Source organism: Prionailurus bengalensis, chromosome B2 (genome assembly GCF_016509475.1).
Source record: "Prionailurus bengalensis isolate Pbe53 chromosome B2, Fcat_Pben_1.1_paternal_pri, whole genome shotgun sequence".
Taxonomy (NCBI): domain Eukaryota; kingdom Metazoa; phylum Chordata; class Mammalia; order Carnivora; family Felidae; genus Prionailurus; species Prionailurus bengalensis.
Genome location: NC_057349.1, coordinates 10,962,501 through 11,470,000, shown reverse-complemented (window position 1 = coordinate 11,470,000; position 507,500 = coordinate 10,962,501). Strand labels below are relative to the sequence as shown.

At 43.1% G+C, this 507,500-nt stretch overlaps 6 protein-coding genes and 2 pseudogenes across 22 annotated transcripts in view; 3 read left to right on the top strand and 5 right to left on the bottom strand.

Annotated features, from left to right (window-relative positions):
• KIF13A (kinesin family member 13A) overlaps positions 1-43,420 on the bottom strand; it is a 216,264-nt gene extending 172,844 nt beyond the window's left edge. For 2 of the 8 annotated variants that reach the window (XM_043590738.1, XM_043590739.1), the window contains exons 1-2: positions 43,256-43,420; positions 42,876-42,966 (exon numbers count right to left, since the gene is read on the bottom strand). In XM_043590738.1, coding sequence (XP_043446673.1) covers positions 42,876-42,966; positions 43,256-43,310 — 146 coding nt within the window. In that variant the 5' untranslated portion in view covers positions 43,311-43,420. The remainder of the gene's footprint in view (positions 1-42,875; positions 42,967-43,255) is intronic. The other 6 variants (XM_043590740.1, XM_043590741.1, XM_043590743.1 and 3 more) reach the window with 3 other exon arrangements.
• Positions 43,421-141,247: 97,827 nt separating this feature from the next.
• On the bottom strand, positions 141,248-142,707 carry NHLRC1 (NHL repeat containing E3 ubiquitin protein ligase 1). The gene has a single exon (XM_043590737.1). It carries the CDS (start codon positions 142,615-142,617, stop codon positions 141,430-141,432), a length of 1,188 nt encoding a protein of 395 aa, XP_043446672.1. The 5' UTR covers positions 142,618-142,707; the 3' UTR covers positions 141,248-141,429.
• A 7,886-nt stretch (positions 142,708-150,593) lies between these two features.
• Positions 150,594-174,693, bottom strand: TPMT (thiopurine S-methyltransferase). Its single transcript, XM_043590736.1, has 9 exons — positions 174,598-174,693; positions 169,630-169,813; positions 168,300-168,392; positions 163,676-163,808; positions 162,396-162,448; positions 161,489-161,563; positions 155,479-155,564; positions 152,639-152,683; positions 150,594-152,018 (listed from the first exon to the last, which is right to left on the bottom strand). The coding sequence occupies exons 2-9, from the start codon at positions 169,767-169,769 to the stop codon at positions 151,906-151,908; spliced, it is 738 nt and encodes a 245-aa protein (XP_043446671.1). The 5' UTR covers positions 169,770-169,813; positions 174,598-174,693; the 3' UTR covers positions 150,594-151,905.
• Positions 174,694-174,837: 144 nt separating this feature from the next.
• KDM1B (lysine demethylase 1B) lies at positions 174,838-237,683 on the top strand. Of its 5 annotated transcripts, none has more exons than XM_043590732.1 (22): positions 174,838-175,000; positions 178,737-178,836; positions 180,064-180,191; positions 181,215-181,304; positions 181,858-181,969; positions 187,371-187,490; positions 203,746-203,784; positions 207,736-207,940; positions 210,179-210,363; positions 213,705-213,881; positions 214,276-214,350; positions 217,475-217,612; positions 218,574-218,745; positions 221,602-221,729; positions 222,678-222,809; positions 223,353-223,427; positions 227,755-227,871; positions 228,605-228,730; positions 230,036-230,158; positions 231,991-232,143; positions 235,828-235,953; positions 236,108-237,683. In XM_043590732.1, exons 2-21 carry the CDS (start codon positions 178,750-178,752, stop codon positions 235,909-235,911), a joined length of 2,466 nt encoding a protein of 821 aa, XP_043446667.1. In that variant the 5' UTR covers positions 174,838-175,000; positions 178,737-178,749; the 3' UTR covers positions 235,912-235,953; positions 236,108-237,683. The 5 variants fall into 5 exon arrangements, with proteins under 5 accessions (XP_043446667.1, XP_043446664.1, XP_043446662.1 ...); XM_043590729.1 differs by adding an exon at positions 175,323-175,366 and having other exon boundaries at positions 235,828-237,683; XM_043590731.1 differs by adding an exon at positions 175,323-175,665 and having other exon boundaries at positions 174,853-175,000; positions 235,828-237,683.
• Positions 237,684-238,240: 557 nt separating this feature from the next.
• Positions 238,241-269,905, bottom strand: DEK (DEK proto-oncogene). 3 transcript variants are annotated; one of them, XM_043590733.1, is made up of 11 exons: positions 269,726-269,905; positions 269,149-269,308; positions 265,846-265,947; positions 265,488-265,597; positions 264,429-264,523; positions 262,459-262,579; positions 257,602-257,790; positions 244,443-244,578; positions 244,038-244,186; positions 240,141-240,209; positions 238,241-239,692 (listed from the first exon to the last, which is right to left on the bottom strand). In XM_043590733.1, the coding sequence occupies exons 2-11, from the start codon at positions 269,297-269,299 to the stop codon at positions 239,681-239,683; spliced, it is 1,134 nt and encodes a 377-aa protein (XP_043446668.1). In that variant the 5' UTR covers positions 269,300-269,308; positions 269,726-269,905; the 3' UTR covers positions 238,241-239,680. The 3 variants fall into 3 exon arrangements, with proteins under 3 accessions (XP_043446668.1, XP_043446669.1, XP_043446670.1); XM_043590734.1 differs by lacking the exon at positions 269,726-269,905 and adding an exon at positions 269,433-269,572; XM_043590735.1 differs by lacking the exon at positions 238,241-239,692 and having other exon boundaries at positions 240,151-242,111.
• Positions 269,906-281,668: 11,763 nt separating this feature from the next.
• On the bottom strand, positions 281,669-281,772 carry LOC122490729 (annotated as a pseudogene).
• Positions 281,773-282,181: 409 nt separating this feature from the next.
• Positions 282,182-465,885, top strand: RNF144B (ring finger protein 144B). Of its 4 annotated transcripts, none has more exons than XM_043590725.1 (8): positions 282,182-282,308; positions 396,846-397,043; positions 424,045-424,149; positions 436,449-436,509; positions 455,213-455,417; positions 457,454-457,598; positions 460,968-461,057; positions 462,205-465,885. In XM_043590725.1, exons 2-8 carry the CDS (start codon positions 396,879-396,881, stop codon positions 462,343-462,345), a joined length of 912 nt encoding a protein of 303 aa, XP_043446660.1. In that variant the 5' UTR covers positions 282,182-282,308; positions 396,846-396,878; the 3' UTR covers positions 462,346-465,885. The 4 variants fall into 4 exon arrangements, with proteins under 4 accessions (XP_043446660.1, XP_043446661.1, XP_043446659.1 ...); XM_043590726.1 differs by lacking the exon at positions 282,182-282,308 and adding an exon at positions 363,126-363,238; XM_043590724.1 differs by lacking the exon at positions 282,182-282,308 and adding an exon at positions 384,355-384,466.
• On the top strand, positions 445,711-447,685 carry LOC122490214 (annotated as a pseudogene).
• Positions 465,886-507,500: the final 41,615 nt, after the last annotated feature.

Below are 507,500 nucleotides of genomic sequence, written 5' to 3'. Positions count from 1 at the left end.
GCACCTGGGTGGCTCAGTCGGTTGAGCGTCCAGCGTCAGCCCAGGTCATGATCTCACGGCTCGTGAGTTCGAGCCCCGTGTCGGGCTCTGTGCTGACAGCTCGGGGCCTGGAGCCTGCTTTGGATTCTGTGTCTCCCTCTCTCTCTGCCCCTAACCCACTCGCATTCTGTCTCTGTCTCTCTCAAAAATAAATAAATATTTAAAAAAAATTTTTTTAAATGGATGGCTGGGGTGACCTGGTCAGGCTTCTGAGAAGTGAAATTACAGAATTCTAGAGATGGACGTCAGCACCTCAAGCATCAGTATTCATCGGACTACTGGTTGTCCAGTGTAAGAATGGACAACCTGCTCTTAAACAGATTTCAATCCAGTTAGAGACTAAAGCACAGTACCTGACACATAGTAGGTGTTCAACAAAGACGTATTGGATGTAAGGAAGGAAGAGAGGGGGGTAATGAAACCAGCTTACAAAAATGGAAAAATAACATAAAGCGTGATCAATACGGTAAGAAAGGTCTGAAGTGCTCCTAAGTTCGGAGGGTAGAGGCATCGCTCCCAGAAGAAGAAATCACAAAGGTCTTTATGAAGAGGAAACATATACACTGGTCCTGAAAGATGAGGAAATTTGACCCTTTCACCTAATGAGGAAGATCACTTATTATACTATGGCAGCCTTGAAACATATGCTTGTGACTTGATCTAAAACAAACTTCGTGCAAAGAATAAAGGAACATTAACTTTCAAATATCCTTTTCCCCTGGAAATTTGGCAACGAAATCTCACTGAAATGTCAGAAACTAGTATCTCAGTTTTCTGAGCTATAATGGATTCAATGTGGTACTTTAAGAAAAAAAAAAATCCCCTTCTTCCTTCCTCTTGCCATATGTAGATTTTCCTTGAATCATTATCTTGAAACTTAGAGTCCTTAGAACTAACTCCTTTGGAGGCTACATCTTACCCAGCAAAGAGCGGGGAGTGTTTTTATACATGGGATGCACTCAGCTAATTTTTATTTACCCATCCTGTAAAACCAGCTCAATTTAGTCAATCACTCTCATGAAATTTTTATAGCCGTGCATGTCAAAAACCCCATGATGATAAAGACAAGAGCCGTTTAACCCTATTATACATGCAACTGCTAGGCAAGCAGGTTGGCACAAATTCCTTCTTCTTAAAGACCTCCATTATTTGGGCCAACAGAATAAAAATTCAAAGAGAAGCCAATTTAAATCTTGGAAAAACTCTTAAGGTGCTCCAAGATGCTTTCACCATCCTCTCCCCTGCACCCCTTCCGCGCATCTGCTACATATTAACAACATTAAAACAACAGAAGACATCTATAAACAATATTTCCTGCAAGGAAGACATAAGACATTCTGGTGCATATCTTAGTAACAGATGTTTTAGGATATCTGAAATCCAACATCCAGCAAAGCAGTGATGATATACTTCAGTGTAACCTAACAAAGAAATGTTCAGTTATATCTGATTTGTTTTTATTTAGAATAGCTCCTCAAGGCCATCCCAGCCCAAGCTTACTTTTCAACCCTCTTGCTGTCACTGAATGCAATCTTCTTTAGAGGCTGAGAGTTTAAGCATTTGAAATGGAAATGAAGTCTCACAGGGGCTATACTGGAATGCTACATGCACTCACAAGATCACAGATTACCAGCAATGATCCAGTCCAATCTCATTTCACATATATGTAACCTGTCCAGGTCCACATGGCAAGCCAATGGCAGATAGTACCAGAGCCCAGGCCTCTGGATTGCTGGCTTCAACACACACGCACCCATGCACTAACTATTCCCAGCTAGGGCTTTCCTGCTGAGGACACAATGGTTTCTGTTAAACAAAGAACTCCTGACTAAAACACGGAGGTTGAGTTTCTTCTTTAGTTTCTTCATGGTGTATAGGCACGGGAAAAAAATGGATGGCTCATGGGGACTTTTTCTCCTCTAAGTTTTTAAATATTTTGTTACAGTCCTGTGAGTGTTTCAAAGAGGGACTTAAAAGTTCAGGTCAAATAAATAAATAAAGTTCAGGTAAACTGGGGCACCTAGCTGGCTCAACCGATAAAGTGTGCAACTCTTAATCTCAGACTCACGAATTCAAGCCCCATGATGGCAGTGGAGACTACTTCAAAAAAAAAATTAGAAGTGGGGCGCCTGGGTGGCTCATTCGGTTAAGCGTTCGACTTCGGCTCAGGTCATAGTCTCATGGTTCGTGGGTTCGAGCCCCGCGTTGGGCTCTGTGCTGACAGCTCAGAGCCTGGAGCTTGCTTCAGATTCTGTGTCTCCCTCTCTCAGCCCCTCCCCAGCTCGCACTCTGTCTGTCTTTCTCAAAAATAAATAAACATTAAAAAAAATTTTTTTTTAAATTAGAAGTTCGGGTAAATAATCTGGTGGGCTGGTATGACATCTGTATTCATGGCGAGAACAGTTCATCGTAAAGTAATGGCAACATTGATTACCATCACTGCTTCTGCAGTAGGCATTCCCCTAGACTAAGTAACTGCTGTTTGGCTTGGCTGTGGTAGTGGCAGCAGTAACGGTGGTGGTAATAATTAATAAGGATAATAACAGCAAAAGTCCACATGACTGAACTTAGTGTGCCCAGCCCTGTTCTAAGAATACAACCTAGTTTACTCCTTCAATCTTTCAGCTCTAGGTCCTATATCCTCTTTGGAAATGAGGAAATTGAAGAAGTTATGCAGTTGGTAAGTGATGAGCCAGAGAGAGGTCTTCAGCATTCTGCCTAGACCAACTGGGGTGAACATCGGAGCAAAAAACAGAGAGGAAATGCACTGCTGAATATTTTTTAATAAAAAGTTCAATTAAAGTCCTGCTACCACCAACATCTGGAGCAGTCCTTCTGATGCTTGAATACGTATGCAAATTACCTGGGAATCTTGTTAAAATACAGATTTCAGGGGCACCCGGGTGGCTCCGTCGGGTAAGCGTCCGACTTCGGCTCAGGTCATGATCTCACGGTCCGAGAGTTCGAGCCCCGCGTCGGGCTCTGTGCTGACAGCTCGGAGCCTGGAGCCTGCTTCGGATTCTGTGTCTCCCTCTCTCTCTACCCCTCCCCCATTCATGCACTGTGTCTCTCTCTCTCTCTCTCAACAATAAATAAATGTAAAAAAATTTTAAAAAATAATACAGATTTCAAACCACCAAATCTCGGCTGGGGACTGGGATTCCGCATTTCTAACAAGCTTATGCTGGTGGTCCATGAGCCACAGGGAGTAACAGGGGATTAGCATGCAAATTATTCTTTACGGATAAAGAGTTACTGTTTCACTGACTTTACATATGGGGAGGAAAATACTGCTAGTGAACCTACACAGATTCACCCCCAACTAGGGGTCAAAATTCAATCCTACAAAGTGCATGCTTTGTCTTTGTAATCACTGTTTCTCTCCTCTTTCAAGATGCACAAGTAGAATTAAGCACGAATGTCCATAGCCCCTTACCAGACACAGCTAACTGATGGGTTTTCAGGAGATCTCACAGGGGAGTATGGAAAATACAGCTGAAGGCAGGAGTTGGGAGTGACGGCTGCATAATTGATGTAAAAACAGGATTATTTGCATTTCAAGTCCTACAAGTTTTTCCCCCTATCACAAGAATTCCTGAAGTTAGCAGTTTTTTATGACAAACTTTTTAATTGGCTAGGATTAACATCTGTGATTCTAAATCATCAAAGAGGCTTTAATTGGTCTGTGAAGGATGGAATCTATTCTGCTACTCAAATATATTACTCTCCTAAAACCCATTAAGAAGCTGGTTTGCTCTCACTTGGATTTCAAACAGCCTGGTTCCATGAACTCTGGTCTAATTATATTAAAGAAAGAGAAGTCAAGGACATTCAAATCTCAAATCAAAGATCTTGACCTTCTGGAGGAACTAATTACCTAAAAACATCTTAGCTGTTTATTAAAGACTTAACTGTGCCTCACCACCACCACTAAATTCATATATTGAATGAATGTTTCCCCTGTACCTCGGAACATGACTAGATTTGGAGATGGGGTCTTTAAAGAGGCTTTTTACATTTTCATTTTACATTAAAAATGAAGCCATCAGGGTGGACCCTAATCCAATATGATCAGTGTCCTTGTGACAAAAAGAGATCAAGACACGGTCACGCACAGAGGGATGACAATCTGAACACACAGAGAGAAGACAGGCATCGACAAGCTAGAGGGGCCTCAGAGACTTCTAACCTCTAGGACTGTAAGAAAATTAAGTTCTGTTATTTAAACCACACAGTCTACGTACTTTATTATGGCAGTCCTAGCAAACTAATACATTTACTTTTTGCTTTGATTCTCAATACACAGTGAAATACAGCAGAAACTCAGAATACACAGGATTCAGAAAAAGGGGGGTTGTGCATATACTATTATGTACATCATTACTGGAAATGCTGGGGCAGGGGAAAGCCCATGGTCAGAACTAGAAGGCCTCACCACAGACACCAAATCACTTGTTCTCTTTATACTAAATGATGCAAAGCATTCTCTATCAACATACATATTTCTGTTCACGACATTTACACTATGCCACCAGCACAATGACCTACAGCAAATCTAGGTTTAAATTCTGGTGCTGCCATTTACTTATCTGTACAATCTTCAAATACGAGCCCCACCCCATCTCTAAAATGGGTACCCATGTCATAAAAGTTGCTGTAAGGATTAAATGAGGTATTTCAGACCAGACACTGGCTGACCATGGGCTATCATTCCCTGGATACGTATCAGTCCCAGTTCTTAAATTAATTAGCACAAAGCCCTCCTCAGTTATGGACAGGCTTTGGCAGCTGGACAGCAAGTGGAAGAAGCAAATTAAAGTGGGGAATCGTAAATGCTAACACTTGTATTTTTAAACATTTTTAAAAAATTTTTTTTTTTAACATTTATTTATTTTTGAGACAGAGACAGAGCATGAGCGGGGGAGGGGCAGAGAGAGAGGGAGACACAGAATCGGAAACAGGCTCCAGGCTCCGAGCCATCAGCCCAGAGCCTGACGCGGGGCTCGAACTCACGGACCGCGAGATCGTGACCTGAGCCGAAGTCGGATGCTCAACCGACTGAGCCACCCAGGTGCCCCTATTTTTAAACATTTTAATGTTCATTTAGATCATATAAGCTCATTTATTCAACCAATCCATAGATCTGGAGGCAAAGGCCATTTCTTTGAGAATGGTCTGCTGTTCAGGCTCTGGGCTGATGGCTCAGAGCCTGGAGCCTGTTTCCGATTCTGTGTCTCCTCTCTCTCTGCCCCTCCCCCGTTCATGCTCTGTCTCTCTCTGTCCCAAAAATAAATAAAAACGTTAAAAAAAAAAAAAAAAGAGAATGGTCTGCTGAATGGAACTCTACATACACCTCACCATGATGCAGTGTTAATTTTTGGTTTCTGTTTCTTTAAAGAGCATCAGAAACGAAAACATCTTTGACAAACTAAGCGAAGAACCCTCCTGTACATTTATCATCCTTTCCTGTACTTCATTCAAACATAGTATTTGTTAGCATAGTGGTTCTCAAATGTTAACACTTCAGAGTCACCCGGAGGGCTTGGTAAAAACCACAGATTTGTAGAGTTTTCCCCCAGAGGTTTCTCATTCCGTAGGTGGGGCCCAGGAAGCTGCATTTTTAACAAGTTCCCAGAGGGTACTGCTGTTGCTGATCTGGAAGCCACATTTTGAGACCACACCTGCACTGATTCCTTCATAGAAAGCGCATCTTTCTGAGTTCAGATTTCATCAATTCAATTTAAATATTATTAATTGAGTTCCATAACTTAGAAACAAATACTGCTGACACCTGGTGGCTTACAACTCCACGGAGCGGGACGGACATGCTTGGGCATCTTACAGGGATGTCTCTGGACGGTCCCCCCACCATGGATACCATGTTACAGAAAGAAGGGAGCACAGTTAACGCAGGGAGTTTTGTAAAACGCACACCAGTAAAGAGATCATCAACTGCGTTGTATATCACTTCCCCGCATCCATTCTCAACAGAAAGGAAAAAGGAATCATGAGCTGGAAAGATATGCTTTTTGAATCATCACATACTTATTAAGGATGTCTCTCAATACTTGGAATCCCAGGTTATAATTACATTTGTACACAGGGTCATCGCTCCAGCTTTAATTTGTAGGTTAAAAAAAAAAAAAAATCCCCTGACTTCCCAGGTGAGACTTACTGCCTTCATCACTGTCATCTTCTGAGAAATCACCTGATATGTGATTCAAGACTTTTTGTGACTTTAACTTTCTCTTAAAATCCCACTCTGTTTTCTAGGAGGAGTTTCAACTGACACATATACACTAGAGCCCTCCAGGTGCAGACCCAAAAGAGTGGAACTGACGTTTGCCTTCCTGGGTTCAGTATGCCCCAAACCTATTTTCACTCAATTAATTTTTTTTATTTTCTTTTATGTTTATTTATTTTTGACAGAGAGAGAGAGAGAGAGAGAGAGAGAGAATGAGCAGGGGAGGGGCAGAGAGAGAGGGAGACACAGAATCCGAAGCAGGCTCTAGGCTCCGAGCTGTCAGCACAGAGCCCCATGCGGGGCTCGAACCCACCAACCGTGAGATCATGACGTGAGCCGAAGTCGGACGCTTCACAGACTAAGCCACCCAGGCACCCCTATTAAAAAACAAACATATATGCTAGAACAAATTACCACCCTCCTACATCATTTGGATATCCAAGTGCACTGATAAACTAAGAAGAGATTAACCAATTGTGACAGCTCATCAAGACCACACAAAAAATTCATACTCAAGAACTGGAGGTCAAGAACAAAGCAGGGGGCACCCTTGGTCTCAGTCCTCCCAAACCTCACAGACACTGGAAGGCAGCAGAACCCCAGAGCCATAAAAAGTACACCAGAAATTCCAACTCAATTTCACTTCCAAAATCTAAAGAAAACCTAAATAACTTATTCATAAAATATATATCCAATTATTTTTACATCGGACTTGTTTTATGCTGGTTTCTTATCTCAATCCAAAGAAATGAAAGCTGTAAGAACTAGGAAGGGCACCTGGGTGGCTCAGGTTAAGCGTCTGGCTTTGGCTCAGGTCATGATCTCACAGCTTGTGAGTTCGAGCCCGGCATCAGGGGTTGAGCTCTGTGCTGACAGCTCAGAGCCTGGAGCCTGCTTCGGATTCTGTGTCTCCCTCTCTCCCTGCCCCTTCCACCACTCATCCTCTCTCTCTCAAAAATAATTAAAAAAAAATTTTTTTTAAAGAATCAGGAAAAAATAAAACCAGAATATCAATATCAACAAACTATAGAGTCCAAAACCATCTGCAAAGAGATACTAGAATTAATGAGAATTTAGCAAAGCTAACTGCCAATAAAAGTCAGTATATACAAAAGCCAACAGAATTTCTAAGCTACCACAGAAAAAGACACAGAAAATGCAACTTGGAGGCACCTGGGTGGCTCAGTTAGTTGAGCTTCCGACTTCGGCTCAGGTCATGATCTCGCAGTTCATGAGTTCAAGCCCTGCATCAGGCATGCTACTGTCACCGCAGAGCCTGTTTTGGATCCTCTGTCCCCCCACCCCCTCAAAAATAAAGAAACATTATAAATAAAAGGGGGGGCGGGGGAAACGGGACTTAAACTGACTCCCTGTGGTGTATTCACACAACTGATTACTCCACAGCAATGAGAATAAACACTCTACAACAACAAATCAGACTTCACAAAAGCAATACTGAGCCAACGAAGCCAGACACAGAAGAAAGCATATGCTATAGTTTACTACCCCCGCTTTGGAACTTAGGACAATGCTGGACCCTGGAGAAAGGCAGTAATCCAGAGGGAACCTAAGGAAGGCTTCTCGGAAGCAGCCAGCGTTCTGGTTTTTGATTTGGGTTCTGGTGTCTAGTTTTAAAATTAAGTAAATTGTACATTTATACAAAAAAATACACATATCATATTCCCTCTCCCCCCCATATATATACTTGAATATAAAAGTTTTTTACAAGATACCGCTTACAATTAACAAAACTATTTTTAAGGACCTGAGTACAAATGTAACAAAAGTTGTACAAAAACTTTACAAAGACTTTTTAAATGTAAAATTTCTACTATTAAAGAAAATAAATGAGGGAGATATCATATTCTTGGGTTAGGAAATTCAGTACTGTGAAGTCCATTCCTTCCACATTGAGTTATATACCCAATGTAACCATAATATGGTTTCTAAATGGAAATCTAACTAAGGACCAAGCCATCCGGAGAGCAGAACACAGCGGGGAGGCTGGTCTCACAGTGATCAGTAATGTGGACAGAGTGGTACTGCCCCAGGGATAGACAAACCCAACACTGAAACAGAGTCAAGAGCTCAGAAAATGATCCTCAGTTATCTGGAAAACTGATATGACAGAGCTCCTATCACAGATCAGCGGGAAAGGCTGCGCCATCAGTAAACAGTGCGGGGGCAACAGGTTATCTATATGGAGGGAAGATGAATCCCTACTTCATGCTGTATTTTCAAAAATCCATTTCAAGGATTTAAATGCGAAGTGCAAAACTTTAAAATTTGTAGAAGAAAACACACGAGAGTACTTTTATGACCTTTGGATAGCAAAAAAACTTTTTAAAACAAGACACAAGACATTATTAACCTTAAATAAAGGTAAAGGGTTGATTTGGGTATTTTTTTTAAGTTTTTTTTTGTTTGTTTGTTTCTTTTTTTAGTAATCTCTACACCCAACCTGGGGTTCGAAGTCATGACCTCGCGAGATCATGAGTTACATACTTTTCCGAGTGAGCCAACCAGGTGCCCCTAGATTTGAGTATTTTTAATTTTTTTCAACATTTTCTTTGTTTTTGAGAGAGACAGAGAAAGAGCATGTGCGAGCATGAGCGGGGAAGGGGCAGAGAGAGAGAGGGAGACACAGAACCCAAAGCAGGCTCCTGGCTCTGAGCTGTCAGTGCAGAGCCCGATGCGGACCTCAAACTCACAAACTGTGCGATCATGACCTGAGCTGAAGTTGGATGCTCAACCAACTGAACTACCTAGGTGTCCCCAGATTTGAGTATTTTTAACGTTTATTTATTTTTGGGACAGGGAGAGACAGAGCACGAACGGGGGAGGGGCAGAGAGAGAGAGGGAGACACAGAATCGGAAACAGGCTCCAGGCTCTGAGCCATCAGCCCAGAGCCCGACGCGGGCCTCGAACTCACGGACCTGACCTGGCTGAAGTTGGACGCTTAACCGACTGCGCCACCCAGGCGCCCCAGATTTGAGTATTTTTAAAATTAGAACTTGTGATAACCAAAAGAAATGAAAATCAAGTGAAAAGAGAAACCACAGCTGGGAAAAGATATTTGCATATGACGAAAGAATAATGTACAGTATGTAAATAACTCCTATGAATCAATTAGAGAAAAGCAAAAAATGAGCAAAATGGGCAGAAAATGAGCAGGTACTTTTAAAAAGAAAGCAAATTAACAGCCAGCCAATAAATACATGGAAATATGTTCAATCTTGTTAGTTCTGAAAGAAATGCAAATTAAAATCCAATTGAGACAGTGTTTCATAGGCTCCAAATTGATAAAAATTTTAAAGTCCGATAATATGTATCATTATCATAAGTAGCTCCATTACCATATTACCTCTGGTAGGGATATAACCATCTTGGAAAACAGTTTTACATAATATGTATACATACACATATATATACGTACACATATATATACATACACACACACATATATATACGCACACACACGTACACATACACATATAAAGTTTAACACGCACCTATCCTACCCTCCAGCAACCCCAATATTCACAGTAGCATTGCTCGTAAAGGTCCAAACCTGGAAGCTGCCTAAACAATAAAAGGATAAACTGTATTGGGGTCACACAATGGAATGCCATACAACAGCAAAGTGAATGAACTACCGCGCCATGAATCAACGTGGACCAATGACTCTCAAAACCAAATTTAACTGTGGAGTTGGTTGCACAACGGCATACATTCACCAAATCCCTTCAAACTGTATGCTTAAAATCAGTGAATTTTATTGTATGTAAATTGTACCTTAATACAGCTATCTTCCCAAAAGCTGGGCAAATAAAGTGGGGGGAAAGTACAAAGAGTAACTATCGTTCCATTTGCAAAAAAAGATTAAAACCAGGCAAACATAAAATTAAAAGTAGTTAAATTACAAAGGAAGCTAAGGGAAAGAAATATATAAAATTCAGAATCGTAATTTCCTTTCGGGGCAATGAAAAGGAATGGAGTTGAGAACGCCACAGGAGAAGCTTCAAAAGTACAAACTGGGTGCTGATACAAGGTGCCTAAGTTGTTTCGTAACTGCTGAAACCAAACAGATAAATGATACACGCCTTTATTATATAAACAATGTTTCAGAAAAAATTCAAAGGAGAGTTAAACAGTTCTACTTAGGGAGATCAACTGAAAGAGAACAAATTTATTTTAGCAAAATTGTACACAAATAATAATTAAGGCTAGCTACTTTGTTTCGTTTTCAGGCTCTTCCTTTAACTTCAAAATTTCAAATTTTGTTAAGCTTTCTAAAGCTTGTTATATGCGTAGAAAATATGCCCTTAAGTATTAAGGGGGTAAAGGGCTATGATATTTGCAACCTACTCCCAAGGGGTTCAAAGATAAACTGTGTGTGTATACATATATTCTGAATAATAAGAAAGCAAATCAACAAAAAAAGATTTAAAATGTGGAACTCTGCTATTCTTACAACTTCACATTTTTTCCAAAGTAACAAAAAATTTTTTAAAACAGTTGCCCCAAAAGACATGAATAGACACTTCTCCAAGGAAGACATCCAGATGGCCAACCGACACATGAAAAATGCTCAACGTCACTCATCATCAGGGAAATACAAATCAAAACCACAATGAGATACCACCTCATACCTGTCAGAATGCCTAACATTAACAACTCAGGCAACAACACATGTTGGCAAGGATGAGGAGAAAGAGGATCTCTTTTGCAGTGTTGGTGGGAATGTAAGCTGGTGCAGCCACTCTGGAAAACAGTATGGAGGTTCCTCAAAAAATTAAAAATAGAACTACCCTACGACCCAGCAACTGCACTACTAGGCATTTATCCGAGGGATACAGGTGTGCTGTTTCTAAGGGACACGTGCACCCCAATGTTTATAGCAGCACTATCGACAATAGCCAAAGTATGGAAAGAGCCCAAATGTCCATCGATGGATGAATGGATAAAGAAGATGTGGTATATATATATATACAATGGAGTATTACTCGGCAATCAAAAAGAATGAAACCTTGCCATTTGCGACTACATGGATGGAACTGGAGTGTATCATGCTAAGTGAAATTAGTCAAAGAAAGACAAATATCATATGACTTCATTCACATGAGGACTTTAAGGGAAGGGAAACAAAAATAATATAAAAACAGGGAGGGGGACAAAACGGAAAAGACTCATAAATATGGAGAACAAACTAAGGGTTGCTGGAGGGGTTGTAGGAGGGGGGATGGGCTAAATGGGTCAGGGGAATTAAGGAATCTACTCCTGAAATCATGGTTGCACTATATGCTAACTAATTTGGATGTAAATTTTAAAAAATAAAATTAAAAAAAATAATAATAATAAAAAAACAGGTGCCAAGGAAAGACTAAAACCTCAGCACAATAAACACCATTTGATACTGAGAATACACTTTTTATGCCTTTATCCTATTCTTTAAAAAAAATTTTTTTTTAATGTTGATTTGTTTTTGAAGGAGAGACAGAGTGAGTGGGGGAGGGGCAGAGAGAGAGGGAGACACAGAATCCCAAACAGGCTCCATCCAGGCTCTGAGCTGTTAGCACAAAGCCTAGCACAAAGCCTGACACAGAGCGACACGGGGCTCGAACTTATGGACCACGAGATCATGACCTGAAGCAAAGCTGGACACCCAACCAACTGAGCCACCCAGGTGCCCCTGCCTTTATCCTAATCATTTTTTAACGTTATAAAGAATCACATAACTGAATTACCTGCTCCCTACCAGTCTCAGACCAAGAGATGCTGGAATGACCACACTAAGGCACCAGAGCAGGCTTGACTTCATTGTCTAAGCGTCATGGCTAAAACGAATTGTCAGTGAGTAGGGAAGTGGTTTCTCATGGCAGAAGGGTGGCATTTTGAGAGAGGACGCTGTAGATGCACACATCTCTGTCCAAAAAGAATATTGGTTTTGTTGGGGAAGAAATACAAAGAGCCAATGTCTCCCAGCTTCAGAAAACAATGACAGAGATCGATTCACTCCCCCAACACTGTCGATTTTCTAAAGCAAAAGTAAGTTATGCCGCAGGAACACTTAAGGGAAAGGCTTTTGTTCCCAAACTTGACACCTTTTGGATAATACCTTTTATGGTATAGAAGGGCTGCCCAAGAGAGTGCAAAGATCAGCTCTTTTAAAGCAAAATTCACACTCTAATAGATCCTTTCCCCCAGTGATACACAGCCTCTTGCTTTACAAGAGCACATTCGATATGAATACACAAGTCAAATGTAACAATGTGCAAAATGACCTAAGGAAAAACAAGAGCAGATGACACACGAGTGTGTGTCATCTCAAAGGAGATGCAGAAACTCGCCTACCACCCTACATCATGGCTCATTAGAAATTTACATTAGTCTCCTCTGGGTCAAAACGGCACTTTGTATAGAAAAATTTATCGTGCCCTGGTTTGCCATTGTATAAATCTTTTACAAAAAAGTCCCCACCGTGTACCCTAGCTCATTGATAAGTTAATTACTAGTGAGACAAAGCATGTGACCAGTGGCTTTGGGGAGGGTTCTGCTTAATATTTATTATAGTAACCACAAAAGCCTTCTTGCTATGAATTAAAGCCACCCACAACATTTTAATTCTGGCTACTGAGTGATTAGAGAAATAATGGGCAGCTGCGGCTATGTTTCAGCGCTTTAGTATGAAAAACTGTGACAGTCCAGAGACCTTGGCTGTGTGCAGGTCCCTAATGCACTTTGTTGCTAATGCAGATCTCCTAAGGACGGGAAAGCGGTGTGGATAAAGAAAAACATACTTCTAAATACAACCATAAAACATACCTTACACCAGTGTTCTTAATTTTCTAGAGTTGTGGAAACCTGTGAAATTTTCATCAAAGATATGAACTTTTGCCCTTGGAAACCGCACATGTGTCCACAAACACATCATTTTAGATTTAATTTCAGGGGGTTCAGTGACCCCAGTTTAAAATACTCTGCACTACAGGTTGTCATAATACTGCATATAAAACCTTTTCAAAAGTGCCAACTCAAGCTTTTACGCCTAAAGAATGACAAACTAAGAGTCTAAAACTAAACACAGTGAAGAGATGACAGACATACTACTGATGAACTTTTAAAAGTAAAAATTATGATGGGTTTTATATTAATAAAATTCCCTGATTACCCAACACGATACATTCCTACAAAATGCAGTCACAAACTTACATTAGTAGCTCCCTTCTTCCTAAACAAAGACTTGCACTCAGACAATTATTAATTACAACCAATTTACTGGGCAGTCACAATGCAAGAGTCTGTTGAAAACAAAAACTATTGACCCAAATAGTTTTCCTAGGATATAGTCTGTAGCATACTGCTCTAATTGTTTAACTTAATCCCATTCTTTTGAAAATCCTTGTTCAAATGTAAATTACATCTGGCAGAGTCTGAGAGTGTGGGGTATCTGATTTTTTTCTGTTGATCTCTGTAAATACGAAATTACAAATCTCTGCTTCCTAACACAGAAGGAAAAGAACTGAGAGTAATTTCATTCTATTCTACGAAACCAGAGGGGATTTGAACAAATCTGAGTGCAAATTTTATTTCTCATTAGGAAAACAGAGGATTAAAAATATAATTATCCAAATACATGTGCTGTTATAAAATGATTTATTATTAATGGATTACCCAATGAAGCACTGTAATTATGGATTTCACTGGTCAAATTTACCTTCTTACACTCTTCAGGACCAACAGATAATGGAACATGTACACAAACACACATTCCTTTCTTACACCCTATTTTCTGGATGAGTGCCCCATGGAATTTTAACAAAAGCATTATTTACTCGACAGTTGAGCATCTGAGAAAATTACAAAGCAACAACCACCTCTCAGTCTTAGAAATCTACCTTCATTTGTCTAATAATCCTCAAATACCCTTTTAATATGCCTAAACAAATTTAAATGAAACATCCGAAAAATACTTAAAAGATTAGAAATATCCCTTAACCAATTCACTAAAAAAGCCTCCAATTACTGAAGGACTTTTAAACGTTTCCTAATTTTAGGGGCGCCTGGGTGGCTCAGTCAGTTAAGCATCTGACTTCGGCTCAGGGCATGATGTCTCAAGTCTGTGGGTTCAAGCCCCGCCTCGGGCTCTGTGCTGACAGCTCAGAGCCTGGAGCCTGCTTCAGATTCTGTGTCTGATGCAAGTGATCCTGCTTCATTTTTTCTTAAAAATAGTTTTATGGAAATATAATCCATATACCAGATAATTCCTCCCATTTATAAACTGTACAATTCAGGGGTGCCTGGGTGGCTCAGTCAGGTGAGCGTCTGACTTCGGCTCAGGTCATGATTTTACAGCTCGTGAGTTTGAGCCCTGTGTTGGGCTCTGTGCTGACAGCTCAGAGCCTGGAGCCTGCTTCGGATTCTGGGTCTCTCTCTCTCTCTCTGCCCCTCCCCTGCTCATGCTGTCTCTTTCTCTCTCTCCCTCTCTCTCAAACATAGATACACATCAAAAAAAATTTTTTTTTGAAGTGTACAATTCGATGTTTTTTTAGTACAGAGTTGCTCAGTCATCACCCTGATTAACTGTAAAGCATTCTCAACACCCCAAAAAGAACCCCATTCCCATCTGCAGTCACTCTCCATTTTCCCACAACCTCCACCCCCCCACCTCGGCAAACACCTGCTTTCTTTCTCTGTGAATGTATCTAACAGTTCGTATAAACGGAATCACACAATATGCGATCCTTGATGACTGGTTTCTTTCACTGAGCATAATGTTTTAAAGGTTCCTCCATGTGGTAGCAGGCATCAGGACCTCATTCCTTTCATTGCCAAATAATATTCCATTGTACGGATATGCTACATTTTATTTATGCCATCATTAGTTGTTTAAACATTGGGGGTTTCATTTCCATCAAATCTTTTTCTCTCAAAAAAATTTTTTTAGACCTTCAAAAAATATGCTTATGTACAACTTTTTTTTTAACATTTATTTTTTTTTTTTGAGGCAGAGAGAGAGAGGGAGAGAGAGCACAAACAGGGGAGGGTCAGAGAAAGAGGGAGACACAGAATCTGAAACAGGCTCCAGGCTTTGAGCTGTCAGCACAGAGCCTGACCCGGGGCTCGAACCCACGGACCATGAGATCATGACCTGAGCCGAAGTCAGACGCTTAACCGACTGAGCCACCCAGGCGCCCCACGTACAACTTTTCTAGAAGCAATGTGGCAATTTGTATTTAAAAGTTTAGGGGCACTGTGGCACCTGGGTGGCTCAGTCAGTTAAGTGTCCAACTCTTAATCTCAGCTCAGGATTGTTTCTTTGTTTTTTAAATAATTTATATTTATTTAAATCAAGCAAATGGTCTTTTTTAATTTTTAATTTTTATTTTATGGAGAGAAAGAGCACAAGCAAGGGAGAGGAGCAGAGGGAGAGACAGAGAATCCCAAGCAGGCTCTGCACTGAGTGAGCTCAATCCCACGACCATGGGATCATGATCTGAGCCAAAATCAAGAGTCGTATGCTCAACCAACTGGGCCACCCAAACGCCCCTCAGCTAAGGTCTTAATCTCAGGGTCATGAATTCAAGCCCCACATGGGCTCCATGCTAACGTGGAGTCTACTTTCAAAAACAAAGTATGAGGCAGCCACATTCACAGGGAAAGGAAGGCATTACCCTAAATTAAAAAGCAGCCTAAAGAACAGTTCACATAGATGATTTTACTTCTGTAAAATGACATGCATATACACATGCACACAGATGCCTGAATTATACCCATATTCATTCTCTCTCTCCCTCTCTCTCTCTCTCTCAAGGTATACTCCAACTTTCAAATGTGATCCCCTTAGGAAGTAAAAGAGAAGGAAGGAGTTCCTTGTTTCTTTATCATTTATTCTCTTAATAACCAAGAGGAAAAAATAACAACGATAAAAATCTTTAAAGCCACTATGTGACAGCCATCACTTAACTCAATTTGCAAAAATTCCTGGAAAACTAAATGATTAATCATATCAGTATCTTTGAGCAGATAATAAACTCCTATGGTCCAAGGGCTATATCTCTACCCTTCTTGGGGGGACAGGGTAGGTCCTAAGGTCTTCACAGATCCCTTTGTTCCTTAGACTTCGAAAAGTTGCTCAATAAACGAAGCTTACTAAGCCTGCTACCAGTATTCCATTTTTTTTTTTATGTTTATTTGAGAGAGAGAGAGAGGGAGAATGCAAGTAGAAAGGTATAGAGAGAGTGGGAGAGAGAATCCCAAGCAGGTTCCATGCTGTCAACAAAGAACCTGACATGGGGCTCGATCTCATGAACCAAGTTCAAGAGTCAGACGTTCAACCAACTGAACCACCCAGGCAACCTGCCAGTATTCCATTTTAAGTACAACATACAGCATAATTTAAAATATAGTATTAGATGTCCTCAGGAAAATTTTTCTTAGCTTTCATCCTAATTATCTGATTTTATATTCTTTTCAATATTGTATCTTCTTTTATATTATACTTAAGACATTTTTACAACAGGTAGAATTATATTGACTCTAGTAGTCAATATATTTACCTCACTTACCAGCTGCATATGTTTTTACAAGGACTTCTATATATATATTTCTTTAAATTCAGACTCATTGAATGTGACATCCACAAGAAGCCTTAGATAAGATCTGTTCTGACATCCTCGACTTATAGATGGGGGCTGTTTCTGCAGACGTTAAGTTACTTGCCCAGGGTCCTTTCAATTAGTGGCAGAGTCAGAACTAGAACCCAGAACCTGGGCTTCCACCTGTTTTTATTTAAACATGACTATAAGGGTGCCTGGGTAGCTCAGTCGGTTAAGCGTCCAACTTCGGCTCAGGTCATGATCTCACAGTTCATGAGTTTGAGCCCTGCGTCAGGCTCTGTGCTGACAGCTCAGAGCCTGGATCCTGCTTCGGATTCTGTGTGTGTCTCTCTCTGCCCCTCCCCCGCTTGTGCTCACACTCTCTCAAAAATAAACATTAAAAAAAATAAATAAAACAAACATGACAACAAATCAATTCTACCAATTCACTGAACAGCCACTCTGCTTTCATTTCTGAAGTGCTCGGTTGAGTAACTGTTTAGGCAAAGTTTCATGTGGATTTTCTCCCCCTCACACCAATCTGGGTATCTGGCTTAACAAATCACATACACAGCAAGTAAAATCTGCCCTATAGTTTCCACAAATATACTTGAGTAAGTGCTTTTCTTGGGCACACTTATAACACAAGAAGTGGTCACTTCTGGGTTGAAATTTATCTTACCTCAGTACACCAACAGAGCTAATCTTACGGATTTGTCTATTGGGATGTAAGAAGAGCTAAAAACAAGTCATGATATATCAAAGATCCGTGTTAGGTGTCTAAGTTAGCATTTCCCTGTTTATTGTGATTCCTTGCAAAGCCCCAGGATTGAGTTACACCAATTTAATGCAGTCTGTTTCCATACAATAATAGCTAATATATGCCAACCCGGTGTTCACATATCTACATCATTGCTTAAGCACATGCAAATTTATTTATCACACGAATCATTGTCTTCTATATTTAAAGATGATGCCACTGATAGTGACTGCTACTCTTGTCTACAGGTTTTCCTGAAAAGACTGCCTTATTTTCCGTATTTTCCAGATTAACATAATTTTTAAAAAGTAGGCACTGCTTTCAATCTTACGGTCTAGCAGTTTGAGAGCGGATGGCAAACAGGGCAAACTGACTTACGTTCAGTTGTTACCTCATGCAATCCTCACATCCACCGGAAACAGGGATTGTTACCCTCATCTACAAATGAGGAAACTGAGGCTTGGAGAGGACAGGTAATTTGTCCAGGTTCACGTAGCAGGTATGGGAAAAGGCTGGGATTTGTCCTCAGAGTCTAGCTCTGGAGCCTGTGCCTTTAACCACTGCTCTATGCTGCCCTTCAAAATGGGTCCACTGTGAATAAAGTCCAGAAAACCCTGCATGTGCACACTCTTTCAAAGACTATCACCCATGCAGTCCTCCGCGGTACCCGTTTGTGGTCCTCCCTTTCCAAGTTAATTAGCAAAGTCTCACCCATCATCTACTTTGTGCCTAGGACTGTAAGAACAGCCAAGTTGGAAACATGAAATTTAAGACAGGATCTCATATTATCAAAAAAAAAAAAAAAAAAAAAGACCATCTAATTAGGGAGGCAAGTTATACCTAAATGAAATAGCAAAGGCAGTGTCAGGGTTATCACAATATCTGAAGACATGATGTGTATGAAGTTTCTAACAGCTAAATAGATTTCTTCTTCCTGTTCACACTGTCATGAAGTTCACCATCACAATGGCTTTGTACACTTGCTCAAAAAGCTTTCAAAGAACACTCTGAGGTCTTGGGCTGGTCTTCCTCCAAGAAACATTCACAGAGAACATTTTCAATAGTGAATTGTCTCTAAAACTGTCATCAACCCTATTAGTGAAGCGGCCTTGTGTCTGATAACCTGACACAGGCACAGAAAGCCCTTCATATAATAGACACCTGCCTCTACAAGCTGTTAATCTTGTTGTATGATTACCAAATCAACTTAAATTCCTCAAAAGGTACCAAAATGGTTTGCAAATACTCTTCCCTGAAAACTTTGATCTCTAGCCCTCCATTCCTCTTAGCAGAAATGTTCCCTGCAATTGGTCTTTAAAGAATATCTATATATGCATGGGGGGTTGTATATAGTACACAACTATCTATTAAAAGCTAGATACAGGGGCACCTGGGTGGCTCAGTCGGTTAAGTGTCTGACTTTGGCTCAGGTCATGATCTTGCTGTCTGTGAGTTTGAGCCCCATGTCAGGCTCTGTGCTGACAGATCAGAGTCTGGAGCCTACTTCAGATTCTGTGTCTCCCTTTCTTTCTGCCCCTCCCCTGCTCGCATTCTGTGTGTGTGTGTGTGTGTGTGTGTGTGTGTGTGTGTGTGTCTGTCTGTCTCTCTCAAAAATAAACATTAAAAGAAAAAAGAAAGAAAGAAAACTAAATACATCAGGGGCGCCTGGGTGGCTCAGTCAGTTAAGTGCCCGACGCTTGATTTCAGTTCAACTCACAATCTCACAGTTCATGGGTTCAAGCCCTGCATTGGGCTCTGTGCTGATGGTGCAGAGCCTGCCTGGGATTCTCTCTGACCTTCCCCCGCTTGTGCCCTCTCTCCATCTCAAAATAAATAAAAATACTTAAAAAAAAAAACACAAAAAAAAACTAGATACATCAGACTTCTGAGTATCTGCAATAGTGAAGTAAAATGTCTATAAATATCCAAATACATAGTTTGTTACTTATAACACCGGTTCTCAAGCTATAAATAGTAGACTATTCTCTATAAATGTAGTACAGCTGTTATTTGAATTTTAAGAGGCAAAGACTGCAACTGGGTAATTCTAACAGCAATTTACTTTTTCCCACCAACTCTCCTTATATTTCAAATTGGAAAATGTGTTCAATTTCTCATTCTTCACTTAAATGTATAATGTGATAGTCTCAGTTAGGTCCTGACATGTAATTTATTCTTGTACTTTAATTTCATTTACTGTATCTAATCCTCTGTTTTTATTCATCCAAACTCTAAATTGATTTTCATCCACCATTTTCATGAATGTATAAAAAACAAATTATAAAATCACTTGGGCAATGCTCACATTTTTGTGTCGCTTATTTCTAAATAAAGAATTACTATGCTGGTAAACCAGATACAAGTGACAGTTTAAGAAGCAAATACATCTGATCATTTTTTTCACCGTTTACAGTAAGGCTTCATGCTAGGTATACAATAACCAGCAAAACTGAAGTTTTGTGAGAACTTCTATGGCTTCCAGAGACATTCTAATTTGTGTTTACAGAGCCTGCACAGAGAACTCAGCCATACCCAAACAAAACCCAAGTATTTTACACACATTTGCAAATGGTACTTTATTAATTGAGCTACATTATGTCTGGGGCCGCGATGCAAAAAGAGTTTCTAAAATATTCAGTTGCCACCAAAAATAAAAGCCTTGGGATACCAGATGTTTCTCTGAATGAACACATATGAGCTGAAAGTTGGAAAGCAGAGAAAGAAATTCTTAAGAGAAATGAACTGGCTAGAAACAGGCAGTCACGGCAGAGAACTCTAAAATAAGATGGGCCTCAACATGTTCTGTATCTAGAGCATTCTCCCCAGCAAGTAGAGCTCTATCCTGCCTGAAACAGAACATAACATAGCAACTTCAGGCTAAATGTAATTTTCAATGACATTTATTAAACCTCCACATGAACTCGAAAATGAACAACCCTGACTACCACTGCCCTGGGTGCATTTTGCTGTAGGCAAATCATACCTCAATAAAGCTGATTTCAAAGAACAGCATCTAGAAGCAATTACTCAGTTCAGACTAAAATCAGCTGCATCAACTCTCTTCCTGCTCTTCAGTTATTCATAGTATAGCCACTGAACTCACTCTCAAAAACCATGCTTGAAGAATGGTAGACAAAAATGCAAACAATATTCACATAAGTCAACTTGTCTACCTTTTAGAAGCTATGATCATTCATTGGCCTAAAAAGGTGGTTTTGTTAAAGCACTTTATTATTTATTCATTTATTTAAAGCTTATTCATTTGTTTTGAGAGAGAGGGAGCGAGAACATGAGCAGGAGAGGGAGGGAGGGAGGGAGAGAGAGAGAGAGAGAGAGAGAGAATGAATCCCAAGCAGGCTCCATGCTGTCAGCACAGAGCCTGATGTAGGGCTCAAACTCTCAAACCTTGAGATCATGACCCAAGCCAAAACCAACAGTCAGACATTTAACCTTAACTGACTGAGCCACCCAGGGACTCCTAAAAAGATGTTTTAATAAATCTTGTCTTTGGTTTTATATATATATATATATATATATATATATATATATATATATGTATTTTTTTTTTTTTAGAGAGAGACAGAGCGTGAGCAGGGGAGGGGCAGAGAGGGAGGGAGACACAGAATTTGAAGCAGGCTCCAGGCTCTATGCTGTTATGACACGGGGCTTGAACTCACGGACCATGAGAACATGACCGAGCCAAAGTTGGACATTTAACCGACTGAGCCACCCAGGAGCCCCACCTTGTCTTTAGTTCTTAAAAGTTGACACCAGGAAATCTCACCTTATTTCCTATTACTTCAAATGTAGAAAAAGCAAAGAAAACAAAACATACTCAATGCAATCATTAGATAAAAGACAAGCAAATCAAATTCATAACAACAGTGGAAAATTTCAGAGTTCTACCAAGGAATAAAACTATAAGCAGAATGCTGTCCAATTACATGCCAATGCTGCTTTCTTGAAAAGAAACCTTGAAGTTTGGGGGTGGGGGTGGGGAAAGGGGTTGGTAATAACATGTAAAACTGGACAAAAAAGATACTAGTCTGGCAAATTTTCCATGGGCTTAGGTTGTTGCTATCTGTGAGGCTTCAAAGTTGGCTTGATTTTATTCCAGATAAATGTTTTTAGAATTCTGTAAGGTATTAAAAAAATCAAAGGTAACTCACATGTCTCAAATGATTAATTCTCTCGAATAGTTCTTAGCTTCAATCATGTTTAACCTCTAGATATGGTGTGTTTGCTAATTTAATTAGGTGATGCAGAAATGTTTCCATGAAGGCTAGCCATCCAAACCATCCAAACCTTGACTCTCTGAGAAGAGTATTCAAATATCTAAAATCCTAGATGGGGAAGAATAAGACTTTTGCTGTATTTGATGCAAATCTCCTTAAGACCCTATTTCAACCACTGAGAGACACTTGGAGTTCAAACATAGAAACTGGTTCTCTGGTCCTTAACAAAATTTCAAATTGCTTTTACTGAGTCAAAAGTTCCATTCTCTTTTTAGAAGCAGGAAGGGGGAAAAATGATTACAAGTGACTCAAAACAAAGTAATTTATCTGTGCTTCATTAGTGAGATATTTTCGGAGCACTGCAACTGAAGACATCTGTGATGTTAAATAGTGTGACTTACCTAGTGCGGTTAGTACCAGGGTTGATCTCGACCTTGATGTTTTACTTTAGATTTATCTTTGTGGGAACAGATAACACATTAGCTTTAGTCATAATTTAAGATTAAGGAATAACCACATGCTCACAAAATTTTTAAAAAGTACAATATGGGGGCTAAATATTTTCAAATCAGTAGGTAGTAGGATACAGGCCAGATTTAAAAACGGGGCGCCTGGGTGGCTCAGGTTGAGAGTCTGACTCTTGGTTGAGGCTCAGCTCATGACTCCAGGGTCGTGGGACTGAGCCCCGTGTCGGGCTCCATGCTGAGCATGGTGCCTGTTTAAGATTCTCTCTCTCCCTCTAAAATATATACATAAAGAAAGAAAAAAGAAAACGATGTCAACGCATAAGAATCGTGTATCTTTAATTCTATCTCCAAAGTGACAACATAGTAACGTGAGTACTCATCAGAAATGCCCTAAGTGCACCCATTAGCATTCAATTCGTTTCTAAAGCTCTTTTCCACTAAACGAAGTTATAGCCTGAAACAGTAAGTATTCATTATTCTGGAACATAATTTTGCCAAGGAGCAAGTACACTTGGAAAGTTCTGAAGAGTGGCGGAAAAACCACAATTAGGATGTCCACTGATCAAGAGGCAACAATTTGAGCATTTACAAAAAAAGAGTGTGAATAAAAAGTGTCTACCAGAGCTAATCCAAACAAGACACAATGCTTGATGGTTTCAACACAGATCAGGCGTGGATGCAATTTTTAGATGGCGGCACAGCCTAGAGGCAGCGTGCGATTGCTGTGTTTTCATAACCTTAAGAAACAAGTTCTTCATCTCCGTGGTACGAAATACCATGCACAGAAAAAGTCAGAAATGCAGGGCGCCTGCGTGGTTCAGTCGGTTGAGAGTCTGACTTGATTTCGGCTCAGGTCCTGATCTCGGAGTTCGTGGGATCAAGCCCCACGTCAGGGAGTGGCGCCTGCTTGAGGTTCTTTCTCTCCCTCCCTCTCTCTCTCTCTCTGCCCCTCCCTCACTTGTGCGCACTCACACACTCTTGCTCTTTCTCCAAAAGATAAAAGTAAATTTTAAAAAAGGAGGGAAATGCATCATGATGTTCATAGAGTGATGAGCACAATGGTTACTTGATCTCTAATATCCTGTATTTTCTACATTGTTTAACAGTGAATGAGCACCACTTTTCCCGTTAGGAAAAAAAACCCATATTAAAAGGTTACCTGAGACTTCCAAAGAAAAAGAAGGATATATGCCTCTAATTAATTGGCCCTGAAGGAAGAAACCCTAAGCCACGCAAAAGTCCGCTGTGGGTTCCTAAATAGCCACACAGACTCTTGGATTATAAATATAGAAGTAGGACTGTTTTGTTGGTTACTTTGTTACTTCACAAGTGCTATGAAGAAAGAAAGCTAGCAGGAGCCCATCTCACACTCAAAGACTGGAAAACCAAACTTGTCTAAGGCCGAGAAAACTATCGAAGGCCTTTCTGGAGGACTGCACGTTGCAGGAGCTGAGACGCCTGGTGATCTCCGGTCAGGAACGACCCCACCAGACCGCTGTTGCTATTGGTAACAACTTCCAGAGAGCCCCTTCTCCATCACTCCCTGCAGGTAAGACCCCCCAGTGCATTTTCTCCTGCTCTCATCCGGCTGGAGACAGCTGCTCTGCCTTCCTGAACTGATTTCTGAACCAACAAGGCCCAGCCATGGGACTGTGACTCAGTGTTTCATAATTGTTGGGAGATGGATGGAAGAGAACTTGCTAATGAGGTGCTTATTTAACAAAGTCTGCATACTCTTAATAAAGAGTTAATAAAGTCTGCAATGGCTTACTTCAACCTATAAATAAAAACAGATTCAACGCTATCCCTGCAAAATGCCGTTCTCATGTGACTTCCATTCCAATGTGCATTTTGGGACACTGTGTGTGCCACAGAGTGCCCACAACCCTCGGAACCCAGGGGCTTCTGACTTACCTAGGAGCATCCGTTTAACATGAGTGCTTCAAAATTGAAAAAAACAAACAAAAAAGACAACCGCCATACACGCAAGCAGAAGACGCAGCCTCAACCTACGTGCCCCTCAGAACCGGAGAATGAGAGGCGCCCTTGCCCACCAGGAGGAGAAAAGCAAGCGAGTCAGCAGCCCTGCCCCTCACAGACCTGTCCCCAGTTAACTGGCCCCAGACCCCAGGGGAGGCTGGAGGAAGGTGCACGGGCAACCTTCCGGTACCGGCCCCTTCTGTCTCCATGACAACCGCAGGAAAAACGTCTCATCATCTGACTCACCCCCATACCAACTGAGTCAGGCTGCTGTGGGTGTCTCCCCGAGTCTGGGACCACACGGCACACAACAGCTCGGGCGCTACACGAGATGAAACAGCAATCACTTCGCCTCGGGACAGGATCCCCTCCCACTAGTTACCCTCAGAGAACTCGCTGCTGCGGCTGCCCGCAGGTGGTGTGCAGAAAACAGCAACAATGTGAACTCTGTCAAAGTCTGCATGGCTTCTTGGCTGGATCAATCTCCCTGTGAGCCGTGCTAGCAGCCAGGGCCTGTGCTTGTCAGCCCAAGGCAGTGGCAGCCAGAGCTGTATGGGTCTGGAACCACATGTGTACCGCCATTCTCCAAAAAAGCCACACAACAGTGCAGACCCTATCATTATGTAATAATCTAACGCGGAAATTAAAGGTCTCATGGGGCCCAGACGAGAAGCAGGAGAACCACAAGTGATGGGACAGACACAGCCTGAGGAGGAAATAAAAACATTCCGCCCACAGATTCATGTACGAAGGCACAGCTCTTCCTGTAAAATGCATATCCCCACATCTCTCACGGTATCCAGTCATTAAACATCCAGAGGACACCTCGTCTGTACAAGGCATGTGCTCGCCGCTGGGGGGAAAGGAACAGGGAAGGAACACACAAGAGACATGACGAGGGGCTCTGCCGTCGAGTTCGCCGTCTAGAGGAGGCAATAAGCTATTTGCACCAATTCTTCAGGAACATGGAGCTGGTGACTATCTCCAACTCGAGCGTGTGGGAACATTTACTCAGCACTCCACGGATGAACTCACAGAGCTATCGTGAACTTCCGGTAAATGAACACAGGGCACTTCACGGCTATCATTCTGCTTTACGGAAGTAAATAAACAAGCAAGGACGTGTGTAACACGCTAACAGAACGTTCACCGTAAGCTGTAACTTCAACCTGTAAAACACTCTAGAAACAAGCGGAGAAGGAAGGACCAGAAGCCTTGGAACAGCTCTTCAAAGACCCATGGTTTCCGAGCTGTGTGACCAGAATTCCCTGGGCCCCCTCATGCCTGTCCAGCTGTGCCCACCCTCCTGAGAAGACCAGTTGACCTCTGGGGTGGAGGTGACTAGTGGGAGGTGTCCTTGGACCGAGGTCCCCATATGGTTCCTATATGAGCCCTGTCTCCTCTCCACCATCCACAGAGCTCCTCTATGGCCAATGGAGAAAAAGACTGGATCGTCCATTAAAAAATAAAATGCCAAGCTCCCTCCCAAAACTCCAGACCAGTGCTACGGCTAAAGCCCGGCCAAAATGAATAACAAGTCCTCTAAGTTCTGAAGATGACACACCCCAGTGATCATCTGCTGAGACAGTGCAAAGCAGCATGGAGCCCTGTTTGCATCTGTCTGCGAACCCAGCCAGAGCGTATGAGATGCTAGGCCCGTGAGGACTGGCCTCCACACAACAGCACCCAGAACGGCACCCAGGGCTCCTGCCCCTGCCAGGGACACTCATGAGTCCATGTGATGGACTCTAGTCCATGTGTCTGTGTGCACAGATGTAATTACCCTGCTGCAAAGTCAGAAGTCTGTATTAAGGGCCACGTTCCGCAGGCAAGAAGCCACAGCACCTGAAGAGCTTTCGTGAAAAACAGCTTTTCAGAAAACTAGAAATGTATTATTATTTCCCCCAATTTACAGGCCCTGAAATGCACATCCATTCCTAAAACGGCAGCCTCTCTCAACTACACTTCCCTCTCACAAGGGCTGCCTGAGCCATCCTAATGACACAGGAGCACCGGTAGGACGAGCGAAGGCTCCAGCCAGCAGGCACCTTGCACTACACACACTGTGCGAAACGGAAGTATTCTCAAACAGGCTCACTCCACCTGGGGGCCTTGGTGTCATAAAGGAGATGCCAGGAGGAGGCAACTTTGGTTTGATAAAGTTCCCATGTGTTCAGACTCTAAGGAGAGCTTTCAGTACCTGCTGCCCCTCCCCACCCAACACCACACTGCTCCTCCCCCTCCAACTCTCAAGCAGATCAAGAACCAGTTGGCTTGCTTGTCCACAGCAGCGCGTCTTCAGCAGACACAGGTGAACAAGCTGGCCTCTGCAACATTTATCGTTCCCTTTATTCAGGGCAACAGGTTTGGGCCACGTGAATGGAGGAGCCTGAGAATGATCAGGACAATGGATTCACTGCTTTTAAATGAGTGTAACTCATCTCTGCTCAGCAATCCCACCAGGGTCACCAACATCCCCAGAAAGAATTCACCACATGGGAGGCTTAGGGAGGAGATCCCTGTCACTAACCCCCACAGCCAGGACTATCCAGGATGCAGACATTTAAGCCAAACACTGCATTCAAGTTAATTCAAACAAACAAACACACGTGGCAACAGAAGCAGGCAAAGGTCTGCAAGCATGTAACTGATCTGAAATCTATTTACTCTCACACTGGCATAAGCTCTCCTCTGTCAGAATCCCCATATAAAAACATTCCTCTGCACTTAGTGTCACGCCAAGAATGATACTTCCTAACAGGATCTGATACACGCGCTTAATGGCTGTTTAATCACCAAGGCTGACTAATCAAGTAAAAGGCTTTGTCTTTTCAATTGAAAATTGAAGCTTAGCTCATACATACTTCAGATATTTTAAAACATTCCAACTGCAGGGGCACCTGGGTGGCTCTGTCAATTAAGCATCTGACTTTGACACAGGTAATGATCTCACAGTTCATGGGTTCGAGCCCTGCATCGGGCTCGGTGCTGACAGCTCAGCGCTTGGAACCTGCTTCTGATTCTGTGTCTCCCTCTCTCTCTGCCCCTCCCCTGCTCATGCTCTGTCTCTCTCTCTCTCTTTCTCTCTCTCTCTGTCTCTCTCTCTCTCAAAAATAAATTAACATTAAAAAATAAATAAATAGGGGTACCTGGGTGGCTCAGTCGGTTAAGCGTCCGACTTCGGCACAGGTCATGATCTCACGGTCTGTGAGTTCAAGCCCTGCGTCAGACTCTGTGCTGACGGCTCAGAGCCTGGAGCCTGCTTCGGATTCTGTGTCTCCCTCTCTCTCTGCCCCTCCTCCACTCATGCTCTGTCTCTCTGTGTCTCAAAAATAAATAAATAAATAAATAAATAAATAAATAAATAAATAAATAAATAAAACATTAAAAAAATTAAAAAATAAATAAAATTTTTAAAAGTAAAATAAAATAGAAAATAAATAAATAAAATAAAAATAAAACACTTCAGCTACAGAATGAAACACACGTAGCCTGGCCTTGCACTCCCCAAGTCAGCCTGTTGTCTCTAGATCACAGAGATGGCCTTGGAAAGGCTGAAAAGTCAAGGCCATCAATAAACTGGCACCCAAGGCCCATACCTGGCCCCTTCCTTGTTCCTCCAGCTTCCCCTGCCCCATCCTATTCTTTGCTTCCAGGGGTGGAACAAAGGGGTGGCAGGGGTGAACTCTGAGGGCACCATGAGGACAAGGAGAGGCTGAGGGCAGAAACACTCCCCTGCACTCCTCCCCACTTCTCAAGCCATGAATGATGGCTCAGATGTTTTACGTGCACAAGGAACAGAGAAAAGCAGCACACGCTTCGTGTTCGTTCATGTAAATGTACAAAGTATTTAGCACATCAAAACTTTTCTGTTACGTTCCTCTTTAGTTCTTCTGTATTTCTGCACACAACAACTGGATACCCTGATCGAGATGTCTGATGGGATGCATCGTTCCCTTATTAAAAGAAACTGACCACAAATGCATGTGCATATATGTTTGCAGGATACATATTTTTTTTGAAAAAGTATTTTAAGAAAACGACCAGGAAATTCAAAGGAAAATTACTGTAGTGTGTTTCTAGGAAATAGTCAAGAGATATTTTCCAAAAAGATTATGGTAAATAAATAGTGAATAGGTCCAAGGATAAAATACATTCATTTAATGGGTGCCAGACAACCAGATAAGTAAAATAGCTTCTTTATTTTGAATTTTTTTTTTTACGTTTATTTATTTTTGAGATAGCGAAAGACAGAGCATGAACAGGGGAGGGTCAGAGAGAGAGGGAGACACAGAATCAGAAGCAGGCTCCAGGCTCTGAGCTGTCAGCACAGAGCCCGATGTGGGGCTCGAACTCATGGACTGCGAGATCATGACCTGAGCCAAAGTCGGTCGCCCAACCGACTGAGCCACCCAGGTGCCCCTATTTTGAATGTTTAATAGAGACGCTTTGAGTCTACGTCTCCTGTATAAACCATTGGAACAAGAGTCACCAGGCTGAGCACTGGGATAATAAAATCAGTCGCCTCAGGAAGAAAAAGAGAGGCACAGAAACCCAATATTACTGAACACAATGTATCAGTACCTTCAGACAGCCATTGCCCCTGAAGTCAATTTCTGTCTAGGTAGAAGTAACCATCCAAGAATCCCCTACACTAAATAAAGCCTGCTAACCACTAATTATATCCTATTAATAGAAATATAATCAAATACTAACCCACACTTTCTGAGAATGTACTATGTCTAAGGTAACAAACACCAGCACCCAGTAACTAGAACTCAGGGCTGAAGGTCCACGGTCATTGCAAAGACAAAAGAGTCTTTCTGACGTATACACTTCAATCAAAAGTAATCAGAAATTTCATAATACTTCAAAAGAATTGTGAGGTTTCCTACTTTAATTGCTCTTTTTAGATGTAAAAAAAAAAAACAAAACTTCGTATATTAAACTCGGAATGACTAAGAAACGGTATTAGGAAGAAAACCCGGGTCAATGAGCTTTAGGTGTTCCACAGTAATAAAAGTAATAAATTATCAGCACTTAGTAGGTGCTATGTGGCAGGTACCATGCCAATCCCCACAATCACCACCATGTCTGGCACTTTCATTATTTCCATTTTATAAACGAGGAAACCAAGGCACTGAGGTTTGAGGGACTTGCCCAACATTTCACAGCCAATAAGTGACTCAAACATAAGCAGGTGGCCCCCAAAGTTCACACCACTACACCATTCTGTCACAATGCTTTGTTCTTCATACCCAACTCACGGCCACGGAAACATTGCAGAAGGCAAATAAAACATTTCCCTTCATGGAGACTAAAAGCTCCATGTTGGATACAAGGTAACTTACCATACTTAAGAAATTTTAAACTCCGTTTAGGTTAACTTTTTTGTAGACAGGTCGACTGATTTCAATATATCAAACTACAAAAGCAAAGGTGAACCCTGTACCATTAGAAATATTCAATTATACACATAAGAGGATGCTTTGTTCAGTTTTTAAAAGAAAAAAAAACTTTTAACATTGATAGTATGTGCTTTTTTAAATGGTTTTATTTATTTTTGAGGGGGGGGGGGAGTGGGAGGGAGGGGCAGAGAGACAGGGAGACACAGAATCCGAAGCAGGCTCCAGGCTCTGAGCCATCAGCACAGAGCCCGATGCAGGGCTCAAACTGGTGAAGCAAGAGATCATGACCTGAGCTGAAGCTGGATGCTTAACTGACTGAACCACCCAGGCACCCCATAATAGAATGTGCTTTTTAGCCTGAAGGATCAAAGGAGTCAAGATGCCGACAACTGTAATGATTGATGTACTACCAAATATCACAGACACCAGGGACATCCAACTGCACGTCACAGTCTATGGGTGACCTGTGGTGATGCTCCCATCAATTCCCAGGAAAGGAGAGAATTAACCATGTGGTTATTTTACAAAGCTAAACTTAGCTTTACAAAGCTAAACTGTATTTTACAAAGCTAAACTTATCCAATGTTTAAATTCTCATTATATCCTTCCTTCTGTTGTTAAGCAGTTTATTTTATTAAATGAAGTATCAAGACGCAGTTGGTGTTTTTGTTTTTGTGTGCTTGCCTGGCACATTTAAAAGAAGTTGGAAACTGTTTATCCAAAGTTTTATTTCTATTGGTTTTTTTTTTTTTATTTTTATTTTTTTTAAGTAAGCTCTATGCCCAACATGGGGCTTGAACTCATGACTCTGAGATCAAGAGTCCCATGCTTTACTGACTGAGCCAACCAGGAGCCTCTATTTCTATTGGGGTTTTTTTTGGTTTTTTTTTTTTTTTTTTTAATTGCTTCTCAAGTCTGGGAACCAATGAGCAAGGAAAGAGTTTTAAATCTTGGAAAAAACTAGTTAAATAATAACCTGGCTAGAGAACTTAAAAAGAAAAAAAAAAAAGTCCCTTAGGAGTACAGTAGGCCAGCAATTTTGGAAAATTATTTCCACTGCATAATTCATCATAAAAGCTCAGACTAAGCTGTCATCCTCAAGAGATGAATATTATTCTATCAAACCCAGCAATAGTTCAAGGCTTCAAAAACACTTAGTTATGTTGCCATGCTAATGTTACCTATTTGTTCTGTAACTCCAGGTCAAAAAAGCAGATGTTTAAAACTGGATACAGTTGCTCAGATTTAACACCATTATCTTGATAAGCTTCCCAAACACACTCCTCCCTACTTACTCAAAACATTACCCTTGAAACAAGTAGTCTTAAGGATCCTTCTCAATGTAATAATGTAACCAACCGTTACAATTTGTATAGAGAAGTCTAAACTTTAATTAAGTATATAAATAGAAGTAAAGATAGAGAACAAAATGACAAAACAAAACAAAAAACCCTAACACTTTGTTACCCATTTTTGAAAAGGGCAATTAGAACTGTAGGTTCAGCCATAAATCTTTAAACATTCTCTGTTTAGCTGAGATAATAGATAAGTGGGCATATAAAGCATCAATTCTGAAGACTTGATTATTAATCCATTGAAGGTAAGTCTATCAAAAGGTTTGTTAGGGGTGCCTGGGTGGCTCAGTCAGTTAAACATCTAACTCTTGATCTCACAGTTCATGAGTTTGAGCCCCGCATTGGGCTCTGTGCTGACAGCACGGAGCCTGCTTGGGATTCTCCCTCTCTCTCTCTCTCAAAATGAATAAACTTAAATAAATAAATAGCTGTTAATCTGTTCAACAAACTACATGTGGATTTCCTGTTTGTGGCCTTCCAAAATGTGGGATAAATCTACTTGGTATTCGTAATACAACGTCTGTACATTTCCCCACCGTTTGCCCCTTCTGGTTTTCCTCTGAGGCCCCCAGCTTGAGACAAAGGAATATTTGTGGTCCTAGGTGGTGGATGTACAATCCAGGGAGTGTCTCCTCAAGACGACACAAAGAGCTGACAGCAGAGAGTAAAGCTTCCCTTTCCTCCAAGGCTTCCTTCCTGTTCCAAGACTCCAAACTTCTTCCCCCAAGGGAATGGCAGATGCTTTCCGCACACTGCTCCTAACAGCAGCAAAGCTCATCACACCTACAGAGCAGACACCGAAGAGCCGCCCGGAATCAGTAACTCCATTCTGCGTTCAAAAGAAAGAGTAAGAGAGCACAAACCAAAAGGGACATATGTGTACACACACTCTCTCTCTCTCTCTCACTCTCTCTCTCCCCAACCAGAGCTGGTCCCACAATGGAGGATAGGAAATACAGAGCATCAACCAACGTTTGGAAGGGTTGTAACAGAACCCTCAGAAATAAAACTACCCAAGGACACTTTAGGCAAATAGCTCTGGAAATGTCATCTCTCCACCCCCATGCATACATGCTTATTACATAAAACAGCTGCATGCCTGGGAGAACGGCTTAAAAATCACTGGTTCCCAAAAAAGCACAACTGTACTAGATGGAAACGAATCCAAAGGTCCAAATTGGATGACTTACAACCCCCTGTGGGTGCATCCAGGAGCTGGTGCCCTAGCCGAGGTAGGAGGCACGCAGAATGTCTGTGAGGGACCCAGGCTCCTCGGCTGGCTGATAACGACTTCGGAGAGCGAGAGCTAGTGGCTGTCTCGTTTCACTTGACGCCTTCACTTCTTGCATCAGCTACTGCAGGCAAACAGCCTGTTGAGAACAGTGACCCTGTCCTCCCTAGTTTTCCTGACACTCTGAGAAGCAAGTTACAATGCAACCCACTTCAGTTCCTATAAGCGTTACCTACCGACACTGTTGGACGCAACTGTACATGTAAGCACAGGTCAGGGCAATCTGAATTTCAGGGCTGAAAACACTTTACAGCTTATCTGGTCTAGCCCTCAACTTTACAGATGCAGAAGGTCATACGGAAAAGGATCGATGGCCAGCTCAAGGATCCGTATCACGTCAGTGGCAGAACCAAGCGGCACCCCAGCTTCTAGCTTGTCCCGCTGTGCAGACCCCTCCACATACAAGGGGTCCCCAGGCTCTGGGACAGAACAGGAGCAGAGGCTGGGATGACCCCATCGTCACAGGGGTCCATGGCAGGGAACTGTGGCCCACAGGCCGCTGGCAAAGCTGAAGAACCAATGCTTGCCAGTAAGTCAGTATCCAGGGATGGGCCAGGCAAGAGGCAAGGGCTCTCTCTACATCTAGATAATTGAGGTACTTCCTTTCCTACTGCTGCAATTCAAGTAAAACAAATAAGCGGAGAAATTTTTATGACACACACCTGGCTAGAGAGCAGGAGGCTTTTTTTCTTTCCTTAGTGGTAGAGAATTTATTTAGCTTTGTGGGGCTTTACTTCCACAACCCTATGAAAGTTCCAAAAATTATGGGAATAAGGTAAATATTTAGCCTGAGTTATGAGGCTTTCCTACATTAATTTTCAGAAAGTTAATGGTTATGAGTACATAATCACAATCAAAATGGTAAAATAAACCCAAGGACAAGGTGTGACACTGGCCTTTAAAACCTGGTTTATTAAGCTGGACCAGTGATTTTCAACCTTGGCCACACATGAGAACCAACTGGCGACCATGTGAGTTAACCGCCTCGGACATTCAAGCTGGTCAAGCCTTCTAATGTCTACACCTCAGACTTCTAGTTTTCAAGGATGAGGCCACAGACTTTGTGGAACAGACAAGTCATACCTACTTTGCTCTATCTGAATTGCTGACCCACAGAATCCATGGGCATAAGAAAATGGTTGTTTCAGACCACTAACTTTTGGGGCAACTTATTAAACAACAATCGGAACTGAGACATGTGAAAAGCATTTAAAAATCCCAATGCCTAAGGTGCACCCCGGCTTAGCCAGAAAGAAAGGGATGCAAGTCATTGTGGGACCCCCAGACATCTATTTTTAAATCACCTCGGGGACACCTGGGTGGCGCAGTTGATTAAGTGTCCGACTCTTGGTTTCAACTCAGGTCATGATCTCTCAGTTCTTGAGTTCAAGCCCTGCATTAGGCTCTCTGCTGACAGCTCAGAGCCTGGAGCCTGCTTTAGATTCTGTGTCTCCCTGTCTCTCTGCCCCTCCCCCACTCATTCTCTGTATCTCTGTGTCTCTCAAAAGTAAATAAACATTAAAAAAATTGGTGGGGGGGGGGGACGCCTGGGTGGCTCAGTTGGTTGAGCATCCGACTTCAGATCAGGTCGTGATCTCACGGTTTGTGGGTGCAAGCCCCACGTCGGGCTCTGTGCTGACGGCTCAGAGCCTGGAGCCTGCTTGGTATTCTGTGTCTCCTTCTCTCTCTGCCCCTCCCCCACTTATACTCGGTCTCTCTCTCTCTCTCTCTCTCTCTCTCAAAAATAAATAAATGTAAAAAAATTTGTTTTAATTTTTTTTCAATAAAGCACCTCAGGTGATTCTAACATGCAATCATGTCTAGACCTGGGCTGTCCAATACGGTAGCCATCAACCACATGTAGCTGTTTAAATTTAAATTAAAATTAAATTAAGTAAAATGTAAAATACAGTTCTTTGGTTGCACTAGACACATGTCAAGAGCTCAGTAACCATATATGGCTAATATTACCATATTGGATGCAGATATATAGAACATTTCCATCATCACAGAAAATTTTATTGAACAGTGCTAATCTAGACCAGTTCTCAAAGCTTGGTCCTGAGCTAACAGATCAACATCACCTAGAAATTTGTTAGAAATGCAAATTCTTAAGCCACATCCCAGACTGACTCAATCAGAACTTTTTTGGGGTGGGGGCTCTCCAAATGACTCACACACACTCAAGGGCAAGAGCGACTGGTCTTGTTACTGACCCTACAAAATCATTTCCCCATGACCTATCTCATATTTAAATCTATAAATCATCAGCTTTTAATTCCATTATAATGTAATAGTTCATGTAGTCATATAATTCTAAAGGTGTATTTTTAAGTTAGCAAATTTGCATGAGAAGAAATGCCTTTCAGTTAGCAAAAATTCTAAGAAATCTCATAAAGATGCCCTCGGTTATTTATAATCATTAAGAGAAACAATCTTTAGGCCCAAAAACATTTAAATGGTTAAAAATTACATGAAACTCAACAAACCATTCAATTATTAAAATTATAATTGTGAAACTTACGTTGCATGCATGACAAAAATATAAATGAGAGAAAAGCAAAACAGAAAACTGAAATTGCAAATCTGTGTATTACACGGACAAGGACAAAATGAAGGTAGAGGAAAAATAAGAATAACTGGTTAGTCTTGGCCAGACAATGACTCCCATCCCTTTTTCTTTCTGCCATACCTCTTATAAAGTTAACTATGGAAAAACATTTTAGAGTATCTAAGGAAGCAACTTTCTAAAAAGATGTAATTGTGCTTTGATGTGAAAAGTCCATTGCAAGAACAATTTTGTAAAATAGTTCTACTACTTTATCAGTGACTCACTGAATTGTTCATCTCATAGAAACACGCAATCAAGACAGGACTGAAGCAAATGATTAGGCTTAGACAAGTTGTCCTTTCCTGAGAGTCACAAGGATTTCTTCTTTCTACTCTTCCTTTTAACCTTAGATTCTACATTCAAATAGAAGGATTGTGTATTTTTACAAACAAAACTTTAGAAAGATGTGACATTTTTTCTTTTAGTTTCCACATATTTGTTGGGTGATAAAATGCCAAATAAACTAATTACCCAGGAGGAATTTCTCACATTTTCTTCTTACATTTGCAAACATAAAGTCCCAGAAATGTTTTGTAGAGTAGCCTTCTTTGAAAGCAGAGCTCCTGAATCCCACATAAATCAACTCTTGATTGTTTTAATACATGTTTTCATATAAATTTTAGCATTACTTCCTTTATTGACAGCTCCGTTGTTATTAAACTGAATTTCTTACGTTGTCAAGGTACGGTGTAATCTTTCTGAGTGTTTCTGTGTTGGTTTCTCTGCTATTTTGTTTCCTATGCTGGTAATATTCTCCAAACTCCTTTAAATTCTAAATGCATAAACACGTTCTCTACTCTAGCTCCAGGGAAAATTTGAGAAAAGGTAACTGTAGTTGAATAACTCTGAGAAACCTTGATGTCTTCAGGAAACCTGTTCCTGTAAATTTCTTAAAAATATGAGTGAGAAGCATATTTAATTTTGTTAAAAATTGGAAACAATCCAAGTTATCCACTTATGTCCAACTAGATTTTACCAGAAGAAGCCAAGTTAACTGGGCTGATAAACTGGCCAGTTTGGTACCATTTAGAAAAATTTTCCCAGCCCCATAAGCATACATATTTTTAAATGAAAACTGACTCCAAAAAAAATCTCTCAACTAAAATTTTTGCAGTAGTGATGCAAAAATAAGATTTTTCTACTTTTTACAGCTTTTTGTACCGGCTACAACTAATTATCTTCATGATTGCTGGTAATTAAGCATCGTCTAAGGCAACTACTTCCTTCAATTACAGGGTTTACATATGCTCTTAAGAAAAAGGAAATCATTATTTTTATTTCCATTATTGGAAGTTAAACAGAAAAAGGGTTGGATAGAAGGTTTTAATAATTTTTTTTTTTGAAGCAGTGAAGAGAACTTACAAAATCCTTTGTGTTGGTGTGTTGGGCATTCTTGAATCTAGGCACTGAGAATACAAAGATGAATCATATATAGTCCTCGCCCCAGAGAAACCAGAGTCTAGCTGCATTCAGCTCCAACTGAGCAAAGGTCCTTAACACAGAAGATGGAGATCAACACAAACAAAACAACACACTTAAAAGAAAAAAGTAGACTATATACAGAAAACTATCATTAATGTCCTCAGAAAGGGAGTGAAAATACCAAGAAACAAAAATAGGCTACTACAAAAAAAAAAAAAAAAAAAAAAAAAAGGCAGAGGCCAAATAATGAGTTCTTGGAAATTAAAAGTATGATAGCATAAAAGAAAAATTAAACATAAGGGTTGAAAGATAAAGTGGAGAAATCTCTTAGAAGGTAGAACAAGGACACAAGTACTCAGGTCAAAAAGGTCTATTGTGATTTCTCAAAAACAGAGAAGAATATTCTACAAGATTCTAGAAAGTGAAAATCTATGTAACATCTAAAGGATTAGAAACCTAACTTTGGACTTTTCAACAGAAACATGGGAAGATAAAAGACAACAGAGCAACCAATGCCTTCAAAATGGAATATTTTAAAAAAAAAATTTTAATGTTTATTTTTGAGAGAGAGACAGAATGGGAGCAGTGGAGGGACAGAAAGAGAGGGAGACATTGAATCTGAAGCAGGCTCCAGATGCCCCTAAAATGAATTTGATACCCACGTAAACTATCAATGAGATGAGTGGGTAGATTAGACATTTTCATGGTTTCAAAAAACTTTGCCCTTTCTATGGAAGCCACTAAAGAACATGCCAGGGCTCCTGAATGGCTCAGTCACTTAAGCGCTGACTTTGGCTCAGGTCATGATCTCCTGGTTCTTGAATTCGAGCCCCACATCAGGCTCTGTGCTGACAGCTCAGAGCCTGGAGCCTGCTTTGAATTCTGTGTCTCCCTCTTTCACTGTCCCTCCCCTGTTCCTGCTCTGACTCTCTCTCTCAAAAATAAACATTAAAAACAAAAAAGAATATGTTCTACAAAATTAAGGCAGTAAACCAAGAAAGGAAAAGGAAACAGAAAAACAAGAGATTCCACACAGAAAAGAGATAAAAGGAATCCTCAGAATAATGTGACAGGCAACCCCAGGTGATAGCTAAGTCAGGCACAGAAGACTACCATTCATAAAGGAGCATATTGGAAGGCTTGATATAAATGTCTCTAAAAAGATGAGATCAAGAGAGAACTTAATGTATTTGAATGTCCTTGAATTTCCTGAAAGGAGATTTAGGTAAGGAGCAGATAAAATTTAATGATTTAAATGTTGAATTAAGGATAAGTACATAGAAAAAGAAGCAAATTAAAGAAAAAAGAAAAGCAACTGTTAACTCCAGGGAAAAAAAAATTTGTATGACAGAAAAAGAAACCACAGAAGAGCACATGGCTCAATTGTAAACAGCTAATTATATTATATAGTCATATAAATAATGTAAATACTAAATATTCATATTATCAAAATTACCATATAACTATACTGGGGAAATGGAGGATGGGAAGAATTTGGGGGTGAGGTGGGGATAGAGCATTGAAAGAGAACACAACACACATAAGAAACTAGCACTACCAGTATGTTATTCAGAAATATGGAGGGAAATTCCAAAAGAATAAGCTAAAATTGCTATTATGTAGTTGCCTCTGGGGAAAGAAATGAAGAAGAGGATTCCTTCTTTTTTTATCACAGCCCTTATAAATTATAGAACTACTTTACACTTTAAATTATGTACACTAGGGGCACCTAGCTGGCTCAGCCAGAAAAGCATGTAAATTTTGATCTCAGGGTTGAGTTTGAGCCCCATGTTGCGTGTGGAGATTAAATAAATACATAAAGTGCACAGATTTTATACACATATTACATATATACATATATGTATTCAGAACCCAGCCTCTTACCCACTAAACCTGTTTTTCAAATTACAAATTTGTAACCCATTAGTGGGTTATGAAATCTATTAAGCAAGTCAACCATCATTTCTAAAATGAATTAGAACAGAGAGGGATAGAAAATAACAGATACACTGCATATAGTAAAATTTTTGTGAACCTTCAGACACGTGCATACACACAAACACAGTCCATGATGTTAAATGTAGTTTTCACTGTGGACTATCAATAAAATAATTTTAAAAACATTAATCTACATTGCATTATAATTACATTTAGTCTTATTTCTTAGAAGTAAGAAATTCCAATCTACCTTTATTTTAAAACAAAGACACGGAAAGCACTGACAGATAATGAAAACATTCCATAATAATGCTCTTTAAAATACCACGAATGTCATGCATGAAGAATGATCACTCTTAAGTTAATGAAATCTAAATGCTCTGCTTTCTTACAATCGACTATAATATTTGAGCTAGAGAGAAATATAACAACACAGAAAACAGAAGAGAATTCAAAGTCACCCAAATAATTTTATAATGTGGAATTTTACTGATCTTTAGGTGATCTATTTTTTAAAATTTCATATGACTTTCACTAATTTCTAAATTTCTGATCTACAAAGATACTTGAGCAGAAGGTGCCATCCTAGAAGCCTTTGGTATAGCAGGGAAAGCCAGCTTGGAGGAAAAAAAAAAAACAACAAAAAAAACTACAACATACAATACATAAACTAGAAAATATACACACAGTTGACGAAGACATAGCTTTCTCCCACGGACCAAGCATACCCTTTACAAGCTACACCACACATCCCACAGTATGGAAAAATCGGTCAAGAAGCTAAAACTTTGATGCTCTTTTACTAAGAGCCTAAATTTAGCCCATTTTTCTTTCAACCTAGCTGGGGTATACATGCACATTGCTGTGAATGCTTACCCAACAATTCACTTACATAAAATAAGATCAAAACATCTACAGACACAAGTTCCATTATACTCTTCATAATAAAGCTTCACTTCCTAAAAGTTATAAAATCAGGTTCATAAGCTACCCATCTGTATTTTTAAAACCACCACTCCCATCCAAACTGGACACAAAAAAAGAATGAGTATTAACATATGGGTATTTAAAGATATTTGTTGAAATATACATAAACAATAGATTCGTGTGTGTGTGTGTGTATGTGTATCTAAAAATATACATCGTTTCGGAGAGATGAGGGGATGTGAGAACCCGGGAGACAGCAGGGTGAAAGAGTTTGCACGATGTGTCTCTTGATACTTTGATTTTTAAACTATTACCTGTTTTGGCAATTAGGGCTTCTTATTCTCTTCCTCTTCCTGAACTGCCTTCCTTCTGCATCCTAGTCCATGTGCTGCGTGCATAGACACACAATCAGCCAGAAATAATCTGTGGCAGGTGTGTTTTCAAGCTTTCTTTGACAAAGGACTTTCTCCTGATCTTGAAGATGTGAACCTACACTCTTAGCAACCACAAGGCCAACACAAACGCTATCATCTGTCCCTGCAGGATGCCAGGACCCTTGGTCATTTCCTCAGCCCTTCCTCAGTACCCCATCACACTGGGGGACCTAACTCAGTGCAGACATTTGCTGAGTGCCGGCTATGTGCCAGGTGCTATTTGGAGGCATGGGACACAAAGGGAAGTAAGATAAGGTACCTGCCTTCAGGGAGCCTGCAAACTCAAAAGGAGACAGAAGAGGAAACTGGTAATTTCCAAACGATATGGTACATATCAAAAATATTGTGGGCCCATAGTGATCTTTGGATGCCCTGTGCCGAGAAAGGTACCTAAATGATCTGAACATCGTAAATATCTCCTGAATGGTAAATGCAATAGAATTTTAAGAAACATGTTCATATATGTCTTAATATTTCAAAAAGGTGATGAGTATATGTGTCAACTATTAACCTGATATTGTATTATATATTATATATATTATATATATTATATATATGTCAACTATTAACTCTGTAGTGTATTTTCTTACAATTTCAACACAAATATCTTTAACCTCAGAAGCCCCATGATCTTTTGGTCCTTAACATGTAGTCTTGGCTTTGATTCCATAAAGGAGGAAAGTTGTGAAAGCTAAGCCTGTTTCTTTCCCTGGAAATCAAAGCACCCTTGCTTGGTTTTACTTGTTAAGACTGAAAACTTTCACCCACTAATTTAAATTTTCTACTCATGGTTAATACATTGCAACTTCTTGCAATTTTCAGGAAAATAATAATTCTCACTTTGACATAGGTCTGCCAATATTATTTAAACACCTGAACTTCTAGGTAAGAAAAACAATATTCCCACCTTGCCCTGAGCTCTGTCCCAAAACAGATGATAGAAATGAACTGCAAACATAATATGAAGCATGGTTGTAATTAATCAACCCAGAGCCCAAGGGAGGAATCATTTCTATTTTTAAATGCACTGTTGCTTTAAGTGAAAACCTGGTGGAGAAATATGACACCAAGCCGCATAATGAAAATCAAAATGCATTTGATGTCTCCATCCTTGCAAAGACAATAGTCCTAACCTACAAGTGGCTCTGTGGAGTTGACTCCACTCAAGTATTCTGCAAACTGCATGACCGGTACCCAGGCAGAATTCCACAGAAGGGTCCATCCACCAAAGAATCCTATCTGTCAGGAGGACAAAACAAGAGAACTCCCATGTTTCAATGCTATTCTTACAGCTTCAGAGAAGGGGCTATTCCAATAAGCAAGCAGATGGATAAATTCCCAAATCATCCTACAAACCTTTACTTAAAAGACCCTGATTAGTAACTGCAGTGGTGGCCCTAAAAATGATCAACTAGTTATTGAGCATTTCTAAACAACGGTCTACAGTTATCATTTTTATCCAAGTTCCACAGAATTAAATGTTTCTCTCCACGAATCACAAAGCTCATTTCATTAAACAGTAGCTAACAGTAGCACTCCCTACGGTTAAGAGTGACAAGGAGCAGGTGCCAAACCAGCAAAGGAAACAGAAGCTACAACTACATAATAGAAGCTAATATTAATGTTCTACCTGTTTCCCCGGCTGCTTTGAAGAATCTGACCCGGCAGAATTTGGGGGGGAGAGGGGGGGACAACATAAAAATACCTAGTTTTAGAAAAAATGTTGATGCTGTGTGCACCTAATTTAATCTGTAAATATTTAAATTTACTCAGTTGGCTCATTAGCACCATGAAATATACAACTATAGTACTACGAATGTATCTAAAATAATATAAATATTTACAATGTATCCAAAAATATTATCCAAGGATAGATCCATTACTGAAAGCATTTAACAAACATTTGAAGTATAACTTAGCAATTTACTATCACTATAACAATCTGCTATAGGTAGTCTGAAAACTGAATAAAAATTTCTAGCCTCAGCACAAAATGCAAAGAACTCCCAATCTCACCTCCTGACACCTTCTTCCCCCAAATTTAGCAAAACTGTGCCTGAACACCACATGATTATATATTTCATTAAACAGTAGCTAACAGTAGAGCACTCCTTATGGTTAAGAGTTGCTTCCTTTAGCAATAAAATAACAAATCCTACTTCAGTGTCTGTTCAGTGCCAAACCTCCCAAGAGCACAAATGACTAAATTGTAGCGCGTCGATCAACAGGTGACTTTTAGAAACACACTTATACTCATGTCCCAGAGGAATTAATTCTGTCAAACTTACAGTTTTCATCTTTCCTATTTTTACAAGCTACTGCACTGCGATGCTGAATGAATTCCAACCGTTTTCTTCTCAGGGGCTTACCAGAAAAATGCCAAATATTCAAATTATTTTAAGGCATTTTCCCATACTGCTGCGTGGAATAGAGCAGAATTAATAAGGATCCAAGAGTTACCACTTTTCAAATGCAAATATGTTGCCATCTAGTAAATGCAGCCCCTTTTTAAACATCCCCCCAGTGTCTACGCAGCTCAGGGCACTACTTTTGTTTCCCCGAAAATCAAAATTCGCGCATTACATTCAGGCATTATCTAGACCCAGCACCAACAAAATAATAGACTTTAAATGGTCCACGCCTCAGCCTGCATCATACAATACTGTTCGGCTTTATTACGCCCCCCTCCCCCCCCTTCATTTTACATACAAAGTCCCTAAGCAATTCTGCCAAATAAAGCACACTGTGAAGTGGTAGGGAGAGAACGAGGGGCACTGGGTTTCACGAAAACAAGGCCTTGGGATGGTCGCTTGCCCCCTCAGGCCTCAGTCTTCTTATCTGTGAAATGTGGGGCTGGTCGTCTGTAGGGTTCCCTCCGGCCCCCTCTGACCGGGTGCCGCGAAGCCGGCCGGGGACGCAGCGGACTGGTGCCGGCGGTGGCCCGGGGTGCCCTGCCTGAAGCCACTCTAGACGGGAGGGGACAAGGGGGGGGGGTGGTGCCGCGGGAGGAGAGGAACTTGGACTTGTAACAGCTTCAGACAGGAGCGTGCGACAAACTTGAAGCCGTCCCCGTAACCATACGGAAGAGCCATCCCATTTTCCGGGCTCCCACTTGTAGGAGACTGCGGGTGGGACCCCCTGCCCGCCCTCTCGGCTCCCCTTTACCTTTCTCCCTGTTTGGTGTTAGAAGGAGGAGGGTGCAGGACCGTTTGATTCCCTTCCATCTCCACCACGCACTTGGTGTTCAGTTCCAGTTCTGAAAGCAAGAGGGGAAGGGGGCCGCTGCCGCAAGCCGAGCATCCGCGCCTGCAGCCCCCAGGGCGCGGGGCTCTCCCGGGGGGCGGCCGAGCCGGGAGCCCGGAGCCGGGAGCCGCGCGCCCGGGGGGGGGGGGGGGTGCTCCGCGGCCAGTGCGGCGCCGCCTCCGCCCCGGCCCCGCCGCGCTCTCGCCGCGCCCCCCCCCCCACCGGCCCCGCGGCCCGCACTTTCCAAAGTTGCCCCCGCCCTCGGCCCGACCACAGAGAAAAACGAGCGGAAAGCTGCTCACCTCGCCGGTTCATGGGCCGGACCCGGACGGCAACTTTTACCTTCGTATCCGACATGTTGGCGGCGCCCGCTCGGCCCCAGGCGGCCCCTCACGCGCCGCGCCGCCGCCGCCGCAGCCGCGCGCCCCCCGAGCGCGGCCGCCGCCGCTCCGCCGTGTGCTCCGCGAGGCAGCGCCGAGGCGCGCGGGCCATCCCGGGGGAGCGCGACGCGGGGCACGGCCGGGCCCGGGGAGGGGCGGGCGGGCGGGCGGGAGCGCGGGGCGGGGCGCGCGGCGGCGGCGCGGGCGGGAGGAGGCCGCGCGGCCGGGCCCAGGCGCCGCTCTAGCCGCGCCGGCCCAGCCGAGCGCGCCGCGCCGCCGCCCCTCGCGCCCGCCCCGGGCCCGGCCGCGCCGCCATCTTCCGCGCCCCGCCCCGCCCCACCGGGGCCCGGGGCCCTGGGGAGGCCAGGCCTGGGGCGGGTGGTGGGGGGGGGGGGGGCGCTCGGCGGGGTCCGGGGCGCTGGGGAGGCCTGGCCGGGGGTGGGGCGCGCGGCGGGGCCTGCGGCGCTGGGGAGGCCGGGGCGCTGGGGAGACTGGGGCGCTAGGGAGGCTGGGCCGGGGGAGGGGGCGCGCGGCGGGGCCTGGGGCGCTGGGGAGGCCGGACAGGGGTGGGGGGGCCGGGGGCCTGGGGAGTCCCGGGCCAAGCCTGTGCCGGCACCCGCGGCCGCGGGGACCCCCAGGAGCACCGCCTGGAACTTGAGTCCCCCAGGGGGGCCGCTGTCACCCGCCGACCGGGAGCCCCAGGGCGCACCGGGTGGGCAGGCCTTACCCACGGAATGAAATACGCTGCGACCGCACTGCCAGCACACCGCCCCCTCCGCCCGCCCCACACCCCGTGCAGCGGTCTTTTCGGGTCCAAGTGGGGGCCCGAGGCTAGAAATGAATCTGTGCATCTGTCGCCGACAGAGTGTGTGCTTCTCAACAGCGCTCTCGCTTCGCTTCCCTTCCCTTCCCCTCCACTTCTCCTGGGCGAGAGACGTCAAGTAGGCTGGGAGGGTCATTCGCTCTTACATAAGAATTTAATAGCAATGGGTTCTGTCGTCCTGCCAAATGCAGACCTCGCTGCCAGGGCGGAACTGGGTGAATCTGATTGATTCTGTTTGGTTCAACAAGTGCTTATCGGGAGCTTACTGTGTGCCAGGCAATTCTGAAGCGCACCGAAGTTTAAAATTCAGACTTTAGGGGCGCCTGGGTGGCTCGGTCGGTTAAGCGTCCGACTTCAGCCAGGTCACGATCTCGCGGTCCGTGAGTTCGAGCCCCGCGTCGGGCTCTGGGCTGATGGCTCAGATCCTGGAGCCTGTTTCCGATTCTGTGTCTCCCTCTCTCTCTGACCCTCCCCCGTTCATGCTCTGTCTCTCTCTGTCCCAAAAATAAATAATTTTTTGAAATTTTTTGAATAATTTTGAAAAAAAAAATTTTAATTCGGACTTTAAATCTGGGAGAAATATTTCGATTTTGCTTAAATGTAGAAATTCTGTCATTCACAAGTTCATTGAAATTTGTGGGACTTGGGGACCTACTGTGCGCACGGTGCCGTAGAGGATGCACACAGCATGAATAAAACAATGTATGTGTCCTGTTCTGTAGACAGACACTCTGATGGAAAAACAGCACTGGGTTCAGGTATAATGCCAGACCGTGTGAACAAGCGGGGGAGAGAGGTTCCGCACTGTCTCCCAACAGGTGCCACGTTGTGGGCTTGACTCTACGTAATGCTCATTTCTTTTTTTTTTTTTTAATTTCTTTTGTTTATTTATTTTTGAGAGCGTGTGAGTCAGGGAGGAGCAAAAAGAGAGGGAGACACAGAATCCGAAGCAGGCTCCAGGCTCTGAGCTGTCAGCACTGAGCCCGCGCAGGGCTTGAACTCATGGACCGCGAGATCATAACCTGACCCGAAGTCTGCTGTTCAACGGACTGAGCCACCCAGGGGCTCCCCTCCTTATTTCTGTCCTGTTGCAGGGTCTGCTAACTCAGTCCACCTCTGAATGTTCCCGGGGCCGCTAATTCAGTCCACCCATTCATCTACCCAACAAATGAGTACTGAGGACCTACTATGTGACAGACACTGTTCTAGGCTCTTGGAATATAATGCTGAGCAAAAGAGGCAAGCTAGGGATGGATGCCCAGGTAGCCCAATTGGTTAAGCATCCAACTCTTGATTTTCGGCTCAGGTCATGATCTCATATTTCATGAGTTCAAGGGCACTGAGGGTGGAGCCTGCTTGGGGTTCTCTCTACCTCTTTCTCTGCCCCTCTCCCACGAATTCTTCCTCTCTCTCTCAGTCTCTCCAAAATACATAAATAAAACTTAAAAAAAAAAAGAAGAGAGGCAAGATTAACAACTTCCTGGGGCCAACCATCTAGTTCTATGCCTTTCTCCTCACTTTCTGGCTACTCAGACATCCTCTTAGACTGAGCTTCCTAGGGGCGCCTGGATAGTTGTCCATTAAACCTCTGACTTCAGCTCAGGTCATGATCTCCCAGTTTGTCGGTTCAAGCCCCGCATCAGGCTCTATGCTGACAGCTCAGAGCCTAGAACCTGCTTCTTCTTCTCTGTCTCCCTCTTTCTCTGCCCCTCCCCTGTTTCTGTTCTCTCTCAAAAATAAATAAATATTTAAAAAAAAAACCCTGGGGCGCCTGGGTGGCTCAGTCGGTTAAGCGTCCGACTTCAGCTCAGGTCAGGATCTCGCGGTCTGTGAGTTCGAGCCCCGTGTCGGGCTCTGGCCTGATGGCTCAGAGCCTGGAGCCTGCTTCCGATTCTGTGTCTCCCTCTCTCTCTGCCCCTGCCCCGTTCATGCTCTGTCTCTCTCTGTCTCAAAAATAAATAAAACATTAAAAAAAATTTTTTTTTAAATAAATAAATAAATAAATAAAAATTAAAAAAAAAACCCTGAACTTCCTGGTTTTACCTTCTACAATCTCTCCTATACCCAGCTTCCAAGCTGATTTTTTTTTTCCTGATTAAAATTTTATCCTTTGATCATGCATGCTATTCTATCACTCAAAAAAACTGCCTGCTGGTAATCTAGTACCCTATTTAATATTACCTCCCCTGTTCCTGAAATCCTTCACTTCACCCAGAACCTTTTCACAAGTAAGATTCCATCCCCATGCTACGCCAATGTTCTCTAGTGTCCATCAGAGTGAATTAGAGAGGGTTGAATAGTGCCTCCCAATGATATGTTCAAGTTCTAATCCCCTAGTACCTGCAAATGTGACCTTATTTGGAAAAACAGGGTCTTTGTAGGCATTCATCAAGTTAAAATGAGGTCATCCTGGGATAAACCTTAAATCTAATGGCTGGCATCTTTAGAAAGAACCGGGAGGTTTGGGCCTCCACACATGGAGAAGATACCCATGTGAAAACGAGGGCAGAGATAGGAGGGATGGAAGCCACAAGCCAAGGAATGCCAAGAATTTCCAGAAGCTCTGAGAAGCTAGAAAGAGGCAAGGAAAGATTCTTTCCTAGAACCTTCACAGGGAGTATAGCTTTTTCAACACCTTGATTTTGGACTTGTAGCCTCCAAAACTGTGAGAGAATAAATTTCTGTTGGGTTAAGCCACACAGTTGGTGGTAATTTGTAACAGCAGCTGTAGGAAAGTAATACAGGGATTAGCGTCTCTTTCCCTCTTCCCCAAACCCTTCTTGTTTCGTGTCCCTCCACCCTTCATTTTAATTCATTGTCATGTCATGAAAGTCTTGAATGCCTGACTAAGAAGTTTCAGCTCCAGAGGTCCTTGGGTGGCTCAGCTGGTTAAGATTCTGATTTCTCGGTTTTGGATCTTAAAGTTTGTGAGTTCAAGTCCCACATCAGGCTCTGTGCTGACAGCTCGGAGCCTAGAGCCTACTTCGGATTCTGTGTCTCCCTCTCACTGCTCCTGCTCCACTCACACTCTGTCTCTGTCTCTCTCTCTCAAAAATGAATAAACATTACAAAAATTTTAGTAATAAAAATAATAAATTTTAATTAAAAAATTAAAAGATAAATTTCAGCTCTATTCTAAAGGCAATGGGAACTGAACCAAGATTTTGGCTTGGAAGCCAGGGACTGACACGTTCAGAGCATCCTGAGGAACGATTCAGAGCACTGTTGTAGTCCTCTTGATGACAGGTGGTGACGGCTAGAACAAAGCCAATGACAATGCAGGGGGAACAGGTGCAGGGTGTATTGTAGAGAGTGGAATGAATGACTTAGCATCCAACGGGATATGAGGACTGGGAGAGGCAAAAGGGTTGCTGGTGACTGGGGAAAGGTCTAGAAAAATGATGCCCATAACCCACCACAAATGGATGAGAAGTCTTAAGACGTGAGGGGAATGATTAACAGGGTGCTGCTAGTTAAATAGCCCCCAGGGGCTCTTTGCTGAGTCGTCTTTCCTTCCATTTCCTTTCCCACTGCTCTCCAACTTGAAAGGTCCAGATTAGTCCTCACCTCTTCTAAGAGGGCTTACTAAACATTTATTCTTCAGAACAGTCTAGCCTGAACTCACTCGGAATCATATCTACTCAGAGTGAGAAAGTGCCTTTTTGGGGTCTTCTAGACCCTTCTACAACATCCCCCAAAGTGGTCACCCCTCTGCTTGAATATGTGTGGTGGCAGCATGCTCACTGCTGGGTGACTCGGTTCTAATGTTGTATAGTTAAAGGAGATCTCAGAAGAATCCAATCTGCCTCTCTGTAAATCCCAACTGCTGACACTCCGAGTGGGACTCTTCATGCACGTGACAACCCTTTACAGTGAGAGCCCCCTCCAAGCGGCTCTCACTCCATGTGAAGACTTCTGTTCCTCAGAATATGCTGTTCTGGTTATTGCTGTTGTACCTCACATCAGCAGCTCCCCAAAACCCAGCAGCTTAAAACAATCTCAGAAGAGCTCACCTGGGCAGTTGGGGCTCTGGTTTTATCACAAGGTTGCAGTCAGATGGTATCTGGAGCTGGAACCGTGAGGGGGTCAGAACAGCTGGAGCAGGCCGGGTTTTTCTCTGTGTCTAAGTAGTCTCAAGGTTCTGCCTCCATGTGGTCTTTCTGCATGGGTAGCCCTTGAGCTTGCTTCCAGCATGGTGGTTAGGCTGCAGGAGCGAGCATTTCAAGAGCACATGTTGTATCAGCCTTTATGACCTTACTTTACAAGTCCTGTGGCATCACTTCTGCCGCAGCCACACAGCCCTCCCAAACCCAACGTGAGGACTATCGTTCCCTGATTGCAATGAGGGAAATAGCAAAGTTGGTATTTTCAGAAGATCATGCAAGGTGGGTGATATTTGCAGCCCTTTTTGGAAAATACAGTCTGCCATATAACCCCTTCTCTCTCGACTCCCCTGGCCGTCCTCTTCCGAATGTGTGTCGTAATAAAGTCAGGCTGAGGAATAAGATGGGCTGTGTTCGAATCTCGTCTCACATGCAGCCTGGAACATGCTGTTTAACCCCCATCAATCTTCAATAGGTTCATGCGGAAATGGGGAATCTGAGCTCCTACCACACAGGACGTAGTAGACGCCTTTTTTTTTTTTTTATTTTTTTTTTTTAACATTTATTCATTTTTGGGACAGAGAGAGACAGAGCATGAACGGGGGAAGGTCAGAGAGAGAGGGAGACACAGAATCCGAAACAGGCTCCAGGCTCTGAGCTGTCAGCACAGAGCCCGACGCGGGGCTCGAACTCACAGACCGCGAGATCATGACCTGAGCCGAAGTCAGACGTCCAACCGACTGAGCCACCCAGGCGCCCCAGTAGACGCCTTTTGAGTAAGTGCCTGACATGCAATATTCCCTGTTTCTCCTTCCCTCTTCCCCTACTCCTCACTCCTTGGCTCCAGGCTTCAGCTGCCACGATTGTACTATAGAACCACACCTGCCTGGAACAGCTCATCGGAGCCTGAATATTCTGGGCTATTCTGCCACAAGCTGAGTCCATCAGGTTCCTCTCCCCTTGAATTCCAAGGGTTGTGACTGCAGATGTGACCCTTGGAATCAGGCTCTCTGGTTTGAATTCTGAACCTTCCCTTTCTGAGCAAGAACATCTGTACTAACTCTTTGGGGCCTCGGTTTCCTTGTTTGTAAAAAAGGATTATGGTGATAGGTGAGGAAAAGTACCTACTCTATAGGGTTGTTATTAGGATAAAATGAGTTAATACCTGTGACATTCTCGGGGCACCTGGGGGGCTCAGCAGGTTAAGGGTCCGACTCTTGGTTTTGGCTCAGGTCATGATCTCACAGTTTGTGGGTTCGAGCCCCCAATTGGGCTCCAGACCGATGGTATGGAGCCTGCCTGGGATCTTCTCTCTCTGCCCCTCCCCCTGCTCTCTCTCTCTCGAAAATAAATAAACTTTAAAAAAAGTATTTAAAAATAGCTGTGAGGTTGTCATCACAGCATTGTGAATGGGGGCTGGCACCCTCTGTAATCAACCTGAGGGCTATGGAATGGCTGTATTTTTCATGGTTACAGGAGGCCCAGAACGCTGCTCTGAAGAAGGATAGCCATGAGGCTGTTGAGCAGGACATTTAGAGAACAGAGGACTGTCAGGGTTTCTAAAACCTTCCAGGTTCCACTTCTAGGCTGTGTCAAGGCTGAGCTACTTTCCTGCTCCTAGATTCTTACAGCAAGGATAGAATTGACCTGGGAAAAGTGCCCATGTGAGTGAGAAGACGCAAAGATCGTCAGTGAACAGCAGCTAATATACTCTGTCAGCATGGAGAATGTCAATAACTTACACGAAATGTTGCTGACATTGAGCTCCATCCATTAAGTCCCTTCAGAAGGGGGGGAACATTCACAGCTGGATCCACAGATGATAAACATGAGGAAGAAAGAAAGGGAAAGCTTGCACTCTGGGGTCGTGCAGCCCAGGTTCAAGCCCCATCTCTGCTGCTTGCAGGCTGTGTGACCTTGTTCCAGTCATGTATCCTCTCCCTGCTTCCATTTCCTGATCTCTAAATGGTGATGATGATGGTACTTACCTTGCTGGGCCAGGATCTGACCAGGGTAAGGGTGAAACAAACATCAGGTGTTGTTACCATTATCATCACTATCACTATGATTAATTGATCAGGACTCCCTTCCGTGAGCTTAAGATTTTTAACTGGATGGACTTCTTAAGGAGAATCTGGAACTTTCTAACGCATCTCTGCTTGGTTTTTCTTATTCCTGCCTACTTAAGTGAAGAAAGCAGCAAAAAAAAAAAGAAAGAAAGAAAGAAAAGAATAAAATAAAAAATAAATAACAAAAGTATGCACATGCTCTTCTCCAGCAACATCAGGGAAAGTTCTGAGAGCCAGATAGACAATGTCCCATGTGGAAGTCAGAAAAAGAAGCTTAGGGCTCGGAAGGTAGCTCATGGAGACATGAGCCTGCTGCATAGAAGTAAAGGCTCATGTGAGAGCTGGCTTAGCCCGAGAAGAACCCTGACTGGAGCTGAGCTATGGAAAGGCTGGTGGAACTTCCCTGACAGCACAGCCTGGTCCAGATGTTCCTTTCAACCGTCTCTACAACCCCCAAAGACTGGCTTCATTAACTAATACAGCTGCTGTCTGCCCCATATATGCACTTTATGCACATGCTCTTTGTTAGGAGGAGCTCGTTAATAGGGCTTTCTTTACCTTAGAAACTGGAAATGCCATGGGTTCTGAAGAACTGGCAGATACCTGATAGCAAATATCCCAGGGATTCTGGAAACATCTGTCGTGGTTCCAAAGCTAGCCCAGCTGGAAGTGGCTACCACTTGATGCAAACACTGCTAATGCCTTTGGTCTACAAAGAGCCAAAGAGGAATGATGGAGCAGACAAATATTTAAGTAAGAGGCTTTCTATAAATCTTGTTTAACAACTGTATTTGTCAGCCTAGGCTAAGTGACATCATGGTGACCAGCAATCTTAGTGGTTTATAAAGACAGGGCTTTATGTCTCACTCACGTGATATCCATCACAGCCTGGTGGTGACTCTGGGGCCATCATTTGCATTCAGCCTCCTATGCTGATGAAACAGCCCCTCTCCAGGACAATGCTAAATTTGTGGCAGAAGGAAAGGAAAAAGTGTCAGACCACACAATGGCTCTTCAAGCTTTGGCTCAGAAATGGCACATATCACTTCTCAGTTTTCACTGGACAAAGGAAGCCTCACACCAGTGCAGCAGGAAAGAATAAGCCTCCCCTAGAAAGGGTGTTGCATTGTCATATAATAAATATATATTTTGGTGTCCATCCATTGTTCCTGACTCACAGCTCCTGAAAGTTGTAATTACCTAAGTGATCAGAACCCAGGAGCATCTTTCCTTACAATGTTGGAGGTTTCGTCATTCATTCCTGAAGTAGCTCCAGAGCATTAACATCAACTCCAGTGAGTTGAGGTGATATTTGAACAGCCACAGGATGGGACTGGTTACCAAGGTTACCAAGGGAGCCAACCATGTGACTGGATTGGAACTTTCAGCTCTATTTCCCATCACCCCTAACTCAGGGGAGGGGAGAGGGGCCGGAGGGTTGAATCAATCACCAATGGTCAATGATTTAATCAATCGCGCCTACACAATGAAGCCTCTGTTAAAAAAAGGCGGGGGGGGCGGGTGCCTGGGTAGCTCAGTTGGTTAAGTGTCTGACTCTTGATTTTGGCTCAGGTTATGATCTCACAGTTTGTGGGATTGAGCCCCGTGTCAGGCTCTGTGCTGACAGTGCAGAGCCTGCTTGAAATTCTCTATCTCTCTCTCTCTGCTCCTCTCCCCCTTGTGTGCACATGCTTTCTCTTTCTCTCAAATTAATAAATAAACGTAAAAAAAAAATGAAGTTTGGGAAGCTTCCCACACTGGTGAGCTCGCAGAGGTGCTAGGAGGGTGGTGTCCCCTGAGACAGCATGGGAGATCCACAACGCTGCCCACACACCTTGCCCCATGCATCTCCTCCATCTGCCTGTTCCTGAGTTGTATCCTTTTAAAATGAATCAGTAATCTAATAAGTACGGTTGATCCTTGAACAAGGTGGGTGTTGGGGGTGCTGAACCCCTGCACAGCCAAAAATTCACATATAACTTTTGACTCCCCAAAAAACATAACTACTAATAGCCAGGAACTGATCAGAAGCCTTACTGATAACACATATAATTGACTAACACATATTTTGTACATTATATGTATTATATACTGTATTCTTCTCATAAAGTCAGCTAGAGAAAAGAAAATGTTATTAAAATCATAAGGAAGAGAAAATACATTTATAGTACTGTACTGTATGTATTGAAAAAAATCCACATACAAGTGGATCCTTGCATTTCAAACCTGTGTTGTCCAAGGGTCAACCGTAAACTGTTTTCCTGAGTTCTGTGAGCTGCTCGAGCAAATTATCAAATGGAGGAGGGGGTCATGAGAACAATGGTTGTAATTGCTGTCTGAGGTGGTAGAAGGCAGTCTTGTAGGATTCAGTCCTTCACCTGCGGGATCTGACACTAAATCCAGATGGATAGTGTCAATATTGAGTTCAGTTGTAAGACATCCAATTTGTATCCCTTGAAAACTAAAGAATTGCTTGGGGAGGGGAAAACCTTCCCTACATTTGTGGTACAAAAGTATTCAGTGGATAGTTAGTAGACAGAAAACACAGTGAGTTGTTTCCTCAGCAGAAGGGCTCCAAGCCATCTGCTACAATAACATTTATATTTTGCAATAGTTAACAGTAGCAAACATCTAGGAAACATTGGCTACTTACCAAACATAGTTCTATTATTTAATGCTCACAATAACCCTATTATATTGTTAAAAATAATAATTTTTACATTATTACCATTATCTGTCATTATACTGATCAGTAAAAACTAAGGAGAAAATTTAGGTAACTTGTTCAAGGTCACATGTCTGGCGTGTGGTGGCCCTGGGATCTGAATGCACATACCCATTGAAACATGTATGTGAATGGCTTTCCTAAGATTTGTCCTGACTCATCTGTATTTTTCTGGCACAAAAGATAAGCATTATAAATAAGTCTGTTAGGATTATGTTTTACAGTTTAATGCATAAGGTATCTTCCACAAGAGTCACAGAATACTGTAGGAGATAACAGAGAAAACAGTTTTCTTCATGGCAGTGACCTAGGATGTAGGGGGTAGAATTTGCAGAGAACATTGGGCTCACTGTGGCATCGTAGGAAAAGCAGACTTTGGTGTCCGACTGAGTGCTGTCTGTTTTCCACTTCTGTAACTTTCTTGCAGTATTTCCTGTGGATATTCAAGCCAGGAGCCCTTGCATGTAAAGTGGCTACGATAATATCTGTTTCACAGAGCTGTTGTGAGGAGGAAGTGAGATAATGTGTGCAGAATGCCTGGCTTGGCGATTGGCACATACACAAGAAATACTCAGCCAATGGTAACTGTTATTGTTACTACTGCTGCTGCTGTCGTGGAGGGAAGGACAGAGGTTTGATACGCATCTCTGTGGAAGTGCAATCTATGTGGAGCTCCGGGACTGCAGGAACACGGAGGCGGGAGAACGAGGGAAGCTCCTGGGGCAATGCTGGAGGGTCGGTCCGGTCCGGAGAGAAATCAGATGGTGAAAACGATCTGGGAGTGGACTGTGGCAGCTGCTGAGGAGAACCTGAAGTAGAAGACAATACTGGATGGAAGCCTTCATCTCTACTTCAGGTTGGATCAGGGTGTCCTCTTGCCCTGCCCTCTTCTGAGCAGGGCCAGTGGCTGAGCGGAACACAATCTGAGATCTCTCTCGATGCACAGGCCCATAACTCACCTTCATAAGCACAGTGACCTAGCCAAGGGTCCCAGACCTCGCTGACTGTTCTTTTTTTTTTTTTTTTAATTTTTTTTTTAATGTTTATTTATTTTTGAGACAGAGAGAGACAGAGCATGAACAGGGGAGGGTCAGAGGGAGAGGGAGACACAGAATCTGAAACAGGCTCCGGGCACTGAGCTGTCAGCACAGAGCCCGACGCGGGGCTCGAACCCACGGACCGCGAGATCATGACCTGGGCTGAAGTCGGACGCTCAACCGACTGAGCCACCCAGGGGCCCCAATGGCTGACTGTTCTTTGGAGCCTGTTGAAACAGCGATTCCTGGTCTTCTCTCACATAGAGATTCAGGAGGTCAGCGCTGGGCTGATTCTGGAACGGCACATGCCCAGACTGGCATCCGGGAATGGGTTGACAGTAGCTTGGTAAGTCACATTGGCCACAGCCCGCAATGTGAGGGCAGAGGGATCATTCCTGGCTGCTGTATAGCCTTCGTTCCCGAACATGAGCTCAGGAATGGTTTGGAACTAGACAAAACCAAAACAAAACAAGGTGAGGAGAAGCCCAAAACAAAACATAGGCCTTTCCCAAGGAATGTAACCCTCTGCAAAGACTTCAAGTTGGAAGTTGTGTGGGTAAGTATAGGGGAATCAGAGCACTTTGGTTTTGATTCTAGAGAGATCATTGATAGAAAATGGAAAGCCCCTCCCCCCCCCCCACCCATTTATTAATGAAGCCACTCATTTATCTGAGCAGCTGGCACATGAAGTATTTGTGGGAATTGCTGGAGATTCAGAAACAGACATTGTCTCTGCTAGGGACTCAGAAACAAGCACTGACTTCACTGGGGACTCAGAAATGGACATTGTTGGAGCATCTGCGTGGCTCAGTTGGTTAAGTGTCCAATTCTTGGTTTCAGCTCAGGTCATGATCCCAGGGTTGCGAGATCAAGCCCCGCATCAGGCAATGTGCTGAGTATGGAGCTTGCTTGAGATTCTCTCCTTCCCTCTCCCTCTTCCCCTCCTCTGCTTGTGCTCTCTCTAAATAAATAAATAATAATAAAAATTTAATTAAAAAAAAAGAAACAAACATTGTCTCTGCTGGGGACTCAGAAACCGACATGATCGCTGATAAGGACTCAGAAACAAGGGGTTCCAGGGTAAGGGAGGAATAGCCAGACGCCATCCAAGGTGGGCCACGCTTTCCTGGTTGTGTGAACCAGTTTGGTGGGGAAACAGTAATTTCCATCCTGAGGGAGGCCTCACACTAGAAAAGACATTTGAGCTGGAGCCTAATGGCTCAGGGGTAGTTTGCCAAGCAAGGAAAGAGAATATCTTAATCAGGAGTCACTGGGCTGCAAGAAACTCAAACTGGCTGAAGCAAAAAGAGGAGTGTGTTAGAAGAACACATCTCCTTGGGGAGATAAATACCACAGGCCTCATGAAGGGCTGTGGCCAGAGTCTGGAAAGTCAAGAATTCAAATTACTGCCTTGTTTCCTTTCAGCCCTGTGTACTTTCATCTGTCTCTGTGTGCTTAATTTAGTCTTCTCTCTCTCTAGATGAGCTTTGTATGCGTCATGAAAAATGGCCACCTTGACACCTTTGTGCATGGCCCTCTTGTTCTGCCTCCCAGGACTGGCTAAGCACACAGAGCAGCAAGCAATCGCTTGTCTTGTAAGCAAACTCGGGTCCAGTTAAAGTCGGAGTGTGTGTGTGTGTGTGTTGGAGGGGAGGGACCACTGATAGAGACAAGGAACCACAAGTGTTCACAGACTGAAGAAATGGCTGAGTCAACTGGGCAGAAGACATGGGTATGCAGTGGGGAATGGGTGGCCAGCAGAGTGGAGGAGGGAGAGGAAGACTGGGATCATGAAGTAGGGGGTCAGGGAGTCAATGGCACTGAGGAGGGAGGGAGGCTGTGGATGGAACCTAAAATTTTCTGGTCTTGGGTGTGGTGGGATTGGTAGTGAACTTCCCCATCTCATCATGCTTATTCTGCTGTTGCAATTTCCCCCAGAAGAGGGGTTTTTTTTCATTTGGCAGAAAAATATTTGCTGATTTTTTCCCCTATGTCACTTTTCTAAAGTTTAGGTATTTAAGTAATCGCCACACCCAGTGTGGGGCTCGAACTCACGACCCTGAGATCAAGAGCCACACGCTCTTCCGAGTGAGCCAGCCAGGTGCCCCCTCTGTATCACTTTTAAGTGTGAGATCATTCAGTCAGATTCCTGTCCCTATGATCCTGCCTGCCATTTCTCTTCTAGATGTGACCCACGTCTAAGCAACCACAGGAAGCAGCCTAAGTAGGAACGAGGAGCTCCTAGAACAAGCATGGAGGGGACCAAGTCGGGGCTGTTCCATACCTTCTGCACATTGTGCAAGTGTTGGTTTTCAGGGGAGGGGGCGTGCCGGGGAGGGGGTGTGTGAAGGAAGCACAGTCTATGAAACATAAAGAAATAGTCTGGAAAACATGGAGTGATGAGTGGAGATCCTTTTGAACCATCTTGTCACCTATGGGTCATATACAAAGTGTCCTGTCCCAGAAGCAGAAGGTCCCAGAACGTTCACTCAGTGACACAGAAGGAGAGGATGAGTATCTCAAGGAGAAAGAAGTTTGGGGCTGGAATGCTTGTCTTTGGTGCTCTGCTCATTACTACTTTCCCCAGGCCACTTGGGTTACCCCATTGCCCTAGCCTGCTTCCTTCTGCAGGGACATTTGTCTGTTTCTTGGCTTGTGACCTGCATATGCTACACTCTCACACTGTTCAAATATTAGATAGTGTAGAGGATTTATAAAGTCATCAGCCCTTGTCCAACTTTTTCTCCCTCCTACCTTATCCCCCGGCCTTATTGGGATGTTCAGTCGGAACAGTGCTCTGGTCAACAAACACGTAGTGATGTATATTTTAAGTTTTCTTTCAGTCAGGTTAACACCAAGACTGACAACTAGTGAAAATTCCATTGGGGAAGTGCAAATTAACTTTGTTTGGAGTCCGTTAGAGGCAGCTGTAACTTAAAGAATATTTCCCTCTTCCTGGAAGTGAAAAGACCTTTTTTTGCTTCACTAGAAGATTCGGGATACCTATCCACTCCCTTGAAACTATGACTCCTAACCTCCTGGGGGCCTTGTTAAACACTTAACGTAGATCCTTGCCTGAGTCGCACACTCCTGGAAAGTGTGTAAGATGGAAGGAAACAATACTGTGCAAAGTCTTTCTCCAGGAAAAAGTGCGTTGGTGGGAGCTACGGGGAGTTCGGGTTCCAGATGAAGCCCGCTTGCTGGCTTGCTTTCCAGGTATCACTGTAGGTACAGCTTGGTAACTTTAGAAACTATGTCCTGAAGATTTTGTCAAAATCCTGGGACAAATGGAAGAAATACAGCTCTGAAAATGAGTGTCCCTTTTTAACATCAGGTTTTTTGTTTTTTTTTTTAATTTTTTTCAACGTTTTTTATTTATTTTGGGACAGAGAGAGACAGAGCATGAACAGAGGAGGGGCAGAGAGAGAGGGAGACACAGAATCGGAAACAGGCTCCAGGCTCCGAGCCATCAGCCCAGAGCATGACGCGGGGCTCGAACTCACGGACCGCAAGATCGTGACCTGGCTGAAGTTGGACGCTTAACCGACTGCGCCACCCAGGCGCCCTGAGTGTCCCTTTTTAAACAAGAAAATCCCATGTTTTTGTGGAGGAAATCCTGTCCACAGTGTCAGCGGACAAATGTGTTTCCAAAAATAGGATTGTAAGGCAGCATTTGTAAGACCATCGAGAACCCCTCTGGGCCTGTGAATGCTTTCTCCAAACAAGATAAACCAAGTTCAAGCATCCAATGGCCTTAAAAAGGCTTTAGCTGCATCTGTATGAACTGCCTCCACAGCCTATGAAATCATTATTATAAAAGGTCAAAGATCCTCGCATACTTGACAGGAGGAACAATACATTTTCCTGTAAGAGCTTCCAGTTCAAAGCTTAACCAAACGCAGCATGTAGAGTACCAGACCCCCATTCACATAAACTGACCGGAGACAGGTATTTGGGGGCGCATCAGAAAAATTTCAATATGGATTGGGTATTTGATGATAATTACAGAATTATTATTACTTTTGTGAAGCAATAATAGGATTCTGGTTATGTAATTAAATGTCATTTTTTCTTTTAATGTTTTATTTATTTTTGAGAGAGTGCAAGCGGGGTAGGGGCAGAGAGAGAGACACACACAGAATCCGAAGCAGGCTCCAGGCTCCGAGCTGTCAGCACAGAGCCCGACGCGGGGCTTGAACTCATAAACCATGATATCATGACCTGAACCAAAGTCAGACGCTCAACCGAGCCACCCAGGTGCCCCTTACATGTCATTTTTTAAAAATGTTTATTTATTTATTTATTTTGAGAGGAAGAGAGAAAGGGAGGGCAGAGGAAGAGAGAGAATCCCAAACTGGCTCTGTGCTGACAGTGCAGGGCTCGATCTCATGACCCTGGGATCACGACCTGAGCTGAAGTTAAGAGTCAGAGGCTTAACCAACTGAGCCGCCCAGGCACCCTGAAATGTCACTTTTGAGACGATGTACACTGAAGGGGCACCTGGGTGGCTCAGTTGGTTGTGTCCAACTTCAGCTCAGGTCATAATCTCACAGTTGGTGGGTTTGAGCCCCACATCAGGCTCACTACTGTCAGCACTGAGCCGACTTCAGATCCTCTGTCTTCCTCTCTCTCTGCCCCTCCCCCACTCACTCTCTCTCTCTCTCTTTCTCTCTCAAATAAAATAAATAAACATCAAAAAAAGTAGATGTAGGGGCGCCTGGGTGGTGCAGTCGGTTGGGCGTCCGACTTCAGCCAGGTCACGATCTCGTGGTCCGTGAGTTTGAGCCCCACATCAGGCTCTGGGCTGATGGCTCGGAGCCTGGAGCCTGTATTCGATTCTGTGTCTCCCTCTCTGTCTGCCCCTCCCCCGTTCATGCTCTGTCTCTCTCTGTCCCAAAAATAAAATAAAAAACGTTGAAAAAAAAATTAAAAAAAAAAAAAGTAGATGTAGGGGCGCCTGGGTGGCTCAGCCAGTTAAACGTCCGACTTCGGCTCAGGTCATGATCGTGCGGTTCGTGAGTTTGAGCCCCGCGTCAGCCTCTCACGGTTCTGTGCTGACAGCTCAGAGCCTGGAGCCTGCTTCAGATTCTGTGTCTCCCTCTCTCTCTGCCCCTCCCCTGCTCACGCTCTGTCTCTCTCTGTCTCAAAAATAAATAAAACATTTAAAAAATTAAAAAAAAAAGTAGAAGTATCATGATGTCTGGGACTTGTTTTAAATACTTTATCAAATATGCATAACAGATGGTACAAATGTGGCTAAACGTCAATTATTAAACAGGTGACATTACGTTGGGGGTTATTATAATATTCTCTTGATTTAGAATGTTTGAAAATAAAATAGATACAAATAAAAACTTTAAAGAGAGGCTCTAATACTATAAATAGTTGATTTCTCACAAAAGAAGTGGAAGGAAGCGTTTTGTAAATGGAAGTGATAATGAACCTGAAATAGGTCATTTGTCATCGTGCCAAGCAAATTTAGTTTTTTAATGAACTTTGTCAATAATTCATGATCAGACACAATGATGGTATTGAACACAGGAGCCTGACCAGAATAAAGAGATCAGAAGGTTAAAATAATATAAAATATGCTTTATTTACATTAATCCCAAAATGCACTTTTAGATTGAAAAAAAGAAAAGTCAGAGGTGTTTTCTTTAGTATAGCTTTGATAATTTCTAACAAAAATTGTTCTTGTCCATGTAAATTAACTATATAGTGTTAATATTTTTAGTGTTGATTGATTTTTTTTTTAAACATGTGAGTTAAATTTACAGGTTTGTTTACATTAGTGGAAAAGTAAAACCAAATTTCCCGAGCCCCACCAATGAGAAACAAGGTTATGCCATTTGTGTCTGACGTGGTAACAGGAGGATCTCATATGACACTGTGTATTACCGCGTGGACCACATTGATTCGTTTGCATCTGACATGGTAACACTAGGATGTCATACAGCACTGTGTATTACCACGTGGATTCCCATTGCCCCTGAGGTTGCTACTGGTGGAGAATGCTTCCCCATGACCAGACTTACCTCAGCAGGACTTCACATACTTAACAGTAGTGGGATTTCAGCTTACATCACAGCCTTATTCTGCCCACTGCTGGGGTGCAGGCACATCTAGACTGTTTTCTGAAGCCTATGAGGACCAACCTGGAGGCCGTGGATTTGAAGAGCATCCTAGGACAGAGCTCACTCTAAGGAGAGAAGAAATGAGGCATAGAGCCTTAGTCATTGAATGATGGGGAGCGTTCTGAATAAAATAGAGGGGACTGTGCTGTAATTCTGTATCAGTCAGAATACAAAGATAAAACAGTGGGTCCCCTTAAATTAGGATAAGTTGAGGAGAGTTTGGGAACCTTGAACAGGGTGAGGAGGACCTAGGGACAGTATAGTAACCTGGGTTAGAACGAGTGGAACCAATCAGAATGGCTAAAATGAACAACTCAGACAACAACAGATGTTGGCGAGGATTCGGAGAAATAGGAACTCTTTTGTACTCCTGGTGGGAATGCAAGCTGGTGCAGCCACTCTGGAAAACAGTATGGAGGTTCCTCAGAAAATTAAAAGTAGAACTACCCTACGACCCAGCAATTGCACTACTAGGCATTTCTCCACGGGATACAGGTGTGCTGTTTCGAAGGGACACATGCACCCCCATGTTTATAGCAGCACTATCGACAATAGCCAAAGTATGGAAAGAGCCCAAATGTCCATCGATGGATGAATGGATAAAGAAGATGTGGTATATATCTGCAATGGAGTATTACTCGGCAATCAAGAATGAAATCTTGCCATTTGCAACAACGTGGATGGAACTAGAGCGTATTATGTCTTTCAGAGAAAGACAAATGTATGACTTCACGCATATGTGGAATTTAGGATACAAAACAGATGAACATAAGGGAAGAGACGCAAAAATAATATAAAAACAGGGAGGGGGACAAAACATAAGAGACTCTTAAATATAGAGAACAGAGGGTTGCTGGAGAGGCTGTGGGTGGGAATGGGCTAGATGGACAAGGGGCAGTAAGGAGGACACTTGTTGGGATGAACGCTGGGTGTTATTTGTGGGGAGTGAATGACTGGATTCTACCCCTGAAATCATTGTCGCACTATACGCTAACTAACTTGGGTGTAAATTAAAAAAAAAAACAGAACCAGTGGAGATCTCGCTACACAGAAGCATGCAGCCAACGGTGACTCCCCTTCCCCCAGGGAAAGTGACAGGAGAAATACTGCCTCCCTGAGGGACATACACCTCCCACGGGTTGACCCAGCTAGAATGAGAAGGGAAGAGAGCCCAGCTGAGGCAGGGCAGGAGGGGGGCTCCTGGAGGGTGGGTGTGGGGTGCACATACAAGAGGCCTGGTATATGCTTTACTCTTCTGTCCAATATCCGCAGAGCAGTTAGAGCAGTGTTTCTAAAACCTTTCTTCGATTGTGTCATTCCTATATTCAAAACCTCCCAGTAGTGGGGGCACCTAGGTGGCTCAGTCGGTTAAGTGCCTGACTTCGGCTCAGGTCATGATCTCGCGGTCTGTGAGTTCGAGCCCCGCGTTGGCCTGTGTGCTGACAGATCAGAGCCTGGAGCCTGTTTCAGATTCTGTGTCTTCCTCTCTCTCTGACCCTTCCCCGTTCATGCTCTGTCTCTGTCTCAAAAATCAATAAACGTTAAAAAAAATTTTTTTTTTAATTAAAAAAAAAAAACAACCTCCCAGTAGCTTCCGCTCACACCTGGAATTAGTCTAACCTCCTTGGCAGAGCCCATGGCACCATCATGTCTGGATGCTGCCTGCCTCCACCCTTACCTCCGAGCACCTCAGCTCAGCCACACTGGCCTTCCAGCTGTCCCAGGACACACCAGGCTTTCTGGATGCAGAGTTTTATCCTAGCCTCCTTCTGGAAGATTCTTTGAACCGTCATGTGACAGCTCAAAGGCCTCCCCTGACCACCCTACCTTCTTCCAGGTACCTTCTCTCCTCTTGCCCTGGGTTCAGCAGTCCCCTTACTCCTGGGCACCTGAGACCCCAACCTGAGTGCCAGATGTTAAAGGATTGCCCTGCTCCAGCCATGCCCGTCCCATAGGGCAAGGGGTCCACAAGGCCAAGGCGATGTACTTACCAAGAGCACACACCTTTGAATTAGGTTTCAATCTGGGAAGCAGAATCACTAGGGGACGTATGTGCCTACACACACACACACACACACACACACACAGACATGCACACACACATCCCATAGGGCAAGGGGTCCACATGGCCAAGGCGATGTACTTACCAAGAGCCCACACCTTTGAATTAGGTTTCAATCTGGGAAGCAGAATCACTAGGGGACGTACATGCCTACACACACGCACACACACACACATGCACACACACAGACATGCACACACACATACATATATAGAGGCGGGGAGCAGTGGAGGGAGGGAGATTCTTCATGGGGATTTGCCTCTGCACAGTTGTGGGAGTGACTAAGCACCTCTGTCTGGTGTCACAGCTTGGAGTCCACAGGACACTCAGTCAATAAGGGAGGATGGATGTAAAGGGGGACGATCAAGAGGCAGCCAGAATCCACAGCATGAGCTGGAACCCGTGAGGACACACGGAAACCTGTGTTGGCTCTGACCTATGGGTACGGGTGTCCTGCAGGAGCCAGGATCCCTTGTCACAGAACTAAAACACACTCACCTGAACTAAAGTTCAGAGAGTCTGAAGGAGGAGCAGCGGGGGCAGGGGTCGGGGGAGCTCTCAGGATGCTGCCTCATGGGCGTGAGGTGAACTAGAAGATTAGCAACCGTGGGGGGTACTTAACAACGCGGCTGCTGTTTCCTTCCCTGCACTAAATCTCCCTCAAAAACCACAGGAAAGGGATTCTGGGAAATTGAATTCAGCCTGGTCACCTTGATACATTAAAAAACTTTTCATCCCTTGGGGCGCCTGGCTGGTGTTGGACTCTTGGTTTCGGCTCAGGTCATGATCTCACGACTTGTGAGTTCTAGCCCCGCAGCAGGCTCTGAGCTGACAGCTCGGGATTCTCTGTCTCCCTCTCCTTTTGCCTCTCCCCTGCTCTCTCTTCTTTCTTTCTCTGTCTGTCTCAAAAATAAATAAGCATTAAAAAAAATCCATCATCCCTGTTTTTGACTACTCTAGGGCATCTTACACCCCGAAATTCCCAAATGGCCTCAGTGCTACCCCATGATCTACAGGGACCCCTTTCCTCGTTCCATCTTTCTTTGGGCCACCCGTGCTGCCCTGAGACGTGACCAAGAGCATTCCTGGAGGTGTGAATTGAGTTTGAACAGGCAGGCTGGTCCACACATGTGTGTGGAGGCCACTCAGGATTCAGGACAGGGTGGGAGGTGGCAAGAGAAAAGGGAAGGCCACAGGCCAACCTTCCCCCATTATTACATTCCTGACTGAAATCCTAAAGAAACCAAGAATCCCAATTTTGAACATGGCAGACCTTTGTGAAGGCGTGTTTGTCAAGGTTGATGGATCAAACATGCTTTTGTTAGTTTTTTTATACTGATTTATACATTTTAAATATTTAAACTTTTTGTGAGGGGAGCATATTCGTGTCAGTAGCTGGGAGGCTTAACCCAAGGTAATTAACATTGAGTAAATATCCCTTACAAGCACAGTATCTATCCACTTTTCACTTATTTAGGAGAGCGATAGCACATATCAAGTCAGAAAGACTCGAATTCTTTTGAAATTTTATTTATTTTTTGAGGGGTTCCTGGGTGGCTCAGTCAGTTGAGTGTCCAACTTCTGCTCAGGTCATGATCTCAAGGTTCATGAGTTCGAGCCCCTCATCAGGCTTGCTGCTGTCAGCACAGAGCCTGCTTCAGATCCTTTCCCCCATCTCTCTGCCCTTCCCCTGCTCTCTCTCTTTCTCTCTCTCTCTCTCTCAAAAGTAAAAAAAAATAAAACATTAACAAAATTTTAATTGAAATTTGCATTTATTTTTTGAATTCACATGACTCAAAATTTCTGTCTCCTGAGATCCAAGTTCCTGTCTTCAGGACAAGAAATGTTGCCTGTTTCTTATGCTCTCTTCCAGAGACACGCTCTGCATATACAAATAAATTTGTACATGTGTAATCCCCCCTTTAAAAGTTTTAACCTCGGGGAGCCTGGGTGGCTCAGTTGGTTAAGCGTCTGACTCTTGATTTCGGCTCAGGCCTTAATCTCAGGGTCCTGAGTTCAAGCCCAACATTGGGCAGGGTGTGGATGGAGCCTACTAGAATAAAAATGTTGACCTCAATTGTAGTGCATTGCTTGCTCTGCTCTTCACCTTGCCTTTGTCACTTCATAAGGCATCTTAAAGATCACTCTATGTCAGCGCACGAAGACCTTCCTTCTTTGTTTACTGCTGTACAATATCTTAGAATTTATTTAACTAGTGCCTTAGATGGTCACCAATCTTTTGCTATGACAAATAATGCTGCAGTGACTGCCCTTGAATAGACATACGTCTCTAGGAAAAATTTTGTAGGAGTGGGGCTGCTGGCTCAAATGGCTTGTACATTTAACATTTTGAGAGGTGCTACCTTCCATGGAGGTTATTCCAAGTTCACTGCCATCCGCAGTGTAGGAGGATGCCTGCTTCCCTCTACCTTTGCTAACAGAGCATGCACGGTGGCCTGGAAAATGCACCACCCAGACTTCTTGCTGCAGAAACTGTCATTAGTGCTGTGCTCAGCATCCACCACTGCGAAAGCACTAGGGCCAGACTTCCGGCAGGCTGCTCCCAGCCAGGGGCTGAGTGCCAAGGAAGACCCATTCCTGCAGGATGTGGGATTCCTCAGCTCAGGGGCTCTCCCTCGCCCCGGCCAACCCCCCTTACAACCGTGCCGCAGCCTGAGACTCACCCTCTCCAGCCCTCCCTCCTTCCTTCCCTCTCCCCTTCATGGGGGTCAGGTCGGCAGCCTGGTCCCAGCCTGGTACTAAGATTCTTTCCACCTCCTCCGGCTTCCTTCCCCTTTTTTCTTCCCAGGACTGTCCCCCAATTCATCTGTTGCATGTTTGGTGCCTGCTTCTCTTGGTGCCTGCTTCTCAGAGACCCCGAGATAACATAGCATGTGGTTCTATCTTTAATAGTACAATAGGTGAAATAAACCCAAACAAACCAGCAACTCAGAAGACTCCATTTTTTCACTTTTTAGTATCATTTTGACTTAAATTTTTCTGATTATGTGTGAAGGTGGTCATGTTTATATATTTAAGAACCATTTATACACTTTTTCATGAGATATCCCTTCATCTCCTTTGCCCATTTTTCTTTTTTTTAATTAAAAAAAATTTTTTTAATGTTCATTTATATTTGAGAGAGAGAGAGACAGAACCAGAGCAGGTGAGAGGCACAGAGACACAGACAGAATCTGAAGCAGGTTCCAGTCTCCGAGCTGTGAGCTGTCAGCACAGAGCCTGACATGGGGCTGAAACTCATGAACCGTGAGGTCATGACCTGAGCTGATGTTGGGCACTTAACTGACTGAGCCACCCAGGTGCCCCTTTTTTAATTTTTTAATTTATTTTTTGAGAGAGGAGACACAAACCACAAGTGGGGGAGGGGCAGAGAGACAGGGAGACAAAGGCTCCAGGCTCTGAGCTGTCAGCATAGAGCCCGAGGCGGGACTTGAACTCAAGAACCGGGAGATCGTGACCTGAGCCGAAGTCAGCGCTCAACCAACTGAGCCACCCAGGTGCCCCAACATATTCTTTAGTAGCTTCCTTAGAAAGGGTGTTTGGAAGGTAAAGTTTTCTTTTTTTGTTTTAATTTTTTTTTAATGTTTATTTATTCTTGAGACAGAGAGAGACAGAGCATGAACGGGGGAGGGTCAGAGAGAGAGGGAGACACAGAATCTGAAGCAGGCTCCAGGCTCCAAGCTGTCAGCACAGAACGCGACGCGGGGCTCAAACCCACACACCGTGAGATCATGACCTGAGCCGAAGTCGGATGCTTAACCAACTGAGCCACCCAGGCGCCCCTGGAAGGTAAAGTTTTTTGAAACCATGATAGTATCTCATCTACTCACTCATCTCATTCATAGTTTTCACTCATGAAATCTGGGTTTTTTGTTTTGTTTTTTTTTCTTTCACATTTTGAAAGTTCTTTGTCATTGAGAGAGGATTTAAAAATTCTCTTACCAGGACTTTTATTTTATTAAGATGTCATTTTTAAGTAATCTCTATGCCCAGTGTGGGGCTCGAACTCACAACCCAAGAGTTGCATGCTCCATCACTGAGCCAAGCAGGAGCACCTACATTTATTTTATTTTTAACATTTAAAACATTAATCCTTCCTAAAAAAAAAAAAAATCCTTCCTGAATTTGTTGGATAACATATGAAGTAAGAATTCGGGGGCGCCTGGGTGGCGCAGTCGGTTAAGCGTCCGACTTCAGCCAGGTCACGATCTCGCGGTCCGTGGGTTCGAGCCCCGCGTCGGGCTCTGGGCTGATGGCTCAGAGCCTGGAGCCTGTTTCCGATTCTGTGTCTCCCTCTCTCTCTGCCCCTCCCCCGTTCATGCTCTGTCTCTCTCTGTCCCAAAAATAAATAAACGTTGAAAAAAAAAATTAAAAAAAAAAAAAGAAAAAAAAAAAGAATTCGAATTTATTTTTTTCCAGATGGCTTCCAGTCGTTCCAACCCAGTTTATCAAACAATCTTTTTCTGCTAATTAGAAATGCCACCTTTATCAAATAGTAAGCCTCTATTTGCACTTGGCTCTTTGCTGTGTTTCATTTGATTCTACTAATCTGTCTTAGAGAGAAGCTTTGGCCCATATTATATTAGTCTGGTATTATAAAAAATAAACAGGCAGATATCCAAGACTCTAACATAAATTTATTCAAACTGCATCCAGAGCAATATATTCAACAGATGAATTGTTCTTTGGGGAATATATTCTAAAACTACGTTGGCTAAAGTCCAAACCATAACTATTGTCAGTATTAGTTAATGAATCTTGACTTTTCTGTAGCAAAAGAGTGTCAGTTTTGTTTGTTTTTGTGGGTCCAGTCAGCATGTTAGTGGACTCTGCTCATAGTTAGGGAAGAAATTGGTCCTCCCATTTCTCTGCTCATCATCTTTCTCCCAAAGCATGGGTCTGGTTTTATTCTGTTGTGTTTCCTCAGTGGCCTATATACACTTAATCTATATCCCTACCACAAATCATGCTTTTTTTCTCAGTGCTAGTGGAGTTTTGGTTTGTAGGCAGCTTTGAGACAGCTCTGATTCTGTGCGTTATAGACCTCCAGCTTTGGGGAGTGTCACTGACCAAGGACCCCTACTACAGTGCTCTGAACTCTATTGAAGCATGTATGCTGAGATGATGCCCCCAAGGACTGCTCCCAGCTGGTGCCTGAGGGAAGGCAGGCTGTTCTGGCATGTAGGGAAGACTCTAGAGCTGGACTTCAGCTTCCAGACTATCCAATGGCCTTGTTGAGTCTTCCTTTGCACGGCAGTGAAGGACACGTCTACTCACCTTCCACGTGCTTGGTGGTCTGACGGTTCTCCCAGCCTTACCCGGACTTCTCCCGGTTTCCTCTCACGCAGGCATTGTCCCTACTAAAACCCTTGCACGTTGAATCCAAATTTGACATCGTATTGTTGGAAGAAGCTGCATGGATATAAGCTTCTTATTCTCACATATCCATGAAATGTATTTATTGGTGCTTTCCCTACATACACAATGTAACTGCACTTGGATGTTGGGCCTTTGGCTCTTGGCCACCTGCTTCATTCTCCATGCATTAGGAACAGCCCTTTCTCTCAGCTGAGCACAGCATCCTGCCTCTTAACCACAGAGATGCAATTCAAGATCATTAATCCATACAACAGTACATTGGGACTTTCAGCCTTTAGAGCTCACATGGCAAAGATGAGTGGAATATTCATCTTAAGAATAATTCGTGCCTAATATAACAAAGACACATTTTCCACCTGAGCTTCATGAGGGGTGTACACAAGGTACAGAGGGGCTCCTGGGGGCTGAGATCACCCTTTTGCTCATAGGGAAAGTAGCAGTAATGCATCATCTTGATCCTCCCAATGACCAATAGACACACCCTTCAAGTTAGTCAAATATCCATCCCTCCTGCCTTTTCTAAAACCCAGGATTCCTAATGCTACGCTGTAACTGCAAACCTTCTTCCTCTTTCCATCTTTAGAGATTCTGATATTCTGGAGAAACCAAGTGTGATCTGAAGGTTAAAGCTCAACAATCAATCCTTTCCAGAGTTCCAGGGTAACGTTATTCATTTCCAAGCGTGAAATGCTTCGCAAAAGAGCTGTGGACTTGCAGCCTGACCAACTCTTTTCACGTCGTGGCGTGCAGGATGCATAATCCTTGTGGAATGTCTCTGAGATGACTTCTGCAGGTGAGTCCTCCCTTTCAGTGTCCTTGGGGCTAGATCGGTCATGTCCACTTCCTTGCTGACGAGGTGTTTGTGTGAAAAAGAATTTTCAAACAGTCTACTTAACAGCTCTGATTAACATTTATTATCTGGATCCCAATGTGTCAGTTATAGACATTAAATCTCTCATCATTAAAAGTTCTTACCTCGTTCACTGTGCAGAGGAGGCTGCATATGAGCAACACATGGGTGGAGTTGGTCTTAGAAAGAATGTAGGCAGGAGAAAATGATACAATCGCCAATTTGTTTAGGGAGAGACTGAATTTTTACCAGGCTGCCTCACTTATTTTTACCAGGCTTGCCTCAAAGGTTCCTGTCCATTTCAAGAGACCATCCCAGCTTGGTATTCCAGCTGAAATGACATGCGACTCAACCCCATTTCCTTTTTCCCTTGGCCCTTCATGCTCCTCATCAATGGGATGTACTTATCCCAAACTAAGTTGTCTAGTAGGTTACTCTCGATACAAGGTTTGTTGAGCAAGCCAGCACTCAGGGCTTGATGCCCAAGGCTGGCACTCCTCACTGGAGTAGATGGTGAAGAGTCATTGCCACGTATAGATGAACTCGGGTATTAATGAAAAGACCAGTACCCTTAGAACTGCCCCAGAACTTCAGCAATTTACCAGTTCGTCATTGTTTAAATGTTGCAAAGAAATTGTAGTTAAAAAAAAAACAGGAAATCTCCACCCATCCTCACATCGCAAAATCCATTCCAATCTGTATTGATATGTGAATGTAGCTTTCGCATAGTTGGATATAGAATTGGGTTCTACTTTTTTCACCTGTTTCAGTGTTATGACATGTTTATTCATATTTATTACTTTTTAAAATGTTTATTTATTTGAGAGAGATGTGGGGCCCAATCTCACAAACCATAAGATCATGACCTGAGCCAAAATCAAGAGTCAAACACTTAACTGACTGAGTCACCCAGGCACCCCTCATATTTATTATTTTTAATAGCTACCTAATATCCCATCACTCAGATATCATTTACATGACCATCCCCAACTGCTAAACACCTAGGTTTCTTTGGGTCTTTGACTTTTAAATGTGCTGTTAATGCCAATATAAATGTCACGACATGTGGCTTTTCCCCTTGTGATCAATTCCCAGGAATGGTACAAGTAAAGAAAGAAATATAAATACTTTCATGACTTCTGCTAGGGTAGCCAAATAATCCACCCCCAAGACACAATACAGGTTTGCAAAAGTACTAGTGTAAACAGCATAGAAGACATACATTTAGAAAGTAATTCCTTATGTGCTGCTATCACTTATAGAGAAGATTATAATAAAGTGCTGATGAGCAAATGAGCAAGACTTCAGCTCATGCTAGCAAGACTGAAGAAGGAACAGCACACAGGACCGGCGAAGAGCTTAAAGAGGGCTGTTCTGTCTTAACTCAGGAGGCTCTGAGGGTAAGAATGTCACATGGGAGGCATTAGTCTTGTTGGCAGATTCTCTTTGAGAAAGATTGGCTTCACGTTGGGCCTGGGAGAAAGCTATGGTTTTAATAGCAAAAGAACCCTTACAGGAGAATCAGGACAACAAGGATGGATTTTGGATACAGACAGACTTCGGTTGAAATCCCAGATCCACTGTCTTAACCACATGGCCTTTGGCAAGTTACATGTGCTTTCTCAGCCTCAGGGAGGGATTAGAGATGGTACATGCAAGGAGGAAACGGGTGATGCCTCTCATCATCATCAAGACTTGACCTTATTAGTGGCAGAGGATGACACAATCTAGGGGGTGTTACAACTTTGGCAACAAGAGCATAAAGTATACAAAGGGCCGTGCAGGGTGAGGAGGTGAAGAGGGAGAAGGGAGGGAAAGAGGGAGACAGAAGGAGTAGAGGAAGCACAAGTAGAATAGGAGGCACGGGAGAAGGAAGAAGGAAGGGTGGCCATATGGGACGGAGGGAAGACAAGGCAGCCAAGTAGTTTCTAAGGTTTGTTCCTTGGGAAAACGAAGCGTACCTAGTGGCCCTGCAGGGGGTATTCTCAAAGGTCTGGGTGTTTCAGTGCAGTGCAGTGGGATGTCTAAATCTGGTGATGGGAGAATACATTTGAGCCAGTGTGACCACTGTGACGGGGGGTTTTGATAAGGGACAGGTCTGCTTGCCTGGTGGCCCAGGTGCTTTGGTGGAGGATCCCAGACAGTGACTGAAAGGTTTCAAGTTGGGCACCTCTCCAGAGTAGATGGTGGTGGCTGGATAAATTTGTGAAGGTTTCAGGAATCAGAAGAGGGGACTGGAATTCAGGCAGGCTTCAGTCTCAAAAGGAAACTGAAGAATTAATTAGGAGGCTATGGCCAACCAACCAACCAACCAAACAAACAAACAAAACCTTGGGTTTTCAGACTGGATAACAAAGGCAGGGATCAGGGAGAGGTATCAGGTCCCAAGGAAGAGGGTACCCAGGCATCTCCCCATACAAGACAATGGTCAAACGTTGGAAAACTAATTTCAGGCATCGTGATCTGCCAGTTCATGCATTTCTTTCTTTTCTTTTTTAAGGTAATACCATAAAGGAGAAGATTTTAATTTATTTTTTTAAGTATACTCAACCCCCAACGTGAGGCTCGAACTCACCCTAAGATCAAGAGTTGCATGCTCTACCAATTGAGTCAGCCGGGCAGCCCATTCGTTTATTCCTTGTATATCTTTTGACTGAGGGTCAGACTCCAGGCTCAGTCCCGGGAACATAAAGGTGAGGAAGTCATTGTCTTAACTTAAGGAGATCTCTGTTGTGGGAGAAAGAAATATAAATCAGAGTGCTCAAGGAATCAAAAACTTTACAATGAAGATGAAGTTGCAGCTAAATGTTAAAAAATGAATACAGAGAAACTGGAGCCCTCATATGCTGCTGGTGGAAATGCAAAATGGTGTAGCCACTGTGGAAAAGAGTTTGGCAAGTCCTCAGAAAGTTAAACAAAATCACCATAGTTCCATCAGTTCTACCACTAGGTATACACCCAACAGAATTAAAAATGTGTATCGACACAAAAACCTATACATGAATGCGGGGCACCTGGGTGGCTCAGTTAGTTAAGCGTCCAACTTTGGCTCAGGTCATGATCTCGTGGTTCATGAGTTCGAACCCCACATCGGGCTCTACGCCAACAGCTCATAGCCTGGAGCCTGCTTCGGATTCTGTGTCTCCCTCTCTCTCTGCCCCTCTCCCGCTCACCCTCTGTCTCTCCCTCTCTCTCAAAAATAAATAAACATTACGAAAAAAACCTGTATGTGAATGCACATAGCAGCATTATTCGTAACAGTCAAAAGGTGTAAACAATCCAAATGTCTATAAACTAACAAATGGTTAAACAAAATGTGGCCCATCATTACAATGAATGGTATTCAGCCACAAAAAGGAATAAACTACTAACACATGCTACAGAGTGGATGTGCTAAGTGATAGGAGCCAGTCACAAAGGCCACATGTTATATGATTCCATTTATATGAAATATCCAGCATAGAGACAGAAAACAGGTGGTTACAGGGATGGAGGGAGAGGGAAAAGGAGAGTGACTGGTAATGTTTGCACAACATTGTGAATGTATTAAATGCCACAGAATTGTATAATTTTAAAGTTAATCCTATGTTATGTGAAGTTTTAAATGCTTATCTATTTTGAGAGTGAGAAAGAGACAGAGAGAGAGAGAGAGAGAGAGAGAGAGAGAGAGAGAGAGAGGGCAAGCAGGGGAGAGGCAGAGAGAAGGAGAGAATCCTAAGCAGGCTCCACACTGTCAGCACAGAGCTCAATGCAGGGCTCAATCCCACGAACCATGAGATCATGACCTGAGCCGAAATGAAGAGTTGGACACCCAACCGACTGAGCCACCCAGGTGCCCCTTATATTACGTGAATTTTACTTCCAAAGAAAACGAACAGAGAGTCGCAGTGCACAAGGTGAAGGAGGACGTTCTACAGAGTTCGCATCATATGCCGAGGCCCAGGGGCACAAGCATGGGTCATTTGGAAACGTGGTACTTTAGTGTGGCTGGAACACACAGGGAGCAGCACGAGATGAGACTGGGAATATGGGTGGAGGTCAAAATCTAATGGGATATGGGGACTTTATTTTGTAAAAATAGGCGCCTTGTACCATGAAGGCTCAAGAACTGGGCAGGGCTGAGACTGTAGGTGAAGACACTGTCCAAGGTTAGGATGGCTAAAATGGCTGCTTGTTGTTCACAGAATGTCAGAAATGGAAGGAACTTGAAAATATTCAGCAGGGTCTTTCCCATGGCAGAGTCATGAAACACTGGGCTGGGATGGTATTCTGGGGGAAGAAGCCTCTGTGGGCAAGTTGTTCACTCACGGCTGTGTTCCCAAGCATCTAGAACAGTGCCTGGTACATAGTAGACATTCAAAGAATAATTGTTAAATACATGAACTAAGCTTGGGAAAAGCTGCATCATATATTTCCTTCTTGGAGGACAATTACGCAATTTTTTGCAATGTCTATATTCATTTAAAATAAATATTTGGAAGCCCCTGGGTGGCCCAGTTGGTTTCAGCTCAGGTCCTGATCTCATGGCTTGGGAGTTCGAGCCCTGTATCTGCACTGTCAGTACAGAGCCTGCTTGGGATTCTCTCTCTCTGCCCTTCTTGCTTTCTCTCTCTCTCTCTCTCTCTCTCTCTCTCTCTCTCTCTCAAAATAAATAAACTTAAAAAAAAATAAAAAATTAAATTAAAATTTAGCATAGTAAATATATATTATTTTTCTTAAACAGCCCTACCCCACTAATCGTATGCCTTCACACCCCATGCAACTCAGATCCCACATTCATGAAGCCCATTATGTGACCAGATGGAAAGCTCCTTGAAGGCAAGGATCTCTTTTACCCGGCACTCAGAGTCTATTTGATGGTTAGTAGGGCTCAAAGATTTGTTAAGGATTGACTGTGTAGAGATCATGTATATATATATATTTTTAAATTTTTCAATGTTTATTTATTTTTGAGAGAGAGAGAGAGAGAGAGAGAGCTCAAGTACAGAGGGACAAAGAGAGGGAGGGAGAATCTGAAGCCGGCTCCAGGCTCCACACTGTCAGCTGAGACCGATGTGGGACCACAAGCCGTGGGACCATGACCTGACCCGACGTTAGATGCTTAACCGACTGAGCCACCCCAGGAGCCTCAGATCATGTATATTAAGCTGTTGGCAACTAGTTCTCATTACAAGGAGTTTTTAATGAATGAGCCGTCAGAAACGGAAAGGGAAAATGCACCCAAAGGTGTTTCAATGCAGAATATGCAAATGTCATTCATTTTTGCACCAACCCATAATGCCCTTGAAGAATATTCAATGTCACAGGAACAAATTGCAGATTTAGGAATGTAAACTTGTCCCTTTGCTCCAAAATGAATGTGCTCTTTCCAAACATTTGCTGTCGTATAATCTACCCCTCCTTCTTTGGAAGGCAGCTGGGGCAGTCTGCCCTTATCTGCAGAAGCATGACAAAACAAAGGGGACTTTGATACAAAGTTAATCATATTCTAAGCTCCATACAGTGCAGATGAAGTCATTAGAACAGCAAACACTGTGTCTGATGTTCCTTAAGAGACGGGTGATTTTCTCATTCAGTGATGATTGACAATCTTTATAGTAATGATGGGGAGGGAGAGGGCTTCCCAGAAAGCCAATCACAAGGCAGCTGGAGGAGTAGGACTAGTGGCGTGTGTGTGCGTGTGTGTGTGTGTGCACTTCTGTTATAGCTGCCTCTGTAAATGGAAACCCAGCTGAATCCTCTGGGAATAGTAATTAACCAGAGCAGTCAGTGCCTGAGCTATTAATATTGAGAGCACTAGGCAGGTCGGGGCTTTGCTCTCCCTTTCTCCTCCAGCCCTCCCACCTTCTCCAGAATCTTTCCTAGAAGGTGTTCACCCTTCTCATCCTTATCATGAAGAATGGCTGGAACGTGAGGGTGGCTGGAACGAACCCCGGGCGTTTCGTTGCCCGAGTCTTAAACACTGCTACAGTCTAGTCAAAGGAGATGAAAGCCGAGGGACAGCCCAGCTTATAAACGCTGGGGACAAGATGTCAGCGCCGTTCTCTGCTGGACTGAAACACTGGGCTATTTATCACACACAGCCCCATCTGTTCAAGGCAGAGAGGCATGCTCTTTGCTTGGGGAGGAAAGGAAGAATTGATAGCAATATTCCCTCGCCTTTTCATTAGAGGGTTTGAAAAAATAGCCTTTCAAAAGAAAGACACCTTCATATTCTAAGTGAGTTCTGTGTTTAAAAGCATCACTAGGCTGAGGTTCATTTCTGCCTTAGTCGACCCTAAAATACAGCAGGGCTCCAAAGCTTTGCTTTGAGAACTCTGCTCTGTGAATGAATCCTCTGAATCTTTGGCAATTTCTTGCCACCAAAAAAAAAAAAAAAAAATTGGCTTACTATTTTATGGGGAGGAGAATTCAAAGGTCAAAAGGAAAGAAAATAACAGTTTTAGATAAGAGAAGGGAACATTTGCATAAAACATGCACACCAACATCTCAATCCTTAGCAAGGACCGTCTTTGAAGATGATTGTCTAAAATTAACTCAACCCTCCCTTAACTGACAGTTTTTGGAATATTTATGATGATGTGCCTTAGTCCTTCATCATTACCATCACATCTTAATCATCTTCATTATTCTGTTGGGATTTTGCAGTGCCTTTAAGTCTGGAAATCTCTATCTTGCAGTTCAGAAACATTTCTGTATTATTTCATTGATAATTTTCTCCATTCTCTCTTTCTGAGTTTAGCCAGGTTTTGAGTCTCTTGGAATGATTTCCAAATATTCTTCTTTTTTTTTTTCTTCATTCTATTTTCCACCTTGTTCTATGTCCTGAGAGATTGCTGTCAACATCACTATCCAACATTTCTATAGATTTTTTTCCCTTTGTTAACCTATTTATTTTTTTATTTACAAGAGCTCTTTCTTGAATTTTTTTTCTTAGAATCTCATTATTGTTGCTGTTATCATTCTCTAATGTTTTAGCATTCTGGTTTTTTTTTCTTTATTGTTCTCAAAGATATTAATTCTAGCGTTGTTTTTGAAGGTTTTCTTCTGGGGCGCCTGGTTGCTCAGTCAGTTGAGCGTGCCACTCTTGATATCGGCTCAGGTCATGATCCCAGGGTCATGGGATCAGGCCCCTGAGTTGGGCTCTGTGCTGAGGGTGGAGCCTGGCTGAGATTCTCTCTCTCCCCCCCCCCTTCCCCTCTCCCCTGCTCGTGCTTTCTAAATACATAAATACATACACAAATAAAATTTTTCTTCTGTCCTTTGCATTGTGTTTGTTTCTTTTGGATTATTTCGCCGGTGTGTTTGTTTTGGACTTCTTCACAGCCATGACACTAGCTATTACCCATGGCAAGATACAGAATTCTCCCTCTGGAAATTTCTCTTTCAGACAAAAAGAACGACTGGAGATCCTGAGATGCCCTTTTCCTTCCCCCCACTCTCCTCCACAGTCGCTCCTGTTCAGCTGGTGTCAGCATGCAGCGTGAAACAATCTATACACCGTTCTTGAATTTTAATGGGAACTCTGGTGAGGCCATAGGTATGGAAGAAGGAAAGGGAGCAACACAGCAGGAGTAGGCGCGATGGACGCGCGTCATGCTTTATGAGCTGCTCAAGGCCAGTCTTGTGTATCCCATTCCCATTTGATAGTAGACGAAGCAGTAAAAGGCTGGTTGGAAGTGGTGTGAGTGTGTGTGTATGAGACGATTGTCAACTAGCGGGTCTCAGAACAGAGTGGTCATGTGCTAGGCTAGCTTTTTCACTGGGACATTGAACTATTGGAACATTGAGCATTGGGACTGCCAGTTTCTGGAAGTCTTTTTCTGAGACTGTTTTTTTTCTTCTCTTCTCTTCTCTTCACAACGCCAAGGTAAATAGTCAGTTGCATGTTCTACCGACTGAGCCAGTCAGGCACCCATAGGACTGTTTTTTATAGAGAAGATTCCTCCTCCTCTCTTCTTCCTAAGGAGTATGAGCCTGAGTGCAAGCTTTCTAGAAACAACAGAGCCCCACTATGCAACAGTAAGATATTCACTTACTGTTCCTCTGACCCCTCCCTCGTGCCTGATAGTCTTGTCTAGAGACATTCTGGTTCAATTTGTCCAGAGAATAAGTTTCTAGGGTCGGTGGAGAAATTATAACTCGCCCATCTGCCACGAGTTGGGGGGGGGGGGTCCTCACTGCTTCTTATATAGACTTTCAACAAGTACACAGATTCTTAGCCCATGTATCAATCTTGCTTTCTACAATATCTTGCACTTCTAAAACCTGATGTTTTCTTTTGTAATTTCCCCCCAAGTTTACTGAGATATAAGTGACATACAACATTGTGCAAGTTTAAGGTGTACAATGTGATGATTTGATACACATATATATTGCAGAATGATGACCCCAGTAAAGGTCATTAACGTATCCATCGGCTCACATAATTACCTTTTGTGTGTCATGAGAACATTTAAAATCCACTCTTTTAGCAACTTTCAGGTGTATGACACAGTACTGTTAGAGCCATCATGCTGAATATTAGATCTCCAGAATTTATCTTTAACTGGAACTTTGTACCCTTTGACCATCTTCCCATGACCCCAACATCCCAGTCCCTGGCAGCTATGGTTCTGGACTTGTTTCTATGACTTTGGCTTTTTTTAGATTCCATATGTAAGTGAGGTGATATAATATTTGTCCTTCTTTTTCTGACAGAACCAGAGTCAAATGGAGCTGTTGCTGGGTTCCTCAGGGTCTGTAGCCAGGACTGCAGCTGGTGAGTCAGTCACTTGCTGTGAGCCCGCTCTCTCGAAATAGCTGTCCCTGCTCTTGGACTGCAATGGAGTTTCAGAGTCTTCCACCTGGACCCCAAAGCTCCCAGAAAAGCACTTTTGTCCATGGATGGATGGCCAGGTTATTGTTGTTGAGGGAGGAAAACTAGTGAGGAATATTTTATTTGGCCATCTTGCTGATGTCACATCCAAACTCTGAGATTTTCTGGGCTCTATAGAGCATGTGACCTGAACGCTCACCCTTTGCAGGCAGGCACATTTGCTGGAATAACTCACCCACAGTTGTCTCTATTGCCCTTCTGTTTGAAGATTTGTCTTTTTTTTTTTTTTTTTTTTTTGTAGTTTTCAGTGAGTGGTTGTAGATAACAGCATTCTAAGATGACACTCAAGATTCCCACCCTCTTATGTACACACTTTGTATAATTTCCTTCCCCTGAGTGTGGGTGGGGTCAGTGAAAATGCTGGGATACCACGGCCATGATTAGGCTACTAATTAGTTGACTTTTAGTTAAACAAAAGGGAGAGTATCCTGGGTGTGCCTGACCTAATCAGGCGAGCCTTGTAACAAAAGGTAAATCATCAGACACTCCTGTTGGTCTGGAAGAAAAAGCAAACTGGCATGTTGTGAACTGCGTATGGAAAGGTCCACACAGTTAGGGTCTGTAGGGACTCTAATGCTGAGAGTGGTTCCCAGCCAGTGACCAATAAGAAAGCAGGGACCTCAACCTTACAACTGCAAGGAACTGAATTCTGCCAACAACTCGTGTGAGTTTAGAAGGGAACACTAAGCCTCAGGTAATATCACAGTCCCCACTAACACCTGGATTTTAGCCTGACGACACTCTGGGCAGAGAACATGGCCTGTGCCCAGACACACAGAAATTGTGAAGTAATAAATTTGTCTTTGTTTAGCCCATGAAGTTTGTGGCAATTTGTTATGTCGAAGTACAAGTAGGAGTAGACAATATGTTATTTAGAAGTAGACAATTAATACAGTGGGGTTTCAGAGATACAGGAAATAGTTTATACTTACACAGTAAACATGTTTCTATTTACCATTATCTCTCCTTGAAGAAAACCACCCTTCCATGTAGTGCCAATGGGGATGTCAGCAGTGCCAATGGGGTGTCCCCCCCATCCCTATCAGGGTATATGGACTCCAACCAGCCACAGTGATCATCTTAGGGATGGGTAGGTGATCCCGGCTTCATTACTCAGAGACTCTCCCAGAGACTGAAGCTTGTTTCCCTCTGGGGTTGTTAGACTAGAAAATCATGAGCCTAGGGTGGCTGCGTAAGTTATTTTCGGTTGTGTTTCTGACATCATAACCAAAAAATCTGAAAAATACATTCCATCTGATAGATTCAGAAACAATATTCAGGGATACTGAAGGATCTGACCAAAATTCTATCATGAGATGAGTAGATAGGTTCCTACTGTCTAACCAAGAGCCAGAAATGTTTGGCACATGAAAACCATGAGACAGCTTGCCTATCCTGCCCACGATCTTTGCATCTGTCACTTGGCCATAATTGTGGCACCATCTCCCATCCCATTTTCCCTTCTCATCTTCTGCTCTGTTATGGGGTTTTTTTTGTTGTTGTTGCTCTGCATCTGATTAGGTCACAGAGACAAGGCCAACTGTGCTATACTATAACAATGTCAGTGCCATCAATAGCAAATCTGTCTGTACTCAGAATGATTCCTGTGCACAGAATCCACATACTGGTGCAAGAGTGAGTCTTAGAAATATTTTTTTTAATTTGCCCTTTATTTTAAATGTTTATGAGAGAGAGAGAGAGAGAGAGAGAGAGCGAGCAAGGGAGGTGCAGAGAGAGTCGGGGACAGAGAATCCCAAGCAGACTCCATGCTGACAGCAGAGAGCCCAATGCAGGGCTCACACACACTGTGAGATCATGACCTGAGCCGAAGTCGGATGCTTAACCCACTGAGCCACCCAAGCGCCCCTGAGTCTTAGAAATCTTATGAGTACATTTCCTTCATTTTAGAAATGAGCAAGCTAGTGCATGATGGCTTATTCAAAAGATAGGCAGCTTTTCATGGAAGTGTGAATAGACTACAGATCGCCAGATTTTTCTGTCCACATTGACCTCAAGGGAAAGTTGGAGGATCCTTATATGAATGGTTACGTCCAAGGATAGTTTGTGACTTTGGTGTGAGGGAGTGGAAGTTTGGTGTGACGATCAGATAGTACAGCTGTTGAGAATAAGTGGTGGTCTTCTTCTTGGACTGACCCCTTTGGATTGGTTTCCCCTACATAGCTGACCATGCAGGGCTGTCTCCTACCCAAGGGACCCCTGGGAGAGCTGGGGAAACATTTTAGATTGGTTTTGCTCAAAGCTTTAGATTCTGGAAGCTCTCTTCTTTCCTTGGTGCACAACCCTCAGGCATGTCTCTTCTTGTCTCTTCTTTATACCAGAACACTGTGATCTAGGGGACTGATAACAAAATGAGGGCTTGAAGCAGGGATGATAAATGGATTTCAGCTTGTTTTTCATTCCAGTTGATTTCTTGCAGATACTTAGAGGGCTGTTTTGAGAAGGACCTTAAGATTTACCCAGGCTCAGCAAGAAAAAGCAAGTGATACAATTAATTAGTCATGTATTCTGATATTGCCACTGTTTTCGATTCCACAGAAACAGACTCTGAGACTCAGAGAATGGCTTGCAGGGGGTTTATTAGGGAGTATACTCAAGAACCACACTTGTAAGGAAAAGAGGGAAGCAATATGAGACATTGCCGTTGCAGTGACGGCCTTAGCCAATCTCATGGGCCATCTCTGGAGCCAGGGTGTCCCAAATAAGACAAAGTGTGAGACCTTAGCATTAATCCTCTTCCCCAGTCTCCCCAACATTGACCCCAGAGGCCTGTGACCTTGGGGAAGGCAGCTCCCTTTGACCAAAGCTGTTCTCAGAGAAGATGCAATTATGAGCCACCAGTGGCCAACACTCAAGGCAGCTGAGGGGATGCATACATGGGTCCAGAAAGGGGGCATTTCAGTGGCATACCAAGACATCCACTACAGCCACAGAATGGGAGTGGCAGTGCATATGCGAGAGAGTTGTCTTTCCGGCCTAGGGAAGAAGGCCAAAGAAGTCACTCTGGTGCTCAAAGTGTATGTTCCAGACCAGGGAAGCAAGATAAGATCACGAAACATATAAGGTCCAGTCTTTGAGGTTTGGGACCCAGAGTCATCAGTCATAAAGTGCTCCTGCACCTGCTCTTGTCTGCTGTGCCTATACTTCCCTTGGGAAACTCACATGGGGTGGGAGCTGTTTTATTAGCAACAGGAGAGGATTTAGGAATTTGAGGCCCCGAATTCTGGTTGTCTTTCTCAATATCTTTCCACATTGGAGCATGACTCACATCTATTTCATGCCAGCTCATCATAACTAATGATATGATTCTCTTTTGCTTACCCCACCCTGACTCTCCTCCGTGCCTCCCGGCTCTGGAGGTGTCCAGGTCAGAGGATGCCAGGGACCCAGCTGGGCTTTCCCCAGAACCTACACTGACTTCAGAAGAAGCCCCGAGATGAGATGGGTCTGAGCCTTGGAGTGGGAGTCATTTCAAGCCCATTTACTTAAAATTCTATTTATTCCAAATCTCCCCCCTAAATTCCATAAATCTTCTCCCAAACCTTAAGTATAAGAAACTCCAGGTACAGCTTGTTTATGGAGCCAAAGTTAGAATGAGAATGTTCTATAAACTCATGGTGCTTTTTCTTCCACTCAGGTAGAGTCAGACTGTGTTACTGCCAGAATCTCAACATTCCCCAATGTAAATAATAGATAAAGTCACTAATAGCCCACCATTTATACTTCTTTGATAAAGCTTAAGTTCTTTTCTCCCTTATGTTAAAAAAAAGTAAACAAATAACCATAGACTTAAACATGAAAGTTAAAACTCTAAAGCTTCCAGGAGAAACCATCAAGAAATGTCTTCATACTTTTGGGTGGGAAAAGATTTCTTAGACAAGGCACAAACAGCAGAGAACACAAAACTGATAAGTAGACTTTATCAATGTTAAACACCTCTATCAGAGGAAATGAAGAAAGGGAAAAGATGTAGGTTTGGAGAAAAGATCTGTAGTGTATGTATCTAACAGAGGAATTGCATTCAGAATATAATAATTTTTTAAATGTTTATTTGTTTTCAGAGAGAGAGAGAGAGCAGGGAAGGGGCAGAGAGAGGGGGAGAAGGAGAGAACCCCAAGCAGGCTCCACACTGTTAGCGCAGAGCCCAATGTAGGGTTCGATCTCATGAACCTTGAGACCATTACCTGAGCCAAAATCAAGAGTCAGATGCTCAACCGATTGAGCCACCCAAGAGAATATTTTATATTAATATAAATATTTCATATTATTATAATAATTTTTTTAAAAACCTCCTATACGCCATTAATAAAAGGGCAATTCCATTACAAAATAGGCAGTACACTTGAACTGGTTCTTCACAAAAGAAAATAACCAAAAGACTTTGAAGCCACAATGACATACCACGACAGACCTGAGCAAATGAATAAAAGTAGAAAGTCTGACAATAATATGGATGGCAAGAATGTACTGTCATACATTACTGGGGTGAATAGAAAATGGTGCAGCCACCATGGAAAGCTGTTGCTCAGTTTCCAATGACATTCCACATATATCTACCTTACAACTCCACAATTCCACTTCTAGATACATACCCGTAAATGGGTGTAAAAAGATTTGCATGTGAATGTTCATAGCAGTCTTATTTGTGATAGCCCCAAACTGGAAATAATGAAAATGTCCATTGGTAGGAGAATGGATAAACAAATCGTGGTATAAGAATACAGTGGAGGGGTGCCCAAGTGACTCAGTCAGTTGAGCATCCAAATCTTGATTTCAGCTCAGGTCATGATCTTGTGGTTCGTGGGTTCAAGCCCCACGTTAGACTTCTCTCTCCCTTTCTCTCTGCCCCTCTCCCACTCGTGCTCTGTCTCTCTCCCTCAAAATAAATAAATTAATTAAAAAATAAAGAATACAATGGAATACTACTCAGCAATGAAAAATTACAAGCCTCTGATTTAGGCAACAAAATGAATGACTTTCAAGAACTAACCTATGGTGATAAAAGTCAGAAGGTAGATAGGTGAATGTTAACTGGAGACAGGAGGGAACTTTCTGGGGTGATGGAAATATGCTAGATCTTGATTGAAGGTATTCACACAGGAGCACAGATATATAAATATTTATATATGTTTTTGAAAAATACATCTTGGGGGCACCTGGCTGGCTTGGTTAGTAGAGCATAAGACTCTTGATCTCAGGGTTGTGAGTTTGAGCCCTATATTGGATGTAGAGATTACTTAAAAAATAAAATCTTAAAAAAAAAAGAAAAGAAAAATTCATCTTAAAACTTAAACATTTTACTGTATGTAAGTTCCCTCTCAGTAAAGTCCTAGTAAAAGAACCCATGATCTTAACATAAAAACTGAAAGTATAAAAAAAGCAGAAAACAATTGCCCACAATCCAATCACTCAAAGGCAATCACTGCTAACACTTTCCCCCAATATTGCTTCAATGTGTGTTTTCTGTGGATGAAATATTATGGCATGTAGGAGGATCCAAGATGGCGGAACAGCATGGACATTTTTTGTGTGTCTCCGTCCATGAAACACAGCCAGACCAACACTAAACCATCCTGCACACCTAGAAATATTATGGCATGTACATTTTTTATTTTGCTTTCTCTCCTTATCATCACATTTTAAGTGTTTCCTTATGGTATTAAAAACTTCTTGTGAATATGATTTTAAATGGCTGTATCGTACTCCAGCATAGACGGTGAATTTCTCCACCATCCCTTAATTGGTTGGATTTTCTGGTTTTGCTTTTCACTGCTATAAATAATGCTTAGATTTTTTAAAAACTGTGTACCTCAAGTTTTATTTCCTGAATTTCAGGCTATTTTCTTAGGTAACATTCCCAGACATGTATCAGCTGTAATTTTATTTAAAAAAAATTTTTTTTAATGTTTATTCATTTTTGAAAGAGAGAGAGCACAAGCAGGGGTGGGGCGGAGAGAGAGGGGGACACAGAATCTGAGGCAGCCTCCAGGCTCTGAGCCGTCAGCACAGAGCCTGACGTGGGGCTTGAACTCAAGAACCGCAAGATTATGACCTGAGCGAGGTTGGACGCTCAACCGACTGAGCCACCCAGGCGCCCCTCAGCTGTAATTTTATAAAAGAGTAGAAGGGGTGGGGCGCCTGGGTGGTTCAGTCAGTTAAACGTCCAATTCTTGATTTTGGCTCAGGTCACGACCTCACAGTTTGTGACTCCGAGCCACATATCAGGCTCTGCGCTGTCAGTACAGAGCCTGCTTAGGATTCCATTTCTGCCCCTCCCCTGCTCATGTGTTCTTTCTCTCAAAATAAATAAATAAACTTAAAAAATAATAATAATAAAATAAAATAAAGTAAAATAAAATAAAATAAAATAAAATAAGATAAAGAGAAGAGGAAATAGCAAAAGCCCGTCTTGAACATCTACCCAGCAGTGTAGTACCCTGGTGTCCTGCTGCAGAGTTGAATGTAGCTCCAGGCTGACTCAGAGTAATTAGTGCATCACTAAATGTTATTGATATTCACAGGAGATTCTTCTCTGTGCCAAACACTGGGGAACATGGAAGACAGACTGGAAGAAGATGGCATGGTCTCTGCTCTTACAAACTGATGGTTCAGGGAATAGGGAAGACTTCAGGAAAGCTTCCCAGAAGAAGTCACATTTTAACTGGCCAGCAGAATAAGTAGAACTTTGCTGGACAAGAAGTGAGCTACAGTGAACGAGCAAAGACATAAAGGTACAATATCCTTAGGTGCTGGGATCATGGAGGTGTTGAAGCATCCAAGTGAAGCCATCATATATGTGTTTTAGAATTCTTCTCTGGCAATGTTCTAGGGCTAGGAGGCTGGATTTGACATGGAAACGGAGACAAATTAGGGGACTCTTGACAAATAGGCAGGATTAGTAGAGTTGGGGTGGAAGAAATGTTTTGGGGAGGTATCTGAGGACAAAGCTCTAGTACAACTGGGTGTTGGGGATGAAGGGGAGAACTTTATTTAAGAACAGCTTCCTACTGGATTTACTATGCTCCTAGTAACCCCACCTATGCCACTGACTCATGCTGTAGACTTACAGCAAGTCTCTTAATCTCTCAGGGCTGCCATTTCTAACCTGTAAAATGAAGAGATTGGACCAGATCAGGACCTGACTCAACTCACAGCATGCCTTTTCCCTCCTGTATACAAAGGGACTGGACAGAGTCCTTTTCCCTCTTGAGCAGGGCAGAACTCCAAGTAGTCACCACAAACAAGAGGATTCTGAAGAATTGAAATCTGCATGGTTTCCCTGGACACAATAATCTCCACAATTATCCCTGGCTCTAAAGTATGATTATAAATTTCCATGAAATGCAAAGTGGAATTTGAAAAACAACTATTAAATAAGTACTTCTAAATAGTACCCCAGTTGAAATAATGTGAGCTTGTTCCCACATTTGGGGGATTTGATTTTAAGAAGAGAAATTTCTCACAGTCAGACTGCCAATAACAATCAACACCGAACCATGAAAATGACACTTGACTTCCTATCATAGAAGATACTTAGTTTCTCAGTTCCTATCATTTTTCACCACTATGTTATCAGATGACTTTATTATCTAAAAATATTTGTAAAAAAAACAAACAACTTACAACCTTTCTCTTAAACTGATTTTTTGAAAATCAGGTACATTTTGCTATCTTTAATCCTGAATACAAGTAAAACCAAGTAAATAACACCGTACTTACAATTTAATATTTTTATTTTTATTTTTAAATGTTTATTTTTAAGAGGGAGAGAATGAGTGGGGGAGGGACAAAGAGACAGGGACAGAGGATCTGAAGAGACCTTCACACTGATGGCAGCAAGCCCAATGTGGGGCTCAAACTCATGAACTGTGAGATCATGAGCTGAGCCAAAGTTGGATGCTCAACTGTCTGAGCCACCCAGGCACCCCATAATTTAATATTTTTAAAGGAGAAAGTGAGAAATTTCTGAAACTAACACGAAAATATTTTTCTTCAAATAGAAGTACATCTTTAGGCTTTTTCTTTTTTGTTTTTAACATTTAAGTGATTGTTTTCAGTGTTGGCTACTAATAGCCTAATAAAAGAAAAGGAATGGCAGTCAATCCATTCTTATATGTATCTAGGCCTTAGGGATGCTACCAAGAGTAAGAGTAACTGTGATACATCAAAATTACACAGACTCCCGAGAGTGAGCCTTGACACATCTCTCACTTGTTCCAAAGTGGGTTGGGAGAAAGCCCCGATCTGTAGTGTTTGCCAATTTCTGTGGTGTAAATACCCCCACCACCAAGGCTGATTTCAAGCCACCAGCTTTATGTAACATAATACGGAGTTTTAGATGTAATTAAGTTAAGGATCTTGAGATAAGATCATCCTGGGTTATCTAGTGGGCCCTAAATCAAATGACAAGTGTTCTTGTAAGAGACAGAAGAGAAGACACAGACACAGAGAAGAAGGCCAGGTGACCATGGAGGCAGAGACTGGAATGGGGCAGCCACAGGCCAAAGACTGAAGTCATCAGAAGTTGAAAGAGGTAAGGAAGGATGACCCCCTAGAGCCTCCAGAGGGAGCATGGCCCTGCTGATACCTTGATTTCAGACTTCTGCTCTCCAGAACTGTGAGAGAGTAAATTTCTCTCAGGTTAAACCTCTAAACTTGGAGTACAGTAAAACCTTGGTTTGCGAGCATAAGTCGTTCCGGAAACATGCCTGTAATCCAAAGCATTCGTATATCAAAGCGAACTTCCAAGAACCATTGGCTCAGTTGTGATCATGTGACACTCAGCATCACATACTACTCATATTACAAGACGTCGCTCATTTATCAAGTTAAAATTTATTAGACACGTTTGCTCGTCTTGCGGAACACCTACAGAACAAGTTACTCACGATCCAAGGTTTCACTGTATTTCATTATGATAGCTCCAGGAATTGAATATTCCCCATAATACCCATCTCACATTTTCAAAATCACAATTTTGTCTTATTCACTCCATCTGTTTCTCTCTCTCTTCCAAAGTCTTATAAAGCAAATTCCAAATATCCTATCATTTCAACCCCTTTATACTTCAGTATCCATCTCAGAATTTGTGGACTTTTAAAAATTTAACCACAATACCATTGTAACTAAATACATCTGAACAATGCAACTAAACAAATAAAAATAAGTCCTTGATATCCAAAATGTCTTTTAATATTTACCTTAAGCTCTATCTCTAAAACCTTATTAGGTTGATCATTCCTCTTTGAATTACCCTTTGTTTTCTAGCTATCTTTCTAGGAAAAAAAAAAAAAAAATGCCGGGGATTAAATACAGCATTATAGGTTTTGGCTCCTAGGTGTAAGGGTGACAGGCATCTCAATGTCTTCCCCACTCAACGATGAAGAATTCTTGGAATTTGTTCTCTAGTGAAAAATAAAGATTTCTTTTTCTCCTTTACAATATGAGCTTTTGTCTAGGATTGACATTCAGAAGTTCCACTTCAAAGTCATGTTGGAAGTGAATAAGAATAAAGTCATGATAGACAAAAGTAAGCCAGATTCTAATTTTTCCCCCAAATGTAGAAGAGCATTGCTTTGAAAAATGAAATAGGAAGGAAAAAAAAAGGTGAAACCCACAAAGTTAGTCTGCGTTAGCTTTTAAATAGTTCTCTTACAAGTTTCCCTTTTCTCTGAGAAATTTCCCTACCAGGCTAAAAATGAAAAATGTTATGTTCTGCATGATTATATCTGGCAGTCTTTTCAAGGAGAAGTATGGTAGCCATGGGCTGTATTCCATGAGTGGCACTTTACCTGTGTTCTCAAAATTACTACTCTCTTCTAAGGAGATTAATATTGATCATTCTCCCTGCCCTCTAAGAAAAGGGGTTAAAGGTAAATCATTCTTGTGAAAAAGAGAATGGGCAACCATTTAGGGAAATAGGTACCCCTAAGGTAGGATGATTCACCTGAAAAAATACACTCTCCAGTATACTAGGTTAGTCTCTAGAAAGCTTCTCCATTCTAAAGCAAACACCCCTTGTCAAAAGTTAAATACTCCTTGAAAAGGTCATAGTTTCATGTTTTGAGACTTCTTGGGAATGGAAATCAGGAAAGTCAAGATTGTTGTGGCTGATCGCCAGCTGAGAGCCAGACTTGCTGAAATTGGGTACTGAATATTTTGGAGGGACAGAAGACAGGATCATGCCATTAAGGAGTCCAGGAAGGCAGCCTGAATAACAGAAGAGTGTGAGGTGCCACAGATGAACCCCTCCAGCTTCTTCTCCCATTTTGCCTCCTTCAAACCCTGTGCCCCAGGGCTCTGGGCTGACTTGGCCACAGGGACAATAGAGTCAAGTGCAACCTTTTCTGTCTGAAAACACAGGAACCCCGTCATCTGAAGTGTGCTTAGTCAGACCTTGAGATCTAGCCAAGTGACCACTCCTTCCTTGTCTTCACTCATGTATACTCCATGAATGGCTCTCTTTCAACAAGGTAACTACACCTCCCTCCCATAGACTCTGAAGCCCTTGATTTATGCGACATGTTTGTTCATGCTTAAACGAAACCTTTGGCAGAGCAGAAAAGCTCGCTCAAATCTCTTTTCCTGGTAATATTTTCTTCTATCTTAACCCAAGCATGGGGAGGGAGGAATGTTTCTGACATGCACACAGTTTACAGCGTAAAGGGTTAGGAACTAAGAACAATGCAGCTTGGATTCCTTCCCTTGCCTATCCTCCTCAGTAGCTTTCTTTCTAGGTGTTCTCAGCACTGTACCAGGAGGAAGGGAGAACAGCTCAGTCGACGTCTTTCAAAATATAGAGTTTGGTTTTAGCTCTGACATGTAAAATGTCTGGAAGTCATCACTCCTGTCCTTACAAAAAAGCTGAATATATTGAAAATCAATGACTCTATCAGAGAAACAAGGTCACAGAGCAAACCACATCCTGAAACTGAGAGAAGCAGGTGCATACAGAGAATTACGGATCAGCTCACCTGGTGCGGCATTTTTTAGAAACATTTAGACATTTTTTTTAATAGATTATTTATTTCCTTGGGGGGGGGCGTAGTGAGGCAGAGAGGGGGAGAGAGAAAGAATTCCAAGCAGGCTCCATACTGTTAGTGTGGAGCCTGATGTGGGGCTTGAACCCACAAACCATGAGATCATGACCTGAGCCAAAATCTAGAGTTGGATGCTTAACTGATCGAGCCACCCAGGTGCCCTTAAACTGGCAGGAATATTTAAATGGTAGTTGCAATGAGTTGCTAATGCTGCGTGTGGATTCATTTAAGAGTAAGAAACTCAAGGGGACCCTGTCTAGGGGGACCCCTCACTCTTTCATGGGTTTTTCCTCCAGGAACCCTAACAAGTTCTCAAGATGAAGATAGGAGAAAAATGCCCTCATATTTCTGGCAGGGGAAGGAAAAGTAGACATTCTGAAATTCACCTAAAGTGCTATGGGCAACAACTTTATCAACTTTATTAGAAGCTTATCTACCTGAGGGAAGGGCAATTAGCCAACTTCAGCCCCTGTAGCCCTCTGTTTTCCCTAAGGGGAAGGAAAAAAGGATAAGAAACACTTCTGAAGGTCACAGCTCAGGGACCCAAGTCTAGTAAAAGACTGAGATTTAATTATAAGATTATAGAGCACTTCCCCTCTCCCACCGCTTACCATCAAGCCAGCAGGGCTCCAGCAAAATGCCAATAGGTTAGAACTAAAGGAAAGGCAAGACAGACTCTGTTTAGGTTCTTAGGGAAGCCCAAAGAATATAGAAAGAAAGAAACCACAAGAACACCAGAGGAAACAGAAACCTTTGGCACCTACAGAAAATAGTCTAGTTCCTAGCCAGATTAACATAAAACCTCATCACAAGGCTTGTTTACTGCAGTTCCTATTGTCCAAAACATCATGTCCCACTTTCAGTCAAAAAGAAAAAGAAAAAGAAAAAGAAAAGAAAAGAGAAGAGAAGAAAAGAAAAGGAGAAGCCATGCAAAAAGGCAAAGAAAAACACAGTCTAAGGAAACAAACTACGCATCAGAATCAGACTCAGATGTGACACAGATGTTGGAATTCTCATAGAGGAAACAACTCTGATTAATGTCTTAATGGCTTTAATGAAAAGATCAGACAGCATGCAAGAATAGATGGGTAATGGAGGCACAGAGATGGAAACCTCTAGAAAGAATAGGAAGGAAATGCTAGAAATCAAAAGCACTAATGAAATAAAGTCTTTGATGGGCTCATCAGCAAACTGGACATGGCCAGACAAGGATAGAATCAGTGGACTTGAAAATATGTCAATAAAAACTTCCCAAACTGAAATGTAAAGAAAAAAAGAACAACAACAACAACAGAACAGAGTATGCAAGAATTGCGGGAAAATTGCAAAAAAGGTAAAACATGGGTGTAATTGGAATACCAGAAGGAGAAGAGGGAGAGGAAGGGGCAGAAGTATTTGAAGAAACGGTGGCCGAGAATTTTCCCAAATTAATAACAGACATGAAACCACAGACTCAGGAAGCTTAGGTTGAATAGCAAAAAATCTATACCTACATATTTGATATTCAGACTGTGGGAAACCAAAGACAAAATCTTGAGAAAAATCCAGAGAAGGGAAAACACCTTACCTGTAGCAGAGAAAAAATAGGAATCATGTCTAACTTTTCCTCAGAAACCATGCAAGCAAGAAGAGAGCGGAGTGATATAAACAAAAGGTTGAAAGAAAACCCCCACCAGCCTATAATTCCATATCTGGTGAAATTATCCTTCAAAAGTGAAGGAGACTTACGCAGACAAACAAAAAATGAAGGAATTCCTCACTAGGAGACCTGCCTGCCAGAGATGTGAAAGGTAGTTCTTCAGAGAGAAGGAAGATGATATAGATCAGAAAAAAGAATGTTGAAGAGGAATAAATGAAGTTAAAACAAAATCTTTTATTTTTCTGATTCTTAATTTATCCAACGGATAACTGTTTGTTCAAAGTAATAATAGTACTAATGTACTGGATGAGTATAGCATATAGATGAGTGAAATCAATGACAGCACTGTTATAAAGGATGGGAGGAAGGAATCAGGAATATTCTGTGAAAAGCTGTATAGTATTATTTGAAAGTGGATTGAGTTAGGTGCAAATATGTATTGAAAATACTAGGGTATCCACTAAAGAATGTTTTTTGGTAAGAAGTAAAAATAAAAGCATTACATAATGATAAAGGGGTCACTTAAAAAATTTTTTTTTAACATTTATTCATTTTTGAGAGATAGAGTGTGAGGGGGGAGGGGCAGAGAGAGGGAGACACAGAATCCGAAGCACGCTCCAGGCTCTGACCTGTCAGCACAGAGCCCAACACGGAGCTCAAACCCACCAACCGCGAGATCATGACCTGAGCCGAAGTCAGATGCTCAACCGACTAAACCACTCAGGCACCCCAAGGGGTCACTTTTTAATGAAGGCATAAGAATCCTTAATGTGTGTGTGCTCAACAACAGAGAGTCAAAATTCATAAGGCAAAACCAGAGAACTGCATGAGAAATAGATGAACCCATTATTATAGTTGGAGACTTCAACAGCCCTCTATCAGTAGCAAACAGACCCAGTAGGCAGAAAATCAGAAACGACACAGTTGAACCGACGGCTACTAATAACACTGGAAATATGAAAAATACATACTTGGGAAACCAACAAGCTTGGGTGTGATTATTCAATATACAAAAGAATTCTTTAAGTTACTAAAATATATCTATTCTTTATTCTACCCAGTAATTTTTACAGATTTCCTTTAAGCATTTAAATTATGAAATCACTTGGAAGTTTCCAGTTTACCTCATAAGAAACCGAATTGTGAACTATATCATCATAAACCCCTATACATATTTGGAAAAGTGAACTCTAGAAGCACCAGTGGGTGTCACCAGGGATGTGACAAGCATACAACGCTCATATATAAGAAGCTCTCGCCAAAAGGCTTATCTTGTAATTTGTGGGGTTTTTCCTTCCTAAGTCTGAAAAAGAGAGTGACCGAGAAGTACTGCTTCTTCAAGCCAAAGGTCCCACTTTTTAGTGGCACTTAGGGGAGAGAGCATGTAGGAGGCAGGCTGGCCCCTTCTCCAGGCCTTCCCTGTTTGCCAGACTGCTTTTGTCTGCTCCCTGTTGGCTGCAGACATTCATCCATTCTTTCGCTAGCATTTACTGAACACCTGCTGTGGGCCAGGCACTGCCCCCAATAACTATTGACAGATAATTCAGATCAATTGGTGGGTCATTAACACCACTATATACATCAAAACAATGATGACAGATTAGGGAAAAAAAAAAAAGAAAATTCATGGGGTGCCTGGGTGGCTTAGTTGGTTAATAGGTTAATCAGTCAACTCTTGATTTTGGCTCAGGCAATGATGTCATGGTTCGTGAATTCGAGCCCTGCATCAGGCTCCACGTTGACAGTGTGGAGGCTTCTTGGGATTCTCTCCTTTTCTCTCTGTCCCTCCCCTGATCTTGCTCTCTTTTTCTCTCAAAATAAATAAACTTTTTTTAAAAATAGAGGAAAAAATGAACATTCTTAGCACAAGTTTTCTGCCCAAATTTATATCTATTATCAACCATATATGATTCTCAGGCAGATGGAATGAGAGTCATAGCAAATCAAGGCTAGGTAGGTCTCTCTCTCTTCCTCCCTTCCTGTTCTCTGGCTGCACAGCAACAGAGGCCCTGGTTAGCCAGTTCAGACTTTTTTCCTGGGAGAACTTCATGAGAGTTTCATTAAACTTTGAATTAAACTCTTTCTTTTTCATTTAATGTTCATTAAGTTCTCCCAGCCACATCAAACCCTTGGCGAGCTTCCTCTACGACTTTGGGAAATTGTATTCACTCATTCCTTCATCCATTTCGTGTTTGCTGTGTGAGAGAGGCTGTGTTGAGGATTATCCAAAAGGCGAAAATAAATAAACCTGAGACGGTACCCTCTAGTACTTTAACAATCTATCATCTTCCCTCAAATATTTCCTGCAAGGTTCTTACCTCTGTCCTGCACTTCCCAAATTTGGTTACTTTCACTTAATTATGGTCTCACCTTTCACATCTTTTGGAAACACCACACATGGTATGTAATAACATAATAATCTATCTTTGTATGTATAATTCTATAATCATCAACAAAGCAAAATAAAACCCTCCTTTGCACAGATTTGAGAACAGGAAAATCTGGGGGGGTGCCTGGGTGGCTCAGTTGGGTAAGCTTCTGACTCTTGATTTTGGCTCAGGTCATGATCTCCCAGTTCATGGGATCCAGAGTTCTGAGTCAGGATCTATTAGCACGGGGCCTGCTTAGGATTCCCTTTCTCCCTCTCTCTCCACCCCTTCCCTGCTTGTGCTCTCTCTCTCTCCCCCCTCTGCTCATGCTCTCTCTCTCTCTCTCTCTCAAAATTGAATAAACTTAAAAAAAAAAAAAAAAGAATGAGAAACTCTGAATTTGAGTCCCATCCATGCCTGTATGGCTTTGGACCAGCCATCCAACCTCTCTGAGTCTCAGTTATTTTGCTTGTAAAAATAGGACTAAATATTTCTGCCTTATCTATTGTACAGTTTGCGTGTGTGTTTGTGTATCAAATAAGCAAATGAATGCGCAATAATTTTTTACAATATAAAATGATATACAGATGTAAATTGTTATTAGAAGTTTGTAATGGAATCAACCCCTGGGTTTGCTTATGTGTACAATACAAATGCCATAGAAATAGTAACTAAGGGCAGAATTTGGCCCAGGGCACTTAAGCACAGCAATTTTTTTTTTTAAAGGACAGAAGGAAAAAAAATCAAAGACTTTTTATTCAAAGCAGAGAACTTTCAAAACAAGAGTCAATACTTGCCGTGGACAAGGTTACTAAGTGGATCTCCTTGAGGGAAGTTCTGAGGATGAAGGCAGGAGCTTCAGAAGCAGGAACTGAAAGAGAAAAATCTTTAATACTGTCATCTTCCTCCTCCACCCTGGCTTAGAATTCCTTATCTAATCAACTGGAGACGCACATCTTAACAGTCAAACAATAAAAATGGGATGCAGTTTAAGTGTGGATCATTACAGAGGCCCAAAAAAAACATCCTGACCAGGCTGCTGCTGACAGCATGCCCAGAGGGCACTAGGCTCTGTTTTCACGTTTAAGTGCTACAAATAAAATGCCTTTTTCTCCTGAATTTCTGAAGTATTTTGTGGTTAAACCTGGTAAAAAATACAGTGCTGAAAATTTCGTGACCGTTCACAGAACTAGCAAAGAGGCGAAGTTTATGCTCTGTTCCCCTGATATGAATTGGCAAGTAAAAGGGACTTAGTGAAGTGGGGGTGGAGGGGGGGGGGATGCGCCGGGGGTAGGTGGGGAGGAAAGGACCTCTGCCACTCCTAACTTTTCCAGTTTGGACTCCTGTGAGCTCTAGAAAAGTGGAAACAGGAGGGGTTAGCGGAAGTCAGCTGGTGTGAGAGACTGGGACGTCTGATATGAGAAGGAGTGAAAAGAATTGGAGACTAATCACTACTTCAATTAGACACGATGAAGACGGGGCACATGGGTGGCTCAATCGGTCAGGCGTCAAGACTTTGGCTCAGGTCATGATCTCAAGGTTCCTGGGTTCGAGCCCCATGTCGGGCTCTGTGCTAACAGCTCAGAGCCTGGAGCTGGCTTCAGATTCTGTGTCTCCCTCTTTCTCTGCCCCTCTCTATGCTCATGTTCTGTGTGTGTGTCTCTCTCTCAAAAATAAATATTTAAAAAGAAAAAGAAAATCTCCCACTGGTTAGAACGGCTACTATCAAAAAGCCAGAAAGTGGAAATTCCAAACTGAAAACTTTGTGCATTTTTGGTGAGAATGTATAACGGTGCTGCTGTTGGGAGAACAGTGCAGTGGTTCCTAAAACACAGAATTTCCATAGGATCCAGCACTGTCGCTTCTGGGCATAGACCCAAAAGAACTGAAAACAGGATCTCAAAAAGATATTTGCACAGCCATGTTCATAACAGCATGATTCACAATAGCCAAGAGACAGAAGCAACACAAGTGTCCACCCGTGGGTGAATGGATATAAACAAAATATATGATATATGCATGCACTGGAAGAGTATTCAGCCTTAAAAAAGGAGGGGAATTCTGACATGTGCAACCTCATGGGTGAACCTTGATGGCATGCTAAGTGAACTAAGTCACGGAAAAGAAATACTGTATGATTCCTTTTTGTAAGAAATACCTACAGTATTCAAACTCATAGAGTCTGAAAATAGAAAGGTAGTTGTCAATGGGGAGTTGTTGCATAGAGGGGACCAAGTTCTGATTTTGCAAGAGGAAAAAAAGCGTGTAGAAATTGGTTGTATAATGGTGTGAGCACACTTAACACTAATAAACTGACCATTTAAAAAAATGGTTTAGGGTGCTGACAGCTCAGAGCCTGGAGCCTGCTTCGGATTCTGTCTCCTTCTTTCTCTGCCCCTCCCCAGCTCTGGGCTCTGTGTGTCTCTCACAAATAAATAAACATTAAAAAAAAATGGTGTAGAAGGTAAGTTTTATGTGTTTTTTAAGACACTATTTTAAAAATTAAAAAAATTAGAAGAAATGAATGAAATCTTACTGCTCAGATTATAGCTATTGCCCAAGTTCTATGCTTGTAGGTTCTGATAGTTTCCCATGCCTTTCAGGTCCAAGCTCTTTAGAACAGCCTTCAAGGGCACTCTGGAGGCGGCCCCAGTAAGTGACCCATCCCAGGGGTCTACCCTCCAGCTACCTTCCACCCATCTCTGGGGTTCTGTGCTACCCTCCCCGCACACGCACCTCCTGGCACCTCGTCCCTTCTCCGTCGTCCCTCCCTTCATCTTTCCAAAGTCCCGACCACACCCTAGGTCCACTTAAATGTCCTGCGGAGCCCTGGCACATCCCCTCTAGGACCATGAGCTCCCCGTGGCTGGGTCTGCGGTTAGTAACTCAACCACGTCCTGCCCTGCGTTCCGGGACTCGGTGAAACCCCAGCAGCGATCAGCTCTCCCCGAGATGGGTCTGCGCCCTGGTCATGCGGCATCTTCACAGCACGGGGCAACCAACAACTGCAGATTGCGTCCCTCTGCTGGAGAGTCCCCTGGTGGCCGGGCGACTTCTCCAGGCCTGCACTCCAGCTCCTTGTCCTAACACCCCCCCCCCTCCCCCGCTTCGGTCCCTGCCTCCGGTCCGTCCTGCTTGCTGCTCCTGGGACCCTCTGGGTTTGTTCTCGCTCTAGGCCTCCAAATGCGCCCATTGCTCTGCCTGGGATGTTCCTCCCCGGTCCCTCCTTCAGGTCTTTGCTGAGGCGTTACCTTCCGGAAGCACCCATTCCTAACTCGCCGACCACCTTCCAGTCTCTGTTCTCCCCAACCGCACTCCCCAGCAGGTGACCTAGATCTCGCGTGGTTTGGGGCGTTGCTTCTTATCTGGAACGGAAGCTCCACGAGGGCTGGTATTATTTTACTTTTTATTTTTTTCCACTGCCTTTTTTTTTTTTTTTTAAGTCCTCAGCTCCTCCTACGGTGCCAGCCTACAGTGGATTTCCAATAAATAGTTGTCCAATTCATTAAATGATTGAATGACCTGGGCGCCTGGGTGGCTCAGTCTGTTAGGCCTTGGACTTCAGCTCAGGTCATGACATCCAGGTCAGTTAATTCGAGCCCCGCTAGGGTTCTGTGTCTCCCTCTCTCTCTGCCCCTCCCCTGCTCGCTCTCAGTCTCTCTCTCTCAAAAATAAATAAATATTTTAAAAAAACAAAAAATGATTGAATGACCACTGAAACTTATTGAATACTTTCTAATTGTTTGCAATCTGGATCTTTTTGTCCCTAAGTACTCATCCTCCGTGTGGGGAAGGGGGCAGAATTTGCAATACTATTCCTTCTTTGTCATTACTGCATGGGATTTAACCTGTGCTAAGTAGCAATTGATTGATGTTTTTCTGTTGGCAGACTCTTTAATCATTTCCTGTCAAGAATTAAAGCAAAGGTCGTGTTGGAAAAGCACTCAATTAAGTCTTTAGGTGATGGGGATAAGTAAACAGACCTGTTAGTTCATACATGTGATTAATTCTCACATTACCACATGGGTTGCTTTAACACCTTGGTCACAGGATTCTTGATAACTCTCTATCTGTATTCCATTATGAGTCCCAACCTTTTGGTAAGCCTTCCCTCCCAGTATTTTGTTGTGAAAAATTTCAAAAGTATAGGCAAACTTAAAGATTTTACAGTGAATCTCTATATACCTGTCCCCTAGATTCTACGATTAACATCTTAGCATATTTGCTTCAACATTTAACTATCCATTTATCCCTAATTACATCTTTTTTTTTTCTGGATGGGGCGGTGCTGGGTACAGCATACTGTATTGGTGGTACATGACAAGGCAGGGCTCCCTAAGCCCTTCTCCTTCTTTTCAGGGTCTGGGATGAGAACTGTGTTGAGGACAGGAGATTCTCTGTGTCGCGGGATTGAGTTGGGGCAAGGACTCCCCAGCAGCTGAGGGCCTCTCTCTTCCTCTCTTGCTGGGGCTGGTGGTCCAAGGGGCTCTGACTTCTGGGAAGCCATGTGGACCATAAGGTTTACTACTCTGTTGCTGTAGACAATTCATTGGCATGCCAGGAAATGAGTTTGACAAAGTTGTGGTTGAGAGCAATGCCAACCCCAGCTTTGCAGGTGGAAAAGCAGATGCCCTTTAGGGGGCGCTCTGTCATCTTCTTGATATCATCTATCATCATGGAAAGCCATAGCAATGAGCTTCCCGTTCAGCTCAGGGATGACCTTGCCCACAGCTTTGGCAGCACCAATAGAAGCAGGGATCATGTTCTAGGCAGCCTCTCAGCTATCACCCCTCAGCTTCCCAGAGGGACCGTCCTCAGGATTCCGGGTGCCAGTGATGACATGGACTGTGGTCATGAGTCTCTCCACGATGCCCAAGTTGTAGTGTGTCGTAGACTCTGGGTCTAAAGTTCTCTCTTGTCTAGCAAAAGAGCAGGTGCTGGATTAAAGCGAGAGATGGCTTATGTCCGGGAAAAGACAAGAGCCCCGAATAAGGGTCCTTGCCCCATTTTTATTAGGATCAGAAGGCTTACAAACATGGCGATGGACGTGCACAAAGAGACAATGAATCTGTGAACATTACCTCGTGGACGTGAGGGAAAGGGGGTCTTGAAGGTGTTTGGGGTTAAAGGTTTGGGTTAATACAAAACAAAATCTGGGCACCAGGCAGTCGGGAGGAAGGTTGTTTACAGCTGACCAGAGGCATCTCCTCTATCTTAACTAGCCTGGGGGATGAGACAGGTAGGGGAAATAACCTCAGAGTTAACAAGGCACGTTTCTTTTGTTCATCATCTCCCCTTGGGCTGCTTCACCAGCAGGCAGTGATCTATAGCCAATTTACCTGTTTACCTAACTTGGCCCTATCCTCCTGTGAAAGCAGCTTTCTGCTATAGTACTAAATTGGGAGGCACTTCTGCCCTGAATACCTAATCTTGGTTATTTCATATATCTATGTATTGGGCACCTTTGCTCCAGTTCCTATTTCGGGCCTCTGCCCCTCCCTCTCTATTCTGGGGACTCTACACCCCCTTTCTATTTTGGGGTGCACTCACACCTCCATATTCTTGGGGTGCCAATCTGGTTTACCCAAACTTGGGTATGAGCATTCTATGGCTTTGTATTTCTTTTGCCTTGTTAACCCATTGGTGTAAGCCCAGAGAATTTCTAAGCTTATTCCCCACAGTAGTGGATGACCTTGGCCAGTCTTCTTTTCAACTATCTATTTCCTAATTAAGTCCTTTTTTCCCTCAAAGCCTGGTTCTGAGTTGGAAACACAAATTATTGAATATTACCCTAGACTTAACAAATCCAAACTGGGGAAGGGGCCTGGAAGATGGGGGAGGGATCATAACCTGGTTTTTCAACAAACCTTCCGGATGATTCAGCCTCACCCAAATTTGAGGAGCACTATTTTATATAAACCAATATGATTTAATCTAACTATTTCCATAGATATCTACTCGTGTTGTTGAAATAGGAAGTCTCCTCAGGTGCTGTATCAAAGAAAGAGACGTAAAGATACAGCTGCATGCAGGAGCCTTCCCCTACCACACGCACTCCAATTTATGTCAGCATAAACTGGTGCCACGGAGTTTTAGGGGAGTGGTTAAGAAGTTCAGCCTTGGCGGGGCGCCTGGGTGGCTCAGTTGGTTAAGTGTCTTACTCTCACTTCACCTCAGGTCACGATCTCACGGTTCATGAGTTTGAGCCCCATGTCGGGCTCTGTGCTGACAGCTCAGAGCCCGGAGCCTGCTTCAGATTCTGCGTTTCCCTCTCTCTCTGCCCCTCCCCTGCTTGCACTCTGTCTCTCTCTCTCTCTCTCAAAAAAATAAACATTAAAAAATTAAAAAAAAAAAAAAGAAGTTCAGGCTTGGGAACCTCACACAGATCAGGGAGAACTCCAGTTCCACCAGATGCAAATTATATGACCTCAGCCAAGTTACTTTTCCTCCGTTAGCCTTGTTTTCTGATCTATAAAATGGATAGATCAGAATACACACCTCACACCAAATCGTCATTGAGCCTCTGCTGTGTCACCAGGCACTGTAGAACCTGTTCCAGGTGCTGGGGTCACGATGGGGAGGCAAGACACAGCCCCAGCTCTCCTGCAGCCTCCATTCCAGTGGAAGAGACTGACCACACACACACACACACACAAAACAGAATTTCAGGGAGTGATATACACTAAGGACAATATACAATAGAGTATTGAGACAGTGTGACTGGGATGGAGGGGGCCTACTTTTTTTTTAAGTTTTTGTATAAATGTAAGTGTGTTAACATACGGTGTAATATTAGTTTCAGGCGTACCATATAGTGATTCAACCCTCCATACACCTGGTGCTCATCACAAGTGCACGCCCCCCACCCCACCCCCTCAGGTAACCATCAGTGTGTTTGTTCTCTATACTTAAGAGTCCACTTCTTGGATTGGAAGGAGGCTTACTTCAAAAAGCACCATCAGGAAAGATCTCTCTGAGAAGGTAAGGAAAAACGGAGGACCAGAAGCGTGGGTGCAGGACAGTGGGAGGAAGTGGGTGTAATGTCCCCATTTCGAATCCGAGAGACCGCCAAGGAGCCGATACCGATGCAAACGCACGAGGGTTTATTTGCAAGCTCAAGTTTGGGCCCAAGTATACTCGACACAGCGGAGCAGGGACTTGGACCCCTAGGTTAAGAGGCGTAGCAGTTTTATAGGGGCCAGTGGCCAATGAGATTGTAACACACACAGAAAGTTGCATAGTCACGTCAGTCCACACGCAGGTGGCCAATTGAATTACAATTTACCCTATAGTAACTGTTTGAACTAGCCTATCACTCTGGTCAGTATTGGCGTGCAAGTTTGGCCGGCAAAAGGCGGGGTTTACATTCTTTGGCGGTTAGGGGTTCCGCGTTCCTATTTGAGCCAGTTTCCAGTAAGGGTGTGCTCAGCGGCTTGACTAGGGTGGGGGGAGTGTCTTAGGCAATAAGTAGGTCATGTGGGGGTTCTACAGGAGATGGTGGGTGTAGCACAAAATGGAGTTAGTCTTGCTCTGCTTGTCCAGGGGTAGGGCATTTTTGTTAAATTCCTTGGGTCCCACAGTGGGCAGGGGCCAATGCAGAACCAGCTTGCATCGTGGGGAGTGTGGATTTAATTCTCAGTGCAGTAGGGGCCATTCCGGCTTCCTGTCCATCCCTGCGCCACCCCCTGAAAGAACTATTTCAGGTGCATACTCCTTGATGTGGTTGCAGTCAAGTTATGCATGCCTCTTTCCTCCTCCCCTTCTCTTCTTTCTCTCTTCCTCCATTGCTCCCCACCTTTCTCACTATCAACATCAAGTAACTGAAATGTCTTTGCTAGGTTGTAGGAATACAAAGGGGATGTTTTAAGAACTAAAATCTGTTTGGACTCGTAGCACATAAAGATAATATTGCTGGGGGGCCTGGCTGGCTCAGTGAGAGGAGCATGTGACTCTTGATCTCAGGGATGTGAGTTTGACCCCACGTTGAGTGTAGACATTACACTTAAAAAAAAAAAAAAAAAGAGGGGCCACTGGGTGGTTCAGTCAGTTGAGCGTCTGGTTCTTGATTTCGGCTCAGGTCATAATCTCACATTTCCTGAATTTTAGCCTCACATGGGACTCTGCACGGACAGTGTGGAGCCTGCTTGGGATTCTCTCTCTATCCCTCTGCCTCTGCCCTCCCTACCCCCCCTCAAAATAAATAAATAAAATTAAATTAAATTAAAAATAAGTAAGTAAAAAAGAGAGAATATTGCAAGCTCTCTTTGGCAAATGGATGGTACCCTGTCAGTAAGAGAGCTCAGGCATTTGGGCTCTTGGGCTACAAGGGGCCCATGTGTCTTTGTAGTTACAATGGTGTTGAGTGAGCCTTTGTCTAGGTAAATGGGTTTTTAAATTACTGTGCCAGAGAGAACTAAAGTGAAATTAAACTTGCATACAATTCAATTCCAGCTGACTTCGTTAGCATCTTAGCTCCAGGCAATGATTCTGGAACAGATACTGCATTCTGCGAACTGGGGAATAGTGGAAGTCCATAAATGGTCAGGTGCCCACAAAGAATTTTTTCCAGTTTTAAATGAACACGTAAGCCCTACTTTACCAATCTTTTTGTTGTTGTTGTTGAAGTTTTTATTTATTTTTGAGAGACAGAGAGAGAGCGCAAGCGGGGGAGGGGCATAGAGAGAGGGAGGCACAGAATCCGAAGCAGGCTCCAGGCTCTGAGCTGTCAGCACAGAGCCCGACGCGGGGCTTGAACCCACAAACTGCGAGATCATGACCTGAGCTGAAGTTGGACACTTAACTAACTGAGCCACCCAGGTGCCCCTTTACCAATCTTGAATTGCCTAAGAATTTGCAGAGCCAAGACCCAGAACTGCTGAAAATGAGAACATTAATGGGTGAAGTACAGTAAATGAGGGGCATCTGGGTGCCTCAGTTGGTTAAGCATCTGACTTCGGCTCAGGTCATGATCTCACAGTTCGTGGGTTCGAGCCCTGCATCCGGCTCTGTCCTGACAACTCAGAGCCTGGAGCCTGTTTCGGATTCTGTGTCTCCCTCTCTCTGCCCCTCCCCTGCTCCGGCTCTGTCTTTCTCTCTCAAAAATAAGATAAAAACATTTTAAAAAATTAAAAATAAAGAAGTATAGTAGGGGCGCCTGGGTGGCGCAGTCGGTTAAGCGTCCGACTTCAGCCAGGTCACGATCTCACGGTCCGTGAGTTTGAGCCCCGCGTCGGGCTCTGGGCTGATGGCTCAGAGCCTGGAGCCTGTTTCCGATTCTGTGTCTCCCTCTCTCTCTGCCCCTCCCCCATTCATGCTCTGTCTCTCTCTGTCGCAAAAATAAATAAACGTTGAAAAAAAATTAAAAAAAAAAAAAAAAAGAAGTATAGTAGGTGAGCAAGTACAGGTAAGACGAGATGTTGTATTTGCTTGATATTAAACCACCGGTGCTAGCTGTTTTTGGTAAACGTTTTAATTGAAGTAGAATTTACATATAGAAAAGTACATAATTATAACTGTACATAAATTATAGGTGTACATCTTGGTGAAATTTCAGCATCCCAAAGCTTCCCTTGTACCACTTCCCAGAAATAATCACTCCCTGCAAACCTAAGGGCTACACTGATTTGTATGCCATTTTACCTGTTTCTGAATTTTTTATGTATTTATTTATTTTTCCTTTGCAATAATAGTATGTATAGAGGATCGAGTAGCTTTCAAGTAGCACGGTGGATATGAAAATGTTTGTAGTTTAGATCATTCTGTTGTGTTCGTGGGTCTGTGAGTCTGTAATGACATCACCACGCTGGGCTGAGGTACGCTTTCTAGTCACGAACTCACGAACCGTGAGATCCTGACATGAGTCGAAGTCAGACACGTAACCGACTGAGCCACCCAGGCACCCCGGTTTATTTATTTTTGAGAGAGAGAGAACATGAGCAGGAGAGGGGAAGAAAGAGGGAGGCAGAGAGAGAGAGAGAGAGACGGGCTCCACACTGTCAGCACAGACCCTGACATGGGCCGATACCATGAAATGTGAGGTCATGGCCTGAGCCGAAATCAAGAGTCAGATAGATGCCTAACCAACTGAGCCACCCAGGTGCCCCACTAATTTTTTTTTTTTTGTATATAAGTTCTGTATCAAGCAATGTTGCTAAGTTCACTAATTAATTCTAATGGATTATCTGAAGATTCTTTTGAAATTTTATGTATACAGTTATGTCATCTGTGATTATGACGGTTTTACTTCTTCCCTTCCAATTTTTATGCCGATTAGGTTTTGTCTCGCCGTTTTGCACTGACTAGGCCCTCCACTAAACTGTTGAATGGGAGTGGTGATCGGGGCTATCCCTGTCCTTTTCTCAACCTTATCTGGGAAGCTTTCAATATTTGACATCAAATATGATACTTGCTTGCAGCCCTTTTATAGACACTGTAAGATGAGGGAACTCTCTTTTATTTGGGGAGAAGTTTTTATCATAGATGAGTGAATTCCATCAAAAGGTCTTTGGGATCATCAAACACGTTTTCTCCTTTGTTCTGTTGTTGCAGTGAATTGCAATGATTAAGTTTTTATTGCTATACCAACCTTATATTCTCAAAATAATGTAACTTGGTCATGATTTTCCTATGTGTGTTTACATTTTTTTTTTTTTGCATCTATGCTCATGAAAGGGACTGACCTGTAATTTTCTTGTAATGTCCTTGTCAAATATTGTTATAAAAAGTTACTCTGGCTGCAGAAAATAAGTTGTAAGGTCATGCTACTTGGGTAAATCGATGGTAGGTTAGTATTATTTCTTTATTAGATATTTGAAAAAATTCCTCGTGAAGCCCTCTGGTGCTAGAGTTTACTTTATAGGGAAGTTTTCATTAAGGCTTTCAAGGGGCACCTGGGTGGCTCAGTTGGTTAAGCATCTAACCCTTGATTTTGACTCATGTCGTGATCTCATGGGTTTGTGAGTTCGAGCCCTGCATCAGGCTCTGTGCTGACAGTGTGGAGCCTGCTTAGGATTCTCTTTCTCTCCCTCTCTCTCTCTGTCCCTCCCCACTCTCTCTCTCTCTCTTTCTCAGAATAAATAAATAAAGTTTAAAAAAAGAAAAGGCTTTCGATTTCTTATTTCCCTTTTGGTAAGTTATGGTATTCAAGAAAAGTGACTATTTTATCAAGATGTTCCATTCATTACCATGAACTCATTCATAATATCTCCTTATTATCTTAATATGCTTAGAATCTGCAGCGACACTTTTTATTCCTGGTGTTGGTAAATTTGTGCTCTTTTTTTCCTGATCAGTTCTGCTAGGAGTTACCAGTTTTTCAAAGGACCATGTTTGGACTCCCCTCCCCCCTACCCTCATCTGCCAGTTTGTTTGTTTTGTATTTCCTTAACTTCTGCTCTCATCCAAATTACTTCTTTCCTTCTACTCTCTTTGGATTTAATTTGCTCTCCTTTTCTGTAGTTTTTTTGTTTGTTTATTTGCCTTCAGGTTTTCATCTTTTTCTAACACATATATTTAAGCCCATAAACTTCCCTCTAGTCATGGTCTTAGCTGTACATCAGAAGTTTTGACATATTTATCAAACAAGTCCTGGCAATTAGGACTTTACTATGTGAATGGGAGGGCATAATTCAGCCCATAACAGGCATTCAATTCTGTCTTCTCATTGGCTTCTCAGAGGCCAGGTTACTCTAACAAGAGATACAACCCGGTGAGGTGCTCAAAATGACCAGTGATTCTCCTCCAGTCTGACCCTGTAAATCCAATTACCAAAGAATAATTAATGTATAAAAACATGAAAAAACATAGGTTTTAATCATGAAATAAATCTCCAGTTTCTTGGGACATCCCCAATCCTTTAGAAATCTACAAAGGGATATTATTACATAGAAAGAAGTAAGCACCAAGAGAGAAGTCCGATTCTTCTTGTCAGCGGCCCAGCTAAGAGCAGATGACCCTCAGGTCAGTAGGACATCAAGTATGGTTGACAAGAAGAAAGCCACAGGCTTGTGCTTCTAAGTCTTGACCTGAATTCCATCACCAGCCGGGGAAGAGTCTGCTCCAGCCAACATGGCAGACGCAAAGTCTAAAAAGCTTGGGTTGGCAAGAATGTGAGTGAAAAATAAACTCTAGCAGAAATTTGGGGACTGTGTCATTTGTTGGCTGGCATCTGAAAATTATTGGCTGTGTTTTAGGGCATATTTTGCTGCAGCAAGTAGAGACAATGCTTTAATTGGTGCCCTTTATTTACAATTTTCATCATTCATGCCTGTGGAAAATTCCATCTTCCATGTTCATAACTTCTGGGGGTTTGGCAGTGTACCAGACTGGCAACTGTTTCAGTTTGAGAGAGAAATCTCTCCTCTCACTCAACAAACATATTTTATTGCTTAGAGGATTGTTCTCCATTAATACTACCTGGTAAATTGGTTTTTTTTAACCTTAAAAAAAATGTTTATTTTTAAAGAGAGGGAGACAGAGAGAGCAAGTGGGGAGGGGCAGAGAGAGAGGGAGAGAGAATCCCAAGCACAGAGCCTAATCTTTATAGTGCAGAGTCTAATGCAGGGCTTGAACTCCCAAACTGTGACATCCTGACCTGACCCAAAATCAAGAGTTGGATGCCTAACTGACTGAGCCACCCAGGCACCCCAATACTACCTGGTAAATCTTAATGTGATTCTTACAGTTCAGGGCTATCCTCCCTCATAATTTTTTTTTCTATCACCTTATTTTTTAACGCTTAGTTAACATTTAATAAATGCTCATGTATGTCAAATTTTATATGAAACAGGATTGGAGTTGCTCAAGGGTAACAGTCTTTGTAACCAGCAGGTGTTAGTTCTTTTTCTTGAAATCAGTTTATTTCTTTATTTAAAACAATTTTTTTTAACATTTATTTATTTCTGAGAGACAGACACAGAGCACAAGCAGGGGTGGGGCAGAGAGAGAGAGAGGGAGACACAGAATCAGAAGCAGGCTCCAGGCTCTGAGCCGTCAGCACAGAGCCCGACGCAGGGCTTGAACTCACAAACCATGAGATCATGACCTGAGCTGAAGTCGGTTATTTAACTGACTGAGCCACCAGGCGCTCCTTGAAATCAGAATTTCTTAACTATACCAGGGTGACTTGGTTGTTTTTACTTTTTTTACTGGGGTAAAATATATATAACCCAAAATTTACCATTTTAACCATAAAGTGTACAATTCTGTAGTATTAATTACATTCACAACGTTGTACAACCATCACCACCATCTATTCCAAAACTCATTCATTACAGAAACTCTGCACCCATTAAACAATGACTTTCCTTTTCCCCCTCCCCCTAGTTTCTGACAACTACCATTTTACTTTCGGCCTCCATGAATTTGCCTAACCTAAATCTTTCGTGTAAATAGAATCTTACAATGTTTATCTGTTTGTGTCCGCCTTATTTCACTTAGCATAGTGTTTTCAAGGTTCATCCATGTTATATCCTATAGCAGAAATTCATTTCTTTTATGGCTAAAATAATATTTCATTGTAAGTATTTACCACATTTTGTTTATCCATTCATCTGTTGGACATTGGGTTGGTTACATCTTTTGGCTATTGTGAATAATGCTGCAACAAACATTGGCACAAAAGTATGTTTGAGTCCCTGCTTTCAATTCTTTGGGGTATATACCTAGGAGTGAAATTGCTGGGTCTTGTAGCAATTTTGGGTTTCGCTTTTTGAAGAACTACCAAAGTGTCTTCCACAGCAGCTGCCCCATTTTATTCTCACCAGCAACGTATGTGAGACCGAATTTCTCTTCTTCCTTACCAGTGCTTATTATTTTCCCAACATCATCATCCTCATCCTCCCCAATGCCAGCATCCTAGTGGGTATGTAGTAGTATGTCATTGTAACTTTGATTTGCATTTTCTTAATGACTAGTAATGTTGAATTTATATTTTCATGTGCTTATTAGCCACTTTACATATCTTCTTTGGAGAAATGCCTATCCAAGTCCTTTGCCCGTTTTTTAATGGAGTGTTTTGTTGCCCATGTCCTTTCATGCAAAAACAAAAAGGTTTTTAGGGGCACCTGGGTGGCTCAGTCGGTTAAGTGTCCGACTTCGGCTCAGGTCATGATCTCATGGCTCGTGAGTTCAAGCCCCACGTCAGGCTCTGTGCTGACAGCTCAGAGCGTGGAGCCTGCTTCGGATTCTGTGTCTCCTTCTCTCTCTGCTCCTCCCCTACTCATGCTCTGTCTCTGTCTCTGTCTCTCAAAAATAAATAAACATTAAAAAAATTTTTTTTAAGTTTTTAATTTAGTGAAGTCCAATTTATCTACTTTTTCTTTTGTTGCTTAAGTTTTTGTGTCTTATCTAAGAATCTACTGCCAAATCTGAGGTCAAGGAGATTTATGCCTATATTTTACTTGATGAGTTTTCTACTTTTAGCTCTTATGTATTCAGGTCATTCATCCATTTTGAATTAATGTTTTGTAGATGGTAGCAAGCAGGAGGAATCCAGCTCTATTTTTTGTACATGGCTATCTAGTTGTTTCAGTACCATTTGTTAAAGAGACCATTCTTTCCCCAGCGAATGGTCTTGGCATCCTTGTCAAAAATCAATTGGCCGTAGATGCACGGATTTATTTCTAGACTCTGTTTTATTCCACTGGTCTATGTGCCTATCCCTATGCTACTGCCACACTGCTCTGACTACTATAGCTTTGTAGTGAGTTTTGAAATCAAGAAGTGTGAGTCCTCTAACTTTGTTCTTTTGCAATGTTTTGGTTGAGACCCCCTGCACTTCTGTATGAATGTAAGGATTAGCCTTTTAATTTCTGCAAATTGACCTCTTAACAATATTAAGTCCTCTGATCCATGAACATAGGATGTCTTCCATTTTTTAAATGTGTTCTTTCATTTCTTTGAGCAATTTTTTCCAGTGTTCAGGGTACAAGTCTTATATACCTACCTGGTTACATTTATTCCCAAGCATTTCATCCTTTGTGATGCTATCATAAATGGAATTTTAAAAAATTCACCTCTTTGCATGTACACTGTGGTGTGTTACAGTAAATTCATACTGTTGTGCAACCCTCACCACAATCCAGTCTTAGAACTCTTGCATCACCCCCAAAATTCCCCTGTGTCTATTTGCAGTCAATCCCTGCCCATACCTCCCAATCCCAGGCAGCCTTTGATCTGTTCTCTCTCTCTGTAGTTTTTCCTGTTCTAGAATTATCATATAAGTGAGCACTTACATGTATATAAAATGAATTTATAAACAAAACACTCCCTTCTGTCTTTCCTCCCCCTGCCCTTTCACTTAGGACACAAAAATAAACATCTTAGTTTGTCTAAATCCTGGCCTGCCCAAATGACCTCACCTCATAGAGCATCGAGTAGTTACCAAGTGAGAAAATTTTGGCTCGTCCTTATGTCAGAAGAAGATATCGAGAGCCAGGCTAACCAGAGGAGGCTCTGAGTGGGCTAGTTCTTGAGAAAACACCAACATCTCTGTCTAGTCCTCCAGATGTTTGAGGCTTCTGAGTGTGTACTGAGTCTTTGGACAGATCCAGTGCAGAGAGAGACTCAGTAGGACTGAGGGCTGTTATGGGCTCTTTTTACATTGTTGAAAATCCAAAATCAGAGGCATTGTTCAGCCTTTGTTTAGAATCCATTTAAATTGGCATATGTGGTTAGTTCATTAGTCATGCCGTGACTGAGGTTCAAAAACTCAGACTGTGTGAAATGTGAGGTTGCACTATGGAAAGGTGGATGAAATGAAAATAGGGGCGGGGTGGATGATGGGAACCAATCACCAGTTGTCAATATCGAATTCAAATACATCTCCACAGTGTAAACCTAAACTTTCTGGATGATGGCCCAGATACCAGAATAGCCACACAGCTTCCCACGCTGCACTTTCCACCGGTAGCCTGGGTTGACCTCCCCTTCGAGTGTCCAAGATGCCTTATTTGTGTTTTTGCTTAATAATTCTTCTAAGGAGGGCCAATCCCTGGCTAACATTGACTCAAAGTGCTTGCATTAGCTCAGATAAAAAGCTCAGTCACTGTAACTTACTTCTCCCTGTCAACCACAGAGGCAACCCAAGGCTCAGATGTTACTAGGAGTCCCTGAACACTTTACTCTTCAAAAGAATAATAAGACCGGGCTTCTTAAAAAACACCAAAACCTCTTATCCCAAGATTTAGAAATTGTTCAAAGGGTAGAAGATGGGGTAGTATTTTTGGTTGGGATGAGGGGCAGAGTGCCTAGAAGTTTGATTGGTATGAAATTAATTGGGGAACTATGGAGCCAGAATTCATTTGAGTTATTGTTGTATCCTTGTCAGCTCTCCAGAAATTTGAAAACAAAAACAAAAAACGCCAACTCTGTAAGTGATGAAGTGGCTGTGGGCAGGCACAAACAGAAACTAATTTAAGATGACTGCGTCTGATCTGTCTACTTACAACTTCACGTTAGTTGTCATCGCCTCACTTGGCACTCTGCAGGCGTGCCCATGGACTATGGGAGAGTCTACACTCCGAGCTGGACATTCACTCCAGCCCTCCTGTCATCTCTATAACCTACCATTCCAGCTCTTTCTTTTTAAAAAATATTTTAAAATATTTATTTTTGAGAGAGCACGAGCAGGGGAGGGGCAGAGAGAGACAGAGACACAGAATCTGAAGTAGCCTCCAGGCTCCGAGCTGTTAGTACAGAACCTGACACGGGGCTTGAACCCACGAACTGTGAGATCATGACCCGAGCTGAAGTCGAACGCTTAACTGACCAAGCCACCCAGATGCCCCTCCAGCGCTTTTCTTCTTGTCTTCCATACTCTCAACTCTCATTGGATGTTGCACTTAGCTATCCACTGTCCTTTGGATGGTCCCGGATGCCTTCCCCTCCATCATTTGACACCACTCTTTCAGCCCAGCAGAGAGCAAAATCATTACAGGCAAGAGAACACGTGAACATTCCAACTCTGGCACGTACCCACAGAACCCAGAGACGATGAAAATTTCACACGTTTCAGAGGACCACAATCCTAGCATATCGCCTCCTTGCCAAAAGTATTCAGTGGCTTCCTATTTCCTCTGGAATCTGATATCAGATTGTTAGACTGGTAATTACAATATTCCGAGACACAACCCCAAAATACCTTTGCAAAACCATCTCCTTTACATTGCCCTCTAGCCCATATATTTTTATGTACATCGTCCTGGCACTTGGCATTACCATCTACATTCTTTGCTCAAGCTGGTTCTTTTCCTGGAATGTCCTTGTCCTCTTTAGCCATTTATCAAATGCCCGAGTTTAAAGAGGTTCGCCAGATTGCTCAAAGTCACAGAGTTTGGGTCAGTCTTACTTTTTCCAGAAAAACTTCTTAGGTCAAGTTCAATCTTTTTTCCCAATACTTTTTTTTTTTTTAATATTTATTAATTTTGAGAGAGAGAGTGTGAGCAAGCCGGGGAGGGGCAGAGAAAGGGAGAGAGAGAATCCCAAGCAGGCTCTGAGATGCCAGCACAGAGCCTAATGTGGGACTCAATCCCACGAACCATGAGATGATAACCTGAGCCAAAATCAAGAATCAGATGCTCAACCAACTGAGCCACCCAGGCATCCCTCCTCCCAATACTTTTGCAACACTATGACCCTGGTACTTATCAAAAGCTACCTTGTCTTTTAGTTATTTACATACATAAGAAGAGATGTGTGGGTAAGCAAATGGCTTCAGACTTACACAGCCTTCTTATGTTCCACCCATCAAAATAAAAAAATATGTTTAAAAATAAGTAATATGGGGTGTCTGGATGGCTTAGTCAGTGGAACATGCAACTCTTGATCTCAGGATTGTAAGTTTGAGCCCCGTGTTGGGTATAGAGATTACATTAAAAAAATTTTAGGGGCACTTGGGCAGCTCAGTCAGTTAAGCATCCAACTTCGGCTCTTGTCATGATCTCACAGCTCGTGAGTTCAACCGTGAGTTCTGTGCTGACAACTCAGAGCCTGGAGCCTGCTTCAGATTCTGTGTCTCCCTCCCTGTCTGCCCCTCCCCACTCATGCTCTGTCTCTCTCTCTCAAAAATAATAAAATAAGACTTTGAAAAAAAAACTTTACTTAAAAAAATTAAAAAAAAATAAAATCTTTTAAAAAACCCCAAATCATATCATCATTAATAAGGAATAGGGAGAAATTAATATTTTAAATTAGGAAATAGAAGTTCTCTAAAGGTCAAACTTTAGGAGTTTCCATTAAAGCTAGGGGTGCTGTTATATGTATAGCATCCTGCATATTGTCAATGCCTCATGTTATTGCAAACTTTCAAACTTTAGACCAAAACTTCCAGAGGCAGAAAATTGTAAACAACAGGATGTTAAACTGAGACCCCCACTGGCTTGATTTCAGCTGAGCTCCCCAAAGCAGAGGGCCATACAATCAAGCCCCAACAAGTGCCAAGTGTTCCCCAGATGACAAAGTTGGGGGGGGGGGGGGTCTTCCCTTGCAGAGCATGACCCTCTCATGCATGGCCTGTGAAGAGAATCAGAAACCAGTTTTGCCAGCATTAGCCAATGACCTGCACACACTTTTCCAAGACTGAATTTGAATGATCTCTACTAGAAGGAGAAGTTTTGCTGTGAGAATTTTCAGTATGCTGGGCATCCTAATCCCACAGACAGGGGGGGAAAGGAGGGCTTTGAGTCAAAGAAGGAGAGTTTGAAGAGATCCACATGCAAGGCTTGGGGTTTGTCTAGTGTCTGACTCTTGCCAAGGGACGCCTAGAGGTGAGAGAACTCGGCTGGAATGGCTCCCGCCTTGCAGCGGAGTGAAGGCAGGGTGCCTGGTGGGTCAGCTGTATTTCCGCTGCCTTCTTGCAGAAACTGGATTTGAAGGTGGCTGGCCTGGGGTTTGCTTAAACACCATTCTTCCCAAGAGGCCTGCCTAGAAGGGCAACGTGACCCAGGCAGAGGGAGTGAACGCTGGGGGCCCAGAGGACGTGAGCAACCAGGGGAAGTCACATTGTCTCCATCAAGGAGTCGTTAGGCTGATCTCTAGTCTGCACAAGCTCACTGTGAGAGAAAGCATCTGCCTTCCAGAGGGACCAGCCGCGGGGTCACCGCAGGCCAACCAAGCACTGCTGTGTCCTTATCCCGAAACCCTCTCCCCAGGCTGCAGCCGGGTGGGGTTACAGAAGGCAGCTCGTAAGCGGGGAAGCAGGAGACGGGGAAAGAGAGTGAAGATTTGATTCTACCCTCTCTCCTGCCTCCTGGCTTGGGTTGGGCCCAGACTAGAGAAAGAAAAGTCTTAATTGGGTAAGATACGGAGTTCCTGGACTCGATGAGAATTATGTGCTTATGAAACAGATTTGCTTTTTATGCCAAAAACAAGGGGCTTTTCATTGATCTGACTGGGAAAGCCATGGGGGATGCTCATGATTCCGTCCTCCGGCAAGGAAGAATTAGACCATGGAGTGGTTTGAAAGGACGGTGGAAGAAAGAATAGTTATGTTATGCTTTTCCTCTGCCAAGTCCAGCTCTTTCAACAAAATGATCACAAGTGTTTATGGAAAGAAGGAAGGGAGGTCCTGCTGTCAGGAACCTGCCTCTGGCCGCAGAGGATATACCGATCACCAAAGATAAGAGTTTCCCAGTGAAGGTCCTAAGTACCTTCCTCTTGAGGAGAAATGACTCCTACCCGTACCGTTCAGGTCCTGCAGAGAGGATGCACGGAACACCACTGCCAACAGCTGCTCAGGGAATTTATCTCGTCGTGCAATGAGAAGAATCCCGATCTCCAGGAGAGCTAGGCCTCTCTTCCTCTAGTACAAAGCCTACATCTGTGTTTTTTCACAAAGCATGATATCCACAGGATATGAAAAGGCATTCTGAAGGAAAAGAGGGTTCCAGGGTCCAAAAGCTTGAAAAATGCTAAGTTAACGCTAAACAGGACTTCTCAGAGCCTTTAGCATGCTAACGTATGCTGGTCATGTTTCTCTAAAAAGAGACCCCATTGTGCAACGTTGCCTGCAGCTTCTTGTACTGCAGAACACTTTTCTTCATTCCAAGGACTACACCATAGGAAACACTGATCTAGAGAGTTGTACCCAGGAACAGCAGTAACGAGAAAACGCACCCACAGCTGCTGGAGAGTGTAGATTACAGTCCTGATGGATTGTTCTCTGATAAAAGAAAGCCCTGTATCCTTGTGTCCTGGATGCCTACTCCAGCTTGCTGGGGCTTGCAAAGCTTTGAATTAAAGAGAAATTTCATCTCCCCAAACATCGTATGTTTACACAAGATCTATTGCTGGAAATTTAAGCTCTAGGGGATAATCTAAGATTTTATGTTAAATCCCTGCTTGAACATTTCCACGCCCCCCCCCCCCCCCCCCCCCCGTTCTTCCCCCTCATACCCTACCACATGTCTGGCCCTGATGGCCTCGTTAGCCTCATTTTTTGTCCCCTCCGACACTGTTCCCTGAGCTCTCGCCACATTTCTCTATTTCAGCCCTTTGCAAGTACTTGGTCATCCTCTTTCTTTCCGTCCTGTTTCTCCCTCTCTGTGTCACTCACACACCCCGGGGCACTGGTGCACCTCCCGGTTTAGGAACAGGCTCCTCCCTCCTCCTCTTTATTTGGAGACCTCCTACCTATTCTCCTGGCTTGCCTGTCCCACCCTAACCAAATTAGAGACCTCTCCTTTGTGTTACACCCACTCTGTGGTTGCTCCAGGAACTCTTATCCCTGTGAACCAAGATCACCTGCTTCCTGGTCTCTATTTTTCTCTAGACTATAAACTGCTTGAAGGTAGGAAGTGTGTCTTAATCACTGCCGCACTGGGTCTGGCACATGGTAGGTGAATAGTAAATAAGTAAATGGGTAGTCACTTTAATGGATGGATGTAAGCAGAAAGCAACTTTATTCTTTATTTTTATTTCACTTATTTTTTTAAGAGAGAGAGAGCGTTGGGGCGCCTGGGTGGCTCAGTCGGTTGAGCATCCGACTTCGGCTCAGGTCATGATCTCACAATCCGTGAGTTCGAGCCCCGTGTTGGGCTCTGTGCTGACGGCTCGGAGCCTGGAGCCTGCTTCAGATTCTGTGTCTCCCTCTCTCTCTGCCCTTCCCACACTCATGCTCTGTTCCTCTGTCTCTCAAAAATGAATAAACATTGAAAATTTTAAGAGAGAGAGAGAGAGAGTGGGGGAGAGGGGCAGAGGGAGAGAGAGAATCTCAAGCCAGCCCCATGCTTAGTACAGAGCCCCATGTGGCCCTTGATCCCATGACCCTGGGACCATGACCTGAGCTGAAATCAAGAGTCAGGTGCTCAACCGACTGAGCCACCCAGGCTCCCCCTTTACTGTTGTTTTTAAATTCCACTCCGTTAAAAGTTGCCTGAAGAACCATCCTTCCCCATCCCTAAATGAAATATTTAGCAAACGATAGAACTTTTTTGCTTGTTAGAATAAAAAAAAAAAAAAGTCCTCAGGTCACAGGCCTAGAATTCAACACAGTCTGATCACACAAGTCTGGTGTAGTATCATATCAAAATTAAATTATCTCCTGTTTAAACCTCTCCCGTCCCCCACTGAGCTTCCTTAACCTTGGCAGTGCAGGGTGGGAAATGTAGGTCCTCCTCATGCACTTTCTCCCTTAATGAAGAGACAACGCTTCTACACCAGCTTTCATCTTTGTCTCTGCCTTTCTCCTGCCCCCCAAGAGCAGACCAAGAGCCAGGAGAGGGGAGATTAATGGAAAAGGTCCTGGTCCTCAGTGGCTGGGTCAGTTGTGCCTGGCGTTGGTGCCCTTCCGGACACGTACATGCCGATGGCTGCAGTTGTGGGCTGCACTTCCCCAGGCTCTTTTGAGATTTCCGCACTGGTGGCCTCTACTGTTGTGTATTAGCGATCCATTGCTACATAACAAATTACTCCAAACCTTAGTGGCTTAATATCATAAATGTATAGGGGTGCCTGCGTGGCTCGGTCATTTGAGTGTCTGACTCTTTTTTTTTTTAAGTTTATTTCTTTATGTTGAGAGAAACAGAGACAGTGTGAGTGGGGGAGGAGCAGAGAGAGACGTAGAGAGAGAGTTCTGAAGCAGACTCCACACTGTCAACGCAGAGCCTGATGCGGGGCTTGAATTCACAAGCTGTGAGATCATGACCTGAGCCAAAATCAAGAGTCAGATGCTTAACCGACTTAGCCACCCAGGCGTCCCAAGCGTCTCGGACTCTTGATTTTGGCTCAGGTCATGATCCCAGGGTCATGGGATTGAGCCCCGCGTTGGGCTCTGCACTGAACGGGGAGCCTGCTTGAGATTCTCTCTCTCTTTCTCTCTCTCTCTTTCCCTCTGCTCTTCTCCCCTGCTCTTTCTCTCTCAAAAAATAAAAATAAAAGAGATAAGCCATAAATGTTTATTATCTCACAGTCTCTGTGGGTCAGGAATTCAGTTGCTGCCTAACAGGGTGGTTCTGACTCAGAGTCTCTCACGAAGCTACTGTCAAATGTTGGTCAGGGCCGCCGTTATCTCAGGGCTATGTTGGGGCTGGAAGACCCACTTCTCCGGTGGTTCTTCAACACATGGACCTCTCTGCACACTTACCCCAGAGTGCGCGATTCAAGAGAGTGAGCAAGGAGGAAGTCACACAGCCCTGGTCTCTGAAGTCACACCGTCACTTCTGGTGGTCCCCATCTTTGTCAGCTCGGGCTGCTATAACAAAATCCCTAGAATGGATGGTTAGAATGACAAATTTATTTCTCACTGTCTGAAGGCTGGGAAGGCCAAGAGCAGAGTGACAACATGGCCAGTTTCTGGTGAGAGCCCTCTTTCTGGCTCACAGATGGCTGCCTTCTCCCTGTGTCCTCACATGGTGGACAGAGAGAGATGGCAAGCTGTCTTGTATCTCTTCTCACAAAGGGCTCTAATCCCATCATGAGGACCCCATCCTCAAGTCCTCGTCTAATCCTGATTACTTCTCGGGGCACCTGGGTGGCTCAGACTCTTGATTTCAGCTCAGATCATGAGCTCAACGGGAGCCTGCTTAGGATTCTCTCTCTCCCTCTCTCTTGCCCCCCACCCCTCCTTTCTCTCAAAATAAATAAAAAATACTAACAAAAAAAAAATCTTTAAACCTAATTACGTCTCATAGACCCCATCTTCAAATACTATCACATTAGGGTTAAGGCTTCAAAATATGAATTTTGGGGAGACACCGTTCAGTCCGTAGCAATCGCACAGACCAACCCCAATATGATATGTGAGGGGACTGCACGAGAGTGTGAATACCAGGAGGCAGGGGTCATTGGGGCTGTCTTGTAGGCTGGCTCCTGTACACAGGCAAACCCCGTCCTCTAGATGGCCCCCTCTGTCTCCTGGCTCAGCCCCTGGGCTTCTGGAAGTCCCCTTACCAACACTCTGTTGGAGGCTCTCTGCCCTTCCGAGTGACCGCTTGGTGAGATTCATCACTGCAAGCTCAGGCTGGCTCCCTTCTATAGGTCCCCATGTCGTCCCTGGGAAATAGGCATGTCTACGGTGTGCTGCCTGGAAGCACAACTCATTCCCAGTGCACCTGCTCCAGGCTCTGTCCGCATCAGCCACACTCTTGCCTTTAGTCTTCTCAGGTGTGTTTTAGACACCAGGTCCTGAATCTCCAGCTTCAGGTAAAGATATCAAGTTCTTTGAGTGCTCTTCTTGAGCTTCTATTCTCACTCAGCTTAAGGGAAAGAAGAGAACCGATTGATCTTCTCCTTTGGAGGGGGTACCGGACATTTATTGTACACTGAAAATTTCTCCCAAATATCCCACTTTCTTCCACTGTCTTCTACCGTGACTCTCTTATAAGCTGGGGTGAACTAATTCCAGATTCGGAATCACTCCGCCCAACCCTTAGACGTGGTTGTAGCAGACGCTTTTGGTGCCCTGCCCTTGGCCCTCATGGTTGCCCACCCATGGTCCTACTATCAGTGCCTGTGACTCTGCCTAGGGAACATGATCGGCCTGGGAATGGACAAAGCCAGCATGCCTGGAAGTTCGTACCCTCTAGAGCAGCCCTCAGCTCATGACAAATACGAGTTGGTGATTATATTATCCCTTCCTTGCATAGGGCATCACTGAGTCATAGTCTACACCGCCTCTCAGAGGTCTCCAGTAGCCGAGCACAGTGGTAACCTGCTTATTAATACACCCTAAAGTGACTTCCCATCTTTCTCTGTGTCACTTCCTCAGTCCTGTTGACACTTCCTGGAATCAATTCCCAAATAAACGATAGCCACAGATCTACAACGGGAAGAACCAACTAGGGCCAGCTGTGAAGGACCTTGTATATGCTGTTGCCATCTTGAAATTATTAATAAATTAACAAACGGCTCCCATTTTCATTTTTGACCGGGTCCCACAAATTTTGTAGTCATTCCTGAACCCAGCCTAAGACAGTGGTCCAGTGCTTCCATTTAGGATTGGAGTACGTAACACTTTCTGTATTATGGAGAGTCTTTGGGATTACAGTTCATCATTCTCTTACAAATGCACAGCTGAGAATTCGGAGAGCAACTGAGTTTTACTGTTTGGCAAAATGTTACACTTGATTTTGTGTTAGGTGATTTCCATTTCTTATCACATAGCTTGGATTGTGATTATTCCTTAAAGTTCAAAAGAAAGCTTATAATATCCTAATGTGTTATCATTAATGTTTCACTAGGTCCGTGTTCATTATTGTAACTTCACCCTTTTATTTTCCTGCAGAAAATTTTCCATGGCTTCTTCTCCCTTTTCTCAGCTTTTTCAATCAATTCCTAAACGTGTTGGAGGCCTTTCATGAGGGAATCGTCAGTTGGCTCAGATTCTTCTGTTTCCCATCATATTTGTATTAATATAGACTCTCGATCCATAAAAATCTGTTCTCATGAGGAAGTGATCAAAAGAAATGTGGGACAGCGTGTCTGTGGAGCTGGGCCCACTCAGAAAGACAAAAGGTGTAGCTGAAAATTCAGACTTAAGCAAAAAGAATCCTTCTCATTTGTTGGTGGTTGTCCAAGCCAAAGACAATTTCACCCCTGCAGGGGTGTTGGGGGGCGGTGTGCAGGGTTGAGAGCACTTGGTTCCTGGGGTCCCAAACAGACTGCGTTCAGCCACTCACCACTGACAAAACCCAAGAGCAGAGAGAGGAGTGGTGGTGGAACAAAAAAAGAATTTACATCTCAAAGACTGTCTCTAAAGTGCAGAAAATACTCTGGGTTTAAATGGGGCAAAAGTAGGTGGGTACCTGCAGCTGGGCAGGAAAGGTCAGGTCAGTCATTGTCATGGGCAAGGTCTTGCTGACCTGGGAGCAGTCCTTATTGCCTGAGGGGGTGGTATCAGTTCCCATCTGGGATGCTTTGCTGCAGGGTCCTTTGCCAGAGTCAAGGGATAAGCTGGAAAGAACTTAATGGATGAGAAAGTACCGGCTGTGTTTTGAACTGACAGGGAATCCCTGCCCTCAGAGTCAAAACACCTATTCAAGAAACCTTTCCAGTCTCCAAGCAGAACATCAATGTATAGATTTACTCCTTTCCTCTCACCCTGCATTAATTAATCAAATAAGATAGTTTCAGCCTCTAAAGCAGGCTCCAGGCTGTCAGCACAGAGCCTGCAGCAGGGCTTGAACCCACGAACTGTGAGACCGTGATCTGAGTCGAAGCCGGCTGCTTAACCCACTGAGCCACCCAGGCGCCCCAGAATGTCTGAGTATTAGGACATTATCAAATGCAGAGGGAAAGTGGACTTTGAATTCTTTAAACTTGAAATGGAAAAAAAAAAAAAGGCAATTTCTGCGTGGGAGGGAAAGGTGGACTTTTCAGCTAAATTTAGAGTTAATACCAGGGACAGGAAAAGCACCAAGAGCAGTAGCCAAAAGACCTTTGGGGAAGTAATGTCTTTGGAAAAATCCGCTGCAAAATGGCGTGCTGATACAGCCATACGGAAGTGCTTGGTGGAGTCTTGGTGGCAGGTGCAGCTTTTTTCTGTTGGTCTGAGCGCATTTTGTTTCTGCTCATGCTGTCTGCTCCACCAGCCTCCTGCATCTGGTCACTCCTACTCAGTCCCTTCTAAGCCTCTGTGGCTTCCTCCGGGAAAGCCTTCCCCACCCCCCGCCGCTCTGATTCATCATCGCTCCACAGTGTTCCCCAAACTCCCTGTCCGTGTATCTATGACAACTAAAACGGACCGTCTACTGGCTAGTGATCTGCTTCCCCCACTGGACTGTAAACTCCCTGCAGGCATGTGTGATGCCTTCTGCGTCTTTAACTTCTGCACATAGTTGCGGCTGCTTTGTAAACCCTTGTGGAATGACTATCTGACTGGCTCACTGCCTGATGGAACACAGGATCTCCTTCCCAGGAACCATGACCACCTGAGCCTGTCCGAGGTGGAGGATGTGAGGGAGGAGGCGTGGGCTGCATCGAGCTCAGAAAGTAGAACTCTTCCTGGTGAATGAAAACAACAGCTGGTCAAAGCCCAAGTGTGATCTGAAAGAGAACATTTGCTATCAGACCACACCCTTGGACTTGGCTCCATTCTTTCTTATTTGAGGGTGTGTCGCTCCCTTTTGTCACGTCACACCTCATAAGAAGGAGTCATTTGCTTTTTTTTTTAATTTTTTTTTCTTTTAAGAAGGCTTCATGTCCAACACAGAGCCCAAAATGGGGCTTGAACTCACAACCCTGAGATCAAGACCTGAGCTGAGATTAAGGGTTGGATGTTTAACTGACTGAGCCATCCAGGCACCTCAATTTGCTTCTATTTTAAGCGCGGGAAGCTACAGGTGTCCCTGAAGGTCTTTGAGCCTCATATTGACTGAAGGACTTTGAAAACAGATATACTGGTATCTTGGTATAATGGGCTCAAATGAATACAAGGCCTAGAGGTAAATATGAGCCACCCGGCTTCCATCATTTTATCATCCGCTAGGCTCCACGGATACGAAAAAGTGGGCAGATTCTGGGACTGGACACATCGATGGGTTGAACTGGATTCAAGTTTAGTTTCTTGGAGTTCCTGGACAAGTCTTAGCCTCCCTCAGTCTCCCACTGATCAACTTCAAAGTCGAGATTATAATATACTTACTTTATAATTATGTTGTGAAGTCGAAATGACATACAAGTTACTGAAAAGGAGATCATTAATGAATATGTTTCCTCCTTTGTGTCCGAAAGATCTTGGTTAGCTTAAGACCATTCACTCTGAAGCTTCTCTCTGGCAACCTTCCTCTGAAGATTATTTTTCAGTCCTCGATGGTTGAAGAATCGCGCAAGACCCTTGTTCAAAGGCAACGTCCCAGCCCATCCCCAGAGATTCTGGTGCAGTGCGTCTGGGTTCCAAGAAGTTTCATTTCTCTCCAGGTAATCTTGAGTCAACTGGACGGCTGTCCATACCTCTAGAAACATGATTGAAAACGGCAGTCTTTTTTTTTTTTAATCTTAGCACTAAGACTATTACTACTTTCCTTCCATCAGTAACAGTCTGAAGAAAAGCCCCTTTAAGCCAAATATTTCTTTAAGTACTTATTTAATTTTTTAAGTTTATTTTTTTTGAGAGAGAGAGAGAACCAGCAGGGGAGAGGTGGGGGGGGGGCGGGGTACAGAGGATGTGAAGCAGGCTCACTGACAGAGAACCTCATGCGGGGCTCGAACTCCTGAACCGCAAGATCATGACCTGAGCCACCCAGGTGCCCCGAGCCAAATATTTAACTATACACTCTGTCCTCAGAAGTTGTGAGAAAGACAGTAAGCTGGGGAGGCGGTGGAGGTGAGGGTGGACGATGGGGAAAGTTGCATCGGCCTACAGAGCATGCAGTCCTGTCTCTGGGGGAGGAGAGAACCAGAGAAGGCAGCCTATACTGGAAGTGGGGATGCAGAGAGGGGAACCCACGGGGTTGGCGACTTGGAGCTTATACCACGTCAGCGCTTGGAGCAGTGTTATCTTCTGTTAAGGGCTATAAATTCCTTCTGCATCAGACACATTCACCTGTAAGCATCAGTATTCATGCATATTCCCAAACCAAATAGAGACTTTGCTATCACCGGTGGCTTGGGGTTGCCCCGTCCCTGCGGCTTCAATAAAATGGAAATTGGAGACAGAAGTACACCTCTGCTCAGCCTGCCTCTTGCAAAATCCCCCCTGAGGCCTGCAGTAGCGGATTAAGGGCTGCCTCTGCTTCCCAGGTGCTCAGCAGGGAATTTTGCCAAAAAACACCTGCTGGGGGCTCCCCAAAAGGCTGATCCTCACCGGGTGTGGGCTGTTCCTGGAATTTCTCTCCCAGTTCTTATTTTCAGCCCTTCCCCCTCTTCTTGAACACCATTGGAATTTGGAATTCTCTAAGCTTGAAAGAAATGCAATCCGTTACCTTCAGGTTCCCCCACCCCATGTAGCTTCCCTGCCTCTGTCCTGCCACTGCTCCCCTGAGTCACTGGTCTAGAAAGCAAGTGGCTTTCTCAGGTCTGCATCCATTCAACAAGCATTTTTTTTTAAACTGTAGTAAAATATACATAATATTAAATTTACCATCTCAACCATTTTTAAGCGTCCAGTTTGGGAGTGTCAAGTGTATTCATTGTGCCCAAACTTTTTATCCTGGAAAGCTAAAACTGTGCTCATTAGAAAACTCTCTAATCCCCCTTCCCCCAGCCCCTGGCACCCCCCACTCTGCTTTCTGTGTCTGTGGATTTGACTGCTGCAGGTACTTGATGTTCAAGTGGTATCATTAACAGTATTTGCTTTTTGTGACTGGCCTGTTTTCCCTGGCATGATGTCCTCAAGTTTCCCCCACGTTGTAGCAGGTGTCAGAATTTCCTTCCATGTTAAGGCCGAGTCCTATGTCATGGTCTGTGTAGCCACATTTGGTTTAGCCACTTATCTGTCAGCGGACCTTTGAGTTGCTTCCACCTTTTGGCTATTGTGAATAATAATGGTGGGCAAATACCTCTTCAAGACCTTGTTTTCAATTCTTTAGGGTATCTACCCAGGAGTGGCACTCCTGGGTCATATGGTAATTCTATTTTAAATGCTTTGAGGAACTACCCTACTGTGTGTTTTCCATAGCAGCTGCACCATTTTGCATTCCCACCAGCAGGGCACCTGGGTTCCAATTTCTCCCTACTCCAATGACAGTTGGGGTTTTCTGATTTTTTGATAGTAGCCGTCCTAATGGGTGTGAGGTGGTATCCCATTGTGGTTTTCATTTGCATTTTCCTAAAGATCAGTGATGTTCAATGTCTTTTCATGTGCTTTTTGGCTATTTGTATGCCTTTTTTGGAGAAATTCAATGAACATTTTTGGTCCTCTGTAAGTTGGCCTATCCAATAGCCATTTCCTCTCATCCTCCTAGTTGACCTTTGATTTCATTTCCCCCGATGTGGTTCATGGATAAGTCCTAATTAAACTAAGCTAGTGGTTCTCAATCCTGGCTGCACATTAGAGTTAGTGGGGATAGCTTTAAAAAATACCCATGCTGGCACTTGTACCCCAATGTTTATAGCAGCACTTTCAACAATAGCCAAATTATGGAAAGAGCCTGAATGTCTGTCAACTGATGAATGGATAAAGAAATTGTGGTTTATATACACAATGGAATACTACTTGGCAATGAGAAAGAATGAAATATGGCTTTTGTAGCAACGTGGATGGAACTGGAGAGTGTTACGCTAAGTGAAATAAGTCACACAGAGAAAGACAGATACCATAGGTTTTCACTCTTATGTGGACACTGAGAAACTTAACAGAAGACCATGGGGGAGGGGAAGGAAAAAAAAAACGTTAGAGAGGGAGAGAACCAAACCATAAGAGACTCTTAAAAACTGAGAATAAACTGAGGGTTGATGGGGGAGTGGGAGGGAGGGGAGGGTGGGTGATGGGCATTGAGGAGGGCATCTGTTGGGAATGAGCTCTGGGTGTTGTATGGAAACCAATTTGACAATAAATTAAAAAAAAATACCCATGCCTAGGGGTGCCTTGGGTGGCTCAGTCCGTTAAGCGTTCAGCTTCGGCTCAGGTCATGATCTCGCAGTTCATGAGTTCGAGCCCCGTGTCAGGCTCTGTGTTGACAGCTCAGAGTCTGGAGGCTGCTTCAAATTCTGTGTCTCCCTCTCTCTCTGCCCCTCCCCTGCTTATGCTCTGTCTCTCCTCTCTCAGAAATAAATAAAACATTAAAAAAAAAATTGAAAAACCCATGCCTGGACCCCCTCCCCAGAGAAATTAAATCAGAATATCTGGAGGTGGCCCTGGATATTGATATTTTTAGAAGTTTCCTGTTCAGCCCCAGATATTAAAATATGCTGCCAGGAGTATGGTGCGCAGTTCTAAACCAGCCATGGTGTTCCCATTCCTTTGTTGGTGATTGGGTTAGTATGGGTCATATGTCTTGGTTATAGTCAATGTGGTATGATGGCTTCTAGGAAAGAGTTAACTTTTCCTGAAATGAGACACGAGACATAGTGGGAGGTGGGATGGAATGGTTTCTGTTCCTCCCTGTTAGAATTAGGGTGGTCCGCCCACAATTGTGACAGACACTGGCCTGAGGGTGGATGAGCAGGACAACACATAGGTAGCTGATGATGTTGAGCTGCTGACTTGACTCAACTTGGAGCCAGCCTACTTCTGGAATTCTGATGTAAGACAATGTCCTTCTTACTTAAGCTGTATTGAGTAGGGTTTTCTATTGCTTGCAGTAGAAAGTATCCCAACGGTAAACTTACTGTGGGCTGGGAATTTCCAGAAGACAGAGGGCTATCTTTATGGAGTAGCCCTTATCATAGAAAAAGGGAACAGAGACGTTGTCTTGAATAGACTTCAACCCTGGACTCTCATGCTGAAAGTCTGAAGCTCTACTGCCCAAAGCTTTAGGTTTCATTCAGATCCCCGGTGAGTTGGGCAAGCTGTATAATCAATACCCAGACCGGAACTGGAGGCACTCAGCTTAAATCCTGTCTCTGCCTCAGCTTGCCTTGTGGTCCGGGCTAAGTCCTTATATCTGGGTCAGTTAACATGAGAAAGGAAAGAAGTTGTATTTATGAGAACATTCTGAGTCCAAACCACATACGTCTTTAGAGATTAAATTTAACACCTTGGTGTGATACCTGAGTCCAAACAAGTCACTTACTTAAATTAATGGCCAGCTAGGTAGTACTTATCAGGTTACAAGGTTCTCAGGTTCAGAACAGGAGTAACCTTTTTTAGACTCTTCTTTCCTGGATCTAGGTGTTATCAGGTCAGGCATCATTTCCACTGCACTTTCCAGCAATTATGTCTGTGGAAGTGGCTGATGAGTATGCAATGGATGTCACCATTCAGTGAGTCCAAGAGGCCAGGCTGAGTAAGGGGGTCCCCTGGGAGTTGTGTTGGCTGGCCACTGTTCTCTGCCTATGTGCCAACTGGAGCTTATTCATGGCTGACAAACCCCAAGACACATTAAAATGTTTGAAAATGACAAATGGTCAGCTGCTACCTGACAGCACTGTGTGACAAGAGCCAGTCACAGGAAGGTCTGGTTCAGTATCAAGTAGGGAAAAGGGTAGGCACGTCTCTAGGAAAGTCATCGAAGGGAGAAATGCTAAAAGCGTACTTATCCTCAACTTTGTAGAATCCACTTTCTGCTTTATTCTTGTAGATAGCATCGAAATTTGAAACGAACACTGGTGAGTCTAAAGTGTGTCCAGCTTGCCAACAGTCAATAATTCACACCTGGCCTTTGAAATTGCTTCTGTGTCTTCACTGGGCTTTCCAGTGAATACTGCATTAGTATTCCTGAAAACTCCTCAAAAGAGAGATTTGCATAAAATGCATCTCAGTTTCAGAAAGAATGTGAAAAATGTTGGGGGAAAATGTGAGGAGAAAAGTCATGGGGAGTTCATTTAATTGGATCAGCATTAATGTTGGTTCAACCACCGCTTTGCCTAGATGCTCCCGACTCTTTTTAGGGCCGTGAAGAATCTTAAAAATAAGGGAGTTTTGAATGTGAAAACTATAAACGACGATAAATCCTACTCATTTGCCAAATGTATTCTGAATTATTGATACAATCTTGAGCACACAAAAGGGTAAATATAGAAAACACGGAACACTCTGGAAAGATGAAAGAATCCTACTCTGTGACTGTCGCTACACATCTTAATAAAGAAGGTGGATTCTTTTCTGTCCAAATATAAATGCCATCTTGGACAGAATGTCAGCTGTCAGGAGAGAAAGGCTAAACACTGAGCTGGAAAGGACTTGACTGTGAGGTTCTAGAAGTCAGGAGAGAAGCTTCTGATGACTGGGGAATGTGCAGAGATGTTTCACTGCCATCCTTGTGCCTGGGAAGAAGAGTGGGCTCAACAAGGGGGCAGAAGGTTTTGTGGCACTTCTGGGCAAGCCTTTGAAGGCATCTGTATGGGCGACTCTTTCCCACAAGCCCACCTTGGAGTGCAGGAATACTGAGCTAAAACTAAGTCAGGGGAGTGAGTCCACGCTGGTCAGTCTTCCTTAAATCCACCAGAGACATGGCCCCATGATATACCTCTTTATCCCCCAATAAAGCCACACACAAAGAGACTGAGAAAGAGAACTAGCCACAGAGAAGCAACCAAACATAGAAATTTGCACGAAAGGCAAGGGTGGGGGGGTGCGTCTAGCTGGCTCAGTGGGGGGAGCGTGTGACTCTTGATCTCGGGGTCATGAGTTCGAACTCCACGTTGAGTGGTAGAGGTTACTTAATTTTTTTTTAATAAAAATTTGCAGAAATGGAAGGATGGGAGGAAGGATGAGAATTGAAGGAAAGAATTAAAAACTGGACACTAGAAAGAAGAACACCAAAGAAAAGGGCAGAACTGAACCACGCAGAAGGGTGGCTATTCAGCCTCGGGGGGAGCAATGTGAAAATTCATGTCTCTAATACAGCATTTCCCAAAATAGACCTGTGAGCAGATGAGTTTGGAAAATTCATCCTATCTAACTGTATCCTATCTAACCACCCCCCCGGATTTTGCAATTTATAATGCAAAATAGCTTATTAATGGTTCTGAGAAGGGCTCCAATGAAGACACCCATTTAACTTATACATTTTTCTTTAAACACAGATCCTCTTTTTCCATATACCCCACGCTGGTAACATCCTCTAGGGCTAGAATCCTACTACGCCTTTGTTATATGCTGCTACGGTAGCTTCAGTAAATGTAGCAGCCGCACGTAAAGCATTTACTTTCCAGAAGGAAGGAGTGTGCTATGTTGGGAAAACCAAACTAGGTTAGGAGTCAGGAGAGCTGACATCAGCTGATGGCTGTCTCCAGTTTCTGCATATCTACGGAGGAAAAAAATATGCCGTGTGCAGCTTATATTGCTGAAAATCCAGACTCAGAGAGAATTCAAATGGCAGCAAAATTCAGAATTCTGGCTTTTCTCCTAAGAACATCAATCACTTGTCCACATTACTTGACATCTTCAGGTGTCCATTTACTCATTTAGAAAGTAGAAGAGCTGAGGGACACCTGGGTAACTCAGTCGGTTAAGCATCCAGTTTCAGCTTAGGTCATGATCTCACGGTTCGTGGGTTCGAGCCCCACGTCGGGCTCTGTGCTGACAGCTCGGAGCCTGGAGCCTGCCTCGGATTCTGTGTCTCCCTCTCTCTCTGCTCCTCCCCTGCTCTCACTCTGTCTCTCTCTCTCTCTCTCTCTCTCTCAAAAATAAATAAATATTTTTAAAAAATTTTTAAAAAAAGAAAGTGAAACAGCTGGACATCAAGGTCTCTGTGATGCCACCAGACTTTAGAACCTTATGCATCAAAGGAGCTCTGATAATCCAAAAAACCCTTTCAACTGGTCCCAGATGACTGTCCTCCCAGTTGTCAAAAAAGTCAAATGACTTATTAGTAGTTGGGTGTCCCATTCAAAACTCAAGGGGAACAAATTATTTTCTTCTGTTATGGAACTGAGTACAGACTGAAAACCAGCTTCATGCTGCCTTGACAGAAGTGTGAGGTTTTCTAGATACATCTGCCTTAGATTCTCTTAAGGCTCCTTTAGGTGAAAGTCACAGACACCTAGCTCAAACTTATTTAAAGAGGAAGAGGAATTTATCAGCTTAGATAGCTAGGACATCCAGGGTCACATCTAGCGGTGGGGACGAAAAATTGTGGGACCTGTCAATGCTACACAGATGCTGTATTCTTCCATCCCTCAACTCTGCTTTCTTTTCTGTGGGTTTTGTTGTCAGGCAGTCTCTCTCCCCCTGGGAACAAAGATGGCTTCCTGCAGGTCTAAGCTTCCTGATCATTAACTTCTTTGCTTAAAACAAACAAACAAACAAAAAAAGAAGTATTGCCTTACCACAAATAGTTAAAACAAAACAATAAGTGCTGTGGAAAACAGTATGGATGGTCCTCAAAAAATTAGAAATAGAAATGCCATGTGATCCAGTAATTTCACTACTGGGTATTTACCCAAGAACATGGAAACGCTAATTTGAAAAGATGTATGCACACCTATATTTATTGCAGCATTATTTACAATAGCCAAGATATGAAAGCAATCTAAGTGTTCATCAGTGGACTAATGGATAAGGAAGATTGTGTGTGTGTGTGTGTGTGTGTGCGTGTGTGTGTGTGTGTGTGCACGCGCGTGTGCGCAGGTATGTGTATGAACAGTATGTGGCCATAGAAAGGGATTTTGGATCTTGCCGTTTGCAACAACGTGGATGGACCTAGAGGGTATTGTGCTAAGTGAAGTAAGTCAGAGAAAGACAAATACCGTACGATTTCACTCATACATGGGATCTAGAAAACAAAAAAAAATGTATAAACAAAAAGCAGAATCAGACCTATAAATACAGAGAACAAAACTGACGGTTGCCAGAAGAAAGGGGGTTGGGGGGGATGGGCAAAATGGGTGAAGGAGGGTGAGAGATACAGGCTTCCAGTTATGAAGTGAATACGTCACAGGAATAACAGTCACAGCACAGGGAATATAGTCAATGACGCTGTACTAGCTTTGTATGGTGACAGATGGTAGCCGCACTTGCCGTAAGCATAACATAATGTATAGAGAAGTCCAATCACTATGCTGTACACCTGAAACTAATGTTACATTGTGTGTCAACTATGCTCAAATTTAAAAATAGGACTATCTCAACAAAAGGGGGCACCTGCGTGGCTCAGTCGGTTAAGCGTCTGACTTTGGCTGAGGTCACGATCTCACGGTTCATGAGTTCAAGCCCCAAATCGAGCTCTGCACTGTCAGTGTAGAGCCTGCTTGGGATTCTCAATCTCTCTCTCCCTCCCTCTCCCTCCCTCTCCCTCCCTCCCTCTCCCTCCCTCCCTCACTTATGAGTGTGTGCTTTCTCCCTCTCTCTCAAAAGAAAAGAAGAAAAAAGGGGAGCCTGGCTGGCTCTGTCTGTACAGCATGCAACTCTTGATTTTGGGGTTGCACATTCGAGCCCCACATTGGCCACAGAGATTACTTCGAAATAAAAGCTTAAAAGAAAAAGAACATAATCTATAATGGTGATTTTTAAAATACCACCACTGCATGTTGCTTAAAACCATTTAAGAGGAAACATATTAAAACTTAAACTTTCAGAATATTTTAACAAATAATAACGATTGCTAAGAATTATTGAGCACTTACCCTGTGTCAGGGACTATTCTAATGGACATGTATAAACTTATTTAGACCTCACAACAACTCTAGAAAGTGACTACTATGAAATCTCCATTCCACAGACAAGGACACTAAGTCTCAAGGCTCAGAGAGATTAGTTTGCCTACTTTCTGTACGTGTGGTCTTGGGCAAATTATTTGACCTCTCTGTGCCTCAGTTTCCTCATCTGTAAAAATGTCAACAGCAACTATTTCCGAGGCTGTAGTGAGGGTGAGATAAAGGCACACACTAGAACTGAAGGATAGTACCCAACATGGAGTCACTACAGTCAACAAGAAGCCAATCACTCTTGGCATAGTTTCCACTTGCCCGTCTCTTACTCCATGAGTCTTTCCCTGAAATGTCCAAAAAAATTCAACTTCATGCATTCCAAGATCACCAACAGCATTAGATAAGGTAGAAAGTGCCGTGATGGATCACACCCATGGATATAAGGAAGGACACCCAAAGCCACAGAGCTAGACAAAGCTGAACACCAGGATGTAGTATCCATGTTGGGATGATGGAGCTGGGGGAAAGAACAAAGTCAAGGCTGCCAATCTAGCCTAGGAGGGAGCCATTAACAAGGCCTATGCCCTGGACGCCAGACCCCAGGGCACCAGACAGAAAAACCTTTAACTGGAAGCTTCTTATACCGCCCCTGCTGGGGCAGAAGCCAGCTTCAGAGTGTGCCAGCGGGAGAGCTGCAGGTGGGAGCCCCTTCTCCCCACGTGTGAGATGGTAATGAGTTAGCTTGGCTCGAAGAGAGAGTATGGAACCCAAGGGAAGGTCATATCCTGACAGGAAGCCTTTCATTGATGGTGATTACATGAAGAGATGGGGCTAAATATTATTCATAAATTATTTGGCAAGTTTCACAAAGAAGATAGGATCTTATAGACACTTTCACATACATCCTGGCAAAGGATATGACTTAGCTCAGTTGTGAAATAGCCCCTCAACACATTAGGGAAGGTGGTTTCCATTGGAGTGGAAGAAGCTGGATTTCCTCGCCATGTGATGGGTGCCTGGAGTCAAAACTATTGTAAGGCTCCATATTTCTCTGATGTTGTTCTTCAAAACGAATGTTTCTGACCTTGTTTTTTTTTCTTAAGTTTATTTATTTATTTTTGAGGGGGAGGAGGGGCAGACAGAGAGAGAGAGAGAGAGAGAGAATTCCAAACAGCCTCTGTGCTATCAGTGCAGAGCTCAATGTGGGGCTCAATCTCAGGAACCGTGAGATCATGACCTGAGCCAAGGTCAAGAGTCAGACGCTCAACCACCTGAGCCCCCCAGGTGCCCCCTGACCTCTTCCAACCTACAGTTTGCAATCTGTTAAGCAGAGCCACCAGGTGAAACCTTGACATCTCTTTGTCATGAATATTTTGCCTCTACTTGGTCCCTCGGTCAGTGTGCAGGAGATATGCCATCTGAGTTGCTGAAGCTCGGTTAGGAGAGGACTCAAGTGATACCCTCGGTGCCGAGCTGTCTAGCAAAGTCCCGGTTCCTCGGTGCCCATTGGCAGGTGCCAGGCATCAAGAGATGTGCAGAGCACAGGAGGGGATAGGAGGACACCTCCAACACATGTCTCTGAATTGGGGAAATATGTATGTCATTTTGACTCCTCCTCCCACAAAATCTGTGGTTGCCATGGTGATGGGAAAGGACTAACCGTGGGAGAGGGTTATAAAATATTTCACTGTGGGAAGTACTTTATAGGAATGTAAATCAGCTTTGTTCAAAAGGGCACTTTTTCTTTTTTTACCCCTTCCCCCACCCTGTGGTAACCATCTGTTTGTTACATAGTTAAGAGTTAAGGGAACTTTTGACCTAGATGGATATTAATAAATTAGCTAGTATGATGTTTAGCTAAATGGGAAAATATCAGTAAATACCTTCAGAGGCTCTGACACACCTATCATCTTGTCTTTTTTTTTGTAGTCCCAGAGACCAGACTGGCTACAGATCGAAGATGCCAATGTTGGTAACACAGAGAATCAGTGCAGGCTTAAACACCACTGTTCACTTTTATATTTTTTACAGCTTATTTATTTTGGTGGGGAGAAGGGGCAGAGAGAGAGAGGGAGAGAGAGAATTCCAGGCAGGTTCTCCACTATCAGTGCAGAGCCCCATGTGGGGCTTGAACTCACTAACCGTGAGATCATGACCTGAACTGAATTTGGAGGCTTAACCACGTGAGCCACCCAGAGGCCCCTACTTTTAATTTGTTTGGGATGAAGCAACCAGTATTTAGGACATTGGTCAGTCTGGAATTCTTTTTTTTTTTTTTTAACAGCTTTTTTTAAAATCTATTTTTGAGAGAGAGCGAGAGACAGAGCATGAGTTGGGGGGAGGGGCAGAGAGAGGGAGACAGAATCTGAAGCAGGCACCGGGCTCTGAGCTGTCAACACAGAGTCCAACGTGGGGCTCAAACTGACAAACCGTGAGATCATGGCTTGAACTGAAGTTAGATGCTCACTCGACTGAGCCACCCAGGTGCCCCGATCAATCTGGAATTCTAGGGTGACATCATGTCTTCCAACATGCTTTATCTGTGGTAACCATTTGGGGTTATTTCTCCTGCTTCACAGTGCCGGAGCATATCCTCACATCGCACTAACCATTCTGTCCAGAATGCTGATTATCTTGCCCATCTCCGCACCAGATGATTAGTGCCTGAGGGCATAATCTTTATATCCCCACTGCTTAGTACATTGCTTAACAGAGAGTGAGCACATAGGAAATATTTATTGGGTAAATTCTTGCCAAAAAGAAAAATGAAAGAAATTTAAAAGGTTTTTTTGTTTGTTTTTTTGTTTTTTTCCCTCTAATTGATAGACTTCCTTTTCCAGTATGGTTGAGTAAGCTCTAACCGGCCAATCTTTCTAGAGAAAACAACTCTAATCTGGACACATATACACCAACACCAAGAAACCTTGCTGGCCACAAGATTTCATTGGTAAATTCTACCAAACGTTTAAGAAGAAATAACATCAATATTATACCAAGTCTTTCAGAAAATAAAAGCAGAAGGAACATTTCCCAACTTGTTTTATGAGGCTAGCCCAACCCCGGGGCCAGAAAATGCCAAAGACATGACAAAAAAAAAAAAAAAAAAAGATAAACTCATAAACTTTGTACCTAATCAAAATGCATTTAAAGATTTATTTATTTTTGAGAATGACAGCGCGAGTGGGGAAGGGGAGACGGTGGGGGTGGGTGGGGAACAGAGGGTCTGAAGCAGGCTCTGCACTGACAGGATTGACAGCAGGGAGCCCGATGTGGGACTCGAACTCACGAGCCGTGACATTGTGACCTGAGCTGATGTTGGACCCTCAACTGACTGAGCCACCCAGGTGCACCCAAAATGCATTTAAATAGCCTCATGTGTACTTGTATAGACAGTGCTTTAGCAAATTTAGTAAATTCATAGAAAGTATTTCTTGAATGTTTATTTATTTATTTTGAGAGAGAGAGCAGGGGAGGGGCAGAGAGAGAGAGGGTGAGAGAGAATCCAAAACAGGCTCTGCACTGTCAGCACAGAGCCCGACTCAAGGCTCCAACTCATGAGCAGTAAAACCATGACCTGAGCCAAACTCAAGAGTCAGAGGCTTAACTGACCGAGCTACCTAGGTGCCCCCATATAAAATATTTCTTACTGATGTACCAGAAAATAAAAGGCGCCGACTTTAAGATTTATACTTTAGTGTCCTCCAGGGGTGATAGAACCTTGTGGAAATTAACTCCAAAATGTAATGGAGTTGGCCCCTTGTATCATCAGTTTCACGGTTAGTCCAGATACATCCATCAGTGGTTTGAAAATGGAAATGAATTGCGGGGAGTCGTACATCTGGGGAGAAAGGTCATTTGGCTGAAGCCAATTTTGGAACACTTTGCTCATCAGAGTGCAAAAATGGCTAAAGAAATTGGAGCCAGAAGTCCCTCTGATTCTACCACGTGTCACCACACAGCTCACAGCCCTGCTAATGTTGATTTCACATATTAATAGCAGCTCTTCTCGCCTGTTAAGCAGTGGGGCCAAACTGCCCTCATGATTGGCAGAAAAATGTACCCTGAAAACGTATGCTAACCTGAACTTTCCTGGTGCTAATGCAAACTTTGATATGACTGAAAACACTAGGTGCTGAATCAGAACCCACCTAAATTTTACTCCATCAAATCTAAGTGCAGTCTTTTAACTCTGTAAATGACAATACTTTCGTTACGAAACCTGAGACCTCTGCTGTACCTCAATGTACCTGTATCCTTGTTTTTCCTTTGTTCTCAGCTCACAGAGAGTGAACTGCTTGCTCCTGGGTTCTGCTCACAGCTAGAGCCAGTCAGTCACGTGGTCATACTGAACCGCACAGGCTGGGAAACATGGAGGGTCCATGGACTATTTGGTGAGTACCCTTCTTTCTCCCTCTACCATGTAGTTTTGCTTCTCATGTTTTGGGATCTCCAAAATGGAACTTCAGTTGAATGCCACTACAATTTACTTTGCAGAAGGGCTTGCAATTTACGTGATACATTCCCTGTTTTGCAAAATCAGGGTCTCTGAAGTGATTTCCAGGAATACTGATTCCATAGTGATGAGTCAGCTCAATTCAAACATGCTAATAGTAGTTTCTCTAATTAAAAGTGATTAAACATCTTTTTAAAAAATGTTTTTTATCATTTTTGAAAAAGACGGCACAAGCAGGGGAGGGGCAGAGAGAGGGAGACAGAGGATCCCAAGCCAGCTCTGTGCTAATAGCACAGAACCCGATGCAGGACTCAAACTCATGAACCACGAGCTCATGACCTGAGCTGAAGTCGGACGCTTAACCGACTGAGCCACCCAGGTGTCCCAAAAGTGATGAAATATCTGCATGCTTGTTTGTATTTTTGAATTCTACTATGAATGTCATGTTACTTGTACAATTGGTGGGCCTAGTGGGGAGTGACAACAGCCACGAAAGAGGCACATGGCAGGAGGGAGAAATGAAAGAGAACACTGGGCCTCAGTGTTTGGAAGGTGTGGTCTTTGATAGGCCACGCCTCTGCCACCCACACTTGGCTTTGGAAGTTCCTCCCCCACTTAACAGTGAAGGTCTACATGGCACTCCACGTCGGAGCAGAGAGCTCCTGGCACGGTGGGCAGGCGGCTAAAGAATTATATCCTCTAACTTCTAAAACTAATGAGCACATTCACTTTTCTCTAACAAGTAAGTCTAAGGGAAACACTGAACTTGACTTCCTTCACTCAGAGTCCTCCTAGGACCCAGTCAGAACTCCTGCTCTTGTCGTGTAAACAGGCCTCTCTCCACAGCACTTCAGAGAGGTCACCACCATGTGGATCGTGGGGCCCTCGGGAATTGACAGGACCCATTCGAATTAGAGGCTGGAGGTCTGAAACTCAGGAGGGTGGCAATGTTTCCCCCCAAAGAACAGTGCTGATACAAGTTGATGTGAACGGTAGATGTGAGCCCACCAAGGGACGGCTGGGCTTTGTTAGTTCTCTAGAGCAGTGGGACCCAACCCTGGCTGCACAGAGAGTCACCTGAGGGAGATTTAGAGGAAACATTGTTCTTGCCCAACCCCAAACACAACAGGCTTTGGTGCTGTAATCATGGTGTGACTTCATCTCTGTTAGTCTCTGCTTCTTTACTAGTAAAGTCTCCCTAACAATACCTGCCCTGTCTACCTCAGAGACACGGGGCGGGTCATGTAAATGAACAGCTTTGTGAAGCAATTTTCAAGTATTATGAAAATGTTAGTTATGTTTAGTTTTTTAATCATGCTCCCGTACAACCAAAGACTCCTTTTTATAACAAAGACCATGAAATATTTGGTGACCATGAAATACAGTGAAGCTATTTGGCCCCTTTGGGGCAGAGTCTCATGACTGTGGACTTATTAGGGCCTACTTAGGCAATGATAAAGAGACTGGCCTCATAGTTATGGTCTCATAGGTAATTTGGAATTACCGTGCTGTTTTCTTAGGCCAGCATGCGCACAAACCTGGGCGCTATTTGAGAAAGAAACAGTTCGAAATCCCAGTAGATACAGTGAAACAATAAGATACAAGCTGAGTTTAAAAAATGCAATCTGAGGGGCGCCTGGGTGGCGCAGTCGGTTAAGCGTCTGACTTCAGCCAGGTCACGATCTCGCGGTCCGTGAGTTCGAGCCCCGCGTCGGGCTCTGGGCTGATGGCTCAGAGCCTGGAGCCTGTTTCCGATTCTGTGTCTCCCTCTCTCTCTGCCCCTCCCCTGTTCATGCTCTGTCTCTCTCTGTCCCAAAAATAAATAAACGTTGAAAAAGAAAATGCAATCTGACTAAAAGAAAGTTGGGGTAAAAAGGCCTATTTGTAAAGAACATAAGAACTCTGCCAGGAAAAGATGTAGCACGGCACATAGATGCATGTGTGTATGCATGTGTGTGTAGCCCCAACCCTTGACCTTCCCGTCTTTTCCTACAAGAAGGGTGGAGATGGAATATGGAAGGTCCCGTTTCTGTCCCGGATCTACCATTAATCACCCGTGTGACCTAAAGCAGCCCATTTTCAACTCCGTAGGCCTCTGGTGTTATTTGAGTCACTTTGAACTTTTTTCCCAGTCCTAAAACTCTATGGCTCGAAGCAGATTTCCTACAGTCATCCTGTAAGTGATTTTAGATTTTTGTTGTGGCTACCTTTAAGACATGGGTAGGCAAACCATTGACCGATTTGACCAGAGTCCTTTCTTAGGGAATCAGCCCCCTCTCGTATCATTATTTCTGCCGGAAAATACAAGCTGTTCTCCAGCTACCGTAATGGATATACCATATGTTACAATCTTCAGCCAGTCAGTCAACAAAAGTCAGTGGTTGGGCCGCCCGTGCTGTGTGAATGGTTCTTGGAAGTTAGATTCATTATTAGCCGCATTCACCCCGAGGTGACTTCAACAGTGTCTCAAGCCCACCACCAGGTGAGGCGAAGAGGGGCACTTTTAGTTCCTTCACTCTGGGAGTTGATAGCATTGTTGGATATCGGAGAACCAGCACACGGGGGTTGTCTCTGCTCTTCATGACCTGACGAGATGTGAATCAGGCAACTCCATACCTCAAGGTCCCGTGTGCTTGATGAAATTGGAAATGTGACTGAGAACACCAAGTTCTTCACCCAATCGTAACGAAGGCTACAGCAATGGCACCATAAGGCTTTGTGACTCTCTACAAGTTACTTGGCAAACTCACCCCAAGTTGTAATTCTAGACCAACTTCCCCAAACTAACCCAGCTACTAACAGCACTTCCCTTTTATGGTGAAAGGAATACAGGGTCTAGAAAAATCCCTTTGGAGAAACATATATTAATTTGACAAATATTTTTGAGTGTTTACAATGTGTCAGGCAGTGTTCTGGGCACGAGGGATACCGCTAGGAACACAAACAACTTTGCTTCCTGGAGTTTATATTCTAGCTGTTAGAGGCTGACAAAAAAACATGCTGTTTAGACTCTTCTTCAGAACTTTAATTTTTGTTTTAAGTTTATTTATCTTTTGTAATCGCTACACCCAATATGAGGCTTGAACTCATGACCCTGTGATCAAGAATCACATGCTCAGGGCACCTGGGTGGCTCAGTCAGGTAAGTGTCCGACTTTGGCTCAGGTCATGATATCGAGATTTGCGCATTAAAGCCCTGCATCTGGCTCCGAGCTGTCAGCACAGAGCCCACTTCAGATCATCTTTCTCCCTCTCTCTCTCTGCCCCTCCCCTCTTGTGTTATCTCTCTTTCTCTCAAAAATAAGCATGAAAAGAGGCACCTAGGTGGCTCAGTCGATTAAGCGTCCAACTTCAACTCAGGTCATGATGTGACATCCGTGAGTCCGAGCCCTGCACCAGGCTCTGTGCTGACAGCTCAGAGCCTGGAGCCTGCTTCCGATTTGGGTCTCCCTCACTCTCAGCTCCTCCTCCACTCACAGTCTATCTCTCAAAAATGAGTAAGTGTTAAAAAAATTTTTTTAAAGAAACATTAAAAAAAAGAGGGAGTCACATGTTCTTCCAATGGAGCCACCCAGGCGCCCCTTCAGATCTTTTAAATATACTCTTATCATGATCTTTCTTTAAAATGTGGCACCCCAAAATTGAGCATAAACTTCAAGTATTCTAAAATGGAAGCTGGCTTTCCAGAGTGTAATGAAAGTGCATTTAAAAATGTTTTTCTTAATGTTTATTCATTTTTAAGAGAGAGAGAGAAAGAGATAGAACATGAGCGGAGGAGGGGCAGAGAGAGAGGGAAACACAGAATCTGAAGCAGGCTCCAGGCTCTGAGCTGTCAGCACAGAGCCCAACGCGGGGCTCAAACCCACGAACCACGAGATCATCTGAGCCAAAGTTGGACGCTTAACTGACTGAGCCACCCAGGTGCCCCTGAAAGTTTATTTTAAACATTTATCTTTACCTTTGTCAAAGGAGGAGGATCGGATCTACTTTATTTAACAGTTTTGGGCTTGATTTGTAACTCAAATACTTAGGCCTGTGGCCCATGGGGCTCCACTTGAACTATGGTCTCAGGACCCACCAGTGTCAGAGGTGGGGGTGCTGATGAGAGTGTGGCCCCCTCACAAATCATTCCCTACTCTTGGCATCAATATTAGTAGGTTCAAGTTGTTTTTTCCAAACAAATCAACCACACGGTATAATTTTTGTTAGGTGTTTTCTGTTGGAGAAAACGAACCCGCACACGTTAGCTTCTCTGGGTGCCTTTTCCCCCTCAACTGCTACCTGGATTCCTCACCCTTGTGTCTTTTCTCCCCCCCCCCCCCCCCCCCGCCCCCGCTGCCCCCAGCTGCTTCTCACTTGGGATTGTGGCTTGCTCACTGCTGCTCTGTGTTTGTCTCCCAAGGAGTATGTGCTTAGCATCCCCCAAGGCTTCCACCTGCCTGATTTGGTCCATACTACTCCATTTACAACTTCAAGGACAAACTTCTAATCAGATCTTCTTGCCCCATTTTGGGAAAACTTGTTCATCCCAGGCCAGTTCACAGGCCACTTTCCTGGTCCAGTCAATACATTTGGTGGGACATTGATAGATAGGCTGTGCTTTGTTGAGATGTGCAGCCTATCCAACCAGCTATTGTGGGAGAGGGTCATGCAGTGAACGCACAGTGGCCAAGGGCTGGCTCATCAGCAGGGCAGTGGGAGGGGGCACAGCAGACGCCAGGACAGTTCAGTGTGGTAGTTGTGGTGAGTCTCGGCAGCCTCCGTATCATATTTTCTTTTTTTCATTAGTAAACATTATTTTTTTAAATGTTTTATTTTTGAGAGAGAGAGAGACAGAGCATGAGTGGGGGAGGGGCAGAGAGAGAGGGAGACACAAAATCCAAAGCAGGCTCTAGGCTCTGAGCTGTCAGCACAGAGCCCGACGTGGGGCTCGAACTCACAGATCGCGAGATCAGGACCTGAGCCGAAGTTAGACTCTTAACCAACTGAGCCACCCAGGTGCCCCCTGAGTATCATATTTCCTACATATTTTTTTTAAAGTTTCTTTATTTTGAGAGAGACAGACACAGCACAAGATGGGGAAGGGCAGAGAGAGAGGGAGAAAGAGAATCCCAAGCAGGTTCTGCACTGTCAGTACAGAGCCCGACGTGGGGCTAGAACCCATGAACCATGAGATCATGACCTGAGCCAAAACCAAGAGTCAGATGCTTAACTGACTGAGCCCAGGTGCCCCCCCCCCTTTTTTCCCCTACATATTCTTCGAGAAAAGAGTTCATGTCCCTTGTAACCATGGTTCACCACCATAGTGGCTCAGTATTAGTGGAACACTGACCACCAGTATGCATTTCTTCTTCTCCCTGTGGCTGGTGGTGTAAGGATGATTAAATCTTCATTCACCAGGGGTTTTCCTCACTTTTCTGAGATATACGGAGTACTGCTTCTTCCATAAAAGAGGCATCATTCACTAAGCAGGGTGCAGACCCCAGTGAGGAGCTGGGAAAGGGCTACGTAAGGCACTAGCAAATGGGTGATGGCTTGGGTTCTGGGGTCCAGAGTGAGACCCGCTAGGGAGGAGGTTTATACATCTGAACTCAAGTTCTTAGAAAATGCCAAGGAAAAAGACTGAGAAAACAAGTCTAGGTGGTAAGTCAGAGCAAGGTCAAAAACAGGAGACAATTCAAGGATCAGGAACTGGGCAAAACTAGAACAGATGGAAGATGATGTCACAACCGCTGAGACCAGAGCCAAAGTGTCTGTGCTTGCTTTTAGGGACTCACCAGGTGGCACAGAGGGCGTGGGGCTGGCCTAAAGGCACACGGCGGAGGGGGACATTCAGGAAGAGACTGTTAGCTCCTACATTTACTCCTGGTCACATTCTTTTGTCTCCGGTCTCTGGAGGGTCATTCCAGTTCTCCTCCATCACCTCTGAACCTTTTACTTCTTGCTGCAATCATTTCTTCCTGCCGGTCTCAGAGGCTCCAATCTCTTTAATAGCCTGGAGTTGGGTGGGGCAATATGGCAAGCCTTTTAACCAGCTTGCTTTAAGGAATGCAGTCCTGAAGATGAATACAGCTGCTGTGTTGCAGGTCACTGAGGCTGTTCCCTTAGCAGGTGCAGCCTGGAGACCCAAGAACAGCAAGCTTTGTGTCTTCCCCAGGGAAACCCTGCTCCCCCATGATGCCACTCCTGGGAAGAGCGCCTTTGTCTTTAAGATTTCTTGGTAATCTACCAAGTAGAGGTATTACCAAGGTCATTCACTATCACCTTGTGGTGTGATTCGCTCCCACACCATCTCAAGCACTCACACCCCATACTTCCGGTAGCGTAATGACAAGGTAACAAGTAATACCTTGACCACATGCCTCCACACCTGGTGCACATCCTACACCTGTCCTACCAGTGCTGTCTAAACCAGACATAAGCACAGCTCTCTAGTCAAAGATGATGCCACCAATAATTCCAAATAGGAGAAAATCCCTTGAATTGTCTCCACTGACCCTGAGGTCATTAAAATGTCATTGTTCCTGGGGTGCCTGGATGGCTCAGTCGGTTGAGGGTCCAACTCTTGATTTCAGCTCAGGGCGTGATCTCACAGTTTGTGGGTTCGAGCCTCACATTGGACTCTGTGCTGACAGGGCAGAGCTTGCTCAGAATTCTCAGTCTCCCTCTCTCTCTGCCCCTCTCCTTCTTCCTCTTTCTCTTTCAAAAATGGATAACTACACCTTAACAAAAATCATCGTTCCTGAGGAAATCTTTTTAAAGGTCAATCCACAGTTGTCCCACTTGCAAGTGATCAAGACCGAACATTTATCTCTGCCTGAGACAGCTTTTCCTGCTACACAACTGAGGGTATCAGTGAGGTCACTGACCTAAAGATGACTTCCAGGGGTTGTTATGAGAATCCCTGCTTGGAATGCACTTCCGAACGGTGGTCCAGTGTGCCTGAAATCTTAGCGTGGTGCATCGGAAGCAGTGAAAACACAATGGGCTTTTGTGGACTGGCACGGACCAGGCTCTCTCTTTTAGCTCCAACGGACAAATTGAACCTCCTGGAACAATTTAGGAGCTATCTCCGGTATCTACGTTGTATCTATTAAAACTATAATAAGGGCACCTGGGTGGCTCAGTCGTTTAAGCGTCCGACTCTTGATTTGGGGTCAGGTCATGACCTCAGAGTCCTGAGATCCAGCCCTGCACTGGGCTCCGTGCTGAATGTGGAGCCTGCTTAGGATATTCTCTCTCTCTCTCTCTCTTTCTCTCTCTCTCTCTCTTTTTCTCTCTCTCTTCCCCTCTGTTCCTCCCCTACTCTCTCTCTCTCAAAAACAAAACAAAACCAACACTGTTTGTATAATAGAAACCTACTGTTGATAACATCAGCTATAACCTGAAGCAAATCCTCACCTTTCAGAACCAATACTTCCTCTCCGTGAAAAAATGTATTTTGCTGCTGCTTCTAAGATGCCACTGATTTGGTACTATTCCAGCAGCCCTAAACCCTGAAATGTTTACACTAGCTTAAAACACATGGTTTATAATGAACCGGCTGCCTCACCTGAAATTTCCTCCTGTGTGCTCAATCGATTGTGCCACGAAAGCAGGTGTTATCTTGGTCAAAGCTAATTCAAGAAGTATTTAAGCGTTGACCAGTGGCCTGAAGGCTGTTGGAGCCTCAAGGGAGCTGGTTCCTGAGTATACAGTGTGTGCAATGGGACAAATTTAAATGGCACAGATAAAATCTCTATCACAAAAGTGACCAGGTTACCACTGATTAGGAAAAGGAAGGCAAATTCATTTCTGCCACCAACCGCTGTGGTGACTTATCTCTTCATTAACACAAACAGGTAGCAAGACTGCCCTTTAGCCTTCCAACCACTGATATGAATGTAGAGTGTTCTGTGGTCCTTTAGAACTTATGCCCAGGGGTGCCTGCGTGGCTATCGGTTAAGCATCTGACTTCAACTCAGGTCATGGATTTAAGAGTTCGAGCCCTGCATCGAGTTCTCTGCTGTCAGCACAGAGCCTGCTTCAGATCCCTCTGTCTCCCTCTCTCTCTGCCCTTCCCCCACTTACACTCTCTCTTTCAAAAAAACAAAAAACAAAAACAAAAAAAAAACCCCACAAAACTTAGGCCCACACAGGCTTTTCTCCACCAGCCAACTGGTATTTCCTGAGTGCCTGTGGTGGGGGAGACACAGATATTAACAGACACGCTTGCCTTTTAAACGGGCCGTTCAACTGTTCTTCTTGCTCAAGTAACTCAGGATCTATAGTTATCCCATCTAACGTGCCATCAAAGAAGCTGCATGTTGAACGACACCGATGCACATCACACAGTCCTTTTTCTCTTGAACTCTCTAAAAAAAGTCTCCTTTCTCTGCACATCCAACCAAAAGAAATAGCTACCTGTAAATAGAGTACACATAGTGACAGTATACATTCACATATTCCACCCCCCCCCCCCATCTGTTATCTTATTTAGGAGCAAGGGATTTGGGAGTCAGAACTCAGTTCCCATTGTGACTATCACAGTAAGTAAATGTGACCTTGGGAAAGTCTTTAAACTCTCTGGGTCTCAGTTTTCTCACCTCTAAAATGGGATTAATAATAGACATTACCTCCCCAGGTAGAGCTGTAAGGATAAAATGAGCTAATATTTACAAATTTCTTAGCACAGGGAGTACAAACTCGATAAATGGTAGATTTAACTTTTATTCTTTAATAATTACCTCAACCTTTATAAGTTTGCCAGGCAGTTATAATTATCCCTGCTGGATAGATGAGATTAACTTATCCAGGGTTCAGCAATTCATTAGCGGAAGTTCCAGGCCTTCAGATTCCAGGTCCCAGAGCGCCCCCCCTCCCCCCATACCCTATTACCCCCAGTCAGCCTTGTAGACTTTTATAGAATGGGTTGCACTGTCCAGCACAAGAAGAGAGTTCTCCTTGGTGAAGGTCAGTGCCACAGGATGGGAAAGACCATGGGTGATCATGGGCTTCAGGACTGGAAACTCCTCAGGTTTTCCTAAGCATAGGACAGCCTGACTAGAAGTATCTGCAACAATCACATTCCCCTGGTGATCAAAGGTCACCGCGGAGGCAGTTATTCTCGAGGGGAAAAAGAGGCTCAGCCCAAAGGTATCCACCTGGCCCACGAGCTGCATGCTTGGGCTGAACACCTTCACCGTGGTGCCGCAGGCTCCGGTCCCCAGGCCCGGAGGGTGCTCTAGGACTGCAATGGCCCCGGTGAGCCACGACACGGCCACCCCTCTGGGATTGCTCAGATGAACTTGCAACTTCTCGGTCCTCCTGAGGACCCCTTCTGGAAAGTCGACTTCCAGCAGGTGCAGGGACCCTGCCTCCGCATCAGTTACCACGACCCCATTCTGAGGGGTGGTCTCCACACCCCAAGGTAAGGAGAACTGGCCTCCAATGACAAGCTTGACCTGGCCAAAAAAATCAAACACTTTGATGGAGCGGTCGCCGGCGTCGGTGACAACCACATGACAGTCGTTGGTGACGGTGACATCAAGTGGGTACCTAATGTCCTGAGCGCCCTCCCCCTTCTCTCCAAACTGATGAGCACATCCTCCCCCGGAATCAAAGATCTTGACCCGCCTCCTGCCGTCGTGCGCCACCACGACCCGCCCGGTCTTGGGACACAGCGCCAGCCCCGTGGGGTTCACCAGGGTCCCCCAACCTCCGAAAACGTGGTGGCAGGTGAAGGCCCCGGGGGCGCTGGGGGCGGCGCGGTGGGCGGCGGGGGCTGGGCGGAGCGCCGAGCCCAGGAGCTCCAGGAGGTGAAGCACCGGCAGGCAGTCGCTGGTGTCGCAGCCCCGGCAGGCTCGGCGGCAGAAGGGGCACTCGAGGGCCAGCGTCCGCGGGTGCGCCAGCGCAGCCACGCAGGCCAGGCACACCACGTGGCCGCAGGGCAGGTTGCGCGGGCGCCGCTGCTGGCGGTGGCCGAACCTCTCAAAGCACACCTTGCACTCGAGCAGGCTGATCTCGGCCTCGCGCACGAGCTCCTGCAGCGCCGGCCCGCTCCCCGACGCCTCGGTCCCCATCGCGTTCCGGCTGCGCGGCCAGCCGGCGGGGACCGACGCTGCCGCGGCGCCGCGCTCGGTCACGGTCACGGGGCGGGGCGCTGGTCCTGACGTCGCCGGTCCAGCGCGCAGCCGCTGGGCCGCCGCCTGCTGTTCCCCCTGGTGGGCGCGCGCGGCACTGACTCGGGAGGGCCCTATCGTGGACGCTTAACAAGCTGTAACCACCGCGCGTGGGCCGACCTGTCGCCTTCACGACAGTCGTGGGTGGGTCATCCCCACTTTACGCACGAGGAAGCACACCTATTGAAGAGGCACGAGCGGGTTGCTCCCGATCACCCAGGCTGTAGGTGGCAGAGCAAGTGGAACATAGCCTTCCATCCCTGGCACCCTGCACTTTCCAATCCGCAGCGCGGGGCGCTGGATCCCGGGGCTGGCCAGGCATGACGCGTGGTCCCACAGCTCAGGGCGCTTGAGATCTGACTGGGACACACGCATGAGGGCATTTAAACTTCAAGGGGGTGAGGCCGGTGTGCCTGTTTCTTCCATCACACCTGTAGTGAAGTAGAAGCTTAGTGAACACTTGTAAAAGTGAATTCCTGTATGAACAAAGGAATGTTATAGGAAAATACAAGAAACCCGATCGGCGAGTTTCAGATGGGGGAACGATGGCTGGGAATGTCTTCCAGAAGAATATGAAATAAGAAAGCTGCTAATGAGGGGCGCCTGGGTGGTTCAGTTGGTAAGCATGGGACTTTTATTTTGGTTCAGATGGTGATCTGCCGGGTGGGTGAGTTCGAGCCCTGGGTAGGGTCTGCACTGACAGCGCAGCCTGCTTGGGATTCACTCTCTGCCCCCACCTTTGCTTGCCTGTGCGCGTGCGCTCTCGCTTTAAAAATAAGTCAGGGGCGCCTGGGTGGCTCAGTGGGTTAAGCGTCGGACTGAGACGCAAGTCATGATCTCACACTCCGTGAGTTTGAGCCCCGCGTCGGGCTCTGGGCTGACAGCTCAGAGCCTGGGGCCTGTTTCAGATTCTGTGTCTCCCTCTCTCTCTGTCCCTCCCTTGTTCACGCTCTGTCTCTGTCTCAAGAATAAATAAACATTAAAAAAAATTTTTTTTAAAAAATAAGTAGGCAAACTGAAAAAAAAGAAAGAAAAAGAAAATAGCTGTTAGTCATAATCACTAGAGAACCTGATCAACGCCTACCTTCTTTTAAGTGGTTTACATAGATTACCTTATTTAAACCACATGACAATCCCATAAGGGCATGTTTTCCAGCCCCCCTCCCCCCTTCTCTGCAATAGAGTTCATAAAGGCTAAGTATCTTGCCCAGGGACACATGGCTAGCTAATGTCTGTGCTGGGATTTGAAGCCAGTTTGCACAGCCCACGCTCTTAACTATCCCAGAAATTCTCAAACTTGATAAATTTGGCACATGGTAAACACCTGAGTCTCATCTGGAGGTTTCTTTCATTCAGAGTGTGGTCTGGGCAGCTGGATTTTTTTTTTTTTTTTTAATGCTCCAGGTGATTATAATGTACAGTCAAGTTTGAAAACCACTGCATTACAATCCCTTCACATCATCACCAGGTTCAATTCTTCCAACTTCAGTCAAAACTGAAAACAAAGACCATGTACCATATGTTTGAAATTTTTCAAACAGGAGATAACACCACCTCTCTCAGGAATCCATTGTGCTACTACAATTTCTCATTTTTAGGAGTCCTCCTCCCCCCATCCCCCCCCCCCCATGTCTTACATGGACATTGTTTTCGTAAGACCATATATCAGATCACTTCCCTTCACTTAAATCATCATTTTTTTTTCATTTAGATCATTATTATGGTCATTCATCCTCTTATTTGCTAGACTTTTGCAAAAATGGGATTTTTATCCCCTGTTAAAACCCCTGAAGGGAGCTTTAATGTAACTGAAGTCATATCAAATAGAAATTATTTCCTGAAGTAATCTTTGAGTTAAGAAATACATTCAGGGGGTTCCTGGCTGGCTCACTCCGTAGAGCATGTGACTCTACATTTCAGGGTGGTGAGTTGTAGGCCCCATGTTGGGCATGGAGCCCACTAAAAAAGGGAAAAAGAAACAAAAAAGGAAGAAATACACTCCGGACACCAAAAATGGAATATTTTTAGAACTAATATTGTCTAATAGAAATACAAGAGCCACATATATAATAGAATTATTAATTAAAATTTCTAGGAACCACATTTTTAAAAAGTAAAAAGAAATGACTGAAAATTATTTAATACATCTTTTGTTTAACCCCAAATACCATTTTGACATGAAATCACTATAAAAATTACTGAAATATTTTACAGCCATTATCTTCAGTACTACATAAAATCTAGTGTATATTTTACACTCACAGCACATCCTAATTCAGACTAACCCCAAGATGGGGGGCACCTGGGTGGCTCAGTCAGTTAAGCCTCTGACCTTGACTCAGGTCATGATCATACATTCGTGAATTTGAGCCCCACATCGGGCTCTCTGTTGTCAGCACAGAGCCCGCTTCGGATCCTCTGTCTCCCTCTCTCTTACAAAACAGAACAAAACATAAAACAAAGACAAAAACAGACAATGTCAAATGCTCAGGATTCACATGTGACTGGCGGCTACTTCATGGAACAGTACAGATGTAGAGGAAGTCTATGCTGCAATAGATTGCCTTCCCAAGATGCTTTCCGGACTGATTTCATTGATCTGTGACTTTCTTCTAACTTGTCTCTACTCCAACGTTGTTTTAAGATGGACCCAAAGACCCCAACTCATTTCAAAGCTTCGACGGACCCTTCAGTGATATTCTGCCAGACTGTGTGGGACTCTCAGGCTGCCTTATAATCCTACTTTCTTATCTTTTTATCCTTTGCTGCCCCTGCGGGGCAACCAGTCAAACTGCACCAAGAGGCCGAGGTGTTCGGTGAGGTAAACCAGAGAAAGCTTCAACACCATGTGACATATTTGAGAATGTGAACAGTAGTCGCTCTTCACTTGGTGGTTAGGCAGCGTGGCGGTTCTAGAAAACACCGGGGTGCACACACAGACCATCCATCCCAGCGACTCATACCGTCAAGTCTTTAATGGTAAATTTAAAGTATGGAAACCTAAGTTTGTGGCGTTTGATTGAGAGGGTTTTCTCAATGATACAAGGCTTCTGAACTAAGAATTGAGGCTCTCCCCATTCTAGCTGGGCATCCCTAGACATCGTTTTCTTCATTGTTCTCTGGCTCTCCATGGAAAGAATCACAAACTATTCCAGCATCCCTACCGACCTAACCCAGGCATCCCTCCCTCCCCACCTGTCCCTTTTCTGCTTCACCAAGTACATGGAGTCCAATTTTGCTTTTTGTACGGTCTCAGAGTTACTCTTTATCTTCATCCCCTCTTTCTTCTGCTCTTATCTCTGGAAAAGAAAAACTATAAGCTCCAGGGGGGCGGGAAGCACATCTTTTTTTTTTTTTTTTTTTGGCTAGACACTATTATCCCCCCGTGTGCAGCATACACCTGACACACAGGAGGAGCCCAACAAATGGTTTTTTTGGATGAATGATTGGATGAATACTTAAAAGGATACAACTTACAGGGATTCAACCCAGATGTTCTATTCGTTCATAATTCTCTAGTATTACAGGAAGCGTTGTTTAAAAGGTAGCATTTATCCAGGACCCAGGCTGAGCATTTTGCTTATCTCTAGAGGCAATGCTGATAGGTTTCTCAAATACCTTATCGGGTATAATCTTCGTACATACATACACAGGTTGATTAATAAAAGAAATGCCCTGAGTCCGGCTCTGACATTTTGAGCTTGCTCTGATGGATGTGGCCTCCCCCGTGGCTGAGTCTCCGTGGATTTCCTCTGTGCTTCTCTCTGACACTCCTCACTTACAAGGTCCTGGAATAGCCTGCCGGCACCTTCCTGCTTCCACCTAGAACAAGCCTTGAGGGTTGTGGGGGCAAACGATTTGAAGAGAAGAACTTGCGGTCAGTAGGTGACCTACGTGCAAAGTACCACATGGCAGAGGAGGGGAAACAGAGACCCAGCTCCATCTGGGTGGTTACCGCCGAGGCGGGGCTGAGGAACCTGAGGAGGGGGAGTTAGTGCCCAGGCATGTGGACTCCTGGACACTTCCACGCGGTTTGGAAGGAATCCCAGAATGATTCCAATGACACTGCTACATCCCAGAATGTACTGACAGTGATTCGAGAGACAGGAAGAGAGGAAAGCCCATTGAAAAGAAGCATCTCTGGGCACCTGAATGGCTCAGTCGGTTGAGTGTCTGACTTCAGCTCAGGTCATGATCTCGCGGTTCGTGGGTTCAAGCCCCACATCGGGCTCTGTGCTGACAGCTCGGAGCCTGGAGCCTCCTTCAGATTCCGTGTCTCCCTCTCTCTCTGCCTCTCCCCTCTTCATGCTCTGTCTCTCTGTCTCTCTCTCTCTCTCAAAAATAAATAAATTTAAAAAAATTAAAAAATAAAAGGGGAGCAAAGACAGTGGGACCTTTTAGCAAGGGCTCGTGAGCCCACAAGAGGGAAAACATGCTCCCTTTGCCAACCTGAATCTCTTCTGCGCTGGTCAGGTTTGAGTTTCAGGCCAGCCTGTGATTCCTTGGACTCTATCCTGGGTTGTGGTGAAGGGCTCTGGCTTTGCCCTTCCCCAGGGCATCTTGTCTTCAAGCACCCACTCTGAGCACCTGTCTAATTTTGCAACTCATGTCCCGTGTGCGTGGCTTCCCAGGGGTGAGGGATTTGGCGAAGAGGGGAAAGGGTTGGGTATCTTGAGCGGCTGCAGAGAAATGAGCTGGGGGATGTATGCTTGGAAATGAAAATCTGGAGATTTTAATTGTCAATTTGAAAATGTGTTTCTCTTCTCCTCCCACCTGCTTTCCCTGAGCAGTGTCATCCTTGCTCTTGGTGTGAGTGGCCATTTCACAGCCCTAATGCAGCCTTACCACACTCTGTAGTAACATTCAATGTGCTGTCTCTTCACCTGGAGTTTATGATTCCTCAGACCAGGACTGCCTTCAATCATCAGTGGATTTCATCTCCTAGCACTTTCAAGAGTTTTCAAGGGTACTTACATTTGCTGACTAAATCTAATAATGGAAAAGATTACATAACCATGGTACCACCATATGGGAGAACACTTATGTAGCTATGAAAACATCTTGGTTTTAAAGAATACTTAGTGACATGAGAAACGGCTGATGAAATACCAGAGAAGATAGTAAAGATACAAGAATGTCTCCTTAATCTATCTCAATTTGCAGGAACATACACATATATGTTTCGTACGTGACTAGTAGACAGAGAAAACACATTACTGTTGTAGCACTCTCTCTAGAGATAGGATTTGGTTGTTCTGGTTTTTCTCTTTAGACTCTCTTATGCTTTCTGAGTTTGCAGTGTGAAAGTATTATTTTATTATTATTTCAATATAAATAAGTGTTAATATTTTATGGGTTTTAAGATACGTATTTTCAATTCACACATTAAAGCTACACCCAATAAACAAATCTGGGATGTGATTATTTGCTGCAAACCAGCAGGATAACTGCCTTAAGGCACATACATATGGCATTCTGTCCTGTCCCCATCAACTTAGCCACTCTGGTGAATTTGTAATGTAATGTTTGATAAGAAATAAATCACATTGGCTAAGAAGTGAGGGAAAGTCCAGAGGTGTAAGGATGAAAGACAATTAAAAAAATTTTTTTAAGCGGTTGTTTTTTTAAAATGACCTTTAAAAGGTGTGTGCCATATACATAATACATGTTTGCATAAACATACTTTTAAATTCTCCTTCTTATTAAAATAAGTGACCGGTATACACTACAATGGAGTAGGAGGAAAATTATTTGGATTACTTTTTCTATGGGTCGTTTTTTTTTTTATTTGTCCCTTCATTCTTTTGTCCAGAAATCCCCCTTATGTGATAGTATCTCTCACAACGTACATCTTTCAGGCAACCTTCTGTGGTCCCTGTACCATTAACCCTTTAGAGAACCAGATCTCCAGCTGGCCACAGGAGTGTAAAAGCTTTGGTTATATCCCTTTGTGTTTTTTTTTTTTTCCACATCCACCCAAATGGACTATTACACACTTTTCTTGTGTCGGCCTGCCTGCCACTGAGAACACGGAGCATGTATACTCCTGCATTCATGCCTGCTACTTAGGCAGGGCAGGGCATTTCATAAATCACTGTTTTATAGAGGTTCAGGAAATCTATTATTTAAAACACAAAATTATGGGGCACCTGGGTGGCTCAGTCAGTTAAGTGTCCGACTTTGGCTCAGGTCATGATCTTGCGGTTGGTGAGTTTGAGCCCTGCATCCGGTTCTGTGCTGACAGCTCGGAGCCAGGAGCCTGCTTCCGATTCTGTGTCCCCCTCTCTCTCTGCCCTTCCCCCGCTCGCAATCTTTCTCTCATAAAAAAAATTTTTTTAAATACAAAATTAAAGGCATTTTTAGAAAACTCTGAGAACAATTCAATAGCTCTAAAATAATTTATATGTAATTTATCTCCCATCTCGAGACTTTTTATTTATTTAAAAAAATATTTTATTTAAAAAAAAAATTTTTTTTTTCAACGTTTATTTATTTTTGGGACAGAGAGAGACAGAGCGTGAACGGGGGAGGGGCAGAGAGAGAGGGAGACACAGAATCGGAAACAGGCTCCAGGCTCTGAGCCATCAGCCCAGAGCCTGACGCGGGGCTCGAACCCACGGACCGCGAGATCATGACCTGGCTGAAGTCGGACGCTTAACCGACTGCGCCACCCAGGCGCCCCTTTATTTTTGAAAGAGAGAGAGAGCGTGAGTAGGGGAGGGGCAGAGAGAGGAGAGACACAGAATCCGAAGCAGGCTCCAGGCTTCGAGCTGTCAGGTCAGAGCCCCACTCAGGGCTTGAACCCACGAACCATGAGATCACGATCTGAGCCAAAGTCAGACACTTAACCGACTGAGCCACCCAGGTGTCCCTTGAGACTTTTTAAAAAGTCAGTACAGAATATGTAAGAAAATCAACTACCTGAGGATATCTCAATTTTACTGTTTAGATTCTTTGTGTGTGAGTTATAGAAATCAACCCTAGCCAGAGAAAAGAGGTATCACAGGGACACAGGCGTTCTCCGCCCGTGTGCAGCTGGGTTTCAGGACACCCAGAACACCTGGGGCCTCTCTCCAGCTCCCATCTCTGCTTCGCTTTTGCAGATCAGCAGTCTCTGGTTCTCATACCTGCATGATGGAATGTGGCCACTCCACAGTTCTTGGGGTCACAGTTCACTTAGATACTCTAAGTATCTAACTTGCTTTTCTTGCCACAGTCCTAAAAATCCCTGAAGAGAACCAGATTGGCCCCATTCAGGTCAGTTGTCCATCCCTGGTTCATTCCGCCAGCTACAGGGGTGGAGTCAGGTAGGCATGGCCTCTGGAAGCCCACACTCGGGACTGGGGCAGGTCTCAGAGAAGCAAGGACCACTGTGAGCCAGCAGACTCCAAATCAATAGCCTGATAAGTACTAGAATAAGACTGCCCGAGAGCATCTAGGGTAGCAGTTGCTACATGGAGCAAAACATGTGGGGAGGTCAATTCTGAAGTCCAAGTAAGTTTTCAGTGTTCTGCCTATGACATATTTCAGGGGAGAGTATCTATAGATTTCATCAATACTGAAGGGGTTTATAAACTTCTGCATTAACACCCTTTAATCCTGCATATACACACGTACTGTCACACACGGAATCACACAATTTACTTTTTATAATATACACTATCCTATTAGCATGAGCTGACCACTCCAAATCATTTAGGTATTAGGTTGTATGGTCAGGGAGGAAAGTCTGACTTAACAAAGTGCGGTTGCATATGAAAAACTGAGAGGCTTTGAATCATAATGAACAGCCAGGAATCCAACCCTAAAATACACTGTGTTCGTAAGAGTTATCATTTAAATAAGATTAAATTAAAAGAAACAAAAAACTGCCAAACTCAGAGAAAAATCTTCTTTTATTTTCACAGTTTGAGAAAAATGTCCTTTTCCATGTAAGTTGGCTTATTTAATAAATTTTAAAATATGCTTAATTTTTTTATTAAAAAAGTTTTTTTTTTTAACGTTTATTTATTTTTGAGACAGAGAGAGACAGAGCATGAACAGGGGAGGGTCAGAGAGAGGGAGACACAGGATCCGAAACAGGCTCCAGGCTCTGAGCGGTCAGCACAGAGCCCGATGCGGGGCTCGAACTCACAGACCGCGAGATCATGACCTGAGCCGAAGTCGGATGCTTAACCAACTGAGCCACCCAGACGCCCCAAAATATGCTTAATTTTTTTTAATGTTTACTTATTTTTGACAGAGAGAGAGAGAGCACGAGTTGGGGAGGGGCAGAGAGAGAGCAAGACACAGAATCTGAAGGAGGCTCCAGGCTCCTAGCTGGCAACACAGAGCCCGACGTGGGGCTCGAACCCACAGACTACGAGATCATGACCTGAGCCAAGTCGGACATTCAACCGACAGCCACCCAGGCGCCCCATAAACTATGCTTCTTGATTCTGTTATATATATAAAATTGTAGAAGGAGAAAAAAAATGTGAAAAGGGCTGCTAGGATTGAGGATAATATGAGGGCTTTCAGTAAAGCTACATTTCATAGAATTTCTTGGGCCACTATTTTTTACCTTGAACCCTATTAAAGTGTTACATGGCCTCAATGGTTCTAAATTTTCATAAAGAGGGTCAATTTTTAGAAAACTCTGGAAACAATTCAATTGCTCTAAAATAATCTATATATCCTTATTCTATTTAAGCTAACATGCATTGCATTTATTTTATTTAAAAATTACTTGTTATTTTTAATTTTACGTTTATAGAATTATTTTTTAATTTTAATTAATTTATATTTTTAAAGATTTTATTTTTAAGTAATCTCCACGCCCAATGTGGGGCTCAAATTTACAACCCCAAGATCAAGAGTTGTGTGCTCCACTGACTGAGCAGCAGGTACTCCTTTAAAACTTTTAATTTTTAAAATTATATAAGACATGCCGATTGTAAAAAGTTCTTGTAATTTCTAAGCAAAACGGGTATATTCTTTCACCATCCCATCACACTCTCCTGTATAGCTACTTTACCAGCTTATTTATATGACTTTTTTCTATAAAGTTATACATATTTCTGAGCAAAGCTCTGTTATGTGATTTGTGAACAATTTTTTCTCAAGAGTCATCCAGTATATTTTCGTGCCTTAGCATAACTATCAATTGCCCAAAAACATGTTGATATTACTTGTTTTTACTGGTCTCATTTACTTTTCCGTAAGTAGATACAACTTTTCAACAATGTAGTCAATTCCCCAACTTTTATGTCGTTCTTCAAAAACATCAACCTTCTCAAGGCAATGAATGTTGCATGTTGAACCTGAAACAAGAAAGGGGAATGAGTTTCTAAGTTGATGAAGAATGCGACAGGGAATCTTCTAAAAACACATCAAATGATTTAAAAGAAGTACTGAAGATGTTTCTTTGCCTTTGAATGACAATGGGGAAGTGCTAAGAGCAAACTCTGGACTCTGAATCACCATCACTACTTACAACTCCTAAGACCTAAATTAAACATACCATCTCTCTGAAAGAATTCAATGCCTTTCACATAACACGCCGCTTAGCTAAAAAGGCATATCACAGAGATCTGTCCCTTTTCTAGGATAAAATAGTCTTCAATAAAGTGGTTTGACTTTGATTTTATACACTTCTAGACACTAATTTGGGGCGCCTGGGTGGCTCAGTGGGTGAAGCGTCTGACTCTTAATTTTGGCTCAGGTCATGATCACACAGTTGTGAGATGGAGCCCCACATCGGGCTCTGTGCTGACGACCCAGAGCCTGCTTGGGATTCTCTCTTTGCCTGTCGCTCTCTGCCCCTCCCTCTGCTCGCATGCTCTCACAAAATAAATAAATAAATATTTAAAAAATTGCTAGACACTAATAGTTACCAGGTCAAAACAGAGAATTGATTTTATTTAAAATATAAGTAACTTACCAAACAAGTTTTTAATTTCAGCATCTGGAACATAAAACGGTGGGCCTAGGTGAAAGAGAAACATGGTGAAGAATAATTTCCATAGATCTAATTCTAAAGAGAAATTCTCAAGGCCCGCTTCTCAGTCTGCTTCCAGTGACCTAGGTACACTCATTCTATACACAACATAATTTCCCTTACATATTAACACCCAGTGCTCATCACTACGAGTGTACTCCTTACTCCCTACCACCAATTAAACCCCTTCCCCCACCCCCCCCCCATCCAACAACCCTCAGTTTGTTCTCTATAGTTAAGAGTCTGTTTCCTGGCTTGCCTCTCTCTTTTTTTTGCCCCATATGTTCATCTGTTTTGTTTCTTAAATTCACATATAAGTGAAATCATATGGTATTTATCTTTCTCTTACTGACTTATTTCACTTAGCATAATACTCTCTGGCTCCATCCATGTTGATGCAAATGGCAAGATTTCATTCTTTTTTACGGCTGATTAATATTCCATGTGTGTATGTGTATGCCACATCTTCTTTATCCATTCATTAGTCAATGAACACTTGGGCTATTTCTGTAATTTGGCTGTTGTTGATAATGCTGCTATAAACAACACCGTGCACGTATCCCTTCGAATCTGTATTTTTGTATCCTTTGGGTAAATACCTAGTTGTGCAATTGCTGGATGACAGGGCTATTTTTAGTTTTTTAAGGAACCTCCATACTCTTTTCCAGAGTGGCTGCACCACTCTCATCAACAGTGCAAGAGGGTTCCCCTTCCTCTGCATCCTCGCTGACACCAGTTGTTTCTTTTTATCAATTTTAGCCATTTCTGACAGGTGTGAGGTGATATCGCATTGTGGTTTTGACTTGTATTTCTCTGATGAAGAGTGATGTTGAGCACCTTTTCATGTGTCTGTTGGCCATCTGGGTGTCTTTGGCAAAGTGTCTATTCATGTCTTCTGCCCATTTCTTTATTGGATTATACGTATTTTGGGTGTTAAGTTGTATCAGTTCTTTATATATTTTGTATACTAACGTTTTATCCAGTAGGTCATTTGCAAATATTTTCTCCCATTCCATAAGCAGCCTTTTGGTTTTGTTGATTGTTTCCTTCTCTGTGGTCCAGTTTCATTCTTTTTTTTTTTTTTTAATTTTTTTTTTCAACGTTTATTTATTTTTGGGACAGAGAGAGACAGAGCATGAACGGGGGAGGGACAGAGAGAGAGGGAGACACAGAATCGGAAACAGGCTCCAGGCTCCGAGCCATCAGCCCAGAGCCTGACGTGGGGCTCGAACTCACGGACCGCGAGATCGTGACCTGGCTGAAGTCAGACGCTTAACCGACTGCGCCACCCAGGCGCCCCCAGTTTCATTCTTTTGCATCCTGTCGTCCGGTTTTCGGGACTTGGGAACTTTTAAATCAGAATGAAGCTGAGGAACAAATTCCTTAGTGTTTACTTCATCTTCTGAGTATTGATTTTCCTTGACTCCAACACTCACTCACACTGTACACATCCCTTCCACTTTGCTGCAGGCCATTTACTTTTAAGGAAATTGAGCTGCTGCCCCTTTCTGAGGTGTTGTGAGTCCCACCCTCAGATAGAGCCTGTGGTGTTCTGTGCCCAGAGGCCTGGCCTTAAGCCTCCTATTCAGGAATGGAATTTATTTATTTAAAAAAAAATTTTTTTTTTTCAACGTTTTTTATTTATTTTTGGGACAGAGAGAAACAGAGCATGAACGGGGGAGGGGCAGAGAGAGAGGGAGACACAGCATCAGAAACAGGCTCCAGGCTCCGAGCCATCAGCCCAGAGCCTGACGCGGGGCTCGAACTCACGGACCGTGAGATCGTGACCTGGCTGAAGTCGGATGCTTAACTGACTGCGCCACCCAGGCACCCCAGGAATGGAATTTAAATCAGATTAGTAGCAATGAGGTCTGTCTCCAATAATTTCTATTTCTATCTGATTGTTCCAGACTTAATTATGGACCCTAGGTCTCATTTTTTACGTTATTATTATTTTTTTACGTTTATTTATTTTTGAGAGACAGAGCACAATTGGGGGAGGGGCAGAGAGAGAGAATGAGACACAGAATCTGAAGCAGGTTCCAGGCTCTGATCTGTCAGCACAGAGGCCGATGCGGGGCTCGAGCTCACAAATCATGAGATCATGACCTGAGCCAAAGTCGGATGCTTAACTGACTGAGCCACCCAGGCGCCCCCCAGGTCTCATTTTTTAAATGAGGTTTTAAGATCTGATTTACTCAAATAGAAAAAAATACTAGCATATGTAAATATTTATAAAACGTCACACTTAAAACATTACTTTTCTGAGTTTAAAACAAAGATTGTTATTCAAGAGTGCAATAAATTATAAAATTTTAGAAATTAAAAAATATAGTTTAGAGATTTTTCTGCACACCTCCGACCCCCACCCCGTATCCTCATCCTGCCCATCTTCCTGTGAGGATGTGTCTGGGCCCCTAACCCATCCCTACCACCAGGGATGACCCACATATGCTCTACCCAAAGCAGGGCAACCAATCTCTCTTCCTTCTACTCCAGAGCTCATGAGATTTCTTTTACATTAGGGCCATCCATTCCTCCTCTCCTCTACAGTCTGAGCTGTGAATGGCAAACAAAATGGAATATGAGCGAGAAAACTTGTGGGAAGTGGAAAAAAACATTTACTGTTTCCATTAGCCCAAAGCAGACTTTTCTTCATGTATAAAAGACAGTATTCTTCCTGTGATCTAAATCAGGAGCATATAATGCTATCCATGTCATAGAATTAAATCAGGAAAAGAGGCAACATCTTTGAAAAAAAGAAAAACAACAAAAAACTTTACCTGGATGTTTAGTGGGATCATAAGAAAGAACAGCCAAGAGGTAGCGAAACCCTTTCCTCGTTAGGGACAGCATTATATCTGTATAGCTAAAAAGAACACAGCAAAGTAAGGTGTTACATTTCTCTTGTTTTTTTTTCAAGTTTATTTATTTATTTTGAGAGAGAGAGAGAGAGAGAGAGAGAATGAATCAGCAGGCGAGAGGCAGAGAGAGAGAGGGAGAGAGAATCCCAAGCAGGCTCTGAACTGTCAGCACAGAGCCCAATGCGGGGCTCGATCCCATGAACCATGAGATCATGACCTGAGCCAAAATCCAGAGTCAGACACTCAACTGACTGAGCCACATTTCTCTACAAAGGCAAAGCCTGCAGGCGGGTGAGAGGCAGGGAGGGAAATCAGGTTCACTTTCACCTACATTACTGAGTTAAATTCTTGTAAGGACTATCTGCAGTCGATTCACATTCTAAATGTCAGAAACCGGGTCTGCAAATTACGTCACCCACCTAAGCTGGGAAACAGTGAAGCTAGGAATCAAAAGGAGGCCGGCTTCCAGGGCTCACCGGATCAGAAGATGTCACATAGAAGTGAGCAGAGGCTCTTTCTGGCCTGATGGGGTACTCGGAGGCCTGTTGACTTGGAACACATACTACGGAAGCACGGTCAGCTCTGGGGCAGGGCCTCCCAGACCAGCTGGGTGTCAGTCACCTGAGCACTTGCTGAAAAAAAGGATGCTTGCACTCCATCCTTGGAGCCTGATCCGGTAGGGGTGGGGCTAGTGGGGGCCGGGAAGGCTGTAGTTTAACAATATTCCAGGTGACTGGGTCCTCTCCAGGGGCATATATGTAAGACTGTGTACAAGACAAGACAATCCCTTTCCTCTACTGAGTTGGAGAGGGACAAGACTCACAAAGAGGCAAAAATTTAAGGGAGGGTGAAATCAGAGCCCTGCAGGTACAGCATGAATGATGGGTGCTATGGGCACAGTCCTTGCCATACGTGTCCCACCCGGGGAGCAGGGGATGCCACTACCCAGCCGCATCTGGTCGGTTCAGAAAGGGGGCCTGACTCGGACGGGCCCTATCGGCAGAGTGACCCCAGTACAGCATGCTGAGTTGGGCCATCACGTGACTGCACTGGGGACCGGAATCGAGACACCCAAAAAGGAGGTGCTGGTTAGCTGTCGTCATTGTACAGAAAGCTGGAGCTTTGGGGGGCTGTGCTGGGGTGCTGGTGGTTGTGGGAAGTCAGACATGTGGGAGCAGAAATGGAGGAAGCAGAGGAAGCTGAGGTCAGGTTAGGCGCACAGAGGAGACGGGCACAGGGAGGTAGAGACACTGTGAGGGACAGGCACACAGAGACAGACTGTGCAGCTCTGAGAGAGGCCCCCTGACTCTTGGTACAGCGGTTTCTACTGGGCTTGGATATACTGTAATCCCTGTGCACAGTTCTGGGAGTATCTGGGGAGGGAATCAGCATGGGGATTAGGAGCATGCACTTTGCCAGGTGTGTGAGTATGAAGCCCAGTTCCTGCACTTAGTGGCTAGGAAAGCTTGACAAGCTCTCAATCTCCCTATGCCTCAGTTTTGTCCTCAGTAAAATGGGGATAAGACTAGTAACTGACTCGGGGTTTTCCGAGTAGTCAGTGAGTTTATACACATGAAATGCTTGGAACATTGCCTGGGGTGTGGTAAGCACCCAGGTTAGCTTCCGTTATTCTCTTTAGTAGACTCCCCCAGTTAGGGCTGGCTTGAGTGGGTTGTTATGTCCTTGTAAGAGAAAGCATGGGACCAAAGCAAACTTTCTTCTTTTAAAATTTTTTAAGGTTTTTATTTATTTTTGAGACAGAGAGAGAGAGAGAGAGAGAGAGAGAGAAAGAGAGACAAAGAGAGAGAGAGAAAGCGAGCAGGGCAGAGAGAGGGAGACACAGAATCCGAAGCAGGCTCCAGGCTCCTAGCTGTCAGCACAGAGCCCGACGTGGGGCTCAAACTCACAAACTGAGATCATGACCTGAGCCCAAGTCGGACACTTAACTGAGCTACCCATGTGCCCCACTAACAGATCTTTACTTAACTTTCTGATTCTTGGTCTTAAGAAGGAAGAATTAACTTGTCATCCCCAAGAAGGGGATCAGTCAGACTGGTTTGGCAGGGTTTCTTAGGACTGACACACTTCATTCCTTTTGGAATGTGGACTTTCTCAGCTACTTTCAAGAAATTCAGAAAAATGAGAGAGAGGTACACCCCGCTGATTCATGTTAGGCAGGAGACCTGGGAGCAGCCAACATCTCAGGACTTGCCTGTATACGGTCAAAGCAGAAAGATGACCAGTTTAATGACAAGAATGAGATAAGGTATTAACATGTTAAGTACCAGGACCAAGATAAAGAAAAAGATCTTTCTATTGGCTTAAAGTAAGTTGTTATTCTGGTAAGAGAGGCCAACATGTTCTCAGGTGTACTTGGAGCTGTGATCTCTCTCTCTCTCTCTCTCTCTCTCTCACACACACACACACACACACACACACACACACACACACAAACACACACACGGCTGGGCTCGGAGGAAAGACAGCAGGGGAATCAGGGAACCCAAGCTAGGACTGGATTCCCTACTCAAGATTTCTAGATGGGGATCTCACTATTCTTTATTAACCATGAAATAACAGTCCAGAGGCCACTTAGACGGTCTTTATATCTAGCACAGAGGAGGTGATAGTGGCTGGAAACAGTGTATTTTCTTTGCTCTGCATCTAGTTTGCTTTCATCTTACAAGTATTTATTAAGCTCCCACTATGTGCTAAATATATACTCTGCCAGCCAGCGGGAAAATAACACAATGTGCCTCATCTGTGCCCTCATAGTGAGCTCTGTGACTCCCAGTTCGCTCCCCACTGCCTTATGGATTTTAACCACACAAACCAAAGCCCCGAGAAGGACTAACCTCAAAGAGGATGAACATCCTCAGGGCATAGGAAACACCTACAAAGGCAGATGCTTAGCAGAATCGGGGTCAGTATACATATGTGGTGTATTATAAACAAAGAGGCTTCATGTGGTACTTTAAGTTGATAAAGCACACTGATGTCCCACAAGAAATGCAATGCAAACACTGGAATGAGATGCAGATGTTTGAGAGAAAGAACAGAGCTAGGAATATAAAAACGGTGAGGGCAAATACCATGTATGATTTTTTCTGTGATTTCCCTATATATATTTAGAACACAGTAGGAACTCTGTTTATTTGTTGAATAACTGAATGACAGTAAAAGAATTGATGTGCTTAGTAAAGACCAAGGGTAAGAGATAGGTAGCCACAAGCAAATGCTAACGATGGTCCCTTAGGGAATGACAACTTTTAGGTATATGAGGAAGGGGAAGGTTCCAGAAAAGAGGTGAAGGAGAAGGAGTGGCAAAGAAAGAGAGAGAACAGAAGCGAGAATTATCACCTAATGGGGCACCTGGGTGGCTCAATTGGTTCATGCCATGATTTCACAGTGCGTGAGTTCAAGCCCTGCATCGGGCTCTGTGCTGACAGCTCAGAACCTCAAGCCTGCTTCAGATTCTGTGTTTCCCTCTCTCTCTGCCCCTCCCTCAGTCATGCTCTGTCTCTGTAAATAAACATTATCACTGAAGGAAAATATATGTTAAGAAAATGTGGCATGGTGGGGGGGCTGGCTGGCTCAGTCAGTGGAGCATGTGACTCTTGATCTCGAGATTGTGAGTTTGAACCCCATGATGGGTATAGAGATTACTTGAAAATAAAATCTTTGCAGTTACGTGGATGGAACTGGAGGGTATTATCCTAAGTGAAATTAGTCAGAGAAAGACAAATATCATATGACCTCACTCATATGAGGACTTTAAGAGACAAAACAGAGGCACATAAGGGAAGGGAAGCAAAAATAATATAAAAACAGGGAGGGGGACAAAACCTCACAGGCTTTTAACTATGGAGAACAAACAGAGGACTACTGGAGGAGGTGTGGGAGGGGGGGTGGGCTAAATGGGTAAGGGGCACTAAGGAATCTACTCCTGAAATCATTGTTGCACTAGATGCTAACTAATTTGGATGTAAATTAAAAAAAAATTAATAAAAAAATAAATAATTTAAAAAAAAAGAAAACATGGCATGGTCTACTTAAAGAAGATTAGGTTTGGGGCGCCTGGGTGGCTCAGTCAGTTAAACGTCCGACTTCGGCTCAGGTCATGATCTCACGGTCCGTGAGTTCGAGCCCCGCGTCGGGCTCTGTGCTGACCACTCAGAGCCTGGAGCCTGTTTCGGATTCTGTGTCTCCCTCTCTCTCTGACTCTCCGCTGTTCATGCTCTGTCTCTCTCTGTCTCAAAAATAAATAAACGTTAAAAAAAATTAAAAAAAAAAAGTAGATTAGGTTTGGCAATAAGCCTTACTCCTGAAACAATTTCTTTAAAATAAATTATTTTGGGGTGCCTGGGTGGCTCAGTCGGTTAAGCAGCTGACTTCGGCTCAGGTCATGATCTCGCGGTCTGTGAGTTCGAGCCCCGCGTCGGGCTCTGTGCTGAAAGCTCAGAGCCTGGAGCCTGTTTCAGATTCTGTGTCTCCCTCTTTCTGACCCTCCCCTGTTCATGCTCTGTCTCTCTCTGTCTCAAAAATAAATAAACGTTAAAAAAAATTTTTTTTAATAAATTATTTTATTTCTCTGATGTGCATGCAATCCTAGTCTGCCTCTAGGGGCACCTGGGGGGGCTCGGTCAGTTGGGTGTTCGACTCTTGATTTCAGCTAGGGTTGTGATCTCGTGGCTCCTGGAACCCAGCCCTGGCACGGGGCTTCCTGTTGACAGAGCCTGCTTGGGATTCTCTCTCTCCTTCTCTCTCTGCCCCTCCTCTCTTTACGCTCTGTCTCTCTCAAAATAAATAAACTTAAAAAAAAAAAAGAGTCTGCCTTTATAGGACTAAATAATTCAACATTTATATGCTATCTCCAAGTAAGCATGTGAATGATATTTGAATTGGAAAGTATATAGGAGAGGCCATTACATAGTGTACTTTCTCATATTTTATTTTCTAATAAGACGAGGTGTGATAAGAATGGTCAATAACAAAATCTCTGACATAATAGCAGCTAATATTTAGCAGTTATGGAGAGCAGACAGGCACTTCCCACATATGTCTTTCCTTTTAATCCCACAAGCACCCTTGCAGATAGAATAACGTAGGGATCATGAGCGTGGGCTTTGACCAAACTCCCTTGGTCAGAATTTCAATTCTGTTGTGTTTTAGCTGCCTAACTTTGCCCAAGCAACTTAATCTCTTTGTTTGTTTTTTTAATTTTTTGTAATGTTTATTTTTTTCCATTTTTGAGAGAGAGAGAGAGAGCGAGAGCGAGCAAGCGAGCATGAGTGGGGGAGGGGCAGAGAGAGGGAGACACAGAATCCGAAGCAGGCTCCGGGCCCCAAGCTGTCAGCACAGAGCCTGATGCGGGGTTTGAACCCACAAACTGTGAGATCATGACCTGAGCTGAAGTCGGTTGCTTAACCGACAGAGCCACCCAGGCGCCCCAAGCAAGTTAATCTCTTTGGCCATAATCTCATCTGTAAAATGGGAATAATGGTAGCATATACCCCACAGGGTTGTTTGGTAGATTCCAAGTGTTGATAGAACGTTTCCAGCAATGGCTGGCGCAGCAAGTGCCAGACAGCGGCCACCTGGTGATGTCAGTGGAGGTGGACAGGGTGGTGTCAGCAGGTGAGCTGCTGTTGTGCAGAGTAAACTGAAACCTGGTGAAGGTGAATCCTTTGATCAAGGCAACACAGCTCAGAAGGGACAGTGTCACAAGCCTTGTCCCAGGTCTGCATGGCCAAATCCTACCCTTTCACACAAAGGGGGTTTTGGACGTAGGTCTTCTGATGCCGGACACAGTAAGCTATTTCAAAATAGTAAAAGTCTAATTTTCTGGAGCTCAGAAAAAGTACAGCGTATTAAATTAAGAAGGCCAAAAAGGAAACGCCAACATAATTAAAGAAACCAAATTACTAACCATTTACGATCGCCTGGGTTAACAGCAACTAATGCTCCTCTATCCCAGATCCTGTCGAATTTGCCAATGTTCACTCTGTCAGGAAGGAAAAGAAAGAATACAACAGCTTAAATAAGAAAAATCAAATCTTGAACAAGATGAACAGCGCCCCCCGTGGTGCATGCTGGTATCTCGCCGGCTGTTAAGGATCTCCTGTCTGCTTTTTCAGAGCCTCCAGGGACTGTTGATGCGGGTACGGGGAGCTCCTTCCAGTCGTAGGGGCGGGTGGCAGGAGCCTCCCCCTTCCACTCTGACCTGGGAGCACGAAGGAGGCCCCGAGAACTATGTGTGACAACAAATATCCGGGACTTTCCGGAGATGGGATGTCACCACCTTTTGCACTTCGAAATTCCTTTCTGTTACAGACCAGGTGTGAAGCAGAGACATTGTCTTGCTCTCCCTTCCTTTTCCCCTACCTGCCTAGAGTTGTAAGACTGTTTTCCATGTTCTGGAAGCTATCCAGGGACAAAGATGATCAAGTGTGCAGACACATAGGCTGTAGCAAAAAGAACGGCAGAGCACAGATTTAAATCAATGCTACTGCAAGTAAACGGGAGGAATACAAAGACCTTCCCCCACCCAGTGCTGCCTGGCAAGCACTCAAGTTACTAAAGGTGCAGAGGTGCTGGGGCGCCTGGGTGGCTCAGTGGGTTGAGCGTCTGACTTTGGCTCAGGTCATGATCTCACGGTTCACGAGTTCAAGCCCCGCATCGGGCTCTGTGCTGACAGCTCGGAGCCTGGAGTGTGTGCTTCAGATTCTGTGTCTCCCTCTCTCTCTGACCCTCCCCTGTTCATGCTCTCCCAAAAGTAAATAAACATTAAAAAAGAAATTTAGAAAAAAAAGTGCAGAGGTGGTATTCGGTCCTACCTGGGAAGATCAAAAAGGTTGCAACAGTACAGTGAAATGTTCCCTGAAGAACTCTGAAATGAAAGTCAAGGAAAAAAAAAAATTGGTTTAGTTAGGAGATAACTGAATGGTGAAGGAAGACAAGAGGGGCAAAGTAAAAGTGGTAGGGAGAGAATATGTAGTGAAACAAGAATGTGGGGAGCCTGGGTGGCTCAGTCAGTTGGATGTCTGTCTGCCTTTGGCTTGGGTCATGATCTCACAGTTCCTGAGTATAAGCCCTATATCAGGCTCACTGCTGTCAGTATAGAGCCTGCTTCAGATCCGCTGTCCCCTTCTCTCTCTCTGCCCCTCCCCCATTCTCCCTCTCCCCCTTTCCCTCTGCTCCCCCCCCCCAAAGTAAATAAACATTAAAAAAAACCATGAAGAATGTGGGGCTCCTGGGTGGCTCCGTGAGTTAAGCATCCAACTCTTGATTTCGGCTCAGGTCATGATCTCAGGGTTTGTGGGACTGAACCCCTCATTGGGCTCTGCACTTATAGTGTAAAGCCTGCTTGGGACTCTCTCCCCACCACCCTTCCCCTGCTTGTGCTCAAGCTCTCTCTCTCTCTCAATAAATAAATAAACATTAAAAAAATAAACATGAGGGGCACCTGGGTGGCTCAGTTGGTTAAGTGACTGACTTCAGCTCAGGTCATGATCTCATAGCTCGTGAGTTCGAGCCCTGTGTTGGGCTCTGTGCCAACAGCTCAGAGCCTGGAACCTGCTTTGGACTCTGTGTCTCCCTCTCTCTCTGTCCCTCCCCCACTCACACTCTGTGTCTCTCTCTCTCTCTCTCTCTCTCAGAAATAAACATTAAAAAATAATAAACATGAAGAATGGAATTGTACTGCAAATAATTTTTTTAATGGTGCTTTTGTTTGTTTTTTTTAATTTTTCTTTCAACGTTTATTTATTTTTTGGGACAGAGAGAGACAGAGCATGAACGGGGGAGGGGCAGAGAGAGAGGGAGACACAGAATCGGAAACAGGCTCCAGGCTCCGAGCCATCAGCCCAGAGCCTGACGTGGGGCTCGAACTCACGGACCGGACCGCGAGATCGTGACCTGGCTGAAGTCGGACGCTTAACCGACTGCGCCACCCAGGCGCCCCAAGCCCTAGTTCTTTAAACACTATAGTGTCCTGGTGAATCTGATAAAATGGGGTCACGTGACATGTGTACAGTAACTTAACTTTCTCTAAGAGAAAACTTTTCCTGGGGGTGGGGCGGTACGGAAATACTTATTTACCAAAAACAAAATATACCTTGAATACTTTGGCTCCAGGAATTTCCATGATGGGCTCTTCTGAGTAAGAAAGATTCTGCTCTGTAAAAAATTCCCGAATCCCAAGCTCACTGATTTCCACACCCACTACACAGTGTCCTCGGTCCGCAAACCTGCATGAAATCATGTTATTCACACTTAAAATTTTTATTTCGGATACATTACTAAATAAAAGAGCATATGCCAATAAACATTCAGTTCCCTTAATTTTAAGGGATTAGCACAAACTCAGGTTCACAGGGTTTCACAGAACTTGTAGGGAAGTGCATCCATGTATTCTCAAGCTTAGCGGTACCTGGAATTCTGAAAAATTGATTTACATGACCTTAGGAAAAAATTAAAAATTTGAAAACCTATACCTTAAAACATTGGTCTGTTACAAATGGATCTGATTAGAAGAGTTTCTTATTTAAAAGCATTCTGTGGATTAGAAATGCTTTTTAATTTCTCTAAATTAGCCCTGTCCATTAAAACTTTCTGTGATGACAGAGGGGTCTGTACCTGTATTGTCCAAACCACTGGCCACTAAGCACATTGGCTACTGGGCATTGGAGATGTGGCTAGTGTGATTTAAATTCAAATCGTCACACGTGGCTAAGAGCCATGGTACTGGGCACAGGGCTCTATGACATTAGCGTCCATTTCTATAATCTTACAACTTCCATTTACTTACCATCAACACTATCCAGAAACGTACCGAATTGCCATATACAAATAACTAGTGTTTTCCTTCTAAGTTGTGTAATTACAGAATTTACAGCTGTGGGATCTTGACTCCGGGGGAAACAGCCCTAGTAGCACAAATATCTAGGCACAGTACTGATTCATGTCAAATTAAACAAACACATACAGTCAGTTCTGCTATAATGCAACATAGGCATCCCTAAAAATCACTGTGCAATGCAAAATTATGCAATAAAAATTGAAAGGCTTATGGGGAAAGTGGGGGTTGGGGCACAAATAAAAAAACTTTGTCACAGTGGAACATTATTCAGCCATTTGGCACGGAGCCTGCTTGGGATTCTCTCTCTGCCCTTCCCCTGCTCATGCTGTCTCTGCCTCTCTTAAAAATAAATAAATAAACTTAAAAAAAAAAATGACATCTTGCCATTTGTGACTACATGAATGGACCTTAAGGGCATTGTGTTAAATGAATTAAGTTTAACAGAGAAAAACAAATACAGTATGGCCTCACTTATATGTAGAATCTAAAAAAAAGAAAGAAAAAAAGGCTCATAGATTCAGGGAACAGATAGGTGGTTGCCAGAGGCAGGGGCAGAGTGTAGTCGAAATGAGTGAAAGGGTCAAAATTCCCAGTTAGAAAATAAGTAAGCCATGGGGATGTAATGCACAGCATGTTATACAGTATTATAGTTAATGCCATACTGAATATTTGAAAGTTGCTGAAAGAGTGGATCTTAAAAGTCCTCATCACAAGAAAAAAAAATTCTCCCACTATGTATGGTGAGGGATGTTAACTACACTTATTGTGGAGATCATTTTGCAATATATACGAATATCAAATCATTATACACCTAAAACTAATGCCATGTTATATGTCAATCAGACCTTAATTTTTTTTTTTTGGAAAGCTGTTACACATTTGCCATAACTTAACTCTGTGACTCCGGATTTTCTCAAAAATATACAGTGAAAATTTAGAAACAAACTGCATAAATAATACATAAGAAAAAAAACAACAATTCTCGTTGGTGCCACATTATTAAAAAGAAGACAAACAGAGGGTGCCTGGCCGTCTCAGTCAGTAGAGCATGTGACTCTTGACCGTGGGGTTGTGAGTTTGAGCCCCACGTTGGGTGTAGAGATTTCCTAAAAAATAAATAACATCTTACCAAAAAAGAGAAAAAAAGAAGAAAGACGGGAACCTGATAGAAACGGTGGCACAGTTTTACGTCTGTTATATGGTTACAAAATATATAAATACTAGCGTGTGGCAAGGTGACATTGAGAAAGACCTGAAGCTTACTCTTAGAAGTGAATGTTGGAAGGGAGGCAACTTGTAAGTTATTGTGCACTGATTGAATGGGGGTGACTGGAAAGTTCTAACAACAGCTGTGGATAGGAGTGGCTCACAGCACACAGGTGAACTGAGGTGTCGGGGAACTGTGTGGGGTGTGTGCATGGGTGTGTTTTGTCCCTTCACACACAGCTGCCTGTAGTTTTCTGCTCTTCCTTCACGTTTCTTGTAGATGAAATTGCACGTAAGTGAAGGTGAAATTTACGTCACGCTCAAATCGTCCCCTGATTTATCAGTGGAGTTAGAGTGAAAACAGCATTTTTGAAACGAGGTATAGCAGAACGGATTGTACCTATCGTCCACACAAGACTACCACTTTCAATGAGGTCAGAGTGTGAACTGTTTTACAGCCCTAAAATAAACATATGAATAACTGGTCTTTCATATTTCCTCCTAAATTCATAAGTTAATATACAGGGAATATTTTATTTTATTATTTATTTATATATTAAACAATTGAAAAAAAAAAGTTTTTTTACTTTTATTAAGTAGGTTCCATGACCAATGTGGGCTTGGACTCACCACCCTGAGATCAAGAGGTGCATGCTCTACTAACTGAGCCAGAGAATTCCCAGGTGTCTCCAGGGAATTTTTTTTTTTTTTTTTAATTCTTCCTACAAAGTTATCCAAACTGGCTGTGAAGATTTTTATTTATATTTGACATATGGAAAACAAAATATAGCCTATTATAGACTGGCATAGGCTGGATTATATTGGAATATACCATCCTTAAAAAAACCTAAGAAAATGTCTTAAACATTTTAATACTTTTGGGCCTCGCCTCATAGTTATCTATTCACATCTGGTATCTGTACAGACCCTAATACATAAATTAGATACATAAATGAAAAATCTTCTAATATAATAACTTACAATTCTAACAGCTTAGTTGTGGTATTTTTTTAAAATGTTTATTTATTTATTTTGGGGGGGGTGTGTGCTAACATGAGTGGGGGGAGGGGCAGAGAGAGAAGAGGACGGAATCCCAAGCAGGCTCCGCGAGGTCAGTGCAGAACCCCACATGGGGCTTGAACTCACGGACCGTGAGATCATGACCTGAGCCAAGATCAAGAGTCAGATGCTTAACCGACTGAGCCACCCAGGCGCCCCAGTTCTGGTATTTTTGTTACACATGACTTTGGATCCAAATATCTGACAATCACATTTAATTGTCTATTTACTCATTCCATTTCCTAATCTTGTCTCAAAACCTCTGCTAGTGCTAGATGGTTAGTACTTAACCACAGGGCAATAAGACCGTCTGTTTCTAGAGTTAATGCTTTCTTGTAAGGAGTTTCCAAAGCAACTCTTCTGGTTTAGTGAGTTGGTTGGGGATATGTCTAGTAATACAGTTTAAATATTCTCAATGTCATGGCCACACTAGAATCGTAAGCCATGTCAGCCATGTCACAGGTGCTCAGCTACTACAAGTTGAGCCTGTGGGTGTGCTGGCTGCAAGAACGCCACATCTGTACTTGAAAATCAGCTCCAAACGCATTCATGTTTTGTGGGTCAGCCACCTACATTTTTATAGGAAATGGAGCGTCTTCAAGCACTAAATTTTTCATTTACTAATCTTTTTAATACTTTAAAATTTTCTTTCCTGCCTAATGATCAAAATTCTCAACATTCAAGGTTATAAATTAAAAAAAAATTTTTTTTAATGTTTATTTTTGAGAGGGAGAGAGCAGAGTGTAAGCAGGGGAGGGGCAGAGAAAGAGGGAGACATAGAATCCGAAGTAGGCTCCAGGCTCTGAGCTGTCAGCGCAGAACCCGACCTGGGGCTCGAACCCACAAACCATGAGACCGTGACCTGAGCTGAAGTCAGACACTCAACCGACTGAGCCACCCAGGCACCCCTCAAGGTAATAAATTAATGGTACTTTTTAGCAGGTCTGTGCATGATTACCCCAACTGAGTCATATATAGAAGACGATTGCCAGGTTTGTGATTTTAGGATAATCTACAGTAATAGTGGCTTGCTAATTAAAGTGAGTTCTCTCCACAGAGAATTACTTACAAGAAATACTTTCCTCATCAACAGTTTTGTAACAATGATTCTTGACAACAATTGCCTATGTGCTTGTAGTGGGAGGGGAGAGCTGAGTTGAACCGTGGGCTACATGTTTTATTGCCCAAGAGTTGTAATTTGTTTTGAATTTTTCTGACCACCTCCAATCAAACTACCTAAAATTAACTCAGCCAAATTCCTAAACCACCTACAAAAATGAAACTGCACAAAGATGTCACAGACCTAAGAGAAAAGGCTAGCCGCCTGCACGCCTTGAGACCCCACCACTGGTTCCAAATTATAATTATATTTATAGGATTATAAATAAATGATAATTTTTCTTAGAAACCCAATAAAGAAAGGCCACACCTCTGTTTCTGCTGTGTCTTACTGAGAATATTATCTCTACGAACCCAGCAGTAATAATCTACCAAAAATAAAGGATCCCTGTATATTTCCTGAGAGTGGAGCTCTTAAATCTGTATCTTTTAAAATATTCACCTAAAGTATTTGTCATCAAGTCAAGAAAGTGTGTTAATGCTCATCTGCTCTTACCATTTCATCTCAACTGCTTTTCCACAAAGAGGAAAAAATACTCTCAGAACATTCTCGCCTTTAAGGAAAGTATCCAAATGTTTCTTTAATAATCTGGGGAGAAAAAAAAAAAGATTTGTTTTCTTTAGCCTAATACACAGAGGAAAGGATTACAATCACATGATGCTAAGTACTTTTCATGCACTATCTCATTTAATATCCCCTACAACTTTACAAAATAGGTAACATTCATTATTACACTCTCCAGTTTACATAAGAAGAAAAAGAAGGTTAAATAACTTGCTTAGTCAATAGCTAGTAAGTCATCTGACATCTGACTTAACCCTGGAACTTTCCTCATTTGTAATTAAAAGTTATTTTTCATGGTTGATAGGTTTTAAAAATTCTTTATTAATTCCCCAATGTATGCGTGTGTGTGTGTGTGTGTGTGTGTGTGTGTGAGTGAGAGAGTGAGAGTGAGAGAGAGAGAGAGAGAGAGATGGGGAGCCGCTGGACCCACTGAATTTTTCAACATTCATTTTATGAGAAGCTATCTAAATGTGTACTCACATCTTAGACTCTGGAAAGTTTAATTCTGTAGTTAATTCCCTCTGTAGAGATGTGGCTCTTCTAAGGCCACCCACATGACAAAGATAACCCATATAATGGCTCTGGGAAGATGCCCCAACTACCACTCAGTGTGAAAATACAGTGATAGTGATGATGATGATGATGATGATGATGATGATGATGATGTCGTCATCCCCTGGGAAGTCAGAGTAGCTGCCTAGAACAAGTCTGACCACTTTACTTAGCACTGGCCCATGATACATTGCTACTGCTTCAAAGCTTACCACTACTAACACATTGCTCAGCATCCTATTTCATGTATTAACTTTTCTCAGCTACTTTTCCTACATACAGGAAGAAAAAGTATTATATAGATAACACTTTACATTTGAACACACGCTATTGGAAAGCAAAGTCAGAACATCACCACCTTTCAGTATAAAGAGATACACGCGTTAATGTGGGTATCTGCCATATATATATAAATATGTATGACCAACATACAGATGCTACAGGGGCTTAAAAAAAGACATATTTCATAAATCTCAGATGCCTTCAATTGTAAGACACCATTATCTATACCCCCTGGGAAGAGCTAACATTGCTGATAAACCTAAGACATGCCAGAGATGTGCTGTATTTCAGAGATGATAAAAGGTGAAAAACTAAAAACGTACACTTTATAATCAGTCATATATTGTGTACTTATATTATTATTTCTATTTCCAAAGTCAGTTTCTGATGGAGCATTTCTCTGTTATATATACCAAACATTTCTTACTGATGTCCTTGTTCTTGATGAAATCCAATTTTGCCGTCCACCCACTTTTCTCGCCATTCTTCCAGAGTTAGTACTCGGTTTTTCTGTACCTCGGTATCGGGGTACTCTTTAACATCAATTAAAGTGCTTGTATCATCCATAGTTTCATGCACACCTTTGCCTTACAAATAGATGCCTTAAATGCCTGCAAGGAAAATATTCACAGTGTTGTAATTTAAGGGCATCGCAATTCTATCGATAAATGAAATAAAAACCCATTATCCTTATTCTCTGTCTCTCTCTCTCTCTCTCTCTGCCCCTCCCCTACTCACAAGCACATGGCAGTGTTCTCTCTCTCAAAATAAACTTAAAAAAAGAAAACCTATTATCGTTAGCAATATGGCTTTTAAAAATATTTCAACATCCAAGGAAAAGCCATCCAAAAGATTAGTTCTCAGTGAGCCTAATTGTAGAAGCATACCTCATATTGCTTATTAGGAAGGATCTTTAAATAAACTGAATTACATCTTTAAAAAAATGCTTATTTATTTTTGAGAGAGAGAGAGAGAGAGAGAGAGAGAGAGAGAGAGAGAGAATGCATGCAACCACATGCATGCAGGGGAGGGACAGAGGTAGAGAGAGAGAGAATCCCAAGTAGGCTCTGCACTGTCAGCACAGAGCCAGATGCAGGGCTCAAACCCATGAAACATGAGATCATGACCTAAGCCCAAACTGGGAGCTGGATGCTTAATCAACTAAGCTATCCAGATGCCCCAATAGACATGGCCTATTTTTGATCAAACATTTGGAGTACACATTATTATGAGTAGTTAAATACTATTCACAGCTGAACCACATAGTATTCTATGATTACTTTTCTGTACAACTTTTTATTTTCTAGTTAATAGCTGTCTTACTTTTTCATTTATATAAAATCCCTATGTACCTGTTACTAGTTCAACTCTAAGCTCTACCAATTGTCCCAATCTCCTATCAGTACACTCTCAATCTCTTATCAGATATTCTACCAATAGCATCATCTTGGAGGGGACTCTCTGGGAGCCTTCTGGCCTGGATGTTCCCTGTTCCCACTGCATAGCTAGCAATCTGGGATCACTCTTGTTCATCACCCTGAAGATCTCCTTCTCTTTTAATGATTCCCTTTCTTTTACTCTTTTTTTGGTTATTCACCCAAAAGGGTGAAGCACAACTTTCAACAGCTTTCTAAGAAAGGGTGCACAGGAGAAAAGGTTTTTGTGATTCTGCATGTACGACATGTCTTCATACTATTCCAGATCCTTGATGTATAGTTTTGCTGGGTATAGAATTCTTGGTTAGAAATCTTTTCCTCTCACAATTTTGAAAAAAGTAGTTCCATTGTCTTCTAGCTTCCAGGGGTATTGCTTAAGTTCAAAGACATTCTGATCCTGATATTTTCCAGAAGGTCAATGTTTTACTCTCTCTCAAGGCTCTTCTTTGACCCTAGTTTTTCTGATTTCATAATTCTGTGCCTTCTTTTGAATCTGCTTTCAACAATTTGGCTGAGTTTTTTAATCTGGAAATGTCATATCCCTCAATGCTGGAAACATTCTTGAATTATTCAGATAATAATTTATGTCCCTCTTTTGTTTCTCTTTCTCTTTCTCAGACCTCTTTTATTTGGCCGTAGAGCCTCCTGACCTAGTATTGTAAATTTCTAGTATTTTTGTTCCCATTTTCCAGCTGTTCATCTTTTTGCTCTATTTTCTGAGAGACTGCCTTAATTTTTATCCTTCTACCTTTCTATTTAGTTTTTAAACGAAATTTTTTATTTGGTTTTTCTTTCCTGCTATCAAGTCTTTAATTTTCAAGAGCTCATTTTTTGTTTCTGATGTTCTTTTTATATTACTTTGTTATTTTATATATAGAATAGATGTAATATTTTCTCTTATTTATCTGCATAGTCTGCTGCTTATGAGTCACTTTTTCTGTTTTTTTTGTCTTCTGTCTTTCCAACTAGTGACTTTCCTTAAATGCCTAGCAATTCTTTTTATCTGCTCATATTTAAGAGCAGTACCAAAAAGCTGATTAGATGTTTAAGTATGTGGGTGGGTTCACTGACTGTAAGCTGCACCTTAAGGATGATGTGAGTGGATTTCATTTGGAAACCTAGATGTCACTACCTTTGTCTTCTTTTGACTGGGCAGACTTTCCATAGATGGATCTCTCAGTCCCTGTGATAAGGATCAAGTTCTTGGAAGCCATGGTTCTATACTCACATAAGAAAAGGACAGAAGTGAGAGGGCCCCAGCATTCAGTTTGCTTGTGTTCAATTAATCTCCATTCTCAATATGGCACTCAAATCCCCAACTGTGTATTTGTATCTCCCTAGTCCAGAGACTCCTTACCTTCTGCAGGGAATAAACTCCCCAAGTCTGCTGGTGTGGCAAGAGACAGACACCTTGTTGCAGGGAGTTGGTAAAGGGATCTGGAGATTTAGCCCTTTCTGAACCAGAATTTCAAGTAATGCTCCTAGTTTCAACCACACCCTTCCACGTCCCAGAGGAACCTGGTGCTGCTAATTCCTGAGCATCTGGGGGATTCTATAATGCGAATGGGGTTGCTTATTGGCTTTCCCCAACACTGGTTTATAGCTTAGCTTTCTTGAGGGGTGTGTGCTGGCTCAGCTGGTAGAACATGTGACTCTTGATCTTAGGGTCATGAGATCAAGGGTCATGAGTTCAAGCCCCATGTTGGGCATGGAGCTTACTTTAAAAAAAAAAAAAAAAAGAATTTAGCTTTCCTCAGCCTGCAAAATCCTTTACCACTTGTCCATCTGCAGTTTTATAGTTTTTGTCTCACCTGTCCTCCCTACCCTATTGCTGTTTTGGTGGGGTTTTAGGAAGGCGCAAAGTTAGATATGTGGGTTTGATATCCCATCTCTATTCCATAAGTTGGTGTTTTCAAATAATTTTTCTTGCAGTTTCTTTTTTGCATGGGAAAAGGCACACAATGGAACTGGGGGGGAAAAAAGACACTTAAATATAACTGCAAGGCCCTCTGAACATATGAGGAAAATGCCTGTCCTTTCAATGTGAACGTTGTTATACTAAGGACAATGTAACACCAATAATTCTAACATTCTAACATAATTATTTGAATCATTAGTGAAACTATTTTAGTTTGGAGTATACTCACATGCTACTGTTAGTGGGTTTAATTTAATGATTTATCAATGAGAATAGTAAACACCACATAAGAGCAGGTGTTTCTGGAAAAGTTCCCTTTACTGCAAAGTTTGGTTCTAGTGTGCTTAGGATTTAAGGAGAAGGCACCTCCCTTGCAACTGGGAACATAAATTCACTTCTCAGCCAACATTTGTTAACAAATGCTTTTGCAAGGTCCTGCTGATGTCAGGAGGTGACTTTCAGTTTTCTGAGAGGTTGGGGGAAGTATCTGATTACATTGGGTACAGAAAAGCAAAAAGAGGAGCAGTGTTGCCATCTACATTTTCAGCAAGAAACTCTGGAACCTCAGCTTGAGCTCTCATAAAGCAGTTGTCTATTTAAAACAAAAAGGAAACAGAATTTTATCATAAAACCAGGGCAATCTGGATTGTACACTTCTATTCCTTTCACACAAACTTGAAACAAAAGTTAACATCATGTATATAACTTAACCACCTCTTAGCTGTTCTAAGAGCATCTCAGTGGATACTTGCCCACGTGCTTTTTTAGAGAAATAAAACGTTTCTTTTTATAACAAGATAAAAGTGTGAATTATAGGGTTGCCTGGGTGACTCAGTCAGTTAAGCATCCAGAGTCTTGATTTTGGGTTAGGTCTTGATCTCTCTGTCGTGAGAGTCCCTGGGGGGGGGGGGGGGGCGGTCTGTGTGCTGGGTGTGGAGCCTGCTTAAGATTCTCTCCCTCTACCCCTCCCCCACGTGCCCAGGTATGCTCTCTCAAAAAATTTAAAAAAAAAAAAATTTTTTTTTAACGTTTATTTATTTTTGAGACAGAGACAGAGCATGAACCGGGAGGGTCAGAGAGAGAGGGAGACCCAGAATCTGAAACAGGCTCCAGGCTCCGAGCAGTCAGCACAGAGCCCGACGCGGGGCTGGAACTCATGGACCGCAAGATCATGACCTGAGCCGAAGTCGGCTGCTCAACCAACTGAGCCACCCAGGCACCCCTCAAAAATTTTTTTAAGAAAAGTGCAAATTATTACAGTCAGGAAAGGCAAAATTCACAATTACTCCTACCCATACACAGAAACAGATGTGCTAGTTTGGCCCCCAAGTCCTCCGTGGGTGGACTCTCAAGTCTGGTTTCCTCTCTAACCTCTTCAAAAAAAAATGTTTCTACTTTCGATTTATTTTTATTTATTATTTTTACAGAGAGAGCTCGCATATGAGCAGGGGAGAGGGGGCAGAGGCGGAGAGAATCTTAAGCAGGCTCCAGGCTCCTGAGCCGGATGCCAGGTTTCATCTCACAACCCTGGGATCATGACTTGAGCGCTAATCAAAAGTGGGCCACTCAACCCACTGAACCACACGGGCGCCCCCTAGATTTATTTTTAAATGTTGCTAAGTTGAAGAATAACTTCTCTAAGGTGCAAAATTTGAAGAGTATGGCTCTTAAAACATGCATACAACTGTATAACAGCCTTGGAGCAAGACAAAATCTTTACGGCACCCCAGTTCCCACCCCTCACCCCTGCCCTCGCCCCCAGAGCATCACTGACCATTAAACGAGTATTTCTCTTTTCTTAAAAACTACTAATAGCGGACGATGCTTTAGGGGCACTTTAAATCCTGGGCTCAGAAAGGTCATTCACGGCGCGACCTCGTTATTCCCAGATCCCACTCTGCTTCCTGATCCCGTTTCAGGGCGTACATTGCTGGGCTGCCCACGGTCGTCAGGATGCCCCATTCCGGAATCCGACCACAGGCTCGCACCCAGCAAGGCTAGCCATTTCTCCCGCACCCTCTCCGCGCGCAACAGAGCCTACCTCGCGCGCAGCTCGCAACAGGGACCCCGCGGCTGGCTCCCGCGCCGCCTCGCGCCCGAAGGGCCGGGACTCCGCGCCCCGCCCCCGGGCCCGCCCCCTCCCCGGAGTCCAGACCCCGCCCCCCGCCCCAGGCGCCCCGGCTTGCGCAGCGGCGGAAATGGCCAGGGCGGGGCCAGCGCCGCGGCAAAGGCGAAGGCGGGGACCCTACTCCTCCCTGGTCCCGCCGGCTCCTCCCACTCCGGGTCACGCCGTGACAGGGGCGGAAGCGGCGGCGGCGGCGGCGGCGGCCGAGCGGGGGCTGCGGCTCGCGGCGCGGATCGTGCTGTCCTGTGCGCGCAGCGCGCGGCTCCGGAGAGGCGCCGGCAGCCCGGGCCGGCGTGCGGCGTCTCGCCTGCGCTCCCAGGTGTGGGGCACGCGGCTCCGGGGGCGGGCGCGGGGGCGGCGAAGGATTTCGGGTGACAGCTCCGCACAAAGCGTTTTGGCTGGGGTGCAAGCTGCCTTTCTCCCCTCGTGCAGCGCCCCTCGCCCCGGTGGGAGGTGGACGGGTGCGCCGGGGGCTGCCCGCGCCCTCCCCGGATTGGAAAGGGCGTGCGGGGTCCGAGGACGGGGTGGGGGGTGGGGGGTGGATTCCCGGGCTGGAGTGTTGCAGCGACCGGGTTCCCGGATCCGTCGCGGGGTTGAGGGTCTCACCTAATCCCCCCCTACAACGCTTCCTTTCTGTGCAGCGGTGCCTTCTCCCCCCGACTCCTTGCACCTTTCCGGCGCAAAGGTGAGCCCTGGAGGCTGTTGCTTCTCCGACTTTGGAGAAGAGACGAGAAAGCTTTTCGGAAAGCGAGGCGGCTGCAGCTGGCGCCGGGAACGTTGGGGGTCTCTCCTGGGGACTGTCAGAGCCCTGTCACCTGGGGAGCGTCTGCCGCCGGCGGCGAGCCCACACTCCGGGGGTAGGAACTCCCTGGCTCGTCCTTCCCAGCCGAGGTGTGGCGGCGGGGCGCCCTCACAGCCCTGCAGGTGTTGTAGGAATCTTCCCGGCGCAGCCACCACGCGTTCAGACACGAGCGGCATTGCCAGGTTGCTGGGGTAACTGCTCCGGGCCCGGGGACCCGGTGGGGGCGGCCGGGGTTGGGGTAGCTGTTAGTCAACAGCCTGGCAGCTGGCAGGTGAAAGAGGAAGGAAGAGAGGCAGGCCCAGCTGTAGAAAGTTAGGGTTCCGTACTATGGAATCTAGCCAGCTGGAGGCCCAGCCCTCCCCGGGGTGGGGTGCGGGAGTCCCCAGACCACTCCATTTGGGGAGCTCCGTCACTCCACAGGTATGCACACGACCCAGGGCTTCTGCGTTTTGTTTGGTTGCTTTAAAAAAAAACAAAAACCAAAACTCTATTGTAGTGGAAGAAAGGGGGCGGGAAGAAGGTATCTTGAGGAGGTACACGAGAAAATGACTACCAGTAATTAAATGGTCTTTCAGGCGGTGAAAGTAGTCCCTAAAGCATTCAGGGAACTGGACTGGATCCATATTTCGGAAAATTTGATTGGCGTGGGTGCAGTAAGGTGCTAGGCCTACCTTGTTTTAAATGACCCTGAGGGGGAGTTCTTGTTTCTGTTGCCTCTGAAGAAGTTTCTGGTAGTTTATATCTTATTTTTAGAAATTGTGCTGATGCCGCTGTAAATTTTTATTTCAATCAGAAGTCTTTTGGATTCAGATTTTTGTGAATTCTGTGGTTTTTTTTTTTTTTTAATATTCAATAGACTACTTCAGAAAAAAACCTTGGGAATTATTAAAATAGAAATCTAGACACTGATAGATATATCCATTTATTTATCCCCGCAAAAGCCCCTCACTTTTTTCATCCTTTTGTCATGTTAAAAGAAAACCAAAGCAATAAATTTAAATTTAGAAATATATGCTTATGTAATTATATTGAACATGAAACGAATTGATAAAGTTAGATGTGTTTATCAGTTTGAAAAACCAGGTGAGAGCACTTTCAGCATACTAATTTGTTAGCACTTGCAATCAGTATTTCTAACATTATATTTAAAGCACAAAAACTGTAGCCTTTCCAACTTAAAAAAATTTCCCTTCATCTTAAGCCTCAAGAATCCAGTAACAGTGAAGACACAGAGCTGACAATGTCAGAAAAGGACGACGGTGTATCACTGTTAATTCTGTAGTTAAAGTTGAAAATGTAGTAACACTAAAAAATCATCACTTATGTTTTTTTCTTGACAACAGACTTAACAATGGCTTTTATAGCCAGTGTTTTCATTTCCTCTTAACCATTTCTTGAATTGTATAATTTTTCATTGCAACTAAATACATATTTTCCAGTACACAGTTGGATTAAAATGTTTGTTGAAGTTTCCAGAAACTATACTTACTTTGGAGAATGCTGGTATTTCTAGGTGATAGAGCCAAATGTTGCATGGAACTAGGCTGATGATACTGAAACCCGACATTAGACTCCCAATATTTTTGCTGTAATCCTTACATGTACCATACATTTATATATTCTATATACACATTTACAAGTGCTTAACTGTGTCTTTTTTTTTTTTAATTTTTTTTCAACGTTTATTTATTTTTGGGACAGAGAGAGACAGAGCATGAACGGGGGAGGGGCAGAGAGAGAGGGAGACACAGAATCGGAAACAGGCTCCAGGCTCTGAGCCATCAGCCCAGAGCCTGATGCGGGGCTCGAACTCTCGGACTGCGAGATCGTGACCTGGCTGAAGTCGGACGCTTAACCGACTGCACCACCCAGGCGCCCCTATCTGTGTCTTTTTTTATGAATAACATAGGATGTACGTATTACATAAGGAGATTTATTAGAGTGGACAGCCTTTTAAAAACATAAACGTGATCCAGAAAGCTTTTGGGTATAAGAATTACAGGTAGACAGTAGTTCTAACATTATTAGGGCATCATCCAGTGGTATAACGAGTGGTGTAGAACCAAAAGGCAACTTATTTGATGCTTAACTGTAATACATTTCAGAATATGTATAGAGATTATGTGTTCATAACTAACATAATGGTTTTGAGAAAGTGAAGACTGAGTCAGAGGAAAGTCATCTGTAACACTGATGTCAAGATTCCTGAGAGTTGGTGTAGATCGCAGATGAAGTTGTCACACATGATGTTAGTAATCTGTGAAAAATGCTCTTATGAATGTTAGTATAATTCACAGATACAAAACAGTAGGATTACAAGGCCCTCAAAGCTTTTATCCAAGATGAAGATTATGTTTGAGGAATTTGTATCTTATGATAACACTTTTCCACTTTCAAATTTCTTACCCATAGATATGTCCTATTTTTCATACTATTATTGTGTGTGTGTGTGTGTGTGTGTGTGTAGTAATATGATGGATCAGGGAAGGAATTGTGTGTTAATTGTGAATATGTTATTGAGTACTTTAAGCATTTTTCATTTAATTTAATTAAAAAATACTAATTTGATAATTGTTAATCTTTCATGATGACTATGCATTGTTTTTCTTAGAGACTTTTGTTCTTAGTGCTTGTTAAACCATGCTGTTATTAGACTAGTTTGAGAGCTCATAAATTTTTCTAGTAGAAGATACCAGTGACTGTCTAACCCGGATTCCTAAATGCAGTAATGACTGGACAGCGTGCCTGAGATTTTACTGAGAGGGAACCAATGAGTTTTCTTTGTGAAGTATAAGATCAAAATTCAGGAACTACTAAGAAGATATAGTAAGGGAGAGAGGAATGGAACAGACAAAATGCAGGTGGTTTTACTCACTGAATTTTACAAACAGTAGTGTAACTGGTTTATTGGTCATTGGTGTGTTTCTTATTTTTATACTTTGAAATGTATATGTTAGTGACGGACAACATTTATTGAGTACAGTACTTACAATATGCCAGGTCAGGTGCTTTAATAGATTATCTTAACTGCTCGCACCACTTCTGTGCGGTACACTCTTGCTGTGCCCATTTTATATATGGGAACACTGAAGCTAGGTCTTAGATTAAGTAGTTTGAAAGCAGTGGCTTCACACCAGGGCAGCCTAACTGCGGAGCGTATGCTCTTACCTAGTAAACTGGATAATAAATTTGCTCCGGAGGGTCAAAAGCGTTACTATTTACTCATTTAATTTTTTTTTTTTTTTTTTTGAAGATTTTCTGAAACAATGGCGACCCCTCGGAGGAGGACAAAGAAAAAGGCATCTTTTGATCATTCTCCAGATAGCCTGCCTTTGAGGAGCTCCGGTAGGCAGGTACCGCTCATTTGTTCACTCAGTGCACCTGTTTTGTTGTAAGTACTCTCCACACCCGGCGTGAGGCTTAAAGTCACAGCTGCACGCTCCGCCAACTGAGCCATCCTGGCACCCCACGATGCACCTGTTTTGAGCACACGAGATTGTGACGATTTGGGCTGAAGTATTAGAGATGAAAAGATATCTTTTCAGTCCTCAAGGAACTTGAAGCCTAGTGGAGAAATTCCCCTCGGAACGATCACAGGACAGTGTGATAAAGGGCTAGCGTGTAGAAAAACGGTACATCTGGTGGAGGAACTGCAAAGACAAAGGGGTAGAGTGTGAATCAGCATGGGCTGTTCAGAGAATCACAGCTGTGTGGTTGCTCCCAGGACATGAGCTGCGGCCAGATCATGCTTGGCGTGGTGTCGTTCACAGGAACTTGGACTTCAGCTTGGAGCTGGTTGGGTGCCGTTGGCGGTTCCTCGCAGCCATCTCTTTTCTACGGTTTTGTTTTGTCTTTAAAGAAAAATATTGAATGATGCGATTCTTTTTCTAAAATTACTCAATTTTGGGGGGCTGGCTCAGTTGGAAGAGCATGTGACTCTTGATCTCGGGGGTTGTGAGTTCGAGCCCTATGTTAGGTGTAGAGATTACTTAAATACAAAAAAAAGATAATACAGTTATTCAATTTTTTTTTTTATTGGCAGTGCTGAGAGTATATAACTGTTCTAATTAAAGAAAGCCTGAGAGTGACTTTTATTTTGACCAGTACAGCTTTTCCTGAGAAAGGCTCATGTGTTTTATTTATTGTCTTATTTTCTTAAAATATTTATTTTATGAAAGAAAAAGAGCAGGGGAGGGGCAGATAGAGGGAGAGTGAGAATCCCAAGCAGGCTCTGCCTAACACGGGGCTCGATCTCATGAATCTCAAGATCACGACCTGAGCCCAAATCAAGAGTCGGCCGCTTAACCCACTGAGCCACCCAGGTGCTCCGGCTCGCGTGTGTTTTAGTTTTCTCCTCAGAGACCTGTCGTTCAAGTGCTCCTTGTGTATTTCTAGCCTGTCCGTGAATTACTTGCACTCTGCTGTCTCAGGGAAGTTGTTGTCTTATCAGCCCTTCCCCTGCTGCCAGGACGTTGTTGATTTTCATAAGGTGGAAGTTATTTCAGTAATAAAAACCTTCTACCTCCTTCACTCCTCGCCCTTCTGGGGAAATTGTAACCTCACAGCTGGTTCTTCTTCAGGCCAAGAAGAAAGCAACAGAGACAACAGATGAGGATGAAGACGGAAGTTCAGAGAAGAAATACAGGAGATGTGAAAAGTCAGGCTGCACAGTAGCGTGTCCCGTGTGCTTTGCAAGTGCTTCTGAAAGGTCGGTGTGGATGGGGTGTGTCAGCCTCCCATTCCTGCTCAGGAGGGCCTTCTTGGTGGGAACATCATCTTCTAAGATTGTTTTCCTAAAGATAGAGATAGGTAGCATAAGTCCTTTAAGAATAGAGACAGTCCCCCTGTACGCTTCCTCTGCTCGCCCTAGATGTAGAAGCTCTACGCAGTGGCCAGTGTCCTCGGGTCCCATGCACCATGGCCATATTGCTCCTGGGGGTTGAGGGTGGGGTGGGGACACTGGAGGGCAGACCATGGGCTCCCCTGGGAGCCCAGCACATGGTTACTTTCCCTGTGCTTCCTCTCCTCCTCAGATAACCTGTCTCCTCTTCCAGCGGACATATACGGGTCTCACTGAAACCATGAAGCCACCAGCACTCTTGCCATTTTTATTGGGATGACCCAAGCATGACCTTTTACTTCCAGAGAAGAGTCTTCAGATAAGGCTTCAGATTCCATAAAACCTGACAAACAAATCCCCATTTTTATTTTCTAGTCACACAGAGGTGCTGGTGTTAGCGTTCACTGCAGCATTGTATTTCATTCTTTGGCGACATTATTGGCTGTTTGACAGGTTACGTTTGCCAGATACGTTTGCTTGATGGTCAGATTCCAGCTGGCCGGATTTGTTCACTACTCAGTATTGGGGCCATATGTTATTGCCAGAGACTGCACTTGTCTCCTTCATACACGTGAAGCTTGCAGGAAGCACAGTGACACCCCTTGTATCATGTCATAAAACTCTGTCATTGCTCCGGGGAGTCTTGGTAGAACTTCGAAGCCCCTTTTGGGGTCTGGGTTAGGTACTGTGAATCTGAGCCCCTATGCCCTCACCGTGTATCATTATGGATCAAACATCCTTTCAGTTTCCCCTGTCATCAACTCTTGGTTGTTAGGATTTTAAGTGGAGATCGCATAAAATGGGCTTGTAGAATGTGCTTAATACATGTGTTTAAAAAGGGAGAAGAAATGCTTACTCATCACCAGAGCTGCCCGTCTTTGCTATTTTCAGATGTGCCAAAAATGGCTACACGTCCCGATGGTATCACCTCTCCTGTGGGGAGCATTTCTGTAACGAATGCTTTGACCATTACTACAGAAGGTTTGTTCACTAATTGTTGGAGGTTTCCATGGTGGAGGGCACGGTGGTGGGAGTGGTGGGGGAGGCGGAAGGGGTCAGGCAGTTAAGACGGAGCCCACAGGCTTACTGAGTTACTCCCCCGTTCCAACCATGCCAACTACAGCCGTGCCAGAATTTCGATGCAGTAGTTTGCTGTGTGCGTGCTTATGTGCGTGCACACTCAGGGCTCAGAAAGTATCTGCTGTGAGATAGTCATTGTTTTTGCTCTGCAAGTTGTGAAAAATGTGGGCACTGCTTTGCTATTCTGTGACCGGGCATGGGTGCAGAGATTTTGGGGAGGATGCTGACGACTACAGGGTGCTGGACAGTCATCCCTTCTTAATAGTTTTCGATACTAAACTGGAAGGACCTCACCCTTCCCGACAGCCTGTTGGACGGGCACTGAGGTAACTTTCCCCCTTCTTAATGACAGGGCTAGTTAAATCCTTTACGTAAGACTTCCTAACCTGCTTCCTGTTTTTGAAAACCTGGTGAACTTCTAGCTTGATATATTTATTTTTATTTATTTTTTCAGCCATAAGGATGGATATGACAAGTATACTACCTGGAAAAAAATATGGACTAGCAACGGGAAAACCGAACCTAGCCCCAAAGCTTTCATGGCAGACCAGCAGCTCCCATACTGGGTAAAAAAAATATAATGCTTTATTGTGCTGGAAAACGTTTGTGGAGCCAAAGGCCAGAATGGATGAAAATACTGATTTTTTAGGAAATCTTTCTATTATTACACTTACTCTTCTTTCTGTGTCTTAAGCATATCACATTTTTTGTTTTTGTAGAAAACTTAGATAATTCACTTACTGTAAAGAAGAAACTAAACTAAAACTGCCACCAGTTGATACACATCTCTCAAATCTTTTTTTCTGTTCATATTTTTATGTGTATGTTGAAGCACAGTTGCATGCTTTTATACACAAATCCTAATTAGGTTGAAAATCATACTTTGTGTATAATTTTTTGTAGTATTTAATTAACTTTATATTACTTTTCCCTGTAGCCATGCTTGAAGATATATTTTAATGATTGTGTATATTATTAGGTAAATACACCATCATTTAATAAATGGCTAATTTTTAAAACATAGGTAATTCTGAGTTTCTCTTGTACACTTAAAATTTATTAATTACTTTTTTACGTTTATTTCTTTGAGAGAGAGGGAGAGAGAGAGAATCCCAAGCAGGCTCTGTCAGCACAGAGCCTGATGTGGGGCTCCAACCCACGAGCCATGAGATGATGACCTGAACCAAGATCAAGAGCTGGACGCTCAACTGACTCAGCCACCCCTAAAAGTTTTTTTATTGATGCAAAGCTCACATAACAAACTTAACTATTCTTTCATTAAGTTTTATTTAAGTAATCTCTATACCCAACATGCGGCTCGAACTCACAACCCTGGAACCGGGAGTCGCATGCTGTTCCACTGAGCCAAGCAGGCGTTGCAAAACTATTTTGAAGTGCACAGTGTAGAGGCATCTGTTACACTGACAGTGCTGTGCAACCAAATACTAATTGCAAAGCCTCTTCATCGTTCACAGAAGAAACCTGTGCCCATCAAGCAGTCCCCTTCCATTTCCGCTCCCCCAGCTCCTGACAGCCCCTGATCTTTATGGATTACCTCTTTAGGATGTTTTACGTAAAGGAATCATGCAGCATGTGACCTTTCGTGACTGGCTTCTTTCTCAGAGCATAACTCTGTTGTACTTCATTCCTTTCAATGGGTAATGTTCCATAGTGTGGGGTGGTCAGATTCTATTTATCCGTTTATCTGATGACATTTGGGTTGTTGTCACCTTTTTGTTATTGCAAGTAGCTGCTGCTGTGGACATTTGTGTGTGAATATTTGAATTATCTGCTTTCAGTTCTGTTTGGTACATATATACCTTGGAATAAAATTGCTGGGTCATATGGTAATTCTATGTTTTACTCTTAGAGGGACTTGTAGACTGTTCTCCGTAGCAGATTGCTGTACTGTCTTCATTCCCAGCGGTAGTGCATGAGGCTTCAGATTTCACCATATCCTCACTAACTCTCGTTTTCCATTAATTTGATTCTACGTATCGTAGTGGGTGTGAGTGACAGATACCACTCGCGGGATGTCTTGCTGTGGTTTTGATTTCTGTAACAACTAATGCATTTTTTTGTGTGTGTGCTTGTTGGTCATTTGTTTATCATCTTTGGAGAAATAACTGTAAGTCTTCTGTCCATTTTGAAATATTCCCTATGCTGTACATTTCGTTTCTGTGACTTAACTAATAATTGGAAGTTTGTAGGTCTTAGTTGCCTTCACCTATTTCGCCCATCCCTCTATCCACCTCCCTCTGGCGACCAGCAGTTCTCTGTATTTGAATCTCTTTTTGTTGTTGTTGTGATTCATTTATTTTTTAGGTTCCACATATAAGCAAGATCATACGGTATTTGTCTTTCTCTGACTTATTTCACTTACCACAACACTGAGTTCATCCATGTTGTTACAAACAGCAGAGACTCATTGTTTTCTATGGCTGTGTTCTACTGTATATATATATCCCACATCATCATCTTTTTTATTTTGAGAGTGTGCAAGCATGTGAGAGTGGGGTAGGGGCAGAGAGAGAGAGAGAGAGAGAGAGAGAGAGAGAGAGAGAATCCCAAGCAGGCTCCATGCTGCCACTGCAAAGCCTGATGTGGGGCTTGATCTCACAAACTGTGAGATCCTGACCTAAGCTGAAATCAAGAGTCAGACGCTTAACCAACTGAGCCACCCAAGCACCCCCTACACCACATCTTCTTTCTCCATTCATCTATTGATTGACGCTTGGGTTGCTGTCATAATTTGGTTATTGTAAACAAGGCTGCAGTAAACATAGGGGTGCATGTATCTTTTCAAATTAATGTTTTCATTTTCTTTGGGTAAATACCTAGTAGTGGAATTATTGGATCATATGGTATTTTGATTTTTTATTTTTTGAGGAAACTTCATATATTTTCCACAGTGGTTGCCCCAATTTACATTCCTACCAACAGTGCATAAGTGTTCCCTTTTCTCCACATCCTCACCAACACTATTTACATTATTTTTGATGGTTTTTTTTTTTTTTTAATTTCTTTTGAGGGAGTGGGAGTGGAAGGGGCAGAGAGAGAATCCCAGGCAGGCTCCACACTGTCAGCATAGAGCCTGATGTGGGGCTCGAACTCACAAACCACGAGATCATGACCTGAGCCCAGATCAAGAGCCGGATGCTTAATTGACTGAGCCACCCAGGTGCCCCTATTTCTTGACTTTTTAATACAAGTCCTCCTTATAGGTTTAAGGTGATATCATTGTGGTTTGGATTTGTATTTCCCTGATGATGAGTGATGTTGAGCATCATTTCATGGGTCTGTTGGTCATCTGTATGTCATCTGTGGAAAAATGTCTGTTCAGGTTCTCTGCCCATTTTTTTTTTTTAATTTTTTGTTTTTAACGTTTATTTATTTTTGAGACAGAGAGAGACAGAGCATGAACAGGGGAGGGGCAGAGAGAGAGGGAGACACAGAATCTGAAACAGGCTCCAGGCTCTGAGCTGTCAGCACAGAGCCCGACGCGGGGCTCGAACTCACAGACTGTGAGATCATGACCTGAGCCGAAGTTGGACGCTTAACTGACCGAGCCACCCAGGTGCCCCTATCTCTGCCCATTTTTAATCAGGTTATTTGTTTTCTTGGTGTTGAGTCGTAAAAGTTCTTTATATATAGTTTGGATATTAACTCTTTATTGGCGTATCACTTGCACATGTCTTCTCCTATTCACTGGATTGCCTTTGGGTTTTGTTGATGGTTTCTTCACTGTGCAAACTTTTTATTTTGATGTGTTCCCAGTAGTTTATTTTTGCTTTTGTTTCCCTTGCCTTAGGAGACCTATCCATAAATAATGTTACTAAGGCCAATGTTCATGAAATTACTGCCTATGTTTTCTTTTAGTAGTTTTATGGTTTCAGGTCTCACATTTAGATCTCTAACCCATTTTGAGTTTATTTTTGTGTATGGTGAGAGAAAGTGGTCTGGTTTTATTTTTTTGTAGGTAGCTGTCCAGTTTTCTCAGCACATTTATTGAAGAGACTGTGTTTCCCCCATTGTATATTCTTCTCTATTGTAGATTAATTGATCATATAAACATGGGTTTATTTCTGGGCTCTCTATCTTGTTCCATTGACCTGTGTGTCTGTTTTTGTGCCAGTACCATAGTGTTTTGATTACTACAGCTTTGTGATACATCTTGAAATCTGGGATTGTGATACCTCCAGTTCTTTTCTTTCTCAAGATTGCTTTGGATTCAAGGTCTTTTGTGGCTTCATACAAATTTTAGGATTATTCTAGTTCTGTGAAAAATGCTGTTGGTATTTTGGTAGAGATTCCACTAAATCTGTAGATTGCTTTGGGTAGTATGGACATTTTGACAATATTCTTTCAATCCGTGAGCATGATGTATATTTCCATTTGTGTCATCTTCAGTTTTTTCCATTAATATCTTAGTTTTCAGAGTACAGATCTTTCACTTCCTTGGTTAACTTTATTCCTAGGTATTTTTATTTTTGGTGTAATTATAAATTGGGATTGTTTTTTTTTAATTTCTCTTTCTGCTACTTCGTTAATTAGCATATAGAAAGGCAACAGATTTCTGTATGTTAATCTTATATTTTGTAACTTTACTGAATTTATTCTAATAGTTTTTTGGTGGAGTCTTTAGAGTTTTCTATATATGGTATCATGTCATCTGCCAGTAGTAACAGTTTTACTTCTCCCTTACCAATTTGGATGCCTTTTATTTCTTCTTTTAAATGCTTATTTACTTTTTTGAGAGAGAGAGCAAGAGTGAGAGAGAGCGAGAGCGAGCACAAGCGGGGAAGGGGCAGAGAGAGATGGAGACATAGTATCCAAAGCAGGCTCCACGCTCTGTGCTGCCAGCACAGAACCCAACACGGGACTTGACCTCTCAAATTGCAAGATCATGACCTGAGCTGAAGGTAGACGCTTAACCGACTGAGCCACTTAGTCTCCCCCATGCTTTTTATTTCTTTATGCAGCAATCAGACAAAAAAAAAAAAAAAATGAAAGGCATCTTTTTCCCATTTTTAATTGGGTTGTTTATCTTTTGTTGTTGAATTGTAAGAGTTCTTTATATATTTTGGATCCTAAGCCCTCATGATATACGACTTGCAAATATTTTCTCCTATAGGTTGCCTTTTCACTTCTTGATAGTGTCTTTTGATGCATAAAGATTTTTAATTTTGAAGTTCAGTTTATCCATTTTTTCTTTTGTTGCTTGTGTTTCTGGTGTCATATCCAAGAATCCATTGCCAAATCTGAGGTCATTAAGATTAACTTCTGTGTTTTCTTCTAAGAGTTTTATCACTTTAGCTCTTCATTTAGGTATTTGATCCATTTTGAATTAATTTTTGTATGTATGTGAAGGAGGTGTTCGACTTTATGGATAGCTGCACACTCAAAAAATAAACCTTTTACTTTGGAATAATTTTAAATTTATGGAAAAGTTGCAAGGATAGTAACAGAATTCCAATGTGTCCTTTATCCAGTTTCTCCTGATGTTATCACCCAACAGCCATGATATTGAGCTCAGAAAATAACATTGGTATAGTACTAATAACTATATTACAGAATTTATTTGGATTTCATTGTTTTTTTTTCACTAGTGTCTTTTTTTTTTTCTTTAAAGCTGTTCCAGGATCCAGTTCTGTTTAATGTCCATACTTTTTGACTAAATTTAGCTCTGATTATTTCTTTGGGTTAAAGCTGTAAAGCCTTTATTACAACAGTACTTAGATCTCCTTTGTGCTTTCTTCGTGCCTGAGCTGGTATTGAATCAGTATTTACTTTATGCGGTAAAATCGGATTATATGGGTGCTGGTCATGCAAGGAGGAGAAAAAGTACTTAGTGCAAAAAGGTTGGTCAGATCGGGTGGAAAAGATGGCAGACTGAGTGGTAGAGGATGGAAATGCTAGCATAAGATTAGCCAACTCATTGACTTTGACACGTTACTTTCCATGTAGGTTCAATGTACAAAACCTGAGTGTAGAAAATGGAGACAACTTACCAAGGAAATCCATCTTACTCCACAGATAGCAAGGACCTACCGATGTGGTATGAAATTGAATTCTACTACTGTTAAGGTATGATCTCTGTTGGTTTTCCTTTTGAATTAATGGATGGGTTAATTTAGTTGTAAGTAGTGACGGTGTGTATTTTTCATTTACTGTATTTTTTTCTTCATCTTTTTTGAAAGTTTATTTTGAGAGAGAAAGAGTGAGTGGGGGCAGGGCAGAGAGAGAGAATCCCAAACAGGGCTCGATCCCATGACCTGATCATGACCTGAGCCAAAGTCAGACGCTTAACTGAGCGAGCCACCCCGGCGCCCCAGTTTTTCATTTATTGTATTGATGATCGTACTGGTCCATGAATAACAGAACCCTAGCTACAATGGCTTAACTGAGGACTTTATTTTTTTCTCATTATAATTAGTTCGGAAACAGTGTGTCCAGGCTTGGTGTGGCTGTCCAGGTTCGGTCTCCCTTCTAGTTTCTAGTCCCATCAGGAGATGGTTGTGGTACCATCAGCCATTGTATCCAAATTCTAAGCAGAGAAGATGAGGAAGGCAAAGAGCAAGAGGGGTGTGCCAGCTGAACTTCACCCTTTTTTACTGGTGTAATAGTGGCTTTCCAGAAAGTTCCAACAGTAGATTTCTCTTTACATTTCATTGGCTGGAACAGGATCATGCAGCTACTCTGAACAACAGTAGAGATAAAAGAAGAAAGTATTTTAAAACTGAGCATGTTGAAATAGCAAACAAAAGCAGGATCCTTTTAGCAAGGTAGAAGGGATGGATGGATAGGTTTGGGCAATTAGGAATCTGATATAGTTGGTACAGGGTCTTTTTGTTTTTGTTTTTTGACAAGTGGCAATTAGTGTTTAAAAGTGTTATTTTTGTTAGTGTTTTATTTATTTTCTATGTTAGTTTCAGGTATATAATATAGTGATTCAGTAATTCTATATAGTACTCAGTGTTCATCATGATAAATGTACTCTTAATCCCCATCCCCCCACTTACCTCCCCTTTGGTGATCATCTATTCTTTACATTTAAGAGTCTGTTTCTTGGTTTGTGTCTTTTTTTCCTTTCCTTGATTGTTTCTTAAATTTCACATATGTGTGGCATCATATGGTATCTTTCTCTGACTTATTTTGCTTAGCGTTATATGCTAAAGCTCCATCTGTGTTGTGCACATGGCAAGAGTTCATTTTTTAATGGCTGAGTACTAATCCATTGTGTGTGTGTGTGTGTGTGTGTGTGTGTATACATATACATACCACTGCTTCTTTATCCATTCATCTGTTGGTGGACACTGGGCTGCTTCCATTCTTTGGCTGTTGTAAATAATACTGCAATAAACATATGGGTGCATGTATCCCTCTGCATTAGTGTTATGGTATTTTTTGGGTGAATACGCAGTAGTGCAATTACTGGATGATAGGGCACTTCTATTTTTAGCTTTTTGAGGAACCTCCATACTGTTTTCCACAGTGGTTGCACCAGTTTGCATTCCCACCAACAGTACAAGAGGGTCCTTTTTCTCCACATCATTGCCAACACTTGTTTCTTGTGTTGTTGATTTTAGCCATTCTGGCAGGAGTACCTCATTGTAGTTTTGAATTGCATTTCCCTGAGGATGAGTGATGTTGGGCATCTTGTCATGTGCCTGTTGGCCATGTGTATGTCGTCTTTAGAAAAACGTCTATTCGCGTCTTCCCCATTTTTGATTGGATTATTCATTTTTTGGGTGTTGAGTTGTATCAGTTATTTATATATTTTGGGATCTAGTTGTTTATCAGATATGCCATTTGCAAATATGATCTCCCATTCATTAGGTGGCTTTGTAGTTTTGTTGATTGTTTCCTTCATCGTGCAGAAGCTTTTTATTTTGATGTAGTCCCAATAGTTTATTTTTGCTTTTGTTTCTCTTGCCTCTGGAGACCTATCTAGAAAAATTTGCTTTTGCCAGTGTCAAAGAAGTTACTGCCTGTGTTATCTTCAAGGATTTTTATGGCTTGTGGTGTTACATTTAGGTTTGAAAGTGTGTGTGTTTTACTTTGAAGTGTGTGTGTGTGTGTGTGTGTGTGTGTGTGTGTGTGTGTGTGGATGATGTAAGAAAGTGGTCTAGTTTCTTTCTTTTGCATGTAGCTGTCCACTTTTTTTTTAAGCACCATTTGTTGAAGAGATTGTCTTTTTCCCATTGGATATTCTTAACTGCTTTGTCAAAGATTAATTGACCATATAATTGTGGGTTCATTTCTGGCTTTTATATTCTGTTCTGTTGATCCATGTGTCTGTTTTTGTGCCAGTACCATACTGCCTGGATCACTACAGCTTTGTAGTGTAATTTGAAGTCTGGAATTATGATGCCTCCAGCTCTGCTTTACTTTTTCAAGATCGCTTTGGCTGTTTGGGGTCTTTTGTGGTTCCATGCAAATTTAGGGTTGTTTGTTCTAGCTCAGTAAAAAATGCTGGTGGTATTTTGGTAGAGATTGCACTAAATCTGTAGATTGCTTTTGGTGGTATGGACATTTTAACAATTTTGTTTTTCTTTTTAATATTTTTTTTTTTTATTTTTGAGAGACAGAATGTGAGTGGGGGAGGGGCAGAGAGAAAGGGAGTCACAGAATCCGAAGCAGGTTCCAGGCTTTGAGCTGTCAGCACAGAGCCTGACGCAGGGCTGGAACTCCTGAGCCATGAGATCATGACCTGAGCTGAAGTCGGACATTCAACCAACTGAGCCTCCCAGGGTGCCCCCAATATTTGGTTTTCTAATCCATGGGCATGGGATGTCTTTCCATTTCTTTATGTCATCTTCAATTTCTTTCATCAGTAGTTTATATTTTCAGAGTACAGGTCTTTTTCTTCTTAGGTTTATTCCTAGGCATCTTATTGTTTTTTGGTGCAGTTGTAAATGGGATTGTTTTCTTAATTTTTCTTTCTGCTGCTTCATTGTTGATACATAGAAATGTAACAAGTTTCTGTAGATTGATTTTGTATCCTATGATTCTAATGAATTTATCAGTTATAGCAGTTTTTTGGTATTTTGAGTTTCCTGTGTATAGTATCATGTCGTCTGCCAGTAGTGCAAGTTTTACTTCTTCCTTACTGATTTGGATGCCATTTCTTTTTGTTGTCTGATTGCTGAGGTTAGGACTTTGAGTACTATGTTGAACAAAAGTGGTGAGAGTGGACATCCTTGTCTTGTTTCTGACGTTAGGGGAAAACGCTCTGTTTTTTCCCATTGAGGATGATGTTAGCTGTGGGTTTTTCATACATGGCCTTTGTTATGTTGTGATGTGTTCCCTCTAAACCAGCTTTGTTATGGGTTTTTATCATGAGTTGATGTTGTACTTTGTCAAATGATTTTTCTGCATCTGTTGAAATGATAATATAGTTCTTACCCTTTTTCTTACTGGTGTGATTTATTGTGTTGATTAGTTTACACATACTGAACCACCCTTGCAACCCAGGAATAGATCCCACTTAATCATGGTGAATGGTTTGTTTTTTTTTTTAATGTTTTATTTTTGAGAGAGAGAAAGACCGAGCATGAGCGGGGGAGGGGCAGAGAGAGAGGGAGACACAGAATCTGAAGTAGGCTCCAGGCTCTGAGCTGTCAGCACAGAGCCCGATGCAGGGCTTGAACCCACAAGCTGTGAGATCATGACCTGAGCCAAATTTGGATGCTTAACTGACTGAGCCACCCAGGTGCACTGAATGATTTTTTAAATGTATTGTATTTGGTTTGCTAGCATTTTGTTGAGGATTTTTGCATCTTTGTTCATCACAGGTACTGGTCTGTAGTTGTCTTTTTTTGTAGTGTCTTTATCTGGTTTTGGAATCCAGGTAAAGCTGGCCTCATAGAATGAATTTGGAAGCTTTCCTTCCTCTTCTATTTTTTGGAATAATTTGAGAAGAATAGGTGTTAACTTTTCTTTAAATGTTGATAGAATTCCTCTGTGAAGCCATCTAGTCCTAGACTTTTATTTATTGGGAGTTTTTTGATTACTGATTAAATTTCTTTGCTTGATTACTGATTCAACCAGTCTGTTCAAATTTTGTATTTCTTCCTGGTTTCTGTTTTGGTAGGTTATATGTTTCTAGGAATTTATCCATTTCTTTGAGGTTGTCCAATTTGTTGGCATGTAGTTTTCCATAATATATTTTGCAATTGTTTATATTTCTAAGATGTTGGTTGTTTCCCCTCTCTCATTAATGATTTATTTCTTCGAGTCCTTTCTCTTTTTTTCTTGATGAGTTTGACTGGAGGTTTATCAATGGTATTGTTTTTTGTTTTTTTCAAAGAACCAGCTCCTGGTTTCATTGATCTGTTATAGTGTTTTTTAGTTTCTGTAGCATTTATTTCTGCTCTGATTTTTTTTTTTTCCCTTCCTTTTGCTGTCTTTGGGCTTCATTTGTTGTTCCTTTTCTAGCTCTCTTAGGTGCAAGGTTAGGTTGTTTAGTTGAGATTTTTCTTGCTTTTTGAAGTAAGTCTGCATTGCTATAAACTTCCCTTTTAGAACTGCTTTTGTTGTGTCCCAAAGGTTTTGAACCATTGTATGTTCATTTTCATTTGTTTCCATGTACTTTTTCATTGTGTAATAGCATGTTATTTAACCTTCATGTATTTGTGCTCTTTCCAGATTTTTTCTTGTGGTTGACTTCAAGGTTCATAGTGTTCTGGTCCGAAAAGATGCATGGTATAGGACTTTGATCATTTTAAATTTGTTGAGGCTTGTTTTGTGGCCCAATATGTGATCTCTTCTGGGGAGAGCTCAATGTGTACTTGAACACGTATTCGGCTTTTGTTTAAAAAGTTTTTTTTTTTTTTTTAATGTTTATTTCTTTTAGAGAGAGAAAGCGCGCAAGTGTGTGTGTGAGTGGGAGAGGGGCAGAGAGAGGAAGACAGAGAATCTGAAGCTGTCAGCACAGAGCCCAACGTGGGGCTTCTACCCACCAATGATGAGATCATGACCTGAGCCAAAGTCAGACACTTAACTGACTGAGCCACCCCAGCACCCTGAATGTGTATTCTGTTTTAGGATGGAATGTTCTGAATATATCTCTCAAACCCATCTGTTCAGTGTGTCATTCAAAGCCATTGTTTCCTTGTTGATTTTCTGTTTAGATAATCTGTCCTTTGGTGTAAGTCAGGTGTTAAAGTCCCCTATTATTTTTGTATTATCGATCAGTTCCTTTCTATTTGTTAAGTATTTTATGTATTTGGGTGCTTCTATGTTGAGTGCATAAATATTTATAATTGTTAGATTTTCTTGTTGGATTATTTGCTTTGCTATAGTGTCCTTCTTTGTCTCTTTTCTGTTAAAGTCTATTTCGTCTAAGTATTGCTACTCTGGCTTTCTTTTGACATCCATTTGCGTGATGTTTCTTCATCCCCTCACTTTAAATCTGCAGGTGTTTTTAAGGTCTAAAATGAGTATCTTGTGGGCAGCATATACATGGGTCTCGTTTTTTAATCCATTTTGTAAACTCGTGTCTTTTTTTTTTTAAATTTATTTATTTTGAGAGAGCGTGCATGCGTATGTGAGAGGGGCAGAGAGAGAGAGGGAGAGAGAATCCCAAGCAGGCTCCATGCTTTCAGCATAGAGCCGGATGCGGGGCTTGATCTCTCGAACTAGGAGATCATGATCTGAGCCCCAGTCAACTGCTTGGCTGACGTAGCCACCCAGGCGCCCCAACCTATGTCTTTTGCTTAGAGAGTTTAATTCATCTACATTCAATGTTGTTATTGATGGCCATATATTTATTGTCATTTTATTACTTGTTTTGTGACTGTTGCTGAAGATTTTCTCTGATCCTTTCTTGTCTTTCTCTCTTTCATGGTTTGCTGGTTTTCTTTAGCTCTCTATTTGGATTTCTTTTTATCCTTTGCATATTTGTTAGTGATTTTTGAATTGTGGTTACTATCAGGTTTGTGTATAACCTCTTCTGCATATAGCAGTCTGTATTAAGCTGATGGTCATTTAGGTTTGAACCATTCTTTTTTCCTATCTTCCCCATGTTTTAGGTATAGTGTGTTATATTTTATATCCTTATGTGTGTTTCTTGGCTGTTTGTTTTTTTTTTTTTAATAGAAATACTCATTTTAACTGCATTTCTGTTTTCTACCCTCATACAGTCATTTTTGGTCTCTCCTTTCCACCTAAAGAGTCCCCTTTAATATTATTTGCAGGACTGGATTAGTGGTCATGTACTATTTTGGTTTTTGTCTGGGAAACTTTCTATCTTTCCTTCCATTCTTGATGATAGTCTTTCTGGATAGAGGATTCTTGGCTACAGGTGTTTCCCATTCAGCACTTTGAATATAACGTGCCACTTCTTTCTGCCTTGGAAAGTTTCAGCTGAAAGTCTTATGGAGTTTCTTTTTTTCTTTCTTTCTTTTTTTTTTAATTAAAAAAATTTCTAGATAGTGCAAGTTAGGGAGGGGGCAGAGGAAGGAAGAGAGAGAATCCCAAGCAGACTCTATGCCTAGTGCAGAGCTGGACGCCTGGCTATATCCCATGACCCTGGGATCATGAACCTGAGCTGAAATCAAGAGTCAGATGCTCAACGGAGTAAGCCACCAAGGCACCTCTGGGATTTCTTTTGTATGTAACAGTCTTCTTTTGTATTGCTACTTTTAATATTTTTTCCCTATCACTATATTTTGCTATGTTAATTACAGTGTGTTTTAGTGTGGATCTGCTTTTGTTGATTTTATTGGAGGTTCTCTGTGTCTCCTGGATCTGAATATCTGCTTCCTTGCCTAGATAAGGGAAGTTTTCAGCTATCATTTCTTCAAGTAAATGTTCTTCCCCCTTTTCTCTCACTCCTTCTTCTGGGACTCCTATAATAAAATTTTACTATGTTTGATGGAATCACTGAGTTCCTTAAATCTATTCTCGCTTTGCATAATTCCTTTTTGTCTCTTTTGTTCAGCTTGATTACTTTCCATTACTCTGTTAATTCGTTCCTCTGCCTCTTCCACAGTGCTGTTCATTCCATCACGTGTGTTTCTCATTTTATTTATTGAGCCCTTTATCTCTGCTATGTTATTCCTTTTCTTAGTGTTAAGGATCTCACTGTTGTTCTCTACTCTTTCTCAAGTCCGTTGAGTATCCTTATGATCATTGCTTTAAATTCTCCATCAGAGGGGTGCCTGGGTGGCTCAGTCAGTTAAGCGTCCGACTTCATCTCAGGTCACGATCTCACAGTCCGTGAGTTTGAGCCCCGTGTCGGGCTCTGGGCTGATGGCTCAGAGCCTGGAGCCTGCTTCCAATTCTGTGTCTCCCTCTCTCTCTGCCCCTCCCCCGTTCATGCTCTGTCTCTCTCTGTCTCAAAAATAAATAAACGTTAAAAAAAATTTTTTTTTTTTTAAATAAAAAATAAATTAAAAAAAATAAATTCTCCATCAGACATGTTGCTTGTATCTGTTTTGCTTAGATCTCTGACTGTGGCATTGTCCTGTTCTTTCATTTGGGGCAAATTCCTCTGTCTTCTCATCTTATGTAAGTCTGTATTCCTGTTTCTGTGTATTAGGAAGGCAGCTACATCTGTTCTTGAGGGTAATGGTCTTATGAAGACGAGGTTCCCTAGTGCCCTGCCATGTAGCTCCTCCTGTACCCCAGGGCCTGGAACTTCTGGGAATATCTCCAATGTGTGTTGTGAGTGCTCTGCTGTTGTGTCCTGGCCATTTTATCCTTTAGGCTAGTCATCTGCAGAGGCTCTCTTTGCCTTTTGTGGGCTGTGTTTGGTTCATGGCCTGTGTGTGCTCTAGTTTGCTTGTGAAATGGGACCTGTCACCACTGCCACTGAAACTGAGGCTTTGCAAAACTCCCAGGTGGGGAGATGTGATATGGATAAAGGTTTGCACCCGTCTTCTGGGAGACAGGGCCTGCCATGCTGGGATCGAGGCAAGCGTGACTGCGGAGGGCAAGCATGAACATGGGTGGGGGAGGCTTGGCGTAAGCAAGTTAGGTAGCAGGTGTTGGCACTGGGTTGGTTCCTGCAGGTGGCTCTGTGTTTATGCTGAGGGGTAGGAGAGAAGTGATGCCTGACAGTTCCTTTGTTCCCAGAGGGGTCTGTCTGTGATGGCTGTCTCTCTGGGACGTGCTCTGAGATGAGCAACTAACCTCCCCACTTTGTGCCCTGGGTGCTCTTCAGATTGCAGTTTTCATGTTGTATGTCTGAGGGCTGTTTGCCCTGCCTTCTCTCCAAGAGTAGCCCCGATGCCCTCTGGGCTCTATCCCTGCCAAGCCCACTGACCTTTCGAACTCTAGGCTTTAACTCTTGTTGGTTGCAAGAACTCACAGAATTTGTCCCTTCTTACTTTCCAAGCCATTTACTGTGGGGATATGTTTTCCCCGTGCACTCCCGTGTGCCAGTCTGTCTTTTTCCTTCCCCACTATAGTTTCTCCCTCCCTACCACAGCGGCCACGATCCATTTCTTTCCCAAGCTTCATCTCAGCACTCATACCTTCTTTAATGTGGCCTTTTCTCCATCTTTAGTTGTGGAGTTTCTTCTGCCAGTCTTCAGATCAATTTCTCAGGTAGTTAGGGTGATTTGATAGTTCACCTAGTTTTATTCGTGGGACAAGGCAAGCCTAGGGTCCTTCTTTTTTTTTTTTTTTAAATTTTTTTTTTTTAACGTTTTATTTCTTTTTGAGACAGAGCATGAATGGGGGAGGGGCAGAGAGAGAGGGAGACACAGGATCGAAAGCAGGCTCCAGGCTCTGAGTCATCAGCCTAGAGCCCGACGCGGGGCTCAAACCCACGGACCGCGAGATCGTGACCTGAGCCGAAGTCGGACGCTTAACCGACTGAGCCACCCAGGTGCCCCAGCCTAGGGTCCTTCTACTCCACCTCCATCTTCCCCTCTGAAAATAAAGTTTTATTGGACACAGCCATGCTCATTCATTATTGGCTATGGTTGCTTTCATGCTACAATGGCAGAGGGGTTGTGATGTAGAAAATATGATACACAGAATTTAAAATATTTACTATCTGGTCCTCTACAGAAAATGTTTCCTGATCTCTGTTCTGACCCATGAGCATGGTATATTTCTCCGTCTCTTCAGGGTCTTTAATTTCTCTCAAGAAATCGTTGAGAAATTTGTTGAGAAACAAAATTGAGAAAAAAAAAGTGTTTTTCTCATTTCCACGGAGGGTGTCTTTTGTTAAATTTATTTCTAGATATTCTGCTTTTTCTAATTATATGTAGGATTTATTTTTAATTTCATTGTCAAGTTGTTTGTTAAAATTATATAGAAATGCTATTTACTTCATATGTTGATTTTATACCTAGAGACTTTCTTGAATTCACTTATTAAATTTCAAAGATCGTTTATAGGTTCCTTTGGGTTTTCTACAATCACATCAACTGTGAATAAAGACTGTTTTACTCTTTTTTTTTTTAATGTTTATTATTGAGAGAACGAGACAGAGCATGAGTGTGGGAGGGGCAGAGAGAGGAGGAGACACAGAATTTGAAGCAGGCTTCAGGCTCTGAGCTGTCTCAGCACAGAGCCCGACATGGGGCTCGAACCCACCAACTGTGAGATCATGACCTGAGCGGAAGTCGGATGCCCAACCGACTGAGCCACCCAAGAGCCCCTTTTACTGTTTTTTAAAAACTCAATGTTTGGGGCGCCTGGGTGGCTCAGTCGGCTAAGCGTCCGACTTCCGCTCAGGTCACGATCTCGCAGTTCATGCGTTCGAGCCCCGCGTCGGGCTCTGTGCTGACAGCTTGGAGCCTGGAGCCTGTTTCAGATTCTGTGTCTCCCTCTCTCTCTGACCCATCCCGTTCACGCTCTATCTCTCTCTGTCTCAAAAATAAATAAACGTTAAAAAAAAAAATTAAAAACTCAGTGTTTGGGGCACCTGGGTGGCTCAGTCAATTAAGCGTCCAACTCTTGGTTTTGGCTCAGGTCATGATCTCACACATGGGCTGGAGCCACTCATTGGGCTCTGCATTGCTGGCGGTGTGGAGCCTGCTTGGGATCCTGTCTCTCCCTCTCTCTCTGCTCCTCCCTCACTTGCTCTGTCTCTCTCTCAAAATAAATTAAAAAAAAATTAAAAATACAATGTTTTGGGACACCTGGGGGGCTCAGTCAATTACATGTCCGACTCTTGATTTTGGCTCAGGTCATGATCTCACTATCATGAGATCGAGCCCCTCCTCACACTCCACGCAGGGTGTGGAGCCTGCTTGAGATCCTCCCTCCCTCCACCCCTTCCCTGCTTATGCACGCATGCTCTCTCTCTCTCAAAAAAAAACAAACATATATATATAAAATCTCGGTTGTTTGCTCTTTCTTCTTGTCTTATTACATTGGTCAGGACCACCAGTACAGGGTTGAGTAGAAGTTGGAAAACAGACATCTTTGTCTTGTTACTGACCTGAGAAGGAATGTGTTCAGTATTTTTTTCATTATGTATAGCGTTGGGTGTAGTTTTTCTTGGACGTCTTTTATCAGACTGAGAAGGTTCCTTTCTATTCCTAGGTTTCTGAGAACTTTTTATTATGAACAGATGTTGGATTTGTTTTTAATTTTTTTTAATGCTTATTAATTTTTGAGAGATAGAGAAGCATGAGCGCGGAAGGGGCAGAGAGAGAGAGAGACACAGAATCCAAAACGGGCTCCAGACTCTGAGCTGTCAGCACGGAGCCCGATGTGGGGCTTGAACCCAAGAACTGGGAGATCATGACCGGAGCTAAAGTCAGACACTTAGCCGACTGAGCCACCCAGGAGCCCCACAGATGTTGGATTTTGTGAAAAACTTTCTCTGCATTTTTTATGATGATCATATTGGTTTTTCACCTTTAATCTGTTAATGTAGTGAATCACACAGATTCTGGCATGTTGAAACAGCCTTGCGTTCCTGGGGGAAAAAATCCCACTTGTGCTTAATATGTTATCCTTTTAATGTATTGTTGGATTCGGTTTGCTGATGCCTTGTTTTGGAATTCTGCACCTGTGTTCATGATGAATACTATCTGTCATTTTCTTATAATATCCTTGTCAAGTTAGTTCTGGTATCCAAGTTATGCTGGCTCCATAAGACAATTGAGAAGTATATCCTCCTCCTCTAAAGAGTTTGTGTAAGATTGATATGATTTCTTTCTTACTGTTTGGTGTGATTGGTTGTGAGGACATTAGGCCAGTTTTCTTTGTGAGAAGTTTTGAAATTACAAATACAATGTTTTTAACAGATGCATGGTTTATTCTACATGTTTTACACAGTTGTATTTATTTATTTTTATGTTTAAGTAATCTCTACACCTAATGTAGGGCTCAGTCTCACAACCCTGAGATCAAGAGTCGCACGCTCCACTGCCTGAGCCTGCCAGATGCCCCTAGGTGGTTGTGGTTTTGAAGAAATTTGTTTATTTCATCTACATTGTCCAATTTGTTAGAGTTGTTTGTACTGTGCCCTCGTTCCCCTTTTAATGTCAGCGGGATCTGTGGTGGTATCCCTGTTTTATTGATGTTGGTATGTGGGAGTGAAGGGTGGAAAGTACACATGTAAGCCTGGGATCAGGGTCCTGGAAGTAACCAGTCTTGTTCTGAAACCTTTCGATTTAGCCCTAAATTGGTGCGCAAGCTGAACCTTCAGACTAGAAAGTCTCTTGGTGGGATAGGAGAGAAAAATATGGGAGGGGGCTGATGTTCATTTTTTAGGCTGAGTGGGGACATAGATGGGAATTGGGGTTTGAGTAGTGAAGGCATGAGGAGCTTGTATGGCAAAGGGGAGCCTGTCCAGCCAGCAAAACAGTAACATGGCTGCACTGAACTTAACTAGCACCTGTGCCCCAGATGACTTCTCAAGTGAAAAGTCGCCTCAGTCACGTTTCATTATAATATTTAAAGTAGAGCTCAAGCCAGAGATCAGTCAAAAATAGACTATTTTTTTAGGCTTCGTGCCCAGTGCAGAGCCTAATGTGGGGCTCGAACTCTCAACCCTGAGAACAAGACCTGAGCTGAGATCAGAGTCAGATGCTTAACTGATTGAGCCACCCAGGCACGCCCCAGCTATTTTAATAGACCATTTTCACCCAGCCTATTTTTGTGAAGTTTCTAAACAGTTGTTCTAAACGATTAAAAAAAATATTTTGTTGTATGGAAACCAATTTGACAATAAATTTCATATTTAAATAAATAAAAATCTTTAAAAAATATATATTTTGGATAACTTGCATAATAATGTTACTTACTAAATGCTAGGTGTGTTTTACACGCAAAATTTATGTGAAAATCACTTCGTCCTGTCCTTCAACTGGCTGTTGTTTGGCTGTGGTTTAACTGTGGTTTGGAGTTACCCATGACCCCTCTTATCTTTTACACGTGACGATGGAAAATACAATTTTGACTTCATTTCTACTGATGGTTCAGGTCATTTGTGTCCCTTTTCTCATTGAACTTGATTTTTCTTCGGGTGGTCCATGTCATTTTCACTTTCTTAAATTTAAGCCACTTTGAAAAGTCTAAGGTTTTCTTTAGAATGAGCTTGTTTTTAGAAAAATAGTATATTTGTCATTGAAAAATTGAAGCAGTATAGAAGAGAACAAAGATGATAGCAAAAAACAAATTCATTGAGTCACCATCATGAAATAACCATTGTTAGATGAGGTTTATTCAAGAGTGTTCCCACATCTGTGCGAGGAGAAGGCCTGGTTGACAGATACCTTCATACTGAGGAAAAGTACTCTTGCTGGTTTTACGTTAAATGATTGCATTTATTTATTCTTTAGTCTTTATTTTTTTAGCTTTTGAAAAAAATTTTATTTTTAGATAGTCTCTACACCCAGTGTGGGGCTCAGACTCAACACCCCAAGATCAAGAGTTAGACGTTTCACTGACTGAGCCAGCCAGGCACCCCTAAGTGATTGCGTTTAATACAACAAAACTTAAAAAAAGAACAAGCCAAAGTGAAGGAAATTGCTGAACATGGGATGATTATTTCTTCATCACAAGGGATAGTAGTTTCTAGAAACCCCCTAAAAGGTTGAGATAACATACAATGAGAATGTTAGGAGGTTGGAATCGCTGTTTGTTTGTTTATTTTTGAGAAAGAGAGAGCACCCATGAGCATGAGTGGGGGAGGGACAGAGAGAGAGAGAGAGAGAGAGAGAGAGAGAGAGAGAGAGAGAGAGAGAGAGACAGAATCCCAAGCAGGCTCCAGGCTCTGAGCTGTCAGCACATAACCCAGTGTGGGGCTTGAACTCACAAACTGTGAGCTCATGGCCTGAGCCGAAGTCAGACACTTAACCAACTGAGCCACCCAGGCACCCCTCTTCTTAACCACCTGAGCCACCCAGGCTCGCCATTTTAATCATAAATGTCATAAAATGGCATATTTTAATCTTAGATGTTACAAGTTGACACCTGGCCATGAAAGGGGAGAAAAGCAAGTTACATCACACTTCAGTCCACCTCACCTTTTCCTTGCTCCTAATTCTTGTTAGTGTTTTCTTGTTTGGTTTTATTTTCTAGTTTGCCTTGCTGGAGTAGCTGTTGTGTTATTTTCTGTAACCGTGACTCCTCTGCTGTTTACTCTTGGTCCTGTGTTTCTGTGGCTTTACTGCTCTCCATGATTTCTTTTAGCATGGTTCCTTCTCTCCCCACATCTTTATTTTGATTCATCACATGGTTGGAAATATTTTAACACCAAGTCCTTTTTCTCAGTGGAGCTCAGAGGTGTCAGATTCCTTACGTTTTTGAAAATGTAATTGTCTTTCTCTCCTCCTGCTTCCCACCGTCTTAAAGTTCAAGGTTTTATGGTCTTCTTAAATTCCAGCTTCTAACTATGGTATCGCATTTTCCCAATCTCCTTTTTCTCTCCAGAGATCTTCCTTTGAGACCCATTGCTGTAGTCTCAATTGATTGCCATCCATAACCTGATCTTTTGAAATATTTATTTAAATGGTGTTTATTGACCCAGAGTCACTTTGGTCTTCAGCTCAGTATTCTGTCAAGGACAAAGTCTGGAAGGGTTTATTTGTAAAACAACATTAAACAGAATGGTAGCGAGCGCCACATGCTGTTTTGGAGCTTGCTTTTGTCAGTTTATATCTCTTAAAGAAGCTTCTGTATCAGTGGATAAAGATCTCTTTTTTCTTAAAGACGGCATAATACAGTCCACTGAATGGATGGATCCTGATGAATTTAGTCTGATTAAAGGGTATGTGGGTGACTTTTAAATGTTTACTGTTACTGACATGCTACAGTGAATAGCTTTGTATCTATGCTGTTTTCAGTATATTTGTAGAATCATTTCCCAGAAATGAAGTTTTTTTTTTTCTTTTTTTAATGTTTATTTGAGAGAGCGAGAGAGTGTGTGAGGAAGGGTCAGAGAAAGAGAGGGAGACACAGAATCCTCAGCAGGCTCCAGGCTCCGAGCTGTCAGCAGCACAGAGTCCGACGCGGGGCTGGAACCCACAAACTGCGAGATCATGACTGGAGCTGAAGCTGGATGCTCAACCGACTGAGCCACCCAAGCGTCCCAAGTTGTGTGTGTGTGTGTGTGTGTGTGTGTGTGTGTGTGTGTGTGTGTGTGTGTGTTTAATGTTTATTTTTGAAAGAGACAGAGCATGAGGGTCTGGAGCTGAAGCTGGATGCTCAACCGACTGAGCCACCCAAGCGTCCCAAGTTTTGTGTGTGTGTGTGTGTGTGTGTGTGTGTGTGTGTGTGTGTGTGTGTGTGTGTGTTTAATGTTTTTGAAAGAGACAGAGCATGAGGGTCTGGGTGGGGGGGGCGGCCAGAGAGAGAGAGACACACAGAATCTGAAGCAGGTTCCAGACTCTGAGCTGTCAGCACAGAGCCCAACTTGGGTCTTGAACTCGAGAACTGTGAGATCATGACCTGAGCCGAAGTCGGAAGCTTAACCGACTGAGCCAAGTGTCTCTAGAAGTGAAATTTCTGTGTCAAAGTATATACGGTCATTTTATTGTGAGCTAATGCATAGATATGAAAGAGGATTTATAATGTTATGTAAGGAACAAAGAAGCAAAGCAAGCACTCAGGTACCCAGCATCCAGTTTTAGAAACAGAGCCCTACCAAGGCCTCTGTAACTCCCTGGGTGCCCCTCGGTAGTTACCTTTCTCTTCTTCCCCTGCAAGTATCCTGCAGTATTCTGAATTCTGCATTTATTATTCCTCTGCTTTTTGTTGCAGAGTTAATTCGTATTTATGAAACTAAAACAACATGTAAAGTGTTCTGTGTTTCTGTATTGGTTATAAATTATGTCGTATGGTTTGTATTCCTCTGCAACTTGCTTTTTCACATGCATCCATGTTGATGCTTAAGCTCTGGTTCATTAATTTTCCCTGCTGTGCGGTCTTGCCTTGCATAAATCTACCTACCACAGTGGATCTGTTCTCCTGTTTGTGGATGTGAGGATTGTTTCTCGTTTTGGGTCTGTTAGATACAGTGAGCATTCTTGCACATGTGCAAGAGTTTCTCTGGACTATATTCCAGGGGCCAGATTTGCCGGGCCATATGGGATGCCAATCTTCAGTTTATTTGGGTAACTTTTTTATTGAAGTATACCATGCAAACAGGCAATGCCCAAATCCAAATGCATAGCTCACTGAACTTTCTCAGAGTCCCCCTTTAGCCAGCTCCCAGTGAAGAAATCCAACACTTCTCAACCCCTCAGAAGCCCCCCTGCACCCCCTTTCGCTCATACCCTCCATCCCAACTCACAGTCCTGGCTTAGAACACTGGACCTGTTTTGCTGGCTTCTGAGCCTTATGTAGATGGACTCCTACGGTATGTGCTCTTCTGGGCCTGGCTTCTTGGTCCCTGTTACGTTTGGGAGTGCGTCCATGTTGTAGCGTGTGCTTTGTGGCTCGTTCCTTCTGATCGCCGTGTAGTGGTCTGCTCTTTGAACGTAACACACTTTATTCTACTCTTGATGGACTTCTGTGTTGTGTTTAGCTTTTTTCTATTACGGACAGTGCTCCTTTGAACATTTCTGCTACGTCTGTTGGTGCACATGTGTGAAGGTGCCTCTCGAAAATCTGGCGGAGTTTGAATCACTGGGCATACAGCATGTATGTCTTAAGCTGTGAGAGAGGGTGCCCAGTTATCACACATTTAAGTGTTGCCTATTTTGTCAAATCGCTCTCTAGATCATTCTCTTCCTTTACCTTTCCACCTGGGGCATCTTTACGGGAGTGGCTGGGTCTCCCGCACTCTCACTCCTGCGGTGTTTTATCACACTTTTTGCTTTTGCTAATGGAGTAGGTGAAAAGGGGTGTCTTACGGAGGGCACATTGACATACCTGTATTTTGTAAGCAAATGTAGTTAACACTTGGTTTTCTCTTTTGCAGCCTGAGACCTCAGATCATTGTTGCCTTCCAGAGGATCTAGTGAGTATCTGTGCACGTCCTAGACTACAGTTCAGTGTGCCTTCGATGATAAGTACTGAATAAGTCAGTGACAATAACGGTTTTATGAGTTTCTCTTTGGGTGCCGATCAAAGGCTTTTGATCTGACATGACACCTGTATGATGGACATGTCAGCAGTGGTGGTATCATGGGTGACCCCCCCCCCCCCACCACCTTAAAGAGAAGTAATTCTCTTGCTCCGAGTTAAAAGGGAAGGAGCTGATGGCTTGCCTTAATACAAGCATCAGCCTTGTTATACTGGTTTCTTGTGGGTGACTTTGTGACCTTATCTCCATGTGAATCCTTCCAGGGGAAGAACAAGAGGCCCGTAATTTGATGGTCTTGGCCCACATTCAGCCACGAGAGTATTCTTGTGTGTTCTGACCTCTGTGTAACTGCTCTGTCCTGTCCCTTCCCTGCCCACATAGGGGAGGGAAGCAGCATTTCCTGCAGGCGAAGCCTCCTCATGTTTCAATTATGGATCCTTGCTACCCGAGCTGGCAGTCTCCGTGGCCCATACAGCCCGGTCCTATGGCTGTTTCAGAAAATGCCTTTTTACATTTCTGAGTTCCTGAAATTCTGAGATTCTGAGTTATTCTGCATTTCAGTAATACAGGGGTGTTACTTGGCAGTTTTTCTACATGTCTGAAACTCAGGAACTGTGACTGATTTTTACACCAAGGGAGGATTGACACCTCTTAAATCTACTTGAAATCCATTCTGTTATATAAAGGGGTGTGTGAAACACACGCCTATTTTTAATAATTAATTTTACCCTCAAGCATTTCCATAGGAAAGCAGTGGCCCAAATATTTTCTGGATTCAAGGTAGACAGGATGAGATTATAGATAGAAAGGAAAAAATGACTGTAAATATAGTTGCAGTACCTTATGGATCTGTCTCCTGACATCAGACCCTTTTGCATGCAGAACAATCTGAAACTTTAGGACAGAGGCCATATTCTTGGGATGTAAGAACTTTAAAAAGTTTGGAAGAGATCGGGCCACCTGGGTGGCTCAGTTAAACATCTGCCTCTTCAGCTCAGGTCGTGATCTCAGGGTTTGTGAGTTTGAGCCCCACGTTAGGCTCTGTGCTGAGTGTGGAGCCTGCTTGGGATTCTCCCTCCCTGCCTCTCTCCCTCTCTCCCTCCCCCTCCCCTTCTTGCTCTCTGTCTCTTTCTCAAAATAAATAAAAATAAATTTAAAAATAAAAGTTGGGAAGAGTTCCCAGATTTGACCTGCCAGTTACTTGTGTTTGGCTAAGAGAGAGTCAGGAGCAGCTGCTTGACCGTGGTTCTATTCCTGTGGCTTTTAGGGTCACTTTGAAAGCAGGCTGTGAACTTTGAGTGCTGTATAAGCTTCTGAGAGCTTCTGTAACAAATGATCATAACCTGAGTGGCTGATGGCCACAGAAGCCTCTTGTCTCCTAGTTTCAGAGGCTATAAGTCTGAGATGAAGGCTGCTGTCCCCCTGAAGGCTCCAGGGGAGCGTTCAACCTGCGTCTTCCAGCTTCCAATGTTACGAGCCACCCTGGGCATTCCTTGGCTTGTCCAAGTATCACTGCAGTCTCTGCCTTGTGACCCTCTTCCTGTGTGTCTCCCCATCCCTGTGTCTCTTTTCCTCCCCCCCTTTTTTTTTAAACTTTTTTTTTTTAAGTTTATCTATTTTGAGAGAGAGAGAGAGAACAGGACAGGCAGAGAGAGGAGGTGAGAGAGAGAATCCCAAGCAGGCTCTGCACCGTCAGCACAGAGCCCAGTGCGGGGCTCTAACTCATGAACCGTGAGATCAAGACCTGAGCCAAAATTAAGAGTCGGAAGCTTAACTGAGCAACCCACGCATCCCTCTTCTCCTCCTCTTATGTGGCCGTTAGTTGCAGTGAGTTTAGGGCTCACTCTTCCTCTAGTGTGACTGATTACGCTTGTCAAGACCCTGTTTCCAAATAAGGTCACATCCTGAGGTTCTGGGTGGACACAGACTTTGGGGGAGCACCATTTAACCCAGTGTAGTGGCTACTTCATTAACTGTGCTAATCGATTGACTATATCAAGTATGATTTCTTCTATGGCATGTGTAGCGAAGGTGAGAGCTGGGTACTTGATGGTGCATCAGCCAAATTCTTGCCGCATGTCCGGGAGTGGCCACTGTGCTGAGTGGATGCTCTCGGAATGGCAGGATGGAGTGCTGGTGCATCAGTTGCTGTTGGAGCTGCTCACATCCCAGGGCAGAGGCTGGTTGGAGCACCTTCAAGTCAGCTTCAGGGGGAAGAAGGATTGGGAGCAGGTATCAGGGTGGCAGGGCCTCTCTTGGGTCCTCAGTTCACCAACAGCTGCAAGACCCAGGAAGCAGAAGAGATTGGGAAGAGCTTGGGTTCATGTTTGCTGGGGCACTTCCGTTCTGACCTCTGCGCGGTCCATGTGGATGGAATGTCAGGGTCTGAACGCTCCGTGTCCTTTCTCCTTGGGGTTACGCTGGGAAGGAGTCCCCAGAGGCAGCCCTGGTGTGTCGGGGAGGGAACTGAAGTTTCTGTGCTTTTTCAGTGCAGCACAGGCAGGCCGCAAGGGTAGCCTTGAGAACAGATTGCAAATTGAAATGCCTGCAGGGGCTGAGCTGGTACAGCGAATGTGTGAAGCAGCTGGGAATAATTTATAGGGGGTGTTGGGGCCCTTAGTAAACTGAAAAATGCTTGTCCCACGCTTGGACCCTGTGAAAGGTGAGGGGCAAGCAAAAGGCATCCACGGACCGCGTTCGCCCTCTGGACCTCGAGTTCACAAACCCCCACTTGATGGCAGGTTGCATCTGCTCAGAGCCTGGAGAGTTGACAGCAGAGGGTCCCTGAGCTCAAGGTTCTCCTGTGTCAGATTCTTGGAATTCTTGGAACATACATTCAAGATCATGTTTAGAAAAGGCCGTCTGACACAGGATTGGAGGCAGTGTCGCTTTAGAAGCCAAGTAAATGTGATTTTTAGTGCAATAGTCATCCTGCAGATGCTTCGATCCGATGACTCCATATGTTAAATCAGCTCTGGAATGCGATCACATATTTTAAGGCCCAAAATAGCTGCTTTTTTCATGTCTACATTTAGCATCTTATTTTGATAGTTGTAGTGTACTCCTCCCTCTGAAAGTTTTTAGTACCTTCTAGCAAAAAGGAGTAATGCTTGGCTGCTTCTCAGGAGAGCTGTTTTTTTCTGCCTAGTTTCGTAATTTCCATTATCTTTCGATCCTAAGTAAAAGGCGGGGGGGGGGGGGGGGGGGGGGGGGGGGGGGGGGGGGGGGGGGGGGGGGGGGGGGGGGGGGGGGGGGGGGGGGATAGATCACGAATGATTAGTGACCAGAGAGAAGTTTCTTGTGTCAGACTGAAACCTGAGCTTGCAGCGTAGTGGATTGTACTGACTCTTACGTTACGTGTAATTATGCTGCACAGATAATAACGTACTGGATGCAGCTTTATTTGGTGTTGGCGGTTGGGGGTGTTGGTGTTTGAGGGGCACAGGAGGAGGCTGTTGCTGTGCTTCTGAAAGAATTCTGTTAGGAAACGCTCTCTCCGCGGACCCTTGACTATTTTTTCTTTTCTCTTTAATGTTTGTTTTTGAGAGAGAGTGTGAGCTGGGGAGGGGCAGAGAGAGAGAGGGGACTGAGGATCCAAAGCAGGCTCTGTGCTGACAGCAGCCAGCTAATGTGGGGCTCGAACTCACAAGCTGTGAGGTCATGACCTGAGCCGAAGTCGGATGCCCAAGTGACTAAGCCACCCAGGCGCCCCGACCCTCGGCTCTTTTTGTTTCTAAATCGGAGTGTGCGGAACTCTGGTGTAGGGTGGTTGAGTGTGAGAGGGCCGTGGGTGAGTGACGCGCAGCGTCCTCTGTCCTTGGCTGGGTCTGCACGTACGGTTCTTGTCTGCCATTGCGCCTCTCTGTCTTGTCTGCCCCGTTTCAGAGGGTGTCGGAAGTTTCCAACCACTGGTGGTACTCCATGCTCATCCTCCCTCCTCTGCTGAAAGACAGCGTGGCGGCACCCCTGCTCTCTGCCTACTACCCCGACTGCGTGGGCATGAGCCCCTCCTGCGCCAGCACGCACCGCGCGGCCGGCAGCACCAGCCCCGGGAAGCTGGAGCCCTCCAAGGCGGCCCCCTCTGCGCCGGGTGAGAGCCGGTCGTGGCCCTCCCTGCTTCCCCTCCCCCTCTTTCCCCGGGCACGTGTAGGCGAGCAGAATGCAAAAGACGTTTTCTTGATGTGTGTGGCCTGATAGAAGGCCCCTCGTTATTTCATGCATTTAGTTATGCCGTGGCTCAGTTGTATCATTTGTGTAGATCGTGCAGTTAACTTCCCCTCCATAGTGTGAAGTCCGTAACACCCGTCCAGGAATTGTGTCTACGGAGTTGAAGGAGTAATTTTTATTTTTATTTTTTTAACAACATTTTCTTTTACTTTTTTTTTTTCCTTTTTTACATTTATTTGTTTTTGAGAAACAGAGTGAGACAAAGTGTGAGCGGGGGAGGGGCAGAGAGAGAAGGAGGCACAGAATCTGAAGCAGGCTCCAGGCTCTGAGCTGTCAGCACAGAGCCTGATGAGGGGCTCGAACCCACAAACTGTGAGATCATGACCTGAGCCTTAGTCGGACGCTTAACTGACTGAGCCACCCAGGCGCCCCATCTTTTTTTTTTTTTAACGTTTATTTATTTTTGACAGAGAACGAGTGGGGGAGAGACAGAGAATCCCAAGCAGTCTCTGTGCTGTCAGCACAGAGCCCGATGTGGGGCCCAACCTCATGAACTGTGAGATCATGATCTGTGCCAAAGTCAGCTGCTTAACTGACTGAGCCACCCAGTCACTCCAAGGAGTTTTTTATTTGAAATTTAGGTGGCTACATAATTTGAAGATAATGTAAACTCGGACATACTGGAAGATAGTTTTGACTATATGAGTCGCCCTTCTTTTTTTTTTTTTTTTTTTCTGTCTCCCCAGTCTCTCTGCTTCTAATGAAGCCGTTGAAAATCTCAGCTAAGTGATCCACTCTTGAAAATAATCCAAAACATCAGGTCAGGCCAGACCTGCTGTTGACCGTTTACTTTAAATGGATCTTTAAAATTCTCTACTGGAATTCTTAGTGTACAAGGAACAATTTTAGACCTTCCTCTGTCTGGACACTAACAAACTTCATGTTTGGTGGTGCAAATAGATTTTGACCTGGAAGCATTTTTTTAAGGTTTTTAACCAAATAACACTGGGCCCTCTAAAAATGTGGTGGTGGTCAGAATCAAAGCTGAAGTGATAAATCCCAGGGTTAATGAAGGTACAATGAAACAGGCTTGCAAATGCTATATGTGGGTATGGGCATTTGTGAGGAACAGTTTGTGAATTGAAAACCTTAAAGTAGATAGACACCCTTTATCCTAGGAATTTATCCTAAATTAATTATCAAAGTAAATTATCAAATGTGAGTCCAAAGATTTATATTGCATTGTTGATAATAGTGAAATAATTAGATGAAAATTCAATGTGCAGCAATGGGAGAGTGGTTAAATCATGGGAAAATACTCTCCATTGAAGTCATGTTTAATGACATAGGGACAATGTTCTTGAAAGGCAGGTTAGGAAAAAGCATTTTTTTCTGGCTTTAGAAAAAACTAAGTACCTGTTATATTAATAGTCTCTGTTCATAGAAACAGCACTGAGGATAGATTATCCCCTTAAATGTTACCCCACTGTTCAAGGATTCTCAGAGGAGTCAGGGATTGATACGTACCTCTATGAACCTATTCATTGTTTTAAAATTTTTTAATGTTTTATTTATTTTTCAGAGAGAGAGAGAGAGTGGGGGAGGGTCAGAGAGAGAGAGGGGGAGACAGAAGCCAAAGCAGTTTCAGGCTCTGAGCCATCAGCACAATACCTGACGTGGGGCTCGAACTTACAAGCCGTGAGATCATGACCTGAGCCGTTCAACCACCTGAGGCACCCAGGCGCCCCATTTTTTAATCAGAAAAATTCCAATGAGTTAACATCTATTTCCATGGGGAGTTCACGTTCACAGAGTTTCAGTCTTACAAGATACAGAATTTCGGGGGATTTGTTGCACAGCAATGTGGACGTGCTCAACCTGGCTGCACGCAACACCTGAACTCGGTGAAGGTGGTCGATTTTATGGCAGGTGTCGTTACCCCAGTTAAAACTTAAAAAAAATTTTCCATGCCATGGAAATTTGTGAGGAAAGAATGGGGAAAATAGGTAGTTCGTGTGTATTTCATCGGCTGGACAGAGGAAGCAGGAAATTTATTGTAGGACAGACCATGGCGCTTGTGGTTTGGTCTTGCCCTGGCATTTCCCTGGTTTGGGTTTGGAAGTTACGGCCGTGGGATTTGCCCGTCTGTGTCTTCTGTCAGCTCCAGGCATGAACCGGTACTTCCAGCCTTTCTATCAGCCCAACGAGTGCGGTAAAGCCCTGTGCGTGAGGCCAGACGTGATGGAGCTGGACGAGCTCTATGAGTTCCCGGAGTATTCCCGAGACCCCACCATGTACCTGGCTCTGAGGAACCTCATCCTCGCGCTGTGGTACACTAACTGCAAAGTAAGTGAAGGGACGTGAGCTGACGCGTGCGGGCGGAGGCCGCCCTCGGAAGAGAGGGGCTGCGATAGCCGTGGGGCGGGGCGGGGGGGGCCCTCTAGATCGGGGATTCTCCACCTGCGCACTGCGGACATTTGGGTGGATAGTCTTTGTGTGGGGGGCTGTCCCGGGCACCGTAGGATGTTGCGCGGCATCCCTGGCCTCTGCCTTCTAGATGCCACTAGCTCAGCGCTGGTCGTGACCATCAGAGGTGTCTCCAAGTATTACCCAAGGGGTGCGAAGTCTCTGTATCCTGAGAACCACCACTTCAGATCATATCAGAATTCTTGACTCTAGTGAGTGCGTGTATGGCACAGAGTTGGTTCCGAGCGCGTTCTGCTGTGAATGCCAAGAGGAAGAGAAGTAAAACATTAAAGATTGTATCATAAACCCCCGGAGGCAGAGAGTCTTAACATCGTATTATCCTCCAACGTGGAGACTAGTGAGTTCTTTGCTGTTTGCTGGGACTGAAGAGATGTCAGGGGCCTCACGCAGCACCTACCTGGAAAGGGGCGAGGCTAAATGAGAAGGGAATATGAGCTTCAAAACAGCAACAACAACAACAACAAAGGATTTCCTAACCCTAACATTTTTCTGATTAATTTCTTCAATTGTTTGAGGAACTGCTGAATCCAGAACCTTTGGCAAGACTGCCAAATTAATCTTGATTAAAGAAAGATATTCCAGGGGCGCCTGTGTGGCTCAGTCGGTTAAGTGTCCAACTTCGGCTCAGGTCATGATCTCACTGTTGGTGAATTCGAGTCCCACGTCCAACTCTGTGCTGACAGCTCAGAGCTTGCTTTGGATCCTCCGTCTCCCTCTCTCTCTGCCCCTCCCCCACTCATTCACCCTCCCTCCCTGTCTGTCTGTCTCTCTCTCTGTCTCGCAAATAAATAATTAAAAGAATAGATACTCCAATTCCACCCTGGTATCTCACTGGGTTAGAATCCAGTATGAGGTGGCCTGATTAGGTTATGGCTGTTACTACAACTTATATGAATTATGTAAGTGGGTTAGACAAGGCAGACTTGTTCATTTCCTCCCCAGCAGGCCTGAGGTAGATGCTCAATAAACATTTGCTGAACTGAACAAAATTGTGGTCAGAATTTCCTGTAAATAAGTTGCAAAGATACACTTTTCAGAAAAAACAGTCTTGGATTCATTTTTCTTCACGTTTCTTTTCATTTGACTTTGAAAATCGATTGATACAGATGAAGAAGCTTACAGAAAAAAATCCTGAACTTATCAGCCTGGATCTATTTTAATATTTAATAAAATAGTATATATTACCTATGTTTAATATTTTAGTGGGAAAACACATATATAGAGGCTATGAGTCAAAGATTTTGAAATTATTTTTATTTTCATGAAAACAAATTTCTTTACCTTCTGCAGCATTGCAAGCCAATGTTATTTCTTGAATACTTTGAGCATGTACTTGACCCTTGAACAATCTGAGGATTAGAGGCATTGACTCCATCCCCCACCCAGTCAAAAATCCACATACAACTTTTGGGTCCCCTAAAACTTCTAATAGCCTACTGTTGACTGGAAGCCTTACCAGTAATGTAAGCAGTTGATTCACACACGTTTTGTATGTTGTGTGTATTGCATAGAATATTCTTAAAGTCAGCTATAGAAAATATTATTAAGAAAATCGTAAGGGGACGCCTGGGTGGCTCAGTCCGTTAAGTGTCTGACTCTTGATTTCAGCTCAAGTCATGATCTCGTGGTTTGTGAGGTTGAGCCCCGAATCTGGCTCTGTGCTGACAGTGTGGCGCCTGCTTGGGATTCTCGCTCTCTCCGCCCCTTCCCCCACTCGCTCTCTCTGTGTGTCATGACACTGGGTCAAGGCTACGTTAATCTTGAATCTTTGAAATGTTCTGAGACCTTGCCAAAGTTGGGATGAGTAGGGAAAGGCAGTGTCTTTTGTTCTTGTTTATTTATTTTGAGGGAGAGAAAGGGGGCATGTGTGCGGGGGAGGGGCAGAGGGGGAGAGAGAAAGAATCTGAAGCAGGCTCCAGGCTGTCAGCACAGAGCCTGACATAAGGCTCGATCTTACGAACCTTGAGATCATGATCTGAGCCAAGATCATGAGTCAGATGCTCAACCTACTGAGTCATCCAAGTGCCACTCTCTCCTTTTTAAACAAGTTCCTAAATCTGTCTCCTCATATCAGTGATGAGAATCCAGCTTTTCTGCCAGTACCAGTGGCAGTGTGGGCTTCAGCAGTGGCCCTTGCTGTGTGGTTTGTTGAGCCAAGAATGTATTTACGATGTGGTTAGCCCACGCTCCCTCTAGCTGTCCTTCTCTGGGACGGGAGAGGATTAGGAGAGAAAATGCAAATTGCTGTATCTTCCTTTTGTCTCTTTCTTCTTTTTGTCCTTTACAAGGCAAACCTCCCTCTGATCTTACTATATATCTTAGTGATACCTGATGGACTCATATACCCTGAAAGGTGTGTTTTTTTGTTTTTGTTTTTTTTTACTGTAAAATGCAGTGTAAAATTTACCATTTTTACCTTTGTAAAATGTACAGTTCAGTGTCATTCAGTAAATAGTGTTATATGATTGTCTCCATATCTAGTTCTAGAACTTTTTTGTTACCCCAAGAGGAAACCCCACACCCATTAAGCAGTGACTCTCCATTCCTCCCTTCCCCCAGTACTAGTCTGGCAACCACTAGTCTACTTCCTGTCTCTGTAGACTTGCCCAGTGCTGTAGTTTATATAAATGGAATCATGCAACATGTGGCCTTCTGTAAGTTGCTTCTTTTAACATCACGTTTTCAGGGTTCATCCACGTGGTAGCAGTCATCAGAACTTCATATCATTTTTTTAATGTTTTATTGATTTTTGAGAGAGGGTGCATGAGAGGGGGAGGGGCAGAAAGCGAGGAAGACAGAGGATCCGAAGCAGGCTCGTTGCTGACATCGGTGAGCCCAACATGAGACTTGAACTCACAAACTGTAAGATTATGACCTGAGCCGAGATCAGAGGTTTAACCGACTGAGCCACTCAGGCACCCCAGAACTTTCATTTCTTTTTATGGCCAGATAATTTTCCATGTGTGGGTATACCCCTTTGGCTTATCCATTCATCCGTTGATGGACACTTGGATAGCTTCCACCGCTTTGGCAGTTTGAATAGTGCTGCTGTGAGTTTTGTTGGAACCTACGTTGTCAGTTCTTTTCAGTGTATATGAGTGGAATTGCTGGGTCATATAGTCATTCTGTTTAACTTTTGGAGGAACCAAGAGTTACGTGTTGTATTTGTTTTAACAGTTTGGTTTTGTTTTCAAACACAGGAAGCTCTTACACCTCAGAAATGTATTCCTCACATCATCGTTCGGGGTCTCGTGCGCATCCGATGCGTTCAGGAAGTGGAGAGGATACTTTATTTTATGACGAGAAAAGGTCTCATCAACACAGGGGTTCTTAACGTCGGCACCGACCAGCATCTTCTTCCTAAAGATTACCACAACGTAGGTGACTGTTGCTTTAATGGGGACACCATCACCACCATGATCAGTGCTAGCATGCAGATACTAGTGAATACTAGTTAATAATACTAGCAACAGCCACATTATCACCACAGAAGTTATAAAGCAAGACGTTTGTAGAACGTGTGTTGCTCTGGGGAAGAGTGTCAGGAACTGTAAGGAGGAGGGGACTCCTTAAGACCAGTACTTCCGTGTTCTTTAGGAAAATAGCTTTCTATGAACATCAAAGAAATGTAGATGAGCTAACATGGCTTGGTGGTTAGTACCTCCTAAAACAACTAACACGGTATATTGTTCTATTGTTTTCATTTCTCTAATTGGATCCTTCCCCCTCCCTCCATTTTTAAAATTTTTTTTATTTTTTTTATTTTTAAAGAAATCAGTCATCATTATCGGGGCTGGTCCAGCAGGATTAGCAGCTGCTAGGCAACTGCATAACTTTGGAATTAAGGTAAGATTTTGGGACATGAAGTTGATAACAGATGGTTAACCATTCCTTTGGTCCAGATTTTCTAAGATTTAGAAACCAGTTTCTGATTTTAGTGGGCAGTTCTAAATGCACTGTGTCTTTGTATCTTTAAAATCTTTGCAATTGGTTCTAGAAAAGATAAAAAAAAGTTTTTTAGAATTGGTTTAATAAAAAGAGTTTAGACAGCTTTACACAGGGTTTTAGACTCCTAATGAGCAAGTCAGAAGAGATTCTGTGCAGGTATGAAAGCAGAAATTTTTCCCAGGTGTTATTGACACTATAGAGGGGACATTGGGAAAAAGTCTTTGTTTTTGCAATAGCTTGAGACAGCTAATAGCAGCTTAGAAGTTCACCATTTCTTGTATAAAAGTTTCTGAAACACAGTGAAATTTTCTTTTCTTTTCTTTTTTTTTTTTGAGTAACCTCTGTCCTCTGTGCCCAACATGGGGCTTGAACCCACAATCCTGAGAATGGAGAGTTGCATGCTCTACCAACAGCCAGCCAGGTGCCCCTCAAAGGCACACTTTGACTCTCACTCTGAGAAACAAAAATCTCTGCTTTTGGAAGCAAGATTGAATTAATCTGTTGTTGAGACAGAATTGCATGACTTTAAAGTGTGCTCCACCTTTTTGAGGCAGCTTGCTTCTCCAAGGTAGGGTAGTTTTTACCTAGTATGTGGCCATATTCCAGTTCAAAATTAGCCAAAATAGAGACTGTTAGAAAAAAAATTGTGCAATTTAGAATCTAATTTCTATTAGGTTCATTCAGATTAGCCATCCCCTTGATTTCTGTGACTTTTTAGGTCTGACACATTTCCCCTTTTTAAACACTTATTTTTCAAGGACTTTGGTTTTCAGTAAACCAGATGTGAAAATCATCTTGGTAGAATTGAATTAATCTTCACTTTTCTCTGGCTGAAAGAAATGACAGCTTTTTTTTTTTTAATTTTTTTTTAATGTTTATTTATTTTTGAGAGACAGAGACAGAGTGTCAGAGGGGGAGGAGCAGAGAGAGAGGGAGACACAGAATCCAAAGCAGGCTCCAGGCTCCGAGCCGTCAGCACAGAGCCCAACACGGGGCTCGAACTCACGAACCGTGAGGTCATAACCTGAGCTGAAGTCAGATGCTCAACCAACTGAGCTACCCAGGCACCCCAAGAAATGACAGCTTCTTTTCCATGGTGTCTCTTCTGCTGGAAGAGTTTCTGAGATGAGAAAAGGCTTCAGTAGCCATGTCTAAGAGCCGTTTCCCTCAGTTGAATGGAAGACGTTAAGTCTTGGATTACATTATGTTGCTAACGAAACAGAAGAACCTGAGTTCGATTTATAGGAAGTGTGTTTGCATTTCAAAATCTTTTTTTTTTTTAATGTTTTATTTAGTTTTGAGAGAGACGGAACATGAACTGGGGAGGTGCAGAGAGTAGGGGCGACAGAGGATCCAAAGCAAGCTCTGAGCTGAGAGCAGACAGCCGGATGCAGGGCTTGAACTCACAAACTGTGAGATCATTACCTGAGCCGAAGTTGGACGGTCAACAGACTGAGCCACCCAGGCGCCCCTCAAAATATTTTCTTAATGGCGTTAAGCTAGGAAGTGTTTTAATTGATCATTTATTCCAGCATCAGATATTAGGGCCAAGATTTCTTGTTTTTACTTAGAAAACTTACAGATCATGTTACAGGGGAGATTATTAACATCGAAAGTCTAGGGTGCCGTCTTTAATGTCCTGCCTTCCTCTTATACTGAAAAAGAATCTAGAAATGGGTGGGTCTGTGTTAATCTGAATAAAATCCAAGAAAGAGGGTGGGGAGAGTAGAAATTTGGCTATAGCCTTGCTTGTTGAAGAAAATGAGGAATAAAATATTCAGAGGACTCCACCTGTTCTCTCCTTTCTTTTGCCGGGTGATAAGACAGACTCTACAGAGACCACCCATCCTTCTCATGGTCAGGAAAGAGAGTCTCCTGAGTAACCTAGGAGATGGCTAACTTGGGGAACCTCCTTGAGCAATTTGAAAGAGTGCTTTCCGGGATCCAGAAGTGGAATGGGTGGCCTTGAACTGCATAGGATTCCCATTTGCCCTGAGTCACTGCAGCCCAGAGAAGTGTAGCTCTTATAGCCACAGGGCTGTCTGTCACCCACAGCCCCTCCTGCCCTCAGAAATTTGGGGGAAGTAGAGGCACCTGGCTGGCTCAGTCAGTAGAGCACACGACTCTTAATCTCAGAGTTGTAAGTTCAAGCCCCACATTGGGTCTAAAGATTACTTAAAAATAATTTTTTAAAAAATGTTAAAAAACGCAGATTCATCTAAGCCTTTAAAAAGAAGAAAAAAAGAAAGAAATCTGGGGGGAGGTAAAATCGTCTGGGTATGGGGCCAGCCTGCTTAGATCAATCCCACGAGGTCACCGTTGGGTAGAATGACATATGATAAAAAAATAAATAATAATAATGTTTATATTTTGAGAGAGAATACAAGGAGGGAAGGGCAGAGAGAGAGAGAGAGAGGGAGACACAGAATCTGAAGCAGGCAGGCTTCAGGCTCCGATCCCGATGCGGGGCTTCCACTCACGAACCATGAGATCGTGGCCTGAGCTGAAGTCAGACGCTTCACCTACTGAGCCACCCTGGTGCCCTTGTTTTTTTGTTTTTTTTTTTGTTTGTTTTTTTTTTTTAATAGTCACATCTTAGGGACATTAAAGCCCATTTGCAATGCTAAAGGAATTTTGCTACATACATAGATGTTTCATAGGACAATATCACTGCATTAACCTAGTTTCTTTTAGTGCTTTTTAATTTGTGGTATAGTATTTCATAAAAGCTCTTAGTGCATCTCACGTGCTGGCTCATCAAATCTTCTCATTGTGGGGTTGGAGGAGGGACAGTTTAAGGCATTCCTCCAGCAGGCTACTCACTCCTTGCTAAAAGCGGGATTGTGTGTTTTAACATCTACTTTGGCTTCTGTTCACACCACCCTCTTTTTAAACTTTTGTTCGCAAGCGAGCTAATAATTAACTACGTATGGAACTTACCTGTGTCATTTTGCGTTTGTAGTACTGTATTTAAATGGTTACTCTATTCCTGTGTAGCTTCCCTGATTGCCTATCTTTTTAGGTGACTGTCCTGGAAGCCAAAGACAGAATCGGAGGCCGAGTATGGGATGATAAATCTTTCAAAGGCGTCACAGTGGGAAGAGGGGCGCAGATTGTCAATGGCTGTATCAACAACCCGGTAGCACTCATGTGTGAACAAGTGGGTTTCTTGATGATTCGTCTCGTAGATAAGCAGAAGAAAAAACTGTCTCATTTTGTTTTCGTATAGTATTAATATGCTTCTGGATGATAAATAACAACCCCCAAATGGTTTCTTGCCCCTCATCCCCGATAAAAACAGTTACAATTCTTCCTTTCTGAGAAAGTGGAGCGAGAGCACAGAGAAGATTTTTTCCTGAGATCTATAATTCTATTTGTGTGTTTTTTGCAGGCCACTTGATAAGCTTGTCATTTTAAGGTTTGCTGGGTGAAGCAAATAAAAATACAGCATGCCCAGCTAAATTTGACCTTTTGGATAAATAAGTAAATGTTTTTAGGATAAGTATATCCCAAGTACCACGTGGGCTATTTTGCATGCGATGTTTGGGATATACTTATACTAAAAAACAATAACAAAAAACAACCCCCCACCCCCCCAAAACCCAAACCACTCGTTATTTATCTGAGAGTCCAGTTTTAAGAGGGCATGCTGTCTTTTATCGGGCAACCCTACATAGTTTCTTTGAAGACCTGGTAGGCCCAAGGTTTTTCTCTGAACTACTTATTTGCCGTAAATTCGGCATCGGCTTCTGTGAGTGTTGGTGTGGTTGCGTGCTCATTCCTGTGAGGGTCCACGCAGGGGACAGGACGTCAGAGCGAGGGGAGGCCATGTGCAGCTGTAGCACCTGAAGCATTAACAGACCCTGGCCACAGAGCTGTAGGGTGCGTGGCATAGAAGCTGCCTGCTGTTACCTCACGTTTTCCTGAGAGAAGCGCTCGATTTCCTGCTCTTTCCTCACTGCCTGACTTGGCTGCCACTCCCCAGGAGGCATGTGTAGCTTTACTTTCGGGATCTGTTAGACCATTTTCTCCATGAGAGAGCTCTGTCTGATTTCAGCTTAGAACCTGTAAGTGTTTTTTCCAGGGAAAATTTTCACCTTCTTATTCTTATTATTTTGAAGCTTGGCATCAGCATGCATAAATTTGGAGAGAGATGTGACTTAATTCAGGAAGGTGGAAGAATAACTGACCCCACTATTGACAAGCGCATGGATTTTCATTTTAATGCTCTCTTGGATGTTGTCTCTGAGTGGAGAAAGGATAAGACTCAGCTCCAAGATGTTCCCTTAGGAGGTATGGGAGAATGGGGTTCTGACTGTTCCTTGGGAGTCTCTCTGTAACCCAAAGCTGGATTAGCAGGAGCAGAGGAGTCCTCTGAAGGGGTGCCCGGCTACCTCGGTCAGTGAAACATGTGACTCTTGATCTCGGAGTCGTGAGTTCAGGCCCCCACATTGGGCATAGAGTCTACTTAAAAAAAAAAAAAAAAAAAAAAAAAGTGGAGTCCTTTGAACCTTTGTTTTGGAGTGGTGAATTCTCCAGACTGTCCCACTCTGGAAAGCAGATCTTCCTCAGGGACCTTTAGATGCCCGTGTCCGTGAGCACTCATGGATCTTATGTTGCATAAAATAGCTGGTGTTTAAAATGATCATTTAAATGTTTAATTTGCAGTTGCCCCTAGGAGCTTACTTTTAAGGAAACTGTGGTAAGCCCCTTGTGAATGGTCAATGCCATAACGCCCTTTCTAGATAAGAGAGTTTCTGTATGCCAGGATTTCCTTTCCCTGTTTTGGGCAGTAGGTTGAGATTTTTTTTTTTCAGTACGTTTTAAGAATTCAAGAATGTGTATTACAGTTTAAAATTTTAAATTCAGAATCGTTAGGCTTTGGTACTAAATGGACCAAAACGTACTAAATGTACTCTTTTCGAAAACTTGACTGTCTGTAAGAACTCATTTCCGTGAGGGTGCCAGCGGAGATTTTACCATACTGCTTCTTAAATTGATATTTATTTAACCTACAATTTCTATGCCCTGAATGTATTGACTTGTAGTTCTCGGTGAATGTCTGGGTTTCTTAAAGTATGATTCCGTTCGCAAGATGTTAATTTGTTTCAACTGTATGTTCCCTTTTAAGGGTTTTTACTTCTTCATCTTGATAGATGCTGCATCACTGTTTGGAGTAAACGTCTCCGTGACAGGGACCGTCCCTTCTCTTTACTCCCCTTTTCCTCTCCTGCCCTGAGACCCACCATGTTGAGCCGCCCTAACTAGTTAAGTGTTCACTGGCAGAGTCCAGCAGAACATTTTCAGAAATCTCCTGGGATGCACGGGGATCATTTAATCAAATGTAGGTAGTGTCCAGACCCAGTAGTGGGCCGTTGAATTTTCTGAAACTGGGGACAGTTACTAAGCTGACATTGTGCGGAATGTTCTCAGAGTTTGGTTAGCATTCTGCACGTGTGTGGTAGTCACTGGACGGGGTTTTCTTCAGCCTCCTTTCAGGACTACCACATAAAAACATTAATAGTACTGCTTTGTCTTGGCCTTACTTAAGAGAAGTTATCAGGGCAGGATCAGCAACGCTGTGTGAGTTGGTGTTTTGTCTTATAAATATTTTTTTGAAAAGCTTGGATAATGGCGCACATGTCTCCACTTGGGGAAGGTTGCGGTTACATCCTGCCTGGTAGTATCTGAGCTGAGATTTCACCTAATTAGCACTTAGCCCAAAACACCCAAATATAAATAGTGAGAAGCTAGAGTTAATTTCACAAAGCATATGTACTAAAGCTTTTAAATGTAATTTACATAAAAATCACATTAAGCCTTCTCCCAATCTGTTCATACTTAATTTCACATGCTGTTCCAGCAGTCTCGGTTCTGCCCAAACCTCTACAAAACCTAAAGGAAAATAGAAAGTACACGGCAGGATGCAGGAATGGGAGTGCAGGATGGTAGGGAAAGTGGCAGGAAAGCCCTGTGGTCTGGGGGGGGAAGGGCCGGCACGAATCCAGAGGAGCCGCGGGCATCCCCGGATTCACCATCTAGCACGAGGGTGGAAAATTTTGATGAGAACCCGGAGTTGCCAAAACAAATTTTTTTTAAATTCCCTTTCAGTTCGTGTCTAGCTAAGCAAGTGCACAGAACTTGATAGAAAGAAGCCTGGAGTCTGTGCTGTACGTGTAGGGTGGTGGTCCTCACTGGAAAGGTGATGAAGAAGGGCCCGTGCTAAGGTTCTTACCATGTGTCGGGCGTGAGCCTCCCTCGCCCCCACATCCCCACAATAAAGGGAGTCGAAGAGCAGAATTGGAACGATTCCACAGGGCTGTGTATGTGTAGTTAAAGTTCCGGTTGTGTGACGTGGCTGAATGCTGGGGTTGCTAGCGAGCAGGATTCCCGAGGTGCGTGGCGGCCGGGTGACGCTGGCCCGCAGGGGCGATGGGCCGGGCTGGGGGCTGCTGGCAGGGAGGCCAGTGGGGGCAGCTGCCTCCCGGGGTCGGAATTTACCGGGAAGAGACCAGGCTGCAACTTAGCAGAGCGTGAGAGCGGGCGGGTAGTAGTTGCTGTCTTTGGAAAGGCTGGAAAGGTGCTAGCAAGCGTCTAGCTGTGGGTTTTGGAATTTATTACGTAGGCGGTGAAACACCGGTAATTGGAAGGTATCAAGGCAGCAGACTGAGGTGATGAAAGGCCATAACGGAGTATTCTTGTTTCGGAGAGAATATAGCCGATAGTCTGTTGTAGGTCTCTTAGTTAAGGTGGGAGGTCCTCAGAACGTGACTTCAGGTGATTCGCACTAGGACCAGAAAGGGAAGAGGATTTTTCTCTGGGTGTGTGTCTTTATATATGCGGGGGGTGGGCGGGGGCGGGGGTACTTTTTTCTCCATCTTGAGCCAAAAAGGAAAGTTTTTTCAACTGGGCAGAAATGAAACCTGGTTGAAGGTAGCCTCCTGACCTTGTTTCCAGTTGAGATAAGCTTTTCCTTTGTGAGCGAAATCAACCTTCTCAACATATCCTCCCTCATGCCCCGAGTTGGCTTGGGAAGGGACCTGAGTTTAGCAGATTCTGCAGGTAGCAGGGGTTTGGGAGCATAGGATAAGGAATTAGACAATAGTGTGACAGCCGTTCTTTTTCTGCTTTGCCCCCTTCCCCTTACAGAAAAGATCGAGGAGATCTACAAAGCCTTTATTCAGGAGTCGGGGATCCAGTTCAGTGAACTTGAACAACAGGTGCTTCACTTCCACCTGAGTAACCTGGAGTACGCCTGCGGGAGCAGCCTCCATCAGGTGTGGCTGGCTTCTGTGAAGTGCGTGCGTGTGTGTGCGTGTGTGTGCTCACCCGCACCTCGCATCTAAGCACTGAACTCCCGACCGGTTTGGGTAAACAGGAAACAATGGTTCTGCTGTTGAAAAGGTCAAAAACTATGACTTCAGAGCATATTAACCCCACAGTGGTTTAGACTTTTTTTTTTTTTTTTAAGTGAGAGAAACCTTCCTTCCGATAATGGGTGCGAAGACTCAGTACGTGAACCAAGTGCAGGACGGCCACGGGGCTGGCCCCGGGAGGGGCCCAGAGCCTTTTCTGTTCACTGCCGGTCTTCCCTTGTGCTCCACGGAGTTCCTGAAGGCATTTCTGTGGAACCGTCGTGGTCTGAGAACACTGCTCTCGGGAGACCAAAATAGAGTAGCCTTGCAGTTACGGTCTGCCTGTCTCGCTGGAATAAATTTAAACTTGCCTCCGTCAGTCACTTGACCACTGTGGTCTTGATACTCAGACCCTCTGTATTTTGAACAGAGGCTCCACGGCTGACCCCGACCTCTTGTCCAACTCCGCACCTCCCTGCATTCGACTCCATTGTGGTTGGAGTAACCCTGTTTTCCAAAACTGTGCCGGGTTTCAGCCTCTGCACAGATGCCACGTTGAAGACACGTGGATGGCATATTTATAGCTGGAGTTGCTCAAACGCAGTTTTACTCATAGAGTTCTCCTTTTCCAGAATTACTGATATGTAATACACCGAGTGTGTTTATCAAGGAGTGGTGCCCGTGCCCAAGTCATGTCTACCTTTTGTTCTAAGATCCGCTTTCCTGGGGCACATGGCCGGCTCAGTTGGTGGAGTGTGCCACTCTTGATCTTGGGGTCATGAGTTCAAGCCCTATGTTGGGAGTAGAGTTGACTTTAAAAAAAAAAAAAAAAGAATAACATAAGCTTTCCTGCACATTATCGTTTCCCAGGTGTCTGCTCGCTCCTGGGACCACAACGAATTCTTTGCTCAGTTTGCTGGTGACCACACTCTGCTAACGCCTGGCTACTCTGTAATCATTGAAAAACTGGCAGAAGGACTAGACATTCGGCTGGAGTCTCCAGTGAGTCTCCACAGCGGCCGGGAGGGGCGGCTCTGGTTTGGCCTTGGGTTTGGAGGATGTCAAGTGCGGGACACGTGGATTACACAGGAGACAGGTGCTTGCTGTGAGTCTGTTCGTCAGGCAGCTCCACCGTCTGGAAGCAGCAGTGGCTCGGATGCATTTTCATTGCTAATGAAGTGTTCAAGTGTCTCATGACCTCCCTGACACAATGCAGCCATTTTCACTCTCGAGTGTTCCCTTAGAGTCTTTGTCCTGCTGCATTTGTATTGTGCATTGCTCTAATCATAGAGGCCCCTGTTTACCTGTATACTTCACTCTAGACTGTGTTGTAAAGATTTTCCACTTTCTGACAAAGTGTTTATAAGTTGTAATGACTGAGCGATAGTTCCTTGAAGTCAGCTGTAAATGTCACTTAGATCTCTGAATGCCGGCAAGTGATTCTCTGGAGTCTTGGAGGTCTAAACTCACGTGATAGAATCGGGGAGGATCCTGGATCGTATGGGTCCGTCCCTCGTGGTTTTCATGGTTGTTTTTCTTGCACAGGTGCAGAGCATTGATTATTCTGGAGATGAGGTGCAGGTTACCATGACGGATGGGACAGGATGTACAGCACAGAAGGTAGGTGCTAGCATTTCACGAGGTGCAGCCAGGGGCCTGGGGGTGTGGGAAAACAGTGTTTTCCACCTGGAAGTTGGCCTTTGGCAGTCTGCCCGGAGCCTTGTTTGATTCCTGAAGAGTTCCCTGTCTCCACTCAGTTCTGTGTGGATGCGCAAGTCTGATTGACCTGATCTAACGCTGTATGCATTCATGGTAGACAGAATCCTGTCTACTTTTATTTTTAATGGTTGTTTACTTTTACTTTTAATGGTTTACTTTTAATGGTTATTTACTTTTTTTTTTACTTTTAATGGTTATTTTTGACAGAGACAGAGCTCGGGTGAGGGAGGGGCAGAGGGAGGGGGAGACACAGAATCCGAAGCAGGCTCCAGGCTCTGAGCTATGAGCACAGAGACCAATGCAGGGCTCGAACCCACGAATCATGAGATCATGATCTGAGCCGAAGTCAGACCCTTAACCAACTGGGCCACCCAGGTGCCCCGAGTAGTGTTTCTTAAAGTAGGTTCTGTGGTACATCAGTCCTGAGAGTTGAACAAGAAGCGAAATCTTGGGCAAATAAGTTTGAAAGTGTTGTATATTTCAGTCTACTTTTTGAGTTAAATATGAGTGTATTAAAGGCTCTGAGAAGTCACGCATTCCAGAAAACTTAGTTTGCTTAATTCAGTACATAAAAAGGTGGTGGGTTTGTTTGTTTGTTTAGTAGGTTTTTCTTGCCATGGAATCATTTTTCAGTCCAAGACAGCTCCATGTTTTCATTTTGAAACTGGCAGAAGTACTTTTATGTTATTGGAAGTGTTTGTAAACCACGTTAGTAGGTGGCCACTGGAAGAGTGCTGTAATATGCAAAGTCACACAGAGATTTCTGAGGTGTTGGAGAGCAAAGATGCTTACTTGGGGTGGAGGGGAAGTAATAAATCCTGTAAGTTTATTTCAGTTTAGTTATTTCTGACATGACCAGAATGTATAAATGGCAGACCATCACTGGATTCCTAGATTAGCTGTGCTCTGCCCGTTTCAGTTACCTAGAAGTATTTCAGAGTGCATGATACTCCTACTGAACTAAAGGATCTCATGTCAAATGAAGAGACAGGGTCTGGTGTATGAGCCCAGGGGGTGGGTCCTCATATTATTCCTGCCATTGGCTAGCGGGGTAGTTAGGAATGGTAGTGTAGCCTTTGGACTCAGAGTGGGTCTTTAAAAATTTCTTTTTTAGGTTTTATTTATTTTTGAGAGCAAGAGAGAGCATGAGTGGGGGAGGGGCAGAGAGAGAGGGAAACACAGAATCCAAAACAGTCCCCAGGCTCTGAGCTGTCAGCACAGAGCCCGATGCAGGGCTCGAACTCACAGACCGTGAGATCATGACCTGAGCCGAAGTCAGACACTTAACCGACTGAGCCACCCAGGGACCCCATGGACTGGTAGTGGTTCTCAATCCTGGCTCATGTTAGAATCACCTGGGAGGGGCCTAAAAAGAAAGGCTGCAGCACCCCCACCCCGAGATTCTCCGGGATTCAGTCTGGTCATGTTTGTGAAACTGCTCAGGTGAGTCCGATGTGTGGCCAGTGTCAGACCACTGAGCAGCCCTGCCCTTATGTGGGAGCCCCAAGCTGAGAATTTAAATTTAAAGCTCCTTGTGGTGGTAAAAATTGTTTTTAAATACCTCTCTTTAAAACTGTAAGTCAGCCGGAACGCCTGGGTGGCTCGGTTGGTTGGGTGGCCAACTTGGGCTCAGGTCATGATCTCGCGGTGCGTGAGTTCGAGCCCCGCGTCAGGTTCTGCACTGACAGCTTGGAGCCTGGAGCCTGCTTCGGATCCTCTCTCTCTGCCCCTCCCTCGCTCCCACATTGTCTCTCTCTCTCTCCCTCTGTAATACACATAAACATTTAAAAAAAATTTTAAATTGCCAGTCAGCTGATGGCTCAAGCTCTGGTATTTTGTGACTGCCTGTCGACGGCTCTCGCTGGATCCCCCTCTGCCTGACCCTAACCCAGCACCTTTGCTCTTCTCTCTTTATGTCCAGCTCTCCGGGGTTCTTAGGGCATAGCTGCAGGCTGTGTTCTCAAGTCTCTTCTGGAATGTTTACAGGAAGTATTTTTATAGTAGTCTGCAAAGATGACATGGTTTGAGTTGGAAGTTTCCCGGACTTAGAAGTGAAAGATTTGCACCCCAGCGTGATCTACCAGTAAACGTCTGACACACTGTAATGCAGTTCAGGCTTGTTCCACCCAGGTCTGGCCTCGGTCCCTGACCAGAGCGGGTTCGTCCCTTTGGCCTGTTTGTTTACCTAAGTTCGTGTGCTTTTTTTTTTTTTTTACTTTTTGCTTGTTTTTTTTTTTTTTAATGTTTATTTTTGAGGGAGAGAGGAGGGTGAGCCGGAGAGGGGCAGAGAGAGAGAGAGAGAGGATCAGAGGATCCGAAGCAGGCTCCATGCTGACAGCAGAGAGCCTGATGCAGGGCTCGAACCCACGAGCCTCAAGATCATGATCTGAGCCGAAGTCAGACCCTTAACCGACTGAACCACCCAGGCGCCCAGCTTCATGGGCTTTTGAGAGCGTTTTTGTTGTTAAGAAGATATCTAGATCTTATTTCCTTGAAGTTCTTCTGCAAGAAGAACTTCTTCCAAGAGAATAATTGTTCTCTTTTTTTTTTTTTTGGCTTGCTTGATGATGACCGAGAAAATGTTTTATATTTTATAAAAAGTTCCATGTGGCAGAAAATAGCGACAAAATCACAAGAACAACTCTGGCCTTTCTGTGCTCCTGGAGTTGGGGTTCAAGCCACATACGCTACATCTTTGCTGAGGGCTGTGGTGGATGTGGTGCTCGGCATCCAGTTCCATGGGACGCTCCTCCGTCCACGCTGCCTGCAGTGTGGACGGAAATGGACACACACACACACACACACACACACGCTTCCTAGACTCCCTTGAAGCTGAGATTCTAAATAGGAAATGTTGCAGCCACTCAGATGCACTGGCGTGAGATTTGGAAGGTATGGCATGGCTTTTCCTTCACTTCTGACCAGCATCGTGGTCAAGGTGTTAGGTTTTTCCGCAGAGGGGCCAGTAGAGGGTCCAGGGTCCGCTCATTAACTACAAGGGAGTCATGAGGCAAGCACGAGGAACCCACTTCACAGTTTGTTCTAGAAGTGGTGTGCTTCTGGAGCTGGTAGCAGTGGTAATGGCTCCTCATTGTGACTGTGGTAACAGGGTTCTGGAGCCAGAAGTTTTCTGATTGTGTGGAGAGACAGCAGCTGTCTTTGAAGGCAGGGTTTTGTGATGGGACCTCGAGAGTTGTTCTTGAAGGCTCTTAGCATCGGCACCTTCAACTCTCTAAAGGATTGTGTAAGCCGTTGGGAGACCCTGCAATAAGTTGCTTCCTTCTTGGGGCTCCTGGGTGGCTCAGTCGGTTAAGTGCCTGACTTCGGCTCAGGTCATGATCTCACAGTCCATGAGTTTGAGCCCCGCGTCGGGCTCTGTGCTGACAGCTCAGAGCCTGGAGCCTGCTTCAAGATTCTGTGTCTCCCTCTCTCTCTGCCCTTCCCCTGCTAGTGCTGTCTCTCTCCCTCCCTCTCGCTCACTCAAAAATAAATAAAACATTAAAAAAATAAAAATAATAAACTAATTAAAAAAGAAGTTGCTTCCTTCTTAATAGCCCATAATGTTTTGAAGAAAATGTTTTTAAGTTTATTTATTTTGAGAGAGAGCATGAGCAGGGGAGGATCAGAGAGAGAGGGAGAGAGAGAATCAGAAGCAGGCCCCATGCTGTCTCACGGTTTGTGAGATCATGACCTGAGCCAAAATCAAGAGTCGGACACTCAACCAACTGAGCCACCCGGGCACTCCAGTAATCCATAATGTTTTTGATGGACTTTACCATTTATGAAGCGTATTGATGTGTATTGTATGACTTTCAAGCATTATCCCGATTCTTTGGGGTTTGCAGGGCAGGTTTTACCTTGGCCACATATTAGAAAGTGTTAGTAACAATACACAAGTGTAGTTCTTCTGATTCCATATTTAGGGCCATTTCCTCTCACAGTACTGCTTTTCATAATTGGCATCTACTGACTCTTCTCACCCAGGGTTATTGTAAACCATCTAGACTTTTCTGCGAGTTCTTCCACGTGGATGTCGCTTCTGCTCAGCCAGGCGCCCTTATGCACCGAACCGCCATGGCGGCTCTGGCTCTTCGCAGTAGAACATGGGACGTTGACAGTCTCGTGATTGGCGATAGAGAGGAACGTCCTTTGGGCGTTGAGATTTTCCTGGTCATGAACCCACTGGGTAGTTTTGCTTTTGTGTGTGAACTGTTCGTTTTCCCCCCAGGTGTTGGTCACTGTACCCCTGGCCTTACTGCAGAAAGGTGCCATTCACTTCAACCCACCGCTGTCAGACAAGAAGATGAAGGCTATCAACAGCTTAGGCGCGGGCATCATTGAAAAGGTGACCAAGTTACTGTAGCCTCAAAACCAAAGAGATGAATGTTGGGTGCCAAGGGTTCCTTACCTTCTCGTACTGGCTGAGTAGCAGATCATTTTTTCATCCAAATAAAATTCAAAGATTTTCTTTTCATTTGAGTAATTGTTGATGAAGAATACAAAAGGCTATTATCGGAACAGAAGGAGGAGAGCTGGCTGAGATCTCAGTTTTGCTTGACGTTTGGAAAGTGAGTGTTGTTATTCAAGATTTGAACTTGGCATATAAATATATAAATAAAGTGGGTTTTGTTTTTTTTTTTTTTTTTTTTGGCTGCCTTCCAAGCCTACCCTCCACTAATTAATTGGTCCCAGTGAGGAGAATGTTTCACTTCCTCTGCCTTTAAATAAAATCTTCTCTAAGCAGAACGTGCCAGTGCTGGTGGCCCTAGGGGTAGGTGAGACTTTATCTTCAGAACATCTGCTTCAAGACCAGGTCTCAGGACTGCTTGGCATCTTCAGATTAGCCCAGGGTTTGTCAGTGGGTCCCGCCCACCCCACCCACGCTATCGGTGGGGGGATGGGACTGAATGACCCCCAAAGCCAGATGCTCATGAGAGAACAGACGAGACAGGAGCACGGAAGGGGGGCATTTTAGGATTCTTTTGTGTATCACTTTAGTTAAGAACCGTAGGTTGCGTCTTAGAGATTACTTCTGATTCTAGAAACTCTTAACCATCTTTCTCTTGCTCGTTTTCCAGATTGCCTTGCAGTTTCCATACAGATTTTGGGACAGTAAAGTTCAAGGGGCTGACTTTTTCGGTCACGTTCCGCCTAGTGCCGGCAAGCGGGGACTTTTTGCTGTGTTCTATGACATGGATCCCCAGGTAAAATCGGTGGTGACATGCGGTTTGAACTCCCTTACTGCAGTTTAGAATTTGGATTGGTAATGACTCCGGCGTCAAGCTCAGGAGCTAATGGACGTGGCGGATGCTGTAGATACGTACTTACATGCTGGCAGGGTACTTGGACTGGGATATTTTCCTATGGGAAAAGCCCGACATCTGCCATGTTCTCTTCAGGTACTAATGTTGCTCCCTGGGAAGGGGATTCGTTTTTTGTGGAAACAGATATTTTGGGCCGATAGGGAGTCCTCTTAGGGAGAGTCAGCTCAGCACAGTAATGACTGGTGCCTGAACACTGCTCTCCCGGGTCCTGTGAGCACGGACGAAGGGCAGGGTATGGTTGGCCCCGAGGAGGATGAGGGCAGGCTCCGTGTTGGCAGATGTGACTGGTCGGGGAGCAGAGGGAGGGAGGGGCGTCCCTGGACTTGGTAATACTAATGTCACGCAAAAGAATCACCTTTGGTGTTTTGTTTCCCCTTCTTCTCCCTTCCAAGAAACTTTCTTAATTTTTTTGTAACGTATGTTTGTTTATTTTGAGAGAGAGAGAGTGAGCAGCACAGGGGCAGAGAGACACAGAGGAAGAATCCCAAGCAGGCTCCGCGCTGTCAGCGCAGAGCCCGATGTGAGGCTTGATCTCACGAACCATGAGATCATGATCTGAGCTGAAATCAAGCGTCAGATACTTAACTGACTGAGCCATCCTGGCCCCTTAATTTTTTTTTAATGTTTATTTTTGAGAGAGAGAGAACAAGTAGGGGAGGGGCAGAGAAAGAAGGGTCAGACAGAGGATCTGAAGCTGCCTCCATGCTGTCAGCACAGAGCCCAATGTGGGCCTTAAACTCATGAACTGAGATCATGACCTGAGCCAAAGTCAGAGGCTTAACTGACTGAGCCACCCTGGTGCCCCATCCCAAGAAACTTTGTTAAAAGGTTGCACGTGGGCAAAATTTCTTTACTCTTTGAGAAAGATTTTTTTCCCCTTATTTTATCTGCTGATCTCCCTTCTCCACCTTCTTCTATTTCTTCTAGAACAAGTAAGGGAAAAAGCCAAGAGAACCCTGAATTTGATATTTACACTTCTTCCTGAGTTGTTCAGCCACGAACAACAAAATGTAGAGATGAATATGGAGTTTTGTGAGGGAAACAGACTGGTGGTTGAAATGGGGCTGAGGGGCAGGGGGAAATCCTGAGATGTGTAGGACGAGGGCCTTCCCCAGTCGGAGCCGCGCATTCAGGGACCTCTGTACTGGAAGCAGGAAGTGTGAACTGTCCCTTCCTCATCTGCAGAAGAAGCAGAGCGTGCTGATGTCGGTGGTCGCCGGGGAGGCCGTGGCGTCCGTCAGGACCCTGGATGACAAGCAGGTGCTCCAGCAGTGCATGGCCGCCCTCCGGGAGCTGTTCAAGGAGCAGGTCAGAGCCGCCTCCGGGACGGGGGAGAAGGCGGACGGCCGCGTCGGTCCCTCTCCCGTTGTCCGGCTGCCCGCTAAGTCCCCGGGCTGGCCTGCCAGGGCTGCCGTAACAAAATACCCCAATCTGGGTGGTTTCAACGATGGACATTTCCGTTCTCGCAGTTCTGAGGCTGGAAGGTCCGAGATCAAGGTGCAGGCAGGTTTGGCTTCTTCCCAGGCCTCTCTCCTTGGTCTGCAGATGACCGCCTTCTCCCTCGACCTCACGTGGTCTTCCCGTTGTGCTTGGCTGTGTCCTAATTGCCTCTTCTTAGAAGGACACCAGTCAGACTGGATTAAAGCCCACCTTCGGGACCTCATGGGAACTGAATTACCTTGTGAGAGGCCCTTTCTCAGATATGGTGACATTATGAGGTTCGGGGGGTTTAGGGTTCTGACACGAATTTGAGGGGGCCGCAATTGAGTCTATAGCAATATTCCATACCACCTTTCACGCCATTGTCTTCCTTTTGCTCACATCATCCACACACCTCTTTCTTTTCCTTTTCCTTTCCCGTTCCCATTCCCCTTCCCTTCCCTTCTTCCTTCTTTTCCTCCCTCCACCCCCTTCCTTTCGTGCTAATCTGCAAAGGGTGGCAGTGCACTGGGGTACAGACAGGCTTCAGGAATCTGCATGTCACGTTTGCTCAGGGGCGACGTGGAGCTTCCGTGTACCGTTCCTATTTTAGTACACGTGCTGCTGAAGCGAGCACCACATCCCCTTCCTTTCCTAAGGATGTAACAGGCTCAGCATTTTCCCTACATCCTGTATTAACCCAAACCCTAGCGAGCTTTGAGAGCAACCTTCCTTTCAAAGGGATGTTGTCCAGAATATTCTCATACCCTACAGATGCAGCTAGTCTCATTTCTGTCTTTTTCCAGAGGGGCTCAGGGTACTTCATATTTGCCCGTTGAGTACGTCTCACAGTCTCTGCAGATTGGGAAATGGCGTAGCTGTCATCTTTTTCAAATAAAGGAATGGAAATAGAAAGAAATGAAATGAGAGAAAAGTTACATAGAGAAAGAGACACCCGGGGGTGTTATTTTACGTGATGTGATTACATCTCACAGTAGTCCCTAGTTTGTGGGTTTTTGTCCAAAAACTCATTTTCACATTCATTGTTTGGAATTTAGTGGGTAGTTTCCATAGAACTATTTTTGTTTCTTTTTGAGAGAGGAGAGCACACGAGCAGGAAGGGGCAGAGAGGGGGATAGAGGATCCGAAGCGGGCTCTGCACTGACAGCAGAGAACCTGTCTCGGGGCTCGAACTCACAAACCGTGAGATCGTGACCTGAGCCCAAGTCGGACACTGAACCAACTGAGCCACCCAGGCGCCCTCCATGGAACTGTTTTTCATGGTGGTGCTCGTCAGGGCTCACCTGACTCAAAACTGAGTGAACGTGAAACATGGCCTCGTCTGGCCGTTCCTTTGGAGCAGCCTGCTGAGAATCGCAAGTTGAGGTCCCAGCACTGCCCCTTCCACTCTGGCCCAGACACCCCTCCGCCACCGTCCCCCGGGCACACGCCAGTCTCTGGCGACGATAAAGTCTCCGGCAGGATGAAGGGTGGAAGTGAGCCGTGGGGGAGGCTGCAGGGTTGGGGCAGGAGATGGAGGAAGCTGCACAAATGGGGGTGGGGGGGGCCCGGGGGGAGCTGCAGGGGGCAGAGGGGCCACAGCAGAGTCTAAGAGGATTAACTCCGTCTCCAGAGGAGGCGGGAGTGTAGATTTGTGCTCTGGCTGCGCGCGTCTAGGCCCCTCTTTGATCCCGGCTCCTGGTTCCCTCCGCCCCACACAGGAGGTCCCCGACCCCACGAAGTATTTTGTCACTCGGTGGAGCACGGACCCCTGGATCCAGATGGCGTACAGCTTCGTGAAGACGGGAGGGAGCGGAGAAGCCTACGATATCCTCGCTGAGGAGATACAGGGAATGGTCTTCTTTGCTGGCGAGGTGCGTGTGGCCATCCTGAACCCACTCACTGTTGTTTTTGTGACTTTTAATGAAAGTGATGTACGTCCGGTGTTTAAAAGCAGAGTCAGATACGGTCAAAAGTATTAGGACCCCAAGACAGCAGACAGATGCCCTCTCAGCATCCTCCTCCCACCCCCAGGGCGGCCATTTTTAATGCTTTCTGTTGTTTCTTCAGGAATTTACTTCATGTTTTCAAATATTTGTATTGTTGACTTCTGGTTCAACAAAGTAGACGTTGGAGCACCTGGGTCGCTCAGTCGGTTAAGCGTCTCTTGGTTTTAGCTCAGGTCACGATCTCACGGTTTGTGGGTTCGAGCCCCACATCGGGTTCTGTGCTGTGGGCGAGGAGACTGCCTGGGATTCTCTCACTACCTCTCTCTGCCTCTTCCTCTCTCTCTCTCTCTTTCTCAAAATAAACTTAAAGCAATTAAAAAAAAAGTAGACATTGCTGACTTATCAGGTGAAAGATTTAGCCTATTTAGTGTGGTTATTTCACACTTGAAATGGTGCTCCTGTGATGTGGCTTCCTGCTGAGCCACGAAGCTCTTCATTGACTTTGTTTTTACACAGCTTCCTGTTTTCTTGACAGTCTCACTGGCCCCTTTTTTCATTAGCTTAATTCTTTCTGTGCTTCTCCTCGGGCCCCTTCGCCCTTCAGGCTTCCCTCAGTCACAACTGAATCCCTGTGAGCTGGTGTGTTAGCTCCATTTTTGAAACCCCGTTCCTGGGGTCCTCTTGCCTATGTTCTGGTCTATACTGGCTGATCTCTGGGACTCCTCCTCACCATTTTCCAGGTTTTTGTTTTCTAGATACCTTTCTCCTTTTTTTTAATGTGTATTTTTTTAAATTGTGGTAAACTATACATATCATTTCCCACCTTAACTATTTTTTTAAGTTTTTAAACATTTAAGGAATTGCACATGTGATTCCTTCCACTGCCAATCGATCACCGGAGTTCCTCCAAAGTCAGAATCATAATCTTCAAAATAGCTTTTATTTTTTTAATTTTTAAAATTATTTTTAAAATGTTTGTTTTGAGAGAGAGTGTGTACGGGTGGGGGAGGGACAGAGAGAGAATGGGGGAGAGAAAATCCCAAGCAGGCTCTGCATTCTCAACAAAGAGCCTGACCTGGGGCTTGAACTCGTGAACCTGTGAGATCATGACCTGAGCCGAAAGAGTCAGATGTTCAACCGACTGAGCCACCCAGGCGCCCCACAAAGGTTCCAGTTTCTGCACATCCTCACCAGCAGTGTGCTGTTTTCTGGCTTTTGGTAATAGCCATCCTAATGGGTAGGAAGTAGCCTGGCTCCTTTCTTGGTTTACTTCTGTTGAGAAATGTTTTGCTGTTTTGATTACTGATTTTTTTTGGTGCCTGTTTTTCGCTTGCTTGTAATCTGGAAGCTCATATCCTTCCGTCCTTGATTTCTTACTTCTGACCATTTTCTCCTCACGTTTTTTATTTCTTATTTCTACATCTTCCATTATATAAATTGGAACTTCTAAACTGATTTTCTTTTCTTTGCTGTTACTCATGTGTCTTATCCTGTTTCTGTTTCTCTCCTTGAATTGACTTTGGGAATTTTGGCTCTTTTATGAGCACTTTCTTGCCCTCAGGTTCTTCTTTTGGTAGCATCCTCTTCTTGCTTAGTGACTCCTCAGAGTTCTAGTTTGTTTCTGTCAGCCTCCGCTTTCCACACATCCAGATATCCCATCGTTGACTGCTCAGACTGGAGGGAGGCATTTTTACAAAAGCCTGTTGAGAACGCCCACGAGCTTGCCAAGGGGTGGTTGGATCCCCAAACAGCCTATCTACAGCTCTTTGGGAACATTCTGGGTGCCGGCAGCCTTGCTCTTAGTTATGAAGACCTGACTTAATCCCCATGTTCTTTGGTGCCTCACCCCCACCTCTGCCTCTGGTCTCCAGGGGGTTGTGGCCATGGGGGTGGGGAAGCTGGTGAGGAACCAGATTGCTTGCTCTTCCAGGCCTGTTTTCACCGGTGCCCCGCCTCCGCCTCCGTCCTTCCCGATGCCTCCAGTGGCCGAGATGGTTAAAAGGTTCTTTGGGGTGAATCGGCTGGCTTTGGATCACCTCCCCGCCACCCTCCCCAAACTTCACCCAGTGAAGAGAATCCTCAGAGCTCTTTCATCTGCTTTCAACCTTTGTGGATTATAGTTTGGGACCGCCCAGGTCTTCTAGTGCCATCTAAAATAGAGTTATCTTTTCTCTCTCTGATTTTTGGATGATTACAAAAGAACGTCATTTAAAAACTGGCTGTGTGGTTTGTCCTTGGCCTGCAAAGCTTTGTGGGAACAGAGCGTGACTGCACGCCAGGCAGCAACTGTCCGCTGCTTCCAAGAGAAGCTGCATTAGGCTCATGTGATACAGTTGTTACTTCACACTGAAAACATTAAAGAAAACATTTTTTATTAAAAAAATTTTTTTTTATTTTTGAGACCGAGACCATGTGAGTGGGGGAGGGGCAGAGAGAGAGGGAGACACAGAATCTGAAGCCGGCTCTAGGCCCTGAGCTGTCAGCCCAGAGCCTGACATGGGGCTCGAACCCATGAAGTGTGAGTCGAAGTCGGACGCTTAACTGACTGAGCCACCCAGGCGCCCCTAAAAAATTTTTAAAGCCGTTTCTCTGAGGTTTCTGCCATTTTTTACCCCCTACTAGTAATTGTATTTTTTCTAATGTTATGTATTTATTTTTTTAATTTATTTTGAGAGAGAGCCAGGGGGAGGGACAGAGAGAGGGAGACAGAATCCCAAGCAGGCTCTGTGCCATCAGCACAGAGCCCAGCACGGGGCTTGAACCCACGAACCATGAGATTGTAACCTGAGCCAAGACCAAGAGTCAGACGCTTAACCGACTGGAACCACTCCGGCACCCCAGTAATTGTATTCTTACCTCCTGACCATTCCTCTCCATTTACTGAAGCGTTTGGCACTGGCTGTTGTCCCTTGCATCCAGCCGTAAATCTAGGTGACGTGGAACATGCTTCACTTCACGTGGAACTTCCTGCGTTTCCTATCCTCCTCCATCTTCTGAGATCGGCTCACCCCCGCTTCAGTGACTCTTTCCCATAGCTACATCCCAGATCTTGTCGCCATCCCCACCAACCCCCAAGCCACAGATCAATCTGCTGCTTGCCCTGGTTTGCGGATTCTGTTCCCACTCCAACCTCCTGGAGAGCGGTCTTCTCCCACGGACAGTCCTCACCTTTCTGTCCCCTCCCCGTTGACGTACTCCTCTCTGTCCTGTGGCAGTCCTCTAGCAAAACTCCAGCCATGGGTGAATTGGTTCGCTTTCTGTGCTCATCACTGATTCCGACAGCGAGACTACTTGTCTGGGGGGCAGCGGCGGGGGCGGGCAGGGATTGTATCGTCTTCGTTATTCTTAATTCCGGGACACGGTGTGTATGTGAGTAATATCCTAAGGAGTGCCACTCAGTCCTTCACGGGAGTGGTGAAGCAGGGTGGCACAGCCAGAGAACAGCAGGTGCAGGGTGGGGGTGGGGCGAGGTAGAGTGTTAACATGAGCACAGAGGAGTGCCTGCCGGCAGTCTTGATTCGAGGATCAGAGTGTATGCTTGTATTATGTTTCAGTGATCGCCCGAGTTCCTTCTATGTGATTTCAAATTATGCAATTTTTTTCTTACAGGCAACAAACAGGCATTTCCCACAAACTGTTACAGGGGCATATTTGAGTGGTGTTCGAGAAGCAAGTAAGATTGCAGCATTCTAAATAGAATTTGTCTGGACCCAGCTTGCTTCTGTGCTCCAAATGGTAAAGTTTGAAACACATGTTAAACCTCACTTTCATAAAATCAAGACAAAAAAAACCTCCTCCTGAGAGCATTAGCCCCAAGAATCCTTTTGTAAGCACTTATATTTAATTGCATTTTCCACAGGTGTGACTAGGGCTGTCTTCTGTATTTCAGAACAAAGCAGAATATAACCTTACATTAAGACAGGATTTCTTCCACGGTTGGAGATTCCCTTTGAATTTTGACATCTTGTTTGGCTCATCAGTTTTCAAGCATTGAGAAACCATTGTTTTCAAACATCAAGAAACCAAGCAGCAATCATTAAAAAGGCAGATAAAGCCATGTGTTTTTCTTCTGTCACAGTTCATCAGTATCTTTGCCAATGAGCCTTAAGATTTTTATATAGCTCCAAAATTGAGCTTTTACTTAAAATTTAGACAGAAATCTTTCCCTTTCAGATACAGCACAAACTCTTCAGTTAAAAGTAAATGAAGCTTCTAGACTATTTTATATTGTACATATTTCTTTCCATTGGGTATTCAAAAGAAATTTAAATTCGGGTCTCTTGTGATAAAACATTTCAGATTTGTGCACTCATTGGCAAACAGCAAAATTTTCGGTTCCTCAAACAGTATAGGCATTCTGTGGTTTTCGATGGGGTAGAGACAGTATAGTCTTCATACTTGAGACCATTTAGAATAGGGCTATTTTTCTTAGAGCCAAGTTTGGTCCGATGGCACACTTTAGCCTTAATTTTGGCAACCGCTGGCAAAAAGATCTTGTCAGAATACTTTAATAAAACTCCCTCTACTGCCTCTTTTTAAAATAACTGATCCAGTCTGTTTTTTGCAGCCTGATGTTTTCAGTATTCCATAGGCAGGTCCACCGGAAAACTGCAGAAAATGTGAGATTTCCTGGTAAATATTTCACATTTAAAGCCATATCTTAAAAGCTGGAGAACATGGCACATACTCACTTTTTCCTTTTTTCTCCTCCTGACAAAAGAATTCAATTAAACTCTGGTTTCAGGGACTTCAGGATGCTTATCTTGCCAAGAAGTTAGAAAAGCGGATGGTAACTTAAATGCTTTTGTTTTAAAAAGTCTGAACAGTTCTTTCAATTATGTTAGTCTGCACTGAAAAAAGGACTCAAAAGGACATTTTTCAGAATATTAGGTATTTTTAAAATTTAAAGTCAGCTTGTAAGTAGAAATAGAATTTTATGGAAACGTTAGACGGTTTAGACACCTCCCTCCTCAGCAAAGTATGATACAAACACAAGAAGGCAAACAGCAGTAAATTGGTTTCAAAGTTGGGTTAACATAGGAAAATGTTGATAGACTATCTGATGAGACTCATTGGTACTGACTGGGAAGTATTCTGCTTTAAAAATGTTATGTGTTAAACTGTTTAAAGAATAGCATGTATTTAGTGATAAATGCAAAATATTTTAAGTTTGAAATGGTTCACGGTTAGTCTCTGGGCTCTTAAACTTGTACTGTGCCACAAGCAAACTAAGGAAAACCCTAGTTAGCTCAAGCGCAGTAAATGTGTATTTAAAAAGTTTCCTGTCCCAAGTGACATCATTTGACATTTTGTTAAGGAACCACGGTACTTTTGAGTTTTTGACTGTTTTTCACAGTTTGAGGATTTTGTAATTGAAGAGCAGTGACTACACAATGTTTTAACTGCAGATTGTGAACAGCTGGTTGTGTAAAACTGCTTAATAAAAACTAGACTTGTTTTTCAAATACCGTGCACTGTAGTGGTGAGCAATGGGTACACCTTCCCCGCGACCTTTCACGCACACCACCCGTCTCCTCTCCTCTCCTGCAAGCCGCCTTCAGACTTGTTTAGCTCCTGGGTCTTACACCCTTTCAAGTAAATGGTCATAAAATAAACAGTTGTGAACCGTAATCGCTTAGTTTTGTGAGGTCACTTTCAAGTTTTCCTTCAGGATTTCTTCAGAGTTTGTGTTCAGCAGTCACTGAACGACTCCAAATTAAATGGGTCATGGTGCTAAATCCATTAAAATCCCCGTCCAGGGGCGCCTGGGTGGCTCAGTCGCTTAAGAGTCTGACTCTTGGTTTCAGCTCAGGTCATGATCTATCTCATGGGTTCGTGAGTTTGAGCCCCGCGTCAGGCTCTGCGCTGACAGTGCAGAACCTGCCTGGGATTCTGTCTCTTCCTGCCCCGCCACTATGTGCTTTTTCTCTCAAAATTAACAACAAAAATCCCTGTTCTGAAATCCTCAGCTAGGGGGGAAGTGCTACAGAAACGGAAGACATTAATACAAGAGACAAGAGCATGGATTTATTAGTTTTATTGACAAGGTTTATAGGAACAAATTAAATATTTAAAATCAACGGCCAATTTTTAGGTCTCATTTAGTTGTTTATTCATTTGTATTTATCAAGAAACACGTCAGACCTGTGAAAGTACCTGCTAACGGCCAACATTTATCATTTTTATGTATTTCATGTTCTCCGTTTAAACACTCAACTGGTTTATCAAAGGCCTAATTCTCTCATAAGCAGTTAGGTTTTTAAAATTCAGAAATTATTTAATAAACTGATTACGACAATGTAAAAGATGAAACAATCTAATTCAGGAGTGGTCTGTGTGTTGATCACCCAGAATCCTGATTGGCCAAAATTTAAAACCTAAAAGTCCTGATTCCACGAAACATTAAACTTCTTTAATGTTAAAAATAAGTCTTTTTATCACTTTTGAGAAATACTTTGTCGGAGATACCCACTATTGCCTACACGTTATCTTCTAGCATTATACTTGGTACATTTACCATAATTATAAAGGTGGCCAGGTTTCCTGTAAATATCCGCATTTTACATGGGCAAAAGCAGTTAATAAAAATCAGTTCATTAGAAGCCAAATGTGCTTGTACTTAATCCCCTTCCCCCAATTTTGAAGTTCTGATGTGTTGATTTGGTCTACCCTTAACATAAAATGTTATCTACAGACACTTGCAGAGTTAACACTAGAACTACAAATTGACACTTCTGAGGCAAAGCAGAGAACGACCTGTTCCTTCAGTGTTTTCTCCACTGAATTCTGATTTCGCTGCTCCGTCACATACCATCTGGCCGAACACTGACATTTCATAGTTTATAACTGTAAAGATACCTACCTATAGGAGTTTAAAAATTGATCTGCACAAAAGAAATAAAAAAACTTTATATACAACAAAGTTGTTTTTAAAAATACAAAAATAACATCTGTCACTTTTGTCATGCTGACGATTTGACATATATACACATGCAGCAGAAATTTTCCAATTTAATCATCTGGATAGCTGAAGCCTGTATATTTTTAATATGATGAACACACTGCCACTGTCAGATGTGTATTCAAAATATTTCATCTACTAAATACTGCCATAGTCTCTGCATGTATAAATGTCAATAATAGTTTCTTCTACTTCGTTAAAAGTATGTCTGAAACAAGCGAATACTAAGCACGCTAAAACTACGATCTCATATAAAGAAATCCAAAATGTACAAAATACAGCTATAAAAGCAAGGAACAATTACTGCCATGCAAAATTTTAAACTAAAAACTGCATAGAAATGCAATTTAAAACAACAAACTCAAATTTACTTAAAAAGATCAGCAACAGGTTCTACTAACACAACGCTTGCAAGGGGTAGAAAAGGAAATACATTCTCTTTGCTGGTATAACGGTATAAATCAGATCCTGACGTCCACGGGACAAGTTATCTCCTCTGCCTCAAGAAATCAACTGCAACGAGAGAGAAACGTCATTTTCCTCTACCCAAAATACAGTTTTAAGAACACAAAAATCATACCCCACCTTCCCTTTAAAACTTCTGTTTTACTACTGTGACCTTGGGAAATCTGTTGGGACCGATACAAAAATATAGCTACTGCTGATCTTCTGACTTCAGTGGAAAGGAATTACGCTCCAGTAGTTGTGTGAGCACCTGTGTTGAGCCTGGCTGCCCATGTATGTTGTGAGCTGGAGGTCAAGTTTTGTCACTAATATTCAGACTTTATTTTTTTTAACTCTATAATGAGAATGAAAAATATTTTGCCCATCTATTTTGAGAAAATCTGAGGGTCAAATGTGATATAGTGACATGAACATTTTGAAAAACATACAGTATTTGATATATAATTTGTCTTATACATTCAAAATGACCAAAATCAGAAAAGGTGGATGTATTTACCTCTTTAACAGTTGTTTTTATGAAATCTTTTCTTTCAGTTAAATCATAAGCAGGATAATTTTCATATACCTATAGTGAAAATTAAAAGTAGATTTAAAAATACAGTAGTAACAGTTTACCTTTGGATACAGAAGAAATGTAGGCCGTGTACAAATAGCGGCACGTCTGTTCTAAGAATTCTGGTTCACCATATACAACTACTGCAAACGAGCAGAAACTAAACTAGGACGCAGCCTTTCTCAGTGTCATCTCTACTACTGGGAGTATCAGCTGAATTAACACACACAGGCGAGGAAAACACCTACACAGAGATGGTAGGTAAGTGGACTGAATTCATCATACCGGCAGGCTGTCGGCCAGATGTTCCGTGGAGGTATCCTTACGTTCTTCCTTCCGTCATCCAACACTGACAGTTCCTCGACCTGAACTCGAATGAACTTCAGCCTCCGCTGCACTGCTCCACCCCGTCCCCTAAGTTAAATCACTGAGATCCAGGTGGTCTCAGGGGTCCTCTACCCCTACAGCTTTACTCTCTAAACGGCCCCTCTCTTTAGTCAACTTGCCACCTGCTTGACTTCACAATCACTCCCCGGCCTGACTCCACACAAGCCTGCCTGCTTCGCTCGTAAGGACTAGTTAAGGTAAGCAAACTTTTTCAGTTAAGGGCCAGACAGTAAGTGGTTTCAGCTTTTCCAGGAACACAGTTTGTCACAACTACTCAACTGTGCCACTGTAGCATGAAAGCTGCCACAGACAACACTTGAATGAATGGATGTGGCTGTTGTCACATTAAACTATTTACAAAACCAGATGGTAAGAGGGATTTGGCCCACAGGCTGCGGTCTGCCAAGTCCTGCAAACAGAGTCGATCATTTACATCACTCCTGTCATTCACCCCTTGTTACTTCCCTGCAAAACTCCGTCCCTGAACTGGTCTAACACCACTTTTTCTATGACTGATCCAGAGAAAAGACTGCTGTGGGAACACAGAACTTTTAAAAGACCGGTCCCATGCCAAGTTCATGGTATCCGATGTCCGAGCCTTCCCGGGGTTAACCCGACTCTCTCTCAGCAGGTCCTCCTGTGCTATCAATGGCATTTTCATCCCTTCCTCCCTCTTGCTCTTGGCCAAGAATTCCTTCAATGTTGACCTATCTTCCCCTCCAGTTTACTGAATGTGGAGCCATCAATATTCCCATTTCTGTTACCTCTGCAGGGACCCTTTCTGGAACTCTCCTGTACATCAGCTTCTCCTCCTTCCCCAGCACTAGTCCCTCAGCCTAACATAAGCATGTGCTTTCTCTCCCTGACCTTAAGTATTTTATCAACTTGTATCCTCACCCCCCATTTAACTACGATTTCCCTTCTACAGCAAGATGTTTAAAACAGCTTTATTCACTTTCCTCACTATTAATTCTTGATCCAAGGGTAATTAATCCCTGCATTTATCATCCGTGGAACTGCTCTTATTACGTGAACAATCATCTTCTAATTGCGGAGTCCAAAAAACCACACAAGTCTTTCTCACTGGACCTCTCCCTGTTAAATAATCCCCTTAAAAAATTATGTAAGCGTATTCACGAAAATCAAACGCATAGGACTCATCTCCCTTTACTCTTCCCTCGTCTCTCCCCTCAGAGGAAACCAGTTATCAGTTTGCTGTGCATTCTTCCAGACCTTTAAAAATGAGTTTCTACACAAACTCATAGATACATCAATGGCAATATGGTTTTCCCGTATTTACTTAGATAGGATAATATTCTAGATTTTTCAAAAAGTTGACAATACCTGGAACGTTTTTCCGTGTTCTTTTGAACTGCTACATAGCATTCCAAAAATACAGACGTACCATGTTAAACATTTCCCTATCGATGGCCATTTAGGTTGTTTCTGATTTTTCAATATTACAGACATGCTGAACATTATTGTAATCATTTTGTGCAGATGTGACTATGTCTTTAGCATAGAGACCTAGAAATGGAATTTGCTAGGTTAAAGGGCATTTGCAATTTAAATTTTAAGCTACTACTTAATTGTTCTCCAAAGCTGTTACAACTTCATGCATGAGTATGTCTCCCTATACCTTTGCCAAGCATGAAGACTCGCTTAATCTTTATAAAGATTCTGTCAAGCTAAGAAGCACAAATATTTCCTTTCAATTTCTATCTTCCTCATTAGTAGGGAAAGCGTGTCTTCATGTTTACAGGGCATTTTATGTTATTCCCCCTGTGAGCTGCTTTCCATAACCATTGCCCATTGTCTCAGGTAAGGTCATGACCTTTTCTTAACTGGCACTACCCCCTCCCGACCATTCTGGAAACTGTCTCGTCTCTTGGCTTTGACAGCACCTTTCTCTCTACGATTTTTTATATTTTGTAGGAATTACTTCTCAACTCAGAGTCTCCAGGACTCTCTGTCCTTTGCTTTTCTCACCCTTTTTCTTCTTCCCTGGGCCACCTTATCTAGACTTTTGGTTTTAACTCCCAGCAGTAGCCCAGTTTGGCTCTCTCTCCAAACTTGGGAGAATTACAATGATCACAGTTTCTCCCACTGGGATGTTCTAAGCACCTCATCTCACGATGTCTAGAACGAAACTCCTCTTTTCCTCAGAGGGTACCCTCTGTTGTTTTCCATCGGAAGGTTAATGCTGCCGCGCCCAAACACCCACACTGAGCAACCTCTGACCAAGCTCTCCCGGCTCGCCTTGGACTACGGCCACCCTATAACTTAGATTATGACAAACTTGGCTTTCTTGCCTCGCATCCCATTCTTCATCCCATCTTCTCAGTGTGTCTGTCCATGAGGGCGCTTGAAAATTGGACTGCGTATGCCCCTATCAATCAGCTCCCAATATCCTACCCAGCTTCCCAATTCTCCCATCAGTTTCAGGGAAAAAACTAAACTCTGCAACAAGGCATATACAAAATCTGCAAAAGTTCTTCTTTTCTTACCTAACATCTATGAAGACTTCCTTCCAACTCTAGTCTTCACCCAAATGAAATTACTATTCCTCACAGTCACTGTCCCTCTGACAGGCATGTGTCAGTACCGCTCCCCTGTATGGAGCAGCTGAGGCTCCAGGACGTCTTTCCTCCTCCCAGGCTCCTTCCCTGGTGGTGCGGCGCCCTCCGCACTTCCAGCCCAACCCCCACCGACTGTCCCCAACTCACTACAATAGCCATCTCCTCCCATCTCACTGATCAGTAAGCCCCCAACAGCCAAGTTAACAGATCCCCAGCTCTACCCCCAAATCTATCCCGGTGTCTGATACACAGGAGAGGCTCAGTGAATGCTGAATGAATAAACAAAACAATAATCAAGGTCTTAACAAAAGTACAGACTATGTCACCTTAGGTACATTTAAAATTTTAATTTGGTTTTACCATCAGAAACCAGATTGTAAAATCTCCCAATTTTGATTTCGGGTATAGAATCTCTAAGGAATCCTCTTCAAGACTAGGTCATTTTATTTTCTGAGTATCAGGAAAACTTTACAGAAGTCTGAACTAAGTACCTGATACAGCATCTTAGTACAACAGTAATGCTGAAAATACGGTGGTCCATGAGATTCTGCTTTTTACAACTAATGCAGTCCAAGGATCCATCAATAAAAAGTGTCCCGATCAGGAAGAGAGTGTTCTCCCTCAAGTCTGGAATCTACTGCCTTCACTGTATTCACTGGATACATCCCACTGTTGTTTACGAAGCAGGTCCAACAGGGCAGAGACTGACTCATTTAAAGCAGTATCCCAGCACCCGCAGGAATGCCGGGCACAGAACAGTTCCACAGACATTTGTTCGCTAATGAATGCACATACAAATCTCGCATTGCACTGAGGGAAGAGTGAAAGAATTTTTCAAATAAAAGCAAAATGATCCAAGTACTTGTCCAATTACCTCCTTGCAAATCTGCTTCATTGTGACTTCCTCCAAGTTGGCACTGGCCAGTAATTTCTTCACTGTTTCCTTTAACTCTTCATCTGTAGGAGGTTTCTTCAATTTTTTAATTAAAGGTTCATCATCTGAACTGTCCTCAGATTCACTTTCTGAAAGTAAGACAAGCATTCATTAGATTTTCAAAGGAGTATTACATAAAATTATAAATCACTACTCAATAAATTACTTATAAAACATGCATTGAAATTTCTGTCAATTCTGAAAAACTGTAACCATAAAAAACTGGTATACCACTTTCTCCAAATTTTCTTTGCAGTTTCTCTAATTTCCAAACACACTTCAAAACGCTTATATCATATGAATTAGATCTTTAGAGCTGTTGAAAAGGTGTCATTTCTAACCTACCTTTTTTGGAACTGTTTTGATTCTTCTTGGTGGTGCTGCTATCTGCCTTCTTAACATTAGCGCTTTTTACAGTTTTCTTACTTTTGGAAGTGGCTTTCTGTTTAGGTTTTTCTCTTTTAGAGGTCTTTTTTGGTGGCTGTTGGAAAGGAAAGCAAAGAACATATATTGATGCCATCTCTCTAAATCCTCTGTACCCAGCAAAATTAGAGAAAATTAATGTACTCAACATCTCCAATGAAAAATTACTAATTATCAATTTTTTTTTTAACGTTTATTTATTTTTGAGACAGAGAGAGACACAGCATGAACAGGGGAGGGGCAGAGAGAGAGGGAGATGCAGAATCGGAAGCAGGCTCCAGGCTCTGAGCCATCAGCCCAAAGCCTGACGCGGGGCTCGAACTCGCGGACCGCGAGATCGTGACCTGAGCTGAAGTCGGACGCTTAACCGACTGAGCCACCCAGGCGCCCCATCAATTTTTTAGATAACCAATACACTCAACAAACTTCACTGTATCCCAACATGAAACCAGTCACGAGAAGAATCAAACACCAAATACAAGATGCCCTGATTTATCACACAGTATAGACAGGAAACTTTATATGTATTGCCTTAATCTTAAAAAACAAAAAACCTTTAGAATATAAATGTCATTATTTTATTGTCTCTCCCAGCTAGAATGGAAGTTCCATGAGGACAGAACTTTTTTTTTGACACTCTTAAGTGCACTGTTAATATCCCTAACCCCTAAATATCACTGTGCACAGTTGTTGCTCAGTTAACTATTTCATGAATATATGAGGAAACTAAGGCTCAAGAGGTATTCTGTTCACAGCCACATAACAAAATAGTGAGATTCAAATAGATCTAACTCCAGAAACTGTTTTCTTATACACTAACTCACAGCTGATAAAACAAAAGCAAAGTATATACACATGGACAGATTAAAATGACACAATTATAATTTATACTTTGTCTCAAACAGGGTCTTTGAAATTAGGGAACATTAAGTCATTTAATTAACTTTCCCAAAGTAAAAGCAACTTATATAAAGCAAATGCCTCAAGATAACCTAAAATCTCATCTTTACATACCCAAAATACTGCAAATCACTTTTGACAGAATGTCTCTCCAAATGTTTTACAATTTGATTATCATAATTCCTTTTTAAAAAAACGATAAAGTGTATAGACCGATCTAAGATTAAAGTGGGCTCAAGCTATTTCTAAGTGCAGTTTGGATTTGAGTATTTGTCTTTCCTCTTGCCACACTGCCATTACTACATATTCGTATCGGCCCACCATCATTATCGCCCTGTCCCACCTCAATAACATACTGTTGGCTGGGGCTGGGACCTTGCCAATCTGTCTGGTTTAAGTACCACTTAAAAAATGCATCTGAGAGGTGACAAGGGGCTAAAATACCTTTTTTTTTTCTTTTTTAAAGCTCATTATTTTGAGAGAGAACAAGTAGGGGAGGGACAGAGAGAGGGAGAAAGAAGTCCAAGAAGGCTCTGTGCGGTCAGCACAGAGCTTGACACGTGGTTCAATCTCATGAGCTGGGAGATCATGCCCTGAGCCAAAATCAAGAGTCTGATGCTTAACTGACTGAATCACCTAGGCGCCCCTGAAATGCTTTATGTAAGTAAAGTATATAAGTTCTACCTATGGATGTTTGCTACTTAAGGCCATTTTTGCTTACTTCCTAATTCTTCGAGGAATTAAGAATTAAGAATTAATGGAGGTTGCTGGAAAGGTATCACTAGGTCATCAATTCTCTAACTTAAACTAAGTTTTATTCAGCGTCTGCCCAATTCATAAGAACCACACTAGGCTCTGAAAGGGAATACTAAAACTTTGTAAGATCTGGTGACACACTTAATACACAGAATAAAAGAATCATCACTGTGATGTATCACTCTTTAGTCAAAATTTAATAAAATCTGGATCTGTAGGTGATTAAAAGATTTTATAAGAAAGTTATTAAGAAAGGGTTGAGGAAAATGAGCAAGGGATAACCATGTTAGAAGCATTATTACTTCATCCTCATCCAAATCAGATAATTAGAAGCAGGTACTTAAAATACTTCCAGAGTGGGGCACCTGAGTGGCTTAGTCGGTTAAGCGTCCGACTTCAGCTCAGGTCACGATCTCGCGGTCCATGAGTTCGAGCCCCGCGTCGGGCTCTGGGCTGATGGCCCAGAGCCTGGAGCCAGCTTCCGATTCTGTGTCTCCCTCTCTCTCTGCCCCTCCCCCGTTCATGCTCTCTCTCTGTCTCAAAAGTAAATAAACGTTAAAAAAAAATTAAAAAAAAAAAATACTTCCAGAGCCTTTTCAGGCCAGGATTTACAGCTATCATTACAACTTCAAATACTTTTAGATAATATGGCACCATTTTAAAACCTGCAACCTTGAAGTAGTGACAGTTTGAAAAGCATGAGAATTTAGAGTGATAAATAAAGGGTAATCAAGCCATCTCCACAAGATGTTACCACTGGACAAACATGATTAAAACAATGCTTCTTTCTATATTTAACATCATCATCTAGCAGGGATGGTGTCCACAGTTTAAGTGGACAACTAGCCTATTAAGTTAAGAGAAAAACTGCAAACATACTGTCACAAGCACTACAGAAACCTAACAGAGGAGAGTGTGGGCTCTGAGGGCGAGCATCCTGATTTCAAATTCTGGCCCCAATGTATCTTTGGGCCCTAGTTTCCTCATTTACAAAATAAGGGAAATATCATTACTTCATGTCTTTGGGGGAGTAAATGTATTAATACATGTAGAACACTTTTAATGTACCAGGCTCACAGGAAATGGAAAATAAATATTAGCTATTATTGCTATTATGAGAGCTTCCTTTTGTAAGGAAATTCTTTCATTAAGTGCAGTAACTTGGAAGTTTTAAAGTTTTCTTTAAAAGGTCAATACAAAGAATAGATAAATAGAACAAAAGCAGTAAGACAGTCTCAATGACACCCGTGTTAACTAACCATGATGCATCATGCTTATTTCATTGCATTCTGGTAGACATGACTGGACCCCACAAACACCCATCCCTGTAATAACAAACTATGTTATTTACAACGGATTTCACTTATCTTTAGTAACCAGTTACAAGTTTTTCTGTGGCAAACTGAAGGTAGGAATTCAGTAAAACATCTTCCTTAGACCAGTAAATGTTGACATGGGGAAACAGCGGAGGCAGAGAAACTCACATGTGTATGTTAGCCTTGCAGATGTTAACAATCATTCACCTCAGCTGCTCTGGTAAGTTTTAGGTATGAATAGGAGGAAGTTAACTTTTAAAAATGGGGCATCTTAGGGGCGCCTGGGTGGCTCAGTTGGTTAAGCATCCGACTTCGGCTCAGGTCATGATTTCACGGTCCGTGGGTTCGAGCCCTGCGTCGGGCTCTGTGCTGACAGCTCGGAGCCTGGAGCCTGTTTCGGATTCTGTGCCTCCCTCTCTCTCTGCGCCTCCCCCACTTGCACTCTGTCTCTCTCTCTCTCAAAAATAAAATTTAAAAAAAAAATTTTTTTTTTTAAATGGAGCATCTCAGAGGACCTGGGTACGGGGACACAATGGGCGATTTTTGGCAGGTAAAGGTTAACTGTGGATAACCTGGTATTTTGGAGGTAAAGGAAAGAGGCCCTGGGTGAGCTGGAGGAAAGGAGAGTGAGAGCGTGCCCATTTACACCTTACAGGAAGCTTCAAGTCCTCATTACTTTCACCCCCTCCTCTCCATAGGAAACTCTCACCTATGAGTCTAAATCCAGCTTAACAGTCCCCTCTGAATCTCTCACTGCACCACCACCAATTGATTCATCTGTGGTCCCACACTACTTGGCCTATAGTTCATGTATCCCTACTTCATGTGAAGCAGTACACAGGTTTCAGAGCCAAACTTCCTGGTTCAAATCCGGACTCCACTACTGACCAATTTTGTATTCTCAAACAAATCACTTACCTTCCTTCCCTGTGCCTGTTTCCTCATCTGTAAAATGGAGGTAATAATACCAGACTTTGCTGAATTTACCACTTTTTTTTTTTCACGTTTTCTCATCTCAGATATTGGGGTGCATTTTGTAATTTACATTAAAATGATGCCTTATAGGCATCGGGGATTTGATGAACTGTGGCTATATCTGTAGAATTGTTCTAAAGATCAAGTGAGTAAACAAATACAAGGTAGCAGAGAAAACATTTAATATACAGATTTATTAACCTAGTTACTTACAGTCTTTTCCCACCCCATCACAAGTTTCTTAAAGTTGTATTTGACAATTTCCATGAGAAAAGACACCTGGCTACCTTAAAAATGTTTGGTGCAGGGGCGCTCAGTCATTTAAGCATCCGACTCTTAATTTTGGCTCAGGTCACTATCTCATGGTTCACGGGATCAAGCCCCACATGGAGCTCTGTGCTGATAGCACAGAGCCTGTTTGGGATTCTTTCTTCCTCTCTCAAAATAAATAAATAAACTTAAAAAAAAGTTTGACATAAAGCAGCCATTTAAGTATTTGTCACATTCATCTCTGTATTGTTTACAGGATCTAGTTTACTACTTCTACTCTGAACCCAGGATGTGGTTAAAACATAATTAAAAGGAAAAAGAAAAAGAAAAATTTGTATAGTATTGCTCCACATACACGGTCTTACATGAGCTTAAAAAAAAAAAGCAAAAAAAAATTCAAATACAAAACAGTTTATTTTATTACAAATGAGGAAAATGTATCTGAGCAATTAAGAGAGCCAGTGCCTTATAACTAGTTAAGGAGCAAGAGGCACATTAAGCCCAGTGTGCCTCCTACTAGATTACTTGCTTACAGAAACGGGTAATGTACCTATGCATCTAAGCCAGAGTTGATATGACAAAAATAAGCCGGCGAGATCATAACCTATTTATACTGTTAAATTTAACTTTTTCCATTACATACAAATGTTACCAATGAGAACAAAGAGTAAGAAATGTTGGCAGAAAATGCAAAATGACAACAAAGGCTCACCGAATCTGTACTAGGGCTTTCTCTGGCCTTTACCCTCCAAACTTAGTGGGGGCTCCAGGATCATTTCTTTAGATTGTTTCAAAGCTAAGATGGGTCTTGGTATAATCCGATGTTGTGTAAATAGTTTCTACCAAATCTTTCTTTAACACTGCCAACCTCTCTTGTTCATCCTTTAAAGGGTCAGATCTCAAAACCACACTCAGGTATCACCTCACGCCAGTCAGAGTGGCCAAAATGAACAAATCAGGAGACTATAGATGCTGGAGAGGATGTGGAGAAACGGGAACCCTCTTGCACTGTTGGTGGGAATGCAAATTGGTGCAGCCGCTCTGGAAAGCAGTGTGGAGGTTCCTCAGAAAATTAAAAATAGACCTACCCTATGACCCAGCAATAGCACTGCTAGGAATTTATCCAAGGGATACAGGAGCACTGATGCATAGGGCCACTTGTACCCCAATGTTCATAGCAGCACTCTCAACAATAGCCAAATTATGGAAAGAGCCTAAATGTCCATCAACTGATGAATGGATAAAGAAATTGTGGTTTATATACACAATGGAATATTACATGGCAATGAGAAAAAATGAAATATGGCCTTTTGTAGCAACGTGGATGGAACTGGAGAGTGTGATGCTAAGTGAAATAAGCCATACAGAGAAAGACAGATACCATATGGTCTCACTCTTATGTGGATCCTGAGAAACTTAACAGGAACCCATGGGGGAGGGGAAGGAAAAAAAAAAAAAAAGAGGTTAGAATGGGAGAGAGCCAAAGCATAAGAGACTGTTAAAAACTGAGAACAAACTGAGGGTTGATGGGGGGTGGGAGGGAGGAGAGGGTGGGTGATGGGTATTGAGGAGGGCACCTTTTGGGATGAGCACTGGGTGTTGTATGGAAACCAATTTGTCAATAAATTTCAGAAAAAAAAAAAATAAAAAAATAAAGGGTCAGATCAAATTGTTACCTCCTGTGAAGCTTTCCTGTCTGGATCTTTGCTCCCCACATGTCCCTACAAAGAGGTAAATACTCTTTTAAAATCTTCTGAGCTTCCACATGATCTTGTCCATCTCTCTTTCCTGGCTCTTAAGTTATACTCTATGGACTTCTTTCCTCCTCAGCTTCGACCTCTCCCTTTCTACCAGCTGATGAACAGAGACCCTGTCTTATTTGTTTCTTGATCTCCAGCGCGGGGCTTAGGACTGGCACTTAGTAGGTGCTACACAATTTACTTGGAAGATTAAGATGGGAAAAGGTCTCTGGAAATTAGGTAACTGTTAAAGATCTATTCCAGCCCTGAGACTGTTTCACTAGCATTGCTATGCCTGCCACATGCTGCTACTAATAGCAGTTAGCCAAACTTCTTCATTTTTTTAATATAACGGTCTTCCGGCACTATTTACGTATACAGGTTGTATATGAAAGAGAGGAAAAGAGACCAATAGATAAACTCATCAAGGGTGAGGCCTATGCACCCATGTTTTCTGAAAGCCTCTCAGCAGACTCACCTAGTGATGTTTATTTTTTTAGTTTTTTTTTTAAATGTTTATTTTTGAGAGAAAAAGAGAGAGCTAGAACATGAGGAGAGGAGGGGCAAAGAGAAAGGGAGGGACACAAAATCTGAAGCAGGCTCCAGGCCGTCTGCACAGAGCCTGGTGTGGGACTCGAACTCACAAACTGCAAGATCTGACTTGAGCCAAAGTCGGGTACTTGACCAACTGAGCCACCCAGGCGCCCCTAGTTATAAATTTCTACGATAAAAGATACATTTATAGTCTGAATCCACCAAGCTTTCTCTATAAAGTGCCAGAGAATAAGTAATTTAGGCTTTGCTGGCTAAATGTGCTTACTGTTCCAACTTTCATTTTTTGTTGTAACAAATTTCAAAAATGGAAAAAACCATCCTCAGTTTCTAGGCTGTACAAAACCAGGCCACAGGCTGGATCTGGTGTATAGGCCATAGTTTGCCATTCCTAGTCTGGATTATATACGACTGGAGATATGTAGGGAAAAGGCAGGAACTACATAAATTAATCAAGAGGATAATTTCTCAAGTTCTGTATTTATGTCAATAGTTTTTAGTTCAGTTTTTATAAGCAGAAGTGGATATATACTTATCTAAAGCTATTGCTTAAATTCAAATTTGAATCTAAATCAGTAGTTCTTTACAGACAACTCTGAAGACAGACGCATATAAACTAGCAGCCCCGGAAAGAGTAATATGGACAATACATTAAAAAACCTTAAGAGTACACCTGAAACGAACGTAATACTGTGTGTCAGGAGTACCTGAATACTAACAAAATACATATGGACATGTTTATTCTAACCCTGAGGTATACAAAAATGAAGATATATCATCCTCTCTCTTGGAGTCAAGACTCAGTAGATGCACGACGTGAAGTACACGGCGCACAGCTGACTCTCAGTAAGTTTCCTTATATTTGCCAATAAACATTTACTGAACAAGGGGTACCTCTCCTCAGGCAGACTGTTCTGGAAGACAGAGGCCAGGTCTCTTTCTTCCCCCCTACTCAGCCAAACACTTGGCAAAATTCAGGTAGAATAAGGCAATCATTTTGAAAGAGCGAGAATGATTCATCAATTACTCATACGAAAACGCCCAAGCTCACAGGCTCTCCACAGTCTGGCTTCTGTGTGCCCTGCTCTGGCTTCTGCTCTCATTGCTCTACTTCTGGACACACCACCAACCACAAACAAGTGTGTACGTCACAGGTACCCTGGACTTTCTTGCTCCCCATCTTTGTTCACAACTTTCCTTTCTATTCCCAAAGGTCAATTTCAACAGGTATTTCTGCCATTTCTCTCCAAAGCTTTCCCTCGGCAATAGACAGGGACACTTTCTTTGGGAATCCTATATCATGTACCATTCAAATGGCATTTGGGTAGAAAATATTTTCTGGAACCTCAACGGCACTTAGTGCACTCCCAATTTATAAAATTGAATACTATAAGTGATAACATGAGAAACCCTTACTTTGAAATCTCTCTTAAAATATTTTGAAAATAAGGGGCACCTGGGTGGCTCAGTCGGTTGAGCGTCCGACTTTGGCTCAGGTCACCATCTCACAGTTTATGAGTTCGAGTCCCGCATAGGGCTCTGTGCTGACAGCTCAGAGCCTGGAGCCTGCTTCAGATTCTATGTCCCCCTCTCTCTCCACCCCACCCCTGCTTGGGCTCTGTCTCTGTCTTCCAAAAATGAATAAACAAAGTTTTTTTGAAAGTTTTAGTAATTATAACAAAACACATTATATGTCATTACAAAGGAAAAATGTTGGAGGTACTCAGAGTTAACATTTAGTTATTTAATCAAATAGGAGCCAAAACTTGAATTTTTTATTCAAAATATATGGGAAAAAATTAGGTGGTTAAATTTTTAAAAAAATGAAGGCTAGTGTCCAAGTTGTCACGGGATTTATTAAGATTCTGGCTTGCTATTTTGAATCTGCTGTGAGTAGTTCAATCAGAGCCATCTAGCATTGTAGGAAGTTTCGATGTGCTAATGGGAAACATAAAAATTGACAGCTGCCATTAATTTCAGATAGTACCATTTACTATAATCTAAATTTGTAAAAGATTAATAATATAAATTTTTAAAAATCTGAAGAGGATTTTCCATGATCTCTGGTAACCATGAAGGTATAGAATCAGAGGAATGACACAAGCACTTTTTGAAGGAAGGCAAAAAAAAAAAAAAATCTTGGGAGAAAAGGCTTACCTATCTTTTATAGGCAGCAGGGCTCTTGAAGGAGGGTCTCCAAAAAAGACGCCTGTCACAGAGCCAGAATCCTGTCCTCACAGCAGAAAGGTTGTACTGGGTGAACAGATGAACAAAATAAAAATTAGCTTAAAATACACTATTCTTTTAACAACTTGGCTGAGAAAACTCAAGAGTGCCAAGAGTAAAGAATGTGCAAGCCTCAATATAGTTCACAAAAGATTATGAAAGCAAGTTCAAGATTTTATTATGATGATTATTAACTTTGCCTTCCAATGAAAGATTTCAATAGTTTATATGGTTCTGTAATTCCTCTGATCAAATTATTATGGGGGGGGGGTTCTTATATTTTAGAACATAATTAAGGACTAACAAAACTTTTGCATTCACCCTCCCACTACCACCAAATAATTCCCTGAATGGTACATATATAGAAGTTTACCAAACACTAGAATTCAAAGTGTCTCTGATCTGGCTGACACTGCAGGATGCCTCCTTCCCCCACAGACTCAGGAAAGCTAACACTTGGATCTCACAGCTTCCCCTGCAGTTAGAGGTAGAGAAGTAACAAAGTTCTGGCCAAGGCAATGTACACCGGAGATGTCTGATAAAAGGAATCCCTTCTGGGGCAAAAAACAACAAAGTGAAACATTACTGGAAGAAAGCTCTTTGCTCTTCTCTCTGCCACAGGGATTCAGTGCCTTAAGGTAAAAGCACCATCTTGTGATCATGAGGTTAAGTGCCCCTTATGAAGATGGTGGCTCAGGAATAAAGAGGATACTCAAATTCTTGACAACCTTTCTTGAGCTGTTGTACTGGCCCCAAATTGCCCGTCTGTGGATTTCTTGTCATGGAAGAAAAAGGAATTCCTGTTTTGGACATTACTAGTAAGGTTTTTAAGTGTTCGCAACTGGAGACATTCCTGATATGTATGGGAAGGTTCAGATAAATTCTAAATACTAAGTAATAATTCAGTTTGTTGTATACATTTCTAGTGATAAGAAGGTGTTATAAAAACACTAATAAGCCAAAACTGAAGATGTATTACAATAAAACTTTAAAAAATCAAGTATGCTTTTAAGGGTCTAAGAGATCACGAGAACTGTTTTCTCCAATGGGAAGCATTGCTTCTTTTTCTGTACTCTCCAATGACTTCTCTGTGCCTAAGGTCTAACGCTTATGGTAAATGGCATACCTAAGCATGGTTTAAGCTCACTGGCTCATTTTAGCAATCTTCCCTGAAAGTAGCTAATCCAGTATGGGAGCCACATGATTTTCAGAGTAAGTTTATAGAAAATAACTAAACCTGTCATTTTTCTTATTCCCTCATTTTTAAGAAACTTCATCTACAAATTTCCTAATTCTAGAATTAAGCAACTCTCCTTCTACTGACCTAATTAAGCAAATTTCCAAGAACCAAAATGATAAAGAAGTTTAAAGTGGCCCTTTTATAAACGAATTACTACCCAAGTCACTCTTGGAAAGAAAGAGCAACTTATTTGAATTACTTCTCAAGAAAAGGAGGATTAAAAACGGCTGTGAACCATGAACTACCTATCACAAAAATAGAGCTACAGGTAGGTACAGAGAACTTCCAACAAAATTTTTTAGCAATTATTGGCTAACATGATTAAGTGTGACACGTTTTCCTATAGAGGACTTTTTAAAAAACCTGCCAATTCTGTTTCAACCATGTGGTTTTCAGTGACTTCAATCCTACAGTGAAGAAATAATAAATTTACTTTTAAATATCCTAGTCTTCCACACAGCTAACTATGAGTCACGAGCAGGTGACTAACACTCAACCTCACATAACTGGTCAATAGACAACTGTAACTTGAACTGGATTTCTGCTTGAGTAAGAGTTCTGACTTTAGCAATATGATCTAGATTATAAATAGTCCAAAGCCCTCAATTTACAGAGGAAACAAAAGATTAATCTACCCACACTCATAGTTACTTATTCCAAGAATCTAATGTTAATGGGGGAGAAATCTTTTATTTATAAAAGAAAAATCTGTCTCAAAAAATAAGCAGAATAAGTAATATTAATTTAGTAATCTTCTATGAAAAGAATCTGCAAAATAATTCTATCTACAGGTAGTCCACAACTTTTCCAATCAACCTATCAATCTTTTTTATGACCTCTTAAAAAAGAGGTCCTTTCATCATAATAATCAAAAATACTGCCACTTATGAAGTCCCTAACAAGGTTGCCACTTCTCTCAGTCCTCGAAAAAATGAAAGAGTAAGGGAAAACACAGTTACCAGAGAAATACTGCTCCTGTTGCTAGTACTTACCTTTCAAAGGTAATCAGAGCCTTTCACAGGAACAGAATCAGTAATAAAGTTTTTGAGGAGTATAGTCCTAAATTTGAAATATCCTTTAGAGCAATGAATAATTGTATGGTTGTTGGAGGGAGACTTAATCAGAAAAAGAAAAAAATTAAAAAAAAAGCAATTCTCAGTCCAGATTCTATTGGATTGTATTTTATGAAGTTTGTTAGTTTTCTTTTTCTCCTACATGGCTTTTCACCATTTAACCTGGGTTTCTAGCACAAAATCCTTTTTTAATGACACTGTAGAAAGGCTTTGATTTAAAATTAGGACAAGTTCCACTTGTGATCATTATCCAGGAACCAATATGATTACAAATCAATCAGGGGTCATTTATATTCACAAGATTCAAAGAATTCTATTTGGAACAATGGGACAGTAATCTGGAAAACAAGTGAAAATGAGTATAAAATACCCTCACTTTTTAACCTACACCTTAGTCATTAAATGGCAGGAATATTAAATTTAGGAATATTACATATGACAAAAGTAATAGTAGCAGCTAATACATACAGTACCTTTGCCAAGCACTGCTCTTAAGTGCTTTAAATAAAGTCATTTAATACAGCCCTTTAAGACTGGTACTGCCATAAACCCCATATTATAAATGAGAAGGTGAGGTATAGACTTATAAGTAATCTGCCCAAAATCATTCTTGAAGGTAGAGCTGGAATTTGTACCTAGATTGTTTCCAAAGCTCATGCTCATGCTGACCGCTCAGAGCCTGGAGCCTGCTTTGGAGTCTGTGTCTCCCTCTCTCTCTGCCCCTCTGCCACTTGTGCTCTCTCTCAAAAACTAAATAAACATAAAAAAAACTAAAAAAAAATTTTTTTAAAGGTTTTAGGAAGCATAGTGAATACATGTAGTCGTAACCCAAAATTTGTTGAAGAATATTACTGCAAAATTGCTATTATTATACATCCACATATAAACAAACATGCTTCCCTCCTAATGTCCTTAAAATCTATTCCATAAAAACCTTAGGGCTAAGATTATTCATCTCCCTTCACACCAAAAATATATGAAACACCTGCTAGATTTGTAATATTCTTTTTTAAGTTATGAAGTACTTTATACTTAGCTTTATAGAAATCTTTAAAAATTTGACATTAAAATAATCATGGATTTAAGTACCTAAAAACAAATACACACTCATCACATCTTTATTCCTTCTAATCCAGTAGTTATCAACTGGAGGTTGCCCCACCCCACCGGGACATTTGGCAATGTCTACAGATATTTCTGATTTTCATAACTAGAAATTGGGGGGGGGGGGTGCTACTGTCCTCTAGTGGGCAAACATACTATAATGCACCAGATAGCCCTCCACAAAAAAGAATCGTCTTGGTCCAAAAAGTCAAGCCAACTAATCAAGTCCCTAAATAAGACAAAGGAGATGACCCAACTTACAGAGCAAATTCTGACCACTGAAGGGGACACCAAAACAAAGTAAAAAAGAGTCTCTATCAAAACATTATTAGCAATAATAAGAAGTCACTTCCTTGACTGAAGCTACATATCAAGGAAAGGGTATAAGCTAACTCTTTAAATGGTTCAGAGCTCTCCTTTTCCTAAAGTTTCACTTGGGAAACTTAATGCTCTCAAAATTTTACTGATATTCCCAAGTAAAAGAAAATGGCAGGGATTCCTAAGTGGTACAAAACTTGTCCACCCACCAAATAAAACTCAAATGCTATTATGATCATTAAATCATCCCCAATGAGTTGAGAAAAACTGGTGGTTCTTAAACCCCTTGCTTTCTACATAAAACAGAAAATGGCTCCGTGCACACACTCTTCCACTTCCCACTGATCTACTCTAATCTTCACGGTCCAGTTCAAGTCCAGCCCACACCAACCTCACTCTTCCAACTCCCAAGCTCTCACATGGCCATAAAACCAAAAGCTCCATAAGGGAAAGAATTTATACTTAACTATTTCTCTGTCTTTGTAACTAAAAACAACCAATACGGTAGATAGTTTCTAGAATCTGTTTTCTGGCCATACCTATCATAAGACAGGAATATTTAACTCTCCCATGGAAAGAAATGAGAAAACCCACAAACACCCAACATTTTACCTCTTCTTCACTTTCTTTATCTTCTTCATCTGAAGACTCTTCCTTGTTTTTCTTTTCATCTTCATCGCTGCTGGATTCATCTGACAGAATTTCAGGACATTTGGTTCGCTTAGCTTTCCTTGCCATTCCAGAACTGTTCCGTTCCTTTTTATTGCCTTTGCTAGAAGTTTTCTTAGATTTTGGCAATGGCTGTGTACAATAAAGATAACAACAATGGGCTATTATATTTCCAAGTGAATCATTTTTGGTAACTCCTTCTCGACTCAATTATTCTTCTTGTTCCATCTCAGGGGATATTGCCAAACTTAGCAGCTTTACAGACAACAATTCGTCTTTAATGTATCAAGTAAATCTTTCTGTCTGAACTACCAATACCCCTTCATTTGTGTTCTCACACCTAGGCAAGACTCTTTCCAAATGCTGAAATACATACTCTGTGTTCTGACTAGGATTAGATGCCCAAGTACACACTAGATTAAGCTCAGAGAGTTACTTACATGTGGTCAAGGGCAATATCTTGAGTTAGACTTACAATTCATTTCATTCCTTGTAAGCATTAATGGCCATGCCAGAGGAGCTTCTTGCTTTAGGGGATGCTCTAATCAAAGACTAGAACCATCCATAAAGGAAATAAAACCTCACTTTACACATCCTGAATTTATGAACTATATAGTTTGTATTCATATTACCCCTGGGCTCTACTTTTGCTAATGTCAGGTTTATATTCTCATTGACTCTAAATATGCAATTAGTGTTGGGTATGTTAATTATGAAACTAATTAAGAAACACAAAATACATGTACTGCTATTACTTTGATATTCAATTAAAGCATGCATATTTAAAAAGCAGAGACCATGTGAAGAAACAATTTGATCATATTAACCAGCAAATTTAATTCTTAAATGCTTTCTTAGGGGAGTATTTGCTAACTTCTGAAATTGAAAACCATAAAATCTTGCATAAAAGATCTGAAAATATATACACTGAGGAATTAAAATTATTTCCGAAATTATAGGTATCTACTATTTTTATTTTTTCCTGTTATTTTCTGCAATAAGCAGAAATTGTAAGGAAAATCCCAGAACATAACTTTATGATATACAGTTATATAAATGTTAGTGGTAACTGTACGCACTATCTTTCATGAAGTTGGCAGAACCGCAGGTTCTTTCTCTCCTAGAAACTTCCAGTCTAGGGGTCACTGTCACCTACACAAAATTTAAGAATAAGGTGGCTGTTTTGTGTATGCTCTGTTCTCAGGTTATGTACAATCCATAAGATAGCCTCTAGCTGCCCAAACAACCTATTCTTCCTAAAGGCTGACTGGCCTACAGCCAATCTATGTCAGTTCAGAAATTTTAAGTTAGTATGGGGTGATTATGTGTCTCAGTTGGTTAAGCATCTGACTTCAGCTCAGGTGCTGACAGCTCAGAGCCTAGAGCCTGCTTCAGATTCTGTGTCTCGCTCTCTCTCTGCCTCTCCCCTAAATCACACTCTCTCAAAAATAAATACACATTAAAAAAATTAAAAAAAAAAAAAATTAAGTTAGTAGACTATTGATACTTCTCAGAGGGGTTCTCTGTAAGTTTCTACAAAAAAACTTCCTTGAACGTATATGGATATCCTTGTTATGCAACCTGTTACAATTACCAGCTAGTACCAGGAACCAAATCCATTTGGATAAATTCTGGAGAAAAGGTGACTCTGATTGTCCAAACTCCCTATTCAATCAATATATGAAACCCAGGACTCAAATATATTAGAAAAGTGTGGTATCCCTTACTATCTCAGTTCAGGAACCAGATACAGGCAGTAAGAATATAATCTATATAAGGAATTAGTAAAGGAGAAGACTGGATGGGTGCAGGATAATCTACACAGGAAAGTGAAAGAATGTTAAACCGTTCAAGTAACCAATCAAGAAAATGCAACTTCCAAAGATAAATAAAGAAGCAGCAATATATAAATATTTTAGAGCCTTCCTGTACTGGTCCTAAAAACAGTTAAACCTTAACCAGAACCCAGTGTCAACAGCATCATCACTTGTTGGAAACAAAATCTGAAAAATAATCAAACTAGAAGTTGTAACTAGAAGTTACAAAAAAAAGATAGTAAAACAACGTTAATTCAATAATTTTATTACTATGGGGACAAAAATTAGTTACTAATGAGTTTGTAGTGTTTTTCTTAAATGACAAAAATGTAGGTAGTACAGAAAATAACTCGAGATTGATATCAATAGATTAAGAAGTAATCATCACAGAAGCAGATATGAAAAGTGGATACAAGAGTTAGATTCCATAAGAAAGACTGAAAGAGTGGTTCTCAAAATACGGTTCATGGATCATAGGGTTTCCTGAGACCCTTTTAGAAGCCCACAGTATCAAAATTATTTTCATGATAACATCAAGACATTATTTTCTCTCTTCACTGTGTTGATATTTGTACTGACTGCAAAAGCAAAGATGGTTGTAAAATCACTGGCACTTTAGTACTAATCAAGGCAGAGGCAGCAAACTGCTAGGAGTCATTATATTCCTCATAACCACACACTAGAAGTGAAAAGAAAAAGGTATTTTAGAATGTCCTTGATGAATCAATAAATACTAGTGATGTCAACTCTCAACCTCTAAGTACGTGACTTTACGACATCTGGGTAACAAAATGGGAGGTACACCTCAAACACGTTTGCCACATACTGAACTTCACTGGTTTTCTCAAGAAAAAGCACTTGCACAATTGAGCTGGGAGCTGAGCCAGCCACCTTTTTCATGAAACACCATTTGTAAAAGAACCGTCAAAGTATGCCTTTTCAGACTTAGGTATTTAAAAGACATGTTCTCAAAATGAACGTGAGCCTGTCACTTTAAAGAAAATAACTGATGGTATTTATTGCCAATAATAAATTTCAAAACTTCATATGGAAAATTCACGTCCATAACCATGAACTTAACAGCCTCCTAATACCTAAAGGTTTTTCTGATAAGACAGTGATTTTATTAATTAATGACTTTTTGACAGTGTTTAATGGAAACGTGCCAACATTTGGAAGATCTGCACAATTGAAAAAACCAATAATTTCCACCTGGTGAATGTTGGTTTCAGACACCACATTACAACTAACCTTTAATAAACTACCACTGTGGAGTTCTGGTGGTCTATCAGAGAATATCCATAATTATGTAAAAGTTTTTAAAGACACTCTCTTTTTCTAACTACATACTGGGTAAGGCTGGATTTTCTTTACATACTTCAAGCAAAACAATGTGCGATAGATTGAAATCCAGAGCAAATAACAATATAGCGGTCTTTTAAGACAGACATGAAGAGACTTGGAAAAATACAAAACAATACCATTCTTCTAGTTTTGTTGAAAGTATATTTTTCATATAATACATTACTTTCGTTAACATGTAGTGGGCTTACTGGTATTTAAAATTTTTTCAAAAAAAAAAAATAAAATTTTTTCAGTTTTACTTTATAACATAGTAAATATCAAAATAACCCACATAAGCAAAAGCTTCTGGAGTCCTCATTAATTTTTAAGAGGATATTTGGGTCTTAAAACCAACACATTCAAAATCACTGATTAAAAGAATGTAAACATATCCCTCAAAACCTAAACAACTTCTGAATGGCTTCTGGGAAAATGGTATTCAATTTGTCACATGAAATTCTTTTTTTTTTTTTTTTTTTAATTTTTTTTTCAACATTTATTTATTTTTGGGACAGAGAGAGACAGAGCATGAACGGGGGAGGGGCAGAGAGAGAGGGAGACACAGAATCAGAAACAGGCTCCAGGCTCTGAGCCATCAGCCCAGAGCCCGACGCGGGGCTCGAACTCACGGAGCGCGAGATCGTGACCTGGCTGAAGTCGGATGCTTAACCGACTGCGCCACCCAGGCGCCCCTGTCACATGAAATTCTTAAGAAGTACAGGTCTGTCCATAGTAAAAGTTTAAGAAATAGGGAATCTCTCATTTTTAAGCAAACTCAAAACATATAAAAAAACCCCAAAACCAAATCAAAAAAACCCCCACCATAGCCCTTGGATTTATAGCTATATGACAAAAATATTCTTTATCTGTCTTTCTCCAGCTAATGGTAAATCATACCAAGAGCAAATAAAACCAAAGTTCCAGAGCTATTTTCTGGTTCCTAATCCTTATGCCCTCTCCCTTCCCTCACCGATGGTTTTCCCCTGAACTCCTAGGTCCTCTAGAATTTTCCGCAGTTTCTTTGCTAACAAAATGAGGAAGATTATGAAAATATTTACTGACAGACTTAAACTGAAAGTGCAAAGTCAGGTAAGTAATACTTTAATAGACATTTGAAGTCAGTTAACGAGTCCTATGTTAAACAATTAAGGCAAACCTAATCTGAATTTTAGGAAGAGTGGGGGAAAGTATAAGGCCATTTTACTTCCAACCATTATTCCAGTGTCTAGAAAATACCCAGTTCTATATGCCCATCTTATCTTTCCTCACCTGGTTGAAGGTTGCATACGTTCCCCATCCAGCCTAACACCTCACCCTCAATTCAACCTGTTTCTGTTCTTCCAGTTCCTTCTAGATATAAAACCCTGAATACTTAAGTTTGTATTTCTGTCCATTTGACATTAACTTAGTTAATAATTATTTTTCTTAATCTTCTATCTTCTGTATCTGATAAGAAGACAAATCTATATGCCTCCTATGCTATTTCTATCATGAAACTGGTGCATGTTCTTTGAAAGCAGAAGACACTACTGAATGTTGAGAAGCAATGCTGCTAACAAACTAAACTGTTCCATAAAAAGAGAAAGGAAGGACAGACTATAACTGATTCATTACTGAAATAGTAAAAATTGGTCCTCACTTTGCCAGAAGGCTTTGGATGCATTAAGAAATTCAAGATCCTCTTCACCAGTTCGCTATTTACACCTGATCTCTCCAAATCAAGAACCTCGCAGATGCTCTTTAACATGGCATTTCTAAACCTAAAACAGAAAATGAAAGAAACCAAGTTTGTTATGTAGCAAAGTTTATAAACATTCTCCACAACATAAAGGCAATAGCTAACCAGAGTCACTCAGGTACAAACATTAAAAAAAGCATGGGGGCAGGGGGTAGGCGCTGGGTGGCTCAGTCAGTCAAGTCAGACTTCAGCTCCCGTCATGATCTTACGGTTGTGGGTTCAAGCCCCACCATCTGGCCCTGTGCTGACAGCTCAGAGCGTGGAGCCTGCTTCAGATTCTGTCTCCCTCTCTCTCTGTCTCTCACCCACTTATGCTCTCTCTCAAACACTAAAAACAAACAAACAAACAAACAAACCAAAAAAAACCACAAAAGGGCATCCAACCCAGGGGCACCTGGGTGGCTCAGTTGGTTAAGCATCTGACTCTTGACTTCAGCTCAGGTCATGATCTCATGGTCCTGATATCTGCAGTGACAGTACGGAGACTGCTTGGGATTCTCTCTCATTCTGTCTGCCCCTCCCGTGCTATCAAAATAAGTAAGTTAAAAATAAGTCCTCCCTTTAAAAAAAAAAAAGCATCTAATGTTTCTCTGAATATGAGAAGTACTTTCCAGAAAACAATAAAAAGCACTTTCCTAATAATCTTGATTAATGTATAAAATACAACCAGATAGGATTATTAATAAATTGAAAAACACTATTTACCAGTTAAGCTTTTTAAATTAAAAAAAACTTTTTTTTAAACATTTCTATTTATTTTTGAGAAACAGAGAGAGACAGAGCATGAGCGGGGGGAGGGGCAGAGAGAGGAGACACAGAATCTGAAGCAGGTTCCAGGCTCCGAGCTGTCAGCACAGAGCCTGACATGGGGCTTGAACGACAAACTGTGAGATCATGACCTGAGCTGAAGTCAGATGCTTAACTGGCTGAGCCACCCAGGCACCCCTTTAAAGTTTATATATTAAGAGACAGAGAGAATGAGCACGTGCTTGCAAGCAGGGGAGGGGCAGAGACAGAGAGAGGGAGAGGAGAGAGCCTCAAGTAGGCTCCGAGATACCAGTGCAGAGCCCAACTCAGGGCTCAAACCCATGAACCAGGAGTTCATGATCTGAGATGAAATCAAGAGTTGGGACACTTAACCGAATGAGCCACCCAGGTGCCCCTACTAATTAAGTTTTAAAGGTAGTAAAGGAATAAACTAAGTCAATTCACTAGAAAATAACGTAAGAAGTTTTCAATACTATAAAATTCATGGACTTAATTTTTCTGGTTGGTGATTATAAGACCAGTGCTCTAACCCCTGAGCTATGGAGCCAAACATAGTATTAAATACTAGATTTTCCCCTCAGCACTCCTACTGTGATGAAGGAACAATCATCTCTATTATTTACTATTTTTAAACTATAAAGGATTTAATAAACAAAAGCTCTTAAGAATATATCATCTTGCTTGCATTGTGGTAAAGAACACGTTTTCATCAAATTGATTGTTTTCAAAATAGTTTAAATGGTACCTACAAGTTGGGGGAACAGAAAGGCTGGCAGGAGATAAAGGAGGGTGGTGGATTTTTCACTCTATTCCCAAGACTTGAATTTTGAACTGTCTGAATGACTTATTTGCGTATGCTTCTAAGAAATAGAAGCATTTTTTATGTGAGTTTTCAATAATCTTAACAGTAACTACTTATGGGAAACTAATGAATATCCCAAGTTAACAAAGATCCCAAGATCTTAACAAGGAATGTTAAGATCTTGGCATTAAAAGCAAAAAATTAGCAGTCCACTAAAAATGTTTGGATGGTCTTATTTAAATGTTTAAAAATTAACTCAAAATACATTGATCAAAACACAATACATGTAAAAATAACTTACTTTTTCAACATTTCTTCCTTCTTTTTATATTGGACACTTCCTTTTTCAAATGGAAAGCCACTGAACTGACCCACATTCTTCTTTAATGAGGACACCTGAAAATGTTTCCTTTATTATTAATGCTATTTATTACCCAGTAATGTACATAAGAAAAATTCAAAGCCAACATTTGTATTTTCAAATCTGTTTCCCAGTTATAGTATTGGTTTATTCAACATTTCTTAACTCACAACGGAAAATAGTATTTGTCACTCAAATATTAACGTTATAAAAGGCTTGAAAATTTAATTCTTTAAAAATAACAATTTGAATTGAACAAATTTCCATCTGGGAATTTTTACTGACAATTAGAGAACTACAACTAAATGTTATCTGACAGTATTAGGGGATGTGGAAAGTCACTTCTTAAAAAAAGATCCTTTCCCCAAGTAATACACATTACTAGTAATATTTATTTCTTAGAGAGTCATGGATTTTATTTTTTGAAAAGAACAGAAGACCTCCAATATCCAAAAGTTATACGATTTAACAGTAATGAGACTTGTGTAAATTAGATTGTAGTGAGATCAAATGAGATAACACACAAGATTCTAACATCAAACTTCACTTTGTCCTTGCAAAACCCAAAGTTTCCTCAATTATATGAAATAGATTTGTTTTAACAAATCCCCAAAGAATTACCACCTAATTTATCAGATATTTGCTCAAAATGAGATACAATTATACTTTATCATTTTTTCTGAATAGCTGGAAACCTTCCCAAAATAAATTTCTTCTAATACATTTAAAGATCACTAAAATCACCACAATTAAAAAAAATTCAGTTTGGCATAAAAACTATACTACAAAGCCTGGATATTACAATCCTAACTGCTAATATCCAACTATGTATTCTGTGATAAATCATTTAATAAATGTGTGTTTCAGTTTGTTCATTTGTATGGTACAGAAACTGAACTAGTTGATTGCTGAAGTCCTTTCCAGAACTAAAATTATATGCTTCTATTGCACAAATACATAAATATGTTACTAGATTAAAGACATAAAAAAGGTCTTAACTGTGCCAGGTCTGTTGTAAAGTAGTTTATGTAGATTTCTAAGTTCATCTGTTTTCTTTTTACTCAGGAAGAAATGTATCCTTTCAATTTCACAAAGTTTCTGTCCTTTTCCTAGGAAAAAACACACCATAATAATTAAAGTTAAGCACTATTATGTGTTAATAGATTTACAGTTATTTTAATGATGGTTATTTTTACAGCATAATTTATTTATAGCTTTTGCTCAATAGGGCAAACGAAATGAAATTATACCATTAATATATAACTACTTAGTAAACACTAAAAACTGAGTACTGCTGACCATAAGTTTGATATTTAAACATTTTTAGTGTAAAGTGAAAAGAACAGAATAAACTTACCTTGTGCAATTGTAAATGGCTCTCTCTGTAAGGAAGAGACTTGCATGGTCAATCTCTCCACTTTTTTCTTTTCCCTCTTGCCTTCCACGATCAGACTCTTTTCTAGAAATTAATTTAATACTTCTTAAATAACCAGAAGCTTAAAGAACATATTAATTTTATTGGATAAACATATAAGGAAAAACTGCAGAAATCTCTAATACTTTACTCTTCTCCTGAGCATGGTTTTGAGAAGCAAATGAGAGATGAAAAATAGTAAGTTAACAACATCACTGAAATCTTTTTTTTAGAGTAACATTTTATTTGCCTGGCAAGTCACAAAGGGATCCAGTTTTAAAAAAAAAAAATCAGAAAGCAAAAAACTTTTATTCAACTGCAATTATTGCTAATGAAAGTCCAGTCACTTTGTGAACTATCACCAAGGCCGACTCTTTAATTAGACCTAATTCTGTTGATTGCAATTTAGTTTATGGTACATCATCAAATAGCTAGCTTGGGCTGAGATTATAAGAACTTCAAAAAACATACAAAGAAAGCAATAATTCAGCAAGCTGACGAAAGAAAAACAAGGACCTTAGCTAAGGCAGAGCAGCCTAATGTTGCTATAAATAGGGCAAAATTCTACAAGTTCACATTTACTGCAACTGACTGGGAGGACATTATTTTGTAGTTCAGTAAATGTTTATAACAGTGGTCATAAATCATTCTAAAAAAAGTTAAACTGTTTATGGTGTGGACTGCTTTAAAAAAAAAAAAAGGCTAGAGAGGCACTTGGGTGGCTCAGTTGGTTACGCGTCTGACTCTTGATTTTGGCTCAGGTCATAATCTCATGGTTCCTGGGATCGAACCCCAAGTAGGGCTCATCAGCAGAGGGCCTGCTTGCGATTCTCTCTCACCCTTTCTCTTTGTGCATACATTCTCGCTCTCAAAATAAACATTAAAAAAAATGCATAAACATTTAAAAACATTAAAAAAGACATATAACATATACTTAAAAACTTAAACCTTTAAACTTAAATTTCTAAAATGATTTATACCCACTGACACAAATTCAGATAAAAAAGAGAACACTCTATCACTGAACGTCCTTTCATTCATTCAGCTGAATGCTTGTTTTGTGCAAAGCCTCACTAGATACTAAGGGGGGGGGGGATGAACAGATGATGAAGATACTGAATATCCTGAAAGACATCACGTCTACTGGTGGTGTTTAGTCACAAATATACTCCAAGGAGGTGATACACACCTTAGGAAAGATACAAATAAAAGTTCTCCGAGTTGAAGACAGTAATTATTTTTGGATTAAGCAAAAACGATCAAAACATTTGGAGGTGGCTTTGAAAGATTTGGAGACATAAGGATTTGCGCAGAAAAAATGAGTAAGGATAAAGGGATTCCGGCAGGTATATTCTGGCAATGGTGTGCAGAGGGAAGAAAACACACTCTAAAGCAATCCCTGTTATCCTGCTGCTGAAACCCCGACTGACTTAAACCATTTTGCTTGCCTCTGATTACCATCTATGAGCTAATGGCTCTCCCGATCTGCATCCAGTCAAGAGCTAAGCTTCACATCAACTGTCAGAGCCGCCAGTGGACAGCTCCACTTCGTGTCCTCCAGGCACCTAACTCAGTGCGCTCAAACAGAACTCCGAATCCTCTCCACACTTGCTCACCTTTGTGAATTATGTTTTCCAGAAAATGGTAATAGTGTCAGCTCAACTGCCAAAGACACAAACCTAAGAGTCATCTTTTATACTAGCCCCTCCCCACCCAAGTCAAGTCCACCCTTCTTTGGCAGACTGCGCTGTCCTGTTTCTGAGATGCCCCAGGAGTACAATCAAACTTTCAGGGCTAGCTGGGATAAAAACCTTCACAATTTTAGTTGCTCCACAAACACGTCGAAGGAAGGAAACAGAATAATCAATTAGAACAACTACAGAATTCCTTGGGGGTAATTCTGGAGAAAAAAAAAAATCGCATTCTGAACGATCATCTGGCCCCTAAGCATTGCTGTATCAGCCACAGGTAGTATTTTTACACGATTTCTATAATTTTTTTCCTGACAGAGGAATCCATCATCCCTGTGGTATAGAAACTTGGTCTTTAAAAAGAGACTAAACAACAAACAAAAAATCGGAGGTAAAAACACTCAGAAAATTTTGGACTAATAGTTGAGATACTGCAGCCAATTTTTAGTTATTGTATTGTGAATAGCTTAAAAATAATTTATAATTTTCTCCAACCGCTTCAGTACTTAAATGTGGAAATGCTCCGATCTCAGAGCACCTACCACTTCTAACAAACAAAAAGGCATGCCGTGTAATCTCAACCCAGATCGTAGGTATAAAATGCTGACCTGGGGCTGGTTGAGGCTTAAAAGAAATGGGACGCTTAAACCCGGGTTTGGAAAGAACACTTCAAACTTCTTCCCAAGTTTGGCTGGAGCCACATATTAAACAAACCTGGTTTGGTCTAATATCATCAAAGGACGCTAAGAGAACTGCGATACAGATTTTTTTAAGTGACTGGAAAACATTTTAGGAACCTGGCATACCCGGAAGTGGTAGTGCCCCGTGCATGTTGGAGAAAGTGATGCTCTATCAGTCCCGCATCCGGTAAGGTCCTCCTGCTTCAGGCCTCCAGGCAAATAATGGTTAACAGTGCACTCCTGCAACTCCAAAACTGAGACCAGTTTCGGAGCTCTTTCACAGCTCACCGCTTTCCTATTTAACTACTTTCTCGAGCAGCAACAGCTTTCACTGGTGTTTCCCCGTGAGAGTGAACTCCCCCAAGCCTCTGCAAAGGGCCTCTGCTGAAGTTCAGCAGATGCATGAGAAGTTGTCAAAATATCTCCAGGACTAGCATGAATAACGTCTTCACGTCTGCATGTGTGGTTTCAGGAAAGACCTCGCAAGAACTTCAAAAGGCAAAACACCTGTACTTAAATTAGCAGAAGATGAAATTAAAAACAGCAACCCTAGCGACTTCAAAAGCCAACAAACAAGTCTTAAAAACAGATCTGAAACTTAGAAACGTCCTGTCAAATGACGAAAACGTTACGAACGCAGATTGCTGGCCACAAGTCAACCGCAACTCCCAAATGCGTAAATAACAACGCTAACAGCTATTTTCTACCAACCGGAATTCACCAATTCTCTGCCACTGCTCAACACCAAAAAGGGATAAATCTCGCCAACATTCTCGCCAGAGATCCCTCCGATTCAGCGTCTCCAGGCGCAAAAAAAGGAGGCAAGAAAACGGTTTTCTGAGAAATCCATCACCAGAGACGCGACTTTCTCCCACCTTTTTCTTCCTCCTCCTCCTCTTCCTCCTCCTCGTCGTCCTCGTCCTCCTCTTCACTTTCCTCTCTCGGGCCGGGCATTTCGGGCTCTTTCTCGGACGCGGGCTGGGCGGGGGTTCCCTCTCCCTCTGCAGCTGGGCCCGAGGAGGACATGCTGTCGACCTGCGGGCGGGCAGAAAGCCACACGTCTCGGTCCCCTCGGCCCCGGCGGCAGGGACGGGGCGGCCACCGAGACCTGCCCGACCCTTCACGGCCCCAGGACGCCGGGGGCCGCGGGAAACCCGACCTCAAAGTTGCCTCCTCCCGCGGCCGGGACAGCAGCGCTTACTCCCCCGGGGACGGCTTCCCTCCGGCTGCGGGCATTCCCGAGGCGGGAAACCGCGGGCGCCGAGCCGCCCCTCCCTCCGCCGGGCCCGCGCCGCCCCCCGCCCGCTCGCGCCGGCCCGCGCCGCCGCCGCCGCCGCCGCCGGCCGCCCCGCGTCCCCTCCCCCCGCCCCAGGCCGCCGTCCAAATGGCCGCGGCGGTGCGGGCGGGCCCGCGGCGCCCTCTCGGCCTCCTCTGCCCCGACGCAGCCCTCACCGCCGGTGCCGGCCGCCGCGGGCCTGGCGCGCGAAGGCACGAAGAGGCTCCGGGAGGCGGCGGCGAGCGCCGAGGAGGAGGCGCGCGGGCCGCTCTCTGGCGTGACGCTCGCGCCGCGCTCTCGGCTCCCCCGAATCAACAAGATTTTCAAAATGGCGGTTCGGGAAGGAAAGCGGGAATGCGGCGGCCAATCAGGGCCGCGAGCTGGGAGTTGGCGCGCGCGGGTGGGGGAGGCGGGGCAGCCGGGCGCCTCCGCGGGGAGCCCGGGCCGGGGTGGGGCGGGGCCGCGAGGGGTCGCCCCGGTGGCGGGCGGAGGGGCGGCGCGCTCCCGGGCCGCGCGGCCCGGCGCTTGGGCTCTCCGCTGGGGAGGCGTGCGGGCCGCGTCCCGGCCGGCCGGCCGGCCGACCTGGCGGGGCTGGCCGCGAGAACGCTAGGGGGCCTGCCAGGGCATTGTCTCCGCGGTTCCTGCCCGGAAAAGGGGGGCAGCCTGCGCCCGGGAGGGGCGGGCGGCTGGTGGTAGAGAAGTTTCCATCTCAGGAAGTCGCCACCTGCAGTATTTCACAGAGGTTGAAGGGATTATTAAATGAGTGATCTCCATTCGGGTCCAGAGATCGTGCTGGGGGTGAGCCCTGAAACCGCTGTATTTCGGAGGACCCCATGCCTTGTTTAAGTTGCGCCCTAGGGAAAAAGACCCAACCACGTTCGAAGTTCACGTCACCAGAGACAAGTCGATTTCCAGATCTGTAAATGTAGCGAGTGTGTTTGTGCGCTCGATTTCCAGGCCTGTAAATGTAGGTGTGTGTGTGTGTGTGTGTGTGTGTGTGTGTGTGTGAGAGAGAGAGAGAGAGAGAGAGAGAGAGAGAGAGAGATACTAGAGGAAATACGGTATTGCCCAGTAATACCCGTGAATGTAGGGGGTGTGTGTGAGAGAGATAATAGAGGATGTCCAGGATTGCCCAGTCCAGACCCATAAATATGGGGGAGATAATAGAGGACATACGGTATTGCCCAATCCGCGCTCGTAAATGTAGGGGAATTGTGTGTGAGATAATACAGGAAGTACGGTATTGCCCATTCTAGGCCCCTAAAAGTAGTGTGTGTGTGTGTGTGTGTGTGTGTGTGTGTGTGTGTGTGTGTGAGAGAGAGAGAGAGAGAGAGAGAGAGAGAGAGAGAGGGAGGGAGATAACAGGAAATACGGTATCGGCCACTCCAGACCCTCCTCCCAGAGTTCTAGGCCAGCTCCGCAGACACCTTTGAAAACTCTTCGTTACCAAAACCGAATGTAATATTTCTGCCCCTTTCTGTATGTGATGCCCTTCGTTTCTTCCCCCTACTCAACCACAGCTGTCCAAAGGATCCTATTACTCAATGGACTTCATGGAAATAGGATGAGTTAAATTTGCCTGAATGGACTCCAGATTGCAGGGCATAAATGAGACATTTTCTTGGAATCCTCTCTTTTCCTTTTGTGCCCCTAACGAGAACAAACCAATTCAGTCGTTTCTACCCTCAAATCTTATACTATTTTCCCCACTTTACTGATGCCACTCAAATTCTGTTCGCTCTTTTGCTTGGATTTCCACACAGCCTCACTGTTCAGGTGGCTTCCACATTACCACCCCCCCCCCCCCCCCCCCCCCCCCCCCCCCCGCTAGTCACACAGCAGCCAAGGTGACTTTTTTTTTTTTTTTTTAATCTCAGGTTGGGTACTCCCTTGCTTAAAACTCTTTGTGGTTTCTTACCATACTTGGAAGAAAATTCAAAATACTTATGGTTCGGGGCAGGGGGTGGGGGGCACCTGGGTGGCTCAGCTGGTTAAGCGATCAACTCTTGGTTTCAGCTCAGGTCATGATCTCATGGTTCGTGAGTTCAAGCCCCACATGGGGCTGTGTGCTGACAATGCAGATCCTGCTTGGGATCTCTCTCTCTCTCTCTCTCTCTCTCCCTCCCCTGCTTGCTCTGTCTCTCTCAAAATAAATAAACTTAAAAATATACTTACGGTTCACAAAGTCCTATGTAATCTAGTTGTTGACATTTCACCTCTCTGAGACCTTTGGCTGTTGCAACCACACAAGCCTTCTTTGATGTTCCCCCAGAAAGCCTGGCTCATTCCTACCTTTGAGCTTTCTACTTTTTTTCCTGCCAGGATCGTTTCTCCCTCCATCTTCAAATGGTTTGCACCTTCACATCATTTAGCTTTATGCCCATGTGCTTCTGCTACCCCTACACCATCACTGTTCCCTTTCCATACTTTTCCATTCATTCATGTATCATTCAGAAGTATTTGCTGAGCACCTGCCTCCTGCCCATCACTGGGAGCTAGGGATCAGGACTAAGCCCCTGCAGTCTTCAAGCTTGCATTCTGGTTGAGACAATGAACAAATAAGTGACTGTATTGAGTGACTAATTTTGTTAAGGGTAAAGCAGGCTAAAGAAGATAGGAAGTACCAGTAAGGTGGACGGGACTTTATTTTGCATATTTGATCACTGTTAATAAGATGGCATTTGATAAGAGACCTTAAATAAATGAGAGTGCTGGAGAAAGACTGGAGATTCTAAAGAATCCTCTCACGTATTGAATGTAGGGTATAAGAAGCAAAGAGGAGTCGATGACGACTTTTGTTTTCTGGTTCAATAACTAGAAGAATGGAGTAGCTAGTTACCTAGATGAGGAAGACCTCTGGTTGAGGGGTGGGGGACAGGGCTTCCTTTTTCTTTGATGGGGGAGGTGGGGAAGGGAATCAGTTGTTTTGTTTTGGACCTACTAGGTTTGAGATTCTTATTAATCTAAATGGAGATTCAGAATAGGCAGTTGGATGTGAGAGTCTGGCATTCAGGGGAAGAAGCTCTAGTCAAGATATAAATTTAGCACTTGTCAACATGTAGATGGTATTCAAAGCCCCGGGACTGGCTGATATTATTAACAGAGTGAATACGGTAAAGATGAGGAGAGGGTCAGGATTGTACCCTGGAGCTCTCCAGTGTTTAGAAATTCAGGAGAGAAAGAAGAACCAGCAAAGGAGAGGGAGCTACTGCAGCCAGGAAAGGAGGAGGAAAATCGTGGAAAGCTGTGTCTCAGAAAGAAGCCAGATGATTGTCTAAGAGGGAGAACGTGATCACTTGGGTCAGAAGCTGCTAAACGATCAGGTGACAAGAGAACTGAGCATTGTCCATTGGCTGTCACGATGATGCGTTATCAGTGACAACAGCTGTTTCTGTAGGGCTGATATTCGTGAAGGTGCCAGGAGTGAGGCTAGAGTGAGACAGGTAGGCAAGAAATGGATTTAGACACTTTCTAGGAATTTTCCTGTTCAGTGGAGCAGAGAAATGGAGCAGGAGCTCAAAAGGAGTTTGGTTTTTAAGAAGGGAGAGGGGCGCCTGGGTGGCTCAGTCCATTGAGCATCCCACTCTTGATTTCAGCTCAGGTCATGATGTCATGGTGGTGAGATTGAGCCCTGCGTTGGGCTCTGCACTGGGCACGGAGACTGCTTGGAATTCTCTTCTTCCCTCTCCCTCTGCCCCTCTCCCCTGCTCACGTGTGCTCTCTTTCTCGAAGAAGGAGAAGAAGAAGGAGGAGGAGGAGGAAGAGGAGGAGGAGGAGGAGATTACTGAATGTTCATATGATGATAGGAATGAATCAGTAGAGAGGGGGAAAGTTCATGGTGAAAGAGAGGGAGGGGACAGGAGCTGGAGCTGATCTAAGGTAGGTACGGTAGGGATATCAGGTTGGCTTCTCTGTAGGTGGATACTGAAGCAGAAGTTGGGGTGCCAGATAGTTATGGGAGATCAATACCTGTGAAAGGAAGGGACGGATGCAAGATTGGGCAGAAGAAGAGGTCAAACCTAGGCAGAACTGATGAAGCCTCTGCCAATCCCGTGGGGAGCTCTCGAGGAGTGCTCTTCAGAGTGTCCTTCCTGGTCGGACTTTCAGAACCCCGTCTTGCTTAGCCACTGCGTGCACGCCACCCCAGAAAGGGCATGACTTCAGGCCAAGTGACTCCATGGCTGCAGCAGACCCGGAGGGAGCTGATAGATGGGCTCTCTGCAGCTGCGCAGCAGGTCCTGCCTTGACGGGGGATCTGGGTGGCACATCTCCACGTAGACCACAAATGAGAGGTTGTCCTTGGATGGGACAGTGGACATTTTCTACACAGTAACGAGAGAAAGTAGAGCCTATGGGTCCAGGCGCTGGGTGGGGTTTGGCACACGAAGTGGGAGTTTTAGAAGTTATTCCTTTACGTTTCTCAGTGAAAGCAGGAGCAGAATCACTGACAGCGAGCGTGGGAGGAGATCGTGGGAGGTTTCAGGGGAGAGGAAGTGCGAGCTAGTCCTGGAGAATGGGGATGAGTGGATTAGGGAAGGTAGTGTGGTTGCCAGGATGCTTCAAGAAGGACTCAGTGACATTGGTGTTCATGAGGTCAAAGCACCAGTTAGGCTTATGGTTTTCCTCCAGCTATATTCATCTACTTGGGAGTAGCTGGGAATATGGCAAAGGTTTGGGTACAACCGGGTTGGGATTTTGCCAGGCAAGTACGAAGAAAGGAGAGAGGGAGGAGCGAGTTGAGGGTATGGACAGGACACTGGATATAATGATGGAGCACAGAATCTGAGCTGAGCAGGGAAGAAGGTCAGGCAACGAAAGGGGTGAGACTTAGTGAAAATGGGTCAAGATCCAGAATTTCACTACCCAAAAGTTTTACTGTCTTCCCCACTAAAACGTAAGCTCCTTGTAGCTGCAGGCACTTTGGGTTATTCATCGAGTATTCTCACCCTCTGAAGCAGCACCCCCCCCCCTCCCCCCCCCCCCCCCCCCCCCCCCCCCCCCCCCCCCCCCCCCGCGCATAGTTAGCGGTTAATGAATATTTGCCAAAGGAATGCACACCTAATTCTTATTACTCGCTCATCACGAAGATTCAGAACGCTTTTTGTTTAATGTGACGAGATGATGTGTTAGGACTGGGCAGGTTAATTCGGCAAAAGTTCACTTTACAGCAGTTTAGTGGCTTTGTTTAACCTCAAAAGTTTATTTCTTATTCTATAAAGCTTTCCGTCAGTTGAGGCAACTCCCAGGGCTTCTATTCAAGTGGTTTACTCATTGCTCTAGGCTACTTTGATCTTGTAGAGCCGCCATCTCTGCACAAGTGCTTGGAGTTCACGGTGCTAGGGGAATAGAGCAGGAGGAGGACTCATTCCTGCTCTTCTAGGGTTCTGCTCACTGGCCAGTGGCCAGATTAGTCATAAGACCCCACTGAACTGCAAGGAATCCAGGCAACATGGGGGCACATGTGGAATAATTGGTGAGCGTTGCTGTCTCTGCACATAAGGGTCTGATAATTGCAACCAGATAAGGCACAGTTGAGATGAACAGTGCTTGTGTGTTGGTTTTATTTTGGAAATACTAACAACGCTGATTCTTAAAACTTTTTTTTTCTCATTTTGGCTTGAGAAAGTTTTTACATACACTGCACACATATATCTATCTTTCTCATACACATATCTAACTCTTACATGCTCATATCTATCTTTCCCAGACCATAAGCTTCACGGGCAGAGACATGTCTATGCTATTTATTATTCTCTCCCAGTTCCTGGATCAGTGCCTCACTCATAGTAGATACTTTAAAAATATTTGTTTAATTGAAATGAACCCTCTTGGTTCTTAGTGGCATGAGTCTATTGTTTGGATGCTATTTAAAGACCTTCCAGCAATATATCAACTCAGTAAATTAACATGGCTTGAATAAACTGATGACCAGATTCTTATTTAAACCTCGTCATAAATATAAATATAGTGACCCATTTGGTCCTTCTAAAAACAAGATATCATACTCTATTTTGGTAGAAAGAAGCTGGCCAAAGTACACAGTTTAGTAATTTGAGATTAGGTTTGAAAATATGTGACTGCAACAATATCCAGTTGGTTGATAAACTGGATATTCTTGCTGTGACAATGGCCAGGGAAGGCTGTTCAAGGTAAGCAGTAGGAGAAGTCGAGGGAAATGGTGGTGTGATTATAAAAGCTGGAGGACCAAGGATAAGTGGTTACCAGATTTTGGCCCTGGTATGTAATTTTGCTCTATATTTAGCAAGTATTGTTTGTAACATAGTTCATGAGTATATCCTTATCAGCTGTTCCATTGAATGAGACCAAAGAAATAGAGAAGCATGGAGCTTTGGTATTATTTCCCTTGTTGACTGTCAACTAAGATCATCTGTGGCGAAGGGGGCTTTTGTACCTATGGACTAATATTCAGTGCTTAGATTATATTTAGTGCCATCTCTGTTGGCCAGGTCATAACATCAGAGGCAGTGAAGTGTTTTCTACTACAAGTTGGCTAGAAATCATCAACATTGTCACAAGAGTATCCAAATGGGGTGTTGTCTTAGGCAATAGATATATCTAGATCACACCCATGTTTACCATTCTCAGTTGGCTTCCCATATTACACACAGGACAGAATTCAAACCTGCAACAAAATGTATGACACTCCGAGCCTTTACTTGTCCAGCTTTATCACCTACTCTTCCTTGCCATTCATACAGGCAACCTATCTTTTTTTCTCCTTCTTTCCTCCCTCATTCCTTCCTTCCTTCTTTCCTCTCTCTCTCTGTCTCTCTCCTTACATTTTATATGAGATATAATTGGCATGAAATAAAATTACATAAAATATCCTAGGGGAACCTGGCGGGCTTAGTTGGTACAACCTGAGTCTCTTGATCTCAGGGTTGTGAGATCAAGGGGCAGGGTTTACTTAAAAAAATAATAATAAAAAGAAGGTATCCTATCAGATGAGTTTTGACATATGTTTACAGCACAGAACCATGACCACAGTCAAGACTAGGAACATATCCACCACCTCCAAGTTTTTTTGTGCCCCTTTGTTATCCTTCCTGTCACCTGTCCAATCCCTACCCCTGGATAATGACTGATCTTCTTTCTGCCACTATAGAAAAAAAAATACACCTAACTCTAAAATAGTCCTATAAATTTTGTTTTGAGGATAGCCTTTTATGAACTTATTCTCTAAGTGAACTAGAGAAGGCTTGGGTGAGTATTTATCCCGTAGGCATTTTGGGTTTATAAAATTAAATTTAGAATAAACACATATTTGCAAATTAGGAAGAGAAAATTGTCCCATCCACATCTCAAGTTAATGCAGTTGTTCTCAAGTGGGATGGGTGTGGGAATTTTGCCCCCAAGGGATTTCACATTGTCTGGAGACATTTCCGGTTGTCACAACTTGGGGAGGTGCTACTGGCATCTAGTGGGTGGAGGCCCAGGATGCTGCTAAATGTCCTCTAATACACAAGACAGCCAGCCCTCTCAACAAGAATTATCTGGTTCAAAACAGCAGTATTGCTGAGACTGAGAAACCCTGATAAAATGCAATGTACTTTCTTTAACTTGTGCTCCCCAAAACTGCTCTCATAAAGACCCAACAATCAACCCCAAATAGGCAATTGAAAGGCTTCTTCTATAATAGTATTTAGCTTCTCTACAGCATTTGACACTCTTTACCATCCTCTTCTGTCTTTTAAAGTTTATTTCATTTATGTTAATAATCTCTACACCCAGTATGGGGCTTGCACTCATGACCCAGAGATCCAGAGTCTCATGCTCTACTGACTGAGCTAGGCAGGCACCCCATCATCCCCTTCTTTCAAAACCCCTTTCTCTTGCATGACAGTGTCTCACATGGCATTGCTTTCTCTTGGTTCTCCTCCTCTGTTAGCTATCCTGCAGCTGTTGATGTTGATGTCCTTCAGGGATCCCCATAGGCTCTTGGTTCTTATTTTACACGTGATTTTTCTAGGTGCTCTCTTCCACATCCATAGTATGAATGATCTCTAGGTTGATAAAGCCCAAATCGATGCATTTAGCAACTTTCTCTTTGAGTATCCTACTCTTATCCACTATTAGATTTCTTCACTCAGTATCCTGTCGATATCTGAAACTCAATAAATCAAAAACGAAACCCATTCTCTTCTCCAGCAAATCTCTCCCCTTTCTACTGATTCATCTCATCTCTTTGTTGTCCACCTTGTTGCTCAGACTTGAATATTTGAAGTTATCTTTGGCTTTTCCCTTTTCCCCAACTCCCCACATCAGGTCTTCTGGATTCTAAATCTCTAGATCTAACACACCTTATCTTTCAGGACATATTAGCTTTCTCCCTAAATGCTGTAATAGAATCCTTCCTGATCTCTGCCTGAAGCCTCATCCTTACTGAAAACCAAACAAGGAGTAATCTTGCAAGTTCTACAGACTAACTATTGTGTTTGTTTAGCAAACAGAGGTTAAGCTTTCAAAACTCAAAACATTGCCTTCTCCGTGAAACATTCCTTGTGTCTCTGTGAAGTTGAGATTCCTCCTCCCCCTGCTGTATGTTCCTCTACTGCTTCCTTCCTATAATTATTACAGTACTTATGAAATTACATTGTAATTACTTATGTGCCTACCTTTATAATAAACTTTTATTAAGTTCTCTGCCTAGAGCTTTTTCTGAAGAGCTGCCTTACCCCCAACTCCACAAATACCCTTCCCTCTTCATCCCCAGTTCTGTGTTGGCCACCATCTCCATAGTTACACGAAGAACTCTTGTGGGCATGTGTTTACATCATGACCCTGACACCTTCTCTTCCTTGACCTGGGCATCTGACCCAGGTAAGGCTGGTTAATCCCCTCCCTGGAAATTTGGAATTGAGAGAGAAAGGGAGAGAGAGAGAGAGAGAGAGAGAGAGAGAGAGAGAGAGAGAGAGAGAATATGAAGATGAAAGTGAATTAGGATAAAGGAGGAACAAAGAATCATGATTATATTCAATTTGCAGTTCTAGATTGCTGAGAAAGCCTGTATCCATGCATGCAGTTTCCAGGTGAGAGCCCTGCTACCTTTTAAGCAATTCCCTTTTCCCCCTTTGTTGTCTCCACTGCATTTCTGTTACTGGCAACCATAGTATCCTAATTCATATATGTACCCACTGTGAAATTCAAGGACAAGGACTCACCCTTGGTTATCTTTGTATATCCAGTATTTACTATCAAGATACAAAACACAGTAGCTGCAAAAATATCTGTGGAATGAATCAAGGAAGGAAGCAAGGAGGAAAGGAAGAAAGCAGAAAGAAATGAAGAGAAAGTAAAAGGAGAAACAAATGAAAAAATATGACGGAAAATTGAGGAGAATACAATTCTAATGAGAGAGAGAGAGAAGGCAGTAAATCACCTTGAAACAACAACAACAATAAAAATGAAGAGAGTGCTCTAGGGGTAAAATATTTGGCTGTCTTGGGGCACCTGGCTGGTTCAGTTGCAAGAGCATGCAACTCTTGATCTCAGGGTTGTGAGTTCTGGCCCCACGTTTGGGGGCAGAGATTACTTAAAATAAAAATGTTTGGCTGTGCTCTGCTCTCCTGTCCTAAGGTCAGCCTGCTTCCCCCTACCCCCACTGCTTTCACCTATGCCCATTTGCTCTCAGAGTCTGGTGAGAGGACCCAGCAAGAGCCCCGGTGCCTCCCAGCACCCCAGCCCTGGCACTCATGCTTTCCTTTAGATCTGATTACAGCCCACAGCAAGGTAGCTGAGCTCCCAGCCATACATGTCTGCAAGCATGGCATCATAGAAGTACAGTGAACTTGGATTTCAGACAGATGGGTTCAGATTGAAGAACGTCAATGACTGTTGGTAAACAACACTTTCTCTAATTTCTGTTTACTTCCATTGTTTCTCAGTGTTTACCACCACTGACCCTCCTCTGCCTCCACGCGTCCCTTCAGGAAAAGTTTGTCTCTCTAGGGACTTGTCATAGGACTGAACTTAGATGCCACAAAGGCAGGAGGATCTGCACACGGGTATGCACCGAGTAGTGCCCGTTCTAGAGTTCTCTGCGTCCTTCTCATCCCTACCTCCCCTCCTCATTTGTTTTCTGCTTGCAGCCAGCAGTCTTTCTCAAGCAAAAATCTGATCTTGTTACCTTGCCTGTGACATTTTAAAAAAAATTTTTTTTTCAATGTTTATTTATTTTGGGGACAGAGCATGAACGGGGGAGGGGCAGAGAGAGGGAGACACAGAATCGGGAACAGGACGCAGGGCTCGAACTCACAGACCGCGAGATCGTGACCTGGCTGAAGCCGGACGCTTAACCAACTGCACCACCCAGGCGCCCTGCCTGTGGCATTTCAATACCTCCCCATGATCTGTGGAATCAAGTGCAATTTTAAAGCACAGCCAGAAGGGGCGCCTGGGTAGCTCAGTTGGTTAAGCAGCCAGGCTGTTTCGACTCAGGTCATGATCTCACAGTTTGTGAGTTGAGCCTTGCGTCAGGTTCTGTCCTGACAGTGTGGAGCCTGCTTGGGATTCTCCCTCTCTCTCCCTCCCTCCCTCCCTCTCTCTCTCTCAAAAAATAAAGCTAAAAAAAAATTTTTTTTAAAACATGGCCTAGCAGACTCTACATAATCTGGCCTCTGCTTACCTCTCCAGTCATGTCTCTCCATCCTTCCTCCGAACCACTGGCACTCCCTCACCCAAGAAAGAATCCAACAGCCATCATGAGCTTCTTGAAATTCATTGAATTGCCCTGTTCTTTCATACCTTTGGCTTTCTCTCCACGCTTTTCCGCTACTGGAAAACTCTTTCTCCTGCTACTCTCCTGTCCCTGGCCAAGTTACATTCATTCTTCAGGTCTCAGCTTAAAAGCCACTGCCTCTGGGCTTGTTGTAGACTACCCTCCAGGTGCACCAGCATCATGCATCAGCATCGGAGCATCTACTTAGTTTTTTGTTTTGTTTTGTGTACTTATTTATTTTGAGAGAGGGAGAGAGAGAGAATGCGGGGGAGGTGCAGGAAGAGAGAGAATCCCAGGCAGGCTCTGCACCTTCAAGCATAGAGCCCAATGCAGGGCTTGAATGCAGGAACCATGAGATCATGACCTGAGCTGAAGTCGGATGCTTAACTGAGCCACCCAGGCACCCTGAGCATCCAATTTGAACAGCTGTTCACTGTGTATCCCTCTATTCAGCTCTGTGACGTTAGGGATGTTGCTGTTCTTTTATTTTTTTATTTTTTAATGGTTATTCATTTTTGAGAGACAGAGTGCAGGCAGAGGAGGGGCAGAGATAGAAGGAGACACAGAATCCAAAGCTGGCTCCAGGCTCCAAGCTGTCAGCACAGAGCCCCACACAGGGCTCGAAGTCACGGACTGTGAGATCATGACCTGAGCTGAAGTTGGTGACTCAACTGACTGAGCCACTCAGGCACACCATGTTGCTGTTCTTATTAATTCTTATACCCCTAGCACCCAGCAGTGTCTTGAACTAGCAAGCTTTCAATAAATATTGGCAGAATTAAAAAAAAAAAAGCTGGAGTCTCTTTCATAGCCATTTGCATTGTCCAGGGCTCTGTTACAAACTTGTTGTTTCTTCAGTTGATTTCTGGCATCCTTAAAGTTATGAGTGACATGACTGGCTATGAATGAATAATGTTGTGATGCCTCTAACCTATTCCATAAACATACATCACATTGACAGGTAAATGAATGAATGAATAAATGGAGTGCCAGTTAACAAATCACCTTCCACATTCCCAGTAGGGATTATGTCACCACTCCCAGCTCCTGCATGTTAATGATACAGTGATGTTTCCACAGATCCCTTCCCGTCGTTCTTACCTTTTATATTATTCAGTATGCTCTGCCCATTGCTGCTTCGTTGGCCTTAGAATTCTCCTTCAATACATCCACCTGCTCCCTCCCAGAACTTTGGCTTCAGAAGTGCCTCTCTCCTGAGGAAACAGAGGCTCCAGACATGCTCAGTCAGCAAAGCCAGGTATAATTAAATGCTTTCGCCTCGACTTGGGGCCCTGACAGGTGGCAGGTGTGGACAGTGCTGGCAGAAGAGACCTGACCTGTCTTGTCTTGCACAGCTGAACGTACCCTTCTCGAGGCCAACCTAAAGTCCTGGCAACCCAAGTTTAAGTAGTGGGGACGTCTACATTTTTAAACTGATAAGAACAGATACTACACTTGATCTTAGCCAAAAGGCCGGGAAGCGATACATTTTTAAAACAGTAAGATGGAAGGAGTTATTTTGGAAAAATTAAAATGACTGGCAGGCGATTCTCAGAGCACAATCAAGCGTTAAGTGATGTGGTTAAGGCTAGGGAGGACGGAGGAGGCAGGGACGAATGGAAGCGGTGCCTGCCCTGAACCTCGCTGGGTAGATGGAAGATTTTAAAAGGGGTTTTCCGAAGTCGCCCAGCCCCAGAATTTCAAGGACCACAGTCGCTGCCCCTTCCGAAAGAGAGCGCATTTCTGGGGGAGGTGTGTGCGTGCACGCGCCGGGGGGAGGGAGGGCTCGGGAGAGGGGCCACCGCTCTCCGGAATAAACAGCAGGGGGAGAAGGGGAGCGCGGCGGAGGGCGACGTGCGGGCGGGCGCCGGGGGCGCGGGCCGGTGGAGGGGGCCCCGGGGCGCGCGGGGCGGCTGGGAGCCGGCAGACCCGCGCGCCTCTGATACCCGAAGCGTCGCCCGCAGGAGCTGACAGCGGACCCTCCCCGTGTCCCTGCTCCGGACTCGGACCTCGCGCGCAAGGTAAGCAGGGGCGCGGGGTGCGCCCTCCCCGGAGCGCAGCCGGGCCGGCCGCACCAGGTGCCGGTCGGACCCCCTCTGCGCCCTCCGCGGTCTCCTGCGCACCGCGCCAGCCCCGGGCTGGGGGGTGGTGGTGGTGGTGGTGGTGGGGAGAGCTACGGGATCTTCCGCCTGCTGCGCTGCTACCCCGCGGCCCGCGGGACCCTCCTCCGCCTTCCCCGGGGCAGCCCCCGAAACCCGGCACTCGGGCTCGGCGGCGGGGGGTGGGGTGGGGGACCGGGTGGGCTCGCAGGCGGGAGGTCGTCCACCCTCTCCAGGTGTGTGGCGCAAGCTCCGGCGCGCCGTTCTCCCCTGGACTCCGCAGTAATTTCCAGGTTGAAATATCGCAGCTGCTGTCCTTCCAAAACATAACCCCCCCCCGCCCCCACCTTCTGTTTCTATTCCTAACTTTGAGGTGGGGGTGGGGGTGGTAATAACCCTCGGTCGAGGTAGGTGAACCGTCTTATCGTCCCTGTCTGCGCTGAACAATAGGTGGAGGCGCTTTGGGGGTTATTTTCCCCGAAAATTAAATACTGTGATGAGTTTACAAGGTTTTCTGGGTGACTGCGGTGCCCCTAGAACTTGATCGCAGCCTAAAGCAGTAGGTCCCGCTGGAGCGCGGAGATCCTGATTCCGAAATGGGAGGAAGGCGGTGTGCGCGCGCGCCCGCGAGCTTCTGTCTTGAAAAATCAATCCAGGTGATGGAGACGTGCTCTTCCCCCCCGTAATCACTTCAAAGTGTCCGAAAGGTCGGCACACGAGGGACAGGGGGCACCCAATTGATGATAAGCATCACCTGGAAATGGTAGCGTGCCCGGAGAATAAAAACCGTGAAGGCTGGTTTCCTTCAAGTTGATGAATTTGGTGGGGTGGTGGGTTTTGAGTTGGCAATTTTGGGAAGGGAGGGTTAACGTGCATTTGAAATTCAAATAGAGGGTGGAGAGAAATACCATACTTCTGAGGGCCCTTGTTAAAGAGTTAGCTTTGAAACCTCACATTTTTAAATGTAAGAATTCCTTCAAAAGTACTCTGGCGATTAGAAAGGACTGAGGCCTATTCCGTGGAAATCAGAAAATCTTCCCCTACTGTGCTTACATTGCCTGACTTTCTGCCAGTGACCCCTGGAATTTTTACATGTTGGTTCCTTTAAAGCTGAACATCCAAGTGCACTCTATCTCTAGGAACCGGAAGGAAGAATTATCATGTATGTTAATTTAGATTCTGTTTACATTCCTAATTATTTGAACCAAGCTCTTCTACCCTGAATTGGTTGAGTGTCTGTAAGTTATATTGTATTTGAACTTGCACAAAATACTAAATGTCTCTCTGCCTTGCACTTTGTCATAGCTGTACCTCTATTGCTTTTCATATATATCTGCATCTGAGCCATTCTAAGTACTAACCAAACACTCAGAGTTACCTCCCAGGAAAATATTTTTATTTTGTCTGTCTTTGGAAAATTGAGGTAAAGGGCTAATTTTTTAAAAATACCATTCAGTAGGTATCCTATGAAATCCTCCAACTTTTTATGGAATGAGATGCTCATTATGAAATGGGGCTGGAATTGGGTACCTGCTTTCAAGGATATTAAGGACAAGTAGGAGACTTGAAGCGTTTTGAACTTTTAAGAAAAGAGTCACTGTCTAGGTATTGAGCCAATGTGATTGTTTTCCTGGCAAAGTTTTTCTCCTTTCTAAAATTAACTTTCCCCTAGGAAAAATAGTGCAGATTCACACGATTCAGCCAACCAAGCCGAGAAAGTACTATTTGAATTTTAAAAGTGACCTTAATTCATCCCTATGGATCTCGTGTTTGCAACCTATGCCACAAAATATGCAGAAATAGTCATCGCTTGCTGACCTTTTCAAAGCATTGGCTTAATGAGGGGTGTTATGGACAGAGTACAATATGATGTTATGACTTGTGTTGGCTTAGGCAAAACTACTATCATTATTTTCCTAAGGTTTTTTGTATAGATATGTGTACAATGGGTCTGGGACTTACATAATTATGTATATATATGTAACACATGTTTTTAATAGGAACAAAAACCCACAATATTTTTCTTTGTGGCAGAACACTGTAAGCATTAGGTTTTGATTACTTTTTCATGGAAATTTTTAATATGACAGAACTAAAAACTTGAAGGAAATAATTCCATAAAGATCTATTTGGAACTGAAGGCCTTTTTAATAAAAGATGGTTGGAGCCCTTAGCTGTATGCTTAGCATACGTGGAACAGTCCTTTGTGAGTGAGGAAGGGTGATGGGTCCCATTCTGGCAGCCTCAGACAGTAGATGATTAGACCCTGCCACTCTCTTTCAGACCTTTAATTTGCTCTGTAACTTGATGCTTCACTGACCCCACACACTCCCTGCCACGCTAGCTCACAGAGGAATTGCTGGCGCTCTGGACTGAATTAAAAAAAATTTTTTTTTCTAAGTATTTATTTTTGAGAGAGAGAGAGCACGCGCACGGGGGAGGGGCAGAGAGAGAGGGAGACACAGAATCCCAAGCAGGCTCCAGGCTCTGAGCTGTCAGCACAGAGCGTGATGCAGAGCTTGACCCATAAAGTGTGAGATCATGACCTGAGCTGAAGTCGAAGCTTAACCGACTCAGCCACACAGATACCCCGGGTTGAATTTTTTTTTTTTTCTTCTCCCTCCCATCAATTAGAACATGTTTACATCGGTTGCAGAATGCAGTTACATGTTTAGCACTGTATTCTAAGAAATACCTTTAGCCACAAAGAGAGTAACCTCCGTGTAGCCTAGATCACAAATTGCCTTATTTAGTCATGCTATATTAATTTCCCTTGATTCAACGATGTAGAAATAATAGAGTCCTGGAGTATTAAAATCGGAAGGCGTTTTAGAAATCATCTAGTTTCTAATAATTTCTTTCTACAGATGAATATTAAAGCACTCCTAGCCATAATCCAGACTTTGAAAGAAGACATTAAATTTTATATTCTTTCCAGTTCTTCTAGTAATGAGGAATTTGCTCATTTGAAATGAATTTATACATGAGTTCACTAAAGTAGGAATGGCAGCAAAGTAAGTTGCAAACCTCAGCTAGATTTCCAATGAATCTCAAAGTGTGACCTTAAACGGCATTTAGAAAAATGTTTATTTATTTTTGAGAGAGACAGAGCATGAGCGGGGAGGGGGCAGAAACAGGGAGACACAGAATCCGAAGCAGGCTCCAGGCTCTGAGCTGTCAGCACAGAGCCCAATGCAGGGCTCGAACTCATGAAATGCGAGATCATGACCTGAGTCGAAGTGGGATGCTTAACTGACTGAACCACTGAGGTGCCCCTTAAAGTGTGACCTTAAAGGCAATTGTCGGTCATTTACAAAGGCGGTGAAGTACTTTAAAGTAGCATCCTAGGTTTTTCATTGTGCTGGGTGGGGACTGCTTCCACTGGCAGACGGAAAGGAAAGGAGTATCCGAAAAAGGATGAGTGTATAGATAGAATAGTACGGTGGTGGTGCACGTGGTGGGGGCTTACTGAGTCAGTGTATCATTCAGGAATGGTTAGCCTTCAGACCCCTCCCCAGAGATTGCAGTCTGAAATAATGGAATCAACCACTGGAGTTTCTAGACTTCAAAACCCTACTTAATTAAGGCTTGGTTTTCAGAATTCCCACTTCTTGATGTCTGTGTCTTTCAAGATCATCTGTCTTAAAAATCTATCTTCCCACGCTCCTAGTGTTGAGACATTTTTCTTTTGTGACTTGTAAAAGAATTTGTCCTGATACGTAGGCACCAATCTTAAGAAATCCTATGGAATCTGGGGAAGCATTCTTACAAGGGCTGTATCTCACTGCCAATTATTTATTGAGTTGCTTTACCCACATTAAAAAAATTCCACAGCCTTCAGAGGTAGTTGTTTTTATCCCCTTTATATAGATCTGTGATTCAGAGAAGTTAAGTATCTTGATCCAGGACACCTATCACTATCAACACCCACACTGCTTCCCCTAATGAGTCCAAGCTGTTGATTGAATCTATAGATGGTAGTATGCTCATTTTGGCATTTCATTTGGAATTTCCTAATTCTTTTTTTTTTTTTTTTCATTTTTTGAGAGACAGAGACAGTGTGTGAGCAGGGGAGGGACAAAGAGAGATACACAAACAGAATCCAAAGCAGGCTCCAGGCTCTGAGCTGTCAGCACCGAACCCAATGCAGGGCTTGAACCGCGGAACGCGAGATCATGACCTGAGCCGAAGTCGGACGTTCGACTGACTGAGCGATGCAGGCACCACCAAATTTCCTAATCCTGAAAAGATTTTATAAAGTCTTCATATGTGTTTAATGTTTCGGTGTGGGGAGCTCGACATTCTTACATTGATTTAATGATTAAGGACAACTTATGTGTTCCAAAGTGGAATTAATCAACAATCAACAATCAAGATGTCTTTAAAAATAAGGGTGCGAGGGTGCCTGGGTGGCTCAGTCAGTTAAGTGTCCAGCTCTTGATTTCGGCTCAGGTCATGATCTCACGGTTTGTCCTGTGAGACTTGGGCTCTGCGCTGATGGTGTGGAGTATGCTTGGTATTCTCTCTTCTTTATCTCACTCTTCTGCCTCTCTTTCTCTCTTTCAAAATAAACATTAAAAAAAAATAGGGATGCCTGTGTGGCTCACTCAGTTAAGCATCCAACTCTTTATCTCAGCTCAGGTCTCGATCTTGGGGTCCTGAGTTCAAGCCCCATTTTGGGCTCTGCACTGGGTGTGAAGCCTACTTAAAAAAAATGTCTTTAAAGATATGTTTTCTTTATAATTTCATGAAATTTTGGGGATTTACAAGATACCTATGATATGACCACTGTATCACATCTCCATTGCTCTCTGCAAGTGATTCACTATCGTATGACATTGTTTCTTTCGAGGGGTTTTAGAAATTTTGTCTTCTTGTGTCATTCTGATGGAGCAGTTATTTATTAATTTTTTTTTCTCCCTCCTTTATATTCTCATTAGGGCAGTACATTTGTTTGACTTTGATATGTAATTTGGCTACATTTCTATGAATTTCATGTCAAGACAGTAAAGGGGAAACTTTTTGTTATATTTATTTTTAAAGGTTTATTTGTTTTGATGGGGGGGGGAGAGAACGAGCACGTGAGTGGGGGAAAGGTGGAGAGAGAGAGAGAGAGAGAGAGAGAGAATCCTAAGCAGTTTCCTCTCTGTCAATGTGGAGCCTGATGTGGGGCTCAGACTCACAAACTGAGACATCATGACCTGAGTGAAATCAAGATCGGATGCTCAACTGACTGAGCCACCCGGGGGCCCCAGTAAAGGAGAGACTTACAAAACATTATAAAAATGAGCATTGGTTGGATAGGGTTGAGTCATTGCCCTATAAAGAATATTTCTTACTGAATCTGACACAAATACAGCTACTTAGCCAGAAAAGTTTTACCGTTAGTTTCATGAGTCTATATATTTCAACTGGCTTCTTTTGGCTTTTATTACTTATTCTACTTGATTAACATTTAGCTTTCCAAAAAAGAAGAGTTGCCTCCTTGAAGTTTAATTGTTTTTTTTAACAGTAGGCTCCATGCCCAATGTGGGGCTTGAACTGAGGACCCTGAGATTAAGAGTCTCATGCTCTATTGACTGAGCCAGCCAGGCACCCCCTTATAGTTCAATCTCGAAGCTTCTATCCCAGGAGAGTCTTTGCACCTGTAGAATGTTTCTTCCTCTTTCGCCACCATTTTTCTTTTGTAGTTTCTTCCATATCCTCCAAAGTAGAGGCTCATAGAAAACCTCTGTAAACCCTTTGAAGGCTCCACTGCAAGGCCCAGTCCTTACACCTTGGCCTTACTCTTGGCACAGCCCAGCTTCCGGGTCTGCATGGGGGAGGGTTGCCATGCGCAGGTCAGGGGGAGTGTTTACCCCCTCCTCACCCTGCCTGCTCTTCCAGAGTGTCGAAGGGCCTTCTCAAGTTTTGCTTTAAGTTTTCAAGTAAGTTCTTGTAACTTAATAGCTCTTTCCCATAATACTTAATTGGTGCAGACTCTTTTTCTTTTTCAAATTCTGTATTAGCATTCGTTGGTACTTTATCACTGTTTTCTGGGAAAGCATGTGAGCAGAAAGAGGTAAGAGTGTTTAGAAGATTGTGTATAAATTTGTGTGTAAATGTATGTAAGTTTACAAGTAGGCTTGTGAAAAAGGCTAAGGAGCGTGTCAGACAATTGACTAATTTTACATTTTGGTTTCGGAAAACCAAGAGGAGTATAGAGACGACTATCAGGACCACATGTAATCCCACTACCCAGAGACAACCACATCTAACATTTTGGCGTAACTTCCCAGTTTTTTAACTATGCGTGTGAGTGTGTGTGTGTATGAATGTTGTTATAGAATTAAGATTTGTTCCTTTAAAAAATTTTTTTTAATGTTTCATTTATTTTTGAAGGAGAGAGTGTGAGCAGGGGAGGGGCAGAGAGAGAGAGAGAGGGAGACAGAGAATCCGAAGCAGGTTCCAGGCTCTGAGCTGTCAGCACAGAGCCAGACGTGGGGCTCAAACCCATGAGCTGTGAGATCATGACCTGAGCCGAAGTCAGATGCTTAACTGACTGAGCCACCCAGGGGCCCCTAATTAAGATTTTTTTTCTATGCACCGTTTACTTTTTTTTTAATTAACAATATAAGAATTGCCTGAGCTATTTAACATTTTTCCTTTGGCTGTCTGGACTATATTTTATTTGCTCATTTTTCTTTGGTAACTTAAAAGGTATAGATTATCTCTTTAAAAAAACCCAACTATTGGTGCCTTTAAGGCTTTTGCTTGTTTTTTAATATAGGCATGATCTCATTTTTCTTAATGCCAGGAAGAAATGATATTTGACAGTTTTCTTTCTGTAAGGTGAGAAATAGGACACATATACTATTTCTCTTTCTCCAACTCCTCTATGTTCTAGTTTTTTGTTGACATAATTTAGGGTTATTAAAATCAAATTATTCATAAATGCTAAAATTATTTTTTTATTTGAAGAATTGTTTTTAACATTTTATTTAAGGTTTATGCCCACATTGACCAAGTTTATTTAGACTTCATTCTGTTTAATTCATGCTTATACCCACTTAAAATTATTACTGTTCCTCCACTCTTAAATTCATATGATGACAAATTTAAGTATAGACCCAGTAAATTTTTTAGGAGGCTGTGTGTAGCTGAGGATGTTTTTAAGAAATTGCTTTCAGAAAGCCTGGTACAGATGAGACTACTTTCTGTTTTTCTTCATAGAAAACGCTTGGTGGGGGAGGGAGGGCGGCACATCGGTGACTCAGTTGGTTAAGTGTCTGACTTTGGCTCAGGTCATGATCTCATGGGTTGTGAGTTCAAGCCCCATGTTGGGCTCTGTGCTGACAGCTCAGAGCCTGGAGTCTGCTTTGGATTCTGTGTCTCTGTCTCTCTCTGCCCCTCCCCCATTCGTGTTCTGTCTGTCTGTCTGTCTCTCTCTCAAAAGTAAATAAACATAAAAATTTTCTTAAAAAAATACTTGGGGGGCGCCTGGGTGGCGCAGTTGGTTGAGCGTCCGACTTCAGCCAGGTCACGATCTCGCCGTGAGTTCGAGCCCCGCGTCGGGCTCTAGGCTGATGGCTCAGAGCTTGGAGCCTGTTTCCGATTCTGTGTCTCCCTCTCTCTCTGCCCCTCCCCCATTCATGTTCTGTCTCTCTCTGTCCCAAAAGTAAATAAAAACGTTGAGAAAAAAAAAATTAAAAAAAAAAAAAAAAACTTGGGTCAGGGCGCCTGGGTGGCTCAGTCGGTTAAGCGTCCGACTTCAGCTCAGGTCACCATCTCACAGTCTGTGAGTTCGAGCCCTGCGTCGGGCTCTGGGCTGATGGCTCAGAGCCTGGAGCCAGCTTCCGATTCTGTGTCTCCCTCTCTCTCTGCCCCTCCCCCGTTCATGCTCTGTCTCTCTCTGTCTCAAAAATAAATAAACGTTAAAAAAAAAAATACTTGGGTCATAGTCTTTATTTCAAGGCTCCCTAGATTGAATTCTAGCAATGAGGGTTGTGGAAGTCTGAGGTCTGTCTGATTGCTGTTCTTTTATAGGTAATCTGTTTTTCTGTCTGGATGCTTAAAGCATTGTTTTCATTTCTCTAATACTAAAAAAGATTTTTTTTTTTTTACCAGACTATATCATAATGATAGTCTGTTTTATTTTTTCCTGGTACTCTTTGGCTAGTATTGATTTGAAGACTTAAAATCTGTTTTTCATCTCGGTATTCAATTATTTTCTTCTGATTATTGATCTTTTTCTTTTTGGAGTTATGCATACATTTATGTATTCATCTCTCATATCATTGTTTATTTAATAAATGTGATCTTTTTGTTTTTTTCTCTGAATACTGGCAGAATTTCTCAAGCCTATCATCTACTCTGTTGAGATTATCGGTTATTTCCAGTATGTTACTGTGTCTGTTGCAACTTTTGATTTGGCCGTAGTATTTTTGGTTGTCTTTTCTAATCTCTGATCCTTCCTGCTTTGTGGTTTTTTACCTTGGCTTCATAGCTGAGATGCCCTTTGCTTCTTACTGGGTCCATTACACAGAAGACCTATCCAAATTTCTACCGTACAGCAACTTTATTCCAGTTCATACCATTTATGGTGATTTTTTAGAAGAGTCTTCTTTTGAAATAGTCTTTTCACAGATGCCTGGGTGGCTCAGTTGGTTATCTGACCTCGCCTTAGGTCATGATCTCACAGTTTGTGAGTTCGACTCCCCACATTGGGCTCGCTGCTGTCAGCCCAGTCCACTTAGGATCCTCTCCCCCTCTCTCTGCCCCTCCTCTGCTCACTCTCTCTCAAAAATAAATAAAACGTTAAAAATAAGAAATACAGTCTTTCCAGACATCTAGTATTTTCTGTTTGCTCTGCCTTGGAGAAGTATTCTCTCTTGGTTGAGAATCAGGAGTTAAGATGGGTCCCGTACATCCAGAGTAGAGCCCTGGCTGACTGCATGGACAGCAAAAGGAGAAGAAGTTGAAATGTACTGTGATTTACTTTAGCTCCTCAGAGAGATGGGAGAGAGCAAGAGACAGATGGTATTAAAGAAAAGAAATTTAGCTCTTCACTAAATGTTTTTTATTATACAGTGCCTGAACTTGATTAAAATGGAACCCTTTGGGGATGCCTGGCTGGCTTAGTCAGTGGAGCATGGGATTCTTGAGCTCGGGGTCATGAGTTTGAGTCCAGTATTGGATGTAGAGATTACTTAAAGAAAAATAAGATGGAAACGTTTGTCTCAGTTTTCAAACACTTTTCGACATTATCTTATTTTATCCTTAAAACAGTTGTTACAGAGTCCCAGCGCCATGGCCTTTGGAGATTGTGGGTTGAATACATTCCTTAACATTAGTAATGGAAGCTTTGCATATTAGTTTTCTTAGCCTCATTTCTTCACCTAGAAGAAGTAATGTTTACCTCAGAGAGTGGCACAGGGTACAGGGAATAATTATATAGGAATTGCCAGAATATAGTTTGTGGTAGAAGGCATGAATGAGATGGCCCCCGGAGGGCACAGAACAAGAAGAGGCCCCTGAGGGCACAGAGGAAAAAGCCAACAAAGGAGACCAAGCAGGAGTGGCCAGAGCCAAGAACAAAGATCAGAAGAGAGTGGAATCCGGGAATCAAAGGGAATTTAGAAATTCCAGATGAAAAGAACCCTCATCAGCATCCTGAACATTGGGTTTGGCGGTTGGCTAGCGTGACCTCAGCCACAGACCCTGTGAGTAGAGATGCAGGGAGAGAGTTAACACGTGTAGAAAAGAAGATAGGAAGTGGAAGCAGCCAGTGAGACGATGTTTCTCCCTTAGAAGAAAGGGATAAGCTAGGAAAGAAGAGAGAGAAGTCAGTAGCTAGACAGATACTTAAGACTGCAGATTTGGATTTGAAGGAATATCACAATTTCAGAGGTGAAGAAAAAATTAGGAACTGAACGTTTGCCAAGTAAAAAAAAATTTTTTTTTCAAGCAAGGACATTAAATATGGTACCATCTACTATTAACTTATTTCCGAAAAGAGAGAAAATACTAATGTGAAAACATGGAATAAATTTAGCTTTGTGAGAAAGTATCTCCGTTGGTAAAGTTTTTCTTTTCCTGTCCAACTTAGGCTTTTCTCCCTGGGTTCAAGGTTCTATCTCTTCTTTAGAGACCTGACTGCACCAGTGGTCTTCTCTCTCAAATATTTTCAGTCTCTTCTCTGTTGACTCTTTTCCATGATCATATGAGTGCATTCCATTCCATCTTAAAACAAACATGACCTACATGAAAACATGGGAGGACCTACACGGAAACAGTGGCAGAGAGGATGGGCTGAGAGGCCAGACAGGAGGGAGTTCTTATAAATAGCATTAGTAGGACTTGGTGACTGATTGGAGGCGGCAGGTGGGAGAGTGAGAGGAACCTAACATGACGTCCAGCTTGCAGAATGGCTGTGCTACATGGTGCTGTCATAAAGGAGGAAGAGGGCTGGGACGACAAAAACTCATGGGCTCAGTGCAGTATACAGTAGGCTGTACAAGTTGGGAACTCTGTATCTTTGACTCTTCCCCTGCATCCTCCAACTAGGCCCCACCTCACCCAGCCACCCCACCTCTGCCATTGTCTTTTCATCCTTCATCGGTTGGTGCCTAAACCTTGGCGTCTACAATTATTTAACTCTTGGGAGTTCAAACCCTGCATGCAGGAGTTTGCAAGCTAACAGACTACGCGTATTTTCTGCAGAAAAAAGTAAAAGTGAACCAGATGATAGAAATAGAAGTCCCCCATAACACGATGCCAAGATGGAACCTTTTGAGTTTTCAGTTTTAAGCTGTGACTCCAGACCGTTAAGGCCGTATTCCAAAGTCAGGTCTAAGACTATAGGGCCGACTTTGTGGTTAGCTCACTGGCCACTTGCAGCTGATAAAACAGGCTGGAAGGCTATGGAAATAATGATCAGAAGATAGTTTTTAGAGAGTTTGTAGTGAGTTTGAGTCCCCGCTCCTGAGAGAGGAGTGTGAGGTAATGCCTCTGCAACTCAAGCCTAGAGAAAGGGTTGTTATTTTTTTTAATGTTTGTTTATGTATTTTGAGAGAGAATCTCTTTTTTTTTAATGTTTATTTATTTTTGAGAGACAGAGAGAGACAGAGCTTGAGAGGGGAAGGGCCAGAGAGAGAGGGAGACACAGAATCCAAAGCAGGCTCCAGTCGCTGAGCTGTCAGCACAGAGCCCGACGCGGGGCTCGAACTCACAGACTGCGAGATCACGACCTGAGCCGAAGCCGGAGGCTCAACCGACTGAGCCACCCAGGCACCCCGAGAATCTCTTTTAGGCCTTGAACCCACAACCCTGGGAACATGACCTGAGCTGAAATCAAGAGACACTTAACCAGCTGAGCCACCCAGGTGCCCCCATGTGGAGTGTTTAATGATTGGGAGGCATAGTAGATGAGAGATCTAAAAGGCAAGAGACTGGCTAGTTCCACTATTGGTAGATGAAAGAGATGTAGCTGCATTGTGCTATAATTTGATAGAGCACTAGCAGTCGGGTTGTTCCCCAAGGACCTAGGGTAGACTATTCTGGAGAGTTAGCTAGCCTAGCTTGGAGTCATCTCAGGTCATGTGCAAGAGGGCCACCTGGACCCTAGCAAGGTAAACTGAGGAAATGGCCCTCAGTAACCATTTTCACCAGGGGATCTGTAGGTTGTAGGTGAAAGAACCCCCCCCCCCCCCGCCCAGTGATGAAGGTAGAGTTGGGGTTCTCTGCCTCACAGCCCCTTGTTCCTTTCACCATCATCCCAACGCTGGATCAAGAGGAAAAAGTAAGCTTTAAATACCCACTAAGCTCACACATCACCAGCATTAGATTATTATTCAAGGGAGACCTTTCCTTCTGCCTCTCTTCCCCCCTCCCCCGCCCATCCCACCCCTACTTTGGTATCAGAAAGTGGCATAACCTATATATATTAGTGATCTGGCTCAAGAGAGAAGAATCTTTCCCTGTCCACCTTCTCTGGTACGAGGGGAGAATGTTCATTGAAGATGTTCAGTGGGGCCAGAGCCGAAGGAAGAAGTTTAACTTTGCATGAAGTTGGAAGACTTGGCATGCTGCATATGATTGGGTGTATTAATTACAGAATGGTGATCGATTTTTTTTTTTTTTTTTGGATTTAGAGTGACTTGAAGTGTCTTCATTATTTATGAGGACCTGGAAAAGTCATGACAACTGTCCTGAATTTCACCCAAGGACAAGGGAAGAACAAGCCTCACATACTAAAAGAGGCAATGGAGAAAACAGATAAAGTCATCTTCTGATTATATCCCATGAGTCCTGCTTATTCACTGTAAGGGTCATACAGACAAAACTGTCTGTAGTTTTTAAAGGATACGTAATTGACGAGAGGATGGAAAGGAAATGCAGGTTATTACAGGGATTAAACAGAAATGTCATGATAACTATTTTCATTTCTTAAAAGGATGCTAGGAGAATTTTAATTAGTTGGTAAAAATATATATCAGGTAATTTAAGAATAAGGTTTGCAATCTGTTCCACAGCTGGGGAAGTGATCTGAGTTGTTGCCTTTGTGAAACAGGCCCATAAGACATTTGCTCCTTTCTGTTTCCAAAGAATCACAGAAGCCATAAATGGCTAAGATTAATTGTTCACTATTTGCATTCTGCCATTGATCAATTAAAAAAAAAAGCGTGTTTTCCTGTAAAACAATAAAGATGATGCCCATAAACCAATAAACTCCAGAATAAACAAAAATGCTAATGGATGTCTCTTTTCAGCTTTTGGGAATTTTAAAAGGGCTTTAAACTATTAGCCTCTATATTATCTTCCCTGAATTTGCAAAGTTATTCAATCAAAATCTTTAAATTTTTTTTATGTTTATTTTTGAGAGAGAGAGAGAGAGAGAGAGAGAGAGAGAGAGCGAGCGCACGCATGAGACACAGAATCCAAAGCAGGCTCCAAGCTCTTAAGCTGTCATCACAGAGCCCAATGCAGGGCTCGAACTCATGAACCCCGGGATCATGACCTGAGCCGAAGTCAGACGCTTCACTGATTGAGCCACCCAGGTGCCCCTCAGTCGAAGTCTTTAATTGTAAAGGAGTGCCAAGGGAACAATCTAAATAACGTTTCTATTAATGTGTTCCTAAAAGTGGAAAAGACGACTTGAAAAATGCATAGGAGTCCCCCGTAAAGTACTTACACTGACCGAGAATGAGTGCAGTTTATTCCGTAGAAGTGGAATTTTGGATCCAGAAGTTGGATAGTGGATTGACCTGACTTAGCACAGCGATGTGAGTCAGGGTCCTGTGGGTCTGGAGGAAACCGTGCTGTGCCCTTAGGGTTCTGAGGGCAATGCCACATTGTTCTAGTGCTCTGCTAAATGCTATGTGCAGCTCTTTTAGCTCAGTGGTAAGGGCAAAAGGACTAGTGGTAGCATGACTTGGGCATATTACATGTCCTAGTATTGCTATTTTGCTGCAATAGGCACAATTTTAAGCTGTCTCCCAAGATCTTTGTACACCCCTGTAAATCCCTTCCCCTCGAGTGTGGTTGGAGCCCATGAGGATGATCTAGTTGCTTCCATGATTATGTTCCATTATCCACATTATCAAGACTGGAGAGAACTGTAGGTATTGTATACCTGAAACTAATATAACACTGTATGTTAACTATGGAATTAAAAGAAAAAAAAGACTGGAGACAGGTTCACCTGCTGGCTTTGAGGAAGCAAGCTGCCATGTTGTGAAAGGGTCATGTGACTAGGACTCGAACAGCTGCTAAGTTTGTGGTGAGTTGTTTCATGGTTACAGAAAACTAACACTCCCCCCCCCCCCCCAATTTTTTCTAGTCTGTCCTCTGGGAGTTAATATGAGCACAGGCTGGAAATTCTTCGTCTATTCTCGTGTCTCTCAACTTCCTGTATTTCCCATTAAATTTCTCTGTATTGTGTCCCGGGCTTTCTTCGGATTTGTCTTGAATTTCACCGATTCTCTCTTCAGCTGGCCGTATTGACTGGCTTTGCTTTAATAACACAGTAGAACAGACAACCTTCAAACCGCATGGCACGTGGTGTCCAGTCGGGGGCACCATCTTTGCTCCGGACAGAGGGGCAGGTTCAGCCCACCCTGTTGTGAGACCACGCAGTGTGAGTTTCTCGTGCTGGGCATGAGGGCTGGTGGGCTTGCAGCGTCCCCGAAAGCCTCTGCCCACAACTTGCAGCGTCACTTAGCCCGTCGACCGAAACAAGTCAGTGGCCAAGGCCATGACTGACATGGAGAACTAGACCCTTCCCCAGGGGAAGATGAAAAGAAAAACTGTAAACACTACCACATCTGAAAATGGTGTACTTTGATCTTTCCCTTCACCGTATTTTAAATTCTAGATCTCTACGTGGTTCTTTTTTAAGTCTCATTCCTTTACTTCATGATATCTTGGTCTTGACTTACACGTGCTAGCTATGCCAGCCTTGATCTGGTCAAACCTTTTAAAAACTTTCACATTCCTAGGGTGCCCTCCTGCCTGTACCTTTGGTGGAGTAAATTGTCCTGATTCCTCCGTCAGTTCCCTGTCTCGCGGTGGCGTGCTCGCCGTGTGCCTTCTCAGCTTTGACGGTGAGTGCGTCACATGAGTTCCACGTGCCCTGGGTGGTGGAGGTGTTCCTCTGAGCCAGCTTTCCATTTCTTCTGTTGAGGTCTGCATGCTTCCTCAGTCTGGGATCTGGTTTCCAGGCCTGTGTCGTGACGGGGCACTTGAACTCCTTCCTTGTGCCTTGAGCAGGCTAACATCTCTGATTTCTCACTGCCGATCCTTCTCCCATCTGTAGCCCCGGGCCAGTGCCCTGCTTTTGTACTGCCTCCCCACCGGGAGGATGGAGTTTTGTAGTGCTCCACCCTCCTGACTCGATGGGAGGGGCTCAGCTCCAGCTCCGCAGCGTAGGGAGGCCCCGTGCTCCAAGGTGAATGTCTGTTCTTGCTCTCCTCCTGGGTCTTCATTTCTCAATCACGTTTGCGGGGTTTGAATTTCTTTTCCGTTTCTGGAAGATTTCCTTTTCTTGCTTTCTACCCAGCTACTCAAAAATAATGTGTTATACTTTATCCAGAACATAGAAGTGTTAGCGGAAAAGGAATTGGGATGGGAGACGGAAAGAGTTGGGGGGTGGAGTGGGCTTCTCAAGTCACCTTGGCGTGCCCTAGAGACTGGTCCTGACATGCATCTTGTGACCTGCCTCCCCCAAATTCCATTCTACTTTTTACTGGAATTACACTGAATCTATAGATTAATTTGGAGAGAATTTATGTATTTACAATATTGAGTCCTTCCGCCTATGAATCTGGTTTATACCTCATCATTCATTTGAGACTTCTCTTTAATGTCCTGAAATTATGCAATTAAAAAAATGAGTATTATATACATATTGCTAAATTTAATGCTAGATTTTATGCTTTGTTCCTAGGTATTATTCCTGGCTTGTTGAATTACCACAAGCAAATTATCTAATCGTTATAGTTTTAATTTGGTTTGAACGGTTTGGTTGCTCTTATTTAACTCAGACCCTTAGTGAATATAAAGTGACAAACCTACGGGATAATTCAGTTTAACGTTTTCATTCATGAGTTTAGTCTTACTATGTTGTAGTTCAGAGACTGTAAATATGTATTTATCAACATCACTCAGAATATCTGTAAGTAAAACTTTTTGATGTGTAAGTAAAGCTAGAAACTACCAGCAGTCAGTCAACTAAATGAATATGTGTGGTTTTGTTACTTAATGCGTGCCAGAGTCAGGATTTGTAAAACCATTGGCTGAAAGATGGAAACTGTGGAGGCCGGCTCTGTTGCTAGACTGGGGAGCTCGGCTTTCGGCTCTCGGCATCAGACAGTAAGTGAGTGGTGTGGTCTTTGTTGCTAGGATGTGGTGAAAGGCAGCTCAGACACAAGAGGAATGTTACGGTCCTAGAGACGCCTCTTACAGTCATCAGTGCTAACTCTGGGACAGCCCTCTCTGTTGGCAGGTTTATAACTGTCTGCTGTGGTTTCAGTGACCTTCAGTTTTAAAGGATTTTGTGGGGCACCTGCCTGGGTGGCTCAGTCAGTTGAGCATCCAACTCTTGATTTCAGCTCAGGTCATGATCCCAGGGTTGGGGGATCGAGCTCCGTGTCAGGCTCTGTGCTGAGCGTGGAGTCTGCTTAAGATTCATTCTCTCTCTCTCTCTCTCTGTCTCTCTCTTCCCCCCCTTCTGCCACCCCTCTCCCCCCCCCACTACTGTTCTCTCTCTCTCTCAAATAAAATAAAATAAAGCCTTCTGCAAAATTGTTGTGAAAATTTATCATTTCTTTTAATTAAAGAACAGATGTAGGGCACTACAGGTCAGGGCACTACTAAGATCCTAAGGAGGCACCCCCAAATCAACCAGGACTAAATGGGCAAATCGTAAAATACAGTAGGGATTTCTGTGCTGCAATATTCTCTGTTATCTTTAGTTATTCCGGCATGCCGAGATAGCACCCTATATTAAAATGTGCTCATTTTGGAAAATTGTACCTTTGCTATTTACTTTTATTATTGTTTTCAAGTTACTGGAAAACATTTAAAATATAGAATCTTAAATAGGCATATTTAATTGTGATTCTACAAAACTATTCTGAGAGCAGCATTAGGGTGTAGTGGGAAATAAAAAAGCCTCAGTACCTGATACACTAAAGCAAAATATATGTACATGAAAAGCACATCGGATATGCATTATTGAGGCTGGAACTTGTATACGGTATTATGGTCACAAATCAACGATTTCTTGGATAAATATGCTTTCTTCACATTACGTTGGTTGGTTGGGTTTTTTACTGATTCCCTTGTAATACGGGGATGGAAGAAGAGAGAAAACAAGTCAAACAAGTTGCCTCTGTCGTATCTGAAAAGCCTGGCCGAAAGCTGGTAAGACCTGCTATGTAATAGCCCCCGTTTATATTTGCGTAATGTTAAATGTGCCTTAAATCACTTTGATACACAGGATCTCACTGGGCTCCCGCAGATGCTCTGAGGCAGATGTGGACAATATTAGCCCCCCTACTTGGTGCAATGAAAGCCCCTGAGAAAAGTGTCTTGCCCGAGGCCTTCTATTTAGAAAACTGGAGGGTTTGACCCGAAAGAGAAGTGACTGAAGTGAGGTGTGGGGTTTGGGAAATAGTAATCAGTAAACTGAGGCTTGTGGATTATTGAGTGTAGTATTTCATCTCCCTGTAATACACCTTTCTGTCCTTGGTAATAATTAAGACTTTACAGTTTTTTCTCTTCAAGTCAGAATGTTTCCGTTGGCTTTACAATGGAGAAAAGGCTTAGTTTTAGCAAAATGAGCCGCAAGTTGGAGGTGTGTTACCTTTAGAAATTACATTCAGCCACGCTGAATGTGGCTCAGTCGGTTAAGCGTCTGTCTTCGGCTCAGGTCACAATCTTGTGGTTCTTGAGATGGAGGCCTGCGTCGGGCTTTGTGCTGACAGTTCGGAGCCTGGAACCTGCTTCGGATTCTGTGTCTCCCTCTCTCTCTGCCCCTCCCCCACTCGCATCACATTCTGTCTCTGACTCTCTCAAAAATAAATAAACATTAAAACAAATTTTTTAAAACCCACTTATTTAAAAAAAAAATCAGGGTGCCTGGGTGGCTCAGTCGGTTAAGCGTCCGATTTCGGCTCAGGTCATGATCTCACGGTCCGTGAGTTCGAGCCCCGTGTCGGGCTCTGTGCTGACAGCTCAGAGCCTGGATCCTCCTTCGGATTCTATGTCTCCCCCTCTCTCTGCCCCTCCCCTGTTCACACTCTGTGTGTGTGTATCTCTCAAAAATAAACATTAAAAATACTTAAAAAAAATTACATTCAGCCAGAACCTGTTCTATGTCAAGCTGTGTGTGAGGCCCTGTGCACAAGTGAGAGATATTCTTAAAAAAATTTTTTTTTAAATGTTTGTTTATTTTTCAAGAGAGACAGAATATGAGCAGGGGAGGGGCAGAGAGAGGAGGAGACACAGTATCCGAAGCAGGCTCCAGGCTCTGAGCCATCAGCACAGAGCCCGATGCAGAGCTCGAGCAAGTGAGAGACATTCTTGTTCCTATTTTATATACCACAAAACTGAGGCTCAAAAAGGTTTATTTTTTAAATTTTTATTATTTTTCTTTTTAAAACAATTTTTTTTAATGCTTTTATATTTTTGAGAGAGAGACAGAGAGACAGCATCCGAAGCAGGCTCCAGGCGCCCAACTGTCAGCACAGAGCCTGACACAGGGCTCAAACTCACGAGCTGTGAGATCATGACCTGAGCCGAAGTTGGATGCTTAACCAACTGAGGTGCCCCATAAATTTTTATTATTTTTCTAAAGTTTTATTTATTAAAGTAATCCCCACACCCGGCAGGGAGCTCGAACTCACAACCCCAGAGCAAGAGTCACACTCCCCTCCAGCTCAGCTGACCAGGTGCCCTGAGGTTTAAGTTTACTAACCAGAGCAGGTGTAGTTGCCCAGCTACTAATGAAGAAGCAAGAATTTGCACTTGGGCCAGAGTGTATTCCCCTTGTCTACTCAGACTATCAGTGAAATGCAAATCTAGCATCAGAACCTTTGCTGTAAGGGCAGCTCAACATGGAGACAGGTGGAGTTTCTCTTTCCCAGCGATGCCACCAGGTAATCAATAAATCATGATTGCTTGCAGAGCCTTATTGATTCAACTCTGTGGAGCTCTCTCCTCATTGGCTCTGCTGATTCACATAGAGTTTAGAGCTAGCTGCAAGGGACTGTGGAGGTTAGAATTTACAGACCAAAGGCGTATAACTGAATGCTTTTGTGGAACATTTTCAAAACCTACGTGCTGCCTTCTGATTTCGTAGGTCTGAGTGGTGGATGGGTTTGTGTGTTTGGAGCGTTTCCTGGGGTAATCTGATGTACTTTTCTGGTTAAGAAATCCTTTCTCTGGTCTAACCCCTTAATTGTGGCGATGAGAGAGTTTTCTTGGAAGGGAGACAAATGCTTCTAATTTAAGATTGTCTCGGTTAATGTAGGTAGTTAGAAAATGTGAGCCTCACTGATTTCTCCAGTTCTTTCTGAGTTCCTATTTCACCACTAACAACTTGCAATTCTGATTTAATGACCTGGGGCTTTAGGTAGACTTTTATTTTCAAAACAAATCTCTGTTTTTCCGTAACGTAGATGAATGAACAATGCTGCGCACTGTGCTTTGGGTTCAGAAATCGTGAGAAGCGCTTTAATGATAATAATTCAAGTTGGTTGCAAACAGCTGCAGGAGGGGGAGACAGAGCGAGCTGCAGGGTTCAATGCCGGGAGGCACACTGAAGTCTGTATGGTGTCTGTGGGACCAAGCCTTTGCTCCAGCAGGAAGAGAATTTCTTTAGACCCTCTATATTTATCTTACATTCATATATGTCCCAAGTGATTACCAGCATGTACGATTTATGACTTGCCATCATGTCCCCCTGTGGTCATCTTTAGTGACTGTGAAACATGATTTCACAAATCTTGAGGTTTATGGGAATATAAAAGTTTATTTTTGCTGGTAGATAAAGCAGGCTCCTGGAGACAAAGGGGAAGCAAAGATATCTTTTGCTTACATTGGATAGTTGGAAAAAAGCACATGGAAGAATCTATCATTTGTGGAAGAGAAAAGAGCATAGCTGATTATAATGTTCGTTGAGACCATCCTCCTTAGTTGATCAGTAGCTTACCAGGGCTCTGTTTTCATTCATTAGGCTGCAAATCCAGCTTTCTTAAAATTTTTTTTTAATGTTTGCTTTTGAGAGAAAGACAGACAGACAGACAGAAAGGGAGGGAGACACAGAATCTGAAGAAAGCTCCAGGCTCTGAGCTGTCAGCACAGAGCCTGATGCAGGGCTTGAACCCACCAACCCCAAGATCATGATCTGAGCCGAAGTCGGACGCTTCACTGACCGAGTCACCCAGGCGCCCCCCCAAACCCAGCTTTCTTAATGGCAGAGATCAAGATATTTAATAATGTGGGATTCAAATGAAGTATTATGGTTTCAGTGGCTTGCTTTATAATCTGCCTTTTATTAAAACAGATTCACTTTCTAAAGGGAGTTATATTTCTGATTTTACGTTTTCCTTTCACAAAGAGGAGTTTATACTCCTCTTTCTGTATTATGTAAAACAAATTTTTTTTTCTGTTAATATTCTTAATGACAGGGAGTAAATATGAATGTCTATCTCCTCAACTCGTTGAACAGAGTGACCTTGGTTCAGGTAAAATGTTGCCAGCTGAAGTATAATGCTACATTGTTGCCTTGTAGAATTTAGAATTTTCTCAACCCTGTAGGAAAAGGCACAGATATAAGCAGGGAGAAGTAACAAGAAGAAAGTGCATTTAAGCATAGTATAGTCAGCTCTCGAATGAACAGAAAACTTTTGCTTTGGTTACTGAAACTATTCCTAAATGTTGGTGTAGGATCCTTGGGGCAAATGCTACGCAAGGTACATGCCATAATTCCTTGAGCAAAGTGAGATTTTCTACTTTTGTGACTATTTGAAAAAGACAACAAAACAAAGCCAAAAAAAAAAAAAAAAAGGAAAAGCAACCAAGTGATCACCGTTTTTGTATGGTTTTTTGAAACAGGCTTCTGTGTTTGAATGTTGGATCTTCAGGAGAATAGATCTTGATTTCAGTATTGCTGATGCAACCAGTGAACAGTCTTCCTGCACATTCTCACTAACTTAATCAGCGTTGTGGGTTGCATAAGGCTGGATGAGACCTCTGAAATCACCTTTTCCCATCTGCTTATTTTACAAGTCAGCAAACTGATGTGGCTTTCCAGGGTCATTGGTTGGGGGGGGGGGTGTTGAACAAAGGCCATTGCTGAAGGTTTGTGATGCTTAGTGACATTCTTTGTAGCTTCTTTATGCTTTTGATTAAAAAGTTTAGGTACTTAATAAATTCGTATATTCAGAGAAGATCAGTCTCCAGTTTTTCACTTTTCAGAAATACAGAATGTGGGGGCACCCGGGTGGCTCAGTTGGTTAAGTGTCCGACTCTGGCTCAGGTCATGATCTCATGGTTTGTGAGTTTGAGCCCCGCATCAGCTTCTCTCTTGTCAGTGCAGAGGCTGCTTCAAATCCTCTGTCCCCCTGTCTCTCTGCCCCTCCCACCCGGTGCTCCCTCTCTCTCAAAAATAAACAAACATAAAAAAAAAATGGAGTGTGGTAGTCATGCTCTTCTCCAAATATTTCTGGCTTTCTGCCTTCAATATTGCATTTCCTGAGCCCTCCCCCGGCCCCCCCCCTCGTGGTTGGGTGCGTTCATGTGACCAGTGTCACCAATGATTTGCCAGCAGAATTGCATATCACTTCTGAGAGGGAGCATTTAATCCATGGTATAAAACCCTGTGGAAATGGGTCTGTGGTAGCAGTCCGATTGGTCTGTGTCCCTGAGTGATAATGATGTGCAGCACCCCACTGCTGAACGGGAGTGGTCATTTCGCATGAGTGGGAAAACCTTTTAAAAAAATTACTTTTATCTGAGTATAATTGACACAAGGTTACATTAGTTTGAAGAATGCAACATAGTGATTCCGCAAGTCAACACATTATGCGCTGCTCACCACCGTGTAGCTACCCTCTGTCACCATACAACAGGATTACAAGACCCTTGCTGACTGTGTTCTCTGTGCTGTACCTTTTATTCCTGTGACCTAATGTAAAAACCCTTTTTGTTTTAAGCCACTGAGCTTGGGGGCTTATTTGGAAACCCTGGGTACAAACCTCCTAAGGGGTGTCTTCTTTTAAGGAAGGCAATGCTTCTAATTTAGGATATAGCATTAAAGGGGAATGAAGAATTTAGGCAACACATGTGACAATTTAGGGCAAAAACAGCGATATGATTTTTTTGCTTATCAAGGGTTTCTTTCTTTCTTTCTTTCTTTCTTTCTTTCTTTCTTTCTTTCTTTCTTTCTTTCTTTCTTTTCATGGATGGTTGTTTCTGTAGCATTATCTTGATTCACCACTTTGGTTTTTTGAATCACTTGGGTAGCAATCTATGCAGGGAATGACAGCTGCAACCAATCTCAAAATTTTTTGAATAATTGTCACTTTAAAACACAATGAAGATTCAGTAAATTAAATCAAGAATCAGGAAATCTGGGTCCTGGTTTTCATATTGTCACTGCATGACCTTTATCTTGTTTGGGTCTCAGGACACTCATCTATAAATAGATGTTGAACTATATCATCTTGAACATCTTTCTAGCTCTGTTGATCTGTGATTCCAGGAAATCAGTAACATGCTGGCTAACTATTTTGGGTTAGGGATTTTTTTTTTAATTTTCTTAAAGTTTATTTATTTTGAGAGAGCAAAGGCACACGTGGGGAAGGGGCAGAGAGAGGGAGAGAGAGAATCCTAAGTAGGCTCTGCACAGTCAGCACAGAGCCTGATGCGGGACTGGAACTCACAAACCGTGAGAGCATGACCTGAGCCGAAATCAAGAGTCAGATGCTAAACCGACTGAGCCACCCAGGTGTCGTCCCTTGGGCTGGGAATCTTAAAGAAAATTTTAAAACATAAGAATGAGATCTAAGTATATCTCAAAATAACAACAATTCAAGGAGTAAATGATGCTTAGATCATCCAAATCTTGAACCATTTTGGAATATGCTATATTGTGTTTTCAGAGCCCTACATCCTTCTTTTGTAAGTGCCACCCATGTTTTTTCAAGAGTGCATTTTCCAGGTTTTTCTGATATTTAAATTACTTTCCTTGTATTTAAGAACTTTTTTCTTCTTTGACACTCAAGAAAAAGTTTCCCAGGGTATAATGCAACTATATGTCTATCTGGCCTGATTTGTTTTCTCAGTCTCTCCAATTTCTTACAGAGATGTCATGAGATCTGTCAACTTTATCCAATTTGCCTTATTTTCCCTTAGTTGTAGGACTTTGGGAAATTATTGGTAGGTGAGCATTACCCTCTCATTTTGATGGGAGTGCAATAGTGGGTCCATCTAAAAGTTCAGCTCTCAAATCTTCAGGTTGCTCTTCAGTCAGTTTGGATGGAAGGCTCACATGACAAAGCCTTCAGGATCAGTTGCCAGGCTCCTTAATGATGGAAACCGTCACTGGCTTCTTGCTCTCACTTTTGACTTTTGTTTTCCCAGAGCCAAAAGTAGGTGGGTCACAGAACCATAAAGCCATAGCCTCTGGGAGGTGCCCAAGATATGTTGATTTCATTGCTGTACTTCTGGATTGGTAAAGGGTCGAAGGGATCTATGAAAGGCAGTTTGTGGTTTTCTTTCATATACGCAACGTTCTGGTTTGTTCATTTTTATTTATTATTTTTGTGTGTGTTGCAAGTGAATACACTTAGTATTGTCACATGATATTCTTTGATCTCAGGGACATATAATAACGAAGAAAGTTACTCACAATGACTGTCATTCTTTTGGTTGTAAAATATACTTCTAAGAATCAGAAATTGCCTAAAAATGTAAGCCAACGGAATCGCACAGAGCTCCTGGCACTTTTTTCAATTCAGTGGCAAATAAAATGCTCTTTACGCAAAACTCAATTTTGAAGAAAGCAGAGGTGTGACGTTTTGACTAGTGTTACCTGTTTTGTATTCCTAAACCACTTTCATTTTTTGCTTTTATCTGAATCTTAAATATGTAGCTCAGTGCATTAAATATCTTAGCTCCGTGCATTTACTCAAAGAAATAAAAAGAACACGTATACAAACATTACTCAGCCACAAGAACGCATACTGAGCTTTAAGTCTCATGTACAAAAGCACCATTCAGTGCTTTTAAAAGCTGGAGAAGACCGATTTTAGTAGCATGGTATCATCTTTGGTCAGTCCTCTTACCTGACCTTAACCGTTAGATACAGTGAGGTGCAGTGTCAGCAAGGTGATTCAGTGCCTTCAGATTTCAGTGGACTCTGAGGAATGCATCAGCCCCCAAGGCCAAGGCAATGCACTGTAAGTTTTCTGTATGTTTATGAGCCACAATCTTGGGGTCTCTCCATAAGTATGAAAAGTATGCAAGGGTGAGGTATTTTACTGACTCTTCTCTGCCACCGGGCTCACAGCACTCAACTCAGCTAAGCCAGAATCCACATGTCACAACTTGGGTGGCTTAACTGGAGAGGAGAGTAAACTGGATGGAATGCAATACACAGAAGATGTCCTGAAATATGTTCAGATTTGATGGCATGAGAGATATGTGCATTTTGCATCATTATTTTTGGTGGAACACTTGCTGTTTTAGACGTGCTTTCTTAGCCTTCTGAAAGCAAGTACTGTTGTTTGCTTGACTTGTGATCAGCCATGTTCTCCAAGTCCAATGGATAATATTAGGAGATGATGGATTAACTGAATCTACTGGGGTAATCGTTTCATAATATATGTAAATCAAACCATGATGCTGTCTACCTTCAACTTATTCAGTGAGGTATGTCAGCTACTTCTCTATAAAATGTGGAAAAAAGGAAAATCCTAACAATTACATTACTCTGGACTTCCAGTTAATAGACCTCTGTGATTTCTCTTAGCTCACCAACTCTTCACAAGGGAATGAGCTATATTCTTACGGCATTTAGCGTCTGAGGTAAGTGCGGATTTATTTTTCATTCACACCTGAGAGGTTCTGCAACACACTTAAGTAACTGTACCTCTGTACCCTCAGGGGAGGTTGATAATAAGAGGTTTGACACTTGGGAGAAAAATGTTTGGGCTCCTCAAAATGGAAGCAAGTTCGAAGAGCAAGGAAGCAGTAATTGTTGCATGCGTGATCTGTAAAAAACGTGTCTCTGTTGGGTTCTGAGGTCAAGAGTGAGCCGTTGCTCCTGGGTGAGCGTCAGGTGCCCAGCTCGAATCAGCTGCTGCCGCGAAGTGTCAGTTATGTGGGGCCCCTGACCCCCTTTCCACTTTCAGAACAAGAATAGAACTAATTGTAGCATCAGGATGCAAGGCATTCCAAAATACATTTACCCTGAACCAGTGATCTCTTCCACGTCCTGCAGAGCCATCAAGGACGTATTTTTTTGTCACTCAGAATTTTTTTTTTTTGACATCGGATTTGAAATTCTAAACCTCAAATACTGAAAAAACCTAGTACACATAATCCAATTTGTATATCATCCAGATCCTTTAGTAACGAACTTTATGAAACCATCCACGTTCTTTTACTATGTTGGAATTGTGGTAAGCTTCACTTAACATAAGGCTAATTTTAGAGAGCATCTTTTGGCGATGGTATTTGCCGTAAGGGCATGGGGTCTGCGTTCACATCTAACCCTAGCCTAAATCGTAAGTTGGCAAAGTTCGCATCTCTTTTCTTCCTTTTCTTTGTTCTTTAAACTTTATCTCTTCTTGGAAGCCCTCACCCTCATTGCAAATAAACTCCCAATATTGGACAAAGTCCCTCCTTAAACAGTAAGCAAGTCTGATCTTCAGAAGACCTGTAAAACTAATGCACACAAAAGTATAATGAACCAATAAAAATGAGCAGAAATAGGAAACCTCTAACTTTGCCCCGGGACTAATTGTATCAAACAATGGGGACATTTTTTGTAGCTTCTGCTGTGCCTGGAGCCAGAAGTCCTGTGTCTGAGCCTGGCTGAGTTTCTCTCTCAGCCCTTCATCTTTCTCCGCCTCCAATTTGTGTCTATTATTTTCATATATACTTGAACTTGGATTACCATTTATTTTCTCTTTCTTTAAAATTTTTTTAATGTTTATTTTTGAGAAAGAGTGTGAGTGGGAGAGGGCAGAGAGAGAGGGAGACAGAGAATATGAAGCAGGCTCCAAGCTCTAAGCTTTCAGCACAGAGCCCTATGTGGGGCTTGGACCCATGGACTGTGAGATCATGACCTGAACCGAAGTCGGATGCTTAACTGACTGAGCCACCCAGGTGCCCCTCTTTTTATGTTTTAAAGTTTATTTATTTTTCTTTTAGTAATCTCTATGCCCAATATGGGGCTAGAACACAGGACCCCGACATCAAGGGTCACATGCTTTTCTGACTGAGCCAGCCAGGCACCCCTGGATTACCATTTGTATCTATTACTTGGATATACAGTATTCACACTTGGATGACCGTTTATTGCTATTACTAATGATTCTATAAGGTGGGTGTATGGAAGCGATCCGTGAAACATGAAGCACTTGCCAAGTGTTCCTTTTGTAAAAAAATGCTTTGAAATCCTGTAAGGAACTCTAAGAAGTCAGAAATCCTAGGGGCATCTGGCTGGCTCCGTCGGTTGAGTGTCTGACTTTGGCTCAGGTCATGATCTCATGGTTCGTGAGTTCAAGCCCCACATCGGGCTCGCTGCTTTCAGCGCAGAGCCTGAAGCCTGCTTGGGATCCTCTGTACCCCTCTTTCTCTGCCTCCCCCTCCACCCCCCCACCCTCGCTCATATTCTGTCTCAAAAATAAATAAACATTAAAAAAAATCAGAAATCCTAACCTTTGAGACCTTGGAAAAGTCTTTCAATTATAGCAGGCTTGTTTCCTTGTCCTAAAAACCTGCAGGTTGAAATTGAGTATTTCTAAAGTCCTTTTCAACCCTAGTATTTTATAATCCATGAAATAAGATCATTTGCAGAGAAAACACTGTGGCACACCTAGTGCTGGGAATATGGAATGTGTCATGAGTTTGGACTAGGAGGTAAGTAGAGGAATAAAGAAGGTAGTGATTATGGGGATGCCTGGGTGGCTCCATCGGTTAAGTGTCTGACTCCGGATTTCAGCTCAGGTCCTGATCTCAAGTTTGCGGGATCCAGCCCCACATCAGGCTCTGTGCTGACAGCATAGAGCCTGCTTGGGATTCTCTCTCTCTCTCTCTCTCTCTCTCTCTCTCTCAAAATAAGATTAAAAAAGAAAAGGAGGATAGTGATTATGGGGGAGTTGGGCTTCATCCTGCTGGAGGAGAGCACATGGTTGCTACAGGGCAGGAGGTAGGAGAGGCCCGTGTGTCTGGACCCCTAGAAACTGGGGCCATTGATTTGGATGGGTTCATGGGTTTGGGCTGACATTGCGGGGATGTCTGGGAGCTGTGAATAGGATTATTACACTTTTGGGGGGCAGTGTTGCCTGGTGGGTAGTGTCTAAGGCTGCCGGGAATTTTGGTAAGGGGCAAATGCAGGGGTGAAAGTGGCATTAGTCCTCCCAACAGCAACTGGCCTCTTGTCTCCCATCCAATCCACGGGGCAGTGAGAACAGCCAATTTCAAATCTAAACCAGAGGCCCCTGGGTGGCTCAGTCAGTTAAGCACCTGACTCTTGATCTCAGCTCAGGTCTTATCTCAGGGTTGTGAGTGGGCTGAAGATAAAATGTGACCGGAAGCCTTCTCTCCCCTGCTTCAAATCCTTTAATGGCTTTCTCTGTATTGTCATTAAAATACAAATTCCTTATCTTGGGCTTTCAGGTGCCTGAGGGGATTGGTGCTTGCTTCTTTCTCTCATCTGCCCCCTCCATTCACTGTGCCTCTTTCTTCTGAATTTCAGCCCCACCCGTCAGCCAAGGGTCACCAAGGTTTTCCTGCACCAGAAACCTATTTCCCCACTATTTTTCACAGGGTTAGCTTTGATTCTTTGGGAGCTTAGCTTAAGCATTTTCTTTTCTTTTCTTTCTTCTTTTTTTTTAATGTTTGTTTATTTTTTTGAGAGAGAGTGCAAGTGGGGAAGGGGCAGAGAGAGAGGGACAGAGGATCCGAAGCAGGCTCTGCACTGACCCCAGAGGTCCTGATGTGGGGCTTGAACTCAACAAACTGTGAGATGGTGACCTGAGCCAAAGCTGGATGCTCAACCAACTGAGCCACCCAGACACCCCTTATATTTCTTCAGACAGGCTTTCTTTCACTGTTCCACGTGTAGCACGGTCTGCCCCTGGTCTTAGCACCTGACTTGTTTCCTAACGACCACAACCGCAATCTGTAGTTGCTGTGCCCTAGCATGGCGTCGGACTAAAGAATTCTTTGTCGAATGAATGGAAGAGGAGTTCACATCCCTTCTCCTCCTCTTTTCTCTTCTCCCACCTCTTGTCTCTACTTATTTTGTCTTTTCCTCATTTTTTTCAAAGTCAGTATAGCTTACATAATTTTTTCCTGACTGTAAAAGTCAAAAAATTAAGTGATACTTAAGTATGCAAGGAAGAACATGAAAACCACTGTAATTCCATCACCAGGGAAAACCCAGAGCTAACATTTTATTGTATACACTTAAAATCTAGTTCTTAATTTTATTTTTTTTTCAATTTATTTATTTTGAGAGAGAGAGAGAGAGAACGAACGAATGAACAGCAGGGGGGCAGAGGGAGAGGGAGAGAGAGAATCCCAAGCAGGCTCCATGCACAGCATAGAGCCCTATTCAGGGCTCGATGTCACAAATTGTGAGATCATGACCTGAGCTGAAATCAAGAGTCAGACACTTAACTGACTGAGCCAGCCAGGTGCCCCCTAGCTCTGAATTTTAAAAAGAAGTTGGAATCAATACTTTTCTTTCCAAAATGTTAACAGAACCACATTGTTTCCCCTTTAAAAGGCCTTCAATTAGTCAAATCTGTGCATCCTTCCCAGAAACCGGTTCCTTCCGTTGACATTGGTGCTATTCTCTGCCGAAGAGTTAGGCTGACCCTGGCTTTTTCAGGCATAATATGGCATTTATCTTTGGTTAAAAAAAAAGTAACTGTTATTCTTGTCTTTCACTGCCAGCACTGCAGACTGGGCATTTAAATGCCTTGGACTGTGTATTTGGAGAAGCTAACAGCTGCATGTGCTATTTGCAATACTCTTTGAGATCCACCCAGGATGTGACCACGGGAATGCTTGTCGTTTTTTTGCAGGGGGTTGGGGGGAAGGATGTAAAATGGTGAGTGATATGCAGCGGTGAAAATTAGGTGAGAAATTCTTCAACGCATTGTAGACTTGCCATCTGGTATCTAGAGACAAGTACATCCCTTCAAGTGGCACTCAGAATGGTCATCTGCCTGGATGTGGATGCTTTAGAGACCGTTAATATCAGTGTGCTTCCCAGAGAAACATACTCTGTTCACTACTATGTGTGTGTGTGTGTGTGTGTTTGAGTATAGCACTGTTGTAAATTACCAATCAACCAACAAACCAAATGAAAAACCCTGATTTTTCTCTTTAAAAACGAGATTAAAAAAAAAACACATGGGCAAGTCCTTCCCTTCTTTACAACATTGAAATACACAGCTGAATTGTGTTTCTAGTTGTTTATACTCACCTCCAGCTCAATCAATAAGTGATTCATTGACACTGGTTTGGGATTTGACTAGGCTGAGGAATCCTTGTTCTATACTGGTAGGGCCAATTCCTGGATTTTCTGAAAATCTTTTGCAACACAAAGCCCAATAGAAGTTCAAATTAAATCTTTATTTCTGTTCGTTTCACATAATAATATTAAATTATTTGATAATCTAAGAATTTTTGTTTGGGAAAAGATGTTTAAAATTAGAACTATGGTATTTTCCTTGGCTATAAATGCTTAGAAACCCATCACTGTTAGATTTTGAATGTTTGTTTTGGTGTGGGGAGGGGGCAGGCAGTTAGCGTGTTTGTATTTGCCTAATTACTTGATGTGAGAATATATTTTATGTTGGCAAGGCTATGGCAGACATTGTCAGCGCCCTGCCCACTTCCTTTAAGACCTTATCATTTACTTCACTGGCTTCAGACTTTCACCTGCAGGTATCTGGAAATGCTGAGGAATTTATATCAACCCCCAGAAACCCTGAACCAATAGCTGATGGCAGTTAGGGTACAGCTCCTTCACCCGTTGAGTGAGATGGTTGTGAGACTGTGTTTGTCTCTGAGTTTCCTGGTGGAGTAAACTTCTAGTCGTGATTTAACCTGCCTTTATTACTCACCTTATGTTTTCTGCTGCTCTACAATTCTGTACCTCCCTAATAAACTATTTGCAATCAAACCTTTGTCTCAGGTTTGACCACATCCCTACTTTGGGGTATACCTAATCTACATCAAATCTCTTGCTTTAGGCAACATTTTAATCTATTATCCTTGGTAGGTTAAAAAAAATTCTTAGCTAAATCCACTCAATAGGTATTTTCTATATTTTCATTATCTGGTAGCACATATTGTTAATTGTCTACTAAATGATGTCTTTATTATTATTTTTCTTTGTAAAGAGAAAGCTTTTGTACCTCTAAAACATGATTAAGACAATTAAAACACAATGAAAGCATCAGAAAAATAAGTACCTTGGTTAAACACAATCCTGTTTGAAGAGTTTTCCAGTCTCAATAGTAACCCTTAAAGAGAGCAGAATATGTAACACGTGATAAATTTAATGACTAAACTCATAATTAAACTCTTATTGCTTTTCATAGCATCTTCTATATTATAGGATAGCTAGGGTCTTATAAGGAATTTGTAATTTGGGGACACCTGGGTGGCTAAGTTGGTTAAATACCTGACTTTTTTTTTTTATGAAAACAATTCATTTTAATTAGTTATTGAATAAATGCGAAGTGAAACAAGTGAGATACCGTTTTCACCTCCTAACTTACTACAATTTTAAAATATTAGTGCTTCATTCAGTAAATATCTGTTCAAATTTTCTACATACAGGATCCGTATATACCCCTGGGAGTTGGAATCTGGAAGTGAACTGACAGCCTCTGTCCTTAAGTGTCTGCCTCTTGATTTCAGCTCAGGTCATGATCTCACAGTTTGTGGGTTGAACCCCGCATGAGATTCTCTCTCTCCCCCTCTCTCTGTGCCCCTCCCCCACTTGCTCTCTATCTCTCTCTCAAAATAAATTTAAAAAATAAATTAAAAAAAAAAAAAGAGGGGCACCTGGGTGGCTCAGTTGGTTAAGTGGCTGACTTCGGCTCAGGTCATGATCTCGCGGTCTGTGAGTTCGAGCCCCGCGTTGGGCTCTGTGCTGACAGCTCAGAGCCTGGAGCCTGTTTGTTTCAGATTCTGTGTCTCCCTCTCTCTGACCCTCCCCTGTTCATGCTCTGTCTCTCCCTGTCTCAGAAATAAATAAACGTTAAAAAAAAAAAAAAGAATTTGTAATTTTAGTGACCGTAAAGTCTGAGGTCAAATACCATTTAATTCACATTAATATAAGAGTCTTACATTATAGTTTTCCCCTTTAGTGTCTAGGATATCACTGAAGGCAGAACTGAGGATCATACGTGCAGAAGTCACTAGCACCTTGAAAGACATGGGGTGAGTGACTCTCCTAGGTTCCTGGGGAACAGTTAATTGCTTGGGTTTTCAGCTGGAGTCTGGGCTCCTCAATGTAGCTGCTATGCTGAAAATGCATAGCCTTGGCCACATGGCTGATGGGTTCAGAGGTCAAAGTGGAACCCAGTTCATACTCACTGGCTGGAAGCATGTTCTGTGTGGGCCAGCACTGTGTCCCATAATGTGGGGAGACAGGCAGTAGAACGAGGTACCTGGAGGTCCAGGGCAAAACATAGTGGAGACTTAAGAATGCAGGTAAAATGCAGGAATCCCTCTCCTTCAGTGTTTGTAAAGATTAAAGTGATAAAGTGATAAAGCACGGTGACTGATAAATAATAAGCTCTTGGTTAATGCTAGCTGTGTTTAGGGTAGCTTATTGTTCAAATCAGTACACTTCCAAATATGAAAGGAGGTGCTAAAATGATACATATTGTATAATTGATGTATATATTGTATGTAGTTTACAAGTTTTTTATATACTGACCAATAAATTAGTCTTATATGGATAGGCCTCTAGAGTAGTTCTATTTATAAGCTTTTTAAAATGCAATTCTTTCCAAAAAATAAAAATAAATATTCAGGTGCAGTAAAGCAAAATAAAAAAATAAAACCTTCATATGATCTTATTTGAACATGAAAAATAAATGGAATGATTATTTTTGTTACCTATTCACTTACTTAAACAGTTTTTTAGTCCTATCTGGCTTTTTTTTTTTTTTTTTTAATTTTTTTTTCAACATTTATTTATTTTTGGGACAGAGAGAGACCGAGCATGAACGGGGGAGGGGCAGAGAGAGAGGGAGACACAGAATCGGGAACAGGCTCCAGGCTCTGAGCCATCAGCCCAGAGCCTGACACGGGGCTCGAACTCCCGGACCGCGAGATCGTGACCTGGCTGAAGTCGGATGCTTAACCGACTGCGCCACCCAGGCACCCCCCTATCTGGCTTTAATGTGCAGGTCACTGGCATTTTTGTGAAGAATGATCATTTTTTACTATGGACATACTATTTTTAATTATTCCTAATGTCTGCAATATTTCTTGAAGTATGTTGTTAATAAAGTTGAAAATTGTTGACAGCTTCATTTCACTCTTACCGGTAAACTATAACGTTTTTATTTAAGCAACATAATCTCTTGGGCACCTGGCTGGCTCAGTTGGAGGAGTGAGTGATTCTTGATCTTGGGGCTGTGGGTTCAAGTCCCGTGTTGGGTATAGAGAATACTTAAAAACAATCTTAAAAAAACCCATAATCTCTCTAGGAGAACTGAGTTATCTGGTAAAAACTAAGTGAATTCTACTAAATGGAGAGCATTCCCATTTGTAAGATTTTTGTATTAAAATGTGTAAGTAATCAGATAAAATGTGATTTTTGATACTGATTTTTTGGCCTCCACTTGGAATATGTTTTTTATTATTAAGTTTTTAATTTTAATCCTTATATAGTTAACCTACAGTGTTGTATTAGTTTCAACGTGTACAATACAGTGATTCAACAATTTGGTACATTAACTCAGGGCTCGTTGTAAGTGTACTCTTAATCCCAGTCACCTATTTCGCCCATCCCCCCACCCACCTCTCTAGAGTCCCTTTTCTTTTCTTTTTTTTTTTTTTAAATTTTTTTTTTTTTTTTCAATGCTTATTTATTTTTGGGACAGAGAGAGACAGAGCATGAACGGGGGAGGGGCAGAGAGAGAGGGAGACACAGAGTCGGAAACAGGCTCCAGGCTCTGAGCCATCAGCCCAGAGCCCGACGCGGGGCTCGAACTCGGACCGCGAGATCGTGACCTGGCTGAAGTCGGACGCTTAACCGACTGCGCCACCCAGGCGCCCCTAGAGTCCCTTTTCTTGACAAATATTTCTAGAAGACAAAATCATCAAGTAAGTTGTGTGCAGATATGATTTCTTTTAATGTTTCCCCAAACTGAGATGCTATAAAATCGTATGAAATCATAGGCCCTCTTGGTTTTGTTCCATTCCAGTGGACATTATAAAAATTTCTCTCCACAAGTGGATTTATTCCAAAGAGCAATGATGGAGTTTTAACATAACATCTTGGGCATAATTTGAATGCTCATCATTTAATCTTTTCACTTATTTCTTTCCTGGGATTGAGAGGTTTCAGAGTCTTTTTTTTTTTTAATTTTTTTTTAAACATTTTTTTATTTATTTCTGAGACAGGGAGAGACAGAGCATGAACAGGGGAGGGTCAGAGAGAGGGAGACACAGAATCCGAAACAGGCTCCAGGCTCTGAGCTGTCAGCACAGAGCCTGACGTGAGGCTCCAACTCACGGACCGGGAGATCATGACCTGAGCCGAAGTCGGCTGCTTAACCGACTGAGCCACCCAGGCGCCCCTTGAGTCTTTTTTGTTTTTGGCCCATTTTGTTCTTCAATAATTATAATTCTCCAAAAGCTTAAGAAGCCAAAGATTTTTGGGTACTCCTTGAATTCTTTGATGAAAAGTTCTAGCTGATCTTGAACAAAGTGCACCCCCAAACTAGAGGGTTCATTTACAAAAAAAATTCAATACCATCAGGACGTTGCAGATGGATTTACTGCCCAATTCCACTTGATGATAGCAGCAAGGAGAGAAGTCTCGTTACTGCTGCGGTGAAGTGTTTGTTTTTCCCCCGCTTTTACTGAGAGACGATCGACGCACATCGCAGTATAAACTTAGAGTGTACAGCAGGAGGTTTGATTTGCCGTATGTTGCGAAATGACTACAGTAGTTCCAGCTAACATCCATCTTCGAATATAGGTACAATAAAAAGAGAAAGAAAAAGGAAAAAAATGTCTCCTTTGATGAGAACACAATTTATTTTCTTACCTTCCGTATGCCATACAGCAGTTATGTTCGTCATCATGTTGTATGTTACATCCCTAGTACTTCTTTATCTTACAACTGGAAGTTTGTATCTTTGACCACTTCCCTCCATGTTTGGTTTTCCTCCTACCATCTGCGTCTGGTAACCACAGGTCTGATCTCTTTTTCTATGAGTCTCTTTCTTCCTCCCTCCCTCCCTCCTCTCCTTCTTTCCTTTCTTCCTTCCTCTCTCCTTCCCTCCCTCCCTGTCTTCCTTCCTTCCTTCCTTCCTTCCTTCCTTCCTTCCTTCCTTCTTCTTTTCTCCTCTCCCTTCTCTTCCCCTCCTGCACTGACAGCGCAAAGCCTGCTTGGGACTCTCTCCCCTCCCCACCCCTCCCCTGCTTGTGCTCAAGCTCTTTCTCTCTCTCAATAAATAAATAAACATTAAAAAAATAAACATGAGGGGCACCTAGGTGGCTCAGTCGGTTAAGCGTCCGACTTCGGCCCAGGTCATGATCTTGCGGTTTGTGAGTTCAAGCCCCGCGTCGGGCTCTGTGCTGACGGCTCAGAGCCTGGAGCCTGTTTCGGATTCTGTGTCTCCCTCTCTCTCTCCCCCTCCCCCACTCACACTCTGTCTGTCTCTCTCTCTCTCAGAAATAAAAAATAATAAACACAAAGAATGGAATTGTACTGCAAATAATCCTTCCTTCCTTCCTTCCTTCCTTCCTTCCTTCCTTCCTTCCTTCCTTCCAAGATTCCACACTTAAGTGATATCATACAGTATTTGTCTTTCTCCGACTGACTTATTTCATTTAGCATAATGCTCTCAGGGTCTATACATGTTTTCACAAATGACAGGATTTCCTCTATTTATGGCTGAATGATATTCTCTTGCACATGTATACCACATCTTCTTTATTCATCCGTTGCCTGATGGACACTTAGGTTGTTTCCCTGTCTTGGCTCTTGTAAATGACGCTGCTGTGAACATAGGGGTGCAGATATCTTTTCAAGTTAGCATTTTCATTTTCTTTGGTTATATTCTGGGAGGTGGAATTGCTGGATCATCTGGTACTGTTTTTGTTTTTTGTTTTTTTAATTTGACAGCCACTTCATCACAAAAATTACGTAGTTTAATTACTCAGCATATTCAAAACTTGTAAATTTTGACAAATAGAGTTTCTATTTGCAACTTCTTTGGGTGAAATTATGACTTAGGTTTACAACGGTAGCCAATTCCAATTATAATTCTCCATATCTTAATTTTTTAAATGAGATAATTTAGTAAAATACTGATTTTACCATGGACAACATTCTCCACTAAAATTATTTATGTTATCACTTCAGAAACACTTTTATTTTTATTTTTTTTTTATTTTTGAGAGAGCAAGCGTGAGTGGGGGAGGAAGAGAGAGGGAGACAGAGGGTCCAAAGTGGACTCCACACTGACAGCAGTGAGCCCGATGCAGGGCTTGAACTCACAAACTGCAGGATCATGACCTGAGCCACAATCGGGCACTCAACCGACTTAGCCACTCAGGTGCCCCAAAAAACACTTTTATTTTTTAAATTTTTTTACATTTATTTATTTATTTATTTATTTAAATTTTTTTTTAATGTTTATTTATTTTTGACAGAGAGAGACAGAGCATGAACAGGGGAGGAGCAGAGAGAGAGGGAGACACAGAATCGGAAGCAGACTCCAGGCTCTGAGCTGTCAGCACAGAGCCCGACGCGGGGCTCGAACTCACAGACTGTGAGATTATGACCCGAGCCGAAGTCGGATGCTTAACCGACCAAGCCACCCAGGCGCCCCTACATTTATTTATTTTTGATAGAGGTAGAGCACAAGTGGGGAAGGGGCAGAGAGAGAGACAGACACAGAATCTGAAGAAGGCTCTAGGCTCTGAGCTGTCAGCACAGAGCCCGACGCGGGACTCGAACCCACAAACCGCGAGATCGTGACCTGAGCTGAAGTCGGACGCTTAACCGACTGAGCCCCCCAGGCGCCCCAACACTTTTATTTTTTAATGTTGAACTTTTAAAACAAATCTACAGGAAGATTCACAATGTCAGATGTTTCACCATAAACACACTAAATTTCCAAAAGCTTTACTTAGATTCCATGATAAAAAATTCAAACCGTTAGAATTAATTGATCTTTCTAGGCGAAGCCACCCTGATGACACTGATAATAAAGTTAGCAACATTGAACTGTTGATAAAAATCTTCTGTTTTCACTATCAACACATTATAGCTTTTGCTTCATTTTTGTACATGAACACAAAAACTTGAAATAAAAGTGTTAGCATAGTTGGGGCGCCTGGGTGACTCAGTTGGTTAAGCATCTGACTTTGGCTCAAGTCATGATCTCGCAGTTTGTGAGTTTGAACTCTGCATTGGGCTCTCTGCTGTCAGCACAAAGCCCCCTTCAGATCCTCTGTCCTCTCTCTCTGCCCCCTCTCCCACGCTTTCTCTCTCTCTCTCCCTTTCTCTCTCTCTCAAAAGTAAACACACAAAGAAATTATTGGCAAAGTCAATTTAGCAGAACATTCCCTGGATCTGTATGTTATGCAAGCACCTTTTATAGCTGTATGTGATAAATCATAAACTATAAGAACAAGGTTCTTAAGATGGCTACTAACTTTTGATGTCCAGTATAATGCTTCTTCAGATTTACGTTTTTGGGTTTTCACCCAGTTATTGATTGTACTTTGTCCCCATGCTGTGTGGGGTGTCCATGATGATATTTTGTTCAGTTTCTTTCTTCATCCCTTTTTTTCTTCCAAGATTTTATTTAAATTCAAGTTAACATATAGTGTACTATTGGTTTCAAGAGTAGAATTTAGTGATTCATCACTTACATGTAACACCCAGTGCTCAGCCCAACAAGTGCCCCCCTTAATGCCCATCCCCCATCTATCCTGTTCCCTCCACCCAACACCCCTCCAGCAACCCTCAGTTTGTTCTCTGTATTTAAGAGTCCCTTATGGTTTGCTTCCCTCTCTGTCTTTATCTTATTTTATTTTTTCCTTCCCTTCCCCTATGTTCATCTGTTTTGTTTCTTAAACTCCACAAATGAGTGAAATCATTTGGTATTTGTCTTTCTCTAATGGACATATTTCGCTTAGCATAATACTCTCTAGTTCCAACCACATCATTGCCAATGGCAAGATTTCATTCTTTTTATGTTTTTTAATGTTTATTTGTTTTTGAGACAGAGAGAGACAGAGCATGAATGGGGGAGGGGCAGAGAGAGAGGGAGACACAGAATCGGAAGCAGGCTCCAGGCTGAGCCATCAGCCCAGAGCCTGACGTGGGGCTCGAACTCATGAACCGTGAGATCGTGACCTGAACTGAAGTCGGACGCTCAACTGACTGAGCCACCCAGGTGCCCCAAGATTTCATTCTTTTTGATGGCTGAGTAATACTCCATTGTATGTATGTATATGTATACACACAGACACACACACACACACACACACCCCACATCTTCTTTATCCATTCATCCATTGATGGACATTTGGGCTCTTTCCAAATGTTTATAGCACTGCTATAAACATTGGGGTGCATGTGTCCCTTCGAAACAGCACACCTGTATCCCTTGGATAAATACCTAGTAGTGCAGTTGCTGGGTCGTAGGGTAGTTCTATTTTTTTTTTTTAATTTTTTTTTCAACGTTTATTTATTTTTGGGACAGAGAGAGACAGAGCATGAAAGGGGGAGGGGCAGAGAGAGAGGGAGACACAGAATCGGAAACAGGCTCCAGGCTCCAAGCCATCAGCCTAGAGCCCGACGCGGGGCTCGAACCCACGGACTGCGAGATCGTGACCTGGCTGAAGTCGGACGCTTAACCGACTGCGCCACCCAGGCGCCCCAGGGTAGTTCTATTTTTAATTTTGGGGGGAACCTCCACACTGTTTTCCAGAGTGGCTGCACCAGCTTGCGTTCCCACCAACAACGCAAAAGAGATCCTCTTTCTCCGCATCCTCGACAACACCTGTTGTTGCCTGAATTGTTAATTTTAGCCATTCTGACAGGTGTGAGGTGGTATCTCACTGTGGTTTTGATTTGTATTTCCCTGATGATGACTGATGTAGAGTATTTTTTTCATGTGTCTGTTAGCCATTTGTATGTCGTCTTTGGAGAAATGTCTGTTCATGTCTTCTACCTGTTTCTTAACTGAATTATATATTTGGGGGTGTTGAGTTTGATAGGGTCTTCATAGATTTTGCATTCCAGCCCTTTATCCAATATGTCATTTGCAAATATCTTCTCCCATTCCGTAGGCTGCCTCTTAGTTGTGTTGATTGTTTCTTTTGCTGTGCAGAAGCTTTTTTATCTTGATGACATTCCAGTAGTTCATGTTTGCTTTTGTTTCTTTTGCCTCTGGAGATGTGTCTAGTAAGAAGTTGCTCTGGCCAAGGTCACGGAGGTTGCTGCCTGTGTTTTCTTCTAGGATTTTGATAGTTTCCTGCTTCACATTTAGGTCTTTCACCCCTTTTGAGTTTATTTTTGTGTATGGTATAAGAAAATAGTCCAGTTTCATGCTTCTGCATGTCGCTGTCCGGTTTTCCTAACACCATTTGTTGAAGAGACTGTCTTTTTCCATTGGATATACTTTGCTGCTTTGTCGAAGATGAATTGACCATATAGTTGTGGGTTCATTTCCGGCATCTCTATGCTGTTCCATTGATCTGTGTGTCTGTTTTTGTGCCGGTACCATACTGTTTCGAGTTTTGTGCAATTTCGCATCCATCATTAACTTACTTGAGAATAAGAAGCTTAACACTTAATATTTTACTAAATATAAGCTTCCGTTTTTGAGCTTAATGCTTCTCAAAGAGCTGGTTGCAACGTAAAGCGTCACCAAACAAGAACACAATTACGTGTAGACCTGCATCACCTAAGAAATGACCACATCGTCACGGCAGGAGCGTCCAGATTGGTCTCTGTGCTCTAAGGCAGCGTGCTCGTCCTCTTTTCCCTGCAAGCATCTCACACACCTGTAAACCATAATTTCCTGCCTTCACGCGGGCCCCGCCAGCCGTGCCCTGGCAGTTCAGGAGTCTTGCACACGTCAGCGTGGGCATGTCACACCCGCCTGCCAGACCCAAACGGCACGGGAAAGTAGTGATCACACTTTTCTTGCTGCTGCCAGAGACCAGCCGGGTTAGCGGTCCCCGGCTGCTCCATTTTGAATGTGTTTCCTTTTGTAAGCAAATGCCCCGTGTTCTGAAAAGGAAGTGTTTGTTCCGCTGTGTTTGGGAGAGATCGGGGGAAAATGGAGATGGGTCATTGCTGGTCTAACCCCATGTCAGAGTGACCTCTCTGTTCGCTGCTGGTCTCGGGCAGCTCGGGGTGCTACAACGCAATACCCTAGACCTGGTGGCTTAAACAATAAAAAACGTATTTCTCACAGTTCTAAAGACTGGGAAGTCCGAAACCAAGGTGCCAGCAGATTCCGCATCTGGTGAGAGCTCATTTCCTGGTTTGCAGATGGCCATCTTCTCGTGATGTCCTCGCATGGCCTTTCCTTGATGTGTGGAAGCAGGGAGAAGGAGAGGGGGTGAGAGGAGAGCCGGAGCGTGCTCTGATCTCCTTCTGTAAGGGCACTAATCCCATCGTGAGGGCTCTACTCTCATGACCTCATCTAAACCAGATTCCCTCCCTCAAGGTCCACCTCCAAATACCATCACACTGGGGATTAGGACTTCAACATAAGACTTTTGGGAGGACACAAACATTCAGTTCAAAGCAATACTCGTGTGCCTCACACAGTACTGGCCAAGACCACGACGAAGCTTGGAAATACAAAGTTGAGGGCTACTCAGCCAATTTCAGCTTCTTTTAATGTGGCTATTAATAGTAATTCTCTATTAAAGTGAAAATATCCAAACAGGATGGCAGGACAATAAATAGGCCTAAACCAGGATCCCCTCTCCCACCCCTTCCCAAAAAGGGACCCTGGGCGTTATTAGGTAGATTGGCACCTTATCTGAAAAGAAATTTTTACACAGGAACACTAGAGGGCGCTTTAGACTAATTAAGAATCTTGCTTTAATTTACACAAGGAAGCACTCTTCCAGAATGAGGTTATATATTTCAGTAGTGAATGATGTGTAAAAACTTAGGTAAATCAATATGAGGCAGTTTTGATATTCCAAAAACATAAACAAACTCATTACAAACGTTATGGTACGTTTTCTCCCTTCCCTGGATGCTGGTGGTTGTGCATAGGATTTTTGTTTTACTTCAGAATATTCTTTTTTTTTTTTTTCCTCCAGAATGTTCTTTAAAAGAAAATCAAGGTTAAAGATAGGGTTGCAGTTTGCCCTCATGAACTGAGACTGTTTTTTCTTGGGGCGGGGTAGGAAAGGAAGTGGTACATAGCTATTGAAAACAGCTATAGCATTGTCCTTCTTTATGGATGAACCTAATGTGACTGTCTGAGATACACGGGGCACCCATTGTTCTAATTGTAAGTGTTGATAAGTGAGGGTGGATTATTAAGGCAAATCCTGTGGTCTTCAGGGAAACAGTGAAAACAGAAAACATTTGACCTGACATCTGGTCTCGAGCCTGGGGGTCTGTCCCCATGTCTGTGACTTTGGGCAAATTTTACAATCTTTCTGGGTCTGTTTCTTAGTAAAGTGATGGGCTTGAACTAAATAACTCCAAAGCCTCTTTCTTTCTCTTTAAAATTTTATTTAATGATTAAAAAAATGTTTTCTTTTTTATTTGAGAGAGAAATGGTGCACAAGTGGGAGGGGGGAGAGAGAGAGGGAGACAGAGAGAGAGAGAGAGAGAGAGAGAGAGAGAGAGAATCCCAAGCAGGCTCTGTGCTGTCAGCACAGAACCCAATGTGGGGCTCAAACTCCTAAACCTTAAGATCATGACCTGAATCGAAACCAAGAGTCAGATGCTTTACTGACTGAGCCAACCAGGTGCCAGACGGATCCTCTGTCCCCTTATCTTTCTGCCCCTCCCAGCTTGTTCTCTCTCTAATAAATAATACAAAATTTAAGAAAGTTAAAACATGTTGAATGGTGTCCTCTTTGCATGGAAAGATGAAATGTTAGCAATGTGCATCTCTGTTGGCAGGAAAATAATTTGGTGGGTGGAGTAGTACCACTCCTGTCTTAACAGAAAGAAAAAAGCGACCCCTAGCAAGTTTCTAAATTTGTACAATTGTCAGTAATCTTTTGCATGTGTTGGTGTGTGTCTGTGGGCTCATGCTTCACGTGTACAGTCATTTACCATCAGTAACTCCTGGATGATAACTCGTTTTAGATCTTCGAAGTTTCCCTACCTTTCATGGTTCTGGGATGGTGAACGCAAAATTAAGGAGATCCCAAAGGGAACTCGCATCGCTGGACAATTTCTTGATGACTCGTAATGTGTGAACGCCTTGGGAGCAAAAGCAGAGTGGGGGAGGAAAGGACAGAGAGGCTGAACCAGAGAGCGGGGCGAGGCGGGGCCATGGTGGTGTCCCTCCACAGACGTGGGGCAGGTAGGTGAATAAGTGTCGGGCTGTTCGGGGAGGCCACCAGAGGAAGCTGACGAGGTCAGTGTCAGGAAGCCTCAGCCCATCCGTTCATCAGCCCTGTCTGGAGCACCTGGTTTGTGCCCGGTGCTGTGAACAGGGGAATGAATGGGGAAGTTTCTTCCCTCAAGCACGTTAAGGAATAGTGGGTAGAACAGGCATACAAATCAACCACGATGAAAATCAGAAATGCTAAGAGGATGCCGTGGGAACCCCGGGAGTTTGGGCTATGAGCGGGAGAAGACCTCACCGAAGAGGTCATGCCTGATGTCTTCCAAGGAAAGACAGGTACCCCAGATGGACAGCAGTCTTTCCCAGGTGTGAGTGGAGGCAGCCTGAGCCCCTTTGTGCAGGGTGGCCGAGGGAAGGGTACACGTTAAGGAATGGCTGAAGTGCCTGTAGGGGACAAAGCTCTTAGTTCTTCTAACATTTCATAGTCTGATGAACATGCTGGCTTCAGTTCAAGCTATGCCTTCTTTCCATTTTTTAAAATATATTTTTAAAAATTTTTGGTAGGCTGTATACCCAAAGTGGGGCTTGAGCTCACAACCCTGACATCAAGAGTCGCATGCTTTACTGACGGAGCCAGCCAGGTGCCCCTCCACTGTCATGTTTAATAGGATCATTTTTGTCCAAACTGTATGCAGAAAAGGGAATTTCGAAGCTCACAGAACTGGGAAGTGTAACGGGGTGGAGACAGAAATAGCTGGGCCAGAGTTTCAAATGTTGCCACAGAACACTTCCTCTGTGGCCCTCATCTCCACTCACCTCTGCTTACGGTTTTGGATCCTACAGGTTTTTTTTTTTTTTTTTTTTTTTTTTTTTTAACAGTGGAGCCCAAGCTTTTATTGGTGATCATCAGATACTGCTTTACTGCATGGTACATCTCTTCTGATGATTTTTTTTTTAATTTTTTTTAAAATTTACATCTAAATTTGTTAGCATAGAGTGCAACTATAATTTCAGGAGTAGATTCCTTAGTGCCCCTTACCCATTTAGCCCAGCCCCCCTCCCACAACCCCTCTGGTAACCCTCAGTTTGTTCTCCATATTTATGAGTCTCTTCTGTTTTGTCCCCCTCCCCGTTTTTATATTATTTTTGTTTCCCTTCCTTTATGTTCATCTGTTTTGTTTCTTAAAGTCCTCATATGAGTGAAGTCATCCGATATCTGTCTTTCTCTGACTAATTTCACTTAGCATAATACCCTCCAGTTCCATCCACCTAGTTGCAGATGTCAAGATTTCATTCTTTTTGATTGCCCAGTAATACTCCATTGTGTATATATACCACATCTTCTTTATCCATTCATCCATTGATGGACATTTGGGCTCTTTGCATACTTTGGCTATTGTTGATAGTGCTGCTCTAAACATGCGGGTGCATGTGTCCCTTTGAAACAGCACAACAGGGTTTTTTTTTTAATTAAAAATTTGTTTTTGAATTTTACTTTAGAGCACAAGCGGGGGGATGGGAGCAGAGGGGGAGAGAGAGACTCTCAAGCAGGCCCCATGCCCAGCATGGAGACCGATGTGGGGCTCAAGCCCATGAACTGTCAGATCATGACCTGAGCTGAACTCAAGAGTCGGACGCTTAAGGGACTGAGCCACCCAGGCGCCACTCCCCCGCCCCCCCATTTATTTAAAAATAAGGGTCTTTCTGGAGAACTTAGAGAAGTGGCCGAGTTCAGTTAAATATGATGGGCCAGATGGCTGGCTGAAGTTTTGGCCACGACAGTACCAGTGATGAAAACACCTTAGAGAAATGGATTCAGTGTCAGTTCATCCTCTTGCATCCTGTTCCTCTACTTTTGTAGAAGAGAAAGGTGTTTAATGTTGGGAATAAAACTTGTCACGCGTCAGCAATGAGCAATGAGAATTGAGGGTGAGAAAGTGATTCAGATAACCAGAACAGTGACTTACTTTGGTTGATGTGTGCTAGGTATTCTTCCTCATCCTGTTATGTGTAGCACATTTAATGATCACAGTGCTGTGAGATAGCCAAGACTATCATCTCCACTGCACGGATGGGGAAACTTGAGGCTCCGGGAGTTGAGGAGACTGCCCAGGGTCACACGTTTAGTGCCTAGGAGCTTATCTTTGGACATGTTGTCTTAACCATTACAGCTACATAGCGTAGTAATTAGTGAGTAATGTCTCACAAGCGATTAAATACTGTGTTACAAAGATAACAAGCACATGGTAAAGAAGGAAAGAGGAAAACTCACTTCCTACTTTTTCTCAGCACCTAGCCCAATTTTTTTGAGTTAGTTTATTTTGAGCAAGCAAGAGAGACAGAGAGCGTGTGTGCACATGAGTTGGGGAGGGGCAGAGAGAGAGGGAGAGAGAATCCCAAGCAGGTTCCATGCTGTTAGCACAGAGCCTGTTGTGGGGCTTGATCTCACGAAACTGTGAGATCATGACCTGAGCCAAAACCAAGAGTTGGATGCTTAGTCAGCTGAGTTACCCAGGCGCCCCTAGCCCAAGGGAGTCCCAACCCTGGCCCCCAAGTCTAGTGGAGTACACTCAGGGTTGAGGATGGGTTTTCCTGGGTCCCGTCAAGGCTTACCTGAAAACGTGAATGTGGGTTCCAGGTTACCCACTAACTTAGTCCTCGGGAATTTGGCTCAGGGTTGGGATCAAGGAGCATGGGGAACCAGAATGGGGTCCACTGCACCGCACATAGGAGACACTGCTTGAACTCCCGGCACAGCTCTGCCCTGACACCAAGTCAGGAAACGGTAGAGCCTCTCCGTGTCTCTCTGCATGTTGTTCTGCAGCCCAACCTCCTTGGATTGACAAATGTGACCACCCCTAGTGGAGCCAGAGAAGACAAACGGACTGAGACTGGTTTCAGTGAGGGATGGGTGAGGTGGGCAGTGGGGGGAGGTATGTGTGAGGTTGTCTTGTCTCCCTTTGTTAATCTTTTTCCTTTTTTTGTTCTAAATTTTTGGTGTGGTTAGATATGTGTAACATCAGATTGACCATTTTTAAGTGCAAAATTTGATGGCATTAGGTATATTCACCATTTCCAGACCTTTAAAAACATTTAATTTTAATTTTTTTTTATTTTAGAGAGAGAGAGAGTGGGTGGAGGGGCAGGGGAGGGGAAGAGAGAGAATCTTAAGCAGGCTTCATACTCAGTGCAGAGCCCAACGTGGGGCTCGATCCCATGAACCGTGAGCCCAAACCAAGAGTTGGACGCTTAACCGACTGATCCACCCAGGTGCCCCTATTTCCAGAACTTTTCAATCAACCCAAATAGAAACTCCTCGTCCCCTCTTCTCCCCAGCCCCTGGTAGAAACTTCTGTTCTACTTTCTCATGGATTTGCCTGTTTCGGGTACCTCGCAGAGGTGGGACCGTACCATATTTGCCCTTTTGCACTTGGCTTCTTACATTTAGCGTCATGTGCTCAAGGTTCATCCTTGTGGAAGGCTGTGTCAGAACTGCATTTCTTTGTTACAAGTAGAAGCCTGACAAGGAGGTGGCATGAGGGGGTCTGAGCTTGCCCACCCTGGGTGGCCGTGGGAGACAGCAGAGCAAAGGGGCACTTGCCCTTCACGAAGTTCCAAGCCCTCGTCCGGTGCTTCCTCGCCATGTCCTGAGGCCAGCAAGTGGTGTGATCGACCCGGCATCAGGGACACAAGTCGCACCCCCACCTGTCCCCCAAATCCTTCTCTTTACTGCCTAGAAGCCAGAGTCCGGCAGACTGACTCAATTTGACCGAGAGAGAGAGAGCTGGCAGTCAAGGTGGGGAAAACCGATGCAGAGCAGCGTCACCCCCACTGAAGTCTGCAGAGGGGAGTTGGTGGGGAGAAGGGTAAGACCGACGTGGGGGAGCATGTGGATGGCAGCTTTGTTCCCGCACCATCAAAGCCCTGGGCCCCTGGAGGGAAGGAAGCCAGAGAAGAGGAACCTGGACTTGGGAAGAACAAGCCTTACTCTTGCTAGTCTTAACCAGGACCAGATGGGACATGGCCCCGTCCCCTCGGTAGCTGTCACGCAAAGCAGCAGATGTCCCTGGGCCACCTGGAGTCCTGAAAGGGCCTGGGAAGAGCTGGAGTTTTCAACCTCCCTCCCTCCTCCGCAGACTCTCTGGTGATGGAGACACGGAAGAATTTCCAAGGCTGGCTCTGGGTCACGGGCAATGCAGAACAGAAGGCCTTTGTGGGGACGTTGACGTTCTGTTCAGCTGTACTCACATGCTCACTGCCGGCTCGAAATTTCTACAGCCGTGACTTTGAAAAGGCTCCTGCAGAGGTTACATACTTGGACAGTTGTTTTTTTTTTTTTAATGTTTATTTATTTTTGAGAGACAGAGTGCAAGCTGGGGAGGGGCAGAGAGAGAGAAGGAGACACAGAATCTGAAGCAGGCTCCAGGCTCTGAGCCGTCAGCACAGAGCCCGATGCGGGTCTCGAACTCACAAACTATGAAATCATGACCTGAGCCGGAGTCGGACACTCAACTGACTGGGCCACCCAGGCACCCCTACGTACTTGGACACTCTTGTAGGAGTGGGGGACCTCCTCTCCTCTCGGTGTGGTTCTTTCTTAGCTTTTTAGCACTGGGTTGGCAAGTGAAAAGGTAGCCAGCATTGACTGAGGGATGTGGGGAGACAGGAAGGAGGTTTCTAGGTCTGTGTCGCTGACCTAATTCTGCATTATGTTTTCATTGAATGAGCTGATTATTTTTATATCATTTCCTGGTAAGTGAATTACCTTCACCAGTTTTTCCATGTCCCAACTTCCAGTTCCTTACCACATTTTATATGCACTTGAAAATCCCCTTCTTAAGCTCTTTCTCATTCTTTTTAACCCTGCAGGAGCCCTAGTCCCTGTAAATTTTTGAACAGCAGAATTGCTGTTGCTATTACAAACACCCTGGTCTTACCCGTAATTTGTATGAGGCATAAGTTACTATTTATTGTCAAGGCTTTGAAAGAACTGTGTTCTTGGGGTAGCATTTTAGTATTTAGTGTACCAATGGAATCTTCCTTGAGTGATTAAGTATGTGTCACTAGAGCCTTCCTTTCACTGGTTTCTTGTTAAACAAGTTAGTTGTTCCCTTAAGTTGTATTCACCGTGTACTGTAATTATTGGCATTGCTTTCTGTGTTTCGATTTAAAAAAAAAAAAAATTTTTTTTTCAACGTTTATTTATTTTTGGGACAGAGAGAGACAGAGCATGAACAGGGGAGGGGCAGAGAGAGAGGGAGACACAGAATCGGAAACAGGCTCCAGGCTCTGAGCCATCAGCCCAGAACCCGACGCGGGGCTTGAACTCACGGATCGCGAGATCGTGACCTGGCTGAAGTCGGACGCTTAACCGACTGCACCACCCAGGCGCCCCTCGATTTTTTAAAAAAAAATTTTTTTAGTGTTTATTTTTGAGAGAGAGAGAGAGAAAGAGACAGAGCCTGAGCAGGGGAGGGGCAGAGAGAGAGAGAGGGAGACACAGAATCTGAAGCAGGCTCCAGGCTTTGAGCTGTCAGCACAGAGCCCGACGCGGGGCTTGAACTTCTGAAACATGAGATCACGACCTGAGCTGAAGTCGGACGCTCAACAGACTGAGCCACCCAGGCACCCCTTGTGTTTTGATTTTGATGAGAACATGAAAACAAATCACTTTAAAAAATATATGTTCTCTTCATATTTTGAAACGATTTGTTTTTATTTATTTATTTTGAGAGACAGAGCGAGTGGGGGAGGGGCAGAGAAGACGAGAGAGAGTCCCAAGCAGGCTCTGTGCTGACAGTGCGGCAGAGTCTGACTCCAGGCTGGAAACCATGAACCGTGAGATCGTGACCTGAGCTGAAGTCAAGAATTGGGCTCTTAACCAGCTGGGCCACCCAGGTGCCCCTGAAACAGTGACTCTTGTGTTATCTTGACGTTAGAACATCTCTCCAATACTCAAACTAAGTTTGAATTCAAACTCACGGGCATCAGGACTTTCTTGTTTCTAAAACTTGCTCAGGTATGCCCACTTTCTGCTGGTATGACCTGCGAGAAAGACTCTCATGTTATGTGTATGTGATTTTTGTACCCTCCACCTTGCTCCTTTGTAAACTTGCGATTCTTTTCAGACCGAAAAACTTAGTGGAGATAGTAATTGGATTAAGCATGGCTTTTAAAAATGTTTAATAAGGAAGACATCGTTACTTAATAATTATTTGAAAGGTCAGGACATTTAAAAAAGATGACTCTTAAATCAGTCTTAAGAATTCCTCCCTGTTACATGTCCTGTGACTGTGATTGGTTTATGTGTGTGAAACCTCTGTTGAATGTAAATCACTTCATTTCATAACACTCTAAGGAACAATTTTCCTTCTCCCCTAAAGAGGGTAAATTTATTTTGCAATGAGTGATAACATTTACATCTGGTAAGAAATGTAATTTTAAAACTAATGACAGGTTTGCATATTAAATGTGCAATATAGTATTTATGTTTTCTCTTCCTGTTGGCAAAGAGAAAAATGACATTAGTGCAGAAAGCAGAGAAAAGCTTTCAGGTCTCTGTCCTTCATTCTGTTTCCCTCTACTGGAGCTCCGTTAACTGGTTTGCAGTAGCTTTGACTAATTTAGTTTCAAATCAGATTAAATTCTTGTGCACCCAAATCCTTAATTTAGACTGTTCTGAACTTTATTTATTTATTTTTAAAAATTTTTAACGTTTATTTATTTTTGAGACAGAGAGAGACAGAGCATGAGCGGGGGAGGGGCAGAGAGAGAGGGAGACACAGAATCGGAAGCAGGCTCCAGGCTCTGAGACATCAGCCCAGAACCCGACGTGGGGCTTGAACTCACGGACCGCGAGATCATGACCTGAGCTGAAGTCGGACGCTTAACCGACTGAGCCACCCAGGCGCCCCTGAACTTTATTTTTTTATTTTATTAAAAAAAATTTTTTTTAATGCTTATTTTTATTTTTGAGACAGAGAGAGACAGAGCATGAACGGGGGAGGGTCAGAGAGAGGGAGACACAGAATCTGAAACAGGCTCCAGGCTCTGAGCTGTCAGCACAGAGCCTGACGTGGGGCTCGAACTCACGGACCTTGAGATCATGACCTGAGCCGAAGTCGGATGCTCAACCGACTGAGCCACCCAGGTGCCCCGACTGTTCTGAACTTTAAAAAGAATGCTTAGCCATTTTTTTTTTTCTCCAACCACAATTTGAGATACTTTCCTTAAAAAGCAAGGAAGTTGTGCCACCTTCCCAGATCCCAGACTTAGTTGTTTAGGGGCCATTTCTGATGGTGGGAGAAATGAAGTGGCCCGCCATATACAATTTCCTTCTATCCACGGTGGAGAGAAGCAGGGCTGGGACCTGAGGGCTGAGTCTCAGTCAACATGGAGGAAGAGTTGGCAAGAGCGGGATCCGCCATCTTTGATCTGAGCATTTCCTTGGATCTTGGCTTTTACATGGTCTCTTCCTCCTACCCCATTTCCTCCCCATTTTTTCTTTATACAAACTTTTTTTCTTTAATTTGGTAATGTTTGGGTGCACTCTGAACTTTGGAGAGACATTTTCTTTGGGTTCAGTCCGTTGGGCCCATTCAGTTCTCTGTTTTCATACTGCGTTCATCAGAAAAACCTGAAGTAGAGTGAAGCACGGAAAAGGATTGAAATTATCTCAGGTTCCTTCTTGAGTCATTTCAGCTGTAGTTTCTCTTCCTTTTGCTGCTTAGAGAACTGCGGGTGGGACTCGATGTGGGACTCCCCAAGGCACGAAATCTCTACTGCAATTCCAAGTCCTGTAAACCAGACAACTTCCCCATTGAATTCTAGCATTTGCCTTATCGAAGGAGGGGCTCTGGCTTAAGCAGTCATGAGAAGGAATCAGCTCCAGTCCCACAGCATGGCAAACCGAGAACAAAACCATGTCATGTTATGAGATAAAGAAGCAAGGGCCTCTAAGCCCTGCTCTTCATCACCTTCCCTGATCCTCGAGAGGACAAGCTCCTGTTCCTTTGTGTTTCCATTGTACCAGAGCCACTATTCTGTTGTCATCATTTTTTGTTGTTAATTTTTTTTACATTTATTTATTTTTGATAGAGAGAGACAGAGCACAAGTGGGGGAGGGGCAGAGAGAGAAGGAGACACAGAATCCGAAGCAGGCTCCAGGCTCCGAGCTGTCAGCACAGAGCCCGACGTGGGGCTCGAACTCACAAACCGCGAGATCTTGACCTGAGCAGAAGCCGGACGCCCAACCGACTGAGCCACTCAGGCGCTTGTCTGTTGTCATCTTTATCTCAGGGTTCCTGCGGCCTCCCCTTTTGGGCTGTGAACATTTTAAACAGGGATTGTTTCATTCATATTTAGCCCCCAGCCCAGCCCCCCTACTGTCTAGCACAGGACCTGCACAGAGGTAACTGTTACTCAGGTTCACATGGATTGAATGTCATTAAATCAAATACCTGTCTAGGAAACAGGGCCATGCAAAAATACTTGGGGCTCACAAGACTACTACCTAAGTCTGTGAGGTGTCTTTTACAGTCTTGCTTTTGAGTCTAGGGTCCCAGTCTTAGCTTAGCACCTCACATTTGATGGCACTCAGGTCTACGAGTGTGAGAGCAGACAGACAGTGCGGCATGATCCTGCTGCCAGCAGATGTCAGGTTTCTTGAAGCTTTACAGTGGATTGGGTCTTCTTTAGGATAGGGGCAGTCATACAGGTCAGTCTACTGGAATTAAGAAAAGATGGCCAGTGTGATAATAGGGAGTAAAGAGTCCAGTACAAGCTCAGGAACTGTGTTCCTGGGGATACTGTCTGCAAGGATTGAATGCATTGTCTATATAATTAGAAAACAATAAAAAGACCAACTAAAAGTTGGTCTGCTTTTCAATATCCGCATGTAATGGCAATTCTAAATGTCAGTGATAAAATATACTTTCCTGACAAAGCTCTTTTATTAGCCTAAGTTCTTCTTTCTAAATTTTTTGAAATTTATTTACGAGAGAGAGAGAGAGAAAGAGAGACAAAGAGAGACAGAGGGTGAGGGGGAAGGGGCAGGAGAGAGGGAGACCAAATTTGAAGCAGGGTGTGGGGCTCGAACTCAGGAGCCGCAAGATCATGATCTGAGCTGAAGTCAGATGCTCAACCAACTGAGCCACCAGGCGCCCCCGTGGGCCTAAGTTCTAAACAATTACTGTGGTTATCATTGAATTTGAATAATATTTATGTAAATTGAAAATTAGTGTATTTGTATTTTTTTTTTAATTTTTTTTTCAACGTTTATTTATTTTTGGGACAGAGAGAGAGCATGAACGGGGGAGGGGCAGAGAGAGAGGGAGACACAGAATCGGAAACAGGCTCCAGGCTCTGAGCCATCAGCCCAGAGCCCGACGCGGGGCTCGAACTCACGGACCGCGAGATCGTGACCTGGCTGAAGTCGGACGCTTAACCGACTGCGCCACCCAGGCGCCCCTGTATTATTTTTTTAATAAACATTGTCTCTATGTAGAAGTTAATTTGGAGAACTCCTACTTAGACACTGAGCTACCTGCATCCTGCATCACTTTTTTTTTTGAAGATTTTTTTAAATGTTTATTTATTTTGAGAGGGCACGCGCACAAGTGGGGGAGGGGCAGAGAGAGGGAGAGAGAGAGTCCCAAGTAGGCTCCATGCTGTCAGTGCAGAGCCCCCTGTGGGCCTCAAACTCACAAACCATGAGATCATGACCTGAGCTGAGGTCAACAGTTGGATGCTTAACTGACTATGCCACCCAGGTGCACACTTCATTTTTATTGAAATTAGCTTGTTTGGTTGCTGTAATATTATGCATAGGTAAATTAATATTCATTATTTTTCATATATAAAGATAGGCGTATGTATAAATATAAGCTTTTCCCTTTTTATTCCAAACTACATTAAAATAATTAAAGGGCATTGGTCCATTACTTTTCTCCCTTATCTTTCTTTTCCTTTTTATTCTTTATTTTTGGGGGGCATGATTACACACATTGAGTGAAGTACAATAAGAGTGTTCCTGCCTATGCATCTTTTCTGGCCATCACTTTTATTTGCTTCCTTTCGCAATTATTACTGAAAATAGTTTTGTCGTATAGAGAAAGGTGGTGTTGGGTGATTTACTCCTGGTCAAATCTGCTAGGTATGTCATTGCTTCTGGGATAATTTTCCACCTAAACTTTACCATCTCTGATAGGAATTTTCTTTGTACTTCGTTAAATAAGCATGTCCTGCTTCTGTATAACAATACTTTCTTGAAAAGCCTGTGTGAAATCATAATCTTTGGGAAACTGAGATATTAAACAAATGTTCTTTCAAATGTACATGTTACCCATTTTTTTTCCCAGCATGCTTCTATACCCCATTTACATGTTTTCTTTTTTTCCTCTTAAAAACAAAGCGGGAAGCAGCTCTGAAGGAATATTCTGTGTTCTGAGCAAAAACATTAGATGCTTTTCTCACCCACCCTACTTCTCGCTCAGACTAAGAGAGGCAGCTCCTCCTCCCAGCCCTGAAACAACTTTGCGTCAGCCTCGTGGGTCCTCTCTGGGCTTAAAGACTCTGCTTCCCTTAACCCTGAAGTCACAGGCCATCCATCATCTTACCCAGCTTGAACCAAAACAGCAAAAAGTTCCCTCCCAAAGACAGTCCATGAACTATTCCGGCCAAAGAGGAAGACGTTTCCGGTTTCCCTGATGGAGTCCGGGGACATGGTAGATGGAATCATATCTGGCCACAGGCACATAATATGCGCTTGAATATATTGCTGAAATGAATGAGCTCCTTAGACTTAATGTTAAAACTCAACCAGGAACTTCTGAATGTTCCTTAACTAATCCTTAAGGATCAGCAGCAACTTCTGTGGGTCTCTTCACATCCATAGCCTTGGATATATTCACTTGTGAGTTTCCCCAAATGTATTCACAGAAGAGTTCTTTTCATAGAATGGCTTGGACCAAACCTGTCCATAATTCATTCTGTTAATTCAAGTACGAAAAAGACACCTATGATGGGGTGGCTTGCCATCTGGAAATCGTGGTCGTGCTGTTGGAGGCCAGCCAGCTCCCCAAAACTTTAAATTTCCCCGCTTTCTTCGGCACAGGCAAAACCTCCCTGTCCTGTGGCGTCTACTTACAGGCCTACTTTCTGTTGGATGACGGCAGTTGTTGGTCAGATATGCTCATCTGAGTGAATGCATTAGCCAGAGAATGTATCATTGCCTCAGATAAAAACAACGACATTTTCTGGAGATGTTTGATGAGCACAAAGTCGTAAGTTTCAGGCTAGTGGGGGAGACAAGTCACATGATGTTTCTGGAGAGGAGAAGGAATTCTGGCTTCAGCATCAGAAAGAGCAGGGTATATAAATCCTGGCTCCTTAATCTATTAGCAAGGTGATTTGGGGCAAATGAGTGACCTCTTCGAGACTCTGTCATCTCAAAAGTGGGGGGATGATAATTGCAGTTGTCAGGGTTAGCATTTGGATTGGTGGGATAACAAATGGTAGGATGCTTAGCACATACTAGGCTCTGTTCATTGGCAGGTGTCATTGTGATAGTTGGGGCCAGTTTAGGCCTCTCTGAATCCTCGTCCTATGGGTGAGTTTCTTCCTGGAGAACTGGTACAGAGCACTGGTTTTCCTCAGAGTCAGTAGGAAAACTCTTAATTGAAAATGGTACATGAACACTTGGGAATTATCACTCTGGATGTTAGTTTTATCATTTGCTTCCTGTAGGTTGTTTTATTATTTTTTTTTCTTTTTAATTTTTTATGTTTAATTTTTTAAATTTTTGATAGAGCAAGAGAGACAGAGTGTGCATGGGGGAGGGGCAGAGAGAGAGAGGGAGACACAGAATCCGAAGCAGGCTCTAGGCTCCGGGCTCCAGGCTGTCAGCACAGAGCCCAACATGGGGCTTGAACCCATGAACTGTGAGATCATGACCTGAGCCAAAGTCAGATGCTCAATTGACTGAGCCATCCAGGTGTCCCTGGAATTTTCCTTAAAAAAATTTTTTTTTTGATGTTTATTTTTGAGAGAGAGAGAGAGAGAGAGAGAGAGAGAGAGAGAGAGAGCGGAGGAGGTGCAGAGAGAGAGGAAGGCACAGAATCTGAAGCAGGCTCCAGGTCTGAGCTGTCAGCACAGAGCCCAATGCAGGGCTCCAACCCACAGACGGTGAGATCATGACCCGAGCTGAAGTCAGATGCCTAATCAGCTGAGCCACCCAGGTGCCCCATGGTTGTTTTACTACTGTTAAATCATCTTCCTTTGAATTTATTGGCATTTCTTCCAGTATATGTGATGCTGATCACTGAATGATTTGAAGGTTAAAGGGATAATGCATTCAGTTTTGAGGCAGGAATGTCTCTCCAAAAGAGGGCCAAAGTTTGCCATTTCAAGATGGGGATGGTTTTATGTACGGTCACAATAAAGGTAAGAAAATATTGTTTCGGATGAGTCTCTTACATTTACATATACAGGGTCTAGTGGCAACCCCAAGGGAGATGTACAATCATAACTTGAATGTATGTTAAAGTAGAAGCCTCTGGATTTTCAACTTGTGAGGGAGAAAAAGTCTATTCCTTCCCCTCATAATGAAAAACCCTGACTGAAATAGTAAGGAGCTTTAGAAGCCTCTCATGAAAAACCCTAAGAAGGTAATCCAGGTTATTTATTTAACCCTTTAATCCAGTGTTTTAATTCCTTTGGGCCAAAGAGGAAAGTGATTTTTTTCCTCAAGAACGTAATTTCCACATTAAATGAAACAGAGTCTGGTGTCCATTTGTAAGGAATGAACATGGGAGCCAACAAAACCATTTAACTTGCTTGTATCAGTTTCTGTCTCTATAAAGTGAGGGAGTTGTGCAGGCACACAGATCTCAGTCTCACAGGCCCTGCTTTTGTAAGGCAAAACATAAAGGATTTAATGATGGTTGAACATCTGTCAGTTCCTCCATACCCTTTAAAGGAAGGTTGACTGGCTTCTAGAAGATTGTATACTTATTATTTTAAAATTTTCCTTAAATAATCTCTGAGACCAATGTGGGGCTAGAACACACGACCCTGAGATCACAAGCCACATACTACACCAATTGAGCCAGCCAGGTGCCCGCCCCAAGATTGTATACTTTTAACATTCCAAGGGTAAAAAAGGCAGCAAGAAAACTTCGATTTTTTTAAAGTTTATTTGTTTGAGAGAGAGAGAGTGCATGTGTGCACTAGTGGGGGAGGGGCAGAGAGAGAGAATCCCAAGCAGGCTCTTTGCTGTTGGTGCAGAGCCCAATGCTGGGCTTGATCCCATGAACAGTGAGATCACGACATGAGATCTCATGTCAACCTACCCAGGTGCCCTGAGAATTGCTCAACCTACCCAGGTGCCCTGAGAATTTAGATTTTTCATTCATTTTTATTTTATCAACAAACAAGTGATGCTTCTTCACTGAAGTTCAGTAAATGCTTGTTTCCACTGGGTTTTTGTCTGAGTGGCTTCTGGAGGTTGTTATGACTTCCTCTGATAGAATGTGCTCTGTTAAAAAAAAAAATGTGCTATCTTAAAAGCTTCTTTTTTTCCCCTTGCTGGAATTAAAAAAATTTTTTTTTATGTTTGTTTATTTTTGAGAGAAAGAGAGAGAGACAGACAAAGCACAAGTGGGTAGGGATTAGAGACAAAGGGAGACACAGAATCCAAAGCAGGCTTCAGGCTCTGAGCTGTCAGTACAGAGCCCGATGGTGGGCTCGAACTCATGAACCACTAGATCATGATCTGAGCCGAAGTCAGACACTTAATCGACTGACCTACCCAGGTGCCCCTCGTTTTTGTTTTTTTGTTTTTTTTGTTTTTTTTTTTAAGTAGGCTTCATGCCCAGTGCAGACCCCAACACGAGGCTTGAACTCATGACCCTGAGGTCAAGACCTGAGTTGAGATCGAGTCAGATATTTAACCCACTGAGCCACCCAGGCACCTCTCTCTCATCTGCAAATTCTTAATTTGTGCCCTTTGGCAGCCACACTGCACTATTTTCTTTAGATTTTGTTACTTTGCTTTGGAATCCTTAAAAATGCAAAGCCCAGGGACTTGACATTAGTTGTTTAAGTGACATTTTAAGTTTATATTTTCTATCAAATTTGACTTTCTGTTCTATTCTTTAAATTTCACTTAATTTTTACTGTTTTGGTGGTAAGGTGGAGAGGAATGTTTCTTTATGTTACATTTACTTAGCACATATAATACATTTTAACAGTTTACCAATTTACTGAGCACATATATTACATTTTAACCGCTTACCAATTTTCTGAGCACATGTATTACATTTTAATAGTTTACCAAGGGCTTAGCTCATACCTAAACTTACCCTCACTGAAACCAATGTAAGCCTCACAACATGTTTATAAGTTAAGCACTGTTACAATTACCAACTTTTTATTGGTTAAGAAGCTTGGGTGTGGGATGGTTAAGGAACTTGCCGGACAGGTTGGCACAGAGACCCACAGTCTGAATTCAGCTTCTGTGGATTTCCCCTTCTACCAGCTCCCTTCAAATCAGCAAGCTTGCTGTGACACACCCCTTTTTCCAGTTTAAAAGAGCTTTGGAAGAGAAACCCCAAAGAATGAATTTGTAGACGTTGTGACTCTTTGGACTTTCTTAAAATTCTATGTAGGTCAGTCCTCACTCTTTGTTGAAGCTAGCCCCGTAAAATAAATGTGGTATGTACTTAAATTAAGAATTTCAAAATGTTAGGGGTGCCTGGGTGGCTCAGTTGGTTAAGGATCTGACTTTGGATTTGGGCTCAGGTCATGATCTCACAGTTTGTGGGATCGAGCCCCATATGGGTCTCTGCACTCACAGTGTGGAGCCTGCTTGGGATTCTCTCTGTCTCCCTCTCTCTCTGTGTATCTCCTGCTTGTGCATTCCCTTTCCCTCTCAAAGCAAATAAACTTAAAAAAAAAAAAAAAAAAAGGACTTTCAAAATGTTCAACACAGGAAGAGTCCCCGGGCCGCAGTCAATTTTTTCATTTAACAATTAAATGAAGGTCTACCTATCTTACTCTTCTCAGAGCAGGGGAAATAGCAATGAACTGAGGACACAAAAATCCCAGCTCTCAGGGAGCTGACCTTCTAAGGGTCTGGGTTGGGAGACAGACAATAGAATAAATACGTAAACACAGAATGTGTCATCAGATGGGGATCTGTGCTATGGGGACAAGATAAAGGGATTGCAGTTTTTTAAAGAGTGTGATTGAGGTGATATTTGAGCGTGGACCTGAAGGAGGCAGGTGAGGGAGGAGCCTCTGAATAAACAGGAGAGGAAGGGTCCTGGCAGGGAAAATGGCAAGTGCAAAGGCCCTGCGTGGGATGCCCTCCTAGCACAGTCGGTGAAACCTTTGTGAGTGGAAAACAAGAGGCCTGAAGAATCAATGCAATGATTATTTTAGAAACTTCAGCGTGTTTTAAGCAGGCTCCTGGGTGGGCCTTTGTGTGATTGTAAGACTTCATAATGCTTTAAGTTTTAAATTGTGGAAAGGACACTCCCCTCTTTACATAAGGGATAGTATTATTACGGATTTTTGTCGACTCTTGTACCAACTTTAGTGTTCAAAAAACCTCTTTTTAGTATATTATTTTTCTGAACAGGGAATATATTCGTAAAGTTCAAGGAACACATAAGGGTATATAAGTTAAAAATTATCTTTGGGGCTCCTGAGTGACTCAGTCAGTTAAGCATCCGACCTCGGCTCAGGTCATGATCTCATTGTTTGTGAGTTCGGGGCCCACGTTGGGCTGTCTGCTGTCAGCATGGAGCCTGCTTTGGATCCTCTGTCCCCCTCTCTCCCCCTGCCCTGCTCACACTTTCTCTCTCAAAAATAAACATTAAAAAAAAATTATCCCTTTAGTACTCCAGACACCCAGCTCACCTCCTGAGGGGTAAGAACGAATATTGTCACTTTATCTTCTGGGCCTAGAGAACATCCAGGCCCATATGCACGTATGGCAGAGTGGTCGGGGGCACTGGCTTTGGGGCCAGACTACCTGCATTTCCATCCTGGTTTTGCTGGTTGCTACATGTGACCTGGACCAACTAGCTAATTGTCTAGATGTCTTCATCCGTAGACTGGAATCAATAATCACAGGGTTGTTGGGGGGATTAGATGAGATTATATATGTATATGACATAAATACAGGAAAGATGTACCTATCATTTACCAGTTCTGGCAAATAATAAATAAACAATAAGCATTAGCTATTGTCAACCATATTTAGTTTCCATAGGAATTAAAAAAAATTTTTTTTTAACATTTATTCATTTTTGAGAGACAGAGAGCATGAACGGGGGAGGGTCAGAGAGAGGGAGACACAGAATCTGAAACAGGCTCCAGGCTCTGAGCTGTCAGCACAGAGCCTGACGCGGGGCTCAAACCCATGAACCGTGAGGTCATGACCTGAGCCGAAGTCGGTCGCTCAACCGACTGAGCCACCCAGGCGCCCCTCCATACAAAGTTTTTAAGGTAATCCTGTCACACTGATGAGAGACACGAGTCTTAGAAAGGCCAAGACATTTCCTAGGAGACTGTGCCTTATGACTCCGTGATACTGGGTGGGAGTTCCAACACCACGCTGGGCCGCAGAGCTTCCTAGATGAGCGTCAGTGTCGATAAGTCAGATGGCTGTCTACGTGTCTTCCTTTCAGCCAAGTACGGGCTCAGTGCCAGGTGAATGTGAATGTAGAGGGACATGCAAGTGTTTGCTTGACAGCCTCATCAAAGTCGAATCTTCATTTGCGGTTTTAGGCAAGGATGGTTCACAAATGCACATAAATCCTGTTTTTACTTCAGGCGACTTCCGTTCTTCTCACCAGCGTTTGCGGAGGCTTTGTGATATTCCGTGCAGAACATGAGGCATAGCGGGTGAGAACACTAGACAGAGTCCCCCCGCCCCCATGATAGCCGGTGCAGTTTGCTCTCGTAGGCTTTTGTCCAGTGTGCCGTTTCCTTACGCTGATAGGTGTTTACGAAACATTTTTTGGCGGGGGTGGGGGGAATTCACTTCATTTGTGCTCATGGGCATGCGCAAATAATTCTTAGAAACAACAGGCTTGGCTTTCATTGGGTGTGTCTGAGAACGCGCTACACATTTGGTGGTGTGGTCAGCTTTGAAGGCTTTGTGGGTTGCCCATAAAGAAGTCATTCTCAGGACAGCGCATAAAGATTATGACCTTACGATGCACAAAGAGAAAACAATAGGTATGGGTTTTATTTTACTACTATTTTTTTAATCTTTATTTATTTTTGACAGAGAGAGACAAATCATGAATGGGGGAGGGACAGAGAGAGAGGGAGACACAGAAACCGAAGCCGGCTCCAGGCTCTGAGCTGTCAGCACGGAGCCCGACATGGGGCTCGAACTCGCAAACCGCGAGATCATGGCCTGAGCTGAAGTCAGATGCTTAACCGACTGAGCCACCCAGGCACCCCTTTAAATTTTTTTTAATGTTTATTTATTTTTGAGAGAGAGAGAGATACACAGTGCAAGCAGGAGAGGGACAGAGAGAGAAGGAGACAGAGAATCCGAAGCAGGCTCCAGGCTCTGAGCCATCAGCACAGAGCCCGACGTGGGGCTCAAACCCACAAACTGTGAGATCACGACCTGAGCCAAAGTCAGATGCTCAACCGACTGAGCCACCCAGGCTCCCCAGTAGGTATGGATTTTAAATGGAACATATTGTTAAATTATAGATGTCCTCAGCTACTATTTCTTGGATCTGGGAAGTAAAAATACAAGAAAACTTGAACCATTAATTCTGGTTTGCTTGACACATGTGGTCTGCTCAGCTTTACTTGCCCAGGGCAAATAAAACACATAGTGGAAGTTTCCAAAAATGATAAACTCCTCAATCAGTCAATCAGGCTTTTTTTTCCTTTTTTCTTTTCCTATTGGTAATGCTTGTTTTGCAAACTTGCTGACAAATCATGGTGGGAGCTCAATGAAGCAGGAATGAAGGATAGCATCGCTTAAATGTTCATTTATTCGTGTGATTTATTGCCTTCAATGAAAATCATTGTGGGGCGCCTGGGTGGCGCAGTCGGTTAAGTGTCCGACTTCAGCCAGGTCACGATCTCGCCGTCCGTGAGTTTGAGCCCCGCGTCAGGCTTTGGGCTGATGGCTCGGAGCCTGGAGCCTGTTTCCGATTCTGTGTCTCCCTCTCTCTCTGCCCCTCCCCCGTTCATGCTCTGTCTCTCTCTGTCCCAAAAATAAATAAAAACGTTGGAAAAAAAATTTTTTTTAAAAAGAAAATCATTGCATTGCTTTTTTTTTTTTTTTGTCCTTTGGACCTTCTTGTAGACTTTATTACACTTTGTCTCCTTATCTACTCTCCTCACTCCTGGGATTCTGTGACTGTCTTGTACCTAACTCCCTTGTTCTTGGCCTTGAATGGGAACACATCTTTCATGGAAACCCTAGCATTTCCATCCCTGCTTCAGTTAAGGGTGGGATTCATTCACCTGCAGAAGTTTGCCTGCCTTTTTCAGCTCCAGTTAATGTCTGTGAGGTCAGGGCTGTCCATAGCCCACATAAAAAGACTGCGTAGCTCATATTCTAGAATCAGAGCTGTGTATCTGGAATGCTCATGCCATTGGGTACGTTCTTTACCAGACCTCCTGGACCTCTCATTGGAATTTGTCTGTGTGTCTGAGCCCCGGTGTCTTTTAGACCCTTTCTGTTCAGCTGTTCAGCACAGAGTTCCAAGACCTCACTCAGTGTGTGCCCTGTGACCTGGCAGGTAGCACTGGATGTCTGGAACCCAGGAGGCCAGGCAGATTTCCTCGTGGCTCTTCTTAGATGTGCTGCTTGGGACTGGCATCACGTGATATCCCTGAACAGAGGTCGGAAAAAGGTGGTGCTTCGCAGCCCCTTGCCACTGTTTTCCCTCAAGAAACACGCAACGTGTGCCACTTGCCAAATCCTTAAAGTTCTCAGGGTTAAAGGCGCTGGATTTGCACCCCTTTCTCCCTCCGGTACCGCTTGCTACGCAGGGAGAAGTCTCAGGCAGGACAGAAGAAATCGCCTCTGCGTTTCCTCGCAGTAGTTGGAGGCATCGGTTCCTCTTTAAAGGCAGTGTTGTGTCATGTTATTTCTGAGTGGATGGATCTCACCGTTTGTCCTGACTTGTTAAGATCTGCCCTGAGAAGCAGAATGTCTGAGTGAAACTCTTCTCCCTTCCCAGGACCTCAGGCAGCCCCGTCCTTTCTCTGAGCCAAAGCTCCCCATGCCTCCTCCTTCCACAGCCAGTCCTGGTCACCCTGCGCTCAGCTTCCTCTACCCCAACACCTCCCACTCCCTCCCATGGCTCATTCTTCGGTGTCCAGCCTGCCAAATCCCTTTGAAGCGTTCTTTGGCTGCTTTATATGTTTTTTTGTTTTTTTGTTGTTGTTTTTGCACAATGCTCTTCAAATGTTAACTTCCCACTATTGAGTAAGGTAGTATACCTAGTGTGCCCATGACAGTAGGGATGATATCTGAGTCTTGGACTAGATGCAGTGATATGCATGAAGCTCTTAGCCTAGCACTTGGAACACAGGTGGGGATTCAATAAACATTAGCTTCCCTGATTTGATCCTTTCTGTGCCCTTTTTCTGGCAGCAAGTGATGTGCAAGTAGGCTCTTCAACTCTTGTTTGGTGAGCGCCATTACAGCATTATGGGTGGGAGAGTGGACCTTGGTTCTCAGCTATTTGGGTCCAAACTCGTCCTCTAGGTGACTTTGGGAGCTTACATGATCTGCTTAACCTCTATGCCTCAATTTCCTTACTCTTAGATTAGCACTAAGAAGAGTTCCTTTTTGTGATGTTGTCATGAACATTAAATTAGTTCCTATATTAGGTGCTGTTAAGACCACGTTCCTGGTACATAGTCTAAATAAGTGGGAGAAACATCCTGCTATATTAGTAAGAAGTGAGGCTAACGAGGTCACTGTGGTATAAAGCAGTGGGCTTTCATTGCTAGGAAGCATCAAGTAGGATGAATTCCTCTCTCTCTGCCTTTGGGAAAACCCAGGCCAATAGATGCATGGAATGAGGGCTCCAAAACCGTACTCAAAAGCTCCATTGGAGCAGCCTTCCCGGGAGCTGAGAGTTTCTGACTCAGCTAAGATAGATTCATTTCTCAAACCCCAGTATAAAAATCACCCAGAGGGCACTTGTTAGACATACAGACTCAGGGTCTTGCCCCAGACAGACCTGCTGAATCAGAATCTTCAGGGAGGGACTTGGAATCTGATATCAAACAGCCCAGACATACAGTATCACCTGGAAACACTAAATAATCACCCCAAAATTTGAGGAAACATTGATGGCTGTGTCTCATACGCTTGACTTTCTGATTTGATTGTTTTGGGGTCTTGGTGTACAGGCATGAGGACTCTTCTTTCTTCCTTTTAAGTCCTCTCACAGAAATCGAATGTGAACCACGGTTGAAATCCACTAACATCGGGAATCAAACTTAAGTCACTATTTCTCAGAATCTTTGGGGTGTGTGTTGAAGATGTGGATTTATTTTTTTATTAAATTTTTTTTTTTTTATGTTTCATATTTGAAAGAGAAAGAGAGACAGAGCATGAGCAGAGGAGGGGCAGAGAGATGGGGACAGAAGCCGAAGCAGGCTCCAAGCTCCAAGCTGTCAGCTCGGAGACCACAGAGACCGCTGCGGAGCTCAAACTCCTGAACAGTGAGATCATGACTTAAGCCAAAGGCACACAGTTAACCGACTGAGCCACCTAGGTGCTCCCAAAATGCGGATTTATCAGCCTTAGCCCAGCCTGCTGAATCCGACCATGGGACTCTAGTAGGAGGAGGTGGGGTGAGAGGGGAATAGGAGGAGTGAGACCCTGGGATTTGCATTAGAAACAGACCTTCCAGATGATTCTTTTGCATGCTGGACTTTGAGAACCACCCACTGAGCAGGGTTTTCCCTTGGTAGGCATGTGTCAAAGTGGCTGAATGAACGAAATGGAATCATTACTTCCTTGCTAGAGCAATCTGTTAGAAACTTGCTTATTCATAAACTGTGAGCGGTTGCATGAGTTTTCATTGCCTGCTCTCCTTTGACTGGTATAGGGTTTCTGGATGGTTGTCTCTTCCAATATGCTTTGATTTGACCTGGCAGAAATTGATGGGAGGTTATTTTGGGGTTTTTGCATGGCCACGTGGATGTAACAGGCCAGACCATGGAACCAGGGAAGATGCTGTTGAATGCAGTTTGTAGTATGGCATGGAGTGCCTGTTAAAACCGAGGGTCTGAAGAGAGTGAAGCTGGCCAAAAGGGGAAAGTAGACGTTTGTAAGGTGAAACGTTTTGTGTAGCTGTTCTAATGACAGAAAGCCCGCTGCTTTCCTCAGAGGGCCACCTGGCAAGAGGGCTGGAATCTGGTCTGCTTTTGCTCACCACTGTGTCCCTGGGGCCTAACGTGTGCTGGGCAGGCAGTTGTGGTTCCATAAATAGCTGAGGAATGAGAATCCTTTCTACTGTGGCCACAGGATAAGTGTGGTGTTTCCCCTTTTCCATTAAGACGAAGAGAAGTAACATTTCTTTAGAGAGAGAACTAGGAAATTGATACACACGAGGTCAGTGCAAAGATTTATCAAGTTCCTTTGGAGGGAATGGCTCCTAGGTCTGCAAAACCAGCTGAGAAATGAATGGCAGGCATGTCATTTGCGTCTGTCAAGAATCTGTTGCTCCCACCGGAGGTAGGAGGAGAGGATTAAGTGTGGAAATGTAGACGAGAAGGGTCTCTGGAGCTGCAAGTAGGTGGTACTTATGCAGACCCCATCAGGGGAAAGGCCGAATTGCCAAGGATAATGAACAACCCCTGGGCATCACAGTGGGTTTCTCTCTACCACGGACGTGGACACATCAGGCAGCCGGAGCCTGATGGCGTTAAGGAGTCAAGTGGTCAACTTCTCCCATGATCTGATTTATTCACATTCAGCCCACCAATAAAATCTGATGCTTTGGTTTCCTACGTAGCTTGTATACACCCTTGCTATTCAGAATGTGGTCCATGGGCCAAGAGAATTGACATACCTGGGAGCTTGTTAGAAACGCAGACTGTTGGGGCATCCGGGTGGCTCAGTCGGTTGAGTGTCTGACTCTTAATCTTGGCTCACGTCATTATCTCACAGTTTGTGATCTCAAGCCCTGTGTTGGGCTCTGTGCTGACCATGTGGAGCCTGCTTGGGATTCTGTCTCTCCCTCTCCCTCTCTTTTTCTGCCCATCCCCCGCTCACACTCTATCTCTCAAAATAAATAAAGTTTAAAAAAATGCAGACTCCCAGGCCACACCCCATCAAGCCTAGCATGTTGGGTTTGCCTGACAATGTGGCATTTTGTTTTTCTATATCATATTCACTGATGTTTAGTTGGGATGAGTCAGCATCCCTGAGTTTGACTTCAAGATACTGATGGAATAGTTGCTGAACCTGTAAGGCTGAGAGCTGACCCAGGGCAGACGAGAATTCACCAAGGGAATGGCGCTGAATGGGTGGCCAGTGGACCTTCTTCGGGTGACCTGCCTTTGTGTTGGATGCTGTTGTTTAATTTCAGCACTGATGCCCACCATGCTGTTGCCTCAGATCACCGTGTGGGGCTGATCTCCATTGTGGCACATAGACTGCAGTGCTCTCTCCTCCTTTATAACTGCCTGAGCTGCCTTCCTCCACCTGCTCTGCAGTCATCCAGGACTCCAGCAGGTCCTGAGGATCTCCATGATGGTGAAGAAAGGAATCAGACTTGTGGAAAGTCTATAGGGCACATTTGTCTATAGGTTATTATTATTTTTTTTAATTACCTGAAGTTTATACTTTATTCAGCCTTCCTTAGCTTTTACCTACCGTCCTCTTTTCTGTTCTAGGATCTCATCCAAGATACACATTATATTTTGTGTTCACCTCTCCTTAGGCTCCTCTTGGCACAGTTTCTCAGACTTACCTTGTTTTTAAGGTTAATTTTTTTTTTAATTTTTTTTTCTCAACGTTTATTTATTTTTGGGACAGAGAGAGACAGAGCATGAACGGGGGAGGGGCAGAGAGAGAGGGAGACACAGAATCGGAAACAGGCTCCAGGCTCTGAGCCGTCAGCCCAGAGCCCGACGCGGGGCTCGAACTCACGGACCGCGAGATCGTGACCTGGCTGAAGTCGGACGCTTAACCAACTGCGCCACCCAGGCGCCCCAAGGTTAATTTTTTAATTTTTAAATTTTTGATAGAGCGAGCATGGGAGAGGCAGAGAGTGAGAATCCCAAGCAGGCTTTGTGCTGTCAGCGCTGAGCCTGATGTGGGGCTTGAACTCACGAATTGTGAGATCATGACCTGAGCTGAAATCAAGAGTCAGATGCTCAACTGACTAAGCCACCTAGGCGCCCCAGACTTTCATTGGTTTTGATGACCTTGACAGTTTTGAAGACTATCAGGTGTTTTTTTTTTAAATGTTTGTTTATTTGTGAGACGAGACAGAGTGCAAGCAGGTGAGGGGCAGAGAGAGAGGGAGACACAGAATCCGAAGCAGGCTCCAGGCTCTGAGCGGTCAGCACAGAGCCCAACACGGGGCTTGAACTCATGAGATCATGACCTGAGCTGAAGTCGGATGTTTAATCTACTGAGCTACCCAGGTGCCCCAAGGTCTATCAGGTATTTTTACATCAGCCTTCAATTGGGATTTGGGGGTTGTTGGATATTTTCCTCATACATCAACTGGCATTATGGGTTTTTAGGCGGATGGTGACAGAAGTAAGGTATCATTCTCATCATATCCTGTCAGTGGTGCATAAGGTAAACCTGGCCTTTCATTGTTGACATGGGCCTTGATTACCAGGCTGAGGTAGTGTTTGCGAGGTTTCTCCACTTGGAAGTTATTCTCTTCTTCCCCTTTCCCTGAAGTACTCTTGGAAGGAAGTTACTATGAAGTGTCCACGATTAAGGACTACAGGGTCATGCTCCATTTCCTTGAGGGAAGAGTATCTACCTCAATTATCTAGAATTCTTCTGTATGGGAGATTGGACTATTCTCTATCGTTCATTCATTCAGCCATTTATTTCTCTCTGTATGAACTCATGAGTGACTATTTTATGCTTTGTGCTAGAACATAGTACTGCTTTCTTTTGTTGTTCAAAATATAGATTGTTTTTAAGTTTACTTATTTATTTTTCAGAGAGATAAAGGGAGAGAGAGAGAATCCCAAGCAGGCTCTGCACCACTGTGTGGAGCCGACGTGGGGCTTAAACCCACAAACCACAAGATCATGACCTGAACCGAAGTCAAGAGTTGGATACTTACCTGACTGAGCCAGCCAGGCACCCCTCAAATTATAGATTTTTTTTTTTGAAGTCAAGTCTAGGGGCACCTGGGTGGCTCAGTTGGTTAAGCATCCGACTTTGGCTCAGGTCATGTTCTTGTGGTTCACAAATTTGAGTTCCACATCGGGCTCTGTGCTGACAGCTCAGAGCCTGGATCCTGCTTCGTATTCTGTGTCTCCCTCTCTCTCTGCCCCTCCCCCGCTCACACTCTGTCTCTTTCTCTCTCTCAAAAATGAATAAACATAGGGGCGCCTGGGTGGCTCAGTCGGTTGAGCGTCCGACTTCGGCTCAGGTCATGATCTCGCGGTTTGTGAGTTCGGGCCCCGCGTCTGGCTCTGTGCTGACAGCCCAGAGCCTGGAGCTGCTTCAGATTCCGTGTCTGCCTCTCTCTCGGCTCCTCCCCTGCTCACGCTCAGTCTCTCTCTGTCTCTCAATAATAAATAAATGTTAAGAAAAAAAATTAAGAATAAACATAAAAAAAAAAATTAAAGTCAACTCTACTGCCCAACATGGGGCTTAAACTCATTACCCTGAGATCAAGAGTTACATGCTTTACCAACTGAGCCAGGCAGGTGCTCCATTTTTTTTTTTTTAAGGTCCATTAGAAATATAAGACTTTGTAGTTGACAGTATAGGCCTGCCTGCATGCAAAGGAGATAACTGGTAACTGGTATGATTTCAGTGGGGCTTAACACCAATCCAAAAATTGGTGCCATTTGAAAAACTTAGTCACCCTCATATTTGTTTGCTAGACCTGCCATGACAGAGTTCATGGCTCAAACAACAGAAATTAATCTTCTCAGTTCTGGAAGCTAGAAGTCTGAAATTAAGGTGTCAGCAGGGTTGATTTATTTTTGAAGCTTCTCTCCTCAGTCCATGGATGGCCATCTTCTCCCTGTGTCTTTACGTGGTCTTTTGTCTGTACCTATGTATGCCTTAATCTTGTCCTATAAGGACACTAGTTATATTTAATTAGGGTCCACCCTAATGACCTCGTTTCAACTTAATTACCTTTTTCAAGATCCTGTCTTCAAATGTCACATTTGAGGTACTGGGGGGGTTAAGACACCAACATATGAGTTGGGGGTCGGGGGACACAATTCAGCTCATTATACTCCTTAAAGGAGTCTCAAATAGATACACATTTCCTGCAGGCATCACCTAGAAGGGGCATCACTGGATATGCTCTCCAGTTTGTCTTACTAACACTGCCACTGTCACCATGAAGCAATAGTGTATGTCCTCTAGGATGGTCTGAAAAATTGGCAGTTGGGGGTGGGGGATTTGGAGTCAGCCGGTTTGCAATGAGGATGCTATGATTTGGGACTCTAGGCTGTGGGCAGCATGAGGCCACGGGGGGCCTAGGTGGTTATGGGATAAGGAGAGAAGTTCAGGGCAAGCTGCGTAAAGTAGGCAGTGGGACACTAAAATAGGAAGTTTGCGGTGACCTACTTTCTGTGCAACATGGTTCTGCCCATTATTGAAAAGCATCTTGCTTTAGCTGCTTGATCACACACAAAGTCTATAAGAATGGCCTCAAGGTCAAATATATGTAAGAAAATTGGGTGATTTATATTTCAAGAGTGACTGCGTCTTTGTATACCTGCTATTCAATGTGATGTAAAAGAACCTCGGTGTCTATTTTTAGCCTAGGCTTGGGTTAAAAAAACCTGATTTGATGTGTACCTTACCCAGAAGGGGATGGGTATTGTGCACTGAATGTATGTCCCTTGATCTTAAACCCAGTCTCTGAAGCTAACTGATTCCATTGTGACATCGTAGACAACAGACCCCGCTGGTGCATGTGGTTTGGTGTCTTCAGTTGATTCAACCATGGCGGAAGATAATGGAGTGTTAGAGCTTCGTGTTTCCTGTCACTTTCATCTTCTGAGGCCAGTAACAATTTGGGGCGCCATACAACAGTGAGGTTGATTCAAGCAAAAGGGAGCAAGATGGAATGTAGGGAGTCTGAGCTGTGTTGTTGATTTATTCAGCTGTGCCAGAGTCTACAAGTTGCCTTCCCAAATTCCATTTGCAACTTCTTTTTTAGCAACAGAATCTTTAGTCCTTAACTAATTTGGATTTAAATAAAAACAAAAACAAAAACAAACACCTTTAGTCCTGTTAAAAATTACACTTGGGACACCAGGGTGGCTCAGTCAGTTGGGCATCCAACTTCGGCTCAGGTCATGATCTCATAGTTGTGAGTTCAAGCCCCACATCGGGCTCTGTACTGACCGCTCAGAGCCTGGAGCCTGCTTCAGATTCTGTGTCTCCCTCTCTCTCTGCCCCTCCCCCACTCACATTCTGTTTCTCTCTGTCTCAAAAATAAACATAAAAAAACAAACAAAAAAACCCCACAAAAAACTATGCTTGCCTGCCTCCATTCCAGCCAAGTGTGGCCACATGATGATGATATCCTACCCATAGAGTGTAAGTGTTTGGAAAATTCCAGAAAGGCCATTCAAAAAGGGGGGCACACATTCTTTTGGTCTTTCTCCTTCCCTCCCCCTTCTAGTCTTGAATGTGATGGCTGGAGTGCCAGCAGCCATCTTGGGCCAGGAAGTGATCTTGAAAGCAGAAGCCCAACCTAGGATTATAGAACAAGAAGACAGATTGAGCACAGGCCCTGGAGAACCCAAAGAGCTGTTATATATGTACTAGTATGGGCAGACTTTCAAAAAACCCATTTTTAATACAGAAGAAAACAAGCACTTCTGTCTTAAGATATTGCTATTTTTTCTTTTATATATATGCTGTCAAACTGAATTCTTTTTTTTTTTTTTTTTTAAACATTTTTTTTTTCAACGTTTATTTATTTTTGGGACAGAGAGAGACAGAACATGAACGGGGGAGGGGCAGAGAGAGAGGGAGACACGGAATCGGAAACAGGCTCCAGGCTCCGAGCCATCAGCCCAGAGCCTGACGCGGGGCTCGAACTCCCGGACCGCGAGATCGTGACCTGGCTGAAGTTGGACGCTCAACTGACTGCGCCACCCAGGCGCCCCCTGAATTCTTTTTTTAAAAAATATTTATTTTTGGTGAAGCGCAAATGGGGGAGGGGCAGAGAGAGGGGGACAGAGGATCTGAAGGGGGCTATGCGCTGACAGGCTGACAGCAGCAAGCCCAATGTGGGACTTGAACTCACGACCTGCACGAGATCATGACCTGAGTTGAAGTCGGATGCTCAACTGACTGAGCCGCCTAGGCGCCCCAAACCTGATTCTTAATGAAGCTTGGGTACCCATTAAAATTGTCTAGGGAATGTATTTAAATATACTACTGCCTGGGCCCTACCCCCTGAGATTCTGATTTTATTGGTCTGGCAAAAAAGACAGACAAGTGTTGTTCTTAAAAAGCGCCCTTAGGTGATTCTCATGTGTGACCTGGGGTTGGGAACCACTGTCTTCACTTACACTCTGTCTCTCTAAGTAACTACTGTGTTTTAAGAATTGTGATTTCTTTCTCTTTTTTTTTTTAAATGTTTATTTATTTTTGAGAGACAGAGTACCAGGTGGGGAGGGGCAGAGAGAGAGAGGGGGACAGAGGATCCAAGCCTGATGTGGGGCTTGAACTCACAAACTGTGAGATCTTGACCTGAGCCGAAGTCGGACATGCCACTGACTGAGCCACCCAGGCGCCCCAAGAATTGTGATTTCTGATATCACTGGGGCAGTTGTTCTATTTCTGTAGCTCTGTTAGGGAAAGGAACAATACTAGGGATAATCTGCAAGAGAACTAATTTGAAACAGTTTTGGGACTGGGATGATAATACAGATATGGACATACTCCGAGAGCCCATAAAGCATCATCACAGTGCAGTATCTGTGATGGCTACACAGTGTGCCTTTATTTCTGAGGAAAGAGTGAAACTGTAGCCCTCCACACTTCCTTTCCTTTTACCAAATCTAACCATGCTTCCCCTGGGGATTACGAGGACTTTGGCAACAGAGTGCAGGGGGGTAAATACATTCCTTTAAAGCTGAGCTGGATTGAGGGAGAACAAGGGCAGCTTTCGATTTTTATTTTCCATTAATACTATTGATGCTTAGGTCTCTGAGGGGAGTTAATGGGGATAAAATCCCAGCCTAATTTCTCAGAATATCAGTTACAACTATTTGACAAGGAATTCTCCCTTGTTATAGTGTTTAGTTCCGATCCTTTTTTCAAGGTCATAAGACTGCTGACCCCTAGTTTTAGTTCACAATTCATACCATAAAGATAGTGATTTATATAGGTCACTGATATTCCTGACTTTGTGTTTGTCAGCAGCAAGATCAGTTTTTGTCTTGTGGTAAGAGAAGTTTCAGGGGCGAAGAGGATGTCAAAACTCCCCTTCCTCCCAATTTCTTCTGAGTTATTTGCTATAAATTTTCAACAAGAAATTCAAGAGTGAGAAGTGAATAACCAAGCAGTGTGTGTGATCAATTTGACTGTGAGTGATGAAGAAAGTTAACATACTGTGTTTTATTCTTTTTTTTTAAGTTTATTTCCTTTGAGTGAGAGAGAGAGAGAGACACAGAGCAAGTGGGGGAGGGACAGAGAGAGAGAGGGAGAGAGAGAGAATTCCAAGCAGGTTCTGTACTTTATCCCTTGGGTAAATTCCTAGCAGTGCTATTGCTGGGTCATAGGGTAGGTCTATTTTTAATTTTTTGAGGAACCTCCACACTGTTTTCCAGAGCGGCTGCACCAATTTGCATTCCCACCAACAGTGCAAGAGGGTTCCCGTTTCTCCACATCCTCACCAGCATCTATAGTCTCCTGATTTGTTCATTTTGGCCACTCTGACTGGCATGAGGTGATATCTGAGTATGGTTTTGATTTGTATTTCCCTGATGAGGAGCGACGTTGAGCATCTTTTCATGTGCCTGTTGGCCATCTGGATGTCTTCTTTAGAGAAGTGTCTATTCATGTTTTCTGCCCATTTCTTCACTGGGTTATTTGTTTTTCGGGTGTGGAGTTTGGTGAGCTCTGTATAGATTTTGGATACTGACCCTTTGTCTGATATGTCATTTGCAAATATCTTTTCCCATTCTGTTGGTTGCCTTTTAGTTTTGTTGGTTGTTTCCTTTGCTGTGCAGAAGCTTTTTATCTTCATAAGGTCCCAGTAGTTCATTTTTGCTTTTAATTCCCTTGCCTTTGGGGATGTGTCAAGTAAGAAATTGCTATGACTGAGGTCAGAGAGGTCTTTTCCTGCTTTCTCCTCTAGGGTTTTCATGGTTTCCTGCCTCACATTCAGGTCCTTTATCCATTCTGAGTTTATTTTTGTGAATGGTGTGAGAAAGTGTTAAAGAAATTTTTTATGTTTATTTTTTATTATTTTTAAAAAAAAATTTTTTTTTCAACGTTTATTTATTTTTGGGACAGAGAGAGACAGAGCATGAACGGGGGAGGGGCAGAGAGAGAGGGAGACACAGAATCGGAAACAGGCTCCAGGCTCTGAGCCATCAGCCCAGAGCCCCACGCGGGGCTCAAACTCACGGACCGCGAGATCGTGACCTGGCTGAAGTTGGACGCTTAACCGACTGCGCCACCCAGGCGCCCCTTTATGTTTATTTTTGAGAGAGAGAGACAGAGTGTGAGCAGGGGAGGGGCAGAGAGAGAGGGCGATAAGAGAATCCGAAGCAGGTTCCAGGCTCTGAGCTGTCAGCACAGAGCCCCATGTGAAGCTCAAACCCACAGACCACGAGATCATGACCTGAGCTGAAGTCAAACGCTTAACCGACTGAGCCACCCAGGGGCCCCTTAAAGATTTTATTTTTAAGTCATTTGTACACCCACCGTTGAGATCGAACTCACAACCCTGAGACCAAGAGTCACATGCTTTACCGATTGAGCTAGTCAGGCATGTCCCAAACTCATTTTATGAGGCCAGTATTACCCTGCTACCAAAGGCAGGTAAGGACACTACAAGAAAAAAAAAAAACACAGGCCCAAATCCTTGATGAATATAGATGCATAAATCATCAACAAAATATGAGCAGACTGAATTCAGCAGTGCATTAAAAGCCACATGAACAAGTGGGATTTATTCCTGGGATGCAGGGATTTTTCAACATACAGAAATCAATCAATGAGATACACCACAGTAATAGAATGAAAGACAAAAATCAATTATAATCTCAATACACAGAAATTGACAAAATGCAACATCCTTTCATTATAAAGACTCTCACCAAATTAGGTATAGAAGGAATGTGCTTCAACATAATAAAGGCCATATATGACGGCTTCACAGGTAACATCATACTCAATAATGAAAAGCTGATAGCTTTTCCTCTAAGCTCAGTAATGTAACAATGACATTCATTCTTAACACTTCTGTTTAACATAGTTGGAAGTCCTAGCCAGAGCAATCAGGCAAAAAAAAAAAAAAAAAAAAGATCGATAAAAATTCTTGGATAGGAAGAAATAAAATTATCTATGCAGAAAATCATAAAGAGTCCATCAAAAAATAGGACTAGCAACAAATTCAGTAAAGTTGCTGGATACAAAATCAGCATACAGAAATCAGTTGCATTTCTATACACTAACCATAAACTATGAAAAGAAATAAAACAATCTCATTCTCAAGAGCACCAGAAACAATAAAATACTTAGGAGTAAATTTAACTGAGAGGTGAAAGATCTTCACACTGAAAACTTTAAGACTTCGATGAAAGAAATTGAAGAAGACACAGCTAACTGGAAAGATATCCTATGTTCAGGGATCAGAAGAATTAATACTGTTAAAATGTCCATCTTCTTCAAAGCCATCTATAGATTCAACTCAAATCCCTATCAAAATTCCAATGACATTTTTCACTGAAATTAAAAAAAAAAATCCTGAAATTTGTATGAAACTGCAAAAGACCTGAATAGCCAAAGCAGTCCTGAGAAAGCGGAACAAGACCACTGGCATCACACCCCCTTGCTTCACACCTTTACTACAAACCATGTGGTCTGGGCTTTATAAAAACAGACACATCGATCAGTGGAAGAGAATAGCCCAGAAATAAACCTTCACATGTACAGCCAACATTTGACAAGGGAGTCAATAATACTCAATTGGAAAATAATAGGGTTTTCAATAAGGGACTTGGGAAAACAGGATATCCATGTGCAGAAGAATGAAATTGGACCCCTGTCTTACATGCTTGAAATAGAGTAAAGATTTAAACCCGAGACCTAAAACCCGCAAAGTCCTAGAAGAAAACATAGGAGAAAAGTTCTTTGTCACTGGTCATGGCAATGACTTTCTGGATATGATACCAGAAGCACAAGCAACAAACACAAAGATTAGTAAGTGGAGCTGTACCAAACTGGGAAGCTGCTTCTTCATGGCAAAAAAAAAAAAAAAAAAAAAAAAAAAAAAAAAGGCAACCTATGGGAGAAAATATTTGCAAACGAGGCATCTGATAAGAGCTCATACAAAAACCAAAAAAAAAAAAAAAACAACAAAAAACCCTAAAAACAGTCTGATTAAAAAATAGGCAGAGGAACTGAATAGACATTTCTCCAAAGAAGACGTACAAATGGGCAACAGATACATGAAAAGGCGCTCAACGTCACTCATTGTCAGGGAAATGCAAATCAGAACTGCAAGGAATGTCACCTCACACTAGTTAGAAGGGCTGACCTCACACAGACTAATAACAAGTGTTGGTGAGGATGTGGAGAAAAGGCAACCCTTGTGCCCTGTTGGTGGGAATATAAATTGGTGCAAGCACTATGGAAACAGTATGGAGTTTCCTCAAAAAATTAAAAAGAGAACTACCGCATAATTCCACAATCCCACTCTTGGGTGCCTATTGAAAGGAATGAAAACAGTATATCAAAGAGATATTTGCATTGCCATGTAGCATCATTGACAATAGCCAAGCTACGGAAACAACCTCACGGCCTATTCATGGATAAATGAATAGAGATGTGAGGTTCTCGCGCGCGCGCGCACACACACACACACACACACACACACACACACATAATGAATGTGTTTTGGGGGATCTGATACACAGTATGGTGATTATAGTTAATAATGTATTATATACTTGAAAGTTGTTAAGAGAGTAGATCTTTAATGCTCTTGCCATAAAAAAAAGGAATGGTTATGTAAATTAGAGGAGATGTTAGCAGAAGCTACATGGTAATCATTTAGCAATATGTAAGTGTATCAAATCAACACATTATGCACCTTAAACTTATACAATATTATATGTCATATACTTAATAAAGCTGGAAAAATGGAAATATATTACTTTAGAAATCTCACTACATTAGTACTTCCAAAAAGCACTACGTTTTGTACATAATAGTCTCTCCTCTTCAGACTGTTATTTTGTGGTGAATTGTCATTTAGCAGTTTATCTTAAATGTATGAATTTAGCAATTTATATTTGTAAAAGCATCCTAATTTTAGCTAATTATTTTTAGGCTGGATTATCCTAATGTAGTTCTGCTCTCTTATTTATTTAATGTTTATTTATTTTTGAGACAGAGAGAGACAGAGCATGAACGGGGGAGGGTCAGAGAGAGGGAGACACAGAATCTGAAACAGGCTCCAGGCTCTGAGCTGTCAGCACAGAGCCCGACGCGGGGCTCGAACTCACGGACCGTGAGATCATGACCTGAGCCGAAGTCGGACGCTTCACCGACTGAGCCACCCAGGCGCCCCTCTGCTCTCTTATTTAAAATGCTCTGGTATCTTATCCCATCACCCAGCAATCATTAGGTTTATTAGTAGCCTAACTTTATGGCTCCTTCAAGATTATATTGTGTACTGTAATAAAAATGCTGAATCATCCTCATATTTGTGTATTTATGTATCTAATGTAATTTATCCCTCCAGAGTCTATCCAGTTAGCAAAACGAGCAAACATTTGAGTTATTAAGGGCTGAATAAAATACTTTCTTTCTGTTGTGGATCAATTTTTTTTTTTTTTACTTTGCATTGAATCATCACTTAGTTTTCTTAAAAGGGCAAAAAATCCCAGCAGATCCATAAGCTGGACTTGTACTCCAGGGCATTGCACATTCTTACAGAACGAGATCAGAAATAGAGCAAAGGAATTATGTCATTAGCATTGCCTCTTACAGGGTCTACGAAGGGAATAAAAAGGAGTACGTATTCTTTACCCTGTAAGCAGCAAACTCAGATGTAATTTGGGTTAAAAATATAAATAGGTAAGTTTGATAATTTATTGTTTGAGAGGCTTATTGACTTATTATGGAGAAGTAACATATTGCTAACATTCAAACAGGTCTAGTTTGATTGATTGTTCCAGTTTGCTGGGACTGGGAAGTTTTCCGGGACACAGGAATTTCAGTACTAAAACAGGGAAAGTCCTGGGCAAACTTGGGCCGATTCGATCACTATCTGGCTGGTCTGACCCGGGGACCGGCTCTGACATCTCTCTGAGTTCCAAATTAGACCTGTTCTCAGCAATTCCCATCATAATTGTAACCAATAGTATTTGCTAATACTCTGGGGTTTGTAATTGCTTTCCTGATGAGAACCTGGAATCAGAGTGAGGACAGATGTGCGTGCCCCACTGCAGAATCTCACCTGGTGGTCAGAGTTTAAGGAACAGGTGCCCCTTCTTACCTAAGGCTAGTTCTACTCTTGGACTCGTGTCCAGTCCCTTCCTATCTCCTCAGTGGCCTTTTTCTGTAATTTATCCTACACTCTCCAGGATCTTCTCTTTCACATTTGCTCTTGAACACGCATTAAAAAAAGTATTCGATGAATTCCACATGCCTCTCTGGGTACCAGTTTATCTCATCTTTATAATCAGATACCTTGACCATGCTGCCTCCTTGCTACCTCCGTTTCCTAACCTCTTGCTTGCTTTCCAGCCGATTCCAAGCAGCATTCATTCCTTCCACTTTCTGAAACTTGTCTTATTGAAGTCAATATTGACTTTTAATGTTACTGATCCAGTGGAACCATCTGGTCTTTTCCTTGCTTCGGCTTTTACCAGCATTTGATTCTGTAGTCCTCTCTTGGTTTCTCAGGACTTTCTCTTACTGTGGCTTTCAGGTACTACATTTGCTTGGTCCCTTGGTTTTCCTCCTACCTCTCTGGCTATTTCCTTTTTTATCTTTCACTATTTTTTTTCTTTGTTATCTCTTTCTCCTTTATTCACCAGTGCCCCCAAGGGGTTAGGTTCTAAGTCCTTTTCACCTCAGACTTGAATTACTCTGTAGATTATACCGTTACCATCCATGGCTTCCATAAAGAAGCAGACACTCCTAAGTTGGTATTTTCATACACCTGTTGTCAAGAGCCTACTAGTTGTTTTCACTTGTATATCCTACCTTGAATTCATTGTGCTTAAATATGAACTTGGCTTTATCCACCCAATTGCTCTTATCAGAAACATGGAGGTCAGCACTGAGTTCTTGAACTTTCATTACTCTTAACAGATATAAGAAACAACAAGTTCAAGTACTGAGTTCAAAACTTTCAGTTCTATTAATCCCCTAGTTCTGTCAATTCTACTTTTTTAAAATGTTTATTTTTGAGAGGGAGAGAGAGAGAGAGAGAGAGAGAGAGAGAGAGCGAGCGAGCGAGCAGGGGAGGAGCAGAGAGAGAGGGAGACAAAGAATCTGAAGTAGGCTCCAGGCTCCGAACTGTCAGCACAAAGCCTAATGCAGGGCTCGGACTCATGAACCATGAGATCATGAACTGAGCCAAAGTCAGATGCTTAACCAACTGAGCCACCCAGGCAACCCAGTCAATCGTATTTCTTAATAATGGTGAAGCTGTTTACTTTTCTCCAACCCCATTGCTACCACCAGTCTCATTTCTCACCTGGACTACTGAAACAGATTCTTACCTAGAAGCACCTATATTAAATTTCGCTTCTGTTCAACCAATTTCTACACTGCAGTCGGGGTGCTATTTAAAAAGTAAAGATTTGGTGAAGTGAAGCTGTTTACAAAGGCTTCCCATGGGTTTTTAGTTCAATGTTTAAGCCTGGAAATTCCTTCTCGATCATCTGGTCTAATCTCAAAGCACTCTTCCTTAACTTCTCTATAATCCAGCCCCATTGAATAATTCTATACATTCTTCAAATGCACCAGGGTTTTTTTTTTGCCCTCTGCCCTTTAAATATGCAGTTTTCTCTGCCTTGAAACACTTTTTCATTTTATAACTCTATTTACTTTAGTATTTATTTCCTGGATCTTATTTATATCTAGGTCCCAGTTTAAAGGTCATTTCCATAGGGAGGTCTCTCCTCACCCCCATGGACCAGTATCTCAACTGTGGCTCCACAATAGAATCACCTGGGGACATGTTAAAATACCAATGATCCGCTTTACCTGTGCTGGGATAGGGTGTGAATCAGAATTACCTAGAGGTCTTGTTAAAACCACCAGGTAGCTCTGATGCTGCCTTTATGAGAACCACACTTGGAAACCATTGCTCCAAATTAGACTAAATTTGGGCTCCAGCCAAGTGCCTCTGTAGTATCTGTGCATCTCTTAGCATGGCACTCAAACGTTTTATTATGATCACTTTTAAGAAATGATCTTTTCTGCTAGAAAGGAAAGACAGTTCTCTCTTTGTGAAGTGAAGCTCTCTGGCTTTCTTGTTTACCTTTGTATCCCTAGGGTCTAGCACTGTGCCTGCCACACAAGGATTTGCTCAGTATTTATTTGTTGAATGAATGAATAAAAGGCTATGTTTGAGTAAGAAGGTGGTATCTAGATGATCTACAACTCAAGGCAATAATAATATAGAGATAAAGCTGATGTTTTCTATTACCTATCTTTAACTTGTTTCTAGTTTTTTTTTGGTTTTCATCCAAAATCTTATTGAGGGCAGTGCCTTGAGATGTCTATATTCTAACTCTTCTTTCTTTTTTTTTTAAAAAATTTTTTTTCAACATTTATTTATTTTTGGGACAGAGAGAGACAGAGCATGAACAGGGGAGGGGCAGAGAGAGAGGGAGACACAGAATCGGAAACAGGCTCCAGACTCTGAGCCATCAGCCCAGAGCCTGACGCGGGGCTCGAACTCACGGACCGCGAGATCGTGACCTGGCTGAAGTCGGACGCTTAACCAACTGCGCCACCCAGGCGCCCCTAACTCTTCTTTCTTAAAAAGCTTATTCATTTATTTTACAAGGGAGAGAGAGAGAGAGAGAGAGAGAGAGAGAAAGAGAGAGAGAAAGAAAGAAAGAAGGAAGGAAGGAAGGAAAGAAGGAAGGAAAGAAAGAAAGAAAGAAAGAAAGAAAGAAAGAAAGAAAGAAAGAGAGAAAGAGAGAAAGAGAGAAAGAGAGAATGAGAGAATGAGAGAATGAGAGAATGAGAATCCCAGGCAGGCTCCACACTGTCAGCACAGTGCCTGATGTGTGGCTCGAACTCACTAACCGTGAGAGCATGATCTGAGCCAAAAGCATGAGTCAGATGCTTAATCGACTGAGGCACTCAGGTGCCCTTAGTCTAATTCTCCTTCTTATTGCTACCACTACATTACTCTTAACAGATACAAGAACAAGTGAATGTATTTTGGCTGATTGGGGTGCAGGACAATTCCATGAAGATCTGACAATTGTGCTGTGTACATGTGTGTGCTCACATGTTTGTGTGTATGGTGGTATATAACTTACAAATGACTTAGAGTAGAAGAGAAAGAAGACCAGAAATTGTGCCTTGGGTAGAGCTCCACTGCCAAAAATTTAATTCTCTAGAATCGACCAAGCAGAAACTTTCTTCAGCCCCAATAGGGTTGTAGAAGTGATGTTTTGGGGAATGTTCTGAACTGGATTAAAGTCCTTTTACTGCTTGCACACTATCTCGAATTTGGTTTTAAGTTTGATTTATGTTGAGAGAGAGAGAGAAAGAGCACAAGAGCAGGGGAGGATCCGAGGGAGAGGAAGAGAGAGAATCTTAAGCAGCATCATGCCCAGTGAGTATGGAGCTTGACTTGAGGCTGGATCCCACGACCATGAGATCACGACCTGAGCCGGTATCAAGTCGGACGCTTACCTGACTGAGCCACCAAAGCGCCCCCACACTATCTTGAATTTTCTATTTCTTGAGTCATATCAAAGATCAGCACAAATCATAGTTTGTATTTATGAGATACCATATGCTTATTTATTTTACATCTATTGAATATTTACTATATGAAGTATAATCCTAGAAATGAAAGACATTTTCTGCCTTCATTCACAGCTTAGGATGGGAGACATGCAAATCAGTGCTTAAAATACGGTGAGTAAGTGCTGTGGTAGAGTATGTAAAGACGACCTTGGAATATCCAAGCTCCCCTCCCAGACAAGTGGGGACCTGCTCTATTGCATTTCAGTAAGGGTATTAGCATGGGAGTTGTGGAAGGGGTACTTAATACAAGTTATCTCTTGTCTGTGGGGGTATATCTAGGGATACATGCTGACTCCTTACATGCAGACTTGTTTAAAGAAATTCCAGGTAAAGAGGTTTATTGGACTGTTCAGTTCTTAGGGATTCATGCATGACATTCACAAAACTATGCACACTGGGAAATGTGCATCATTTTCCATATGGACATGAATCTTCTAAAGGGAGAACTCATAGCTTTCTCCTTTCTCAAAAGGGTATATGATTTCCACAGGGATTAGAACCATTTCTCTATTGTGTAAGCTGATGGAGAAGATGAATTGGTAAAGAAACGATCCTGTGGGGGCATCTGGCTGGCTCAGTGGGTAGAGCATGCGACTATTGATCTCAGGGTCATGAGTTCCAGACTATGTTGGGTGGAGAGTTTACTTAAAAAGAAAAAAAAAAAGTGATCCTGTGGTTAAGAGTTCCTGGAGGGATTTCCTTAGGACTTTCCCCATAAATACAGAAGTTATCTGTAATAGATGATACATTAAAAAGTATTTTAAAATCAAGCTATACTTGCCTATACTGGAGTATCCCAGTAAAAAACAAAAAACAAAAAAAACCCTTGGATCGAATTATTCTGTAAACTGAAAAATTTAAGGAAAACATTTTTCTGTATTCATAAGTTCTATATATAACCTTCCTATTGAGATATCCATGGTGATGCCATTACAGCCACCATGACTACTGTCCCAAGGAATTCTAAGAGTTATCATTTCATTTGTATTTACCACATGCCAGAGGTTCAGATATTTTTAAAAAATGTTTTATTTATTTTTGAGGTGGGGGGGAGGGAAGGAAGGAGAGAGAAAACACAAGCAGTGGAGGGGCGGAGAGAGAGGGGGACAGAATCTGAAGCAGGCTCCAGGCTCTGAGATGTCAGCACAGATGTCTGTTGTGGGGCTCAAATCCACGAACCATGAGATCATGACCTGAGCTTGAAGTTGGACACTTAACTGACTGAGCCACCCAGGCGCCCCTCTAGATGTGTTTTCTGATTTTTACAACTACACATGGCAGTCATTATCTGTATTTTTTGGGTGAGGAGATCAAGGCTCAAAGAGGTTAGAAAATGTAGTCTCGACGAGACAGCTTGTATTTAGTAGAGCCAAGATCTGAACACTGCATTGGCAGATTCAAAAGTCTATGTTCTTTTCATAGCATGATACTGACTTACTTTATGGTAATGTGGTTTACTCAAGGTGTTTCTGATTTTAAATAACTGAAGTAAATTTGAACTAGCTTTAACAAAAACAGGCAATTTGCTTTAAGGACCAGGAGTGTCTTGAGGAATTCAAAGATAGGAATGCAAGTGGCTTCTGGAAGGAACTGGAACTGAGAAGTGGAAAGCCATCATTCTTTCTCTGACTCTTACGTTACCTCCTCTATTGCATCTCCTTTATTGTGCTTTCTCTGGATTTTTCTGTAGCTCATATAGATGATAGAATATGGCTGTGGCACGGCTTCAACCAAGTGCAGAGATTAGCTGTTCCTAAATCCGAATTCTGAATTCCTGGCAGAGAGAATCTGATTGGCTCTGCTGCAGACAGACGTCTATTCTGGGTCCAGTCAGCTTTAACCAAGGAGGCAGAATTACATCGTCCAGACATGACTGCCATGGGATTTGAAGGCAACATCCTTTACTGGTAGGAATGTTTAACTCTTGTCTTTTCTCACTCATCTGGTTTGACTACAGCCCATTCTGTGTACTCTAATTATTACATGGAGAAGTCTAAGAGTCCCTCTACTCCAGGTTTGACCCAAGGTTATAGCTCTTTGAAGAGAAAAGAAGTCTATGACAGACTTGGCTGATGTGTTGTCATGTCAATTTTTCCCCCTTTTGAAGTACATCACGTCATTATTGTCCCTCCAGTCTTGTTCCTTATACCTTAATTGCCTTTCCACACACACATACACGCACGTGCACACACACACACACACACACACACACACAAAACTCACTCACACAGGAGTACCATTGCAGTATCTGCTCAGAAGAAATCATCTGCCATCGGAGTTCACCTTTTGCCCTGGGCTACAGTACAGCAAACTGCTGACTTTCTTTGCCAATATAAAATGAATAAAACCCTCTCCCAACCCTATCCCATTATGATAATGTTGAGAGCCCTTTCCCCTATAGTCGCTACCTATCTAGAAATGGGTCCAGTTACTTTCATTAGGCACAGTGGGAAGAAATTCACCTGGGGCTCTTAGGAACAAATGGTCCAGGTCTTTTCTCAACCGAAGGAGCTTCTAAGGAGGGAGGTCAAATAGAATCACCCAGTTATAGACACCTATACTTTCTATATTCTTCTGCAGCTGTGAGGAGAAACTCAAGGGGAAAAATTTATTGTTACATTTTCTGGTAAGTGACCCAAACTAATGTTCCAAAAGTTTGTTTGTGGGTCAGTTGTTTAGAACTTAGAACTCATTTTACTATGGAAACGATATTATACTTGGTAGTTTACATTTCTAGCCATACCGTAAATGATCATTTGGTCTACAACATAGCTGAAATGCTAATTATTATCTCATAATTTACTTGCTCTTAAAATTGGGGTCTGGACTCTTTTGTGTCTAAAGCCTTGACTTCATTAGCTTCCCGAATACTAGTTCTCCTGAACTTCTCTAAAATTCGATATTCTCTGGAACCTTCACTTCCTCTCACTCTAAACGAGGTAGAGAGAAACCATGGAGGCATGCAAGTGATGGCTTGAGGGTGGCTCCACGTATTGAAAGATGCAGGTGTACTAGATGTCCCAAAAGGAAGGATAGGAGTAGAGAGTAGAGAGTTTAATGTCCTTAGTGACTCCTGTCAAAAGGATAAGGGAGTCAGGGGAGGAGGACCAGGGAGAGAAGAGTGACTGACTGCCACATCTGATAAATAGGTATTGTTGTGAGTGCCTGTGTGTAAAATATTTATTAACTTTTTCTTTCTTGCATGTACTTCTTTGAGTTTTTTTTTTCCCCCTCGAGTAGCCTACAAAAAATTCATGATGAATTCTACAGCACTGCCCATTTGTTTAGCTGAAACCCTGAACTTAACCTCCCTGGAGTGAGGCATCGTGACTGCACGGAAGCCCTGACAGGTCACAGGAAGGCAGGCACCGGCCTCTGGTTGTTGTGTAATCACAATGTGCCTTCATGGGGATCCTGCATAAGTGTTTTTAGTAGATGATTTCATCTCCTTCTCTGACTTGGACCCAGACAACTTTACATTCTCAGCAAACAGATGGACAACAGGGTTGAAATAGGATCTTGTACTGAAATAGTCTTTGAGTCATACACTTGGACTGTTCACTTTTCCAGGAAACCTGCCTCCTCCTTGCAGGAGGCCAATGCTGACAATTAATGTACTCAGAGTTGTTGGACTCTCTTCCCAATGTATGTTTGCTGTCTTTCTTCTTGGTTAAGATGGGGCTTCCACTGAGATAGGAATATTGTCTGGTTTGCTCGGGCAAAACACCTGGCCTTTTGCCCTGAGTAGATGTTTAAGAAGTAGAATTAAAATGTTTTATACCAACCTTCTATTTTTGTCTTCCTTACAAAAAAGTTCCTGGTATGAAAAGAAGGGGGGTTGATTTCACCTGTAACTTTATTTGGGGAAGCAGGAGCACTGGCAGAGAGTCACTTGACCGGGTTATTAGGCGCTCGTCCATGTTGGGCCGGTACCTGCCTGTTTGACCCCAGGGAAGTCTGTTCAATTTTCAGTGCTCAATTTCCTCATCTATGAAAGGGGGATGATAAAGCCAACTGAAAGGGTACTGTGAGTATCCCGTGGGATGATGTTTGTGAGAGCGTCCGATGCGGTAACATTGCTGTAGTAGCAGCTTCTGATTTGTTTTCAGGGGTTGGAACTATCCTTCCTCTATACCCAGTTTATAATGGGCATGCAGTAATTTGCTTAAAGACTTGTTTATTCTAAACCTGGAGCATTGTACTCAATGCCTTTCGCTCAGTCCCTGCAGAAAAGGTGTACGTTGTCCACGCCTTTGTCATTTCCGCCTTCATCTGAATTTCTGAACGCAGTGTAGAACCAGGCCCTGTATAAATCGGGCATGGTGTAGATCACAACGTCTGCATCCTGCTCATTTGGCTCATTTATTATGTTTTTGGATGAGAGCCCTAAGTTGATGTGACATCAACAGAACATCTTGACCGGTCTGAACTGTTGAACGGAAACAATGAGCATGGAAAGGACAGGCGGCCACTCAAGTTTATCGTGTTCTTTTGAGCTCTGATTTCTGCTTCCCCATCTCCGACTTTAGTAGCCACAGGTAGGTAGCACAACGTCCTGTATGAGGATGCGTAAAAATTAAAGGTTGGAAAGATCGGGAGTGTTTTGTTTGTTTTGTTTTTCAGAATTTATGTAACAACAACATAATATGGGTGACTCTGAAAAGTTTTGTCTTCTGTGGGTCAAAGAGGGTACGATTTGGGATTGGTGATTTTCCACATAACCACCGAGGAGGAGAACTTCAGCCTTTATGTTTGCAGATTAGGTCATAGGAAAGGAAGCCAAATTGACCGGAGGACCCCTGATCCCAGCAGAATGATCTAGGATCCTTGCACCAAAGTTTCTATCATTTGTCTTGATTTGTTCTCTCTCCCCTTTACACGGGGAGGTGAAGGAGTCTTCTTTCCTCGCCCTGTTCCTCGGTCGGCCGCATTACTGTCTCACACAACTGCACTATTTATCTTTATTCATTCCTGCTTCTCAGGGCAGTCATAAAATCACCTTTTTGTCTTTAGAGAAAATCTGAAAGTTTTAACATATTACTAATGAGCCTCATTGTGTTTAAGAAAGCACTGGGTCTGAACAATCAGGAATAAAGCTAGAGGTGACTTTCTCTGATGATTAACTGCTTTTATTATCCCTTGGAAAGTTTATAAATGAGTAGTTTTAAAGTTTTTTTTTTTTAATGTTTTTAATTTTTAATGGAATGCCTTGGCTGGAGAAATTTTTTCTGCCATCAGCAGAGCTTATCCGCCATCCATCTCTCTCTTTTTGCTCATGCGGTTCCTTTTGCCCAGCCCCCTCTCTGTTGGCTCCCCACACTTCTGCCCAGGCTCTCCGGGTTCTGCAGGGCGGGGTTCACAAAGCCGCCTTCCGGGATCCGGATGGCACAACACCGGGGCACTGCCCTGCCTGGTATACATGTCTGACTTTTCCTACACTGCATGTTTTGTTTATTTTTGTGTTCCCAGCACCTAATAAAGATCTCCGTAGACAATAGGAGCTAAATAAAAGTTTGCCGGATGAGTTGCTTCATTCAGGGTAAGAGCATTGTGTGTACTAAGGACGGAAAACCAGAGGAGGCCAGCTCTCCTCATGGGGGAGGAGGCAAGTGGGAATGGAGAGGGTGTGTCCCAGAAAAGTTATACCTTGAGTCACATTTTGGGGACGGAGGAGCTGTTCATCAGGTGGGAAGAGGTGGGGGGAAATGGGCACATGGAGAGCCAGAGGAACTAGTGAATGTGAGATTTGGAGCACCTGAAAATAGTTTTGTGTGGCTGGGACACAGATGCAAAGTGAAAGGGTCAGAAGATGAATCTAAAAAGGTAGGCAGGTTATACGTTCCTTTGAATTTTGTGCCCAATAAAAAAAAATCACTTAGGTCATTGGCCAGAATTACTTCTGTGATGCACTGATGGATGGTATAATACCAGCTGGGATTGGATCTCATAAGGATTAGATGAGTTACTACTTAATTAATTTTTGTAACAATGACTTCAAAGTAAATTGGGTGGCTATACTGGTCGCTGTTCGAAATGAAAGTCTGCTGAAATCACAAACAGATCTTAAAAGTTTTAGGGGATTCTACCTGACGAAATATTGGAGTCATAATATAACCCTAAATAGTTTATATCACGAGAAGACTTTGTAGCTGAATCAGTATTTTAACAAGGCTTTTCTGATACATCAGCTACTAATCATTTAAAAATGTGATTAAACAGGGGCGCCTGGTGGCTCAGTCGGTTAAGCATCTGACTCTTGATTTTGGCTCAGGTCATGATCTCATGGTTCATGAGCTTGAGCCCCATGTTGGGCTCCATGCTGCCAGTGCAGAGCCTGCTTAGGATTCTCTCTCTCCACACCTACCCCCCCACCCCCAATAAATAAATAAACTTAAAAAAGTGTAGGGGCACCTGGGTGGCTCAGTCGGTAGACATCCAAATCTTGGTTTCGGCTCAGGTCACGATCTCACACTTGGTGAGTTCGAGCCCTGCGTTGGGCTCTGCGCTGACAGTGTGGAGCCTGCTTTGGATTCTCTCTTTCTCTGTCTCTCTCTGCCACTCCCCTGCTCGTGCTCTCTGTCTCTTTCTCTGTCTCTCAAATAAACTTGAAAAAATGTTTAAAAAATGTGATTATGGCAGTGCAAGCTAGTGTAGCCACTCTGGAAAACAGTATGGAGGTTCCTCAAAAAACTAAAAATAGAACTACCCTACGACCCAGCAATTGCACTACTAGGCATTTATCCAAGGGATACAGGTGTGGTGTTTCGAAGGGACACATGCACCCCCATGTTTAGAGCAGCACTATCAACAACAGCCAAAGTATGCAAAGAGTCCAAATGTCCACTGATGGATGAATGGATAAAGAAGATGTGGTATATATATACAAGGGAGTATTACTTGGCAATCAAAAAGAATGAAATATTGCCACTTGCAACTATGTGGATGGAACTGGAGGGTATTATGCTAAGTGAAATTAGTCAGAGAAAGACAAAAATCATATGACTTCACTCATATGAGGACTTTAAGAGACAAAACAGATGAACATAAGGGAAGGGAAACAAAAATAATATAAAAACAGAGGGGGACAAAACAGAAGAGACTCATAAATATGGAGAACAAACTGAGGGTTACAGGAGGGGTTGTGGGAGGGGGGCTGGGCTAAATGGGTAAGGGGCACTAAGGAATCTATATGCTAACTAATTTGGATGTAAATTTAAAAAAATAAAAAATAAAATTAAAAGCAAAAAAAAAAAAAAGAATATACTACCACCAAAAAAAAATGTGATTAAATTTAGACATTTTTCTATAATGACTACTGTGAAAATACAAAAGATAATAGGGGCACCTGGGTGGCTTAGTCGGTTAAGCGTCCGACTTCGGCTCAGGTCATGATCTCGTGGTTCATGAGTTCAAGCCCCGCACTGGGCTCTGTGCTGACAGCTCAGAGCCTGGATCCTGCTTCAAATTCTGTGTCTCCCTCTCTCTCTACCCCTCCCCCACTCATGCTCGTTCTCTGTCTCTCTCTCTCTGTCTCTCTCAAAAGTAAACATTAAAAAAAATTTTTAAAAGATAATATACGCAAAATACTTAGTACAAAGTAGCTTGCCTGGCACACAGTAGGCGCTCAACAGTATAATGTGTTTCTTCCCCCAATGGTGCCAGACCTCAGGAAGCTTCCACTTTATGAACTTTTGGGAGAAACTGTAAAACAAAACAAAACAAAACAAAAAAACAAGAAAAACAAACCAACACCCTGTCTCCAAGTGTATATTTGTTGAAATATCCGCTAATTCTTTGGTGAGAGCTTGGAATTTCCTTGGTGATTTTAAACAAGATTTCCTCTATTCTGTGTGTTCATTGGATGAGTCTTAGATCACCAGGGCCGATCTGATGTGAGCACAGACATTTCAAAGCCTTGGTGGGACTACCTGTTTTAACAGTTGCTTACATTTAAAAATAGTTCTAGCCCCTTGGCACCTCAGGGTTTCTGTGAATCATGCCGAGCCACTCTTGACATGTACAAATATGTTTTCCTCCTGGATTTGTAGGCGGGCAGCGGGTTTGTCTGGTGTCTCCCAGTGCCTACTTATGATGGGGAGGAGTTGAGATCCCAGGTTGGAAAACGAAAACTTGAACTAGATGTTTGCTGGGCACCATCCAGGAGCACTGCATGCCTTTGGTTTGTTTTGATTAAATTCCAAAGTGATACAATTGTCTGGCTGTTAAAGATAACTAATTGCCTTGTTTTCTACTTAGAGGTGTGATGGTTCCAGATTGGCAAGTTAGGATGGTTTTGCACTGGGACACTGGGACGTGACCATTGTCACTGGGGTTTAGTCTTTAGGTGAGCAGGGCAGGCTACCAGGGCACATCACCAAGACACATACAAGGGAGCATTTCTTTGGAGATGTGCGATTTTCCAAGCTCCAGTTACTAGAGTACTAAGTGTACTAAGTAGTACACTTATTAACCCACTTGGATAAAAACAAAGCAAAAGCATACCAAATACAAAAAGTAGAGATTTTTAAGATCACATTCCCTAATTATAATCCAATTAAATTGGAAATTAATAGGAGCACCTGGATGACTCAGTCGGTTAAGCATCCGACTTCGGCTCAGGTCATGATCTCGCGGTTCATGAGTTTGAGCCCCGCATTGGGCTCTGTGCTGAGAGCTCGGATCCTGGGGCCTGCTTCGGATTCTGTGTCTCCCTCTCTCTCTCTGCCCCTCCTTCGCTCATGCTCTGTCTCTCTCAAAAATAAACCTTAAAAAAATTAAATTGGAAATTAATAATAAAGATATGACCCCCCCCCAAATGTCATTTGAAACTAAGAAATACTCTCCTAGATAAACCTTTGATCAAAGAGTAAATCAAAGAGAAATTGTACAGGGGTGCCTTGGTGGCTCAGTCAGTTGAGCCTCCAACTTTTGATTTCTGCTCATGTCATGATCGCATGGTTGTTGGAGAGAACCCTGCATCAGGCTCTATGCTGGGTGTGGAATCTGCTTAAGATTCTCTCTCTCCCTCTTCCTCTGCCCCTCCCTTGCTCATTCTCACTCTCTTTCTCTCTGTCTCTCAAAAATAAAACAAAACTAATAAATGGTGATTCTTTAGAAAGCAATAAAAATTATACTTGTATACTCAATTTTTAAGGCATATTACCCAAAAATTTACTCAAAGGAAAACCTGTAAAACAGTAAATATATATTATTATTCATGAGAAAAAGACTGACAGGGCACCTGGGTGGTTCGGTTGGTTAAGTGACCGACTTGCTTTCAGCTCAGGTCACGATCTCACAGTTCATGAGTTCAAGCCCTGTGTCAGGGTCTGCGCTGATGGAACTGAGCCTGCTTGAAACTCTCTCTCTCCCTCTTTCTCTGCCCCTTCCCTGCTCTCACATGTGCTCTCTCAGTCTCAAATAAACTTAAAAAAAAAAACCAACCCTGCTTCCCTCAAACCCCAAACCCCAAAACCCCTGCTTCCCTCAAAAAGAAAAAAAAGAGGTACTGATAAAGTTAAAAGTGGCATTAATGGAATAGAAAAAAAGCAGAAAGGCTAAATAAGACAAAAAATTGGAAAAAGTAAAAATATACAAGATTAGGAACAAGGAAACAGACACAACCACAGTGGCAGGAGAGTCGGAAAGAATTATAAGAAATACACGTGGAAACTGTGCCGAACTCTGTAGAAACAAATTTGAAAATCTAGAAGAAATGGACAATGTTGGAAGCAGAACGTAAGTGACCCAAATTGGATCGTGTAGAAAATTCAACCAGATCACCAGAAGTCTCAGTTTGTGCCTGCTCGGCCTGTCCCACCTGGCATTGGTTCTGGACTTTATTATTTTCACAGTCACTAAAATAAGACGGGGTAGTGGTCCTCGACCTCATGAGAACGGGTTTTCGTATGATCTCTGTAGTGCGTGTGGTGAAGAGTGTTTTTACCTTAACGCATGCTTACGTACACTCCTATGTCCCCCCCGCCCCCACCAAGTTCTCTCCAAATGCAAGTTCACTTACATCTCTCTGTAAAGAGCAGCCTGCAGAGCCCCTGCTAACAAGATGAAACATGCTCCTACATTGGTGGCTAAGGACAACTAACTCATCCCAGTCCTGCTGCTGGCGGGAAAGGTCCTCCAGGCTGCTGGCCCTGCCGGCTATGTGGCCTACTGGTCGGCAGTGCTGTGGCCTCCCCTCCCCTCTGCCCCCGTGGCCTACAAGAGCACGAAGCTGCCAGGTTGGGCCTGGGTGCGGTCAGCGTGAAGTGTGGGAAGTCTGAATGTTCTCCGGGTGGTGATTTCGTCATTTTTGTGTGGTGTAACTCGAAAACTCTCTGTTTTGTTGTTTACTAACTTGGAAATTTGCTTTGGAAGAATCCCCCGTTGCAGAAAATGAGCTAAAGAAGTGCAAAGTTTAAAGAAAAGTTGAGTTTTGGGTTTCTGTTTCTTAGAAAGGTAAGGATGAATGTGTAATTCACACACCTACTGAAGCAACATCCATATCTACTTTAAAAATTTGCAGTTGTTATTACTTTTTAAGTTATTTATTTTGAGAGTGAGCAAGTGAGCATGAGCACGGGAGGGACAGAGGGAGAGAGAGAGAGAGAGAGAGAGGGAGAGAGGGAGAGAGAGAGGAAACCCACACCATCAGCATGGAGCCCTACTCGGGGCTCGAACCCACGAGCTGCGAGATCATGACCCGAGCTGAAACTGAGAGCCAGACGCTCAACCAAGTGAGCCACCCAGGTGCCCCAAGTTTGCAATTATTTTAAGAATACTTTGCCCGAAGATCAAGATTTAACACCTGCAGCCTCAGACCGTGTCCTTAAATTTTATTCCATGAAGCATGGCTCTTCTAAACCTATTCCAGTCATTTTCAACTTTGGTTGCTTACACATACATGAAAGGTGAAGTCACTGCTGTTGATCTGTTGGCTCCGACAGCAGAAGAGAATTTAACACACCAACTGTGCCAGTTTCATGTAAATGTTACCACATGCTTCACAAAGAAAATCAGTTAATTTTTTTACCTGAATGGTTTCATTATTTTCATATAATTCAGGAAAGCTTTTAGGAAAATCATTCTATGGAAGTTTACATGTTTAATATTACTGTGAATTCTATTATAAATTTGTTGAAAAAGTTTACCATCAAAAATGAAATTTAGGGGCACCTGGGTAGCTCTGTTGGTTAAGCGTCTGACTCCTGATCTTGGCTCAGGTCAGGATCTCACGGTTTGTGGGATCAAGTCCCACATCAGTCTCCACGCTGCTAACGGAGCCTGCTTGGGATTCTCTCTGTCCCTCTCTCTCTGTCCATCCCCTGCTTGTACTCTCTCTCTCTCTCAAAATAAAGAAATAAACCTTAAAAAATGAAATTTATCTTTTTAACAGCTTTACTGAGGTAAAATTTATAACCCAGAAGTTTTACCCATTTTAAGTGCACAGTTGGAAGATTTTCAGTAAATTTGTACAGTTGTGCATCCATCCCTGCCATTCCGTTTTAGAATGCTTCTGTCACTGTCATCCCTGCAAAAGCTCCTTGGTGCCTCTTTGGAGTCAATCCCCATACTCACGTTCAGCCCCCGGAAGTGCCAATAATGATTTATTTTTCAGCGAGAACACAAATAAGCATATTAGTGGGGCACAATGTCAGAGTGTACACAATGGAATTGCTAGAATGAGAAGTCTGAGGGACAGACATTTGCACATATAATTGCACAGAGAAGTCATTATCTCTTTTGAACAAACTGCAAGGGAAATAGAAATAGCCAAGTTTTACAAATATTTTTCTTCATACGCTAAGTTGTTGAACCAGAATATTTTTGTGATGAAGCCGAGTATGGGTTTTTCTGTCCTTGCAGCCCAATATCGATCAGATTTTACAAACAGTTTGCAGAACTACTTTGTAAATCAGCCCTAATTGATTGTATTGACATTTGTTTTTTTGCAGAGGAGTCCTCTAAATTTGGGTTGTATTTTGTTTGAAATCGTTTGGGTTGTGTTTTGTTTGAAACCAGTTAGAATTTTTTTTTTTTAAGTTTACTCATTTATTTTTGTGAGAGAGAGAGAGAGTGAATGAGAACAGGAGAGGGGCAGAGAAAGAGGGACATAGAGAATTCCAAGCAGGCTCCATGCTGTTAGCTCAGAGCTCCATGTGGGTCTTGAACTCAGGAACCGTGAGATCATGACCTGAGCCAAAACCAAGAGCTGGACACTTAACTGGCTGAGCCACTCAGGTGCTCCTAGAGATTTTTAATCAAAGTATTAGTTAATGAAACAAGCAAAATAAATATTCAGGTTTTGAAGTTTTGCAAATTGCAATTATGGGAAAAAAGGTCACAAACAGGAAGGTACTAGAATCTATCCTTACAAGGTAGGAACTGAGCCAAGTCAATGATAAGAAGTCAAACACAGTATGCAGGATTTAATTTTGAAATTTTGTAGTGGCACTTGGGATATCTAGAATTGTGGATGGAAAGATCCTTTTGATGCAAATACTATTCTTATAGGATACACTTGTGTTGTCCTCAAGAACTCAAAATAGATTGAATTTTAGAAAGTTTGTGTTTTCAAGGTATCTAACTTTGATGGAACAGTAAAAAGAATCGTAAGTAGATACAATTCATTCTGATGAATTTTTTTTTGTATTTCTCAAAGAAAGGTATGACAAACAAAAAATACAGCGTCTTTTAAAACACCGTGGCTTAAATATTTGTATGTCTCAATATAAAAATAAAAATTAAGAATATACTTCATGTAGTAGAGTTTTCTCTGAGCTTACCAGGTATTTGAGCACTGAAGATGAGTTATCTTCTCGATTAAAAATATTATGGTCTACAGAGAGGAATCAGTTGAAGGGGTCAATAATTTCAAATATATTAACTATGAAATGTACCTTTAAAGAAGATTGTAGTAATTTTTAAAAAAATAAATGTTTATTCATTACTGAGAGAGTGTGACTAGGGGAGGAGCAGAGACAGAGGAAGACAGAGAATCCTAAGCAGGCTTTGCACTGACAGGAGTGAGTCCGATGCAGGGCTTGAACTCATGAACCGTGAGGTCATGACCTGAGCTGAAGTCACTCAGCTGGCTGAGCCACCCAGGTGCTACAAGATTGCAGGAATTTTTATTAAGAAAATAAAAAAAAGATTGTATATGAAAATATAACATCTTTCATAAAAATAGCAATGATGCAGTGTTACTAACAAGCTGATTAAAGAACTTGAATATGCACCAAGACTAATTTTCTTTGCCGTATTTTAAAAATTAAGATAAATTAATATAAAGAAGTTTAAAAATTGTTTTAAATGCTTGTATTCATAAGCATGCTGTTTTATTTGTTTAAGGTTTTATTTCTGAGAACAGTTTTTTGAATGGAACCGTGCTGTCAGCCCACCGATATAATGAAACCAACTGTTTTGTCCATCACTATATATTTTAAAAGTTATATGATGTCAACTAGTTATAGCATCTTCTTTCATTCTTACAGTGTCCTGGCTTGAATGAGAAATTCTGTCTTTAAGAGTCAGGTAATTGCACTGTTAACTTAAACTTTTCCAGATCATAGAAAAAGATGTTATCTCCCCCAACTCACTTTGTGAAGCCAGCATACCTGTGATATCAGTATAAGACAATACAGTGTGATTAAGAAGGTGTTATTCCAGGTTACAAATTTGGTTCTATTTAAGAAAATCCAGCAGCACTGAACCCACTGTAGCAAAAATCTAAAAGACAAGTAATACGAGCATATTAGCTGTTGATGAGAAATCTGCTAAGTAGAATCCAGTATATTCCTAATGTAACTCTTAAGGAGGTATAGAAGGGAACTATTAGACATAATAAAGATTATTTGTGTAAAACCAACAACGAACTTTATATTGTGAGATGCTAAAACCAATTCAATTGAAGGCCTATGACCAGCATTTTTATTTACATCATCTTTAATGTTGTAGGAAATGTGACAAGACAACAAATTACATTGCTGACTTATGTACTGGAATGGAAGAGAGAAAAAAAACACATATTCTTGTTGCTGAGATGACTGTGTTTACACCCCCAAAAGTGAGACCAAATCAGAAACAGAACAGCCACTCTAGTAGGATTAATACGCTACTCAGAGAGATGGCTGGATGAGAGATAAATGTAGAAATTGAAAGCTTTTTTCTAAGTAATGAGTTACACGAAATGGAAAAATCATTCCCTTAAATAATAAAAACATAAAAATATACATAATATATAAATTTCCCACAGTTCAAAAATAGAATAGCTACAGGGGTTTTTTAAAAATTGCATAAAATGATCAAAAAGTTTTATATTGATTATACCCTGTTGAAAACTAGGAAGAGTATGAAATATAAGAATATTATTAAGTCATGTGGTGCCTGGGTGGCTCAGTCGGTTCGTTAAGCATCTGACTTCGGCTCAGGCCATGATCTTGTGATCCTTGAGTTTGAGCCCTACATCGAGCTCTGTGCTGACAGCTCAGAGCCTGGAGCCTGCTTCGGATTCTGTGTCTTCCTGTCTCTCTGCCCCTCCCCTGCTCGTGCCATCTCTCTCTCTCAAAAATAAATAAACATTTAAAAAAAAGGATATAAAGTCACTATAATTAAGACAATATTGGCCTAGCAAATGACAAATAGACCACTGGAACAGAATAGATTCAGAGATAGATCATTCAGAATAGATAATGCAAAATACAGAAAACATTATACTTAATATCTGATGCATGTTGTCATCCAATTCCTTGGAGAAATACTGGATTACTTAATATGTTGTTCTGGTATAGGTAGTTCTCTATCTGGTTAAAGCATAACAGAACTGATACCATTTAAAGATAATTCCTTAATGGATTAAAGACAGATCTAAAAAATGAATCCATAAACATCTCACAGGGATATCTAGGAAAGCACACATGTGTAACCTAAAGTGTGGGAAACCTTAATTTATTACATTATACATTAATGTGTTTAATTTATTAATACATTAATTTAATTAACTAATATTAGGTATAATATATAAAGAATTCTTCAACTCAGCACCAAAAAAACGGGCAGAGGACCTGAGTAGACATTTTTCCAAAGAAGACATCCAGATTCTCAACATCACTCATCAGGGAAATGCATGGAAAGATTCTCAACATCACTCATCAGGGAAATGCAAATCAAAACCACGACAAGGTCATGAGATCTCAGATTCATCACACCAGTCAGAATGGCTGGTATCGAAAAGACAAGAAGTAACAAGCGTTGTCGAGGCTGTCGTGAAAAGGGAACCCTTGTGCCCTGTTGATGGGAATGTAAATTGGTGCAGCCACTGTGGAAAATAGTATTGAGGTTCCTCAAAAAATTAAAAAGAGAAATATCATGCAACCCAGTAATCCCACTTCTGGATGTTCACCTGAAGAAAATAAAAACATTAATTTGAAAAGATATGCACCCCTATGTTTACTGCACCATTGTTTATAATAGCCAATATATAGAAGCAACCTAAGTGTCCATTGATAGATGAATGGATACAGCAGATGTGGTGTATATACACAATGGAATATCACTCAGCCACAAAAAAGAACAGAATCTTGCCATCTGCAATTACATGGATAGATCTAGAGAGCACAATGCTAAGTAACATGAGTCAGACAGAGAAAGACAAATACCATATGATTTCGCTTAGGTGTGAAATCTAAAAAACAAAACAAATGAACAGATGAAAAACTCAGACTCTTAAATACAGAGAACAACTGGGTGGTTGCCAGAGGGGAGGGCGGTAGGTGAGGATGGGCAAAGTAGGCGAAGGGGATTAAGAGCTACAAACTCCCAGTTGCAAAGTAAAGAAGTCACAGGGATGAACGTAGTCAGTTATACTGTAATAACATTATACTGTAATATGGTAACTGAGGGTAACTGCACTTACTGTGGTGAGCGTTTTGTAGTGCATATACTTGTCAGATCGCTGTGCTGTGCACCTGAAACTAATATGTGTCAACCGTACTTCAATTAATTAAAAAAACCCTGAGAACCCCAGAAGCTATTTAAGAAGAAAGAGGTGCATATCCGAATATGTACAATCAAAAAGCATTTGTTTTCAATATATGAAGTTTATTGTCAAATTGGTTTCCATACAACACCCAGTGCTCATCCCAACAGGTGCCTCCTCAATACCCATCACCCACCCTCCCCTCCCTCTCACCCCCCATCAACCCTCAGTTTGTTCTCAGTTTTTAAGAGTCTCTGATGCTTTGGCTCTCTTCAAAAAGCATTTTTACAGAAGTAGCAACATAAAATAAGTCAACACATCAGCTTTGTTTTTGGAAAAAGTGTTTGTAAAATATATTTCAGGCAAAATCTATAATTTACAAAGAGCTCCTACAAACAGGAAAAATATTAACTATTCTAAAGGAAAATGGACAAAGAATATGAATAGACATTTCACAGAACTGAGATAAATGGTGTGTGTGTGTAAGAGAGAGAGAGAGAGAGAGAGAGAGAGAGAGAGAGAGAGAGGGAGGGAGAGAGCGCATACACAGTGTGATTAAATGAGCACCGAGAAAAATACTTATAAGGCACCATAGTCTGTTAGCTTTAGTACATGGTGAGTGAGGGGCTGATGTGAGTGGAAAGTGAAAGAAAAGATGCTATGGCACACTTCTTACAGACTACTGAGGAAGACAGGCAAAGAAATCATTGAGTGCTCCCAGGTGCCCTAGAGAAATAAAGAGAAGTAAAGAGAAAATGTATATGTGTCTGAACAGAGAGGACTCTGGGCAGTAAATTATTTTCTTCACTGCTGGCCTTACAAGATCGTTAATTACTTGTAACTAGTAATTCCATGAGATCAGTATAGTTACGTACGTCAGGCATCACATGAGTCTAAAAATTATTGAGAGGCCCTTGGTAAGAAGCATTTTGCAAAGACCTGCCACATGACCGTGATGATTGCTTATTTAAACTGATCTTTGTGTATTTCATCATCAATAATGCCACTGCAGAGTCCAAGGGGAATGGGAAGGATCCACTTAAGGAACGTGGGTTTGTAAGAAGGATCTCTCAGATTCCATTCTGTTGGCCATGCAAACATTGTTGCACAGAGTCTATGGTTTTTGCTACAATTGTTAGTACCTAGCAGAGTCCTTGAGACGCTCCTTCTGCTCCTCCCGCTCCTCCTGAGGATGGTACTGTGGCCTGGGCTCTGGGAAGTTATACCCCCTGAAGATATGCTGAGAAAGATCCGGAGAACTTCAGGTGTAAGGTGGTAGATGTGGAAAGGAAATAGGCTTCCCAAGTGTAGGGGATGTTTTTCTCTTGCAGGATACAGAATAGGAGCCCTCCGCCTCAAGGTACCCACATGTCCCAATCCAGCATTCATCTAGCCATGACTTCTACAACCTTAATTTTGGTTTCTTTGATCTACTGCAGATGATAGTATGTGTTAGTTCAACCTGGCTTCTGGTTCCACTGGAGACTTTATGATTCAACATTTTGTCGGAAGAGGAAAGGGGGCAATGAACTAGCACAGTGGCTGGGATGATGACTTATGGGAACTTTGCTTGGAATTTTTTTTTCATTGACCAATATGTAGGAATTTGAAAGAGATGTTAGTATCAGAAGGATTAATGCAATCTTTGCAAATATGAGGATCCTCAAGGCTATTTCGTCAGACTTTCTAGTGGAGAATCTTTTTTTTTTTTAAGTTTATTTATTTATTTTGAGAAAGAGAGAGAGAGAATACCAAACACGCTCTGTGCTGTCAGCATGGAGCCCAATGTGGAGCTTGATCCCAGGAACTGTGAGATATGACCTGAGCTGAAATCAAGAGTCAGATGCTTAACTGACTGAGCCACCCAGGCGCCCGTCTAGTGCAGAATCTTAAGTCAGGGCTAATGCAGTAATTATTTCTGCAGTTAGGTGATGAACAAGAGGGCTGAATTCCATTTTCTCATTGGCCCATAACCCCAGCTTGCTAGTGGTTGTTGTAGGTGGGATGTTAAGAGTCTTGAACGACTGAATCCTTTGGAGTCTTGCTGTCTGGTTGAGCTCTCCCATCTCGAGTCATGATGGGTTCTTGTGTGGCATAATGGCAATGGGATTGAGATTATTCTGGTCAGATTTTTCTTGTTGGGGCTCAGCTGCTTTTGACCTGCTGTGTGAGATGTTGAGATGCTCTTGTATGGATGAAGTAGAACCAAATGACATGTCTTTAGCTTTTTGAAAACTTCTGTTATTAAGTCTGAGGCAATTGGACATCATCCTGGGCATATCTCTGGAATAGTCTCTATCATATTGTTTTGTAGTGTTCTTAAGTCTTATTTTGTATTGTGTCTCACTCTTAGTTCTGTGCTCAATACTTTCAGTAAATGTTGATTGAATGTATAAATGAGCACCATTAGATGCGCCAGAAAAATGCAAATAAAATTATAGCTGTTCGGAAAGGAGAAATGGCCAAATTGTCAGCAGCAGGACACCATGACCTTTGCCTTAAATGTTTTCCTGTGGACAGAATTGCACTTTATTGCAGAAGCTGGTTTCTCAATACTTGTGTTCTTTCATCTGACTTTTTGAAACAGAACAAATCTTTTCCTTTAATTTAGGTTTTAACACAGGATGTAATTAAGGTGTCACATCTAAGGTATGTGTTACTAATTTACCTACTAAGGTGTATCAGAAGAGTAATTTCAGCTGCATAAGTGAATCTTGATTTTTTTTTAATTAAAAAAAATTTTTTTTAATGTTTATTTATTTTTGAGACAGAGAGAGACAGAGCATGAACAGGGGAGGGTCAGAGAGAGAGGGAGACACACAGAATCTGAAGCAGGCTCCAGGCTCTGAGCGGTCAGCACAGAGCCCGACGCGGGGCTCGAACCCACGGACTGTGAGATCATGACCTGAGCGAAGTCGGACGCTTAACCGACTGAGCCACCCAGGCACCCCGATTTTTTTTTTAATTTTTAAATGTTTATTTATATTTGAGAGAGAAAGAGAGAGACAGAGCGTGAGCAGGGGAGGGGCAGAGAGAGAGAGAGAGACAGAGACAGAATATGAAGCAGGGTCTAGGCTCTGAGCTGTCAGCACAGAGCCCGACGTGGGGCTCGAACTCACCAACTGAGAGATCATGACCTGAGCCGAAGTCTGACGCTCAACCGACTGAGCCACCCAGGCACCCCGATTTTTCTTTATATTAATTAAAGAAATTTTTGAAAAGAAATTCCATTTGATTCTCTTCTTATGTAGGACCTCAGTGCATTTTATAATATATAATATATATCTATTATATACTACATATAGTATGGCATATATTATTATGTAGCATCTTACATGTACGTGTTGAGAAAGCTAGTCATTCTATTTCTACATATATTTTTGGCCTCATATGTAGGGAGAATATGCTTTGAATTTATTTTGGTTTTGCTTTTATATGACTTCAGGTATATGACAAGCTAATAGATTCCTGTCACAGTTTGGATTACTTACGGTTAATGTGAACATTTTGTTTGCTTTTTCTTTTATGGAGGTATGTAATTCAGACTAGGAAATGATTCTCTATTATGAATATCAACAGGACTGCTGTCTCATGTGGACAGGTTGTAATATCGTGTCATTACTGATCAGAAAAAAATATTTTTATAGATCGTAGTGGCTGGGTTTTACTTCTCAAATGTGATATTTATTTTTGTGGTCTAAAAGAAGTAGTTCCTTCTCACCCTTATTTGAGGGCTCTTTTTTTTTTTTTACCTACCCTTTAAATCCTGGTGTTCCTTTGGGTTCTCTTCTGATCCCTTTCTTTTTGCTTCCCATTTTCCTTCCTTAGATGAATAACATTGACCGAGCTCTTATTATGTATCAGGACAGGGCCATGCTGTACAGCTGAACAGGTTGTGTACTGCACAATTCCAGGAGGTGACCTTCACTGCCCCCAAGACTTGGGTGGTGTCAGCAGGCATTGTGCTAGCTACTTTACAAACCCCTCGTTTACCCCCATAACAACCTAGGAGATGAATATCATCATTCCTCTTTTATAGATGAGAGAGAAAACTGAGTTTGGGGTATGTTAAAACTTGTTTAAGGTTACCCAGTAATGAGTGGGCAATGGAGTTTGGATGGGTCCAAAGCCTTTGCGTCCCCACAGCATGCTACCTTTTGTGGGTGATCTCAGCTCTTGGTGAGCTGATCCATACCACCACCTAAATGATGATAATTCCAGATCTCTCTGTTGATGGCCTATGAGACAAGTCTTCCAGCATGTACCAGAGGCCCCTCGGATTCTGAATGATTCAGTGCATCATCATTTTCCACATAACTGCTTCTCCTCCATTCCTACTCTCAGTTGGTGGCACTCGTAACCTGGGCTCCTCTCCCCCCTCACCCCCACATCCAATCAGGCCCCATCACTTCTCTTTCCCAAATCTCTCTCTGTTCGTCCCCTTCCTTTCTGTGCCAGTTGTTACTATGTGGGTTCAGGCCATCATTCTTACATTCTGACTGCATCTGCTCTGACTTATGACAAGCACCACCTAGCTCCTTGCCCTGTCTGTTGCCTCTGGCTCATTCTTCTCTCTCCACCTTCCCCACTCGGCTGCTTGAAGACACAGCTTTGAGTCCCTTTCTCAGCGAAGCCTTTCTTGATTGTTTTCACCAACCCTTTCCTTTAGCTGAATTGCCCTTCTCTGTGCTCCCACAGAGCATCATTTTATCATTTCACTCATCATGGTACCCTGATCATTGCTTTTCTTGTCTGACTCCTCCCCTGGACTAAGAGCTCTTTGAGGACAGGAACCGATTTGCCTTTGTCTTTCTAGCATCTAGCAGCTTGTCTGGCAGGAGATCAAGAAATGCTGGAGAGAATCAATGAATGCACACTATAGACGAATTAGGCAGATCTGAAAGAGTTTTGATTAGTATAGCTTTGTAATATTGCTTGAAATCAGGAACCGTGATGCCTCCAGCTTTGTTCTTTTTTTTTTTTTTTTTCAAATTTGCTCAACTGATTAAAAAAAATTTTTTTTTAATGTTTACTCATTTCTGAGAGAGAGAGAGAGAGAGAGAGAGAGCGAGCACAAGCAGGGAAGGAACAGAGACAGAGAGACGGACACAGAATCCCAAGCAGGCCCAACACGGGGCTCAAACTCACAAACCATGAGATCGTGACCTGAGCTGAAGTCAGAAGCTTTAACTGACTGACCCACCTGGGGCGCCCCCAGCTTTGTTCTGTCTTAAGACTGCTTTGGGGGTCTTTTGTGGTTCCACGCAAATTTAAGGATTGTAGGTTCTGTTTCTATGAAAATTGCCATCAGAATTTTGATAGGATTGCACTGAATCTGTAGATTGCTTTGGATAGGATACACATTCTAACAATATTTATTCTTCCAGTCCGTGAGCACAGAACATCTTTCCAGTCTTTGTGCTTTTAGTTTCTTTCGTCCATCTCTTACAGTTTCCGCGTATAGGGCTTTCGCCTCCTTGCTTACATTTATTCCTAGGTATGTTATTCCAGATCTGAAAAAGTTGTTCACATAATACTGTAGTGTTCTACATGTTGACTTGGATTAAAATTTTAACGTGATTTTTGTAAACCTGCATGGTGAAAATAATCGATGCAGATGTTATTTAACTATGCATTTTTTCCCCTTTCTTCTTGCCGTTTGGCACAACAGGCAGCATGATTATCGCTTAACGTATGTTTTCATGGCAGCAGTCTCTTGCCTTATCCAGTTGACAAAAGATTCTAACTTAACTGCATGATAATTTAAAACGTGGATTCTGTGTTGAACTTTGGTTTAAGGCGTCAAAGTTTTGTATGGACACCAATGAATAAACTAACCTCTCAGAAGGAGGTTTGTTTCTCTTCCCCGACTCCAGTCCATTGGCAGTGGTCACTCTTCTAAGGAAACGGCTGGAGGTTGGTTATCTTAGAACCTGAGCTACTCTGCTAAATCTGAGGTTAGACCACATGGGGTGGTTATTCACAGGCACCTTTTTCACCTAACAGGGATTCAGGTCTCATTCCAGCTCTGCCCGTATCTGGTTCTAGCCAACCACTTAAATCTCCCTGGACATCGGGTTCCTTGCCTTGAAAATTAGGCATTTGGATGAAAGTAGCCAGAACAACTTTTCAATCTCAAACGTTCCCTGATTCTATTACTCTGGGTCCCTCCTCACTTCGTGTTCTCTTACTGTCTTATTTCCCTTGCCTGCCTTCCCTTCTTCCCCTACTGAGGGACTGGTCCAGGCCTGTCCTGCCATCACGCACCCAGATAGCTGTGTTCTTCAACACTTGGATTCGACCTGGAGGTTTTCTTGAACACAGAGGGCTGAGAAGCAGTGTACTTGTGTTGGCTGGCCCGGAGCTCACTGCCACTACTTTGTTGGCACGCTCAGATCCCTTCCACAAAGGGCGTGTGGGTCCCTTCCTTTTAGGAAGCACATTCCTGACGGCCTTTGTAAAAGCACAGTGAACTTGAGTCTCGAGTACAGAAAGATTCCTGAATCAGAGCAGCGACATTTCTAAATTGCAGCCGTTGGACAGATTTGGGACTATGATTGTGACCTGGGCTGGGGGTGGGAGTGGGGGGGCGGCCTGGTTGGCAGGGACTGAACAGATAGATCATCATGTTTTCCACATCACACACAGTAAGCGTCCAAGGTTTGGCAGTGAGGAAGGCACACCGTAGCATACCCTACGGTTTCTGGATATTTGTGTCACCTTTTCTTTATTTTTTTTAATTTATTATTATTTTTTTTAATTATTATTATTTTTTTAATGTTTATTTTTGAGACAGAGAGAGACAGAGCATGAACGGGGGAGGGTCAGAGAGAGGGAGACACAGAATCTGAAACAGGCTCCAGGCTCTGAGCCATCAGCCCAGAGCCTGACGCGGGGCTCGAACTCACGGACCGCGAGATCGTGACCTGAGCCGAAATCGGCCGCTTAACCGACTGAGCCACCCAGGCGCCCCGGCCTTTTCTTTAACGTCATACAACCTGTTAGGTTACAATGGGCTCCCACATAATTTTTCCGTAAAGCACTTCAAGCAAAATTATAGTCATCAAGGCGTGCCTCTAATTTTAGGAGGTAAACGAAGCCTGTGCTGATTCGATTTGCCTGCGTTCTGACTTCCTCACCAGCCCCCAAAGGCCAGAATCAGGTACACGGTGTTTTTTGAGAAGACGCGCGCGGGGCAGCGTGTCTATACAAAACCGTTTTCTGGGAAGGCAGGTCGGGGGTTCCCGGCAGCAGAAGAAGGCGAGTTAAAGAGCCGGGATCGGGAGGGAGGGCGAAGGTGTCCCGGCAGGACAGGCGCAGAGAAGCAACAAGCTTGGGAGGCCAAGAGGGGACATGCCCCGGTCTGGGCAGGATGAAGGACGCGGAGGGCTGCAGCCACACTCCCTGCCCCGGATTTCGGCGGCAGCCGCCCCAGAAGGGCGAGCGGCAGAGGTCCCGGGGCGGCGGAGCGAGCGCAGGAGGGGCCGGCGGTGGGGGTGGGGGGCGGCGCGCTGGGGGCCGGGCCCGCACGGGGTTAAAAGAGCATCACCTGCAGCTCCAGGGCGACCCAGATGGGAAGTAGGAAGTGCCGCGCTTGAGCTTCCTGTATAAATACACGCGCGGCTCCCGGCGCCGCCGCTGGTGAGCTGCGCTCCACGCTCCGCGGGGTCCGGGGCGTCGCGGCCGCTCGCCGGGGGGTGGGGGGGGGCAGCGGGCGCCTGTCGGACCTCCTCCCCGCCTCCCCCCTCCCGCCCGCGGCTGCACCCCCTCCACCCCCCGCCCCGGTCCCGCTGCCGTCCCGCGGGGTGCAGAGCTGGGGCCGCGGAGCCCGGAGGACCGCGGAGGGAATGATTCGGCTCCGCCTCCCCGGGGCGCGCGGGCCAGGCTGCTGAGAAGCCCCGGCGGCGCCCGGAGGAACCGAGCCCTCCCGCCAGGTAGGTGTCGCCGAGCGCTTGAGCCGCCGCGGGCGGGCGGGCGGGGACGGAGAGACCCGGACTCCATGGTCCGTAGCTTTCTTTTCTGCCTCCTCTGCTTAACAGCGCACAGAGTGGGATTCCTTCCGAACGCCTGAGACACCTGTTAACTTTGAAAAATAGACGCCCCTGGAAAAGGTAGAAGAGAAACCGGTGTCGTTTCCAGTAACACGGCCTCTGCGAAATGTACCGATTGGCAAATGCAAGATTAGGTCAGACCTCCCCGGTGTCTTTCTTAAGGGGAGACCAGAAGTTGGCATCATCTCAGACGTTGACCTTCCGTTGTTTGGAAACGCACACAGCACGGTGTTGACACGCGTAGATGGGAAGGAGATGGGATCTTGGCCATACGTTATAGCGATTATTTTGTCAGGCAGTTGCTGATAAGACAGAGGGACACTCGGATCCTGTATCGCCGTTCCCAAGTGTTGGGTTAAAATGAAAGGGATTCCTGTTTCAGCAGAGAAAAGGGATCTTGAGCTTTCTCCTCTCGGGGCACCTTTTGCTTTCCTTGTGACTTTGGGGGATCCTGCTGTGAGTCTACTCCTGATGCATGCACGTCTTACATTCAGATTTCTCAGAAATGCATTTCCCTGTCTGGGAAAACGTCCTCTGTCTTCATGCTCTCACTACCGTGGGTCACTTTCTTATTTCTTTTCTGCTGCAGGTATCTGATTAGAGGTTAGCTGGGAGTCCCCATAGGACTATCAGTGTTCTAAGGTGGCATTTCTGGATGTTTGTTTGAAGTCTGCAAGGTCTGAATTAAAGAACAATGTATCTCACATTTATGAAACAGCAGATGGGGCGGGAGGGGGGGGGGGTCTAGGCCCAGAAGCAAAATAAATGGACTTGGAGATGACTCAGTTTTTAGGGTGTGGGTAAGAGGAAAAAGGAACCCAGCCAGCCTTCACAGAGTTGCTGGCTAATTAAAGTATCTGGCTGCTGCAGTGTGCACTGAGATGAGCCTCTGGGTCCCTGGTCCCTTTCAGATCTCACTACTCTGTTGGTCCCTCCATCTGCTGACCCTGTCCCCTCTTCCCAACCCTAGTCCTTTTCCTAAGTAGCAGCCCCGTCACTATTTCTGAAATGGTCTTGGGGAGGGGGAGGGGGCAAGAAAGATAGATGTAGCAGAACCATGGGCCCCACTGGGATCATTGTATTAAACCCAAGGCCACGTTTTCACAGCCCTCCTGTTTTACCCTTGCACACCTGTGACTGGTCTTTTTTTTCCCTTGTGGTGGGCACACACTTGGAGAAATAGGAAAGAGAAAAACCCTTCTGTTTCTAAAGTAGCCTCTGATGAATTGAAACTGTCGTGATGAGTAAACAAATACAAGGTACACATGTATATAGAGAATGTAAGTGTAAAACAGATGTCAAGTCGCGGAATCGGGCTGCTTGAACTTTTTATTTAAAACAAACAGGAGAAAACATAACCCCCCAAGCCCCCAAACCAATCACCCTAGATAACTTGCTCCTACACTACTGTGCTGGAAGTGAGGTGTGAGTGTGGTCAAGCACTGTCCATTTACCCAGAGTTTTACAAATATTTATAGTCGTCTGTGCCAAATATCTTTGCACTGAGCCCCACAGAACATTCTCAGCATTCAAAAGCTCCATTCTCATGAATGGCTTTAGTTCATTGGCAATTTAAAGGCATCCAGGCTTTCAAAGTAGGTCAGTTTAAGACACGTCTTTTTTTTTTTTTTTTTTTTAATAATTAGTTTTTGGGTCTCCCAGATTGTGAACCAGGTTTTCTGAGCCAAACTTGACAGCAGAGAGAAAAATTATCCTTTATCTAGAAAGAAAGAGGAAAAAAAGCTTGTTTTATCTATATCATAAGACCACTTAGCTTCCTGAAAACTACCTTTCTCTTCAAGAAGATGAGTACTTTTAATCTGAGAAGGTAAATTTAAATTTTCGATTTTGAGAAGCAGGTTTAATGTGTTAAGTATTTAGGAGCATTTATAAGGACCTCAGAATCATTGCTCCGTGGTGTTTCTGCTAATTCTGGCTTCTGTGTTTCCCGTGGCCTTGACTTATGACATTACTTTCTTGTTCAGTGAGGTTCTTCGTGTTTGAAATCACCAGTTTGAGGTAGAGGTCAGGAATCATGCTGAACCCAGATGTTGGTGAAGGAACAAAGTCCAGACAGTTTTGGGACTAAACCTACTTTGTGCAACTGATTATTTTGGATATGGGAAAGGAGCCAAAATGCCACACAAATCCTCCTTTCCACTTTGAGCTTTGGGGAGTAGGCATCTGCAGTCATTAGTCCTGAGTGTTGGGACTGTTTTCCAGGGATGCCTGCTTTAATTTCTGGAAGCTTCTATTCAGTCATGTTGTTTTACCCGAGTGTGTTAGATGTTTGTCATCTTGACTTTTTTTTTTTTTTTTGGTAATGTTTCCCGTATGTCATCTGAGTGTTAAGTAACCTGAAGAGGCATAACCTCACCAAAGTTAATTTAATTATTTAATTTTTAATTTGCTTTTTCACCTTTAGGTATAGGCAGGAGGTCTGTACTAATGTTCTATTTTTATTAACTTTGGCATTTGCTTTTGCTGGGTCGATGCATATTTCTAAACCCAGCACATCGCATTTCAATGGTTATTAAGACACGGGAGGCTATACATTAAAGAAAGTAAAAGCGGCCAACGTTTTTGCAACACGGAATGAGAAACTTCTCGTTTACGAGGAGACCTCTTTCCTTGAACTGAAATCACAACAACCTAAGTGCAAAATACTTCTCTTGTTCACAGTTGGGGATACTGCTGATCACATGGCTTTTGTAGCATCTGTTAAAGAACATACTCTTAAACCCGTGTCTCCTTGGTTCCCATCTCCTCTGCAGTCATGAGTTTGAGGGTCAGACTTTTACTCAACTGGTTCTTTGTCTTTGGGGGAAGAAAGAACACATCATCTCTCATTTGTCTCTTTGCTGGACTTGTGGTCAAAGCTTCATAGAAACCCACAAATTGTCCTCTGTTATCATTATAGAACATTATCTGTTGACAACCTCCTCAACAAGTTTACTCCTTGTAAGTGGAGACTGGGTTCGGTCACCTTTACATCACTAGCACCTAACGTGTGGAATTCAGAATTCAATTCTTTGTGGGGTTGACTTTGTTTCCTGCATTACTGGGTTTTTGAGAAAAGGATTTGGCAAAGGCGAATGAAAACATACCTGCTGCACCTTGCTTAGTGTGGGATGGAAGGGAGTCCTCTCCCAAGCTGCTTTTAAATTTGTTTCTAATTAAAGTTTCTATAGGAAACTTCTGACATTCAGAAGAGAGGGTAATACAGATACAAGTTTGTATCCATTTGGAGCAAACATTTTGATTTAGCTATGTGTGCCTTAGCAACTGTAGTTTCCTGGTAATGTCACGACCCAAGAAGTCAGCCCATCTCTTTCTTTCTGTATGGGGCTTTCTGAAATAACACGTCTCCTTGATCTGTTCATTACATCATTGTCTGACCTGCCTTTAAGTGGCGTTCTTCCTGCTTCTGAGCTTTGTTGTTATGCCAGGCAGAGGGAAGACGAATTATTCAGCAGGGCTGCATGAATAATTGTGGGAGGCAGGGAAGCACTGATTAAAAAAACGGGGTGGGCAGGGCACTCTGGCGGTGTTGAGTGGGGAGCTCCCACGAAGAGTGTAAAATTACAGTGCCGAAAATATCACGGAGCTGTTATTCTCCTATTCACGCCTGCCTTCTCTGATAAGTTTTCATTGTTAGAAAAGCCAGGGACGGATTTTCTCCTCTTGGGCCTTTCCCTGTAGCGGTAATGAGAATGTGGAAACAGGGCAAGAAAAAAAGGAATGTACTTTTTAGAAAAAGGATCAGCATTGTGCAGATGTTAGAATTTGCCGTCCCAGATGGCTGTGCCCTGAAGGATTTAGAGTTAGTCATCTGCTTTGTTAGCCGTTGTCCCCATAAATCTTTCTGTGTATTTCTCCTGAATGTTTTGTAGGAAAAAACATAAAAATCAGATATTGTTCTCACCATAAAAAATTGTAACTGTGTGAGGTGATGGGTGTGTTAACTAACCTTACTATGGTAATCATTTCGAAACTTGTGTAGACATATATGTGTATCTGTGTCTCATCATTACACTGTATACCTTAAACTTATACAATGTTACATATCGATTATATCTCAACATAGCTGGAAGAAAATTAGATCTTAGTAATAGCTGTAACAGACTTTATACATAACAATTTCAAATAGCAAAGAGACTGTTTAGAAAACAATGCTAATAATAATATTTGTTGATTTCGGCTCAGGTTATGGTCTCACAGTTCATGAGTTCGAGCCCTTCGTTAGGCTCTGTACTGACAGCACGGAGCCTGCTTAGGATTCTCTCTCTCTCTCTCTCTCTCTCTCTCTCTCTCTCTCTCTCTCGCTGTCCCTCCCCCCACCCAAAATAAATAAACATTAAAAAAAAAAAAAGATATTCCTCCTAATGGAGTGTCTGTCCTTTTAACCTGTATACGAGTTAATAGGGATATATTTGCACATTAGTTCCATTTTTAGAAGATTACAGTCTCCGGGTTACACATTTATAATCTTGTTGACATCTTGGTAACTGTTGGGATGAATATGTTAAAGCTAAGGAATTACAGACTGAAGTACTTTTTCATTTCCTGGGGGAAGAAGACGTAGTCTGCTTTCCTATTGCACGAGGCACGATGGTAAACAGTCTTTTACAGCAATGCTGCTACCTCACAAAGCCCGAGTAGGTGAATATTTGCTTCCATCACACCTAAGAACTAAGAATGGCTTGGATTTGTTTATACTCGAGAATAGTGTCTAATCTGTCTTGTTTTTGCATATAATGATAAAGTGTCCCATATGTGATGCCAGGTATCTGTTGTTGGCCTTGGGTGTTACTCTTTCAGAAAATAATTAAGTAGGGGTGCCTGGGTGACTCAATCAGTTAAGCGTCCGACTTCAGCTCAGATCACAATTTTGTGGTTTGTGGGTCTGAGCTCCACGTTGGGCTCTGTGCTGCCAGCTCAGAGCCTGGAGCCTGCTTCAGATTCTGTGTCTCTTTTTCTGCCTCTCCCCTGCTTGTACTCTGTCTCTCAAAAACAAATAAACATTAAAAAATAAGTAGATAGAAGATATTTGTTTCTCTGATATCACTGGGTTTGTACTGGTCCATCTAGTCCCCGAATGGCCAGAGAGCGGGTCAGGGATGCAAACAGTGGAACCACAGCCCTGGCCACGAAGGAGGTCTGTCCTAAGTCCTTACCTCACTAAGCACTAATACCCATTGCCCTTGCTACTCTACCAGCCAGCTGGTCTACCTTCCATTCCAGACTATACTTAGGGTAGAACTTCAGCAAATGGCTAGTGACTGATGAGGGTCAGAACTTCACTAGACTCAGTCTGTACCATTTGAGTCGTTAATAGCTTCTGTTGAGAACACGAACTGGCGCTAAATAGTTGCATTGGGCAGAAGTGCCAGGGTCAACACAGTACTGATTTTCAGATTATGTTGAGTGGAATCTGGTTGCCTGACATGTCGTTCTTGGTTGGTGTTGGGAGAGCTTCCTAACAAGGCAGAGATGGGAACTTTGGATTGTTGTTTCATTCTCGGTTAGAATATTGGCTTCTTGAGAAAATCTCTCCATTATGAAGGCAACACTTCAGACGTACCTTCCCCACCACCTACCCTTCTTGAAAACCTTTCCCTTTGTAAGCTTTCTCTGAGTCATGCTTTCATATCTTTTATTCCAGCTACCTCACAGGAATGACTCAGTGCCTTACATGGGCATGGAAACACTTTGAGAGTATTCCTGTGTCTCCTCTTCTGTTTTGTCCCTTGTTCTTGAGTAGATCTTAGACTTCCGTAGCACGGTTTGGAATTAAGACCTCAGCACAGATCAGCTGGCTTTTTACACGCATTCATATTCTCTTCTGTCAGTAACATCCAGGTGATTCATTCCGTTTACTTTCTATTTCTCTGGGTCTCTTTAATTCTGCTTCATCCATTTGTCTGAATTTTAAAGTTTTTGCTGAATGGTGCAAAAATTCCTAAATAACTAGGTAAGTATCCCGGTGAAACATTGTCCCTTCCGACTACATTATCCTTTTGTGCTGTGGAACGATCACCGAGACTCTGGGTAGTGAGGCAGGCGTAGACGACATTAGTTAAAAATACTTTGAATGTTGGCTCTTCCAGCCTCTGCGTTTTTGGAGCAGATTGCTTTTCCAGGCCGCCAGCAGAATACGAAAAGTCCTTCTACATCCTGTGCTTCTAGCATGCCGCCCCGTTGTGTGGTTAGTTATATTTAAGCAAGTGATACTTGTAGAATCTGGGTGAAGTCCGCCCTCGCCGCCCCACCCCCACCCATGCCATTAACTTTAGCGAGTTTAAACCTAAAAGCAGCTGTCCGGTTTCTTTTTTCTTCCCCAACATGCCCCTTGTCCTCTCTGCCAAAATTCTTTCCTCATCGGGTTCGGCTGGGTCACATCTGCCATAATGGTAAAAGCTGGGATCCTCGTTACCGTTACCGTTTTAAAACAAGCAGGAGGGTGGACCATTCAGGTCACTTTCTTCTTTCAGGTGATACGTGAGGTATGAGGCAGAACCAGTTGAGCAAGGCAGTGGGATGAATTACCGGCTCTCTGGGTGGATAGCTTTCCCCAAAACCTAGAAGGGAGCGGGTGTGAACCGTCAGTGCACCTGCGGAGACATGGTGCTGTGAAAGGGTCGGGAGCTGCCAGCATGTGTGCGCGCGTGTGTGTGTGGGGGGTCAGCTTCCTCTGGACACCCCTTCTGAACTTCATGCTGTTTGCTTATGGTCTGGGTGGGCGGCTTAATTTCTTCTCTTGGTGGTTCCATGCTGCGGAGACTGGGGGATCCGAATAAGATGTAAGTGAAGGGACACTAGGACACCTGGGAGCCATTCCCGACATCTCTAAGGAGAGAACTTCAGGACTGTCCTGATTGTTCCTTGAAGAGCTCTGTATGTAATGAATCAAGGGTGAAAGGATTTTCTGGATTCATATTCTTTTTATGAAGCGCTCAGCGTGTGTTATTTTTGAGAGAGAGAGAGACAGAGTACGAGTGGGAGAGGACAGAGAAGGAGACACAGAATCCAAAGCAGGCTCCAGGTTCTGAGCTGTCCGCACAGAGCCCGACACAGGCCTTGAACTCACAAACCACGAGATGGTGGCCTGAGCCAAAGTCTGGATGCTTAATCGACTGAGCCACCCAGGTGCCCTGAGTCATTCATTTTTTAAAACCTTTATTAATTGATTTTGCCCAGAGTGAAAACTCGAAGAGCAGGTTTTCAGACTGTGCCTGGTGAAGCCTTGAGCATCTGTGATGGTGCCTGGCAGGTGCCCAGGGACAGGTCCAGGGGACCTGGCCTGGCTCTCCCTGTCCTCTTCCACCAGCACTGGCCCACCTTAGCTCCCTTACACGGTGGCAGTTTACTCCAGATTTTGCTTTTGTAAAATTCCATCGCCTTAAACATGTTTGAATGCCGTCACTTCAGGGAGTCAGTGTTATTGCCCACAGAAAAATAAATCACTTCTTTTTGAAGAATCATTTTGAATTGTGCACATCTCAGAGATGAAATATGTGACCTCCTTCCTCTTTCTCAGTCACAAGTACGGCCTTGTTTGGAATGCTTGGAATTTTTGTTGTTGCTTTAACAGAACAGGTCTCTGCTTTGGAAAAGGCTTTTATCAAAATATTTTTACAGATAAAATATACTTTAAAAAGTTGTGTACATGTGTATATATAGTAAACCGCTTGATTGAGGTATGATTGATGGCCAAAAGCTGTATATATTTAATGTATACAACTTGATGAATTAGGAGATACATATGTACCTCAGGAACAGCATAATGCCTGTACTTAACAATGCTACATTGTAAGCTTAAAATTTTACTAAGCAGGTAGACTTTTTTTTTTAAGTTTATTTATTTATTTTGAGAGAGACAGAGACAGTGCAGCAGGGGAGGGGTAGAGAAAGGGAGAGAGAAAGAGAGTCCCAAGCAGGCTCTGTGCTGTCAGCACTGAGTCTGATGCAGGGCTTGAACCCACAATCTGCAAGGTGAAGACCTGAGCCAAAACCAAGAGTCGGGCGCTTAAGCGACTGAGCCACCCAGGCGCCCCACTAAGAGGGGAGATCTTCTGTTAAGTGCTCTTACCACATACACACATATGCACACACATACGCACGCATGCACGCACGCATGCACGCATGCACGCATGCACGCACACACACACACACACATACACACACACATACACACACACATACACACACACATACACACACACACACATACACACACATACACACACATACACACACATACACACACATACACACACATACACACACATACACACACATACACACACATACACATACACACACACATACACACACACACAAATAACGACAAATAAAGTGGACAGGAAGAAACTTGGAGGTAATAGATATTTTTATATTTTTATAACTTTGGTTTGTAACTCACAAAGGAGTGCAAACTTATGGATATGGCAGGTGGTAAGACCATGTTTCACTATTAACTTTTTTTAAATATTTATTTTTGAGAGAGAGAGAGTGCGAGTGGGGGGAGGGGCAGATGGGGGGGGGGGACAGAGGATCTGAAGCGGGCTCTGCACTGACAGCAGAGTGTGACACAAGGCTCAAACTCATGAGCGCCAAGATCATGACCTGAGCCGAATTTGGACGCTCAACCAACTGAGCCACCCAGACGCCCTCAAAAGACCATTTCTAAGAGATAATCTAAGGAGTATGCAATTACGTCTTCATTTTGTGAGTGTCCTATGTCTCTTTCTAAAAAATGCTATAGGGGCACCTGGCTGGCTCAGGCAGTAGAGCATGAGACTCTTGGCCTTGGGGTTGTGAGTTCAAGCCCACATTGGCACATTGGGGGTAGAGATAAAAATTTTTTTTTTTTAATTTTAAAAGTTAAAAAAAATGTGGTTTGAGACTATAAGAAATAATTGACTTTGCTGAAGAATTCCTACATCTCTTGCTGTGTTGGAACAGCAGGACTAACCTGTTCCTAACAGCTTCCTCCAAATGGGCTCTTCCCGTATTTGACATTTGTGGCATGGGGAGGTTCTGGTCTGTGTCAGTCCCCTCTTCCCTCCAGAAGCATTTACTGGCTACATTTCTTCTTTGCTGCAGCCTTCTCCATCTCCTCTCACCCTCCTCCTCCTTCCTTTAAAAAAAACTTTATTAAGTTTTAACATTTTATTTCCAGTGTAATTAACGTACAGTGTTATATTAGTTTCAGGGCTACACTGAAGTCATTCAACAGTTCTATACATTACTCAGTGCTCATCAGGCTAAGTGTACTGGCTGTGTTTCTTCTTGATGTTTGACTAGGGATTTCTCTTTTTGTGGGCAAAGATCATCAGAATATGGTGTATACACCATGTTGGGAAGATAGAAATGTGAAGACAACACTTGGATGAAATTGGTGATGTGTGTGTTACTTGGAGAAACAAACAGGTGATGGTTGTCTAAGCATCACCTGGAAAGAGGAGAGAGGTAAAAATCACTAATTGACCCTAAAGAGAGATTTTTTTTCTTTAACTTCAAAATCCTGAATTTTATACGTAGGTTGATTTGCTCTTGGATGATAGCTCATTAATAGGTAAATAAGAACACCACATCTTAAGCCGTATACGGCCTTTCCCAAGAAATACTATCATGGAAGCCAATCATTGGTTAGCTTCCTATTTAAATTTATTTTTAATCAAGTCTACTACTGAGGGAGTAGGTAAAAAGCCTTGAATATTTCAGGTTACTAGAGTTTATAATAACTGTTGATTCTTGTATGACATTAAGAAAGTTAGTGCAGTTAGATCTCATAGATCTTTTTTCTTTCCATCCAATACAATTTGTTTTTTTCTCCCTTGTCATACTTTTGTACCTGTATGTTGAGACATAAGCCACTGTGGGGCTACATAACAAATGCCAAACATGTAATTTCTTTTGCTCCAAAATGGGGATGAGAAGAGTCTGGTTCTTGTAGGGGGAGAGCGTATTTACATTTATTTCTGTGGCAGAATTTATTAGGATTGGCCATACTCTCTTGAAATGGTAAGAACTTTAGGATTTTCCTTCTCTTTAATTAGAACATGAAATTTCTTGATGTGCTATAAACTATCAAAGATTACTTTCACAATTATTTTACCTCTTCTAAAGATAATCTGAATAAAAACAAGTAGAAGGGTTTCAGTTATAATTTTTATTTTTCAGTGTAGGAAAATCCTATTGTCTTGCCATATTTAGAGACAGATTTTACTCTGCACGGTTTCGGTGACCTTCGATAGCTGTAGTCATGGGCTGTTTGTCTCTTTATCTCTTTGTCTCGGGTTTCCTCTCTCCCTACCCCTTGTAACTTCTTTCTCTCCCCGTTCCATCCTTCCACATAATATCCAGTCTCTGGTGTAAGGGGCCAGGACTGGGCTTGGTCTCAGAAGATGGAGGTTCGAATTTTGCTCTGCTCTATACAAGCTCTGAGAACCCAGGCAGATTATTTAACTCCTCTTCAGAAGAAGTTATGATTGCTTAGCATCTCTATAAGATGAAGGAAATAATCATCACGGTTGCAAAAGAGTAAATGCAAGGACATATGTGACAGAACACAATTAGCACTGATCCCCCCTTGAAGAAAGTTGATTGGTATGAAACCTATAGAACGTAAAGTGTACCATTTCAGTTGTTGTAAGTGTGTAATTCGGTGGCACGAAGTACACTCACAGTGTTGTGTAACTATCACGTTCTCCATTTCCAGAACTTTGCCATCATTCCCAACAGAAACTTTGTACCCATTAAATGGTAACCCTCTATTTCCCCCTCTCCCAACCCCACCTTTCTACTCTGTCTCTCCGAATATGATGGCTCTAAATACCTCCTATTGATGGAATCATACGATGTTTGCCCTTTCGTGTCTGGCTTATTTCACTGGGCATAATGACTTTAAGGCTCGTCCTCCTATTCCCTTTTAAAGGTGAATAATACTCCGTTGAATGTTCATATCACATTTTGTTTATCCCTTCATCTCTTGATGGGCATTTAGAGTGTTTCCACTTTTTGGCTAATTGTGAATAATGGTGCTGTGAGCATTGGTGTGCCAAGTATCGGTTTCCATCCTGGTTTCAATTCTTTTGGGTGTATGCCGAGAAGCAGAATTGTTGGATCTCATGGTAATTTTTTGTGTAATTTTTTGAGTGGGGCATCCTATTTTCAAGTTGTTGTTGTTTTTTTAAATCTGTTGGATTATAGTATGCAACTCCTAAATGGCGTGTTTATTCCTTGTGGTCTTTTCGTTCCCATAATTTACATTATATGAGTCAGGATGGTGAGGTCACCTTCAATTTCTCCAGGAGCACCTTGCCAAGGTGGCAAGCTCTATAGGCCATGGCTCTCAGAAATGCCTTTGATGTATGCCTAGATATCCCGGAAGGTGAAGGTTTGCTCTGTTGGTGCCCAAATGTGTTGGTTAAACAACAGCTGTATTAATGAATGCAATATTTTCTGCTTTGGACCTTCCTGTAGGGGTTGAGGAGACTGAAGAAGGCTGATGGGCTGATGGGCTCAGCTGGTAGGTTCCACTGTCTCACCATGACCACCGAAAATCCGACGCCGGGAGACCTGGCTCCGTCCCCCCTCGTCACTTGCAAACTCTGCCTGTGTGAACAGTCCCTGGACAAGATGACCACACTCCAGGAATGCCAGTGCCTCTTCTGCACAGATGTAAGTTCTCCTTGAAGTTTTCATCATGAGCGTGAGAAAATACAACGGGGAGAACTGTCAAAGCACAGGATAGATTTCGGTGGCTTTCTGAGAAACCAGGGTTTGCTACAACAGCCTTCTGTTTTGGAGAGCAATTCCACGTTTGGGTCTGTTTCCAAATAGTGTCTGGAATGGTAAATCCCGTATTTACTGCTTTTTAGGCAAAGCATAATGTATATGTGATCTTTAATTACTGGTTGAATAGGCAGGATCTGTTCTTAAAGTGCTAGGTAAGAAACAAAATAGAAATATTTTTCACACATCTCAGTTAACTCCCATCTGTAAGGAGCTCATCCAGTGTTGGATGATAGACCAGGTGGCTGTTAACTGAATTTTCTTTCATAGACTTTCTCGTCTCTTACAAAGCACATGATACATAACTCTTTTACTTTGTGCTTCTCTCCCTTTTTTTTTTCTGTCTTCACAATATGCTGAATGGTACTTATTCCTCATAATAAAGAGAGTATGTAGATAGATCTCCAGGAGTGGGCCTTCCTCTTTTAGTGTGACACTTGGTATCAATGGTCATGACCTTGATGGCGCATTTCCCTGGAGTCTGGTTGATTAAGGTGTGAAGATAGGAGAAATAGACTGTTGAATTCAAGGTGGCTACTGCAAGTGTGAACCCAGGGGTCCTATTCAGATTTTCATTTATTCAAATATCTTTTGAGCTCCTACCGTGTGCCAGGCACTCTGCTGGATGTTGTCCCATAGGGAAGATGGACTCATTGAAGGAACTGTCCAAGTTTGGCAAGGTCAAGGGTAGCTAGATGTAGTATACCAGCAGACTGTCTCACCTGCTTGGGGATGGGAGGGGGCATCCTGGTGGCAGTGATCTCTGAGCTGAGGCTTTAAACAAGAGTTGCAAATTGACGCTCATGGGTCACGTCTGGGCTCAACACATTTTTATTTGGATCCCCAATTGGGAAATTTCATGAAAAAATGAAAAAGTGGTAAGATCTAGCTACTCCATCCAGGCCTGTATTTGTAGGCCCCAAAGAGACGATCTTTCCTCTGTTTATATTACCTTCCTGTCTCCTGTATGTATTTGAATCAACTACTCTTAAAAAAATTTTTTTTCATGTTTATTTATTTTTGAGACAGAGAGAGACAGAGCATGAACAGGGGAGGGGCAGAGAGAGAAGGAGACACAGAATCCAAAGCAGGTTCCAGGCTCTGAGCTGTCAGCACAGAGCCTGACGCGGGGCTCAAACTCACGGACCATGGGATCATGACCACCCAGGCGCCCCACGAGTCAACTACTCTCTTAAACCGAGGATGAATTAAGAGTCACGCGGGATGCAGACTGGCATCTCAGCATGGCAGAGGCCTGATGTCCAAGTTATAGTATTTACCTTTTATCTGTGCTTTGGTAGGGCCTCTTCTGGGCAGACTGTTATTATTTATTAGACAAAAAGTGTAATAATCACCAGACAAATCTAGGTTTCATGCCCTGACTAGAGAAGGAAATTGAATAGTTCAGGTATAGTGACCAGTGCTTAAATCAAGGGAAGCAAGGACAGAGGAATCATTAAGGATGTAGAGTCATTTATAAAGTGGTGTATTTACTAAGCATACTTTTTTAAAAAATAGATTAACAATTTAAGGTGAAATAAATTTTGCTCTTTCTTGTTAATTTCATCAAAATGTCATGTTCTCAAGCTCATTTATATTGATTAAAAAACTTTTTTTGATTGAGGATTAGGGTAGGGAGAAGCCTTGGAATGATTTTTGGGTAAAAAGGAAAGTGACTAGGGATGCCCAGGTGGCTCAGTCGGTTGAATGTCTGACTCTTGATTTTGGCTCAGGTCATTATCCCAGGGTGGTGGGATCCAGCCCCATGTCAGGCTCTGTGCTGAGCCTGGAGCCTGCTTAGGATTCTCCCTCTCCCCCCTCCCCCCTCCCCCCTTCCCCCAATAGAAAATGAAAAAAAAAAAAATAAAAAAGGAAAGTGACTATAATCCTTTCCTTAAGTTTTGAACTCTGGGATCCAAAGATGACGAGTGTCCCAGGATCTGTGCCAGCCACTGGGATTTATCAGTTTGAGAAACAAAGCCAGCAGAGGTCCTCGCTTTTAGGGGCTTATATTCTATCAAAGGCAGTTGCATAATAAACAATAAACATAATAACTGGGTGAGTTACAGAGGATTGGGCAACAGGGCTTAGAGAAAAGGCAGAGCAGGGCCAGGAGGGTGGAGAGCAGGTGGGGGCTGTTGCAGGTGTAGCAGGCTGTGAAGAGGACGCCTCGCTCAGTGACGTCTGTGCTTGGTCCTTCCTCATGTTATCAGTGTGTGTTGCTTAAGGAAGTGACCTTGTTGTTGAGGGGCGGCTTCGGTTTCCTTTGGTCTTGCTTTGCTGCTGAATGCTGTGCTTCTGAAAGGATTCTTTCTGACCTTCTCACATAATTTTTGGACCCTTGCTAGTCTTTGAAACAAAGGAGTCAGAAGCAGCGTTTGGTTAAAGGCAGGAGGGAAATTTTTGTCTGGGGGTTACTGATGTTTGAAAAGCAGGATACAGAGTTCAGGTTTTGCCATGAGACCTAATAGTTCAGGATTCAAGTATGTGCTTGTCAGTGCTGGGTAGAGGGTCCACAGGCAGAGGTGGTACCTCATATTGACAAGGAGTGCACGCTGTCACAAGGATGGGTGCACAAGATCTCAGTTCCCAGTTAAAAACAACACAACGGCTTCTCGGTTCCCCTTTGGCAATTTGAGGGTAGGAGTTAGGACAATGAGAGTATTCTGTCATCTATGATCAGACTTCCTCATTGTTGGGGAGTACTCCAAACCAGAAAGTCAAATGGCTTGGTAGTTTTTATATCCCTCCGACGCTGGAACTTTTAAAAAACTATTAAAAAATGTGTCCAATCCCGCACATTTTAATTTGCACTCCAGTATAGATATTCAATGTTAATAGTAAAGGTATCAGATGTGTTTTGCGTTTTCAAGGCTGCAGAGAAATATGTGACACATTTGAATCGGCCATATACTACTAATTTCTGACTTTAAATATGATTGCATGACATCTTCTAAGTATTGGCTGGGAAAGACTTCTCGCGCATACCGTGTCTTTGAGATGGTGTTGCTAAGATCATCCTCCCTCCCTTCCTCATTATGAGAGGGGTCAAATGGAATGGTCCCCCTGCTGGACGCGGTACTATACTGGTATACTTTCATAATTTAATAAAGCTTTTTATACATTCTGTCCTTAAGAATGTATAAGGACATTCTTGTTTTCCCTAAGAAGTATCCCTGACCACGTTGCTGTGAGCTTAAATTCTCTCTGTTCCCAAGATCAGTGTGCTCTGGGAGAGCAGTGTGGATAGATGTGGGGTGTCTGACCTGACCATTGGATGTGAGCCAGGTCATTCCCTATCTTTAGGGAGATCGGGCCTTCTGATAGGTGCCCCCAACCCACGTGCATTCTGTGGACCTCTAGTGCTGTGAAACAGAGGTGATCCTTGACTAAACTGTCCCATGGTCCGATTAGCTCAGAAACTGGTATGTTCTCCATTCCTTTCTCGGAAGGATCATAATGCATTCTAGAGGCTCTGTGAAATCTTGTGGTTAAAAGAAAAGCAAGGGGACCATGTTTAACTTCTTCTGAGGAAGCATTTCCATTTGACCACCCCACCTTTTTAGGGGACTACCCATTAACTTCCCCACAACTCCGGCTCTGGAGAACACTGCTTCAAATTATTCCCTGTAGGTAATTCTTGATTTAAATTACATGCGGAGAAAGGAATGTGATGGCCTTTGCTTCAAATAACCCATGAGTATAGCTCGTTTCTTGTTGAAGGAAACTTAACGTGTTCTATTTCTGATGACAGTTTCTGTTAGACTCTTTGCTCAGCTGTAATATACAGAAGAAAGTGTGGCATAAAGCAAGGAGCAAGGAAGGCTAAATATATAGGACAGAGGTGGGCCTTGCTCTCATTAGCATGGCTGAACTCACAGACCATTACGTGCATTGTGGAGTCAAGAAGTTGATATTGTGGGGTCATGGAGAGAGGTGTTGCAAAATCACTTGCTCTCGTACTTGAAGGTTAAATATCCCAGGGATGTTCGTCTACTAACTAATGATATGCAAAAACTCTCTCTTTCTCTCTCCTGTGGATTTAAATAACTCAAACATGAAAATTCAAAATTTCCTTTTCTGGCATTTGCAACATACTCCTCCAGATAATGATAGCACACAGTTATAATTCAAGTGGAAGAAAAAAAATTCACAAAAGTCCATTATCAAAGGAGGGAAAATTTGTGGGTTTGCTCCCCTGTGAGCAATTTTTGCCTCTCTGATTTATTCTGGAAGCTATTTCTGTCAGCCACGAATTAAAGCATAATGGAGACACAGTTGTTGCTTGTTTTTATAACCTAGATAATTTCACCTGAAAAGAGTCGGTATGTTGGGCATGGCCTATTTACCTTTCAGATTAAAGACAGGATGTGCTGAGCAAAAAGAAAATAACGTCCAGCCGTATTCTTGACTTTTTTCCATTACATTTTGTTGGCTCTCAGTAGTTAGAACTCCTTTTACTATTCATTTCTCTGAGCCAAATGGATTTTCCAATGTTTAAAAAAGTGAGAGGAAATATAAAACTTTTTAGACCAAGCCCTTCTTTTCCTTGGGGCCTGTTGAGTGACCTTTAAGAAAAGCCCACATATGGCCTTGGAGACGTTTACAGTTTGGAAAGATTTGCAGTGCGTGCGTGCGCTGGCGCGCGTGTGTGTGCGCGCGTGTACCCGTGCACACATGTGCACCCGCACGGGTTGGTAGCTTCCAAATGAAGCAGAGAACCTGCGGGTGTTTGTGCCTGGATTCTAACTGATAACTACATTAGGATTTCAGAAGGAATGACATTTTTCGACTACCACCTCCATTTTCCCTTTCCAGTGCAGCGTGGTGGTTAAGAGTGCAGATTTGGGGGTGTCTGGTGGCTCAGTCAGTTGAGCGTCCGACTTCGGCTCAGGTCGTGATCTCATGGTTTGTGGGTTTGAGCCCTGTGTTGGACTCTGTGCTGACAGCTCAGAGCCTGGAGCCTGCTTTGGATTCAGTGTCTCCAGTTCTCTCTGCCCCTCCCCCTCTCTCTTCCAAGAATAAATAAACATTAAAAATTAAAAAAAAAAATTAAACATGAGTGCAGATTTGGAGGTAGGAAGACCAGGCTCAGGTTCAGGCTTTCCCATCAACGTGTGTGAACTTTAGGCAAGATCTTCGGCTTCTCTGAACCTTCCTTTCCTCTCCTGTGGGGTGGAGGGAGGTAGGGGATGATCATCCCTATCTCAGAGAGTGGTAGGAGGCATTGAGTGAGAACTCCAGTCAAGTGCTGAGTCTCTTTTAAGTTGGGGCTGTTTTAGTCCTTTCTTTCCTAATAAGTTCTACTGTGTGCTGAGCTGTCTTGTTTTTCAGTAATGTTATAGAGAAAGGAAATCCTGTAAAAACTAGACCACCTTCCTCTTTAGCCTTTTATAAGAAGATGGTTTTATAGGTGATTTCAACCTTGCTACTATTCTGAGACACCCACAGACTGGCAATTAGGGTAGAGAGAGAGATTTCTCTGTTGGATTTGTCCAAAGATTGGCTAATGGCTCGGGGCTTCGATTGAAGAGTGAGAAGTAGGACTTCAAGGAAAACCAACACAACTTTAAAAGTGAATAGATGAGGGTATCTCCCCAAAGAATATGAAAACACTAATTTGAAAGGATATGTGCACCCCATGTTTATTGCAGCGTTATGTATAATAGCCAAGCTATGGAAGCAGTTCAAGTGTCCCTCAATAGATGAATGGATAAACGATGTGGTGTATATACACGAGGGATATTATTCAGCTATAAAATAGAATGAAATCTTGCTATTTGCAACAACATGGATGGATCTAGAGAGTATCATGATAAGCAAAATGCGTTGGTCAGAGAAAGACAAATACCACATGATTTTACATATATGTAGAATTTAAGAAACAACAAATGAACAAACAAAAAAAAAAGCAAACCAAAAAACCCCCCAAAAAACAGACTCTTGACTACAGAGAACAAACTGGTGGTTACCAGAGGGGGGAGGTGGGTGGGGGATGGGTGAAATAGGTGATGCGGGGATTAAGAGCACACGTATCGTGATGAGCCCTGAGTTGTGTATGAAAGTGTTGAATCACTGTATTGTATACCTGAAACTAATATGGTACTGTCTGTTAACGATACTGGAATTAAAATTAAAATAGTAAAAAATAAATAAAACCTTCAAAAAACCCCGTAACAGTGAACAGATACGCACATTTCTGATGGATGTAAGAGATCAGATGGCCCAGTATCTCAGGCTACCATTTATTTAAAAGCTGATTACCCCCAATAGGAATATAGTAATAGAATAACTTGTTGGCTTGATATGTATAGACTATCATTTTAACTATTTTTTTATTGAGAATTCTCTAGAGCTGCAAGAAATAACAAGGCATCGTACGCCAGCAATGTCACAAACATTTTTTTGTCCCCTCCTCTAGTCGTGGCCTGAGGCACTAAAATTCTCCAGTTCTCTGCCTTCCTGTCTTGTAGTACATTAAATGCACAGAAGTAAATTCTGCCAATTTAAGGCCTTCTCTGATTCCGTTGGATTCTGCTACTAAAACATTCCAGTTTACAAGGTTAGTCTTCGGCTTTCCCTTCACTTTACTTTGGGGTAAAGTGAAATTATCTGTGCCAGGTTTTCAGTGACTTCATCTGACATCGTTTATTTGTAAATGACTTCAGTATTCTCACTGCTGAAACTTAAAAGGGTTCTGAGGATAATGACTTTGACTTTGTATTAGTCAAGTCACTGATTTGAAATGCAAATTCGATACTCTATTTTCCTACCGTGGAGGGAGCTGCTGCAGGCCAGATAGCATCGGAGAAACAGGAGCAAATTGTAAGAGCGTGAGAAACCGAGTCAGGATGACTCAAGAAGGAGTTGGCTTTCTGGACCCATGATCTCATCCACGCCTAGTGCTCACCACTCAGTTACTCAAGGCAAGTGGTGAGATGTAGCAAGACTGAAGAGCAGCAAAAGGAAACCACACTCTTTGGGCTGAGCATCTCTGTCGTAGCTCCTTTCTGGATGCCAGGATGGTTTCACATCTGAGACTGGGTCTCAAATCTGGTTGCTTGGGCTCCATTGATTCAACGGACACAAAAATATTTATTGTGCCACGGATCGTTCTGACGGTCAAGATATGGTCGTGAGCAATTGGATCAAGGCCTAGTGTTTAGATAGCTCAGATTTTAGTGCGGGGCACAGATACTGACAAGCAGGTACTTGTTGGTATGATGATAGATGCTCTGAGTTAAAGCAGGGCAAGGGGATAGCAAGTGGTGCAGGAGAGGGGTTCCTACTATGCATTGGATGGTCAGGGAAATCTCACCAACAAGGTATTATCTAGGCAGAGACATGGAGGGCCTGGGGAACCGGCTGTATACATATTAGGCAGAAGAGAGTTTTGGGCAGAGGGGAGCAGTGTGGCAGTCTGAAACTGGGGTTGTGTTTGGTGTTCAGGTACAGCAAGGAGGTGTGTGTATGTGTGTGTGTGTGTGTCTGTCTGTCTAGCAGGGGGGACTGTAGGAGACGAAGTCGGAGAGGTAGTGGGGTCTGTCTGGAGGACCCTGCAGACTATCGTAATTATGGCCTCAGTCTCATGTGAGAACAGGAGCCTTCGGAGGATTTTAACCCACAAAGTTAATGTGATTTAATCATGTTTTAAATGGATCACTGTGGGGCGCCTGGGTGGTTCAGTTGGTTAAGTGTCTGACTTTGGCTCAGGTCATAATCTCACGGTTCATGAGTTTGAGCCCCACGTTGGGCTTTGTGCTGACAGCTCAGAGCCTGGAGCCTGCTTCGGATTCTGTGTCTCCCCCTCTCTCTGCCCCTCCCATGCTCATGCTCTGTGTCTCTCTGGCTCTCAATAATAAATAAACGTTAAAAAATTTTTTTTAATGAATAAATATTAAAAAAATTAAAAAAAAATAGATCGCTATGTTAATAAGGGTTATCCAGAGAAACAAATCCAACGAGATAGATGTACATATCTTCAGTATGAGATTGTGTGTGTGTGTGTGTGTGTATAGAGAGATTTATTATAAGAAATTTGCTTGTGCAATTATGGAGGTGAAGTCTCATGATTTGCTGCTTACAAGCTGGAGACTAGCTGCAGGAGACCTGATGGTATAGTTCAAGTCTGAGTCTGAAGGCGTGAGAATGAGGAGAACCCCTGGTGTAAGTTCCTTCCTGAGGGCAGAAGATCAGTGTCTTAGCTCATGTGGTCAGGCAGAGAGAATGAATTCTCCCTTCCTCTGCCTTGTGGTTCTGTTCAGGCCCTCAGCTTATTGGACGAGACCCACTCACATCAGGAGGCAGTCTGCTTTCCTCAGTCTACTGATTCAAAAACCAATCTCATCTGGAAACACCCTGATAGATGCACCTAGAAGTAATGTTGCCCAAATATTTGGGCACCCCTTGGCCTGGTCAAGTTGACACATAAGATTAACCATCACAGTCACCCTGGCTACTGCATAGAGAATTAACTACAGGAGCAAGGATGAAAGCAGAGAAACTAATTACAAGACAAATATAATAATCCAGACCAGAGGTCATAGGGCCTTGGACCAGCAGGTGGTAGCCACTCATGTCTTTGGGTCCATTTTCTTTTATATAACATAGGGATAATAATAAATCACCTAAAGTTATAGAGGAGATTGCAGTAGATAATCTGGGTAAAGCATTTAGACCAGTGCCCATAATGTAGCTAGTGTGTATGTAGCTCTCTACATAGTCTGATCATCAAAATTTTAGTCTGATCATCAAGATTTTGCTTGAAAACCTCCAGGATAACACTGACTATTCAATTATGGAATTTTAAACCCTAAGCTGTTTTTTCTTCTACATCCATTTGAAGCCTATTTCTTTAAAAAAAAATTTTTTTTTAATGTTTATTCATTCCTGAGAGAGACAGAGACCGAGTGTGAGCTGGGTGGGACAGAGAGAGAGGGAGACACAGAATCCAATGTAGGCTCCAGGCTCCAAGCTGCCGGCACAGAGCCTGACATGGGGCTCGAACCCATGAACCGTGAGATCATGGCCTGAGCTGAAGTCGGACGCTTAACTGACTGAGCCACCCTGGCGCCCCGAAGCCTATTTCTATATAAATTCTACCTATTAGTGCTGGTTCTGTTGAAATCTAATTTGCATTCTACTCACCAGCTCTGTAATGTTCGAATGAGGCTTATCTTACTGTTTAGGATAAGATTACTCATTAAAAAGTCCCACAGTGCTCTATCCGTTGTGGGAATATTAATAAATAGTACTTCATTCCCCTCCCTCCACCCCTTTTTGTTGACACAGGCTTTGGAACAAGATTCATTTGCACAACATTCTTGCCTTTGATCATAGGTTGAACAAGTACTTCAGGCTCTTCTATATTCTCTTAGGAAAGCATATGGTATCAGGATAGGGGGGCGGTACTAGAATCTGGAACAAGATTTGATTTCTTTTTCACAAAGAAGGTTATAAAAAGATGGTATGTTGGCAGTCTGTGTTGGTATGTTATGGAGACTCTCTCTCTCTTTTTTTTTTCCCCAAAGCATACCTTGCCAAAGTTTAATTTTTCAAACCACATATTGGAATGCAATAGGCTGGCCAAACATGCAAATCACCATCAGAGAGAGCAGGCAAAGTGGGAGCACAATGAGAGAAGTTACCCTTACATCCACTGAGTCACCCAAGTTTATCTGTTTGTTCTTTTGTTGTTACACCTTTATTCCAATTTCCCCCAAGTCTGTTCCCATCTTGATCTGATGCTATTCTTCCATTTGACACTGGCACGTACCAGCCACGGTGCTGTGGGCATAGACACATGGGTGCCGTGTGCATCCCCCATGATTAGTCTGGCTCGCATGGGGGAGTACGGTGTGCTATGGGAGCATCAGGGAAGCCACTGAAACTAGACCTGGGGAGGTGAGGAGGGTTTCCTGTATGGCTGAGACCAAGAGAGGACTAGGGGGTTGCTTGATGGCAGTATTGGTGGGGCTGGGATAGGAAGAGTACCATAGGGAGGAGACGCAGCCATGTATGAAGGCACAGAGCCAAGAAAGTGGGGCACACTGAGGCACTGAACTGACAGAAAGCCCTGGAAAGTACTGTGGGAGGCATGGGGTGCTTGGGCATGAGGTTGGAGAGGCGAGCAGAGACTGGATGGGGAGGGTCTTGTATACCTTGTTACAGAGCATTATGGAGCCACAAAAGGCTTTGTCTGGGAGTGGGGTAGGGAAGGTGGCTCTGCAACAGAGTGGATAATGGTCTGAAAGGGAGCAAACGGGTAGGGTGAAGGAAAAAGGCTGGTGAGAGCTCAGAGAACACCCCCCTCATCCACACATGCTGCATTGACTATGGTAGACTGCCGTTTTGAGGTCTGGAGTATGAAAGTTATTTTCGTGTGCCAGTTTCTCCTTCCTATGCATTTGGATACTAATGTCAGATTTCTTAAAATGTTGCTGTCAAAATGCCACTCCTGTTATTCCTTCATGTGCTCCTGTTTGAATCATCTTCCTTGGGGCTGTCACAAGTTCTGTCGCACAACATCCATTCAGACCACCTTCTGCTGTGCCTCTCACATGAGGTATTGCATACCTTCATGTCTTTTCTTTCCAGAATCTTCGTCCCTTCTTCCTTTAATTCCTAATGCAGTCTTGTTGCCTGGTCAGGGCAGTTACAAGTCAACAAACACTTATTATGACAAGAGAATACTAGATTGGGGGCATTTATTGGTGAAAAACTCAAACATGGTTCTTACCCGGGTGGCATTGGCTACCCTAGTGTAAAACAAGCATCTCTTTCCTGAGGGCATTCAGTATTAAAATCGAATTGAATAGATTTCATACAGATCTCTGCATTGCCTTACTTTCCAGCCATCTGACCGAGATCCATTTTATCCCTCCATCCAGATTCAAAGTCCACTGAGGACAGAAGCCCAAGAAGAAAGGCATCACCAATGATCAGTGTTGTCATAGTAAAGTAGATGCACTCACCCACCTTACCTTTTCAAAGAAAATTTTTTTTCATGTTCATTTTTTGAGAAGAGAGACAGAGTATGAGTGGGGGAGGGGAAGAGAGAGAGGAAGACACAGAATCTGAAGCAGGCTCCAGGCTCCGAGCTGTTAGCACAGAGCCCAATGTGGGGCTCGAACCCATGAGCCATGAGATCATGACCTGAGCTGAAGTCAGACACTCAACCGACTGAGCCACCCAGGTTCCCCTTACCCACCTCATTCAGCGCAAGGCATTTCATCCATAAAATGATGACCCAAATCAGTCATTAAAAAATATCCCTACTTTAAAGATCATGAAGTAGATATACAGTAATCCCTTGTTTACTAGCGTAACAAATTTTGGGGTTTGTGCGTTCACATTTTGAAGTCGACTCAACCCTCCCTCCCAAGCAAATCATTTACCCGATTGCCAAGTCCCTAAAGTACTCAGGGCAGGGACATTGACCTTGCCGGAAACAGAGAGCTACTCTGGTTAATGTGACGACTTCTGCAAAGTTTGCAGTAATTTCAGGGTGGGATGTATAGGGTTTTAGTTCCTCTGTTTATGTCTTTGTAGAAATAGGAAGTCAACAGGCAAATGAAGGCCCCAAGGGACAAGTCAGAAGGAGAGGGCACATGGCTGATTTCTCACTACTCTTCTGTCCATCCAGAAGGGCTTTTGGTCCCAGACTTTGACTTCAACTAAAACGCAAAGGTTTTGGTGACCAATCCCTTGTACGCTGATGGGGTAGAGAATGTAACTAGAAATATGGTGAAACCTCAGTTTCTGTTTTTCTTCCTTCTCACCCCATTTTTCCATACCCTCTCTCTCTTTTTTTTTTTTTTTTAAGTTTGTTTAAGAGAGCGCACGCGTGCAATCAGGGGAGGGACAGACAGGGGGACAGAATCCCAAGCAGGCTCTATGCTGTCAGCACAGCGCCCCACACGGGGCTGGATCTCACAGTCCGTGAGATCATGACCTGATCCAAAATCAAGAGTTGGACGCTTAACCCACTGAGCCACCCAGGCGCCCCCTATTGTGGACATGCTTCTACGTAACGACATATAGGCCCACCTTCTTTTTTAAGTGTTATATAGTGTCCTGTGGGATGACTGTGTCAAAATTTATTTAATGAGGCCCTTCCTAATGGCCAGTGTTTGCTGTTATAAATAAAAACGTTTGTACTTGTATAAATGTCGAGCTGTACCTATTAAGGAAAAATTCCTAGGAGTGGAATTACCTAATAAAAAGGCATGTGTATTCTAAGCTAATATGTATTGCCACATTGTCTTCCCAAACTGTTGTGTCAACAGCCCCCACCAGATGGGTAGGAAAGCCCCCTTCTTTGACGCTCTGGGTATTTTCAAATTTTTTACCTTCTGTAATCTGAGACGTGCAAAGAACACATCTCACTGTTGAATCAGGGCTTCCTCTTTTAAGGAGGAAGCAAATTGTGGCAAAAGAATCCTATCTCGTGAATCCATCTTTAAAAAATACATGGTATGTCCAGTGCCAGTACAGTTTCAGCTGATTTTAAACCATGGTACTCACAGTATTGTTAGAAAAATGGGTCCTATCAAGAGGAGTATGTTCTATGTCGGAGACATGAATGAAGTAGAAAGCATTATGCTTATAACGTTGGTCCTCACGTTGGTGGGAGATGCATTATACCACAGAAGCGTTTACCTGCACTGGTAAGATGTTGCCATGTAGGAAAAAAGAACTTATAAAAACTTAGACAAGTTGAACCCAAAGAGGTTGTAAGCTAACTAGAAAAGTTAGTTAACGTTAAACCTCCATTTTCTGGGTATTTAAGTGTATCAACAAGGATTGGTTATGCGATGTTTTTCAGATATGCCTGGCACCTCTTGGAATCAGGCTAGGCCCAGTCGGTGCCTCATTTCCATGGAGATAAATGGCTCTGTGTTCGCCAAAAACCTCAATGGTTTTGAATCATTTCCCATCCCCAGTAGGGCAATCCTTTTGGTTTGACTCTTTTGGTAAGTGTTGGTGAGTTATTAGCCACTGGAATGTAGGGTTTTTATTTAGTCTCTTTGATCCTCGGTTTATTCATCTATTAAAAAAAAATCAAGGAGGGGCACTTGGGTGGGTTAGTCGGTTAAGCATCCGACTTCAGCTCAGGTCACAATCTCACGGTCTGTGGGCTTGAGCCCCGCGTCGGGCTCTGTGCTGACAGCTCAGAGCCTGGAGCCTGCTTCTAATTCCGTGTCTCCCTCTCCCTCTGTCCCTCCCCTGCTTATGCTCTCTCTCTGGCTCTCAATCTCAATAGTTGATTAATAGTAAATCAACATTAATTTAAAAAAAATCGAGGAAAGACAAGGCATTTAAGTACCTGCCATGTAATAGGTGTGAGAGTATTTTTTTTTTCCCCTCATTTACTCTTACTCTCCAATTTACACATTAAGCATCACAGGATTGAGCCCTACATCAGGCCCCTCAATGACAGTGGAGCCTGCTTGGGATTCTCTCTCTCTCTCCCCCCCTCTCTCACTCTCTGCCCCTTTCCCCTACTCACTGCACATACTCTTTCTAAAATAAATAAAATGAAGAAAAAATAAAATCTATAAATCTAACCCTCTCTATTTACTAGTCATTTGTGTGAATGGGGAAATTCTAGTCCCAGAGTTGCTGTGAAGAGTAAATGAGATAATTTTAAGACACCTATCACAGCTACCACTGGAGCTTGACAGATACTGTCATCCCCATCAGATTCGTTTCTGTAGTCGTAGGCCATTGGTTCCCAAAGGGTAGTCCTCAAAGCAGCAGCTGTGAACTTATTAGAATTGCAAATTCTTGGGGTGCCTGGGTGGCTCAGTCAGTTAAACATCTGACTTCGGCTCAGGTCATGATCTCACAGTTCTTGAGTTTGAGTCCTGCATCAGGCTCTGTGGTGATAGCTCAGAGCCTGGAGCCTGCTTCGGATTCTGTGTCTGTCTGTCTGTCTGTCTGTCTCTCTCTCTCTCTCTCTGTAGCTGACCCCCATCCTCAGCCTACTAAAACAGAAACTCTGGGGGTGGAGCCCAGTGGTCTGTGTTTCTGTCCATCCTCTAGGGGTTCTGATGCCCTGGCCTGGGGGTCTGTGCAGAGCTCTCTTATGGTGAAGCACAAATGAATTGCTCACCATCATGTACTTTCAAATACATTTGCTCTCTCTGTCTCATTTGTGACCACTGACACATTTCTGAAACAACTTGTCATATGGCTTTGACTTATGATGTTTGCCTAATCTTCTAATTTGCTAGAATATGGTGCTAACTCAGGATATTTGGAAAGTGGCTGTTGAAGGATCGTAACTGGGTTAGATTTTTAACAAGACAGTCAAGGGCAGTCTTGGCTGTGCAAGCCTGTGGATTTACTAAGTGAAAGAAAGGGAAGACTGGTTCCAATTACGGCAATTAATATGAAGAAAAGTAAGCACCACGTACAAAATCCCCAGATTTGTAGAAACTTGCTTTTCAGGAATGTCATGTTTTTGCAGAATAAAGTCTTGGGGAAAATTATGAGATGGGGAAATGGTTGCAACCTGGTACCACTTCAGTTATAAGTAGAAAGATATTCTGATTATGTGATGCAGTGGTTGAATTACATCATCTGAATTAATTTTGAATATTACAAGATTGCTCATATTCAACCTAGTCACCGTTAATCCAAGCTTTTCTACTTGTTCAGAGTTCCCTTTTTTTGTGTTTATTTTAGAGAAGGGTGGCAGGGGGGAGGGGGGGAGAGAGAGAGAATGAGAATGAGAATGAATATCTTCAGGATCCATGCTCAGCACGGAGCCTGATGTGGGGCTCGATCCCACAATCTTGGGATCATGACCTGAGCTGAAATCAAGAGTCGTACATTCAACCGATTGAGCTACCCAGGCACCCCTGGAGTTCACATTTCTTCAATCTAATAAATTGTCTTTTGTAAATGTAGCCAAGGAAGTTGGCTTAAGGTTTATGTCTCTTCTAAACTGATAGTACATTGTTTCTCACTAGTACTCTATGCAGAGAAACGATATCGTCTTAAAAAAACTAAGCATCACTATTATCAAACCTCTGGTCATTGATGTGAACTCTTTTGCATGCTGGCTTTGTAGGTTATACCCTGTAGAAAAAAAATGTAGCTCATAATGAGTTAGCTTCCTTATCTCATTTATACAAATGTAAATATTTTTGAAAACTTTCAAAAATTTAGATAATATTTCTGCCATTGATTTTAATTAAGATGGCATTTCATTCTAATTTATTCAAACTCTGGTTTAAATAGTAATACAGATACTGGGGTTTTATATAAACTGTAACACAGATGATTCTAACTCTAAGGAACATTAAAATATGTTCACCAAAATTAAAGTTTGGTGAACGGTGTAATTTGTTTTGTTTTTAACGTAAAAATGTGTACAACAGGGGCGCCTGGGTGGCCCAGTTGGTTAAGTGTCCGACTCCTGATTTTGGCAAGGTCACGATCTCACAGTTCATGAGATTGAGCCCCTTGTTGGACTCTGTGCTGACATTGGGGAACCTGCTTGGGATTCTCTGTCTCCCTCTCTGTCTGCTCCTTTGTCCTCTCTCTCTCAAGAATAAATAAACTTAAAAAAAATTGATACAACAGTTTGTTATGGAACTTTTCAAACATACAACAAAGGTGTACAGAATTTTAACAATAAATATCCATATTCCCACCATATCTTAGATTCTAACATTAAATTTTTACTCTACTTGCTTTATCCTTCATCTATCCACCCACCCATCGTATGGATAAATGGATACGGATGCTCGTTGTTAATTCTGTAGTAAAATGTGAGGACCACATTCTTTACTAGGCTTACTTGGATTGGTTGAATATTTTATGCAGATAAGTTGCATAGCCCTATATCATGGCTCAAGGTTTTTTTGACCCTTTATTAATTTGGTGTTGGCTTTCTTTCTGTATTGCTAAAGGCCTTATGTGTGTTCTGGGAGAGTCAGAAAGGCTGCCTGAGAGTTCAAGTAGGGATTCTTTAGGTACACAGGAGGAGGGGAGGAAGACAGCGATAAATGAGTTCAGTGGAATCTCCCGATGTTTCATCCGGGCTGTGTTTATTCTCACTGCCTGTCTTAGGCCTGTTGGCTGGGACCTCGGGGCCAGCTGAGGGCTGGCAGTACTGAGGGCTAATGTTTCTTTGGAGGAAATGGAAGGATGTAAACTTGGCCAGGCTTCTTGTTTTCTTTCTCCTGGAACCATTGGTTGCTTTGCTGGGTATACGGGTATAAGGTGTGAGAGCACCTGGCACAGACGGATTTCTTTGGAACTAGTATGAAAACTGGGGCTCCCTCCGTTAAGAAAGGTAACCCTGGGCGGAGAGAAGGGAAAGCCTCTGAGAGGTCAGTTGGAGAGTTACTGGATTACTTGTGCTGAAAACAGATCTTTACGACGCTAATGGCTGCTCCCTGCTCTGATCAAAAGGTGCTTACAGTCTAGCAGATTGCATTCACTTCATTGTTGCAGCCTGGATCGGTCTGCAGCATTTCCAGTGCATTTCTCCTCAGGGCTGTTTCCATCACTGAGTTTCTTAATTTAGGTGTTTCATGGTCACCTGATGTAAAGATAGAAGTGTTTGATCACTCTTGCTTGGTGGGAACTGGAGGTACTTTTTACTGGGGCCAGACTTAATCTCCCATATTGAATGACTGTTCTCAAACTTACAAGGTGGATCTCAGTACCGTTTTCCAAAAACAGGAACAGCACTATTTTGGGTTTAGTATTAAAAGGATCTCAATTAGAGCTTTAACTTTTGCACATGTGACTTCCTTCTTAGGCTTCCTTTACTGTTTCTTCTGGAACTAGCTGAATGCAGGTATTCCCTATGGACATGTTGGTTAGAAAGGATTCTTTCGGTGGGTGATGGGTATTGAGGAGGGCACCTGCTGGGATGAGCACTGGGTGTTGTATGGAAACCAATTTGACCATAAATTTCATATTTAAAAAATAAATAAAATAAAATTAAAATTAAAAAAAGAAGGCAAAAAAGGATTCTTTCCTTCCTGTGGAGCTCATATTTCTGAATATTACAAAATAACTTAAAGGCAGTGATAATGGACATATCTTCCTTGATTAGACTTGAGAGCATGGATTGAATTGAACTAGAGGTTTTCAGACTTGGTTGCATATTGGAATCACTGAGAGTTTGAAAACACTGATGCCAGTTTAGCAAGACTGCAAGATCAGTACACAAAAATTGGTTGTCTTTTTGTACACTAGCAAAGGATAATGTATTGGCACATTAAGACAATTATTGGCAATAAGTTCAAAAGGAATAAAATACTTAGGAATAAATTTAACAAAAGAAGTACAGAATTCATACTCCGAAGACTACAAAACATCACTGAAAGAAATTCAAGAAGACTAAACAGACAGACACTCAATACTCATGATTAAGAGACTTATTAATACAGGCATACTTGGGAGATATTGCACATTTGGTTCCAGACCACCACAATACAGCAAATATTGCAATAAAGCAAGTCAAACAAATTCTTTCATTTCACAAATGCTTTCATCTCAGAGCGTATAGAAGTTATGTTTACACTATACTGTAGTCTTTTAAGTGAATAGTAGCATTGTATCTAAAAAAAAAGCTATGCACATTGCTTAATTTAAAAATACTTTATTGCTGGAGCATCTGATTCTGGATTTCAGCTCAGGTTATGATACCAGGGTCGTGGGATTGAGCCCTGTGGTCGGGCTCCACCCTGAAAGTGTGGAACCTGCTTAAGATTCTCTCTGTCTCTCTCTGTCTCTGTCTCCCTCTCTCTCTCCCCCTCCCCTCCCTACCCCTCTTCTCCCCTCCCCCCTCCCTCCCTCCACTTTTCCCCTGCTTGCACTCACACACTCTCTCTGTCTCATAACAAAACAAGCAAAACAGCAACAACAGCAACAAAAATACTTTATGGCAAAAAATGCTAACCATCCTCTGAGCTTTCAGCAAGTCATAATCACCAATCACAGATCCCCATAACAAATATAATACTAATGACAAGGTTTGAAATAGGGCAAGAATTACCCAAATGTGACACAGAGACATCAGGTGGGCAAATGGTGTTGGAAAAATGGCACTGATTGGCTTGCTCGGTACAGGGTTGCCATGAGCCTTCAGTTTGTAAAAAATGTAATATTTGTGAAGCACAATACGTGAGGTATGCCTGTATTGTTAAAATGGCAGCAGAATGGATCTGCAGGTAGGATTCCTATCAAAATCCCAAAGATCTTCTTTGTGGAAACTGGTAAGCTTATCCTAAATTTCACATGGGAAATTAAGAGTCCTAGAATAGCCAAAACAATCTTGTAAAAGAATAAAGTTGGAGGAACCTTCTTCCCAGATGTCACACTTAACTGTAGCACTATGATAATCACAACTATGTAACACTGCCTTAAGGATAGACAGGTCGATCCATGGAATAGAATTGACAGTTCCAGAAATAACTTTTCATGTTCATTGTCAATTGATTTCCATCGAAGGTGCCAAGGCAATTCAAAGCAGGAAAGAATAGTTTTTCAATAAATGGTGCTGGGATAACTGGATGTCCATTGGTGAAAGAATCAAGTTGGACTGTTTCTTCACACCTTGGACAAACATTAACTCAGATAGATATGAACAAAAGAAAAAAAATTGGACTTCATCAAAGTTAAAAACCTTTATGATGGACATCCTCAAGAACATAGAAAGATAAGCCACAACTTGGGAGAAAGTATTTGCAAACCATATCTGATACGGGACACCTGCAGAGTATACAAAGAATTCTTATAGCTCAATAATAAAAACTCAAATAACCCAATTAAAAAAGGGCAAAGGATCTGAATAGACATTTATCCAAACAAGTCTGGATCAAAGAAGTCTCCCGACTTTGGGTGCCAGTCACAAGCCCTGGTTGTTAACTGCACTTTTGATTGGACATGAATCAGAGGTTCCCATGACGACCTCCTTGGCTTCAGTGGATTTGCCAGAGGAACTCGGAGAAGCATTTTACTTACTAGATTACTGGCTTATGATAAAAGGCAGAACTCAGGGACACCCAGAAGGAAGACACGCACAGGGCAAGGTGTGGGGGAAGAGCATGAAGCTTCCATGGCCCCCGAAGTGCATCACTCTTACCAAATCTCTGTGTGTTCACCAACCAGTAAGCTCTCTGAAACCAGCCTTTTGGGTTTTCATGGAGGCTTCATTACATAGGTGTGACTGATTGAATCAATCAATCACCAATGGCCAATGATGTAACCTCCAATCTCTCTCCCCTTCCTGGAGCTCGATGGGTAGGACTAAAAGCTCCGGCCCTCTACTCATGGGGTTGGTGCCATTAGCAACCAGCCCGCAGGTGACTCAGGGGCATCCCAGAGTCACCTCATTAACAAAAAGACACCTTTATCTCTCTTGCTACTCTGGAGATTCCAAGGGTTTTAGCAGCTCTGTGCTGGAAATGGGAAGGATGTATTTGTGTTTCTTATTATAAATCACAATATCACAGCAGCCCTTCCCATCAGTGTCCACTAGTTTCCAGTGTTTCTTATCTATTGAAACATACCTGTCTTCTATCCTTTCAAAATTCTGCCCTCTGCTAAGAAACTACTGCCCTATCTGACTAGCCTGTGTTAAAATCCTCCTGCCCTAATTATTTGTGAATGGTGACCGGATCATTCTAGAGACAAGGTTTTCATCAAAGAAATGTAAAGGTTGAAATTTCTTGTAATGTTGACAAAGTGAACTGTCAATTCTGAGTGGAGAGAGTGAGATTTTCATAGGTACATAATTATATACACCTAATTTTTAAGTCCTAATCATAATGAGTGCTACAAAGGAGACATAAAGAGTGTCTTCAGTCTTGGAAGGTTTTAAACAGGTGACAGAACGGATCAGATTTAGATTTTCTTAAGTTTGTTTATTTTGAGAGAGAGAATCTGAAGCAGGCTCCACACCAAGTGGAGCCCCGACTTGGGACTCGATCTCATGAACTGTGAGATCGTGACCTGAGCCAAAATCAAGAGTCGGACGCTTAACCGACTGAGCCACCAGAGCACCCCTCAGATTTAGATTTTATAAAAGTTCCTTTTGACGTCAGTGTGGAGAATTAACGAGAGGCAAAAACAGATACGTGAAAACTAATAGACGAACTAAGGCCGAAGCCCAGGTAAGGGGTAATGGAAAGTGGCCTAGGGGCGGGGCAGAAGAGCTTGAGAGATTTGAACAGTCCTAATCAGTACTTCAGAAGAGGGATGGGTAGGACTTCGCAGTGTGTTAAGTCATGCAATCATGTGCTCTGTAAGTACCTTCTACGTGTGTTTTCTTTTTGGATCCATCAGAGAATAAGACAGTGTCCCTGTACTTGGAGCTGAATTTCTAGGGAGCCAACAAGATGATACACAAGTAATATTAAGTGCTGTGAAGAAAAATCAAGCAGGGTGAGAAGGCCTGATGGGAAGGAAAGGTGGGCCTTTTTAGCCAGTGAGGCCTATCTGAGGAGGCACCACTGAGCAGAGTCCTGAAGGACATGAGACCGAGCTGTCTGGGGGGAAGGGCATCCCAGGGAGAAGACATCAAGAGCAGGTCGGACATGTAGTGAGCAGATTCCTATTCCCAGAGTAAAGGAATGTGATAGAAATGAGCTCAGAGCAGTAGCTGGGAGTTAGAACAGGTAGGACCTTGTGAACCGTGGTAAGGAGTTGGAGAGGCCGTCTACATGAGATGCACACTCATTGGAGGGTTTGGGGCAGGAGAATAAAACATGATTTATATTTTAGAAAGGCATAGAAAGAGCACCTTGGCTTCTGTGTGGAGCAGAGGCCAGCAGGAAAGCTATCGCAGAGGTCTTGGAAAGGGGTGACTGTGCCTTGGAGTGGTGAGAGATGTTTAGGTGTAGGACACGTTTTGGTTGTAGCATTTGAGAAAGAGAGGAATCCGGGACGTCTTCGTTTTTGTTCTGGCTGAGTAACTGGGTACTTGGTTCCATTTACTGAGATGGGGAAGACCGGGGGGATGTGGGGCAGCAGGTCAGGTGGGGAAGGGGGATTCAGAAGCTCTGGTAACTGTGAGGGCGTGGTTAGACAGCCTGATGAGGACATCTCCTAGGCATTTAGTGGATGCGGGGGTGAGAGAAAGAGGTGCCATAGAGGATCCGTACGTTGCTGGGGTGCGGCTGGGTGGAATCACGTGCCATTCACAGAGCGAGAGAATGCAGGGCAAGGACAGGATTTGGGGGAGAGAACAATCCTTATTATTACACATGACGCTTCAGGGCCTGAGAACGTTTCTGTGTTCTACCACATTAAGTGGAATGTCGACTATTTCAAGGAAAAAACCGTTTCCTTTTTTGGGTCATCCGTATTTTCAAAAAGTACTGTTTAAAACATTTCCCTTAGAATTTATTAGCTGTTAGGCATATTGCATATTTAGGCATCTGTTTAATGTTATTACTTAATGGAATGTAATTTAAAAAAAAGTAAATGAGAGTTGATTGCATACACTGCAAAGGAGCAGTGGGCAGGACAGCAAGGAGAGATGGTCTCCAGGAAGCAGAGGTGGTGGGGGCTGTGCTTAAGGGGAGAGGTGGGGGGTATGGGAACATCTGGAATTTTCCTTTTTTGGTACCAGTACCCGGTTGCAAGTAGCCCATTGGTCAGCTAGGGCCTCTGGCTGTTTTGAGGGGCTCACTTAAGGAGCCTGTTTGCGTTCAGCTCAGTGGTCACCGTGGGCACTTTTCTCTTACCCAGGTTTCCATTGCTCAAGCCTGTTGCCTAAGGCAGTCTCCGCGTTCCCCCCAGACAGATGGACAATGACAGATCTTTGGCATTTGGGTGGAGGTCTCCTCTTCACTAGCTGCTTCATTCGGGAAGGGGGCGGGGATGTACACACTATCCCTCCCTAAATGTGTCCGTCCACCAAGGGTTCTGTGCAGTTAGAGACCAGAGCATGGTAGGTATTAGATTAACGTGCTGATAGGCGAGCTAGGTGAAACTTTGTGGTGCCTGGGTCCGTGGGATACAGCGGGAGGGGACCCTCATGGTATGGGCTGGTATCTTTGGTGAATCTTCACTTGTCTGTGGAACTGTGGGATTCACTCAGACGTGTAGGGATGATCTTGCCCGTAGATCAAGATGGTGGCCAGATCCGTGGGGGGTAAAGGGAACCTTGGGGGCCCGAGTCAGCCATGAGACCACAGCGTGTGTGGATTCGCCCTGGCTGAGCTGCTCTTGCCAGCTGGGAATGGAGCCCTTGCGGGTGGGGGTAGGGGGAGAAAAGGGGTCTTTGACCCTCACAGGCGGGGACAGGCTGACCTGTTTGCTCTCAGACCTTCAGGCCACACCAGGGAGCTGCCCTGGCCAGAGACCTTCAGTTGTCTGAGGAGGACTAGGGGGAGGCCTAGGAAGGGCTGCAGAGAGAGAAAGGAGAGGGAGGGAAGGATCCCTCTGAAGGGCAAGAGGACCAAACCCTCACCCGTTTGGGCCTGGGCATCAGGGTGGTTCCCCCTGGGGCTTCAGATCCTCACCCAGGAGTAACCGTGGCAGGAGGTGGTCAGTTCTGCAAGGAGTGCTACAGTCCGGCCACCAGAGAAAGTCCCCAGAACCGGGGGCGAGCCCTGACCCCGTCCTGGCAGAGGTTCCCCGGGAGGACCCCCAGATGTGGGGTGACCATCCGATGGAGGCCCGAGTCGCAGGTGGTGAAAGAATTCACCTGAGGCGGGACTAGGAGATAGACGTTTGTAGAATACACCGTGAGGGAGCGGCAGGCAGGATAGCGGAGGAGGGGCTGTCTGCCTAGAAATGTCATTTTTGTTTTTTAATGTGACTCCATGGTGGTAGTTTTCTTTTTTCTCTTTCTTCTGCCTTCATTTACAGTCGAGATGCTTCAGCCAGAGGTCTTGAGGAAGAGAGGGAGGGTTTGAGGTTCAATTTTTAGTGAAAGGTAACGAAAGACATCTAACGAACTGAAGGCACTTGAAAATTCAATAAGAAACAACCACCGGGTCTTGTCCCTCTTTGCCTTTGACTAGAAATGCAGCCTCACAGTGATGGGGAGTCAGGTTCTGTCATCGCAACACTTGGCAGCTTATGGTACTTACCTCCGTCTCAGACCAGTGTTTCTCAGAATTAAAAAAAAAAAAGGGCGTGTAGGGTATATACATACATATTATACCCTATAGTCAGTGTATACAGCTGTAACTTCTCTCCTAAAATCATGGTTCACGTAGTGTCGTGGCCACGAGAGTCCTTGATGGCAGCTTGAGAAGTCACTGGGTTTACATGTCGTGGTTGTGGTACCTAAGAACATGACATTAACAAATAGAATATCTGTTGCAGGGGCGCCTGGGTGCCTCAGTTAAGCGTCTGACTCTTGATCTTGTCTCAGGTCATGTTCTCACAGTTCGTGGGTTCAAGCCCCGCATTAGACTGTGTGCTGACAGTGGGGAGCCTGCTCGGGATTCTCTCCCTCCCTCTCTCTGCCCCGCCCCTGCTCACTTGCTCTCTCTCAAAATAAATAAACTTAAAAAAATTAAAAAAAAAATCTGTTGTAAACTCTTGGGAAAGCTTATAGTTCAATTTTACAAGTTTGCAATATACATTGCAATGATTTTTTTTTTTTTTTTTGCCTGTACAGGCTCACATAGTCTATAGTTTGTATTTAACTCTAAGCTTTTTCAGTAGATGCAAATAGTTCTTTTGTGATTTTTTTTAATGTTTAGTTTTGAGAAAGAGCATGAATGGAGGAGGGGCAGAGAGAGGGGGGATACAAAATCCGAAGCAGGCTCCAGGCTCTGAGCTGTCAGCACAGAGCCCAAAACAGGGCTCGAGCCCATGAACTGGGAGATCATGACCTGAGCTAAGGTTGGACGCTTAACCAACTGAGCCACCCGGGTGCCCCTGGATGCAAACAGTTCTGAGCAGAGGCTTGAATAGAGGTATGTATGATGTTCTGTTACAAATAGCTGTTCTGTTTATGGAGCTTCTGTACCACAGTGACTTAACTGGTTTTCTGAAGGGAGTGGAGAAAGGGTAATGTCAGAAGGTCAAAGGATTAACATTTCCCCAGAAAGCTTCCGCTAGAAAGTCTAAGATCATGTGGAGGTAGAAATAAAACCAAATACCCTGCAATTTAAGAATTTTGAAAGGGTTCCCGTATACAGTATTCCAGGTTTGTGTTTGTGTGTACAAGGGTTTTAAGCCCTGTAAGGTAACCATAACAGGTATTGTTGTTGCTTGTTTTTTCAATTAAGAGAAGCGAGTCTGGGGAGCAGTTTAAGTAACTTTCCTCTTGTCACCTGATGGAGTGGAACCATGGCTAGGGCCCAGATATTCTGATAGGCGTTCATGGCACAGTTCACTCTGTTTTCTCAGATACCTCCCCCCTGAGCCTAGAGACCGTACATTTTCAGAGTCTCTCTGCTCAAATGTCAAGGGGCAGCTGTGGGCATCAAGGTGGTCACACTGGAGTCTGTGTGGCACAGGGATGGCAGAGAGGTCCTTAGGAGCAGAGCCGGCGGACAGGCCTTCGCGTCGTTGGTTCACTTGTCCCTTGGGGTGGCCCTCCTTTCTGTGAGCCAGCTTTGCTGCTCCACTCGAGTTTGGCCTTGCACTGAAATTCTTCCCCGCATTTCCTTGCTCTGGCTCTCCTGTGTTTCCCCTTCTTTTTGTTACAAGAGACCATTTTAGCACAGTAACTCCTAGAGCAAATGATCGTTCACCGTTGTCTCCAACAAGAAAGTAAGAGCTAAAATACAGTACCTATATGCAGTCCACTGCCGGAGGAACTTCTTAGAAGGACCCCTGTTCCCAGATGTCTTTATTCTCCAGTTCATACCAAATCATCTTTTCTTTTCCAATTCATACTGAGCATCTCCCCATGTCTTTAAACACCATTTGAAAACATTTTTCATGATTCCTCAGTATTCCATTGTATGAATTTAGTATAGTTTATAAAGTGGTGATCATTTATAATTGGGTTCAGAATGGGTTCAGTATTACAGCATCAGTATTCTGACCATAGAATTTATTTAATATTAAGCTTTAAAAAATTTTTTTACTTTGTTTTTTTTTTTAATGTTTATTTTTGAGAGAGACAGAGCATGAGTAGGGGAGGGGCAGAGAGAGAGGGAGACACAGAATCTGAAGCAGGCTCCAGGCTCTGAGCTGTCAGCACAGAGCCCAACGCGGGGCTTGAACTCATGAACCACGAGATCATGACCTGAGCCAAAATCAGACGCTTAACTGACTGAGCTACCTAGGTGCCCCTATTAAGCTTTTTTTTTTTTTTTAATGTTTCCTTATTTTGAGAGAGAGAGTGTGTCTGTGAGTGGGGGAAGGGAAGACAGAGGCCCTGGGGCGGGCGGTGCGTGGAGAGAGAGAATCCCAAGCAGGCTTCACAATGCCAGCATGGAGCCCAACATGGGGCTCGAACTCACGAACCCTGAGATCATGACCTGAGCTGAAATCAAGAGTCGGATGCCTAGAAGACTGAGCCACCCAGGTGCCCTAGTAGTTAAGCTTTAATAAAAGGTTGGTACAATAGCAATATTTGTAATGAGGCAGGTTGATACATAAGTGTATAAATTTGAAAAATCTGAACTCAGTTTTAAATGATCACCACTTTATAAGAATCATTAATTCATCGACTAGCTTATGTATTTTTTCGGTGTTGTCCTCCAGCATGTGTGCTTGACCTTTTGTCATGCACACAGAGCTCACCAATTATGAGCAAATTAGTAGAAATTGAGGAGTCAACTTCTGGATTTCCTAAGAGTTCTGTCTTCTGGAACGGTGGCCCTCAATCTCCTGTGGGTGTGTTGGGCTGGGTTGGGAGGGAGAAGGGGGGAGTTGGAGTTTTCCCTTAATGCTGCCAGCCCCTCTCCTGCCTTCTCAGTCTGACCCCGTCTTCATCCACTACCCATGATCCAAGTACAATAGGCAGTGAGAAGACTAAGTTTGTTCTTGGTATTATCCCTCTTCTTTCTGGGTTTCTTTTTTCAATCCAATTTCTTCTTTCCCCAGGTTCTACTCAAACCTCCTCACCAAAGCATCCACCAAAGCCCATAGTTTTGGGAATGTCTCATTCTCCCAAATTGTCTTTGACATTATATTTCCCAGCTGTATTTACTATTATGAGTGTTCCTACATAAGTCAGTGCCTTCATCTTACAATTGACCCTTGAACCACACAAGGGTTAGGGGCCCTGACACCCCTCCCATGAAGTTGAAGATCTACATATAACTTCTGACTCCCCCAAAACTTGCCTACTGTTGACTAGAAGCCTTCCTGATAAACAGTTGATTAGCATGTTTTGTATATGTATTATATACTGTATTCTTGCAATAAAGTAGGCTACAGAAAATATTAAGAAAATCATAAGAGAAAATACATTTGCCGTACTATACCGTATTTATTAAAAAAAACCCTACATATCAGTGGGCCCATGCAGTTCAAACCTGTGTTGTTCAAGGATCAGCTGTATTTTGATTCTGTCTGGCTCTCTCTGCATGAGAGTCACAGGGTTCTACTTTGGGGCAAAGGACTACTAGGTAAGAACGGAATTAGGAAGTCATAGAAGTTAAAAAAAAGAAAAAGTAAAAATAAGGCATTTGCCATTAGTGCAAAAGAGTGGTTCTTCTTTGCCAAACCTGTGGGGGATAAAATGTGTGAGCGTACAGGAGTTTGACTTGTGGCCTTGAATAAACTCGATATTGAGGTCATACATAATTAATCGCCTGTCTTGCCTTCTTTCCAAAGTGATGGCTCTTACTGTTCACACTTGGGATAACTGATGTTCCCTGAGTCCAAGAGCCCCAGGACTGCCAAGGAAGGAAGAAGAGGCAGCAGCAGTTACATAACCTTGGTGCTACTGTAATGCGATGGGTAATTGTCTTTTTTTCTTCTTAACTTCTAGTGCTTGAAGCAGTACCTGCAGCTGGCAATCCGAGAGGGATGCGGGTCTCCCATCTCTTGCCCCGACACGGTGTGCCTCGGCCGCGGGATCCTGCAGGAAGCGGAGGTATGGATGAGTGCCGTGACCTTCCCCCTTTCCTGTTGACATTATTCCGTAGGATCTTGACTCTTGATGTACTTCCCCACCAGGGAGTCTAGACACAAAATACAGAGGCTAACTTTTTAAAGGAGTACTTGATTTCTGCATACCTATGGATCCTTCATATAAGGTGTTAAAGCTGTATCTCAGATCTGTTTATAAATGCCGTCTGAGTGTTGGAGAAGCTCTAGAATGGGCGAAGGTGCTAGAAACCACATTTACCAAATGTGTGGTACGGAGGCTGAGTAACGAGGAGTCTTGTAATCTTTAACACTTTAAAGATAAACAGATGACAGATTTCAACCAGTTATAGACATTAGAAATAGTGCCATCCTACAAAGGTAGAGTGAGTCAGATGATTTCCACAGGAGTTTCGTTTGATCTTTGTCGGGCATCAGAAATGTCTTTTTTGAGTGAGTTCTTCCCCCATTTTCTTAAGACTGTGATCTGTCTCTTTGCTTCGTTTCTTCAATCCCTGATCATTAGCTTGCCCTTGAATCTGCTTTTAATCTTCAAGTCCTGCTCACTTTAAATCAGAGGATAACCAGCTCTTGCCCGTTTTGGGGAAGTTTGTAAGCCTGGGAAAGAGGGCCCAAGAAACAGAGGAAATCAGTTATTCGTTCAGCAAATACAGTATGCCTGCTGTGCATCAGGTGCTCTTCTGGAATCATTCGTAGCTGGTATACCATCCAATCCCTTCACCAAACTTAGGAAATGGGAGCCCAGAGGGTTTAAGTAATTTTCCCAAGAGTGCGTATCTAAAAAGTAGAAGAGCTAGAATTCTAATCCAGTTCTTTCTGGCCACCATAACTATTTGGCTTTAAGAGTGGAATGAGGTAGGGGCACCTGGGTGGCTCAGTCGGTTAAGCATCCAACTTTGGCTCAGGTCATGATCTCATGGTTCATAGGTTCAAGCCCCACGTTGGGCTCTGTGCTGACAGCTCAGAGCCTGGAGCCTGCTTCGGATTCTGTGTGTGTGTCTCTCTCTGCCCCTCCCATGCTTGTGCTCTGTCTCTCCCTGTCTCTCAAAAATAAATAAACATTGAAAAAAAAAGTGGAATGAGGTAGGTAGATGATATGATAAAGGACTTGGAGACTCAGTGGTATGTATATGTGTATGTAGAAATATATACATATATATGTGTGGATATGTATGCGTGTGTGGATATGCTTTGTTTACAAATACATATTCTTTTACATATATATCCTTTGATCTGTAAGCTAAACAGTCCAAAAGATGTTAATAGACCCTTTGTAACCATTCTGCATCTGGGTCTCCCATGTTTGGCTTATACACTATCACTGACGTGGTGCAAGTAAGCTTGACATGGTTTTTAGGGAAAAATGAAAAGAATACATAATGGTTTAGAAGTGATTCATTTTAGGAAAACCATGAAATAATTGAATTTTTTGATAAAAAAGTAATATTGAATACATAATCCTGAGGTGAGAAATCTTGGTTACTTTTGTTTGAGGAAGGGGTGGAAGGAAATTAAAGTGGAGAAAGATTGAGTTAGCTACCAAGGATACTATTGATTTGTACAACTTGGAAATGGGTTTTAAAATAAGCCTTGGGGGTTCAGGAGCATCGTTCTATGCACAGTCCTTCTAGAAAAGATGCTTCCTCTTTGATTTGCTTCTCTGATACTCTCATCAGTGAGCAGTGTTTCCTAAGCATGCAGTGACCTGTGTCAGGTCAGGATAGAGACGTGAGTAAGGCCGGCCCAGCGTTGCCCTCCTGAAGCTTCTGATCTAGCAGAGTGGCAATTAACCTGGTGACAAGTAAGATAGTTCTAGTAAGTCAAATGCCTGACATGAAGCAGGCAGCAAGAGCTGTGTCTCGTAGGAAATCCTAGTTAATTTATGTATGCAAAGTCTATTAAAAATAAGTGAAATGAATAGTTTGATGAAGTTTCAAAGGCATTTGAAATGAGCCACATTCCTGTGTTCTGGACCTTGAGCTCTCCAATCCAGTAGCTGCTAGCTCCATGTGGCTGCTTACATTAAGATTAATTAAAATTAAATAAAATTAAAAATTCATTCCTTTGGTTGCACTAGTCATGTTTCAGGTGCTCAGTAGTAACCACACGTGGCTCATGGTGGCCCAATTAGACACCACAGAATACAGCATCTCCACCATTGTGGAAAGTTCGGTGGCATGGCGGGTTCTAGACTTTTAAATGGATGGTAACCACTAGCCACGGATACTTGGGTTATCAAATGTTAGAGCCCATGTGTTTAGGCGAGTGAGTGAAGACGGTCCGTGGTTTGTCTTGCCGTTCTCTAGAACAGAGTTCGACTTTTCTGATTTTCTTAGTATAGAATTTTCTTTTCACACTCCCCTGCAGTTCTCACCCCTGTCTTATTTCTTACCCTTTTCCTGTTGTACATCCTCATTCACACTTCCCTGGTACTCTGTGTACCCAGTTTGACTCTCAAAACGGTTTTAACTTTTAGGCTGTACGGAAACCAAACAAACCCATAGTGTCTCTTAGAAATTACCAAAGGCTATTTGACAAAAAACAGAACAAAAACATCCTCCAAACTAAAAACTATGGTTATTTCTTCAATTCCTTAAAGTCTGTTTCCCATTAGGTGAGCAAGAAGGCACCCAAGGCATTAAAGGACCGTTTCTGTACCCACTTGCTGAAGAGCCTGACTAAAGATGGGCACGGATGTGTAGTAATCAAAGTTCCTAACCAACTGGCCACTTGTGTTTTCCCGCAGAGTAAAATATTGTGAGGGTAGTAGTGACAGTCTCTCATTTTGAATTGAGACATGAATAGGGTATTATGTTAGAGATATTTGGTAGCTTTATCAGTTTATATGGGGCCACTTGTTTTTAAAAATTAATTTTTAATTCATTGATTAATTTGGAGAGTGTGAGCAGGAGAGAGACAGAGAGAGACAGAGAGAGAGAGAGAGAGAGAGGGAGAGAGAGAATCTTAAGCAGGCTCCATGCCCGATGTAGAGCCCAATGTGGGACTCCATCTCAACTCTGGGATCATGACCTGATCCGAAATTGAGAGCTGGATGTTTAACCCACTGAACCACCCAGGCATCCCTGGGACCACTCCTTTCAAAGCAGATACCACATACACGTGAACTTGGGCTGGACCATCTTCCTTTCTGGCTTCATTTACATCAAGCTTTCTCTTACATAGTTATTATTATAATAGATAGCTCTTAATCCAGATATGATCAAGTATATCACAATGGCGTCACCCAACTCATTGCTTGACTGGATTCTGTCTCTATAACTACTTACTCTGCCTTTAAAAAAAATGTTTAATCATACAGGTAATGCAGAGACATACTTTGCATGTTAAAAATAATGATAGTTAAGACTCGAGTTCCCTTGGTGTTGCTGCTGTTTATGTTTCCATGTGCGTGGTTCTTCATCATCCATTGTCTTCTAAGATGCATGGTAGCGTAACATTTCTTTACCTTCAGGGGACGCCAGCAATTTAGGCTCTTTTCTCCAAATGCTTTCCAGTGTAGATCTCACTCACATGGTTGCCTGTGCTCCTGGCGTCCGCCTCCTGTTCGCTGTGGGTCCTGCCTGCCTTCCTACCGCTTCCTATGAGCTCAGCTGTGGCTCTGCCCCTGCACTTTTGTTTATCAGGAGTAGCTTCATTAGCAAGACACTTAATGCCCCATCCAAGTACCCTTGGCTTATGGAGGAAACAGAAAAGGCATCTTTTCTTGCACGTCACGCGAGTTGGTGGGAGGCGGTGGCTACAGGTCACCCCGCTGGGGGCCCCGGAAGAGTAAAACTTGGCCTTCCTTGCACCATCAGGTACTGCCGGCCGTGGCAGGACTCTCCTCACGTACTTGACCCAGGAATCGTGCCCAACATGGACTTACGAGAGATGGGGCGCAGATTGTTTGCTCATAGCTCTACTTCAGGCAGGTCCTCCCTTGGGAGTTAGTAGCCCTGCTCTAACAGCGATGACTAATGGAGCCCTTCCCTCACAGTGGAAGGGAAATATCACCCGCCACTTGCTAGGGGAGCCCGAGCCGTGTGTCTGGGGCCTGTAAACTTGGAGTGGTGAACACATACCTACCATTACATGGCCTGAGTGATGGAGCTTCCTCTCTCTGCCAGCTGGCAGTGGAGGGCCGAGAACAGCTTCTCAACAACCAGCCCTCCCCCTAGCTCCTGGGGCATTGAAATGACCCGCCTGCATTTGGCTGCTAGAGCCCCCACGTGCACCAGAGCAAGGATGCACCAAGAATGGGGGCTGCAGAATTTCTACAGGAGGGGCTTTAGGGTGGGGCACCGTGGAGGACCAGGAGAGAGGAACGGGGGGCAGTGGCGTGCTAAGGAATTTGAAGCTACGTTTGCCAAATAAATACGGTTTTTACTCCTGTTGCGCGTTTATTGGGGTGGTTTCGGTAAAGGTTGCTGGAATTAGAGCGATCCGTGTGTTCCCCACAAAGTCCCCGTCAACACAGCCCCCACTTGCCATCTCTTCTCACACTCTTCCTTCGTATCATCAGTGTGAGGTGGGGCAGAGAGGGAGGAGGAGGATGCCCAGGCAGGCAGCCAGAGCCCTGTTGCTGCGGTTGAAAGATCTGCATGGGAAGGGACCAAAGTGTGTCTGCCATAACCTTTGGCTGCGATGCATGTTAGCCCGAGAAGAGTCGAAACTTGGGGTGGCGACAGATAAAGAAATCTGCTATGCCGGCGTTAATAGATATTCTTGAGATTCCCAGTTGAATTTTATTTCGGAATGTATTTAAGGCTTTGCTTTAAAACTGCGTATAAATGGGGGTGCCTGGGTGGCTTAGTCGGTTGAGCATCTGATTTCCGCGCAGGTCGTGATCTCGTGGTTTGTGGGTTCGAGCCCCACATTGGGCTCTGTGCTGACAGGGTGGAGCCTGCTTAGGATTCTCTGTCTCCCTCCCTCCCTTTCTCTCTCTCTCTCTGCCCCTTCCCGACTTGTACTCTCTCTCTTTCTCAAAAATAAACATTAAAAAAAATTAAAAACCAATTATAAATGGAGAATAACGTTTCTGATTCTGAGCTTTTCCTTTAAAGGCGGCTATAAGAAGAAGCAGCAGCAACGGGTTGAATGTGCCATGTGGATGTGCTCATGGGCATATCCCTTTTACCCACAGAGCAGGCAGGGGAGAGAGGCAGGGGACGGTGTGGGGAGGTGCACGGAAGCCTCTGTGGACAGGTGAATAAAGAGTAGCAAAGGCAGCCCTCTTGAGGGAATTGTGAGGATAATTCTGGCCCTGGAGTTCTAGCTTCCACCATCTTTTCCACGTCCCCAGAGGGCCCTGCCTTCTGGTTTCTCAGACAGTTATACCCTCTTGTTTTTTCCAGCAGGTTCCATATCTTGTAAGTAGGGAAGGAGATGTGAGCTTGGTTAGTACACTCGATGGATGTGCCATTTTTCCTTTTTGGGTAGAAAGTGCGGTTCTTATTTTCTGGGTCAAGATAAGAAACATTGGTAATTTTTGTGTAAGTGTGATAAGGCACTTATCCATAAAACTGGGACTGTTTTTTTTTTTTTTTTTTTTGCCAGTATTTTTGCAAGTCATAGCCCCTCAAAAATTGCCAAGGCCTTGACATGCTATAATGATCTCCTCGTGGTCAATTCCATCTTCAAATATACTGGTCCCTTGTATTCTTTGTTGGGTCTCTTTGATTTTTTTAAAGCAACTGTAGCAGAAATATGATTTGAAAGGCCAAACCCAAGTAAAGACTAGGCTTTTCTTTTTTCTTTTTCTCTTCTCTCCTGGCTTTCTAGACCTTGATGAGAGGTACTTACATGAAGCCCACCCCTAGCTTCGATGTTGGAACCATTTCATTTTCCTGACTAAAAGACAATATGTATTTTATTTTATTTATTTTTTTTTTTTTCTTAATTTTTTTTTCAACGTTTATTTATTTTTGGGACAGAGAGAGACAGAGCATGAACGGGGGAGGGGCAGAGGGAGAGGGAGACACAGAATCGGAAACAGGCTCCAGGCTCCGAGCCATCAGCCCAGAGCCCGACACGGGGCTCGAACTCACGGACCGTGAGATCGTGACCTGAGCCGAAGTCGGACGCTTAACCTACTGAGCCACTCAGGCGCCCCTCGATGTGCCTTTCTGATTGCGGCCCTCCTCCCCACCAAAGGTAGACAGTGACTCAGTTTGATTTTTTTTTAATTTTTTTTTTCTTTCTTTTTTTTTTAAATTTTTTTTCAATGTTTTTTATTTATTTTTGGGACAGAGAGAGACAGAGCATGAACGGGGGAGGGGCAGAGGGAGAGGGAGACACAGAATCGGAAACAGGCTCCAGGCTCCGAGCCATCAGCCCAGAGCCCGACGCGGGGCTCGAACTCCCGGACCGCGAGATCGTGACCTGGCTGAAGTCGGACGCTTAACCGACTGCGCCACCCAGGCGCCCCAAGACAATATGTATTTTAATCATACATAGTATTTTATTTGCAAGATATTGAACAATTGTCAGTATTATGGGAATACACCGCTTTCGGCATAAATGTTTCTCTGGCAAACAGGCTCCACTCTCTGCCCCCCTTTTTCTTCTTTGGGTTTTGTAGGGCTAATGTCGGTGTAGGTGGTGATGTCTGCTCAAATATTATAATCATAGTTAATATAATAAACGAGGGGGTGCCTCACCTTTAATTTCTTCCCAGTTGCGAATGTTAGGTCTATCCAGTTAACCTTCATGTGTGACATTTCTAGCACCCCCCCGACGTGTATGTATATCCTGAGAGCCCTGGTTATGCTCGGCTACAGTTGGAGTGGAATGGAAAAGTGAAGACTTTCAGCAAAGTAGGACCTGAATCCTCTCAGGTTAATTTTTACCAGAAAAAAAAGATAGAGATTATGGGCAATTAGTAGCTTTTGTTCTTATTGTTCTGATGTTACTGCTTTTGTTCTGTTAAAATGAAACTGAACTTATTTTATCTTTGAATTAAATTTTCTTTCTTTTTGGAAAGAATTTCTAGAATGATGAGTATGAGAAAAAGTGGTTTTTCATAGGAGGAGAGAGAAGTTTTTTTTTCTTGAACAGGCAGATTAATATAAATTTCAAAGGAGAAATAGCAAAAAAAAAATCACTTTAAATCAAGATAAGAATTTTTTAGTAGTTGATCTGAGGCAATCGTCCTGTTGGTGGTTGAGAAGATACTTAGGAATGTTTGTTTCTACGGCTTGAATGTGGGTCTGGTTATTAGTGGATTAGAACCCACTGAATAAAAAAAATATCAGTAGTCCATACTGACCTGAATAAATAAATGAATAATAAATGGGAGAGAAGGGACTGATCTTTCTTTGTTTTTTTTAAAATTAATTAATTTTTAAGTTTACATCCAAGTTAGTTAGCATCTAGTGCAACAATGGTTTCAGGAATAGATTCCCTAGTGCCCCTTACCCATTCAGCCCATCACCCCCACCATAACCCCTCCAGCAACCCTCTGTTTGTTCTCTATATTTAAGAGTCTCTTATGTTTTGTCCCCCTCCCTGTTTTTACATTATTTTTCTTTCCCTTTCCTTATGTTCATCTGCTTTGTATATTAGATTCCTCATATGAGGGAAGTCATATGATATGTCTTTCTCTAATTTCGCTCAGCATAATACCCTCCGGTTCCAACCACGTAGTTGCAGATGGCAAGATTTCATTCTTTTTGATTGCTGAGTAATACTCCAGTGTGTGTGTGTGTGTGTGTGTGTGTGTGTGTGTGTGTGTGCCCACGTGTGCACACGTGTATATGTACACACACACACACACACACCACATCTTCTTTATCCATTCATCTGTTGATGGACATTTGGGCTCTTTCCATACTTCCGCTATTGTCGATAGTGCTGCTGTAAACATTGGGGTGCATGTGTCCCTCAGAAACAGCACACCTGTATCCCTTGGATAAATACCTACTAGTGGGTCGTTTTTTGAGGAACCTCCGTACTGTTTTCCAGAGTGGCTGCACCAGCTTGCATTCCTACCAACAATGCAAAAGAGATCCTCTTTCTCCACATCCTTGCCAACATCTGTTGTTGCCTAAGTTGTTAATGTTCGCCATTCTGACAGGTGTGAGGTGGTATCTCATTGTGGTTTTGATTTGTATTTCCCTGATGATGCATGATGTTGAGAATTTTTTCGTGTGTCTGTTGGCCATCTGGATGTCTTCTTTGGGGAAGTAAGGGACAGCTCTTTCTTTCAGTAGAAATTCTAATTTCTGAAATTTCTTTCAGTAGAATTCTAATTAACAAATACAGAATGAAGGGTAGAAATAGAAAATCGTCATTAAGCAATTACCACAGTAATAACTATTGTAGGCGAGAATTATCAACAGATACAACAATAGTGGAGCAAAGGTACGATGAGAAAGAGGATATTTGCAGAATCTCAAAATGTATCCCTGCGAGAACCTTTGCTGATGACAAAGGGTGAAGAAATTTGGTAGACACCACCTTGACCAAGCTAAAAAGTCAACACCGCCAGTAATGAGATGGGTGTCCTCATGTACCTCCTGATGGCTCAACATCACTTCTGTGATATTCTTGCCAAAAATGCACAGCCTCAACCTAATCATGAGAATGCATCAGACAAACCCAAATCAGAGAACAGTGTACAACATAACTAGCCTGGACTCTTCCAACACGTCAAGGTTGTGAAAGGCAAAGACAAACTGAGGACTTGCCACAGACTGGAGAAGGCTAAGTAGAGGCACAGCAATTAAATGCAATCCAGGATCTTGGACTGAAAAAAAAAAAGACATAAGTGGGACAGTTTTTGACCTTTGAATAAGACTTGCAGGTTGTTTGTTTTGTGTCAATGTAAGTTTCATTATTTTAATTATTAGCCATGGGACGCCTGGGTGGCTTAGTCGGTTAAAGTGTTCAACTCTTGATCTCTGCTCAGGTCATGATCTCACAGTTCATGAGTTTGAGCCCTGTGTTGGGCTCTGCGCTGCCTGAGTGCAGAGCCTGCTTGGGAATCTCTCTCCCCCTCTGTCGGTGCCCTTGCCTCTCGAGCATGCTTTCTCTCTCTCCCTAAATAAATAAATAAATAAATAAATAAATAAATAAATGCATGCATGCATGCATGCATGCATGCATGCATGCATGCCATGGTTATGTAAGGTGTTAACAGAAGGAAAAGTTGGGAGGATGGGATTTAGGAACTCTACCTAAGTTTTGCAATTCTTTGTGAGTCTAAAATTATTTCCGAAAAGAAAAGTTAAAAAGGAACATTCTGATATGATTTTGAACAATTTGGAATTTCTTTTTTGGGAGGAAGAGGAGAGTGATATATCAAAAGACACCTCTTTATAATCTCTTCTGTTGGGGTTTCAGTTTTGCAATCAGTTTTAGAGTAATTGTGATTGTTTTGGGTTTTGTTTTGTTTTGTTTTTAAAGCAGTAGCCCTTTAACCTGTGACCTGATAGAGCCTTTAATAATTATCCTCACATATTTATTTCCAGGTAAAAAACCTTGAGCAATGGTGACTTACTCCCAATGGCAATGGAACCAGGATTTTAATTCTTTGGGTCATCTTTTTTTTTTTTTTTTAAACAAGGTCTGGCTTTCTCTGACCTAAAGCCATGGGTATAATAGAAACATTTCAGAAAACTAGTCTAATCTTAATGTCCAACAAATTGTAAGATCAAGATGTGGATTTTTGTTCCCCAAGGAGCAGATTAAAAAAAGAAAACCTTATGTGTCTGTATTGCCTTCTGAGTAATTTAAGTTCCTTGAGGGGACCTTCTGGGTCTCCCTTCCTCGTTTGTATCCCTGGCTTCCAGCCAGTGGTCTACTCTTCCTGGATCATGGAGCAGAATATGGAGAAAGTGCAAATCTAAGTGGTGGGGGACTGGGAAGAGAATGGTGTGATGGAACTAACTTTTTTTTTTAATCACAAATTTCAATAGAAAAAAATTTGATTTACCTTACTAAGGCTTAATTCCATAAAAATCTTTGATCTCTGAAAAATGATAAATAGATTCAAAGTAGAGTAAGTAAACAAAAAAAACCCAAAAACAAATTAGAGACCTCTGACTTCCCTGTTGGCAGTAATGTGTCCCCTGATGACATTTATTTTTCTAATTTAAAATTAAACATCCATCTTTCCTGTTGTTGACTTTTTACTGCATTAATTTGTGTCACTTTTTCATTAGCATTTCATCTGTGTCTAAAATACTTCATCTCCTGTTTGCTTTGTCTTCCAGAAACTGTATTTGACCTTAGCTGTTACATAAATTGCATGTCATTAAAAAACAAACAAATAAACAAACAAACAAACAATTTTTAAGAGTTGACTTTGAGGGGTTTGAAGAAGTTCTTCATCAGTCCAGAAACTGTTTTAGATGGAGGCGAATTGAGTACAGGACTGTCCCATAGAATGAGATCTTTTTTGGGGGTGGGGGTTGAAAATAGAGACACAGATCCTCACCGAGGTCTGTTGGGTCCAGATGACAGCATCTCCAAGTCACCTTGGCCCGAAGTTGAAGTAATATTAGATTATTTGTCCTCTGCCTACAATGAATCAACAACTAAGGAACTAAATTCAGATTCCTGAATGCCTCTCCTGCCTTTGGCTGCTTATGTCTTCTGTCTCCAATTCAGAGGGTTTTTTTTTGTTTTTTTGTTTTTTGTTTTTGAGACACCTTTGTCTTTTAGGAAAGATGCCCAAGTGGTATGTATTCTAACAGATGAAACAAAACTGGCTTCCAATGTAGTAAAAGTCTAACACCCATCATATAAAATTAACCATAATTTTTTTTACAGTGATTTCTCAGGAGCTTTATTTAAGGCGGCAGATGCAAATGCAACCTTCCCCGCTAGCTGGAGAAAAAAAATTCTGTAATTAAGTTAAATTAATGTTTTACCATACTTGGGATGGAGAAGACTGAACTTGCCTGTTTCGTGGTCCTTCATACGTTTTAGCTAACTTAGTTTAATTCATTTGCAAAGTAAACAAATTGATTTTTCGTGTGTGACAAGGAGGATTAGATTCTGGATACCTTTTCAAAAATATTTGTTATGTACAATTTTAAACTGCCTCATTTTTTTTTCACTCTTGTTTTCTTAACGCAGACTTCCTTTCATTAGTTGAACTAATGAACTTCTGTCTAGATATATTTTATGCCAAAGAATATGCAGTGTGTTAGAGTCAGAATTGCTAAGGCTAAGACTGTGTGCTGTATCAACTTGCTAAATGTTTAGAAGCCTAGTATCACATCTTTTGGTTTTCTCAGTTATGTATCTTTTAAGCAACGTCAATAGAGTTGACGTCAATGGAACTATTATTTTTAGAATGCCAGTTTAAGAGCATTTGGCTTTTCCTGCATCTGACTTTGAAATGCAATTTAAGAAGATTAATCTGAAATGTCATTTGGCCAGGTATGAATCATTGTCATTTACCAGTAAACCTTTGAGTTCATATTGCCATCTGAAATGGAAACGGAGGAGTCTAGCCACAAGAAATAGCTGTAGCATTTTAGCATCTTTAGCATTTTCTTTCCTTTTTTAAAACGTGTTTATTTTTGAGAGGGAGAGAGAGAGAGAGAGAGAGAGAGAGAGCGAGCAAGCATGAGCGGGGGAGGGGCAGAAAGAGGGAGACAGAAGATCAGAAGCAGGCTCTGTGCTGACAGCAGCAAGCTTCATGCAGGGCTTGAACTCATGAACTGTGAGATCACGACCTGAGCTGAAGTTGGATGCTCAACCAACTGAATCACCCAGGCTCCCCTTTAGCATTTTCTGCCATGGCATGGATGGCAATCAATGAAACCAAGGGCCCCATGAAGTGATTTTTGCCTGAAGGAATGATTTTTATATTGCTTCAAAGGTTCTGTTCCCCAGGAAACTAATGAGGTTTTTATAATTCCTGAGGCACTACCTACCTGATCCTAGTTTTTAGGGGTTCTAAAGCTAGGACTATAATCTTTTAAACATTTCTTAAATGAATGTGGAGGGGAAAGGAGCATCTTTTGTATACGTACACAAATAATTGAGGTGGTCCAAAAGCTTGGTTGTCTGGTCTTAGTAGCTGTTGACGGAAGAACGGAAGCTGACTGGTGGGTCCGGTCATGGGTGCTTTGAGTAGCGACTCCCAGCCATGAGGACTGGGGCCGATGTTGGAATTGCTCTTTGTGTTACCATGTGAACTGTGGAGAGAAAAAGCAGTTGGAGATCCACTGGTATAAAGTCAGCCAGATGAGAAGGAGAGGTCCTAGAAGGCTGGAATTCTGGGCTCCACTGATGACAGAGACCTCATCTCTTTAATATCTCTGGTTTCAGATTGCCTGCTTGGTACCTGTGGACCAGTTTCAGCTTTATCAACGGTTAAAATTTGAACGAGGTATGTATGCATGCTCCTGTCTATCCCGATGGTGGGTTGTGGTTTTACAATATGTCATCTGCGCACTAACCTGAAACCATCGTGTAAGGTTGGGGCAGCTGTGGGCTGTCAACAGAGCCACAAGGACACGCCAAAAGGGGAAAAACTGTAATTGCAACACAAAATTTCAGCTTTCTCAGCCAGAGGCAGAAAAAATGCGGACGAGCAGGAACTAGAAGCTTCCTTATTTTGGTTGCTTTATATTTTTAATTTGGCTCACGTGAAGAGAGGTTCTACAAAAGCTGGGATAGTTTCACAAAAGAACATGTTCCTTAAAATGGGTTTTACCACCCATTTACCCCTCCTGAAGATCACTTCAAAACATGAATCAACCCAAACATTTTTACTGCTGCTTGTGATACTCACCATTCATTCCTTTGATACTACTAATCATAGTGATGGCTGAGTGTGTCCTTCCCATGCGATCTACAATGCATCAGACTCATTTTCTTTCTCACTTTGGCCTTGGGGTAATTGATAGGGCTTTTTTCTTTGTACTGTCTTTTTACCTGTAGGATTCGTTCATTCATTCATTCATTCATTCATTCTCCTTTTGGCTTCTTGCAGATCTTTTTCAAGGAGCCCTTTCCCTGCTGTCACACCCTGTACGTTTTTTAAAAAAAATTTTATCGTTTATTTTTGAGAGATAGAGCACGAGCGGGGGAGGGGCAGAGAGAGAGGGAGACACAGAATCTGAAGCAGGTTTCAGGCCTTGAGCTGTCAGCCCAGAGCCCTACGTGGGGCTCGAGCTCACGAACCGCGAGATCATGACCTGAGCCGAAGTCAGTCACTCAACTGACTGAGCCACCCAGGTGCCCCAACACCCTGTACATTCTTGAACTAAATGGTCTGTTTTTCCATATCTGAGAAATAGGAGAAAATTGCTTTTGGGTCTCATTGAGTACCCAAAATAAACTCTCATACAGCATGAATATACAGTTTTCTATTGATAACTTTTAAATCTGTGTTAGTAAAGTCTAGAGGTGAGGGTAAGGGGAAAGAGGTATGTTTATGTCTCTGGTGCCAGTAAGTTTGATAAACACAATTACCTTTACCTCATTCAGTTTTTGCAGTCACCCTGACAGATGATTCTTACATGAGAAAAGAAGACCATGCAGAATATGAGGGGACAAGAGTAGACCAGCGGGGGAGTCATGAGATGGCTCTCACTACCTAGGACCAAGGTTTGGCCAGTTTCATAGGCTACTTTTTTTATTTTTTATTTTTTTAGCAAGCCAAAAGCAGATTCATCTCTCCTGGGCAGATCATTTAACTACATTTTTAAATCTGAAATATTAAAATGGAAATTACTAAAACAATTCTTGGACTAGATTACTTGAATTACATTTTTGCCTCATAGGAAGATGCAGATAACGGGTGAGGAAATAGTTAGGATGTTGTTGAATGTGGAATCTGAACCAGCAAAGTCAGGTGAATTTTAGGTTTGATTCATGAAGACACAGCCCCGTGAATCAGTCCTGTGTGGATTCTCAGCCAGCTGGAGAAGTTAATGATGGGGTACTTTACATCTCAGATCTAGCCATGCTGGCTGATTAATACAGCCCGGGGTGCTTATTGGGTGTGATGGCCAGAGATGATAATGTCAAACACCTGGCCTGCCATTCTCCCACTTTATCCCAGTATCCTCTGTTATAAAGATAAATTACTGTGGGAACACAGACATTCCAACTATTCACCCCACACATGGATGTGGCTGTAGCCAGTGCAATGATTTAAGGGGTCTCTCCTGGAGAAAGTCAAAGAAGTTAGACTGCATTTTCAGTCTTCTTAACTGGTGAGCTCTGTCAGTCTCACTAGTCCTACTCAGTAACCGGGGCTCTGCCCATTGTTGGTATGCCCTTGGCCTATACGCACCTCTGCTTTCTCCTGCCCTGGACCTCCTCCTCACCTGCCTGCGGCCCCATCTGTCAGGGGCAGGCCTCATTCCTCATTGTTTACATTTTACAGACTACTTACTAGCTGAAGTGTCGTTTTGTAATTCATGAGACAAATTCTAAGAGTACTAGGAATTAAAACTTTGTGTGAGTTGGTTCTCACTGATGAATATAAGCTTTTAGTGTATTTAAAACATAGTGGCTAAGAGCCTCGGCTGGGAACGCAGGCCCTACGGCTTACCAGCTGCGTGACCTTGGACAAGATACTTAATTTGTGTACCTGGATTTCCTCAGCTGCAACATGCGGATGATGTTGGTTCCCCTCCCATGTGGTTGGGATGAGTACTAAATGAACTAAAACATGTAAAGCACGTCCTTGAGTACTTCGTCTCCGTGTTCAAAATGTCAACAGCTGTTGATAATAACAATACTAATAATTTCAGAGGGGCACCTTTTACATGACGCATATGCAGTGTTCTTGTCTTATTCCCCAAATGGGATAATCTTCACATTCTCTAGGAAATATCCCCATATTGAAATAGAGAATAGGGGCACCTGGGTGGCTCAGTCGGTTAAGCGTCCGACTTGGGCTCAGGTCCTGATCTCGCGGTCCGTGAGTTCGAGCCCCGCGTCGGGCTCTGTGCTGACCGCTCAGAGCCTGAAGCCTGTTTCAGATTCTGTGTCTCCCTCTCTCTCTGACCCTCCCCTGTTCATGCTGTGTCTCTCTCTGTCTCAAAAATAAATAAATGTTAAAAAAAATTTAAAAAAAATGAAATAGAGAATACGATTATCTTGTTAGTGGGATTAGAACATGTGAAGTTAATTGGCCACATCGTGTGTGTGTGTGTACATACATTCTTGAGTTCGGACACATTGATGACACACGTGCCATTACAGTATCATACACAGCGTTTCACTGCCCTAAAATTCCTCTAGGCGCCACTTCCTCATCTTTTCCCACTACCCACTGGCTGCCACTGATCTTCTTAATGTGCCCATAGTTTTGCCTTTTCTGGAATGTCCTACAGTCAGAATCATGCAATATGTAGCCTTCTCAGGTTGGCATCTTTCGCTGAGCAATACGCTCTTCAGCGCTACATCCATGCTTGTGGTAGGAAAAGGCTTGCTGCGGGAGAGGTCCACATGGAAAATCATCGGCCAGGACTCTCGTTGTCCCCCAGAAAGCTTGGATAGATGTCCTCACACTTTGCTTTGTGATTGGGACTTTTTGATGTTCTTGTAGTGTTCAGCCCTACTTCTGATTGGCTTATTTATTCATCAGGTGTGTTAATATACTCGGTCCAGTTACAGTCAAGTTGGGGAGGCCTTAGAGCCAGTTTGTAGGTAGCCTTGCATATCTTTGCTTTGATGCATTATAAATTGATCAAGCAGTTTTACTCATACGTGGAATTTATTTTTTCTCACAAGTTCCAGGTGGATGTCCCATTACCCATCCCACGAACTGATAATGGATTTTATTATTCCTACTTTGTAGATGAAGAGAGTGAAAACTGGAGAGGTTGAGACTTGCCCAGCATTACATAGACTGTGTCTAAGCTTCCTCATCTATAGATTGTGTGTTGTGTTAATTGCATAATTTTTTACTAGGGTAATATGTACCTGCAAAACATAAAACTTACCATTTCATCCATTTTAGGTGTACAATTCAGTGGCATTAGGAACACACACAGTGTTGTGTAACCATCACTACCGTCTATTTATCACCCCAAGCAGAAACTGTAGTCATTAAATAATAACTTCGCATTTCCCTTTTTTCCCCAGCCCTTGGTAGCTTGTAATCTGCTTGCTGTTCTGTAAACTTGCCTAGTGTAGATATTTCATTTAAGTGGAATCATACACTATTTTCCTTTTGGGTCTGGCTTACTTCCCTTAGTATAATGTTTTGAAGGTTCAAAACATGGTGCTGTGTATCAGCACTTTTTATGGCTGAATAATATGCCACTGTATGGATATCACACATTTTGTTTATCCATTCATCTGTTATAGGACACTTGGATCGTTTTTACCTTTTGCCTGCTGTGAATAATGCTACAGGGAACACTGGGGACCAAGTATCTTTTTGAGTCCTAGCTTTCAGTTCTTATGGGTATATACTTAGAAGTGGAATTGCTTGGTCATGTGCCGAATTCTGTATTTGGTGTTTGAGGAACTGCCCAAACTCTGTCATTTAAATATAAATTTAATTGTATATTTTTACTATCATAAAGTATGGAACCACAATTACATTTGGAAGTATGTTAAATCTGGGAGTTTGGTTCAACTCCCTTGTTTTATAAGAAAGGAAACCAAAGTCCAGAGACATTTTGATCTGAGGTGATTTGGGAAGGCAGTTTATAATTATTTATTTATTTATTTTAAAGTTTATTTATTTATTTTGAGAGACAGAATGAGCGGAGGAGGCGCAGAGAGAGAATCCCAAGCAGGCTCCGCACTGTTAGCACAGAGCCTGACGTGGAGCTCGAACTCATGAGCCATGAGATCGCGACTTGAGCCAAAGTTGGACAGACGCTTAACTGACTGAGCCACCCAGGTGCCCCTATAATTCTTTAGTATCAATTCATGCACTTTTTCTTTATCCATCCATGATACAGAGTTATTAGAGAAAGGCATTCCAAGTAAGAGTAAGTTTAAATCAATACAGTGTTATGGAAGGGAATTTACTTGATTGGGATGATCTTTATCTAAATTGTATATCTTGTTTTTACTCAATAGACTTCATATCTACCTCGGACTCAAGACTTACCAGCTAGGTCACTTTGGGGTCTATGCCACAAAAATATTTTATGTGGAACTGTTTACAAGGGGAACTGTTTACAAGGAACTGTTTACCCCCTTGTAAATCAGTATTTAATCACATCACATTAAATACTGATGTGAATGATCTAAAGGGCTAACTTGTGGAAAGTAAAACTCACCGACTGGGCTCTCAGATGTGTAGAGACTGTCGTTGCTCTGGAAAAAGACTCAGATTAGTGGTGGCCTTGTATCTTAGTTATACGCATTTCCATTAGTTTTGCCCCATGCTTATTGCCTACCAAGTTCTCGGTTTTTAGTCTGTCATCCGTGTTTTAATTGTCTTCTGCTTTATGTTACATATATGATTAACTTGCCTTTTATAGCTTTGTTTTAATCTGAGTCTTTGTGGGGGAAAAATATTTTGAATAGGAACAAGCCTAAATCATCACTGTTTACATAAAGCAGAGAAACAGCATTTGGCATAGATGGGTTATTCGATGAATCCACTTTCCTTCCATCTGTGACTTTCTGTTGGCTACTACTGTGTTTGTGGCTTTCCCTTTCCGTGTCAGTCTTCCAATATTAACAAAGAAAAGAGAATACTAAGTTTGGCATGTGTTAGTGATCACTGTTGTACTTTCTACTGGTCCGCAAAGCATGTGCCTGATGATTAATGCTAGAATTTTGTCTCTCGAGTCTGCTTGTCTGGAGTCTATGTTTTCAGAATATTTTTTAAAATTGGATTAAGATTTTCCATCTCTAGTCCTTAAGCACTCTTCCTATTTTTTGTGACCCCTTTTTGCTTATTATAATTGCACGTTGCTTCAATTCCCTCGTGGTTGATTGGTCTGTTCTTGGCTATTTGTATTTTCAGAGTGGCTGGAAACTCTTAGAAATGGTGCCAGCGGCACACTGTTCTCTGTTGGAAAAAGTCAAATAGGAATTTATTTTCCTGTTATCTGTTAATCCTACTGCCTTCACTCACGTATTTAATATCTACGTTTCTGTGGACTGAGAATCTCTTGTGTGCCAGGGTCACTTCCCGATGCTGCTGTAAGCCGCGGCCCAGTGTTTCTCCAAAGCCCATCTGTTCTCAGCATTTTTCACAAGCCTCCTTTCAACACTGCAGCAAAAGTCTCAACATTGAAGATGGGGCTCTTTGAGTTTCATCTCGCTCCTTTATTTGTCTTTGGTGAAATGCTCCCCGCCCCTCCTTTGTGTTTAATCATTTAAGGTTTTATGTCACCAGGGCTCTGTGTGTAGTTATTCGGTTTCTCTTGGCATTTTTTTAAAATTATTTTTTAACGTTTATTTTTGAGAGAGAGACAGAGCACAAATGGGGGAGGGGCAGAGAGAGAGGGAGACCCGGAATCCAAAGCAGGCTCCAGGCTCCGAGCTGTCAGCGCAGAGCCCCACGCGGGGCCCGAACCCACAAACCGCAAGATCGTGACCTGAGCCCAAGTCAGACGCCCAACCGACTGAGCCACCCAGGCTCCCTGGTGTTTTTTGTTTGTTTTGTTTTTGTTAGCGCTGTGTGATACTTCCATGACCTTCCTGTTAATTCAGTTTTATTTTTCAACAGCTCCCGTCTCTTATTAGTCGTCTTACTTTTCATAGTTTCTGACCCTAAGCCCATTCTTATCATGCATGTGCGTGCGTGTGCACACCTGTTCTCCCTTTGAGCCTGCTTTTTGGTGTTTTGTGGTAAATGTATGACTAAGTCTAGGGTTTCCTTACAAAGCTACCCTGTGCCTCCAGATGGTAACGTTTTCTCCCCAGCGTTCTGCTTCCTCTCCTTTACCATCAACTCTTTCTTGCGGGTCAGTTCTAAATCTCAAACAGCGCCCTCTAGGTGGTTCAGCTTTCCTCTGAAAAACTAAAGTGTCCGTAAGAAGAGACCCTTATCACCAGATAGGGTGATTTTTTGAAAGGGGCCCCAAGCGACAGGCACAGTATGACGTCTTGCCTCTCCCTGTGTGCACTTCCACCCGCACCTGTAACAGCTGGAGTGTTGTGAAGAATGAGTCAGTGTTGTGTGTCTGTCACTGTGTGTGCTCAGTAAATTATTGCTGTCGTTATCGTTGTTGTGGTTTTTGTTGTTCATCACTATTGCCACCCCATCTTACCTTTGTCCCAGTGGTTTCTAAACCAAACGAAAAGAGCATCTTCTAGAATCCAGATCATACCTTGGACTGAGGGTATAGCACAATAATACGACTTTTGTCCTCTTTTCATCTTAACTCGTATCTTTTTCAGCATGTTTCCATCCGCATTGTCCTAGATTCTAAAGCATCGTATGGCACCATCATACAGTGTGTGCTGTTACTTGAATCATGAACCCACCTTCTCCAGCACCTCCAAGGAGATCATGACTTGCTGACCCAGAGCGTGCAAAGTGGCTGCTCTAAAGAGAAAACGTTCCCATGCTCATAGTGGAAATGGAAATCTATTTAACAACATGGTTGTGCGTTTACATAGAGAATGGTATTCTAGGAGGAAAAAAGGCCGGATCCCAGCATATACTCATGAACTGCGGGTTATGCATGCTTCTAGCTTGTGTGGGTCATAATGTAAGAGCGTCAGACTGGATAACCTCAGAAGTTGTTTCCAGGTCTGAAATTCTGTTGGTTCTCCTCAGCAATCTTGACAGAGGGCTGCTAAAGGCCACGTCTCTTTGACTTTATTTACTACGGCAGATGTTAATTCTGATCAGTTTAATTGCATTTTAACTATCTACAGAAGACCTTTGTTCCTTGAGACATCAGAAAGCAAATTAACTTTGGCATAATTAAAAATGCAGAGGGTCATGAAAGTTAAACCAGTTTGATTTATTTCAGCTGATAAATTAGCTTGGATGTATGATGTTTCCTACCATGATATGAAATCATGGGATCTCTTTTCTGGCACAGCTTCACACTGGCAGAGGATGGCAGAAAACCCACTTATGTTAGTTAAGAGAATTTACAACAGAATAAAAACCAAGCTCTGCCTATGTAATACTGATGGCTTCCAGTGGATCTCGGGATCAGGGTTTGAAAACTGAAAACAGTCGCTGGGGTCAGACATGCTCCTTAGGGCTCAAGGCAGTTTTATTCTCTTAAAATGTTTCTATTTCTCAAGAATTGTCAGAATACAGAAGTAGAGATAGCTTTACGTAGCATTTCCTGCCTTGCCTAATTTCTATGAACAAGCAGTCTTAAGACCAAACAGTCATGCAACTTTACTTCAGTGATCAGTGTTAATTTTCTTAAGTAAATCCTGGCTCCAGTTGGTGAATTTGTCTGTCTCTGATGTAAGTATGTTACGTTTAATGACTGCTAAATCACGTTCATGGTAAAGTGTTGGGAATACCCCTAGCCTGTGTACAGGCCCCTGGGCTCTCTTTTTATAGATCCCTGAACTTTTCCCCCATCTCAGAGCTACATGAAGCTTTTGTCACCGCGGATGCAGAAAAAATTAGCTGACTACGCATTAGTGCATTTTCCTCCAGCTTTGGAATGGCAATTTGAAGGGGGAAGAAACGAAACCTTACGTTTTTTTGGATGTGCGCGTTTTCTTTATCTCCATGATAACTGTATCTCCTAGGCCAAGAGCCAGGAGTTAGAATCGAATTCACTCTAATAGTAATCAAAAGCGTTTTTTTTTTTTTAACACATTGCATTTATTTTTTTTTTTCAACGTTTATTTATTTTTTTGGGGGGGGGACAGAGAGAGAGACAGAGCATGAATGGGGGAGGGGCAGAGAGAGAGGGAGACACAGAATCGGAAACAGGCTCCAGGCTCTGAGCCATCAGCCCAGCGCCCAACGCGGGGCTCGAACTCACGGACCGCGAGATCGTGACCTGGCTGAAGTCGGACGCTTAACCGACTGCGCCACCCAGGCACCCCTCAAAAGTGTTTTTAAAAATTTCGCATTAACCCCGTACAGCTCCCCTCCCGTCAGGCTCCTCTCAGGTCAACGGGGTGGAGTCAGGCGTGAGGGGGAGAAGCTCTTGTTCATGGACATGATTTGGCTTCCAACTGGTGTCCACCAGTCGGTTCCTCTTTGGCGTGGGGTTAGGATTGCTAGTATGTGACACCCCTTTAGCGTTTTTTCCTCTAGGAAAAAAACCATTTGTGGTACACTCTGTTACCTGATGGATAGGAAGCAAAATTGTGCTCTTAATAGCATATTGGAATTATAATCATTCTTTTTAAAAAATGTTTATTTATTCCGAGAGAGAGAGAGAGTGTGTGCACACACGCATGTGAGCAGGGAAGGTGCAGAGAAAGAGGGAAAGAGAATCCCAAGCAGGCTCCGCACTCTCAGTGCCGAGGGGGGCTCGATCCCATGGACTGTGCGACCATGACCTGAGCTGAAATCAAGAGTTGGACATTTAACCATCGGAGCCACTCAAGTGCCCCTGAAATTCTAATTCTTAAAAAATAAAAATGCCTCTCTTAGCCTCTGTGGATGTTTACTTGTAGCTGCTCTTCTAGGAGCTGGGCCAAAACACAGTCGTTAGGGGAGATGCCGTGCTGTGCTCAGATACCTTTTCAGTGTAATCTGGCCAGACTTGCGGGTGGGAATCCCTGTTCTGCTGGGGGATGCTCTTCTCCCTGAGAGTCCAAGAAACCCTGTGCAATAGTCTCTCTGAGCGGTTATTCCTGTTCTCTGGAAATATCTGAATGCAGGGCTGAGTAAGACAGAACCTTGCTGTGTAGACCGTCAATTATCCTTTATTACCACGGGGAATTGATCTACAGATAGCATTTCTTACACTTCTGTTACGTTGCTTCATTCATTTATTCAACAAATACGAAGTTTCAGAAAGCATTCTAGATCACTGGTTGTCAGCTTGGGATGACTGCATCCAACTGCATCCTCACTAGGAAATCTTGACGGTTTCACCTTCAAAATATGCTCCAAATTATGAGTACTTCCACTTCTCACCTAGAATCCAGTGCATCTCGGATTAGATCGCTGCCCTCTGTCGTCACCCTGTGCCGCCACCAGCTCCACTCCCTACGGTAGCCAGAGTAATCTTCTGAGAGTGGTCATCGCGTCACGGCTCTCCCCTCATCACAGTGGCACTGCCCTCTCTTCCTCGGCGGCACTGCCTGTGGGGGGGTGGCGGCCGTCTCCTGTTCGGCATCGTGGCCGCCCTCAGACCTCTGGTGAAGCCCAAGATTGCGAAAAAGAGGACCAAGAAGTTCATCAGGCACCAGTCAGACCAATATATCAAAATTAAGCGCCACTGGCGGAAGCCCAGAGGCACTGACGATATGGCGCGCAGAAGATTCAAGGGCCGGATCTTGATGCCTGGCGTTGCTTACGGGAGCAGCAAGAAAACAAAGCACGTGCTGCCTGGTGGCTTCCAGAAGTTCCTCGTCCACAGTGTCAAGGAGCCTGAAGAGCTGCGGATGTGCAACAAATCTTACTGTGCAGAGATTGCTTACAGTGTCTAAGAACCACAGAGCCGTTATGGAAAGTACGGCCCAGCTGGCCATCAGACTCAGCGCTCCCAATGCCAGGCCGCCTAGTGGCGAACGTGAATAGACAGCTTATGTGCACATCGTATTTGTGTTATACTACCGAAAAAAAAAAAAAAAAAGCCCCTCCAGCGGCTTCTCAGCATGCTTAGGCCTTATCGTCATCCTCTAGAATCAGGTCCTTGATGACTATCCCCGCATTATGTCCTGTGACCCTCCCCTCTGCTCACTTAGCTCCTTGTGAAATTGCCCTGCCCTATTACACGTGTAAGTCTCCTCTTCTGCATCATTTGGATATAAGTTGGAAATCTTTCAGATCAAAACCATGCGTAGATTAGCTGCTTGTTCATGGTTCTAACCTATTGACTTCAATGTGTTTTTAAAAAACATACAGCTATAAATAACTCTCAAAACCAGAAGTAATGTTTGCTCAGAGCCATCTGGTTCTCACACAAATGTAACAATCCCAGAGGCTTATCTCTAGCATTTCTAACCAAATTAATAGTTACCCGGTTGAGAGAGCAGAAAGTGTGCATTTGAGCTGAGAGGTCTCTGCCATAAAACAAAAATGAAGGCGGCAGAGAAAAAACCAAATCATTTAGGTATTCTCTACATATTCAGGCCCAGAAGTATGAATATACCTTTTCTTCTCATTCAAATGTCCTTTGTGAATTTCTACAGAAGGCTTGCGTGTACTGTTTGACTGCAAGCGATAAATCTCTTTAGTCCTGTCTCCGTCACCAGTGTGAGAAACTGAGTCACTACTCCTTTGAGTGTTAACTCCTTGTTAACTTATTCAGCTCCTTTCGTTAACACAGAAATATAAAGCTGAGGGGACTGTCAAATTTGGATAGATCTGTCTTTTTGCCTCAGAATAGTTATTTGCACTTAATGCTTTACCAAGAAGACAATGGCATAACTTCTTTGACAAGTGTCCTTTAATTAACCAGAACAGTGTATGTATTTTTTTTATTATTATTATTTGAGAGAGAGAAAGAGGAAGAATGAGCCAGGGTGGGGAGAGGAGCAGAGAGAGAGAGGGAGGGAGGGAATATATCTCAACCAGGCTCCACGCTCAGCATGGGGCCCAACATAAGGCTTGATCCCATGACTCTGGGGTCATTATCTGAGCCAAAATCAAAAGTCAGACACTCAACCGACTGAGCCACCCAGGCGCCCCACCAGAATAATATTTAAAAGGTGTAGAACAAGCTCAAGTACCTGTGTAAAAAATAGCTGTGCCCCAAAGCAAACGTTACATAAACACATGGTACTATATTGCTACTGTGGGTACTTCCTGTATTGATGGACTTTTCTCCAGGCTTTAATCATGTCAGATTCTGCCTAGCAGCGCTTTCCATTTATTTAGGTTCTTTAAAAGAATGGCTGATGGGAGAAGGGGGGGCTCTGTTCAAGAGAAGGAATTGGTTTAAATTAGTAGATATCTGTTCTTTTTTTTTTTCCCCATGACCCTTTGTATTTATAAAGGAAAAAATTTCCATCTGCTGGGTGGTCAGGAATGTACTGAGTGCATCCCATATGACTGGCATAGCGAGGGGTGCTTAGAGGTATGGTGGGCAGATCCAAAAATACGTACTCGTAACATACATACACATGCTGTGGTTCTGAGCAGAAGAAACAGCCTGTCTTCTAGGAGAGCTCTCACTGGAGTTGATGATCCCAGACATATGTACAAGAAGCAATTAACCAACAATAAACTAGAATATATAATCAAATAGCAAACACTCTTTAGAAGATGTATACCCGTGGGAGACATGAGAGGATTACTTCATATGTAAGTACCTGTCTGTATGCGGGATGTTCAGGAGGTAGAAAAGGCTGGTCAGCAAATATGGCTACAAGAACTGTCACTATTATAGTTTTCACTTCTCTTCTCATGCTAAGTTCTGTTCTTCGGTTGCCTGCTGTGTGCCCCACACTTGACTATGCTGAGGTAGGGTCTCTACGTCTATGTTTTTACTCTCAAGGTGGACAGTGTTCAGGGATGTGTTGGCAAACGGTTTTTTGGTGGGGGTGGGGGAGGCCCTGATTTACAGTGTTTGCTGCTTTCTGTGGTGTAAATACTTTACCGTGGTTGATTTCTCAAGCAGCCGATTCATGTGGTGTCACTGAATGCAGCGCTGGGACGAGATGGAGTAGGTTGTGAGCTGGTGGGACCCTGCTTCAGGAGGCGGCCGCCAGTGTCCTTGCTCAGTGTTTCCTTAAGTGCAGAATCTTTATTCCACTATCGGGAAGGAGACTGTCCTTTTCCTTTTCTGCCTTCCTGACTCTGGCTGCCTGAAGAGTTGCTATTACGGGGATTGGGGTTTTTTTTATTTGTCATCTTTGCTTCTGTGGTGCTTTAGCTCTAACTTAATTTGTGTTTTATCTCAGCATGTGCCATCTGCTTTGTACTGTGGTTAGGAGGGACCAGTTTTACCTCCTGATTTTAGAGCTGATTAAAAGGAGAAACTTCATTATGGATACTTGGGATAAGAGAAGCATAAAATATTTCTGTATTAAAAAAAAGTTTCTGTATATCAGACATTCCTTACCTCCACCCCTAAGAGTTGCTCAGATTTATTTGTTAATAATTTCATTTATGTTATCTTGTGGGGTGCTCTGTCAGTTATTACATTGCTTGTGTTTTTTTTTTTTTACATTTTATTAATTTTGAACATCTCTGGTTCTTTTCGCGCTGAGATTTCTGAGAAGTAAACCTCTATTTTCTTTTTTTTTTTAATGTTTATTTATTTTGACAGAGAAAAAGTGAGGAGGGGAGGAGCAGAGGGAGAGGGAGAGAGATAATCCCAAGCAGGCTCCACACTGTCAGTGCAGAGCCCGATGTGGGGCTCAAACTCACAAACCATGAGATCATGACCTGAGCCAAGATCAAGAGTCGAATGCTTAACTGACTGAACCACCCAGGTGCCCTGCAAACCTCTATTTTCACCTCTTTTAGAGCCCATGATCTCTAAAAAGTACCTGACATTGATCAATTGTTGAATGACCAATGCCTAGTTTTCAGGCATATCATCACAAGACATGAAGCCAAAAGAAGTTTGAAATAGTACAAATTAGAATCAGATTGAGACTTAATCATGGCAAGGGCTGTGTAAGTCAAATAACGGAGAAATCTAGGGCCAAGTCTTAGACACCATTCATAGATGGGACCAACGGAAGCAGTTTTGATGCTAAAGGACAAGGAAGGTTTGGGGAAGAAAATAGGCCAGTGCTTTATGGAAGAGGGAGCTACAAGAGTATCTGATACAAGTTGCATTAAGAAACACTTGCTGGGGCACCTGGGTGGCTTGGTCGGTTAAGCGTCCGACTTCGGCTCAGGTCATGATCTCACGGTCTGTGAGTTCGAGCCCCGCGTCGGGCTCTGTGCTGACAGCTCAGAGCCTGGAGCCTGTTTCAGATTCTGTGTCTCCCTCTCTCTGACCCTCCCCTGTTCATGCTCTGTCTCTCCCTGTCTCAAAAATAAATAAAACATTTAAAAAAAAACACACTTCCTGGATATGAGTAGGGGCATGGCAGTTTTAACTTTCAGAGAGCAGTTTATTAATGAGTTGGGAATAAAAACTTGACTTTAGAGATTTAAGGAGGGTAGAAGGGGATAGGAATGAGAATCAGTGACTCTGGATCACTCATCCAAGGACTGGGATGAGAGAAGAAGTGAAATGGATGTTAGGTACGGAGAGACAGTAAGTAGGGGTCCAGTAAGGGTAATTATTATTCCTTTTGAAGTTAGAAAATTTTTTCATTGTCGCCCTTAATAAGTGACATTTCATAAAGGTGGTTTAATTTTGAAAGTGCTGTATGTAAAGTTCCATGTTTTGCCAAGTTGATGTCTTTCCAAATGCAGAGAGCCATAATTCAGGTGGGTAGAGATCTAGGGTCTACAAGATGCTGATTCTGTGACATCAAAATTAAGACAAGTACACAGTAGGTCCTTGAATGAAGGTCCTTTAAGGGGGGGTAGACTATAATTTGGTAAAGAGAGAGGATTTTTAGGGGGAAGGAAAAACATAGTATGAGAATTGTGGAGCATATGGAGAATGTGAAACAAAGGGGAAATCTAAATATGTTTCAGTGTTGCAAAAAGTAGATGATTTTCCAGGGGACAGCTTAGATGCAGAATTATTAGTCTGTTGTTCATATACCAGATTGATAGTAGCCTTTTCCAACGAGCTTCTAGGGGCACCTGGGTAGCTCAGTTGGTTAAGCCTCCAACTCTTGGTTTTTGCACAGGTCACGATCTTATGGTTCTTGGTTCAAGCCCTGTGTCAGGCTCTGCACTGACAATGCAGAGCCTGGTTGAGATTCTCTGTCTCCCTCACTTTCTGTCCCTCCTCTCAACCCCCCATTGTGTGTACGCACTCTCTTTCTCAAAAGGAATGTAAAAAATAAAAAAAAAACAACTAGCTTTTAAAAATTATAAAAGTAGTATTTGTTCCTGTTTTTTAAATTCAAGTTTAGTATTAAAGTAAATCTTTGCTTCCTTCCCCAACACCCCCCCCCCCGCCTTTTACTCAAGGATAACCATTTTTGTGTTTCTTACATATTCTTCTGAAAATGTTTTTTTTTTTAATTTTTTAATGCTTATTTATTTATTTTGAGAGAGACAGAGACTGAGATAGAGATAGCAAATGGAGGAGGGGAGAGAGGGAGAGAAAGAATCCCAAGCAGACTCCATGCTGTCAGCACAGAGCCCAACGCTGGGCTTGATCCCACAAACTGCAAGATCATGACCTGAGCCGATATCAAGAGTCAGATGTTTAACTGAATGAGCCACCCAGGTGCCCCTGTTGTTTTGTTTTGTTTTTTAATGTTTATTTATTTATTTTTTCAGAGAGAGAGCAAGTATGAGTGGGGGAGGGGCAGAGAGAGGGGGAGAGAGAATCCGAAGCAGGCTGGAGGCTCTGAGCTGACAGCAGAGAGCCTGATCTGAGGCGTGAAGTCACGAACCATCAGATCATCACCTGAGCCCAAATCAAGAGTCTCACACTCAACCTGACGAAGCCACCCAGGCACCTTCTTCTCAAAATGTTAAAACATATTTTTATAAACATGGTTCATTTATACTCATCCTGAATCTGCATTTTTTAATTGGTAATATATCCTTGGGATCTTTCCATATTGTCACGTTTGAGTCACCTTATTTTCAAGTTCGTAGTGTTCAACTCTATGGATGTACATTACTTGTCTGCTGAACTACACAAAAACCTCATGTATCTGGCATAGTGTGTTAATTTTTAAAAAAAATTTTTTTAACGTTTATTTATTATTGAGAGAGCATGAGCATGGGAGGGGCAGAGAGAGGAGGAGACACAGAATACAAAGCAGGCTCCAGGCTCTGAGCCATCAGCACAGAGCCTGACGATGCGGGGCTCGAACTCCCACCCACAGGATCATGACCTGAGTCAAAGTCAGATGCTTAACCGACTGAGCCACCCAGGCACCCCGTTTTTTAAAAAAACGTTAATAATAACAAAAAATTTTTATTATGGTACATACGTTTTCCACAGGATGATGTGTGTCGTGTGTATTTTTTTCTGTACGCGCATTTCCACGTTCCTCACCTACAGAGATGATAAAATCCTGGGGTTGGAAAGGACTTTAAAGGTCGTCTCGGGGGGCGCCTGGGTGGCGCAGTCGGTTGAGCGTCCGACTTCAGCCGGGTCACGATCTCGCGGTCTGTCAGTTCGAGCCCTGCGTGGGGCTCTGGCCTGATGGCTCAGAGCCTGGAGCCTGTTTCCGATTCTGTGTCTCCCTCTCTCTCTGCCCCTCCCCCATTCATGCTCTGTCTCTCTCTGTCCCATAAATAAATAAAGAAAGAAAGAAAGAAAGAAAGAAAGAAAGAAAGAAAGAAAGAAAGAAAGAAAGGTCGTCTCGGACATGCCGTGTTCATCCCCTTTGTACAATACCTGCTTCCCCAGGAGGAACGGTCCTTGTTGGAAGTGGGCATTTGCTCACTATTGCTAGAGGTGGCCTTACCATTTGAGATGCTTTCATTCGCAAGGAGCAGAACGCCGGACTTTGAGGAGCCTAAACAGCGAGGGCAGTGAATTACCTCACACACAGGGAATCCAGAGGTCGATGGTTGCAGGTTTGGCTGATGAAGCCGCTCGGTTTCTCCACCTCATGTAGTTTTTCCTCACAGTTTTCCCAGATCATGTTCCCGGACATCCAACTTCAGGCGGTTGTGTTCAAAGGTGGCTGGACGGAAGGGCAATTCTTGCCCGCACATCAGGAAGGAGACCTTGTCCCAGAAGCCCCTTGTCGGACCTCCCCTCCCCTCCCACTGGCTAGACCATGTCACGTGATCAAGCTACGGTTGCGCAGTAGGCTGGGAAAGCGAGTGTCCGCCATGTTCTGTGTCTGAAGAGATAAGACGAGTGTTCTCAGCAGGTTGAAAGGGGTTGGGGCAGGTATTGAGGGACTCTAGAAATGGCTAGAGTGGCCAATATCACTTTTGGATAGAGTAAGAATCTATTTCTTGGTAACCCTACTTTGGGTGTTAGTTAAGTTCTATAAGCTATCCTTAAAGAACAATGAAATAAGTAGAAAGCTAAAATGTGTCCCTTTGGTCCCTTCCTCCACGCTCCTTCGCTTGGTCATTTCTGTGCTGTCAAAGTGGAGAAAAATACACGAGATCACGGTTTCCTGTGGCTCAGACTCTTTCCTTGCTTTTTGCTTTGGGCTCTGCCAGCGCATTGCTTCCTCAGATTTTTTTCCTTATGGGAATCTCTCGAAATCTAACTGCTGTCCTATTTATTGATCCTGCTTTTATTGTGGCATCCCAGCTCCCTGAAATAATAAGCTGGTAGGAACAAACAGGTCATAATGTCTACCAAATAATTTGGATTAGAGTTATGTGGACAATTTGTATGTTTGTATCTTTTTAGGTTGATCTGCAGGGATGCTATAAATTTAACTGTTATGTATCTTTCCTTTCCTTTTCCTTCTTTATCTTCAGGCTTTTCAAAGACCCCTGATTTAGAATGGGTGGTAAGTAGGTATGTGATGTGGGAGTCCTTAGCTCTAATTTACATACCAACCTTCATTTCTTTAGTGTTTTAGTGTTTAGTGTTTGTGAAGCAGTTATAAGAGTTTGAAAGAAAATATAAATGGTGTGGAAATAAAAGGTCAAGACCTTGGAGCATGTGTGTGTCCCTGTCCCCTCGACTTTCTCACCAGGCTGTCCCAAAGTTTTAGGGACTTCTCAAGGATCCATCTCTCTTGGGGTCTGAGGACCTGTGAATCATAATAGGCTTCCCTTTTCTGATTATATTTGGCCTATAATTCTCCAACCCCAGCTCCCCCAAATTTTTAGATAAGACACTATGTGTAAGGATGCTCTTTTTGAATAATGAGCATAGATCTGATTGTTGCATTTTCTAGGTGAGAGATTAATGCAGACGGTGTTTACTTGAACATTTTGGACTTATTTCCCCTGATACTGAATTTGTAAAATTATCACCTTTAAAACTAAGCTCAGACTTAATGCTTTCATTTCCTTTTTGCACCACTCTCTGGGTCTGTTTGCCTCCAGTGTGGAAATTACAAAGAATCACAAGCCTTGGGAGATTTAAAACTGGAATCTCATTGGTTTAAAATTTGCAAAATACACTGGTTCAGAGAAAAAAAAAAAAAACGGGCCACTCAACTACTCAAATAACATCATTTTTTGCATGATATGTTCCCTTAAAGGTCACATTATGTGACAAGAACATGGGGTCTGTTAGGGAATAGAAAATAGAAGACTGAACAAAATTTGTAAACATTTGAATAGAACGACAGTGGCCTTACCCCCAACTCCATATGCTTTCCTACATGCCACGTGGATCTAGCTCATGTGTAGTATATAGCCGACTATCATTTTATGGTCTGTGAAAGTCCAAACCTTTTGTTTTTGGAGCATGTGAGTCTTTTACAAATGTCTGTAGCGTATGGCAGGGCAACGGAATATACAAACCGACAGGTAATCTGACTTTTTTGCTAAGCCACACCAGACAGATGCTGTTTGGTCCCTAAACTATTCGATTTCTTCCTTGTGCTTTCATTTCTCTCTAAGAAACAGAAGAAACTTAACTACTTATTTCTCAGTGCCTGAAAGGACAAAACCCTTTGTGTATTTTTTTTTTTCTTTTGCCTTGGTAGGCCCTTCAGGTCCAATTTTCCTCTAAGATGATACCCAAAATAACGACAGCAGGGACTTGAGATGTTTGCTTACTTTGAGTACTGAACGAACGGTGAGAAGCATTCCAAAAACAATCGCAGATTTTGGTTGGTGAGAACACTCCTTATCTATTCAGAAGGGCATTCCATTAGTACCTACTTTGAGAAATGCGGCAGGGCTGAGTGACCTTGTACGTTTGGATCCATTCTGAAGACCAGTGGTAGAAATCACTGCCCTTGATTTTACCAAGCTTCCACAGACGTTAGCCTATAACAGAGAAGCGTGAAGGGGAGGAAAACCGCAAGCCTGTGTGCAAGACAGGTAGACCATCACATTTTCTTTTTTTACACTCTAGAAGTTCACCTGGACCCCCACCGAACATGGTGTCCTGTCGCAGACTGTCAGACAGTGTGCCCTGTTGCATCAAGTGACCCGGGACAGCCCGTACTGGTGGAGTGTCCTTCTTGTCACCTGAAATTCTGCTCATGTTGCAAGGATGCTTGGCACGCAGAAGTCTCCTGTAGAGATAGTCAGCCTGTTGTCCTGCCGACAGAGCACGGGTAAGAAGGGAAATGGCCTTGGGGATTATTCACTGGTTTTCTCAGAAACCCCAAATATGTCTCTTGGCAAAGGAGTTATCTGGTGATGGAATGTAGAGATCAGTCACTTCCCTGTGGAGCTTCCCTGAGAAGCGTCTCAGAATTGGTAAGTTGTTAACAAACAATAATGAAAGAAGAATTTCTAAAGGGAATTTAGGTATTTACCCCTGAAGGATCTTCCAGCCACTGCTGAAATTAGAGCTTGCATAAATTTTGATTTCTCTTTAGGCAGGGAGGCACAGGGACCACTGGTTTTCAGTAGGAAGTCACGGCTTGTCCACAGCCATTTGCCAAGGAGTGCTAGCCACCTGCTAGGGACAGACCTCATTCTTCTTGCTTGCAAAGTGATGCTGGGATTATTTTCTTACCTGATTATGCTGCCAGCTTGTGAGGTGTGCCAGTCACGTCAAAGAGAGCACAGCAGTAGAAACAGCAGCCCTGCAGGGCAGTGCAGTACTCAATTCCTAGGTCCAAGAGGAAGAGAACTCATCTCTCGATACTTTATGCTCTGAAAAGATGGCACCAAGGTTCAGATTTTGTTACAACGAGCAGCAATTAAATCTGTACCTTTCAGTACTTTTTACGGCAGCAGAAGGGCCCAGAGTGAGAGACCTTTGTGCTTGATCCCTTGCTCTGCTCAAGGCTATGGCTGTTCTGCACCAGTGAGAACAGACGTACCAGTGTTGAGTCCAGTTGGCTTACTCACCCCGCACCCTCCGAGTGTGTAGAACCATTCTTCAGGAATAGCAACACTACCAGGCTATGATGCTGGGCTGCAATCTTAGACCAAACAAATCAAGAGGAAAAACAGATCTTCATGCACTTGGCAGGCGTGGACCTTCCTAGCCAGTACCTTCTGCATTTTCACTGCCATGGCAGTAAGGTCTGTGGGTGTCACAGGACAGTGCAAAGATCCCAGAGGAGAGAGGGGTTGAGATCTGACGTTGTCACTTGGTGCCTGTGTGACCTCATGTCAGTCACTCAGCCTCTATGAGTCTGTTTCTCTATTTGCAAAAAAAAGGGGGGAGGATAGGAATTAAAATAGTAACTGTCCCAGTGCTCTATAAGGTTATGGTGAGCACCAGCTCCGATCCTGGATCTAACAACACTTTGTGAACTTGATGTCTCCATGTGCTGGGTGCTGGTTTTAATGAACAGTAGCTGAAGTACAGCGCCGGGCTGTGGCTTCCCTAACCCTCCCACCTCAATTAGCTCCACTTATTTTCTGTGCCCCTTAAAGCTGTGAGCCTGTGTTGACCTATTCATCCATCTGGAGCAGGTCTCTTGAATGATATTGGGCATTTATTTTATTTTATTATTTTTTAAAGATTTTATTTTTTTAAAATAATCTCTTCACCCGGTGTGGGGCTCGAATTTACAACCCCAAGGTTAAGAGTTGCATGTTGTACCGACTAAGCCAGCCAGGCACCCCAGGTGTTTCTTTAAAGTATTGGTCACTGACTCCCTCAACCTCTGCCATTTGTTTGTCTGAACAGATCACTAGATAAGAGGTTTATCTGTGCCGTGTCAGATCCTGAGCTTGTGTTTCTCTTGTATAGCGGACTGCTTGCATTTCTTATTTAGACAGTGTGTGCTCGGGGAATGAAATACTCCAAATAACGAGTTAAGCCAGGTGTGGAAAATACAATTATATAATTCACTTCAAGCCAAAGATAAATAAAGGTTCTCTTCTGTTTGGAGTTATCTGAATGACTAATAATCTGTGTCTCTCCAATTTTTACCCCCACCCTCTTCCATGGAAGTGAATTCAGCACAGATAAGGAAGGGTTCCCTACCTACCCATCAGGAGCCCCAGGAATTCAGTTGGTGACCATAAAGTGGAATCTAGAAAGGTGTTAGTTAACTATTTAATTCTTTACACTCAGCTCACTCTTCCCCGGCTCTGGTAGTCTACCCCCTTGTGGTTCTAGCTTTTAAGAAACTCAGGCAGCATTCTTGATCCACACCCTATAATTTCTCATCCATTTTGTTTCTAGGGCCCTCTTTGGGACAGACACAGAAGCCCCCATTAAGCAATGCCCTGTTTGTCGGGTTTATATCGAACGCAACGAAGGCTGTGCTCAGATGATGTGCAAGAATTGCAAGCACACGTTTTGCTGGTACTGTCTCCAGAACCTGGATGTAAGTTCCACTCGGAAGTCTTCTCACGTGGTCTTTCTGTATCGGTGTGACCACCGGGACCCTACGGCCTTTCCTTTCGAAACAATGAGCCTCTGTTTGTCCTGTAAAAGACATTTACTGTTCTTAGTGGTACTCTCCACTTTAGATGTCTATAAAATCTCTGATTACCTTCACTGTGTCACCTCAACCTTAAAGGCAAGCAAGCTTTTTTTGGTTTTGTTTTAGGGACATTTCCTGTTTTGGGAGCACTGTCTCCTCTTGTTCCATAAAGAATCATCCGTGTGTTCATTTTACATTGCTGTTGTAACAAATCACCACGAACACAGTGGCTTAACCAACACAGATTTATTACCTTTACTTCTAGAAATCTGACATGGGTCTCACTGGATTAAAATCACAGGGTCTTTAGGGCTGCATTCCTTTCTGGATTCTATGGAAGAATCTATTTTTTTGCTTTTTCCAGTGTCTAGAGCCTGCCTGCATTCATTGGCCTGTGGTCCCTTTCCCCGTCTTCAACGCCAGCCACATCCCATCTGTCCGACCCTTCTTCCAATTCACGGCTCCCTCTGACCACAGCTGGGGAAGCTTCTCTGCCCTTCCAGGCCCTGTGATTAGGTTGGCCACATCTGGGTGATGCAGAATACACTCCCCCATGAAGGTCTTAATGTAATCACATTCGTACAGTCCCTTTTGCCATGTAAGGGCAACAGATTCTCAAATTCTGCAGATTAGGCCACGGGCGTCTGTAGGGGAGCTGCCATTCTGCCTACTGTACTTTGGTTGTCTTCTTCTTTCGGAATTTAAAGAAAAAAGCCACTCAAATCCATGAGATGTCTTCAATAACCACTCCATTCACTGCCATGACAGCAGTTTTGCTATTGTTTGGTTAGGGTTGCCTTCTCAGACACAGGGGTCTGCCCCCCTCACTCTGTTCCCTCACCATTCGTGAAGCACGTCTTGCCCAATTCGAGTACAGCTCATTCAGTCCCGGGCCAAGGCTAATGGTAACCCCAGAGGTAGAAGGTGATGTGAAGGCTGGATGAGCAGATCTTGCTTCAGTTCTAATGTTTACTCTAGCACATGTGAGCTACCCCAAATGGGAAGAGATATTCACTATTTTGGCAATCCAGACGAAGAAGATGCGTCCATATCCGTGTGAGCCTCCGTCATGTTGGTGGGGGGCAGGGACCTTCTTTTCTCAACTTCTCATTTCGTTGGCTTGGTTTGCTTCCATTCGATCAGCAGTTAGTGTGGGGCTTTAGTGTCACACACACCCAGCGAGTCCGTGTGCAGTGAATACGGGATGCGTTCCGCCCCCCACATGCCTGGGTTTTAACTGAAAACTAGATAGGTTGTTTCAGATGACATCTGTGAGTAAGAATTTTAATCAGCCCGATCTCAGTGTTTCAAGCAGAGGTATAAATTGGGGAAAAGAAAGTTGACATTTTAGACTTCAGAAGCTCAGTAGCTCAGGTTGAAAGAAATGTTTCCACTTAAAAAAAATTCTATCATAACCCCCCGAATTACAATTAAGGGTGATATTTGAGAGCTGTCGTGATTCCAAACGTGAGATGTTCTGAGTGAGGTTCTCACTGACTGCACAGCCCTCATGTTTTACAGAGGGAAGAAATCTTCTCTGTTTTCCTTCAGGTTTAACCAGAATATTAATTGGGTTCATAGCCACAAGGAGGCTGAGCCCATGAGGTTCTTTTTAAGCGGCAAGAATGTAAGGGAATAAATATGTGTGACAGATCTGTCCATCCTTTGGCTGGAATATGTCTGGGGTATGGCGTTGCAAAGAACACACTGTTCTGTTACTTGGACCGTTCTGACGCTCGAGATGAAATGGTACAGATGTTAAAAGGCTGGATACACAGGCTTCAAATACTGAAGCATCTTTTTCTGGTCATTGTTTCTTGAGATCCCTTTTTCTCGGGTTTAGCCAGGGGCATTGGCCTGTTGGTAATGACGTTTTCCCCTCGACAAGTGTTCTGTGTCAGATGGTGGTGTTGATCTTTGTTTGTGGGAAAGTTTCAGAGCAGCGGGTGTGGGAGCAGGATGGTTGTCCGAGAGCCAAGCGTGAGACAGACAGCCACCCAGCGTGGTTTTGAGCTTTACTGGGGTGTTGCGTTTGCTCCTCCCTTCGTCCCCATCACTGCTGTCTTCAGAGGACGAGGTGTTCTTCATCTTATGCTGTGGGTACCTCAGAGACCTGTCCCCTTCTGTTACCTCTTCTCTCTCCTGTGACTTCAACTTCCACTAACATCACATATGCAGCTGTGTCCCATTTGAAAACGAATCACACTTTTCTCAAACCTATGTGTCTCCCATACTCCCATCCTCCCCCAGCCTCCTCTTTGAGCCAGGCCTCAAAACAACATAGTCACCTCTTGTCGTTGACGCTGACCTACCTCCGGGCATTGAAGTACACTCAGCTTGCCACATTGTCACTCCCCAGCTGTATTTTTCTAAGGCCTTGAGTGAAATGCAAGGGATATTTCAGTCCTCACCCTACCTAAACTGTCTGTTTCAGTGATGACACCTCTTCTGGCTTCCCTTCTGCATTTCTGGCCACTTCTCCGTTTCCTTCCCAGGCTCCCCTTGACCCATTCTTTGTGACCCAAATGTTTGTGACCAACATCCTCTTTGCTCTCCAGTCTACACTCTCTCCCCGGTGATCTCATCTACTTCTGTGTTGTTTCCTGCCCCTCCCCCCAACATCTGCCAGTACCCAAGGCCCTCCCCCAAAGTTCAGATCTGTGGAATCAGCTGCCTTTTGGACAGTACCACTTGGATGGCTCAAGTGTCTCTCAAGTTCAGCCTGTCCAAACCGTAGCCGTCATCGTCCCAACAAAGTTCATCTCTCCGTTGTCATTTCTCTTGCCAGGCTCCTGCTTCTCCCCAGTGCCTTTCCCCTCACCTGTGATTTCTTCTCCTTGTTCCCCTGCCTGGTTAGTTACCTTCTCAGTATCTCATGCCTGCATTTCCCACCTCAGCTGCTGGCATTTTTCCTCCCCTGCTCTACTGTGGCCGCCTTCCAGCCGAGGAAGACTGTCCTTCGTTCCATATCGCACCTGCTCTAGAGCTGCCTTTCAAAGAGGATCGGTCAGGACACGGAGCCTTTCAAGACTCAGTCAAGAGTCTCGTTGATTACAATCTCTTTTCACTCAGTGCTTTGTAAAAGTACCGAGATACATCGTAAAGATCGCGGCCTCGGGATTCGGGGAGGCTGTTCATCAGTATCGCCCGAAAGAGCGTTTGCTTCCACCAAGCAAAATATGGTTTGCGTTTGTTAGATCCAGTGTGGTTAGTATTTGTCTCTCAATTCAAAACAGCGTGTTTGTTGAGACCTCTCTCCTTGTTTTTCAGAATGACATTTTCCTCAGGCATTATGACAAAGGGCCGTGTAGGAATAAGCTTGGCCACTCGAGAGCCTCAGTGATGTGGAACCGAACACAGGTACCTTGACCCTTAAGGAAGCACGAGATACACTGGACTTGGGAGGGCTTAGAAAGCCCACCTGTTCTTCCTCCCCACCCTGTTGTCTGCTTACGCATCCATCCCTGGAGGTTCTGGGGAGCCCCTGAGCAGGGCCAGGGAAAGGGAATGCAGCAAGTGCCTGAAGTTCATGAGCGTGACCCCCTTGCGGATAAGTGGAGGGGCAGGGCCCGGAGCAGCTGGGTAATTAACAGCCACCTGCAGAACGAAGGCAGGTCTTCTTTCCTCCCGAAAAAATCGTAGAATGACTTTCCTAAAACCTCTAAGTCCTACTTTCTATAAAAGGCAGTGCTCTAAAATCCCATGAGCCGCTGCTGGGGCTTAAATCCCTCTGTACCTGCCATTGTGTTTCTGTGGCAGGTTCAAAGGAAGTCCTGGTTTATTTTTAATAGTGTTTCATATTCATTAAAGGCTGCATTCCTTTTAAGGGTGCCAGTGTTAATAGCCTAGCAATCATTGTTAATATCCCTATGAGACTATTAGGAAACTCAGGGAGAGAGCCAGAGCGCCAAGAGCAACAGTTTGGGGTCACACAGAGCTTTTGCTTGAGTTAATGTCTGTTTTGTTCCCTCCCCTCCGATCTAGTTCTTGCCGTCTCCCTGGTTAGTATCCAGTTCAGATCATGCAGGCACTGGGCTACAAGGTCCTATGATTGGTAACTGTTTTGCGTGCCTGAGGTGGTGTCTTAGTTCAGGCTCTAGAATAAATTATCATAAACCGAGTGGCTGAAAAAAGAAACGCATTTCTCCCTGTTCTGGAGACTCGAGGTGCCTTTATGGTTGGGTTCTGGTGAGGACCCTCTCTCTTCCTGGTCTGTAGATGGCCTTCCTCTCACTGTGTCCTCACATGGCAGAGAGTGGCGAGAATGGAAGCAAGCTCTCTAGTATCTTTCTTTTAGGGCACTAATCTCACCGTGAGGGCTCCACCCTCGTGTCCTAATTACCTCCCAACCACCCTCCTTTCCGGATTCCATTGTATTGGAGATTAGGGTTTCCACATATGAATTCTGGGGCTGAGGGGGAAACACACATTCGGTCTTTAGCAGATGGCACAGTAGACATACAGGAAGATTTAACTGCTGAAGTAGCCTTTTCTTCCACATTTCCAGGTGGTGGGGATTCTGGTGGGATTGGGCATCATCGCCTTGGTGACTTCACCCCTGCTGCTCCTGGCCTCCCCCTGCATCATCTGTTGTGTCTGCAAGTCCTGTCGGGGCAAGAAGAAAAAGCACAGCCCATCCACAACCTAGAGGTCTCTGCTCACGTCCACGTGCCACGGACGTCTGGGTTCTAACGAGAAGCACAGTGAGAAAGCCCCACTTAGCGCACCTGCCTCCTCCTTGCCAACCTTTGAAAGTGCCTGTGTCCAGACTTTGAACTCGCCTTTGGCACCAAGGCCCAGCCCTGGTGCACGTGTTCCCGTGTGAAGAGAACCGGGCTGTGCGGTCTAGGCTGTGTCTGTGGAGCACGTTGGGAAGCTTTGGGGTTGCTGAGAAGGAATGGGTTGCTAACCCACCATCATTTTACCCCCCCGGAGGATCCCACCGGACTGTTTAACTGCTGGCCAGATTCAAGGAGCCCGAGTGAACCTGTAGTGTAATAAATGTGTTGTCACGGTTGGCCACACACATCACAACTGAGCACCAGCGTCCGTTCTGTGTCGATTTGACCACCAATAGATACGCGGGAGAGACCCCCCTGGGGGAGGGAAAGAATAACACCGTTTAAGAGGAGATTGTTGTCAGGGCTGCAAAGCAGGCTGCTTAGCTCAGGAGTGGGTACTTGGCTTCGGCCTCGGCCGGCCGCCGGGTGTGCTGTTGCCGGCATTCCCACGGTGACTTGGCAGAAACACAATGGGTTTCTCCTTGTGTGATCTCAGCTTCCAGCACAAAACTGCTGTGCAGAGGGAGGTGTCTTTTCCCAGTGCGAGGGCTACAGCCTGTAAAACAATGTGGTCTGATGGAGCGGCTCTCCCTGGGCAGGTGCAGCTTGGCGAAGGTGATGGACTCTCCTCCAGCCAGTAGCTGTGGTCTGCAGGATTGTCTGATGTGAAATACGGGTCAAGGGGCAGAGGTTCAAATCCTTCACTGTAGATAACAGAGACCTTTCCTGAGCCCTGTGTTCTTGCACCCAGCACATTTAGGACTGGACCTGAAAGTCCATAGCAAGAGTGACTATCAAAGTCCCATGTGTACATCTAGAAATCCATATAATTTGCCACCTACCTAGACCCTCCGTCCACTGGGCACGTGCGAGTATTTCCCATGGTACACACAAAACAAATGTTTCCTCAAAGCCATTTTGTCTTTCCTTCTGGGACTAATACACTTTATTAGAAATCAGCCTAATGATTTTTTTTTTGCATATTACATATGTAAATTTTGGTTGCAAGTTCCTAACTTAACAAAAGGTATAGACTCATAAACCCAACTCTTTTAAAACAACCCTAGCACGGTGCCCTGTCATGTCAGTGTGTAAAAACACTGATAATCAAGCTAGTTACCTATTTTCAAACGCAGTGCAAGCAGCTCTCAACAAAGTTTAATATTGCTCTTGGAAGCCTCTGTTAGGGCGAGCCAGATACTTCCTGTGTGTACAAGGCACTGATCAAACAACAAAAAATGTAAGAAAGAAACTGTAACTGCTTTACGTATCATAAATAGTTTAGGTTGGTATAGCCCCGTTGCGACTTAGTTTTCCCGTCATCCGTTAGTGAGATTTTTGAATACACGGGTTTTGAAAAGACAATAACTTTTTCTCCAATGACAGGATGTCATAATTGCCATTAGCAACGTAGTCTGGTGCTTCATGGGAACATGTAAAGTGCTCCTAGAGAGCTGTCCTTGGAATGAGGGACAGTGCGTTGGGACTGTCTGGACCTATGATGTTTTCCCGAGGTAACTGGGTAACTAGGTTGTTAAATTGCTGCTATCCTGGACCTATTATTAAGGAACGATGCTTTGCCTGTGTAATGGAATGTGTCCTAAGTGGGGATGTGTATATTTAAGGAACTTTGGTTCCCACATACATGTTGATACCTGATATATGTACAGTCCATCCCTTCGTCGTGTACACTTTTATTTACCATTTGTACAGAACATAGATGTGGACTCTCGGAAAACTTTCGAATGGCAACCAACCCAAAGCATTTTTAAGCATTTTTATTTGGAAACTTCTCAATGTTAAGCGTCTTTCTTTTCCTTTGAAACTCTGAACATGGCAGAACAAGAATACTCTCTTTGATCAATGTATTCCCGATTAGTATAAATAGAAGTGTACATATATTTGAGTGATTTGCTTTGTCTTAACACTGCCTCATTGTAGCACAGGGCATTTATAACTGCTCAGGGGATCACGGGAACTCAGCTGAAAATGAATTTTTGTATCAAGAGTGTCAGGAGTGGCAGTTTACCCTGGCATGAGCGAACTCTCGAAGCTTCTATTCCGCAAAGAATCTCTAAAACGGGCTGATTTCAAGGAACCTAAAATCCTGTGTTATCAGAGGCGGAACTCCTGAATTTGGAGTTAAAGGTAGGAGAGAACATCCATACTGTTTCCTTGGCAAAATTGAAGGAACTTGTGTTCTCACAGAGATACTGTAACAGAAGCAGCTCCTTTTTTTTTTTTTTTAAATACAAGATAGGGTGTGGGGGGTTGCTTTTTTGAAACAGATTTCAAACAACTGGATTTAAGTTTTTAAATGTTGAAAAGTGCCTGGAAAGTAGTGACTTCTTCCTTAAATAGCTACACGAATAGGCCTGCGTAAGACTGTCAGAATCAACAGGAATAGGTTGGTAGGTTAAACCCAGATACATCGCTGGTGCCTCAAAGGGTGAGTAGCAAGCCAGTCTAGAAACTTTGTTTACAAAGGAGGGAACTGACAACTTAGATAAAGAGACTGATGTTTTTGTTTGGCATAACTGGCCAGTGAGACAGTTTAACCTGTCTCCTTCCTCTGTCCATCAGCTCTGTCTTCCAGGGATTCTCTTTCCAGACTAGGAAGAGATATGGGTCTACGTGACAATGTTTGGATGTTGTGGCAAAAATTCTTGTGTGTGGAGTAGTGTAGTTTTTTTGAAATAGGATCAAAACTCCTTCACCCAGTTGTAATCTGGATGTAATAACTCCCCATCCGGAAACGCTAGCAGGTGTAAGGGGACGACAACTAGCTGTTGCCCCTTCTGGGAAGTTTTTTCTTATCCGGTAGGGAGGTGAGGGGGAAAGCCACAGGGAAGCAAATTTTAGAATCATAGGCATTCTGTTTGTTCACACAATGGGTGTTAGCTCTGGACTTGAAATCTCTATATAGATAAAGAGGCCTTTGAAAAACAAATAATTCACAGTGTGAATTTTCTTGTAGCCTGCATCATGAAAATTTTACCTATCCAGATTTGCAAAACGTACATGTTTATTTGAATGTAAATCACTGTTTCTTGAAACCCCAAATTGTCTCTTAAAACTTATTCAAAATCTAAATGCGTCTTATTTTACCCTTCTCTACACAGTGCTTGACTTTTGTGTTCATGAATGGATGCCTTTATGTATATAGACCCATGTATATATGTGCAGCTCTGAAGATAATTTCATAATGCCTTAGATGAATGACATTTTATAAAGCTGTCAAGTTGATACCTATAGACTATTACATCTCATGTTGATTCACGATCCAGAAAGTTTTGTTATGTATTTAAGAAATTGCTGTTGTATTATATTTTTCCGATTATTTGAGAGGAAAATAGCTGTTTCAGTCTCTGTTGCCCCAATAAACGTGGAGCAAGAAAGCAAGTGGTCAACCTTTGTTGTACCGCACGTTTCTAGACACGTTTGATTTTATCCTCCAGGAACCACCAAGCACTATTAAATCCTAGGTTCTGAATTTACAAAAAGCACCCAAATCTGTTATACCATTCATGGAAACAATTCCTGCTACCTTGTTTCTTAAAAGAAATGAGAAGTATAATGCCTTCACTCGTTGCAGACATTTTTGTTGTATGTGCGATACCCCACACCGTCACTGCATGGGCATTGGTAATTACCCAGAGAAACAACCAATAATTTAGGGCTTTGATCATTCTAATGAATGCTGCCAGGGATCAAAGTTCTATAGAATGAGGGTTGGACTGCCTGCTCTCTGTGGTCTGCTCTCACCTTTCACAAGTCTGTTGGAGGAATGTATTTCCTCGTTATGAATTTTAAAGGATTTACATTAGCGTTAACGTAAGGTCATTTCCATTTGATTAGTATTCAAGGCAGGACTCACCAAAGGTTGAGTGCTGAAAGTTGGTTAACAACTACAACTTGTGTTTATGCAAAACTGAAAGCTCACATTCCTGTCTCCTGGGGTTGATGCCTTTCTATTGAACATTGGTTCAATGGTTGTGATTGGATACCTGAGTATAAAGACTTAGGACTGACTTACAATTCAAATTTCACTTTGTAATCATTCACTTTTGAGGAAATCAGTAAGATCATATTAAAAGATTTTTGGGTTATGGTTTCTTCGTTTCCTTAATCATTTCCTAAAATGTCGACATTACTTCATTTTTAAAGTGTCCTTGTTTGCTAAACTTGAATTTGTATCCCCAAAGAATTATTGAATGAACCACTTTATACAGTGGTGATTTTAATCAGTGCCCAACCAGCAAACTCATTGCCATGTAAATTATAAGCCTAGTGAATCTGAAGGAGAATTACAATTAGGTTTTTCTGTAATTCAATTATTTTCATTTGTAAGCTAATAAATTTATTTTTTTAGACCCCAAAGATGGTATCCAACTCTACATTATGAGCAAGGAATGAATTTCTTCAAATAATTCAATAGCAATTATAATACGATATAGATAGATAGATACATTTTTTACATGTTCCTTAAAGGACTTTTGAAAGCGATCCTATGAGATAAATGGAGTAGATATTAGATCCATTTCATCAAGGAAGCAGTGGTTTTATGTTCATGTCTGGTCAAGGGCCACACTACTGATGAGCAGCAGCCAGAAAATGAATGTAAGACTCCCTTGAGATACTTTTGTGCTTTCATTAGTTGGAAATTCTGAGCCTGCCTTCACTCCTGGATCTGTGATTACCAAGAGAATGAACTCCACCCTCAATTACCTGCCTCTGGAGGTATATGTAAGAGAATTATTTATTATTTCAAGTAATCACTTAGAGCCTGTGTTTTGGTGTGTCTGACAGCCTGCCTGGGGCAGGTGGCCACCCCTGAGACCAACCCCAGTCACTCCCTGGGGTTTGCATATCTTGCTAACGTTGGAACTAGAATCACAGGTGGGTCTGTGTACTTACCTCAGATGCCAAAATGTTTGGCTCTTCTCCACAATAGAAAGTATGGTCTCACGGTTTCCTTTAATATTTACAATCAACACCCAACATGGTTGTTATTTCAAATCCAAATTTTTCCCTTTTAACATTACCAGCTTAGGGGCATCCGGGTGGCTCAATTGGTTAAGCATCTGACTCTTGATTTCAACTCAGGTTATGATCTCATGGTTCTTGAGATCAAGCCCTGCATCTGGCTCTTGCTGGCAGCACGGAGCCTCCTTGGGATTCTCTCTCTCCCTCTCTCTCTCTGCCCCTCCGCTGCTCTCTCTCTCTTTGTCAAAATAAACAAATAAACTTTAACATTGACAGCTTGTGCTATAATGTGTATTTGTGACTTATCATTAAGTCAATCAATTGGCAGTTTTAAAAACGAGAAATGGGGCTCTAAATGATGAACTTATTGACTGAATTTCTGATGTGTCTAAAGTTGTGCTTTGAATTCCATTTTCTGTCTTTATGTTTTTGAATTTTATCAGTACAATTTTATCAGCTTTCCTTTTTTTTTTCTTTTCTTTTTTTTTTTTGTATATTGGAAGTAGAATTCAGGCTTTAGGTGAGAAAGGAATTAAGTCTAACGTTCGCCATTTTCAGTTCCCTAATGATCTGGTGTGATTGGAGGGGCAGATTTTCTTTTTTGGAGACTACTGATTATTGATCAGTCTGGACTTATTTTTTTGAGGCCAGCCCATTTGTTTAACTAAAAGCAAACAAGTCCAGAAATCCACACACTGACCTGCATGTTGTGTGTCCCGAATTCCAGCCTGGCCCTGGGACTTTGGTACCACAAGGGCACGTGAATGGAGAGTTAGGAGAGGGTTGGCAAATCTGATGTCACCCTGGGCACAGAACAAGCAGGTGGTGTTCTCTCTTCTCCCTGCCCTCTACCGGTCCAGACGGTGTGGGCTTAGGGGACAGATATCCAGCTTGCAAGAAGATGACTGCAGTTCTAGGCGTCCCTTTGCTCTGGATCGGTGCTGTGGTCCGGGGCCAACCATTTATCTACAACGTCATGTCATGTCATGGCTCAGGCATAGAGGGTCGGATGAGATCATGAATTGGGACATTGTTTTTTAGGAGGTGAGTGGAGGGGAGCCATTGCACTGTGTGTGTTATGGCTGTGAGTGTGGGTGACAAGTTTGCGACCAGACACTGTTCCCAAAGGAGAAGACGGGGGCTAATTCATTTCAAGCTTGTGAGTACGTGTTGAGGGAGGAATGGCCTCCTCAGAAAAAAGATGGTCTTTCTAGATTAAAAAAATTCCTTTATGTTGGGGCGCCTGGGTGGCTCAGTCGGTTGTGTCCAACTCTTCGGCTCAGGTCATGATCTCATGGTTCATGAGATCGAGCCCCACATTGGGCTCTGTGCTGACAGCACAGAGCCTGCTTGGGATTTTCTCTCTCCTCTCTCTCTGCCCCTCCCCCGCACTCTCTCAAAATAAATAAACAAAAAATGTTAAAAAAAATTCCTTTATGTTGCTTTTTCACAAATATTTCACAAACATTTATCTATTTGTATGCTCAATTAAAATGGAGGCTATGTGAAGAGAGGCAGAATTCATATCAACACAATAATTTTTGGCCGAGGGGGGGTTACTGTAAAAACTCACATTTACACAATGCCATATGGTATGTAAAGTACTTTATTTATTTTTTTAAGTTTGTTTATTTTTGAGACAGAGTGGGCAGAGGAAGGGCAGAGAGAGATGAAGAGAGAGAATCCCAAGCAGGCTCTGCACTGTCAGCACAGAGCCTGATGCGGGGCTCGAACTCACAAGTCAGGAGATCATGACCTGAGCTGAAACCAAGAGACGCTTAACCGACTGACCCCCAGGTGCCCCTGCAAAGTACTTTCAAACACATTTTCTTCTGCTCTTTATACTACTCTGGCAAGTACATATTACTTTGGCCCTCCCCCAGGTGACAGATTGGGGGTGAGATTCAGAGGCCAGATGATATAGCACAAGGTCATACATACAATGGGTTGGTGGCAAAGTTAGAAACATCTTTCATGAGCCAGCCCAGAACCTCTTAGCCTTATTTTAATTTTTTTTAAGCGTCTTGAAAGAACACAATAATTAACCTCAGCTTCTGTACACCGGAAGTCTGTCATGATGTGGCTGGGCTCTCTGCTCAGCAACTGGCTGGACTAAAGATCAAGGTATTGGCCATGTATGTCGTCATTTGGGGCCCAGAGTCCTTTTCCAAGCTCACTGATGGTTGGCAGAACTCAGTTCTTTCTCATGTCTTCCTCATGGTCCTGTGTACCTTCAAGCCATGTTGAGTGATCAGAAGTTCAGAAATAGCAGAAGAAAACCAATGAGTCACCAAAATAGTAACTACTAAAAGTTTATTGAGTGCACACCAAAAAGTTTGCAAACCGGGGCACTCGCTGAAACCAAAGCACGGAATGAGGTTATACTGTTGTAAAGCAGCTTTTGGGTGAGAGAGCAGTTACGAATCTTCACAGAGATTGGTTCTCATCTTAGAATTTCTTTAAATGAAAATGAATTGGTCAGTGGTTGCCTCATACCAACCTCGGGAGGTAGTTCAAGTTTGCATGTAATTTTCAGAGGTATAGGCAAGAAATGACTCAGGTCAAGTTAGTCTTGCTAAATTAAGCTTTGTCTGAATGACTAAACTGGTTTTAGACTGCAATTCAGGGAACTTTCAAGACTGGTCTCTCTTTTTTTATTTTAACAATTCCCCCTGTTGGTCATTCTCTCAGCACGGTGTTAGTCCCTGTTAGCACTGTTGATGTGGTCAGGCTGAAGAATCACACATTCGATGTTTTCATCCAGTTGAGTTGTCAGGCCAAGGGACCACGTAGTCAACATCACCATTTTTGTCCTTATTGTTGATTTCATCCAGTTGTCTGATCCGGACAGATCCAGTTGGCACGTGAGTGGCTGTTGATGGATGTTTAAAGCTCTAGAGGGGCACCTAGGTGGCTCAGTTGGTAAAGCATCGACTTCGGCTCAGGTCATGATCTCACGGTCTGTGAGTTCAAGCCCCGCGTTGGGCTCTGTGCTGTCAGCTCAGAGCCTGGAGCCTGCTTCGGATTCTGTGTCTCCCTCTCTGCCCTTCCCTGCTCACACTGTCTCTCTCTCTCAAAAATAAATAAAAAACATTAATTAAAAAAAAATTAAAGCTCTAGGGAATACATACCACACTGGAAAGGTTGATATGATGTCTATAAAAAGGATAATAGGGGCGCCTGGGTGGCGCAGTCGGTTAAGCATCCGACTTCAGCCAGGTCACGATCTCGCGGTCCGGGAGTTCGAGCCCCGCATCGGGCTCTGGGCTGATGGCTCAGAGCCTGGAGCCTGTTTCCAATTCTGTGTCTCCCTCTCTCTCTGCCCCTCCCCCGTTCATGCTCTGTCTCTCTCTGTCCCAAAAATAAATAAAACGTTGAAAAAAAATTAAAAAAAAAAAAAAGGATAATAGTCAAGGATTGAAAAATTCTCCAGAGCAGAGATTCCCAGGAGCCAAAATTTAGCCAATTAAATAACTCAAATGGCTTATAATTTTTCAACTTACTTACATAGGCACAACATGATGTATTAGCAATCAAATATCCTCATGATTACTTAGGACAGGATAAACATGAGGATGTTTTATTTCAGGAGGTGGTATTATTGGTAGCCCCCCTCCCCCCAGGCTCCTAGATGTGGGCAATCAGGTAATTTAAGCAGACACATTTCTATTGGAATAAAAGGTAAGCAAAGGTTAATGGTTAAAGCAAATTATAAAATTGATTTCTGAGTTTGGAGAGCGACCCATTGAGAAGATTTCTGGATATTGGATTTAAGTATCTTCAGATGGAGTGAGGGCAGGCAGTGGTGATCTGTCAGATTTTCAGGTTTGCAATGTGAATGTTTCTGATCATTTTTCTGAGTGGCCACATTGCAACAGGCATGAAGTCCACCCATAAGCTGTTGTGGTGATTTTCTCTGAAGTTTCTTTCAAATAGTCCAGCTTTAGCTTCTCTGGTTTCAGGGAAAGGGCAATTTTAATTCCATAGTATTTCCAAGTCAAAAGAGTGGGAGAAAATTGGATATGTTAACTTTTGGAAAGTTCTAGCTAAATGTTGAGGGAGAGTGGGGAAATTCAGAATTCAGCCCTGTTTACAGGTAAGAAAACCTCAAAGACAATGAGCAACTTCGAATCTGATATCCATAAAGGTGTATTACTGAAACATAATTTTTTTTCTCTTTGTACTCATCCTTGTTTTCATCAAAGATAACCACAGTAAGTCTTCCTTGTCTGCAAATTAAGTCTAGTTTCAGTAAACTTGTCCTGGTTATTATTATTTTTTAAAATATTTTTAAAGGTTTATTCATTTTTCAGAGACAGAGACAAAGCGTGAGATGGGGAGAGGCAGAGAGAGAGGGAGACACAGAATCCAAAGCAGGTTCCAGGCTCTGAGCTGTCTGCACAGAGCCCAATGCGGGGCTTGAACCCACGAATCGTGAGATCATGACCTGAGCTGAAGTCGGATGCCCAACTGACTGAGCCACCCAGGTGCCTATTGTTTTTATTTTTATTTATATAATAAATTGTGTCATGAAAATAAGAATATCTAATAAGAGTTTCTGAATTCTTCATGGATCAAGTAGGGAGAAAGAGATAAACATTTCAACCTTTGTTGCAAAGATACGCTTTACCAAATTGCTGTAAGTTCTAGAGAGCTTAAAAGAGAGGAGAAAAACGGGTCCTTTAAATCTGTAAAACAGGGGCACCTGGGTGGCTCAGACAGTTGAGTGTCTGACTCTGATTTCTGCTCAGGTTTTGATCCCAGGGTCGTGGGATTGAGTCCTGTAACAGGCACCGTGCTGAGCACGTAGCCTGCTTAAGATTCTCTCTCTCCCTCTCTCTCTCTTTCTGCCCTTCCCCCGCTGATGTGCACACTCACGAGTTCTCATTCTCTAAAATAAGAAAGTAAAGGGGCGCCTGGGTGGCTCAGTCGGTTAAGCGGCCGACTTCGGCTCAGGTCATGATCTCGCGGTCTGTGAGTTCAAGCCCCGCGTCGGGCTCTGTGCTGACCGCTCAGAGCCTGGAGCCTGTTTCAGATTCTGTGTCTTCCTCTTTCTGACCCTCCCCCGTTCATGCTCTGTCTCTCTCTGTCTCAAAAATAAATAAACGTTAAAAAAAAAAATAAAATAAGAAAGTAAAATAAATCTGGAAAACAAGCCATTAAAGAACTGGTGATGTTTTAAGTAAAATCCTAAAAAAGTTATAACCATCTTCATCAGTTTATTCTGTCTCCTGTAATCATTCTTGTGTTGCTTCATTTTGGGTTAGCAGCTTTATGAATTGGTTTTCCATCAGAGTTTTAGAAATTCTTACCCAGTTTGGTATTCTGATCTTCAAGTTATCAAAATCCTGCCCTTTAGGTACTTTTCAGGGTCTTTTCCATGAATCTCTTTGAAGACTCATACTTTTGTTTTTAGCTCATTGTATATGCTCTCAGAGAAGAATCAAGAGTAAAACAATAACTATAAGTAAATGACAGAAGGACTTAAAAATGACCATGGTTAAAGATCTGATGAGAGTTCAGTATAATGCAGTTGTTTGGTTGTTTCTGTGACATACATCTTAACATTATGACTGATAACATTACACTAGGACATATCAGATTTTTAGGAATTTCATACAAACACCCCCTACAGAAAGTTTAGCATCACTTCTTATTTATTTCCTATCAAATTTAACATGTACAAAAAATTACATAGCTGCAATAAAAATTTTTTAGCTCTTTTAATAGAGAAGACTCCGTTTTCCTAAGTAATCAAAGACCTGACAAAGACAGAACACAGAATCTTGGCTTTCTAGCAGATGACATTAAAGGTAAAGAAAAACTTTGTGAGGCGTCTGGGTGGCTCAGTCTAAGGTTAAGCATCCAATTTGGCTCAGGTCATGATCTCACTCTTCATGGGTTCGAGCCTTGCACCAGGCTCTGTGCCGACCGCTCAGAGCCTGGATCCTGCTTCAGATTTTGTGTGTGCCTCTCTCTCTGATCCTCCCCTGCTCATGCTCTGTCTCTCTCTGTCCCTCAATAATAAATAAATGTTAAAAAAAAAATTTATTAAGAAAAAGAAAAAATTTTGTTTATAATTTCTTATTAAGAGAAGACCAATAATCTAAGAAAATTTTGTCCTTTTAACAGAGAGAAAGCCAAATTCTAATTTTACAGCAGGGTACCTTCAACATTAAAACTCTCCTTTTTTTTTTTTTAACTTAAATAAAGCCATTCAAATCTTAGTCAGACTTGACCGCACATAAAATTCCTTTCTCAAGATTCCATTTCCACAAACTTTCTACAACTTTCTATCCATTCAGCTCTTGTCCTCTTTTTCTTTTCTTATTGTAGAACAATCATTTCACTTTAGGACAAAATTGCTGTCTTTTTTCCTTTGCCAAAAAAAAGCAAGAACAAAAAACAAACCTCATGTCCTTCAGACCTGTCCTTATAAAAAAAAAAAGTCTGCTTTCCTCACCTGCTTTTCATACATAATTGTTTTCTTTCATTTTTATTGTTTCTAGTGATCTTAGTTTTACATACTGATTATAAATTTTAACTCTTAGTAATGTTCACTTTCCAGAGAAACCTTGGAAGCAAGCAACTGTGCACTATCATATATTAGCATCCTGTGGTAGATTAGCAATTTATAAATACATTTCATAGTTTCTAGAAGTGTGTTCTTTCTCATAATAACATTTTCCGTGTGGCATAAAACATGTTTATTAATAAACTCAAATGTCTTTTGTCTCTCTGTAAAAAAAAATTTAAACCAAAATTAAATATACTAATGTTTATCATTTACTGTTAATCTTATATTTATTTATTTATTTATTTATTTATTTATTTATTATTTATTTATTTATATTTGAGAGAGAGAGTGAGCATGGGAGTGGGGGAAAGAGGCAGAGAGAGAGAAAGAATCTTAAGCAGGCTCCATACTCAGCACAGAGCCCAACGTGGGGCTCGATCCCACGACCCTGGGATCATGACCTGAGCTGAAATCAAGAGTCAGTTGCTCAACCGACTGAGCCACCCAGCCTCCCCATTGTTCATCTTATTTTTAAATGACTTAGATATTCAATAGATATATATTATTTAGTTCAACTTAGTTTTTCTTCTTGCATTTTTAAAATTACTTGCTTTTAATAATTATGTTTGCATTAGACATTAAACAGCTAACCATTATCTTAAGATATTTTTCTTACTGACAAATTTTGAAGACAGGCCTGCTTTATGAAACCAATAAAGTTAAACTACCTTTTATTTACCAAAGATTATTCCAGATCATATGAACTTGAAAAACATTTGGGCTAGTTTCTGTATTTCTGAGAATATACTAGATTTATATAAACACTTAATTTTCTTTAAGCCAATTAGGTAGAGCTCTTTACAAATAAATTTTGGCAATGTCATCTAGAGGTAAAAAAAATATCATATCTATAACACACATATATAGACATACCTAAACATACAGACAAATGCAAACAGAGATCTTATAGCTTTTGTTTTAAAAGTTTTAGCCATGTCCCAGGTATAAAACTCCAAAGAATAGTTGTATTTAAATTGTTTTCCAGCAGGTAGACTAAGTTATGGTTACCTGCTCAGATGATCAAAAAAAAAAAAAAGAAAAAAAGAAAAAAAGAAAAAAAATTTTTACTACTTTTATTTGTATGCTGTAAGGTTTTATTTGGCTTTATTTTATTTTCACACTGTAAGGTTTTAGAGCTGTTTTTAGAGTCATTCTGTCTTTTAGAAACCTCCATACCAATCAGACTGCATTTCATTGTCTCTGAGAGGTTTGGAATTCTATCTTTTAAGGATGACCTTTAGGGGCTCCTGGGTGGCTCAGTCAGTTAAGCGTCGGACTTCAGCTCAGGTCATGATTTCACAGCTTGTGAGTTTGAGCCCCGCGTTGGGCTCTGTGCGGACAGCTCAGAGCCTGGAGCCTGCTTCGGATTCTGGGTCTCCCTCTCTCTCTGCCCCTCCCCTGCTCACACTCTGTCTCTAAAATGCATAAACGTTTAAAAAAAAAAAGAATGATCTTTATGGGGACTTATTAAAGACTCCCCAGAATAGCTACTATGTACCCAAAAGTTCACCCATTTTTCCAAAAAGGCACAAGATCCTGGTCCATCGACAGGTGGAATCCATCTCTGTCTTTAGATACCCTACGATGTTTTAACTACGAGGAGCCCTGTTTCCCAACAGCTATTACAAAACACAGGGAATCACATGTTTCCCCCATTTCTGGACAGAAAAGGGTGACTTACCAAGAAACTTCAACAAACGAAATCAGAAAGCAAGCATGCACAGTAAAGTCAGAGCCTCAGAATGCAAAGATAGTGGAGCTCAGATCCAAGAGAGACTTACCTTCAAATTCCAGGGTTGATGAGAAAGCAGAGGGCTGATGGTGGGCTCTCCGGGTCCCAGCACCTGTTTGCTCACTGGCCGGAGGTCTTTTGTGGATCCCACTTCTGATGCCACCAAGTGGCAAAAGCTTAGAAATAACAGAAGTAAAAACAGTGAATTGCCAAAGTAGTCATGAGTAAAAGTTTATTATGCATGCGCCGAAAAGACAATTTGCACACCAGGAGCACTTAGACTAAAACATGGAATGAGGCTAAGTGGTATGTTGTTATAAGGCAGCTTATAGCGCAAGAAAGCAGTGCTTGGTTATAATATTAGAATTTTCTTAAATGATAGGGAATTGGTCAGTGGTTACCTCATATCAACCTCAGGAAACGGTTTAAGTTTTGCTTATGACTTTCAGAGGCATAAGCAAGAAATGACCCAGGTCAAGTTAGCCTTGCAAAATAAGCTAAATTAAGCTTTGTTTGTATGACTAAACTGGTTTTGTCTGCTCGGGGGCGTTTTCAAGACTGGTTTCCATTTGCATTTTGTTTTAACCCACTGTTTCTCATCCTCCAGATCTCTTTGGCTTTCTCTTCTGCTGCTTCTCTCTGACTTCCATCATTTCAAATTTGAAAGTGGTGAACATGTTTTTATGTTGGTCATTCTTAGTAGGAAATTTAGCCTTTTGCTGTTCGGTTTCCCTGCTCCGTGGAGCCACACAGTCTGCAGATATGATGGTGTCCACTGAAGAATCCACGAACTCAGGGAAGAGTTCAGAGCAATAGGGAGCTTCCTGTGAGGGGACCGTGGATCCAAAGTTTCAGTTGAAAACGTGATGCAGCCAAGGTGTGAACAGCATCGCAGCTTGTGGCTGGGAGGGCCATTTGGCCTTTATGTGACACAGATTTTCCCAAATAGACTTAGAGGAAACCCTGATCTCATCTTTTGCAACAAAAAAAGCTTCAGAATCCAGGATTGGATTGAATCTTGTGTTGGTTTCAGAAGGGACAATGCCTAGTAAGAGCTGGTTTAAACTACATGATGGTGTTTTCACTCAAGTCAGACCATGAAAGCAAGGTATTGGAGTGAATCCATTGCTGCCTGTAATTGAGGGGTCTGTGCCAGAAGTCAAGGCCATCACCTCCACCCCACCCCTTTCCTGACCCGTGCAGGAATGCAGACCCCAAGCAAGTGCTTTGGATGTTTTAAGCTAGAGTGGCCATTCTTCTGAGTGGAGATGGACGAGTAGAAAATGTGAGAGCTTTGGACAATATACAAGTTATCTTGGCCCCAGTTTCCTCATCTAGGAAATTGGAAGTGATTGTTCTCTAGGTCCAATTCAAATCTAACTTTTTGTGTAAGGTGGAGGAGATCACCTGCACCTACTGTGAGCCTCGTATGCTTGAGAGTAGTTAGCACAAGGGAATTTATTTTTTTAAAGTTTATTTATCGAGAGAGGGAGCGAGAGAGCAAGCGAGCATGGGAGGGGCAGAGAGAGAGAGAGGGAGAGAGGGAATCTCCAGCAGGTTCAGTGCCGTCAGCACAGAGCTGACTTGGGGCTTGATCTCACGAACTGTGAGATCATGACCTAAGTCAAAAGCTCCACCGACTGAGCCACCCAAGCGCCCCAATAAGGGAACTTATAGGCAAGGAAGCTTGCTAGAAGAAGCTTCCAGGCACCAAATGGTGGATAGTTCCAGAAGCATGGGAAAAATATTACCAGTTTATTTAAAACGAGCAAATTTAAAGAACAATGGTTGAACTCCATGGTTTGTTTACAGCTCTCCACGGCTGAAAAGGCTTACAACAAAAGTTGCTGGCAGAATTTCCAGGGACGTGTTTCCTCTAGTATTTATATTAGAGACATCAGAACCTCATCCTTATTTGAAGCATACAACGGATTATCTATTCTGAGTGGGTCAGCCTGAGGAGATTTTGAACATCCAGTTGCTTGCTGTTGATTAATTTTTCTCTGTTTCTGGTGCACATTGTATGTTCTGTGAATTGAATTAAATGTAAGGCATACATGTACATGTGTTAGTGCATAGGATAGTATGTGATACTGTGTGTGTGTGAATGAGTAGTAAATACGTGTATGGATAGGCACATCTACATCTACTTGGTACAATGACATTTTTGCTCAGGCTAAAATAATACATTTTATTTTCAAAAGTAGAACACAAAACTGCTTCCAGATTTCAGACAGTAAATTAAGAAGCAAAAGCTACATAAATACTTTTAAACACTTTAAAAAACATTTTGATTTTTGAACTAAAATGTATTCATCTTTCCATGGGTTGCTTGAAACCCGCAATAAGCTGTTCTTAACAGACGATCGTTCTCTTTGTGACAAAATGTTTCCACTTAGGGCTTTTAACATTTGATAGTAACGTTGTTAAGAGTGGTCGTACTAAACTTCTTTGTAGCTTTTATATCCGATGTCACAAATATATCATAACTGCAATCGAACCAATGTGAGTTCCCACTTTGCTGAGTCACAGACACAGCAGGTGGAGTTGTCCCACAAAGGAGACTTTATTTGCGGCAAATAGGATCACCGGGAATACCTTCCAAAGCTGGGACTCCCCGAGCGAGGGTGTATGGGTTCCTCTTGTAGAGGGTTAGGGTGAATATTTAGACGGGAAGCCTTGTACTCAGATGCAGAAGCAGGTGGAAGGCCGCGCATGCGCCTTAAGGAAATGCGCTTACCCATACGTGGCCCGTGATGTGAATGAGGCTTGCGCTCCTCCTTGGGCGGAGATTTTCGTATTACGAAGAGGTAGAGGTGGTCACTGGTCTTCTGAAGGTCATTCCTTGGTTGGTCCATCTGCGCAGGCGCGAGTCAGGGGTTCTGCGCCAACCGGGGTGGGAGGCCCGGGTCAGCTGGAGGTCCCCTCAGGGCGGAGGCCATCGCCGCCGGAGGCGCGGTTTTACTTTGCATTTGCCCGCGTTCAGAGGTAAGCTGGAAAGAAGAGGGTAAGGAAACCAGTGGCACAGAGGTGGGTGGGAATTAAAAGTCAGGTCTTGGTGTCTCGCTGGTGACAAATTCCTCCTGTAGTGTTATTCTGCTTCTCGTTCTTGAGGGGCACGAGGGGAAGGTCTGTTTTCTGTAGCTACTTCGTGCCGGACGTGGACAGGGTCATAGGAATTGGCAAAGGAGCCAATTATTGAGTTTTAGGCCAGTTTTAGATACGTCTCAGGGTCACCAGGTTTCACTTTACTTTGTTTCCCTTTGCTGTGGTCCTACCGAGATTTACCAGGGAATTTAGTTCGCCAGGATGCTCCAGCGTGTTCATAGCTTTTTGCATCTCTAGGATAATAGTGACCAGGACTAACATCAAGGAGGTGTTCATTGGAAAATCAGGCCAAGGTAGAGGGGACTAGAGTATTGTCTGTTTTGCCACGTACTGACAGTAAGCCGTGGCGTGTATTACCGAAGGGTCACAGAGACAATGATTTAATCTATTTAACGGGTCTGGCAGCAAACAATAAGGCCGAAGAAACCAGAACAGGAGAACGAGTATTACACGGGTAGCGACTCTTAGTTTAAATCTGACGATCCTTATTTAATGAGGCTTTACTTATCTTGTGAGTTGGCTCCGGAATAGAAGTTTCACCCCGGGGAGTGGTTCACGGGAGTATTTGCTGCCATGTGGTGCTGGCGTTTCCTCCCGGGCCTCTGGTGCAGATAGATGCCTTTTTACTCTAGTCTGGTGGATCCAAGGTGTAGCTCTGTCTCATTTTAAGGAAGAGTGTGTGGTTAATAGCACTAGGCAGGGCCTGTCCATATAGGATATAGTTGATCCTGGGGTGACCCATTTATCTACGTTTTGATATATATCGCGGGTCCATACAGGTGAAGCTTAATTTCGGGAGGCAAAAAAAATTTCCTTATTTGTTGAATGCCCCCACCAGCTGTTGGAGATTAATTGTATGCTTAATGGCCACAGAAATCTCTGGAGGTTAGAAGGAGTCAGAGCCTTTTGGAAAGGGCCTCACATAAGTCATTTCAAATGCGCTGGGCTTTTAGTTGCCCTTTGGGGCAGCTCTCATTCTAGTGAGACCTATTGGTAGTAACTTTAACCAATTTTCCTGTGTGTTTCCCCCCCCCCCCCCCCCCCCCCCCCCCCCCCCCCCCCCCCCCCCCCCCCCCGCACAGTTTTCCCAGGGGTGTTTTTCAGGGTTCTGTTAGCACCTTCTGTCTTCCCAGGACACTGAGGCCTCCAGGCAGAGTGTAATGTCAACTTGATGTTTAAGGCCTTGGTTACTTTGTTAGCTCTTTCTGTCCTACAGGGAAAGGCCTTTCTCCATCCCGTAAATATATCTACAAGCACCAAAAGGTATTTGAACCCTCCAGGGGCCTTTGGCATTGCTGTGCAGCCTGTTCACCAATCCTCCCCTGGCACTTGACCCCCAGATTTGAGTTGCTCTAAATCGAGTGGTGCTGGCAGTCTGCTTTGTGCTTTGGTCTACAGTAGGCAGATTGGTTTGTTATTTTCTCAATAATTCCCTTCGTTGCTGGGTGCTCATAATCTTTATTGACAGTGGGTATGAAACTTCCTTACCCTAATGGGTTGAGTCGTGTGTACTCTTAAGGATCTCAGTGATCTGCTTACGTACCCAGATTCTTCCATTGTTGCTTATCATTAATCCGCTGGCTGTTGGAGGCCATTAATAGCCCCATTTTACAGTCTTTTTTGTTTTTAATCTCATCCTGGAAGTAGGATGGAGTGAACGTCCACAGCAGGAGAGAGGGAATTAGTGGCAATTGCAGAGTCCCCCCAGACCTGGCAGACCCTTCCCCTCCATGTGGCTCCATGGGCTTGAATTACGGAGAAGGCACACTTAGCATCAGTCTAAACAGTGAACACCCTCTCCTTACTCAATTCTAATGCTCTGGTTAGTGCAATTATTTCTGCCTTTTGGGCTCAGGTGCCTGGAGTTGTCCTTTTGTCTCAGTGAGAACATTTAGGGATATTAGTGCCTATCCTATCCTGACCTTAGTCCATTTTCCACGGACCTGCTGCCATCTATACACCAGATTTCCTCTGCTTTGAACAAAGCTTCACTCTGGAGATCTCAAGTAAATTTGATCCAGTACTTCACGAGTGGGGGGTAGGGTGGCAGCTCTCTCTGGGTGGGTATCGGTCAGCATGGCCTGCTGTTGTAACATTCTCTTTTGATTGCAACAAACTTGAAACACGGCATGGGGTCCAAATAGTCATAGGTTGGCTGATAGTTTTTCTGTTTCTTCTATCAAGAAGCATGTGGCTGCCATAGCTCGTAGACAAGGGGGCCAATCCCTGGCCGCTGTGTCCAGTTGTTTAGAAAAATAAGCTACTATCCTTTTTCAGGTCCCCGGCCTTTGGGTTAACACTCTGACAGCTAAGTCTTGTCTTTCATGCACATACAAATCAAACAGCTTGTGAAAACCAGGTGATGCTAAGACTGGAGCCTTCCTAAGTAGGGCTCTGTGTTTTCCAGCTTCAGTTTGCAGGGCTTCGGGAAAAAGGGCAGTTTTAGTTGTCAATGATTCCAAGTCAGATGGAATCAGAATGCCGAGTCAGAGCCAGATATTCAAGGAAACTAGGAGAATTCAGGAGCCAGCCCAGTTTTATTGGCAAACAACAAATAGTAAGATAATCAGAACTAGAATCTAATGTCCAAAAAGACATGTTATTGAAACATAAATTCTCTAAAATCGCCCTCATTTCCAACAAAGATAGCCAAATGAAGACTAATTTGTTTGTAAAACAAGTCCAGTTTTAGCAAACTTAGCCTAATTATTTATATAAGCTTGGGAAGAATAGTGATTGACCATATAAGTGTTCGAAATCTGCTTTGCTGGAGGGTGCCTGGCTGGCTCGGTTAGTAGAGCACGCAGCTTTTGATCTTGGGGTCATGAATTCGAGCCCCATGTTGGATGTACAGATCACTAGAAATCCAACCAACAAAACAAACAAGCAAAAAGCCGAAACCACACAAAACCATGTCTATTTTACTTTACCAAAGATTATCCCAGATCAGATGAACTTGAAAAATGCTTGGGTTAGTTTTTACCTTTCTGAATTTTAGAATGCCCAATTTTTACAAGGGCTTATCTTGTAACCAATGACGTAGAGCTCTTACCTGTTCCTGGTGCATGCTATCCGAAGAGCTGTTGCCTCCTTCTTCTGGGGTCGTAAGGGAAGGAGAAAGGGCACAAGGCCAGGCAGCCAGCGTGGACATTTCAACAGGGGACAAGCACAAACAGGACAACAACAAACAGACCAGACAACTAGGTGGGACAGAGATTTCTTTCAATCTCCCAGACCCTAGACTAGTCTCTGTTACATTATTCCCATTTCCTCAGGATGGAACATCCAGGCTTCTGAACGGCTGGGTCTTGTGTGATCTTTTGTCACCCGAGGGCTGTCTAGACTCTATAGTAATTGAGTGTTCATCTGGCAGAGTGTTTGCCAGAGAGGCCCTGTGTACCCGGAGTATTCTGACTGTTATGCCAGCTTGCTCAGACTTTGTGAGACTTCTCTAGTTTTATCTCCAAAAGCTGTGCCCTGGATCTGGGGTAAGTTATCCCAAAAGAAATATTTCTGAGTAAAAGCAATCAGAGTGGCCACTGGATTTCAGGTGAGGACAGAACTCCAGGCCAGTGGTCACAAGCACTGAGAATGGAGAGTCCTCTCCAAGGAAGCTGCCCTGGGACCCTGGAGCTTGAACTGGTGATGCCCGGTGAGCTGTCACTGCCCATTGCTCCCTCCATTGGAAGCCAGGGAGCCGGAGGTCAGAACCTCGGAAGGACCAACAGTCCCACCTGGGTCACCAATTTGTAACTGAACCACTGTGACTTCCCTTTCTGCTAAGTCACAGACACAGCAGGTGGAGTTATCCCACAAAGGAGACTTTATTTGCGGCAAATAGGATCACCGGGAATACCTTCCAAAGCTGGGACTCCCTGAGCAAGGCTGTATGGATTCCTCTTGTAGAGGGTTAGGGTGAATATTTAGACGGGAAGCCTTGTACTCAGATGCAGAAGCAGGTGGAAGGTCGCGCATGTGCCTTAAGGAAATGTGCTTACCCATACGTGGCCCGTGATGTGAATGAGGCTTGCACTCCTCCTTGGGTGAAGATTTTAGTATTATGACAAGGTAAAGGTGGTCACTGGTCTTCTAAAGGTCATTCCTTGGTGGGTCCATCTGCACAGGTGCAAGTCAGGGGTTCTGCACCAACTGGTGTGGGAGGTCCCATTAGGGCAGAAGCATCGCTGGAGAGGTGGTTTTACTTTGCATTTGCCTGCGTTCAGAGGTAAGCTGGAAAGAAGAGCTTAAGGAAATCTGTGGGACAAAGGTGGGTGAGTGCAAGCAGTTGGGCAGTGAAGGTCAGGTCTTGGGGTCTTAGGGTCTAGCTGATGCCATAACCAAGGAAGTAAAACAAAGACTTGAAAAAAATCTTCAGATTTAATTTCATACATAATTTTTTTTAACTTTAATTATTTTGAGACAGACAGAGAGAGAGAGAGAGAGAGAGAGAGAGAGAGAGAGAAGAAAGGGACAGAGAGAGAGGGAGAGAGAATTCCAAGCAGGCTTCATGCTGTCAGTGCAGAGCCCAATGAGGGGCTCAAACTCATGAATGCAAACGTGAGATCATGGTCTGAGTTGAAATCAAGAGTCTGACACTTAGCCAACTGAACCACCCAGGCACCCCTCTATTACCTACCCCTTTTAATGAAAACAAAAATCTGTATTGATTGCATCCTAAAATGGAAACAATTCAGAAAAAAAAAGGGAAATGATTGTATTCTTTCCCAATTACGCATTCATAATCTGCAGGGTATTTCTCAGATGTTTCCACATAAACACCCTTAGCTGGTGTAGGAACACAAATTCACCCCTGGAAGAAAGAGGAGGGCATCCGGAAGTATTGTCCAAAGTGAACCACTGAGGCCTAGAAACTCACTTAACATCTCTGGTTTTGTTTTCTAATTTTATCGTCTTTTAAAAAAATATTTTTTTAATGTTTATTTTTGAGAGAGAGACAGAGTGTGAGCAGGGGAAGGGCAGAGAGAGAGAGAGAGAGAGGGAGACACAGAATCCGAAGCAGCTCCAGGCTCTGAGCTGTCAGCACAGAGCCTGACACTGGGCTGGAACTCACCAACCGCGAGATCATGACCTGAGCCAAAATAGGACGCTTAACCGACTGAGCCACCCAGGCGCCCCTTGATTTCATTTTAAAGATAACATTGCAAATTATCGAATAAAATAAACTTCTTGAAGATGCCTCATGTTTACCTTGTTTCCTCTGGTACCCACTGTGTATCCCTGGGCTGCACCAAAGCCCGTTTGAGAAGCACGGACCTATGACCGAACCCACTGGAGAAGGCAAGTCTTTCAGACTCCCCTTCTAATTATGAAGCACATATTCAGAGCCTTCTTTGTACAGACCAATGTGTGGCCATTACTCGCCTCAGGTGGCTTACTCGTTTAGGAGAAAAAGCACACCGGTCATGCCTGATAAATGCCAGGTTAGTGGCAGAGATACGTGCAGCACACATGTGGAGGGGCACAGACATCGCTGAAGCTTTTTGGTCAGGGGTTCACAGAGATGATACCTGGTCAAGCCCCTGAAAGATTGTTAGGATCGTGATTGCAAAGAAGGGGACAGGGCATTTCAGAGAGGGGGCATGGTGACAGCAAGGTGGTTTGGGATGTGATAAATAGCCTAATTAAGGTGAAACAAAGCACTTGTAGGGCCCGGGAGAGCTAGATGCAGGTGAGAAAAGAGATTTGACTCCCAGACTCAGGAGTTGGTGGGAGCCATTTAAGGGCTGTAAGCTTGAGGGGTGATTTGTGCAAAGGTACACATTTGCTGGTTAATCTGCCAGCAGCGTGTTGGTTGAATTTTCAGGGAGTAGCTGGAACAGTTGGAGGGCTATGGCAGTCATGCAGGTATTATTTAATTGAGGCCTGGTCCAAAGTAGTGTCCGCAGAGAAAGGTGGGGCAGCAGGTGGGGGGGGGGGGCGGGGGCGGGGAGCAAATGAGAAAGATGTTACATACATATAACATTTAATAGCATTTTGGTGATCATATCATTTACAGATAGGTGCCTTTTAAGGGTATTCTGTTCTATTCCTGTTTTCTTGCTTGCACATATTACTGAATGAAACCTGAAAGTCCCCATGCAGTTTCTCTCAGTCTTCACCCAGAGCCCACTTAGAAGGGTTTTGTTACTGTGACGCTCACTCATGGGTTTTACCTCTTACGTCCGTTTTGGAACAAAGCAGAGAATAAATAAAATTACCCATGAGGCATGAGAACGGGGCAACCTGATCGAACGTAGAACAGTTGTGTGGGACATGGATTTCTACTTGGTTTCATAACTTTTCTTGATTCTTACGAAGTAAGGGGCACAGGAAAATTTCTTGTATTAATGAATTCACTAGTGTTTAAGAAATGGCTTTCAACCCAGCTACCTTCTCCTTTTTTGGGGAAAGCTGGGAACACTGTAGTACACAACCAGCCTAACAAAGACCGGAAATGGAGCTGAGTTCTGCAAGTGCTCTGAGGAAGTCAATTGACCATGTTGTTTTCATTTACTTGGAAAGGAATTCCCTTTGAAAGTGCAGTAAAGTGTGTCTTTCCCCTTACATGGCTGCCGTTCTGTCTGCTAATAGGATAAACGGATGTAATTTTAGGTTATATACGTCTGTCTTGTACGTGAAAAACTAAAGTTTATAGCAATACCTCTTTTTAAAAACTTTTTTAGTGTTTATTTATTTTTGAGAGAGAGGGAGGAGCATGAATGGGGGAGGGGCAGAGAGCGAGGGAGATGCAGAATCCGAAGCAGGCTCTAGGCTCCAAGCGGTCAGCACAGAGCCTGACGTGGGGCTCGAACCCATGAACCGTGAGATCATGACCTGAGCTGAAGTCGGACGCTTAACTGACTGAGCCACCCAGGCGCTCCCCATAGCAAAACCTCTTAACTCGATGATTCTATTTTATAATTGATGATGAGCCCATCCTCATTAGAGTATTCTTTTGCTCTTTGCCCATTTAAACCATTTGCTGTCTGTACGTCTGACATAGTAGCTATGGGAGCTCTGTTTAATTAGAGCTGAACAGAGATCAGGGAACAGAGATGAGGAACACCGAATTCTGGCCAAGTTGGATTCTGTTCATCAATACCCATTATTTTAGGAGAAAAAAAAAAGGGAATAGTTGCATAAAATGATCAAAGACCTACATGCCCTTCCATGTAACAAATAGCAGAGCTCAGCTCCCCATACCTCTGTGCTGATCAGTTGATGAGCAGGGAGGAAAGGTGTGTAACGCAGAGGAATGTGTGGACTCTTATCCTAAGGTCATGCGTAGATATTGGCACACACAAACGTTACTCTATCAATTCTGCTAATACTGTCATTGTAGTGAGAGGGTGAAGAATTGAGTCATACAGAGAAGACTTTTTTTCTTCTTCCAAGATTTTATGTAAATTCAAGTTAGTTAACATATAGCATATAGTATTGATTTCAGGAGTAGAATTTAGTGATTCACCACTTACATATGACACCCAGTGCTCATCACAGGTGCCCTCCTTAATGTCCATCAGCCATCCTGCCCATCCCCACACACCTGCCTCCATCACCCCTCCGTTTGTTCTCTGTAGTTAAGAGTCTCTTGTGGTTTGCCTCCCTCTCTGCTTTTGCCTTATTTTATTTTTCCTTCCCTTCACCTATGTTCATTGTTCTGTTTCTTAAATTCCACATATGAGTGAAATCATCCTGTATTTGTCTTTCTCTAACTTAGTTTGCTTAGCATAATACTCTCTGGTTCCATACACGTCATTGCACATGGCAAGATTTCATCTTTTTGATGGCTGAGTAATATTCCATTGTGTGTATGTGTTTGTGTGTGTGTGGGTGTATATATATATGTGCATATATATATATATACACACACATACATATATACATCTTCTTAATATATACATATTACATCTTCTTTATCCATTCATCAGTCAATGGACATTTGGGCTCTTTCCATAATTTGGCTATTGTTGATAATGCAGCTATAAACACTGGGGTGCATGTACTCCTTTGAATCTGTATTTTTGTATCCTTTGGGTAAATACCTAGTAGTGTAATTGCTGGGTTGTCAAAAAGTTAAAAACAGAAGTCTTCTAACTAAAAAAACCTCTGATTCTCAGAATGATGCTTTTATTTGGTTTCTTCTCTGTAGTTTTCTTTTCTTTTCTTTTCTTTTCTTTTCTTTTCTTTTCTTTTCTTTTCTTTTCTTTTCTTTTTTCGAGTTCATTTATTTATTTTGAGGGAGAGAGAGAGAGAACACAAGTGAGAGAGGGAGAATCCCAAGTAGTCTTTGCACTTGTGCAGAGACCAATGCAGTGCTCGAACTCATGAACCATGAGATCATGACCTGAGCCAAAGTCAGATGGTTAACTGACTGAGCCACCCAGGCACCCCTCTTCTCTGTTGTTGCTTAATGATCAGACGTTTGTCTGTTTTCTTAGTTTTTTCAAACAATGAATTCTTGGATTATTTTGCTTTCTAATTCATTAATTTGTTTTTAAATCTTTGTAATTTTCCCTCTGCTTTATTTTTTTAAGCTTTTAATTTTTTTCCTTTTTACTTCTTGGGTTGAATTTTTCACTTATTTTTATTGTTTCTTGTTTAGTTTTAAAAGCATTTAAAACTAGGAATTTTCCTTTCCATATAACTTTAATAGAATCCAACAAATTTTAATAAATAATGTTGTCATTGTTGGTTTTCTCTGCAATATAGTCACCACATTGATTTGATTTTTTTTTAAGAATTAAAAAAATTTTTTTAACTTTTATTTATTTTTGAGAGACAGACCCATGAGCAGGGGAGGGGCAGAGAGAGGTGAAGACACAGAATACGAAGCAGGATCCAAGCTCTGAGCTGTCAGCACAGAACCCAACGTGGGGTTTGAACTCACGGACCATGAGATCATGACCTGAGCCAAAGTCGGACACTTATCTGACTGAGCCACCCAGGAGCCCCATCATATTGATTTCTATTTTCACTCGATAATGGTTTGGTAAAGTAGTTTTGGTTTCCAGCTGTATTTTGTTTTTCCTTAAAATTATGACAAATTTCTAGGATTGTCATTGCATTGGGTCATGTAGCCTGTACAACCTTCACTTTTGGGAGTTTACTGAGAATTTCTTTGTGGGAAATAATTAGAAGATATTCCATAAACAAGTGTTTTCTCTGAAATATACAAAGCTTTTTACTTATTCAATTTCAGCTTTATTGAAGCACAATTGACAAAAAAAATTCCAAGATTTGTAAAGTATATGTGATACTGATATATGTGTACATTGTGAAAGGATTTCCTCCTGTTCAGATAACACATCCATCATTTCACATATTTATCTTTTTGTGTGTGAGAGAGAACATTTAAGTTACACTCTCTTAGCAAATTTAAATTATACGATAGTCCCCTTTATTTACATTAGATACTCAGAACTTCTTCATCCATAGCTGAAAGTTTATGCACTCTTACCAACCACTCCCTCCTTCCCCAACCCCTAGCAACTACTTTTCTACATACCATTTCTATGAGCTTCGACTTTTTAAAAAAATTCCACATGTGATACCATGCAGTCTTTGTCTATCTCTGTTTGACTTATTTCAGTTAGCATAATTCTTTCAAGATCCATCCATGTTGGCAGGATTTCCTTCATTCTCATGATAGAATAATTTTCATTGTGTGTGTGTGTGTGTGTGTGTGTGTGTGTGTGTGTATTACATCTTTATTCATCTAGTAATGAGCACTTAGGTTGTTTCCATATTTTGGCTATTCGTGAATAATACTGCAATGGACGTCGAGTGCAGATATCTCTTCAGTATCCTGTTCTCTTTTCCTTTGGATATCTACCCAGAAATGGGAGCATTGCATCATACGGTAGTTCATTTTTAAGTTTCTCGAAAAACCTGTATACTGTTTTCCACAGTGGCTGCACCAATTTACATTCCTGCCAGCAGCACATCAGGGTTCCCTTTTCTCTACATTCTTGCCAACATGTGTTATCTTTTGCCTTTTTGATGATAGCCATTCTAACAGGTGTGAAGTGATAGCTCATTATGGTTTCGATTTACATTTCCATGATGATTAATGATGTTGAGCCCCTTTTCATGTACCTGTTCATTATTTGTGTCTCTTCTTTGGGAAAGTGTCTATTCAGGTCCTTTGCCCATTTTTAAACTGTATGTTCTGTTTTTGTTGTTCTATTGAATGTAGGAGTTTTTTTTTTAAATATATATATTTGGATAATACCTCCTATCAGAATAAAGATGTTGCAAATATTTTCATCCATTCTGCAGGCTGCCTTTTCATTTTGTTGATGGTTCGCTTTGCTGTGCGGAAGCTTTCTAGTGTGATGTAGTCTTACTTGTTTGCTTTTGTTGCTTTTGCTTTTAGGGTCAAATACCACCCCCAAATCATTGCCAGAATGGACATGTGGGAGCTTACCACCTGTTTTTTTTTTCTTGGAGTTTTATGGTTTTAAGTTTTATATTCAAGTCTTCCTGCCTCAACTTGTACCTCTAGGCCAGTTCCATAGCTGTCATGTTGAGACATCTCTTCCCGCTCCTGGTTCTGATCTGCTATTTCTTGAATCCCAGGTCTTCATTTTCTTGGTTGATCCCCTTGTTTTTCTGGAGTACATCTTCAACGAAAATATATGCAGAAGGCAAATCTTCTGAGCCCTTCCTTGCCTTAATTTGTTTTGTTTGTTTGTTCATTTTAGCCTTTCCTCACATTTAATTGAGAATTTCGCTGAGTACTGAATTTTAGATGATAAATTCTTCCCGCTCGGAATTTTACGTTAATTCCATACCTTCCGATATCTCATTAGTTTTCAGGAGATTTGTTTTCTTCTGTTCTTAGCTTTTTCATAGTTGTGTTTATAGCTATGAGTCCTTTTGGTTTTGTTCTTATTAGTTCATAAGTCTTTCGATGGTAAGACAAGTCTTCTTGAGCCCTGGGAGACTTCTTTGCCCCCATTCTCTCTCTCCAACACTCCTATCACATACTGAGTCCTCTGTGTTCACCCTACGTACTTCTCCTTACCCCTCATATCATCTACATTCTCCTTTGCGGGAGACTTTTTCCATTGTCTTTCAACCATTCCATTTTAATGGGTGTTTTGACAATTGTTTTTAATCTCCAAGAGCTTCTTTTTATTTACAGACTTTCCTTTTCCACAGCATCCTGCTGTGGAGGCTATATCTATTCTAATCTCTCTGAGGATGGTAATTAGAATTTTAATTTTAAAAAAGTTTGCCAGAGCCTCCAATGCCACAGGCTTCTCTTGAATGTTTGATGTTTCTTGGTTGTCTGTTCATACTTAGGATGAGTGAATTGGATGATTAGGAGCTGGGTATGTATGGCTGAGTTCTGTTGATTGAGAGGCTTCTCTGAGCTGAGTGGTCAGGGAGTTGACGTTAACATTGTAACTTTCTGAGTGCTAAATTATGAGTTATTTCTCTAAGGTACCAACCTCCACCCTAATTGCCCTATTTCTCCCCTGACATTTTATTGGCTTTGTCTAGAGAAGAATATGCCTGTCTATCTGTCTATCTATCTATCTATCTATCTATCTATCTATCATCATCATCTATCTAACCTATTTGTTTTGGCCTCAGGGTAAATGCCTTCTTCAGCTGCTTCTAGCAGAAGTGGGGAAGGCAGATAGTGAGCTGTGGTTGGCTGTTCCTTACACAGGTCTGCAACCAATTTCCCTACATCCGGATCCAGTTCTGAGACCCCATCTCTGTTGAATGTGCTGCTTCTCAGTCAAAATCCCCTCTGGCTTCCATCAAATAAGGTAATTCCCTTCATTGCAGGAGCACTTTCCCTCTTTATTTATATATCAATTGGCTACTTTTGCTCTGTTTCATCGATTGGTCAATGGATGTTCTGTTCTTTAGCAATTTATTGAACTCTCTTCTGCACTGATGGCCTCTTCTCATCACTCTTTATTTTGGAAGGCTTATACTTTTAAAAATGACTGCTTTAATTATAGTGGGTTCTCAAAAAAAAAGAAGGGAAGGGATATTTCTATTTCTGCACGCCTCCTGTTCTGAAATGAAATTCTGGTTTATATAATTAAGCTCACACATCTACTATGTTTATTGCAAAACATTTATGACTGTTACACCTACCTTTACATTCTACCTAGTACAACAATAATATAGCTTTTGTCCCCGTGAAGGGTTGTCTGCCTTGAATTTAACTTTGCTATTAATATTGCAGTTTTCAATTTCTTTTTGTTAAGGGCTATAATTTTTAAATCTTTAGAGTTTCTTTTATTTACTATGTGTATAGTAGAGGGTACAAAGAGTTTTTCTATTCCCTTCATCCCTCATACAGAGTTTCATCTACTATTAAATCTTCAGAGTTTTCACATGAAGGTAAATACAACATCTGATCAAGATGGTATATGGTTTCTAGCAAATAACCAGGGAAAGTTCGGTAATAATATTCACAGGAAAGAATGAACCCAAACCAATTTGGAAGAGGAGTCCAATTTTAATGATAGAGAAGACTTAATAGGGGGTGTCTGGGTGGCTCAGTTAAGTGCCTGAGCATTGATCTCAGCTCAGGGCTTGATCTCAGGGTCGTGAGTTCAAGCCCAGCATGGAGTCTACTTAAAAAAAAAGAAAAGAAAAAAATAGAGAAGACTTAATATATCACCCATCCCAGAGTAATTTTAATTATAGAGTGTCCATTTCCCTGAAAATTGGAAGGATAAATGTTAATATGGCTTTGGAAAGAAGAACAGGATACATTGGTTCTGAAATTAAGTAGTTGTTTTACCTTGGACAAATTGCTTATGGAGCTCCTAGTGTGTACTAAGCACTTTTCTGGGTGTCTAGGATACAACAAGTAATATATGAGTCATGCCCTGAACCTGCTCCAAACGGATAGACCTATAATCAAATAATTTAGTGCAGTGTTGTAACTATAATTGTATTCTGGGTGGAGTGATGGTACAAATAAGGGAGTGATCAATTTTCCTTGAATAGGCCCAGAAGTCGCTTAACATAATTGTGCCTCTAATTTTCTATCTTGATTGCAAAGATTCTTGTATTTTCTGGCATGCTAGGTCTGTGGTACTGTACCTGGGAGAAATAGCACCTTACTGCCTTAAAACAATGGCCTTTGTGCACCTGAATGAATTCACAGATGGTACCCAAATAGATAAGTCAAGACCCAACCAGAAGACAGAGCCACACAGTAATTAGAAAAAGGGAAGTTTAACATAAAGACTTAGAATCTTTGATAGAGGGTTAGAGTAATGGGGAACTGGCCCTAAGTAGAGAGAACTCAGCAGAACTCAGAAATCAGCTATAAGGGGCAGTCATTACATGAGGACTGAGATGGGGCATTCCCTCTCCATCAGGGCTGAGATACAGACTTCTCTGGAGTGGGCACAGCTTTGGCTCCCTGGATAATGAAAGAGTCACAAAGATGCTATGCTTGTGGGTCTTGCAGGAGATCTGCCCTCTAAGGCACTGGGGAGCCATCCCCAAGGGAGTGCTGTGTCCTGCAATTCACTGCAAGGCCAACTGAGGGAGTGCTAGGAAAGCAACTGGCCACTGAGTGCTGCTGGCTGCCCCCATGCACTGTAGGAGCCAGGTGCTGAAAAAGCCATTCGTTGTAGGAACGGTTCATTGTATGAGCTGGATATGCAGAAGCCAGGCACTGCAGGTGCCCATGCTGGAGAAATCAGGAGCTGTAGGAGCCTGGCAAAAGGAGCTTACCAAACCATGAAGAGAAAAATATCTCTCTTCCTCCATTGGACCTCCACCTCGGTCCACTGGCAAAGCTTGATATTGTGCCAACTGGCAAACAAGAAATATTTAAAGGGCCCATATCCATTTCTGTAGAACGGAAAATGAAGGATGAATTTGGAGCTTAGAGGCAAGTAAATTGATAATTGACACAATAGGATAGATTTTTGTGACTCTTTCTGACATGGATCATCTCTTTGAAAATTCACATCACATTTCAATGTTCATCCCTTATGTTCTACAGATGGTCTACTTTTTTACTTTCCTCCAATATTTGCTTAGAAAAATTTTAACCATTCCATTTTGGCATTTCTCTTGAGGAGTAAAATTTAGAGACATGTATGACTTCAAGGTGCTGCTCCTCTGCCCCCATAGAATGATGGGATTTTGTGGTTTTCTATTTCTATAATCCTAGAGTTGTGGTTCCTTGGTTAGCTAGTCCAACTTCTCGCTGAGCACTTCATTGTAACTCTGGTTGTCATTATCTTTCTTTGGTCTTTCCCCTCTCATATTTGTAGCCTTAGTCATCTCAACAGTCCAAAAAACCCAGGACTTCTCATGGGTAGGAGTTAGAATTAGTTTATAGTCTCTCAGGATTGACTTTAATTCTCTAGAAGTATTTTATAGAATGGAACACATTCTAAGTGTGGTGTCTGGTGTTGAATATAGATATGAGACAGCCTTACTTCCTATAGTCAAAATACTGTAAATTTCCTGGCAGTTGGATTTTTTGTTGTTGTATAAATTTGCCATTTCTTGGTTTCAAGGAAGTTTAGCAGGTGATGTGATCTAGTATGGAGTCACCTATGTGTTAAAAGCTACCTTGTGACATAGAATATTTCAATGATGGAGAGATTGAAGTGGAAAATATGCAATGGCAACTTGATTCAAAAGGGCTTTCTTGAACAAATATAGGAGCCAAGCCATTGATGTCTTAGAAGAGGGAAGATGGCAGACTTTAAAAAGAAACAGAATGGCATTCATGCTGAAAGAACCTTCTTAACCAAGGAGAAATTTCATAGTGATGAATGACTAATAATCAAAGCCCATTCTGGAAACAGTAACCCAAATGAGGCTGTTAGAAGAAGGTCCAGAACTGTAGAATTGAGCCCAAACCTCCTCTTTGGCATTTCCCCCAATGCTTGTGCAATACTTTGGTAATATGTATGAATCTAGTAAGGGTAGGGATATTGTAAGCTCTTTTAGCAGTGACAGAATTAATGTTTCTGAACATTAATTAATTAATTAACTAATTAATTAATTAATGTTTCTGAAGAATTAATGTTTCCCATTATTAACAGTAGTGATAATAATAGTAATGGACAATACTTGAATGTCCACTGTGTTCCAGGTGCATTGGCATTACCATTTGAAACAATATTTACTACCATTTAACAAGGTGGAAATTATAATCCAAGTGTATTTTTTATGACAAAACCAAGTCTTAGAATATCTTCAGATAACTTGATATGGCAAATGTAGGGCCAAGCTTTGAACCTGGGTATAGAAGCTCTGTAAAGGCAGAAATCACTCGGTACCCCTAGTACCTTGAAAGTGCCTTTCACATAATGGGTGTACAGCAAATATTTGTTGAGTGAATGAATAATTCCCATATTTGAATGCTTTCCATTATCTTCTTTTCATTGTTTTGTATCAAGGTTATCTAGGAGTTTGGGCCATAGCCCTCTTAGTTCTGTATAGCAGATATTCCATGGGGTTCTGAGGCTGGGAAGGTACTAGAAGAAGGTAATAATCTTTGGCTGGTGAGCTGGAGGTCCTTGTACTAGCAGGCAATTGAAAATGACTGGCATAAATTAGAAGTAATGACAGACCTACATAGGTAAACTATCACTTAGCAAATAGTTTTGTCCTTCTGTTTAATATATTTGATACAGGAATCTTTAATTTAGGAAGTAAAATCTAGGAGGTATAGAGCCCTGGGGAATCCCTGGGAGGTCCTCAGGAAGTCTGTGAATACCAAAATTGTGTGCAAAATTGTGTTGTGCATGTATTTATCTGAAAATAAAGTTCTGTAACTTTTATGGGGCTGTGACACTAGAAAGATAAACAGTGTTCAATGGGAACATTTATCATTTAAGTTCTTGGGGGCAGGTATTTTTGTGTAATGTTGGAATTAGAGAGACATTCTTTTTGTTGGGTTTTAGTAGAAGGAGAAATTTTGTTTTCTCCTACAAATAATGGATTCAAGAGCACTTTTCAGTATAATTGACATTCCTTGGCTTCGGGCTGGGGCATAGTTCTTATTGAAAAGTCTAAGTCACTCATTATGTCAAAGCCCAGAAGAGAATATTAATTAATTTCCAATGTACTTTGTGGCGGGATAGAAATAAGTCGGTCTCTCTTTCTGGCCACCCAAGCTGCCAGCTACCCTGAATGCTTTTTCTTGTTCCTTCATGTTTTGGGTCCAAGCTAGCTAAAACAGGGTCTTTTAGAGGTTTTTCTGAAATAAGCTGGTGAGCATTTACCTGTCCCCAAACAAAACCCACAGACCTGCTCGCCTGATTTTGGCAATCCAAGCCCTGTGGCCTGCTATAGCAAGTTTGTCTCTGCTTTGATCTGTGATGTGTATGACACTATATTTTTTGGCTGCTCTAAAGCAGACTGCCAATTAGATCCAAATGTGTCAGACGGCCTTGGAGAAGGTACTAGTGGCCAAGTTTCCATTAGTGGTTACTACTGATTGATGCCTGCAGCATTCTGTTCGTTTACAAATAGAAACCTATTCCCATCTTTAATGTTGGGGCTGGGAGTTGAAGTAATGGGGAGGAGAAGGTCCCAGAGCACAGTTAAATCTCTTTATACCTCTCAACTCTTAACTTTTGTTTTTCTCTTAACACAGGAAGACTCACAACAATAGGAGGTTGTGATTCTCTTGTTCAGAGTAGGGTGTGCTTTTTATTTTCTCATGTGGCGAAGGATGATGGGAAGAGAAGGAAAGCCGCATTTATTTATTTTTTAATTTTTAAAATGTTTTTATTTATTTTTGAGACAGAGAGAGACAGAGCATGAGCAGGGGAGGGACAGAGAGAGAGGGAGACACAGAATCGGAAACAGGCTCCAAGCTGTCAGCACAGAGCCCGACGCGGGGCTCGAACTCTCGGAGTGTGAGATCATGACCTGAGCTGAAGTCAGACGCTCAACCGACTGAGCCACCCAGGCGCCCCTAAAGCCGCATTTATTGAAATGCAGCGCTGTGCCTGCAACCGTGTTAGATGCTGTCGGGTGGGACCTCATCTGATTCTCTAACAATGCGAGAAAATCGGAATTCGCGTTCTGCATACTGCTGAGGAAACCACGGTTCAGAGAAGAAACATACATACTTCTGTATTGTGTACATTATAAGTGGCCAAACAAATTCACGCAGCTGTCGTTGGATTCAACAGACTGTGTGCTCTTTCCACCCCACTGTACAATATTGTGAGTGATTTTGGTGTTAATCCCTTTGGAACCTGAAATGAGCTTTGAGAAAGCCTCAAGGACACAATGGAAATCAGGATATTTAGGGTGGAAGCTAACCTGTGAGTCACCATAGACCAACATGGAAAAAACCCACCATAGACCACCATAGACCAGGGACTTAATTTCTGGGTTTCATCTTCTGCATTCATACTGAGAAGTGGGCTGGTGTTTCTTCTTCCCTTCCAGTCCTAGGCTATAGTTTCTTGAAATCAGATCACTGTTCCGAGAAATGAACTGCACCAGGGGAAAAGATGGAGGAGAGAAAAACCAAACCTCTCTTCTTTGTTAATGAGTCATATTGTCCACACTTGGTTTCTCATTGATACCAGTGGGGATGGGTTTTGCCTGTCTCTCAAGGAGGATCCTGATGATCGTTCACGGGGCCTGCATCTCATTTGCAGCACCAGTTAATTCTGGAAACTCAAAGTTCATTCGAGCGAATATTTGTTTAAAAACACTTTCTTTTTTTCTCCCCTGTGCTTATTTTTGAGGTGTGCAATTTGATATTTGGGACTGTGTTACACAAAAGTTGATGAGGTATATACTTCACTACAGGGAAGGAAGGTATATGGTAACCGGAACTTTCAGCTGTGGTGAATAGCCTAGAGCAGAGGTTGGCAAACTTTTTCCGCAAAGCTCCGGATCGTCAATATTTCAGACTTTGCAGGCCACGTGGTCTCTATGGCAACTACTCAATTCAGCTGTTATAGGGCAAAAACAGCTATAGACAATTTGTAAACAAATGGGTACAGCTGAGTCCCAATTAAACTTACTTTCGGAAATAGGAGGGCCTATGAGCTGTAGTTTGTCAGACCCTAGCCTAGAGGATATCTCAGGTTTGTCCCTAGATGTGACAGCTACTGCCAAGCACATAATGAACGCTCAATAAGGTTTTTAAAGGACCAAATGCAGATATATGAAGGAGCAGCAGAACTCTTTGACTATGGCCTGAAATCGTGTGTTGGAAACCCAATGCCTGAAGCAATGGTATTTGCAGGTGGGGCCTTTGGGGGTGATTAGGCCATGAGGGTGCAGCCCTGACGAATGGGATTAGAGCCCTTATAAAAGGGACCCCAGAACGCATGCTTGCCTTTTCCACCACGTGAGGGCCCAGTAAGAAGTCGGCAGTCTGCGGCCTGGAAGAGGCTCTCACCAGACCCCAGATCATGTCAGCACCCTGCTCTTGGACCTGCACTCTCCAGAATGGTAAGAAATACATTTCTGTTTATAAGCCACCCAGTCTGTGGTATTTTGTTATAGCAGCCCAAACAGACTAAGATATCTTTCCACAGTTTATTCCTGTTACCTGTGTTATAAATTAGGAGTTGGTAGGAAGAAACTCAATTTATAGTTAGAAAAATGAAGCATGAGAAAGTAGGAAGGACCCCAAAAGTTGTAGGCAAATTTTCATTTAGAATTCAAGCTGCTTTTAGTTTTTTTACCCCACACTTTAGCCTTACTGTTTGGTTTTTTAAATTGAGGTTTAATTGACACACAATGTTACATTAGTTTCAGGTGGAAGCTAACCTTGCACCACCATAGAAAAAACCCACCATAGACCAGGGACTTAATTTCTAGATTTCATCTTTTGCATTAATACTTAGAAGTGGGCTGGTGTTTATTTTTCCCTTCTATTCCTAGGCTATAGTTTCTTGAAATCCAATCACTGTTCTGAGAAATAAACATAGTGAGAGATGACATAGTGATTGACAACTCTGTCCATTATGCTGTGCTCACAAGTATGGCTACCATCTGTCACCACACAACACAATTCCAGTGCCATTGACTATATTCCCTGTGCTGTACCTTTTATCCCCGTGACTTACTCTTCTACAACTAGAAGCCTGTATCTCCCACTCCCCTTCCCCCATTTTGCCCATCCCCCCACCTCCCTCCCTCCTGGCAACCATCGATTTGTCCTCTGTATCTGTGGGTCTGATTCTCCTTTCTTGTTTATTCATTTGTTTTTGTTTTTTTTTAGATACCACATACAAATGAAATCAGATGGTAGAATTCAAGCTTTTTTAAAATGTTAAAAAAAATTTTTTTTTAATGTTTTTCTGAGACAGAGACAGAGCATGAGTGGGGGAGGGCAGAGAGAGAGGGAGACACAGAATCCAAAGTAGGCTCCAGGCACCGAGCTGTCGGCACAGAGCCTGACACGGGGCTTGAACCCACAAGCTGTGAGATCATGACCTGAGCTGAAGTCGGTCGCTCCACCGACTGAGCCACCCAGGTGTCCCAAATTCAAGCTTCTTGACTCTATTTAATGCTGCCTTTACTAACTCCCCTGGGTTTTATTTTGTCATTTATTCTAAGGAAACCTGATTTTTTTGAAGAGAATACTATTAATTTCTGCTTTATCAGATAAGGTGCTCTGGCAAGAGATGGAAAATCCAGTACAAACAGCATTAAACAATACGAGGAATTTGTTGGCTGACATCATTAAAACTTCTAGATATAGGGTATGTTCCACTCAGGCGTTAGCCACTCAAAGTTGCCAAGAAGCCACTTCTGCTTTGCTGCTTTGTTCGGCCTACCATGTAATCTTCGCTATCAGATTCCACTCTGTGGGACACCCCTTAAAGTTTTCTTGCCTGGGAATGGTGGAGTGGGGAAAATGAACTTCTCCTCAAACTTCTGCTGACCTTGGCTGGCTAAAGAAACAGAAGAATAGACTGACGTGTTCTGGTTTGGGTGTGGGGAAAAAGAATGCAACTAGGCAAGTCGGTTGAGTATTAGGAGCTCTTAAAAACCAGGAACCAGAGAGGAGGTGCATTCTGGGGAAGGGAACCCCATTGGAGGTGTGCACGAGTCTTGCAGCTATGCTCTGCCCAAAACCAATTAGAGTCCCTGCAGTCACAGGAGAAGGGGAGATACAAGGGTGGGTGGACAGGTAGGGAAGGACTGAATCCCGAAGTCCTCTGAAAAAGTCAGCCTTTACGTTAAATGGGGGATTGCTGAAGACCATTGAGCAAGGGAGTGAGGAAATCCGACTTGAATGTTAGGAAAGTTACCATGACAGCTTGGTGGTAGGAGGTTCAGGGAGAAAGGCAGTGAACCTAACATGGTCAGCTGGATGTGGCAGTGGCAGGCAGGAAAAGGGAAGAGTAAGAGTCACATAGGTGGAATTAACCCACTGGATACAGGGAAAAGTGAAGCCACGGGAATGACTGGTGGGCTTCTATTCTAGCAACTGGCTGCACGGTACAATAACCGTGATGGGTGAATAGACCTATTCCTGCACCTTTGTTTTGGGAGTCAGAGGAACTGTGTATTTTTCAATCTGGGATGTATGGTGTATCCTCCTATGGGATGAAAGGCACTGTAATAGAGGTGACAATTCCCAGATAGTCTCCTACTTGTTCAAGTCGGGGGTTTGGAGGGGCGGGGAGCGGGAGTCTCTCTGCAAGTGTCTGTAACCAGGTTATAGTCTTGGTTCCTACTGTTTCTGTGAAACAGAGGGTGCTGGTCCCTTCAGATTACTACTAGGTGGGATCATTGTGGAGGGACATTGGGCGCTCTCTCTAATCTTCTCTGTCTGCGCTTGCTAATGGAACATGTTCTAATGGCCAGAGCCACCATCAGCCCTAGAGGGAAAAAATGGCTCTCTTGTGCTTTGGTAAAGAGCCTGGCCTGCAGGTTCACTGTATGCAGATGCCTTAGGCATCCAATGGGTGAGGGACATGAGGGGGCCAGTCCAGAGCCCTGTGTCCATCTGGGACTCAGCCAAGCTTCATAAAGAGCATTCTCCAGACCTGCGGGGGAAGAAAGGGAATTGAAAGGAGCCTTGTCATTGTTGTGGCTGTGAGAACATCTGTCAAAAACATTGCTGCAACTGGGGCAGAAGGGCTCCCAGCCTTTCTTCCCAGACAACGTTCTGTGTTAGACTGGTGACACTAGCAGCTGCTGGGCCAGTAGATGCACCGAGATAGCGTGGGCAGTCACGACCCTGCAGGCCACCCTCTCCTCCTCCAGGGTCTCTGCTCCAAAGACCAGCATGTTAGGAATTGTGGGTGGGGGAGGGGGGGGCAGAACCGATGATTTAGTAAAGGTTAGTTCTTTAGTTAGAAAATGCTTTGAGACCGTGGTAAAAAGGAGTCTAAATTAAAATGCAGTTGTCATTCTCATTAGAGATCCAGGAAGCCTTTGAAAGCTCCAGTGTGGGTGAGCTGCTTTTCAGGTAAAACCAGTCCCTCCATCCTGGCTGAATGGGTAGACGGGTGGGTGCAGCAGGCAGAGATAGAAAGGGCTGTGAACGGTGCGGAAGAAGGCTTTTCAGCCTTCTCTCTGGCTTTCTTTCTTCCCCGGCCCTTCTGTTTCTTGGCTGTTTATTATTTGCTGTCTCTTGATTGGGGTGAAGCAAGACTTGCTTTTAGATGCACTTATACAGCTGGAGAATTCTGATCAAGCCAATTCAGCCTATATTGGATGTTCATGGTGGGCCAGGCATTGTGTTGCAGCTGAAGGTCATGGGAAGGGTGATAACAAACGAGATCAAGTCTGCTGTCAGGGTGCCCACTGTGTAGGGCGGGGGTGAAGGCATCTTTCTAAGTAATTGTTTCACCTGTCAGAACATAGTAAGTGAGGGTGGGGGGGTGGCTCAGTCAGTTAAGCATCCGACTCCAGCCGTGGTCATGAACTCGTGGTTCGTGAGTTCAAGCCCTGTGTCAGGCTCTGTGCTGACAGCTCAGAGCCTGGAGTCGGCTTCAGATTCAGTGTCTCCCTCTCTCTCTGCCCTGCCCCACTAGCACTCTCTCTCTTTCTCAAAAATAAAAAGAAACATTAAAAAAAATAATATAGTGATCTGGGAAAGGTATAAACAAAATAGTGGGCAGTGCAAAGACGAATACAAGTATTTGCACAGGAGACATGGGGAAGGTTTCAGGAAAGAATGGACCTGGAGAGAGAGTGTGAGAGAAAGTTAGCAACAGTGAGAACAGACAGTATTCTTGCTGGCGGGGAAGTAGAAGGTTCGGAGAGGGTGGTGTTTCTGTGCAAACTCAGCCAGGGTGGTTGACCATCTAGCATTAACTTGCTTCCCTCAGGGTTCTGGAATTCAGGACAGCTGCTCTTTCCTAGTTAAAGAAGTTTAACACCTGACAGAGTTTGAAACCAGCTAAGTGGTGCCTGATCCTTATGGTAGGCTTGGGGGGGGGGGGGTGGGGCGTGGCACAATGGCAGCGGTGGTTTCCATAGGAACAGATAAAAAAGTCTCTGCTTTAATGGCTAAGCCAGGAAAGAAGATTAGAGTTTTACTAGTCCGGTTTTCATTTGTTAATATTTATTGAGAGTCCTTCCTGGGTGCTGTGGAAACCTTCTGATCACAGGGAGCATAGACCCAGATGAAGGTGATGCAGAAGTCATTTTAGTGCTTAGCATAGGACCCTGATGTTTTTTAGAGACCCCCCCCAAAGGCACCGAAACCATCAAACGAAATCTTTCCCTTAGGCTTCTTGTCTGTGCCAACCAAGACAAATACCTGTTCTCAATGTCTTGTGTCACATATTCTTTGAGAAATGTGTTTCCAGAAGCTCGAGTAAATTATATGCCCGCCTTGTTTTGATTCAGTGACCGCCCCTCAGATGACTCGTTCGGATTGTTAGGGTGGCATTTTCAGGGTTCGCAGAGCTCTTGCTAAGGAAAGTGGAGAAATGCAGAGGTGACCCCACAAGCCCACAGAAATGCTGGTTTGGGGGTGGGGAGTGTGGACAGAGGAGGAAGTCCCATCTATTGAATATCTACTGAGACCCACTGTGCTCAGTACTTTGCAGGCACTATTTTAGTTAGTCCTTGGGACTCCTGAACGAAATAGGCAGTATGCCCAGAGCACGATGAAGAAATGGAGACTCGGAGAGGTTAAGTAACTTGCCCCAGGCCTCTCTGCTCAGCAGTGATGCAGTCATGACTCACAGGCCGGAATCCAGGGCTCACACCGCCCTCCTCTGTTGCAGGTCGAGGGCTGTTCTATCAGAAAACAAACAATGCTGTTCTTTCATTGTGCTGATACCGGGAAAGGAGAAAGTGCAAACGGTACTATGCCACCAACAACCTTGCTGCTGCCAGGGCAGAGCTTTCGCACTTTTTTGCCCACTGCTGTGGCAAGAAATAGATTTGACAGGAAGACCTGGGACAGTTTCATACATAAAATTTCATGAAGCCATTTTCCACTTCCTAAGTGTGAAGTGCTCTGTCCTATTGAAGTAAATCTGTTCTGTTTGTTCAACTTTTAAACAATGCTGGTCCTGACCCTCTAATTTGGAGGTTGCCTGCAGAGTGAAAGCACTCACTGGGTGTAACAAATTGGAGATTTGTTCGTAGCTTTGGACAAAGGAATTTTGACAACCGCCTTCCTTTTTTGCATACAACCCCTTTGCCTAAGGACATGATGTTATTCTTTCATGGCTTACTTTTCCCATAAAAGCTGTCTGGTTCTATTTATAAAAGAAATAGGTAATTTATCTGTTTCCAGGAGATTTTCACTCTAATCTGCAGGCAGGGTTATACCCCAGGATTGACTGTTTCTGGAACCTTCCTGGGGACCAAGGACTCCAGCTCGCCCTCAACCAAGGAGTTCTGAATGTGAGGAACCTGACCGCGCCTGCAAGAAAAATTCTTCTTGTTAAGGCACTTAGAGATTGTCCCTTAGGACTCCTACCCGTGAGCAGGTAGATGTTTTAAAATGGCACTCTTTTACTTAAACCATGGAAATTTTGCTAGCTTTGGTTGTCTCAAACCTGTAACGTTTGAGGGGACTGGAGAAAGACAGGTGATGTTTGGTGAAGTGGGCTTGATGATCCCCTCCACCCCGAGAGTCTCCCGTATGAGGATCGTGCTTGTCAGATCTGTGGGAAGAAACCTTCGGGAATGTCTGAAGGTAGTGTGCGTGCTGTGATAGGAGCAATTATTGCTATTAGGTGTAATGATGAGGAAGAGCAGAGATCTTTACCTTTTCTGCAAAAGAAGGCGGACCTTCTCTTGACACAAGCAACAAATGGCTCACCAGACCACCAAAGTTGTTGCTCTTTATTTGACCAATAAATCGTATGCATATCGATTCCCTGTTACATGGTGAATATTACGCCAAGCTTTGTGGAGGCTGGAAATAAATGAGATGTGGTCTCTGCACTAAAGGTGCTTATGATTGATCTTGAGGAGAGTGATTACAAAAACAAAACATATGAGAAGTCCATAGCCTGTATCCCAGTGCTAAATGGTGTGCTGTAAATCACGGGGTGTCGAGGGGGGATGCCAAGTGGTAGATTAGTCAGGAGTTCAGACCTGCCTCGCCGACTATCTGAGAACCTCCATGTTACAAATTAAAGGCAGGAATGAGGAGGCAGCAGATGTCGGTTTATCTGGACAATTCTACTTGGTAACCTGTGGCCTTTGGGATTTGTTTAGCCTGCTTCGTGGTGTTGATTAAACTCAGGTTTTGAGACCCCCCGTGCACCATAGCACGCACCTGACGCCTTGGTAGAGCACTTAATTGAAGGACATTGACTTCTGAGTCTTGGTGGATTAGCTTAGGCTGCCATAACAAAATACCCTAGGCTGGATAGGTTAAATAATAGAAATGGATTTCTTGGAGTTCTAGAAGCTAGAAGTCCAAGATCAAGGTGCTAGCAAAGTAAGTTTCATTCTGAGTCTCTTCCCTTGGCTTGTAGGCAAATGTCCTCTCCTATGACCTCTTTGTGGAGAGTGCTCTGATCTCTCTTCTTATAAGGGCATCAGGTTCATCATGGGAGCCCTACCCTCATGCTCTCATCTAAAGCTTACCCCCTAAGGGCCCCCTCCATTAATATGGATATTAATAATTAATATCCCATTAGGGGTTAGGGCTTCAACATACACATTTTGGGGGACCCAACCATTCTGTACGTAATACTTGGCATGCTCAAATTTTGTGATGAAACAAGAAAAGGAAAAGCATAACAGCTTCTACCTCCTCTGCTGTCTTTGAGCTTTGCAATAGATAGAATGCATCCTAAATGCTATCATTTGATGTGTCGCCTATTTCCGAGGTCACACTGACTGCAACATTTTTGCTGTATTTGAAATTGAGACTCTGAATGTTAAATTGGAGGACTGCCATAGTTCATGCACCAAATTATGTGTCGAGTGTGAAGGCCTCTTGAATGCGTGCATTCGAGAAATGTATACTCCGCTAGGCAAATCCTACAACTTACCCATCAGCTTCCATAATTAACATGTAGAGAGGCCACTGCTCCATTCCTTCCCAAATAATTGCCTTGTCCTGACTTCTTGGCGCTCTATTTCTTCTTTGGTTCTTCCATTCAGTATTTCCTATTTTGACCTTTCTCCTCTGCCTCTTCATTACTTAGAAAGACCTCATTAAAGTAGCCGGGAATTGTTTGTGTTTTTATTTTTCTGGCTTTGGACCAGGAGGAGACATGCCTGGTACTTTCATTTAAGATAATCAGGTCTGGGCTGTAGTTAAGTGTTTATTTAAAAAGTTCCAAGGAAAACTGTGTGTGTTTGGGGGGGGGGGGATGGGTGAGGCAGGGTGAGTACCCTCTGAGTCAGTATCAGAAGAGGCCCCGGTTGTGTTGGGTGAGGCAAAGTTTGGGCTGTGAGAAGAGAGGCCCCCCAGCCTCAATAATGGCCCATGGCTACTGAGCTTCTGAGGCTTTTCTTCCAAGGAAAGCAGGGTCCTGGGAAAATTCCAAAGAGACCCTATTTTTTCAATATCATTTTTTCTTAACATTCAGTTTCTTAAAGTGCTTTGCCAATGTCCTATGGAGGCATGTCTTCTGGATGACCCAACCTAAGTATATCACTCAGGTTATTAAGGGATGTCCTTATGATTATATGAAACCATAGAAATGTGAATGGGAGAACTTTAGGGATTGTTAGTCCCAAGTTCCTGATGTCCAGTAAAGAAAGCAAGGCCCACAGGGATGGTGTTTTGTGTCCGAAAAAGAGCTGGAACTATATTGAGGCCTCCTGCCTCCTACTCAGATCACTGTTCATTATGCCCTAGCTTGGAAAGCTTGTGTGTGTGTGTGTGTGTGTGTGTGTGTGTGTGTGTGTGTGTGTGTGTGTGGGGTTGAGATAGACTTCCTTTGAGGATTGGTGTTTTAGCAAAATGCTGGGAATTTTGTAAGCTCATGGTTTAATAGGCAAGGTTGGCATTGATTTCCCATCTTTAGCAGGGCAAGTGGCAGACCTAGAGGTAGTAAAGTTGAGACAATGTTGGGATAAAAATGTCTTAAGCCAACACGACTAAGTCCATGTTTTGTTCAGGGCTCTGAATTTTCTGACTAATTCATTCTGGTGTCAGACTGGACCACTGCCGCCTTCTAGGCTGTTTTCATGGGCAGTTGTAGAAGAGATGCTCTATCTTCTGGCATTGCGATGTGTATTGGGTGGGGTGGATGGATGGGTGTGGTGGGAGAAAGAGAGAAGTGAACGGTGTAGGAATTGGAAATGGCACTTGTCAGGAAATGTATTTCTCCTCCATCATTTTTTTTTTATTTTTTTTTTCAACATTTACTTATTTTTGGGACAGAGAGAGACAGAGCATGAACGGGGGAGGGGCAGAGAGAGAGGGAGACACAGAATCGGAAACTGGCTCCAGGCTCTGAGCCATTAGCCCAGAGCCTGACGCGGGGCTCGAACTCCCGGACCGCGAGATCGTGACCTGGCTGAAGTCGGACACTTAACTGACTGCGCCACCCAGGCGCCCCTCCTCCATCATTTTTTTAAATTGAAATATAGACAGTTTCATGTCTTAAGGCTTGTTCTAATAAAATAAAGATTAATGGTACATTTTATGACAGGTTGTGTGTTCACAAAAGGTCCCTCAACAGGAAGCCAAGAGACCAAGTAACCTCGGCTATGCCACTAAGAAGCCAAGAGCATCCAGTAAGAGAGATCTCTCCCTTGGACCCTGATTCCTTTATGTCATGAAGAGGTGAATTAGATGAATTGACTTCTTTTAGCACCCAAATGCTAGATCATTCCTCTTGGCAAGATCCCCTGTTCCCGAAATCATTCTGATTGGGTTGTGTATTCTGCCAGGCTCTGCAGCAACTGCTCATACATACAGTCCAAAGCCTGTTAGTTAACACCCTGAGAGTTGTGAGGAGGAGGCCTCTCTCCTTCCACAAAAAACCCATTAGCAAGACTGTGCAATCTGGGGATAGAGGGGATGTCCGAAAGCATCTTGCCCAAAGAATTTTTTCATCCCTTGCCTCAGAGGCTTGTTGAAAGTCCCCAGCTCAGTGTCTGGCACTGAATAGTTTCCTGGGAGTGTAGATCCCATTCCTGTCAGAGTGCTACTTATGGAAGTCAAGGAGGGCTCTTGGTAAGTATTTTTTTTTAATTTTTTTTTAACGTTTATTTTTGAGACAGAGAGAGACAGAGCATGAACAGGGGAGGGTCAGAGAGAGAGGGAGACACAGAATCTGAAACGGGCTCCAGGCTCTGAGCTGTCAGCACAGAGCCTGACGCAGGGCTCGAACTCATGGACCGTGAGATCATGACCTGAGCCGAAGTCGGACGTTTAACCGACTGAGCCACCCAGGCGCCCCTGTTGGTAAGTATTTCTGATTGCTTGAGACAAGACTTCAGGTTGCCTTAAGTAGAACGGACCTTGGGACATTCTTTGGCTCCGCGCTCAACCACTTTACTTTGGCCCATCTATCGGGCTTTTCTGGCTGCTCCTGGGAACTGCCTGATTGCCTCAGCTGCCTCCACATGCTTTTGAGTGGTTTCTTCTCTCTGTACCCCCCAAAACTTTCCTGTCCTGTCCCCTGTTCCCTCAGGTTGTAACCACTCTTTGCATAACAGCCAATGATTTCCTGCCCCCAATCCCATCTGTATCTGTACACATGTATCTGTGTACATATGTAAATACTTAGTCATGAGGGAGGGGAACACAGTCTACAAATTCAGTCTGTGACAAGTCAAAGAAAAACAGAAATGTCAAAGCTTCCACCAGATGCTAAAGGTGATGAACCTTATGTTTAGGAAAATATTGAATGGAACATTTTGGCTTTAAAAAAGTGGGGGGGGGGCAGGAGTTAAACCTCCCAGAATGATCTACAGGAGAAGATGAAGACCAAAGTGCTCAGCTGCTTTGTGTAATGAAATTGAGGGAATGTGAGCTTTCTTGGGTGGAAGCTTGGTAGGAAGGTGGTGAGGAATTCCTGGACCTATGACAGAAGTAAGGAATCTAGAAATGTCTAGTTGGATACAGTAAGCTAGAAACTGTTGATGATTTAAGGGAAATGAACAAACCAGGCAGTGGGAATCCCCTGTGGCAGGACTGAGAAACTTCAAGAACAGTAATGTCTTAGTATTTAGCAGCAAATTTCTCTTTAGGAGCTGTAGTCTCCTTCTGTGAAGCTTCTAGTAAA

What these genes read in the sequence shown, in the direction of transcription:
- KDM1B (XM_043590732.1), top strand. Translation starts at nt 178,750, where the DNA reads ATGGCGACCCCTCGGAGGAGGACAAAGAAAAAGGCATCTTTTGATCAT. An exon ending in TTTGACCATTACTACAGAAG is followed by an intron (nt 181,305 to 181,857) that starts GTTTGTTCACTA and finishes TTATTTTTTCAG; the next exon opens with CCATAAGGATGGATATGACA. An exon ending in GTTGCCTTCCAGAGGATCTA is followed by an intron (nt 203,785 to 207,735) that starts GTGAGTATCTGT and finishes GCCCCGTTTCAG; the next exon opens with AGGGTGTCGGAAGTTTCCAA.
- DEK (XM_043590733.1), bottom strand. Translation starts at nt 269,299, where the DNA reads ATGTCCTCCTCGGGCCCAGCTGCAGAGGGAGAGGGAACCCCCGCCCAG. An exon ending in GCCATTTACAATTGCACAAG is followed by an intron (nt 265,598 to 265,845) that starts GTAAGTTTATTC and finishes GTTTTTTCCTAG; the next exon opens with GAAAAGGACAGAAACTTTGT. An exon ending in TGAAGCAGATTTGCAAGGAG is followed by an intron (nt 240,210 to 244,037) that starts GTAATTGGACAA and finishes TTTTCACTATAG; the next exon opens with GTATATGAAAATTATCCTGC.
- RNF144B (XM_043590725.1), top strand. Translation starts at nt 396,879, where the DNA reads ATGGGCTCAGCTGGTAGGTTCCACTGTCTCACCATGACCACCGAAAAT. An exon ending in AGTGCCTCTTCTGCACAGAT is followed by an intron (nt 397,044 to 424,044) that starts GTAAGTTCTCCT and finishes CTTAACTTCTAG; the next exon opens with TGCTTGAAGCAGTACCTGCA. An exon ending in TGATGTGGAACCGAACACAG is followed by an intron (nt 461,058 to 462,204) that starts GTACCTTGACCC and finishes CCACATTTCCAG; the next exon opens with GTGGTGGGGATTCTGGTGGG.
- TPMT (XM_043590736.1), bottom strand. Translation starts at nt 169,769, where the DNA reads ATGGATGATACAAGCACTTTAATTGATGTTAAAGAGTACCCCGATACC. An exon ending in CTGGAGCCAAAGTATTCAAG is followed by an intron (nt 162,449 to 163,675) that starts GTATATTTTGTT and finishes CTTTCATTTCAG; the next exon opens with AGTTCTTCAGGGAACATTTC. An exon ending in AACCTTTTTGATCTTCCCAG is followed by an intron (nt 161,564 to 162,395) that starts GTAGGACCGAAT and finishes CCTTCCTGACAG; the next exon opens with AGTGAACATTGGCAAATTCG.
- NHLRC1 (XM_043590737.1), bottom strand. Translation starts at nt 142,617, where the DNA reads ATGGGGACCGAGGCGTCGGGGAGCGGGCCGGCGCTGCAGGAGCTCGTG.